Source organism: Saccopteryx leptura, chromosome 5 (assembly GCF_036850995.1).
Source record: "Saccopteryx leptura isolate mSacLep1 chromosome 5, mSacLep1_pri_phased_curated, whole genome shotgun sequence".
NCBI lineage: Eukaryota > Metazoa > Chordata > Mammalia > Chiroptera > Emballonuridae > Saccopteryx > Saccopteryx leptura.
The window spans coordinates 53,244,658-53,789,113 of record NC_089507.1 but is presented as its reverse complement, the minus strand read 5'-3'; the positions used below and the strand labels follow the sequence as shown (position 1 = coordinate 53,789,113).

At 39.9% G+C, this 544,456-nt stretch overlaps 1 protein-coding gene and 1 non-coding gene across 8 annotated transcripts; one reads left to right on the top strand and one right to left on the bottom strand.

The window, feature by feature from the left end:
* Window positions 1–133,037: 133,037 nt before the first annotated feature.
* On the bottom strand, window positions 133,038–525,421 carry SLC4A4 (solute carrier family 4 member 4). 7 transcript variants are annotated; one of them, XM_066386294.1, is made up of 26 exons: window positions 525,363–525,419; window positions 433,471–433,544; window positions 410,414–410,593; window positions 334,873–335,008; window positions 324,261–324,421; window positions 315,084–315,263; window positions 272,907–272,983; window positions 238,271–238,428; window positions 230,459–230,546; window positions 228,889–229,043; window positions 228,135–228,251; window positions 225,334–225,508; window positions 212,211–212,344; window positions 205,549–205,820; window positions 193,881–193,951; window positions 186,562–186,753; window positions 171,545–171,658; window positions 169,422–169,583; window positions 156,045–156,223; window positions 154,813–154,885; window positions 146,220–146,288; window positions 143,146–143,319; window positions 139,550–139,711; window positions 138,101–138,197; window positions 135,182–135,261; window positions 133,038–134,084 (listed from the first exon to the last, which is right to left on the bottom strand). In XM_066386294.1, the coding sequence occupies exons 1-25, from the start codon at window positions 525,407–525,409 to the stop codon at window positions 135,218–135,220; spliced, it is 3,291 nt and encodes a 1,096-aa protein (XP_066242391.1). In that variant the 5' UTR covers window positions 525,410–525,419; the 3' UTR covers window positions 133,038–134,084; window positions 135,182–135,217. The 7 variants fall into 7 exon arrangements, with proteins under 7 accessions (XP_066242391.1, XP_066242394.1, XP_066242390.1 ...); XM_066386297.1 differs by having other exon boundaries at window positions 315,111–315,263; XM_066386293.1 differs by lacking the exon at window positions 138,101–138,197 and having other exon boundaries at window positions 315,111–315,263; window positions 525,363–525,421.
* On the top strand, window positions 250,497–250,572 carry TRNAN-GUU (transfer RNA asparagine (anticodon GUU)). The gene has a single exon. It is a non-coding gene; the product is annotated as a tRNA-Asn (tRNA).
* Window positions 525,422–544,456: the final 19,035 nt, after the last annotated feature.

Below are 544,456 nucleotides of genomic sequence, written 5' to 3'. Positions count from 1 at the left end.
TCCCTGGTCACTCCTTAAAATTCTAAGTTCCTGTAGGGACCATTTCATTAACTAAGCCGAAGTCAAATGCCCAAGACCTTAGCTGCCAGAAACAGAAATAAAATACTTGCTTCTCGCAGCTTCATTAGGAGATACAGTGCTACCTCCCACAGAGACTTCAAAATATGAAAATTATCTCAAATAGGGAAGATCATCAGATGCTGTAATGCAGGAGGTCAAGGCCAGGGAGGTTCACACTGGATTCGGGCAGACGACAAAGGAACCACAGAGCTAAAAGGCATTGGACCACTCCTGTTTATTGCATGGTAGGGGTAGCAGGCGAGTGTACACATCAGGAAAACCACTCCTAGCAGTGGCAGTTGGTGAGTAAACAGGGGGAGTGCCTCAGGGAAAGTATTTGTAGCCTTATATAGGCTATGCGTGCACACACAAGTGGCTTTCTGCCAAGTGTTTCCATCACTAATTAGGTCAAGTGATTGCAGCTGGAAAACAAGAGAGCAAGCCTAACTGCAGCCTTTTCCTTTACAGTACACCCCTTTAGGGTTGCATGCCTCACAATCTATGCACCAGGTATCTTCCACGATGGTCCCTGTGCGAGGAATGAGGTAGATTGCATCCATATCCTACAGAAACAGTAGAGACTACAGTGACAGACTACTAAGGCACAAGCTATACTGAAAATGATAATCAAGATGGTGCGCCAGCCCACCACTAAAGATGCCCATCATTCTTGGAGGGGGTCCCTGGTTTGGGGCTCCACCTCCTGGGTCTGCTCCAAGGCCTGGCTTACAATGTCTACCGAAGCATTTGCCAGCACTAAGCTATGGACAAAAAGAGAGAGTTGTCAGCGGCACCAAGAGAGGCAAATCTTTCCCTTCTGGCAGAATACAGGCCAGAGTTTTGTCTGCAGACAGAACAGTAGTTGGTACTAGAGGCCCCCCTGAGCGGGCATACCAAACCTTATTGGCCTGTACACCAGGATCTGCTGATTCTCTGTGCAGCAAAATGGGAGAACTCACTATGGGCCATAAAGAAATTACAAAGGTGCCCTTCATAATGCTGTCTCCCTGAGTACTCAAGGGACAATACACTTCTATCTTAGGCGGCCAGGTGCCAATTGCCGAGGGAGTTGACTGGAGGCCCACATCTAGCCCCCTACACCATGGTGCCAACAAGGCTACTCATTGTAGGTGGGGAGCCTGTACAGTTCAGGGCCATGTCCGTTGAAGCTGTTGGCATTTAGGGAGGGCTGTTGGGGCAGGCAAGAGCACATTGCCCTGCCGCCCAAAGCCTGGCTTGAGTAAGGTGTCCTTGGTGTGTATCTGCAACTGGATGGGAGCAGCTGTGCAGCGCAAGAGGGCCTCCGCCAGAGCTGGGACCCCCTGTTGAGGTCTCTCGTTCAAAATTCAGAGTACTGTCCACAAGCAGTGTGTCCATCCAGCAAGAAAACTGATGTCCCCTTCTTGTCACAGCCCCTGTTTCAAGAGTCCATTATATGGCTCAATGATACCAGTGGCCTGTGGGTGGTAGGGAACATGGTACTTACAGTCCACACTCAGGTCTTGAGTCCATTGCTTCACCACCAAAACAGTGAAATGGGTACCACTGTCACTTTCAAGAACTAATGGCCACCCTTAGACAGCACAGGGGCAGTCCAGAGCCCCTGCTCTGGGTTATGAGTAGGGTAAGCAAGTGAGGCAGCAAGCAGACTGGTGGCAGTATCTACATAGGTGACCACATACTGGTACCCCTCCAACTTTGGTAAGGGTCTAATGACATCTACCTGCCACCATGCTAGCGGAACATGACCTCTCTGGATCTGTCCAGGTGACACCAGTTGTCTCAAAGGGTGCTCCTTGGAACACTGCACACGGGTTCCAAGCTGCAAGTACTTCTGCGTGGGATGCAGGCAAGTTCCACGCCTTAACTGGAGCCCGCATAGTTTTCTGCCCCACATGGAGCAGATGCCGGTGGAGCCATATCACCTGTGGGTTCAGTCTCCAACTATCACAATTTTTTAAATTTTTATTTATTGATTTTAGTGAGCAAAGAAGGGAGAGAGAGAGAGCGACAGAAACATTGATCTGTTCCTGTATGTGCCCTGACTGGAGGTCAAACCAGCAACCTCTGCACTTCGGGACAATACTCTCTAACCAGGCAAGTTATCTGGCCATGGTGAACCATCACAACTTCGCCAAGGTCTCTGCTTCATCATTCCCAGGATGAGCTAGAGAGGTGTGCCCTGTGGCATAATATACCATCACCTGTTTCTGGTGTTCTACTTCCCATAAGTCCTGTCACATGGCCTGACCCCACATAGTGGACAATCATTACCATCCACTCGTTATCATGCCAAGCAACTATCCAAAGGATCAATCCATAGTGTACAGCCTAGTTGTCTGTGCAAATCACCAAAGGTGAAGGTTCATTACAGGCAACTATCCATACAGCTCTTAGTTCTGCCCATTGGCTGCTTTGGCCTGTGCCTATGTTCATCCAGTCTTAGCAGCCAAACGGAAGGCTCTGGCCATCCACCTGGAAGGTTGGCTGCTGCTAGAGCCATCAGTATACCAGGCATCCTCGGGGATGGGCACCTGCACCTCCTGGTATGGACTGACTTCAGTTTCTGCCTCTTGAGCCCCAGCCACACCTGACTCTAGGTTACGTAGGTGAAAGGATACAAGACTTCCTGCAGTTCTGCCCTAAACAGGCTGGTGCTAAGAGCACAGTGTTGTAAGTATGTACCCCACTTGGCCATGGTGGAGGTTTGGGCTGTACTGCTACGTGGTTTCATTGCCCAAACTCTCGTCCATCCTGCCATGGGGTATGTTGTCCTGTCCATAACCAGAGTTGTGGTTGTAATACTCTCAGTGGCTTGGAGGGCAGCATACACAGCTGCCAACTGTTTCTCCACTAATGATTATGATCTTCATCCTCTTTCCACAATTGGGACCAAAACCCAACAGGTTGCTGTAAGCATTCTGTCCATTGCTACAAGTCCCAACCAAACCCCTCAGAGGTTACATGGATATCAAGTTCACAGGGTGTGGCAAGATCAAATACATTCAAGGCCTGTCACCTTGACAGCTCTCTTAGCTGCTGCAAAAAACACCTTGTGCCTGCTCAGTCCAATCCCAGCAAACCCCTTTCAAGTAGGGTTATATATGGGGTGCAGTAACCGAGCCAAATGTTGTATTAATGTTCACAAATACCCCAACAGACCCAGAAATTCCTGTTAACTGCCTTAAAGTAATGGGCACAGGGAACACCTGGATCTTATCTATAACTGCCTCAGGGATAACTTTTGTCTTACCTGATCAAATAACCCTCAAGAACTTGACAGATAATCCAGGTCATTGTACTTTGCCCTGTTGACCACCCAGCCACATGCTTTCGAATGGGACAGCAGGGTAGGGACTGCTTACTCCAATTCTGGAAGAGAATACTAGTTAGCCTAATATCATCAATGAAATGATACATACGAACCACTGCTGGCTGTTTTCATTTAGCCAGGTCAGCAGCCACACAAGGTAGGGCTATGCAAATAGCCCTGCAGTAACACTATAAAGGTCCATTGCCACCCTTCCCAAGTGAGGGCAAATTGGTTTTTATTCTTTGCAGCTATATCAATATAGAAAAAGGCCCAATCTGCTACAAGTGGTATGTCTCCAACGCATGGCTTAGTAGCCGATCCGTCAGGTCAGCTATAGAGAGAACAGTAGTGTGAAAAGGGGGGGACAACTTTATTAAGTTCTCTGTAATCTGTCATTCACTAGGTTCCATCTGGCTTGTGCACAGAGCACACTGGGGTGTGGTAAATTCTGCGCACTGGCAGGATGATCCCCTTTTCTAGTTTAAGAATCGTCCCTGTGATTTCTTCATGACAGTCTGGCAGGCAGTACTGCTTTGTGTTAGTCATGTGCCAGGAAGTGGGTAGTTGCGAAGGGGGATGTGCTGTGTACCCTACAACACCACCTTCACAGCCTGGATCTGCAGGAAGAACTCCCTGGTTGTGGTTTTCAACCACAGTCCTTACAAGGCATCTATCCCCAAACTATACTGCTCACAACAGTTAGGGAATATTACAAAATGAATATGAAGCAATCAAATATTCCCTACTTCTTGTGAGCAATATATATTAAGAGATAGGGAATACATATATCTTATCTAGCTTAGGAAGCAGTCTTCCTCCCCCAGTGGAATAGTTATTGACTTCACCTGAATCGTGTGGCCCCCACTAACTGTCAATGGCCACCGGGGTTCCAGGGAACCACTCTGGGTTCCCACAGAGTAGGGAACATTCTGCACCTGTATCTACTAAGGTCAACATCTGCTGCATATTAGAAGGTGACCAGTGAATTACCAATTCCACATGGGGCCTCCAATCCCTGCCCATTCCTGTTAGATGGGTCCCTCAACCTTCCCCTTATTCAAACTGGAACAATGGGGGTTGGGGATCCTCCTCTCCCTCAGCTTCCTCCAACATGTAATCTTGCAGCCGTGTGGCATGGGCACTGACCATTTTCTTGGCGGCTGCTTCCAATATGTAATCTCGCAACCATGTGATGCAGATGCCAACTGTTTTCTTGGCAGCTGCTGGGGCTGCTCATTTCCCTTTCTTTTTCAGCAGCTGGAACTTCTGTTCTGGCTTAATCTGCTGCCAAAGCTCTAAAAGGACTTTATTGGATTTGCCATCTAATTTTTTCTTATCTTCCCTAGCCATAATCAAATCTACCCACATCTGTGCTCAAGTAACTTTCTCAGGTCTGGTTCCCTTGTTAGTTGGGGGGGGGGGGGGAGCACAGGCAGCAGTGCTCACACCCTTACAATGCCACACTGCTTCTTTCTCCCCCAAATCTGCCATCTTCTATGTAATAGCATTCATGGGCTGCCCCACAAAGGGGCCCAAGACAGCCACCAGTGATCTACAAAGGGCAGAAGGGGTGCTCTGAATAATAAGGTCCCCCATCCCTGCTGTAAATACTTCCTCATTTGGCCCATGGGACCACAGGTTGAAAACAACATTCCTCATAACTGGTTCCCAGAGGACCTGCTGCAACTCAGTATATGACTGCCATCAACTCACTGCCCTTAGTAAGTCTCCAGCATTCTGCGAGACCATAAAAATGGCAGCTACCACCCATTCTAATAGGGTATGATTTCCTAGGTTGTCACAGCACTTCTGAAGATGCTACTACCTCAGGAGGAGTGCATAGTGATGGCAGCTAATTTCTTCATCTCTGCTCTGGAGAGTATGATACCATACACCTCTATATTCCACAACCGTAGCAACCAAGCTGCCAGAGACTTGGTGGGTTTCTGCCTGAATTTTGTCCCTAACTCCAACAACTCTGTCTAGGTGTAGGGCCAGAACACAGAGTGCTCCACTACTTGTGGAGGGGGGTGTGCCTGCCCCGAGGCACCCTCTGGTGCTGGATTTCACCTTCTGAGTGACCACCAATCAGGCTCTGGGTCTGCCAAAGGCAGTTTCAGCCCAAATCTCCTCCTCAGAGGAGGAGGAATTGGAGATAGATGACTGCAGACTCAGTGCTACTCCACTGGCACAAATGTAGCTTCTCTTCCAGTACCATTTGGCATCCTCCAGCACCTGCTGCTGGTGGGGCTTGGTTTCCAGCTCACACTGGAGCCCTCAGACTTATAGCTCCTCCTCCAGCAACCATTTCTTTTCCTCCAATACCTGTCCCTGTTGATGCCCAGCTTCCAGCTAACACTGGAGCTCTTGGACTCAGGCAGCCTCTCACACAGAGCTTTCGGTTTCTGCTCACAGGGTTACAGAAAACATTCACCTCACAATCCCTAACAGGGTAGCCACAAGGAACCACATGCTCAAGAATGGCCACCCCTCTATCCCACACTCCAAGGGTGCTGATGGCTCCATATCATGCTGAACCGAATCCTGCCAACTATGCCAGGTGTAATGCAGTAGGTCAAGGCCAGGGAGGTTTACAGTGGAATTTGGCAGACCACAGAAGAACCACAGAGCTGAAAAACATTGAGCCATTCCTGATTACTGAATTCTCATGGTGGCAGGCAAGTGAGAACAGGGGAAAATCCAAGGGAAGCACCCATAGCCTTATATAAGCCACACACACAAAAGTGGGTTTCTGCCAAGTGCTTATATCACCAATTATGTAAAGCGATTACAGCTGGAAAACAAGAGAGCAAGCCTAACTGCAGCCTTTTCCTCTACAAATGACATGATATAACAAAAGCAACAAGCTATCTGCTACGTATGTAGGCAGCATTTTTTTTTTATTTTTTTTACTTCCAAAATTACCTTGCTGAAGCTTCAAAACCAACTCTGAGACATAGGTATCATTGATAAAATACAAGAATGAGACTCCATAAAGGCAAATGAAGGTACTGAAGTTAGTGAAAAACAAAACAACAACAAAAAAACAGGCTTACAGCTTTCGATTACAGCATGAAATGCAAGGTCAGTGGCAGTACTTGAAGAATGTATTCTCTGATCAAACTGGTGTTGGAAACACACGTAGTATATCTCCCATATGAGTCACAATTTACTGTATAAAATTTAGTATTTTCTAAATTTAAACACTGACCCCTTTCCTTTAAATATCACTCAGAATTATTGTTCCGAGAAATTAATTTTGGAAAATGCTGCTGTTTTTGAGAAATTACATTTACAAATTATTCATTAACTACTAAAAGCTAGTCTATTTTTTTTTTAGTTCTTTTTTGGTTTCATATAAATTTTGGAATATATGTTCTATATCTTTGAAGTATGTCATTGGTATTTTAATTGGTATTGCATTTAATTTAATACCAATTAAATTGCCTGGTTTTACAATCAGAATTATGCTCACCTCATAAAAAGAGCTTAGAAGTCTTCCTTCCTCTTGAATTTTTTGAAATAGCTTGAGAAGGATAGGAGTTAGTTCTTCTTTGAATATTTGGTAGAATTCACCTGTGAAGCCATCTGGCCCAGGACTTTTGTTTGTTGGAAGTTTTTGATAACTGTTTTGATCTCATTTGTTGTAATTGGTCTGTTTAGATTTAAAAATATAACAAAGGAAAAGCATTTCTACTTTGTCATTTAATGCAGCAGCAATACACTCTAATGAAGCAAGAATTTAACCAACTGGTTTACCCAATCTGGAGATAGTTAAAAACAAAGAAGAACTTAGAATATTGTCCTTTAATGCCTCTGGTCTCCCCTTTGTGCACTTCTCCCTACCACATAAGTCTCCCCTGCACCCGACTTCTACACTAGTGATTCTCAACCCTAGCTGCACAATAAAATCATCGAGAACAGTGGTCCCCAACCCCCAGGCCACAGACCTGTACTGGTCTGTGAACCATTTGGTACCAGTCCACAGAGAAAGAATAAATAACTTACATTATTTCTGTTTTATTTATATTTAAGTCTGAACGATGTTTTATTTTTTTAAAATGACCAGATTCCCTCTGTTACATCCATCTAAGGCTCACTCTTGATGCTTGTCTCGGTCACGTGATACATTTATCCGTCCCACCCTAAAGGCCGGTCCATGAAAATATTTTCTGACCTTAAACCTGTCCGTGGCCCAAAAAAGGTTGGGGACCACTGATATGGAAGAATTTTGGAAGGAAACAAAACAAAACAGAGTAGTGCTCAGATTCCCTGTTAGGGTTTCAGAGTTGATCAGTCTTAATTGGAAACTGTTGTGCAAAGAAGCCCAAGAAACACTGTTTTAGAAGCTTGGCACCCTCACCCAAATTTAAAAAGAAAATCATCTGAGATCAAACAATGAAGCACCTGTTAGCTAAGTGACTGACTACATCACAGAATGGTAAATTTTCAGCATGGCTTTATTCCCAACCTGCCACTGCATTATAAGAATTGTGTCAATTATAGAAGCAAGTTTTTGACTCCCATGAAATAAAACCCACTCATAGATAATCAAGTCAAAAGATGATCTTTGCCAAAGGCTACTTCATCCTTGTCAACTTTTCCCAGGCTCTGGAGTGGTCTTTTCCTCAGTAAGCCATTTGTTCCTTCCACACACAAGGCTCCTATTTGCATTACCTTAAGCTTTTTTGACAAATTTTAGTTTGCTGTTAATGATAGTTTACCCATCCATAGGTTGGAGGTTTGGGATTCCTATATTGTGTCTATCACAGTAAGAAATTTTCTAAAAATGAACTAGGTGTCTGCCTCCTCACTCTTCACCATCAGAATTAATAAATCTTTGCATCAGTTGTATGCTGTGCCATGAAAAGCCTCAGGAAGGCAAGCCTGTTTCATATAAAAATCTTTGCTTCCACCTTGTGGACAGTAAGTCTAAATGCAGAGGGCTGTGCAGAAATCTATCCCGAAATCAGATCTTAATAAAATGGACAGTTCATCAGTGCCTGGAACACGCTTACTTTGTGCTACGGCTCTGTTTAGAACAACATAAAAAGCTTGAAGCCAAGTTAGCAATGCACAGAATTTTTCATTTTTATTATCAGAGATTTTAACAACTGTGTCAATTTGGCAGCTTTGTACACACAGACCAAATGATTCATCTAAAATCTTCATTTAGGCCCTGGCCGGTTGGCTCAGCGGTAGAGCGTCGGCCTGGCGTGTGGGGGACCTGGGTTCGATTCCCGGCCAGGGCACACAGGAGAAGCACCCATTTGCTTCTCCACCCCCCCCCCCTTCCTCTCTGTCTCTCTCTTCCCCTCCTGCAGCCAAGGCTCCATTGGAGCAAAGATGGCCCGGGGCTGGGGATGGCTCCTTGGCCTCTGCCCCAGGCGCTAGAGTGGCTCTGGTCGCGGCAGAGCGATGCCCCGGATGGGCAGAGCATCGCCCCCTGGTGGGCAGAGCATCGCCCCTGGTGGGCGTGCCGGGTGGATCCTGGTCGGGCGCATGCGGGAGTCTGTCTGACTGTCTCTCCCCGTTTCCAGCTTCAGAAAAATACAAAAAAAAAAAAAATCTTCATTTAGTTCCTGAGAATGTTAATAAATGTGAGAAAATATTTCACCCATTTTCCCACTAGAAAGATAGCATTAGTGATATAGAGCACGAATACTTTCTCAATATTAAGCTCCTGCTAAGATTAGGTAAGAAAAATGAGTACGTCACTTTTTCCACACGATGGGGCACCTACGTTAGGCTTCCTCACGGGTTTACTGGCTGCAAGCACTTGGCTTGACTAGTGCATGAGCATGTGGCAGAGGCATATGTGCATAGTCTATATAAGGCTATATGGGTGCTTCCCCTGGGCAGTGATTCTCCCAGATCCCTCTCCTGCCACCTCTGAATGAGGTGTTGTTTTCCATGCCCTCTTGCCCTTACTGCGAATAGCAGATTTTCCTTTGTTTATTAGCTCTTTCCCTTTTGTTGCTTATTTGTGCGCCTGTCCTTGTGAGCCTCCAATAAAAGGGTATGGCCTGACAGTTTCCAGCTCCTCAGTTCCCCTATCCTCTATCCAAATGCAATGGGAACCTGCCTGGTCTCGACCACCAGCATTACACGCACTGTATTGCTTTTCAAAGTTTCCCACATTATCTCATCTAATCTTCATCACAATCTCATCAGACAGATAATACAGGTCCTAATTCATCTAATTTACAGATAAAATGGGTTCAGTGGGAGGAACATACGAACAACAACCAAACAGCAAACAATGAGCTAACAATAACAAAAGCGCTTATCTACCACTTGGCAGCTCTAAGCTAAAGCGTCTTAAAAACAATTTGCTCATAAATCTGGGGGTCGACTGGGCTCAGGGTTTCTCATGCAGCTGCCTTCAAGCACTGGGACCATCTTGAAAGCTTTTTTACTCCTGTACACTAGCCTGGCCTCAGAGGAGTCAAACTGCCAGGGTCTGTAATACCTGGGGGGTCCTTGGCCGTCTCTCTCTAGGTGGTCTACGCAGGTAGTCACACAGCAGCCTCACACAGCCAAACTTATCACAGGGTGGCTGAAGGTTTTCAAAATGTTTCCCAAGACATGCAGAAGTCCCTCCACCTCCCTCCACGGTTTTACTTTCCATGGTTTGTAACCTGTGGTCCCAAAATATTAAACGGAAAACTTCAAAAATAAACAATTCATAAGTTTTACACTGTGCACCATTCTGAGTAGTGTGATGAAATCTCACACCATCCCACTTCCTCTCCTGGACGTAAACCATCCCTTTGTCCAACATGTCCACACTGTCTATATTCCCCACCCCTTAGTCACCCAGCCGCCACCTAGGTTATCAGAACTACTGTCCCAACATCACAGTGCTTGTGCCTAAGTAAACTTGAGTATACTTAATAGTGTCCCAAAGCTCAAGAATAGTGATGCTGACAATTCAGACATGCCCAAGAGAAGCCATAAAGTACTTTCTTTATGTGAAAATGTCAGAGTTCCAAATTTAATAAGGAAAGAAATAAATATGTTGAGGTTGCTAAGATCTACAGTAAAAACAAATCTTCTACTCATGAAATTGCCTAACTGATCAATTCAACTTTACCATAGGTATATATGTATCCATAGGAAGAAACATCATATATATTGGGTTTGTTACCATTCATGGTTTCAAGCATCTACTGGAGGTCTTGGGACACAATGCCCAAGGATAAGGGTGGACTACTGTAATGGAAGAAGTTGCCCTTTCTAATCAACCCTCAGAAGTCTAACAGCCACCCTGTCTACCACATTCTATTCAACAGGCAGTGCAAAGACTCATACAGTTTCAAGCAGAAAAGAAATAAACTGCATTTTTTGATGAATTGAGTATCAAATAATTTGTGGATGTTTAAAATTATACATTAATCTATACATTAATTTCATTGACTTCTGTGAGGTAGGTACTAGCACTCTCCACATTTTATATATGTGCAAGTTGAGACACACTATTGTTAAATTATCCTTCCAATGTCAAACACTAGTTTGCAGTTAGGATTTTTAAATCCAGAAAATTTGACTCCACCCTCTATATACTGTTAACCTCCATACATACCCTATTGACATTGAAATTGATAGCTGAGTATACACAGCATGTCTAAAGGGTATTTCACTATCAACCTTAATTATCAAGTTAACAAAATAGAAAAGCTTATATTTCTATTTTCCTTTAGCCCACATCCACAAGAAGATCCTCTCTAGGTAGACTATGTTTTACAGAACACATCATCTTTTTTTTATGATTTTAATTTGTATTTACATAGATTCAAGTGTCCCACCGAATATATCTTCCCCACCCCCATGTTCCCCTTGGTCCCCCCATACCTCCTTCCCCTAATACCTCCCCCCTTCCCTCCAGGATTGGCTGTCCTATTCTCTATAATGCTGTGTTATGTATATATACTTTCATTAATCTCTTTCCCTTCTCTGATCCCATCTTCTCTTCTACTTTCCCTCTGACTGCTTTCCCATTGGTCCCTTTGATCCCGCCTCTGCCTCTGTTCCATTCCTCAGTTCACATTGTTCATAGGATTCCTCAGATCAGTGAGGTCATATGGTATTTTTCTTTCTCTGCCTGAATTATTTGACTTATCATAATAGTTTCCAGGTCCATCCATGATGTTGCAAAAGGTAAGATTTCCTTCTTCCTTATGGCACATAGTATTCCATTGTATTATATATTTGTACCACTGCTTTTTAATCCACTCGCCCACTGATGGACACTTGGGCTGTTTCCAGATCTTGGCTATTGTGAACAATGCTGCAATAAACATAGAGGTGCATTTCTTCTTTTGAATCAGTGATTTGATATTCATAGGATATATTCCTAAAAGTGGGATAGCTGGGTCAAAAGGCAGTTCCATTTTTAAATTTTTGAGAAATCTCCATACTGTTTTCCGCAGTGGCTGCACCAGTCTGCATTCCCACCAGCAGTGCAGGAGGGTTCCCTTTTCTCCACATGCTCGCCAGCACTTATTCTGTGTTGTTTTGTTAATAAGTACCGTTCTGACAGGTGTGAGGTGGTATCTCATTGTGGTTTTATTAATAATTTGCATTTCTCTAATGATTAGTGATGTTGAAAATTTTTTCATATGCCTATTGGCCATCTGTATATCCTTATATCCTCTTTGGAGAAGTGTCTATTCATTTCTTTTGCTCATTTTTTGATTGGATTGTTTATCTTCCTGGTGTTGAGTTTTACAAGTTCTTTATAAATTTTGGTTATTAACCCCTTATCAGACGTACTGTCGAATATGTTCTCCCATTGTGTAGTTTGTCTTTTTATTCTGTTCATATTGTCTTTAGCTGTGCAAAAGCTTTTGTTTCATATTATCCCATTTGTTGATCCTGTCCTTTATTTCACTTGCCCATGGAGATAGATCAGCAAAAATATTGCTACGAGAGATATTGAAGAGTTTACTGCCTATGTTTTCTTCCAAGATGTTTATGGTTTCACGACTTACATTTAAGTCTTTTATCCATTTTGAGTTTACTTTTGTGAATGATGTAAGTTGATGATCCAGTTTCATTTTTTTTGCAAGTACTTGTCCAATTTTCCCAACACCATTTGTTAAAGAGACTGTCTTTACTCCATTGTATGCTCTTACCTCCTTTGTCAAATATCAGTTGTCGTTATAGGTGTGGGTTTATTTCTGGGTTCTCTGTTCTGTTCCATTGCTCTATATGCCTGTTCTTATGCCAGTACCAACCTTTTGAGTATGATGGCTTTGTAGTATAACTTGATATCAGGAAGTGTGATACCCCCCCCCCTTTATTCTTCTTTTTCAGGATTGCTGAGGCTATTCGTGTTCTTTTTTGGTTCCATATAAATTTTTGGAATATTTGTTCTATATCTTTGAAGTATGTCATTGGGTTTTTAATAGGAATTGCATTGAATTTATACACTCCTTTGGGTAATATAGACATTTTAATGATGTTTATTCTTTTTATCCATAAACACGGTATATGCTTCTATTTGTTTGTATCTTCCTTGATTTCCTTTAACAATGTTTTATAATTTTCCAAGTACAAGTCTTTAACATCTTTAGTTAAATTTACTCCTAGGTACTTTATTATTTTTTGTTGTTGTTGCAATAGTGAAGGGGATTGTTTTCTTAATTTCTCTTTCAGACAGTTCATTGTTGGTGTATAAAAAATGCCACTGATTTCTGAAAATTGATTTTATATCCTGCCATCTTGCTGAATTCATTTATCAGGTCCAGTAGCTTTTTGACTGAGACTTTAGGGTTTTCTATGTACAGTATCATATCATCAGCAAATAATGATAGTTTTACTTCTACTTTTCCTATTTGGATGCCTTTTATCCCTTCTTCTTGTCTGATTGCTGTGGCTAGGACTTCCAGTACTATGTTGAATAAGAGTGGTGAAAGGGGGCACCCCTACCTTGTTCCTGATCTTAAGGGGATTGCTTTTAATTTTTGCCCATTGATTATGATGTTGGCTTTGGGTTTGTCACAGATGGCCTTTATCATGTTTAGGTATGATCCCTGTATCTCCACTTTGTTGAGAGTTTTGATCATGAATGGGTGCTAGATTTTATCAAATGTTTTTTTTTCATCTATTGATATTGTTATGTGATTTTTATCCTTTCTTTTGTTTATGTGTTGAATCACATTGATTGATTTGCGGATATTGTACCAACCTTGTCTCCCTAGAATAAATCCCACTTGATCATGCTGTATGATTTTTTTCATATATTCCTGGATCCAGTTTGCTAATATTTTGTTGAGAATTTTAGCATCTAAGTTCATCAGAGATACTGGTCTATAATTTTCTTTCTTTGTAGTGTCTTTGCCTGGTTTTGGAATCAGTATTATGCTTGCCTCAATAATAGAGTTTAGAAGTCTTTTCTCCTCTTGAATTTTTTGAAATAGCTTGAGAAGGATAGGAGTTAGTTCTTCTTTGAATATTTGGTAGAATTCACTTGTGAAGCCATCTGTCTCAGGACTTGTTTGTTGGGAGTTTTTTGATAACTGTTTCAATTTCATTTGATGGAATCAGTCTGTTTAGGTTTTCTGATTCTTCTGTATTGATTTTTGAAAGATTATATGTTTTGAGGAATTTGTCCATTTCACCTAAGTAATCTAATTTTATGGCATACAGTTCTTCATAGTATTTTCTTACAATCCTTTGTATTTCTGCTGTGTCAGTTGTCACTTCTTCTCTCTCATTTCTAATTTTATTTATTTGAGTCCTCTCTCTTTTTTTCTTGGTGAGTCTGGTTAAAGATTCATCAATTTTGTTTACCTTTTCAGAGAACCATCTCCTGGTTTTATTGATGCTCTGTATTATTATTTTTTTTTTTTGTAGCCTCCATGTCATTTATTTCTGCTCTGATCTTTATTATTTCCTTCCTTCTACTTTCTGGATTTTACTTGCTGTTCTTTTTCTAGTTCTTCTAGATGCAGGGTTAGTCTGTTTATTTGGTTTTTTTCTAGTTTCTTAAGCTATACCTGTAGTGCTATAAACTTCCCTCTCAGGACTGCTTTTGCTGTGTCCCATAAATTTTGAGTTGATCTATGTTCGTTTTCATTTGTTTCAAAGAAAATTTTAATTTCTTCCTTGATCTCATTTTTAACCCATTCATTATTTAATAACATGCTATTTAGTTTCCACTTGTTTGAGTGTTTTTCGTTTTTTTTAATTGTAGTTGTTTCTAGTTTCATGCCATTTTAATCCAAGAAGATGCTTGATATGATTTCAATCTTCTTAAATTTGTTGAGACTTGTTTTGAATCCTAGCAGGTGTTCTATCCTACAGAATGTACCATAAGCACTTAAAAAGAATGTATATTCTGCTGCTTTAGGGTGAAATGTTCTGAAGATATCTATTAAATCCAGTTGATCTAATGTGTCCTTTAAGTCTGCTGTTTCTTTGTTAATTTTCTTTCTTGAGGATCTATCCAGTGATGTTAGTGGGGTATTAAAATCCTCTACTATTATAGTATTGCTGTTGATCTTGCCCTTTATACCCATCAAAATCTGCTTTATATATTTAGGTGCTGCTATATTAGGTGCATAGATATTTATAATGGTTATATCTCCCTGTTGGATTGCTCCCTTTATCATTATGTAGTGACCTCCTTTATTCCTTCCAAATAGCCTTTGTTTTAAAGTCTATTTTCTCTGATATAAGTATTGCTATCCCAGCTTTTTTTTTCATTTGTATTTGCATGAAATATTTTTTTCCATCCTTTTACTTTCGATCTTTGTGTATCTTTTGTTTTGAGGTGTGTCTCTTGTAGACAGCATATGTACGGGTCCTATTTCATTATCCATGCCACTACGCTATGTCTTTTGATTGCAGCACTTAATCCATTTACATTTAAGGTTATTATTGATATGTAGTTGTTTATTGCCATTTTATTCTTTAAATCTATATTCCTCTTATATTAATTTTTTTCCCTTTGTTCTGTTTATAGCTGGCCCTTTAACATTTCTTGTGGCATTTGTTTGGTTATAATGTATTCCTTGTGGGGGTTTTGTGTGTGTGTGTGGGGGGGGGGAAACTTTTTATTTCTCCTTCAATTTTAAATAATAGGCTTGCTGGATAGAGAAGTCTTGGTTGTAGGTTCTTGTTTTGCATTACTTTGAATATTTCTTGCCATTCCCTTCTGGCCTCAAGTGTTTCCATTGAGAAGTCGGATGTCATCCTTATGGGGGCTCCTCTGTAGTAGACTGCTTTTCTCTTACAGCTTTTAGTATTCTTTCTTTATCTTAATTTTTGTATTTTAATTACGATGTGTCTTGGTGTTGGCCTTTTTGGATTCATCTTTAATGGAACGCGCTGTGCTTCTTGAACTTGTGTGACATTTTCCTTCATCAATTTAGGAAAGTTTTCAGCTATGATTTCTTCCATCCGATTTTCTATCCCTGGTTCTTTCTCTTCTCCTTCAGGAACCCCTATGATGCAGATGTTATTTCTCTTCATGTTGTCACAGAGCTAAGAGTTTCCTCAGACAGTTTGAGCCTCTTTTCTTTTTTGCTGCTCTGCTTTCATGCTTTTGTTTATTTTGTCCTCTAACTCACTGATTCGTTCCTCAGTTTCATCCATCCTGCTTTTAATTCCTTGCAATGTGGTCTTCATTTTTTATATTGTATTTGTCATTTCTGACTAATTTTTTTATTTCAGTGTCCTTTTTTATACTTGCTATCTCTTTATTTAGGTGCTCATTATGTCCATCCATTGTTGCTCTAAGATCTTTGAGCATCCTAACAATCATTATTTTAAACTCTGCATTCAGTAATTTGATTATTTCCAACTCATTCAAATCATTTTCTGGGTATTTCTCTTGATTCATTTGGGTTGCATTTCTTTTTTTTTTTTTTTTTTTTTCCATTTTTCCAAAGCTGGAAACGGGGAGGCAGTCAGACAGACTCCTGCATGCTCCCGACTGGGATCCACCCAGCATGCCCACCAGGGGGCGATGTTCTGCCCCTCTGGGGCATCGCTCTGTTGTATCCAGAGCCATACTAGCGCCTGAGGCAGAGGCCACAGAGCCATCCCCAGCACCTGGGCCATCTGTGCTCCAATGGAGCCTTGGCTGCAGGAGGGGAAGAGAGAGACAGAGAAGAAGGAGAGGGGGAGGGGTGGAGAAGCAGATGGGTGCTTCTCCTGTGTGCCCTGGCCGGGAATCAAACCCGGGACTTCTGCACGCCAGGCCGACGCTCTACCGCTGAGCCAACCGGCCAGGGCTTGGGTTGCATTTCTCTGCCTTCCCATTTTGTCTGTGTATAATAAGGATGTCGCCACAGGAGTCCAATGGGTATGGCCTCTGTGTTCTCTAGGTTTGTTCTTTCTGCAGACCTACCGCCCTCTCTGCTACTGCCTTGGACATTCAGGCATGGGCTTGCCCATGCTGACCCACTGTGGGGGTCATTGTGGTCTCCACTTTGCCTCTATGGGTGGGACTAAGAACACATTGTCTTTTAAATAAACATTTATTGAGCACCTAGTCAGCATTTACAAAGCACAGTCCCAACCTCAGAGGAACTCTCTAGAGGAAAGACAAACATGAAAACCAACAAAGGAAGGAGTAAATGCCCAGGCAAACCCCCAGGTGAAGATGAGAAAACTCAGTAGGAAGTTTCAAATTTTAAATAACATCACAGGATTTTCAAGGTGAATTGCTGCTCTCTGCTCTTAAAGTATGCTCCAGAGGGGGTTACTTTGGGACGCTTCTTGCCCAATGCAAGGAGCACACCATCTGTCATTTCCCCTTCTAAATCTCACCAGCTAGGTCAGCTTTCCTAAAATTCCATCTGGGACTGAGTCCAGAAGGACAAAGAGAATAATATATCACTCATCAGCCTCCAGTTGAGAAGTTACCATAAGTAGTTTGGCTTTATATTTTTTATTTACTTTAATAATAGGTGGGAAGATGACACATCAAATAAAAATAATTAAGTCATGGTGCCACTTGCACACAGTCAGGCTCTGGATCACCAAACTGGGCAAACAGGAAGGAGACGGAATATGTCTTCAAAGGCCCTGGACAACTAGCTCTGGACTTTAGTGCTTTTTACTTAATCCCCCAGTACTCAAACTTCTCAAGGTTTCCAGTGTTCTGATAACAATATATTTGTGTTTTTATTATTACATTTGATATGTTTATCCAGTCTTCAAGTTGGGCTAATACTTTAAGCTGTTTTAATTTGGTATTCTCTTTTCAAAAAAAAAATAGGTTTCTTAAAAAATATTTTGGTTGGCCTAGGACACAGAGGACCCAGTTTCAAAACCCCGAGATCACCGGCTTGAGTGTGGGCTTATATGGCTTGAGCATGGGCTCACCAGCTTAGACACAGGGTAGCCGGCTTGAGCATGATATTGTAGACATGAACCCATGGTCACTGTCTTGAGCCCAAAGGTCGCTGGCTTGAACCCCAAGGTTGCTGGCTTGAGTACAAGGTCGCTGGCTTGAGCAAGGGATCAATGGCTTGGCTGGAGACCTCCGGTCAAGGCACATATGAGAAAGCATTCAATGAACAACTAAGGTGCTGCCAACAAGAATTGGTGCTTCTCATCTCTCTACCTTTCTGTCTGTTTGTCCCTGTCCATCTCTCTCTCTTGCTCACTCTCTCTCACAAATATATATGTATTGGCTAAAAGTAGGAGCCAGAGGACTCAATATGTCACTAAAATTTTAGAAGCACATGGATGGGAAAAAAATACTGTAGAACACTAGACTCTCCAAGACCAGACTGCAGCATGCGAGCAGGTCCTCCTTGCCTGTTTGTGAGGCTAGCCAACCCCATAGTAATCTTATCCATTCCTCCAAATTATCCCTGTATGAAACAACATTCTTTCGACTGTTTTTCAATTTAGTGCCCTTGAATATTTGACATTGACCCAAAACCATAAAACATATATAAATAACTTAGACCACAGATAATTTTTTAAAAGCCAATCTTGTTAGGAAAAGAATAAGGCAGAGGTGAGATTCAAAATATTTAATAATTGGGATGGCATATGTCTGACTAATCAGAATAGGACAATGAACAATAAGGACAGATAAAAGCCATGAACAAAATGGCAACTGGCCCACCTATATTGATTGTGTGTGTGTGTGGTGGGGAGGCATCTGAACATTCCCTGGCCATTAGGAAAAGGAGTAGCTGAGGTGGTTGGGAAAAGCCTTGGGGAAGGAGAAAGGGCACCAAAAGTTAGAGTGAGAGAATTAAAGATAAATTTTACGGATTTAGAAATATCTTAAATCAACATATTTGTCATTGACAGTGGCCACACAAAATAAGACAAAGCACGTCTAAGGCTGGTGAAGTAATGTAAATAGAGCCCTGAGGCAAATGTAGATTTGCCGAGTAGAAACAATCACCAACATATTTTTAAATTACTTTCTAGATCAGTAATCTGAGCAGTAATTCATAGAATATGTTTAGATATTATAAAATTAACCAGATGAAAATAAGAAACTAATATAAACTCAAAATAAGGCCAAAAGTGCTACAAACTTAAAACAGAGGAGAAAGATATAATAGTTTATTTACAATGTTTTTCAATTCCAGTTTAAATTGCATATGGCTCATTGTCATTCGTATGTTTCCAAATATGATCCTTACTATAGTTAAGTTAAACCAACCATTATACTCACATATTATTCTACTTCTAATAGATTGTTTCTATGTAACAAGCAGAGAATTACAGTAATTGTAAATTATTAGTTATTAACTGAAAAGACTGCAATGATAAATCCTGTGATTAATTTTAACTTGAATAGAATCAATACTGTCATCAATTGGCAGTTATATAAAGTCAATTACATTATTTTTAATTAACACAGTTACCACATATTTTAAAGATGTTGTTGCTCTAAAAATTTCTATGGTTATATAATGCAAATATTGAGGAAAATTACTGGCATGTTTAAAATTTAAAGAAAGCATTTTTACTGCCATAAATTTAGGAAAGATCACTATTTCTGAAAATAGACCTTTCAGATCTTTCTTCTATTTCTTAGCCATTTCTGAAGAACTACCATAAAATCGAGAATATGCTGCCTGACCAGGCAGTGGCGCAGTGAATAGAGCGTTGGACTGGGATGCGCAGGACCCAGGTTCAAGACCTCGAGGTTGCCAGCTTGAGTGCAGGCTCATCTGGTTTGAGCAAAGCTCACCAGCTTGGACCCAAGGTCGCTGGCTTGAGCAAGGGGTTACTCAGTCTGCTGAAGGCGCACAGTCAAGGTACATATGAGAAAGCAATCAATGAACAACTAAGGTGTCGCAACAAAAAACTGATGATTGATGCTTCTCATCTGTCTCCGTTCCTGTCTGTCTGTCCCTATCTATCCCTCTCTCTGACTCTCTGTGTGTCTCTGTAAACAAACAAACAAAAAATCCAGAATATGCTGTGGTTTAAATACTTAAATTAAAAGAAGAGACAGATCTCTCAGGAGCACCTGCCTGTGAGACTGGTCACTGCTGCCTCCACTTCTCTGCTCCAGTGTATGTGCAGAATACAGAAAATAGGAAAGGACTGAACTTCTCCCCAGCCTATCAAAGTATACTCACTGCAAGACCTAGATCCACCTATACTTTCCTTCATGCTCCAGCTGCAATGAGGGTATCACTATTCATCATTCCTTTATTCACAAGGATTTGAGGCACAAGAAGGACAACAGATGACAATTTAAACTCCACTGTCTCTGTTTCTTGTATACCTATAGATTTGAACCTCTTCTGCTACTTTAAATGAAATACAGTACTGTGTCTACCACTCCCAATCAGAAATGGGAGTGTGCAACTGCCAATCCAGATCACAATCTTTACAAAATAGGAACAAGGTTTTATCTTGTTTACTTTCCCCTCTGGAATAAAAGACTGATTTTGCTCATTGAATAAAATGCTAAGAACACTAGTGATATGTACATTTTAGGATCGGGCTCTTTTTTTCCATACTTAGATAATTAAGTAAACCCATCATTTGTTTTTCCACCTAACTATAACACAACTTTAAAGCAACTATAATGTCCATACTTTTGTTAAAAAGTGACCTGCTTTCTCTATCACCATCCACACTTTCTTGCCTCTGTTCTGAGTAACTAATTCTCACTTAATAGCTAGGCTGAGAAAGAGGAAAGTTGTGATTCCAATCTGCATTATGCAGGTAGAACAGAAAGAAAAGAATTTGGAAGAGGGAGATGTCTCTCCTCTCATAATTCACAGTTCATTTTACTCCCAAAACAGAAATTTTTCCTCTCCACATTAGACAACAACTATGCCTCCTCACAATTGAAGTGAAAGAATTATATATTTTTTAAAAAATTAAACAAAACAATAGTACTTGATCAATATCTTCTTTAGACCCAGGCACACAGAGCTACCATAGGTTAGGGCACCATTCTTCAGGGTGCCCTGTTCTAGCCTTTGTCCAGCCAGGACCATCCTCATTGGTCCCAGCATCCATTAGGCCAAAGGGACATGCCCACCCTCGAAACCATTCTCTTCCTCCTTCCAGACCTCACCCTAGTATCCAGGAAGCCAGAATTCCATGCAGCCTTACAGCACTGGCCCAGGTCTCTTCTCCAGGCAGACCACATTGTCATTGGGCCAAGAGGTAATTGCTTGTCGAAGATGTGAACAGGGTTTAAACATGTGGGAAAAGGTCTTAACATGCATGTGTGTGAGATCAGCTCAGAGCTGGATGGAGTTGCAACGGGGAAGGAAACAGGGACAGGGTTAGGGTTGGAGGCTGGCTCTATGCATTCTGCCAAGTTCTGTTACAGAATCAGAAGATTCTAAGGATTTTCAACTTAAACTTGGATTTTCAGATTGTTATCAAGGCATAGTTCCAAGTTAGGAGGCCCAACATATTTTATTTATTTAACAACTTGTTAGCTTGGTTTCAAACTTGCAAATATTTAGATATATGCTATGTGTCCTCATTTGTACTCTTACACCTGGGACTACAGCTTCAGGTCAGGTCTGTATTTTACGGGTACTAAAATAGATCAAGTAAAGGACTTCTTCCCTTTCTTCCCCCCCCCCAAAAAAAAAAACCAATAAACAGCCTTATCCAAACAGGTTTAACAACAATAGCAAATTGTATCCAGGCTTCTCAGGATGGTGGCTTAAAGCAAGCTACTGGCACTCTTGCCTCCAAAATCAATTCTAGAAAACTATAAATGTGAATGGAAACAAATAATTTGAGGAACTAACAACTAAAATAATAGTAATTGAGAGAACCTTGGAGACTCTGAACACTGGAAAAATTCCTGAAGTTTGTTTGGAACTTGGAAATAGTAAAGTGACGGTTAAATTGTAGTAGATTCAACCTTGGGCAGAGACAGTTGAAAGAAATCTGCTTATGTATTCAGAAATGTTTGAAACTCTAATACAATCATAAAAGATAGTCTGGCCCTAGCCAGGTAGCTCAGTTGGTTAGAGCATCGTCCGACATGCTGAGTTTGTGGGTTCGATCTCTGGTCAGGGCACATGCAAAAATCAACCAGTGATGGTATGAAAGAGTGAAACTACAAGTCTATGTCTCTCACCCTGTCTCTCTCTCTCTCTCTCTTTCCCTCTGTCTCTCTCCTTTTCTCTCTAAAAATAAATTTAAAATTTTTTAAAAGTCTGAATAAGTTGAAAAGATAGCCCATGTTCCTGGAGTGAATGAATATCATAAAACTATCAATTCTACTATCAATTCTCTTCAAATTTATCTCTATATTAAATTTAATCCCCCATGAAAATCCCAAATGAGTTTTTTATTAGTCACTCAAAATCCTTCTTTCAAAATATAGATAGAAATACAAAAGTCTACAACAAAGAAGTTGAGAAACTAAAGAATAATGTGTGGAAATATGTATAACCAGATATTAATACTTATTATAAGGCCATACAAATAAAAAATAATATACTAACATACAAATAGTTAAAGAGAATAGAGAGGAAATCCAGGTATATAGAGGAACGTAAAGCACTAGAGTAATGGCTCCAGAGAGCCATGTGAAAACCTTGGATTATTTTGTCAATGGTGTAGCATATTTTTTACCAGGTATAGAAAACTTAAATTTGAACCTACCCAACAGCACATACAAAAGTAGACTACAAATAAATACTTTAAAGTAAAAGATAATTCTTTGGAGTCAATAGAAAAAATATAGGTAAGTAAATTTATGACATGCAGAACAGCTTACTTTTTTAAAAATTCAAAAAGGACAAATTATAGGCAAAATATTAATAAATTTTATTTCATCAAGGTTAGAGAGTTCTGTTTAACAAAGAACACCATGGATAAAGTTCACACACACATATAGATAAAAAATATATTTTCAATTCTAACACCAACAAGGAATTAACATGTAGAAAATATAACAAAATCCACAAAGAAAAATAAAAACTCATCAAATCAAATGGACAGGTGAATTACAGGTAATTATTAGGGTGGTGAAACTATTTTGTATGATACTTTACTAGTGGATAAATGACATTATGCCCTTGTCAAAACTCAACTCAAATAGTGAGCTTTAATGTATGTAATTTTAAACACACCATTTAGGACAGGGGTTGGGAACCTATAGCTCGCAAGCCAGATGTGGCTCTTTTGATGGCTGCATCTGGCTTGCAGACAAATCTTTAATAAAAAAAATAACAACGTTAAAAATATAAAACATTCTCATGTATTACAATCGATTTATTTCCTACTGCTTATGTTCATGGTTGTGGGTGGCTGGAGCCAATCATAGCTGTCCTCCGGGACAACACCAAATTTTTATTGGATAATGTGTAACATACATGGATTGTTGTATGGCTCTCACGGAATTACATTTTAAAATATGTGGTATTCATGGCTCTCTCAGCCAAAAAGTTTCCTGACCCTTGATTTAGGAGGTCAAGGACCCCAGGAAAGGATGCAGAGCATGACAAGAGAATCTAACTGTATTATAAATGTAATCATGTAGATAGTTATAAACCCTTGCTACAATGGAATTAAAATGAAACTTTACTTCTGTGGTCTTCCTCCTAAAAAGCCATAAATTTAATTTATTAATAAGAAGACATCAGACAAATCTCAATAGAGGGACATTCTACAAAATATCTGAACCAGTACTCCTCAAAACTCAAGATCATCTAAAACAAAACTCTGAGAAGCTTTTACAGCCAAGAGGAGCCTAAGGACATACACATGAGGAATAACTGCAATGTTATCCCTGTATGGGATCCTAGACCAAGAAAAGTATATTAGGTAAAAACTGAGGACATGCAAGTAAACCATGTTCATTAATTGGAACAAATGTGTCATACTAATGCACGATGTTAATAGGGGAAATCATATGCAGAGTGGAAGGGGGGAATATGGAGACTCTTCACACTACTGGATCAACTTTTTTCTCTAAATCTGAAAACATTCTAAAAAAATAAAGCTTATTAATAAAAAAAAATGCAGTATATAGATGAGGAAATCTAAAAGCATACAAGCATTTAAAAAGCTAATCAAACTTATTAGTTATCCAAGAAATGCTAATTAAAATAATGATGAGATATCACTTTACCTCTATGGGATTGAATAAACTTGGAAAGCTAAATAATGCCAAGAGTTGGTGGACATTTGGAAATAAAGTAACCCTTGTGCACTGCTGGCTGGAGTGCAGTGTGAGCATGTGTTTTGGGAGGAATATTGAGGTCCTTAATCAATTATATATATGCACAAATTCTGACCCCACATTCTGCACCTGAAGACAGATAGAGATGATAGATAGATTAGATAGATAGATAGATAGATAGATAGATAGATAGATAGATAGAAGATAGATGATAGATAGATTGATAGATAGGTAGGTAAATGATAGATAGATGATAGATAGATAGATAGATAGATAGATAGATAGATAGATAGATAGATAGATAGATGATAGATAGATGATAGATAGATAGATAGATAGATAGATAGATAGATAGATAGATAGATAGATAGATAGATAGGCAGACAGACAGGTGATAGGGAGATGATAGATAGATAGATTCTCACTTGCATCTACAAGAGAACGTGTAGGAGGATGCTTTTGTAGTGCTCTTTGTGGAGGCAGAGCATCAAACAGAAACTGGATATCCAGTATTCCCCTAGAAAGATAAACAGGTAGAATGTGAAGGATACACACCATGAACTGTTATACAGACATTAAAAATGGCAGAAAATGTACATAGAGCAACATCAATGGATCTTAAAATCATAGTATTGACAAAAGAAAAATATGAGAAACACAGTGACATTTCTTATACATTACATTCTACATAAATTTAAAATGTATATATGCAAATAAAAATTTTATATTTAAGAACAGATACAATGAAAGTATATACATAGAAAGCACATCGAATGGTTACTAATAAAGAGAGGGAAATGGATAAATTAAGGACCCAAACCATACATACCAAAGATTAGCTGAAGAGTGTGATTAATATCATTAACTAATCTTCTGCACTTGAGACCCAACAAAAAAGAAAAATATTCTAACCCTGATATGAAAATAATGTGTCAGATCTCAAAATGCTATGCCAGGACTTTATCATCCCTACACATGAAGTATGGTCCTTTTTTTCAAGACCTCTCCATGGTCTGTGACAATAGTTGACAGAGATGAGGAGGTTATGGTGTGATATGCCGAGAACTTCTTGGGTGTAAATCTTCCAGGACTCCAATGCCCAAGTCTCCTTGGCACAGGCCCACCCTGTCATAAAGACATCACTCTTAGAGACCAGTTATGCCTGCCATCTCCTGCCCAGGGACCAGGAAGCCAAGGAGGAGACCAAAACTTGATATTGTCCATGTACTGTTGAAGAGTAGCCTACATCATTATTACTCTGGTGATGCTGACCATTTCTAACAGTAGCTGAGAAAGAAGAAGGATAATGGCTTCCCATACCTTTTGACTAATTTGCATAGCCCCCACTTAGTACAGAGTAGAACCAAATTCAACACACTCAGAGGGAACTCTGCATTTTTTAAGGCACTGTTCTCCAAAGAACAGAATTAATTCTAAATGGATAGAACGGATTGGATTAAGAAAAATGTTATCTGATTCATGGTGCCACTGAGCTAAGACTTGGATCACTTCAAGATCTCTTAGAGCCCCTCAACAGTAACTATTTTAATAGCCAAAAATTATTGCTTACTATGTGTCAAGTACTAGGTCATATTCTAACATACACAAATAAGCATTAAAATAGCTACAATAATTATGCCAATTTTATAACCAGAAAACTGACACATAGGGAGATTAAGTGATGGGCTAATATTCATCAGTAAATTGTGGTGGATTGCGGTTCAAGTTAGACAATCTGACCTTAGAGCGCATGTACTCAACTTGTACACCCCACTGTCTCTACCCATCAGGCATGGTGATTAATTAAGAAAGAGCACCTTCTCTATATGCCCAAAATTATGATAAAAGAAATTTTTTATGGTTTAGTCTGAAAGACATTTTCTACATATATATTCTAATATCCCAGACTTATTTAATATATTTTTGTCTGGGTTCCAGGGTTTTAAAGTTATCTTTCTTATAGGTATTATTATAAAATTGCTGAAAATACAGTAGGATTATTAAAATGTGTCCATCATCTTGAAAAACTGAAAATGATAACAAATGATGACATTTGATAGTGACATCCACCTATGAGACTGGCTTAGAGAAGTATACCCAAAAAGTGTAGGAAAGAGGAAAAAATCAAGAAAATCTCCAAAATCTCCCCAATGGCCAACATCATCCATAAGAAAAAAAGACAAAAACTGCTTTTTCCTAAGCGAAGCCTATGTTTCTCTATCTGCCCCAGCTCCCCTGCTGATTTTTCAAAAGAACAACACTTCTTTCAAAAGAATAGCTCTTACTCCCCCTGATATTCACTACATTGTTTCAAGCAAAAGAATTGAAGAAATTAACTAGAAAATCTGAAGAGAGGAGGTGCTGTCATTTTAAGTTATTGTCTATTTCATGCACAGATTCAACAAACCAGATCTTAAATAATATTTAAAAGTTTATTGTGGTAGATCAGGGGTCCCCAAACTATGGCCCGCGAGCCACATGCGGCCCCTTGAGGCCATTTATCCAGCCCCCGCCGCACTTCTGGAAGGGGCACCTCTTTCATTGGTGGTCAGTAAGAGGAGCACATTGACGATCTCATTAGCCAAAAGCAGGTCCATAGTTCTCATTGAAATACTGGTCAGTTTGTTGATTTAAATTTACTTGTTCTTTATTTTAAATATTGTATTTGTTCCTGTTTTTTTGTGTGTTTTTTTGTTTTGTTTTGTTTTTACTTTAAAATAAGATATATGCAGTATGCATAGGGATTTGTTCATAGTTTTTTTTTTATAGTCTGGCCCTCCAACGGTCTGAGGGACAGTGAACTGGCCCCCTGTGTAAAAAGTTTGGGGACCCCTGTGGTAGATTCTGTACACCCCCTGATATTCAAAAGAAATTTATCAAAGGTAGAAATAAAAATCTGTCTTTGAAATAAGCATCTTTGAAATTTGTTACAAAATTCCTCTACTGCTATGACTATAATGGCTTGAGATATATTTTATATATTGTATATTATACACTCTATTAACCTTTTTAAGTTTTATTCATTTAAAAAAAGAATACTGATCAGTCATCTAATGCCATTCAGTGCAATTCTAGGCTGTCATAATTTTTCAAGTGCCCAAGAAAAGGAAATTTATTCCAGTGTTAGCCTAAGACAGAAGATTGTAGATAGGCAGAGGGAGAGACATAGCTATTAAGTATGCAGATATGGAGGTACAGAGATATGTCCATGTTAATACACCAGGTTTCCCTCCCATTAATGGAACTAAGAACTGACTGCTGGAATACAAAGTTGAATGATATGTACCGAAATTCTCACAACACTTTCGGAAAATCCTCCAATTTCGGATTCTGTGAATTGAAAAGACATTTCCTCTCCTTTTGGTGGAATACCAGAAGAGAACTGACCTGCAACTGAGCAGACCAGAGTTTGATCCCAGTTTTACCACCTTGTGTGACCACGGAGATTTCATTTAATCTCCCCATTTTCCCATCTGTAAAATGTTGGCAGTAGACTAAAAACCTCTATAATTTCTGATTCACTCACATTCTCTGACAAGAGTATACTTGTGCGGTATCGAAAACTTTTCAAAAATATTTATTACTCAGTGGACCCACTAGATGGTAGCAGATTCCTGATTACTGTATGATTACAGGAAGCCAATTCAACTTTCTGAACAGCTCTGAATTCTCCTACCAAGTTAACAGAAGGATGTTGCCTTAGTAATCTAGAGTTTTACTCTCAGCTCTGATGTTTATTACTTATATGATCTTGGTCAAATAAACCTTTTGGGGTGTCTGATTACCTACCATAAAATCAAAGGGCATCTTCCGTATCTAAAACTGTGATTGAATAATGTAACCATTGCAAGAATAAGACACACTTAAATAGCATTTTCTTTTTCAGCCTTCAGTCATTTAAACAGTCTGCAATTATCACAAATAAAAATCCCATTTTCTATCTCTGAAACCTTGAGCAATTAACAATAATGTTTCCTCATTTGTAAAAGAAAGAAAATAATGCTCCAAGAGATGTTATAATGAGAAAATAGATATAAAAAATAAAGCAATTAATAAATGTTATCCTTTTTTAAAAAAAATTATGGTTTTGGTCCATGGCATGTAGAATCCTAATGACCATTATTTCTGCCACCACTCTCTTAGTGATTTTGTAAAGTATAAGCCAGTGACTTTAAGCTGACTCTCACTCGGAGGTTCAGGGCCTGAGCAGAACAGTATATGGAGTCCAGAAATACCTCATTAAAGTTGCTTCAAACAGTTCTAGGCCTCGGATCTGTAAGTCCTAAAGAAGTCTAGGTGTTCTGACTTAATCAATCCTCATTAAAACTCGTTGAAAGAGCCCCCAAAGGCCCTTTGATCTAAAGTTGTAGCCTGTATTCTCTTGGATTTCCCCACAAGCAAGGGAAGTCAACCTGAAGCCCTCCAGATAAACAGGGTGACTTCCAATCTTACCAAAACACTACAAAGACCAGTAACTCTGAGATACCTAACCTACACTATATAAGCCAATGTGTCTGGTTCTTCTTTGAATTAGTGCTGTTTATTTACCACAATTATGAATTACATTACTTCTAAATAAAAATATCGGCCTGACCTGTGGTGGCGCAGTGGATAAAGTGTTGACCTGGAAATGCTGAGGTCGCTGGTTCGAAACCCTGGGCTTGCCTGGTCAAGGCACATATGGGAGTTGATGCTTCCAGCTCCTCCCCACCTTCTCTCTCTGTCTCTCTCTCCTCTCTCTCTCCCTCTCTGTCTCTCTCTCTCCCATTCTCTCTTCTCTCTAAAATGAATAAATAAAATTAAAAAATAAATAAATAAATAATAAAAATGTATCATGTTGCATATTGTGTGACAAGAGTTGCCATGGTCTCTTGAGTTTGGGGTTTAAAGCCTTGAGGACGTAAAATTACTGAAGGGGCCAAAGGCATCAAGTCATTAAACAAATAAAATTCCTTGGAGTCACTGTGCTTCTTTGACCTCATTAACTATCACAACTTTGAAAATATCTGAGGTTAGAATTTAGGAGCACAGCGCAGCCAAAACTGAAGGTGATCCTTTAATCACCGCACCTCTTCTTCCAAAGAAAAAGAGCAACAGATTTTTGTTTTGCTTTTTTTTCTTTTCTTTTCTCTCTCTTTCTCTTTCTCTTCCTCCTTCCCTTTCTTCCTTTCTTTTACTAATTCAGTGTGTAGCATCTAATGTATTCAGCAGTATTGTAGATGTATGCTGATAACCTATCTGTGTATCAGCAGACATCTGTCCACTCATGACTGAGTGAGTCGGTAAAGACGTCAGTGCTGACAGTGGTGAATCAGAGAATGTGGCCCAGCCCAGGTCAAATGAGGTGGGCTATGCAGCCCAGACAGTCAAGGTCAGAGCAGGTAATGCGAAAGCAGAAAAAGAGATGAGCTGGGTCTAGAAATAATCAGCAGCCTTTGGATGCTAGCAGGGATGAGGACAACAACCTAGAGACTTAGGAGCACTCCTGGATCTGAGGCTGCTGGAGGTGTTGAAGAGACCAGAAGATAAGTGTGGTGACCTCTTTCACGAGACAGTGTTAATAATGTATCTCCTTACACCACTGGTTCTTTATCCACCAAAGATGCCAGGCCCTTCAAAAAGGAATGTCAATTAAAATAGTTCTTAAATGACTATCCTATACTTAGGAACAATAATAAATACAGAAAGAAATAAAGAAAGAAAGAAAGAAAGAAAGAAAGAAAGAAAGAAAGAAAGAAAGAAAGAAAGAAAGAAAGAAAGAAGAGGAGAGAGGGAGGGAGGGAGGGAGGAAGGAAGGAAAGAAGGAAGGAAGGAAGGAAGGAAGGAAGGAAGGAAGGAAGGAAGGAAGGAAGGAAGGGAGGAAGGGAGGAAGGGAGGAAGGGAGGAAGGAGAAGAAAGAAAGAAAGAAAGAAAGAAAGAAAGAAAGAAAGAAAGAAAGAAAGAAAGAAAGAAAGAAAGAAAGAAGGAAGGAAGGAAGGAAGGAAGGAAGGAAGGAAGGAAGGAAGGAAGGAAGGAAGGAAGGAAGGAAGGAAGGAAGGAAGGAAGGAAGGAAAGAAGGAGGAAGGAAGGAGAGAGAGAGAAAGAAAGAAAGAAAGAAAGAAAGAAAGAAAGAAAGAAAGAAAGAAAGAAAGAAAGAAAGAAAGAAAGAAAGAAAGAAAGAAAAAGGGAGAGAGAGAGAAAGAGAAAACGAATAAAAAAGTTCACCTTCAATTTATGTATTCTTTGGCTCTTTGGCTCAGGAAGAATTCTGCAGACATAGAGTGCACTCAGTTCATTGAGAGCAGAGACTGAACGTGGCCCACCCTTTTTATCACCAGTGACCAAGCTGATGCTCAACACATGTATGCTTGCAATGAATGTTTGCCTTGGTTACAGTTGTTGTGGATGACACAACTGAGGATATACCAAAAGCAAAAGCTTGTGATAGTGTCCTGTTGAGTGACCAAAGTGCAGAGTCATAAATCCCCTGACCTTTAGCCCTCTCCTGACCTTTAAGCTGAATGCATATACAAGCATACAAAAGAATTCAATCACCCAAAAAAGAACTAAAGCCAGGATATAGGCTTCAAAAGAACATAAACTTCCTGCATGCCTATCACATTTGGTGGCCCCTGGCACCTGAATACCATTCCTGCTAATGGTACATTCTTTAGAATTGCTTCATAAACATGGTACAATAGTCTAAGTTAGAAGACCTATAGCTTAGGCCTGGTCTTGGCATCTACTGACGATAACCTGAAGCAAGTCACTTATTTTTTTCCCCATAAATTAGACTAATAGCCCAATTTCAGCAATAATAGTCCATTTCAGCAATTATATTCTGTTTCTAAGCTGATTTTGAAGAAGAGAAAATTGGATTCAACAGGGCCAGCCAGCATTCCTGATCTTTGTGAATTCCCACACAGTCTTTTACTCTCCCTAATCCACATACTTCTCAGTGTGTGAACAACTAAACTGCTTACAGGAGATTTACTGGTGACATAAACACATGGAGGATTCCAGCAAATTACATATAATCATCTTTCTGTGTGCTTTAGTTTGTACACTCACATGCTCCTGAATTGGTTGACTAATAGCCTAAAATATTATTTTTAAATAGCTTAAAGTGAAGCTATAAAAATATAAGATTTCATATATTTTATCCAAGAAATTTTATATGCAATGGTTTTTAAGATTACTACAGATGTCATAAAAACAACAATGAAATTAGCAGATGTTGACAAAACCATCAGTAGACAACTGACTAGAAAAAAATGGACTGTGGAAGTGTAATTCTGTGATGGTCAATCTGCAACCCTGTGAAACTGAGGCTTATGGTCTTGGCATCTATAATATATAACCTGAAGTAAGTAATTTAAATTTTTTCATAAATTAGACTAATAGCTCAATTTTAGCAATTATAGTCCATAGGTAAATGGTGTCCCTGAATAGAAAAGTATACCGATTATTTAAAACAAGGCCTTCAAAAAGTTAGGAAGCTGAGGCAACTCTGGGTAAAGTTATGAAGAAGAAGCTGTTTAAATTTGATCTTCATAGAATCCCCAAATGTCACTATCCCATTGGGACACAAGTATCCTCCATCAAATTTATAATGGCAAAGTTTCATTAGTACATTACCTTCTAATCTAATAAAAATTTTCCATCCAGCTCCAGTTAAGAATAAGATTGAATAAACAAACTCTATCCTTTCTCTTTCACTAAATATAGCTAAAAGCCTAGACTAATGCATAGAGCAGTTACTTGAAGACTCATAACAAGTGGATTGGGGGAAAAGGTAAGATTTGGAGTACCCCTGAAAGAGCAGTGTATTTACCCTTCTTTACCACTGGTATATTCTGGCCTAATTTCCAATCACCCTAAAACCTAGACACAAGAATCAGTAAAGTAAGAAGTTCTAAGAGAGCTCTCCAGTTTAGGCTTGAGGAGTGATTAAGGTGTTACCTAACAGCACAATTCTTGGGGACCTATAGGTACCTAAAACTCTAAGTGAGGGAAAACCCTCTCATTACTAAGAGGAGGTATGGTCCTATGACCTGAGAAAGTGAGTGCTCTCATGGTTTTTCTCTCTCTTTCAACCACCAATGCTGATGGTCATGAGAGATTCCTGACAGAGTAAAGTGAATCTAGGTCCAGCTTTCTGGAAGTAGGACTGAAAAGGGGAGCCTCAAAGACCTAGAAAGTAATAAGAAAACCACAAAGAGGGAAGAACTCAGGAAAGAAACCCTACAAAGTTGTCTATGAACTTGAAGGCTCACCCCCATGCAAGTTGTGCATCCATGCATCTGACACTAGTAGCATAAGAAAGACTGAAAACTAAACTAAGAGTGAGATCATTGCCCTGGTCTCAGACTTACCACTAATGATTCAGGCACAGATCGGATCCAAATAGGACTATAAAGATTTTGAAAATAAGAATGAAAGAAGGGATGTCACAACAGACTCTGACACACCAAGATGATAATTAGGGGACACTATGCAGAGGTCTGAGTATAAAAAAAATGAAGTTATAGTTATAAACATTCTAAACAAGAAATCCCTAGGCCCAGATTGTTTCACTTGTGCATTTTACCAAAACATTAAAAGCATAACACAAATTCTGTAAAATCTCTTCCAAAAATTAGAAGACAGGGAAACACTTTCCAACGATTTTGAGTCCAGCATTGTTTTCATCTAAAACCAAAGATAATAAAGAAAACTAAAACAAGTACTCTTTGTGAAGACAGATTAAAAATCCTCAATAAAATATTAGCAAGTTTAATGCAGCAATATACAATAAGAATAACACACCATGAACAAATGGAGTTTATCCCAGGAAAGTAAGGCTGGTTCAAAAGTCAAAATATAACCAATGTAATCCACCATAGTAACAGTCTATAAAAATTTTAAAAACTCCCAAAACTATATCAATTAATGCAAAAAAAAAGCATTTGACAAAATTCAATATCCATTTGTAATTAAAAAAAAAAACTCTCAGCAAATAAGAAATAGAAAGCAACTTTTTCAATGTAATACCACTAACATTATACCTAACTGTAATAGAGTGAATATTTTTCCTAGAATGAGAAACAAAACAAAGATATACCTCTTACCCCTTCTATATTAGCATACTAAAAGTCATAGCCAATGTAATAAGGCAAGAAAAAGAAATAGAGTGCATTTAGATTGGAAAAAAAGAAAACTTTTCATATTTACAGATAACATTTGTACATGTGGAAAGTCTTTATTGATTTATCAAAAGAAAAAATTCTTAGTACTAGTAAGTGACTTTAGCAAAGTTGCAATATATAGTCATTGCACAAGTATTGATCATCTTTATGTACTAGCAAAAAACAATTAGAAAGCAAAAATGTTTTAAATACTATTTATAACTAAAAAAATAAAATACTAAGTAGAAGTCTAACAAAAAATATATAGAATATATATGCTGAAAATTACAAATGCAGATGAAAGAAAGCAAAGAAGACCTAATAAAAATGAAGAGACCAAAAAAAAAAAAAAAATGAAGAGACCTACTATGTTTATTAACTGAAAAGCTCAATGTAGTTATCATTAAAGAAGCAGAAAGGGTGGAAAGAGAAAGATGAGACATGCAAAATATTAATGTCACAATATTTTAAGTGGCAGAAAGTTTTCTATTGCTGTTCTAACTAATTAGCACAAATTTAGTGGGTTAAAATGACTCCATGTCTTATCTCAACATTCTGGAGGTCAAGGGCTAGAATCAAGGTGTTCGCAGGTCTGACATTCTTTCTGAAAGCTCTAGAGCAGGGGTCTCCAAACTTTTTACACAGGGGGCCAGTTCACTGTCCCTCAGACCGTTGGAGGGCCGGACTATAAAAAAAAACTATGAACAAATCCCTATGCACACTGCACATATCTTATTTTAAAGTAAAAAAACAAAATGGGAACAAATACAATATTTAAAATAAAGAACAAGTAAATTTAAATCAAACTGACCAGTATTTCAATGGGAACTATGGGCCTGCCTTTGGCTAATGAGATGGTCAATGTGCTCCTCTCACTGACCACCAATGAAAGAGGTGCCCCTTCTGGAAGTGCGGCGGGGGCCGGATAAATGGCCTCGGATGGCCGCATGCGGCCCGCGGGCCGTAGTTTGGGGACCCCTGCTCTAGAGAATCCTTCCCTTGCCCTTTCCACTTTTAGAGGCTGCCCCCATTCCTTTGCCCATGACTCTCTCCCTGTATTTCCAACACCAGCAACATTGCATATCATTGTGCCTTTTATCTGTAATTGCATTTCCCTCTTGATGCCTCTGCTTTCTCCTTTCCTTCTTGAGGACCCTTGTGATCACATTGATCCAGGATAATCTCCCTATTTAAATTCAGTTGATCAGCAATCTTAATTCTCCTTTGCTATGTAACTTAACATGTTATGGGTCCTAGAGATTAAAAAATGGAGACTTTTAGGAGGGGTGGCATTATATTTCATAGCATAGCAGACCTTACTAATAATAGATTGATTTTAAGAATCTGACATGGAATTTAAAAAGATATTTAAGACAAAGATGTTTAAGACAAAGCTGAAGCTGAGGAAGAGCTTCACAGATAGGACAAAGAAAATATTTATATATGTCTGAAAGTCAAAATGATTTATTTTGTTCTTATAAGTTCTCTAAATCTTATTAATATTACACAGGTCAATAACTTCATAAGCATAAGGTTGAATTAAAAGTCCATTTGGTGTTCTGTGTGGTTAGAAAAACCAAATGAGTATATCACATGCTATAAAATATAAACATAAACTGAATTTGGAAGTGCATCTTAACATTATAAATGTAATTAGAGAACTAAAAGGCACCGCATATTGATGTACTTGTAATAAAATGTATGTATTTATAATTTCATTAGTGGAAAAAAAACTCTGGAAATAAAATAGAATAATAAAAATACACATACTAACCAAAATTATTCTTATATATCAATAATTTTTATTTTTCAAGAATAATCATTTGATGAATCACATATCTATGACCATATAGGGTGGATGGAAGAAATATTTACAAATATAATACCCTTGTATTAAATATATAAAAGTATCTCTATCTGGCAAAGTTAATTAGAACTGTAAGCTAGGATTCTATTACACAGAGGATGTCTACATTGCTTTTCAATAAACTAGTATATAAGCAAGTATATCCCTAGTGAACAGAGGCACCCAGGCTTCTCAACCTTTCTTCGACAGTGTGCACTCATGAGAGATGATGGCATTTATATATGCAATGGAAGATTTAAGCTCACTTCCCTGAACAGTATTTCCGATGCCACCTCTTTTTCTCCCACTCCAGGTAACATAGTTTGACAGTCTGACAGTTAAGCTCGTGTTATTGTAGGCATATACAAGAGCCCACTAGCTTCTTGGATTCTCCTTATTTTTAATTGGTATCCAGTCCAAACACCTTTACAAGTCCTGGTTGTGGCTATGCCAGGTTTCCCTGCCATTGTCCTCACCCCCGCCATCTCATAACTACTTTCCATGCTGGTGAAGTTGTCTCTGCTCTGCCTCACTCTAAAACTAGACACTATCTTTCTTTCTCCAAAACACAGCTGACATGAGAATTTATTCTTCAAAAGAGCTCACTAAAGTAACTCTGGTATAATATAAGCCGCCCTCAGTTGGGGGTGGTCTCTGTTTCATCACTGATATATCTCAAACACCTAGAATATTGTCTGGTACATAGCACATGTTCAGTAAAAGCAAGTTGAATAAATGGAAAATTTATGAAAACATATGTAATTTCAGTACAAAAAAATTTAGAAAATCCTATTCGTAAAATCTGTCATCATTTCTCAGCTCCCAACTAAATTCCTGGAATCTACTCACTCTTCCCACTGAGTTAACCCCATCTCTACTTTTTTTTAGCTGCCCCAGAGAAATCCAACCAGTTAATCCCATAATAATCTTCTAGAAATGCTATTGTGACAACAGAAAACACGGTTGTTTACATTGCTTTGTGGAGCTGTTAGATTTCTTTTCTTTCAAATCCAGCATTTCAAAATAGGTTTTATTTGTTTTGTTTTTACCTATTTATCAAAGGTACATGCAAATATTTACTCCAAAACCAAAACTCCATCTATCCCAAAGGTATAGCAACAAAGTGCTAATGAAAGCTCTGAAGATCTAGTTTTGTTTATTTTTCCTTAAACACTTTTGGAATTCAGGTCAGTGTTCCACCACCACATCTCCCTCCCGCCTGGATGCACACAGCAGTCTTCAAAGTGGAAAGCAGTTCCCAATCCACCATTAAGAGAAGATAAGTGTACCATCTCTATATTGTCTGGTGTGTTCACCACCCCAGGTCAAGGTCTCCTTCTATCACCATATCCTCCCTTTATCCTTTTCTACCTCCCTCCACCCCCCTTTCCTTCTTGTAATTGCCATACTATTGTCTGCGGTTATGGGGGTTTTTTCCCTTAATCCCTTCACTTTTCCACCCAATCCCCAATTTCCATATCCCCTGACAGCTGTCAGTCTGTTCTCTGTATCTATAAATTTGTTTCTATTTTGTTTGTCAGTTTATTTTGTTCATTACATTTCACAAATGAGTGAAATCCTATGGTACTTATCTTTCTCTTGGCTTATCTCACTTAGCATAATACTCTCCAGGTCCCTTCAGGCTGTCACAAAAGGTACGTGACGTTATATAATTTTATTAATCAATGCCACTTCAATGTACTCAATAAAGAAAGAAAAATGTATAGGTCTTATGATTTCAAAAAGGCTGAGAAAGATATAATAAAATGTTAAGGGTTGTTAGAGAGAGAGAGGCGAGAGCGAGGTAAGGAGAAAATCTATCTTTGCTTATAGAATCACAGACGTCATGCCTGTGCCCCTCCCCACCATACACAATGGCAAATATACCCTGCTTACACTCTCACCTCCTCACCTTCTCGCTTCTCACCTTTTCAGCCCTGCTTTCATATTCCTTCTCTCCTGTCTTTAAATCCTCTCTACTAGCTCCTTTCCATCAGCATTCAAATATTCTTCAGTCTCTCCTAATTAAAAGCAAAAGTTCTTCCTTAATTCTGTGTCCTGCTTCAGTCATTATCCTATAGTTTGCCTCTCTCTAGCAGAAAAAAAATATATTGGAAGTTGTCTACTTGTTTTCTCAATTTTTTACTACAACTCTACACACTGCAATCTGGTTTCCAGCCCTATTATTTCACTGAAGTGCTTTTGACAAGATTATTAGTGCTCTTGACAAGACGTCCACCCCTATTTTCAATATATTTTAGTCCTTATATTTCTTAAATTCTCAACAACATTTAATAATATTGGTAACACTATCCTTCTCAATACTTTTTTCCCTTGATTTTTATGACACTGAATTCTAAGTTTCTGGATTTTCTTCTTCAGTATCCTTTGGGGACTCCTCCTCTTTTATCTATTCCTTATCCATAAGTGCTCTTCAAGGTTCTGTATGAAGACATTTTCTATTTATACTCTTCTAACTTTTCTGATGGCATTGATAACCATCTTCATGATGAAGGCTTCCAACTAAATGTCTTCAGCCCAGATTTCTTTTTTACTTTTTGGATCATAAGCCCACCCTTTCTGAAAATTTTTTTTTATAAATAAATTTTTATTTTAATGGGGTGACATCAATAAATCAGGGTACATACATTCAAAGAAAACATTTCCAGGTTATCTTGTCATTTAGTTCTGTTGCATACCCATCACCCAAAGAGAGATCGTCCTCCGCCACCCTCCATCCAGTTCTCTCTGTACCCCTCCCCCTCCCCCTCTCCCTCCTTCCCTCCCCCCACCCCCCCGTAACCACCACACTCCTGTCCATGCCTCTTAGTCTCGCTTTTATGTCCCACCAATGTATGGAATCCTGCAGTTCCTGTTTTTTTCTGATTCGCTTATTTCACCCCACACAATGCTACCAAGACTCCACCATTCCACTGTAAGTGATCCGATGTCATCCTTTCTCCTAGCTGAATAGTATACCATGGTGTATATGTGCTCCATCTTCTTATTGAAACCTCAAACTCAACATATCCCAAACTAAACTTACCTTCCCCAAAATATTTGGCCCATCTTCTGTCTCAATAAATGGCACTACCATTCACTATTTTCCCTAATCAAAAAACTGGAGTCATCTTTAACTCTTCCTTCTCTCTCTTTTTTTACTTCAATCAGTTCTATATGTAAATATTGCCCAAATTAGTCCACTTGTCATTCTCATTGTTACTAACCTAGTTCCAATCATCACCATCTCTCATCTATATTACAACTCTCAAAAAAGAGACTGTTTCAATCACTAGCTAAAAAGTATGCCAGGGATATAAAGTTCAGGGCTCCTATCTTCCATTCTTGTTATCATTTAAGGGTAGTTTACCTAAAAATAAAGCTGACACAAAGAAAAAGAACAGAAGTTAAGTGAAAGCAGATGCCTCTTGTAGCTTATGAACCCCATGAGTAAGCCATGTGTGAAGCCACATTGCCCAAATCTTCCAGCTAACGATCCAATGTATATTATTTTTCTTCTTGATTAGCAAGTTTATTAGATTTTCACCACCTGCAATTTAAATGTTCTGATTTATAAAATCATTTAACCAGGACACAATCTATCTTTTATCCCTATTTTTTAGCTTGGTGTCTGGGCAGGTACTTGTTGAATGAATGATATGTACAAAACACTTTACATTCATCATTACCTCCATAGTAACAAAGAGAAATATGCTTGCTTTATTAATTAATTAACTAATTTTTAAAATTTTATTCATTTTTCTTTTTTTTTTAGAGAGAGGAGAGAGAGAGGGAGAGAGAGAAGGGGGGAGGAGCTGGAAGCATCAACTCCCATATGTGTCTTGACCAGGCAAGCCCAGGGTTTTGAACCAGCGACCTCAGCATTTCCAGGTCGACGCTTTATCCACTGCGCCACCACAGGTCAGGCTAATTAATTAATTTATTATTATTTATTTTAAGTAAGAGGAGAGGAGATAGACTAAAATGTGATTTCTAGCACAACAAACACCATAATATAATTTTATTTTATTGTTAAACTTTTACTGGAACAAGAAATGTTATCATATATTCCCAAAGCTTTTTCAATCTCTGACATAGCATAGCTGCTTGCCTCTAACCTTTAAAATAGAAATAGTATTGGTCATGGACCTAAGATCACTAGGATAGCTGAGACAAGGCTAAGGAGCTAGGATGAGGACTGGGTGTAGAAGTGGGTCAGACTTGAGAAGGAGCGCAGAGCCTACATATGACAGTGGATCTGGAACCCTGTGAGCCATGGGCAGAGAAAACATCTATTAATTCTAGAAGACAAAGGCTCACAAGGGGTCAAATTCAGTTCAGATGCTATATGGGGTAGAAAAGTCCATGAGGAGAGGTTTGGGTATAGCTCCTGGATAATAGCAACCAAAAGTGGCTTTCTATTTTGCCAACTTTCTGTCTGATCCCCTGGATTTTGATGTGGCTTCTCCTATTGAAACACAGACAAACTATCATGAGGTGTCTAGGTCTGAATGAGAGAGTGTGTAACAGAAGTGTAGGGATGAGAGAAGAGAGATTAGAAATGTTAAGTTTGTGTTGGAGGGAGGGATAAAGTTCTCTTCAATAAAAAAAGAACCAAAGGAAGAAAAATACAATTTCAGGTGTTTGAATTTGGAAATTAAATAATTCAAGCGTTATTTTGAAGACCACCATTCTCACTTTCCCCACTGTATAGTGTTCTTAGAGTTAGCCTGACTTAATAAGCAAATATGAGAAAAGGATAAGAAAAACTACCTTTACTCTATCTAAAGAAAACAAATGCCATTCTAATATTTATTTTCCTGAGGGCCTTTTAAAGATGTAAAATTTAGTCACAAACACATCTTGAATAGTCGTATAAGGGGATATATAGTGTTGAACCACCTTCATCTCAGAAAAATTCAACTCCAGGGTTTTCCAGAGTATAAGTCAGACAGATATTGTCCTTGGAGCTAAAACATTGCTATGCTAAACAGAGAAAGCAATCTCACCAGCAATGATCAAGAGAAAACAAAATACAGAAATCTTATTACCTGACAAAGCCCCAGAGAGCCTGAATTGCCACTGTTTAGATACAGATTTTTTAAATTAAGTCAAAAACTCTCCCCAAGGAAATACAAGAATAAACTAGGTCTTCTTGAATAGTATTACTTTTAATACTTACATTTAAAAAGAATGAAACATAATTCTTTGTTCACACTTACAAAATGTCATACCTAATACTTGTTTGATTCAGTTTGGTTGGTCCATGTTTCTCTCAATGAGATGGTGGGGAAGGTACTATATGTATGGCTTTGTGTATCTGAGAAACAGTGTGATAATCTCATCTAAGAGTAAAAAAAACTTATCATTATTTGTCTATCCTGACAAGCAGCTTTAGCAAATTGAATCAATTTTTTGGACTAATACTTAAAATTAGTTACCGTATTTTTCACTCCATAAGACACGCCTTTTTTCCCCCCAAAAGTGGAGGGGGAAATTCCTGAGTGTCTTATGGAACGAATGTTCATTTTTTTTTTTTAGCTGCTGCGGGGTGCTGCGCCAGTTAACATATGTAGAATGAGCACCAGCAAGAGCATAATCATACTTGCCATGGCCACGTGCAGAGCCAGGGCATCTGCTGAGTGATCTCCTGGTTCCAGTTTCCACAGCTGCATGCAGCACAGAAGGGAAGATGAATGATGTTGTGTGGGCACATGCACCTGGCATCATGGAGGGCAGACGTGAGAGGCGTGCTGCAGCGGTGGAAGGCTGCGCTGCAGCTGCTGGAGCTCTGTGTGAAGTGCTGATGTCACTTGCTGTCCAATTAGTGCTTGATCAGTTTAGAGACCATATTAGTGAAACCACACACACAAAAAAAACCTTTAAAGAAGTGAAGACACATCTAGCTGTAATTCCTCTGGGTCTTACCAGCCAGTTGCAACCTCTCAACGTTTCCATCAACAAACCATTTAGACTTTATGCATGAAGAGTGGAACAAATGGACGGCCGCTGGTAATCATGATCTGACACCGACTGGAGGAATGCAGAGACCCACTATTACTCCAGTTTGTGAGTGGGTAAAAACATCATGGCAGTCAGTGAAGAATGAAACCGTGGAACAGTCATTCAAAAAATGTGGCATTAGCAATGCCTTAGATGGCACTGAAGATGGTATCATATATGAAGATAGCAAAGAAAGTGATATCAGTGATTGTGAGCAACTGAGCTTCTTAGATTCTGACACTAGCAGTGATGAGTTCCTGGGGTTCCCAGACAACTAGAAGAGGATTTGAACATTAAAGTCTCTTCTCATTTGTTAATAACAGTGCTAATGGTTGTTAATACTGCTGTTGAGTTTACATTGTTGAAATATTATTGTGGTATATTTTATTAAATGTTTTAATACAAAATTTGGTTCTAAATTTTTTTTTCTTATTTTCCTCCTTAAAAACCTAGGTGTGTCTTATGGTCAGGTGCATCTTATGGAGTGAAAAATATGGTAATTTCTAGAAGTACCTGGAAACCAAGTGACTCTTGACCTTTGTCCACAGTTTTGTTTTCTAGTATCAGCAACATGGCGGGGGGGGGGGGGTAACAGGACAACAGGCAACTAACCCAGGATATTTTCTAACATTTGTCCCCTACCAGGAGTCTGGAAATCTGTCTCAATAGCTGTGGGACTTATGGCTAGGCATTTTCCCTCTCTAGGGCTTAATCCCCTCATCAGATAATAAAATCATTAATTACCCCAGAATCACTTTTAGTTATAAAGCTCCCAAGCTTTAGCAAGGCACAGAGTGCCAAGCTAGAGACTGCAGTTTCAGGTTTCTTTCCGCTAGGAGCGATCCTAAAAGCTCAAAGATGCTTTTGCAGTTTTGATATCATTTCCTTAAAGATGATTCTACTTGACCTGGACTCTCCCCATCCCACTGTCTGGGAAGTGACAACAACTGGGGCCACCACCTTAGATCCAGCGTGGGAGCTACATGCTGAGGATGACAGAGCCTCCCTACCACCTGGCCTCTGAGGGACATCATGGACGGCAGAAGTCCCACCAGCTCTGCACCACTTACCCCGACACTTTTGTGCTCAAGGAAAGAAAACATGGCTTCTCTTATTTAGACTTGAGTTCAGGTTCCCTTCATTCCATTAGCTTGGCCTGCACCCTAGCTAATATAGGAGGTCCTGAACAAACAATTGCTGAAATATATGCCAGTGCCGAATATTAATAAATGTCATGGATGAAACAGAGAAGTTTAACTTTAGAACTAAAACAAAAGGCAGAACAAGCCTTGTTATCCTGCCAATGACCATCACAGAAGCACATGACGAGGCTTAAGAGCCATTTTTGAGTGATGATTTTTTCTTTCTCAGCAACTCAGCATCAGAGGCCCCCTCACTATCCCTTCTCGTTGCTCTGTTAATCATTTTTAATATCCTTCCATTTTACTCCCATGCAGCATGACAACAGATTACCCTCACTGCAAGGGCTATCTTTAAATTCCCACGGGCATTTAGTAACGTTTATTATCCCCAGGCATAATCCTATGAGAAGATTAGATCACTCAAAGTAGTTTTCTGCCGATCAGCATAAAGCAGCAGGGAGGGCTTGCCCATGATGTGGGGTTTGAGTCCTGAGAGCCCGCGGCTTACATGGGGCGTCCTAAGGAGCTCTGGGAAAGTCACCTGCAGCTGGTTTGCCTTTGCTTATGCAAATCGCTGACCAAAAAGGAACTTAAGAAGGTTACAAAAGCCTAGACTTAAATACTTGATTTGGCACACATTTTACACCCACACCCAAATTGTCATGTTCTTAATTGCTAGACATTTTTATTAGCAATATTTTCATTTGAATTTTAATGGGAAGTCTCAATGATCTGAAAAGATCAAGAGTTATTTGACTTAATTAAATTCTTTGTGCAGATTTAAAGTTTGTAATTTATCGATGTCTAAAGGAGAAGAATACATTATGAGGACAGATGAATTCAGAAGCACAGACTGTTTCCAAGAGAGCAGTTCACAAAAGGGAGAGGCTTGGGAATCCAAAGGCCACCTAAATGGCATTTGTGGCCTTGGAGTTGGGAGCAGTACCTCCACGAGAAGGACTAAAGAAATTATTAAAAAGGAGGAGAGATGCAATGTAATGTCTTAACCACCTGCTAATCTATCTCCCTCACTGAAGCCAGATTATTCACTGAAAAGCACAAATTGAATCATGTTCATTTCACTGCTTAAAATTTATAAATAGTTTACCATGGCCCTCAGGAAAAAAAAATATGAAATTTTAACTTGACCTAAAAATGCATTCTATGCCTGGACCTTAATCCTTAATTATCTTTCTGATACCACATCAAACCACAACCACAATCCCTATTCCTCTCTCCAGGCTAGGCATTGTGGGCGTTATGAGCTGATTTGTGTCCCCACAAAGTGTCATATGTTGAAGTTCTAACTCCAAAGACCTCAGATTGTGACAATCTTTGGAAACAGGTTCCTTGTAGATGTATTTAGTTAAGAGGGGCTCATTCTGGAGTAGGGTGGGCCCCTAATCAATATGACTGGTGTTCTTATAAAAAGGAGATATTTAGAGATAGAGAGAGATGGAGGGAGAACGCTATGGGAAGAGGTAGGCAGAAATGGGAGCAATGCTCCTACAAGCCAAAGAACAGCAGTGATTGCCAGCAATCCACCAAAAAATAGGGGAGAAGCTTGAAACAGATTCTTCCTCACCACCCTTCAAAAAAACCAACCTTACTGACATGTTGATTTGGCCTTTTGCCTCAAGAACTATGAGACATAAATTTCTATTGTTTAAGGCTTTAAGCCACCATTTTGTGGACTTTTGTTACACAGCCCTAGACAATGAACACACTGGGTTTCTCTCAACTCTGTTCCATTCACCTGGAAAGAGCAACTTCCCTCTCTCCCTCAATCTACACTTAGAATAAACTTAACAAGACCCTGAACTCTTTCAAAGCACTGTGCCCTCCTGAATTATTTAATTGTTTGCTTAATATCTGTCTTCTACATCAGGCTGTGAATCCAGGCTAGGACTGTGTTTATTTCATTCACAACTGTATCTTTCGTGACCGGCACATAATTAGTGCTTAAGAAATATTTATTAATTTTTGCTTGGAATCCTTTGCTCCCAGATATTGTTTTAAAGGTTCCACATCCTTAGAAATAATTCCTACCAAACTGTGTCTATCCTCATGTATATATTCATGTGCCTGAAGGCAGCCACATATTTCTATAATTCATTGTTGTCATACCTAACATTTTATTTCATTCCACCACACATCTGTATAAGCAATAACATTGGTAAATGTACTAGTCTCCAGGAATGTTTTTGATTTGGATCCTATATTACTGAAAAGAATTTCAATTATTTGGCATGCTGACATCCTCATAAGACTATCTATCCAGCAAGGCAAATGAGGGAAATTGTGTATGAGAGAATAAAGCAATTTTTAAAACAAAATGTTTGTTTAACCTGTGTTTTGTGATATGAAAACTTTTGGCGAAGTACTGAGGTAAGAGGTTTGGTGAAAGTTATCTAGAATCTATGGAATAGTGAAAATCTCAACAAATGTATATTTCTATCTATTTTTATAGCAATATATTTGTAAAAGTGTAAAAGAAAGAGCAAATGGTTCTAGGTAAGCTATTTCCACCTCTCAGGTCAAGTCTAATTTAATTTGACTTTGGGCTCCCAAAGAATTACACCAATCCCTGAAAAGAGTCTACTCACACAGATAGATCTGAGACTTTCTAATGAGCTCTTTGTGAGCGTGTTCACTGAGTGAAAGCATTTTGAAAAGAAAAGTTTCTGAGTCAATGTGAGTTTAAAAGATATTCTTAATGAGATCATAGCTAGAGATACTACATTAATGTCTTCAGATGAATTCTGCTGGTCCCAGGAGAACTAAAGAGTGGCAAGTCTGTTTTGAATTCCATCATATAATGACGTAAGCTATAGTAAGGCCTACTACTCTTGGGTGTCAGACCTATCCTACTCATTCATTTAGTAAATATTTCTTGAGGATTTATTGCGTGTCAATTATTGTGGCAGAAGCTGTTAATACAAAGTTGAATAAAAATAATAGTAACAATAAGAATAGCTATTCTTACTGAGTGCTGATTATATGCCAGGCACCCTACTAAATGTTACCCATACTTTTTGTCCTTTAATCCTCACCAGAGCCCGGTGACATAGATACTATTGTTGTTCTCATTTTATGAAGAACTTAAGACCCAGAGAAGTCTAGCGGTGTGAACAAGATCAAAGAGATAGGAGTTAATTACAGCTATGTCTAATTTCAATACCTAAGTTCCTACGTAATACATTACACTAACTCACAATATACAATGACTCAATTACTACGACTTCCCCCCAAATCTACAAAATTCAGGTTGATCTTCTGACCTGAGGAAGATATGTGAAAGTAAGTTTGAGAAAGGGGATTTTATTTCACAGTAATATAGAAATTGCATGAGTAATATTTGCTTAGAATGAATTTATGGACCATTTCACATAAGCTCCTCAAGTTCAAAAGTCAGGACTCTGGTGATTTGGGCTCATCTCAAAAGAGATTATAAAAAAAACAGAAATGAAAGAAAGGGCCTTTTGACCCACAAGCTCAATAGGTGTGTGTGTGTGTGTCTGTGTGTGCACAAAATAAAAATAGGGTAGAAAAGAGATCAGGAGTTTGAGTCAAAAAAGAAAACTGTTTTTTAATCACTAAGGCAGAAGCTAAGTCTGTATACATTTTGTTAGGGAGAAGCCATAGTCTTAGTGAGCTTCTCTAAAAATACTCTGAGCAAAACTTTTGAGCCAAAACAAAAAAGGAAAACATTTTTCAAGGGTCCGAAGAGAAGATGGTATATTAATGTAAGTACTATATAGTTGAACTCAGAATTCTTGAAATAATTTTAGGACCACCCCAAAACAAGAGAATAATTGGCATTGGTTTTATTACTGAGCCTGTGCATTCTCTGACATGGGTCATTTGGGGGCCTCATCGTTCATGTTCAGGAGAGCATGCATCTTTCCTTTCTTGCTGGTCTTTCCTTCTGTTAATTTAACAGTTCTGGCTTCTCTGCCTCCCTCATTCATTTAGTTACAGAAGAGTGGGAGTGACTTAATCAAATTGGTGAATTTGAGAGAGAAACTGTGGAAGCTTTCAGGAAAACATGCCCTTTTCTATAGCCGCGGTAAAATCTGCACTTGGAGGGCAGGGTATCTACTCTAGTCTACAGCAGACAGAGCTGAACAGATGAATCTCCTAATTCTAGATACAGCACTAAGAGCCAACTTGTTCACATATGTAAGTCAATTCTACGATAGTAGTTTTATCAGTACATAAGGGCATTAAAATTTTTATTTATTTATTCATTTTAGGAAAGAGAGAGAGAGAAAGTGGGAAGAGCAGGAAGCATCAACTCCCATATGTGCTGTGACCAGGCAAACCCAGGATTTCGAACCAGTGACCTAAGCACTGGTGGACACTTTATCCACTGCATCACCACAGGTCAGGCAGTAAGGGCATTTTTGGCCTCTGTATACTGACTCTTTTCTTATTTTCCCCTCAATTATTTTGAAACTGAGTGAGGAAGCCATATACTACTTAGTTCTAGTCAAAGACCCCAAAAATACAGGTCGATAGATCATAGTAGACACACACAAAAAAGAAAAAAGCTTCTTTCTGGTATATTCTGGAAACAAAAAACTAGAATTGGATAAAAGTGATTTAAAAAAATATTGGTCCAGTTCTTTTCATTCCCAAGCATTACTAATGAGGCTCTGCTTGGCCAGATCCAATGTGACCCATTTGGAAATGTGTACATTAAGAGTTTAACTAAAAAGTCCTGAAATGTGGCAAGAAGTCAGCCACTAACCCAAGTTTTGCAATTAATGGAAACATTTGATAGAGTAGAATTGTAGTTAACCTTGAGGACAAGTGGGAATAATTCTAACTAGTGGAGGAGAGTTTTCTGTGTAAAGTTGAGATATTGTCTTTTCAGCCACCCTACCTTTTATTTTCTTGTCTGTCCATTGTAACCAGAGAAGGATTTGTACACTGTGTGGGGCCATGACCATGTGCTTTGCCCACTTCTTACTGCAGACAGTGTAATTGATGAGGGCCCCGCTTAGAAATCCAGGCCAGTGCTTGCTGCCAGGCTGCCCTCCCAGGGGCCGTTCCAACCAATGACTGAGTACAGCCATGGTCCTATGGCAGATCCCATTCCAGAGAGACATGAGCAGTTTCTTAGCCAACTTTATCTAGAGGATTCCTGATGACTTTGCCAAAACTGTGGGGCACCTCGTCCAACATCCTCCCCTTCGCTCTGGTTTGGACGTGCACGGTGGTCAGATAGTTCTCCAGGCTTCTCTGCCTACTTCTTTTCACATAGACACCTTCCCCTAATAGATCCTTTCATACACGTTTAATCCCATTTTTTGGAGGACACCAAGGGAATACTTTACAGATAGCATAAGAAGAATCCATCCACATTGGAAAAGAGCCAGAGACCAGCATTTGCACACTTTATGAACTAAGAAAAGAACAGAGTTAGCTAAATCTTTAGAATATAGTTAATGCAACTTTTTAGCCAATGCACAGTGGCTCTGTACTTTAAAGGATGGATTTTGAGCAATGCCAGAAAGAAATAATAGCATTTGGATTTTCAGAATCATTGCTGCTCTTTCAGCAAACATAAGTATTAGAGAAATATTCCCACGGGGTTCAGTTGAGAATGAACTGACAGTGCAGACTCATAACAAAGACAAGGCAGTATCAGAGACTTTCTTAGCCATACTGGCCATAAAGAGGTAATTGGTGGTTAATACTAGGAATACCTTATCTGCCTCTATCCAATATGGTTTCCAGAGTGAGACAAATAAGCAACACCCTTTACAAATTTGTGCCTGAACAAGATACATTCTTATTTATGTGTGGATCTCTTTCAAAATAATTCTGACTCTTCCTTATCCTTCCACTGGATCACAACTCATAAATAACTGGAAATAAAAAAAATTTGTTCTTGGGCTGTGGTATTTTCATAGATTCTAGAGCTGTGCTGTCTGATACAATAGCCTTTAGCCACAGGTGGCCTTTTAAATTTAAAATTTAATTACTTATATTGAATAAAGTGAAAAATTTAGTTCCTCACTGTGCTAGTCACATTTCAAATGTTTAACAGCCCATAGGTGACCAGGGCTTCTTGCATTGGACAGTTTTAACATTTTCATCATTGAAGAAGTTTCTGTTCAACAGTGATATTTCAGAGGAAGTCCCTCAGAGAAACTTAGTTGTCTGGCTTCTTAAAGTAATTCTGCCACCTTTGGTCTGGTGTGGGAAGGTCACTGTCCTGGCACAGCTCCTCCACATACCTACTAGAGGGGGTGGGGGGTATAAAGACTGGCAGACCATTGAGATTTTTAGGAGCTATGGAGAAGGGCTCAGTTTCATTTGTTCAATCATATGAGGATTAGTAACAAATATATTTCATTATCTTTAGTTAATTTGACATTGTTTAATACACTGACCTATGAAATTAAGTTTTAGGACAACGTAGTACCTTCATTAGCCTCTAGGTAAATAAGCAGTGAGCCTAAAGAAGGGACATAGTGCCCTACTGGTGACATATGGACAGAGCAGTCAGCGTGGTGTTCAGTGTGTCTGAGAAGAGCCAGGGTTTGGGAGTTTCCTGCAGCTAAGGAAGGAAATGAAGTTTCAATGGGAAGTGGAAAGGTAGCATGCCCCACTCTCCAGAGACACCATGGCTCTGCTCTTGAAAGAGCAGGGCCTACCGAGCACTGAACAGAAAGAAGGGTGGCATCTCAAGAGGAGAGAATCCTTCTGCAAAAATTGTTGATGCTGCTGGGGGAAAGAGGCATTGACAAATCCTACTGAGAAATTCCAAGGCCTCCCTGCTGACATCCAGGTGATCAGTGAGAGGTATTTGTGACCAAAAGACTGAGAAAGCACATCACTTAGGCACAGGTGCTGGACAAGGGAAGCAGAGAAACAGGAACTGCACTTAGAGCATCTAGAGGTATGTCTGTCTGAGTCTCATGTGGGTATTTTTCTCATACTCCCATGACTTCTTCTGACTTCAAATCAGTTTGGTTATATGGCTGCAGTTGCTCTTTCTGACCCTTACTGAGACTGCCCATTCCTCGTCTAGCTTATCTTCTGTTGTGTTTTTCCTTTAAAACAGAGCAATTTTCCCATAGATCATTGACCCATAATCATTCTTCTGCTCACAGTCTTCACCACATTCTAGGCTCTATTCTGCTCAACCCTCCTTTCTTCCTCCAAGTCAGATTTGCATGCATTGCTGCCAGTGGGTTCCGTCTCTCCCACCAGAATTATGTATAGAACAGGTTTCATTTTCTAAGAATAGACTTATATACTCAGTTCACCTTCAAGAGGATTAAGAAGTTTTTGACTTCTTTAGCTTCATTTATTTTAAAATCTTTATTAGATTAACCCTGCGTACACTCTTTCCATAAACACTTAATGAAGGTACATGATGTGCCCACACACTGGCTTAGCATTGACAATACAATGGAACAAGACACACAAAGGTCTCAAACATAGCTGCTTACATGTCAGTGAGGATAAATAGACAATAAACAATAAGAAAAGTAACTTAAATTATGTCTAATAGTAATAATTACTTTTTGAAAATATGGTGGCATAGTAGGATTTAGAATATCAAAGGAGATTGATTTAGTTAAGTTGATTAATGAAGGTTTCTCAGAGGAGGTGAAAACTAAGCAGAAACATGAATGATAAGAAGGAGTCAGTTACGTAAAGAGCAGGCTTTGCTAGGTAAGAAAACAGCAAGTGCACTGGCTCCCAGATATGAATAATAAGTTTGGCATGTTCATGGGAAAGAAAAAAGAGCAGGTTGGTTACAACAGGATAAGAGAGGGAAAGATTGGAACAAGGTGAAATTGGAGAGTTAAGGTCATGAAGTTCTGTCAAGGGGTTTGGATTTGATCTTTATTGTAAAGCATGGTTTTTAAAGAGTTTGATTTAAGTTTTCAAAAGAGCTCTCTGGACAACATATAGAAAGGGATTTATATCAGTCAGGATTCTAGCAAGAAAAAAAAAGCCACAGTCAAAAGCATTTAACTGAAGAGAGTTTAATGAAGGGACTACTTACAGAGCATGGGTAGGATTAAGGCAACCAAGAAGGAATGGTAAATTACCTAGGGACTAGCAACAGAGAGGAGCTATTGCTCCCTATAAGCCCAGAAGGACAAACAGAGTTACCTGAGCCCCAGCATAGCTGAAATGAGAGAAGACAATCACTTCACAAGAGCCACTGCCACACTGTGGGAAGGAAGAGGTGCCAACTAATGCCCCTTCCTTCTCTTTTCCCCTCCAGTCCTCCAGTGGGACACTCTGTTTTCTGGACCCAACCATCAAGGCAAGAGAGCCAGTTATGGGGGCAAGACAACGCACTTTGTAAACCCGAAGGCCAAAGCAAAACAGGAAGAGTTAGAGAATAAATACAAAGGGTAAAGTGGAGAGCAAACAGGACAGGTTGTAGTGGAGCAGAGGGATAAGTCTGTAAGAACTGAATACATAGCGTGATAATAAGTATAAGGAAAATAAAATTACAACATAGTACAAAGAGGATTTGTCCAAATTAAATATCGCTTTCTTAACATACAAGGGTGAGAGCTGTTTATAAATATTGTGGTTAACTAGTTTATTGAGGTAACTTCATTCTTCTTAAAGAAAACAGTGCCTATAAAAAAATAACCTTGTTTTCTATCTTTTGAGAAAAATAAAGGAAGAACCAGCTATGTCAAAGTCATAAAATAAAAAATAACAAGAAGCAGGTCATATGGGAAAGTCTACTTTATCTTCTGGGTTCGTTCCCAAGATATTAGTGCTGGCCTCCCTAGCTCTTAAATAAATACTCTCCCAGGTAGAAATATGAATGATAAATGATTGTGGGCAGACTTAAAAAACTATGCTTTCGTGAGAAGCAAACATTAACTTGAAGAAGAATGTTCTCATAACCATAGTGCCCGAGCAACAGTTTTTCTCCCACTTTTGCAACATCTTAGTATATTCTCCACTCTTCACCCCCTTCTGAGGTCTCTTATTGAAATGTTGAGCCATAAGATACTAAAAAAATAACAAGAGAGTTTTATTAAAACAGAAGGGGGTAAATCAAAGATTCTTTTAATAGAGTAATACAGCAGACTTATGAGAAGGGACAGTCTTAGCAATATTAAGTAAGGCTGACAAGGGATACAGAAAATCGTTTAGCGTAATAATGATTGGGAATTTTGTTAACGGAGAAACCAACCTTGGAATTTGAAAGATTTGCTTCCATTGTAGATCCTTTGCTCTATTGTCCTTGTCCCTTTTACTTGTGAACAGGATCTAAGTCATTTCTACCTGACCCACCCCAAAAGTAAGATAAAAACAGATGTTGGAGGGAGGGGTTTGGTAGTAAAGAAAAAAAGCATGACAGTGGGAAACAGGCTGGGGGTAAAGAGTCAAAATAAGCATATATTTCTGTCCATAAGAGAGTAAGGCAATTTGGAATTACCCTTTAGGCCACTAGAATACAAAATACAGAAAACAACTATTTTCAGATATTGTATAACAGGCAGCACAACCATTATAATCCTTGAGAAATGGAGGTGATGCAGAGGATAGGGATAAATAGTTGAACTTTACCATCAATCAGTGATATTGGGAAGAAGAACCCAAGGAGGCCTGACCTGTGGTGGCGCAGTGGATAAAAGCGTCGACCTGGAATACTGAGGTCGCCGGTTCAAAACCCTGGGCTTGCCGAGTCAAGGCACATATGGGAATTGAAGCTTCCTGCTCCTCCCCTCCCTCTCTCTCCCTCTCTCTCTCTCTCTCTCTCTCTCTCTCTCTGTCTCTCTCTCTCCCCCCCCTCTAAAATGAATTTTTAAAAAAAGCCCAAGGAGAATCCAGAACTCTGTGTTAAGCAGACATAGATTAGAGTTTAGGGAAGCCAGAGTTGCTAGAATTTGAAAGGCAACATACTTGAGAGTACAAAATCACAGAGAAAGAGCTCCAGAAATATGTGCAAATTTCACCTCTTTGAGTAAATAGCAGTCTGCTCATTTTTGGAGTGAAATCTCATGAAGACAGACAAGAAAACTTTCTGAGGAAAAAGCTATCACCAGGGACTGAAAGGTGAATAGTTCCTAGAGCTAAAACTAGGCTAAGAAGAGTTTGAATTCCCTCCAGCCAGAATGGACAGACTAGGATACAAAAGAGTCATGAATTAGAGTTGGGAAAAAATTCAGTTTTTTTTAAAAAAAGCTATTATATATCCATGTAAGATAAAAGAGCTTAAAAACAAGCTGCAAAATAATCATACCTATCCACAAGTAACTTGTCTTCAGAAAAAATTCAAAGCTCATTAAATTAACAAAAATATCTTATACTCCACAACATAAAATGAGAAGTTTAGTAACCACTAAAAAAAAAAAAATTGGAGGCCCTGGCTGGTTTGCTCAGTGGTAGAATGTTGGCCCAGCATGTGGATGTCTAGGATTCAATTCCCAGGCAGTACACACAGGGGAAGTTCCCATCTGCTTCTCCACCATCTCTTTTTCCTTTCTCCTTCTTTTTCTCTCTCCATCTCTGTCTCCCCCCACCCAGCTCTCACCTCAATGACTCAATTGGAGTGAGTTGGCCCCCCCGTAGGGCTGAGGGTTGCTCCATGGCCTATGACTCAGGCATTAAGAAGAGCTCAGTTGCTAAGCAACAGAGCAACATCCCAGATGGGCAGAGCATCACCCCTTAGTGGGCTTGCTGGGTGGATCCAGTCAGGGAACATGCAGGAGTCTGTCTCTCTGCCTCCCCTCCTCTCATTGAATAAAAAAAAAAAATGGGAAAAACAAGCAGGAAAATATAACAAATGACCAGAAGAATCAGTCAATAGAAACCTACCCAGAAATGTGAGATAGAAGATTAAGAGCTTAAAAATGTTATTAAATATTTGTTCTACATACCCTAAAAAGCAAAGGGGAGAAATGAACATAACAATGAAAGAAATGGAATACACACAAAAGAACCAAATGGAACATCTAGAAATAAAAATTATGATAATTAAAATAAAAAACCTACTAGAAGTAATTAACAGTGGTTTAAATACTATAGAAGAGGCCTTGGCCGGTTGGCTCAGCGGTAGAGCGTCGGCCTGGCGTGCGGGGGACCTGGGTTCGATTCCCGGCCAGGACACATAGGAGAAGCGCCCATCTGCTTCTCCACCCCCACCCCCTCCTTCCTCTCTGTCTCTCTCTTCCCCTCCCACAGCCAAGGCTCCATTGGAGCAAAGATGGCCCGGGTGCTGGGGATGGCTCCTTGGCCTCTGCCCCAGGCGCTAGAGTGGCTCTGGCCGCGGCAGAGCGACGCCCCGGATGGGCAGAGCATCGCCCCCTGGTGGGCAGAGCGTCGCCCCTGGTGGGCAGAGCGTCGCCCCTGGTGGGCGTGCCGGGTGGATCCCTATCTGGCGCATGCGGGAGTCTGTCTGACAGTCTCTCCCCGTTTCCAGCTTCAGAAAAATACAAAAAAAAAATGAAAAAAATAAATACTATAGAAGAAAAAATCAATTAAATTGGGGTCATAGTAATAGAACCAATCTAAATGAAACACTAGGATAAAAAAGTCAACACATAATATCAAGTACTTTAATATAGATATGATTGGAGTTTAAAGGGTGGTCAATTCTATCAACAAAGAGATCCAAAAATTGTTCACCTGAAACCTATATAATTTTATTAAATAATGTCACCCCAATTAATTTAATAAAAGAGAAAAGACAAAAAATAAATATAAGAAGCCCAATGACACTCAAGCAAGACAAACATAAAGAAAATTAAGATCAAACTGCTGAAAACAAGTATTAAAATCATGCACAGAGGAACAAAGACAAGAATGTCCATGGATATCTTGTCAAAAGTAAGTAAGGTATAGCTAGGACAATGCAGAGAAAAGAAAACTATCAAAAAGAATCTACATTTCATGAAAATATTCCTGAGGGTAAAATGAAAATAAATTTTTTCAGAAAAACAAAAGCTGAGAGAATCCAAAAAGTACACCTTTAATGGAAATAAACTATAACCCTAAAACCATTAAATTAACACAAAATAAAGTAGAAAAAAATGAAAACAGAAGAAACAACTACCAAAATGGTAGATTTAAACCCAACAATATCAATAATTCTATTATATGTAAATAGTCTAAATAATTTAATTAAATGACAAAAATTGCCAGACTAGATTACATAGTAAGTCAACTATTTACTATTTACAAGAAACCTATTTTACAGATAAGACACAAGTTAAAATTTAAAGGCTGAAAGAAAAATATAATATGTAAACATTATTCTTAAGAAAGCAGGAGAGGCTATATTAATATCAGACAAAGTAAACATCATAATGTTATTAAGAAATGTTATACATTTTTAAAGTGCACATGGAGCATTCATAATAGACCAAATGGCATGCCATAAAAACTAGTTTCAACAAATATAAAGAGATTAAAATTATAACATTAACCATAATCAAATTAAATTAGAAATCCATAACAGAAGAACCATCCTGAAAAACCAAAATATATGGAAATTAAACTTTTAAGCAACGTATGAATCAAAAAAATAATTAGAAAATGTTTTAAAATAAATGAAAATAAAAACCCAGTATATTAAAATTGGTGGGATGCAGCTAAAACAGCTCTTAGATAGGGATTTATCATTTTAATTGATTTTATGAGAAAAGTTCTCAAATCAATGGCCTTATCATTATCCTTAAGAAGCTGCAGCCCTGGCCAGGTAGCTCCGTTAGTGATTTTCAACCTTTGTTTCTCACGCACTCATAAACTAATTACTAAAGAAAAAGGGGCCCTGACCTCTTCTTCTTTAGTAACTAATTTATTTGTGCCATGAGATGAAAATGGTTGTATTTAGTTGGGGGCACTGACCTTAGTAATTAGTGTGTGTTTGTGCCATGAAAAAAAAAGGTTGAAAATCACTGATTGTTCCCATACACCAAGGTTGCAGGTTTGTTCCCTGGTCAGGACACATACAAGAATCAACCAACGAATTCACAAATGAGTCAAACAATAAATTGATGTCTCTCTCTCTCTCTCTCTCTCTCTCTCTCTCCTTTCCTCTCTAAAATCAATAAATTAAAAAAAATTAATATCCATTAAAAACAAGCTAGAAAAGTAAGAATAAATTAGACAAGTAGAGGGAAGAAAAGACTAAATATTAGAAATCCAGAAAAACAGAAAAATGAAAAACAATAGTGAATATCAAAAAAAACAACAAAAGAAAGTTGCTTTAAAAAATCAATGACATTAATAAACTTCTGTCTATACTTATTAAGGAAAAATGAGAAATAAAATGGTCAAGAATGAAACAGGACATCACTATACATCCTGCAGACATTGAAAGGATTAAAAGGAAATATTACAAAACATTAGGCAAAAAAAAAAAATTGACAACTTAGATGAAATGGTCAAATTTCTTGCAAGATACAAATTATCACACTGCCTAAAGAAGCAAAAGGGAAACCTCAACAGCCCTGAGTCTATTAAATAACTTAGTATAGGATTGGAGATCTTCTCACAGAGAAAATTCAAGGCCTAATATCTTCACTAGTGAATTCTTTTAAACATTTACAGAAAAAAATAATACCAATCATACACATACATTTTCAAAAAATAGAAAAGTAAGACTTAATTCCCAAATCAACTGTCCTCTGAGAGTGTGAACATAGGTGTTCAGCTGATTTGAATGCTGGGAGGGATAGCCCCAGGGTCCCCCAGGGCTGTCTCTGTGCTCTCACAGCCACCTGTGGTTGTGTTTCTTGCCCCAGGTGTAGTGTGGCCAGACACAACCGTTACATGTCTTCTGTTGTGGGGCCATTGTTTACACATTGTGTTGTGGGTTTGATTTACTCTTTTGTGTTCTTTCCCGAAATGTGAAGTCCAGTCTGATTGCTGTTGATGTTATTAATGGTTGTTTAATTCTAATCATGACACTGGTAGCAAAATACACCTTGGAAGCTTTCACCCAGCGCAGTTTTCCAAAATGGAGCTTCTCCTGGTCCAAACAAGTAGGAGAGCCTTTTGTGGGCTGGAGTCCTTCAGGCCCCAGGACTGAGAAGGATGGGGCAGAGGACCTTGAGCTGCCAAGTGTAGTTCCTGTTGCCAATTTTCTCTATTCCAGTAGCAGAGTTTAAACACATATGCAAAAAACAAGCAAACAAACAAAAAACTCTTGAATGATCTTTAGAGGCCAAAATAACCCTAATATTTAATAGTGAAAGACTAAATGCTTTTCCACTAAGATCAAGAGAAAGGTGAGAATGCCTACTACTATCTCTTCTACTCAAAATTGTAGTAGCAGTTTTAGTGGAAAAGGCAAAGAAAAAAAAACCATAGAATTTGAAAACAAGTAAAACTCCTGGAGTTTATAAGAAAAAAATAAGCTACTAGTTTAGCATGATCAAAGTGATACAGCATTAGTATACCCAAATCAAGGGCATTTCTATATAGTAGCAATAAGCAATTGGAAATTGAAATTTAAAAACAATATTGCATATGATAGCATTAGAAGCATGATATACTGATGAATAAATTTAATAGAATATGTGTAAGAACTGTTTAGTAAAAACAACAAAACATAGTTAAGAGAAATTAAGGAAGATCAAAAGAAATGGGGAATATGCCATATTTCTGGATTAAAGCAATCTTGAATATTGTAATGGCTTTTCTCTTCTGAGTATGTTCTCCAAACTGACATCTTTCTAAAATGTATATTTGATCACGTAGTTCATCTACTTCAAAAAAAAGTTTGTGGTGCTCATGGGATAAAACCTAAACATCTTAGAAAAGCATAGGCAGCCCTCTCTCGTTTTTGTCTTCCCAGCCCTAGCATCACACACCTGGTGCATAGTAGGAACTCATTTTTTTTTTTTAATGGATCCTTGTCTGACCCATTGACTGGATGAAATAGAAAAGGAGTTCGGACAAGGACGAGAGACCCAAAACAGGCTGAATTTTAGGAGTGAATAGAATACCTTCTCTAAGGTTGACTAAGATAAAGATGAAAAGGGGCATTTCATAACAGGAAGAATGATTAAACATTTTATATTCTGGCTCCCTTTTCATTCTGGCATTGCTTTTGATCTACAGCGGCTCTGAGGAAATTGTTTGAACACAAGCCCCACAATGATTTCTGGTTTCCCATAATAAATCCAAGAGAGAAAACTTTACAATATGTCATCTATAGCCTCATCCTACCTCAGTCTTCAAATACACACCCACGTCCCTTTTACTCTCTCTTCCACACTAGACAAATTTCCCTGGGGATGAATGAAAATATTTACAGCAGCCCAATAAAGAACTCTGTACCGGAAAGCTGGCCTAGCCCGGGAAGTTTGCCGGCTTCCTTTCCACCATCCACACGGAGAATTGATGGCATGCCCACCTCCCAGGCCTCGAGAATTAACTGCTGCCCTTCCTAGAGCCTGATTCTCCTGCATTGTCTTTGTCCTGTAAATTTGGGCGTGTGCACTTTCCTCTACAAACATTTTCACAGATCCCTGAAGTCACATTGGTATAACTCTTCTAGACAGAAGAGTTTGGAAAGTCCACAAAGACTATTTTCCTTTAGGTATCCGGAGAAAAACACATTGGTGCTATATTCTTTTAAATATGTAATTATTTGAAATACTGTTTTGAAACAAAGGCTTATAGAGAGCTATATGGACAATACTACGAAGGTAAAACGAAGACAGGAAAATTCCAGAAGTTCTTGTTTCAACCAGGCAGGTAGGGGCAGTGGTGTAGCCGGGGTCGGGTGGGGTTGGGGGTGGCGGGGGTGTCTATCATGCCTGGGGCGCCACTCGCAGAGGGGCACCAAATGGTCTCCAAGACAAACAAGAAAAGCGTATTAGAAGCATAGTCAGGGGGGGGGGGGGCGCCAATAAAGTGTCGAGCCCAGGGCGACTATTATGCTCCCTACGCCACTGGGTAGGGGGCTAGGAAAATGGACATGGAGGAAAGGCAGCCTTCTGGAGTAGCTTGTCTCCTCCTTTCCGGCCCTGATCCTCTCCTAATGCTGCCTTCTCTCTCTCACTCTCCACGGCTTTCAGAAAATGATCTCATATTTCTTTTTTGTGTGTCTGTGATATAGATAGACAGACAGAGAGGAAGGGAGAGAGATGAGAAGCATCAATTCTTCATTGCAGCTCTTTAGTCATTCATTGATTGCTTTCTCATATGTGCCTTGATGGGGGGAGGGGGGCTACAGAAGAGCAAGTGACCTTGGCTTCAAACCAGCGACCATGGGGTCATGTCTATGATTCCACACTCAAGCCAGCGACCCCGCAATCAGGCCGGCAACCTCGGGGTTTCAAACCTGGGTCCTCTGCATCCTAGTCTGACACTCTATCCACTGCACTACTACTGCCTTGTAGGGCTGATCTCATGTTTCTTCACAATGAAATTGTACCTAAATGTATAATAAGAATTAATGAACTTCCTCTTTTTAGGATTTGCCTTTATTCAAAGGTCTTCCAAGCACCAGTTTGGATCAAACTAAGAGGAATTACTTTTATGGAATAAATGAACCAGATTGGGGAGGGGGGTTGGGAGTAACAGACATGACTCCCTTTGTGGAGGAACTAGAGAATGCAGTGTTGATGGGGAAATATTCTCAATCAACAGTGAAGAAAGTACTCAGCGTCATTTTAGGAGCCATCTTCAAAGGCCCTAGTGAAATGCAGCCGGCCCTATTAACTTAAACTCACATCTCCTGAGAGAAACTAACACATTAAGAAACAGAGTGTGGAATCTCTATTTCCCCTCCAGCCTGCTAACACCTCAAGATCTTTTTCTTTCTTTTTTTTTTTTTTTTTTGTCACACTTCCAATTGGTCCCTACCCCTTCTCCTTCAATATGAGATATGTTTCCCCTTCCTGTGTTAGCATTCTTTTGCTCCCTGTTTTAAATTTTCCCTCTGTTTTTTCACCTCAACTTGTCAAGGTTCCTTAAAACCTATTGTTATTTCTAAATTATTACCTCTCCATCCAACTTACTGCCACCAACCAACTCCTAAGTGGAGAGAGACTTGAGTATACTAACTGCTTCCAATAAATCTCACAGCACTCCAGGGATGACTACAGCAAGCACAACCTAATTTTCAGGATCTAAGGTTTAAGAAAGCATTCTGGCAGCTGCCTCTGTGTCTACTATTTAGTGAGTGGTGTTAACCTTGCACAACTCTTTCCTCCATACCACAGGGGTGAACTGCTGGCAAGAAATGACTCGGCTGCATATCAGTGCTACTGAAAACCAGTTACCACAGCCTTCCCAGGGCTCCCCACGCCTAGAAAAAGAATGACAAGTGAAGTAAAACAATGTAATTCAAATCAAAAAGGAGATTGCTCAGAAATTCCATTCTTTGGTCAAGTGAAGAGTATTAAAATTTAGTAAGGCACATGGGAAAGAATATAAAGAATATCTTAAGGAAATTAATTAGATTTTTTAAAGTCCCAAAGCAGCATCGTGATTTGTGAAACAGAGGCTGAACTTGGGTGGAGGGAGAGGTGTAGGAAAGGTAGTTGATCATGTGACATAGCGGAAGCGCAGGGCGTGCACTGAAACTGTATCACAGCTGGGATCAGACACCAGAAGAATTAAGCAGATGCTTCAGGAGTTCGCTTGCTTTCAGGACTAAGGACGATGGAAGAAGGTTTTTGTTTTGTTTTGTTTTGTTTTGTTTTTGACGTGAGAGTGAAAATCAACCAAACACGCTGGTTTAAAGAAAATGTTTCAACAACAGAAAGAAAAGCAATGTTGAGAAACGCACAGAGCGTGTTCCACAGATAACCCCTGACTCAGCCCTCATGGCCTGAAATCTAATTCCCAGTGTTACCTACACAAAGCTGAATCACCACAGGCCTAGTCATACTAACAGGTGCTAGGATCCAAAAATAATTGGAAAACATCTGTTCTCAAGGTCTCCTTTTATTCCACTCTAAGCTCTCCACAAAAAAAAAAGTAATCTCTCTAAAATATATCCCAAAAGGCATCTTAAAATTCTTGGCTTCTTTCCTCTCTCCTTCCAGACCTCTTTCCCCAGTGACTGCCCTGTGCACTGTGAATCCAGAAGGCCTCTACATTCTCCATTTCCCCCCGTTTACTTATTTTCTCCGTAGACTCGGGAAAAGAGGCAGGCTGTAGTCTAGTGCCGGGCTTCTCAACTGCTATGTAGGGTGACCAATTCATCCTGGTTTGCCTGGGACTACTTCAGTTTTAGCACTGAAAATCTCACCCTTAGACCCTCTAAATTCTATGTAAACCAAGAAAATTGATTGTCCTATTGCTATAAGATGACTAGGTCAAGATATTGATGCCTATTGTAAGTAACACTTCAATGAATATAGGGGTGCATATATTTTTTTGAATTAGTGTTTTGGGTTTCTTCAGATAAATTCCCAGAAGTGGAACCACTGAGTTACATGGCAGAACTTTTTTTTTTGAGGTAACTCCATACTGCTTTCCACAATGGCTGCACCAATCTGCATTCCCACTAACACTTATTGTCTGTTGATTTATTGGTGATAGCCATAGATTTGGAAGCAACCCAAATGTCTATCAGTAGATAAGTGGATAAAAAAGCTGTGGTACATTTACACAATGGAATACTACTTGGCCATAAAAAAGAAGGAACCTGGACCTGGAGAGCATTATGCTGAGTGAAATAAGCCAGTCAGAGAAAGACAAGGACCATATGAGTTCACTTCTATGTGGAATCTAATGAACAAAATGAACTAATGAGTAACATAGAGACAGACTCATACACAGAGAGCAAGCTGACAGCTGTGGGGTGGGGCAGACTGGGTGAAAGGGGTAGAAGGATACAACAAAAGAGTACAAAAAAGAGAGAAAAAACTCATGGACATGAAGAACAGTGTAGTGATTGCTGAGGGGTGGGGAGAGATGGAGGAAGATATAGGGGGATTAAATTGTGATTTGTGGAGATGACTGGGGGAGGGGGTAAATACACAATAGAGTGTGCAGATGTGTTCTAAAATTGTGCACCCGAAACCTGTATAATTTTGTTAACCAGTGTCACCCCAATAAAATAAATAAAATAAAAAGTGTTCTAAAGTGAAAAATAAAAAAGATATTGATGCCCTCAGCTCTTAGGGCAGCAGGGCAGAACTTGAGGTTGCTGAAGTTCCTGGATCCATAACTTCCAGCCACAAGCAGTCTCCTCCATTTACCCAAATGGAGGAGACTTACTAATATCATCATTTTCTATGTGTGCCATGCTGTAAAAATGTCTGTGAATCATTGGTCTAGGCAACTTCATTTTAGTACATGTAGTTGGAAGGGATCTGTAGAGAATATTGCAAATATAGCTTTCCTGTTTCCCTAACACCCTCAGTTAGGGACGACAGCATTAAAAAGAAACTCTTAGAGGCATCCCAAGGTTGCTCCTCCTCTTTTGGGCTAGGGTTTTTAGCACAGTGGTGCATGATCACAGTCTGACTCTGTGAGGTATCAGGAGAGAGACTGCCCATTCAGCACAACTCACCATAGCAGGGAGCATGACCCGGAGCACAAGAGGGAGGCCGAACTAATGCATGTGGATGCATGAAGGGCTCTTCATATAACAGGGGACTTGGTTCACAATAATTATGATACAATACTTAGTGCCTGCTATGAGGCGAGGCTACATTAAGAACTCACATAATGAGTTTCTCTCTCTCCCAAGCTCTGTTTTAAACATGAGGAAAATATGATTCACTGAGATTAAACTACTTGAAAACATCACCCAATGAATATGGAAGGACCTAAAATTAAACACAAGTCTTTTTCATTTGGAAACGCATTTCCTATCCACTCTGCTGCAGAGACAGCAGCACCCTCCATAGAAGAGCCAGCACTAACAGTAGTCCAAGCAGGATCTTAACTGCCAAAGGACGAGCGAATGCCTTCATATGTTGTAACTGGCATTCAGACAAGACGAGATCTGCCCCACAGTCTGTTCTCAAAACATCAATAAACTTAAAGCAAATTATATCTTTCTTCTCTATTCAAAACCTATCTCATTGTCAGGAAAAACAACAGTCCTCCAAATGGACTCCAAAGTCCTGGTCTACCTCACTTATCTACCTTCACCTCTGATTTCTCTTACTCTCCCTTACTACCTCCATTTCTAAAATGTAAGCCTTTTTGCTGTTTCTCAAGAAGGTTAAATGTACTTCTACCTCAGGGCCTTTGCACTTGCGGTTTCTCCTGACTGGGTTATACTTCTCACAGTTATTTACATGTCTTAACCCTCACTTTTTTTATTAGATCTCTGCTCCATGTCAGCTTCTCACTGAGATGTTCCTCACCACTCTATTTAAAATAGGAAACCTCATGCCCTGGCCAGATAGCTTGGTTGGTTAGAGCATCATCCCAAAAGCACCGAGGTTGCTGGTTCAATCCATGATCAGGGTACATGCAGGAACAGATTGGCATTTCTCTCTCCCCCTCTTCTCTCTTTGCTAAAATCAATAAATATAAATTTAAAAATATATAAATAAAAATAAAATAAAATAGCAAACACCAAACACTCTTTATCCCCTCTCCTTGCTTTACTTTTCTGCATATCAGTGTTGGGTAAACTATGTATCCAACATTTACTTCTTATTATATTTCTCCCCTCTCTAAAGTGGAAGCACAATGAGGATGTAAAATATTTTGGGGGTTGATTTTATTCATTATTTAGCAGCTGAAGTGATAAGTAAGTATTGAATGAATTATCAAATTAATGCATAAATGTTATTTCACATATTGCTTCCTTTCTATAAACTCATAGAATCCATTTCTTATCCTTAGATAACACCATCTATTTGAATTGGCTACAGAAGGCTCTGGGTGAATTTAATGACATTAGACTCATAAGATGAGAAATAACTGCATAAGGTTTCTATTGATTTTGGTCTTAACTGTTGGGTGAGGAGTATTAGATTTCCTAAGCAAAAGGGGGCCTTAAAAGGAAATTGAGAATTAAGGAAGAAATTGTTTCTTGGTTGACACAATCCTTCTCATTATTTCTGCTTTTAATCCTGTTTTGTGTGGTACTTTCCCTATCCTGGATCAGGCTTCTCTTCATTGTGAATGGAAACACTCAAACATCAGTAAGAAATGGAATAAAAAGTATGCATATTTTTAAAGAAAATTCCCAGAATTATTTTATGACCAAACAGTGATTAGATTTTTCTGCCTCTGATGCTATTTCCCAAGACAGAAAATTCAGAACTGCATCATTAGGCCACTGGCTTTGTACAGCGTCCAGCACAGCGGGATAGATACCCAAATACATATTCATGAATTTTTTGTAGTGATCACTAAGATGTTTATTATTTTTCATATTTTTTAATGTGTTGGAACCATACTGAATCCATGAAATATACTTCTTTCTGGCTAGGACATTACAATGATAAAAGAAAGCCAAGAAAGCTACTAAGTGACTGGCAGGCGGGAAGCACACACACCATGGACATGCTGGACTGGGCGGGACAAAGCTGGACATCATGAGACTTTTCATGCTATTCAGAGGCGCAGTTTAAAATCTATGAAATATTTTGTTTTGTTTTATTGATTTTCCATTTAATAATTGTGGGTCCCAGCTGACTTCATGTAAGTGAAACTGAAGAAAATCAAACTGCAGATAAGGGGAGACCACTGTATACAACAGAAAGACGAACAGGTGTCTGCTTATGAACCAGGAAGCAGCTCTACCATTAGAGACACCAAATCAGCCAGGACCTGGATCTTGGACTTCCCAGCCTCCAGAGCTATCAGAAATACATCTCTGTCATTTATAAGCCACCCAGTCAACAGTACTATGTCTTAGCAACCGCTGACAAACTAAGACAGAAACTGGTACTAAGGAGTAAGCGCTGCTGTCAAATGTATACAGATGTGGAGGCAGCTGTGGACCCGAGCATGGATAGAGGCTGGAAGAGTTTTGAGATGCATGCTGGGAAAATGTCAACGTGTCCTTGAAAGAACTGTGAGCAGTGGTTCTGGTGAGAGCTCAGAAGGAGGAGATGAGAGCTGTGGAGAAAGCCTCAGACCTGAGCAAACTGTTGGTAGAAATATAGATGGTCAAGGCCAACCTGGTGAAGTCACAGATGGAAATGAGGAGCATGTTATTGGAAACTGGAGGAAAAGCAATCCTAGTAATGAAGTGGCAAAGAACTTGGCCGGATTGAGTTTGTGCCTTGGGGTTCTATGGAAGGTGGTACTTGTGTATGATGGAACTGAAAACCTGGCTGCAGAAGCCTCTAAGCAAAGTGTTGAAGAAGCAGCCTGGTCCCCCCTGACCACTTGGAGTAGAACAGGAGAAGAGACATGATTTAAAGATGGCGTTGTTAAGCAAATAGCAAGCAGGCAGGCAGAATTTTAAAATGCTAAAAATTCTCAGCCTATCTATATTGTTAAAAAAAAATAAGAAAGCTGGTATGTGGAGAATACTAAGGATGTGGCTCAGGGACCATTTGATAAGGAGATCCACGTGGACTAGCCATCTCAACAGCAGCTGGTAGTTATTGCTCAAAACAGAAGGATGACCATGAGGGCAACTGAGGGAGCATCGGAGCTGCCACTGTCACCACAGGCCCAATGTGCAAGGCTGTGGGTGGGCAGAGTGGCTTCAAAGGGGGGACCGCCGTGCCTGCGGGACCTCGGGCATCCTGCCCAGTGTTGCCTCGCTGCCTGGACTCTGCTCCCAGCTCTCCAGCTTCATGCTTCTCAGCCGCCCTGGCACAGCCCAGGTGAGACACAGCCTGCGCCCAGAAGACCCATGGAGGCATGGCTACTTCCCCCTAAATTTCTAAGGGATTACTAATCTTTGTTTTTAAAATTTGTATATTATTTCTCTCAAATAATGCTTAAAGCTCAGTCCTATCATGTGGTCACTATAATTGCCGATTATCCTATTAATAGTTCACTGTTTGAAGTCCTCAGGACATTTGTATTTTGACAGAGACAAAGGGAAATATGTACTATGTGTTAGCTATCTACTGCTGCATGACAAGTTACTCTAATACTTAGCTACTTAACTGATTGTGTTCGGGCAGTTTCTGAGGAAGCAGCTCAGCTGGGTGTTTCTGGCTCACAGTATCTCAGGGTGTTGCAGTCCAGATGTCAGCTGGAAGTGCAGTCATTTAAAGTCTTGACTGGGGTGGAGACTCTGCTTCCAAATTTGCTCGCATAGCTGTGGGGAGGAAGCTTCGGTTACTCCATAGGACCTCTCCATGGGGCTGCCCATGTCCTGACAGGAGTCTTCCCCCAAGTGCACAACACAAGAGGGAGAGAAACCAAGATGGAAGCACTAGTGTCTTTTATAACCCCATCTCACTTCTACCACGTTCCATTGGTCACACAGGCCAACCCACTGCATGGTGGGGAGGAACTGCACAGCCGAGTCGATCCCAGAAGGCAGGGATCCTTGCAGGCTGTTCTGCAGATCTGCTCACTCAGTGTTTTTAGGAAGCTGTGATGGTGTACGTTCTGGTTCTGTCAATGAAAAGCCCTGTGAATTTGGGGGTAAGTTTTGTACTTCCTCCAAACGTCACTTGTCTATAGAATGAGAATAACACTTATATAGCATCCGCCTACAGACAGACAGGTGGAACTCCAAGCATGAAAGTAAAAAGAATAAACAAGGCAAAAGCATTCATCCTTGCAGCCAGCTGTTAACTGAGAAAGCCAGTAGAGAATGCTGCATCTAGTGAAATTTCTAGGAGTGCATGCAAGTCAGGAATCCCAACAGAGGCAAAGGTCTGTGAAAGATGCAGCAGTGGTGGACTCAGCATAGATAATAATCGGGCTATGTGCAGAGGAAAATTAAAAGCTGAGCATCAAGTAAGCTCTCCAGACAGCTGTGTGGGCCCAAGGGAGCCTGTCCACAAAGCCAGATCTGGATGATGGTTTAAAAGTCAAAAACAGCCCATTTCAGTAATCTGGTACTGTAGTTCAATGGATTTCAGGAAGCTATGGTGCCATCAGGTACCATTCCCGGCTTCTCAAACCCAGTGGGCTTTGGGTCACCTGTCAACATTGTGATAGATTCTGAGTCAGTAGATCTGCAGTGGGATAGAGATGCTGCATTCCTAACAAATGCTCAGATTATGTCACTGCTACTGCTCCAAGGGCAAATTGAGCAGCCAGGACAGATACTGTATTCCCCATGTAAAAGACGCTCCCATGTATAAGACGCACCTTATTTTGGGGGCCTGAAATTAAAAAAAAAAAGCATTACATAAAGTTATTGAACTCAAGTTCTATTCATCATAGAATTCATACAACTCCTCACTCATCACTGTCAAAACTCCCATGCATTCACTTGTCCTTATCTGTGTCTGATGATGAATCACTATTCTCATATATTGCCTCATCCTCAGTTCCATCTGTGGCAGGGGTTGGGACCTTTCTGGCTGAGAGAGCCATGAACGCCACATATTTTAAAATGTAATTCTGTGAGAGCCATACAATATGTTTAACACTAAATACAAGTAAATATGTGCATTTTATGTAAGACCAACACTTTTAAAGTACAATAAGTCTCTGAATTCTTTTTAATAACGTTGTTATGCTATTGCTAACCAATGATGAATAAAGTACTTTTTACCATTAATGTGACTTCTGGTGCTGCATGGTTTTGCTGATGGCTTTGTAGTCTGGTTTATACATGGTGAGGTTAAGCTTCATGCAGGCATTGAGACTTCCATCCATTAAACATGATCGTAGGTTGGTCTTAACGTTCTTTAGATGTGAGAAAGACTGCTCACATGCATACATAGAGCCAAACATTGTCAGTACAGCAATACTCATACACTGCTGTGTGTGGTATGTGACAGGAAGTGTGTTCCAAGTTTTGACAATCAGATTGTCTGTGGGTTGAAGTTCTTTCATTTCTCCCCACTTGTGTTTGCTCGCCAACTCTGCTTGCTGTCATGCAAGTCTTTCCAAATCTTCATTCAGTGACTTGAACCTATTCACCCACATGTCTGAGGCCTTCAGGTCAGCAGCTTGTAGCTCAAAATCTCTGAAGGAGACATTGGAGATGTAACTCAGGTCGGCGCTATCCACTGCACACTCATGTGAATGGGTGATGAAATTAAAACAATGAGCATGCTCGCAAAATTCTCCAAAGTGCGCTTTCAATGACTGCAGATTAGATGTGAAGCCCACTAGCTGCTGGAGATCAAGATGTTGAGCAGGGTCATTTGCTATGCATGCAACTTTAAACTCTCCCAGTTTTTCAAAGTGTAGTAAATGACCTGTTTTAATGTCAGCGATGAAGAGTTCCAGCTTGTTTCCAAATGCAAACACTGCTTGTTGAAGGGATAAGACCGTATTTCCAACATCTTGCATTTTCACATTGAGCTGGTTCAGATGTTCAATCATGTCCATGAGATAGTAGAACTTCAGGAGCCACTCAGTGTTAGCTAACTCAGGATGCTCGACATTTTTCATTTCAAGAAAAGTCCGGATTTCACTCAGACAAGCCGCAAAACGGCTGAGCACCTTCTCTCTTGATAACTAACGCACATTGCTGTGCAAAAGCAGACCAGGATAATTCTTCCCAACTTCACCCAGCAGTGTTTTAAACTGGCAATCATTTAAAGCTTGGGCAAAAATAGAGTTGATCACCCAAATGACCAGCAACATCACTTCACCAAGCTGCTCACCACACATCTGAGCACAAAGGGCCTCTTGATGCAGGATGCAGTGAAAACTTAGGATGGGTCTCTTGATGTTCATGAAGAAACGCTACAAATCCTGTTTCTCCCCACCATGAATGGAGCATCATCAGTACACACCAAAATAAGTTTATCCATCGGTAGATTTTTTTTCTTTAGCAAACTCAGTGAAAGACTTGAATAAATCCTCCCATCTTGTTGTCTCTTTCATAGGCAAAACAGCAAGACTTTCCTCATGTAGTGTGTCACCGACAGCATACCTTGCAATCATGCTGAACTGGGATAAATGGCTTACGTCTGTTGATTCATCCAAAGCGAGAGAAAAGAATGGTGCTGCATTTATGTCCTTCACTTGTGTTGCCTCAATTTGATTTGCCATCATGATGGTACAATCGTGAACAGTTCTTGCTGACAGAGGCATGTCTTTTATTTGTTTGATTATCTTGTCTTTATCAAAAAAGTCGTCAAAAAGTTCATTGGCAACATCAAGCATGAATGTTTTGACATAATCCCCATCTGTGAATGGCTTTCCGTTTCTCACAATTGCTAAAGCACCAGAAACTAGTTGAATTCCAGTCATCTTGTTGGGTCCAAACACGGAGTTGCTGCTGACTAGCTTGCACTCTGCACAGTAGCTCTTGACATGCTTTCTTCCTGCTGTCCCCCGCTGGATATTTCAATACAAATGGAGTATGGTGTGTGTCAAAGTGCTGCTTTATATTTGACTGTTTCATCGATGCAATTTTATCATTACATATTAGACACACTGTAAAACCTGCTCTCTCCACAAAGGCGAATTCCTCTGTCCATTCCTGCTGAAAAGTACGATACTCCTCATCTTTTTTTTTCTTTTAGCCATCTTCTTCATTAAAAGGGTTTTTGCAATTAGCAAGCTGACTACTTGATTAAAGGAAGAGAAGTTTACTCCCTGACCTAACAAAGACCCGCGTACCTTACGCATTATCCAATAAAAATTTGGTGTTGTCCCAGAGGACAGCTGTGATTGGCTCCACAACCACGAACATGAGCGGTAGGAAATGAATAGATTGTAATGCATGAGAATGTTTTATATTTTTAACGTTATTATTTTTTTTAATAAAAAAAGTTCTGTCTGCGAGGCAGATGCAGCCATCAAAGAGCCACATCTGGCTTGCGAACCATAGGTTCCTGACCCCTGATCTATGGCATTTGAAGTGCTACAACCACTGTATAAGACACACCCAGTTTTTAGAACCCAAATTGTTTGGAAAAGGGTGCGTCTTATACATGAGGAAATCCAGTGCCTGGTAACCAGAGCATCACTGCAAGGGCAGGAATCCAGGAGCCACCTCTGGAATAGATATTCAGTTGTAAATGATTTCTCTTCATCCTGGCTGCCAGCTACCCCTCAGCTAGTAAACTCCATAAGTCCTTGTGAATTAGAATAACTAGCTCTTCAATCTTTATAAAAGTTTTTAAAAGTAGGAAAAAGTCAAAAGACTAATCCTATACAAATAAGATTTGGTTTCAGAATAAAATGCTCACTCATACTGGGTGACTAGTTCCTTCAAGGCTAAATGCTTTCCTAAATTGAACTTCCTTTTTTTAAACCCACATGTCTCTTCTGTCCTTGAAATTGCTTTGCCTCAAGGGAGTATTTGATTTCTTAGGAATGCATCACATTTTATGATTCTTAATTCAATCTAAAGTTAAGCTAACTATTTAAATGTGTCATAAATATTTAAATTAGGTTCTCAAATTTTGTATGTATAGAGAATAAAGTATTCAAATTGCTAACCATAATTAATCCTGAGTTAGTGTGAAGATTACAGGAAATTTAGATGTTCTTTTTTGTACATTTCTATGTATTCCAAATTCTCTATAAGTAGTGTGAATTATTTTCATATATATAGTTATATAGTTATTGTATATGCAAATAATTTCTCTGGTCAAGCCATAGAGCCATCATAGGTTTTTTTGTCTCACAAGATTAAAAATGTAAAATATAAATCGACTTCTACTATGCTTTAGACACAGTACTAGACACTGGGGACAAACACACACACACACATACACACACACACACACACACACACACACAGAGTCCCTGTTCTTAAAGAATATATGTTCAGTCAGTGCTACAAGTATTTATATTTCAGGGTGTGGGGAAGCACGGACAATGCTTACATCAGTCTGGGCAACTCGGGGAAGTCTTAAAGAACAACTCAGAGTATGGCCTGCAGAAGAACAAGGAGAGGCCATTCCAGGCCAAGTGAAGGACATGAAAGATACCTTCACTGCCTAATTTTTCAGCCAGTCTGATTTTAAAGCCCATTATCCTCATTAACTTGTTAGTCCATGTCAAATCTCTGAGGGTTATTTCTGTGGACATTAAATTTAGTTGATTAGGTTTTGATGTTCATGAGAACCTCATTTTAATTGAATGGACAGCCAAAAGAATGTGTACAGAGAAACTAGGGTGAAGAACATAAAAGACTTTAATCCTAGCCCATAAAGACATTCTAAGACAGGTAGTCTCAGGAATGTATTCAACAGCTGATCCCAGAAATTTATTCTCCAATGTTCCCGACAGCCATGTTTTTGAAGAAATATTTAGAAAATTAATTTTTTCCTACAGGCTTCCCGTCAACAAACAGACATAAAACATGCAAACATACACTCTCCCATCACCATGAACACTACCCAACATACACATGTAATATGGATATTTAACTTCATGGAAACCAATAGAAGGAAAATAAACTAATCAATATAACACAACTCTACTTCTGAGCAGGAAAAAAAAACAACCTTTGAAAGTATACACCATTAATATTGGTAGAGCAGCTTTGCGTATCCCTTCCTTTATTCATTTATTCAACAAACACCTACCAGTTTAGTACAATCTGACAGAGACATGATGTTTGCCCTCAAGAAGTTACAAACCAAAGACCCGGGCACAGTGCAATAGAAGTCGTGAAGGCTGGATGGAGACGGACAGCATGTTAGGGGCAAAGGCACGGGGCATCTAAGTCGGCATGGGAGGGGGTTGTTCTGGAAAGCTGACTGGGTCTCTGCGAAATTTCAGAGAACGACAGATTGCTCAGCCTGGCCGGAGCAAAGGGTGAATGTGAAAGAGAGGCAGACAATAAAGCTGAAAACATGGGAAGGAATGGGGTCACAAAAGGCCTTCCAGACTAAATGAAAGAGTTTGAACTTTATCCCTGAAAGCCGCAGGGAGCTATTGAAGGATTTTAAGCAAGGAAATGGCATGATTAAGGAGATCGATATCACAGCAGTGTGGAGGACAGATTGAAGGGAGGCCACACTGGGGACAGGAAATGCAGTTAGGGAGCTACCGCAGGATCTGGAGCCAGTTAGTGAGTTCAAGGTAGTTGTGCAAGTAAAGAGAAATGGAAGAATTTAAGAAATCGTCAGGAATAAGATCTTCACGACAAAGTGAGTCACGGAGTGTGTCTACCTCAACTCCAGATTCCGGTGGACAGTGTAGGGGCGGGGAGAATCCCAGGGGACGTGCTCTTCTCAAAGCAGTGTTCAGTTAGAGTAAGAAGGTGAAAGGGATGCTCACAGAGGAGACTGAAGCTGTAAGACCATGAGTTCTGGAGGCCACCACTGACCGTTCTGGAAGGTTCAGGTGGGTGGCACGAGGGAGCAAGTTAAAGAAATGCACAGCAGTTTGGAAACAAGCATTAATATAAAGATAGGTTGTATCTTATTATAAAGATAGGAAGTATTGAAGGGGGTGTGGCCTCAATGAGGTCAACCTCAGATGCTTGAAGGATGCAGTATAGGCATGTTAGCCAACTTATTTGACCGTAAGACATTTTAAAATCATAATTTAATGCATTTTAAAAACATTTTTTAAATCTTCAAAAGGAGTTTGTGAAATATCATGAGCTCTTTGATCAAAGTAGGTAATTGAAAAAATGATCTTAAGGATATATTACTGCAAAATATTATTAAAAACCTTTTTTGATTAAAAAAACCCTTTTATTTGTATAATTTTAGTGCCTCTAAAGAAACACAAATGAAAAGAATCAGATATTTTGGTTTGTTAGTTTTAGTAAGAACAGATATGAGAAATGATGAACATTGAGGTCTGGCCCTGCACAGGAACACTTTAACCATATGCCCAGAGGTTCCTCTCAACTCCGTACAGACCAATCTGAGTAACTTCTCTCCACAGTGTCCCAGTCCTCTTTCCAGGCTGACACCCGCCTTTGAGTTTCCTCAATAGACCCTAATGCTAGAAAGGCGGGTTTTAATCTAGAATGAGTGAACTCCTTGGAGCTTGCACCTAAAGCCGGCGGGAAGAGTCTACATCCAGCCTTAGCCCCAGGCCCCAGCTGAAAGACCCTCCCCATTTCCATCTCAAGCTCCCACCCAAATAGCCAGCTCGGCAACATGGTCTTCCTGATAAAAAGTCATCATCAGGTTCCTGAAGTGGGCTCAGGTAGGTTTGAATGGGGAATTCTAGGGACCAAAGCATCCAGAACATAGATTAGATCAGGGGTCCCCAAACTTTTTACACAGGGGGCCAGTTCACTGTCCCTCAGACCATTGGAGGGCCGGACTAAAAAAAAAAAACTATGAACAAATCACTATGCACACTGCACATATTTTAAAGTAAAAAAACAAAATGGGAATGAATACAATATTTAAAATAAAGAACAAGTAAATTTAAATCAACAAACTGACCAGTATTTCAATGGGAACTATGCTCCTCTCACTGACCACCAATGAAAGAGGTGCCCTTTCCAGAACTGTGGCGTGGGCCGGATAAATGGCCTCAGGGAGCTGCATGTGGCCCGTGGGCCGTAGTTTGGGGACCCCTGGATTAGATGACAGTGGAGGGAGGGGTGGCAGGAGATTCAGATCAGCCCATCCTCTTGACCCTGGAGACTCCTAAACCTCATGGGAGGAGCACAGCTGGAGGAGGGCCAGAGTGGGGTCTTACAAAGTACAGGATTCAGAGCAAGGGCTTTCTTGCCCAAGTTTAAGTGTGGAGCTGCATTGACAAGTCAGAAAAATCATAAACACTTCTTACCACATGCAGCCTTCACCAAGAAGCCATAAGAAAAAGGTAACTTACAGTTATTAAAGAGAAGATAGCAGGCCCAATATGGAGTCACTTATACTAAGCTCCACATCACCAAACTGAGACTTGATAAGAGTCTTGGCTCTCCCAGAAATAGAATCTTAAATCAGTCAATCAGGAATCACTTGGTCAGCAATAGTTAGGTAATTAATGTGCCTAACAGACCCATGTCATCCCCTATAAGGAAAGTAACCTTGCAATAACCGACCTGCTTTTCACAACTTTCTTGTTCCTGCTCCCATCTTCCTGTAAAAGTATTTCATTTTGTAGAGCTCCTCAGAGCTCCTTACTATCTGTTAGATTAGATGCCACCCAATTTGTATTGATTTTTGCCCACATAAACTCTTAAAAATTTTTAAATGCCTGAGTATTCTGGTGTCTGAAGAAGTAACCAAAAGAGATCCTGTTGAGCCCTAGGAGCAATGACCAGCCAGATGTAGGTACCCGTTGAGCCTACCCGTTGAGCCTCTGAAGCTCACTGCTTTCTTGCCACCTTGGGAGGCAGTGGGTAATTCCCACTCATATCTTAACTCTGTAGCTTTTGCTTTATGAACTGTCAGACTGAGCATTTCTTTCTTTCTTTTTTTAACTCATTTTAGGGAAAAGAGAGACAGACAGACAGACAGACAGAAGGTAGGGAGAGCAGGAAGCATCAATTCCCATCTGTGCCTTGACCAGGCAAGCCCAGGGTTTCAAACTGGCAACCTCAGTGTTCCAGGTCAATACTTTATCCATTGTGCCACAGGTCAGGCCCAGAATGCACATTTCTTTTTCCAGACTGTGTCCAGAAACCTGTGCGTTCACATTGGGTCTAGAAACCATCTGGGCCAGATTAGGTCTTCCTTAAAAACTGGACTGAGACTGCGATGGGACTGGTAAACCAGACTGGGTCCAGTGTTGGACGGGTTGACTTATCTCAGGTGAAGTAAATTTTGTTTTTAGATTGAACAAGCAGGTAATGTTACCAAAGCTAATCTTGAATTACAGTGGCCACAGTGGAAAACTTTTAACATAAATAAGCTTATCAATTTATGAGATATCTTAGAGAAAATGAGGTCTTAGCCAAGCACTCACTATAAAGGATAGAGAGAAAATTATTCTTCCTCCTCTACTCCACAGGACGAGACTGGCTGGGACACCCCACTCACCCCAGAGTCTACAGACAGATCCTGGAATAACTGGCAGAAGCGGGCGAAGAGTGAGAATTCTTTCCATTTCTATCTGTGCTGCCTGGTGAAAAGAGGAACATAAAAGTCACATTGTCTCATCCTTTCCAAATTGAGATTGGCAGGCAAAAAGAATTTGTAAGAATTAGATCTTTGAATCGTGACTCATGAATTTGCTTTTGGGTACCTGCTGGTTGTCAATTCTTTCTCTCCCAGGAACAGTTATTGTTCTTTTGTTTGTTTGCTTGTTTGTCAAATTTTTTCTCCTGAGAATTTGATTTAACAACATATTATACTACCAGCTCTGACAGTTCATTTTATTTTATTTTATTTCGAGAGAGAGAATTAGAGATAGACAGGAAGGGAAGGAGATGAGAAGCATCAACTCATAGTTGCTTCATACTGATTGCATCCTATATGGGCATTGACCAGGGGGGTCTCCAGCTGAGCCAGTGACCCCTTGCTCAAGCCAGAATCCTCAGGCTAAAGCCAGCAACCTTTGTCTTCAAGCCAGTGACTTCTGGGCTCAAGCCAACAACCACAGGATCATGTCTATTATTCTGTGCTCAAGTTGGTGACCCCACACACAAGACAGTGAGTCTGCACTCAAGCAGGATGAATCCATGTTCAAACCAGCGACCTCTAGACTTTGAACATGGGACCTCAGCGTCTCAGGTCGACACTCTATACACTGCACCAATACCTGTCAGGTTTCAACAGTTTGTTTTAAAATAATGATCAAGTAAGGTTTAACCAAAAATTGAAATAAGTGATTGAATATCAGAAAAGCCTACTTTCTAATGTTATGATTAACAATATCCTAAATTGACTGAAGTGCTAATAAAAGTCTGGCATATTTAAATTTATATATCATTGAATTATAAAAGAAATATTTCAGTGACAGTTTCATATTAATTTTTAACACGTTTTACCTTTGAATCCTCATGTACCAGCTATTTTCTCCTAATAGAGGCTTTGGAAAATTACTGTGTATTATATAATTTTCTTATTTTATATATATTTCTGCTCCTCCTTTTTGTTAAAAAAAAAAAACACTTTTATTTTGTTTCTAATTCTTATCAGTGTCTCTTTAAATAGCATATGAACTAGGCTAAGCACCTGGCATATTACTAGCTTTTATATTGTCCATATATTTCCTCAATTGAAGTAGAATCAGAATACTCACCAAACTTATTCAATGGTACAAAGATTGTGTCTAATCTATAAAATTTTGAAATTCTCAGGAGGTTTATGATCCCACAGACTAAAATATTAGAGCTTGAAATTGCTTTCAATAATTAGATGAAGACAAAGTGACTTTCTTATAGTCACAAAAAAGTTGATGAAAGAAAATACAGCAGACAGGGTCAATTAATTAACTTAATCAGCTAATCAGCTATTCATTGAATTACCAAAGTTTGTTGTTCTCATCATTATCCCACTATTCACAGTAGGGTAAATTTGAACAAAGTCATATAGTATGGCCAAACGGCACAAAATTGTGAGGTCAGTAACGTTTTCCTTTCTTTCACAAACTTTTCTTTCATGAGATAGCAACCAGCTCCTCACTTTCTGGATGTGTTACTTTGGAACCATTACTTGATATCTGTGAGCTGGTTTCCTTACATGTGCTTATATGTACATTGGAGATGACTCCTGTTCATAAATCTGCTTAGCCACCTAACCATAATAACTGATGAAAAGCATTTTTTTCTTCCTTCTTCTCTTTAGGACAGCAACTTTCAACCTTTTTCATCTCATGGCACTTATAACTAATTGTGAAAATTTGGCGACACACCAGCATTCTGTGTCTATATTTTGCTGACCTAACAAAAAAAATAGGTATAATTTTTATTCATTCACACTGTATGGCTGTTGTGTTGGTTGTTGTAATTTTTTATTTGACAATATAAAGGCAAAGAGGTCCGTATCCCTGACCATAGTCAGGTAGTATATGTTGTAGAAATTCTTGCAGCGCACCAGTGTTCTGCAGCACACTGGTTGAAAATCACTGCTTTAAGATAATTTAGTTTCCTAGTCTTTAACACCATACTTCTTTTCTTTTTCTTTTTCTTTTTTTTTTTTTTTTTTCTGTAGTTTTTGGAAGCCGGAAACCGGGAGAGACAGTCAGACAGACTCCCACATGCGCCCGACCGGGATCCACCCGGCACGCCCACCAGGGGGCAACACTCTGCCCACCAGGGGGCGATGCTCTGCCCATCCGGGGTGTCACTCTGTTGCGACCAGAGCCACTCTAGCGCCTGGGGCAGAGGCCGAGGAGCCATCCCCAGCGCCCGGGCCATCTTTGCTCCAGTGGAGCCTCGGCTGCGGGAGGGGAAGAGAGAGACAGAGAGGAAGGAGAGGGGGAGGGGTGGAGAAGCAGATGGGCGCTTCTCCTGTGTGCCCTGGCCGGGAATCGAACCTGGGACTTCTGCACGCCAGGCCGACGCTCTACCACTGAGCCAACCGGCCAGGGCCCACCATACTTCTATCAAAACAGAAAAAAATATCTCTTTGACCAACTAATTTATACCATGTTCCAAAAAAAATAAATAAACTTTCTAAATTAATTCATTCTAAAATAATAATTGTTTTACTATATTAAAGAAATATTGCATGGACCATTTATGTAAACTCCTTTGTGACTACATATTGTACTGACAAATAATTATGTACATGCTAAAATTTGACAGAATAACTTTGTTACAAATTTATTACAACCAAAAGGGGAGGTATGGTAGAAACAGCAGTTGATTGGGAATCAGGAAACCATGCCCCTAACTTCAGCTCTGCCATTATTTAATTATATCATTTAGGGTAAATGACTTACTCTCCCTTATCTGCAAAGTCAGAGAACTAAGCTAAGTGGCCTAGGTCCTTCACCCCAGAAAAGTATCTGTTTCTCAGTGCTTCTGCAGATGCTTAGTCATCCTGAGACTTTCTCCTTCCTCATACACCTATAACTTACACAAAACAATCAAGAACTTTAAAATTTCCTAGAAATTTTCTCTTGAAAATTGGATACATAGCCTAAAAATCAATAATAATGGAATATTAAAGCAAAAGAGATATGGTTACGCAAATGCTCAGATATCGGTGGAATAATACGAGTATCATTTCATCTGAATTGTTAGACAATCATAGTAGTTTCTCCCAGAATAAGTATTGAAGAGACATAAAAAGAATTTGAAAAGTAGGAGTACTTAGTTTGGCATTTAGTGAAAGGAAAAGGCTAAACCAATTTTCAAAGTTGACAGTAGATATAATTACAATACTATATCACCTTTCAAAACTTGAACATTATAAATGATGAGATACTTGGAGGTGTCTAAATTTTTTTAATCCCCTGAAGATAGTGTTCTCTGAAGCTGTATTTACCTGCTACTTCCCTAACCACAGCCCATTCAAAGAGTACACTTTTCATTTCATTCATTTATACATTGCCTCATTTATTCAAAAGCAATTTTTAAAAACTGAATCCCTTCTATTCAATTCAAAAGAAATCTTAAAGACAATTTTTAAAAATTGAATCCTTCTACTAATACACTGGATTCCCACTCTTTTTACCTACTCAAGAAAATTGCTACAGCAATTCTCCTCTAACCCACATAAGTGTGTCCTCTTTCCTGAATATTTCCTGTCTACACAAAAGTGCTATACTTCCTCCCATGAAAAAAGTAAACCCATTTTGGTCTCACATCCCCTCTAGTTTCTCTTCTTCTTATAGAAAATTTCTCACAAGAGTTGCCTCTATTTCCAATCTCCAAATAGCTTCCTTCATTGTCTCTTGAATCCTGCACAGCCAGGCTTTTGCCTCCACTACTTTACCAAAATAGCTCTTGTCAAGGTCCACAATTACCTTCATGCTGTTAAATCCAATATAGTCAAGCGTCAGTTCCCATTTTAGCTGACCTATCAGCAGCACTGGACATAGACGATCACATCCTTTTCCTGGAAACAGTTTCCTCATTTAGCTTCCAGGATAATGGTAATAAAAACAATAATGAAGAGGGGGCAGTTCTGAAATATCTCAGTGAGGTGGAATTTGTAAAACTCTGACTTATTGAAAATGGTAATTAGAGGAGTGAAGTAATTTAAAAATATAGTTAATATCTTTTCCTTTCTTTTAGATATGCAATTTAAGTACTTAACAGTTATCAAGTTAAAGAGAAATTATAGATATGTTCAGAAATATCTAGTAGAAATGCATGCTGAATTTTAAACTAACTCCACAGGTGATTTTGATAGCCTCTAAAGTTTGAGAATCACTGCCTAATATGATACTACTAGAATTTCTTCTTAAGAGAGTTGTATGTAATTAGGAGGTAACAATTCTTAGAATATCATCATTTATTATGTTTTTATAGCAAACATAATTTTAGACATTCTTAAACATTGACTTTTAACTTCATATAACAGACATAAAGAAGTAAAACTATTAGAAAGTATCTAGTGGTAATTTTGTGTTTCAGGTTTAGAACAGTGGTCCCCAACCCCTGGGCTGTGGACCTGTATCAGTCCATGGGCCATTTGGTACTGGTCTACAGAGAAAGAATAAATAACTTACATTATTTCCATTTTATTTATATTTAAGTCTGAACGATGTTTTATTTTTTTTTAAATGACCAGATTCCCTCTGTTACATCCGTCTAAGACTCACTCTTGACGCTTGTCTCGGTCACGTGATACATTTATCTGCCCCACCCTAAAGGCCGGTCCATGAAAATATTTTCTGACATTAAACCGGTCCGTGGCCCAAAAAAGGTTGGGGACCACTGGTTTAGAATATATATAATTCTACCAAATGATAAGTTTTCCCTTTCAGATTTTAGGAAAACTCCAAAGTAATAAAAGGCTCTTGAAAAAAATTTCTAACTGGTGATACCAGAGGGAAAGGGCTGTGTGGGGAGGTAGGAGGGGGGATAGATGGTGATTGAAGGAGACTTGACTTGGGGTGGGGAACACACAATACAATAAACAAATAGGGTATTATAGAATTGTACCCTAAAACCTATATAATTTTATTAACCAGTGTCACCCAAATATATTCAATAAAGTGTAAGTTAAAACAACTTTTATCTATCTATATCTGTCTATCTAGTTTTGCTATGGGATCAAGATGCTAAAAGGCACAATATATCTAAATATACTCATAAAAATATTTCTAAACATTCTAAAATAGAAGGATTTTCTTGCACATATTTGGTCTCTTTTTATAAATGTTATTTAAGAAAATTGCAATGATTAAACCTTGAACTCCAGAAAGTGAGGTTTTAAGAACAATCTGGATAAATGATAAAACTTGTCATTAAATCAAATGACATTTAAATTTAATTCAGCAAATTTTTACTAAAGAAATGCTGCAAAATGCATGCCCTGGTCATAACAAGTGAGAATCAGTCTTTATATGTCATGAGTTCAAGTCTATCAGAAACTGAAGTGTTTTGAAATATTTTGATGATATTTTTCCAAAAGGAACATATACCATGATATAAATATTTTGCATATAAAAGAGGAGACTAAGTTAATAATCGAAACATAATTTTAGTTAAATTAGTATCAACCTATGCAAATTGGCTTCATCATTACTGATTAGTTTAAGTTAGAGAGTTAAATTATTGACTCCACTCTTACAGTTTTTGTTAACTTATAAAAAAAACAAAACACTGCTTAGAATAGAACCTACCAAATATTGTAGAATGCTGACTTTATCCATCCTGGTGAGGTAATTACTATCAATTGATCATGGCTTTCTTAATTTCTGTTTAAAAGGTTTTCATTTATGTTTTTTAATATTTATTTTATTAAGTGAGAGATGAGGAAGCAGAGAGACGAACTTCCACATGCCCCCCCAACAGGGATCCACTCACAAGCCCCCTGCAGGGGCAATACTCTGTTCATCTGGAGCTGTTGCTCCATTGCTCAGCAAGCGAGCTATTTTACCGTCTGAGGCAAGGCCATGGAGCCATCCTCAGTGCCCAGGGCCAGCTTTGCTCAAACCATTTGAGTTATGGTTGTGGGAGCGGGAGAGAGAGAGAAGGGAGAGGGGTGGAAAATCAGATGGTTACTTCTCCTGTGTACCCTGACCAAAATTGAACCCGGAACTTCCATACACAGGCTGACATTCTACTGCTGAGCCAACTGGCCAGGACCTTTTATGGGGTTTTGGGGGGGGTTTGCTGTGAAATAGATAAATTTGAAAAAAATGTTCCTCCTATGTTTTATGATCATTTTTTTTCTTATAAAAAGTAAAATTTGTTATCTATATCACCTCTGACTGCTATGATGAAATGTCTCCTTAAGACTGCTAATACTTATAGCATCAGCAGCTGGTAAATCCAATTTGCACTTAAATGAGCAATTCAGGACATTGTCCTTCAAGTCCTGATAGATTTCCTATGCACACAAGCAGTAGTAGCTGCAAGATGGATATGCAGTCAACAGTACAATCTAAAAGCTGCGTCTATTAATGGATCAGTCACTCTATGAAGGCCTGCTGATATACTCAACACTTTTGTAAAAAATGGTCATCCCATATCTAATGTTAGATCTCCATGCCAGGCCATCTCTTTCTTATATTTCAGACTTTTAAAGGTTAATTCCAGCAAGACTAGAATTGACCAGAGTTACTTTACCAGAGTCAAGACCTAGCAAAAATCTTTGATTCCTGATTGAGGCATAAAACATATGATGCTGTTTTGTACCATGAGTCCAGGGAGTTTCAGGGAAGTTACCAGCTTGTGGGTACTGCTTATTGGTAAAAGTGAGAACCATGAAGGCCCTGGCCGGTTGGCTCAGTGGTAGAGCGTCAGCCTGGCGTGCGGAAGTCCCAGGTTCGATTCCCGGCCAGGGCACACAGGAGAGGCGCCCATCTGCTTCTCCACCCCTCCCCCTCTCCTTCCTCTCTGTCTCTCTCTTCCCCTCCCGCAGCAGCCGAGGCTCCAATGGAGCAAAAGATGTCCCGGGCGCTGGGGATGGCTCCTTGGCCTCTGCCCCAGGCGCTAAAGTGGCCCTGGTGGCGACAGAGCAATGCCCCCTGGTGGGCGTGCCGGGTGGATCCCGGTCTGGCGCATGCGGGAGTCTGTCTGACTGCCTCCCCGTTTCCAGCTTCAGAAAAATACAAAAAACAAAAAAAAAAACAAAACAAAAAAACCCCTAAAAAACTAATGATTAATTGCTTCTCATCTCTTCGTTCCTGTCTGTCTGTCCCTGTCTATCCCTCTCTCTGACTCTTTCTCTGTCTCTGTAAAAAAAAAAAAAAAGTGAGAACCATGAGTTGTACCTAATCTTGCTGAGATCCCTGAAGTTCTTTGCCATTTAGTGACAAACAGGTTTCAATTGCTAAAGAATATTCCCAGAACCCATAGTGACAGTATTTTCAAATCTACAGTTTTTCAAGAAAAGCCTACAATACAGCAACAGCATTAAAGTGCCATTGGTACTGGTTACACAGCAAGAATATTATTATGCAACCAGCAGGGTGTGAGAGACCAGTTCTATGACTTTTCAGTCTGGAAAATCTTTTCACATATAGAGAGTCAGGTATTGATTTATATTTTCTTCTAGACTATTTACAGTCGCCTTTTTCACATTAAGCTCTTTAAGCATTTTAGATGATGCCCATTTCACAAGCAAACTTCAGGCCCTTTTCTATTTTTATTTTTTATTAATTAATTAATTAGTTTAGGCCATTAAATTTAACAGGGTGACATTGGTCAGAGTACATAGATTTAGAGAAAATATCACCACATCATTTAGACAGTCGATTATGCTGATTACCCATCACCCAAAGTCAAATCATCTTCTGTCACCCAATATTTTGTTTCTCTTTAAGCCCCTCCCCTTCCCCACACCCCACTTCCTCTCCTCTCTTCCCCTCCCCCTGGTAACCATTGCACTTTTATATCTATGTCCATGAGTCTCAATTTTGTGTCCCACCTATGTATGGAATTATACAGTTCTTGGCTTTTTCTGATTTACTTATTTCACTCAGTATAATGTTATCAAAGTCCATTCATGTTATTGTAAATGATACTATGTCATTATTTCTTATGGCTGGGTAGTATTCCATAGTATATATGTACCACATCTTCTTTATCCAATCCTCTATTGAAGGGCATTTCAGCTGTTTCCATGTCTTGGCCACGGTGAACAATGCTGTGATGAGCATGGGGGTGCATGTGTCTTTACATACCCATGTTTTCAGATTTTGTGGGTATGTACCCAGTAGAGGGATTGCTGGGTCATAAGGTAGTTCTATTTGCAGTTTTTTGAGGAACTACCATACTTTCTTCCATAATGGTTGTACTACTTTACATTCCCACCAACAGTGGATGAGGGTTCCTTTTTCTCCACAGCCTCTCCAACACTTGCTATTACTTGTCTTGTTGATAATAGCTAATCTAACAGGTGTGAGGTGGTATCTCATTGTAGTTTTGATTTGCATTTCTCTAATAGCTAGTGAAGATGAACATCTTTTCATATATCTGTTGGCCATTTGTGTTTCTTCTTGGGAGAAGTGTCTGTTTTGTCCTCTTGCCATTTTCTTTATTGGATTGGTTGCTCATTTGTTGCTGAGTTTTGTGAGTTCTTTATATATTTTGGATATTAGCTCCTTATCTGAGCTGTTGTTTCAAAATATTATATCCCATTTAGTTGGCTATCTATTTGTTTTGTTGACAGTTTCTTTTGCTGTGCAGAAGCTTCTTAGTTTGATGTAGTCTCATTCATTTATCTTTGCCTTCATTTCCCTTGCCTTTCGGATCAAATTCATAAAATGTTCTCTACTGCCAAGATCTAAGAGTTTAGTACTTATGTTTGCTTCTATGTAATTTATTGTTTCAGATCTTATATTTAGGTCTTTGATTCATTTTGAATTAATTTTTGTGCAAGGAGACAAACTGTAGTCAAGTTTCATTGTTTTGCATTTGGCTTTCCAATTTTTCCAGCACCATTTATTAAAGAGGCTTTCTTTTTTCCATTGTGTGTTTTTGGCTTCTTTATCAAAGATGATCTGACCATATATATGTGGTTTTATTTCTGGGTTCTCTATTCTGTTCCATCAAGATAATGTGTCATATTTACTGCTGTACTTAAGTATTTCTTAACCATTAACAAAAATAAATAAAACTGTGCTACCACATTTATTAGGTTCTTATCTTTTTATTTAACATGTTACAGGTGAAGTTTTTGAGTCTTGTAATCCTTTTTTCCCATAAGCCCTGTGGTCAGTACTGCACAATTTTGAGTTGTGCTTCCATTTTGAGAAATGCATGTACTGTGTCGTGTTATCGCAGAACTGACTGTGTCACCTTTCACAGAAGGCCTCTAGCTTTCTGCAGAAACTCTCTTATAACTCACCTCCACATATTTAGCATAACAATTAGCTAGAAAAAATACAGTAACTACAATTAATGGCTTATCAATCATGAGAGAACAGAGAGGGGGGAAATGGGGATTTCAACTCTACGGTGAAAATTCCCCATTTTGAATATGGAGCTCAGATCCTTCTGGCCTCCACACTTACATAATCAGCAGTGTAGTGGGCAGTTCCTCTTAGACATCTTGCCATCATTTCAAAACTGAACCCTCCAAAACCTGGCCCTCTCCGGTTTCCGCCGTCTGAGTGAACCACCCTGTGCTCTTGCTCTGTCACCCCTTCGGCCGGAGATTTAGTCCTGAAGAACTCTGCTCACATGCCAACCATATCCACACCATCACCACACCTGTCTGCACTATCTCCCAAATGCATCCCCAATCTCTCCACCATCCTGTGTCCCCCTGGCACCATTCGGACTCCAGCCCCTGGGACTGCCAGGTCCTCATCATCGTGCCCACGGGGTATTTTGTGGGGGGAACTAGGATCAGGTGTCTCCACAGATTCTTCAGTTCAATGGCTTTTCATTGTAGCTTATATAATACACATAATTTCTTAAAGTTGGCGAAACACAGTCCCAGACCACCTCTTACATCTTATCTTACACGGCTCCACCTGTTCATCCTCATTTTCTGAATCCTGAAACCGGGCTTCATAGAGCCAAGTCTCTTCCTGACTCACCTACACTCCTGCTGTTCCTCTTATATACACTTCTTACCTGTTTTATTTCTGTTCAACCTTCAGTCTCAGGCAAACATCACTTTATCAGAATTATTTTTCTACCTTTTATTTTAAATCAGCACTTTGTTCATTCTCTTACTGATCTTACAACTATTATCCTTCCTAAGGCTTATCACAATTTTCATTTATTTAATCATTTGTGTATTTATTTGCAAACTTCTTTATTTCCCACTAGACTATGAATCCCATGAGGTCAAAATATTCTTCTATCTTGGTCACAGTATTGCATAACACATGCCTAGCACAAAGGACACACTTAAAAATATTTGTAGAGTAAATAAACTCCTTTTGAAAGTGTTTGTCACATTATGTTTAAAATGTTGGAATAAGTTCTAGGACAATATCTAAGAATATATGATCTTTTGTGGCAGACATAATCAGAAAGTCATCATAATAGCAATAATTATCATTTTGATGGTTTGTGATGGGTTATATATTATCAAACTTCACCTTTATAACTACTCTATGAATTTGATTCAGTTGAATTACTATCTACTTAACAAAAGGGGGAAAGTAAGACTCAGCAAGGTTAAACAGCCAGTTGGTGACAGAAGTTCAATGTCCTGTACTCTGATTACTCTCTACAGAGTCAGGAAGGAGCTACTTGTCCTTGGGGACACTGGGAAAGGTTTCATTGAGAAGTGGAATTTGGTCTGCATCTTAAAGAATGAGTCAGGGCCCTGGCTGGTTGGCTCAGTGGTAGAGCATCAGCCTGGCATGTGGCTATCCCAGGTTCAATTCCTGGTCAGAGCACACAGGAGAAGTGACCATTTGCTTTTCTACCCCTCCCCTTTCCCCTCTCTCTCACTATCTCTTCCCTTCCCACAGCCATGGCTCGAATAGTTCGAGTGCATTGCCTAGGTGCTGAGAATGAATGGCACCATGGAGCCTCTGATTAGGCGCTAAATATGGCTCGGTTGTGAGCATGGCCCCAGATGGGCGGAGCATCAGCTCCAGATGGGGGTTGCTGGGTAGATCTTGGTTGGGGTGCATACAAGAGTCTGTCTCTCTATCATCCTTTCTCTCAACTTGGAAAAGAAAAATATTTTAAAAAGTATGAGTGAGAGATGTTCTGATAGAAAAAAGGTGAGGGCAAACCAGGAAGAAGGAAAAGCACACACAGGCAAGTGACGGAGTAGGGCGGGTTTGTGCTGGCAAAGAGTATGGGGGAGCTGGAGAGCTATACATGGCAGAAAGCTCATGGAGAAGAGGAGGAGAAATAAAGGAGAACCAGACTGAGCAAGTCCTGGCTTAAATGTAATCTGATCAAAGGAAAGCGAATGGTAAATTTTATCTAACACAAACAAAATATTCCAGGTAACTTCCTGTGTCTTAAAATGCTGGGATTATAGATTGTACCACACAAAAACAAAAGCGCCAGGCTTATTAAAACACATGGATAATTAAAGTTAATGAATTGAGAAATTCTTAATTAAAAAGAAACAAACATCACTCTTCCTCTTTCCTTCACCTGCTTTCCTGACATGACAGTCCTAGACAATCAGGAGTGGCTGAGCACAGCAGGTGTCTGACTCAGCATAGGAGAGTGACAGGGGCCCAGACTGGGACTTGGGGGCGAGATCAGGGCAGGAGAGCAGCAGAGTGTGGGACATCAGCGCTGAGGCAGGGTGAGAAGAGCATGTCGGTCAAATGCAGCCTGGCGTAAGGTACGAGGGTCTGAGCATGTCCACAGAGCATGTCCAGTGCAGGATGTCAAAGCCAGGAGGATGAAGAAGACACCACGAAGGAGAACCCTGGCACATGCGGAATGAGGAGAGTATCTGAGAGGGAACGGTGGCTTAGTGTGGAGAACTGGAGCCCGGGTTGGGTGAGGAAGATCTCTGTGTGGGGAAGACTCAGTGCAGGTGGCAGAACTCAAGGGGGAGAGGTAGTTTTCTGGTTGGGAGAGTGGCTCATTGTGGGGTGTAGAGCCCACCTGGAGGAAAGAAGGTGCCCACAGCAGAGGGCATGTAGCAGCAGCCTCGCATGAGGACTCAGACCTGAGTGGAGTTAGGAGAATATGCCCGGGAGGGAAGAGGCAGGAACAGTGAGGGCAGTGAGTTACACATTCAGATGAACCAATCAGTAAGTATATGAAGGGTAATGGCGCAGGTTTTTCACTGCCAGAAAGTGGATCGGTAATTACGTGAAGGAACCCTAAGGTGTTAACTGGAGTTGATCGCCGCAGGGTAAACTCAGGGCTTTATAAAGTTATCTATGTAATAGAAAAATAAATACAAATGTGTGTGTGCATGTATACGTACATTCCCTAGCTCTGAGAGGGTTGATGAGGGCAACAGCAAAATGCACACCTAGCTCCCAGACCTTCACTGCTAATGACCTTTATCCACTGGAAATAGGGTTTCTATGAAGAAATAGCTGATTCCAAAGCTGGGGAAGAAAAAGTACAAATGAGCCTCTAGTATCTTATTGGGTCTGAAAATGAAGAAGTATTCAAAAAATGATGGCAACTTGTCAAAAGTGACAAAAGCCGGAAGGAAGCGGCCTTATTGGCCAAATCGGGGATAATTTCAAGGTCAGAATAAATATATACCAAGTAACAAATTATAACCTATTAGATAAAATAGAATTGTAACAAATGTACCACTCTGGTGAAGGATGTTTATGAGGGAGACTACATATGTATAGGGTCAGGATTTATATGAAAAATCTCTGTACCTTCCTCTATATTTTGCTGTAAACTAAGAACTGTTCTTAAAAATAGTCTTTAAAAAAATCACGAGTCCATCTTTACATAAGTAAATATGTAAATTGAAACTATTATGAGAAAGAGGATTTTACATAATTTCAACCTAATTTTTTCTTGAGGAAAAAAAAAACTTATTAAACTGAGAAAGGAAAAAATAACTTTACAGCACACATCCTGGCGTGTACCACCTCATTCAAATCATTAAAATAAACACCACCAGCAATTAAGCAAATGAAATTGTGCCCCACCTGATAAAATGCAAAGAAAACAATGGAACATCGTTTTTGCAATATTCCTGCTGGAGATGCATACTCTGAATCTAAACATAAGAAAATATTAGACAAACACAAATAGAAGGGCATTCTGAAAACTAATTGGCCTGTAATCGTTAAAGTGTCAGGATCATTAGTCAAGGGAAGACCGAGGAGCTGTCACAGATTGAAGGGACTGAAGAGAGGAGACAACTAACCACAGCATGTAATTGTGAACCGCACCCTGTAGCCATAGAGGTATGATTTAAACATGGTTTCAGGGTGTGTCAGCTCAAGTCTCCAGAATTCAGCTGGACCTTAGCAACTTACCAAAAACCATAGCTATTCTTGCTTAGTAATCTTTAACAAATTAAACTTGGTTTTCAGTCTTCTCAGCCAACTGCTTACTACATGGCCACTGTTGAGGTTGACAGACAAAAGATTACCAAGAATATACTTACAAAAAAAAAAGTTGAATGTATTCAGTTTGTGACAGCAAGAGAGATTGTAACCCATAGGAACCATAGGAGCTTCTTGGTAGGGGGAATTGAGAAAGTCTTCACATGGGATTTGAGTTTATGCTGCATGCTTCTAAAGAAGAGTTAAGAAAGCAAGAACCAGTTCTGGATTAGAGGTTTTCAGGAAGCAGGAGGAATTCAATAACTGGGAATATTAACACATTTTATCTAAGAGGTAGGAAAATTAAAGCATGCTTAGATGGCCATTGATAAAAAAGCAGCAATAATTCATGTCAGTCTGGAGAGGGGGCTGTTTAGTCATTTCTGTGATCATGTAGTGGCCTAGAGGATGTTCTTAGCATTGTTTATTTCTATGCAGAATATCATGTTCTGAGCATCATCAGGACCATTTTTCAGTTTTCTATCAAAAAAAATAGAAGATAAATAGTACTATAAGATGGAGACACAGTGTAAACAGAAGTAATCATTGACAATCTGTTATTAAGGGAAGAGTCAAAGCACTAGAAAAAACATGGAACTAAAAGAATAATAAGAAGAAGAAGAGGAAGAGGAAGAGGAAGAATGAGAATGAGAAGGAGGAGGAGGAGGAGGAGGAGAAGAAGAAGAATAACAAGAAGGGGAAGAAGTATTAGCAGTAGCAGCAGCTAACTGGCTACCAATTCTGACTTTACACATGCAGAACATTTTTAATCCTCAAAGCTACACAATAAATTAACTAACAGTATCATCTCTATGTTACAGACAAGAAAACTGAGGTACCAAGAGATTAATTCACCCAACGTCCCTAAACTAGTAAATAGCAAATCCAGGATCGCTGTATAACATGACAGTGGATTTATAGGTTCAATGGCCAAATATTAACTGGTTACATTATATAAAGTGTTCTCTGGGTGTTACAAGAAATAATAAGATATAACATCCTCAAAAATATCCATTAAAATCTCTTCCAAACATTTGCCACTCTCATCAACCTTCCTTCCTCACCTTATCCCCACATTTTCATAGAATATGATCTAGTTTTATATTTCATAATTGAAATACAGGATCAACAATATACCTCTCTTTGACTTTGACTTAGCCTCAACTCAGTCCTTTCTCTCCTTTCCTCTTTTCTCTATGCTTACACTGTTTTCTCTCTTGAACTCTATTGCTCCATGCATACTCCATGCATTGTCATTCAATTGCATACACACACACACACACACACACACACACACACACACATCTTAGGAGACTTTTTAAATTTATTTTCTTGGCTATTCATTATCCTGATTTCCTTTTGAAGAATTACTCCTACCTTGTAGTAATTAACAACTGGCTCTACAGTGAAGGAAATATATATATACACATACACACATACAAATATATACATAAAGTATATATCTCAATAGTTTTATGATAAATTTTACTTATATAAAGAACATGGGACAACTTAGAAATAATACTAAAATATATAATGCTTCATCCTTTTACTATAAATTTCATGTGGCCAATTAATTCTCACAAAATACATTTATTGACTTTTGCCAAACTCTTGTAGCCAAACTACAGTTACAGTTGGCAAAAGAGTATAGTTACAACTTAAAGGTTGTTGGTGTTTGAATGTATGTTAATGAGTAAAGCAAAGTGAAGCAACAAAAATGTTATGTCAGCACTTTCTTGTTTATCCATGACATAAAGGAACTCTGTTGAATTTGATAATAGTTTCTGAATACTGAAAGAATAGTTCCTCAATAGTTTTGTGCCCTTCACAATGAACTGGCCGCAGACATGGCAATTTTCAGTTAAAACTGCATTATTTACATTTCTCCATCACTTCCTTAAGTCTTACACAATCAACAAAGCCATAAATCAAGTCCTACTTTGTAGCATTTGTGAATTTCTACAATGTAAAACCAGTCACACCTTGGCTGATTTCCAGCCACCAACATGATGTCACTGAACACGGAGTTGGGAAGAGATGTGCAGCAGCACACCAATGTACAACAGTTCCACTACCCAGCATAGTAGGTGTGAGTAACCGCAAGAATGTAAATGATAGCAAGATATAGCAAAATAATTAGAAGGTGGGAAGTTTTGAGATTTGTTTTTAATATAATTTATTTAATTCTAAGTGAATATAATTTAAAATAAGTACTGTATTTAATAACTCATTTATAAACTTCCTGAAAATTCAGTAATTGGCTCTCATGAACAGTAAAAGCCAATCCCAGCATATCACTGCTTTTTCCCCATGGATCTTGGGTGGACTTGAGATCATTTTCTATCTTCCATAAAGGAGAACAAAGAAAACAGGTCTCCCTTCCACTCTGAGGAAGCAAGGAACAGGCCTGAGAACTAAACTTGGCTTCTTAAAGTGTTCTATCTAGGAGTTCTGAATCTTTACTGACTCATAAAAGGAGGGAAGAAAACAGCTGGAAATTTATCATCTGTCATAATAGTAGTCACTAACCAACAGTTCCAGCTATGGGCTTGTACTATTCTTCCCTTTCTACTGTGTGGAGCGCCCTTGGTCACTGCCTCTTTCTACACCTGTCCTCAAGCCTGTGACCCTCCCATGTTCTTTCTGTAAATTACCTTTGGTATGTTTCTATTGGTCACAATCAATAAATCTAACAGTTACTGTGTGAGTTTCTTAGGAGCAAGTGCAGGATAGTCTTCCTGTTTCTAAGCCTTGTACCTTACATAGTTCTAACACCAGATGAAAGATTAATAAATACTTGCTAGGATAAACATATGAATGGATTTTATAGATAGGATGACATTTCTGACTATATAGAATATATACAAGCTTCTAACGCAATTTAAAATAAAATTGTGCTGAGTTCTAGAAATTAGGAATTCATGTTGTAGCCCATTGTTTCTGCATAAGATAATTACAAATGTCTCAAGCATATTTATCAATATATATTTATCTATATATTGACATGCTGATGATGATCTTAATGACAATGATAATAATAATTATAATGGGGAAGGGTGGAGGCGTGTCTGTCAAGGAATCGAATATTTCTTGGGCCAACTCTACGTCTTTTCCTCCTACCTTCCGCTCCAGCTGATGATGTAGCAGTGAACTTCACACAGGTGAGACTGGACCACTCCTCACCCGAGAATCCCCACACACTCCAGCACTTCCCTGACATCTTGGCATGGCATACCTGTGCATGGACAACCTGGAAGTGAAAGAATTGGCAGACAAGTCTTCATCACTGGGAAACAGAAGTGAGTAAGTCATTCTTGCCCTCCATTTTCCTTCCAAGAAAAATTTCCAAGGGGCATTCTATGTGGCTTTTCAGAGAGTCCCAGCAAGACTGAGCCCCAATTGCTCCCAGTAGTGATGGACTTAGTAACATACTCTTATATCAGTCACCTTCTTCTCCTTCTGTTCCACAGGGTCATTTCCCAGCTAACTATTTTGTCTCAGGCTGAGATTTTGTGGGGAAGATCAGACTGAGATAATAATTTTGAAAAAAAAATTTTTTTAAGGAAAGAGTGATTCAGCCTTTTCCCCTTCAACTCTTCCTAACACTGTAGTTGATTCAAAATATTTTCTGAGTTGATTCAAAGCTGCAAATCGTAGTTGTTAGAATTCAGCAATACACAACAGAATTTGTGTGTTTAAGCCTTAACTCCCAATACCTCAGAGTGTAACTGTATTTGGAGAGGTGATTTAAAGAGGTGATTAAGTGAAAATTAGGCTGTTGGACTGGGCCATAATCCAATCTGGTGTCCCTTTAAGTCTGAACACAGCCAGAAGGTGGCCATTTGTAATCCAAACCCCGCCAACACCTTAATTTTCTAGCCTCCAGGACTATAAGAGAGATATAAACTATGAGAAACAAATTTCTTTTATTAAGCCACCCAGGCCTAACAAATTGACTTAGTATGTGTTCAGAAAATAGCATTTTCCCCTTTACTAGTATAAAACCTATTTACCAATCAATCAAGAACAAACTATTTCACAAACATAGACACAGGGGAATAAATTGATGATTGACAAGTGGGAGGGATGTTAAGAAGATGGGTGAAAGAGATAAAGGGTTTAAGTATAAATTTCCAATTACAAAAACAGTCACAGGATATAAAGTATACCATATGGAGGTTCTGGCTGGTTGACTCAGTGGTAGAGTATTGGCCAGTGTGTGGATGTCCTAGGTTCGATTCCCAGTCAGGGCACACAGGAGAGGTGACCATCTGCTTATCTATCCTTCCCCCTCCCTCTTCTCTCTCTTGCTCTATCTCTCTTCTCCTCCTGCATTCATGGCTTGATTGGTTCAAGTACATCAGCCCCAGGTCCTGAGTATTGCTCCATGGAGCCTCCGCTTCAGGTGTTAAAAATAGTTAAGTTGCAAGCATAGCTCCCAATGGACAGAGCATTGGCCCAGATGAGGGTTGCCAGGTGGATCCCAGTCAAGCTGCATGTAGGAGTCTGTCTCTCTATCTCCCTTCCTCTTACTTGGAAAAGAAGAAAAAAAGAAGTATATTATAGGGAATATAGTCAGTAATATTTTAATGACCATAAATAATGTCTGATGGGTACTAGATTTATCTTATTGATCACTTTCTAAGTTTTATAAATGTTTAATTACTATTAGAAATTAATATAACACTGTATGTCAATTGTAATTTAAAAATTTTTAATTTCAAAACATTTGGGAAGGGACTAAACTAAGAGGACTCTTCAACCAAGGAAAACTCAAGAAGCCACACCGAGACTGGTAGGAAAAGTGGAAATGTGGAGAGGGCTACCCAGCTCCCCAGAGCGAATGGCAGCAAGGAGAGACTCGCGTGGCGGGAAGTGAATTTAGCAGAGGGGAAAGGGTCCTGAGCCCCAGGAACAAAGCCCCAGCCTGCAGCCCCAGAGCCCAGAAGAGACATAAAGACAGTATTTAGCTGGAAACAAGTCAGGAGACTGTTTGTGAGAAAGAGACTGATTTCTCAGACACAGGATCCCTTTTAAAGGGACCGCGCAGAACATCTCTCTCACAACCACTCACCCGGGGCTCCTGGGGACAGGGGGAGAGAGGAGAGGACCAGAGTAACAGGAAGAGAGTGTAATCCAGGAGGCACAGGGAGAAACATTTTGGGAGACAGCCACCCTAACCCCTGGGACGAGTCACTCCCCAAAGCTGAAGTGAATATTTCCCCCTGAAACAGCAATTTCAGCAAAGGGAAGCAGGAGAGCAGCCAAACAAGCTCCCCAGTGGCACTCAGAGCAGAGTCACATAGAAGGAGGGAGCTTTTGGGTCTACAGTACTGAGTCTTAGGGTCCGAGCTGCAACGCCTCCACCCACATGGCTGAGGGCGCACTGGAGGGTGGGCAGCAGTAGGAGACAAAAGCGTGGTTCTGTTGGCAGGGGCAGGAGCCAGCTGGCCACCACTGGACTCAGGTGTGAGCTCAATCTTGCCCACCTGGGGAGAAGGGGGCGTGCAAAGTGGTCAAGCTCAGCTGCCAGCAGCCTGTAATCCAGCCTGCGGGAGAAGGGCAGGAACCCCGGAAAGGGTGGAGACCAGCCCCTGAGCAAGGGCAGAGGAGCACAGCCTTGCCCCGCCCATGCAACCCAGGCTTGCAGTCTGACTTGGTAGCTGACTCCTCCCGCAGGGGTGAAGCCAAGGTTAGTAGCCGTTCCTCGAGTGGGCTCCTCCTGCAAGGGCATGGTGAAAGCCCGGAAACAGGTGAAGACCCGCAGCTGAGCAAAGGTGCTCACCAGTGCCCTCAGGACCGAGCATAACGTCACACATGGGGGCAGGGCAAAGGCCAAGGCCACCAACGCTTGTACACCCGAGCGCGTGATCACAGCCACTCCCGTGAAGAGAAAATGCGGAGGCAGAGAAATACAACACAAATAAATGAAGAGAAATCCCCAGAAAAGGACCTAAGTGAATCAGATATAACCAAATTACCAGATGCAGAGTTTAAAATAACGATTGTTAGGATGCTCAAAGATATTAGAACAACCATAGATGGCCATTACAAAAACCTAAATAAAGAGATAACAAATATAAAAAAGGACATTGAAATAATAAAAAAGAATCAGTCAGAAATGACAAATACAATATCTGAAATAAAGAATACAATGGAAGGAATTAAAAGCAGGATTGATGAAGCAGAGAATCGAATCAGCGAGTTAAAGGACACGATAAATAAAGGCACAGAAGCAGAGCAGAAAAAAGAAAAGAGACTCAAAAAGTCTGAGGAAACTCTAAGAGAGCTCTGTGACAACATGAAGAGAAATAACATCCACATCATAGGGGTTCCTGAAGAAGAAGAGAAAGAACAAGGGATAGAGACTTTTTTCAAACATATCATAGCAGAAAACTTCCCCCAATTAAGGCAGGAAAACATTTCACATGTTCAGGAAGCACAGAGAACTCCATTAAGGAGAAACCCAAAGAAACCAACACCAAGACACATCATAATTAAAATACCAAAGCTAAATGATAAAGAGAAAATATTAAAAGCTGCTAGAGAAAAAAAGACTATCAACTACAAAGGAGCCCCCATAAGGATGACGTCTGACTTCTCAACAGAAACACTTGAGGCCAGAAGGGAATGGCAAGAAATATTCAAAGTAATGCAGAACAAGAACCAACAACCAAGACTACTTTATCCAGCAAGGTTATCATTTAAAATTGAAGGAGAAATAAAAAGCTTTACAGAAAAAAAAAACTCAAGGAATTCACTGCAACCAAACCAAAGCTGCAAGAAATGCTAAGGGACCTGTTGTAAACAGATCAAAGGAAAAAAAGAATATAGCAAAAGAGGAATACAGTTTTAAAGAAAAAAAAATGGCAATAAACAATTACATATCAGTAATAACCTTAAATGTTAATGGATTAAATGATCCGATCAAGAGACATAGGGTAGCTGCGTGGATAAGAAAACAGGACCCATACATATGCTGTCTACAAGAGACATACCTTAAATCAAAAGATGCACACAGACTGAAGATAAAAGGATGGAAAAAAATATTTCACGCAAATGGAAATGAAAAAAAAAGCTGGGGTAGCAATACTTATATCAGACAAAATGGACTTTAAAACAAAGACCATAGTTAGAGATAAAGAAGGGCACTATATAATGATAAAGGGAGCAATCCAAAAGGAAGATATAACCATTATAAATATCTACGCACCTAATATAGGAGCACCTAAATATATAAAGCAGACTTTGATGGACTTAAAGGGCAAGATCAACAGCAATACTATAATAGTAGGGGATTTCAATACCCCATTAACATCATTAGATAGATCCTCAAGAAAGAAAATTAACAAAGAAACAGCAGACTTAAAAGACATATTAGATCAACTCAATTTAATAGATATCTTCAGAACCTTTCACCCTAAAACAGCAGAATATACATTCTTTTCAAGCGCTCATGGTACATTCTCTAGAATAGACCACATGTTAGGGCACAAAAGCGGTCTCAACAAATTTAAGAAGATTGAAATCATACCGAGCACTTTCTCTGATCACAATGGCATTAAACTAGAAATCAACCACAATAGAAAAAATGAAAAACACTCAAACAAGTGGAAACTAAATAGCATGTTATTAAATAATGAATGGGTTAACATTGAGATCAAAGAAGAAATTTAAAAATTCCTAGAAACAAACGATAATGAGCATACATCAACTCAAAATTTATGGGACACAGCAATAGCAGTCCTGAGAGGGAAGTTCATAGCATTACAGGCATACCCCAAGAAGCTAGAAAAAGCTCAAATAAACAACTTAACCCTGCATCGAAAAGAATTAGAAAAAGAACAGCAAGTAAAGCCCAGAGCTAGGTAGAAGGAAGGAAATAATAAAGATTAGAGCAGAAATAAATGACATAGAGGCTAAATGAAACCAGGAGCTGGTTCTTTGAAAAGGTAAACAAGATTGATGAACCTTTAACGAGACTCACCAAGAAAAAAAGAGAGAGGACTCAAATAAATAAAATTAGAAACGAGAGTGGAGAAATAACAACTGACACAACAGAAATACAAAATATTGTAAGAAAATACTATGAAGAACTGTATGCCAAAAAACTAGACAACCTAGATGAAATGGACAAATTCCTTGAATCATATAATCTCCCAAAAATCAATCTGGAAGAATCAGGAAACCTAAACAGACCAATTACAACAAAGGAGATTGAAACAGCTCTCAAAAAACTCCCAAAAAAGAAAAGTCCTGGGCCTGATGGCTTCACAGGTGAATGCTACCAAATATTCAGAGAAGAACTAACTCCTATCCTTCTCAAGCTATTTCAAAAAATTCAAGAGGAAGGAAGACTTCCAAACTCCTTTTATGAGGCGAGCATAATTCTGATTCCAAAACCAGGCAAAGACAACACAAAAAAAGAAAATTATAGGCCAATATCGCTGATGAATTTAGATGCAAAAATCCTCAACAAAATATTAGCAAACCAGATCCAGCAATATATGAAAAAAATCATACACCATGATCAAGTGGGATTTATTCTTGGGAGGCGAGGCTGGTACAATATTCGCAAATCAATCAATGTGATTCATCACATAAACAAAAGAAAGGAGAAAAACCACATGATAATTTCAATAGATGCAGAAAAAGCATTTGATAAAATCCAGCACCCATTCATGATCAAAACTCTAAGCAAAGTGGGAATACAGGAAACATACCTCAACATAATAAAGGCCATCTATGACAAACCATAGCCAACATCATACTCAATGGGCAAAAATTAAAAGCAATCCCCTTAAGATCAGGAACAAGGCAGGGGTGCCCCCTTTCACCACTCTTATTCAACATAGTTTGGAAGTCCTAGCCACAGCAATCAGACAAGAAAAAGAAATAAAAGGCATCCGAATTGGAAAAGAAGAAGTAAAACTATCATTATTTGCAGATGATATGATATTGTATATAGAAAGCCCTAAAGTCTCAGTCAAAAAACTACTGGACCTGATAAATGAATTTGGCAAGGTGGCAGGATATAAAATTAATACTCAGAAATCAGAGGCATTTTTATACACTAATAATGAACTGTCAGAAAAAGAAATCAAGGAATCAATCCCCTTTACCATTGCAACCAAAAAAATAAAGTACCTAGAAATAAATCTAACCAAGGAGATTAAAGACTTGTACTCGGAAAATTATAAAACATTGATAAAAGAAATCAGGGAAGATACGAATAAGTGGAGGCATATACCGTGCTCATGGTTAGGAAGAATAAACATCATTAAAATGTCTATATTACCTAAAGCAATTAATAAATTCAATGCAATACCAATTAAAATACCAATGACTTACTTCAAAGATATAGAACACATATTCCAAAAATTTATATGGAACCAAAAGAGAACACGAATAGCCTCAGCAATCTTGAAAAGGAAGAATAAAGCGGGAGGTATCACACTTCTGGATATCAAGTAATATTATAAGGCCATTGTACTCAAAACAGCCTGGTACTGGCATAAGAACAGGCACATAGATCAATGGAATAGAACAGAGAACCCAGAAATAAACCCACAGCTCTATGGACAACTGATATTTGACAAAGGAGGTAAGAAAATACAATGGAGTAAAGACAGCCTCTTCAACAAATGGTGTTGGAAAAATTGGACAACTACCTGCAAAAAAATGAAACTAGACCACCAATTTACACCACTCACAAAAATAAACTCAAAATGGATAAAAGACTTAAATGTAAGCCGTGAAACCATAAGCATCTTAGAAGAAAACATAGGCAGTAAGCTCTCTGACATCTCTCGCAGCAATATATTTGCTGATTTGTCTCCACAGGCAAGTGAAATAAAAGACAGGATAAACAAATGGGACTTTATCAAACTAAAAGCTTCTGCACAGCTAAAGACAATAAGAACAGAATAAAAAGACAAACTACAGAATGGGAGAATATATTTGACAGTGCGTCTGATAAGGGGTTAATAACCAAAATTTATAAAGAACTTGTAAAACTTAATACCAGGAAGACAAACAATCCAATCCAAAAATGGGCAAAAGAAATGAATAGACACTTCTCCAAAGAGGACACACAGATGGCCAATAGGCATATGAAAAAATGTTCAACATCACTAATGATTAGAGAAATGCAAATTAAAACCACAATGAGATATCACCTCACACCAGTCAGAATGGCGCTCATCAATAAAACAACACAGAATAAGTGCTGGCGAGGATGTGGAGAAAAGGGAACCCTCCTGCACTGCTGGTGGAAATGCAGACTGGTGCAGCCACTGTGGAAAACAGTATGGAGATTCCTCAAGAAATTAAAAATCGAACTGCCAAAAAAAAAAAAAAAAAAAAAATCGAACTGCCTTTTGACCCAGCTATACCACTGTTAGGAATATACCCCAAGAAGACCATAGCACTGTTTGAAAAGAAGAAATGCACCCCCATGTTTATGGCAGCATTGTTCACAATAGCAAAGATCTGGAAACAGCCCAAGTGTCCATCAGAGGACGAGTGGATTAAAAAGCTTTGGTATATATATATACTATGGAATACTACTCAGCCATAAGAAATGATGACATAGGATCTTTTACAACAACATGGATGGGCCTTGATAACATTATACTGAGCGAAAAAAGTAAATCAGAAAAAACTAAGAACTATATGATTGCATACATAGGTGGGACATAAAGATGAGACTCAGAGACATGAACAACAGTGTTGGGGTTACAGGGTGGGGGGAGGAGAGGGAGGGGGTTGGGGGAGGGGAGGGGCACAAAGATCATGGCTTTTCAGCATTTGCCATATTCCCCCTTTAATCTATAGACAGACAGCAAATATTTACTTATGGTGTTTCCACTATAAAGTCTGCTGTCTTAGGGACAAATGCTGATGAACTATTTCAGCAGTTCCTCCTTCTTCAAAGACTTATATGTCAACATAGAGCTCCATGTTTCATAGGACATACTCAAGCTCACTCCATGCTCCCTGGAGCTTTAGCACAAGGGAATGCCCCCTTTTTTTTTCTTTTCTTTTTTATTTTCTCTTTTCTTTTTTTTTTCTTTTCTTTTTTATTTTCTCTTTTCTTTTTTTTGTTTGTTGTATTTTTTCTTTTATTTATTTATTTTTTATATTTTTCTGGAGATGGAAATGGGGAGGCAGTCAGACAGACTCCCGTATGCACCTGACCGGGATCTGCCTGGCATGCCTACCGGGGGGGAATGCTCTGCTCATCTGGGTGTTGCTCTGTTGCAACCAGAGCCATTCTAGCACCTGAGGCAGAGGCCATGGGGCCATCCTTAGTGCCCGGGGTGGCTTTGCTCTGGTGGAGCCTTGGCTGCAGGAGGGGAAGAGAGAGAGAGAGAGAGAGAGGAAGGATAGGGGGAGGGGTGGAGAAATAGATGGGCACTTCTTCTGTGTGCTCTGACTGGGAATCAAACCCGGGAATCCTGCACACCAGGCCAATACTCTACCACTGAGCCAACCAGCCAGGGCCTAGGAATGCCCTTGTTGATCAAGTTGCCCAAAAGAAAATTATTTGGAGCAACCATGATAGACCGAGGAAGTCAGTCTCATACTATTCATCACCAGAATGCTGCAGCCCGGTGTAAACAGTTTCTACTTTCTCGGGAAGCAGCACGGCAGATTGGGAAATCCTGTCCAAGGGGTCCTATACTGCCCCTTCATTTGGAGTTAACCCTCAAGGACCCCTACCAGGACAACTTTGGCAGATGGATGTTACTCATATACCTTCATTTGGCAAACAGTCGTATGTCCACATTACAGTGGATACATATTCCGGATCTATAGTAACCTCCATCAGAACAGGAGAGGCTGCTAAGCATGTTATAGCTCATGGTCTGAATGCATTGTTCTATTATTGGATTTCCTAAACTGGTTAAACTGACAGTGCTCCTGCATATGGAGCAAAAGCAGTTACTGTATTTTGTCATGCTTACAATCTTTAAAGTTAAGGTATTATTAAAGTGTACTAAGCAAACATTTTATGGTCAATTTCAAAAAAATTTTTAAAGGGGGTAGTCATATCCAGGAACTCCTACAGGTCTACCATATCATGCTTTTTACTTAAAAAAAAATTTACATTTCTTTTGAATGCTGATGAACAGGAGACACCAAATCTTTTTCACCTACAAACTACTACCTTCTTTATTAGATCCAATTAATAACACTGTTTTGTCTTTTTCCAAATAGCTCCAGATATATGGAAAAGATTTATATAGGCGGATGGGGATCCTCAAACTCCTCAGAGAGATCTTCTGAGAATGGCTTTTAAGATACCTAGAGGCAGAAAAAGCCCAATAGAGATCAGGGGAACTACCAGCTTTTAGAATACACCCTTAAAGGCTCCAACGCCCCAAAGGGGTCTCATAGGATGCCATCTGGGTCCTGCTTCAATAGTGGAAAGGAAGGTCATTGAGCTAAAGCCTGCCAGGCTTACATGCCTCTGCTGTGAGGAAACAGGGACACTGGAAGGTAGGCTTCCCCCTCGCTCCTCTAAGGGAGGGTTCAGTCTCTTCCAGCCCTGCTCCAGCCACCTATGACCTAACCTTGCCCAGAAAGCTGGGGTTTGCCACTGAAGGCTGAAGGTGCCCAGGGCCGTCGGCCCCATCTATGACACTGTGGACGAGCCTAGGGTATTTCTTCCAAGAGGCAGGTAAACTGATCTCATTTGCACAAGGGCCACTTAACTATGTCTTGCCTGAATAGTCAGGTTTTTTATTCTTCCCTCAAAGATCTCTGTTGTGGGTGTTGATAGTCCTATTTTCTGCTGCTTTGCTTAATATATAGTGTTTCCTTTAGCCCTCCTACCTCAATGCCCCACTCATATTTCAGGCTGGGACCTACTCCTAATTTAGAGCTCTCTTTCCCCCTTTTGCCAACTTCCATTATGAATCTACCTTTGCCACCCAGCTTAGTGTATCCCAAGATTCTCTTTACCATGCCACAGTCGCAGAGCTCCAGGGAAAAGCAACCTGGTCTCATCTCTCCAGGCAGAGGAGAACAGAAGCTCCATATCCACGCATGCTGCAAATGGCTTTTCCAGTCTACCTGAATCATTACCAGCTAGAAGCAGCAGTCATTGGGACTTGGACATGAGCTGCAAAGTATAGAATGGTGACAATAATTCCAGTGCCATGAGGACTTTTCCTGGATGTGGACTTTCCTTGACTCCTGCTCCCTGTGACAGCTCCTAACAGACTGAACTGTGGTTGGGTTGCATATATCAGGGATTTGGCATGGTGAGGGGGCTGACTTGGACTTGGTGAACATGTTAAGGACACTACTCTTTTATGGATTCTTGCTGTATTGGCCAAGAGTTTGCTTATAGGCTTTAATCACTGCAAAAAAAAAAAAATAGAAGACTGCATAAAGAAGATGGGGCACATATACACCATGGTATACTATTCAGCTAGAAGAAATGATGACATCGGATCACTTACAGCAGAATGGTGGAATCTTGATAACATTATGCGGAGTAAAATAAGTGAATCAAAAAAAAAACAAAAACTACAGGATTCCATACATTGGTGGGACATAAAAACGATACTAAGATACATGGACAGGAGTGGGGTGGTTATGGGGGGGTGGGGGGAGGGAAGGAGGAAGAGGGGGAAGGGGAGGGGTACAAAGAAAACTGGATAGAGGGTGACGGAGGACGATCTCTCTTTGGGTGATGGGTATGCAACAGAACTAAATGACAAGATAACCTGGAAATGTTTTCTTTGAATATATGTACCTTGATTTATTGATGTCACCCCATTAAAATAAAAATTTATTTATAAAAAAAACATTTGGGAAGGTGCAGAGATTTAATATTTATAAGAATGGTGCTTAGTCATCAACAAAATATTGTTGTCTTTAGAATTCTCTCTTTATGACACCAATATATTTTTTAATGTCCGGGAGCTTACTAATAAAAACCTCTCTTACCTGGGACAACAGTTTATTAGCTATAAAACATTTCTATATATTGCTGTATAAATAATATCTCATTATCTTGGTAGACTTTTCTACCTTTCAGGTTTGGAGGAAGCATGCTTTTCTCATGTTTCCATAGAGAAAAGTATAACTGGGCATGATACTAAACACGAATAATGTTTACAGATTGTGGAATAAAGAGTGAGGGTAAATTATATTCAGTTGTTTTCCGTAATGATTTAAGGCTCATTGTTTTTGTGGGTCATAAAGAGTTTCCAGACCACTCTTCTAAAGACCCTCCTTTTCTTTTTACTTTTCCTTTGGACCATTACCAACCAACTATTCAAATGGATGATCCACTCTTACTCCATCAAGAAGGAGAGCCTGACCAGGCGGTAGCACAGTGGATAGAGCGTCGGACTGGGATGCAGAGGACCCAGGTATGAAGCCCTGAGGTTGCCGGCTTAAGTGTGGGCTCATCTGGTTTGAACAAGGCTCACCAGCTTGAGCCTAAGGTCTCTGACTTGAGCAATGGGCCCACTCCGTCTGCTATAGCCCCACGGTCAAGGCACATATGAGAAAGTAATTAATGAACAACTAAGGTGCCGCAACGAAGAATTGATGTTTCTCATCTTTCTCGCTTCCTGTCTGTCTGTCCCTGTCTGTCCCTCTCTCTGTTTCTCTCTGTCCCTCTCACACACCCCCCAAAAAAGGGAGAAAATTCAAAATGAAGGGAACTCATGTGGGGCCAATATAGTGAAGGCCAGAGCTGAGCTAAAATGAGTGAAAGGCAAAATCATCTCTAAGGGGAATATAGTATTTTAATTCTTTCTCTCATAGTTAAAATACAGCATAGAGGGATCATTGGAAGATACTGAGGAGTCATCATTAATACCATGTGTAGAAAGTGTATCTAAACTGGTAGGGTCTGGGACACAGGACATGAAAGCAAACATCCGTAAGCATCTGAGGAGTTGCTGCTTTTCGCAAGCACAGCAGTCTCTGGTCACATTTTCTAAAATACCAGACTTAAATTTCTGAAAGAGCCATAATGTATATTTTCTAAGGAAAAAAAAATACTTCTAGTGAACTGTTCAGTCAAGTTTGAGTGCATTGCCTAACACTGATTTAACTAAATATATAAAATACCCCAGAAATGTATTACTGTGGAATTCTGTGGTTATAGGCAGAGATAGAAAAGTAACTTAAGATTTTTTAAATAACATTTTCTTTTATCCAGCTTACTTTCTTATAAGAACACAGTATAAAATACATATAACATACAAAGTATGTGTTAACGAACTGTTCATTAATAAAGATTCTGGTCTGCAGTAAGCTACTAGTGAAGAGTTGGTGGAGTCAAACATTATATATAGATTTTTGACTGCATGGGAGGGGGGCATCAGTGCCCCTAACCCATTGCACCATTCAAGGGTCAACTGTAGTCAGTTGTAGGATTCTCTTTGATAATAAGAAAAAATAACAATTCTTTAAAGGAAGTGAAGCCTTCCCTGGTGTATATTCAAGTGAAATAATTTCACTTGAAGCTTCACATTTGCAACACTGCTCTGCTGTGAAGACGCTGGTCTCAATGATACACCTATGAAAGTTCAACATTAAATTTCTTCGTACACCTTTCAATGAAAACTCAGGACAAGACTTCAAAGTTTGTCTCAGTAAAAGCAACCTCACTGGAAACAAACACAGCCTAGTGCAAATGGATAATTTTCAATTGATCTAACTTAATCCAAGGATTGAACAGAGATTACTAGATAGAACGTATTTCTAATAATCTGATCAGAAAAATCTTGGCAGCTTCTAAATATTGGAAGTCAAGTAAATAAAGTAAATTTAAATATTACTGATAGTAAGCAAAAGTAAATTGCTGTGAACTTGATATGTGTATGTACAGTGTAATATAGCTCATATGCATATCTTCCTCTGGGCTTCAGTCAAAAAACTGAAAACACTGATCAAGAGGTACACACTTAAGATTCTTCAAAAATTATCTGAAAATGTCAGTCTCCTCTGGTCCATCTGAGAAGTAAAAGCAAATTATTGCATATTATGTGTATATATATATATATATATATATATATATACACACACATTACATATACATGCATATTGTATATATAATCTCAAGTGTTTTTTGTTTTAAACATATACTGGTGAAGAAAAGCATCAAATATCTTTTGTCTACTATGATATCTATTCACATTTTTTAAAATATATGTTGTCAGTGAAGCTGAGCTGTTCCTGCAGATGAAACACTCTGGTGAACCATTGACAAACTTATTCCTATCAGCAGATGCTTTCTGCTGAGATCTTTGGGGGGAAAATAGCAATAAATGAACCTGGCCATTTTTGTGTTCTTGATTTATTATTTTCTATAAAATAATAACTCATGCTCACTTTATTTATTGTATTAGAAGATAATACTTAGAACATTTTAGTGTGTTGACTCCTTATGATAAATGAAACTAAATTTAATTTTCCATCCAATTCTATACAGTGAATTCTTTAGACTGGCTCTCCTCCCAAAATTATGATGCATGTCCTAATACAGCAGGAACTATTTCAAATAGAACAGGTGCTTCCCTCAGTTTCAGCATATGTAATATGAATGAACACACACACTTTGCAGAAAACATATCTTTCAAAGATCCATAGAGCCAAAGTGGCTTTAACACCTTAATATTTCAATAAACAGATATTAATTCAGTTCAGAAGTAAATCAACTAAGACTATACTTGGTATTTGAACAAATCTTCATGAAAAACAACTTAGTTAAGTATTAAATAATCTTTATTGTTGGGAAATTATTCTTTAGAACAAGTGCTTTTAATGTAGAATATATGGAAGAGTTCCAGCGTGTTTGTGGACTCTGAAATGTCATGAAGAATTTTGTTTAAATTGACATACAGATCTCTCTAAGAGGTGGATTCATAGCTTTGAGCAAAGAAATGGAGGCAGCCATGGCAAGCAAAACATCACAGAATCAAATTTCCCTGCTTTAAATCCAATTTTTACTCTTTCATTTCATCATTGAAACCCTGAATCTTTTCCATGTATTTTCAGGTAAGATCAAACATTATTCTCTCCTTGTATCTATATTTATTCCCCTGACATTCTCTTCCCCCAAATAAAGACAAACAAGGCTTCATTAAAAGAAAAACAATTGAGAGGAATGGTCTTAAAAGAAATGAAAAGGCCAAAGTTAAAGTCTTTTTCGATATTTTTGTCCACTCTGCAGCGGCAGAATGAAGTACAAAACTTGCTAATAAATAATGTGTAACTTTCATAGTACTGAATAAAATCACAATGGAATGTCAAGGCAGCTCAGTCATCAGGAAAGTACCTCTGTTAAGGCAACATCCTCCTCAACTAGGAGAGGTTAATATTAACATGCTTTCCTAGAAAATAATCTTCTCTACCATAAATCACACAACAAATGCACAATTGAGGTCATTTTTGAAAAGTATTTAAAATATGCAGACAAGGAAGTATAAAAACACAATGCATAGTAAAACATTTGTGACAAATTTCACGAAATGGTGATATTCTGCACCTTTTGCCTCAAGTAAAGCTGCTCTTCTTCCATTAAATTAAAACAAATTCAGAACACGATAACCTTACATGGATTTTTATTAAAGAAATCTGATAAGAATAGATCACTTTTCAGAACACACACCAAAGTATTCATTGTTAATTGAAGTTTTATCAGACATTTTAAAGAAAATGTCAGATTTTTTTTAATTCACACTAAGTTTTTATTTCAATATATATAGCAACAGTTAGTAATAATATTTTGGTTTGCTTATTCTTAAATTTCAGAATTAATCGAGTATGACCATATTATATACCAAGTGCATTCAATGAACAAGTCATCATTTAATGCTTACTCTGTCATACTCTGTCTCTTACTGCCATAAGTAGGTAATGGCACCTACAGAGTATGCGATGGTGAAAAAGAACAGGAAATATTTCTTGACCTAAACATGGACAGAATAGATGGCAAGTGAGTAAATCATTTTGCCTTAAACAAGCATGGATAGTGATTACAAAATATTAATAATCACAAGTCAGACACCAAAAAGTAAATTGTTTTAAATAACAGCAACACTCTATCCTCACCTGTGGTGGCGCTTGTTGACTTGGAATGCAGAGGTTGCTGGTTCAAAACCCTGGGCTTGCCCCGTCAAGGCACATATGGGAGTTGATGCTTCCTGTTCCTCCCCTCCTTCTCTCTTTCTCTATCTCTCTCTGTCTCTCTTATCTAAAATGAATAAATAAATAAAAATAATTTTAAAATAATAATAATAACAGCAACACTATATATGCTTATTAAGTACCAGATAGTCTACAAAGAAATTGAAAGAATATTTTGTGTCTAAACTACACAAAAGCCCTCTGAAGTTGATATCTTTCATAGGACTTTGGGTCATATGTGACACAAACCCAACTCACAAAATCCAGTAATAAGAATGTAGTTAGAACTCTGAAACCACTGTTCTTGGGTTTTAGAAGAAATGCTATCATGATTCTTACACTATTTGCCATCTCTGTTCCCCTTTGGATGTCCCCACACTCTTTCTTGTTCTGCAGGTAAACTTCTTCTGGTTCTCACTGTCTATGTGACCAAAAACATGATCACTAATAACTCTGAAATTTTATATCTTAAATTTTTAACACTGAAGGAAGGTATTCTTCCTGAGTTGTAATTCTGATATTCCTAGAAAAGGACCACAATTGGCCAAGGTATATTCAGATGCCTAACACCTGGCCAGCAGTGGTCAGTAGATTGTTTGTTATATCAGGTAGTAAGATCTTAAAATATTAATATTTCTGATTTTACTTTCTTTCATACACTTTCATCCTCTCTCATGGTTATAGAAATTCAGAAGCATTAATTTTATAAGGAAAGTAAAAAGAAAAAATACATTGGCATTCATTTGTAAGTTTAGTGATTTTTGTTGACTGGTTGGATTTTGTTGTTTTCTTTTTAATGCTCCTAACTAGTCTCTTGAGACTCTAAAGGAAATCCCTAAAGGAAGTGGGTCAAAGAGTGTTGTTAACAAAAATTAAAAACCAAAAAAGAGGGAAGAAAAATGACTCTAATTCTATGCTTGGAAGGAAGATGGTTAAAGGTTACTTGGGCTGAGAGGGGAAAGGAAATGGTGGGGTCAAGACCTCAGACGAGAACACAATCTCCAGACCAAAAAGATCACAAGGGAGTTAGTGATGAGAGGAAAAAGTTAGCATGAAAAAATATGGCCAATTATCATGAAGTGCCTAACTCGTGGAAGCCAAGAGGTAGACTGTCCTTGTGCTTACAGAAAAGCCATGTCAGTGGCTGTCATCACTACTGGCAGAGAATGGCTACTGTGACCAGCTGCCTCCACCTCGGCAGTGCATTACCCAGCCTATGAGCATCAAGCTATGCTAAAATCTTTGCAGAACCTCTTGTGAAGACTTCGATAGTATCTCCAAAACAGAGCATAGGGAACGACCCACCAAAGGACAGCAGCGACAGGAAAGAAAAGCCCCAGTTGAGGTGTGTGGGTGAACTGAAGAGTAGAAAAATTCACCTGTATTTCACATGTAGGAGAGTCATGTAGATTACAGGGTATTCAAAGTAAATCTTCAGAAAATGTGCTGGCATGGGTTGCAGGGCAGAAAGGAAATAGGAACCTCCTAGAATATAAATATTCTCATTTGACACATGATGCAACTGATCCTTGTAAAGTTGAGTAACTTACCTAAGACCCTATGGCTAGGAAGTGCTCTGAACCTCAACGCATCAGGGCATAGCACTCGGGTCTTTATGACAGCTTCTTTAACAAAGAAAAAGGTGCAAGAGGCACTTGTGAACTAAAACCACAATGAGATATAGCCTCACATCTGTCAGAATGGTTCTCATCAATAAACCTTCAAACAGTAAGTGTTGGTGAAGGTATGGAGAAAAAGGAACCCTTGTGCACTTTTGGTGGGAATGCAGATTGGTGCAGCCACTGTGGAAAGCAGTATGGAGTTACCTCAAAAAATTAAAAATGGAATTGCCTTTTGACCCAGCAATATTACTTCTGGGAATATATCTGAACAAACCCAAAATAGTAATTCAAAAGAATATAAGCGCCCCCATGTTTATTGCAGCATTATTTACAATAGCTAAGATCTGGAAACAGTCCAGGTGCCTATAGTAGACAAGTGGATAGAAGAGCTGTGGTACACAATGAACTACTACTCAGTTATTTTTAAAAAAAAGAGAGAGAGAGAATCTTACCATTTGTGACAACATGAATGGACCTGGAAATTACTATGGTAAGTGAAATTAGCCAGTCAGAAAAAGACAAGTACCATATGATTTTACTCACATGTGGAATCTAAGGGGCAAAGTAAACAAACAAACAACACAGACACTGACTCATATATACAGAGAACAGACTGACAGCTATCAGAGCAGAAGGGGATTGGGGACTGGGTAAAAATGGTGAAGAGATTAGGCAAAGACTAAAAAGTTTGGTAGACACAGACAATAGTGTGGTGATTACAGGAGAGAAAGGGGTTAGGGGAGGTAGAAGAGGGTAAAGGGGATAAATGGTGATGGAGGGAGACCTGACTTGGGGTGGTGAACATGCGGCGCAGTGTACAGATGATGTGTTATCAAATAGTACACCTAAAATCTATGTAATTAACTAACCAATGTCCCTCCAATAAAGTTAACTTTAAAAAAGAGGCATTTGTGGAAATTTTTAGAATTAAAATTCCAGTTTCTGCAATGATAGGAATCAAATAGCTACCTGAGCAACCTTGGAAATGGGTGGTCTACATTATTGTGCACAGTATTGGGAGAAAGGGTTCATTTTGCTTTTGTTATTTGAAGAAAAATGTAGTTAGCTCTATCTATTACTTCTCTAGATCTTTGTGTCTTGAACTCAGTTTGGGATCGAAGTTTATTCTGTATGTTTCTGCTTTGATGGAAAATTAATATAGGCATAATGTGGATCATTCGATGCCAATTTTCAAAGAGCAGTGAAAATCCAAAAGCTATACAGAACAAGTGACTTTAATCCATATGCATTAAAAAAAATTTTTTTAATCTTAAATAAAAATTATGGTAAGTGTAAGAAAATCATCAAATGTGAATTATTATACTTCTACATAGTTGTAAGAGTTTTACAGTATTCTGTTTGGATATGCCAGGTATATACTAAATGACAAGTTACAAAAACTGAATTCAAGTTAACGAAAATAACTAATGAATATTTTGGCACATATAGCTATATAAGATACTAAAAATATGTAAACCTCAATCTCTCTCTCATTTTCTTTCTCTCTCTCATATTCCATCCATCATCTGTCCCAGTCTCTGCTGGGCCTCATTCTCTTCTATGACATATGCATGAAGCACAAGCCTCTAGAAGTTCTGAGTTGATAACATCAAAAGCAAAGAAAGAGCTTCTCTTCAGCTTTCCAATATCAAATTTCTTATAAAGAACTTAAATAACGCAAACTGGGTGGCATGTCCACCCTTGGACCAATACCTGGGGCAAAGGGATTGGGTATGAGAATTGGCTGTATCCGGTTCGTGTTCAGCCTTTTGTTTGGAATGCTGCTATTGTCAGCTCCAACAGAGTCAATGTTGATTGGGTAAGGGCTAGAAGGAGTGGTGGGCTGGAGTCAGCTCTAACTCTCTGACATTGACTGTAGGTATTTCTTCCCAACTCCAGATGGGCAGCTTGAAATTAGCTATGGTGGGAATATTTACGCAGAAATCAGTATACATTGTAATCTAGTACGTTTTTTTTATTTTTTTTTTTATTTTACAGAGACAGAGAGTGAGTCAGAGAGAGGGATTAGACAGGGACAGACAGACAGGAATGGAGAGAGATGAGAAGCATCAATCGTTAGTTTTTCGTTGCATGTTGCAACACCTTAGTTGTTCATTGATTGCTTTCTCATATGTGCCTTGACCATGGGCCTTCAGCAGACCGAGTAACCCCTTCTGGAGCCAGCGACCTTGGATTCAAGCTGGTGGGCTTTCACTCAAACCAGATGAGCCCGCGCTCAAGTTGGCAACCTCAGGGTCTCAAACCTGGGTCCTCTGCATCCCAGTCTGACACTCTATCCACTGCGCCACTGCCTGGTCAGGCTAATCTAGTACTTTTTAAAATCTTTCTGAGAACAGGCTGTTAAATAGTGACCCAGAACTCCTGGATGAAAGCATTGCCCTACATGGCTGAGGTTAGGAAGACAAGGAGTACAGAGTAGAGACATCAGGATGTTACTAGCAGACCCATTCATTCTCTCAGAGTACAGCGAATAAGTTGTATTTATAAAACCAGAAGATGATAACTTCTACAATGAATTTTCATGAACAGAATGCTGGAATTAAAGAGGACTTTTAAAACTTCCATCTGATTTCAGACTACTCTAAGCAGTCTGGAATTATTTTTCACATAGCATTTACTTACCATACCAGTGTTGAAAGAGAGGAAAATTATATTAACATGTTCCAAGAAAAAAATACTATCTACATTCAGATAATTCTGTTAAAACAGGTCCTGTGTACTATGGATTTCACTTGGAGTAAATTTTACACCAGCCTTTCCTCAGGTCATTTATGGAAAAAAATAACCTTATTGTTGACTTTGTCTTTGTGAAGCAAAGTATTAGGCCCTGATGCATGTACCTATGGTAAATAAAAACATATTTTGGCCCTGGCCAGTTGGCTCAGCGGTAGAGCGTCGGCCTGGCGTGCGGGGGACCCGGGTTCAATTCCCGGCCAGGGCACATAGGAGAAGCGCCCATTTGCTTCTCCACGCACCGCCTCCTTCCTCTCTGTCTCTCTCTTCCCCTCCCGCAGCCAAGGCTCCATTGGAGCAAAGATGGCCTGGGGCTGGGGATGGCTCCTTGGCCTCTGCCCCAGGCGCTAGAGTGGCTCTGGTCGTGACAGAGCGACGCCCTGGAGGAGCAGAGCATCGCCCCCTGATGGGCAGAGCGTTGCCCCTGGTGGGCGTGCCGGGTGGATCCCGGTCGGGCGCATGCGGGAGTCTGTCTGACTGTCTCACCCCGTTTCCAGCTTCAGAAAAATACAAAAAAAACACACCATATTTTGATAAGTACTCTCAAGTTATTCAAATACCAAAAGGCTATACAGCAGCATTCATTTCACAAATGTTATGTGAACACTGTCTGCACACCAGGCTCTGCTTGATGAAAGAGTGAAAGTGAGCAAACTTCTATGACTTTCTCTCACTGCTAACGTTTTAAGGATTTTTTGGAACTTCCTTGTAAAATGGCTTATGATCACAGGTTAGGCTATCTAATGGAGAGTATTTTTTCCAGTCTGATAATGCACAGATCTTACTTCAAAAAAATTTTTTTCCAGAGATAATATTTTGTCAAGTTTAGACATAACTACATTTATTGAGCAACTATTAATGTAACTATGAGATAACATTAATGCAACCAACATTTATTAAACATTTACTAACTTTTTAGGTGCTGGGCTAAGTATTTGACTTTCATCATCTTATTTCATCCATAGGGCAGCCCAATGAAACAGAAAACCTTATCACCACTTAACAAATAAGGACATTAAGGCAGAAAGAAGATAGTTTGTCAAAGTCACATAACCAGTGAATGTCATTGCCAAGAATCAAATCCTGATGGCACACCAAATTCCATGTGCTCCACTGCCAACACCCCTTCATGAAGCATGATCACTGTTTTCTTCTCACCCAGCACCTGTAGGCAACTCACCTATTATTGGGTTCCTTTTATCTTGATCTTTCAATTAGCTAGCTCTTATATTTCCTTCAAAATCCTATCCCAGCAGAGCTGTAGACCTCATGCGTGGGTGCATGGACTTCAGCTTGCTTGCATGCTCTCTTTCACTTACTAGAGGCCATTGCTCCCTCAATGTCACACACGTAGTCACGTTAACTCTTGGAACAACACTCAGCTGAGGAGAAGGTGCAGGTGAGTGCAAAAAGAGTTACTGTTAGAAGAAGCAGTTGACAATACCCCTGGGGGTATTTGTGGGGGGGGGGGTTGTTTGTTTTAAGAGAGAGAGACAGACAGGAGAGAGATGAGAAGCATCAATTCTTCATTGCGGCTCCTCAGTTCATCAATTGCTTTCTCATAGGTGCCTTGACTGGGGGGGGTGGGGCATCAGCCAAGCCAGTGACCCCTTGCTCAAGCCCGTGACCTTGAGCTCAAGCCAGATGAGACTGCACTCAAGCCGGCGACCTCGGAGTTTCAAACCTGTGTCCTCTGCATTCCAGGCCAATGCTCTATCCACTGAGCCACTGCCTGGTCAGGCAGTATTTGTGTTTTAAATAAGATTATTAATTCTGGAAAATCAGCCAATGCTACTACATCTGGATTGAAGAGATGTTTTAAAGCAACAGAACCCTCAAATCAGACCACAGAGATGAATTTCTACTTTTACCAACTCTTAAATATTCCATTCCCCCTTCACATATTTAAAAGTGAGTCTGACTGAAGCAAGGGGAATGTTTTCAATTAGTGGGTAAACGTAGTAACAAAAGCAACTGTGAATCTCACATGGACATCCTTTTATTTCTTTCCCTCCAGACTGAAAGCCCTGTGAGGGCAAGGACAGCAGCTGTTTTATTCATCCATTCTTATTAAGCTAATAGTAGGTATTCAAGAAATAAATTCCCTAGGTGTACCTTCCTTGAGTTACGGTTCTTTATCATACTGTCATATCATTGCCAATTTTTCCTGTTATATAGTAAATACATTAATTTGAAATGTTTTTAAACTTAGACTTAAGAATGAGAACAAGTTTATCCCACCTCTCAAAATAATTGGAATAAGGCAGGATCCCAAAGTCAGTGGGAGATCACTGTTACAGGTAGCAATGCCTAAGGAATTTAAATCCTCTCTTAAAACACTTCTTTTTTAACCTGCAAGATGGAGGTTTCGTTAACCTTGTGAAAGCAGTGCATGTGAACAAATGCTCTCTGGGGATTAAAAAAAAAGAAAAGAAAAGAAAAGAAATTTAAACAATATTGGCCAGAGAACAAAGGGATTCAGACCTGAATGAGTTCCACGTTTGGCTAACTGCAGATCCATCACCGGGGACAGCAGCAATGCTCTGCTGTGGCAGGAGCGCCGCCCTGATTTCCGTTAGACATGCTTTGGCTGAAATAGATGAATTCTTAGTCATCAAAATCTGATTTGGGCTCCAGTTTAGCCAGCTAATTTCCAGCCTATGGGAATAAAGTCACGGTAACTCTTGATCGTTTCATGAAAAAGAAGCCCACAAAGATAAAAGAAAAACGACACACTGACATCAAGTATTTCCTGTCTCTCTGGCCCATTAAACATGATCTAGTTAGGGTTTAGTTTTAAAGGCGTAACTCCCCTAGTAATTAGGTGTGGGATTGCTAGGATGCATAGTTTATTCTTAGAAAAAATGTCACCGGAGCAGGGCTAATTAAACCTTCGCTTTTCATCACAATCTCGCTCTGGTTGCTATAGTTTTCTGTGATTTGGAGCAATGGTTTTTTGGCTATATTTTAGTTCCAAAGAAATATAGGGTGTTTCAGAGCAAGCAATCAGCAGAAAGAAATATTGCAGTAGAAACTTGATTTTTAAGAAAGCGGTAATTGATGGGTTTTTCTCACTTTATTTCTTATATTAAAATGGCCCTGCTTCCTCTGTAACCAACTTGGCTCAAACACACATGTATTTATTAAATGCATATGTGCCTTCTGGAGGCATTTTGTCAGACACTGAATACAAAATAATGAATCGATCTTTGACCTTGCCCTTGAGATTGCCCAGTCCACTGGGGGAGACTGTGATAAGTATATTAAAAAGACATATATATACAAGATGTTTGGAAACCCTATGTCTGGGAAAGTTAGAGGAGGCAGCCCATAGGTGTCACCTTCTAGTTGAGTCTTGAAACATAAGTAGGACTTTACCATGATTATGAACTTGCAGTTAAACCTGGTAGAGCATAGGTCCTTCTTGAACTCCCTTACAGTATATTTAAAAACAAACACACAAGCAAACAAAAAAGTCTTTAAATCCAATTTTAAATATACGTATTCTGGAATAACTTTAGATTTACAAAAGTTACAAATGAAAGTCACAAAGAGCCTGACCTGTGGTGGCGCAGTGGATAAAACATCTACCTGCAATGCTGAAGTTGCTGGTTTGAAACCCTGGGCTTGCCTAGTCAAGGCACATATGGGAGTTGATGTTTCCTGTTCCTCCCCTCTTCTCTCTCTCTCTCTCCTCTCTAAAATAAGTAAATAAATAAATAAATAAATATTACAAAGATAATACAGTTTCCCCTAATATTAACATCTTAGTTGACATGGTACATTTGTCAAAACTGAAAAGTTAACATTAGTATGACAGTATTAAGTAAACAACAGACATCATTCATATTTCCCTAATTTTTTAAAGATCCTATATATTAATTTTTTAGAGAGAGAGAAAAGAGTGGGAAGCATCAACTAGCAGTAGTTGCTTGTCATATGTGCCTTGACCAGGCAAGCCCAGGGTTTTGAACTGGCAACATCAGCATTCTAAGTCGATGCTTTATCCACTATACCCAGAACAAGTCAGGCAGTATTTCACCAATTTTGTCACTTATGTCCTTTTTCCATCCCAGCATTCAATTCAAGATAGATACAACATTGCATTTAGTTATCATGTCTTTCTAGCCTGACCAATATGTGATGGTTTATCAGTTTGGTATTTTTTTCTCATTTTTCATGACTGATAATTTTAAAGAGAATTGGCCAGGTATTTTTTAAAACATATTCCAATTGGATTTGTCTGATGATTACATTTGAATTACAGGTTTTAGAGGGAAATATCACAGAGGTGAAGGGTCGTCATCACATCAAATCAGGGGCACAGGGTATCAACATGACACAGCACCACTGACATCAACCTCCACGACTTGGTTAAAGTCAGATTTGCCAGGAATAGCAAAGTTACTATTTTTCCATTTTCTTACTTCCTTCTTTGCAAAAGAGTCAATAAATCTAGCCTATGTCCAAGGGGAAAGGAACTAAGTTCTACCTCTTGGGTAAGGGAGTATTTACATATATTATTTAAATTATTTTGTGAGGAGAATTTTTTTTCTCTCTCATTTTATCTATGTAATCATTTATTTATTTCAAATTGAACTTATGTATATTTATTTTGAATTTTTGGGTTATTATTCAATATGACATTATTTACTTTGTTGCTAAAATTATCCCAGCTTTCCTTTTGGGAGATCTTTCAGGTCAGCTCCCGTGTCTTTCTGACAGACCCTCATATTTACATTCTTTAAATACTTTCTTGATTTTTGGCAGAAGATGCTATAGGATCATATTGTATTATGCATGAACCAACCCTCAACTCAGCCATTTCCCTGTGAATCTTGTCTCCTTTTATCAGACAGTAGTATTTAGTAACCAAGATAAGGACATTGGGTATGGATTTTTTGCAGTGTGTTTATAAGCTGAGATAAAAACACAAGGATGAAACAAATAGAAGAAATGACAGCAAAAAAAAAAAATAGTGGGAGCTGGAAAACAACTGGCCAACTAGAAAGTGTATTAACAAACTATGAAAAATAAAATGTCAACCAGCAGTGGAAGAAATACAAAAGCAAGGCAACTGGAACCACAGCATCCCAACGACCTCTAAAACTAAGAGAGGAGGTGTGTTACAAAGAGAACCGACAAGAGGCCATAGAATAAGCAGTTAGATCTTTGGTTCCCCTCTTACACCAGGTACACCCAGGCAACTATCCCTCCTCACACCAGCACAAGACTGGGGGGTTTCCTCCCCATAGTTCAACTGGAGAAACTCTGACCTCAGCTGAGGATGTGAATGTCAGATGAAAAATAAGAGAATTAAATTAAAGGTTCTCTATGGAATTTGAAGACCTCCTAGTTCCCTCTCCTAATTTGTCTCTGAAAACACTGTCAGACAGATTAAAGGGGTTTTTCCCTGGATAAACTAGTCAGACCGGGAGAAGAGACCTATAGTTAGTGACATTTGGGGGTCCCAATCTAAATTGTTGTCAGCCTTACTGTGAAGCCAATCAGTTACTCTACAATACATGCCCACAGAATGTGCGGTAACTACTTTTTCCTCATTTTTTTGTTGTTATGAAAGGCATCATACAGAAAGAATATGCATACTATAGGTGCATTTGTGTGTGTGTGTGTATGTGAAGAATATATATGTAGCCTGACCTGTGGTGGCGCACTGGATAAAGCATCGACCTGGAAATGCTGAGGTCACCGGTTCGAAACCCTGGGCTTGCCTGGTCAAGGCACATATGGGAGTTGATGCTTCCAGCTCCTCCCCCCTTCTCTCTCTCTCTCTCTCTCTCTCTCTCTCTCCTCTCTCTCTCTCTCTCTCTCTCTGTCTCTCCCTCTCCTCTCTAAAATGAATAAATAAAAAATTTAAAAAAAAAGAATATATATGTATACATACACACAGATACACTGAGATTTTAAGGTTGTTAGTATAGCATAATTTAGACTAAGTTGGTTGATATAGAAATTGGTAGCTAGCAATGTAGTAGCACCCTAACAAAAACAGAAGCTATGTGACTTGGCTCCAGCCAGTGGGTGGTGAGGAAACTTTGTTAATGGAGTCTGGAAAGGTGACAGTCCATATTTTGCACTAGCAAAGCATTTGGTAAAACTGTTGCTTGAAATAACATGGAAGACAGTCAATGTATTGAGCGAGATTTGGATTTAGGCATGGATTTTGGTAAACAAACTTAGTGACATGCCTTACTCTCTACATATGTATTATAAGACAGAGATGAATTGGGGGGGGTCCTTTATTTCCATTTTAAGTCAATTTGCAGTCAGAGATGAGTGGAAATAGAACGAATAACATACTTGTTTTTCTTCCCCAAACATAATAGGCAAAATTGAGAGAGCTACAAAATTCACTTCATTCCAAGGATTAATTTAAATATAGATGATTGCAATACCTTTTGTTAGAGCTTTTGAATTAAGATGGAGCCTGTGGAATCCTTTTGGTTGGATGAAATAGTTCATGGATAAGAGACTAAAAGCATGAATCTACCCCTATCTCCAAGAAACCTTCTTTGCTCAAGTCACCTGTAATTAAGTTTAGAGAAAGGCACATCTTGAAAAGAATGTGTGAGTGAGTCCATAAGCACATGAAGCGGGCAGGAATCAAATAAATTTTAAAAGCCTAATTCTGAGAGTATTATACTAGTTAGGACTAAATATGACTCTGACTGTTTTTTTTTTATTTTAATTTATTGTGTTTACATAGATTCTAATGTCCCCCTGAATGCATCCCCCCTCCCAGGTGTTCCCCACAACATCCCCCTTTCCCCCCTCCCTATAAAGCCCTCCCCCTTTCCCTCTAGTATTAGCTTTTCTGCTCTCTATAACATTGTGTTATGTGTGTATAATTTCACCAATCTCTTTCCCTTTTCTGATCCCATCCTATCATCTCCTTTCCCTCTGTCTGCTTTCCCTCTGGACCCATTGATCCCGCCTCTGTCTCTATTCCGTTCCTCGTTCATATTGTTCATTGGATTCCTCAAATGAGTGAAGTCATATGATATTTTTCTTTCTCTGCCTGGCTTATTTCGTCTGATCTCAGAAGACTGTAATGGTTTTTGATTTTAAAAAATGAGACTTTTGGTTTCCAATATTCCATGTAGAATAAGTAGGCTGAGAAAGCTGCTCAGACTCAAGGAGGACTTATTCTTCAATATCCTCCTCAATGGTGGCCAAGGATAGTGAAGAAAGAAACATTTCCAGAGGGTAGAGTCAAGAGCCACAGAGGATAAGACTAGGCGCTTATTCTCCAGGAATAGAAGAGATATCCAATCAAGGAGAAGACCTCATCCTCAGAGTGATGGTGGGAGTTGGAGAGTCTTGAAACATTTACCTAATATGATTTCATAATTGCTTCATGCCTGTTCTTTTTTCACTTTCCAGAAGAGAATATTGTGGCGATTACCCTCTCTTTCTTCTATCACTGAATTTTGGAGATGTGGGGCCTCTTGATGTAGTAAGGACAATCTTACAATAGTTTACTTTCATCCTGATGCTGTTCCTGGACTTTGGGTTTTTCTCATCTGAGAGGGAAATGAGTATAACTTATGGTCAGAACAGAGGGGAAAACATTTGTGAGTAAAATTTGGGGACTGAGATAGATTGTGTTTTGCACTATTCTTTATTTGCCATTTTCCTCTGAAGGTCTTTCTCCCTGTTGGCCTAGGTTTGTTCACGTGACTTGCTTGAGGCAATGAAATATGAACAGAAGCTTTAAGAGCCATCAATGATTCTTTTGGTGGTCTAATATCTCTGGGCCGTGAACTTGGCTATATCAGGATGAGAGTATTCTATCAACCTGGATCTTACAACAAAGTTGGACTGGTTGCAGAAATAAACTTTTGTTGTTAAAAGCTTATGAGATTTTTTTTAAGTGAGAGGAGGGAAGATAGAGAAATAGACTCCTGCATATGCTCTGACCAGGATCCACCCAGCAACCCCCACCTGAAGCCAATGCTTTAATCAACTGAACTATCCACAGTGCCCAGGGCCGATGCTTGAACCAACTAAACCACTGTCTGTAAGAGGGGAAGAAAGAGAAAAGAGGGAGAAAAAGAGGAAGAGAAGCAGCTCTGACCGAGGATTAAGCCAGAAACTTCCGCACACTGGGCCAACACGCTATTCACTAAGCCAACCAGGCAGGGCCAGCCTATGAGTTTTTGAAGCCTCTGTTGCCTCAACATCATTTTGCACAAGCTGATATGGGTTTTCTTCCCTTTTTGGAGCTTTGCTGAGCATACTGACCTTTACAAAAATGTCCTTGAGCCTGCAGCACTTACATGAGATGTGAGTTTCTGACATATTCTCACTACCACCCCACCACCACCCAACAGGTGCTCCAGCTGTTGATTAGGAACATGAGTTACTCTATGGTGCTGCATGAACAAGTGCTAAAATGTAGTCATGTTGAGGGAGGAAGACTTGTTTTGTTTTCTCTCATGACATCACTGAGGTTGGGAAGCTTAGCCTAATTGGCTAAGGATCAGGATATATCCCGAGGAACCACACTGAGAGGAAAACCCTACTTCAGCAGATTAAAAGAACTATCAACAAAATGCCTGTGCTTGTTTTGAACAGGAAAACTGAAGTTACTCTCATGGTGCCACAAAAACAGAAGGCTTGAAGAAGTAGGATGACTGGAGGAAGCTTCTAGTGTAGAGCTAGCTCCCCCTTTATTAGCTCTTCCAAACTATCACTAAAAGTATATATTTTTCATCTGAGATAACTATTGTACTTGTTGAGTCCATTGGTTTGTCATTGTAGTGGTATATAGGGATAACAGAGCTAATCAATCTCAGAATATTTACTCAGAAAAGGAACAATGAGAACAACTTTGTCTGTCTGGCAAATGAGGAGGAGGGCTGGATTACTGAAAAATCTGTTACATAACTTTTTAAACCTTTATTTTTCAATTACAGTTTGCATTTAACATTATTTGATATTGGTTTCAAGTGTACGGCATAGCATTTAGACAATTAAATACTTTACAAAGTGTTCCCCTTAATATTTCAAGGACCCACCTGACCCAATACATAGTAATTACAATATTGTTGACTATGCAGTTTCTAAGTGAAAACTTTTTCTTTACAAAGCATGTTATTAAAGTGAATTGTTATAGTATTAGTATAGCTTAGTGGTTTAGGGGTGAGATCTTAGAGCCACACTGCTCTGGTCAGCCCTACACTATTAGCTGTGTGGTTGTCTTAGGTTGGGCCCCTGGGAAACAGGCTCTGAGGCAGAGATTTCCATTCAGGAGGCTTACTGGAAGGCTCTCTAGGGATAAGCACTTGTAAAGGAGTGAGGGGAACAGGGTTGAATAAAAGAAAATATCGGACTGTGATGTGGTTGTATTAGAGCCTTCTGCTGATCTCCATGGGGAGTTCTGGAGTGCCAGTGGCCTTTCAGAGATGTCCTGAATTGAGGTAAGAAGTCCTGGACATGGGCTGCCTCTGTGGGCTGGGAATGACTTTGGGTGAAGCAGCTTTCTGTGGCTAAAGGATATTTCTGGGTAGAGACTCAACTGTGACTACCAGCTGCCAACACACCTAGAATGAGAGCCTAGGTGCTGAAGGAATGCTGGGAAGGCACCACAGCACTGCAGTTACTGTACTCAAGTTACTTAGCCTCTCTGTCTCTTGGTTTCTTCATCTATAAAACTGGAGAAAGAACAGTACCTCTCTCATTGGGTTGTTAGGGAGATAAGCTGGAACACTGCCCATCACATAGTGAGACTATATTAAGTGATTGTTAAATAAATAATTGTCCACCAGAGACTTTCAAAAATATACTTTAACAAATAGAGAGGGGAATTTTATAATTAGTGTATGATTATGGGTATAGTCACTCTGCAAGTATATTTAAATATTTGAAACCAAGCACTAGTTAATTCTCACATAGTTTACAAGTTCATTCAAGAAAATCCTAAGGAAAGTATTCATTAGCTTGGAAGCTGCTTTTTAGCAATCATGCAAATATAAGATTTATCTTAGGCTGTAGTAAAATTATTATACATTTTGAATTGCTGAAATACAAATTAAAGAGGTATAATTTTTGACAAGTCCTATACTAAGTATCTTACATGCATTTTCTCATTCCTCATTATAACCAACTTGAGAGACAGATACTATACCATTATTACCTCTTTGTACAGATAGGAACATGGGACTCAGAAGGTTTTTTGCAATACTGGGATTCAAAGCTGACCCCAAAGGCTTAATGCTTAACCATTACACTCTCCTTTTTTTCATATAAATCACCCACTCACACAGCTCTTCCAAGTGTTTGAAATATTTGATTTCTTAAGCATTGCACTCAAAGAAAAATTGTCTACCAGTTTGTTTGTTTTTAATTTTTTGTATTTTGCTTAAGTTGGAAATGGGGAGGCAGTCAGACAGACACCTACATGCGCCCGACAGGGATCCACCTGGCATGCCCACCAGGGGGCGATGCTCTGCCCATCTGGGGTGTCGCTCTGCCGTAATCAGAGCCATTCTAGTGCCTGAGGCTAGAGGCCACAAGCCATCCTCAGCACCCAGGCAAACTTTGCTCCAATGGAGCCTTGGCTGCAGGAGGGGAAGAGAAAGACAGAGAGAAAGGAGAGGGGGAGGGGTGCAGAAGCAGATGGGTGCTTCTCCTGTGTGCCCTGGCCAGGAATTGAACCTGGGACTCCCGCATGCCAGGCCGACGCTCTACCACTGAGCCAACTGGCCAGGGCCTGTCTACCAGTTTTATCCTTCACAAAGATCCTTAAGTAGCCCAACATAATCATCCTGCAGCAACTCTTTTTTTCAGCTTCTTAATAAAAAACTCAGGCCTCCCATCTCAGATAATAAATAATTAAGATATTGAAATGTTAAACCTAACTTGTACTCATAATGAAGATGTCAGTTTGAGTGGTATTCTGGAAGCATTATATAAAAAGATACATGTTGTATTAAATTTCATATTTCATATGAGGATATGTATCATGTCATCCAAAATATACTCAGCACTTTTTTAATCATAGTATCCTTCAAAAAGCTGATTCTTTAAAAATAGCTAATATATCGTCACTAATCTACAAATTCAGAGCCACTTCTGGTTCTGGCAAAGTCAGCAATTGTGTCTGCCAGATGAGAAACTTAATCAATAATTGAAGCTCCACAGCTGCTAATGCTCAACTGATGCGCCCTCTTGACAATTTTATCACTGAATCTCATGCTTGAAATATCCTGACTAAGCTAATTTTTTACCAGGTCAGCCTGTCATACCAGGTCAGGTTAAATAGGGTAAAAGAAGCAGTATTCCAGATACCTCAGAATGGTTGTTTTCAAAACAGAACATATTACTGTGCTATTCTCCCCATCCCATTATACCACCTCCAATTTGTTCAGGTAGTAGACCAAGATATCTTGAGCTTAGAAAAGATAGAGCCCAACTCCAGCCTAAACCCAGAAAGTGCTAATCAAATTTACTTTAATCAGTGACTGATCTAAGTGTGAGTGGGTTATTCAGATCTACCCAATGAGACATAAGAGGAAGTCTACTGGGCAGAACTTCCTTTCCCAAATATATAGGCAAACCTTAGCTAAGAGAAAACCCTTTTTCCTGTCTACCCACTTCCTTCTGTTTCACTATAATGACTGAAAGTGTAGCAGCTGCCTTGTGAACATGAATTTAAGAGCCAAGAGAATCACAGAAAGGCCAGGCCTGACAGCATCTGCACACTGAAGAAAAGCCAGAAGCTGTCTCACCCAGACCATTTAAGCCCAAATCAAAACTTAGTAGTTCTTCGAAACACATTGCTGACAGATACAGGGTCCCACACTTCTGTCTTTTCCCTCTCACTTCTATTCCCAACATTCTATTAGGTGTTTTTTACATTGTCAAGAGTAAACTCATTTGCATTTGGTTCTGTAATAATTTTTAATGTTCTTTTTTTTTTTTTTTTTTTTTTTTTTCTTTTCATTTTTCTGAAGCTGGAAACAGGGAGAGACAGTCAGACAGACTCCCACATGCGCCCGACCGGGATCCACCCGGCACACCCACCAGGGGCGACGCTCTGCCCACCAGGGGGCGATGATCTGCCCATCCTGGGTGTTGCCATGTTGCAACCAGAGCCACTCTAGCGCCTGAGGCAGAGGCCACAGAGCCATCCCCAGCGCCCGGGCCATCTTTGCTCCAATGGAGCCTTGGCTGCGGGAGGGGAAGAGAGAGACAGAGAGGAAAGCACGGCGGAGGAGTGGAGAAGCAAATGCGCGCTTCTCCTGTGTGCCCTGGCCGGGAATCGAACCCGGGTCCTCCGCACGCTAGGCCGACGCTCTACCGCTGAGCCAACCGGCCAGGGCTAATGTTCTGTGCTATGTCTATGGCTTGGTTCTGAATGTTGAAGCCGATAAATAGCATTTCCATTATTATGGTTAGGTTAATATTTTATGTTAACATTATGGATTTCTTAATATTTTAGTAGAACCAAGTAGTAGACTATAATTACAAATCCAAAATAATTGCCTATGAGCCACTTAAAGGAGATTGTCTAATTCAAGCAAATTGTGTTTCCTTATATTCCATAAGTAGCTCAAAATTTAAGTCTGCTATATATTTGGAGTATTTACAGCTCACGAAATATTTTTGTTTTCCCTGGAGTTCTGATTTCTTTTGTTTTCTCTTTGGCAAAATAAACATAAGCCTTCTTTACCATATCCTCAGTATCTTCAGGATTCTTGCTTCCTGGAGTCTAGTGCATTCTTTTCCCTAAAGTCAGCTAACTTCTACTCCAAGTTAAACTGATTTCTTAATATTTGGACTATGACTTTCTTCTGTAACTTTATTTTTTCAGAATTTTCTAATTGCTCTTTTTTTAATACCTTTGTCTTATACACTCAAGGTTGTGGTTATTTTGTCCATTTCATGGAGTACTTCTATGTACTTTCCCAAAGCCCTCTGTCCTTCCACTTGCATTTTATGGCTGTTCTCTAGGCCTGAGGCATACCTCTTATTCTGAGACTTACTGTTCAAAACGTTTGAATCAGTTGTGTTTTATGATCTTGACTCTTTGTCTCTATGTAATCCCTTAGTGAGGTATATACTTGAGTAATTTCCGAAAAATGTGTGAGTGGAAGATGAACTGTTTGAAATTTTATTTCTAAATACTTTATTTTGCCTTATACTTGATCAATAGATTAGTTGGATCTAGAATTTTAAGTTTAAAATAATTTTTCCCTAAAACTTTTAAGACATTGTACTGTTTTCCAGCATCCAGTTTTGCTTGAAAAGACTGTCATCATCCTGGTCCTGATTTCTCTGTATGGGCCTTTTTTCTGGACAATTTTCAGGTATTCTTGTGTTCTGAAATTTTTATTCTTGATAATCTGAAATTCCACAATGCTATGCATATATATTTTTACATTATATGTTGTTCCGAGCATTTATATTGGTATGTGAAGGTGTGTATCTACCTTTATTTCTGAAAAAAAAGAATTTTATTTTTTTTACAGATTGATACCCTCTGCCATTTCTTACATACTTTTCTCTCTTTTAATTCTATATTTTGGAATATTTTATAATTTTTATTTTGCAACTATTCTCAAATCTTTTTTTAAATGAAAGGAGTGGAGATAAAGAGACAGACTCCCACATGTGTCCTGAGCAGGATCCACCTGGCAACCCCCATCTTGGGCCGATGCTAGATATAACCGAACTCTCCTAAGCACCTGGGGCTGATGCTTGAACCAATCAAGCCACTGGCTGTGAGAGGAGAAGAGAGAAAGGGGAGAGGAAGCGAGGAGGGAAGCAGATGGTCACTTCTCATGTGTGCCCTTACAAGGATTGAACCCAGGATGTCCACACGCCAGGCCGACACTCTATCCACTGAGTCAACTGGCCAGGGCTATTCTTAAAGTTTTAAAAATAAAAGTAGTATTTTTAACATCCAAGTGTTCTTTTTCATTCTTTGATTGTCCTCTATGATGTTATCCAAATTTTGTATAGGAAATGTTTTTCCAAGTGTTAAGCAAATTAGAATGATTTTTTAAAGTTATTTTCTAGTCTTTGTAATACTTGTTTTCATAGGGTGATTTTTTTCTGTTGCTGTCAATCTTTCTCAGTAATGCTTAAAGGATTTCTTCAAATGTTTTGTGATTCTTATTCTCCATATGTATCTTCACATTTTAGGATGAGAGAAAGCTATTTAACAGGGAGTTTTATATCTTCGAGAGAGTCTTGTTGACTTTAAGGTCTGAATGTACAGAACGATAATTATTCATTAATGTTAGATGAGTAGAGTTGTTGGTTTTTTCATAAGAGGGTTCCCGATTTCTCCCAAGGCAATTTGTTCAATCATCTGAGAGAAGAACTCTGATGTTTTACCTAATAAGAGCTTGGCATTGGGCTAATTGACAAGCTGGGTTTATGTACACACCCATCCTATTAATAGCCACTCTCAGCCAGCCCCACTTTCCCTGCTTGGCATTACCTACAGCATCTAAGTCCGAGCCTTACAGAGACTCTCCTGGCCATTTACCTATGGCCTTAATCTCATCCTCCTTCACATGTACTCCAGGCTGCAGCTTCATCACCCACACTGGCACTTCCCTTTCATCATTAGAATTTTGTGGGAGTCTCTGGTCCACCTGTGCTGCATTCATAAATTTTTATTCTTATACAATCATTTTCATGGCGTCTCATAAACAAGCCTAGTTTACCTGTACATACAGAAGTCACTTTTATATTTAAATAAAAATAATCCTGAAGGCAGGGTAGGGAGTATATATTTTCAACAGGCAAATCCAGGTAGTAGGTGAACGACCTCTAGATTAAGATATTTATGAACAGTGAATTACTTAGAGGTATGCTACTAAGGAGGTAGCATAGAATAGAAGTAGTGATTCACTAAATGAGTGAAATGAGGAAGAGGTGGGAATTAAGAATGACATTAAGCAACTATGTGGCTGATGGCACCGCTTGTTGACATAAAGAATATGAGAAAGTGCTCTGGTGGGATAGGTGAATGAATTCAACTTGAATATAACATGTGTTATTATTCTGAAGTCAGTTGCATATATAAGTTCAAGAGAGAGATCTGGGCCAAACGTGCAGATTTAGTAGTTATTAGCTTATGGATGCTATTTGACACCAGGGGAATGGGTCTGATTGCCCTGACAAAACATGAAAAATAGGAATCAGGCCTCAGGCAGAGTCCTGAAGAATACTAATCCTAATATTAATACTAATGAGAAGAGGAGGAGGAGCTCACAAAAGCATCTGAGAAGGCACAGAAAGACAGGAAGTACTTAAGAAGCACTAATACCTAATTTTTCAAGTAAGAGGGAATAAAAAGGCATAAAATACCTAAGAAGATTCATACAGAAATACATGAAAAAATCCAGGAGGCTGAAATGTCCAGCTCTATTGTCCACTCAGTGTACCCACCTGGCAATGGCCAGCTCTGACCCAGTCCAGCTGTCATCCCTCATAGTTCTTCAACATTTATATACATCACAAAGGAATCACTGTGATAAATCTAATACCTGCCTGTCACCATACAGTTATTACACCACTACTGACTATATTTCCTATGCCAAACAGTACGTCTCTGTGACGTCTTTATTATAACAGGAATTTTATGCCTCTTATTCCACTTCATCTTTTTCACCCATTCTGCTGCCCCCACCCCCTCTGGCAACATCAATTTGAGAAGCTGTATCTATCTGCTTTGACCTAGACGAGAGTCTGGGCATCACGGGTCCAACAATGAGTGAACAAATGCATGGCAATTCTCTGCTCTGCACTGTTCTGTTTTACACCTTCCAGATTTTAAATGTCTTGCTCCATTTTCTCAATTCCTCTCCAGACACCATTTGTCCGGCAAACATTTTTTCACTCAAACTGGCAGCCTTAAATACTTCCCCTGACAATTTGGCCTCCTGAACTCAAAAGGAATTGATAACTTTCTCATGAGGGCCTTCACTGTACCTGACACATACCTGTATTGTAGAACTTAAAAAATTTTATTTCACTACTTTGTCCACATGGATTTCTTTCCCAAGTGACTGTAAGTTACTTGATGTTAAGAATCGCATCTTATTTTTGGTTCTCCAGCCACTACATTCAACACTCATGAATGAATGAATGAACCAAAATAGAACAAAGTTCAATCTTTTCTGGTTGGTCCCATTATCAACATTTTGAGCACTAACTGCAAAACGGTTTACCTTTGAGACATTTAATCAATAAATTTCAATTTATTATAAAATCAATACACTTTACCTTTATGACCTGTGGTATCTTTGACTCTGTATGAAAATAGCTTGATTCTTAACTTAAATATGTTTCATACAGTTTTTTGTATCTTCTTTTTCCCTATGAGGACTAAGCTGTTAATTCTCACTACTCAGTTTTTCTATCAGTGTTCTCTGTTGTTTCTCATCTCCCATGATTTGAAAAATCCATAGGTGGCCAAAACTAACAAATTCAAGCATTTGGAACCAAGTAGATTCTGAGTGAGAATTTGAGCTCCTCTCCCAGAACTGTGGTGCTCCAGCTGGGGTGTCCAACCTTGAGAGAGATGGTTTCACAGTCAGAGGCTTCTGTGTTTCACTTTCTTGTTCTTAGGTAGGTAAGGTCGGGCAGGTAGCATGATGAAGAATGGCTAAAGTACGCATTTCTTCTTCATAATATTACAGAGAATTTGACCCTAATTTAACTCAGTTATGGTTATGCATGGCAATATTTGATGAGTTCTCTGTGAGTATGTGGAAAAGTTAATCAAATTCTCCCATATAATGATCTATTCTGAGTATGCCTTCTACTGCTTCTTCTAGCTCAGTGATACAATCACAATCCCATCCCCTCCACTGCCACCGTCACTGTCAGGATGCTCAGAGTTCTTGCCTCTAAGTTTCCAGATTGAAAGATCTTTTGGGCCATTTTTCAGACTGCCTTCCCTCTCCTTCCCCCCTCCCTCCCTCTCTTCTTCCCTCCTTCCTCTTCCTTCCTTCCTTTCTTTTTTTTCTCTCCTTCCTTCCTTCTTTCTTTCTTTTCCCAATGTAATTTTTTACTGCTCTCAGTGCTTCTTTCTCATCCCTTCTATTTGCTGCCCCCCAACACCTACCATCATTCTCTGATTATAACTTAGGAATGAACTGATTTTTCCTAGAGTTGTAAATATCACATGTAATCCAGGATAGATCCCGCAGGAAGTGGGTGTCATGTGTCTCCTGTGGTCTAGCATTCCAGGATTTTGTTTATTTTTTTAAAAATGCTTTTTTAAGCAATATTTTTTTCTTTGAGAATTAATTAAGTATATACATCAATATATATTGTGAAATAGAATATAAATGTAAACACTTCAAAATGGAGTCTGAGTTGACCAAGGAACTGCCTTACCTGTCTCACTCATCAAACCTTTGAAATATTAAAGCTAAGTAAAATAGCTCTGGGCTGAGTAGTTCACTTGGTTAGAATGATAGACCAAGTTTGTAGGTTTGATCCTCAGTCAGGGCACATACAAGAATCAACTAATGAATGTATAAATAAGTAGAACAACAAGTTAATGTTTTTTTTTCTCCCTTTCACTTTTTCTCCAAAATCAATCAAAAATAAAAATTAATAAAACTGGCCAAAATAACCTTTGGCTGAGGTCTAAAGCAGCATTGCATTTCAAACAACTCTTTGCAGTGATAAATAAAAGCAGGTATTATGACTACCAGACTGAAAATTATAGACATTCTTCAGAATTAATATCACTATGTCAGCTTATCAGCACTTATAGCAATTTCTGTCTTCTAGCCATGTAAGTGTTCCCCTTCCCTTTCTCATAAATACTTCTTGCCTTCACCTCCTAATTGGAACAGTTTGGGTTTCTGCCTGAAATCAGTGCTGCCTGGAGACTTCTTCATTTGGATCTCAAATGAACTTTTGTTGCCTCTCATTTTGGCCTTTTATTCTCAGGTTAGCATACCCAGTGTCAGCATTGGCACCTAAGAGAACTCACCTTTATGGACTGCCCTCTCCTGGAACCAAGGAGTGTCTACAGAGCCAGTTGCGCCTTCACTGCTTCCGCAGTGCCCCATGACCCGGAAAGCCCTCTTGGGTTCAGACCTACATCTCCTTTTGGTTGAAGATGGACCCTTTATGTGAAATTGGGAGGGATTTTCCCTCAGGGGGAACAACAATCTCAGGAAAGTTGTCCCAGGAGAGCTTCCACCCCTGGCGTTGCTACAGCATGCAAGATTTTCCTCAAGAAGAACTTTCCTTCACCTGTGGAAGGCTTCTTCGAGTTTGCTTCCTCATGAGGGGTTTTATCCCCTCAAGAGGAGACCTTCTTCACCTGTGAAAGGTTGCCTTGGATGTGAGAAACTTCAGCTTTCCACGGGTGAGAAGGAATCTCTTTTCTTCCTCGGGAGGGGCTTTCCATACTGTTAACAGTCCTCTGGAAAGCAGCAGCTCACAGGGATTCTTTTCCTGGCAGGCAGAGCCTCATTTTGTGTGCCACCCATTGGTTCCTTGCCTTGTCTCTGTTGTGCTCTTGTCCTAAGAAAGACAGCTTTCCTAAGGGCCACAGATGTCAATAGCCTGTGGCCCAGGCCAGCCCCCTGCAAACCGATGAGTTTGTGGGTCCTGGCCTCCTTTTAGACTAACTTTGCTGTGGGTCTTTGAGTAAAAACCAGATGGTGGTTTTCCCTTTCCTCTTGTTCTATGTCCTGAGACCTTGGCTTTGTGGCTGGCAAAAATATTTTCCCCTGGTCTCCACCATCTGGAAGGTTCACGTACCCAGGTGTGTCTGGAGGCCAGTCGATTGGCCTGAGGATGTCAGGCCACTGTATCCAGTGGGACAGAAACCCGGGAATTTACCTCGGGCTCTCATCTGGTACCTGCAGCCAGTCAACTGGTAACTTTGTGCCGTTTTATGGGACCAGGCCAGCTCTCAGGGGAGTTTGTCATGGGGGGGGGGGTCTCAGTTCAAAGGGGCATTTGTTGCTTTTCCGCCCCCAGCAGTGAAGGATTTTTACTGTCTTAAAATTCACTCTGGGAGTGAATTTTCTGCATCATGATCTTTGTCTTTGGGTAAGCCATAAAAGGTATATTGATTTGACCTGCTATTGAGATTAATAGATCCTACTGTCACTGTTCAGACAATGAATCCTTTGAATTGGAAAGACCTCTGAATTGGGGCTATTTGTAGAGAGCTCTCATCAAAACAGCTGTTTTATTAGTACCTATCAAATTAATAAATGATACAAAGAAATATAATGGCTAGCCTCCTTTATTTGAGTAAATGAAACTATATAAAAGGTTTTACTAAAGAAAGGTAATGTAGTTAGATAAGTGGATCAACCTATGATGTCATTTAGCTGACAACTCAATTCTCTGAGGAATTTAAAACAATTTTATCCTCCAGCTTGGAGTGATTAAAAGCAACCTGAGGTCAGGGACTGACCTTTGTAATCCCCACAGCACCCAAAGGACTACAACAAGAGGCACGTAAGAATTACTTGAAGGGCAGAACAGAAGCACTTGACACTCATAAATGCATAAAGTTACTTTATTTTAAGTATACATTTAATTTTGAAAAATATAAATGCTAAAATATCTCATCTTCTTCATCTCTTAATTCCATAAAAGTCACAATAGAAAGCTTCATAAAACTGTAAAATACTATAATGTTATAGGAATTTTAGGTTTTATATTGGAAAAAAATTATTAGTAATATATTGAAATGTCTTCTGTTCTTTATCATTTTGTTCCACCATGTTGATCTACTTCATTTAAAATAAAAAGATGCATCATTTCTCCAAAGTTAATAAAGACTTAAGAGAATAAAAATAAGAATATCTGAAAGTGCGTATTGATTCTGAAAAGTAATGTGTATGAATAGGTACCAGCCATGAAAATGGCTAAAAAGAGGCAACAATTCACTCTTTTCACATTGTAGGAATGGGACAAAGTTACTTCTGGCTCTAAAAGTTTCACTGGATGACATTAGCCCTGAGTTGCAATATTGGCCTAAGAAACAGAATTGGGGATTTTTGTATATACCCATAGAACACAAAGAAATGAGCCAAGAAATAGGCCATATCCAAATACCTGGTCAACACACAACTTGATGTTTGCATGTATCACAAAACTTTATTTCAGGCTGCAATGAAGCTCGATGACAGCATCATCTGAAAAGTTTCCAGGCCCTCAAATAGTCAAGTGCCATTAAATATCACGTGATTGTATTCCGCCCCTTGGTGCCACTGCGTTTCATGCTCACGCTATGAAGAGCAGATACGAAATATGAAATAAATAACAAAAGCTCAAGTTCCTGCACCAAAATCGTTAAGTGGTATAAAAAGGATTGAAGAAAGCTTTGTCCCATCCCTGAACAATGTCAATCTCTGTAATACAACTCAGATAGTTTTGTTTTGTTTTTTAAAGATAGTCAGCAGTCAATACAATTCAAGTACTTTAACACAATTTAAAAAAAAAAAAAGGAAGACAATCTTTCTCCCTATTAAACACCCAGATAGAACTGATAAAAGATTTACTCTGTGTGTGTTGGTGCACGTGCATAAAATATCCTCAACTGTATTATTGAAGGCAGACAATTGCTCTCCCTCCCCCATTCTTTGAGGGGGGGTAGGGGGTAGGAGGGCTGAGTAAAGAAGGTTTTTTTCCCCTACTTCTTTAAGCATCCATCTCCTACCTCAATCCACAGCACTGGAAGAACAATTAGGAACATTACTGCCTATGGCACACAAAATAATTAAGGTTCCAAGTCCTAATTTGACATAGTAGAGAAGAGTGACTTTTATCAAAGAAAACAATGCCTCCAAGTGTTTTTCTTTCTAATGTAAAACCAGAGAAGGTCCCAGAAGGCAGACTCTTGGCCTAGTGATCTTTCCTTCCAACAATAAGTGCACAACCATATACTTCTGGTTAACAATTCTGACTGGACACTTGGTTCTTTACTTGTAACAACTCACATTTTTTTCCTCAGTATTCACATCAGGGAGAAATGCTTTATAAAATTTTACCAGTGTATTCTGTGTGTCCAGTTTACATAGAAACAAAACCACACAATCAGATTAGCTCTTCAATAATGAGTAAATTTAGTTAAAATAGAGATAATTTGATGGCTCTGTATGGACCTTAAATTTTGTTAACTACTTCTATTCCTCTGAAAGTTAGGATTTTTAAAAATATACTGCTCACAAAAATTAGAGGATATTTCAAAATGAATATGAAGTGATTAAAAAAAGCGTTTGATTTTTTTCATTAAATAAGAACATCAGAAAAGCAAATGACAAGTCAAAGAAAGTTGTCCAATTATGCAAATGAGATGCAAAACCAACTTTTATTTCATTGGTGAAAATGCACTGTACAAAAGGCTGAAAGTACTGGAGTATCTGTATGTTCCCTGATCCTCTAATTTTTGTGAGCAGTGTACTTCCCTGGTTTCCAAAATATTGAAAAGGTTTGAAACTGACTGATCTTTTTAGCAAACATCATGTACTATTCTGCATTCATGAGTATCAATCTGTCATTGAATATGGATCATAAACAGGAGCAAATAGCTTTTCGGATCTTCTCAAAGGCTGAAATATTGAGTTAAATTGTTTTGAAAGAGATGGAGAGGGGCATGAATCCTCAAATACTTGATTCCTGATCAGAAAAATAAATTATTATATCTAGAGATTTTATTAAAGTAAACAGAAATCATTAATTTAACAAGATCTTAGGTTAGGCTGAATATATTATATTATGCATGGCTTTAAAACATTTTATTGATGCTCCCATCGGTTAAAAAAAGGGAAAAGCTTTATATTTTATTTTAGGGTAATAAAAACACTCTGGTAATGAAAAAACTAGAGTAGTCATTTTGAGGATAGCTATAAATATAAACATAATGCCAAAATTTGGCACGTGAGGTTTTAACAATTAACAGGCAATTTGTTACTTTTATCTGAATGAAAAAAATTGCAGCTCACTTATGTTTAACTTGCACAAAACTGAAAGTATTAAGATGATCAAATACTATATAAGTAACAGCTAATTCAAAATAATGTTTTGTAATCAAAATTTTAAGAGGACAGAATTATAACTTAATTAATATAAGAATAAGCAGGGGTCAATATGTATATATTATGAAACCAAAATAGATGGCTTCATTCAGTTTCTGCATTCTTCCAACCATATGTCTTGGGACATATCACAAAATAGGGATTCAACAATTAAATGTTTTTAAAGCCGATTCATGATATAAAATTTAACCTATTAAAATATTATATTTAAATAACATGGTAATTTACTAACTAAAGATTAATATTCTTTTTTCTAATTTTTAGTATGGTACTTTGAAGTACATATTTATATTCTAAACCTGCCACTCATATGGAACATTATTTCCATCCTAAAAAATGTGTGAGTTTCATTAAAATGTATATACACATACCTTTTCAGATCTATCTGTAGTCTCCTAACCACCTTGTAGATGTATAAATGGTCTGTTAATATTTCTATGGATTTTGTCTAGTAAATATGGGCTATTATTGTATCAGTGATAGTTACTGATAGCTTGACAATAAAATATATTTACCCTCATTTGCATAACAGTAAGTCTCTCGGACCTCTGATGGATTTTTCATTTGTGGTTTGGGTTTTATGAAAACTGACACAGGAGGCCGAGTAACTTGGCTCTTCACTTACTATCATTCTGTCTCTAACTTTGCACAGCTGTGCACCAGCCACACACAGAGTACATACATGAACACACAAATATTTCAAAAGAAAACAGTCTATCTAACAACACTGTACAAGACATCGACATGGTAACACAATTAGCATCTGTGCCCAGATACTACTATTATCAAAGCATCAGTTATTCCCATTACACAGGAGCCTCTCTCTCCTCCCCCATCTCCTTCATAGAACAGATCAATTTCTTTAAAAGAAAAGGAAAAATGGATGCTTAGAAACATGGTGTTTTTCATCTGACCTAGCCCTCTGGCTTAGCCTAAAGATTGTGTGTGTGTGTGTGTGTGTGTCTGTGTTGTTTGTGTGTCTGTGTGTGTAAAAATCACATAATATACAATACAATTTTTACAGAAAGCCTGGCAGCTACAAATAAGAGGTAGAACTACTGAAAACTATGTTTCCTGCTGCAGGAAAAAATTCATTTTCTTTACAGTAATTAAAAAAAAGTTTAAAAAATTGACAAAAAATAAGTCGCAGGTTAGGCCCCATAATTTAAACAACAAAATATAGGATGAAAAATATTCTTCAAATGTACTCAACAGATAAGTTCATTAAAGGGTTAAAAAAAGTTGCATAGGAAAAACGGACATTCCAGCACTTGCTACAATGATGGCAATAGTTTATCTACAGGGAGTAAAGTACCTTTAGTGTTTCTCTTTTTGATAACTCTAGGATTAGGGTTTTTAAGCAAGAGCAAGTTAAAATAGCAGCACTTTCCAGTTCTGTAGAGCTCTATAAGCGAGAAAAAACTCTGTCTGGAGTTCAAGGTTTGTTCTACCAGACAGAAAGAAGCCAGTAAGCACAGCTCCAAATCTAAAGTGGTAAGTTCCTTCAAAGTTTGAATAAAAGGTGTTAGGTGTTATAAAATCCTTAATACTTTTGCCCTCTGCTTAAGAAAGGAAAAGGACAAAATCTGTGCGTGTCTTGCGTGACAGAGGAATTTGGTGGTCAGAGGATACATCTGAAAGTACAAGAACCAAAAGGGGGTTCTTCAGATGTTTTTTTAAGGAATGGTGCACTCTTGTCATAATTTTACCTATGAAAGAGAGAAGTAGAGAGAGCACTGTATTATCTGGCCAATGACCAAAAAGCCAAACAAAACAAGAATTAAAAAATAAACAACCAGACAAAAAAACAAAAACATGAACAACAGAAGCTGTTAGTTTGAAGAAAGACAAACAGGTTACAATGTAGTTTCTGTTCCCTTGCTCCTCCAGAAATAATCATTGTCTTCAGGCTCAAGTTCTATTCTAATTTGAGGCACAACTTTTACTGGAGTTCCAGGAGGACTAGATAAAAAAAAAAAAGAAAAGAATAGTGAGTAATCAGATTTCCGTTATCATTCATCAAATGTTTATACATTGTACGGAAGCCAAATGTGTCCTTCTCTGTTCTCTTTAAATACTTATCTCCTCTTTCTGTATTAAAAACAAACACTTTAAAAATGGAATGAAGGTACCAAGAGAGTCAAGATATTCAAGTAAAAATTTTATAAGCTATCAAGATGGTGGACTGCCAGGTGGGTGACCCAATCAAATGAGAGGACAAAAGATTTAGAGAAGAAACTATTCAGAAATTTCAATTTTTTTCAGAATTAAGTAATATCTGGAATCTCTAGAGCCATGTTAAGAGGGAAGGAAACTCCCGGAGAAGAGCCTCCAGGAAATGCAGTCACCCCTTACATCACAAGTGACATAAACAGGGTAAGAGTGACATCGAGCGTGGGCTTTAGCTTAATGACACTGAAAGATTTCACTATTTCTAAGAGTAAGTAGAGTAGGTCTCTCAGAATGTTTCCTATCAGGGAAAACTGAGACCAGGCTTGGTGACTGGGTAATTTATTTAGGAGAAATTGTAGAGAGGAAGGGGAACAAGGTGTTCTGCCAATAACCAGCCATTGACTACATTTCTGTGGGGCAATCACTCCACAGAACCACATAAGGAAAGCACTGGGCGGTCCTTGGCCCTGGCCGATTGGTTCAGTGGTAGAGCGTCGGCCTGGCGTGCAGAAGTCCCGGGTTCGATTCCCGGCCAGGGCACACAGGAGAAGCGCCCATCTGCTTCTCCACCCCTCCCCCTCTCCTTCCTCTCTGTCTCTCTCTTCCCCTCCGGCAGCCGAGGCTCCATTGGAGCAAAGATGGCCCGGGCGCTGGGGATGGCTCCTTGGCTTCTGCCCCAGGCACTACAGTGGCTCTGGTCGAAACAGAGCAACGCCCTGGAGGGGCAGAGCATCGCCCCCTGGTGGGCAGAGCCTCACCCCTGGTGGGCGTGCGGGGTGGATCCCGGTCAGGTGCATGTGGGAGTCTGTCTGACTGTCTCTCCCCGTTTCCAGCTTCAGAAAAATACAAAAAAAAAAAAAAAAGGAAAGCACTGGGCGGTCCTTTACCTTGGCATACCAAGTGACTGAAGAAAAGGAATTTTATCAGCATGATGTGTGGCGTTCAAGGAATGTTGGTGATCTATCTCCTGGGGGAAAAAAAATCTTTGTTAATCATAAGAGTAGTCTTTAGCAATATATATAAGTAGGGTGAAAATAAAAATCTCCACATATTTGATGCATCTTTTACATTGGGAAGAGTAAGAAAAAGACAAGTTTGGATCGTTTCAATAAACATTGTATAAAGGTAAGAATCTAACTAGTATATTGCCTAACCGGTGGTGGCGCAGTTGACAGTGTGTCAACCTGGGGTGCCGAGGACCCAGGTTCGAAACCCTGAGGTTGCTGGCTAGAGTGCGGGGTCACCAGCTTGAGCCCCAAGGTCACTGACCTGGCTTGAACATACCCCCCCACCCAAATCAAGGCACATATGAGAAGCAATCAATGACTAACTAAAGTGATGCAACTGTGAGTTGATGCTTCTCATCTCTCTCCCTTCCTGTCTCTATCATTCTCTTGCTCTCTGCCAAAAAAAAAATCTAGTGTGATGAAGCCAAAATCACTCAGTTCCCTTTACTCTAGGTTTTCTAGGAAGAACTGCTGCTGTTCTTTCCAATGAGGGGGTAGGGAGTGAATCATTTGTAGGAAGTGAGCATCTACTTGTCTTGTGCTTGCTCTTGGATTTCCTTACATCCTCAACGTTCACAGTTTTGTCCTGGTGTTCATGGGGGGAATAAAAAAGTTTTGATAAACTTATTTAACTGCAACTCTATTAATTTTGTTTTTTCATGGAATATAGAAGATAAATATGATATTAGAAAGATTTAAGTTAGAATGATCATGGGTGACTTGTTTTATTTTTTTTTATTTTAATTTTATTTTTTTAGATTTTATTTATCCATTTTTAGAGAAAGAAAGAGAGAGAGAGAGAAGTGGGGGAGGCGCAAGAAACATCAACTCCCATATGTGCCTTGACCAGGCAAGCCCAGGGTTTCGAACCAGCAACCTCAGTGTTTCAGGTTGACACTTTATCCACTGCGCCACCATAGTCAGGCATGAGTGATTTGTTTAAGTATATTTCTAGTACATCAATTTTCAAGGTATCCTTTTTAAAGGGGTTTTCAGAGAATAAAGAACACAAGCACTAGATAGTCTAACTGCCATAAACCTTTGCAGGAGCCTCAAATTCTACTTGGTGATTTTTTCTTGTAAAGCAGCCCTGAAGCTGTACTTAGAAGGGCTCATCCAACTTATGTTAATGGACAACATACACGCTGAGCTCTCTTTCAGTCTCCACTTGCTGAAGAAAAATGCTCTAGAAATGAAAAATGAAGCAGAACATGGTTTGGGGAACCTGAATTCAAAAGGAAAAATGAATTACACCCCACTGATAGTACTGAGAAGAAATTAGCCTCAGTTATAAACTGTAGGTTACACGCAGATTGGGCACTAATGGTGAGAGTGTTTTAGTTCTTTAAACCCAGTGTGGTAGCTAGATTCCAAGATGGTCCCCAATGCTCCCTGGTCCTGGTATTCATATTCTTGTATAATTCCTTCCTACATTGTACAAGGGTTGGTTTGTATGACCAACAGAATATGGCAGAAGGGATGATTTATCACTGCTGAGATTCAGTTATAAAAGGTTCTGTCTTGGTTGCACACTCTGGTATCTCTGGCTGTGGTGGAAGCCATACCACACATTGGCAGTCCCATGGAGATGTCCACAGGCCAAGGAACTGAACCCTGCCAACTGCCTTATGAGCAAGTTTGGAGGCAGACCCCAGTTCCTGACAAGTCTTCAGACGTAGCCCCAGCCGAGAGCTTGTCTGCCGCCTCAAGAGATACCCAGACCCAGACCCACCAAAATCAGCCGCTTCTAATTTCAGAATGTGTGGAACTGTATTAGACAAAAAACATGTTCGTTGTTTTAGCTGCTAAATTTTGTAGCAATCTGGTACATAATAAATCCCTGTTACACCTGTTTTTCAAATAAAATAATTCACTTTAAACTTTTCTTGGTAAGCTGTTATGAAACATAAAGTGGAATTGTCAAATAGAAGTAAAAATATCTCAACTGTCTTTTCTGTTTGAGCAGATCAGAATTTGAAGTGCATCTGGATTTAGAAGAAGACATTCCATTCAAATGAGAACTCAAAGTGCAAGTGGTTTGGAGGCAATTGTTACATGCTATTGGAAGAGCTTACGATATATTGACTAATGTTACTACAGACGTTTTCCTCCTTTTAACGGGCCTGTTAATTACAAAACAAAAGGTGACATGTCAGAAATTATACCTTTGCCACCAAACTATTACCTCAGGAAAAGAAAACAGCAGTGCAGTTATAAAGGCGATTTTGAAATAGCAGAGAGGGAATGAAGAAATTTGGAAGAAAAATGCACAAATCTTAAAAGTTATACCTAGAAAGTTCTGTTAATAGTTTATGATTCCCAATTAAATTTAAAATAATAAGTTATTCCAAATTCTCAATATTGACAATTGATTCATTGGTTGCTGAGAGACCATGTTGCAATTTCTCTTTTGGGCAGATGTGGTCATTGGCTGAAGCCTAAGGAAGACAAACAGTAACAGACAGTGATGTAGTACTATCAGCAGCCATCCAAATACCAGCAGAAAAAAGAAGTCAGCTGAAAACAAGGTGATGAGTTTAGCAACGGAAAGTAACTGGTGGTAACTTGGATCAGAGAAAAGGCTACGAAACAAAAATGTAAAAGGTTATGAATAAAAGGAAGAAAAGGGAAGCTCGGGGAATGTAAAAATGAATTTTTTTTTTAAAAGTAATTAAGTTAAACCTTTATGTAGAAAAAAGAAAACAGAGGGAAAGTTAATGTAAATGATAGTTCTAAACTTTTTTCTCTGCAAGTGCAAATCATATTAAAGCAGGGAAGCAAGAGGTTAGTTCTACTCACTGTCGGAAGGTTTGCTATCACTTAGGAAAGGCTGCTGTTCCATGATGTCCATTGGAATTTTAATACTTGGAACTTTTTCTGAGTATGGGCAGTCAGACTGTGGAAAAAATTGGTCACAGTTTTAACAAAGGTTTCACTATACAGTCCTTCCTATGTACCAGTATTGATTAAGCTTATCATATCATCATTTACACTGTACTAAGGAAGAAAGCCTTAGATATAATCATTCCCACTTTGCTAGCTTTCTCTAACTCTCCTCATCTGTAACATAGGAACTATGTATATACACTCTATAGAGAGCTCTTTTGGCAATTAAGGACAAGTATATATGATCAATCAAAATGATCAAGTATAGAGTACATACCAAAAGGTAATTATACTCCCAGTTTGGAATGGGATCCCAGGGATCCTATTAGAATAAGGATACCATACTATATAAGAGAACCCAGAACAAATCTGATCATAGAAAATGCCATTTTGACAGTCCTTTCAAAAGGCTACTGGGATAACCTCGGTGTGTGTGTGTGTGTGTGTGTGTGTGTGTGTGTGTGTGTATGTTAAACAACTTCATCTTTCTCCTAGCACTAATTACATACTCCTCCTGGGACACCTGTATTTCTGTGAAATAGTCTCCTAAAGGAAAAAGTGGACAAGTATTTTATTTTTCAATTTAATCACCCAATTGCAGAAGGATTATCTACTCTATGACTACTATAATTATATAAACAGACCCAAACCTCTAATTCCCTTTCCTTTTAATTTAAGGGTTACAGAGGAAAAAATTCCAAAATTATGTCAAAAAGAAGGACAGCAGCAGAGGACTTTGGTGGAGAGCCCCCAGACATATGTCATAAGAGGTGAGGTCACCAGCATTTGTCCACCTTAGGCTCAACATTACATGAAACTGAGTTATCTCAAGCTTAAATCCTGGATTGTCTTCTGGCCAGGTAGCTCGGCTGGTTAGGGTGCCATCCCTTTACGCCAAGGTTGCCAGTTCGATCCCCAGTCAGGGCACATACAAGAATCAACCAAGAAATGCACAAATAGGTGAATCAACAAATCAATGTTTTTCTTTCTTTCTTTCTCTAAAAATCAATAAAAATATTATTTTTAACCAAATACATTTTATAGCATTACTCGGCAAACTTTCTTTATATCTATGAGATTGGAGACTGGAGTTCTTTAGTCGTGGTGGGTTATTTTTTGTTTGTTTGGTTGGTTTTTTAGAAGTTGTTATATCATTTTTAGTGTATTAGTGGTTACATAAAAGTTACAGAAAATATAAAAAAAAACAGAGATAAATAAAGGGCAAAGAAAGGTGAAGGCTAACATGTAATTCGGCCAGGTAATTATTCTTGGACCTCAGCCATACATCTCACATAAGAGATAAAAAAAAATTGATTTTTCATATTTGTCGCTTTCACAAGCTTCACTTTGGAATTTCCTTACATCATCATTGTCACTGTCCAGACTTCCTTTCTTCTTTTTCTTTTTCTTCTCATCTTCCTTCTTTTTCTTGTCTTTTTCTGGAATGACATCATCGAGGAAGCTGAGGTCGTGCTGGGAGAAGAAGTAGTCCATGCCTTTTCTGACAGCTACCAGTGCCAAGATCTGGAAGAATAAATACAAAAAGTATGTAAGAAACAATGTCAGATGAAGTCATGAGGATATAAATACTGCCCTATCAAAGGCAGTTGAACCTATTTTGTATAAGGCTAGAAGATGATGGAATTCATCTTGCTTCTATGGACTTATATTCAGTGGCCCATAAACATTTCCTTCATAAAGAAAGTTGGTTCATAAAAGTCTTAATTGAAACTCACTTTGTTTTGTTCAATGAAATGTGTAATCAAACTCACTTAGCATTTTAATGTGAAAGAATGAGTTTTTAAACTGTTTTATTCCTTATCAGCTTTTCAATAAAATAACTAAAAAATTAAAGGAAAAAACAACTTGCATTTTATTTCTAATTATTCAAAACTAAAAAACTATAAAAGTATTTGAAAAATCAAGAATATCTGGGTGATAGCCAGTTGGCTCAGTGGTAGAGCATCATCTCTGCATGTCGATGTCCCAGGTTCAATTCCTGTTCAGGGCACACAGGAGAGGTGCCCATCTGCTTCTCCACCCCTCCCCTCTCATTTCTGTCTCTCTCTCTCTTTCTCTCTCCTTCCCCTCCTACAGCCATGGCTCAATTGGAGCGAGTTGGCCCCAGGCACTGAGGATGGCTCCATGGCCTCACCTCAGGCACTGAGGATGGCTCCATGGCCTCACCTCAGGCACTAAGAAGAGCTCAGTTGCTGAGCAACAGAGTAACACCCCAGATGGGCAGGGAATTGCCCCCTAGTGGGCTTGTTGGGTGGATCCCAGTCAGGGCATATGTGGGAATCTGTCTCTCTGCCTCTTTTCCTTTTTACTGAATAAAAAATAAAAAAAAATTAAAAAAGAAAAATCAAAAATATCTGTGTAACATAGAGTAGTACACTAAGACATCTTCCATGTATTGATGATGAGGTAGTAGTTGAATATGCATATACCATGGACTCTATTGGGCGACTTCAAAAACTAGCATTAACAGAATACTTACTGTGTTTTAGATCTTGTGCTAAAACTCTTAGGCAGTGTTTTCTGATTTATTCCCACAACACTCCCAAGGAGAAGATACTATGATCTCTATCTTACAGCTGAGGAAATTGAAGCTTAGATACATAATAAATATGCCATCCAAGTTCATTAAGCCAAAAAAAGGGAGAATATGGAGGGGCCCAGCTGTCTGCCTCTAAAATCAGTGTCTTAAACTCTGTATTTTTTATTCTATTAATAGCTCTTGAAGATTAACTTCTGAAGGTACATTAAAGATGCCCTTGATCAACAATAACATTTGTATGCACTAGGATACAAGAATCATGACTCTGCTTCAAATAAACAGTTGTCTTTACCTATATGCTCTCTAGATATCAGTTTCTTTATTTGCTAAAGAAATAATTATACCTGCCCTACTGATATTACAGTATTGTTTTGTAAACAAATAAAAGCTCTTAAAAGATAAAAAATACTATTTGCCTGACCGGGCGGTGGCACAGTGGATAGAGCATCGGACTGGGACGTGGGGGACCCAGATTAGAAACCCTGAGTTCGCTGGCCTGAGCACGGACTCATCTGGTTTGAGCACAGCTCAAGGTTGCTGGCTTGAGCAAGGGGTCATTTGGTCTGCTGTAGCCCCACTCCAGTCAGTGTACATGTGAGAGAGCAATCAATGAACAACTGAGGTGCCACAACGAGGAACTGATGCTTTTCATCTTTCTCCCTTCCTGTCTGTATGTCCCTCTCTCTGTCTGTTTCTGTCACAAAAAACTAAAAAAAGATAAAAAATATTTTCTAAAAAAAAATTTTTATTTTATTTTATTTATTCATTTTAGAGAGGAGAGAGAAAGGAAGAGAGAGAGACAGAGAGGGAGAGAGAGAGGAGAGAGAGACAGAGAGAGAAAGTGAGGAGGAGCTGGAAGCATCAACTCCCATATGTGCCTTGACCAGGCAAGCCCAGGGTTTCGAACCGGCGACCTCAGCATTTCCAGGTCAACGCTTTATCCACTGTGCCACCACAGGTCAGGCAAGATAAAAAATATTTTATAAAGGTAAAACTTTATCATAACACAAGCAATATATTTCAAGTTTATACAGGTCTGTTTTTTTCTAGCTTTCGCAAAACTAATAGATAGATTACACCAAGAGGCAAATGGGAGTCGTTTCTCACACTCAGTGTGTTTTCCAGTAAGTTGACAGAGTTTGAGAGAGGGACGGGGGAAACTGGGTGAAAAGGTAACGGAATTGAAAAGCACGGGTTGGTAGTTACAAAATAGTCATTGTCTCAGCAAGTATAGCATAGAAAATAGAGTCAGTAATATTGTAATGATTATGCATGGTACCAGGTGGGTACTAGAAATGCTAGGGGGAACACTTTATCAAGTATATGATGGTCTAGCTACTCTGCTGTATACATAAAACTAATGCAAAATAATACTGAATGTAAACTGTAATTAAAATAATAAAATTTATAATAAGAAAAGAAAAAAGATATAAGAAATCGTCAAAGAAAAAAAATTGACTATATTAAGTATCACTACTATTTTATACCATTTATCCTACTTCCCTGGAGGAAAAAAAAACAATTATGAGCAACAAATACCCATAAAACAAAATAATCCTGGTTAAGAGAATTTTTATTAAAAAAAAATATGGTTTATGTATAACAATTCTGTTTCGAAAGCCACAGGGTGACAGAGCAGACCTGAGGCTGGCTCTGTGACCTGTTTCAAGGGTGGGCATATGCATTTCCTTGCAGGAATGGGAAGCTATGGTAAATTATAAAATTCAATGATGAAACCAAATACAGAGCTAGCATTTCCTTTTCTTCCTTCTCTCACTGGTGATGCAGAGAGGAAGATCATTCATTTGCCTTGCTTCTCAACATATCATAACAAGGATAGAGAGCCCAGACTTAAATTTAGCATGATACAAACTAGTAAGAACTTCAAAAAACTAAACTTTTTACTCCATTTCTTTTAATTCACTGGATAATCTCTCATAAATTGCCTAATTTGTTCTCTCTTATTTGGACTAAAATGCCATACTTTGTTAGATTGATTCTATTATACAATGATACTTTTAAAACAACTCATGTGTACAATCATCTACTATGTGCTAAGCACTGTGCTATATATTTGATATTCATTGCTTATGCTCAGAGAACAATAACAATACCATTTACATTTTATTGATAAGTTAATGGCAGCTCAGGGAGGTTCACTGACCAACACAAACCAGGGTTGCTATCTAAACTCAGCTTAGTCTGAGTCTGAGGTCCAGTGTACACAATCACACACATGGGAATCTTAAATCACTTCTGTGCAAATCAAAGTGATTTGGTCAAAGCTGGAAAAAAAAAATTGGAACCCCACATAAAAGACACCTGTGTCTTCCATATTACAATAGCCACATGATATTGGTTTGACTTCATGGGTAAGTTCAATAAAAGGAATACCTACCATGACTGGAAAAATGATAGCAGCCACAGTCGACTTGAGGATCCAGAGCAGGGCTAGACACAACACCTGCAGGAAAGTGAACAGGTGGACTCTGCGCAGGGGGACATGGCGCAGGTAGATAAAGTCAGGCTGATGCTTCAGGGGCATCAGAAGCAGCTTCAGACGATCCATGAACTGAGGAGAAAAGGGGAAGAGAGTACAACTGCATCACTTCAAGAGACAGCGCACAAAGTCATTTCTATTATGCCTAACTCTCCACTAGTGGTTTATATTCTATAATTTGGGCAAGCAGTGTCTGTTTCAAAGGACAGGGGTCAGGGAGTGCAGAAATTTAGTCTAGCAGAGTTAGACGCTGGATGAGTCCTCCGATTTCTATTATTACTTTGGAGGAATGTTATGCAGATATATGAGATAAAGTGGCTGCCAAGAATAAAGTCACAAAGCGAAATATAAATTCTAGATGCTCATCTCCTACTTTCTATTTATACTGTCTAAGTCTTGGGAGAGAGGATCTTGCGACTATTTTAATAATGATTCGCTGAAGCAAGACACCTAACTCATGTACCTTTGTTGTCCTATCTGCAAGAGGAGGAGATGCAGCTATGAGTCATATACATTTCAGGGGTGTTTCAAGGATATAAAGGAAGTATCCAACTTGAAAATGAAAAAGCACTGGTATTTTCATAAGTTACACAATATCTATGGCATAACTTAACTAACGCGTTCAGTAATACATTACCATTTTTTAAAGAGAAAAGCCATATGAATATTTATTACAGTGAGTTACTGAATGTCAACAACCAGATATATGAATCCTGGAGAGGCTATCACACTGTCATATAAAAACAGGTATTGAAATGACTGCTGAGCACCCATGTGCCAGGTCTGTGTTTCAAAGAGTAACTGTTGGGTTTACATTGATGATGATGATGATATTTCAGTACCTATCAAAGGATCTTTCAGACAGAAGATGCCCAGTACATAACTGCTGAGCTGAATTACTGTACAGTAAGATTACACCCTGGCTTTCTTTGTGGAGGGAAGGGGCAAGTGCAGATGTAGACTGTGCTGTCACAGACAATCATCTCTGATGGGACTTCCTAGCTGCAGTGTTTTCTTTCTCCCGCTGGGGCCATTTTTGACTGGTGGGGTCCTTGCCACTTTCAAAGATTGAGTCACAAAATTTCTTGCTAAATCAAATCTTGCCAAAAGTTCCAAAAAAGGAAGAATCAAAGGAAAAGTAAGGAAAAAGGCAATAGAAACAACAGTGCTGCAGAATTTTTAAAATCTACTATCTTCCTTTCAATAAGGGATTTTCTCCCATCATTATGAAATTGATTTTTCCTTCTATTTCATAAACATGCACTGAGTGCTAACCATCAATTAAGCCCCTAGAATGCATGAAACAAAACTTCTTATCTAGATTGACCAATTAAATCTAAACAAAAATAAGAACGATTAGTTTGTAGGTCATATTAATTTCATATTTTTCCTCTTAGAGGAATAAAGAGTATTTACAATGCCAGGTACAAATGAAATATTTTTATACATTTATCTTCCCAAAAGTTTCATGGACACAAAGAAAGCCACATTCATATTCATTTAGTCCAATGAGTGAAAAACCACCTTGTGTTTTGTAACAAATATCCTAATGGTGAAGAACTCTACTCAATGGACCTAAATAAGGAAAAACTAAAGTAGACTTTTCTCTTCTGGGGAGTCTGGCCACTTGCCAGCTCTACCTGACTCTAAAACCAAATTAATCTAAATTCAATAAGCGAAAGCAAGGACTATTATGAAGGGGTTTAAATAAGTTCTTATTATGTTCACAGAACATGCAGTCTTTTCCCCTTAAAACATTACTAAGTGCTAAATAAGGCTACAATTAACAAGGTGCCAGAAAGCAGCAGAAATACTTCCAGGTTCTCAGTGCCAATTAAATTAAAGCTCAACTGAAAGACAAAGTCCCTTACAAAGTTTTCCCTAATGATGTTTTTTAAAATGGGGGCTAATTTTTTACCAAAGTTGTGAAGAGCTAAAGATTTCGACAAAAGTGGCATATAAACCACACTGACTTTATTCTTTTATTGGTTCAAAACTTCAGATCATTGAATTCAGTTATGTGAAAAGCACATCAAATAAGAAGAGCCTGTTCATAGTACAGGGTAAAGGCAAATAGATACATGGTATCTTGAAGAGTACATGAAAGTATTGATTTCCTTTTTTTCAGACAAAAAGAAGAAGAAAAAGAAAGAGGAAAAGGAAGGAAGAGAGGGAGGAAGAGAAAGAGGAAGAGAGAGAGGGAGGGAGGGAGGGAGGGAGGGAGGGAGGGAGGGAGGAAGGAAGGAAGGAAGGAAGGAAGGAAGGAAGGAAGGAAGGAAGGAAGGAAGGAAGGAAGGAAGGAAGGAAGGAAGGAAGGAAGATAGATCAGAGGTCTCTTACATTTCTGGTCAAATGACCTTTAAAAGCGTATTTTAAGAATGGGGCCATGGCCTGGCCAGAGCTCAGCGGTAGAGCATCAGCCTGGCATGTGGATATCCCAGGTTTGATTCCTAGCCAGGGCACACAGAAGAGGCGCCCATCTGCTTCTCCACCCCTCCCCCTCTCCTTTCTCTCTATCCCTCTCTTCCCCTCCCACAGCCAAGGCTCCACTGGAGCAAAATTGGCCCAGGTGCTGAGGATGGTTCCATGGCCTCTGCCTCAGGCACTAGAATGGCTCCAATTCCAGTGGAGCAACAGCCCAGAGGGGTCGAGCATCGCCCCCTGGTGGGCATGCCGGGTAGATCCGGCTGGGCGCATGAGGGAGTCTGTTAGTCTGCTTCCCCCCTCCACCCTCCCAACCACTTCTCACTTGGGGGGAAAAAATGGGTCTGTACAATAACATTTATTAACACAAGCTAACTTTGTTAATTAAATCAGAACATGAAAAGTAGGTAAATGGTAAGGAAAGTAGAAAATAAATACACTATAAAAAATTTAACAAATAATTAGCACTTTTCTTCAAAGATCTATTACTGGACTAGCCTAACTACTCAGATAACATGACTATACTTAGATTGCTATGAAAAACTTACCTGGACACCATTGAGGGACGCTACCCCCATATACAGGAACACGCCATAGAGTACAGGCATGGGAATAAACTAGAAAGGAGAAAATTGGGAGACAGGTTAAAAATAATGATAGTAAATGGAGAAAAATAGTTTAAATAAAAGCTAAATCTGAAACTAAAAGATAGGACATAATAATATAGTGATCTCTAATTAGGGTGCTTTACGAATCATTGATACACTTTGAAACCCTTTGTACTAGAAATAAATGAAGGGTGAAAGTGACTCAATTTTCATTTGATGCCTGTTTGTATTTTTTTACAGTGAGCAAGCATGATCTTAGTAACTTCTTCTTTAATGGGAAAAAAAAATGTGTTACCCTTTCCGGTTAAAAGGAATGGCAGTAAACCAAATGCTTGCGTGGCTGTGCGGTGAGAGAGAGGGACAGGGTCACCTCACTCCTGACACCAGGTTCTTTCCCAACAGTCTGTCGATTTCTTTTCTTAACAATTTTCCCCAAATGATCTATCTATCAGCTTGGTATTTAAATGCTTTTTTTTTTCAATTAAAAAAACATCAGACGACTGTCCCCTTTCTTCCTCTCAGGACTACTGAGAACTAACTAATGAGAACACTGCTTGAAGGGAGCATCAAGCATCTGGAAAAAGCGCTTAATTACACCCAGGGATTAATATACAACTTTGAAAACCAGCTTCGTACACTTCATGCTTTAATTAGCAAGAGTCCTTTTTACATTAATACAAAGTGTTCTAATAATGGGAAGTTCCACTGAGACGTTTGTCAGTTTTATCTATTCCTAGACCTTTGGAATATCCCTGGTACTACAGAACCTAAGCCGGTCAAAGAGGACGCTGTTTCTGGGAAGTCTTCTATCTGGACTACAAAAGGGTCTCAAGCTTCTATTTTGAAAAAGAAGCTCAAGTAATTTCAGGAGTTTTCAAAACTAAAATACTAAAACTGCAGTCAAGTCATTCCAGTCTTACCTAATCCACATAAAGGAGGCTACTGTAGCCAGAAAATAGTATGACTTTAATTTTTAAAGAACTAGTGCATGTGTTAAGTGAAACACAGTTTCTATCAACCTTTCGTGGTGGTTATCTGAAACAGTTCTGTATTTGAGACCCTTTGGCCACTACTGGGGAAATAGTAAATTCAGAAATGCCATGACCATCTCCCATTGTTACTGATTAGTTATAGGAATTCAATTTATATGGAATAAATATACTTATTTCTATAAAACATCACATGATTCTAAATAAAACCAACAGTTTTAATACAGGCAATTTGACCTTCAGCTCAAAGAAAAATAAATGACACTGAATGTTGAAAGAGGTGGGAGGGATGGTATGAGTGGAGAAGCCGTGTGTGCTGTAATACCCAACAGTCACCACCAGGAGGTGAACACAGCACGTTTAAACCACTTGAGTTCTGAAATGTGCCTTTCTTTTAGAATGCGCAGGCTTCCACTCCTTACCATTGCTCTGTACAAATTTACCAAAAAATAAAAATGAAGCTAACAAAGACACCCTTTTATAGCTTTGACTCATTTCTTAATTTTTAAAATATCTTCTGCAGGCATGGGTCATTCCATTTTTCCTTAATACAGGATGATTTCCTTCTTGTCATTTTATTTCTAATTTCTTGGAAAGAAAGGAAAGGTAGAAGAGGGGAAAGAAAAAGTACAGTTCCTGGGAAACCAGTTAGAAACCCTGCAGTAGTTACTTTTTAATCTCTATAATGTGTTTTCCTGGCTTGAAGGAAAGTAATCACAAAGCTGATCCTGGCCGATGTCCACCCCTCACCTAAGCTTAGCTAATATTTTCTCTAATGTGGTTCTAATGCCAAAGTGAAGGCCAGCTGTGCCTTGTGCCCAGGTCTGCTCTTTATGAACTTCTGATGATAAATATGTCTGAGTCTACCACAAAATAAAATCAGAAGTTACCAATAACTTGGGATGGTGTGGGGTACGGGCAGGGATATAGCTTTAGACATGAATATGTTTTTAAAAATCGCCCCTTGGTAAAAAGGGAACACTATACAAAAGGAAGGCTATTAATTAGATTTTTGGCCAACTTCACTGTGATACAAATATCTTGTAAAATTCACCATTTTCTTTATAATAATGAAGAGTCTCAATAAATATCTTCCAGTTTGGAAATCTTGATGAAATTTAACAGAATCAATAGGTTAGATGATTTTTTTTTTATTGGCTTTGGTTCATGAGTCACATCAGAAGGTCAATCTTTAAAAATTCATCATAATAGAATCATTCATCACAATAGGAATTTTCCAAAGGAAGGAAAGAAGAATATGTCTTTAAAAGATGAGATCCCATTTTAAGTTAAAATAATATTAATATTATATATATATATTAATAGGACATAGACCTTTTTACAAAGCAAGACAGGAGAAATTAAAACACAAGGCATACTAAGTTTATAGGCATATCTAGAATTTCCAAATGATAAAATTATGCAAAGAAAATTATATAAATAATCAATTATACCCAGAAAGCCAAAAAAGTATAATTGTAAATATTACAATGCCTTTAATAAAAACAAAAATGACAGAATTAGTGCTTGATCCCACAACCAGCTAGAATAATGAAATCGAGATGAAGTCAATGAAGATGAACATATTCAGCCTGGGTCATACCCAGACAATGTCACTTAAAATTTCAGATTCTGGTGACTGTCATTTCACTCTTTTTCTCTTATTCCTCTTTTTAATTTTCTGATAGCGTTAGATTATTTTCATAAGAAAAAAATACAAAAAGGGTAATAATTAAGTCTAATAAGGAAGACAGATTGTAGTTATCCAAAGCACAGATTTTAGTACAGGAGGAAGGCCTCCCGCAGAACAAGAGTTGTGTGTATGTGTGGGTGCATGTTTGCGGGTAAAACCCTAAATGAGGTCCCAGTTAGGAGCATGGGCACAGAAATCAGACAGAGCTGGATTCCAATTCTAGCATTACCTGTTGTGGGCCCTAAAAATAATTGTCAACTTTTCTCGTCAATATTCTCATCTATGTAGTGGTTCTGCTAAAAATTACACAGCACAAGACATCTAGTTCAGGGCCTGGCTAAGCATACTCAATCAATGATATATGTGGCATTGATGTCATCATCATTAGGACCTTCACTGGCAAGTCAAAAGCCTGTAACTGCAAAGCATCACTCTCTTTGGTCCCTCCGTGGTGGCGGTGGGGGATGAGGACAGAAGTACAGTCCAGAACAGGGGTCCCCAAACATTTTAAACAGGGGGCCAGTTCACTGTCCCTCAGACCGTTGGAGGGCCGCCACATTCAGTGCTCCTCTCACTGACCACCAATGAAAGAGGTGCCCCTTCTGGAAGTGCGGCGGGGGGCTGGATAAATGGCCTCAGGGGGACACATGCGGCCCGCGGGGCCATATTTTCGGGACGCCTGGTCCAGAGAATGGCTGCAATGGTCAGATTTGAAGTCTTGGTTTTATTTCAGCTCTAGAATATTGCCCCTTCAATGACAGCAGTTATCTTTAGGAACATATTATTAAAATAATATCCTAATGCTTAAAAATCGGGGCTAATAAGAAAGTCGCTGACTTGCAATCCAGTCCCTAGTCATTGAAGAAACCATGGAGCAAGGTATGATGAGTCTGAAAATGCCACAGGTCTCTCTATATATGAAAATTGGAAGAAAAAAAAAACAGAAAAAAATAAAACGAAAATTGGAAAATGGATGAGAGAAGCTAGGAAAGATCAACTCATGGGAAACAAAAGTGGGTGAATTTTCTGATGAAAGTACTGTTTTATTTTAAAAGATGGTAAACTCTGGGCCCTGGCCAGTTGGCTCAGTGGTAGAGCGTCGGCCTGGTGTGCAGGAGTCCCAGGTTCGATTCCCAGCCAGGGCACACAGGAGAAGCACCCATCTGCTTCTCCACCCCTCCCCCTCTCCTTCCTCTCTGTCTCTCTCTTCCCCTCCCGCAGCCAAGGCTCCATTGCAGCAAAGTTGGCCCGGGCGCTGAGGATGGCTCTATGGCCTCTGCCTCAGGCACTAGAATGGCCCTGGTTGCAACAGAGCAATGCCCCAGATGGGCAGAGCATCGCCCCCTGGTGGGCATGCTGGGTGGATCCCGGTCGGGCAGATGCGGGAGTCTGACTGCCTCCCTGTTTCCAACTTCAGAAAAATACAAAAAAAAAAAAAAAAAGACGGTAAACTCTAATGGTTATGAAATCAGCCTTTGGAGCCAGAACTGCCTAAGTTCAAGTCTTGGCTCCGCCATTTAAGAATTTTGTGACCTGACAAGTTATTCATAATTTTTCTTATCTGTAATATGAATATAATTATTAATATAGTTTTATAAGTGTTATTGGAGAACTAAATTTTTTTTAAAGTAAACTGGTTTTTTTTCCTTTTTTCTTTTTTTTAATTTTTATTTTATTTATTCATTTTAGAGAGGAGAGAGAGAGAGAGAGAGAGAGAGAGAGAGAGAGAGACAGGGGGGAGGGGCTGGAAGCATCAACTCCCATATGTACCTTGACCAGGCAAGCCCAGGGTTTCGAACCGGTGACCTCAGCATTTCCAGGTCGACGCTTTATCCACTGCACCACCACAGGTCAGGCAGAACTAAATTTTTTAAATCCTTGCAGAACCCTTAGTCAATGCCAAGCTCAGTAAGTGGGAGCATACCATCATCCTTACTCACCATCATCATCATCACTATCATTTATCCCTGTTTCCGTGTTATCAGCAGAGTGTGTGGCATTTTGTAGGAGGTCAACCAAAGGTTGCCAAATACAAAGTAAATATGAATCTCCCACATTTTGAACACTCAAAAAGTCTGAGAGAGAAATTTTGGCCACTCCTCATCTTAAAGATAAACTAATTTGAGCCAAGGCAACAGAAGAAGCAGCGAACTTTACATGATATCTTTATTAATAAAGATATTAGGCTTGCCAGTAGAATGAACAAAGGAGGCTCTTTGCAGTTCTTTAATCTCCCCAAGTCTCCCATACAGAGCACTAACTAGCTTAACAGCCAATCTTTCCACTACAGAAACACATGTAAACTGTTTAACCAGTTGGGTAGCAGTTATGCCTGCTTCGCAATAATTCTGTATTGAATCAGTAGTGAAATGCGCGGCATGTAAGACGTGGCTGGCTAAGGTCAAGGGGTATTCTTGTGATTAAAGCTAGTGTGCCATGATTCCCTTACAATCGCCCATGTAAAAAGACAGATTTTGGCAAACAGACCAAAACAGAGGTCATAAACTTCATGTTCAAAGAAAGCCTGCACAAGTAGGCAGAGATACAACTACTTATACTGCTTAATGCATGTAAAAATTACTAGAATCATCTGAGGCCAGTAAACTTGTGAGGGATTAAGGTGTTTAGGCATTTTTATTTTTAAAAATCATACATTTTTTTCTTGATCCCCTTCATTTGATCTGTCTTTTTAGGCAAACTCTGAAGTAAAACCATTCTCTAAAGTTGTCACCTGTTCCTTTAAAACACACATAGTCACATGGTAGGGGGAAAGTTCCCTTGTCGAAGGTAATCCTGATCATGCCTTTCTGTGTGAATTCTGAGGTTAATTGTTAATCTTGACTTTTAACTGTAACTTTAGATTCAGTTGTAACTTATATTTGTTTCACTCCACCCTCAACATCTGCTTCTTCCTGTATTGACTTTTCAAGTAGCTATATTAATTCTGTGGTGAATGCATAAACCTTAAGAAAACTTGAATGATGAAAAGGACACATGATCTAAAATAGGCTGACTTTATCAGCTGTAATTCTTGAAGTTAAGAATAGTCTTAACTACTTAAGGAAAGAATCACAGTAGTCATTGCTACACTATTTTATTCTTCTTTTTAAATCTAGGTTTCCCACATTATGTTGGAAACTATATTAACAAAACAATTTCATGACCCACGTTTTGGGCAAAATCTTCCCTAACAAAAACGAGTGCTAGATTGCCCTTGTCACTGATTCCTACAATGACTCTTTTTGCATTCACCCAACGTGCAAGGTAGAAATAGCTACAAGCATGGACACTAGCAGCTGAATGAGGGTGAACCTAAGCATGGATTACATATGGGAGGTCAAAGGGAAAGCCAGCTCGTACACACTGGTCCCTTTGATCTCGTACATCTCTCTTTTTCCTTCCTCTTTTCTAGTTTGCTCCTGTAGATACTAAGGTGCTTTGCACATCAGGGGCAAAAAAAATCATTGCAAAGGAAAGACAAGAACAACTTTCAGCTTTAATTCCTCTGCAGCCATATTTGGGTGCAGGGTGATAAAATAGTTAGAAAGAGGTGTTGTTGAAAATGTGAGTTTTGCAGCTCACCTTAAAAATAGTAATTTATACAGTATCTATTCTCTGTGTCCCTTGGGACCCACACATGATTACGCAGCAGACAGATTCTCCAAGATGAAGGCCAATTCGCTGTACCATCAACAAAAGAACCTGTAAACACATCTGACTTTTTTTAAAATCAGGATTGTATACTGTATTGATTAAAACATAAATTAAAAATGGGTGGGGGTGATGAGTAAATATAAACGGATGGAAAGATATCTATATTATCTCTTGTACAAAGAGTGACCAAGTAGAAGAGATAATAGAAGCTCTGCAGTGTATGAAGAAAAGCCCACCTCCAGGGACCCCAGGCACAGATTCATTCTCAGTAGAGCCTCCCACAATATGGGGTCATAACTGCCTGCAATGACCCCTCTAAAACCTGGTCTTTCCAGGTGAGGTCCCACTGTCTGGGCGGTGAAAGCTGTCATTCCATTTTCCCACTAGCTGGTGTGCCCGTGTCTCTGGGACAACAGAGGAACATAGAGCACGTGGCCGTGGATCTGACACTGTGAAACACAGCACCTTCAATCCTACCCCACAACTTGCTGCACACCAAAAGCAACAGATTTCCCTCTCTCCCTGTAGAGCAGCGATTTTCGACTTGTGTGTTCAGCAAGAATTTTTAAAAATTCAATACTTAACTACTTAGGAGCTAATTAAAAAAGATAACAGCAGCCAACACAATAGTCATCTAGTGTGAATGAATCAAGATTATATATATATACCTCTCTTTCTTTGTTAGATCAGCAAAAAATATATTTTTTGGTGTGGGGCAGAGTGTAAGTAATTAGTTTATATGTATCATGAGATAAAAAAGGTTGAAAATTGTTGCTGTAGAACTTAAGATTGATCCTCTTTTAAGGTCCTATCTTTATAAGCAGAAATGACTTAAAGTTATTTTAACTTTATATTCCATGTGTTACATGAGATACATACTCCTTCATGATTGCAGTCAAACAAGAATTAAGCCAATTAACTGACATTGTGGAAACCAAGGACAAATGATCAATATTTAAATCTTTTAACTGTTTAACAGGTATTTTGTGCACAATGTAAACATTAATCTGAGTATCTTGTAGAATGTCTCATCTATATGTTAAGAAATTATCATTCCATTATTCTCAAAATCATCTAATTGGCAACTGACATCTAAATGATTTAACCTGAGCTAAATGGAAGGCTTTTGCCTTTCACTATCTGTCCTGTGTTGTTTGAATTCTTTACAAGAGTATATACCGCTGCTCATGTAATTAAATAAGCATTTTAAAAACCTTAAAAATTAGAATTGTTTAAAAATATACAAAAATTTTCAGAAAAGAATCTGGAAGGATACTGTTAACAGTCATTGTGTATAGCTATATAGATACTAGGTTTAGTGCTTTGCACTGTAGTCAAAGCATAAGAAGCAAATATCAATAACTGGCTATTATGGTTTATATAATAGAAAAGCAAAATAAAATGCTTGTGCCACAAAATGAAATTGGAAATTTCATGGCAAGTGTGTACTAATCTTAACCTTCTGTTTTAGTCCTATTTCTGTTTCTAAGTAGGTTTTCACATATAGTTTATACTTATCGATTTAGTTGGACATTCACCCCATCAAGCAAACCTATGTTTTGACTCTTAACTTCCTAAATAATCTACCATTTTATTTCTCTTCTTCAAAAGTTCAGTTCTAAGTTTTCTAATTATAAATCAGTTATTTTACTCTATTTACCCTTTGTGGATATTAGGCCTTCTTATTCAAAGAAAACAGAAACAGTGAGTAACAATTAAGAATAGGAGAAAAAATGCAAAATGATTATCCTGATTAACTAATGTTATGCAAGAGTCTAAATACAGGGGTAGAGGAGAGCAAAAGTCAGGGACAAGTCAACGGAGTAAAGGAAAGAAAAGATGTAAGGAAACTAGGAGTAAAAGATGTGAAGTTTAGGGGAAATCAACTAGATTGAACTGCATGAAACTGCCATATTCATAGGTCAAAAGGTTTGAATATTGGTAATTTAATATGGTTCAACCAAATCATTGCAATAATAATAATAATATGAATAATATGAATAATAGTAACAAGAGTAAAGGAGTGAGAAGAAAATCAATATAAAAGTTTTTTTAAAGTCTTCATTCTATTGGCCCCCTGCTTCAGGGTGTTATACAACTGAGAATCCTGCAGATATTTCATAAGAAATTCTATTCTTCACATATTCAGTTATCTGTCAGTACTTGAGAAGGAGGAAGAGGTATTTCACATATTTACCTTCAAGATGGGAGCCATAAAGACTGACAGACCAGTCAGAATAAACACAAGGGTTCCAGTGACTCTTTGTTCCCTGAAACCAAATCAAAAGATTACCAATCTACCTCTTGTTTTCATAAACATGCTCTTGTCTTTCCACCTTCAAAAAAGACTATACTTTGACCGACTCCATGTTTGGCTAAAATAGCAAAGGTGTTGATAGCATATGTAATTAATACCTCAAAGACAGCATATAAGCTCAACAAAACTATAAAATTCTCTTAAAAATACTGTAATATGTGATTTGAATTCATCAAGAGAAAGTTGATTCTGCTGAATCCTTTTGCTCCTTTTAGTATCAAGAAAGAAAAAAACTCACTTGCTCTTGGTCCATCAATTACTGGCCTCTTTGAAGCCCTTATTTTTTAAACAACTTGAACTGTTGTGTAATTACACCTTCTTTCACAGGAGACAGATATTACATTGTCCCACATGCTAATTAATAAACAGCTCAGGGAAATTTCATAAGTGCAATAAATCCCATCAGTCTAATTTCCAAATCCACAACAACAAAAGTACTTTTTAACAAATATGATTCCCATACAACACCCCTTCCCCCGGCCCCCAAGAAAGAATCACCCACTGTTTGGGCGTGGGAAACGATGGCTCTGTCATGTGAGCTAGTCACCCAAGCACTTTGGGGCAGGGCTTGCTGTGAAAGAGTACACATATAAAGGTCCTGTACAACCCTTCATGGCTACCCAAAATTAACAGCTCCAGGTCAAAGTTTCTCAGTGCTTTTGGGGACAGAAAATGAATTGGGAAATAAGAATTCTTTTCCCTTCATAGAACCTTAAAAACCATAAGCAGACTAAAGAGTTTTAGGGTATCTCAATATAGCTGAAAGATTAAAGAGTTTGGCCTTTATATATGATGCTATAGAATAAGCACTGCAGCACCAAAAGGGCCTGCATGTTGAAGAAAATGAACGACCTGTCTGCATTTTTACATTGCATTGCTTAGCCTTTCGTGAATCAAGGGACATTTATTTATCATAAGAAGAGAACTCACAAAAAAAATATTGAAGATTCTCTTTCTGATGAAAAATTTAGTCCTTTCTAGAAATGCAAGTATAGGAATAAATCAATCATCACCAGCCCTTTCTCCTCCATATCTGCCCATTTCTTTATGATTGACGTGTGAATGTGCGCATGGTGTGTTTTGTAGAGCCATTTTCTTCTGACTTAACACACCTCACTCCGAGAAACTTTGGTTGCTCTCCAGGTGCAGAAGTCTCCGTCTCCATCTTCAAACTGTCGATGTGAGCAATGGAGATAACAGTAGCAGCCACGTACCATGGAAGAGCCATGAAGGAGCACACCACCATGAGGATGGCTACCCAAAAGAGATCCAGGTGATATCCAGCTCCCTTCTGTAGAAACAAAATCATGTGAAGAAAGGACTTGTATTGCTATAAAGTCATATTTTCAAGTGGGAATTAAGATTAGTAAAAGAAACCTATTCACTTTGCTTGATAAAAAATATTGACCAGAAGGTAAGCTTCTTGAGTGAGGGGACTCTATTGTCCTCTTATTATTCACCCTAGGAAGTAAACACAAAGTGGCCATATGACACCTCTTCTAGTTTGATTTGTTACAAATTGTTTGTTTGTTTATTGTTACTTATCCTCTCTGCATCCAATTTGGTAATCAAACAATGGCGAAAGTGGCCATATGATACCTCTTCTAGTTTGATTTGTTATAAATTATTTGTTTATTGTTACTTATCCTCTCTGCATCTAATTTTGTAATCAGAACAATGGTGATTTCACCTGTACCTTGAAGAGCATGAAGTAACAGAGGCAAAGCATCTTGTAGGCATTTAAATGGTAGTGGTTGTTACATAGTAGGGACTCAATAAATGGTGCTTGACTCTGCTTGACTGCTTAGTAGTATGCTGTTCACTAGACAGTATTCAGCATATGTAGACTAAAGATCCCAGAGCAACCTTGAGAAGTTATGTAGACCATTTTTCACCTTTCATAGTAATAGAAATAGCTGTTTATAATCTACTAATCGTTATCATTATGGTAATTAATATCCCCTTAATCAGAATAGGGTGATTTCAAACACTGCCCAATGGTCACATTTATTGACTGGGAGAGCAGACAAGGTAACAAAAGGTCCAGGTCTTTTATTCACTAAACAAATATTGTTAATTGTGGCCACAATGTTATTCTATGGTTATATTTCTCTGCTGTATTTGTGAAGAAATCAAATGCTTAATACCCCTATGGAGCCTGAGAAAACAGAGCAGTCCATTTTCACAGCATGAAAGCAGCAGCACCGAGAGCCAGACTATGACCAATCCGAGGGAACGGAGGCGTTGGCTTTCAAAAATGAGAATGTGATTTTACACCAGGAACCCAGTGACTGTTTTGGTTCAGATCCTGTTACAGTTAGTCAGAACACTGCTCTCTTTTCACTGAAATGCCACAATTTCACCCCTGGCTCACACACATGGGTCTAATCATCTTCTCAGAGAACTCATCACAGGCAAGGGTAGCTGACACAGGAAAGAAAAGCGTGAATTTACTTGGTTTAAGTTTGACTAGAAAAAAATTCCTTGGGAGACAAGGAGATTAATATATATTCATAAAACCAGTTCATTGCAGCATAAGTTGTTTGAAGGCCTAATGCTTTATATCGGGAGTGGAATAAGGTAGGGGAAAGAAGAGAAAATGTGTGGATGGCTAAAATGAACTCATTAAGTCATGACTAAGGAGATAAATATCATGATATATCTGGGGGCTCAGTCATTCATTCTCAAGAAATACTGACTGCAAATTTATTAATAGCTATATGTAGTCCTATTGATAAAGACATACTTGAGAATAAAGCAAAGATTTTGACACTCATGGAGTTTGCATTCTACTAAGAGAGACAACAATAAATAAGCAAACTACACAGTACCTTAAATATACACTAAGGGGAACAGTAGAAACTTGGGCTCACATGCTCAGTACATGGGAAGCCATTGGAGGGTTTTAAATGGAGGAGTAATGTGATTTGCTTATGATCTAAGCACTAGGACTGCTGTGTTAAGAACAGACTGAAGAGGGTCAAGGACAGTGATACCAGTAAGACCTCCTAACTTACAAGCTCCACATAAGAACTTGTGATGGTTAGAAAGAAAGTGGTAGCAGCGAAGATGGCAAAATAGGTTGGATTCTGGTTATACCCCCAGGTGGAGCTTACAGAATTTGCTTACCCCTGCCTATGGATGAGTCTTATGAACTTACTACATGCCATTCATGATCTGCCTCCGTTCATATCTGTAACCTCAGCTTTCACCTGTCCCCTGCTTGGATCCTATGCCATGACCACTTTCAACCACACATAATTCTTCGAATGTCTTACTCACTAAGGCATTTGTCTTTTTGCTCATACAGCACTCCTTACCTGGAATAACCTCTACTCTGTCTTCTTCTTCCATTGGCTCAGTTCTACTCATCCCTAAAACTTAAATCAGCCTTCGCCTTTTCTGGAGTTTCTCCTGCTTCAGCTGAGTGAGATAGATGAGTTCAGTAAGTAAGGTTAGGGCTCCTCCTTTGTGTTCCCCTGCCTGTCAATTTATGTTTTCCTCTATTACAGCACTCATCACTCTGTTTTCAAGTTGTATGTGTACTTATCTGTCTCTGACATTAGACGATAAGTAACAGTAGGACTGTGAATGTATCCTGAATACCTTGGCAGAGTGAATGATATATAGTCAATTTTCAATTAATCTTCACTAAAAAAAATGAATGAAAAGTAGCATGTATACAGTCTTCTGAATGGCAACTACAATTAATTAATTAATATAGCCATACAACAAAATTAAAACTATATTTGTTAATTGGTAGAAATGTGAGTCATTTGGGGGGTGGGATGGGGTGGACAACAGCTGGGAATATCACATAGTTTTTTTTTCTTTTCTGAAGCTGGAAACGGGGAGAGACAGTCAGACTCCCGCATGCGCCCGACCGGGATCCACCCGGCATGCCCACCAGGAGCGACGCTCTGCCCACCAGGGGGTGATGCTCTGCCCCTCCGGGGCGTCACTCTGCCGAGACCAGAGCCACTCTAGCGCCTGGGGCAGAGACTAAGGAGCCATCCCCAGCGCCCGGGCCATCTTTGCTCCAATGGAGCCTCGGCTGCGGGAGGGGAAGAGAGAGAAAGAGAGGAAGGAGAGGGGGAGGGGTGGAGAAGCAAATGGGCGCTTCTCCTGTGTGCCCTGACTGGGAATCGAATCCCGGTCCCCCGCACACCAGGCCGACGCTCTACCACTGAGCCAACCGGCCAGGGCAAATATCACATAGTTTTAAGCCTTGTTTAGACTAAACCATTCAAGACTATATTAGAAGTACCAACATGGTAATTAATAGGCAGGCTTTCTAAATCTTGTCTCCAAGAAAACTGTATTAAGTTCAAGATGTGCACACTGGCCAGATCAATGGGTCAAAAGAATATCTATTGCAGAAAAAATCCATCCATGTTACCCTGAGCTGTCTCCATTCTTTCCTACACTCTTCCAATGGAAAAAAGTTTGAGTTAAATACCCTGGACACTTGCAAAAAGGGGCCACATAATATCAAAGCAGGCAGTATGAGGATTTTAGAAAGTACAATACCAGAGTAACTGCAAAAGCACCAGAATAAATAAAAGTTCTGGGACAAAATAACTAATAAATATATAATTTCTCTGTGCCTGTTGACATCACTCCTTTCAAAAAGTCTTCTAGGCTCCGGCCAGTTGACTCAGTGGTAGAGCATTGACCTGGCATTGAATGTCCTGAGTTCAATTACTGGTCAGGGCACACAGGAGAAGTAACCATCTGATTCTCCACCTCTCCCTTTCCCCCTTCTCTCTCTTTCTCCCTTTCCTCTTCCCACAGCTATGGCTCAATTGGTTCAAGCGCATTTTCCACAGGCACTGAGGATGGCTCCATGAAGCCTCTGCCTCAGGTGCTAAAAATAGCTCAGTTGCGAGCATGGCCCCAAATAGGCACAGCCTTGGGCCCTGACGGGGGTTACCGGGTGGATCCCGGTTGGGATGCATGTGGGAGTCTGCCTCTCTATCTCCCCTCTTCTCACTTGGAAAAGAAGAAAAAAAAGTCTTCCTTTCCCACAACCACATTGAGCCCATAACTTAGAACAATCTTTATCTTCAACACCTGACATTAATAATCCACACATAGCAAGAACTCAAATGTTTGAGGTTAAGTATGTCCTTCAAAGTTTAGAAAAGTTCTTGTCTTCATGAATATAAATCCAGAAGATATTCTACTTTCTGAAGCTGGAGATTATTTTAAGTAAAAGAATAGGAAGGGAAACTTGACTTCATTTTCATATTGTACATGCTTTGCTGACACAAAGTCACTTAGGAATACATCTATAGAGATAAAAAAAAAATCTATGAGAGGAAAAAGACTAGCCTAACTGTCTAGTTTCCATCTGGTAATAGATGATTGTTACAGAGGCGTCAGGAGCAGTGGACACACATGCACAGACACAGAATAAACATCCATGCTTGGAGCCCTTCCATGATCCAGGCGGTAAGGGGACCATGACATCGTTCTTCCCACCATGGGGCTCACAATAGGATGAGGGGACAAGTATTTGTACACAAATTGCAATGCAGTCCAAATATACATTCAAAGAAGCGTGAAGAAGATGCTCAAAAGTACAAAGGATAAAGTGTTGAACTATGTCTAGAAACAATCCACAAAAACCCCCTGCGCTGCAGACATCTAACAGGGACTTAAATAATAGAAGCACTCACTATGAGAGCTGGAGATGGGTTGCCGTGCTTGTCGGTTATCACTCATCTCCAGCAGTGTAACAATCTGAGAACCATGTAGCTCAAGATAACAAAATTCTTCAGTGTGCACTCACTCATTGAGTCTGCCGTATGGAAACCATTATGATAGGCCACAGGAGAGCTGAACACAGGACTAATACATGGTCTTATCTTAAAAATGTTTTGGTCTAGAAAAGGAGATAAGGTAATTTTTATATTTGGAGGATCTTCAATGATGGTGAGGATTTTGATAAGTGGTAATCACTGAGGAGTGGAGAGTGGAATAACTAGCAGACGAAAGGGCCAGATAAAAACTCGGAATTCATTTGACCACAGCATTGTATAGTGTGCAAGGAGAAGGATTTTAAATTTAGGTTGAGGTCATATTATAAAGAGACTTAAGTCCCAGGCTACAGAAAATTGATATTCTTCAAGGGGCAAAGATTTAGAGGCCATGTAAGGCTCTAGAAATATAGGACTGACATAGAACCTCACTTTAAAAAAAAAAAATCACTGCTTTTGAAATGACGAAAGGGAGACTGGTTATTAATTCATAACTAAACAATTAGAATAGTCTAGACATGAAATAAAAGGATCTGAGGTTTGAAAGGAGGAATAAAGAGGAAAAATAATAAAAGCAAGCCAGATTTTGGAGTTATTCAAGAAAACACACTCAAATTAAGGGTTTTACCATAGAGGATATCAGAAAATATATATTAATTACTATTACCACCTAACATCTATTTCTATATACCCATCCTAAACTATTTCTCCCTTCCACACCCTATCTATAACAGATAAACTCTCTTTCTTTGTGAGAAGTGTCCCTTGCTTTGCAGTTTGAAGTTCAGACACTCGTCCTGCCTATGCAATGACTCGGGGAATGACCTTAAAGAAGTCATGACCTTGCTGAACCTGGTCTGCAGGCATAATGTGGGGAAAAGCTAACCAAAATGATGGCCAAAAAAAGCCGGTGCCTTGGCGTGCCTGCATCAATACAGAGCTGTGCAGCAGAGTGGAAAGGTGGATCCCATCCCAAAGAGAACAGCCAGCCAGCCAGCGCCACTGGACACAGAGCCAAAGCAAATGCCACCCAAAAACATGCCGCTTTTATATATCACAATGCCGCCATCTCTCTCACTGTATCAGGTTTCTCCTTGGACTCAATTTCATAGCAGCCTGGACCCTTTATAGTTTTAGACAAAATCTCCAATTTTAACATTCCACAGCCTCCTTTCCTAACAAAATGTGAACAAAACAATATTCAGAGTGAAATGCCTTTAATTCATGATGAAACCCCCACTGGTCTCTTTAGATTTGTGTCAAAAGACTGGCACTTACGTGTAACTAGTGTCATTCAAAGGAATGACTTCAAATAAGCAATTCCAAAAGTGATAAAACACTAATACACTAACTCCTATTTTAAAAGATAAATCCCAATATGTGTTGATTTTCTAATGTTTTCTACAGGGAGTAGGAGAATTAAAAAATTCTATGCTTTATCAACCCTAAATTTGCTAAATTCAAAATTCATAATTTTAAAAAGAAAACAAGCATAATAAAAACAGGCACTTCCCTCCAAAGACACACAGCAATCCTGGCCAACGAATATATCAAAACTAAGAAGATGTTTCCAAATATTTTTCCAGAATAAAATATATATTAGTCAACATCCATTGTCAGCCTTTCAAACTAAATCAATGCTGAAACCCCTCACAGTATAGATCATCTAAAAATGCTTTGCCAAATATAGGGTACATCTTATACAAATCATGCCTTACCACACAGAAAGTGAGAGAAATGACTAGACACAAAAAACAATGGCAACAAGAAAGAGTAAATCTACAGAGTCAGTAAGACCTAGAGTCTAAGACTGCTCTGAAAAACCATGTGAGTCCTTGAGGGTTGAAGGTCTGGATTAGACCCATTTTGGAACTCTATGAACAGGAGACCAATCCTAGGGATATGGGGAAAAGGTATGGATGAGAGACAGCCCTGAAATAAAAATAAGATGCTCTACACAGCATACCAAATTAGTCAACTTGGAAAAAATAAACAGACAAAAAAAAAAAAACACTACAAAACTACAGAGAAAGCCAATGGGAAAACATGCCTCTCTTGGCCTTTCCACTAGATATAATGCCATAGAAAAGAAAAAGAACTCTCCAAAGATATTCCTGACAATTGGGTTTGGGCCTGAAATTTACATTACCCTTATGGTCTGGAAAACCTTCAGCCAAATATGTAGTCCAAGTTCCTGGCCTTCTCTAAACTAGTCTTGCCACCCCAGCCTCAAAAAATATATAGATACAGATATAAAATATTAAAATTATACTGCATCAAGCTTCTAGATTCAATGACCAATTTATACAGAAGACAAAAGAACATGCTAAATGTCACCACAGGGAAACAATCACCAAGATTTAGACCATGATAAATTCTTCAGTATAACTGTAGCCGATTTTACTTTGTAAAAATGGATGGAAAAATATCTCCTCTCCCGCATATTTTTCTACAATGTAAAGTTGACATTCCTTTATCAAACAGTAGAGTCCCTCCATCACCCCTTGAATGGTGGTTGGTCCTGTGACTATTTTAACCAATCAACTGCTGCAAAGTAAAAATGTGGAGCTGTGCTGGTTGTAAGTATACTTATGAAATGGCCCAGCATCTCCTACTTTTTAATTCCTGGAAGTCAGCTGCCACATAACAAGTACTACAAACAACTCAAGACTGCCATGCCATGGGAAACATAAGCCACATGGAAAGGCCCCAGAGAATAAAATGCCGTGGGATGAGAGAGAAGAGAGAGGGAGAGACAGAAACTCACGCCAAGGACTATCACGGTATTAGATATGTGAAACGTGAGTAACTGAAGAATGCATCTTGGACAATTAGCCCAGTCAAGCCTTCAGGTGGCATTGGCCCCAGACATTATCTAGCTGCAACTGCAGGAGAGACCTCAAACAAGAAGTATCCATGTGCATCCTGTCAATACAAAGAAACCCAAGAAATGATAATAAATTGTTGTTTTAAGTCACATTTGTACAAGAAGTGGGCTCTGTAATAAATCTAACTAAATGTAACCTCAAAGTGTGATCTGATCATAAATTCCTAACTGATCAGGTCATGGTAGGTAGTCGTGTCCCAAGCATATAACTTTTAGTAAAAGTCTTCTCTTTGCCTTAAACAAGCCCTGTCCATTGTTTTGGTACATGTAGGTTAACAGGCTTTGGAAATGTCTCTTTTTCAGATTCCCCAGAAGCCCTGAAGAGAACACACAATCTTGTTAACTATCCTGTACTCCAATCCCCTCTGTTGACTCAAATAAAGTCAAATAAACCCATAAAAACTCTCTATAGATTTGGACATTCTCACATTGACTTTGTTAAGTTTTCAGGTGGCTTATTATACAGCAAAAAACAAACAGATCAACAATCTGGTTGTTCTCAAAAAACAAATAATAGGAAAAAAATTGAGAGAGAGAAAAAAATCTATGGACTAAAAGTTTATAAAAGACTTAAGATAAAAATGTTCAAATTTTGCCTGACCAGGCGGTGGTGCAGTGGATAGAGCATCGAATTGGGATGCGGAGGACCCAGGTTCGAGACCCAGAGGTCATCATATAGCTGCAACTGCAGGAGCACAGGCTCATCTGGTTTGAGCAAAGCTCACCAACTTGGACCCAATGTTGCTGGCTTGAGCAAGGGGTTACTCGGTCTGCTGTAGCACCACGGTCAAGGAACACATAAGAAAGCAATCAATGAACAACTAAGGTGTCGCAATGAAAAACTAATGATTGAATGCTTCTAATCTCTCTTCGTTCCTGTCTGTCTGTCCCTATATATCCCTCTCTCTGACTCTGTCTCTGTAAAAAAAAAAAAAAAAAATGTTGAAACTTCATTTGGATCCTGATTTAAATAAAATAATTTATATTTTAAAGTTTATTATATTTATGGCATATTCATAAATTTAAGTGTTGACTGAAAATTTGATAATACTAAAAAACTTTGTTCTTTTAGACTGATGATAATATTGTAGTCATGATTTTAAAAAGATACCTTTAGAAATACACTTTCTAAAAAGTATAGATAAAATGAAATGCTGTCTACATTTGCTTTGAAGTGTTACAGGAAGAGGGTAAGATGACAGGGACTAAAATGATATAAGATTAGACATGAGTTGATCATTGTAAGAGTTGGGGATCTATAGCTCAAGCTATACCATTCTGTGTACTTCTATATATATTTAAAACTTTCCATAAAAATCTTTCTATAATAGAAAAAAATTTTTTTAGGAATAACTAAAAATAAAGTGTTACTGAATTGAACAGAGTCTCCTATACCTCCCAGAAGCAAATAAAATTTTCTCTGGAAGGCTTTGACGCATGTGCATAGGAAATTTAGTTCACAATTTTTTTTTAAGAAAATGCTAAATACAGAAGGAAGAATAATACCAGGAGTAAGAGTCAGAAAAAAAAAAAAAAGTCAAAATGAAGCATGCAAATATAACATATAAACAAAATAATAAATAAAATACTATATAAAAGAATAAGAATTTAGGTACTAACAAAATTCAACAGGAAGATTTGAGAGGCCCTGGCTAGTTTGCTCAGTAGATAGAGCATCAGCCTGGCATATGGACATCCTAGGTTCAATTACTGATCAGGGCACACAAGAAAAGCTACCATCTCCTTCTCTCCCCATTATACCATTCTATCTACTTCTTATATATCTCTTTCTCTTCCCCTCCTACACCCAGTGGCTTGATTGGTTAGACAATTGGCCTGGGCTCTGAGGATAGCTCAGTTGATCCAAATGTGTCAGCTTTAGACGCTAAAAATAGCTCGGTCAATTTGAGCTTCGACTCTAGATGGGGGTTGCTAGGTGGATCCCGGTTAGGTCGCATGCAGGAATCTGTCTCACTATGTCCCCTCCTCTCACTTAAAAGAAAAAGAAAGATTTGGAAAAAAATAAATTTCTAAATATAAAACTGTTTAATTCTTGAAAGGAAATATTTAATGGGCTGGTTTAGTGGTAGAAGAGAACCAACCAACAGAAGAAAGAGTTAGTAAAAAGAAAGATCTGAAGAAACTACCCAAAATATAACAAAGACCCAAGAGATAAGAAGTGCAAAATACATCAATAAATAAAGTAGAAATAGAGAGCAATATGGAGAGGTACAATGAATTCTACTTGGAATTCCAGAAGAATATATTAATGATTGAAAGAGTCAAAGGCTTACACAATTCCATAATTGATAAAATATAGGAAGATTCAGGAAGCCCAACAATTCAATATATAATAAAAATAAATCTATTCATATACAGGTTAGAGTGACATTCCAGAAAAAAAATCAAAAAGATGATAAAAGCATAAAAAAGAAAAGAATGATTATTTAAAAAGGAATGAGAACTATACTGACAGTTCACAGAAATAATGAAAAATAGCTTCTAAGTGCTGAAAAAAAAATAGCCTTCAACTTAAAATATATCCAGAGAAACCACCTTTCAAGAATGAGGGTGAAAAAGAAACATTTTTAGACAAACACCATCGGGAGAGTTTACTACTCAAAAACTGTCACAATAGAAAATTTCAAAAGTCTAGTCAATTCTGTTTAAGAGAAATAATTCATATAAAGGAGAATATTCCAAAGAGGAAGGTCTTAAATGAGAAAAGAAAAGGAAGGAAGGAAGGAAGGAAGGAAGGAAGGAAGGAAGGAAGGAAGGAAGGAAGGAAGGAAGGAAGGAAGGAGAAAGAAAGAGAGAGAGAGAGAGGGAGGGAGGGAGGGAAGAAGGGAGGAAAGAAGGGAGGAAAGAAAGGAGGGAGGAAGGAGAGAGAAAAAATAAAATGGGAAACTTTTAGTAATTCTAAGAATACTGACTATGTCTAATTAATTGGATTTTTAAATTCAGATAGCAATAAAATCTGGGTAATAACAGCATATGATCAGGAAAAAAAATATCAAAATTAAGCCACTCTTTAGTCCTTAGCATTCTTCAGGAGAAGGGTAAAAATATTAACCTTAGAACTTAAATATGCATTTCAAAGTTACAACATAGTCACTAAAGAAGAAATAAAGTGTAATAGAAAAAAAAGAGTGAAAAAAATAAAAACAAAACTATATCAACATAAAAGAGGGTAGTCTGTGGTCAGAAGGCTCAGTGGATAAGTGTCCACTTGGTTCACCAGAGGTCATGGGTTTGACCCCTGGCCTGGGTATATACAAGAAGCAATGAGTGATTACACAACTCAATGGAACTGAGTAAAACAACCAGTTGATGTTTCTCTCTCTCTCCCCCTTCCCACTCCCTAAAATCAATGAAAACATTAATAAAAATATTTTTACAAACATAAAAGAGGGCAAAAAAGGGGGGGATAAAAAGAACACAGAAAAAAATAGAAAATAGAAAGCAAAAGAAATGTGGTGATAATAGATTCAAATGTATCAGTCACTGGCATCAATTTAAATGAATAGTTGAAAGCAAAGAATGTAAAAATTAATTTTTTTTAAAAGTCCAACTATGTGTTTTTTAAAAAGAGACACAGGTATAGCAGGGGAAAAAGGGAATAGAAAAATATATACTGGGTCTTCGCTGGTTGGCTCAGCTGTAGCATGTCGGCCGGGCGTGTGGATGTCCTGATTTGATTCCCAGCCAGGGCACACAGGGGAAGTGCCCATCTGCTTCTCTACCCTTCCCCCTCTCCTTTCTCTCTATTTCTCTCTTCCTCTCCCACAGCCAAGGCTCCATTGGAGCAAAGTTGGCCCAGGTGCTGAGGATGGCTCCATGGTCTCCACCTCAGGCACTAAAATGGCTCTGGTTGCAACAGAGCAATGGCCCAGATGGGCAGAACACTGCTCCCTAGTGGGCATTCCAGGAGGATCCCAGTTAGGTGCATACGGGAGTCTGCCTCTCCACTTCTCACTTCAAACACACACACACACACACACACACACACACACACACACACACACACACAAAATATATATATATAAGGTCTACCGGAAAAGTTCTGTCCGTTTTTGGAATAAAACAAATTACAAATTTTTCTTACCATCAACAAACTTTATTAAATAATATAATTGCCATTATTATTAATGATTTCTTGCCAGCGTGAGGGCAATTTGTATATCCCATTTTTGAAAAATGTTTTATCTTTTGATGCGAAAAATTGAACCAGTGCTTGTTTGATATCTTCTTCATTTTTGAATTTTTTGCCCTTCAAAAACTTTTGTAAGGACAAAAACAAGTGATAGTCGGTATTATTCCTTCACTGAATACTTTCAAGAAATTTCTACATGCTTCTGTAGCATTTCTTATTTGTTGAAATTCATAAAAATTACACTGGTGTAAATGAACTTTTATCAGTAGCCATGGGTACACTATGGCTTCACACGTAAGACTAACGTGAATCAACTTTGTTTTAGTTGATTTGCTACATCAGTATGTATACATTAAGTGATAAAAATAGAGAGGCACACATGCGCCAAATAAACATGTGCTTACGTGTCGAAACTTGTGATAGAAACGGACAGAACTTTCCGGTAGACCTTATATATAGGTATATATATGTATATATATATATATGTATATATATATGTGTGTGTGTATATATGTGTGTGGATATATATGTGTGTAAAAATTAAAATTTATCACTGCTTTATTAATACAAAATGAAATAAGCTTTAAGCAAAAAGTATTAATAAAAACAAAGCATCAAACTTTGATTCACTAAAAAGTAAACTAAATATAAATGTGGATGTACTGAAAAACATGGTTTCAAAATAATAAAGAAATAGTAACAAAACAAAAATATAGTACAAAATATTAACATAGTAATAAATTGCTTCTTTGAAAACAGAATGGCACAATTACCAATCAATAGGCTATATTGATCAAGGAAGATAAAAAGCACAAATCAGTAATATTAGGAACTTAAAAGAAAAAAATATAACAGACCTAGAAAAATAACAAGGGATAATATTAGAAGCAACATGTCAATAAATTTGAAAATATGAGAAAAATAGAAAAAACTTAAAAATATGTTACTAAAATAAAAATATAGAAATTCTGAGTGTTTTCACAAAAACATGCCTGCTAGTTTTACAAGCATGGCTGATTATGCAAAGAAACTATAACCTACTAGGTTGCTAAGCTGGTTCAACAATAGAAAATCTATTAATATAAGTCACTACATCACCAACTAAAGAAGAAAATCCACATTTTTATCTCAATAGTTTCTTTTTAAAATTTTTTAAGTTAAATATATTGAGATGACATTAGTTAATAAAATTATATAGGTTCCAAGCATACAAATTCTATGGTACATGATCTGTATAATGCATTGTGTGTCCAACATCCAAAGTCAAACCTTCTGTCACTATATATTTGACTCCCTTTCCCTCTGGTAACCCATCATACTGTTTGTATGACTCAATAATTTCAGAAAAAAGCATTAGTTATTGTCTTCATTAAGGACAATTACCACATTAAAATCAGATAGATATAGGGTGACAGTGACTGAGTGGTAAACGGTTTATACTATGCTTTATGGTGACTAAGAAAATACAATGTGAAATAATTTCTTCACCTTTAAGTGAAATCTTCCTAAAGTATTATACTAAGGATATGTGTCAACATAAAGAGATCCTATGATTCTGCCAAGCCTTAAAGAATATCGGTTATAACATAGATCCCAATGAAACCATCTTAGTTTAGAATCAATATCTATTTTCAAGTACTTCAAAGAAAGTAGAAGTCAATAATAACCATTACTATGAGCATTTTACCTTGAGTTTATGTTCCTTCCTGTTTACAATCACAGCTGTGATTTGCTGGTCCATGAATATCAGAATGGTGACCAACAAAGCAGGGATAGCAGCTGCAAGATACACCCACCAGGGGTTTCCTCCAAATGGCGGAACAAACCAACCACGGTTTGGACTCGTTGGCTTAAAGAAAAGAGAAAACAAACAATATCAATACATACTTCTTGGTGAAAAATCAGTGGGGAAACACACTTTTATTTTTGGAGAGCCAACATATTGAAAAATGGAAACAGTTTTACTGATAGATTGAACAAAGAAGATTATTCACCAAAAGTTTTCTAAAGAAAATTAGTTTTAAGGCAACATTTTAAATGAAGGACACAAAGAATGCAGGCTATGGCCTGACCAGGCAGTGGCACAGTGGATAGAGCGTCGGACTGGGATGCGGAGGACCCAGGTTCAAGACCCCAAGGTTGCCAGCTAGAGCGCAGGCTCATCTGGTTTGAGCAAAGCTCACCAGCTTCGACCCAAGGTCGCTGGCTCGAGCAAGGGGTTACTCGGTCTGCTGTAGCCCCTTGGTCAAGGTACATATGAGAAAGCAATCAATGAACAACTAAGGTGTCGCAACAAAAAAACTAGTGATTGATGCTTCTCATCTCTCTCCGTTCCTGTCTGTCTGTCCCTATCTGATTCTCTCTCTCTGTTAAAAAAAAAAAAAAAAAAGAGAGAGAGAGAGAGAGACAGGCAAGAATTGTTTTTAATACTGCCAACTTATAATTGTTTCATAATATATAAAAAGATACAAACATTTATACGTTATATTCAAACTTATTTGAACATTATGGTACTTCTTATTTTATATATGCAAAATAACGCAGAATAACTGGTTCAATCCTTATAAATAGCACAGAAAATGAACAACATGGTTATCCTTGTTGTTCCCCATCTATCTTCTCTCAGTAGATCATACATCTCTACTAAAAAAAAAACAAAAAACTAAAATATTTCCTATCCTCTGTTTTCTAACTTTGAACAATGCAAATAAACTAAAATACAATAGAATCCTATGTATGAATTATGTTCTCCACACCTACTATCAAAAAAGTCTCACTTCTTCTCTGAAGATATTCCTGTTTTTCATCTCCCCTTGCTCATAACTCCATCCCTAAATCTGTCCACATTTCACTACCTTTGCCATCTTGTGAACTTGTAAGGAAAAGAACTTCGTCTTGCTCATCAATGCATTATGAATATCCAGTCTATGGCCTGACTCAAAGCAAACATCCAGTAAAATATTGACTTAAATGAACAAATGAGTAAATGTCTGACTTATCTTTATTAATAAATATGTGATGGCAGAGATAATGCAAAAATGTTCTGTTTACTATAATATAGATATCCCTTCCTCGCTGAGTAGTCATTAAGCTAAAACTACAGTTAATTTAGGGGTGTTTTTTTTTAGCAAGTATGTGGTCTCCACGATGGAGAGAGAGTTTAGGAGTGTTCTAAAATATTAGGTGAAAAACATATAATGGAAAATTAGGTATGGACATTTTAGACTGACTGAAATGTAAATTTTAGCCATTAGGCATGCTCATACCAATAGGTTTATAAAATGAATAATTCCTATATCTTCTTTGTAATAATTAAAATGCACATTATATATAAATGTGTGTGTATGACAGTTTGGCAGCAGGAAAAGAACACTGAATTAATAATGTAATCGTAGGCATTTTACCTAATTTTTATGAGTTTAAACATCAACTGTATTAAGTCAGAATGATGATAGTTATGTTGCATCCTAGAACTATTATATGAATCAAAGTCATAAGTTGTATAAAAATACTTCAAATATTTTAGAGTAATCTAAAAGTAGAAAGCAGAGTTCATAATGATGTTATAAGGTATTTTCCAATAAAAAGCATTATAATGTGAACTTTGCATATGATCTTATTCAGGCATTTAATTTTAATAAAAAAAATACAAAATGTATACATGTGTCTAGCAGGAGGACATTTTTGAAACGCGTAAAGAAATGGATAATTGTACAAGACTAACTAAGGAGAGATATGACAAACTAGGATAGGGAAAAGGAAGGAAAACCAGAGAGTTCCAGGAACGGCCAAAAGACAGAGTTTACCTACCTTGAACTCGCTTGGCACAATCAGTTTTGGAGTATCCACACCTACCAGGGCGTCTATTACACAAAAGATGAGAATGGACAAAATAATGGCAAAATCACTGATCAGTTTCCTTGCCTAGAAAAATAAAGAAGAAACCAGGGACTCTTTAGCACTGGAGACATATATTTACCTGCATTTGAACCAAAAGAAGAATTCTGCATTTGCTAACACGTTATAGTAACAGCTTCATCAACAAATTAAAGGAGGTGTCACACCGCAGAGAGATGATTTTTTAAATTGTTTTTGTATCACTTTCTCACCTGGCCAGTAATAATCTAATCCCAACAGAATAGGCCTGTGTGTGCGCGTGCTGGGGAGGAAAATCAGAGGTAACATGTCCCTGAAATACTGTACAAACATTCTCCCTGTGTGCAGCACAGAAGAACCTGGACAAGGATAAAATCGCAGGACATATCATAAAAATACACACAAAAACATAGAAGAGTTCCCGTCCACGGAGTGGGCTCAAGACCTCAGAGAAATGTAAAGTGATGGCAGTTGGAAACTTGATGGCTTCACTAACTTTTTCAAAGAAAATATTTTTTACTTTAGGTTTGTCCTTAAAATCTCCTATATATGAATGTTCTCCACCATTTCTTAAGTGTGATTGCCATTAAACATCAGCCTTTAAACTCCGTACGTACCTGTCAGGACAAGGGCTGCGCTTTATGGGATACAGCATTAAAACCAAACTTTTCGGCCCTGGCCGGTTGGCTCAGTGGTAGAGCATCGGCCTGGTGTGCGGGGGTCCCGGGTTCAATTCCCGGCCAGGGCACACAGGAGAAATGCTCATCTGCTTCTCCACCCCTTCCCCTCTCTTTCCTCTCTGTCTCTCTCTTCCCCTCCTGCAGCCAAGGCTCCATTGGAGCAAAGATGGCCCGGGCACTGAGGATGGCTCTGTGGCCTCTGCCTCAGGTGCTAGAATGGCTCTGATTGCGGCAGAGCGACGCCCCAGATGGGCAGAGCATTGCCCCCTGGTGGGCATGCCCAGTGGATCCTGGTTGGGCGCATGCGGGAGTCTGTTTGACTGCCTCCCTGTTTCCAGCTTCAGAAAAATACAAAAAGGGGGGGAAAAAAAAACTTTTCCCACGGAGTGGGTGCAGGATGGCCATTTGTAAGTCAGTAAGGGAGCACAGGACCATTTAGTTGCAGGTTGTTCCTCTGATGTGCTTACTGGCACTGATAACAGCCTAAGAGCACTGACTCCCGAGTCTCCGTATAACGTACATACACACACATGGTAATGCATACTCCGATCATTAAGCAAGGGCTTACTCAGTACCTAATACTTAGCTTGGCACTAGGAATATCACAGTGAACAAAACTAACACAATCCATGTCCTCATGAAGCTCACAGTCAAGTCACACACAAGGAAGCCGGCTCCTAAATATATAAATCAAGGTTGATTGAGCAGTTATCAAGTTATCTCGGGGAGAGCAGTCAGCTTTCTGGCGCTGCCAGATGGGGAGAGACAAGTGGTGGGCTAAGTGGCTGCACAGGTCTCAGTAGAGAGGGTCTTTTTAAAAAGTAGCAGGACTCCCGCAGTCAGGTGTTGAATGGAAACTGAAGTGAGGAACAAAATTACTTAATGATGTGGGGATGCTGACGGCTGTGGTAGTGCTCAATTCTTGACCATCACCAGGAGTCTTGGTACTAAATAGCAGCAAGATCACAGATGGCCCTTTCGTCCAGAGGTTCCTTTCCCTGCAGGAAAGCTAGATTCTGCTAGGTTTTTCTTTCTTGAGAAGTACACACAGAGGAGCAGAGAGCGGCCAATGGGACCTTTTAGGAGCAAGTTAACACCAATCACACACAATAATTTCAAGCACAAATAGATGGCACAGATCAACTCAGGGAGAAAATATGGCACAGTGGTGGAAAGCAGTTTCTATAGTCAGATTACCCGGGCTGCAACTCAGCACCAATATTTCCTATCAATAAATATTTACCCTTTCTTACTGTTAATTACTCCACCTGAAAAATGCGGCCAAAATTATCGCTAACAAGTTCATCAGTTTGGTCTAATAATTAAAATAAGCTATCAGGGTGCTTAACGTGACACGTGAAATATCATAACCTCTCCTTATATGTATGTATTAAGCATTGTTTTTCCCAATTTTTCAAGTCCTCTTTGGCTACAAAAAACCACTGGAGGCCCTGGCCGGTTGGCTCAGTGGTAGAGCGTCGGCCTGGCGTGCAGAAGTCCCGGGTTCAATTCCCGGCTAGGGCACACAGGAGAAGCGCCCATCTGCTTCTCCAACCCTTCCCCCACTCTGTCTCTCTCTTCCCCACCCGCAGCCAAGGCTCCATTGGAGCAAAGATGGCCCAGGCGCTGGGGATGGCTCTGTGGCCTCTGCCTCAGGCGCTAGAGTGGCTCTGGTCGCAGCATAGCTACGCCCCGGATGGGCAGAGCATCGCCCCCTGGTGGGCAGAGCGTCGCCCCCTGGTGGGCGTGCCGGGTGGATCCCGGTCGGGCGCATGCGGGAGTCTGACTGTCTCTCCCCGTTTCCAGCTTCAGACAAAAAAAAACAACAACAAAAAAAACTGGAATACCTAAATAATCCACTGTCAGAAGGTTTTTGAAAGAACTCTTCAAATAAAAGAAACAAAAACCAAACAATAACATGGAACTGCCACTCCAAACTAATTTTGGATGAAAATATCTAGAATCCCTATGGAAAGAGGATGTTTCCCAGGGACGCAATACTAGAGAAAACTTCCTACTTATTTATTTATTTATTTACTTATTTTCTTTCTTTCTCTCTCTCTCTCTCTCTTTCTCTTTTCCCCTCCCTCCCTCCCTCCCTCCCTCCCTTCTCTTTCAACCATCTTTGGTAGCACTGTTTTAGATTTATAGAATTGAGAAGACAGTTGAGAGAGTTCCAGTTACCTCCCCTGTCACAACTTCCTCTATTATTAATATCATGCAGTAGTGTGGTATATTTGGAAACACCCATTTCTTGAGTTTTGTGCAAATTACTGTCGACACAGGCAGTTCAGGATGATCTGGCAAAAAAAAAAGGATGGTCGTGTGAAGCAGTTTCAGGAATAAATTAAGATGTTATACTAACCTCTCTGGCCCAGTAGTTATAAATCACTGAAATAACAGAAGTCATTGCAAAGACAAAAAAAAAATCTCTTTTCTTTTTTACCCTCCTAATTCTTACCCAACATTTTGACAACTCAAATTCAGATATACTAGAAGTTGTTTAAAAAGTTGTTATCAAAAAGACAGTGCTCTTCCTCCTTTTTATTTTTATTTTTCGGAAGCATTCTCAGTCTTCCATGAACTAAACATGAAGCCCTAAACCTACTCTTTCAGCAGTTTTTTCCATCCTATTTAATGGCAGCTTATTTCTTCCTAGTGCTGGGCCAAAACTCTTGGATAATCCATGACTCTTCTCTTTCTCTTACATCCTATACTTAACAGGACATTATATTACCTTCAAAACATACCTGCTGCTTCTCGCCACCTCTGTTGCTATTACCACCATCACTTTAACTCACATGGTTTCGGGCATTGGTTTCCTAACTCATCTTCCTGATTCTACACGTGTTCTCCCCCGCCATCAGTACACTATCAACATATTACCGATCATAATCAGGTAAAATTTAGGTCAGATAATGTGGTAGGCAGAATAATACCCCCTAAATATATCCATGCCTTAATTCCTAGAACCTATCAACATGTGCTACACAACGAGGGAGAATTAAGGTAGCAGATGATATGCAGGTTGCTAATCAGCTGACCTTGAGATTGGAGAAATGACCTGATATTATTATGGTGGGCCCAATGTAATCATAAGGGTGCTTATAAAGTGAAAGAGGGAGACAGATTACCTGGGCTGGAACTCAGCACCATTATTTCCTATCAGTAAATAATGTCAGTGTCAGAGTGCTGCAATATGAGAAAGACTTGACAGGTCATTGTTGGCTTTGAAGATGGAGGAAAGGGGCCATGAGCCAAGAAATGTGGGAAGTCCCAGGTTGTCGGAAAAGGAAAGGAAGCACATTCTCCACCAGAGCCTTCAGAAAGAACACGGGCCTGCTAACACCTTGATTTTAGCCCTTTTAGACCCATTTCAGACTTCTGACCTCCATATCTCAAGACAATAAATATGTGTTTTTTAAGCCATCATGTTTGCAGTAATTTGATGTAGCAGCCATGGGAAATTAATAACTAATATGAATAAGTAGGTACTTTATCTATTTTAGTATAGTTACTAGTTTTTCAAATTTACATATTGATATATAAACCCGAAAGAACCCCTTGGCAATGGTACTCTTGGCAAGTGTGGCGCTACTGAACTGGAAGTAAGTATAAAAGTAGCTGAAAAGACAAATGCTAATCAACTTCAGGATTACATTTCTTACAATTTATGGGGGGGAAAGCTACTCAGTTTTGCTTATAATAATATTGCTTAAACTTATTAGAAAGCCCCGCCAGGGTGATATGTTCTGTATAATATACTTCTATTTCCCCTTAAATTGTACACTTCAGTTTAATTACACCAAAATTCACTCCTGGAGAGTATTTATTGGAAGACATTCATTTTTAAGCTACAGGGTCCAGGTTAAACTTCATAGTCAAGGAAATTGATTTTTCCCAGGCTAGTTTGCATCCAACTCTACATCCTCTAATTAGAGGAAGCAGGTGGGGGTGCTATCTTAGCAGACTGTTCATGTCCTATCCCATACTAAGAAGGGGATTTCACTTAAATGAGGCAAAACTGACAGGAGAACTAGGAAGCGTCCCAAAGCTGGCACGTACTGAGTGTGTGTAGCGTATCAGACACACTCTAGGACCGTGTACACGAGCTCTGAATCCGACCTTAAGAAAACAAGAATCGCTCTCCAAGCCCTTCTCACATTTCCAAATACATTTAGAAAAGAAATATGTGAATTTCCTTTCTTTTTTTTTGTTTATTTTACTTTCCATTTTCATCAAACTTGATCTCTTTCAAACACTCCCAAACAGCACCCTTTTATGTGTCACTATGTATATATGAAATCAAATTAGAAATGAATAGGTCTTAATTCGGTCCTAGCTATTACTGGTTAATGATTAGAAGTACCAAAGTTTTCATGAGAAAACCTGTTTGCACAAGATTTCATGCCCAACCCTGTGAATTCAGGGGCCTCAAACCTAGTTTGGACAAACATCCTAACTTATAGGTGACTATCTAGTCTAATGCTAAGTCCCTCCTGGCTCAAGCTTCAATATCCTAGCGATATAACCTACTACAATCTAAGTGAAACACTAGTTAAAATGACTCTTTACAGACACAAAGGAGTCAAAGGAGCTCATTACTACAAAACTAGTATTATAAGAAATGTTAAAGGGATTTCTTTAAGAAGAAAAAAATATCAATAATAACATGGCAACAACTACATACTTATCAATAGTTACTTTAAATCTAAATGTATTAAATGCTCCAATCAAAAGACAAAGGGAGACTGAATAGAGAAAAAAGCAAGACCCATACATATGCTGCCTACAGGAGACTCACTTCAGATCAAGCTCCACACAGAATGAAAAAGGATATTTCATGCAAATGAAAATGAAAAGAAAAGCTGGGATAGCAATATTTCTATCAGGCAAAAAAGACTTTAAAACAATGGCTGTAACAAGAGACGAAGGAGGATATTTCATACAATAGCCAACATATGAAAACAACTTAAGTGTTCATTGATAAATGATTAGAAAAAGATGTGATACATACATACAATGAAATGTTACTCAGACATAAAAAGGAATGAAATCCTACCATTTGCAACAACACAGATGGGTATTACACTAAGTGAAATAACTCAAGAGAGAGAAAGACAAATACCATATGATTTTACCTATATATGAAATCTAAAAAACAAAATAAACAATCAAAACAGAAACACACTCCTAGATACAGAGAACAAACTGATGGTTGCCAGACAGGAGAGAAGTTGAGGGGCTGGGTGGGAAAGGTGAAGGGAAAGGTGAAGAAGTGCGCGTTGGTGGTTACAAAACAGTCACTGGGATATAAATTACAGCATAGGGGATATAGTCAGTAACATTATAACTACGTACTGTGCCAGGTGGGTACTACACTTACCAGGGGGAACACTTTGTTAAATTATTTACATATAAATGTCTAACAACTACGCTCTACTTCTAAAACTACTATACTATTAAATGTTAACTACACTTGAAAAATAATGAAAAAGATGTGTTATAGAACTGTGAGCCTGGAACCTGCATAATTTTGCTAACCAGTGCCATTCCAATAAATTCAATAAAATGAATAAATATAAAAGAAGTGTTTTTAAAAGATACACAGAGCAAGGGCTTGCTATGAAAATTTTGGTGCTAGGACCTATGATAATTCCTACTTCCATGCCTGAATGAGGAAAAGGAAAGTATGTTTCAACTACGATTCTTTTCTATCACTCTTTTAATTTTGTTTACCATTTTTTAATTATAAAAATGAAAAGAAAGAAAATATTTCTGTCCTCTGCAGAATTAATTACAAAATATCTCAATTAATGTAATAAGAAGCAACTAGCTTAAGTAGTTAAAACTCCCAAAGCAAAGAAGAAATTAAGTGGACTGGAACAGAAGTTCAAATAACCATAAGCTTCTCTCTTGTTCTTGGGTAAAAACACCCTAATAAATCTATTATAAACATTCTTCATGAAGGATGATACTGTATTAGTTATTAAGAGAGTCATAATCATAGAGACACCACAGAGAGAAGCTAGTTCATTTATAGGGGTGGGGGGAATAACGAATTTGGTTCCTGTGACGCCTAGAGGACGTTTGATTTTCACTCTGCGAGGACCGCAGCTGCTCCTAGATGAACGGGGTGGGGAGGGGGGGGGCAGGCTGTGAGCCTGCAGAGCAGATCTCAAAGGATGGAGCTGTTACCAAGAGACAAGCACAGCAGCAGGCACCCTGTGGTTCTCAATAAATATTAATCTGCAATGGCAATTCCTCCCGATCCTGGTGCTTGGAAAATGTTAAAAGCAACTTTGTTTTTAAAAAGCATTTATTCTAGATGAAAACAAAACAAAACATAACATGCCAGACAAATATGTGCCTTTTGGCAATCACACCATACCATGAAAATTTTGAAGTTTGACCTCCCAGAAGCCAATGCTATAAAAGCACCATAAGAGAAATAAGACTGCTATCAGTATGGCAATCATAATACACTGTACTCTGAATCAATAATGCCTACTATAATTAGAATTCAATAAAAGGAAAGTCTGATTTAGACTCTAGGATTTTAATAACTTAAAATTCCAGAGTCGAGAGAGATTTGGGGAACAAAAAAGGAAATTCAATTGTACAATTTATCGGGGTGGGACTTAGAGCTTGCCAACGGAAATCTACTAGAAAAAAAATAGTGTTTCCAAGCATAGAACATTATGATGTGGTACAGCAGGGATGCTAAGGAGACTGTAGCAATCACAGGCCTCTTCCTTCATCCTGCCTTAAAACTAAGCAGAACAAAGAACCAAATGAGTGTGTGTCAGACGCAAATGATCAAATCACATGGGAAATATGATGACTCGATCTGGTCCCTATATTCTAAACTGAAAGTGAAAATCTGGAGTTGACCCAGAAAAGGATCACCAGAGGAACAGGAGTCTGAAAACATATCACATAAAAAATGATGGTAGGCCTCAAGAAATCGTGGGAAGAAACTGGCTTCAAAGATGTGAAATCTGTCATAGGCAAGAAAGATTGTGTTGTTTGAAGCTTTGGAGAGCAGGATCAGACCCTGAGGAAGGAGGCCTTCGGAGACTCGAAGTTCCGGTTCTGGAAAGCATTCAAGCAGTCCACAGATGGCCACTTATCAGCAATTAGGAAGTTATAGTGGATTAGGTGGTATTCAATGTTCTAACACTGAAATTCAATGATTAGGGCCCATTTACCGAACTTTCCTGACCCTCTAATTGGGTCTTCTTGTATAGCCCCTAAATTCATTCTAATAAAGAGCTCTTGAGCTTAAAAGGGTGATTTTTTAATTTACCTTAAGGTACAAAAATAAAAATGTTTAAAGTAAGAAATAGTAAGTCATACGTATAAATCAGACAATCTGGAAATGGAGTAGGAGACCATTTGGTGTTAATGGATGAATTTCAATGCTGGTGACTTTTCTAGGGTGAACAAGTAAGCTGCCAGTGCTTGGGATCAACAAGGCACCGCAGTCAAGCTGCTTCTCCATCCACAGGCTGCCTTTATGCCACCATTACATCTCTCACAGAATACTCTGGCCAATCAGTGCTGCCAACCAGATTTTTCAGAGGGCTTAACTTAAGTTGACTGCTTTTTGTGGGGTCAAATGCCCATAAGAATTGAAGTAGTGTCATCTTTGTTAAATGTTTACTACATCATGTTGTATTTATAACTAAATATACCTTTGTCATTGTTTAAAAAAAAAAACAATTTGTTCAGAAAAATAAGTGCTCTTGACTTTAAAAATCACTTTCCTTGGTACAAAATAACAAAAGAATTTGAAAATCTGTTTCTCCTTCACTGACAGCAAAGTCATTTTCTGAATGAGTTTCAATGGCATAATGTGGTCTGATGTTTCTGCACTAACCAGCCAAATGTCAGCCAGTATTAGTAACACTAGACGCAGAATAAATGCCCATTAGTTGTTTTAGTTTGACAGTTTTCACCATTCACCAAAAAAGTTTCTGAGAGAAAAAGGAAACAGAATGGAAATGTCACCTGATTTTTATAAAGAGTTGTTTATAAACTGAACATATCCAACTTTAATAGAATTGTCACTGGCCAAACTGTCAAACAAAAATCACGTTTCCAAAACTATATGCCAACTGTGGAATTCTAGACTGTCCTGTGTTTTACATGGATAAAAACCAAATGCATCACCTAACTGAAATGCTCATTATGTTTTCATTAAAATTTCTGAAGCCCTACAGTTTTATCTCATCCAGAAAGCCAGGCCTGAAAGACCACCATCAGCTTACTTAGGTCAAATAAGGCACCGAAGTGTGATCCCACAGGAGATATTTCAAATCATTCTCATTTGAAAACCCCAAAATCTAACTTATTCAACAAACATAAAGTTCCTACTATGTGTTAGGCCCATGAATTAAATTGTCTTTGTATTCTTACCATCTAGTATTATGATAAGCACAGAGGTACAATAATTTTTCCCAATATTGAATGAACATTCTAAGTATATGCTATAGAATATCTTTTTTTAAAAATAAAGTCATCAAAGGACATTCTGCTTAAATGTCATCTAAATAAAGCATAGAAGGTTTCCTAGCTGTTGATGTCACCTGGAATGTACTGATTTTATTTGTTTAAATGGCTATTACAACCAAGAGGTAAATTTACAAAGAATCTTAACATTACATCAATTCACATGAGGGTTAGAATTGTTACTTATTTTAAGGAGAGAAAAAAAAGAAAATTATGTAGTTCCTTAAGGAAGGCATCTTCATGCCAATTATCATATTTTTTGCTCCACAACACGCATTTTTCCCCCAAAAGTGGAGGGGAAAATGCCCGTGCAGCTTATGGAGTGAAAAATATGGTATTTTATTAAATATTTGAACACACCACTTGATTCAGAATTTTTTTTTTTTCCTTTTAAAAACCCTAGGTGTGTCTTATGGTCAGGTGCGTCTTATGGAGCGAAAATACGGTACATACATCAGCTGCCTACACTGAATTTGACATATTAAAGTATCGATAATTTTGCCTAATTCAGAGGGCTTTATAAATTATCCTAGTCACAGTTCTGCCCTGTCTTTATGCTTCTTCTCTCATTTTGCCACCAGATATGCAGTGACAGCATTTTTGTTCCATGCATATGGTCACTTGTTGGTATGGGACTCTTGAGAGAACATTGTATGTTTAATGCCCTGAGTCATCTGCCATAGATCATGGATGTTGCCATGATGCTTCTATAGGAAATTTTGATATTGAAAGACTTTGACTAAAGACTTGAGGCTGATCTAACAGACCAGGAGCTGTGCAGGACAGCAGACTGATGCACTCTTCTAACAAAAATGGGGATACAAAGGACACTGTCCATGGACTACTAGAATTCCACCCATGTCTCCTGAGCATCTGGACTCTCTGGAAAGGACTGACATACAAATTAAATTCCAGATAGCAAGACTGGCAAAAGCAAAGTCTTCCATCTTAAGTGTTCATGGTGATGGACTGAAAATGGCTTCATGGGTAACTGACCCTGGTCTTGGCAAAAGTAATGGGGAACTGAACTAAGGAAACAGAAGTATGAGTATAAAGGAGATAGATTATAGCAGGATAATCAAGATGACTGCAAGGAGGTCAGCTTGATCAAGGAAAATCTTGGAGAGTCACATGCAATGGATATCATCTTTTGTCAGAACAGATCCATTTTCTAACCCTTTCCACCATGCTCTCTGCTTTGGGAGGCTGACTTGTGTGGTCTACAATGAGCTCCCTTGCTCTCTGGAGTCCAGCTGGTTTAGTCCATGGCAGCCTGGACAGGTCATCAGGGAAGAGAGAAATCAGAGTATTAATTCCCTTAGTGGTGTCCCACTGAGCTTGCCTCAGGTTAGCTAAATCTATCTATCCTGGGTAATAGTGCCTCTCAAGACAGCTCTCTCCCCTTCTCTCTTCTTCCATGTTCCAGCAACCATTCCCTTTCTATTTCCTTTGGGATCAGTGTACTAATAACCCCATTGTGTCTAGCTCTGGACACTGCACTGTCTCTGTGGTTCCCCTACATCTAACCTTACCTTTTTGAATAATGCCTTTGTTAAACCCCTCAAATAATCATTATTTGAACATATAATTTGCTTCCTGCTGGGACTCTGACTGATACACTAAATACGATTTTAAAATTTTGATCTTGGGTGGCTGTGAGGATAGGTGATATTTTTAGCTGAGATAAAGAATACAGGAAGATGGCCTGACCAGACAGTGGTGCAGTGAATAGAATGTCAGACTGGGATGCAGAGGACCCAGGTTCAAAACTATGAGGTTGCCAGCTTGAGTGCAACTCATCTGGCTTGAGTGTGGGCTCACCAGCTTGAGCGTGGGGTCGCTGGCTTTTGCATGGGATCATAGACATGACCCCATGGTCGCTGGCTTGAGCCCAAAGGTGGCTGGCTTGAAGCCCAAGGTCGCTGGCTTGAGCAAAGGGTCACTCACGCTGCTGGAGCCCCCTAGTCAGGGCACGTATGAGAAAGCACTCACTGAACAATTAAGGAGCCACAATGAAGAACAGATGCTTCTCATCTCTCTCGCTTCCTTTCTGTCTGTCCCTCTCTCTGTCCCTCTCTCTGTCCCTCTCTCTGTCCCTCTCTCACACACACAAAAAAAACAAAGAATACAGGAAGATGAGTACATTCAAATATTCAAATGTGGGAAGAAAACCCACATGTTGGCTTTGCTATATGACAGCTGTGGGTCATCCATAGAGAGAGTTTGGTGGCAGCTACAACAATGAACCTGGCCTAAAGTTGTAGGTAATTTTTGGAAGTGTGTGAGTCCTGATCAAGACTGTAAGCACTAGTTTAATATAGATAATTTATTTAATCTAGGACACGGCATCAGAAAACTTTCTTAAAAATTATAGAATACGAGAGTTTTAAAGGATCTTAACTGCCATCTAGCTGAGCTCATCCTTTATGTATGTGGTGACGGAAATCCACAGCTGGCTGTCAAAGGGTACATAGGTGTCAGTCAGTGGCAGGGCTGAATCCACAGCTTCTAGGATTTCACGTCTGTGTCCTTTTCATAAAATGCAACATTTGTCTCTACTTGACTGGTTTCCATTAATCAACAAGTACTAAGTACCCAGTCTGCACCCAACTATAGTTTGTTATGTGATAGGTGAAGCATAAAATAGCAGTATAACAGTTGTCCAGCAGTCTTAATTGACTAACACCTCATACAAACGTTTTGTAGTGAGAGTACAAAAGAGAGATGACTGTGCAAGCTAAGGCAGACTAGGACATTTTGTAAGAGAAGGGCACCGTCACCCAGTGTTAACATGTTGAGACGTTAGAGGTTTCAGGTTGGTGTGAGTGAGCAGGTAGTAACCATTAGGCTTGATTATTATCACAACAATCAAAGACTAACTTATCATGTTTAAGCATATGTTTTCATTGTAAAATATAATATGGAAGTGTAAGAATCTATAAACCTATCTGCTCCTACCTAAAAAAAAAGACCATCCTTCTAAATGACAGCTTAAGTGAAAACATGTTTTTGCAAATGAGCAAGAAAAAGTCTGTGTTTATTATTCATGTATGTATACGTGAATTTATGTATGTGTTGTTACTATTCACTATACGTGTGAAGGAGGTAAAGGAGAGGGAAGTCTGGAAGGCCATACACTGAAACAAACGCTGCTCCTTAGAAATCACATACGTTTTCTCCTGCCTGTTTAGTGTATGGTTTGGTATATTCAGTTCTCAGCTATGCGCAGAACTTTCTTAACAGGAACTGTAACTACAATGCTATCACTATTCTGTTTTCACATACTCATGACTTTCTCAAGAGCATTTATCAGCGGCTGAGAAGTTACTTACTTGGACTCTCCTAAGGGTCAAATTTCTTTTAGTCTAACGAATATTTTCGATTTGGGAATTATTGCTGAAAGAAAAAGGTGATGTCGACATTGACAGTTAAAATGATCTCTATTCATCTTAAGGTTGAAATTAGTTTATTTTGCTAATTACAACTTAGAAGCGCTTCACAAATTTTTCACTTTTCCACCTGCTATGTCTGATATCAGACTTTGGAAACTGGCTGATGATTCCCAAGATGTTCAATGAATTCCTAATTGAGAAAGAAAGAAAACCTTAATAGAGAAGAAGAAATCACCCTGAAGCCCGTTCCTGGGAATCTGCTCTACAGGAAACATACACGTATTTCCCAGTGAGTGAATGTGTCACGAGCTCAGATATCTTCAGGGACAGACAGCCAATCTGAATGTGTGAAGCAGACAAGCCTTAGACATTACAGAGTTGTGCAGACAGTAACCACCTGAGAAGTCCAGATTCCCCAGGCCTCAGGTACGAGTACGCACAGGTATGTGTGTACAGGCTGTGGGCTAAACCAAGAACGGCTAGGAGCTGAATTTGCCTGTGGAATACTAGTTTGTGATGCCAGTTTTAGGCAGACTAAGTTGAATATATCTTTCTATGTTTCACTTTGTGGAATTTTTTCATATCTCGGGCCCACTAGTTCAAAACATTTCATTATTGCTGTGGTCTGAATGTGTGTTTCCGCAAAACCCGCATGTTGAAATGCTAAACCCCAAATTGATGGTATTAGGAAACAGAGCCTTTGATGGGTGCTTAGATCATAAGGGTGAAGCCTTTATGAATGAGATTCGTGGTTTTACAAAAGAGACCCCAAAGAGCTCCCTAGCCCTTCTCCAGCAAAAGGACACAGCAACAAGATGATGGCGATGAACCAGGAAGAGAGTCCTCATCCAACCATGATGGCCCCTGATCTTGGATTTCCCAGCCTCCAGAATGGTGAGAAATAAATTTCTGTTGTTATATGTCTCTCAGTCTATGGCATTCTGTTGTAGTAGCTTGAACAGACTAAGACAATAACCAACCATTCCCTTTATTTTTAATTTTATAAGAAGAATCAGAGAGTTCAAAAATTTCCTAGCTGAAAGTAATATATTAATCTGGTTTCATTTCCTAGGAATTAAAAAAAAAAAAAGGAACTTCAACAACTGCATCTCTTGTCTTTTAAATTTCTTCCACTCCTATATAAAACACAGTGGAAAGATTTTATGAAATTCCAGTATAGAGCAGTTTACTGATAAAAATCAGGTATCATCAAGATCACCTAAGAATTACTGACATCCTAAACACTGAGAATTGAATGGTAATTATCTTAGTTTCAGTTTTCAGGTTAAAAAAAAAATTCCATTAAATAAATGTTGATTTTTATCTTGTTGTCTCTCAAAGATTCCCAGTTTTGACTTTATATTCATCCAGGCATATTAATGGGAGACAGGATGTCTGCACAACTCAGCTCAATTATCTGTTTTTCCATACTATGACGTTCATCATTATGGGAAGGAAAGTTTGGCTCAGATAACACTCATACCTTATACCAATGCTTATGTAACAACACAGTTTTAAGTTTAATGCTACAGCGCATAATTCAACTACTAAATTACTCACATGGACAGCTGATGAGCAAGAAATTCTACATCAAAATTCCTAATTAATATGAAATGAGTTTTTGCTTGTATACTCAAACACTATGGATTTAAAGGTATTTTCTTAACTCGTGCATTATTGCAATGAATATGTCTCATTTTTTTTTTTCATTTTAGTCTAGTCAGAATTATGGCAGTCAGAATTTATGACATAATTATGTGACCAACAGCCTTGGAAGGTGTTTCTAAGCTGGACTATAATTATTTTAAAAATACGTATGCATACAAAGACAGGAAAGCAATTTTTTAAATGCACAAAATTATATCAGACAGGTTAAATTACAAGTGTCCTTTTCTTTATATAAAATTGTATTTCCGGGCCCTGGCCGGTTGGCTCAGCGGTAGAGCGTCGGCCTGGCGTGCGGGGGACCCGGGTTCGATTCCCGGCCAGGGCACATAGGAGAAGCACCCATTTGCTTCTCCACCCCCCCTCCTTCCTCTCTGTCTCTCTCTTCCCCTCCCGCAGCCAAGGCTCCATTGGAGCAAAGATGGCCCGGGCGCTGGGGATGGCTCCTTGGCCTCTGCCCCAGGTGCTAGAGTGGCTCTGGTCGCAGCAGAGCGATGCCCCGGACGGGCAGAGCATCGCCCCCTGGTGGGCAGAGCATCGCCCCCTGGTAGGCGTGCCGGGTGGATCCCAGTCGGGCGCATATGGGAGTCTGTCTGATTGTCTCTCCCCGTTTCCAGCTTCAGAAAAATACAAAAAAAAATTGTATTTCCGTTCATAGAGTGTAAATTCAATGGAAATTATTTAAAGCTTTAGTACTTACCATGGTTGGAAAATAACGACTCGTTTTGAATTTTTTCAGGGCCATAGAGGAGGTGTAGGTGCCCAGGAAGAGGATGAAAGACATGAGTGTGATATCAGGAACGAAGTCGCAGTTGTTCCCCAGGAGCGTCCCTCCATGTTTCAAACACTCCTTCTTCGACAAAGTTGCCCAATCCAAGGTAGTGTTATGGTACTGAAGAAGAAAAACAGTAACATTTTTCCTAGCGAACACTTGCATATCAAAAGCAGCATTTGATACTTGATGGGCTATACAGGGATTGTGCTAAAAGTTTTTTGTACACAGTCTGAAGGTCACCACTGCAGGGTGACACTGGATGATGTGTTAACGGCATAGCAGGTAAGCCAGGCTGAGGAGGCTAGCAATTAGGCTAGCAATGATTGAAAATACAATGAGAATGAGGCAGTCTGTTAACTACTTTGAGCTATAGCACTGCAATCACCTATCTGTTCAACAGAAACAAGGCACCAAGTTATTCTTCCCTGTCAACCTTCCTGAGAGTACACTGAGACACATGATATCCTAGGTCAGTCTGAAAACGTGAAACTCTCTGAAACACCTGTGTTCAAGAGTGCTTACTTTTGTAGTGAGCAGCTCCTTATGCTTCCAGCCGATGACCCATGACAGCCAACACTCCGAAAGTTACATTCTGTTCACTAAGATACCCACCATTTCTATATACAAATGAGCTATTTCTTTTCTAAGGAACTGAAGTTGGTGACTTAAGGAATGGAACTATAAAATATTGATGGCCCCTGATTTTTCAACTGCATATCCGAGTAAAATACAGCTTTCTTCTTGTTGACCCCGTCTGCATCAGGAGCACCATTATCGGAACATGCTTGAATGGACTGTGGGGTTGTGGACGGGGTAGCTATCCCAGCCCAAGTTACATGGCCTCAAGCTCACAGGGCAATTTTCAAATTTTCTTTTATCTCATCAATTGTTGTCATGTTGTCGGTGCTGTCCTTTTCAATGGCAGCTCACACCTGCTCCCATTTTCTGTTTCTACTGTGTAGGAGAAGCCTTTTTGCTAACGTAGTGAATAAGGCCAGGGCAGCCATCGGCCAGCTGTCTGAGTTTTCGCTCACATCTGCCTCCTTCTCTGGAGAACTGCCTTCTGCTTCATTAGAGCAACCTCACCTGGAATGTTATGCCTTCCTGCAGCCAATTACTGACCACGGTTATGAGGTGCTGTTGAATGAATATTTGGGCTCCCCTATAATTCATACTGAAACCTAATTCCCTATGTGATGGCATTTAGAGGGAGATGATGGAGCCTTCAGGACTGGCACTAGTGTCCTTATGAAAAGGACCTCACAGAGCTCTCTTGCCCCTTCCTTCCTATGAGGACACAGCGAGAAGAAGGCTGTCTATGGACTAGGAAGCAGGTCCGCACCAGATGCTGAATCTGCTCACACTGTGAAATTGGACTTCCTCTTGGGTCCAGGGCTAATGGGTATATCATGGGCTAACAGAAGAGTTATTTTAGACTACTTTGCAAATAAATATGAAACGGTGAATTTCTCCTGTCCTTTGGAAGCAGAGTTCAACTTCAAACCAAATGCATCATCAGCACCCTTTACTATTCAATAAATTTTCCTGATATGTTGATGTGAGTGTTCTAGTCACAAGAGACTATATATATAAAAGAAGACTCTCTGGCCAGAAAGAGTTCTATATTTTTATAGGCCTCAACATGTAAAGTGCTGACGCTTTTTTTTTTTTTTTTTTTTTTTACAATAAAAAATAAACTCTAAATCATTCCCTGGAATATTTTTTTCTATAATAGCTTCAACTTGTAAACCAGTAAATTGCATAATTAACCTTTTATCAAACCCTGCTTCTAAGAGGTGATTCATCATGTCTCATTTTGTTTTTCAAATTTCTGCATATGGATTTTTTTTTAGCAAAATACATTTAAAGCTTAGAGATCACAATAGGTAACCTATTTCTTTGTTTTAAAATCAGCAAAAATTTACTATAATTTTGGCTCAGCTCTTTGATAATAGCAGAATGCTATTTTATAACTAGAGTTCTGAAAGAGGTATAAGCTGCCCCAAAACAATCCTAACAGAAGAGTTTTATTAATTTTCTTACAGAGATTCACATTGAAGTGAAAATTACACAGATATCCATGAAATGATCGAGATGTTTTCTTGCTTATATACAATGCTTCATTCACTTATCCAATAAGTCCTTTATTCAAAATTTGCTGAATGCTCACCATGTAGAAGAACTCGAAGGGGACCAGGGATCAAAGCAGATTGTTTGTGTGATGGGTAGTGAGAAAATACATGTAAAAAAACGGGACCCAGGTTCCTGAGGGTCTCAACTAAAATCAACCTCATGAAAAGAGACTTTTAGTCTATTTTTTTTAATCTCCTTTACTAGAGACCCTGTTTATATTGAGTGGATTTGTTTCTGACTCTTAAAAGTAGAAAGTCTACAAAAAAAATAATTTAAAAATTTAAAATACTACACCATCCTCTCCAAACACAATAGTGGGGAATATATGAGAGAGGGTGGGCCAATGTCCATAGCCTCTGAAGCTAGCTGATACGTATGTGGGGCTCACTGCACTATTCTGTCTCCTTTTGTGCATAATTAAGTTTTCCATAATGTTTTAAAAAGCAGGAACAGGTCATCTTCAAGGAGACTAAGGACAGCATGATTTTTGCACTTGATTTCTCAATGAGAGAAGAATCACAAGGAGCCTCTGCACAAGAAGGTAAGTATGACATTCCACTTCTTACTAAAATGAACGTTAACTCCTAGAGTTGTCCTGAAGGCATATCAAATCAAAGCACTTCTGCTTTCATGTCTGATTGTCAAGCAGAATATATGAGACTATAATACCTCTTAGTCCCATGATTAACCGCATCCCCATGTAGATGTGATATGCTTCACTCGGTAATATAATAAGCAAAAAAAAAAAAAAAAATTAAAATTCTCCATTGCTCTCTTTGAGTATAGACTGGTAAAATATGTGCCTTTTAAAATATATATAAATGAGGGTAGTGCTACAAATGAAAGTCTCAAGGTTAAATAGTACATGTACTCAATTGGGGTGTTTCCCTGCCGCGGATGAGTCAGATTGGCAGTAATCTGCCATCTTACTTCATGATGGACAAGATGCATCTGAGCTGCCCTCCTCTGTATTACATGTATTATTGTAAAACATTCCCGCTAATTAGTTAAGATATAGAAAGTTGAAGGAGACCATCCCTCCCAACCTAACAACCAAAGCAAGCCAGATAAGCTCTAAAATTACAGTTTTTAAAAATTTACCAAAGATGAGGATGCAAAGAAACCTAAATAAATTCCCCAAAGTTACAAGACCTTCATAGGCGACCTCACCCCTGGCAGAGTGGCAGGTGGAAGATAAATCAACTGTAGATGGAGGTAAGGAGAAATAAGCCAAACTTTTAATGACTTTTTAATAGCTATCTGTAGTGACGATGAGAATTGTGAGGAGCCCTCGGCATGGATGGCGCCTGTATCCACCCACCAGACTGTCTCACAGTCCCGGCCGAGTGCCCAGGTAGTGTACAAAGGGCTGGAGGTGAGACAGGATCGCTGCAGGAAATCCCCAGGACACCGAGGCTCCACCTAATGCAAGAAAGCACTTTCAGAAGATGGGAGGCAGAGCAGAAGAGCTGAGGGAAAACCCACAGGGCACCCGGGCCCTTTTGAGTGAAGAGGTCCAAAGCATCTGGCCTCTGAAGGCTGAGGGCAGAGCAGTTGCGCAAAGAAAGATCTCCCAAGGCTCAGAGAAGCTAGGACAAAAACCAAGTTGTAGAGCATTCCATGGGGCATTCTGGGATGAAGGGCGTGTTCTTTTATCTTGCCTTAGGTGGTGGTTCCACGAGGGTATAAATTTGTCAAAATGCATCGCAACAAACACATAAGAACTGCACCTTTTACAACGTGCTTCAATTTAATAAAACAGCAACAAAAAGAATCTAATGTGAAAAATAAATACTAACTGATCCACTCCATCACCTTCTCAGACGAGACTGACCTTAGATTCTGAAATCTGGCCTCTCCCTTTGGGAGCTGCTAAGTGGAGGCCAGCGGATGGCAACGCGTCTTGTTTGGCTGTACAGTGTGAATGAACTGTGGCTGATCTCACACTTTCCCAGGGAACTGTGACAGTATTGTGTTCGCAAGAGGAAGGACTTGCCACAGGAGAAGGAGAAATCTATGGGGAAACTGATGAAGGTGAGACGAATTAAAGCCACAATGATTCCAACAATAAATGAAAATGATGGAAAACTTGCCCTTTTATCTCGATGGTTACTCTCGAGTTCTAACGTCGGTCTAAAGGCTCTAATGCACCAATTTTCCTGATCTTTCCCCCGAAAACACGCCCCTGTTGCTAGGAAGAAGGCAGCTTGTCTTCCCACTAATGAAGCTGAAGGGACAAGGCCTTGCTCCCTCTGACAGCACGTCCCCAGGCCTGGGAGAGGAGTCTCACTGATGCTCGGGGTGGCTTGTCGCTTCGACAGCACCTTTCATGACCTAATTCCGGCAGCAATGAAAAGAAGGACATGAAGTGCTGATGACTGTATGTCTGAGGAAAGGCTCAGGGTGGTAGAGTGAGCACAGCGAGGCAGACGAAGATCTCGGGAACCTGCCAGAAGCAAGGGCTTCCAGTTTCTTCTCGCCACCAATCTGCACTATGGAGGCAGCGTGGCCTCCTGGAGTGATATTAATAATATCTGAATAGAATTACAACAGACCTAACATTGACTGAGAGGTAAGTATGTGCCAGCCACTCTGCTAAGTCCTGCCTGTTTATGACTTTGACCCATACACAGTGTGGGGCAGAAGGAGGTTACAGCTGTTTGTATGAAAACTAATATAATAATTAATAAGTAGTAATACAGGAATAAACTATGTTTTGTGTACTCACAGTTGTAAACCTCCTTTTGCCTCGTCCTGCAGAATCTTTAGCGTAACTACTATTACCATCACCATTTTACAGACGGGAAACGGGAAGGTCCCTCAGCCTGTTAAGTAGCGGAGCCGTGCGTTTGAAACGAGGCAGTCTGACAGGAGAACTCAGTCTCTGTGACTCTTCGACGTGAAACACAGTTATGGTTCCCCCCAAAATGAAAATAGGCATTTTTGGAATTGAAAAGCCCTAAGTTCAAATCCTGGTTTTACCCTATCCAGGTGATATGGCCTTTGCAAGGTCAGTTAACCTTTCTAAGCCTCTGTTTCATCTATAATATGCAGGTTACATAATAATTCACAAAGTTCTTGTAAGGATTATAGACAATTAATGTAAAGAGTCTGGCCTCTAGTCAGTGTTCAATAAATGGTAGTTATTGCTGATGACAGTAAGTCATATTACCTCTTCAATACTCACATCTAGATCATCTGCCTATATGCTGTCTGTGTGTTTATGTGTGTGTGCCCGTACAAAGTACCCATAAAGGAATTGATAGGATAGAAAAGGAGAAATGAGAACTAGAATAAAAGGTATCTTTCATAATTACATATACACAAATGCACATTTTTTTCCTAATCATTTCTCTGAACATAGCAACTTAACACTTTAATTAAGGTGTGCAATTAATGCGCACACAAGCAGACTGCTGCCCGGGAGTAGTGCATATCCACAGGTACCAGAAGGGTCCACGCTTCAGGGTGCACGCACGGAAGCATCCTGGTCTACGACCAATACCACGTCTTGCAACCACCCAGACTGGTTCTACTCATTTATGGCTCTGGGACCTAGAGCAAGATAGGTGTCTTACCTTCTGGAACTTCAGTTTCTGTCATCCACAAAATGGAAATAATTACGCCTGCTGGTTTGTGTTAATGATTATAATACATATTAAGTTTACGGTGATTATAAGAGATGTAAAACGCCTCATTCCTAGTAGATGCTCTATAAGTGGCAGTTAAATTATAATCATCTATTGTGCCTTTATATCTTCTATCATCGTCACACCAGAAGTCAGCCACAACTTCCATTTTTTTCCCATGACTCTTGCAGTGACATCTTACTATAATTACTATATAGCAATTACTAGAGTTTCTCCCGGACTTGTCCAAAGATAGGGCTGAAAAATTCATTAATTTTAAAGCTTTCCTTGATTAGTTACAAAAAAAAATTAGGTTACAAAAAAAATTAAGTTAGAAACAATCTCTTTTTAAATCAGTGGAAGTAAGTGTTTTATTAATTTTTATTGCAAATTAACTTACGGTTTTAACCACAAACATTTTTTTTTAGTTTTTATTAGATTTTAATTAAAATTCTTTAAAGTGTATTTTAATCAAGTATTTCAAAGAAACAGGCTGGCTGCTCCAAAGATTGGAAACTAAACTCTTTTCTCAATGTGACTTTTAAGAGAACATACTGTCCTGCACATACAAATATAACACATGCATGCTCAAAAATAGAAGAAATAAAGAGGCAAAGTTAGGGGAAAGTCAGGGAAAACTTTTAAGAAGTCAAGAGAGCCACAGAATATGAAAACAAGAGAGAAACAGGGTCAAGTGAGAGTTGTCCAGGAAAGATACAAAACATCACCTTTGAAAGGGACGTTGTGTCTAATATCTGCAGAAGTGTTCTGGTCTCCTGCGAGATGGGCACTCTATCAATACAAGGTTTTATGGTTTCTATCTTTACAAGTGAGAGATTGATCTTCTTTGGTAAGAGTCCATATCCAGTGTAGAAGGGACACAATTGGAAGTCTGAAACGGCACTTTCCTCTTTTTCTCCAACACAAAAGATTCTGTCCAGTGTGTGACCTTCCATGCAAAACAGCTCATTTTTAAAAGCTTAGTTCAAGTCTCTTAAAGATCCTTGGTTACTTGCCATGGGAAAGGATATCATGTGACAGAGGCAGGGTTTTTTTCTAAGTGACAGGGGAAAAGTCCTGCCACAATCACCCTCAGTGAAGAAACACAATACCATTTGGTAGTCAGAAGAATTCTTAATCATACTAGGAACAGAGAGAGGACACCGCGCTCTCATTTCTCGGCTCCCTCTGCTTTACCTTGTGAAAGTATTTCAAGGTGACGGTTAAAGGATAAAGCAGTTAAATTTCTAAGTGGGGTTGAAAAGCCTGTGGTAGAAGTAAATATCCACTTTCATTTAAAAAGACTAGAGGAAAACAAGCTAACCAGAGCAAGGAAAGTGTTCTTTCTGTCCTACTATCACTGATTATTAAATATGTGTTCAGGCTAGGATTGCTGAATGTTAGCAGACACCATTTTATGAATCTAATAATTAGAGTATACAGCATGCAAGTATGCAGGTGGTTTGAAATATTGCCACTTACCCTGTCGACAGAAGACAGAGCTGACAAATCCTCTGGTGCCAAGGTGGAGTCATTAGATACTGAGATATTAACTGGAAAACAAAGGTAATTTTTACTACAGAAAGAAAATCAAAATGACCCAAATGCATAACTGGCAATTTAAAAAAGCATGGCTTGATATTAAAAATGTCTTCAATAACAACATAAGAAAACAATAAATTTTTCTTTTTTATAATTATATTCACCTTTTACCTTGATAAAAAAACAAAACGAAAATTAGACCCATCGGTTGTGCTGTAATCTGATAAGAAGCAAAGGCAAATATTTAAATGAGATGGTATTAAGATTTATTTGTTTCAGGTTTCACATTTTGCCTGGTGGAAGAAATGGCTGTTAATAAGTTAGTTGATGACCGGCTTCATGTAGAGTGAAGTCTCACAAACTGGTGTTTTACTAAATAAGAATTAACTGACTTGGAATTTTTGGAAATTTGGACGGTATGTGAGAAATTATATCTTTGCAAAATGTATAAAAACAAAAAAGTATTAAATAATAAATTATATAAATATAATTGAGGTGATTATTTAATCTGATTTTAAAAATTATTTGCTATAATTTGGCATCATTTGTAGATGTCACTTGCAGAAGAACCAAATTTATTTATTAAATGAACCCTCCTCTTGGAAATATTTGATGTTTTTTCTATGAGTCTAAATTAAAACATAGTATTTAAAAAAGTATTCTAGGCCTTGGCTGGTTGGCTCAGTGGTAAAGTGTCGGCCCAGCATGTGGATGTCTTGGGTTCGATTCCCAGTCAGGGCACACAGGGGAGGTGTCCATCTGCTTCTCCACCCCTCCCCCCTCCCCCTTTTTTCTCTCTCTCTCTTCCCCTCCTGTAGCCAAGGCTCCAATGGAGCAAAGTTGGCCTGGGCACTGAGGATGGCTCCATGGATTCTGCCTCAGGCACTAGAATGGCTCTGGTTTCAATACAGCAATGCCCCAGATGGGCTGAGCATCGCCCCCTGGTGGGCATACCGGGTGGATCCCAGTCAGGTGCATGCAGGAGTTTGTCTCTCTGCCTCCCTGCTTCTCACTTCAGAAAAATACAAAAAATAAATTTAAAAAAGTATCCTATAGCCTGACCAGGTAGTAGCACAGTGGATAGAGTCAGACTGGGGCACAGAGGATCCAGGTTCAAAACCCTGAGATCACCTGCTTGAGTGCAGGTTCATCCAGCTTGAGCGCAGGCTCACCAGCTTGAGTGCAGAGTCACTGGCTTGAGTGTGGGATCATAGACATGACCCCATGGTCACTAGCTTGAGTCCAAAGGTCACTGCCTTGAAGCCCAAAGTTGCTGGCTTAGGCAAGGGGTCACTCGCTCTGCTATAGCCCCCTGGCAAAGTACATATGAGAAAACAATCAATGAACAACTAGGGTGCCACAATGAAGAATTGATGCTTCTCATCTATCTTCCTTCCTGTCTGTCTGTCCCTACCTGTCCCTCTTTCTGTCTCTCTATCTATGTCAAAATAAAAAAGTATTCTACAATTAAAACATTATTCTTTATCAGATGAGCCATTTTCCAAATAAGTGAAGCTTTATGTATTATAATAAATTATTATTCAGAGTATTCCTAATTTGTGAAAATATTATGAATTAAAACTAATCAGTTTTTTGCTCTTGAGAATTATATAGTTTACTTAATATCTGAATTGCTAATTACTGTTTGGTTCCTAAGCGCCTTCCCTTCCCCAGGCTCCTCGCCTGTCCTTCTGGTGTGCCATGATTTGGGTTTAGCCTACATAAACATTTAAGGAGAACCAAACAGGCTTATTTGATTGTTAAAATTTAGAATGTAAGATCCGTCAGGGAAGAATAGAAGGTGCATGTCATGTTCCCTGCTTTTTCCCAGAATCTGCCCAGTTTGGCACTTAACTAACAGGAACTCAAAAATATGTGCTACTATTCAGTCTCTAAAAAGGAGGAAATCCTGCCATTTGCACCAACGTGGATAAACATGAAGCACATTACGTTAAGTGAAATAAGCCAGACAAAGGCAATACTGCATGGTACCACTTATAGGTAGAATCTAAAAGAAAAGGAAGAACAACATAAAAACAGAGAGTAAAACGGTGGTTGCCAGGGGATGGGGGTTGGAGAATAGGGACAGGTTGGCAAAGGGCACAAACTTTCAGCCATAAGATGAACCAGGTCTAAGGATCTAACATGAAAAAAATGGTGACTCTAATTAATAATACCATATTGTATAATTAAAATTTGCTCAGAGTACAACTTAAGTGTCCTCACCAAATAAACATGTGAAGTTATAGCTGCGTTAAATATCTTGGGAAAATTTTCACAATGTATATGTAAATGAAATCATATTGCACACTTTAAGTATACTAAAATTTTGTCAATTATATTTCAATAAAGCTAAAAAAATATTTGTTTACTGTCAATAAAAGAAGCTAAGAAAGGGGCCATTTAATTTGTACACATAAATGAATGAGAGCAGATAAAGTCAAACAAAATGAAGGAAAGCAAATAAAAGGAGAGGAAATATTCAGCCTGAGTCCTAGTTCTTCTCTGTTTTAGAATTCATTCTGATCTTTGAACTGTTAAACTTTTAACCTAGAGCTAGCTGCTGCCAGGGCTTTCCTATTTCCTTGGTAAAACAAGCATGCATACAAACTGTCTTTCTGTATATTCTCTGTTCCATTACAGGTTACAGATAGAATCAAAACAGGTTAAAGGATGGTTGGCCCAAACAATAAAACCAAACATGAATCCATTCCCAAAAGAAAGATATCCTGAAATTACTAGGAACAAAAACCTAGATTTTTATTACTATTTTGTTCTAAAAATTTTAAAGCACATTTCTTACATTATTTCATTTATTCACTCAAAAACATTCAAGACCAGCTTGACCTGTGGTGGCGCAGGGGATAGAGCATCAACCTGGACTGCTGAGGTCGCCAGTTGGAAATCCCAAGCTTGCCTGCTCAAGGCACATACCAGAAGCAACTATGAGTTAGTGGATGCTTCCCACATCCCTCCCCACCATTTTCACTCTCTCTTTCAAATCAATGAATAAAATCTCAAAAAAAATAAAATAAAACATTCAAGACTGTATAGCAGGTATACTTTTATACCCTGTTTATTTGGATGGGTCTCTGAAGCATGCCACGCCAGGTTTTGTGCCCAGGATGACAGTCAATCAGAAGTAGAGTGGGTACCCAACCTGTTCAGTATTCTTTCTTTTCCTACTAGCATTTCTAATTATCAAAATCAAGATGATTTATGTGGCCACCAAATTCAAGGATGTCAGATGATGTGAATCTTGACTATAAGCTGCAATGTCTGACCTGTCTGAGCATTTGAAGAAAAGCAGCGTATGTGAAATTACAGACACAATCTGGATGGAGTCTGGGAAGCTGTTCTTCCTGAGCTAGATTCTTTCATGTGATTTTATGAGCCTCCTGTCACAAGAGTGTCTTTTTGCAGCACACTTTTTTTTTACATAAAAACAAGGACTAAGGAGTGACAGGAAAAAATAGTCAATGTCCTTTTTTGTGTGAAATGAATGACAGATTAATAAATACCATGAGTAAACTAAAATAGGATTACAATCTGAACTTTTAGGAACTGCTCTGAAGTTTTGGATACATGTCAATTCTGCTCATAAAATTCCTTTTATCTTTTCAGTTTTCCTCTGAGATAAACTATTGAAGCCCATTGGCTCTCAAAATACTGGCACCATAAGACCGGTATAGAAAGGACAGTAAAAAAATATAAACTTTCATACTTATTTTAATAAGCAGCTGCTTCAAGAGAAAGACTTCAAAATAAATATATAAACAAGCACTTCCATAAATATATATTGGCAGACTATGGTAGAGTCCATAAATAAGATTAAAAGTTAATTTATTTAAGCTCCCAGAGGAAAAAAAAATGATCAATTCCAATTGGGAGCTTGGTCTTCAAGAGCCATTGGTCATCATTTGGATATACACACACACACAATGCAAATATTTTGGCAACCAACTGCAGCATGGTCTGTTTATATAGAATTTGCAATATCTTTAATTGGGTTTCTGGAAAGGTCAAATGGAAAAGCCAAAACACGCTGCATTCTGTCTTCATTTTTTGCTTAGCACCATGGCTTATGAAGCAAAGAAACTCTTTGCCCTAAGATTCTGGCTCATTTAGAATTAGCCAATTGTTACTGGGACAGTCTGTGTCCCATACTTGGTTTCAGGGAGTTTCCGCAGGTTGATCGTTTTATGTTACTTGGCTTTTCACTTCTTGATCCTCCTTCCCTTGTATCAAATTCTAGCTGATCCTCTGGAACAGAGGAATAATCATGGTCAGTAACAGATATTTAAACATGTGTCTGTGAGTTTTCAATCTTTAGCTGGTATTTCCTTCTTTCTCTTTAATGAGAGATCTAGAGAAAGAACAGGCTGCAGGAGCTATGCGTGGACTTATACAGTTGTCCTTGTTAGTAGACCTCCTACAGAGGGACTATCAACTGCACTGTTTAAGGCTGTCCTTCTTTCTCCTCTAGTAACCTGGCACCTTGATTCCTCGGCTTTACACATTAGCAGGAAATGTACCATCAAGAATACACACAAAAGAGCACCCGAGGCCACGAGGTCAAGTACGAGCAAAAGCTGGCCACTGAGGCAGCTCTATCTGCTCTGATGTACCAGCCCATCACAATGCAGAGAAAGAACACTGGGAGAACCATAATGGAATTCTGGCTCCACCAGCTTCAGAAACACGGGTTCCCAAACTCCCTCGCCACATAATCTTGAGGAAGTTACCTCACTCTCTTGACTACAAGTCCCTCCTTTGTGAAACTGGATTTGAAGCCACTTACCTCATAAGGTTACTGTATGAATTAAATAAAACAATAGAGGCAAAACTGTTAGCACCGTGCCCAGGACCAGGTAAGAGGGAAATAAATGCAGTTAAGATGATCATTAGCTTTATGACCTGGAAAAATAGAACTTCATTCTGGGAAAGAATGTTAGCTAACTCACAAGTTCATGTCATGCCTAAATACATATATATTATAATATTATAATATAGATATTAAAATATAAGTTATTGCAATCCCCTAATAAAATGTCTGACCTTTGAATGGTGCTTAGTAAACATTAGCCAGGTCTGAATATATACTATCCACATAGCTATGGGGTTACAATAATGTGAAATTGACTAAGCTGCTCTGAATTAGAATGAATTTATGAGTATTCTTCATGATCATAAAACTTTAATGTTTTATTCTATTCTATTTAAGCAACATCTTTAGGAAACTGAACTACTGGAAAATAGATACAGAATAAAATTGAATAAGCTTCTTGCCTCCCTGGTCGTGTCAGATTTATTTAAGGCTCTGGAAAACTTGAGCACAAGCCTTGTGATAAATTTAAATATTTATGCTTTAAATTTCTAGATCAGTAAAAGGGCAAATACTTTTTGTAGGGACCACAAGGCAAGTGAGGAAAACTTTGAGAGAAGTAGCTCTTAAGAAAATTACCTACCAGTATTTCAGACTTTATTCTGAAAACAAAATTAATAGAAAGTTTTTCTTGTTATTATTCTTTTTGTTTCTCTAAGTATTTTTTAAAATTTTTTTAAAGATTCCATTCATTGATTTTAGAGAGAGGAGAGAGAGCAAGGATGGGGGGTGAACAGGAAGCATCACTTTGCTTCTTGTATGTGCCTTGACCGAGCAAGCCCAGGGTCTTAAACCGGCGACCTCAGCATTCCAGATCAATGCTTTATCCACTGTGCCACTACAGGTTAGTCTTACCTAAGTATTTTTACCAAGCCTGATGCTTGAGATTTTCACTATAACTCGCAGGTTCCAGTTATGACACTCTTCACGCCATGGAAACTTTCCACATGTTCACCTACGATGATGCCCTGCAAGTTAAAGGGCCGAGCTATGGTCAGGGATTAAGCTGTATAGCTTTGCCACTATTTTCACAAAAACTTCTCTTTCATACCCATTCATCCTTGTATTAGCATGTGTATAGACATTTTTTCAAGGGTATGTTTCTAAAATCTGTGTTTTATACACCCCCAAAGCTAGAGAATTTCCAGGTCAGGAGATTATCCAAATTCACTGCTTCTCCTTTTCTGATTCCTGCAAGTATAATACAGGAACTGCTAAATGAGAGGTTAGGACAGTAAAAGCAAACTAAAACAATGGATCCTTCAGATACCTTGGGTTTGCTTAAAAGACCGAATTACCATGAATGATAACAGGTCGGCATGCTGGTCAAGTGTCCTTGCAAAGGCAAGCCCTAGTAATGCTCCACCAGAGGGCCTGTACTTCCTGTTTAAACATTAATCTATGGCTTAAACCTGCTTTATCATCCAAAGAGGGAATAACACATAATGAAAAACATTGCACAGAATACGATGCAGGTCATGGAAGATAAGTTAGGATTATCTTTTATTTCCTAGTTTTCTTTTAATGGGTTTTCTAATTATGAAATACATATTGACTATAATATGGGACCATGGGGGACATGGTCCAACAGTTCTTTAATGGTTATAACATATTAGTGGATAGCAGTTACTAAGATAATAGAGAAACTATATAGAAAGAAATGGTAATGAAATTCCACTCCAGGGACAACCATCTTGGAGCACCTGGAAGCCTCCTTGTGCTGTGAACAGAAGTATGGAAATGAACGTCACGGCTACTTCCAATCACCTGATGTGGTCTCACAGGTTCACACCACACAGAAGGCCATCTTTTAGAGGCACGACAGGCAATAATGCACTCGGTGCCTGAAAAAGGCTTTATTCTTCTTACTCATTCATTCATTATTAAGTAGGTTTTCCCTGGAACAGTCAACAATGAATCAATAAAACATATCTTTTATGTTAATAATAAAGGATAGTGTCTATCACCTTGAGGCAATTTTCTCTTGGTTTTCTAATTTGTTTCTCATTTTTACCAAGGCTTCTTTCCCCTCCAAATACAAAACCAACACCTGGTCAGAATATGTATTTCAACCCTTTCCAAAATATCATCATGCCCCTGAGTGTATAGTCACCGCAACCTTGAAACATCAGGCAAACGCACACAGGTGCTAAAGTGTGGGCACCGCACATATGGGGGTTGATGCTTCCTGCTCCCCTCCCCCTTCTCTCTCTCTCTCTCTCTCCCTTTCCCCTCTCTAAAATGAATAAATTTTTAAAAAATCTTTAAAGAAAAAATATTAAGGCGTTCAGTGCATCATATTTAGATGATTTTAACACTATTCCACTGAATCTCAAGACTACAGAAGTGTTAACAAACATACATACACCATATGTAATTGTGTAAAAGAAAGCTTCAAAGTCCTAGAGGTGAGATGTTCGGCTCTTCGAAGAGGAATTTACATAATTCATTTGCAAACATAAATGTCAGAATTTTGTAAATAGGGAATAGGACATGGACTTTCTTTTTTCCTTTCCTCTACCCCTTTTTCTTCCCTTTTACCATCAACAATAATTTACTGAGGGTCTGTTTCCTTTTTTTTTGAGAACTGTGTTATTTGCAATGAAGTAGGACACACACCCCCACACACACATAAATATACAGATTGCTTATTAGAAAATGTGTTGTTTTTAAAATAGTGTTAATTACTATTTTGGAATAAAAGTCAGCTTTTCATTTGACCCAGACTTTAGAAATATGTGTAATCTAAAATCAAACTAATGGGAGGGGGTGGTGGTGAACACATAATACTGTGTACGGAGATGTGTGTTAGCATTGGGCATCTGAAACCTGTATAATTATGTCGACCAATGTCAATCCAATAAAATCAGTTAATAAATCCCAGACTCACAGTAACAGAGACCAAAGGGATGGTTACCAGAAAGGAGGGGTGGGGGATGGGTGAATATAGTCAAAAGGGCAAGGAGAATACAGTCAATAATATTGTGATAAGTTTACAAGGTTATAGATGACTACTAGAATGAGCAGGGTGATCACATGATAAGGTATAAAAATGTCAATTCACTATATTGTACATTTGAAACTAATATAACCAATATAAGATTGTATGCCAACTATACTTAAATAAAAAATAATTTAAAAAAAAAGAAAAGGAAACTCAGAAAGTGATGAATTTTAGGGAAGCAAGTGAGAACAAGAAAGATCACCAAAAAAAAAAAAAATCACAGTTTTTTTTTATTGTAGCCATGAATAGAGTTTTCTTAGTAAGAAACTGATTCCTGTTTTCTCTCCTGTCAAGTCACTTCTCAGTTTGCAGGATCACACCACATCTGTGCAGTTGCTGGTTCACTGTTACATACTGCCCCAGAATTGAAAAACAAGTCATCCGCCAGTTTAAATATTATTGACTCATTGACTGAATTCTTTTACTAGGAATGCATGTTGTGATGAAAGACCAGTCTTTTGTTGTTTTTAAAAGACTTACTCTAGCTGTACATGCAACTGCCTTATTTTCTCACTATCATTTTTCAGTCTGATATCATGAAGTACTAAATTTATGGTGGATTTTTTAAGTTTGCTATAAAAACATACTAAGGTTATTGGAGAAATACAGAATCATTTGTCTTAAGTGGTTCTGTAGAACATGGACTGTCATGAAAATGCAAATAACCATTCGCCTTTTTCTAAACCGGAAACAGATTCCATCCCCATAGGTTTATATAATCCTCACATTCATGAATATATCCAGCACGAGAGCCATGCATCTGGACGACTCTAAAACTACAGATTGCAACCGTCAGCCTTACTGCAGAATGGGCCAACTGCCCAAGAGTGTTTGCTCAGAAGGGAGAACGATGAAGACTGATTCGGTTGTTCCATCGTGCATACTTAAAGGCTACTCATAAGCCTTAAATATTAATGAATAATAACAGCAAAAATTATGGCAGTTAACATTGAATTTATTTATTACATATTAAAAACTGTCCTAAGCACTTTCTCTATAAGATCTCTGTTTTCTGCCTTCAAAACAATTCTATAAGGTAGGTACTATCTAACTCCATTTTACAGATGATCGGATAAGGCTAAGCTGCTTTGGGAAATGAAAGTCAGACCCTGAGCATTACCAGGCTGGGACTGGAACAGATGATTTTCTGACTTCAAAGCCCTGCGGCACTGCTTTAACTGGTACCACCTAGAGGTAGGAGGAATTGTCAGCCCTTCCAAGACTACTTCTAGCTATTTAGGACTGACGTTTACACAACCTGGGGAAACAGATCAAAGGAAAAGCCATCACCATGTCAGCCAGCAGTTGTTGTGCCAAATGTCAGATCAGTTCAACACTCAATACCACTTTTTTGGAAAACAAAGATCCTTCTTGGAAGGAAAATTACATGTAAAATCTTTTTAAACTTTCTTCATAAAAGCACATTCAGATATGGCTTCCTGGTTTTCATTCTACCTTCTCTGCCAGCATCCAATTAAAACAATGGATGCAAGTGTTTCCTTTAGCCTCAGGAAGGTACAGGGCTGACAATAGGTAGACCCGTTTTTGTAACAGGTGTGCTGACAAAGCCCTCAACTGCCTTTATGAACATTTCAAACCTCAGAACAGCTGCGTAGTATCTTTATCCCTTAGAAAATCTTAGTGTGTGATTACTCATACTTGCCTAAGCATTCAGCTTACAGACTTCTCCATAAATAAATAAGTATATACATATACATAAATAAAAATAAATAAATAAATGAAAAAGACAGTTCAAAATCCCACAATTAAATACAGCAAGTCCTCATTTAACATTGTCAAAAGGTTGTGACTTAAGGCAAAATTATGTATAAGGAAACCAATTTTCCTGTAGGCTAGCTGATAAAAACAAGAGTTAAGTTCCTACAGCATCTCATTAATGTTGTAACAAAATGACTATGAATGAAACAATGTTATTCAAGGACCTGCTGTATATCTGTGATCCAATATTTTTAACATGTGAAGTCTGGACTTCCCCTGAAAGTCCAGGACAGATGATATCTAGGGTTTTACCTCCTTCTCTCCTGGGAAGAGCTCTCCATGGTTGTGTAATAGTAACATCTGTGCTTCTCTGGGGAGCATATATAATTGATTCTAATAATAGTATATATCATGTATTGAATACCTACTTTTAAGCACTATTTTAAGTTACAAAATATTTCCAATCAGTATACATCTTGACAATAATAGGCCTTTATAACTAACTATATGTCATTCATGTTCTTCTGAATTTTCACATTTGCACTTTGTACTCTCTCCACTTTGCTTTTAAGCATATATTTTCTTTTAATATGTGTTAATTTTCCTTAAACAAATACAAAAATATCCATGAGTGCCAAGCCCCAAAATGCCCCATCTTTTCATCAGTGTTACTGACAGACCCATTTTTAGAATGATACTGTTTTCTTTTCTCTCACCACTCAAGATGATATCAGTCTTCAAAGACTTCTCCACCAAAGTGGCAGAGAAGAATGAAGACATACAACTCAAATATCTGGGAGTAATCTGACACAGCCTGCCACATGCATTAAAATTCTTCACGGCATTTTCTTTAGTTTTAAATTCATAAGCATTTTGCATTCCAGTCTATAATATAACCATGTTCATTTTACCACAAATATTAAGGTTTTTTTATTCAGACTTTGTAAGTAAAAGTGGATGTTGCATGAACATGTCCCACACTCATGACCCAAATAACAATGCCCTCAGAACACTGCTGTACTTCTGTGCTAGAATCTAAAAAGCATAGATTGTATGTCAGTTTTTCTATTAAGAAGCATCAACCTGTAGCTAATTGCATAACTTGGGATCACTAGCACCATTACCATTTACTTGTCTGTAAAGCAAATTTCCTCAAAGTGATTTCTTTTATTCAAATGCCTTTCATATTATAAAATAATGATGAATTACTGCAAAAACAATTTCCAAAGATCCGGTCAAACACTTTTTTTTGTAAAAAAAAGTTCTCAGATTTGGCAAGATGGATACTAACGTGCTAAGATGTATAGAATCATATTTCTTACCCAGAAGTTAATTTTACTTTTACGTCTTCCCTGACTCTAGACTATAAATCTCTGAGAACACCACATTCCTTCTTTTCTTTCTTTCTTTTGTTCCGTTTCTTTCCTTTCCTTTCCCATTTACGTTTTCTAACAGAGACAAACATCAAGGCTCTACCTCACCACCCGGTGACTCCAGTATAAATTTATTTTTAATTTCATGCTTCAAATTATACGAAGTGAATTAGTATTTTTTTTGTTGCTTTTATAGGCTTAAAATAATCTATTTAGAGTTTACATAAAGGAAGAGATCTCTGTAGCAATAAAGAAGCAGTGAAATATGGGGTAGAAGTTCAGAGGACTAGGTTTCCTCTCTTCTGCTGTTACTACACATATGTGGTTTCCTGATAGGATCACTAATAGTAAACATAAAGGGTCTTGCAACTACTGCAGTTTGAGTTCAGCTTAGTATTGAGCTAGTTATGTCCACAGTGTAGAGCTCCAGGTGTCCCTTCCTAAATGAATACCTGGCTAAGATACCTCAGACAAGACTTCACATTCAGCAGGATGGTTTCGCAGAGAAAATAAAATGAAATCCCTTCCTGCGGATCACAATCCCAGGTTGAGAGTTAGCGTGTATGAAACCCACACCTCCCCGCGCACACTCAGGGCAAGCACAGACACGGAACACGATGTCCTCACCTGAGTCGGGTGGCACACAGGCACAGGAAAAGAGAGTATTGTAGCCCACTCTGAAGTCAGAGTTGATAGGGTAGTAGTCGGCTAACTTGATCATCTTCTTGAAAGCATCGTAGATAAAGATGAAGCTAATCAGAGAAGAGAAGCCCTCCTCAGTGAAGCGAGTGAAGTACTGAACCAAGAAGCTGGCGTCCGTGGCTACCAAAATGAGACACAGGAAGGCTGACCACAGGCCGATCCACAGGCGAAACTCCAAATAGTCAAAATCATGGTCCCTGAAAAGAAGAAAGAAATGTTAGACTCCTTCTCCAATGACCACAAAGAATACTATAAAACTACCAAATGTCTGCAGACAGATTACTAAAAATACAAGATCACTTTGAGCCCCTTGATAAAAGCTCATTCTTGATTCCTTTTCCCAGAAAACATTAAGTTTAAGGATTTGGTCTTGTACAATTATTACACTACTATACAGAAATATTCCAGTTGGAAGAAAGCACATCACAAGCAGCCGTACCACGTGTATGTAAATAATTCACGCATTTTCTCACTCAAAAAAAAAAAAAAAAAAATGTGTTCCCTGCCTTCACAGAAATTATAAAGCAAACAATTTGAAAATCTAATACTGGAACCCAGTACATGCTCAGTAAATGTTTGTGAGCTTTATTAGTTAATAAAGACACTGAGATAAATATGTTCTCTGTCCCCAGGTCATCGCAGTCTATTGAGGGAGACAGACTGATAAACATAATCTCACTATAAAATCCTAAGTGATATCTAACTGTTCACACAGTGTCACACAAGAAGTAACTAATTCTGGCTGGGGGACAGATGCAGCTGCAGAAAAGAACTCTAAGTATTGAAATAAGAACTTTCTGGGAAGACCACGGGACATCAAACCAGGAAGAGTTGAAAGAGGACTTAAAAACACATGAGTCCAGTATGACCTGTAGTGGTGCAGTAGATAAAGTATCAACCTGGAATGCTAAGGTCACTGGTTTGAAACCCTGGGCTTGTCCAGTCAAGGCACATATGTGAGGTGATACTTCCTGCTCCTCCCCCTTTCTTTCTCTCTCTCTCTCTAAAAATGAATAAATAAATTTTTTTAAAAATCTTAAAACAAATGCACGAAACCACATGTAACGCTTGGTGTGGACAAAGTGCCACCAACGCATAGAGAGGAGATTAGAATTACAGGCTGTGGGCAGATCAAGAAAGGCGGTCTTGCCATGCTAGAAGCAGATGTGACCACTTCTCAACACTTACCTGTCGCCATGACACCTTCTGCTGAAGTTGTGTGTGAAAGATCACCGTGTGAATACCTTTTCTCTCTGTCCCACAGGCTCTGAGAGCAGGCTGCTTCCATCTAAGGAGGTCATTGTTTCTGAGGCCTTGCTATTTCTCATCAGTCAATAGTTCAAGATTCACATTTAGGAGAAGATGGTCAAGTATTGACATTTTACCATTTCATACTGATTCATTTAAAATTATGTGGGGAGAGCTTTACAGTATTTTTTCTTACAACTTTAGTGATTAAAAAAGCAAACAGTAGTCATTACATTTTTTGTACGAGGAAAAGAAATATAGCAATGATCATATATGCTTGAAGCTCTATATCCTTGATTTTAGACAACAGGTTTCTGATAACTGTCAGTGAAATATACATACATTTTTTTTCGAAAGAGAGAGAGAGAGAGGGAAAGAGAGAGAAAGAGAGAAGCATTGACTCGTTGTTGCACCTAACTGTGCACCCATTGACTGCTTCTCATATGTGCCCAGACCAGGGCTTGAGCTGGTGCCCTCAGGATCGAGCCAGCAGCCTTGGGACCCCGTTGGCCACTGAGGATCAAACCGGTGAGCTCAGCACTCCGGGACAACGCTCTATCCACGTGCCACCAGCCAGAGCACATTAATGATATATTTTAATCCTTTCCCAAAGACATCATATCAACAGCTTCACCTCCAACAACCCAGTCTGGGCCAATGAGAATTCATGGACTAATTATCATAAGCACCTCTTTACTGATATCCTTACTCATATCTATGCTTGCTCTACTCAGTCATTTTTCACATCACAACCAAAATGATCTTTTAAAATGTAAATCAGACAGATACCCCCAAAACCTTTTGATTGCTTCCCATTGCTCTCAGAATCAAATATAAATTTTCTTGCTGGATGGATTCATGTATGCCTGTGACCTAGGATTTGACTGAGATAGTTTCTGACATTGGCCTATGAGCTATCACATGTAATCAGGAGATAATTGACTAAAAATTTTATAGAATATTAGATTTAAAAGTTCCTTAGATAATGTGATAGTTAATTTTATGGGTCAACTCAGCTGGACTACAGGGTACCCAGATATTTGGGCAAACATTATTGTGAATGTTTCCATAAGGGTATTTGGGGATGAAATTAACATTAAATTGGTAGACTTTGAGTGAAGCAGAGTGCTTTCCATAATGTGGGTGGACCATGTCTAATCAGTTGAAGGTCTGAATAGAACTACAAGACTGGCCTCCCCCAAGCCAAAAAGATTCTTCAGCAGTCTGTCTTTGGACTTCATCTATACCTCTGGTCAGCAAACTGTAGCTCTTTGGCCCCTTGAGTGTGGCTCTTCCACAAAATACCATGTGCGGGCGCTACCTTGATAAGGAATGTACCTACCTATATAGTTTAAGTTTAAAAAATTGGCTCTCAAAAGAAATTTCAATCGTTGTACTGTTAATATTTGGCTCTGTTGACTAATGAGTTGGCCGACCAGGGATCTATACCATGGGCTCTTCCTACATCTATAGCATCAGACAACCTTCAAACTTGAATTGGAATATCGGTTCTCCTGGGTCTCCAGGCTGTGTGCTCACCCTGAAGATTTTGGACTTGCCAACTGCGAGAAGCATATGACCTAATTCCTTTATAATAAATCTCTTTATAAATGTACATACACACCCTATTGGTTCTGTTTCTCAGGAGAATCTTGACTAACACAGGTACCTACTAGTTAAATACGCCTCATTTCATAGATGAGGACACCAGGGTCAGTGAAAGTTGTCATTTCTCCAATGGCAAGGTTTTACTGGCAGAGCTAGACCAGAAAACAAATCTCTATATTCTTGTTCTGTTTTTTTTTAAAAATTACACCATGGTTTCTGTACCCTATTTGTATTTAGTGTAAGATAGGGTGGGCCTTAAGGTCACTGTTCTTTATTTCCATGGCCTCACCAAACCACACAGTTGAAATGCATCACCAAAGCAGGGGATTATTAACACTGGAATAGATACAGATTTCCTGCAATCTTTCCGAAGACACCCTTTGCATTTGTCTCCAGGTTCCTTTATTGTTGAAAGTCCACTCTAATTCTATGCACTGTTTGATCCGTATCTTTGAGAGATACGTGGCTGAGTTATAGAAACTGACAGTAACTGACCTTGTCACATAATGTGTTAGTGTCAAAGTCTTATTACTTCTGAGACAACAGACTTTTCGATTAAAATAAAATTAAAGTTTTAACCAAGGGTCAGCTTTGCTTCCTAACAACATGAAAGAGCAATCTTGATTTGTTCTAAGAATGCTAAGTTGTTTATTGAACTGATGTTTATAAGACAGGATAATATACAAATCATTAGCTAGGCTAATGATTAGGAACATTATCAGTTTGAGTCAAAAAGAAAAAAATGCAAGTGTAAACTTAAATTTTAGGACCTAAATAATATACCAAACTAGCTGCTCTAAAATACTTAAATACTCTCCAGAGTAGCTCTACAAGAATAACCCAAATACAAATCACTAAAACCAGTGGCATATAATTATGAAAATGTTTACAGCTGCAAGAACAAAGAGGAATAAGAGATGAGAAACTTTTAAAATCAAAGTGATCAATAGTAATGACTACAATAACATGGCAATATTATATCCACGAAGACTATCAGTCCCTTTGGTGCCAAGTTTCAACAGCAATTAAGTTATAAAAAGTAACAGAAAATGACAGTAAGAGACGAAAAAAAACTATGGCAGACTGGAAGGAGAAAATGGGTTTATACCCCCATGATACCATTCAGTGTCTGTGGATGTTTTGAATTACTTTCTGAGTAGCACAAAACCAAGGACACAGACAAACTGAAGAACTCCTATTTGAAACATGCTACAGAAATTAATGTTCAGCTACTGAAAAATAAATAAAACCCCTTAATTAATAATACGGTAAATTAATAAATGTGGTAATGTAATAGAAGAGAATCATTTGAAGACTTCTAAGTAAATTTTTTTAAAAACATAAGAAAAATTATTAATGATCAAATAACAATTATACAGGCTAAAATCCAACTTTAACTTTCTACCTGGCTTACAACAAATATTTTTGTGTGTGTCTGACAGAGACAGAGAGAGACAGAGAGGGGGACAGATAGGGACAGACAGGAAGGAGAGAAATAAGAAGGATCAATTCTTCACTGTGGCACCTCAGTTGTTCATCAATTACTTTCTCGTATATGCCTTGAATGAGGGGCTACAGTAGACCGAGTGACCCCTTGCTCAAGCCAGCAACCCTGGGCTCAAGCTGGTGAGCCTTGCTCAAACCAGATGAGCCCACGCTCAAGTGCGCTCAAGCCAGCAACCTCGGAGTTTCGAACCTGGGTCTTCCATGTCCCAGTCCGATGCTCTATCCATTGTGCCACCGCCTGGTCAGGCACAACAAATTTTTAAAACCACTCTCAGATTACTACCTAAAGAAAAAATAATCTAATTATTTATTATTGGGATACAATGTATAAAAATAACCCCAAAAATACTGCAGAATTGGGAAAAGAGTTGCTAGCTCTTTCCTTCATTTTGTTACTAATTTTAAAAGTTTACAACACATCACTCATATTCTTTTATGATTCTCCAGTTTAGAGGACAAACATTAAAACCTATGTTCCATGTCAGATAAAACCTGTGGACTATATGGAGTTACCATCTGAGTTCAGTGAACCTGCAAAACAAGAATTTACCTATTTCTCAAAAAAAAAAAAAAATCTTAAAATATGTTGGAGAAGGTCTGGAAAAGACAGAGTAAAACAGCTTCTTTCCTGAAGAACTCCTCAGAGGCCCTAGTAAGCTAACGTGTAAAAGTGAACTATCAAGAGGGAGATATAAAAACAGCATTTCCCAGACATGTTGGGATCAGGAAGATTTTTTTCATAGAGCATCTATTGGACTACTGATTGATGAAACACACTTTGGGAATTAGTGATCTACACAAATACTGTGCATCTAGACAAAATATTAGCACTGTAAATAAAATGTTAAGTTCTGCCACAAAAAAAAAAAAATTTGAGAAACCCTACCTTAAATCCAACACTGAGTTACAATGTTTCTTGTTGTTTTACAATTGTTTTCAAATAAATCACTTGGAACTAAGTTTATGTTAGCAATTATGATGAAACAGAAGGGAAAGTGAGAAAGGAATTTGCTTAGTGAAAGGAAATAATCTCTCTCCAATTATATAAAGTAAACTGAGATGCAAACATTTTCTGTAGATTAAGGCTCTGATCACATTGCATCCAATAAATCTTTCTGCAGAGGTTGTGCATGTTTGTTCCTGTTTATAGTACATGCTTGTTTAATATTTCCACAGAGGCTTTCTTGTCTCACACAATGTTTTCTTAAACATATAAAAACTGTTTGACTCTTTCTATAAACTGACATGAGCAGAATTCTTTCCTATGTCCTTCTGAGAATTATAATGGAGGAGGGATGTGTAGTAATGAACTACAGAAAACTCATGACATTATTTATAATTCAGAATCTAAATTCTAAGAACCTTACTGATGTTCTCAATCTAGTTTTCAAAACACTAAATTTAAATAATCCTCTCTTCTGCCTTGTTATAATTTCTGATGGCACACAGTTTCAAAGGCAATTATATGAATCATTTAGTTGATGGGGTATTATTTAAGTAATGACATTTCTAACAAACATTAAAATCCTAAAAATGTATAATAAAAGAATATAGAAATTCCAACAAGTACTAGCAAGTTTTGTGAATTTCTGCAATCTGTTTAAGGACTGAGATCTGCCAGTAAAGGCAATTCTCTCTTCGAGTCATTAGAAAGAGGCCAGAATACCCAATTTTATTTTGAATCCATTTGTGTGCTAATGTGGCCACTTGGAAAATATGCTTAACTCGATTTTCTTCTTACAACAATCCATCAATTCCTCAAAGAAAATATTAATATCATAATCGTCATGCCCATGAGAGACAAGCCACCATCAGACTACTGTGCTAAAGCAGAGACAGTGAGGTGGGAGGAGGCAGACACACATCCTGCCCTCTTTCGTTCCTGTCCTATCGGTGCTCTGCACTCAGGCACACCCAACAGGAAGCCGAAGAGTAAAGAAGCCTGAGTGTCTCCTTCCACAGAGGTCAGCCCCCTGCGGCACAAAGCAGGACAACAGGGGTCAGAGGACACAGAGGGAGAGCAAGCAGATAATAGAACATATGGGCCTCAGTTGAATCGAATGTAAATAACTGTTGGACTACTTAATCTCTCGGGGTCTTTCAACCTCCAAGTCTTACAACTCCCATGTTCTGATCTACTGAATTACTATTCTGTGCTCTATCTAGATGATGAATGTTCTACAGTTAAATAATCCTAATTTATAACTAGATATGTATATACATACTTGCTGAAATTAAATAGAAGCCTCTCAAAAACTAGAACAGGTCCTGTGCTGCTCAAAATAGTGAGTGGCTGGCCAGCAAAGAGGCAAAAGATGGCTCCAGAGACAGCAGTGCCCAGAAAGCTCTCCAACACGCCCTAATGGGAAGAAAACACAGGTGTTAAAAAAGAGTGTCTTTTTTCTTCTTGCGTGTAATATCACTAGGGAAATTAAGCCATATGAATATGCTATTATGAGGGCCACAGCCGACATATCAAACAGATACAAATAGATTTTTATCAACTTGAGTATCACCATTCATTTCACCACACATACAATTTAGTCATTCCTCTCTACCCCAATGGCTGCATTGTTCCAAAGAACTACAGTACTAAAATGACTGGTGGTGGACTACAGAAGGTGAAAGATGACTCTGATCCATTCTGAAAATACTAATTGAAGCTTCTGCACATAAAATTACATTATGTGGTCCCACCACGTGGGCAGAAGTGATTGGGTGCTTTGGATGGTGTTTCTCTCCTTGTGGTCACCTTTCGTGTTTGCTGTCACCTGATTTCACCTCGCACATAGCAGATACTTATAGGTAGCTACATTTTATGCACATCAACTGTTTCTTCAGGGTAAAGCTTTACAAGGGGAGAAGGGAGCAAAGGGGACACAGAAGTGATTTGCCCTCCATCCTACAATTTCTATGGGATCAATTCAAAAAATATATTCTTAAAGCATATTCATGGCCCAACGTAAACTTACATAGGAACTTTGAGCTTCGATTTACTTTGACTTAGAGGAAATGTATATATGTGCAGGGACATAAGTAGCTAAACCTGTGTGGCCACATCTCCCTGTAGTTATTTATATCTCTGGAAATCAAACCATTATCTTCCTTGAGCAAAACAAGAACAAAGAAAAATCAACCACAGAACATCACTGACTTACAAAATTATGCTAACTTTCTTAATTGTATCATTTGGTTTATTTGTAAAAAGGTCCTTTTGTAAATTTAAAATGATATTTTCTTGAGATAACTTTTAAATATAAAAATATGACAGAGACTCTTAGTCTATATATAAGGCTATAAATCCGAACCATGAAACCTGTAAGATAAGACATTTTTTAAATGAGTATTATATATCTTTAAAAGACAAAATATATTTAATGGTCAATAAGTTTATACAGTACAAAAATAATGTGATTTCTGTAACTTTATGTGTATGCTAAAATAAAATAATACTAGGAAAACTTCCTTCTTTAACTGAACAATAATTATTTGTTCATAGAAGCATGATGCTTGTTTACATAAAACAAGACACCTCTTAATCTAAACAACCCTCTGAGTGGAGCAGACTGGATTTCTGGGAATCTGAGATGTTCTCAGTCCCTTCCCACTGCCCCAATAGTTCTCCAGCAACTTTTCATTCACTCCCATATAATACACAAACGGTGATAAAGAAATTGTTTTTTGAAATCAACTTACAGAACTGAAATACACTAAGTGCTATCTTCACTCAAAAGTCATCCAGTAGACCTTTATTATAACAACTACTCAAAATATTTTTACCCTGCTTCAAAAGCCAGCAATTCTCCTTAAAATGATATTAGCAACAGTACATCTTTCTCCTTTAAGGGTAGAGTTCAATTCATAAAACAGACACAGGTCCTTGAGTGTAGCACTTTGTAATAATGGAGCTGGGGTGGGGACAGGGCACAAAAACAAGAGTTGACAATTAATAAAGCTGGCTTCTCACAAAGAGAGTACACTCATTCTGAAAGAGTTCAGGACAGTTTCTTCTTCTAAGAAGTCTGGTAGGAGGAGATCTTATTTCCATGGATGTGAGTCCTAATGCATGGCAGAAGGGTGCCATCTTGGATTTTATAACCAATGCACACTTGTTCAGAATATCTGTCCCGTTCTTCCTCAGGAAGCAGACTAACAAGCGAGGTTATCAGGACCAGGCAGCATTTATGCAGAGACGAGATTCCCTAGTGCCCAACAAATCGTATCGGCACTAGGGAATCTTACACATGAAGACACTGAGTTCCAGAGGGTTAAATGAAAGGGGAAAATTCACATGTCACATGATGTGCTACAACAAGTCTTTGGAGTATGGTACCTGCGCAACCACCATTTCACCCTGAACAAGGAGAAAAGGTGTATCTTAACCTGGGATATTCTTAGATGTGGGCTTTTCTAGTCCTTGTGCATTGACTTTGGAGTTTTCTATGTCTTGATAATTTATCTTTCTTTTTCATGACTTACTTTAGTGTGTGTAACATGAAAGGGTAGGATTGGCATGCTCCACGGGGCGGGACAAGCCACACTGGGTACATGTGACAAGCAAAGTTACACTGAATCATTCTTTATCAAGCATGGAGTGACTGCTTCTCATCACTATTGCAGGATCAATAGGGTGTAAAAGAGAATGTGAAGAAAGAAAGGAGGAATCCTAGATTAAGAATCTCTACTTGATTGGTCATCACTATTAATGACTTTGAGGGCAAGAACAGGGTCTCTTAGTGTCATCGCATTTTTCCTCGTTCTGTGCATCATACCTCCATGTGCTCTGCAGGCTCTAGGGAAGTGCTAAAGGAATTCAAGAAGAAATGCCCAAATCATACCCTATGTTCCACTTATCAAAGGTCAACAGCCATCTCTGCTCATTCAGTAAAGATAACAGCTACTCTCTTCCAGAAAATGGCTTTGATTTATGGATGCCGTGTGACAGTTATTATTTTTATTTCAGTACTTGATCCTTCGGTAAGTGCTCAAGTTTCCATTCTGTTGCTGACAATTTTGAAACAGAGAAAGGTGATTTATTATATACACTGCCCTGAAAAGAAATTTGCTTGAACTTAGAGATGCTTCCAGCATTTCTGAGAAAAGAACTATTTTCACCATATTTTGACATGTTACCCTGGACAATACAGAAATTTTAGAAAGTAGTCTCATGCAATGAATAACCTTAGTTTAACTGTACCTAGAATTTAAAGTGATTTATAAGTGAACTATCAGAAATCCCTTCTCTGAAACATTGTATTCAGGGTTTGGTGATATATTTTTAAAAAGGGAAAATGTGTGGATGTTTATATTTTTAGTAGCTATAACTCATAAAGACACGTCTACACCTTCTTCCCAGCATGCAGATGTCTGAGCCCGAAGCAGCAGAAGCAGCACGTGTCACAGAGAGCTCCAGTTCCATTCAGTTAGGCTTTTATTTTATTCCATCTTTGAGCAGATGTCGCCCATGGTAGAATAGTAGAAAGAACAAGTAACTGGCAGTCAGCAATTCTGGTGTTTAGACTTCATTCTGCCACCAAGAGCTAATGATCTTGGGGATGTCATTAATCTTTGTCACATTTAGTTTTTTCATGTCAGAGAAAAACGCTGAGCTGAGATAGTACAACAATGGACTCTGGAGTTAGGAAATCTCAAATTCACATCTAGTCTATACCATTCATGCAATGACTTTACACCAGTTACTTCATCTCTCTCTGCTCTAGTGTATGTGTTAGATTAGATAATGTATGCAAAGTGCTTCGCACAGTCTCTGATAGATAATACATTTTTTGAAGAAGAGTAACCTATACATAATGTATTTATTTAGATATAAAATGAAGTTGAAATAGATTATTTCCAAGGTCATTTCCATGTGGCTCATGACAAACAGTATGTCTTGGAGTCAGGAATATCTGACTTTAAATCTCAGTTCCCCAATCACCAGACTAACTCCTAATTCTCTCATCTGGAACATCAAGGACTATGTTACAGGACAATCACTGGGACTAAATATGACAAGAATATATAAGGAGCTAAGGATGAAGCAGAAATACAGCAAAATGTTGGTTCCCTTTCCTTTCCTGCTTCTCATCCCCTTCTTCCCAGCCTGCCTCTTTACCAGAGGAAGATGGAGAAAGTAAAAAGGAGTGACATGAAAAGATCAAGATTAGTCCTCAGAGAAAAGAGGAAAAGGCCTCTTTAGATTTTCAGTATTCCCCAGAGCAAATTCTAAAACAGCAGACGCCTTTCGGAGCAACATCACCGCCTTGGAGAGTTGCCTCTTTTTATTTCCTGTGTTACTAAACACACGGAACCAAATATAATGAAACGAAATCATTTTACTTTACAGCAATGAAGTCAAAATCCACATCCAAGCGGTAGAGCGTCGGCCTAGCGTGCGGAGGACCCGGGTTCGATTCCCGGCCAGGGCACATAGGAGAAGCGCCCATTTGCTTCTCCACCCCTCCGCTGCGCCTTCCTCTCTGTCTCTCTTTTCCCCTCCCGCAGCCGAGGCTCCATTGGAGCAAAGATGGCCCGGGCGCTGGGGATGGCTCTGTGGCCTCTGCCTCAGGCGCTAGAGTGGCTCTGGTCGCAATATGGCAACGCCCAGGATGGGCAGAGCATCGCCCCCTGGTGGGCAGAGCATCGCCCCATGGTGGGCGTGCCGGGTGGGTCCCGGTCGGGCGCATGCGGGAGTCTGTCTGACTGTCTCTCCCTGTTTCCAGCTTCAGAAAAATGAAAAAAAAAAAAAAAAAAAAAAATCCACATCCAATACAAGTTTTGACTACTTCTCTGCTTACATCAGAGTATGAATTTAAACCAGAGATGGCCCTTGTTTCACAAAACAGCCTAGAATACACAAGTCCCAAAGTAAATTTTTAAAAATTACGCGTAAAAGAACTCAGACCATAGGACCGAGATCACAGAGGAAAAGATATCCAACTATGATTGGTAGGACTAGCATTAAAAATTAAAAAATTTTAATTTATGCTGTCAACTTTGACTTGATTGCAGTTCAGTATCTTCACATAACTATTGTTGTTTTATCTCTTTTTATTAAGAAATTGATTATTCAGAATAATAATCACAACCCTGTGATTACGGAACAGCAATAACAAAGAGAAAAATGGCAAAACTCCCCCCCCCCCTCAAAACAATACAAAGATTTCCTATTTCTTTGATAACTTTCAACCAAGAACTACTTGGAAAATAAAACATTTTGGTGGCAGAAAATGATACAGCATTCACCAACATTATTGTTATACTTCAATTTAAAAAAAACAAACAAACAGAAAAACACTAAAGTTTCTAACCATAAAGAGAAAATCTGGCCTTTGTTGCTGGTAATTTACACACACTGTGTAGGATGTAGAATTATTAAAATTAAATTTCTCTAATAAGTCTTTGATTCTGAAATTTAGCCAAGAAGAACAATGCCGCCTAATTTAAACATCGCCGCTGGAAAGAGGCCCTGAGCTCCGGGTTACCTGCAGAGCTTTGATGTCAGGCTCCCAGCGTAAATCAAGCCATATGATCGAAAATGAGTGGGGAAATGAAGTGAGTATCTAATCAAACTTGAGTCACGTAAGAATTCACTGGGAAGGTTTTTTTGTTTGTTTTAAGAAAAAAGAGAGTATTGGTTCTTTACCTCTACCTTAAAAAATTAATCAGAATCTCTGAAGATCAGGCCTAGGGAATATCAGTATTTTTTCAGAGATTCCCAGGTGATTCTCATGTGGCCCCAATTTGAGTCTCATTCAAGGAACATTCCCTGCTCTTTCAAAATATGATTGACTGGTTAGTATAGTTAAGGCTCAGTTACACAGACCATTCATTTGCAATGGGGAAAAAGACTGGATTTCTAACCCTCATTTTTTACTTCACCTGTGTAGCTACAGCCTATAAATCAGTGATTTCCGTCCTGGAAGATCACAGCTGCCAAACTTTTATTGCCAGCTACTCGGCTTGAAAGTGCTTTGTCGTCATAAACAGGATTTCTGGTTACACTGCCCAGTGGGAACTGAACAAAGGGGAAGACTTGAAAGACAAATGAGCTCCCTGCTTAAAGAAAAGTAGAGCCAAAACCTTTACCAAAGAGCTTCAACTCCGAGTCTGACAGGACGGACTGGCAGGAGAAGGAGGCTCTACAATATTGTTTTGTTCGAAGAGCAGGGAGTACGTATCTAGATCATCTGAAGTGCCCAAACATCAAATGCCAGTATAACCTTACACAAAAATCAATTCCAGATGGACAAAAAAATGCAAATGAAAACATAAGAGAAGTAAGCTATGTGGGTAAATATTTTTCTAATCTTGGGGTAGGGAAACCTCTCTAAATATATCATGAAAATAGGAAACTACAAAAGACTGAAGATTTTGACTACATAAAAATTAGAATCTATACAGCAAAAGAAATCATATATAAGGTTAAACGACAAGGTGAATCTAGGAAAATATATTTGTGATGTTTCTGAAAAGCACAAGAAAAATATCCTTATTCCACAAGAGTTCTTACAAGTCAGTGAGAAAATACCAAATGCCTAAAAGGAAAATACATTAAGAATACAAACAAATTTAAATAAGAATACAGAGCAAAACAACAACAACAACAAAAAAAAAACAAGGCTATTTACCCTCACTAAAAAATCAAATAAATTTGAATTAAATAAGAATAAGCTATCTTTTTCAATCTTCAGAATAACAAAAATGAAAATATGGGACAAAATCCTGTTTTTGCAAGGGTGTAGACAAGTGAGTAGAAGTATGAATTGGCCAAAGCTTTGTTTATAGATGAGAAAATTGGGGAAAGCTAAAAGTCCAGTAACGGGATTTACTAAGTAAATTAAAGTACAAGTATCATGTGTACAAATAGATGCTGTCATTAAAAATGATTCTCAAGATGCATACTGAAGTGAAAATTCTTCCTTTAAATACCAGTCATGCTTTGAAACAGCATGTTTATGACCTCATTCATATAAAATCCTATACATCGATCTGTTTACACATGCACTGCAAAATGTTCCTGAAAAGGTTAATAATGCTTATTGCTGGGTGATGATGAGTTTAAGAGTAAAATTACATTCCATGTCATTTTATTGTGTTGCTTGAGTTTTCTACAATGCCTAATTATATCTTATAAACATAAAGCTATTCAAAAATCATCTCAAGCCAAACACAAAATAATTTTAGGAATTTTTAACATTTGGGATCCCCAAACAACCTAAATCACTATCATTTTCTGATCACCAAGAAAACAGTTGACAAAGGTCTTTCAAATAAAAAAATAATAATAATAATAACCAAACAAAGTTCTGGTAAGTAAAATAAAATCTGGTCACCAATTACTGACCTTCAATCCAACAGGTTTAACTCAGAAGCTGTACCCAAAGTGAAGCACATTATTCTGGGTGGAATCCCACCCAAGAGAAGAAATGGCCAGCCTGCCTTGAAAGCAGTGGACATTGCAGAGCCCCTGACTTTGTCCGGAAAAGTAGACATTTACTTTGCTTAGCAAAACTACCCAGTTGTACCACTCCAACAGATTATCCCCACCTGACTTTTTAAAATTGTAAATATGTGTCTGGAAGACTAGTTCAGGCAGAGAAACATGTCAACTCATATTCCTACTTCAAGGAAGAAATAAATTTTGGTACCAACTTGCAACATTTAGGTAAGCTAAAATTACTAAACAGCCCTAACTATAGTGAAGCAATTATCAACTTGCTTTAATCTTGCTGTTATAAACTGCATATGATAAGCTTCATAAAGAAATATTTATCTCATAGAGGAATACCACTTATGAGTAAGAAATTATATATTTCCAACTTCAGCCAATTGATTAAATATTCTCAGCATGACAGTGTATTAAAATAAAGCCTCAAATTTGGAGACGCCAGCTATAAATGTTCCTTATGATGAGACAAGTTCCCTTAAAATGTGTTCTGTTAGGCTCCATAAATATCACAAAATTCAGAGAATTCTAAAAATCTTACTGTATTTTTTACTATAAGGTTGTGAAAATAGGATTATATTTACTCTTGGGAAAAAAACTAAAATGACTTTCTTCATTCAACTTTTAAATAACCCAAACACTTGCCATGAAGTATCAAAAAATGTTCTCTATATCAGTCTCTTGCCCGTAGACTAAGCAATCCATAAATATTTGTTAAATAGACATTTAACAATTTAATTAGAAGTATCTAAATGAATAGAACAGTATGTCTGCTTGGCAACCAAGAATATAAATACTACACAGTGAACTGACGTGTATGCTGACAGAATTTAGTTGCGGAAAGGACATGTTTTTAGGATGATGAAGCTGAAAAGCCCTTGTTTACATTACAGTATGCCAAGGGGACCAACCAGACTGTTATGACTGTGGAACTTACTAAAGAGGAGAGTAAGAGTAATAGGTGTATAATAATAAAAGTGTCAGGCCTGACCGGGCGGTGGCGCAGTGGATAGAGCGTCGGACTGGGATGAGGAAGACCCAGGTTCGAGACCCCGAGGTTGCCAGCTTGAGTGAGGGCTTATCTGGTTTGAGCAAAAGCTCACCAGCTTGAGCCCAAGGTCACTGGCTTGAGCAAGGGGTTACTCAGTCTGCTGAAGGCCCGCGGTCAAGGCATGTATGAGAAGGCAATCAATGAACAATTAAGGTGTTGCAATGAGCAACGAAAAACTAATGATTGATGCTTCTCATCTCTCCATTCCTGTCTGTCTGTCCCTGTCTATTCCTCTCTCTGACTCTCTGTCTCTGTAAAAAATAAATAAATAAATAAATAAATAAAAATTCAAAATTTAATGAAAGTGTCAGAACAATTTCTGGATCTCAGAAAAGTTATATTCTTATCAAGCCGGGACTAGATCCGTGATGAATGTAAAGTCAACTGTTGACGAAATGGTTCAGTCAGGAACTCCAGAGGCCCAAGCTAAACTCTGCCCACACTAAACAAGAAAGCGGAGAACATCACTATGGAAGGCTCAGTGTCCTCTCATGGTCAAAATGCCGGGGTGGGGCAATCGTACAGTCATCCCTGCGGCCATTAAAACTGATTATGCTGGGAGCCATCCTGGTTTCAACTGTTTTATTTTTAACACAGGTGCATGGGAAATGATCCATATGGCTCCCCAGATCAGCTTCTAATTAAATGTGTGCGTGTACACACAAATATAAGGGAATATTAACTATATATATAGCTTATAAACTTATATGTAATTATTCAATATATACATTATTATATACAATGTGATGTGTGTGTGTGTGTGTGTGTGTGTGTGAGCTCTAAAATAAATGCTTAAATGTAAATTCCTGTCTTTGAGTAAGCAAGACCTCCTGCACAGAAGCTGGCAAAAGAGTTTGCTTAAACAACAGCAAAGCAGTGACTCATCTGTGTTTTCACAACATGTTTCTACCCAGCACCCCTGTCTATTTGGAGCCTGAAAATAAAGGCCCTCTGTAAACCATCTCTGAGTGTCTGCCTTTAAGAGCAAGGACACTGTTCTCAGTTGACTCATTTGCACTGCTGTGCTTTTGAGAGGAACCCACTGCTGCATTGTGAAGGCATGTGATATAACTGAAGATTATTTCAGGCTGTGCCAGCGCTTTTCTGCTTAGTCCTGATCTATGCTTAGTGTGCCAAACAGGGCCAGAGGCCCTCACCCCCTGAATAAGCCCACTACACACCACTATAGCTATCTCTTGGGGGCACAGAACGAGATAGCCTTATCGACAGCCTACACTGTAAATGCTGTCAGGATAGTCTTCTTATCTATTTCGGTCACTTATCTGTATCTCCAGCACTTAAAATAGTGTCTGGCACACAGCAGACAGTAAATAAATATTTTCAAAGGAATGAATCAACCTCTGCCATAGACTTGTGAAATGACCTGGGCCTTAGCACCAGATCCACAAAACACTTTGTTGTCCTGATGCCAAGACAAGAAGACTTCCTCCACTGCCAGAGCATCTAGTCCTCTGTCTGTTGAAGTACACACCCTCTCAGGGCGGAGATGCTCTGCAGTATGTCCAGTCACCTACGCCCGGGTCCTTAAAAATCGATATAACATATATGTGTGTATGATGTATATATACATGCAGTCATCTACCATTGCAAGGAAACCTAATATGATGACTGCAGGTAAACTTTTCATGTTAAAACACTAGGCTATGAAAAATTACTATATAACCATTGAGTTGGGTATATGTGTGCATGTACTGGTTAATTTCTGTCTATACAGACTATTGTAGATTTATAAACCCAGGACTTAGATCTGGGCAGTCACTTAATAACAGCATTATTTCACCCAAAAGAAATTAAAACTTAAAATAATAAACTCATAGTTTTAGTGAAAGTATCAATGCTGTTACAAAAATGTATTAATGAAATAATCAAACTATGTCTGGCAAATATCCTCATAGGTTTGAGGTGGATACTTTGAATTAAGTCAACTCCCACAAGTAACACCCAGCGAATGGTCATTTTAGTAAATGACTTAACATCCTGACCATGGAAAGCATTTATGTTTGTCCATAAGGTTTTTAAAACCCAGAAAACAACTTATTCCACCAGCAAGGCCCTTCCTGTGTAATTTACCACAGAAAAGAATAACACCCATGTTAATGGTACATAACAGAATCCTTTACTTTCACAAAAACTCACTCATATAGAAATTAATTCACCAAAGAGGGATCCACAATAGACTTTAACAAACGTCTCATCTCAGATGAAGTGTTCCAAAGCTAAGAAGTTCAATTCAGTTTTTTAAAGGCAATAAACAACACACAGGAGGTATTATAATGCCTCTATTTCCATGAGAAGAACATCCATGAAAATAAAAGTTTTGAAAAAAATATCTGTACAAAAATAAACTAACAAACAAAAGAGAAACAGACTCATAGATAGAGAGAGCATGGCTACCAGGTGGGAGGGGGTTGTGAGACTGGGTGAATACGAACGGCTTTAGGAAGTACAGACTGGTCATCACAAAATAGTGACAGCATGCACAGCATAGGAAATACAGTCAATCCCATTGTAATAACGAAGGATGGTACCAGGTGGGTACTAGAAATACTTGGGGGAACACTTGGTAAAGTACATTCTTTTCCAACTACTATGCTATACATCTGAAAATAATACAAAATAATATTGAATGTAAACTATAATTGAAAAAGAAAATCTTTTATTTTTATTTTTTTAATTTTATTTATTCATTTTAGAGAGGAGAGAGAAGGGAGAGAGGGAGAGAGAGATGAGAGAGAGACAGAGAGAGACGGTGGGGAGGAGCTGGAAGCATCAACTCCCATATGTGCCTTGACCAGGCAAGCCCAGGGTTTTGAACCGGTGACCTCAGCATTTCCAGGTCGACGCTTTATCCACTGCGCCACCACAGGTCAGGCGAAAAAGAAAATCTTTTAAAACTGCACAGAAAGTCTCTGTATTCTGAAAGACAAGAGAGTTGCTAGTCTCTCAACATCCCAGCTCTCTTCTTCTCCTAACAGACGGCTGCCTCCCCACTTGATGCTGGCCCCGGGGGCTTCTCCGTGCCTTTCTCCCTCTGGTTCTCTGGAAGGAACTGTTTCCGTTATCCTTATGCTCTCGTTTGGAGGAAGAGTGTACTCCACTCAAATACAGTCTGATTTTATAAAAATTCTATTACTGACATCACTGTTATCATGCAACCTTTTTTCATTTCTCTCTTATGAAAGGAAAAACGGGGGAAACACCTTCGTCTGTGTCACCCACGTCCCGCCACGCCTGGCTTCTCGTCCCCAGGCTGCAGGCCCGTCACTGGGAACCGAGACGTGCTCTCTGGCCAACCCAGTGTTATTTTAAGAATGTCAATGAGTTGCCAATATTTTAAAAATCACCAGATCTCACATAAAAATAGGAAATTTCAACCTTTTGTTGAAAATCTGAAAATGAAGGAATACTGAGTACCCTCCGATGGGAATAAGCAGGCTGAGTGGCAACCGCCACTCCCCACAGAGCAGGGCTCTCAGGAGTCCCCAGGCCCCCAGCTGGGAGGGGCCCAAGCGAGCCATGTGGGAAAGTCACAGGTGGGAAAATCACGGGAGGGTCCTCAGTCCCCAGCTCTCACATGCCGCCCAGCCTGGGCACCAGTGTCAGTCAAGAAGCCTTCCGGTGACTCCAACCACAGCTGCCAGCTCACCAGTGCGTGAGGACCAAAGAGAGAACCACCCAGCTGAGTCCATCAACCACCCAAAGAAATAAAAGGGTTGTTTCAAGCCTCTAAGTTTTGAGATGATATTTTATGCCATATTGGATAAGAGATAAAAGGTAAAAAGTGCTCCTAAGAAACTAAATACAACTGTTTAAAAGAGTTCCTCCCTTTTTACTTGGAGCAATGTACCTAGTCCCCATCCTATGTTTGTGTGTCAGCAGATGTCTAAAACATAAATGTGCCCAGGGGGAAAAACAGAAGTGGAAGAAAAGTAATCATTGGGAATCAGCTGTATTTTTTTAAAAAAAATTAAGCTGGCCGGCAGCACTGAGGAATACCACAGAGGTTAAACGGTACAGAGAAGAAAAGAGAGGGGCAGCGTTTGAAGGGGGCTTGAATCTGCTTCTCTACATACGATCATCACCTTCACACTCACTACTCTGTGCTCAATACCTAGCACAGTGCATATTTTTTTTCTTAATGACTGGATCAACTAAAAGTAGTTCTGTACTTCTTTTTGTGATTGAGGGAATCAAAGGTATCTTTTCTGTCACTAAAATGTCAGGTATTATCGACACAAAAGGAAGGCAAAGTAACCAGTTAAGTTCTGGCTCCTACAAAATAAGTTAGCCCAGAGTTCTTACAGCTTACAAGAAGTAGACTCAGGAACAGGAGGAACAACTCTTGTCTTGTACTTCTTAAAGCTGAGTTCTACTGACAGAGAAGCAAAGCCACCCTTGACTAAATCACTCAGTTGATGATTCTGTTGGCTCATATGTAAAATGCAGGTAATCGTGTATTCCTAAAAGAACGTGATCTTCAAGGTCAACAATATAGTCCATACATGCAAGGTAGCAGGAGAACTAAACTTTGTGCCCTGCACAGAACTACAGCATTTGATATGCTTTTGCCCAAATAGAACTGTATATCATTTCCTTCCCTTCTTTTCTCCATTTGTGACTCAAGCCAGATTTCATCAAGCTATTTTTATAATTACTGATATGTTGGAAATATAGCAGCAGGCCAGAAGCAAAGTAAAACGTATCATCCAGGAAAAAAAAAAAAAATCACGCTGAGTAACCGAAAGGCCATCTGCTTATAACTGAGCAGCAGGGGTGAGGCAGGCAATCTGGGCTGTACTATTTGCATCTTCCCCCAGACCAAACTCACCTGCATGTTGTCGGTGGCATCCCCAAGCAGTCCTCCAAAAGTGATAGCATTGGTTACAGTTGCCAGATAAATGAAGAGAATTGCTGACAGAGCCTGAATATTTAAAGCATCGTAAAAGTCACTGGCAAAAAAAGGTGCTTTCCTCTTTATGTCCTTAATCAGCCCACCACAGAACCTGGGCAGGGAAAAAACAGACATGTGACAATGTAAAATAAATTACCAATAAATGGACCAAGAGATAACTTATTAAACCACAAAGAGTCTGTATTTAAAGTGCTTGAATGAACATGGGACTGTTTTACCACTTGAGATAAAACCAGAAGACTAGAGATAACATTTCCTTCTCTCTCTGTCACCAAATTAGGTGCCATATTCTTTGAAGACCAGACAGTTGGTCTTTAGATGAGAAGGAATTAATTGTCTAGATAAATAAAATTTCTCACCGTATGAAGAAAAACATCCAACCATGTGAGCAGATCATACAGGGACCTTTATAATCTTGTCACAGCCTCCTTTCTAGCCTCATTCATCCATTCATTCATCATCCCACAAATGTTATTGGGCATCTGTGCTATGTCCAGCACTAATCTGGGTGCTGGAGATACAACAGTGAACAATACAGGGGAAAAAAATATCCACCCTCATGAAGTTTACTTTCTGTGTGGAGAAGACAAAATAGGTAAAATGCATGGTGCTAAAAATCAAGGTGGGGAAGAGGATTAGTAAATGTTGAAGAGCAGTGGTTGAAATATGATAGTGACCAGAACAGGCCTCCTGAGCAGGTGAAATGGGGGTGCAGACCTGAAGAAACTAAGGGAGAATGTCATGTCATGCAGGTATGTGGTAGGAGAGCTTTCAAACTGAGTCCCACTGCAAATGTTAGCAGGTCAGCTGATTTGTCATCAGTCCACTCAACCTCCCAGCCAAGCCTCACATCCTGGCCTCCCCTTGATGGTTCTTCTGCCTACAATGCCCTCCCTCAAAACTCAACAGCTTTCTGATGTCTTGACCTTTAGTCATAGTTCAAATTTCAACTATGGCTATTGCACTTGATAAGAACGGTCTATTCAGCCTGGCCTGTGGTGGTGCAGTGGCTAAGGCATTAACCTGGAAGGCTGAGGTCACAGGTTTGAAACCCTGGGCTTGCCCGGTCAAGGCACATACAACAAGCAATCAATGAACAAATAAGTGGAGCAACTATGAGTGATACTTCTCACTCTCCCCCTTTCTCTCTGTAAAATCAATAAATAAAATCTTTTTATAAAAAAAAAAGAACTGTCTATTCGTCTGGTGCTCACTGGCCCAGAGTTGTACCCAGCATCCTGCAGACACTCAATGCATTTAGAAAAGGTGAAATATGGAACAATAAAATGTCCGTGCAGTGATTTTAAAAAGACATACTTTTGGCCCTGGCTGGTGGCTCAGTAGATAGAGCATCAGCCAGATGTATGGATATTCCAGGTTCAGTTCCCGGTCAGGGGACACAGCAGAAGCAACCATCTGCTTCTCCCCGCTCTCTCTCTCCCTTGTGTCCCTCTTCCCCTTCTACACCTAGTGGCTCAATTGGCTCAAGTGCAGCCCCAGGTGCTGAGGATAGTTCAGATGGTCCGAGTGCATCAGCCTCCAGTGCTAAAAATAGCTCAGTACTTGACCATGGGCCCCAGACGGGGTTGCAGGTAGATTCCGGTTGGGGCACATGCAGGAGTCTGTCTCACTATCTTCCCTCCTTTCACCAAAAAAACCCACAAACCCAACAACAACAAAAAAAAAAACAGACATGTTTTCATAAAATGAGTATCCTATTAAATTTTACTCAACCCAAAATGAAACGGAGAGCCACACAGTAGAGGAGGAAGAATTGTCATGAAAAGAGATTTGGCCAGAGCAACCTGGGAAACCTGACTTCCCTACTGCAGGCTGGGGTAACCATGACCTGCGAGTTACTTACTTCTGTGACGTCACCCACTTCTGAGTAAATGTACAGGGCAGAGATGGAATCATGAAAGCCAAGAGGGGAAGACTGGCGCATTATTCATTCTTTCTGCCACACGTACCCACCCACATCTCTGTTTTCCTCTCTAAGACCCCCTTACTCACTCCGGGCCAGGCACACTGGCCACATGCCAACCCAGCACATAGCAGGCGCTCTCCTGTCTCCTCTCCCAGCCCCACATCACAATGGTCTGTCTCCCACCTCTGCCTTCAGGACTTTGCCCAAATGTTGCAATTCTCTTTAAGGCTACCCCTGGCCATCCTATCTAAAACAGCTTTCTCCCATTGCAAACTCCACACTTCTCCTTTGTTTTTCCCCATAAATCCATCACCACATTCTTTGATTTGCTCACCGTTTGTCTCCACCACTACAAAGACCCATAAGGACAGTGCTTTTTGTTCAGTTCACTGCTACATCCCCAGTGGTTGTGACAATTAAGTGCTCTATAAATACACTGCTCACAAAAATCAGAGGACCAGGGAACGTGTAGATACTCCAGTACTTTCAGCCTTTCGCATTTTCACCAATGAAATAAAAGTTGGTTTTGCATCTCATTTGCATAATCAAACAACTTTCTTTTTGACTTGTCATTTGCTTTTTCTGATGCTGTTGTTTAATAAAAAAAAATCAAATGCTTCTTTTTTATCGCTTCATATTCATTTTGAAATATCCCTTAATTTTTGTGAACAGCATATTTGTTGGCTGAACAAAAGTACACACCAGTGAATACCACGCTGATAGAAAGATGAAGGGAAGTTTAGATCTAAGGAGAAGCTCATCATGAATGACAAAAGAATCCATTAGTTACCGTCCAGTCCTCTGCAATTCTTCACTGTCCCCATGTCCTCCTCCTCCTCCGTGGCCTCCATCATGGGGTGTGTCCCCATTCATTTGAACATTTTCTCCACCAGAGTACATATTCTTTCTAAGACATCAGAGCCCAAGAGAATATTAGTGTATTGTACTTATCTACCTCTACGCTGTATCATGCACCAATTAATAAAGAAATGAGCTGAAAATCCTTTGGGAGAAATATCATGATTTCCTTCTGCCATCCTAACAGACAAGTCTAAAAGTGTTATATTTAGAGCCAAGACAAATGCCTGGAGGAATAGAAAAGTTGCACAAATTGGATATTGCCTACGAGAGAGAAACTGTTTTACCTGGAAAAAACCAGATATTCAGAAAATGGCTTCTTCTCAATTATCTCCCTTAATTTCTTAACCTCTTAAATCTACAGGACATCCTCTTCAGTAAAATGGTTTTCTCACATGTACAGAGAGTACCCAAAACATCCCTAATGAATTCCTGTGATGTAGTCTAATATCATAACCTGAGATCTCTAATTTGTAATCACCAAAGAACATCACCACATATAACATTCATTTTACAGGGTTAGTGAGATGTCAAACAAAGGCACATGTGTGATTCATCTGAAGTGAGATAATACATCAAGTTAAATGGAAATCTAAAAATATTAGGGCAGTTGCCTGATTCCATTTCCTTTACCAAATATAACTTCCTTCTCAAGGTTTAACACCCCCAACTGCTTGATAATATACCTTTTGTCTGATGATGGAAGACTCTTAGGAGGCTCTATCCTGATTGTTGGATCCCATTCCCCAGGAGGAAGGACAATGACTTCATCTAGGAACTCATCAATGCCAGCAATCAGGTCCTGCCTATCTTTTGCTTTGTAGGCAATGTCGTGAAACACCTAAAGAAAAATGAGAAACGTGCTGATCCAATAAGATAACTCTTCACATGCCCCATATGCCCAGCCTGAGGAATGCTATGTATAAATCACTTTAACAGTAATATAACCATACTTTTGGATTTCCTAGTACTCAGCTTGCCCCCAAATATTTCAGTAATAAACCTAAAGAATATAGGGAGAGGCATGAGAAAACAAATGGCTGTTTCTTTTATATGTTTTTTTTCTTCTATCAGTACTATAAAATAACATTGCCTATCATCTCCCATGGGTACGTACCATTACTGATATAGTTGTTATAGAAACTGGATGACAATGATTTGGAGAAATACACTAAAGAGTCATTCTGTCAAATAAAAATTACCAGGACAAACCACTGCTAATAATTCAAAAAGGAAAAAGTTCATACTGAGTGTTAAGATTGGATTAAGACCAAACACTGCAGCTCTCAAACACACAAATTACGTTAACTATGAAAAAAAAAGTCTGCCTGACTGATGGTGGCATGGTGAAAAGGGTGCCAACCTGGGACACTGAGGTCCAAGGTGTGAAACCCCAAGGTCTCTGGCTTGAGCATGGGATCAACGACACGTTCCCATGGTCGCTGGCTTGAGCCCAAGGTTGCTCGCTTGAGCAAAGGGTCACTGGCTCAGTTGGAGCCCCCCCAACTCCCAAAAAGGCACATATGAGAAGCAATCAATGAACAACTTAAAGTGCCACAACAACGAGTTGATGCTTCTCATCTCTCTCTCTTCCTTTCTCTCTCTCTCTCTCTCTCTTGTGCTCGCAAAAAAAGAAAAGAAAAAGAAAGAAAGAAAGAAAGAAAGAAAGAAAGAAAGAAAGAAAGAAAGAAAGAAAGAAAGAAAGAGAGAAAGAAAGAAAGAAAGATCAGAATTATATTGGCAACACATTAAAGCAAAGGGCTCTAAGCAGGTGATATCTGTCTAGCTATGAGAGGCTTAAGATATGTGTTAGGGACTTACATATCATCAGCTAGGTAAAAAATGAAACTGAAAAAAGAACATTATGTATATTCTGGAATGTAGACAGTGTTTATCTGCTTATCTACTTATCAAGGCAATAACTAAACTGTCTAAGACAGCAAATGTTCCATGTCTTTCATGCAAATATCTAAAAAAGGAGCTTTCTGAATGTATAATTCAATTAGAATGATGTGGTTGCCAGCCTTCTTTATAACTGAGGTACAGTCATTCGTGGCAAATAAGCTGACATCTATACAGTTTCAAAAAGTAAATTTTATGTTGTAATAAAACATATTTTCCTTTATTTTCTAAACATTTTCCATTCTTAAAACTAATATATGTTAAATATTCTTTTAAAAGTTCACGTCACTGCATTTAGAGTTTGAGAACACACAGGTAAGACATTCACAGATCACTATCTTCCCAATATCCTACCTCGTCGGACATCAAGGTGGCAATGGCTCTGCCGATCTCATGGTAGGACTTGGCTTTCCCCTTCGGACCTAGGAGAATGAATAAGAACCTAATGGAAGAGGAAAGAAGCAAAGACTATAACACACATTTCATCAAACTCAAAATACATAAAACCAAGACATATTTATACTAGTTCATAAAAAGGTTAGGTCTAGAATTCATCTTTAAAAAATGTAATATTCTTGGTAATATGACAGACACTCTTTCTACTACAGCGAAACATAACTCGTTGTTTAGTTTATTTGGAGGCAATGGAGAATTCAGCCTGGAAACCTGAGAAGCACCTTCACTGAGAAGGAAGAGTTTCGCCGCATGAGTCATTCAATCTTTCTTTTCTAAACTTTTCTTTCTCTCCATTTCTACTGAATTGCAGAATCTTTGGGAAAACCCATTAAACACAATAACTAGAAAGACTTAGTGCATCTTCAGATTTTTCTGACTTTCCCTTTACCCAATATGAGCAATGACATATGATCTTCTCCAGACTTTTAAGAAATGTTTCTACTCAGAAGTGACTGGGGGTCAGCAAAAACTAAGTTTTCTACAAGTAAGTCACATGCTGACAACTAAAGTAAATAAAGAGAATTATGAAAAAAATACTCAAAGCATCATTCACCGTTGGGTTTTGTGTGTGTGTGTGTGTGTGTGTGTGTGTGTGTGTGTGTGTGTGTGTGTGTTTGGTGGGTATCTTCATTTTCCTTTCCAAACTTGTTTTCAATAATAAGCTTCTCCCCTTTTAGGTTCACTTCTTATCATGGTAGAAGAAATCCCTCACTGATCACAAGGGCAAAAATGCATGTCTTAACTAGAGAGGAGGAAACCTCAACATTGGATTAATCAGTGCCTTGTCTATAACCGTGTCTTACCTAACACAGAGATAAAAATGACCACATCATATATTTGCACAGCTTTTTAAAGCCTGCAAAGCATTTCATATCCATCACCTCATTTAAACTCCACACAACCCTTTGCAATAAGGACAGGTATCCTATTCCTCTTTAATGGTGAAGAAACTGAGACTCAAGGAGGTTAACGGATAAGCCCAAAAACTGTGCCTGGTAAATAAGAGCGTAAATAGACTTCCTACCTCTTGTTCTTTTTAGTACACAATTTTGCCTAATATTAACTGGTCCATCCTATATACACCACCAGGGTTGTGATTCAATAGAGAAAGGCTCTCCAACCATTGACTTCCATAGAATACCCTGAAGAAAGATGTTTGGCATGTTTAGCTGGGGTAAGAAATGTTAAGTAAAATTTTATGATACTAGGAATGGCTGAGAACTTAGCTTAGTGAATTTTTGTTTTTTATTTATTTATAAACCTCAATTTATTTTTTTACATTTTACTTAGAAAATTAAATTTAACAGGGTGACAATGACCAATAAAAGTACACGGGTTTCAGGTAAAGGTTTCTATAAAGTTTGAACTGTTGATTATGTTGTATACCCATCTCCCAAAGTCAAATCATTTTCCATCACTTTATATTTGTCCCTTTTTACATCCTTCTCCTATCCCCTCCCTCACATCCCCCTCCCCCTGGTAACAACTTCACTTTTATACATGTCCATGAGTCTCAGTTTTATATCCCACCTATGTGTGAAATTATACAGTTCTTAGCTTTTTCTGGGTTACTTATTTTACTCAGTATAATGTTCTCAAGATCTACTCATCTTGTCCTAAATGTCACTATGTCATCATTTCTTATGGCTGAGTAGTATTCCATTGTATATATGTACCACATCTTTTTTATCCAATCCTCTATTGAGGGACAATTTGATTGTTTCCATGTCTTGGCAACTATACCTAAGTTTAAATAAAAAAGATTTGACAGCAGTTATTCTTGTATGTGTTAAAGTCTATTCCAAAATGCCCTTGAATACATAATTCCTTTTTTAACTATAAAATTTAACCCAAAGAAGAAAGAACACAGGAAGTAAGAAGATAAGAAGGTATCTGAAAGTATGAATACTTAGGTTTTATCTCAGAATAACCATGAAGCCATTCAGTACTTATTTGCTTAGAAACTAGTTCCGGAGTGGGCGGCAGGTTCACTGTCCAGTGTTATGGTGAGTGAAGCAGCAAAAGCAATCAGGAGGTACTAAAGTCTGTTCAAGTAAGAAGGAAGTCACTATCTGAACTAGATTTTAGTTCTTCTAACACCAAAGTTCAATTGACACTGGATCTTTTCTTCCTTTCAAACTAGACCTAAATTAAATACCACTACATATGGTATTATACAGTGCTCCTGAATGAGAGTAAATTGTCCAACGGGATGGATCACTGATTTGAGTACAACGCGGGAAGAAAATATTTAATCACCAAGGCAAAGAAACACCAATAGTACTGGTCATATTTCCCAACCCTATTTGTCTGTCCCCCAGTGGCCAGCTGTCAGGGCCATCAGGGCAGAGTTTTAGGCAAAAGGGGACAGGGGCACTGCAGCAAGAGAAAAAGGACATCAGGATCCTTAATACTTAATATGTTTTTAAATAATGAGGTTTCTGTGCCTTCCACTTTTTTTATTATTGCTATATATCCCTAAATACTAGTTTTTCAGTAACACATTCCATCTAAAACCTGTTCAGGGCACACGTGCCTCCACTTGCCTCTCCCTGGCATCTCCATCAATCCTAGCTTACATATGCATGTTATGGAGATGCACGTTTATCAACTGACACATCAGTTAATTTGCAGGTTGACTATATGGCAACAAAGCCAAAATACTCTCTTGTTAGAAAGTGAATAAATTACTCTCAGTTATTAATAGTCTTCAAACTTTGGCAGACGATGGGTGACTACTCCAAGAGCTGATGGAACCATGGAGCCTCTAAGCTAAACGTATGAATTGAGGACATATATTTGTTTTTCTTTTTTTAATTTTCATTGAATTTATTGGGTTAACATTGGTTAATAAAATTATATAGGTTTCAAGTGTACATTTCTATAATACATCACCTGTATAACGTACTGTGTGTTCACCATCAAAAGTCAAATCTTTTTCTGTCCTCATTTATTCCCCCTTTCCTCTCTTGTAATCAGCATATTGTTGTCTGTGTCTATGAGATCTTTTTCTTAACCTCTTCACTTTTTTCACCCAGCCCCCAATTCCCCTCCCCTCTGCCAGCTGTCAGTTTTCTGTATCCATGACTCTGTTTCTACTGTGTTTCTTTCTTTATTTTGTTTATTAGATTCCACATAGGAGTGAAATCATATGGTATTTGTCTTTCTCTGACTGCTTATTTCACTTAGCATAATACTCTTCGTGTCCATCTATGCTGTCACCAAAGGTAATATTTCCTTCTTTTTTTACAGCCCAGTAGTATTCCATTGTGTAAATGTACCACAGTTTTTTTATCCACTCATCTACTGATGGTCACTGGGGCTGCTTCCAAATCTTGGCTATTGTAAAGAATGCTGCAATGAACACAGAAGTGCATATAGTCTTTCAAACTAGTGTTAAGAGTTTCTTACAATCATTTACTGTGGTCTCTGCTAAATCAGTAACAAAGAATGAATAGAAGTAGCAGACCAATGGTAAATATACCATTTATCATAGCAAACCAATATCAGAATTATAATGTTCCAGAAACTTCAATAAATTAGGCAATGTAATTATATAAATATGTGATTTTATATGTATATGTACAAATATAAACAATTTTCTTCTTTAATGAAAAGCCATCAAGTGCCAAATAGAAATAACATGATACATATCAGTTAAATGTTTTGCATGGCTCCAGTCAGGGACCATCCAGTAAACCCATCTCTTTAAAATGACAGAATGAGTGAGAAAACCTGGCTATCAATAAGCAGTAGAAAACGTCATCTCAGGTCAAGAATTCAATCTGTAGGAACAGAGACCCTGAAGAAGTCTCTAATTTGGACTACACTGTTGAAATAGGGATGAGAGATCCAGGAGCCTGACCTGCGGTGGAGCAGTGGGTAAAAGCATCGACCTGGAATGCTGAGGTCGCTGGTTTGAAACCCCAGGCTTCCCTGGTCAAGGCACATATGGGAGCTGATGCTTTCTGCTCCTCCCCCCCTTCTCTCTCTGTCTCTCTTTCTGTGTCTCCTCTCTCTAAGATAAATAAATAAAATCTAAAATAAATAAATAAATAAAAGTTCTTCTCAATGAAAATGTGTCCCTTGTTTAAAAAAAAAAAAAAAGATCCAGGAAAACTAAAAAAAAAACTACTCATCAAGTTCAAGTGCCTTCTGCTTGAAACGTGTTCTCTCCCCTTTAAAACCTCAAAGAAGCGAAAGCTGTTACAACTTTTATGATAGACAAACATCTTGCCAAACTCAGCTTTTATAATGTACTGAAAACTCCTTTCATGACCCAAGCTGTTTTCAGTCAATGGACAGATGTTATTTTTAACCAGAAGCTTTTTTCTTTATTAGCAAATTAGAGTAAACACCACATTTGCGTGGCTGGAAGGGCACAACCCATGTTGACAGCTCAGGGGGAAAATTAATTTATGTTACGCAGTTCTTTTGATTCACTCATAACTAGAAATAGTTAGAATTTTTAATAGTGCTTCATTGTCCCTGGAATCTTCATGAGGCGCTTCTACTCTTGTGAGCTTTTCCATGTAACTGATTATGCCTGGGGAGGATGCCTGCAGCCTTTTCCACAACAAAAATAAGTGCCAGATGATCTGTGTCCGGAACCAATGGACTACACTCACAGTCACAAAATAATTACAGCCAGAAACAGAGCAGAATATCAAAAAAAGAGCCAGCCTTCCTAAACCACTCAATCTTTTTAGAAAGGATGTGCACCCCCCTCCTTCCTGATATATCACAGCTATTTCTAGAATAAACTCAGCATTTACCAATCCTCTACTCCCTTCTCTCAAAACAACAGTGAATCAAATAACCCATTATTCATATTTAGCAGCTTCGGAAAATGTGGCTGAACTGCAGCTTCCACAATAGATTCATGAGGACCACAAACCAACCATAACCAACCACATTACTTAAGTAAACAGTAAACAGAGGCTAGCAATTGGATTATTGGACATGACAGAATTGAACTCACAGGACCTCTATCCCAAGCCCTCTAATAGAATGTTTTATGGTGGTGACAATTAAAGTACAACCTAATTTTTAAGCAAATAATTATCAATAAAATATATATTAACTTACAGTGAAATTAAAAAAGTACATATTCTAATTTTTTAGAGGGCTAGAACACACTGAATAACTATTCACCTTAGACATGAAAATCAAGGTCAGAAAGGGACAAACCAATCAGGGGCTTTTATTATTCTTCATGGAAAACCCTAAAATATTTTATTTCTATCCATTCTAGATATCTCCTTGGATTCTCCCTAAAAGTCTGGCCTCACAGTCAGAAATCTGTGGTCCTATTTCTACCGCTGATAGTGGGTCTTCCCTTTGCATCCATCATTCAACTATAAAATGGGAATAATAATACTTATCTCCAATGTAGCTCATAAATGAGTTAGTAGCATCCTCTATGGATAGATAAAGATGACAGCAGACAAAGTGTGAGCAAGATGCTAGGAAAACCATAAACGTATCCTACCAAGTGAGTAATGCTCAAAAAAAGTTTGCCTGCTTTCACATGGATGGCAAGGAAGGCCCCTAAGTCAATACTATTCACCCAGATGGTAGCTGTTGAGATATCCTAAACAGAAAACTCAACTAGATCAACCACATAACAGAGTAGAGAAGCTTCTGAACTCCACACAATGGAAACTCCTAGTGCTGTACTTCCTAAAAGGTGCACAGTAGTGATACTGTTGGTTATAAATAATAACAATAGGCCCAAGAGCATAACTTTCCTCTGCCTTCAAAAGGAAAAACAATCATTACAAGATTGTGCACAAAAGCAGACTTTTCGGGTCTCCCCGTAGTACAGCAGGGAAGCATGCATGTGAGAGCACCCAGTGGCTGCGTGCGGAGGCAGCCCTTCCCAATGACTGCCACATTCCTGTGGGATTTCCTTTATTGGATTTCACAGGATGCAGACATTGTAAATGGCCCCACATTACTCATACACAAAAAAAGCTAATGAGACTCCCTAACCAGCGATTGCAGTTTGCACTGGTTCAGAGGACAGCAAATGGATAAAACTATTTCCTGGAAAAATGTTAACATGCTAGGATATATTGTTCTGATGATTGCCCCCGAAATAGTTTTATGACAGTATTGAATTACATTCCCTTGAATGGCTGGGCTCCTTTTGTTAATTCAAATGATGTTGTATTTCACCTTGAGAATCCCGCCGCACCCCAGTACAGGAGAATGAGACAGGCAGGAGCAGATGAGCAGGGCGACACAAAAATGATTACACTTTGCTACTCAATTAAGTTCATACTATTGTTAAATAAAAAGTCTTCAAAAACATTTTTCATTGGTAGCTTTTAAAGAAAAATAATAAAAACGCAATTTCATACTTCTTGGCGTATCTTCTTTTTCCAAGCCCCAGTAAAGTTAGTCGTCCAAAGAGACATAAATAAAACCATGGGGACACACAGCTGGCCTGCAGCCACGGTCTGAGTCAGCTCGTTTCGCCAGGTGACTTCTGCGAGGGCTTCAAGGCCCTGCTGGCACACTTTCAGCAAAAACTAAGTCACAGAGAACACAAATCATGATAACCCCACTGACTGAATAAGCAGTGGCATGTCCTTTCCTCTGCTATTTGTCCAATGACTGCCTAACAATGACAAGTATTATTTCCATTTCAAGTGTCTAAGAAATATAAAAATAAGGGAGGAAATGCTATGACCAGAAAGAATGTCCCATAATCTATAAATTGGGAGGCCGTAAAAAAAAAAAAATGTTCTAATTTTCCTCCTAATTTGTCTCTAAACAAACCTCGAGCCCCTTGTGGTTGTCAGTGAATCGTGCTCAGGCCAACTGAGATCACTGAGGAGGAGTCACCGCCCTCCCTGCTCACCCAGGGCAGTTTAGAGAGAAAAGTCACCTGCCCTTGCTCTGGGACCTGCAGAAAGAACACATACGCCTCCCAAAGAGTTCCTATTCACATGATAATTTTCAAACATCAATTTGAAGATTACAAGTTTCTCTTCAAACTCTTCATCGGCACAAGTTTAAGTGAAGCACGAACTTCTATTCACCAATCACATTCGTAAGACAAGCTTCCTAACTCTACTGAGCGGAGTTGCCAAGGGAGTGAAACAGGACGAGTTCGAAGATACTGCAGTATATTATTGAATACATGATTATACCAACGGTAACATGCTATCTTTTAAAATAAAAATTTATGTGACAAAACATAACAATAAAGGGTGCAAAGTTAAGGGTACAGCATTATATTTTTTATGGATATGTGTGTGTGCACATACACATACTATCAATTTTCTGATAAAAAAAAAATAGAGCAAATTAATGTAACTCTGACCTCTGAGCCAGTTACCATCTGAATGAGCTTGGGCAAGTTAGTTAAACTCTCAGACTCAGTTTCTTCATCTGTAAAAATCCATACACCTACAGTTTCTACTTAAAAAATACCATTGTGAGAATTAAATAGACGAATCCATAAGAAGAAACTATACAGTATATAGTCCAAGAAATGGTTTTAATTGTTATTATGATTACTATTATTTAAGTGCCAAGTAATGTGATAGCACAAAAGTCAGAGAAAAATGTTATTTCAAATTAACCCTTTTCAGCATGCCCACCCTGGGTGGATCCTCATTCTAGTGACTGTCTAGCTTGAGGGCGAGGAGATCTCCCTGTTACCACACTGCAGGCACTGGCAGGTCAGGGTCAGCTTACCGTGTGGGCACCGGGACCTCGGTCAGGGCGCCCAGCATGACAGCCTGCTGCAGCCGGACGAAGGCGATGAAAGGCGCATCCAGGAAGTCGACCTCCCCGACCAGCACGTTGGAGGCTTCTGCGTCACGGGGCAGCTTTTTCATGAACTTGTTCTTCAGCTGCACGGGAAGAGCCAAGGAAACACAACTTATTTCCAGAGAAGGGAACACGGGGAAATACTCCATATATCAGTCAAGAAAATTCCTTTATCCGAGTCCACATGCAACAGGACCTAGCTGCAGCCATTCCCATTGTTTAACCATTCTGTCTCTTTTATTGAATTAAAAAATATTGAGGGTATAACAACATGGTTTACATATAAAACAATGTTTACATATAAGGCAATTCGTTTATTGGTTCACTCACTCGGTACACATGCATTGAGAGTCTAGTAGGAGCCAGACTCTGATCTAAGCCCTAGGGATACAGGGAAGGATCAACTAATTACTGGTCTTCTTTGGGCTCATACGCCAGCAGGGGAGAAATTAAATATAACTGAAAGTAGTGATGAGTGTTGAGAAAAAAAAAGAAATAAAACCAGTAAGAGGGTACTATAGGTAGGCTGGTCAGGAAAGGCCTCTGAAAATATACATTTGACATTAGAGTGAGGGGACAAGCCATTTAAAGATCTGGGCAAAGGGCATTCCCGGCAAAGAGAACAGCAAGTCCAAAGCCTCTGAGATGGGAGAGAGCTGGCGGTTCGAAGAAATAATAAGGCACATGTGAAGGCAGCTGAAAGAGCAAAGGCCGGGGCGGGGGTGGGAAGGGGGGGATAGCAGCAAGTGTAATTGCATAGGTGAGGGGGGATAGCAGCAAGTGTAATTGCATAGGTGAGGAGGGGGATAGCAGCAAGTGTAATTGCATAGGTGAGGGGGGATAGCAGCAAGTGTAATTGCATAGGTGAGGGGGGATAGCAGCAAGTGTAATTGCATAGGTGAGGGGGGATAGCAGCAAGTGTAATTGCATAGGTGAGGGGGGATAGCAGCAAGTGTAACTGCATAGGTGAGGGGGGATAGCAGCAAGTGTAATTGCATAGGTGAGGGGGGATAGCAGCAAGTGTAATTGCATAGGTGAGGAGGGGGATAGCAGCAAGTGTAATTGCATAGGTGAGGGGGGATAGCAGCAAGTGTAATTGCATAGGTGAGGGGGGATAGCAGCAAGTGTAATTGCATAGGTGAGGGGGGATAGCAGCAAGTGTAATTGCATAGGTGAGGGGGGATAGCAGCAAGTGTAATTGCATAGGTGAGGGGGATAGCAGCAAGTGTAATTGCATAGGTGAGGGGGGATAGCAGCGAGTGTAATTGCATAGGTGAGGGGGGATAGCAGCAAGTGTAATTGCATAGGTGAGGGGGGATAGCAGCAAGTGTAACTGTATAGGTGAGGGGGGATAACAGCAAGTGTAACTGCATAGGTGAGGGGGTGGGGGGAGGAGCAGGTGATAAAGACCTTGAAGGCCACAGTGAGGAGTTCTGGATGTTTTAGGTGGGACTTGCCCACTGAAGTAAAAGTGGAAAGGTAAGGTAGATAGACATCAATTTCAGAGATATCACCACGTAAAGTTTACGTGGGGTCTCCAAACTTTTTACACAGGGGGCCAGTTCACTGTCCCTCAGACCATTGGAGGGCTGCCAAATACAGTGGTCCTCTCACTGACCACCAATGAAAGAGGTGCCCCTTCCAGAAGTGCAGTGGGGGCTGGATAAATGGCCTCAGGGGGCCGCATTATGGCCCGCGGGCCGTAGTTTGGGGACGCTTGATTGTCGTAAACGATGCTTACGACCACAGGACAAGATCGCACAAGTGTGGGGCGAGCGTAGACAGAGAAGAGGGACAAGATCTACACCTTGGTCCACTCTACCTTTTATAGGAATGGGAGGAGCTATCGGCAGAGGACACCAGAACGAGCAGCCTGCGAGGGCGGAGGAAAACCAGGACTTGACAGTCAGGTGAAGAAAGGGCTCAATAAGGAAAGCGTATCAGCTGAGTCAAAGGCTGCTGAAAGCTCAAAGAAGATCAAAACCAAGAATGGACCGATGCATTTGGCAAGCTGGAGGTGCTGGGTGATCCTGACAGGAGCTGTTACAGCGGACACCAACCAGGGAGCCCAGGAAAGAAGGGGAGGTGAAGAAATGGAGACATGGAATACAGATCATTATTTTGAGAAATATTGCTACCAAGAAAAGCCAAAAAATAGGGGGCAGGTGGAAGAAGGCACAAAATGGGATTTTTTTTTTAAATGGGAAATATGGTAACACTTTGGAATGTTAATGAGAATCATCTAGTAGAGACAGATTATTACTGCAGGAGAGATAGGGAGTGGTAACTTCAAAAGCCACTCAAGCAACCTTGAACTATTCAGAAGAGACTATCCACATCACAAGTAGAGGGATTATCTTCAGGCAGGAACACAGTTTATCAGTCCTAACGAGGGGAAGCAGACTATGTGGGCACAGACGGGGGTGACCTGGAAACGCGGTAGGGTGAAGAGGAGGGCCTCTGCAGTAGAACACGAGGGAGCTGCTGGAGGTGTGTGGGAGTGTGAGCCCAGCGGCAGAGATGTGAAGCCGTGCTCTTGGAAGGCGCAAGTTGCTCAGCACAGTCACTCTGAAAGCTTATCTTGCAGGTGTTATTCCTTCCCCTTCTCCCCAGCCCCCTCTTAGAACAGGGTGGTTTAAGCATCCTTCAGTGAGTAGGTAATGCCTCCCACAGCTCAAGGAAAACATTTCAAGGACCATGGAAGGATAGAGATAAGAATTTTGCAGGATGTCTGATACATTCTTATCAATATAAATGTCTCTCCCCTCAAACCAAAAGTTACCAAGACTTAGTATTTTATGTCATGGATTACGGCTGAGATGGGAAGTGGCAGCCATGGCCCAATTTCTCCCATTAATAAAAAGGTTATGGTAACACTTTATTGTCAATTTCCATTTAAAGAGTTCTCAATTAGGGAAAATAAGTATAATAAAAACAGACCCCTAAAACTCCATCCCCTCAGTAGCATTTTTATGGGATTTTTTTCATAAAATTGGTACTTTATATAAGAAGAAAGCCGTGAGGCCAAAAACAAGGAAGTTGGGGCTAATAACTTAGTGGAAACCAAAAATAAAAAAGCAAAGGCAAGATATATGTTTTTAGATGTAGGAAACATGACGACTTCTAAGCAGCAAGGGACTTTTCCTAAGTTAATACTATTAATACTCCAAGAAATACTAATATTATAAATAAATTATGTTTACACTGTACAGATATGAAAAAAGCAGCCATGGGAAGGGTCTTAAAACAGCAAATTTTCAAAATCATTTCTATGGCCTAAAGAAGTTCCAGTAATGGACTGTTCTGTACAACAGAGTGTGGGATATGACTGAATGGCCCAAACACATAACAAAGTATCACTGCTAGAGTAACCTTCTTCTAACTCTTTCCGGAGAGTCGCCATCACCAACACCAGACACGAAGCTCTGTAATAGTCAGACTTTACTTCTCATTCTCTCCAACATCTTGCTGTAGTTAGGCAGCTGATTATGTCCTCTTCTATTTTATGAACTTAGCCCATAGCTGTTACCAAAAACTGTCTCATTTCTACCTTTTCTAAACATCATCAGAGCTCAAAGCTCAGCTCAAGCCTTTCTACCATTTCAACCCACTTTCTTAGGGACTCTGAAAGTGCTCATTTCTTTCTTTTTTTAAAATTTTTATTTATTGACTTGAGAGAGAGAGTTAGAAAAAGGGGAAGAGATAGAGAGAAAGGGCAACATCAATTTACTGTTCCACTTACTTATGCATTCATTGGCTCATGTTTTGTATGTGCGCTGACCGGGGAGTGAACCCACAACCTTGGCATATCAGGGCAATGCTCTAACCAACTGAGCTCCCTAGCCAGGGCTCATTTCTGAATGACAATTTTGTCCACATTTATCTTTTTCCCCTAAGTTTGAGGGTTGGAAGAGTTTATCCCTCATTGTACTGAACACCTACCTACTTTTCACATAATTCAGCTCTACTAAATAATTTGAATGAAAGAAGTGAACTCTATAGCACTAAAAATCAGATCGAAAAAACTTCAAATGCCCAGAAGAGTTAGAGAGGGTTTAAAGGCTTATTCTACAATCTACTCTGTCTGGATCAGTCACTAAGAAACTACCCAACTCACAACGCATGCAGAAAATCCCAGTTGATTATACACTTCCACAAAATGTTTTATTAGTATTACAGTACCATTACTGAAATTACTCTACCATCTTAGAAAATTAGGAGTATATAATTAAAGGCCAAAGGAAATAAGCTGCATTCGATCTGCTCCGAAGAAGAGTAGTTTTAGATCAGCACATCTCAAACTGTGTTAGTGGAGCACAAGTGTCCTCAGAGAAACTAAGGGCTATTCTACAATGAAAATGATGAAAATGTGTGGGACCCGAGGTGCCCTACAACTCAGTCCTTACATGGCTCTTTTCTCTCTGCACACACTCTCTGGGTGATCTCATCAAGCCCCATGTCTTTAAATACCATCTATATGCTGATGACTCATAGATGTACATCTTTAGGCAAGAAAGCTTCCCTGAACTCTAGAGCGAACAACACCTCTACGTGGATGTATTACAGGCATTTCAAACTTCACATATCCAACACTGAGCCCTCCCGACCGTCTCTTCAGAGCAGCTCTTCTCTAATCTACCTCATCTGGTTAATGGCAACTTCATCCTTGCATTTCTCAGGCTAAAACCTGCTGTCATCTTCATCACTTCTCTTCTTTGCACACCCCATGCCCATTCTATCAGCACATCTTGTTGGCTCCATGTCTGAAGTATATGCAGAATCTGACCACTTCTCACCACCTTCACTGCTACCACCCTCCTACACATGACGGTCATTTTTCTCCTGGATTATGGCACTGGCCTCCTGGCCGGATTGTCTGCTTCCTTCTCTGCAGCCAGTCTGCACACCAAAGCAGCAAGAGGATCAGGAGTCAGATCATGTCTCTCCTCTACTCAAAACCCTCTATTGCTCTCCATTTCACTAAGATGGAAGCAACGTCTTTGTCACTCTCAGAACCCCAGCATTATCTGACTCGCCATCAGCTCTGTGACTTTATTTCCTGCTGCCCACTCCCACTCCTCTCCCTGTCCTCCCTCAAACACTCTGGCATATTCATACCTTTACAGATGCTGCATGGCTCCCTCCCTCACCACCTTTCCCTTCAGATCTTATGAAAAAGTCACCTTCTTGCCTGACCTGTGGTGGCACAGTGGATAAGAGCATTGACCTGAGATGCTGAGGTTGCTGGTTCAAAACCCTGGGTTTGCCTGATCAAGGCACATACAAGAAGTGAGCATTGAACAACTAAAGTGAAGCAACTCTGAGTTAATATTTCTTGTTCCCCCAAACCCCCCATAAAATTATAAAGAAAATATTAAGTAAATAAATAAAATCTTTGCCAAAGATTGGTTTAAAAAAAATTTTTTTTAAGTAAAGTCACTTTCTTATCAGTGAGCCTTTCCTGGGCCACATTAGTTAAACTTTCAACCTTCTTCTCCCCATACATTCTTCTAACTCCTCTTTCCTACTTTTTTTTTCTTTTTTGTACTTATCACAGCCAAACATGCTATACGGTCAACTTAGCTTTTTTATTTTCTGCCTCTCTGCTAGAATGTAAGCTCCATGAAGGCAGGAATATCCATCTATTATGTTCGGTGTTATATCCCTACTGCCTAGGAGAGTGCCTGAGGGGAAACAGTCAATAAATATTTATTGAATAATAGTTATTATTTCTGCTCTTCCCAACAAGCTTTTCTGACTCGTCTCTTAAGGTCATAGGTTCTGAACATAACACCGCCACCCAGGCGATCTAAATGGTCAAAAGGCCTAGATATGGCCAATATTACTAACGTCCACCCCTGAAAACAGTGACAGGTCCGAGGATGGATGCACGACTCAAGTAGGGACCAAACATGTTTGGGAAAACAGTCTTTGAATATGTAAAATTCAACACCCTCCCTTTCAGCTGAGACTGCTTCCCTCCAAGTTGAAAGGGCCCGTCTCAGGACCGTCCATATTAGAAGAGAATGAGGTCAGCACCCAAAACAGATCAGATAAAAGTAGGAGAGAGAAAAAAGCATGAAAAGAGAGATTGTGGAGCTCCTAGTCCCTGGCTCTGAGGGCCTGCAGTCTCTCCATTCTGTGAACTCATCAAGAATTCTCACCAGTTACATAAACCAGAAAATTCCACTTGGGGCTTTAATTAACTTGGGATGATTTCTGTCTACTTAAGATCCCAGATCTTTCATAAAAGTATATTTGTCAAATAAATTTTAGGAATTCCCCAGGTTAAATAAAATTAAATAAGTTCCTATAATTCAGACTCACTTAGAGCCTTGAATCAGCCTACGTGCCAATGAATGTTTTCTCCCACCACAAGATAAATAAGACACATTATGGGATGAAAACAGAATGGAAAATGCGGCATTGGACAGAAATTTACTCACCTACCATTTAATCCCACTCTCAACTCCAATCAATTGTCTTTAAACTTTATGAGCGTCTACAATAGTCAGGGCCTGGGAGTAGGCACTGTAGAGGACAGAGAGACTCTACTCTCCTGAAGTCCACAGTGCAATGGAGAGAAGCAAACATAGAAGTAGCTACAATGAAAGAAAAGACATAAATACCATGCAAAAGGTATATTGTGCAATGGGAGGTTACAAAGTGCAGCAATCACACCTGGCAACAGAGTTCAAGAAAAGCTCTCTTCTTGTGTGACTGGTGGTGGTGCGGTGAATGGAGCTTCGACCTGGGACACTGAGGTCCCAGGTTCAAAACCCTGAAGTCACCAGCTTGAGTGTGGGATCCTAGACATGATCCCATGGTCACTGGCTTAAAGCCCAAGGTCGCTGGCTTGAGCAATGGGTCACTGGCGTTGTTGCAGCCCCCCCTACCCCTACCCTCCACCCCCCCATCAAGGCACGTATGAGAAGCAATCGGTGAACAACTAAAGTGCCATAACTATGAGTTGATACTTCTCATCTTTCTCCTTCCCATCTCTCTGTCTCTCTCTCTCAAAAAAAAAAAAGGCTCTCCTTTAAATCAAAGTTTAAAGCTCTCTCTCATAAAGGTGGGCTCATCAAATGCTGATTCATATGTCATATTTTTCAAGTATCCAAGAATATCTAATAAAGAAAAAATTAATGACTGAAGTATGAAAATCAATCCTGGGCTTATACAATAAACAGTAAACAATAATAAAATACTAAGAAAAAAAGCATAAACTTTAAACAAAAGATGAAAAATAACCCAGAAATTACAAAGAACAATAAAATATAATGAAAACAAGAACAGACTCTAAGGGCTTTCAAATGAGGTTGAAAATCACCCAATAAACTCATCTGGATTGAATTCCAAAGATAAAGTTTGACATTCCTTTCTTATAGATCATTAGTTGATTCTCCAAGGGATACCCAGCCTGGATTTCATGCAGGGTCAACTATGAGAACACACACAATGAAAAAAAAATCCCTTAGCCAACCTTGATTTCAGAGAAATGGAATTCAAATGATTACCATGTTGAGCTACTGTTGATAACAGATAATATGACTGGCTCAGTAATTTCTGTGCCCCTCCAGATGTGTACACTTCAGGTTCCTTTTAAACCAGCCTGTATTCTTTCTTCTACAGTAAGGTCTTGCTATAATTATCCAGAAGTACATGGCTTGCCCCCCTTCCATAAATGTTTACTCTTATAATTTCTTAAGCTTTCTTACTTCAAGTGGTCTTCTAATAATGCAGTGAACATAGTATTAACATATCAAGAAACTAAAATATAAATGGATATAGCAGAACAAATAGACTGGATTATAAAATAGATAGCTCACTTGTGATGGTTATTCTGTGTGATGATGGAAAAGTTACACATATACAGGACACACATCATCTGAGAAAGTCAATCTTCCATTCTCCACTCTGGTCTTAGATTCTTCTGCCCTCTTCTATGAAAGTAGTTTGTGTATTTTAAGTTTTCTATAGGGGACCCATCACAATGCGACCGCTAACCAATGTTAATAACCATGCATTGGGATAGCCATTTGAATATCACTTGTCCTCCTTACTTCCTTACCATCCCCCTCAGACCTACAGCACCACCTGGTAAGTAGGTCCAGGATCTCATATTATTCCTCAGTCAATAGGCAGGTACTTAAACCTTACCTCCTTTTCTCTGCCATTATTAGCATGTGTTAAAATAACAGTATCTGTAATATAGGTATAAATACATTTATAACCAAGACTACTTATGGTTTGTCACTTGAATCTGATTTATTAGGTGATCTATAGGCTGTCCTTACTACAAGTAATGTTCTTAAAATAATCTAAGTTTGAGTACACTTTCTCATTATTTTTATAAAGCTTACACCTACTGCTATTGCATGCCTTACATTCTTTTTTCTTCTCCACAAGAATGATTTTAGTCTTCCAATCTGTATTTATTCTCAATTCACCCTGCCTAATGCCCCATGTTCATAAGCTAACATCCACCTGTCTTCCTGTGCAAAGAGCATATTCCTGGCTTTCTTATTGCTATTCTTTTCCCTCTGCTTTTCTACTTCTTAGCCTATTTTCTCTTCTTCCTGCTGACTTTGCCTCTTTCCATTCTCTTTAAAAATTGGCAGCTTTTACTCTTTCCCCAAAAACTCATCTGGGAGGCTCAAAATCATTCAAGATCACCCTAGTGTCATGTACTTCCACTGCAAAGATACCTGTGCTAATAGTAGAGTCACCAGTAGTTTGTTCGACAGTCCCAGTTTATCCCCACTGTCCTGGTATAATTATCAATATTACCTTCTTTCATTCTGAAAAGTATCTTGTGACTATGAAAAACATTATATGGTCTCTTTACATATTAATGTCACTGAGGCTCACTCTTGAGTAGTACCTAAGATATGGCATTGAAGAAGAATTATGTGCTGCCTGGGCCAGTGGCACAGTGGATAGAGCTTTGTCCAAGAGTACCAAGGTTGTTGGTTCAATCTCAGCATCAACAGTTCAATCTCAGCGTTATGGGGTCAATCCGAAGGGTGGCGGCTTACTCCCAAGGTCGCCAGTTCAGGGCACATATAAGAAGTAATCAATGGCACAACTAAGTGGAATGAGTTGATGCTTGCTTCTCTTTCTCTTTCTCTCTCTTTCACCTTTTTCTTTGTCTCGTAAAACAAACAAACAAAAAAACATGCTGTAGAAATTTAGGATCCAAAGAACTCAGAATGAGGAAAAGCAGCCTGGGTCAAACAGCATCTCAGTAAAGTATATATCGTGAGTATGAATTTATTCATTTACTATATGCAAACAATATTAATTATTAGCATAGGAAAAAGTATTCTTTCATTTACTATGAGTAACATAATTCTGCCTCTGCCCACTCCCTTCTCTACAGCTTAGAAAAAATAGCCTATTTGACAGATTAAAGTTAGACAAATTCATTGGGACTTTTTCTAATGGAAGGGTACAGTGCCATGAGACAAGAAGCAAGCTGGCTGTTTTCCCTTCTGGTAAGACAAGTGATTGGAAAAAAGAGAGTGGACATCTTCAGCCATGTGGCTGGTTAGATAAGTTGACTCAGAGTCTGTTTCATAGGCTCAACTATATTTCTCTTTCATAACACATATCCCCTAAAGTCTATGAGTCCCTAAATTTATATTCTGGGGGGTAGGGTGGTTGTAGGCCTGTAGATGTGTATTTGGTAAACTAGAAATTTCCACCCTAAATAATGCTTCTAAGAGACATTACTTCCAGCTATGAAAACTTATTTTGCATCACATCAACCCTATTATCAAGAAAAAATGAAAAGCCAGATATTTACAATGTGTTTAAAACAGCAATTTTTGACCTTTTTCATCTCATGGCACACATAAAACTAAGTGCTAAAATTCTATGGTACACCAAAACATATATTACATTTTTTGCCAATCTGACAAAAAAAATAGGTATAATTTTGATTCATTCATACTGAACAGCTATGTTGTGTTGGTTGTTGTCATTTTCTGACAGTCTAATGGAAAAAAGGTCAGAGCCCCTGACTAAACAGTCAGGTATTACATGGCTGGTTTGTTTGTTTGTTTGTTTGTTTTGTATTTTTCTGAAGTGAGAAGCAGTGAGGCGGAGAGACAGACTCCCACATGTGCCCAACTGGGATCCACCCAGCAAGCCCACTAGGGGGTGATGCTCCGTCCATCTGAGGTGTTGCTCCATTGCAACCGGAGCCATTCTAGTGCCTGAGATGGAGGCCATGGAGCAATCCTCAGCACCCAGGCCAACTTTGCTCCAATGCAGCCTTGGCTTCAAGAGGAGAAGAAAGAGATAGAAAGGAGAGGGAGAAGTGTAGAGAAGCAGATGGGCACCTCTCCTGTGTGCCCAGGCTGGGAATCGAACCCAGGACTTCCACATGCTGGGCCAATGCTCTACCACTGAACATGTTTTAAAAAAGCATTTGAGGCTCTGGACAGTTGGCTCAGAGGCAGAGCGTCGGCCCAGCATGTAGATGTCCCAGGTTTGATTCCCAGTTAGGGCACACAGGAAAAGTAACCATATGCTTCTCCACCCATCCCTCTCTCCTTTCTCTCTCTCTCTCTAACTCTTTTCCCCTGCTGCAGCCATGGCTCAGTTGGAGCAAGTTGGCCCCTGGCGCTGAGGATGGCTTGATGGCCACACCTCAGACATTAATATAGGTGGATAACTGAGCAACAGCTCCAGATGAGCAGAACACCCCCCAATAGAGTGCTTGCAGGAGGATCCTGGTAGAGGTACATGTGGGAGTCTGTCTCTCTGCCTCCCCATTTCTCACTTAAGAAGAAAAATTATTCAGCACACTGTGAATATTGCTGGTTTAAAGAAATAGGAAAGTTACTATGACATTAACCCTTTGAGTAGTACAAATGTTCATGTACTTCCTCATACCTCCTGACCATCCAGAGTATAATCAATTTATTTTAAAAATGTGTGAGGCAACATTAAAAAATGGTAAATGTATGTTCTTGTTTCCATAAATTGGTTATCAAACAAATATAATTTTAAGTTAATACAACTGTAACTGAAACTAATTTCATTTTTTGAAAAAGAAACTTATTCTCAGGAGTCAGCAAGCATGAAAAAAAAACTCACTACTCACAGGGTTAAAAATTTGAAAGGCTCCAGCCAGTTGGCTCAGTGGTAGGGCATCAGCAGGTATGTGGATATCACATGGGTTGGAATTCCAGTCAGGGCACAAAGGAGAAGCAACCATCTGCTTCTCCACCCCTCCCCCTCCCACACCCATGGCTCAATTGATTCAAGCCCAGCTGAGGATGGGTCTGTGGCCTTCTGGTCTCCACCTCAGGTGCTAAAAATAGCTTGGTTGCAAAGCAATGGAATAACACCACAGATGGGCAGAGGACCACTCCATAGGGAGCTTGCCAGGTGAATCCCAGGTTTGGACACATGTGGGAGTCTGTCTCTCTGTCTCCCCTGCTCTCACTTAATTAGAAAAAAAATTTGAGAAAACACTATCTCTGAAAAAGGAAACTGGATGTGAGGCTAAATTCAACTGATATTCTCCCAAAGGCACTTGATGATTCTTAAGTAGCTACAGAGAGTCAGAAATTCATAAAATCCTTCTGTACTCTCAAAATGATAGACAAACATGCCAGTCATCCAGATGGGACCCCAAAAGGACAAAACCCAAGTCAAAGGGCAAACTTAGAATAGGCCAATCCACATAAAGACTGAAACTCATCTTCCAATAAATGCACTTCCAGAGTAAATATTATGGTGAACTGCCTCTAGCCTAAACACCAACCAAAAGCAAAAGAAATAACCTATGAAGAAAGATAACATCACCAACAGTATCAAATTATTTCTACCAGGTTTGTATTATTTCTAACATTCAACCAGAAATTACTAGGCATACTTGTAGGCAAAATCAAGAGGGGAAAAAAAAAGACAGAAATTAGAAAACAAACTTAAAGTAGAGATACAGATTATAGTTACCAAACATAGATTTTGAAATAACTTAAAATTATATTTTAAATATTTATTATAAGATGGAGAATTTCAGCAGAATCTATTTTTAAAACATAGCAGATGTCCTAGAAATTAAATATGCATCACTGACTTATTAAAGTCAATATTACTCATAACATAAAAATATGACATATAAAAATTTGTGGAGGCCCTGGCCGGTTGGCTCAGTGGTAGAGCATCGGCCTGTTGTGCAGGAGTCCCAGGTTCGATTCCCGGCCAGGGCACACAGGAGAAGCGCCTATCTGCTTCTCCACTTCTTCCCCTCTCCTTCCTCTCTGTTGTTCTCTTCCCCTCCCGCAGCCGAGGCTCCATTGAGCAAGGTTGGCCCGGGCACTGAGGATGGTTCCATGGCCTCTGCCTCAGGCACTAGAATGGCTCTGGTCACAACAGAGCATCACCCCAGATGGTCAGAGCATTGCCCCCTGGTGGGCATGCCGGTGGATCCCGGTCGGGCGCATGCGGGAGTCTGTCTGACTGCCTTCCTATTTCCAACTTCAGAAAAATACAAAAAAATAAAAAAATAAAAATTTGTGGAATGCTGCTAAACACATGCACTGAATAAAATCCATGGCCTTAAGAGCAAATATTAAAAAAAGAAAAAAGCTAAAGTTCAATGACCTAAACATACATCTCAAAAAGTAAGAATTAAACAGCAAATGACACTCAAAGAAGGTATAAAAAAGGAAATAATAAAAATAATGGTCATGCTGGTCATGTTCTATTTCATAATCTGAATGACAATTATACAGGTGTGTTCCCATTGAAAAAAATCAAGCAGATTTATGATTTATATGTGTGTATATAAGTAAATCACATACATGGTTTACTTTAATAAAAACAATTATACTATGAGATTTTTAATAAACAAATCTGTTATTTCATTTGAAAATCTGGCTTACATGAAATATTCTCTTGGTAGGAAATCCTTAGAGAAATCAAGGAAGTGAGAAACTAAAAACATATTCCACAGCCATAACCCATACCTTAAAAACTTTTGTACTGATTAGAAGAGATCAGAGGTAAAATACCTAGCAATGTACCAAAATCATGGGGCTCAGTCCTTCCCTAATTAGTTTCTCCAACATAGAGAGCAAACCTCCCTACTGCTTTCTCTCTCTCTACAGTGCATGTCAGCTGTACCACCTGAGTGTGCTCTGTCTGAAATGATGTATTCCTGCCTTTATCTTCCAACAGTACAGTATACAAATACTTATATCCCACTATCACTCAATGTAAATATTCAATATTTATACAAATATGCAATATACAAATACTTATATCCCACTATCACTCAACAACCTAATCAAGTACACTTTCCTCAGGTTAAAATTAGCCTTCGACAGTGTTGGGATAAAGAAGCAGGCCATCACAAGGAACCTTGTGAAAACTAATCCCTGGGATAATTTTGAAACAGATTTGACCTACCACGAACCATGTGTATCTATTTGGAGCAAACTTAGTCTCAAACTCTGGGGATCCTGGAGTATGATTGCTGGAGACCAGTTTATTAGCTACAGATGACTTCTATTAATTAAAGACTGCCCCTAACAGCCATCCTCCCACCCACCCCTCACTTTCCAGCAGCCCACAGCTATGGGAAGAAAAAAAAGGCTGCTATTTATTAATCAAATTCTACGTCAGTGAGCCTACACCAGCTTTCTTCCAGGTACTGGGAAAATACATAGTTCTTAATGAATGCTCTGTTCCAGTCTTTCTTTATAGTTGGGGATTGCCAGTAAAGAGCGAGCCTCCTCTTAACTACCAAGGATAAGGAAGCCTGTTTGCTTCCAGGCTCTTTACAATCAAGATAACACAGGCCCTGGCCAGTTGGCTCAGCGGTAGAGCATCGGCCTGGCATGCGAGGGGACCCGGGTTCAATTCCCGGCCAGGGCACATAGGAGAAGCGCCCATTTGCTTCTCCAACCCCCCCCCCTTCCTCTCTGTCTCTCTCTTCCCCTCCCACAGCCGAGGCTCCACTGGAGCAAAGATGGCCCGGGTGCTGGGGATGGCTCCTTGGCCTCTGCCCCAGCGCTAGAGTGGCTCTGGTCGTGGCAGAGCATCGCCCCCTGGTGGGCGTGCTGGGTGGATCCTGGTCGGGCGCATGCGGGAGTCTGTCTGACTGTCTCTCCCCGTTTCCAGCTTCAGAAAAATACAAAAAAAAAAAAAAAGATAACACAGAAAACTCTGCTTAGTTCCCCAGGATTCCGCTTTGGGGTCTGCAGCCAAAGTCTTACTCAATAAAGTAGGGTTCCTCGGCCTTTGATTCTCTGTTGACACATTTCCCGTAATGATCTCCTAGAGAGAGCATCAGACAGAGGACAGGGTTTGGATGCTCCCAAATAGCCTGGACAAACACCGCCATCATGAACACACCCCAGCCTTCTATTCCTAAATCTTAGTTCTTTGCTGTAAACTGTATGATTGCTGAACTTGGTAGAAAGGAAAGGATAAGAATCGTTGTTTTATAAGCTTAACCAGGTATTGCTGTTTATTCTATACTCATGTAAGAATTATCTCATAATTTTACTGTTAAGTAAGGATATTCTTTATTCATCTCTTAAGCTAATTTGTAGGACAGGACTTTTTAAGTGTGACTATAAACATTTTTTTAATGAGCGCTCTGATTGCCCTCTAGGTTATCTCCAAGCTGTAATTTAGAAGAATATTTCCAATGGCTACATTTAAAAACCATTGGCCTAATCAATGTCTAAGAGGACTAAAAAGAAGAACTATTGCTTATTTGCCTACAGAATCCAAAATTTAGACAATCACTTATAATGTTATTTGCACTGAACATTTATGACATGGTGTGAGATTTCCAGAGTATAAAATACGAAAGCATGCAAATAAAATCATTAAATAAGACAAGATGTCAAGAGGCTTGGTTGCTACGTGTTTTCACTTTTCGATCACTTTCCTACTTTCACCCACTCCATTTTTAAAATACCAAATGAAAACAGTCCCCTGAGGATGGAAATTAGATTTTCTAATTTTTCCTTCCAAATATAGACATCTCACCACCATTAATGCAAATTATTCTACAAAGCAGCACGTTTACAAATGGCTATTAAACTAAATATAACATTAAGTACAACCTATCAGTTCTGATTTCCTAAAAATTTCAAATACTGACCTACTTTAAAATTCAACCTGTCAAAATCTCTAGTCATATTTTCTCATGACTTATAGCATCAAAAAATAATACTGTCAATGTTTCTAACTATTTACAGTTTTTTTAATTTAATTTATTGTGTTTACATAGATTCTAGTGTTGCCCTGAATGCATCCCCCTCCCCCATATTCCCCTCAATATCTCTCTTACCCCCCTTCCAACAGCTCCCTCCCCCCTACCCTTCAGGTTTAATTCTGTGCTATTTACAGTTTTTAAAACACTTTCACCCTTACTATTATACTTGAATTCTTACAGCAAGCTTCTGATAAATACAGTATTAAACCATCAATACAGCTAAGAGAAACTAAAGTTCAAAAAGTTTAAGGAACTTCATGAAACTCATACTGCTAAATAAACAAGCCAGGATGGGAATTCTAACCTTTAATGCTTTGTCTACTTCACTGTACTGTGAAACTCTGATATTCCTGTGGAAATATTTTCGTACCTAAAGTTTAGAATTATTGTCCTGAACTCTCTGACCCTTTTCTAAAACAAACCAATGTTAAGCATCTACAATGGTTTAAGCTCTGTACAGATAACTTTTAAAAATTTATAATGACCATATTTTAAAGCACTTAACAGCCTGACCTGTGGTGGCGCAGTGGATAAAGCGTCGACCTGGAAATGCTGAGGTTGCCGGTTCGAAACCCTGGGCTTGCCTAGTCAAGGCACATATGGGAGTTGATGCTTCCAGCTCTTCCCCCCTTCTCTCTCTCTGTCTCTCCTCTCTCTCTCTCTCTCTCTCTCTCCCTCTCCTCTCTTCTCTAAAATGAACAAATAAAAAAAAAAGCACTTAACTATATTTAATTGCATAAAGTCATATGAGTCAGAGAGACAGGGAAAGCAGAAAGCCAAAATAAAAAGAATGGCACTTTAAAAAGTATTTAAAGAAAATCAAAACCTGCAAACTCTAAGGGGTAGCTGACTTAGGTAATATTTTTAAATTTTCTTTTTCCACTTCCATTGTTGTGTCATGGACTCCCCAAATGTAAAGGTAGGTCACCTGCGTCATGCATCAAGGCAAGAGATTGGAAATACTTGCTAAACTATCTGAGGGGAAATGCCCTCTACCTGTATTCTCCTTTAATATGAACTACAACTTATGCCTCCAAACTTCAGCCAAGTATTACTGGGAGGATAAGCCTGATGCTGACTCCACCCACTTACCCTGACTTGGTTTCACAAGAGGACCACAGCCTTTTCCTCTGAGATTATAGTTTGCACGATGCATTTATTGACTTAGCTGTGACTCGTATTAGACTATAAATACCTTTAAGAAGGGTTCTTAAGTGCCTAACAAAAAGAAACTAGATAGTATTCAACTTTGTTTCCCTGGTGCCTTATAAAGGCAGAGTCCTGTGGTAAGAGTTCACTACATGTCTGTTAAATGCACGGAATCAGTGTGATCACACCTGTGCATGAATCCTTACTCTCTGCCCACACACAGGTGAGGACACGGAAGGATCCTGGAAAGGTGCTCTATTCGGTGGCAGCAAACTTGAGAAAGGTCTCTGGTGAGAAGTGAAGAGCCTTTACCCAAATTTAGAAGAGTAGGTCAATGAAAAACAACTTAATTTGGGGTTATTTGGTAGCTACCATTCATTGTTTCTAAAAATTCTAATGAAGTGCCTTCAAGTCTTACCCTTTTCAAAGATTTGTCAGTTAAATTTGAAAGGGAGTCCTACTTTGAGAGAATAACTGTATGTTAAATTCCTTTTTCCTGTAAGATTTCAAATCTCTGTTCAGTAAAACTGCATTCTAAAGGCACTGGCATTACCAAGAGGCACAACAGTCTTCAATAATAATTTAAAATTATTAGTAGTAATATTAATAATGATTACTAACATCTTTTAATCAATGGTTCCTGGCCAGGCACCAGACCAGAAATTCCATATGCATTATCTTATTAAATTCTCATGACATTTCTATAAGCAGTTACTATTGTTGTCAATATTTACACATGCAGAAATGAACTTAGAGATCACACAACTTGTATAAGATTATGAAACTGGAAAAGGCAGAGAGAAGATTAAAATCGAAAGCTGTCTTTCTCTCGAGTCGAAGCTACCCCATGCTAAGCGTAGAGATGGTTCTCCAGTTGATTTAGATTCAAGCAGAGCAACAGAGAATGAGCATTGGTGAGTCACACAGAGCTATCAGCAAATCTCAATTCTTCCTCCTACTGGCTATGTGATCTGAGGCAAACTACCTCATATTTCTCCAAGCTGAGTTTCCTTATCTGGAAAACGGGGATACTAAGTGACCCCTTCACAGAGTTAAGAAGAAGAAATGAGATGGTGTTTGAAAATGTTTATGCAGAGTGCTGAGCAAGTAACAGGCTGCTCAATAAGAGTGTTAAATGGAGAAATATTATGAGGCCGGTATCCAAGAGTGCATCTATGGTAACCGATGTTGAAAACAGATTGAAGAAAAATTAAAAGCCAGAATATTAGCACTTATCAACTGCCTCAATAGAGGGGATGGAGAAGGAAGAGTCTAGAACAACAGACAACACTAGAAGCACATTAGAGGGCCCAATGCCCAGTGTCCTCTAATGTCAAAAGCCAGTGTTTGACCAATATCAGTGAATAACAGATGCACCAGAGCTAATCAGGCTGAGCACCAGAAGTATCTGTGCCCTGAGTTTGCGCTTTATTTTAACCTAAGCAACACTGCTGAGAAGACCACAGGCTTCCTTCTCTTCTGCATTTAGCCTCTTTATCTAGTCAAGTCAGGCCGATAACGCATTACAGATTGTAGGTAATATGCAAACAGCTCTAAGTACAGTATCTGAAATAGCATAGTAGATAGTCAACAAATGGTAGCAATAATTACTATCATGTTAGAATTTTAATATAATTCTAGAATGTATGAAAAACAGATGAAGTGGCAAACTAAATTGTTTCTCTCCCAAATGAGTAAAGTTACATTGGCACCACATTTCATTCAGAGACACAATTCTCTGAAGTTACACACAGAAATCTCTTTTCTCAATTTGCATTGTAGACAAAAAGTGTATATTCATCCAACAGAATGTCACTCTAGGTAAGTGAATCCTGCCATTCTGCCAAGTGTGTGGTGTATGCCTTCTAACTTGAGATGGTTGCCGAAATATCGTCCCCATGGTCAGGCAAAAAACTCACACACACTGAAGACTGAGACGAGCATGGTGGGTCAGTGCAGCTGCCCTGTAAACAAACAGAATTCCTTGCAATAATGGCACCATTTTCCCTGCATTCTCTCAGATGACACCTTGTTTTGAATAACTGTTATCGGCAGAAAAAGAAAAACAAAATGCTTTACTTCTCTCACCCTACCTATTAACATCCAAAGAGCCTATCTGTCTCCTGGCTTCCCTCTTCTACTCCATGAAGACAGATCTTAAACACAGGGATCCTTTCTTCTTTCTGCTGCACGAACTCCATCTGCCACTGGGGCAGAGAGGCTGCCAAAGGAACAACCCAAATGAAGACAAAACAAACAAACAAACAAAACCCTAAAAATTGGCAATGCGGGCTTAGTGACTTAAAGAAGACATTACAGTGGAAGGGGAGATGTTTCCTGGGCATTTTCTTTTGCATGCATTCCGGTCTGGTAGCTAATGACAAACACAGACTACTCTTTGAAAACAAAAGCTCAAGGCTGAGAGGTGGGAGGGTGGAGTCTTAAGGCAATAGAGGCACCTGTGCAGAATGCTTTTCTGGAGCGGGAACTGGGAAACACTGGGAACTTGCTCCACTCCCATGCGATCCATGAGCTGGCAGAGCTTTGCCCTTAGCACCATGTGAACCTTGGAGCTGGTGCCTCAGGCTTCACACCTTCTGCTTTTCTGTCCTCAACCTCCTCTGCAGTTCCTTTTGCTTGGAACAAAAGGGGGAAAAGGTTTCTTATCCAAGGACAGAGCAGCATTCTGAACTTGGTGACCCAGTGGCTTCATGGGCGCCTTATAATTATATACCATTTTTTGTGCCTACGCACTTATGCATTTCTCTGGTGAAAGCATCCAACATTTCATCACAAACTCAAATGGATCCTTGGCATGGAAAGAACTTAAGCACCACTGCATCTGAGCTGAAGCAGTACATAATCAAGGGCCAAAACTGCTGGTCTTGGGGGGTTGCACCTTCATACAGAGCACATACTGAAATCCTTTTGTGGCTCAGGGATGGGAAACTTGGATACTCTAAGCACATGGGAAAGAGATACACAGAAGCATAGCAGGAAAGGGAAAGACTATCCCCCTACTCTAGAAGCTTATCAGCAAAGGAACATGCTCCCCCAGAGATTCCTGCGGAACTTTGGAACTGGAAGGGACATAGAGGGCCTGGCTCCGGCTCTCTTGGGGCCCAGAGAAGCCACACGTTGACTCAAGGCCACACTCCAGGGACAGTGTCGGCAGCAGGAAAACATGCCCTCTCCTGAGCCCTCCTCTACTTTTGTTCCCCCAAAACCACTGCAACAGGAAACAATTTTAAATATCATCCTTTAATGTACTATTTTTTAAAAGCCATTGAATGAAAGTGGTTAAATGGAGAAGGACTTTCTACTCAGCACATCAAATGCGTTGACAAACGCAGCCTGTGAAACTAACAAGCAGACATACTCTTCAGACCTGTCTAGTGGATGCTCTCATAGCTGAGGACTTGGTGTCTAATGAGAAATTGTTGATAAAATGTCCATCCGCAGAGAGAGAAGGGAGGTAAAGCACATAATCTATTGACTTCCAAATGGCTGCTCGCAGTTCTCTGAGAATGTAACACGATCAGCTGGGAAACACTGAAACCAGGTCCTTTCTGGGCCAGGATGTACAAGGAGCCATATGGCTCCAGCAGAACACTTCAAACAGGCAGCTGTATGGCTATAATTAAATCTGTAGTAGTCATGCTATTATTTATTTAGCAGATTTTTTTTAACCTACCCTTCACTGAGGTCTCTGAGAACATGAACCAAATTAGAACAATAGAAACACTGAAGAAGCAGAAAGGAAGAAATCAAGGGGAAAGTATAATTCTGAGACAAGAGCCAGCAGCAGCTATACAAAAGTTCCTGAGACGTTCTTCATTTCTACCTGGTGGGCTCTGACTAAGCACAGCAGGTTATGATCGCCTCGCGGACATGAGTATTGAGTCTGAGAGTCTGCTCTCTCCTTTGTTCCATGGGACACTCCAATGCAAAGTTGTTTCTACCTCTTTTTTGAATTTTAAATTTCTGAATCCCCATGTGCCATTCATTTGACATTCAACAAATCAGAAAATCTTAGAACTCAAAGACAATCTAACTATCCTACCCAATGACCTAATACTCCCAACACCCTATATTTCTCACAGTCATTTACTTCTTTTTGAACATTATAGTAAAAGACAAAAGCATTTATTCAAGGATTAATTCTAATGTCGCTTCAGTCCACTGCCCAGCTCCTGACAGAATTCATGCTCCCTTCTGAGATGAGACATCCACTACTCTGTATTATTTACAGACTTGTCTCACAGTCTGTAATCTAACACCTGAAAGGCAGAGACAGTATCCTACTCATTTTTGTAGTCCTGATCTCTAATACAGGTTTAGTGTAAAGTAGTTTAGTGCTTCATAAATAAATTAGCAATAAAGCTCTATCTCCTAGCTAATTCATCTTTATATTAAAATAAAGCCTGCCTCCATAAAACATGCACCTGCTATCACAAGTTTGTCTAAAGCAATAAACAGTAAATTTATTCTTTTGCCATAAGGCAACAAACTCATTATCCTAGTTATCATAAGCGTATCCCCTCAACTGTTTTTTGAATAATGGGCACCTTTGAAAAATCTCAATCTGATGAGTCATAAACGTTATATCTAAATAAAGTAGGACATTCACATTATTTATATCATCATTTGAACTAATATAGCTTACATTTATTCTTGTTAAAGTCTCTGTGGTTTCAGCCTGTCAAGATCATTCTCCTTCTTGAGTCCATCATTTAAAATTTAGATAGCAAACCTTATCAATTTTATGTCTTCTGAGAATCTGATAAGCATGCATTGTGTCTTAATTCAAATTGCTAATAAATCTGTACAGCAGAGCAGTACAGGCTAAAAAGCGCCACAACACTAAAAACTTCCGTATTTACATTGGTTATTAATACCACACCCTTGGAGTACAGTTATTCTCCATCTAAGAACCCTGTGATGGTCACACAGCCCTCAGTTCATATAACAACATCATCATAGACTCTGTGGCTATGTTATTGTACTAGAATCAAGTGATTCTCATGAAAATAGTGATATATACATACACATGTTTATAGCAATAATATAATAATTTAGATCATAGGTTGAAAGGTTAAATTAGGCTCTGCAGATAACATAGTCTCTGTCACATATTTCTTTTTTTTTTTTAACAAACAACTCTTTAAAACTGTCACCATTCTTAGCTTACCAGTCATGCAAAAAGGCTCCTGGCAGGCTACGATCCATGAGCCATAGTTTGCCAGACATCATTGCTTCAATTTTGAAGGAAACAGTCTATTGGTGAACTCAAATGTGACATGAATTCAAATCTTGCAAAGGAACAAACTGCACTCCGTTCCTTCAGCAGGACTTCACTCAGGGAGCTCCACAGAGACGAGGGCATGAGAACAACATGGCCGTCATCCCCAACAAATCCCTTCAGGACACATTTTTACAGATGTTTTCAACCTGTCCTGATGAAAAGAGCTATTCTTTGAGAATTCTTCACTTTGATAAAGAGTTTCACAACTCTTTTAAGTAGTGGTGACAACTTTTATTTTTCTAAACCATATCTTCCTTTCAGAATACAGTGTCTGGGGGTGCCTTCTTAAAGATCATAATTTAACAAGGCAGTAAGTTATGCACTTAGTTTTTCTTCATACAATGGAAAAGTAACTTACTGAAATTTCTGGACTTCCCCTTGTTTATTTTTCAGTATCACAAATCGCTGATATTAAAGCAGGCCGCCTCCACCCTGGCCGGTTGGCTCAGTGGTAGAGTGTCAGCCAGTGTGTAAAAGTCCCAGGTTTGATTCCCAGTCAGGGCACCCAGGAGAAGCACCCATCTGCTTCTCCACCCCTTCCTCTCCCCTTCTCTTTCACCTCTCTCTTTTCCTCCTGCAGCCATGAGGCTCAAATGAGCTCGTTGGCCCCGGGCACCGAGGAGGGTTCCATGGCTCACCTCAAGCACTGAAATGGTTCAGTTGTAAAGCAAGGAGCAGCAGCCCCAGAGGTGCAAAACAGAAGCCCCAGATGGGGGTTGCTGCGTGGACCCTGGTTGGGGCGCATGCGGGAATCTGTCTCTCCACCTCCCTGTCTCTCGCTTGATAAAAAAGAAAGAAAGAAAGAAAAAGAAAAGAAAAAGGCTTCCTCCAAAAGTTCATTCTGAGAAACAATGAGTAATGCAGTCAAAGACACTGTGAGAAGAGAGAAACTTCTTTCATTTCTGACCAAAAAGTTTTTCTAATACAAGTGATCCTAATACCTAGTTGGATTTCAACTTGACTTGTTCTTTTTTATTTTCAATAATATGCCTGGATCTTTATCATAATACAGTCCTTGGATCTAAACTATAAGAAAAATGTTAAGTGAAAAAAGGGTTAAAATAATGTATAGAACTAGTAAATTCTATAATAAATCTTATTCAATGATAAATCCTTTCTAGGTTTGATCTACCTTAACCATAATTTCACACTATCGCATGTCACACAAAGTGAAATAACTCACGTCTAAAAGTAGAATGTTAGATAGTCCCTGATTTGAAATGTGCCATGCTTGGGAAAACTTAGCAGTACCATGTCATCTTGCAATAGAACATCATTCTGTGCTGACAGTTGGCTTTTCCAATATGTCCTTGTGACATGCAGCACTTTGTTTTAAATAAAGGGGGAAAAAAAGATTTGGTGTTTTGTTTAACTATGTCAATCAGCCAGTTAACCATGTTTACTGAGCTTTCATTATAATAAAAATGTGCAAATAGATCTTAACAAGTGAAAGAGCAAACTATATTTGAAATGTTAGCATTTACATGATTGTTCTAGATGAAAGAAATTAAATGTATGAGATGGGCAAGAAAGTGTATTTCAACCAAATGGTTAACAAAACACTGTCAGTGATCATAGAAAATACTCATTTTTAAAGTTGCCAGAATGAAAAGATAAGGCAATAACAATACTTTGTGAAATCACCTTTGTTGGAGAAACTCTCATTATCATAATCATCCCCTTAGTCTTTAAGAAAAAGTTAAAAGGATAAGTACAAGCTGATTCTACCCAATTAGTCATCATCATCATTACTATCAGCAACTAACTTAAGAGACTCCTGCTGCTTCCTTCTCCTCCTCTGTCTCCTCCCCCATCCCATAAAGAAGATGAGACACACCAAAAAGCAATAGCAAACAAGTGAGTCCCGGTAAAGAGACAAATAGTAAGGGCTGGGTGGTAGAAATTTGAGACAGGAGTAATTAACATGAGCCAGAATATTCAGTGATGCAGCAAGTAAGGAAAAATTAGCATTGACAGGTCTTGAAGGAAAGATAGTACTTAGAAAAATAAAGAGGACAAGAGTTTCATGGGCCCAGTGGAAATGTGCATGCAGTAACAATACTCATGGAAGGACAAGCAGACAGATTTCACTGGAGTGCAGGGAGGGCAGTGGAGCACAGTAGTTAAAGCATGAAACCCCGAAGAGCCAAGGTAGCAACGTAAATTTGAAAGGTGAGGAATAAAAGCTTAACTGGAATTGATTTCCACCCTATCAAGTTTTCAAGCAAAGCAAAATCAAAAATTAAAAGCAGTGGCTCATGAAATAAATGAAAATGAGAATGATAAATAAGATTTGTATAATAATTTAAAGTATATTAAATTCTTTTTCACACTACAACCCTGTGGAGAAGGCAGAGTAGACTGAATGATAATATTATGAATCAGAAAACTAAGGTTCAGAGGAGTTAAAGTTTAACATGCTCATTTAAGTCTTCAATGCTATTCCTGTGATAAGCTTAATGAAAACGCTTAATAATAATTGCTTTTTCCTCTTACCAGAAAAAAAGTATGAAGGTTATAATTCTTTGTATCTATCAGACTAAATAATCTAGAAGGGAATATATATGTATAGTAAAAATAAATATTGAACAGCCATGTTGGGAACTACAGGGTGTTGCAGTAAAGCACATGTGAGAATTTGTAAATCAGGCTGAGTATTCGCCATGGTCTGTAGACAAGCCAACCAGCTAACTAATCTAATATACTTCTGCTAATTCTACAGGTAACTCTAACTACAAAAAAAGTTCACATTGAAACCTTGTTGTATTTCATCAATTTGGGGGCTTATTGGTCCACTATTTAAAGAGTTCTAAAAGTCACAATATTTTCCATTTATTGGATAAACCAAGTCATGCACTTGCATTGTTAATCTGAAGGTAGTTTCATTCCAATTTATTTCTCACATTTCTTACCTAAGTCTTTCTACAGGAAGAATGTTTTATTTGGCTAAACCTCTTATCTTCTGTTACTTATGTTCTCTAAAATGAAGAGATGCGTCTAAAGTCTCTCATTTCTCTTTGATGGATAGCTCTGCCCACACACTCATCTTTCACTGAACTGCTGCACTTTACTGTAGGCCTCACACAGTTTCTCTCTCCGGCTGGATATAAACTTGCCATCTCAGATCATATATTATACTTCTAAAAATTATATCAGCCTCTTCTCACTGACTTCCAACACCACCACCCAGGGTACAGACACACATACACAGTTGATTCACTGATTCACTATGGCAGCAGAAACATCCAGTCACAAAAAGACCCTTAAGAATTTTTTAAATTGTTGGTTTATTTAATAGTAATGCTGGTGATCAGCCTATTCAAGATGATGTGTGTCTCAAAGAAAACCAAAGGCTAGTAACTATCAACTGGACTCCTGGGCCTTAGGTTCTAAAAAAGACCAGAATACAAATAGACAGAATTCACTGTTCTCATTAAAAGCACAGGCTCTAGTGCCATAATGAAGCTCTACCACTTAGATGCTATTAACCTTTGGGGAAATTACTCTTTTTGTGACTCAAGTTTACCAATATACAAAGTAAAGTTGATAGTACCAACCAAAGCATTAGTGTGATATAGTCCAATCTATGTTAGTTGTTAATTATTCTTGGTTTTGTTGTTGTTAATTATTCTTTATAGAGGAAAAGACTCAATACTATCAGGTAGAACCACTGAATCATCAACAGTGCAGCAAAATTTGAAGTTCAAATCTATTATACTGGTTCCCAATACAATGACTCCATCATTTTTTAGCCTTTTTATGTATGTGCATAGAACACTGATTAAGCTTGTGTAATGTCAGCTTAATTAATCATTGCCTTTCAGAATGTTGAAAAGAATTACTGCTACCCCTTTTAACATGGCAGCAGAGAAAAAAGAAGCCTGGTTGTTTCCGATTCAGTTCAGTTCAGTTCAGTTCAGTTCTAGGGAGTGAAACCAGCCCACTGGTGGTAACAAAGAGGAATCAGGAAGCTCTGCTAGTGATTGATAAAGTCAGAAGATTCCGCTGAGGCAAATAAATCAACTGGCCACCGGATCAATCACACCAATGAGCTGGAAACAGTAGAAAGCCCTTTTCTTTTTGAAGAAGAGCAAGGGAAACTTCTTCCCAGGGCATGACCTCTTCGTAGAGCTACTCTGCAGAGATTCCCTGTTGAGTGGGAAATAGGGAAGCAGTAAAACCTGCAAATACTCCCCAACATCTGACAAATGGTCACTGATCTTTTTATCAGTTATCCCAGATGACGGTACTCCTTCAAAGCTCCTAATAAAGCATTCCACATAAGGTATAAACTTTTCATTCAACTGACTTTACAGTTAGGATACAAGTTCACACATAATCCTCCTGGGGGTGGGAGACAGGGGCGGAAGGAGGCGCGAAGCCAAGTGGCGAATGTACTGAATAGTGCTTCAGAGAGAACACTTGTTCGACTCTTCTTACAATTTTTCTTTTTCTTCCAAATTCTGACCACCAAGAAGGGCTCTTGAGATGAAGCCATTTTCTGTTGTCAAGGAAATTCCCACAAAGCCTGAAGGCTTTCTCTCAGAGCTGGGAACAGCAGCAACTTCAGCAGAAGCAATAAGCACCCAGGTGGCCGAGACTACCGCACTGGCCTTCTCACCTCCTCGCCTCAGAACGAGGGTGGCTTAGCCAGCTCAGAGATCCCACTGGACCAGGGGAATAAACTCTGTTTTAACCTCAACATCTTCAGCTAAAGAAAAAAAAACTCAAAATGAGCGGGGAAGCAGATACTAGGGACTGAGGTTCTTTTCACTTTGAGTTGCTAAGCTTTTAGTGGAGTGAAATGAAGGAGAAACTCAAATCTGAGTGGCAAATATATCCTAGCAGTGGAGGAGGATTTATTAAAGTCTTTAAAAGATCTAGGACACAAACTGGTATAATCTTTTGAGAAGGTAATTGGCAATACACAGTGACCCAGCAACACAATACAATAGGCTGATGATGTATTATAAAACTATATAACTGAAATCTATATATGTCATGCTATTAACCAATGTCACCCCAATAAGTTCAATAAAAATTAGATCATTTAAATAAAATTATTCATATGTAGCCTTTAAGAAGAAAAAAATAGATATTCATGAGAATCTTTTCAGTTTATTTAAAAATACATTTGCAGAACAACATGATCCCATTTTTATTTTATATAAATAAATCTATAAGTATTTACACATAGGATATTCTGGAAGACTCTACATCAAACTGCTAACAGTGGTTATTTTAGAGGGTGAGAATTTGTGAATTTTCACCTTCTGTTTTATTCATTTTCACTTTGAATTTTTGTAGCAATTTTGTATGTTCTTGAATCAGATAAAACTTAAGTTTTTAAAAATATTATACATATTAACTTGTTACTATAGTAGGTAAAGAATAATTCCATGTATATATTTACAACTCTTATTATAAAGGCTTTTTTTTTTTAACCATGCCCTTAGAGTGTTTATCATAAGATACTGCTGCTTTCTGGTTGTGTAACAACTTGCCATTTCCAAAGAGCAAAAAGTTTTGGGGTTTTTTGTAGTTGTTTTTTTTTAATGAAGTCTTGGTCAGAAATAGTTAACATGACATGAGAGCTGACATCCTTCAAAGATAAATGTTGATAGCATTCTACTACTCTCTGCAATATACAATATTCTAAGTATATTCATGGTATAGGATGAGAGCAGAATGCCACCTATTGAAAAGGGGGAAAACGTGAGATTCCAGTTAACCAAGACAGGTAAAACCTGACATGCCTTTTATTAAACGTTGACCACAGGAATGCCCTGCAGAGCTCCTGGAGTTCAGCTCTTCCATAGGGATGGGGAAAGTATGGGCAGGACTGCACGCAGCTGCTCTGTCCTCCTCCTGTATCCCATGCCCCGTCCCTCAGTGAAGACAACGATGCTTGTCACTGCTCCTCAGAGCGGCCTCGAGTGAAGGTTCATGAGTCATGCGTTTTACCCAGATAACACGCCTGGCATCAGCCAATAGTAACATTAAGAGAACTGGAGGTATATAGACACAATCACCTAAAACCTCAATCTCACTGGTCTATGTCCACCTCTGGGGCATTAAGATATTTTTATTAATATTAATTAATCATTTAATCTAATTAATAATGCATGGAAAATATTTTAACCAGGAAACTTTTTCTTTCTTTGATTTCTTCCATGAAAACAGAAGCAGTTGGCTATTGGGTCTATAGTGTCTCAGTTTAATGCACTGAGGTGCTCATCCTACACTTAGCTGTGGGAACAACACTAGATCCAGAACACTGGCAAATTCCTCCACCCTACCCCATAGCATCTCCAGGGACCTTTTTAAAATCAGAACTGACACCTCTCCAGGTGAAACTTCTAAGATGGTGTCTCACTATACTCAGAACAAAATTAAAAGGACCCCCTGCAGACTTCCCTGGCCTCACCTACCTCTGCACATCTGCTACTCTTCTCCAGCCTCACCTACCTCTGCACATCTGCTACTCTTCTCCAGCCTCACCTACCTCTGCACATCTGCTACTCTTCTCCAGCCTCACCTACCCCTGCACATCTGCTTCTCTTCTCCAGCCTCACCTACCTCTGCACATCTGCTACTCTTCTCCAGCCTCACCTACCTCTGCACATCTGCTACTCTTCTCCAGCCTCACCTACCTCTGCACATCTGCTACTCTTCTCCAGCCTCACCTACCTCTGCACATCTGCTACTCTTCTTCAGCCTCACCTACCTCTGCACATCTGCTACTCTTCTCCAGCCTCTACCTCTGCACATCTGCTACTCTTCTCCAGCCTCACCTACCTCTGCACATCTGCTACTCTTCTCCAGCCTCACCTACCTCTGCACATCTGCTACTCTTCTCCAGCCTCACCTACCCCTGCACATCTGCTACTCTTCTCCAGCCTCACCTACCTCTGCACATCTGCTACTCTTCTCCAGCCTCACCTACCTCTGCACATCTGCTACTCTTCTCTCTGGCTGTTTTCTTCTTCTCTTAATTTCTTGAAAGAACAACACTCATTCCTGCCTTAAGGTTAGCTCAGCCTAGAAAGCTCATCCCCCCAATCTTCCCCTCTCTCCCAAACCCCACCACCACCACCACCTAAAACAGCTTTCCCGTACCTCCCCACAGTAACCAACTAGGTTTTCAGGACAGCACTAAACATTGTGCAAAATTATCCTATTCGCTTATTTACTTGTTTTTGATGTTTTTGTTTTCTTGTCTCTCTATCTCCAAAATAGAGAGGGGATGGCTCCCTGACCTTAAAGCTCCATGAGTCAAAAGATTTATCTGTCTCATTCTCCTCTGGAACCCAGCCACCAGGAACACATTCTAACACACAATATATTTTTTGAATGAATGAACTAGTTTAAATCAAACCAGCATACATTTATGGGGTGATTTAGAAGTTCAAATTTATTGCAATGTCGCAGTTACTTAAACCACCTTCAACATTTTACAAAAGACTCCTCTTTGTCTTATTGAAAATGCAAGATAGAACTTAGTTAACGTCAAACAGGTGTTTCTGCTCCATTTTCACGGTGACATAGAACCTGTTTTTAAATGAATGCTAGTCTTCTGATCCAGATAAAAGGCTTTCACGACAGAACAGCATTATGAAAATGGGAGGTTAACTGTGCCAATTTTAATTGGAACATAGGTTCCACATGGGTGTAATGCAGGAGACTAAGACCCTGCAGGTTCACACTGGATGTGTCAGACCAAGGAACAGGTATGGAGCCGGAGGGCAGTGTGTCATTCCTGCTTATGTAGTCTGGCAGGGTGGGCGAGAAACCAGGCAAGGGGCGGAGCTGCTCTTTCTCGCAGCTGTGGGGGAGAAGGAACAGGGAGGAACGAACAGGGAGGAACCACTAGCAGGGAGAAATCAGAAGACTAGCATTCATTTAAAAACAGGTTCTGTGTTTAAAAGTCTGTCTGCCTGCCTCCCTGCTTCTCACTTCAGAAAAATAAAAATAAAAAATTAAACAAGACACCTGGTGAAGGAAAGCTGAACTACAAGGAAGCACACTGCAGTTATCAAAACTACAGTGACTTAGGACACTGGGCAACTGTAAACACCTCCTCACAACACGCCTTTGTTCTCAGGTGTTCGCAGATGTGATTCCATTTGGACCTCTCCTGACACAGCAGTGTATCTCTGGTCCCTGAAAACACGCTCAAGACAAATACAACAACCTCAGAAAACACGAGCCGCTCTCAGCCACTGCACCTTCTCTGAGGAGTGGACCGAGATGGCCAATGGTCTGTATAACTTAGAAGCTCTGCTGGCTGAGCCCTGAAAATAGAAAAGGATGTGCTACTGTATCTTCCTACCACTGTGAATATGAAACAGTTATTAATGCTAAGGGAAGCTTTATGGGAACATTAGGATGGCAATCTTCAAAACAGTGAAAAGTCAGCTCAGCTGAATGTAGCCAGCTCGCTCCTGTATCACACACGCCACAGAAAAAGGTTAGGAGGTGCTCAATCACAAAAGTTTTCTTTCCAGATTTCATTGTAAGGCAGTCATGGCTTAGTAGTTTCAAACTTATACTTAGTCTCAACGGTTTCATTCTCTTACTCTCGGACAAAACACTGAAGTCCAGGTCTATTTCTACAAAAGATCAAGAATTCAAAATTAAAAATCAAGGCAGCCAAGGATATTTAAAGATAATAGGCAAGAGATAGTGCTAAAAATGATTACAATGCACTTTAGAGATCGACTTTAGGCCAAATTCTACCGGAAGATCTATGGATACATTCTTAGAAAAGCTAGCTAAATAATGAGTATCAAGGAAGTGACAATCGGAAAAGAAGTTATAAGGTTATGTGAGCCCTATGTTTTCCCAGGAGACCATGGTAAGGTATCTCTACAGCTACGACCTCTGCTGCAGTCTAGGGACTGCGATTCCACCTAGGTTTGGTCATGTAATTGCGAACTGCTATTGCACTATTGATAAACCCAGGAGGGAAAATGTCAAGCCCTTTTAAAGACGTTGTACCACCGAAGCACAGCACTTCCACCAGAGAGCCAGGAAGTGACACGGTGAGAAAGATTTCCTTATCCTCCCAGCCGATTCCGCACTCACATGAAAATGAGAACTACGCCCATTACATCTGATACAACACCCATCCCACTCGCACATTTTTAATAGAAAAGGAATAAACAGGGAGAGAAAAACTAAGCTAGATCATTAGGAAAGATAACTGGATAATGAAGAAAAGAATCTTCCAGAGCAACAAAAGAGATTATTTATGTAGGTTCACAAGTAGATGAGCTCCAGATGTATTCTTTTTAATATACTTCTCCCCCAGGTGTTTTTCTGCTTAAGAACTATAACATCCATGTTGGAATAGTGTTGAAACACTGAATCACCTACACTTTGGCTATGCTCTTCTTCTGCTTTTCACTATTTTAAGCTATTTCTCAACAAGGCAGCCGCCACTGAAATCATCAGTCCGTAGACTTGGCAGAGAAAAAGAACAGTCCCGGATTTGTTTCTTCTGTTTTCCCAAAACAGAATCTCATGAAAAATATGCCCTCGAATTTTGTCACTAGGTAGCTGACAGAAAGAGAAATCGCGCTCGTATTCCTAACTCTGAACATTAAAGCCATTTCTTATGCTACTGAGAAGTTAGATAGCTCCAGGAAGTCAAGAGACACCCTCACAACTGTTCAAATTGTATCCAGGCAGAATAATCAGTCAATCAGAGACTTTTTAGTTCCCATCGGGTGGAAGTTTTTGGGGCCAACTTGGAAAAGCATACAGAACAAGTTTGACTTTACTGCCAAGATCATTTCCAGGACATTGGCTAATTAATTATAAAAGCTTTTTCAAAACAAATTTGAGCCTGGCAACCTTTTTCCCCCTTTCCAAACAGAGAAAAAAACAGGTTAAAAAAAATAAAAGCCCAGGTTTATTGTGGGGTTTTTGTTTTATTTTGTTTTTGCCAAAGCTTCATCTTCTCTGCAAGCCCATTTTCTTATCACCCTTTGTACTTGAAGTTACTAAAATATGTAGTAGGTATGGAAACTGAAACTATTTGTTTGAATTCCTACTCGTCCTTTGATTGTAGATGAGATTGTGGGTCAGTTACAAAGCTTCTCTTTAAATTTTTTCATGGGAAGCAAAGACCTGAGCTTTCTTCTCTTTGGGGGAATGAAAAGAACTCATTGCATTCACTGTAGCTGTTATATTAGATAAATGGAGATGGATAGTTGTTCTTTTAATGATATACTCATCCACCTCATTTTTCAAACAAAATGAACAAAACTCCTGAATTAAATCTCCCTGGTTTCATGTTACCATGAATCTTGATAAATATGAGATGTTAGTGACAGGCATCAAAGATTCTGGTTTTAAGAAACACATCACACAGGTTTTATAGCAAAATCAACACCCCAGAATGCTATTGTGGAGCCTATTTCTTCTAATAGAAAATCTTGTGTAAGATGCATTTGAAGCCATTGAATTTCTTCTGCATATGCCCATATATGAAGAAACCCAAGCAGGTAAGAAATTTTTCAGCCTGACCTGTGGTGGCGCAGTGGATAAAGCGTCGACCTGGAACGCTGAGGTCGCCGGTTCAAAACCCTGGGCTTGCCTGGTCAAGGCACATATGGGAGTTGATGCTTCCTGCTCCTCCCTCCCCCTTCTCTCTCTCTCTCACTCTCTCTCACTCACTCTCTCTCCTCTCTAAAATTTAATAAAAGAAAAATTTTTTAAAAAAGAAAAAAAAAGAAATTTTTCTCCATCAGCATTTATTGACAAATTCATGACAAAAGAAGAACTGTGCCTATTAAAAGAAGCCTTCCTCAAAGAGTCTGTCAACCAGATATTCTTAACTCTGCCTTATCCAGAATCAAGACCCGCAGGGCAAACCTCATAATTAGAATGTTGCTTGATACCTTACAAAGGGGCTGGCATAGCATAATTGTTCAATCAATATTAGTTAAAGGGATGAATGAATGAATGAATGAATGGAGGTACCACCATCTCACACCGGATCACAATCAGGAAGCTAGTCTGCTTCTGTTCCTCTCAATTTCCCCAGGGAATCAGAAATAGCTTTAGGGCTTCTCCACTTTTACTGCCATATGGTATGAATGACATTCAAAGTCAAAAGCCAGAACAAGTTGGTGCTATTTGAATTCATACCCGATACACTTGTAAAAAGAAGACAACCACGTATAATCCCATGTAAAAAATGTGGCTCTCTGTTGGTTCGCCATATTTTCATTTTTTTCTTTCCAAGTCAAAGGCCTTTGAAAGTCTGCAATGTAAACCATGGCTCTTGAGCCCCTAAAGCCCATATTTAACCAAGTACTTTTCTAGGGAGCATTCCTTGGGTGGTCTTTCCTGAGATTTCCTATTGCTTCTGTAGTCAAAATCATTATTTAAAACAATGTATTATACTTAATCTTTCTAAGCCTAAATTTCCTTATCCATATAATGGAACTTATCATTGTACTAACCTCATAAAGTCTTAGCTCAGGGCCTGGCCAATAATAAATGCTTAATGAATGGTAACTAGTATTATTTTATTTAAAAATGAATGTTGCTTGATAAATACTGAACAGAACCGAGATGTGCAAAAAAGTATTGAGAGAAATTCTCAACAAGTCCCAGTGGACTGAGCTTTCCCTGTTCTGCTACTGGCAGGGACCTACCAATGTGTTCCATATTTAGTTATCTCTCTCCATGTTTCAAGAGGCCAGCAAGGGGAGGGGAGGAGAGGTACCCACATTAGCATTTGAAGGGGGAGCAGCTTGAGGAGTCCAGAATTAATCTCAATGTAAAGAGGGAGGACAGTAGGACTGGCCAAATAAGAGTCCCTCTTCTAGGGAACAGAAATAAATGAAGATGAGAAAGATAACATCAGATTCCAGGGCATCCTAAAAGTCATATATCCAATTCTGAACTTAACCTCCTAGGAAGCCATTGCAAGCTTCGAATCCAGGGGAGAAATGAGAGGGCAATGTTTTACCAGGTGCATTAGATTGGGAGAAAACAGAGACCCAAAATTAGAGCCAAAGGCACTCCTAGCAATCCATCCTGAGATGCTAACGGCCCTGTGCAGGTGCTACTGGTGAGGTGGAGAAAGAAGAAGGGTCCAAGAGCTACTTCACGGGACAGAAGATTAATTTTCTCTCTCCTGAACTCTTCACAAGTGCTGCCAGTTGAAGAAGAGCATCATCATAGAGAAGTCCGCACTGCCCCAGAAATACATACTTCAGATTTCTCTATCCAGGTAGAATTTTCACCCACTTAGTCCAAACAACTAGTTTTAGTTTCTAATGTAAATGCAAAATTACACCTAGTCACCACTTTCTATAGTTCAACCAGATGTTTGCCCCACTGGGAAAATGGCCCAGTTTCCACCCATTTTTTTTTTTTTAAGAAAGAAAATTGAGATTCAAACCCTAATTGCTCTTCATTTCAAACAGACAAGTACTCAGCTGAGAAAACTATCTTTGGCAAAGGTACACCCAACAGTTAACCATTGCCAGAAATTTTTAGCCCTTCTTTTATCAGTGACCTTTGTCATAAAATATTTTATTTAATACTCACAATAACCCTGAAGTAGGGATTATTATCATTTTAAAACTGACACAATTATAGTTATAAGATTAAATTGCCCCCCAAAAAATACACCTGCAAAGACTGAAGTGAAGACTCTAATTATTGTGTTCTGAACTTTAAAACCTTTCATGTACTGCTTCCTCTTCCTTCAGAAAACCCATCTATCCACATGGGTTCATTTTAAGTCAGGGAACAATCATTTCTAATCTTTTCCTGGCATCTTCTGGATGTACATTGAATCATACATTTCAAAGAAATAAGAATTCTTTGCTTACCTGGTCCTTCTCCGGTTTATCAGAAATATCATTAAGACTGGAGGAAGTCAGATTCCTAGGGGTCATGGCTGGACTACCTGGAAAAACAAAAGTAAATCCTAATTAAAGACTTCTTTTCAAAAACACAGAGACACTGGTTGTCTCTCCTGTTGACACTAGGAGGTGATGATGGGCATGGTGATGGTGCTTTAGCGACACCCAGGCTGGAGCACAAGCATGGAGAGGTGCACAGTGTGAAAATCCAAAACAACGTGCTGTAGTCTTACTACCAGTCTCTATTTTACGATAAGTTAAACTCTGAAAGGAACAGTCAAAAACAATAAGCACAAAAATAAATTTACTTCTAATTCAGTTTGTTTTTTGTCATAGTCCTTTTACACACACTCTGACCTACATGGTGCCCTTTCCTTCTCCTCCCCCGCCCCCTGCAAAGACAGGCTCTTCCCCGTGACAGCAGTGCTGGCCTCAGAATGCAGGTTTAGGGGTCCCCACCCCATCCCTCCGGGGCTTCTGCATTTCTTCCTAGGACACCCCTCATTCCAACCAACCCCAAAAGCCATTCTTTTCTAGCTGACAGTTTAATCGAGAATATTTCTTCTTCGTGGGCTTCAGTCTAGAATCCCCTTTTGCTTCAGAATAGTGTTATCACAGGTTCCCCTTACTTCCTGCATCCCCATGTGCCAGACTAAGATAAGTGCATCCCTTCTTCCCCCTTAACATGCCAAACGTCTTATTCAAGCACTCCTGGTTTCACCAGGAGTATTTACTTCATGGGAACCACGCTCTTTGGCAATACAGCAGCCTTGGGTAAAAGACACTGGCAATCCAGTCAATGACTTTAAACACCATTATACAAGAAGAGAGAGGAAGGAGATCTACTTATAGAAGAGTGAGAGACCATTTTCAAGTCAACTGTGTTAATCTACAGAATACTGAACTTGCATTCTGCAGCTGGACTTGAAACGTCTGGCTTACTAAGCAAAAGAGTAACTTTTCCAAGCCAGGGTGCTTGACCCAACTTCTGCAAGGTGCTGAGTAATGCATTCATCCTTAATCCTCAGTGATCTGACTCAGGCTGGTTTTCACACCGAGAGGACAAGGGTTGGGAAGAAAAGCATAGATATTAAAACACAGCTTTATATTTGCTTCCAAATAATTCTTTAGAGTACAAACTTGAATTCCTCCACACTGAAACTTCAACACACAATTCTACAAAAGACTACCATCTACTCCTAATAATTTAGTGCCTATATATCAGCATCTCTTTAAATAACATTATTGTCTTTAACTACCAGGTCAAAAAAAAATCACAATTTTCTCAGGCTGGCAAGACAAGGCATTTTCCACTCCACTACATTTCATTCAGTAAGCACGTCCTAGATCTCTCAAACCTTTTACCTGGTGGGATATTTTATTCTAGGAAAATCTGAGCACAGAGCATTTTTCAAAGGAAAGTAACATCTGAAAAAATGCTTTATGAGCAAAATTAAAAGCACCTGTTCGAAGTCCACATTTTCTTTTTTGAACCGCACACCAGGTTTCTAGTGTCCACTGAACACAAACAATACCAGGTACAAACGTAAGTGCCCCAAAATGTCGCTGGGTTTGAGACTACCGGGAAATAAAGAGAAGGCATAATTTTCCACTTGGCATTAAAAAACAAAACCAGTAATTTGAACTAAAGGGGTGAAAATTCTACCTAAGTAAAAAAATCTAAGCTGTATATTCCTAAGGCAATGAAGCCTTAGCAATACTAACTATGAGTTAAAAGTAGCTTAGGTAAATGAATAGATGAGACTAATCTCTAATTATAAGGCAATTATATTAATATTAAGTGGAAGTACCAGAATAAATTGAAAGCAGTCTTTCATTAAGTAATAGGAATTTCCTGGGCAATATCCTAAACTCACTGATTTGCTTTGGAAACTCTTGATAAATACTGCAACAGAACATTTCAATTCAAGAACAGCCCTAACTGCTACAAAATCCAAATAGGTAGAAGCCAAATGGATAAGGTTTTCATTATAATGATAATCTTGATTGATGGTGCAACTTTTCCAAGAATGTTCCTATACTGTCTCATCATTTCTCTCATTTCTGAAAGGCAGTTACAGTATGCTATCTATATTTGTAATAGACGGGGCAAGAGAGAGGCCCAGGTCCAAAGAAGAGGTTGGAACCAGATGGAGAAGAGGAGGCCAGTATTAAGAAATAGTCAAATCTATTGTTATCTTCTACTCAGCAACAAATGTAATGTTAATACAAGTAGTATTTAAAAGTAGCATCAGTAATATTCACTAATGTTTAACTGGGCAACACACTGGAAGAATTTTGAAGTCAACACTTCTAGATAAAACCTAAGCAATAGGATCAGCATTCTTCAGTCTTCCCACCTCCCTCCCTAGCACACTCCTCACCCCTACAGTCTAACACAGGGGTCGGGAAACTATGGCTCGCAAGCCAGATGTGGCTCTTTTGATGGTTGCATCTGGCTCGTAGACAAATCTTTAATAAAAAAAATAATAACATTAAAAATATAAAACATTCTCGCCTGACCAGGCGGTGGCGCAGTGGATAGAGCGTCAAACTAGGATGCGGAAGGACCAAGGTTCAAGACCCCAAGGTCGGCAGCTTGAGTGAGGTCTCATCTGCTTTGAGCAAAGCTCACTAGCTTGGACTCAAGGTCGCTGGCTCGAGCAAGGGGTTACTCGATCTGCTGAAGGCCCACGGTCAAAGCACATATGAGAGCAATCAATGAACAACTAAGGTGTTGCAATGAAAAACTGATGATTGATGCTTCTCATCTCTCTCCATTCCTGTCTGTCTGTCCCTATCTATCCCTCTCTCTGACTCTCTGTCTCTATAAAAAAAAAAACATATATATATATGTATATATAAAACATTCTCATGTATTACAATCCATTCATTTCCTACTGCTCATGTTCATGGTTGCAGGTGATTGGAGCCCATCACAGCTGTCCTCCGGGACAACACCAACTTTTTACTGGAAAATGTGTAATGTGCACAGGTCGTTGTATGGCTCTCACGAAATTACATTTTAAAATATGTGGCTTTCATGGCGCTCTCAGCCAAAAAGGTTCCTGACCCCTGGTCTAACACCTTGAACCAGAGACAGGTGTTTCCCAGTACAGTGGTTCCTCAAGTGTGACCCTCCGACCAACAGAGTCAGCAATCAGCAACACAGGAGCACTTATTAGAAGTGCAAATCCTGGGACTCACCCCAGACCAACTATATCAAAACTCTGGATTTGGGGCTTAATAATGTGGGTAGTAACAAACCTTGTAAGTGATTCTGAAACTTGCTAACATTTGAGAGCTACTGCTTGAAATAAAACCAATTATCTCTATTGGAGGGTGTTCCCGTCAGAATCTGAGCTGAAAGGTACTTCCATAAGCGGAAGTAGCCCGAGCAGTAGTTCTGATAACTCACTCTCCTCCAGGCTACTGCTCAAACTATCATAGCTCAAGCAAATCACCAAATTAGCATCCTTGCCACAGAAGCACACAAAAATGATCATCCTTGGCTGTTCCTCTAAATTCTCACCTACACTATCATTTAAATAACTTTGTTTTGGAAACTCACTGTTTAATCAGGCTTTTCCAGAAACATACCACCCAACTCAAAAAGACGACAAGAGCCAAAAGAGACTACAAATTATATCTGGGAATCAGAAATGTGTGTGTGGCATTTTAGCAAATTCAGAAGCTGTTACACAACAGGTCCCTAACAACAACATTCTGTTGTGGATATTTGCACCTGACATTCAGTAAGACGCACTGGCAGAATAAATCAGTGCTTTGTATTTAGAGTTTTGTCCTATAATGTAAACTCATTATGCTGCAATCCTGAGTAGAGGTAGTAGAGGAAAATGTAGCCTTGTACCCAAAAGGTGTGTGACAAGGATACCCTGGTGTGCTACTTGTGCGGATGGTGACACCTTCACTCAAAGCTGCCACTAGTAGGCCCTTTCCATCTACAGGGTAGGGCATACAAATGTCTTAAAACTGTGTGTCCAAAGAAACTTGGGGTTTTTTAAGCTTTGGTTTTTAAAACAGAAGAAAAAGAAGGACCAGCCTCGTGTGCATAATTAGAATCAATTCCTATATCACTGTTTTCTTGCCACAAGAAAAAGAAAGCTTTGCAGAATCACATTTTCAAGCAGTTTCACACAATCAAAAACAATTTCATTTTCAAAGTACCCACTTGGCAGGTACATACTGTCTTCTATCAAAATTAATTGCATTCTGTACGAAGTTTAAAAATCATTTTATTGTTTAGCACACATGGAGCAATTCATAAAGTCCTCTGCAATTGTATCTATTAGATACAATAAAAAGGGTGAGGAGAATGCACAGCATTGGAAGAGGATATTTACAAGTGTACACATTAGATAAAATGTATATACTCCTACATGCACTCAGGTATAGAGAACCTAGAGACCAACTATAACAAAGAACACAGGGGCTATGAGATAAACTGGGTTTTTATTCATTCTTATTAATATTTAAATAATATTTTAGCATAAAAATGACTAAGGTAACTTCCATGTAATGGACATTTACATGAATCTGGGCATCAATGTCAGGAAGTTCAGAGCCATGGGTATGATTTGAACTGCTTGGGACCACAAATCATATAATAAATGTTGTTTCAGAATAACAAATGCTAATGTGTTCTGTCCCCCACTGACTCACTGATATTCTTCCCCCTCTCCCTCTGTTGACAAAACAAATCTCTTAGGAAATATCTATATTTAAGATTAAGGGTTGCCTGACCTGTGGTGGAGCAGTGGATAAAGCGTCAACCTGGAATGCTGAAGTCACCAGTTCAAAACCCTGCACTTGTCTGGTCAAGGCACATATGGGAGTTGATGCTTCCTGCTCCTACCCCCTTTCTCTCTCCCTCTCTCTCTCTCTCTCTCTCTCTCTCTCTCCTCTCTGAAATGAATAAATTAAAAAAAAATTTTTTAAACATTAAGGGTCAATTAATCTTTTTGACTACTAGGTACTTTAACTTACATTATCTTAATCCTCGTATAAACACTTTGAGGTTAGTATTACTACCACTTTAACATAAACAACATAAACTTCAAGGAAGTTAAATTTATGATCATACAAGTAGTTAAAACATAATTTAAATCCAGATCTCTTAACAGCAATCCCACTGACTCTGAGAAATAAACTGGTCTCTCTATGTTATTTACATAAATAAACACATAAACTTCATCACCTCTAATGAAGAGAAAATTTAAGGTATAACTACAAAGAATATAGTCTATTTCCATGGCAATTATGTGCAATATAATATTGCTAAAAATGTTTAAGGGAGAAATGCTCTTGGTTTCAATTTTGGCTGCTCCGGAAAATGAAATTTTATACATTTCTTTGCTTTTTGTTTTTTCATAAAGAAAGAAATGGGGGTGGGGATATTCAACTCAGCTGCTCTGTTTGCCACTGAGATTAAAGAGGAACCGAAACCACAGCTCTGTCACAAAGAAGAAAGGATGCTAAAAGCAATAGCAATGTAATTATAAAAGCAGTAATGCCATATGCTTCTGACTATGCTAATTCATAGTCATAGCCAAGTGTTTGTAAAATTCCACAATGATCACATAGCCAATTCTTCATTATTTCCATGTCGGTTTTCCATATTTCAGGTTATTCCAGCTGCAATTTCTTCCCATTTCAACTGCTAATTAGGAATAGAAGGAGACAGGAGAATAAATCACAGTTTGACTGAGAAAGTCTAGAAGGAATGGCTAAAAGGTAAGTTTGTATTTTGTCAGACCAGTTTCCTAGTCTTCCATAGCAACAGAATTTCAAGAGCTCTCCCCACCAAAACTAATAATAAAATAAGCATGTCATAAAAACTCCAACCCACTCTCATTTCCCACCTCCAAATAAAATACAAAAATATTTAAAATGTAAATATTAGACTAAAGAAAGTTAAAAATATCAGAGGGAGCTCTTTGAAGAAGTTTCATAAGAAAAAATCATTTTGGATATTTTTGCTTATTTCAGTTGCAATTGTTATCTTTTGTTTAGAGTAATTTTGCTGGGGTTTTTTTTAATGATTTAATATAATGCAAACTCCAAGGGTCCAGAGCCAAGGCCTTTGGTTTATCTTGTTCACAGTTATAGCCTCTGAGTTTGGCACTCATGGCACTTAATAAATATTTGTGAATGAATGAGTAATAACAACTGGGTATCATTTTACCTTCATTTTGAGGGACTACTATAAACACTACTGTTCAAAGCCCGTTTCCTATAGAGGGAGATGCTGTGTGCACTCTCCAAGAGGCTTCAGACTTGGAAAGCCTTAGAATAAATAAGGGAGAAGTCTGTAGCTGGTCCAGAACTAACAGAAGGAGAAGACTTGCCGAAGTGGCTGACAGCCTGTCAGTCAGCAGTAGCACAGAGGTAAGGAACAGCAAAGGGCAGGAGGGCAGAACCCTGTAAAGGAAGAACCGGGAAGTGAGAAAGAGAAGAGAAATAAGCGAGGGTGTCAGTATTTCAGCAAAAGGAAAAGAAAGCCTTGGGAAGAAAAGTCTAGAAATAACCCAAGTAATGTGATCAGCTTGGAAAATGAAGTCAATTTGGAGAAAAGAAGAAGACATGAAAAGATCCAGATAACTATCAAAATATGTAAGCAGAGTTCGAGCCAAAAGCTAAAATTGTTCCTAATGAATGGGACAAAGATAATGAAGAAGACATCGTTCTAGAGAGAACTTGGAGTGTGCAGAGGCCAAACCACAACACAGTACCTATGCAATGAGTCCTCAGAGAGACTAGTCTTCTTTTTTTTTTTTTTAGTTAGAAAATTCAATTTAATGGGGTGACATTGATCAATAAGAGTACATAGGTTCCAGGTAAATATCTCTATGGCATTTGAACTGTTGATTGTGTTGTGTGCCCATCACCCAAAGTCAAATTATTTTCTGTCACCTTATATTTCTCCCTGCTTACTCCCCTCCCCCAACCCCCAAACCACCTTCCCCTGGTAACCACTTCACTTTTATCCATGTCCATGAGTCTCAATTTTATATCCCACCTATGTGTGAACTCAAATAGCTCTTAGCTTTTTCTGATTTACTTATTTCACTCAGTATAATGTCCTATCTCTTCTTTTAAAGACTATTTTCTACTCTTTTGAGACCTCTGATGCTCAAGTGCCTCTTGATAATCTATCCAACCTCAACTACCTTGAACCAGTCTGTCCTGTTTTTGAGCTTTCTGGCTACTCGGTGGGCTTTTCCTGAGACTCAATGTTAGGTCTTAGACACCTCAAGGTCAAAAATACAAGGCTCATCTCTTCTAATTCTTTTAAAATTTCAATCAGCAAAAGCAAAATGCTCAAATATGCAGACTCTCATTTTAATAATATTGTAGTGGGTATTTAATTTCTATTATACTTTAAAACAGATAATATTTATTTGTAATTGAATTCATTGGGATGACATTGGCTAATAAAATTATACAGGTTTCAGGTACACAATTACACAACACATCGTCTGTACACTGCATTTTGTGCTCACCACCCCACATCCAGTCTCCATCTTTAATGTATCTCCTCTTTAATCTCCTCCACCTCTCCTCCCCATCTCCAACCCGAGCAATCGCCACCCTGCTGTCTATGTCCATGGGTTTTTTCTCTTTTTCCTTTTTTTAATCTTTCTACATTCCCTGCACCTAGGTCCCCCCAAAAGCTGTCAGCCTGCTCTCTATGAGTCTGTTTCTAAAATAGATAACTTTTATTTTAAAAAGTATTTCATTCTCTTTCTGCACACAAGCACTTTAAAAAGACATTTTAAAAATTTCTACTCAACTGAAAAAAAAATATTTAGAGACAAACAAGGACTGGAAAACTTACTAAATAGGAAAGTCCCATAAAGTACTTCAAGGAATCTGGTCCTTGAGATTATGTATCATATTTGTGATCTTATAGTAGTTCTTTCTCTCTGTCTGTCTCTCTCTCTCTCCCACACACAAAACTACGAACAAAGGTTATTCTGTCCAAAGTATATAGGTGGAAGTCTATAAAATAATTTGTGGCCTTACATCACAAAAATAAAACAAGAAAACCATCAGCAAGCTTAGGCTAGGTAGTGAAAAGATAAACGAAAGTGGGGAAGACCAATGGCTGCTTACGACAGCAGTAAACAAACACTTCACTGCTTTATTTCCAAATAGGCACCAACCCAAAGTCATTTGACTAAATGCTCCTAAGCCAAGTTAAGGAGGGATTTCATGGGTTCCTGCAGCCCTATCATTCCAAGCACGCATAGCAATGTCCAATTTCATTAGTCGGGCCTACACTCCTGTATCTATATGTGGACACCAAATCCAAGGTCCAGTAAAATGTTAATTCAGATTAATAAAGAAATTCTCTGAATTGATGAAGTGTCTAAATTTTAAATAATTATTGAAGGCTGCTAATTCAACTTAGTATATGACTTAGCAAATGAGTTTAGCCCTGTCCCTTCCTAGAGTTTTTTGAAATGATAAATTAAAAACACTGAAAAAAAAAAAATATGAAACCACATCATTAAAGAAAATCTGGTTGAAGATCAACAGAGACAAGAGATCTCAAAGCTTTTGGAAAAGAAGAGTAGATACAGTATTAGAACCTGATACTTTTTTTAAAGATTTTTAAAATTTTATAATTTATTGGTTTTAGAGAAACAGAGAGACAAAAGGGAGAGAGGGAGAGAGAAGTGTTCATTCATGTGCCACTACTGAGTTGGGCATTCACTAGTTACTTCCTGTATGTACGAGGGTAGGGGATCGAACCTATAACCTTGGTGTTTCAGGAAGACATTCTAAACGAGAGAGCTGACCTGATACTATTCACAGGATATAGAAATTGCAGTGTAAAACTTATGCAGAGAGGCAAATAGTAAAAAATAAAAAAGAGATCTTTTCTGCAAAACTCCAAAGAAGCTCCAACCTGGAAGAGGCTAGATATAATGGAGGCTGAAAGCCGTGAGTTTATGGAAATGCCATGCACAGAACGTTTACACCACCCCAGTCAGTAGAGCACACAGCAGCCATTTACACCACAGGGCTGTTTGCTAAACAGGTGTTAGAAAAGACAGGGCTATCTAGTGCAGGTGTTTGTATTAAGAGCAACGTCCTCTGAATTCTAGAATTTAGGGGACACCTCAGGATAACATCTTCTACTCACTCAAAAACAAATCCCCTTTTTAAAATACAAATAAACAATTGGAGATCATCAGATATTTGAGAAAGTCCAAGACTAAAACACACACTCAAACAAACCAAAAAACTCACACTATTTCAATTAAAAAAATATCATTTTAAAAATTTAAATAAAAAGTCTTACTAGTCTGCAGAGAGATTTTAGGAAGCTATTGTATTCACAAAACAGACAGGATGTTATAAAAGCAGAACAAGAAAAATGTTTCAGAGTTATAATTAATTTTAAAGACTATATATGATGCAAAAAAAAATATGAAACAATATAAAGTTTACAAAATAAAATCAAGAAAATATTCCCAGAAAAGAAACGGTAGATAGGGACCAATAGCCAAAAAATATGAAAGAAGTGATCATAGAAACAGAGGTTTACTGGAGTCCGACTAAGCAGGAACATGAAATTGAAAAAGAGATTATTTAAGAAAATATACCAGAACTAAAGGACATGTTTTTTCAAATCACAAGGATCCCTAGAAAAAAAATAAACCACACACAGACATGCACACACACAAATTCAGCTCTGTATGTAGATGATTCATTGTGAAACTTCACAAAACCAAGAATGAAAGTGAATATTCTGAGATTTTCTATCTAGAGAGGAAAAGAAATAAGTACCAGATTTTGGAATTCTCTTAAGCAACACAGAATGGTAGAAGAGAATGGGACCCTGCTTTCAAAGTTCTGGAACAAAAATTATTTTCAACCTAGAATTCTGTACTCATTCACACAATAAAGTAACTAAATAAATAAAAATTGTAGGGATAAAACAATTTAAATTGTTAATTCTTATATGCCCTTTCATACAAAGTTTCTTGAAGTATGATTTACCAAAATGAAGGAGCAGATTAAGAAAAGAGAATTATGGTCTCGATCTCAGGACAGTGAAGACAGCGAGTGGCCGGAACCACAGCTGAGCCGCAGGTCAGCAGGGTCCTGGTCTAACGCAGCAGGAAGGTGGTGTCGGGGGCTGGGGGACAACAGGGCGGATGGGTCTCCCAGAAGGAGGTCATCTATAAGGTATATTAGTACTATCCCTGAGATACTGAAAAAGTTTGGAAATATAGTAACATTAGGTGATTCTAAAAAATGTAATTTAAAACTGTTTAAATGACTGTGCAATAGGAAAAATGCAAGTATAGCCCATTACAGAGCTTTAGAGTAAACTATATTCGTATAATCATAAGAATATAAATGCTTATTCCATACGTAGGTGGGACATAAAAGTGAAACTAAGAGACATTGATAAGAGTGTGGTGGTTACGGGGGGAGGGGGGAGAGGGAGAGGGAAAGGGGGAGGGGGAGGGGCACAAAGAAAACTAGATAGAAGGTGACAGTGGACAATCTGACTTTGGGTGATGGTTATGCAACATAAGTGAACAACAAGATAACCTGGAGTTGTTATCTTTGAATATATGTATCCTGATTTATTGATGTCGCCCCATTAAAAATAAAATTATTATTAAAAAAAACAGAATATAAATGCTGTTGTGGATTTCTTACTTTAGAATCGACTGATAGGAGAAGTATATGTTGTATGTACAGGTAGAGATAAGAATGAAAAGCTAATCAATACTGACATTAAACGGAAGTACAGGCTGGAGCCTGGGAGAAAAAGCAGTCGGGAGAGGGTGGGGCAAGTGACCAGAGCAACAGCCTTCTCTTCAAGTAGAAATTTGAAAGATCCCACCAACACCTGCCACAAAAACCAACAAACACTAAAAACGTAACTTTATTTCCTAAAATTATAGATGTGATGAATAATGGAATTCAGATTAAAATACAAACGTATTTGGAGGAAGGAAACATGGTTGCACAAAGTAGGTAAACTGTTTTCTGGCAAAGAAAAGATTAACAGACTCTCTCAAATTGGTAAATCAGAAATAGTAAGGCAAAGGCAAGCTAATTATAGATATAAAGAGATTCATAAAAACTAAAAAAAAAAAAATAATGATTAAAAGAATTAAAAGTGATTGTTCCGAGGGCAGGTGGGGAATGGGAGGATGAAGCAGATCAGCTTGTTTTTCATTAGGAGTCCTTCTGTGTCTTCAACTTCATAACCACTGCACATAACGCTTTAATAAAAATATAACACACATATCCCTCATGCGATAAATATTAATTAAGTCTACCTTTATTATTTCTAAGTACCCGAGATTAAGTTGGAACATTATTGACTAGCAGACAACCGTGGGATATTTAATTAAATCAAAAATGAATGTAAACATCAAGATCAAAATTTAAAAGGTTAAAATCAATTCTAAGTAGTTTTACATGCTCCATGAAATAATATTTACACTATTTTTTAAACTGCAGCAAGAGAAATTTTTTCTGAAGCTTCTGTCTAAATTATCAAAGATTCACCGCTATAGCTTTACTCAACAAAAACCCTTATACCTGAAAAGTATATGCAGGGAAAAAAAGTGCAGAAAAGCAACACAGTCCTACATCTGCAGCCAAATAAACACAGTTACGGATGTCAGTACAGTGTGAATATAGACGCGGTTTATGAATATTAGATATAAGCATAGGTATACACACAGATCTAAAACTATAAAGAGTGACAAACACATTCTCCAAGCCTCCTCACTGCTCTCAATTCACTCCTCACAGAGAATGATTTGAAAAGAAGCGATTCAAATGGCTTCCTCGTACAGTAACTCCACATGGCCTTGCTGACGCATATCCAATGAGTTAATACATATTGGGCAGTCGATGATCACAGGTCACCCACAACTCAGGCAGCAGCCGCCAGGAAAGAAGGACACAAACATCTCTGAGAGTGCCTCTGTCCCCCACCAGCCCGGAGGCCGTCCCGATGCACGCGCTGTGAGCACTGCATGAGAGCAAGGCCCGGCACAGTGTCTTTCCTGGCGTGCACTTGTTCACGCCCTCACTTCCCGTCCAGATGCACGCGCTGTGAGCACTGCATGAGAGCAAGGCCCGGCACAGCGTCTTTCCTGGCGTGCACCTGTTCACGCCCTCACTTCCCGTCCAGATGCACGTGCTGTGAGCACTGCATGAGAGCAAGGCCCGGCACAGCGTCTTTCCTGGCGTGCACCTGTTCACACCCTCACTTTCTGTCCAGATGCACGTGCTGTGAGCACTGCATGAGAGCAAGGCCCGGCACAGCGTCTTTCCTGGCGTGCACTTGTTCACACCCTCACTTCCCGTCCAGATGCACACGCTGTGAGCACTGCATGAGAGCAAGGCTCAGTACAGCGTCTCTCCTGGCGTGCACCTGTTCACGCCCTCACTTCCCGTCCAGATGCACACGCTGTGAGCACTGCATGAGAGCAAGGCTCAGTACAGCGTCTCTCCTGGCGTGCACCTGTTCACGCCCTCACTTCCCGTCCAGATGCACGCGCTGTGAGAGCAAGGCCCAGCATAGCGTCTTTCCTGGCATGCACTTGTTCACGCCCTCACTTCCCGTCCAGATGCACGCGCTGTGAGCACTGCATGAGAGCAAGGCCTGGCACAGCGTCTTTCCTGGCATGCACCTGTTCACACCCTCACTTCTTCCCCCTTGGAGAGGTTTCCCATACAAATCAGACAAAGTGGCCTCTAGGTTCCAAATCATGTGACAGCTTTGAGGCCTACAGCTACTCTGGGGAATTCTGATCATAATAAAGACGGTCCCAGGATTTCCCTTGTATTGAAAACCCCAACCTGCGGGGGGAGGGGGGAGATGGAAAGGGAAAGGGGGAGGGGGAGGGGCGCAAAGAAAACTAGATAGAAGGTGACAGAGGACAATCTGACTTTGGGTGATGGGTATGCAACATAATTGAATGACAAGATAACCTGGACATGCTATCTTTGAATATATGTATCCTGATTTATTGATGTCACTCCATTAAAAAAATAAAATTATTAAAAAAAATACTTAAAAAAAAAAAAAAAGAAAAGAAAACCCCAACCTGAACTGGGAGGCTTACAATTCCAAGTTGATATTGTCCTACTCCCAAATCACACCTAGCCATCTAGTTCCAAGGAATCCTGAGGGTCAGGGCCTTTAATTCTATGACACAGACCTTCATGACACCAGCGGCCACAGCCACTGTGTTTCTGGCTAGTGGGGGGGGGGGGGGAGCATATGGTGGTGACTCACACCTCACCTCCCTCAGGTGAACTGAACCGGTCCATAAAGAGAAATACAAAGAACCTCAGAGCTCATTTGTCAGCACAATATCATGGAAAGAAGACAAAGAGTAAGAAAAGACTGCAAAATGGAAGTCATAACCTTTTACAAGACTGTTGAAAAACGATTAAGCAACGAAGCACATGAACCAGGGTCCTGCACATTGTTCAGTAAACGTTTGTTTTTTTTCTCCTTCCCTCTGGCCTGCAGCCACAAGCATGAACCCTTCTGAACTCAAGATCCTCAGGATACTGTGGACTCTGGTTGCCATGCTAGGATCCAACCATGTGTAATTTCCCAGCGTAAGAAGATGAGTTCAGAGAACTGAGAGGTCGCAGCTGGGGGCTGAAATAATCCACGCTGAATCAGGATGGAAGACTGAGGCCTAACATAGCTGTCATTCAGAACACAGGGGATAGGCTGTAACTTCAGGCAAACCAAAGGCAGAGAGAGCTTCTAGGGAAATTGTTGGATGTCTCACCAAGCACAGAAGTCATTAATAAACATTTAGTTGAGAAACCTATGCAATATGTACCTGGCTTATTTATGTGTGTTACATCACGGAGACAAGTGGGGTCCCCAAACTTTTTACACAGGGGGCCAGTTCACTGTCCCTCAGACCGTTGGAGGGCCGGACTATAAAAAAATTATAAACAAATCCCTATGCACACTGCACATATCTTAATTTTAAAGTAAAAAAACAAAACAGAAGTAGTACTGTACGTGAACAATGCATCCTGTGATCCTCTCACTGACCACCAATGAAAGAGGTGCCCCTTCCGGAAGTGCAGCGGGGGCCGGATAAATGGCCTCAGGTTCTAAGGTAATCTCTGTGGTTTTAGCTCATTCTAGCACCTATCCCTCTGATTTGAGGGCAAGTTGTGCCATTCTATATTTACTACTCTACTGGTATGGAGGGTGAATTAAGTGAGACAAGAGCAAATGGTAAAATATATATATGAAGCCTCAAACAACAACCAAAGAAAAGAAATAAATGCAGAGACACCAAGACTGTTTCACTTGGTCTAGTTATGCCGTTTAAGGGTTACTTAAATAAGTGGGCAAAGATACTTTTTAGACAATCTATTTTCTGCTAAACCAAAATGAAGAGGAAAAAAAAAGGAGAGAATGAGAAAAAAAACTCATATCAGTAATAATCTGAATCAGAGTCAAAACTTTAGCATCAGAAATTCTAGGAAGGTTATACATTATCTCCAGAGCGGGAATACAATACAGATGGTATAAGTCTAAACGCCCACAGGACAGATACTCTGGAAGGCTGCATATGTTATTATAAATGTGGCTCACAGAGTCACAGAATTAAAAAACACCTGAGATCATAACCAAGTTCTTTCCCAAGCAGTTTTTCTCCTATAACATCAGACAGCCAGTCTCTTAATATCTGTTTATATATTTTGGATGACAGGAAACTTGCCACATAATGAGGTCATCAATTTCAAGGTAATAAAGCTCACACTCATGTGTGGTAAATTTCTCGGGTAAGCAGTAGCATGTGGGTGGACGAAGAGACTGTATGTACCATCCAAGTGCACACCTGTTCAGAAAGAGTCGGCTTTCATTTAAAAAGATGTAATTTCTTAGAAATAATGTACATCCTCACATGTTCCCAGCTTGACTATGGATTTTCATAAAGAGAGGACCTTGATTTACCTCTTACATTCTCTAGCACTGGGAGGTGGTCCCTGCAGCCATCATTTTCTCCCAAGAATCTTTTCAGCAAAGGTAGCTTGATGGGAAAAGTCTGCATCCTCCTACAGAAGGGATGGGACTAAGCCCTGGCTGGATGGCTCCGTTGGTGAGAGCTTCATCCCAAAGCACAGAGGTTGCTGGTTTGATCCTCAGGCAGGGCATATAGAAGAACAGATCGATGTTCTTGTCTCTCTCCCCCTTCCTCTCTCATTAAAACCAATCAATCAATAAATAAATTTTTAAAGGGACGGGGCTATATCCTTGCCAACTGGGCTTTACCAACCTGAACCTGGATCAGTTCACTGATACTTTTGAAAAAATCACTGAAATTCACAAATCATAAAAATAAAAATTACAGCCCTGGCCGGTTGGCTCAGCGGTAGAGCATCAGCCTAGCGTGTGGAGGACCCGGGTTTGATTCCCAGCCAGGGCACACAGGAGAAGCGCCCATTTGCTTCTCCACCCCTCCGCCGCGCCTTCCTCTCTGTCCCTCTCTTCCCCTCCCGCAGCCAAGGCTCCATTGGAGCAAAGATGGCCCAGGCGCTGGGGATGGCTCTGTGGCCTCTGCCTCAGGCGCTAGAGTGGCTCTGGTCACAACGTGGCGATGCCCAGGATGGGCAGAGCATCGATCCCTGGTGGGCAGAGCATCGCCCCATGGTGGGCGTGCCGGGTGGATCCCGGTCGGGCGCATGCGGGAGTCTGTCTGACTGTCTCTCCCTGTTTCCAGCTTCAGAAAAATGAAAAAAAAAAAAATTACATCCAAATCCCTATCTAAAACATCAGGAGTCTCAAATCAATATCTTCTCCCCCAAAAGGCTCACCCATAGGGTCTGGTTCTGTTCTCTGTAGCAGCGAAGTCTTTCTTCCACATGTTTGTAGTAAGCCAGCTCTCATCATGAACCAACCAAGGTGCCCTTTCTCTGATTCCTCTGATCAACGAACGTTCCTTGGGCAAGTCAGATCTCTCACTGTCTGATCAGTTCCTAGATAGTCTCTACGTTCTCGTTCTCCTCCTTTCGATGTGACCCACTCTCTCTACACACACTTCCTATTTTGGTCAGGAGAACCAGCTTGTCACAAACATCAGTCTCCCCTTGGTAAAAACAGGTCAAACCAGTAGGTCTCTAAAGGGTAGGAACTGTGTCTGCCTTGTTCATTTTATTTTCCCAGCACCTGCTGAGCACTGGCCAGAAAGTGGTACCTAAAAATATTAAGTGAATGAATGAATTGACAATTTTCATGAATTAATATAACACCCAAAAACTCTATCACTATAACTAAATATAGTCAACTTATCACCACTAAAGGGGAAGGGTTACTCCCAATCCAAGGGGATAATAGTCATTCTAACAGAAGACAATAATCACAACTATCACTGATATTATTACAAATAAATACCCTACACAGCCTCAGGCAGTAGCTAGTTAGACTGAAATGTCACTTTCTTACAGACTAGTCAGTTCCCTAGAAAGACAGACAAAAATTATTCAAAGCCATCCTTTAGAAATTGAAGAAATGATTCAACCTTGACACCTACAGCAATTCTTAAAATCCACGCCCCAGCTTAAGTGTGTGCTAGGAGAATCTATTTTTAAAGGTAAAACATTTCTTGAGGAAAAACCTTGTGATTATAATTGGATTTACCATATTCTTCATCCTCAAAAAGGATGCTGATATTAGTCTCTGCTACATTCACCTAACAAGATTGTTCTTTGATTTGTAACCATGGTTACTGCTTACAGAACCCATCACAGTGCATGGCTCCTTCTGAGGCAAAAGCTGATCACTGCCCATAATAATTTGTGTTCTTCAGCTGTTTCCCGAGGTTGATAGGAATGGACCTTAAAAAACAGAATTCCCTGTAGTAGCTGGGTAGTTCAGATGGTTAGAGCACCGTCCTGATACACCAAGGTGGTAAGTTCGATCCCCAGTCAGGGCACACACAGGAACCAACAAGTGAATGCAGGAATAAGTGGAGCAGCAAATCAAAGTTTCTCTCTCCCCTCTCCCTTTCTCTTTCTCACTCTCTTAAAATCAATCAATCAATAAATAAATAAATAAACAGAACCATCCCAGCAAATTACACTTCTGAATGTTAACTTGTTGCCTCTCATTAAGAAATACCAGGAATTTCATTTTCTGACTTGAAACAATAAAATTCAGTCATCAGTGTCTACATCTCTTGTTAGCAGACAAGAGAGGCTACCTGTGGCTGAAAGTAGGAGGGCTGAAGGCAGAGAGAACGAGAAGCAAAAAATAAAAATAAAAAGGAACCATGTCATCTGGAGTCCACACACCTGAATTCAAAACCCTGGTGTCCCCCTTACTGGGTGATCCTAAGGCTTCCCGTGCCACATAGGCAAGGTCACAGTAAAAGAATAACCTCCGATTCTCATGGCTAAAACCACAGTGATTTATTTTTTATGTATGATAATGTCCACTGGACTGGCTGGGGGTTTGGTTCTGCAGTTCTGCTCTTAGGTCAGGAGCAAAATGTGTGGCCCCACCCTCTAGAACACCCCCACTGGGCAGGGAAGGAGGGTAGGAAGTGTATTCGCACTTCAAGCTTTCCCTGGAAATGACACCCACCACTCTGCTCGCATGTCATTGGCCAAAAAATGTCATGTGGTCACAGCTAATTTGAAATGGCTGAGAAAATTGAATTCTCATATTTGCTTAGAAGAGAGAGCACTGTAACATCTTTTAATAGCCTGTAAGGACTCTATCTCAATGAGCCTCGGTGTCTTCACCTATAACAATGATGCTTTAACTGCACACAATGTTTTGTGGGGATTAAAAGAGACAGGACCGGCCCTGGCTGGTTGGTTCAGTGGTAGAGCGTCGGCCTGGTGTGTAGAAGTCCCGGGTTCGATTCCCGGCCAGGGCACACAGGAGAGGTGCCCATTTGCTTCTCCACCCCTCCCCCTCTCCTTCCTCTCTGTCTCTCTTTTCCCCTCCCACAGCAAGGCTCCATTGGAGCAGGGATGGCCTGGGCGCTGGGGATGGTTCCTTGGCCTCTACCCCAGGCGCTAGAGTGGCTCTGGTCGCGACAGAGCATCGTCCCCTGGTGGACAGAGCGTCGCCCCTGGTGGGCGTGTTGGGTGGATCCTGGTTGGGCGCATGCGGGAGCCTGACTGCCTCCCGTTTCCAGCTTCAGAAAAATACAAAAAAAAAAAAAGAGAGACAGGACCAAGTTGAAAAAATGACAGCTGGTAGTTGCCTCGGTAATGATATTCTCAAATTCTAGAATCAGCAGCCAAAGAAAAGCAGCAGAACTCTCTACTACCTCTGAGGATGGTTCATTTTGGGTGATGTGAGAACTATGATCTAACAAATTCAAAAAAATACATTCCTGCTCTGGGTTATCCTACTACCTTTCTTTTCAGTCTTTTCTATCATTCTCAGCTCAAGTATTCATTTACTCAACAAATATTCATGAAGTGCTCATGTGTCAGGTACATTAGGCCTTTGGTAATAAATGAATCAGTTTTCTCTACAAGAACCCCAAGAAGAATCACAGTTCATGGTCCCAAAATAGACCCCACATTATCATGACCTCTCACCAAAAAAAAAAAAAAGTAAAGAAAATTAAGCCAAATAAATAAAGATATGTAGGTAAATTTGAGAAGTTTGTCATACTTTCTTCCAAGAGTGCTCAATAATCAAAAACAAAATTGGAGTTGCCTATTTTTCTAAAGGTTTGTCTCAAGCAAATGGATGTTACATATTCTGGTTAATTAGATGCTACATATTCTAGTTTCTCTCTTATTTGTTTTTAGATTGGCAAAGTTCTTTTTTTTTTTTTTTTTTTTTGTATTTTTCCAAAGCTGGAAACGGGGAGGCAGTCAGACAGACTCCCGCATGCATCCGACCGGGATCCACCTGGCACGCCCACCAGGGGGCGATGCTCTGCTGCAACCAGAGCCATTCCAGCACCTGAGGCAGAGGTCATGGAGCCATCCTCAGCACCCAGGCCAACTTTGCTCCAATGGAGCCTTGGCTGCGGCAGGGGAAGAGAGAGACAGAGAGGAAGGAGAGGGGGAGGGGTGGAGAAGCAGATGGGTGCTTCTCCTGTGTGCCCTGGCTGGGAATCGAACCCAGGACTCCTGCACGCCAGGCCGATGCTCTACCACTGAGCCAACTGGCCAGGGTTTAGATTGGCAAAGTTCTTAAAGATGATGAGAGCATATCTTGTCCATACTGACCTAGTGCGGACAAAGGAGATTCAAGTGTGACTGACTGTGTCTGGTTAGCAAATAATTTACTCATGGCGAAATTCAGCTGGATGAATTAGTGCAATCCAACATTTATTGACTATCTACTAACTGTGCGACCCTGCGCTTGGCAATGGGGATTCAAAGATAAATGGGATATGGTTCAGGCTCTTTTCTTCATTGTCAACAATGAAGAAAGCATGCTTGTACTGTGGTGTTAATGGCAGAGCAAGGTAGGGGGTATGAGAGCAGAAATGTGGGAGAGTTACTTTAGTGGGATGGAGGAATAAAAGAGAGATGGAAAAGGATCAACTAAAAGAAATAAGAATTTCAAAGATAGGTTCACTCTGGTCAGGTGACGTGGGAAGAGCTGGAACAGCATGAGTAAGGGATAGAGAGATTGAAAGGCATGAAAACTAATACGTGAGAATCCAAGCATTAAAGGAACATGTAGTACTGGAGTGAAAATGTCTAGAGATAATTTGAGAGTGAAGCAGACACCACACAAAGGCACATCTCACAGGTGAGAACCCAGGCTCAGAGGCTTAGGCATGAGCATATAAAGGATAGGGAGTTGTCACTCAGTTTTTGAGCAGAGGGAATGATGTGTGTGCCACTGTGACTCAGAGACTGAGATAGAACCTCCTGGCAGTTGTGAAGATGAATGTAAAGGAGTAAGAATGGAGGCCTGAGGAAAGCAGGCTATTGAAATTGTTTTCACAGGGATGATAAGAATTGAAGCAGAGCAGCTGTAATGGAGAGTCGGAGAAGGGCAGGCAGGTAAACAGCAGAAGAGGTTGGAGTAGGGAGGACAAGGAAGAGTCTGACATGACGGAGGCGTTGGGCCTGACAAGAGAAAGATGAGGAGCTACTGAGATAGAGGATACACAAAGACAGTGGAACTGGGGCCCAAATTACCATTACAACTGTAAACACCATGAATATTCAGTTTACCACAAAAAAGGCCATATTCCTGAAAATTCTGCTAGCAATTTTCATCAAAGTAAAATTCTACTGCTAGCTGCCAAGAAGAAGTTTTGTTATTAACTTTGAAATTAATATCTGCAGCTGGAATATTACATTTGCTTTGCCTCCAGTTTCTTCACTCACATGTGTACAGACATACTAAATCAAGGAGTTAGATCTGAAGTTGTCTCCAAGAATTAAATCCAGACATTGTTTGGTCTAATAAGAGTGGTTTCCTGTATATCTGCATGAAAGACTCTCCATCAGTTTAAAATTTATCTAGTCCACCTCAGAAGTCCCCCATAAAACCACAGCCCCAGGGGCTCCTCAGTAGACCCTGAAGTGGTAAGCCCAGCCATCCCCACAGTGAGGAAAGCCCTCATCCTCCATTTACAGGAGGATGCAGAAGGGGAATATTTTCTGCACGTTTTCCTTCCATCACGTCACACTGCTCTCAGCATTGCCAAGAGGGGCACACTCCAAAGTAGAGGCTACAATTTCTGTTATGACTGAGAGGTTGTCATTGGTATGGTTCATCAAATATTTCTGAATCTCCCCCTTCTGAGCACATGCAGAATAACAGTTTTTTAAAGGTTAAGTTTAGACATGTGACTCACTACGGTGAATGAAATATGACTTAAAGGAACACGTGTCGTGGCTGGGCAGAAGTTTGAGAGGCAGTGACAATGACAGTGGAAGCCTGTATTGAGGGAAGCCTCCTGTGCCCCTGGATTCTGACCCACAGTGCTGAACAGGGCTCCCTGAAGTTCCACATTAAACACGCAGTAGTATGAGTAAGAAACTGCTGTGATGTGAAGTAGCTGAGATGTCTGGGGTTTTGTCACTGCAGCCCAATCCAGCCCAATGTGACTACTATTGTTATATAGTTGTCATGAAAAAAAAAATGTCGGGAAGACCAGCTCTTCTTCTTACACCCACGGTTGTCTTCACTCCTCTCTGCCTTGTCAATGCTCTCTGGATGGCGAAGGGAGAATCAGAGTTCTAACACATAGTGGACATCATTTCCTAATGATTCTTACTCATACTTCCCTTTCAATGTTTTCCACTATTTTACATTTGAATCATTCAGTTCTGTTATTCATTCTTTCAACCTTTACTGTTATGCATAAGGCATTCTGCTGGACACATGGGGAAGGAGTTGTCCCACCTTTTGGTCTCAGAACATCGTTATTGACTGACTAATTGACTGATTGATTGAGAAGAACAGACAGACAGGAAGAGAGAGAGATGAGAAGTTTCAACTCTTCATTGGGGCACCTTAGTTGTTCATCGATTGCTTTCTCATATGTGCCCTTGTGGGGTGGGAGTTGGGTCTAGCTGAGTCAGTGACCCTTTGCTCAAGCCAGCAACCTTAGGCTTCAAGCCAGTGACCATGGGGTCGAGTCTATGATCCCACGCTCAAGCCGGTGACCCCACATTCAAGCTGGTGAGCTTGCGATCAAACTAGATGAGCCCACACTCAAGCCAGCGACCTCAAGGTTTCAAACCTAGGTCCTCAGCATCAGTAGTTGACACTCTATCCACTGTGTCACCACCTGGTCTGGCTCAGGACACCTATACACACTTAAAAATTAAGAGTGTCTGTTTATCTCTCAATATTTACCATATTAGAAACTGAAAGTAAAGTTTAAAAATATTTCTCTATTAATTTTTAAGTAACATTAATAAGCCTATTGCATGTTAATAAGAGCAATGTATTTTATGAAAAATAACTGTTTTTCCCATCCAAGTACTAACCAGGCCCGACCCTGCTTAGCTTCCAAGATCAGATGAGATCAGGTGCGTTCAGAGTGGTATGGCCGTAGACAAAAAATAACTGTTTTTCAAAACAAATAAATTGGTGAAAAGAAGGGCATTTTTTCACATTTTTATGAACCTCTCTATTATAAGCCTCAATGAGATACAGCTGGATTTCCACATCTGTGCCTGCACTCAATCTGCTTTGACACCAGGTTTTGGTTGAATGATATAAAGAAAAGCTTAAGGACTTTCGAACCCTCTGAAATTATCTCAGGGATACCCATGGCTCCCCAGTCCTCACTTGACGGACCCCTTTAAGCATCAGAAAACTTTAGCCCTGGCCGGTTGGCTCAGTGGTAGAGCATCGGCCTGGTGTGCAGGAGTCCCAGGTTCGATTCCTGGCCAGGGCACACAGGAAAAGCGCCCATCTGCTTCTCCACCCCTCCCCCTCTCCTTCCTCTCTGTCTCTCTCTTCCCCTCCCACAGCCAGGGCTCCACTGGAGCAAAGTTGGCCTGGGCGCTGAGGATGGCTCTATGGCCTCTACCTCAGGCACTGGAATCGCTCTGGTTGCAACAGAGCGACGCCCCAGATGGGCAGAGCATCGCCCCCTCATGGGCGTGCAAGGTGGATCCCGGTCGGGTGCATATGGGAGTCTGTCTGACTGCCACCCAGTTTCCAACTTCAGAAAAAAAAAAAAAAGTCAGAAAACTTTTGTGGTAAAGGAGCATCTAGTAACTATTTTAGACTCTGTGGGACACACGACCTCTGTTTCTCCTACATAACTCTGCCACTGTAGCATGAAAGCAGTCACAGACAATACATAAACTAATGAGCATGGCTGTGGGTCAGAAAATTTTATTTACACAACCAGGCAGCAGTGAGATTTAGCCCTTGAAACATAGACATCCCTGTGACAGAGGGCATCTAAATGAATCAGGCCAGGGTGCTGCCCTTAAGAAATGTATAGCTAGTAGAGGCAATAAAATACAAACCCACACATTCTAGCACAAAGCAGAATGAGATATATGTTAAGTGGGGAGTCTCAAAACAGTTGCTTTCATAGTTTAAGGTCAGGAGAAAGCACCTCAAGTTGGGAAGGTCAAGATCAAGGCCAAGGTGGACCTTGAACAACAGGCAGAATTTTTAAAGAAAGTCTCAGAAGGAAGAAGAGTATTCCAAGTGGAAAGAAACACTAACAGAGGGAAACATTCAACAAATCGAAGTAATGGTAAGGAGCTGCAGAAATGTAGTACAGATAAGGGAAAAATACAGTAGCATGAAATGCTGCTTACTCGACTTGAAGTCCACTGTGCAATGAGCCTTGAACACCAGGCCCAGGTGTTTGGATGTTGTGTGAGATGCACTGAGTTGCCATTGACCATTTCCACATGAGAAGGTAACTTATCCACCAGATGTGGTAAGAGAACTAGAAGCAGAGTGGCAAGTGTAATTACATACGTTTGACTATAAGCAGTGACCCCATAACAGGCTACTGAATTAGACTCAGCAGGAGGAAAGAAGGACACGAACCAAAGCAATGACAGTAAGAGGAGGATGCAGACAGGTAAACAACAGTGCTGTGCTAACAGTTAACGCAGGGGGCGGTTCAATGAGAGTAGAGGGGGAGAGAGAGTGAATAATCCAAGATGACCGTCAGGTTCCAAGTCTGGAAGAAGGGAGAAAGATGGCAAAAAACAGAAAGGTCAGGAAAAGGGGCAGCGTTGGTGATGAGAGGGAGAGTGTGAATATGAACATAATTTACATATCACCATTTTGCCAAGCACAAGTTTGAATGTTCACAGATACCAAACTCTCTTTTTTTTTTCGAGGAAAAAGAAAGTCTATTTCATAATTCCAGCAGATTGTCAAAGTTCTTTCAAAATTGAGCCTCTTAAAAGTCTTTTTTAAATCCCCAGTAATCTGACATGTAACGGTATTTCTAAGTTTTTATTCTTTCTCCACTTGGATTCTCTCTATTTATAGATTTCTAGAGTCAGCATATACTTTAGCCCATTGTAAATACAATATTACATATCAATAAGATAACTAATGAGACCTGAAGTAGCTCAGAATAAATAGTAACTAAATTTCTTTTCAATTTTTTTAAGTGGTTAGGACTGTCTTATCTGTATTTGAAGAATGTTGTAATGCATTCTTGGAAACCACGTAAATTTTCTGAATGTCTTATCTTAACTTAAATATCTAAATGTAGATGTCAAGCTCCTGAAAGATTTTAATTCCTGCAGTCTTTTGAAATTTGTGACTATAAAAAGCTATTGTGTGGCCCAGGCATGTTGGCTCAGTGGATTGAGTGTCAGCCTGGCATATGGATGTCCCAGGTTCGATTCCCAGTCAGAACACATAGGAGAAGTGACCACCTGCTTGTCTGCTCCTCCCTCTCCCCCTTTTCTCCCTTTTTCCCTCCTGCAGCCAGTGGCTCAATTGGCTCCAGCATTGGCTCCAGGTGCTGAGGATAACTCATTGGAGTGTCAGTGTCAAGTGCTAAAAACAGCTCAGTTGATTGGAGCATCAACCCTAGACAGGGTTGCTGGGTGGATCCCAGTCAGGGCGCATGCAGGAGTCTGTCCCTCTATCTCCCCTCCTCTCACTTAAAAAAAAAAAAAGATAAAAAAAACAAACCTATAGTGAGAGAATTTTGAAAGTTGTTCTCGGATTTCCTTTTGCCCTTTAAAGGCCAAAATGTATGTGAGAATGGTACAATGAGTGACATAAATAATATTTCCAATGAAGAACAAGCCCAGATTGTCCTGAACAAGTAGCTCAGTTGTTTATAGCATTTTCCCAATACTCAAGGTTGTGGGTTCAATCTCCAATTAGAGCCCATATAAGAATCAACTGATGAATGCATAAATAAGTGGAATAACAAAACAGTATCTCTCCTCCCCCCTTCTTCTTTCTCTCTCTTAAAAAAAAAGTCCAAATCTTGAACTTGATGAAGAAACAAACAGACGGATGGAAGGTTAAATGCTCAGAAACAAGATAAAAATGCTCTAAATTCACTAGGCAATAAGAGCTGTAGCTGAGGTTGTAATTTTCCACCACAAGGTAGCTTTAGATGGATCTGAGTAATAAAGTAGAAATAGAAGTCCTGGCCCATGATAAATGATCTAAGAATATCTTAGTGAGATATATAACATTAAACATAATAAGTACTTTCAAAGATGGCCACAGAATGCAAGGTAGGCATAGAAATCTGAACTGTCATACTTGTAAACCCCATCACCTTTTTCCATGATCAGTGTCCTGTCATCTCCCTGGTGGCAAGCTCAAAACCTGAAGCATCCTGGAGTCCTCCTTCTTCCTCCCCTAACATTTGAGCAGTTGCCAAGTCCTACAAATGCCACCTCTATTACATTTCTTCCATTATCCCCTCTTTTCCATTTTGACAGTCACAATCTTCATCTTCAATCTCTACATCTGGTCTACTGCAATCACTTCCTACCTCACTTCCTACCTCAAGCATTTCCCCCATTTTGTTGCATTTAAATAACCCCTGGCAAATCAATTTCCCTAATATGTATATGAGCTCACCATGCTAAAAAATGTTTTCAGAGATATTCCACAAAATAACTCAAATATTTTGCTACCTTAATACCCAATGTTCTGGTCCCATGCCCTCTCTGCTAATCAAATGTGGCAACTTACTCTTATTTATACTTTCCCAACAACCTGGTTGCTTTTACACTTTTCTCTCAGACTAACATTATCTTTCAATGTCGCGTCCTGGTTTTCCTACAATCTCTATTCAAGGAAGCATGAGCCACCCCTTAAGGCCACCGGAAGTGTGTCTTCGCTAAGAAAAGAGCTCTTTCACCAATTCTTGTTATGCTCCACTATCCATTCTTCTCATGAACATTTTCAGGGAGTAGAATGCAAGCCCCTGTGTCACACACTGTAGACAGACAGGTCTGTCCTCGTCCTCTTCTGGTAGCTCATCACCCCCCCACACCCGCCCCGACATCGTCACCTGTACACTTCCCTCAGCTCTCTCTCCAGGTGCACTATGTAACTGGAAGGTTAAGAGCTCAGTGAGTGGTTGTTGATTTGAACTAACTAAAGTGAACTCCCTGGGTTCACCACTTTCCTGAAGAAATTCCAAGACTTTTCAAGAAAAATCTCAAGCCATAGCAATTGTCTTTATGTAGTCAATAAACTTTCAAGCAGTTGAAATTCTATGAGTTGTTAAATTAAATTCCAGAATTAAATTCCAGAAATTTCCAAAAGAAAATAAAAACAAAAGGTTTTGTTGAAGCAAAAAAGTCCCACTTACAATTCCATTTTTTCCATTCTAATGTTAACTATGTAATTTGCTCACAGGATGAAACAAGAATCTACAATTATACCACTGTGGCTTCTTGTGGTGGGGGGGGGGGGACAACAGTATTATTATTAAACTTAGCCTTGTTATAACATTAAACATAATAAGTACTTTCAAAGCAAAACCCTAAACTAGACCAGGAGGTCTCTGCTGGTAGATTTAGCAACTAGACAAATGAACACCACACAAAGCCAAGAGAAGGCTGGTGGCAGAATGTGCAGACAATGACAGGAAAAACCTTAAACCTCACTTGCCTCTTTGAAGTTCAGACCTAAGAGTCTGAACAGCTGATCTCGACTGCCAATAACTACAAAAGGACACATGTGATTTCTAAGGGCTCAGAGGATACAGCTGTTAGATGTCAAACTGAATTCCCAGATAAGCGTGTGAGTGAAGAGCCACTCTGCATCTCCCAAGATGATAGGCTCTGCTCCTATGGTCTAATGATGGCAAAACATTTAGGTGGGTATTAGCTTGTCCCGAAAAGTAGAGGTGAAAGCTTCTTTCTCTTTTGTTCTCAGTGGCTCGTGCTGCTTTCAGACCTGCCAGTGAGATCTGTAAGAGGAAATCACTTTTGGTTTTGTTCCAACTTCTAATTCGATACTTTGGCAGCATTTGAAATGGATAAGAGCTGTAAGCGCCTATCTGCCTCAGGTGACAACTAAGATAAGAAGCACACAGTGTAAAAGTGATGAGAGCTTACTCCCCAAAAGTAACCTTAAATGTCGCTTTTTAAAGGTAGTTTGTTACTTCGAGTCACACTAAGCCTGAAAATATCTTGCAAAGAACACTGAAAGATCAAATTATTGGAAAATTGTTTTTGCAAACCTGTGTTTTAGCTGAAACTTTGGTGGTCTTTTTGAAAGATAATTCCATGTTAACTATGAGAATAAACTGGCAATCAAATTCATCAGGTCAGGATGAGCAGAAATATGGGGAAATTGTTTTTGCAAGTAGTAAACAATATTTATTTCTGGTTAATAGTTTCCTGTTGCCAAGATGGGCCCTAGTGAAAAAAGGGCTGTTGGTTGCTTTTAATGAAATGTCGAAGTGTCCAGAATCAATAATTGTTTACTGTACAACTCCCGTGTTTCAAATAGCTCCCCTGCACTGGAAGACACGCCAAAGCAGGAGATATAGCTTCTGCCCTAAAGGGAGCTTTGATAGAGTTGAAATAAAATAAGACAAACACTGCAGCATCAGAGGACAACTTAAAACAATGCTGTATATGGCAAATCTTCTATTGTGAGGCACAGACAATAGGAACAGTGGAATTTAAGACCTAGAAAGACCTTTTGTGTTTACTGGAACTATTTTATAAAGAAAATGGAACTTCATTCAGACCCTACTGAACAGTTTTGGACAGGCATTCCTAGAAGGGCAGAGAAATGCACTGGGCACAGAAGTCAGACTTGCCACAATATAAGCCAAAAGAAAAAAGAGAAGCTGATTAGACTATAGGTTCATACTGAGAAAATATAAGAATTAAGTTAGGTAGGTAGATAGGTAGGTAGAACCAGGATTATTTCACACCACTTGGTACAATTTTGTTATTTAATATGCATATGTATGTGTAATATATAATGTATTGAATTGATGTGGTAGTTAATTAGAAGCCCTGGGGAAGATTATGAAGATTTTATACAACAAAGCTGTTTGTTTAGGGAGAGAATATATCACATAAATAGACAAGGAGATGAATCCTCTCTTATGACTAAAATGTGTTTTCTTAGAAGGACTGACCAAGGTGTGGTCTTAGGTTGATTTCCAAAAAGTTGTCATATTTCCATCAACCAACTGAACACTTGGGTCAATTTTCTTGACACTTTATCTACAACAATGTGCCAGTGTCTAAATGCCTGACATGGAATAAATAAGACTTTTAGAGGATAAAACAGCTACAGTTTCTTGAGCAATTCCTATGAGCACTTTGGCAATAACAGTGGTGCTGGATTTACGGAGAGCTAAGCAATATGCTAAACGTCTTATACATTTCTAATTTAATTCTAATTAAATTTTAATTAATATTACCACAATCTAATGTTGGTAATATTAACTCAGTTTTATAGTTGAGAAACCCAAGTTTACAGTAGAGAAATAACTTGCCCAATACCTGCAGACCAGCAAATGTAGATGTAAAGATTCAAATCCAATCCTGCCTGACTCCAAATCCCAATGACTAAACTTCTTACCTAAACTTACTTGTCCCCAAGAGGCATCACTGAGAGAGAAAAAAAAAAGAATTTGTTAAAAGGAATACATGATCCTTGCAGAGAAAATCATAACAGTGTCAAAGCTTCATTGTGGGGCAGTAGATGTTTTTGGAAATCTAACCATGTATATTTCCTATACTTTAATTTCAATAAGACATTACTCACCAAAGTTATAGACAAAACTACTATGTGATAAAGTTCAAGTCCTGCCCTAGACACTCAGTAGCTGTGTGGTTTGGGCAAGTTACTAAAGCTCCCTGAGCCCCATTTCTTCACCTGTAAAATGTGGATAATATCAATAGCCATTCCACAGAATTGTTCAGAAAATTAAATGGTATTTCATGAAGTACTTAGTTCAGGGTTTGTACCCAAAAGGTAATGAATTAATATTTGCAACATTTATTATTAGTCAGGTAAAATGAGACCTACTTAATAACATAAATCATTACAAAGTAAATATATAGTATAATAAAGCACCCTTCCTCTGAGTCTCCCATCACCAAATTCTTACTTTTCCTTTAAGATTTAGCCCCAAAATAACCTCCTCCAAAAGTCTCTTCTACCATCACAACTCCCAGGCCAGGCAGAGCAGATGTTCTCATAATCTCCTGTGTGTGAGTGAGCATGCATGTGTTTTTGCCATTTCACTGAGCACTTTGTACAATTGTTATCTATTATGTCCTGCCTCCCTCATTAGGGGGGAAAAAAAAAGGACAAACTCTGAGGGCAAAGACTCATCTCTAAATACCTGATGTGTTTATATCCCAAGTGGACTGACAGATTACTGATATAGTTTCTAAAAACGTCAAATTTACTCTGATAAAAGCCCTGGAATAATGTATCACAACAAACACCATTTTAGGATGAACTAAGATGTTTCCCACTAAGTCTTTGGAGAAAGATATCTTTCTAGGAAAGTGAAATGTCCTCACATTAAAATAGTAAAATGCTTACACAATAGGTTTAAGGTAATAATAAACAGTGAAAAGCTGAGTGATGTCACCATGGATAGGTCTCTTGACAACTAACATTTATATCATTTAAACAAATTTGAAAATCTTAGGGGAAAGTCTATTATTTTTTTTTTTTTGTATATATTTTTCTCTTTGGATTTTAGGTATATAAACCTTGTCTCTGTAACATAAAGCTTTTTATTTTAAAACATAAAAATTCTGCCTTATAGCCTGACCAGGCGGTGGCGCAGTGGATAGAGCATCGGACTGGGATGCAGAGGACCCAGATTCGAGACCCCGAGGTCGCCAGCTTGAGCGCAGGCTCATCTGGCTTGAGCAAAAAGCTCACCAGCTTGGACCCAAGGTCGCTGGCTCCATCAAGGGGTTACTCGGTCTGCTGTAGCTCCATGGTCAAGGCACATAGGGGAAAGCAATCAATGAACAACTAAGGTGTCGCAACGAAAAACTAATAATTAATGCTTCTCATCTCTCTCCATTCCTGTCTGTCCCTATTTATCCCTCTCTCTGACTCCTTCTCTGTCTCTGTAAAAAATAAAAACTCTGCTTTATAATATTTTTTCATTGTCTGTAACACCTACTGCCTTCCTGACATATACTGGAAATTTGGGTTTGTTTGTTTGTTTGTTTTTGGACTAACTTAGTAAGTTCTTCCTCTTACCCAGCACTGGAATGCTTTCAAACTACCTTCAGAGATCTCACCTCCAGTATCTTCCTCAGGATCCTCTAAAGGAAACCAGGTCTCAAGAAGTGCTCCATGGACCTGTGGTGGCACAGTGGATAAAGCGTTGACCTGGAACACTGAGGTCACTGGTTCAAAACCCTGGGCTTGCCTGGTCAAGGCATATATGGGAGTTGATGCTTCCTGCTCCTCCCGCTTTCTCTCTCTCTCTCTCTCTCTCTCTCTCTCTCTCTCTCTCTCTTATTCTCTCTTCTCTAAAGTGAAGAAAGAAAGAAAGAAAGAAAGAAAGAAAGAAAGAAAGAAAGAAAGAAAGAAAGAAAGAAAGAAAGAAAGAAAGAAAGGAGTGCTCCATGAAGGAGGCGTTCCCAGTACCAGGCTGACCCTGCATCTCACACTCTCCAACTTCCTTACAAGGTACTCAACCTGAATCCCGGACAGCAGATCACCCAGGGAATGCATTATTAATGCACAGTCAGGTAGTAGAAGAAAAATATCAGGTAACTGTGAGTGTAGGAACCTGCAAGCCTTCTCCTCTCAGACATTCTGAGGATGCCTCCCACTCGGTCCTCCCCTCCCAAGGCCCGCCACCGCCACCATCCTTGCCCTTTCCCCAGACATCGACTTACTTAGCCATCCCACGCTGGGAGTGCGCCGCACTCGAGGGTCATCGTCCAAGGTGTGGGCTGATAGGCAGGGCACTGAGTTCTCAAGCGGGCTGCGGGCTTTAGTGGCAGAAGCAGAAGACGGGAGGAGGAGGAGGACACATGAGCAGTCACAGCAAGGATGAGGATGGAGCATTAATTAAGAAGAAAAAAAAACTAAAGCAAATCACACAAACGGGTTAAAGGAGAATGACATATTACATCCACACACACCACCTCCCGTGACTGTGCATCCTTTGATAGAACAAACTCCAGCACGGAATGAAGAAGACTTTTAAAAGACCACATTCAATCACTGTAGCTCCCAAAGTACCAGTGCACGATCTGCCCTGTGTTCTAATGCACAACATATGGATTGTATCCAGAGGAAAGATTCACATATGAACATTAATCTCAAAATGTAAGGTCAAGACTGTTAATAATTTTGCAGCACATAAGCACACACACACAGGGCAGTCACAGTTTTGTGAAGCATGGGAGCAGGGGGCTACATTAGTAAGGAGCTTTCTTATGATCTACCCAGCAGACCTTTGTATAGATCCTGTGCACAAATGTAGAAAGGACATTCCATACTTCCACTCCTGAAATATTTTCTTTGGTGAATACAGAACTGATATACAATTTCTTTTGCCCACTGTTTTTCAGCCCTTCAGAAACATGAGACTGGGATACAGAAACATCGATACCTAAATACAAACCCATTGAGAAATAAATGCATGTTACTCCTTATTTCTGATGCCCTTTTATACTTATTTTACTATAATTTTAATATTTGGTATACTCCTGCCAAATCTTAGACCACATCCAAGACAGAAAAATGATGCAGGCTAAATATTTATATATACACAGCATGGTTCCTCCGGCTATTTCTTTACCAACTGGACAGCACCATCAACTTTGGCCTGAAGACAGTTTTATGTGGGTTTCATGTCATCTATCTTTCTATTCTCATGAAATGCCTCATTCTAAGGCTCGTGAGAAAGAGGCAGCATAATTATCCTTCAGGGAAGGACAATGAGGTTGGAAATATCTAACCATCACACTACATACAATTCAGTGTGAGCGACTTTTTCTCCCTTAATATTGAAGACAGTCACTTAATGATCGAGGCAATAAACAAAGCATATCCAACCAAAAGCAAAGATTAGAGAATCTATTCACACAAGCTTACAAATGACAGGGCAAACAAATGGTCTTCTTAAGGCAACTGGAGACTTGGGAGGTCAAGTTTTAAATTGAATCATTTACAAGCTAATGTAATTTTATGGCCAAATTTGGGCATTCAGCACATTATAAAATCTAGAAACATTTTTGTCAATTTATCTGTCTGTGTTTAAATGCTGTAAATAAAGCCAGCACTTGTGAGTGGGCCATCTGTGCCAGCACCTGTTTGAGGCAAATCTGATGTCTTCTCTTTGCAATCTGGGTTTTTAATTGTTTCCCATAATTGAACTTCTTTGCAAGTTTTTATTGCACTAAGAAAAATGATAAAGGGAAATGCACCAGTTGAGATTACTCCAAAATTGCTCTTGTCAAGAGGGAGGCATTTAGAAACATATATTTCCATACTGAATCAAGTTTCATCTCCTGTTTCTTTTGATAATCGAGTGACCTGCTTCAAGAGCCAATGCTCCTTCAGGCTCAGCTAATGGAAATGAAAGAGGCTAGACAACTGGCAGCCATTGGTCTGGGCCCAAGCAGCAACCGACTGAAATCCCAGGTCAGTGAGAACTGACAGGGGTTGGTAATACAAAGTAAACTCAACAGAGCATTCACACTCTTTAGCTTCTAATCAGTATGTAGCTCACTGATACCAAGGCTTGTTCCTAAAGTAAATACAGGAGATCAGCAGCTGCTCCAAAACTCAGGTGCTAATAACTAACTTTCCCAGTAGCTTCTCTCACCTCTGCTCGACACGTCAACGTGTTATTTGTTGGAAACTAAAGCTGGAAACTCCTTTCTGCATAGACAGTCTCCACTGACAGTAAGCCTCACCATCAAGAGAACGGGGGAGTGAAGCCTGGCACACACGCGCAAAGAACCTGGCTCCAAAGACAGCCATGAAAATGAAACTGCCCATAGAGACTTGGCACCTGGGTTTTAGCAAAGCTGACTGGAGCCATCTGGCTGCTTTGCACCATGAAAACTGGGAGGCTCACAGCATCCATTACTTGTTGGCAAATTCCAACATTTTGATTTGTTGGACCCTAAGCATACTTCTGTGCAGAAAGAGATAGAAACTCTGTAACGCTTTCATGTTGCTTCTTCTCTTCACAGTTACTCAAAGGGAAAATTTTGAAGAGTTGTTCCCAAAGCTGGAACTGAACTTTCTATAATTATACCATGGCGATAATATATTAGTGAACACCTTTTCCAAATAATGCTTTTATTGTATCTCTTCTACATTTAAACTACAAAATAAACAACTTAGCTTTGCTTCTGTCTTACAAGTTCTTTTTTAAATCACTTTTGCCTGTAAACCAGGTAGAAACTGATTTATATTCTTAAAACTTGATAAGGGAAAATATCTAACTCTAAAATTTTGGGGTGATGGTTGTCAATATTTAGACTGCAGAAAATGATGGTGTGAGGAGCACTTCTTTTTGTTTTTGTTTTTGTTTTTTTTTTTTTTTTGATGATTCATGCTTCCCTTGAGAATCAACTTGTCTAAAACCATCAATCCCAAACCTGTTCAAGTGAGAAGGGTGTCCCTATTTGAATTATGCAAGTAGACCAAAACAATGCTCTTGAAAAATTCTTTTTTTAACAGTCTTATTAAAAAAGCAAATAAAATTTACTTATGTTAAAGTTTAAGACTCAGGATTACAATGTTGTATAATCAAATGGTTATTGAGCACCTACTATGCATTTCACACTGTTATTTAGCCAGGAAGTTTAACCCGAGTATAGCAGCATTTGATGTGTAAACATGAGATAAGTTGTCTACAAATTCCATTTGGAAAAGCCAATAAAGACATCCAACTGCCATGTTCCTCATATATTTCTGCCTAGGAATAGAATGACCTCCAGAGCCCTTCACCATTACAGGGTCACACAGAAAGACTTGGATTTGCTGATGTGTGGGAAGTAAATTACAGTTGAGAAAACTCATTACCCTTTGTAGTTGAATTAGCATATTGTTATTAAGTAACTAGGTTCCTCCATTTTTTATGCTTGGGCAAGTTATCCTACATTTCTGAGCTTTAGGTTTTTCATCTGCAAATGGAGATAATGATATAAGCATTACTAGAGAACAATGTCTGGTATATTACAGGTGCTCAACTGATGGGAGGTGTTATTATCATTGCTATTACTACTATTATCATTGACAAAATGATGCCTTCTTTGTTCAACATCCCAAGGGTGTTGGAAAACACTACAGACACAACCTTAGCCTACTCTGAATTTAAAATATGATTCTTAAGATATCAAGTTCACAAACCTAAAACTCATCTCTTTTTTGCCCTTTGTGTTTGTACTAAAACAGGGACTGAGGAGAAGGAGGCATGCTTAATCAATCTTGGAAGGCTTTCATTTTATTCCCCCTTATTTCTTTTGGTAAAATGCTTATATCTTATGTCTTTATGTTGCCTTTCCTCCTTTCCTCGGGTGTGCCTATGTTTCCCTCTACTCTTCTTCCCACTTCTCTTTCAGATTGACCGGGACGTGACCCCAGATCTACACCTACGTTCCTGTCTTCTCTTAGAGGACAGTAAGACTTGAGACAACAAAACTTAACAAGGGCAGCTTTATCAAGGACCTTAAGCCTTCAAAGAAAATTTGCTCAGGGTTGGCAGAAGCAAATCAGTGAAGGGCCCTTTAAGTATGTGGTTTTTGCAGAGAGGGAGAAATAGAGAAGAGTAAACTTACGTGTAGTAGGATAACACAAAGAGAAACATTCCATCCTTTACTCCACCCCAGACTCTGGCTAAGTAAAACAGACTGGCAATTAGTGACATTCTAATGTATGTTTAGTTCAGGGTAACAGCCTGTTATATGTATATTACTTAGTGAGAGCTAAAAACTGGCTTTGCTCAGACATACTGATCAATTTTCATACTCTAAATTTAAAATATTATAAAATTCATAATTGAAATCTCTTTTCATGTTATTTGGCATCTAGAAAGTTGATAACAAAAACACTGTTTAAAAAATAGAACTCCAAGAATGTTTTCATATGTATAGTGGAAGAAAATAATTGAGTGATACAGAAAATAACAGAATACAAAATAAAGGTGCCGACTTGAAGCTCTTCCCTCTGTTTTAAATCTGAAAGGCACTATTTGCCCCTTAAAATATTTCTAAATAATACCTTACTTTACAAGTATAGCTCATGTTATACTTAAATATTTTCACAAAGGTATCTTAATCCTGGTTGTAGACACAGAATAAGACATTACCACCCTTATTTTATAGATATAACAACTGAGGCTCAAAAAGGTTATTTAAATTGCTCAAAATCACACTACTACTAAGTATAAGTCCATGATTAGAATGAAGGCTTTGGAAAAGATAGCACCAGGTCTTCAAGAAGATTATAAAGTAAGCCTTTAATGTCAAAATCTAAATCCTCAACTTTAGTGATATCTTTTTTTAATTAAATTTTTTTAAATTTATTGATTTTAGCAAGAAAGAAAGGGGGAGAGAGAGAAAGAGAGAGAGAGAGAGAGAGACAGGAACATAAATCTGTTCCTGTATGTGCCCTGAGGACCAAACTTACAACCTCTACACTTCGGGACAATGCCCAAACCAACCAAGCTATCTGGCCAGGGTTTGTGATATCTCTTATGCCTGAATCTTCACTGTCATAAAGAGCAGAACAGACTACCACATACTGGGAGGGAGTGACCCTTGGAGAAAAATGTGTTAGTGTTTATTAAAAATCCGAACACTATAAATCTGGAAGATGGGTCACCTGCGTGGGGAACAGAAAGGAAGATCAGCATGGGGTCTGATAAATGAATTAGAAATATAATAAAAACAATAACAATAGCTACTGTTATTGGGAAACACTTTCTTTCAGGTAGTTTTCTAGAAACTTTCCATGGAATAGCTCATTACATCTAAGGCTGAGAAGAGCTTGGTCATTGGGTTTGGGCCAGGACGTTCATCTGTGCTATGCAAATGAATGCAGAACTGGAGTCCTGAACAAAACAGATGGATGGATGCTGTTGGGTTTGGAGAGAGCTGATTGTATGCCGAAAGGCACCTGGGAAGATGACTCATCTTAAGTTGTCGACCAACCCATCTCAGAACTAGGGAAGCATGACAGACTGCTTCAAAGGACCAGAATCTTTGAGGGAGGGCAGGGACATGCTTGCCTTACCCGCTGATTCAGGGACTATGTCCGAATTAAAGGACATGGAGGGGTGGGGAGGGGATGGTCACAAAATAGAACTACCCAGGCAGAGACAATGAAGATAAGCTGGAATCCAAAACCCAGACAAAAAGCTAAGAATTTCTAAGGAGACTGAGAAAGCGGCCAAACCTGGCCATGGTCCCAGCCAGCGCCACCACATGTCAGCATCTAGGCAGCCTGACCTAATATCCAAACCAAACAGCCTGAAGACACCTAATCTCAAATCAGATCCAAAGTGACAAGAGCCTCGCTAATCCCACTGACATTTCCATGGGGCCTAGAATTACTATTAACAAAAACAATTGATTTCTTTCCATGGTTCATGGTTTGTCCCGTGTTGTTAACCGCTATCTATGTCACTGTAGGTAACAGCAACAGACTTTTACAATACCTGAAGGGATTGTGTGCTTACGTCAGAAACAGCCATGAGGTGGAAGGCGAGGCAGCAGCATCCTGCCTGGTAGATCACACCAAAAAAGGAATCCAGAGAGAAAAAAGTGGTGGCAACAAGTGGTGGGAGCAAGGGGATCGCATTTCTCAAACTTGACGAAAAAACAATAGTGGTGAGTTAGAGATAAAACCCAAAGGCTGGATCGGGAGCTGTCTATATCCCAGTAAATAGTACAGAAGATGCTATGTGTCCCCAGTAGAGAGCCTGCAGGAAGCAGCAGGGGGCCTGGGAGCCGGCTGCCTGGCTGGAGGGACAGCCTCTCCGCACTCCTCGTCTAGGTCTGGGGTTCTCAGTGTGGTTCAGTATTTCCCCGATAGCCACCTAGCAAAATGTAAACCCAATGACAGGGGCAGATATTCTGCAAGAGGACTGTGACCATAGAGGGCTCCGACCTCTCCCATTGCTGCTGTGGTAGGCATACCGTTTACCTCAGGGCAGAGGGAATAAATCAGCACAGACCAGTAAGTTTCTTCCAAATAGTAAGCTACAGAGCAAATATCATTCCAAAAACCACTCTTACTTAACACAAAATTCTCTTCCTTAATTGTGTTTAAACATATCACATATAATCTAATATCACTGGTTGAGTGATTACCATATGCCAATTACCATTCTAAACATTTTACATATATTATGTCATTTAATTTCTTTTATCTGTTTTATAGATATTAAAATTGACTCCTGAATTATATTTCTAATAAAAAAAAACTAATGAATAAGAGGCCAAGAAATTGTCTTAGGAAAAAATGACATTCAAACGGTAGGTCTGACTGGATGGCCAGTCACTTTCCAGTCAAAAGTGTCTGTACTCCCAGACCACAGAGGGCAAGAAACTGATTTTTATGATAGTTTAGGACAAACTGACAATAGCTTCGCCCAAATTTCCACCAAGGTAGTGAAAGCTGAACATTCAAATTAAGGCTCCCGAGTGACCTTGGTCCTCCAGTCAGGTCTCATTCATCTTTGTTAAGCTCAGATCATACCTAGCAAAAGTCTCCATGTAAATAAATGGTAAATGATTTTTTTAAGTCTAGTTATCCTATAAACCATGGCTTTTTAAACAGAATTGTCAGACAACCTTGTCATAAACAACTAAATATTTACTGAATGAATACCAATTAAGTATAAATTTTCACTTTCTAATAAAAAGCAAGCTAAATACATCTCACTTGATTTTTAAATACTAGAAAGGACTTAATGTTACTTTAAATACTAGAAAGGCTTACATATTATTCTTTCATAGTAAACCACAATAATACAGAACTATAACCTAAGTATGTCATATGAAATTATTAGGCAGAACCACATGAAATTACTGACAGTCAACTTTATGTTACCCCCCAAAAATGGCAATTTCATATGGTTCAATCTGAAAAAATAGTGAGAATATAGTAGGTAAAGGAAAATCTAGCACCGGAGGAAATTATAACCTCATTAATTTCTTCAATCAACACTAATTCTATAGAAATGCCTCAATTAATATATTGAGAAATTAACAAAACTTGCCTCAAATTTCGTACCTGGCATACATGTCCATCAGAATTTACAAACGTCTCAGACAAGTGGTAATTTCACAATAATTAGCATCTTGGAAACTAGCCTGATTTTTCCCTAATTTATTACAAATAAAAATGTTTATAATTTCTTTTTAAAAATACTAAGTTGTCTTGAATGACACAAACCACTTCAGAACCTTAAATACGAGAGTTAGTCTTTAGCTGTGGATATACAGTGATTGTACTGGTAGGGAATGTGATGATAAATTTTTGAAAACCAGCTCTCTAGCAGGGAGGAAAAATGTGTGTGTGTGTGTGTGTGTGTGTGTGTGGTAAATTTTACTAATATAAAGGGTGTATAGCACACATACAAATAATAATAAAACACTCAATAATCTTGCAATTGCCTACCAACAGCCAGATGATTTTCATAGAATGCTTTTGTTAATTTTTACCAAAATTGATCTGTAGCCAACTTATAGTAACAACTGACAAACAAGCACAGACATATTAAACATCCATTATCATTCATGCTAATATGTCTATATTCCAATAGACATATTGAACATCCATTATCATTCATGCTAACACATTAAGACAAAAGTAAAACAATGAAGACAAGTCAGACTTCACTCATCTGTCATTAATGTCGGCAACGCCTTTGCAAAACTGAATACTGAAAGAGTATTTCCTCAACTCTGCGCTATTCACATTTTAATCGTTGTTATGGACTGAATATTTGTATCTTCCCAAAATTCATATCTTGACATCCTAACGCCAATGTCATGATATTAGTAGGTGGGACTTTTAGGAGATAATTAGGTCATGGGGACAGAACCATCTTGAATGGGATTAATGCCCTTAAAAGAAAAGACAGGAAAAAGATCATCTCTCTGCCATGTGAAAATACAGTGAGAAGGCAGCCATCCACAAGTTAAGAGGAGAGCCCTCAGCAAATACCCAATCTGCAGCACCTTCGTCTTGGACTTCCCAGCCCCTGGAACAGTGAGAAGTAAATATAATGTTCAAGCCACCCAGTCTATGCTAATTTGTTATAGTAGCGAGGCTGACTAAAATAACTACAGACAGTATATACTTTTAAGTTGAATCTGCATTATTAGCACATTCTTCATCACTTGTTTAAGTCTAGAGACAATTACCAATAAATCAAACCCTGATTTGTAGCTTTTGCTGATTCATATGGTATAAATATTACCATCATGGTCGATTTCAAATTACACATATGAAGTCACAGTGTGCAGAGTTGGGAAGAGGTACACAGTGGCGTGTCACTTTCTAGCATCGCTACCACACAGGCACAATAGCTGTAAACTGCCTCAAGAGCATAAACTATGGTCAAGTACAGTAAAATAAGAGGAAGTGAGAAATTCTGAGTATTCATTACCTTCACCTTTAATATAATTACTTAAGTACATGTTTATATCTCTATCATTTCATTTTTAATAGTAGTTATGTTTAACAACCAGCTCACAAAATTCCTGGTAACAACTCTTACGAGTAGAGAGGAGGTGGCTCCAGCATGCCTCAGGGAAATAAAAACTTTCCAACTTTAAAGTATCTTCACAGGTTTCAGCTATTCATTATATTGTTGCTCTCCTAACTAAACTGAGTTTCACTGAGTATATTTTCTAGATCATGCCAAGTTCATCTAGGTTTTACATAAAGATATCAGAATCTAGTTCTAACTGCAATAAATATAAGATTCTGGTTTATTAAAATAGTAGCAAGAGTTCCATAGTTCTTTATTTTAGAAATTTATCTGAAGAATATTAAGTAATTAAACCCTAACATACAAAGGCAACTGTATAAACTTGTAAGTTAAGTGCCTCTAGAAAACCCAAAATTTTCCATCTGATAATTTATAAAAGTGAACCTTGCAGGCACATGAACTTCATTACTATAGAATCTCTCAAAGCCAGATCTGGCCTCTGGATACTGAAGAGGAATCAGGCCGCACAAGGATCAATAATAACATGTTTAAAAGGCCGCCTCAAATTCCATGCTGCAGGGTGTACGCTGAAGAGACAGAAAGGAAAGGTCTGCCAGCTCCTCCTATTTGCTTTCTGACCAGCATATATAAATAACATTTCATAAGAGAAAATGTGAAAGACGGCCGCAATGCCAACTTTCCTCTGAAGTACACAGATCTACTGATAGGATAAAAGATCGAGTGATGAGCGATATCAACTCATTAATTGTAATCCACATTCAGATACTTTCCCCTAAAGCAAAAGACCTGGCCTCCGACACCCATCTTTTCCCGGTCTCTACTCTGCCTGCACACCCAGGAGAAGGAGGCTCACACCGCACTGGTAGAAGGCGCCCTCCCTGTGTCTTAGCCATTCCTCTCTGCTTTGCATAGACAGAAATATTTGAATAAAATGCACTTTCTTGCTTCTTTATATGACCACCTACTTCGTGACAAAAAGGAAAATCTTCAAATCATGTCATTTCATTTTGTGCAAGAGGGAAAATAGTAAGATAGAAAAGACAGAATTTTACTTTAATGGTCACAATTTTTAACATAAGAAGTGCTTTTAAAATAAAATATTTGTGATATCGGTTATAACTTCTTCATCCCATAACATTCCCAGCCACTAAACAATGCCTCTCTTCAAAAATACAATTTAAAAAAACCTACAAAAACCAGAACATTTCCGATCAGCAGGAATATTCCAGGCAATGGCAGAACCATCAAGTTATAATAGGAATGTTCTAGATTACATTCTTTCTTTTGTGAATGTTTTTATAATTAAGAACATTTTTATTTTAATTGTCTATTTATAACTGGTTTTGCTTTTTAAAAAGTATATATTCCTCAATAAAACTGAACTTTTCATTTAGTTCTATTTAAGAACTAAAAAAAAACAACTCAACACTCATTAAGAAATTAGAATGATGGAATGGTTCAAAAATATATCAGAAAAAGTTTGCGAATAGTAAGCTTTCTTCTACACTACCATTCATTTTAATATTTAGTCAGAAAACCCAATTACCAGAAATGCAGCGACTGAGTTAAAACTCAGTTTATACAATTCAGTTAGCGCACCTTTTCAGTGACAGTGTTTCACGTTATTCTGAAAACGCAGCTGAGGGCAGTGAATTAGAAGGCCTCTTATCTATTCATTCCTCTTAATACTAAAAACAGGACTGGGGGTGGGATGGGAGAGACCTGCTTCTACCAGCTCAGCGCTCACCAATCTTTCCACCATGCCTTCACTTTCCAATACTCCATGGAAATTAACTTCTCCCTTCTCAGATTGTACCCAATCATGAAATCTATTTGAAACAAAGACAAACGGCACAGAAGACAGACACTTTACAGAAAACTCTGGTAAATGCAACAGAAAATAATGAATAAGACACACTATCTTTCCTGTTGCTATATAATGACATTAATATCCACCTTGAATCACTATTCTCACACCTATTAATATAAGATAATAAAAGAACAGATCGTTTTATCAGTAGAAAAATAATAGTGAGCCTTATTTTGATGAATGATCACTTCTAGGCTGAACACCACCAGCTCACATAGCAAGTAATGTGACATCTCAGAGCATTTACATCTTAGTCTGTCCTCCTAATTCTGACAAACTACCATGTCAAAAGTATAGTCCTTGATGTACTCAGTAATCTACAAGTCTGCTGAGTCATCTCAAATATTCAGTTGTTTCATTATAGCATTATGACCAAACCATCTCAGTCCATCAGAATAGATGTATTTGGAGCAAGCAAGGCATCTTGGCATTTGCAGCCTACAATAACCACTGAAATCCCTCCAACAGGTCTTACAGACCTACCCAGTTGGATACAAAGTATCATTATGAAATGGCTGTGGCAGGTGAACTTGAGAAAAGAAGAAATAGGGAGAGGGGGTTAAAAAAACGATGACAAGCGATGGAGTAAAGGTGAGTGAGACCGGTGAACAGAGCAGCAGCCAGTCGGCCCTGCATTACCATTATCAGGGTTGGTAAACATCCTACTTGCACTGGAGACTGTCTTCCCAATGTCAGCCAGGGATCGAAGGTTGGATTTCTTGGTTTGATGCCGGTGTTTCCGGAGTAAGGTGTAGGTCACCTTGTCCTTAAGGTCAGGTTTCAAAAGGCCTGTCTCAATCTGATGGTCAACAATCATCTCTGATTCAAAAACAAAGCAAAACAAAAACAAAACTCAATCAATCACAAGACCACAAAGCTAATTCTTTACTCTAGCTTTATAGATGTCATCCTCATATTTAATATCAATATACTGTTTTCCAAATTTTTAACTTCCACTTTATGTGTAGGGTAAAAGATACAGGGTGCAGGGATATTGGCATTACTGAGTTATAAATATTCCCATATTAATTATATTTTTTGGAGAGGAAAATTTGTCTTGTTCATTTTTTTATCCCAGTTAATAGTGAATTCACATTAATCAACTCTTCTATGAATAACACAATAAATCAGTAATTTACATTCTTCAATTAAGAAAAAAAAGGTAAGGTTAGGAAATTTCATGTACTCTATCACAGCAAGTATGCCAGAAATATAAATGATATAAAAAAAAAAACCCTTGAAGAGAACACACAAAATTTAAAGTACTGATATTATTGATTTTTTTTAACCTAGTTCCCAAATTCTTCTGTCATGTTGTATTTTCTGTAAATAATAGAACCAAGTAAAGGAAAACAATACCTTTCCCCATGTCAGGTTATTTGAACACCAATTAATCCAATAAAAACACTTAAACTGCAATAGTATGCCTCAGTCTTATGCAGGAAGGGATGATTATCCATAAACACGAAGACAAAACCTATAGCACCCGTATTCCCAGGCGGTCTCCCACCCGAGAACTACCAGGCCCGACCCTGCTTAGCTTCCGAGCGCAGGTGCATTCAGGGTGGTATGGTCGTAGACAAGGCTTATTCTTGTTTAGATCCGACTCAAGTCTTTCCAGGATATTCCATTAGTCATTTTAAAGTATAACCTGACCAGAATTTTTATAAAATGTTAATATCTTAGTCTTACTATTAAAAAAGTAAATTTTTTATTAGCTCTTTTATTAAGAATGATTTTAACTGTGTTTCATAGAAATTGCTCCATGGGTGGCTCTGCTGAAGGACAAGTCTTACTCTAATAGAAAATAAATCAGTCATGGAGATGTAAAATAGAGCACAGGAAATACAGTCAATATTGTAGTAACTATGTATGGTGCCAGGTGAGTACTGGGAATATCACAGGGAACACTTTGTAATCTAGATGCCTAACCATTACGTGGTACATCTGAAATTAATACAAAAACAAACAAAAAAAGAACACTAAATGTAAACTGTAACTGAAAAAAATTAAAATTAAAAACTTTTTTTAAAAAGGCAAAAGATTTATGCAATCTGAAGAGAAACCAGAGTATACAATACAGAGTATATACATGGTGTGTTGTGGAATTATGCACCTGAAACCTGTATAATTTTGTTAACCAGTGTCACCCCAATGAATTCAATAAAAAGAGAAAAAAAAATTTAAATAAGAAACCCTCTTTCTCACAAATCAGCATGTCAATATGGCACAAGCATAGCCTGGTGCACCCTGCCCCAGTCACATCACAATTTGACATTTCCTCTGTCTAAAATAGGACTCGAGGCCTTGGCCGGTTGGCTCAGCAGTAGAGTGTTGGCCTGGCGTGCAGGAGTCCTGGGTTCGATTCCCGGCCAGGGCACACAGGAGAGGCGCCCATCTGCTTCTCCACCCCTCCCCCTCTCCTTCCTCTCTGTCTCTCTCTTCCCCTCCCACAGCCGAGGCTCCATTGGAGCAAAGATGGCCCGGGCGCTGGGGATGGCTCTGTGGCCTCTGCCCCAGGCGCTAGAATGGCTCTGGACGCAACAGAGCAACGCCCCAGATGGGCAGAGCATTGCCCCCTGGTGGGCATGCCGGGTGGATCCCAGTCGGGCGCATGCGGGAGTCTGTCTGACTGCCTCCCCGTTTCTAGCTTCGGAAAAATGAAAAAAATAAATAAATAATAAATAAATAAATAAAATAAAATAGGACTTGGGACAAAACATCACAGAATCAGTGCAAGATGTGCAATAGCAGGGCACTACCTCATCACATGCAGGTAGAGAGCGTTCCCTGCATAGAACCAGAACAATGGATCCCATGCCCATTGTTCAGGTACATGGGTGCATCTAGCACAAATCAATATTTTCCCTTTGCGCAAACTTCTCAGTATACAAAAATGAAGAGGAAAACAAGAGCTCTTCTCTTTTAAAAATCGGGAAAGAAAATTGACTGGTGCTGGTGGGACAACAGCATCTCCCAAGCATTCCCAGCCTTTTGTTAAGAGAAGTTAGAAAGACTCAAGGGCATCTGCTCGGGCATACTATATACCTCTCAGCAGCTCATCTTTGCAAAGCAAGACTCACAGAATTGGCCGCACAGCCTATGGCCAGAAACTAATGCTTCCCAGAGTGTACAAGCAGCTATTCGGGAGCCAAGCAGAGGCCGAATCCAGGGTTTTCCATCGCATACCTTACACAGACATTCCTGTCGAAATGTCACATAATGCCAGGTCACTTGGTAGAGAGCCTAGGCAGGGCAGGAAGAGTTTCTCTCCCATCAGAATGTTTTGGTTTGACAATGGCTTTTAGCTCTGAGTATTTAACTACGCAAACCCTACTCAGTAAAACTCTCAGAGCTGATTCTATAATTACAAATAACCTTCTGCTCCACAGCAAAATAATTAGGTGCCACTGCACACAACCCCTGTGCTTACCCTTTAAGTCTTGTTCAATGTGAAAAGTCCACTTTACAGAAGAACCACAAAAATATAAACAGCCCAGTGTATCTGCTACAAGTGCTATCAAACTCCTACTCTAATTCCAGGGTTGTGGATTACAGTGTTTCATATCTACCCGTCCAGCAGGGCCTCCCTCTATGCTTGCCCTCCCTTGTAACCGCAAACCCTTCCTACCTGCGCACAAGCAGCCCTGGAAATCACCAGTTAGAACAGGTGAGAAGATCTGCGTGGCCTATGCCCTTCATTAAGCTTCCAGAAAGACGGCCCACGTTGCAGGGATCTCTTTAAGCATAAACTACAAAACCTTTCAAGGAAAGTGGAGGCAGTAACATTTTACAGCTACACTGAAATTAAGCCCTTCAGTATTCAAAGCCCCACAGACGTTACCAACGGGGAAAGAATGTGCCAACTCTAGATGACAGCAGAGATGAAAGGCACCTGGGGAGGCATCAAGTTCAGCCTCTTCTGAAAACAGGTGAGAAAAGACTCGCTCACAGACATAGCCTAACTAGAGGTAACCCCCCCCCCCCAGTAAATCCAGGATCTCTGATTCATAGTTTAAATCTTTTTTCCATATCACGAAATATTTTATTTAAAATGGAAGCTCTAGAGTCGAGACCAAAAAAAAAAAATGTTTTTAATATGTTCAGAGCTTCGGCAAACCAACAGAAAGATGGCCATGTAACAGAAAAAAAGGCCAAAGGTGACAGATTTTTAAATCTATTTTTAATAGATTTGAAATGTTTTGAAGCCATTAAAATGTTTATATTTACATTTAATGACATTAAAATATATTTTGTACTGTTTTTAAGTTTGAAAAAGCAAATTAAGGTGTTATAATCTGATCCCATTTTGTAAAGTAAATTTCATGTTTTTCAAAAGAAAAACTGATGGAAGAATAGCTCTAAAAGATCAGATTTGTGGTACTTTTTGCATTATATTTGTCTGGATTTTTTTAAAAAACACAGATTTGTGATAAAACATAAATATATTACCATTTTGAAAATACGAAAGGTGTAAAAAGTGAAAAACTTGACGAACACATCTGCCAACAGCCACAGCTCAGGAACGCCTTTACTACAAAAATGAGAATCCCCAAAACAGAGCTACATTTTCCTAATCCATTTCCCATCATCATAAAATACCTGAAATGACTTATAATTTTTTTTTTAACTTAGGAGGGGAGGAAAATCCCCATGCACTTGGCTTCATATGTGAATGACACTCTTTAAATTATAGTGATAGTAATAATGAAACTACTTAAATAATAGGTGGAAATGATTTTTTATCCCTTAAATAATTTAAACACAAATTTTTCTGTTAGTATGAAGAAGGAATTCTTCATGAAGAAAACAAAAAGAGGTTCTGAGGTGAATCAGAATGAGGCTGACTTTTGTTATGCAAGTGTGAAAAGTAAGGTGTGTTTAAACAGCCTCCCACTGCTCATGACCAGGCACATTTGTGCCTGCAGAGGGGGATGCCTCTCAGATGGAGGCATCAGATGCCACTAAAATGCCACTAAAAATGAGTAGCTGGTGGACTGCCAAAAAAAAGGACAAAAATTTTCTATTGTTTGTTTGATATAATCACACTTGCTATCATTCCTTTCTCTTCTCATTTATTGCAATAAAAAGGGTGGAGGGAAATGTATCTTAAGACTTAGCTGCATATAATTCTCAACTCGATCCAGAATAAAAGAACTTTACTTCATCCTCTACTAAAATAATAATAATAATAATAATAAGGCCTTGGCCAGTTGGTTCAGTGGTAGAGCATCAGCCTGGAATGTGGATGTCCCAGGTTCAATTTCTAGTCAGGGCATACAGGAGAAGCGCCCATCTGCTTCTCTACCCCACCTCCTCCCTCTCGCTTTTCTCTCTCTCTTCCTCTCTCTCTCTCTTCCCCTTCTGCAGCCATAGCACAGTTGGAGCCCGTTGGCTCCAGGCTCTGAGGATGGCTCCATGGCCTCTCCCTAAGGTGCTAAGAAGAGCTTGGTTGCTGAGCAACAGAGCAACAACCAATATGGGCAAAGGATTGCCCCCTAATGGGCTTGCTGGGTGGATCCCAGTCAGGGTACATGTGGGAGTCTGTTTCTGCCTCCCTCCTCTCACTGAATAAAGAATAAATTAAAAAAAAAATTTTTTTGATAACCAAATAATGACAATAACTCTTCAGGCTACTGTGCCATCTTCTGTCATTTAAGAGGACATAAGGCTTCTTTTTTTCCTTTGTGTTTTTTAACCCTCTGCAAGGTTTATATTGTTTCAGAAGCCAGTTACATTCTCTCAAACATGTTCTTCTCCGAACACTCCTGCAAATCTGGTTCTTCCCTTTCCTTTTTTCTTTTGTTTGTTAACTGTGCTTTGCCTCTTTAATGCCAATAATTGTTCTTCTGGGTCATCAGCTCCGAAATGGCACCAGGGTCCCCTGCCTGCCTGCCCCAGGGACTGCCGAGTAAACACATTACTAAATGACGATGTCTCAAAGTGATATAGAAGTGTCTAATTTTAAAATTTAATGGCAATGTTTCAAGTGGATGCATGGAGATTAGGGGACAGGTTCACAGCTGATAATAAAATGTAATGAAAAATTAAAGTGGGAACACGAAATGCTTGGAGAATTTTTCTTAAATGTAGTAAATACCAGAACCTCTCTGGTCATTGGCTGACAAGGCTCCAACATACTGTGGGACTCTGTCTTCTACATCACGTAAAAGGTCAGTTAATTAGTTGCTGGTTACCAAAAACCTCTTAAGATGGCTCTTTCTGGTGATGAAGATCCCAAACACAGCTTTATGGAAAGTCCAGCATATAATTCAACTTGAACTTCTGTCACCCTTGTTGACCAACGCCAGGCATAGGAAAGAAGCTGCTGTTTCCAGCTCTATCCACTCTGCCTTTCAGAATCTTTTCTTCTATGCACGAACTCCCTGAGCATCTTTCTACCTGACTCAGTCTACACTCAGCCCTCTACTAGGTGACGTGTAGAAAGATCTGGATGTATACTGAGATAGTTATGTAAGTATATAATAATAATACCTGACATCCTCACTGAATCCTCACAATAACCCTGAATGGCCCTCACCCTGCTTCTACAGAGAAGTAAAATGACACTGTGGAAGAGTAGAGTGACTTGCCTTGCCCACCCATGGTCACATATGCAGCAGGAATGGACTTGAATTAAACCCCTTCCACTTGAACTTCACCATCCTTTCTACAACACCACTTGAGTCTCGTGGAATTAACATCTGACCTCTGTCAGACAGCAGTATATTTTAAAAGAGGACTCTCTGGGCTCAGTGAAATGAATCTCCAAACGATGAAATTTCAGGCAGTAACAAAAGCCTATGCTAAAACTTTTTCTTTTTAATATAGGAACGTTTCTGGTGACCTTCACACCATTATACATATTCTCCTCTTAGGCTACCTATACATTGCCAGGCCACAAGTTTAATGCCCATTTTGCCCTGCATGTATGCACTTCTGATGTATTTTTTCAACCTGTCTGATTTCAGACATCTTTGCTCCAGACAAATTCTTAAAGTCGAAGAATACTGATATTGTAATTCCCATTCCAAAACTGGGCCAATTTGTGCTAACCATGATACTTTTTCAGATAATAATCTCTCGTGTAGCCTGACCAGGTGGTGGCGCAGTGGATAGAGCGTCGGACTGGGATGCCGAGGACCCAGGTTTGAGACCCCGAGGTCACCAGCTTGAGCACAGGCTCATCTGGTTTGAGCAACCAGCTTGGACCCAAGGTCGCTGGCTCGAGCAAGGGGTCACTCGATCTGCTGAAGGCCCACAGTCAAGGCACATATGAGAAAGCAATCAATGAACAACTAAGGTGTCGCAATGCGCAACGAAAAGCTAATGATTGATGCTTCTCATCTCTCCGTTCCTGTCTGTCTGTCCCTATCTATCCCTCTCTCTGACTCTCTCAAAAAAAAAAAATCTCTCGTGCAGCCTTTAATAAATGAAAAAAGCCAGCAGGTGAGGAGCAGTACACATGTATGTTTCAGAGTGCACTCTAGTGTGAGCGGGCCATTAAGGGAGGATATTCATGAAACAATACTGCCAATCTGTTATTTAGGATGCCTCTGGTTTTATAAGGTGTTTGGCCATTTTTTGTTTGTTTTTTGAATTAGTATACAATTTGAAAACCTCAAATCATATGTAAATTATTCTGTTAGGAGACATGTTTCTATTCTCCATGTTTCTATTCCTACTGAAGTATGAGTTGTACTTGTATCACTGAGATAACCTATTGTTACATACTAGTTCATTCATAAGATGTTTCATAAGAAAAGCCGACTTATCCCTTATTGTATGTGAAGAACCGGTTTACCATGAAATGAATGCCTTTATTCAATTTAGAATCTCGATGGTTCTGATTTTACATTCTTGCTGCCAAGATGCAGAAGAAGCTGCACCAGGAGAGTAGGAGAACTCCTTCTGCTTGAAATGTCTCCAGTTTGAAGAGTTGTTGGGCACAGTCATCATTCAGCTATTGAATTTGAAAACCTCAAGCGTTTCCAAGACAAAAATATTTTTTTAAATTAACCTAAACAACATGACAAATTTTCATATAAAAGTAAAGTTTCAATTTCATTTAAGTAAAATTAAATAAATAAAAGTGGAACAAATTGCCCAGAAAAACCTACTCCTTCCATTTGCTTCTGTCTTCGTAGGTGGGCTCGACCTTCCTTCTTTATAATAATCTGAGATCTCTCCTCATATATCAAATGAGCCGCTTCAGCCTCATTTGCCTTGCCAAGTATGAAAAATGCTACATAGAGCAGTGTTGCCTACATTATCTTATAACTACCTAAGTAGACGTGGATTTGTACAAAGCGGAAGATTTGCAAACCTCATTCCAGGGCCCGGAACAGTGTCTGGCACGTTGTAAAAGCTTACATACCACTGCTGAATAAATGCATGAATCAATTCTGTCCAGCCAGCATCGTCATATTTGTCTTTCTCCTTCTCCATTGGCACCTTCAATACCTCAGGTGCATGAAAAGTGTGGGCTTCTTTGCAACTCTAACTAACAACCTGTCTCAGAAGAAGAATGGAGTACATACACCTAGCTAGATATATGCCTCCTTTGACAATCTCTTCTTTCAATATAAATGCTATAGCTTCTCCACTGTCTATAAAGATACAGATGCGATAGCCAAGCCTTTTGTCTAAAGATAGTCAAATAAATGTTGCAACAAGTCTGAAATTACACAAGAATTTTACACTGGTCACTTTCTGCAGACACACGGTCCACTTCCTCTTCCCTGTAAACCCCAAGGTAGGTACCTGGCAGCCCCCTTGGGAAAATGCAGCCATCCAAACAGGTCCAGTGAGGTCACCTGGTTATGGACTTTCCCAAAAAATAACAAACAGAGCTCCTATAACTGTTTTTGATGGCGTGCTCAGTGAACAATACATCTATGCTGTTTTTCAGTACACCTAGATCTAAAGGGTAATAGGCTGCTTAGGCCATACTTCTGGTAGAAAATAAAAGCAATTACTACTGTTTGGAACGTAGTGATGTGTACTCAAGGTGTTCAACATGATGAGTTAACATTCACTACACAACACTGACTGCAAAGGGTGCCAAACTTGCCCTGCACCACGAGGTTCACTGACTTGTGCATTGCTGTACAAATGATAACTCGGAAATAACGTGACCTGACTCCATCACTAACCCATTAGGTTCTGCTAGCTTCTTGCCCCACACAACCTTTCTCTGCATACATTAAAGGAGCTTGACTTCTGAATAAAAAATCAGCCCCAACCCAGGAACTAGCCTATTGTCCTTCCTACAGAGGACTTACACCCTGTTTTACAGATGACAAAACTGAAGGCCAGAGAAGCTCAGCTCAATGCTTAAGGTCAAAGAGTTCTAGAAACCTAGTGTCCAGACATCCAGTCCAATATAACCAAGGTTTGGGTGGGGGCTCCATTCAAAATATAAATCCTATGCTAATAAGTGAAAGAAATAAATGCAAATCTGAATACATACAATATAATCCCAACATTAATTTTTATAAAACATTCAGAACAAAAAGCATAAGAGAGAAGACTGAGGGACAAAACTGGGTGAAAATACGTATGTCAAAAATGTTAATGATGATCACCAGATGTAAATGCAGTGACTTTTTTTATTTTCTTCTCAATATTTGTCTGTATTTTCCAAATTTTATGCAATAAACTTTACTAGTTGTATAGCATTTAAAAAGAGAGAGAGAGCACATCTGTTCCAGAATATTCAACTCGGCTCACACGAGAAGTCGTCTACATTGGTGGAGACTCATGAATAGGGAGGAGAGCTGAAAAAGTAGTAGGCAGTGAAAACAACATACTTACCCACCAACTGTGGGAGAGAGGAGGCCTCCCTGTCAAGCATGATGGATCCTTTCTCCATACACATCCTCAGCTCGAATAAGCTGTGAAGCGATAGCGTGGCCACGTGGGGCTTGCTCCATCTCTCCCCTCCCTGTTCCACTTTTTCTTCAAACTTAATCCACCTGGGAACATGAGATTAGTGAACAACAATTAAAAGTGTTCTAACTACCTTGGAAATAGCAACATTAATAACCCATTCACTTCCACCCCCACCAGCACTACCAAAATGTCTCCTTTTCCTGGAGTCTTAAAACCTTATTATTTCATTAATTGAGTTACTTTTATAATGATGTACCAAATAGAGTCACCTTTCCCTAATGTTAGAAGAAGAAAAAAAAGGGGGACCAAAGCATTCCTTGTTTTTATCATCTATCAGTAACCACAAAATCCTTAAGAATAATTATTTAACTAAATTTTTTAAATAAGGTGGAAAAAAATATGAATTACCAAATTCTCCATGTAGGCAGAGCCTACAATGTGTAAAAAGAGCCACCATTGTGCGACTTCTGTTGTGGCTTCACAAGGCAAGTTTATAAAAGGTGAATTATCAGTTTTGAACCAATATTTATCTTAACTATTTGAAAAACATGGTATAAATTCCCCTTTAAAGACTAAAGGGGGCGAGCACGTGTTGCTATGTCTTTTATATTTCTCAGCTGGCCCACGTTCTCTCCTTAAAGCCTGGCTCAATGAACATCAATCATATCTTCTGATTGTAACAGATCTATTAACTTTAGCAATGGAACAAATAACCCTCTTTCATAGCTTCTTCTTTCTAAAACTCCTAGACATTTTGATAGCTTAGCAATATATATCATTAAAAAAAGTTTAATAGAAATGGGAGCAAAACATATTTGACAGTTTTTACGTCCCACATATCACACATATAAGTCTCTTCTTATACTGGTTTAAAAAGAAAAAAAGAAAAGCATTATAATTTTGCTATTCATCATGATCCAAAGAAAAATGCTTTTTTCATTCACTTCAAACCTCCTGAAAAATATTGAAAAAGATAAACAGAGGGGTTTAAAAAAATGTTTTCTACATTCTTCCCCTAAAGGTTTAATGATTGAAAAATGTTTTCCTAGAAAAGCTAAATGCTCACCTAGCTCAGTAAAGACGAGAACAAAGGGCAAAGATCAGAGGAAGCTCCACATAAGATATTATTTATAGACTGCTCACCACCCCCAGAGGAGGGAAAGGAATACATTAGCAGAACCAGGAGTAAAAAGAGATCAAGGGATCAGCCACAGTGTCAAAGAAAATTGAGAATTTTTATCAAGCCCAACACTCATGTAATGCAGAAGTATTTCAGTCAAAGTCTAAGAGTCTCCCTCCATTACCCCCCTCAGGAAGCCTCGCCCAGGCAATAAACGCCCGCATGTCAATGGCGACCTTATTCCAACCTCACCCTCAATTCTAAAATCTTCCTCCTTCCCCCTCTATCCCAAAAAAATGGAGGCAGTGGAGATTTTTACAGGTTTTCCTCACAAATTAAAAAGCCAACACCACCACCAAGTTTTAAACCTTCAGAAACGGATCTTGTTTATCTCTACAAAGTGGTTGCAAAATATTCCAAGAAAGAATGAAAGACCCTTATTATTCTGGTGTGTGTGTGTGTGTGTGTGTGTGTGTGTGTGAATTAGTTCACTTTGGCTGGTATTAGAGCTACAGACATAGACGTGAGAGAAAATACAATTTTACAACACACTCATAGAATTCTATGGATTTGCCAAAACGATAAGAGGAAATTGGGGTTATTTCGAGAGTAATCATTTTATGGAGCATATTACGTTGATTAGCTTTAGGTGTATTGTCTTTTCATGCTTGCTCACAGAATCTCTAACCATGTTCGTAATTGCTAAGTGAATCACATTTATATTTGATGTTATAATTTATTGCTCAAGGTAAGACTCTAGATAAAAGATTCTATAGTATATGAAACCAAAACATGGTTACAGATAATTGTGTCATCTATAGAGATTGTAGTGACTCTTAGTTTTTATTCCCAAAAGTATTCTTATTCGTTGAGGGACAAAATCTTTAGTTATAGAATTTAAGCCCAAAATGAATGACAAGAGCCGGCTAGAAACTCAGCAAAGGGGAGTGTTTTATATCCAGCCTATACTTCCCACTTATCTTTACTAAATGAGTCCCCCCTTTTTATCAGCTGCCATAAATCTATATTGCCAAAACCATGTCTTAAAAGAAAAGTAAGCCTCACTTGCATACGCATGTGACAATGACTCCTTTTTACTATCATCCTCTGCTATCCAAACAATGTAAGTTTAATAATAATAAAAAAAATGTTTAAAGGAAGAAAACACTGCATTCTTTTGTGATTGATCTTTTATTTCATTCCTTTCCAGAGTGTAAATTGTAGGCAACCGGACAAGACTTCAATATGACTTTGAGCAAGTTTTAAAAGTATATTTAGAAAACATAAATCTTAACTAGCTTGAATTTATGGAATAGCATTACTCACACTCTGGGAATACACCAGCTCTTTAAGTCAAGATTTAGCAATAAAGAAATGAAATGTAGTCTCAAAACTAGCCAGTTGCTGAGAATCCACAATCCCAGGAGATAAGTATTATCTCATAGTTCAGTTTAGCATCTATTTCACTTTGACTTCAGTAAACACTACATGTTGTGATGATGTTATATCACGGCTCAGCTAATCGCACAAGGAAAACTGTGGAATAATGACTATTAAGTTCCTTTGAAATGTATCATTCAAATTGTTCAAGGAACTAACAGTTCGAGGTACTTCCAACCTGTGCTTTCAGACCTAAAGTAATAGTTTGCCCATCTACACAGATTATTTGGAGGCAGTTTCATTCCAGAAGCTAAACATGCTATGTCTATCCTCCTCACATATCAAGGACAAATCTGAAGGGGGGAAAAAAAAAAGGAAACTGAAAAGTACTCAACTCAAATAGAGCCCATTAAAGAAAAGGCTAAGGCCAAGGTACTAAAGGTCAGCCTATCTGAGTGCCAATGAATTTGTAAAGGTGCTTCAGAACCATGTAATTACATTTGTAAAAAAACAACAGACATTCTCACTGTAAAATGTACTAAAAGCCATTATCTTCCCTTCAAAATAACGATGAATAACCATATATTTGCCAATAAGTTTCTTAATTTTCCTCTGCTTGGTACTTGATATGTTATAGGCAAATTAATTTCAGAAGTTGACTTTTTCAATGCTAGCAATTACAGAACTGTTGTAACCTAGGAAGAAGAGTTTATTAGGTGAAGTTTATTTATTCCAAATTTCAGAAGAATAATGATAAAGTACACTGCAGTTTAACACACTCTGAGTGACTGCCAAACAACAGTATTTCAACTCATTTGTTGAAGAAATAGAGAACCCACTGGGAATCACTGAATTTTGCAATTTTCCAATCACATGATTAAATATAATTAAGAAAAGACTAGACCTCTAACTTTAAAACATGCCATTTCACTGTGGAAAATAGACATGATCTTTGCTCTAGATTATAATCCAACTTCATAAAACTATTAAAACAATAATAAAATTTCTTGCTAACTAGTAATTGCCTCATCACAGCTAGAAGAAGCCAGTGCTAGTGTGTATCTGGGATAAATGATGTTTATGAGGAGAAGTCTTAAATTTCTAGATCAAGTATGAAAGTTATTGCAAAAGGTATATTATGTTGTTATAAAAGTAATGTGTATGTATAAAAGTTATTTTATGTATTTTGTAACTACAAATAATTACATAAATGATTAAGTTACTTTTCCTTCAGCCTCTTACGAGAAAAAAAACCCCAACTTGGTCTGAAATAAAATTTTCCAAAGAGAAAAGATAGAGAAATCGATGTAGATTGGGGAGGGTGTGGTTCTTCTCCAAACCCCCAGGGTAAGTGCGCATTTCCATGTTTGACAGCCAGGCCCTGAAATCAGACTCCCCAGAGGTGGTCAGGTGAGTCCGTCTGCAGGGCCACCGGGAGCCCAGGGGTGCTCATTTGTGCAGGTCCTCCAGAAGTCAGACATCAGCGCCCTTTGCTTTGTTGGCTTGTTGCATTTGTTGAAACCTATGATGGCTTTCCTTTTTTACTCGGGATTGACAGTAAAATCTGAATCACATTGGGAGAATGAGCTTTAACATATTTTCTTATAACAGTTCGCCACTTATAACACTGCCCATCTGAACAGTCACTGAAGTCAAAGTGAAAGCCAATAGCCATTTTTTCAGAGACATCACTGACACAAAGAAACAGAGTCTGAAGGTAGAGGTAGCCTTTCTTCCTGGCTTGGGGCCATCACCAAATACAGACCATGACTTATTCTTTTAACCAGTTCCCTTCATGAATCCATTAGCTGATACCAAGCCATCTAGAAATTCTTTAATGAGAAACATAAACTTCCCTAATCACAAATAACTTCACAACAGTTACTGTTACATTACTGAATACCAGCATTCTAATGACCTAACACTTAGGAGTTCTCTTTAAAATAGAGTGCTCTCTGCATTCCACTGACCACATACACTTCTGGGGTCTGATTCTTCTTCCCTTCGCACAGTCTCTAACTTTTGCTCTGTTGGAAGAGCCGGTGAAAATTAAAAGTTCTAACTTTTAGGAAAGGGAAGAGAAGGGGAAAGATGTGAAAAAAAGAAGGTGGTAGAATGGGCTGTACTTCAAATTTTATACAAATAAAAGCTTCCCTTGTTGATAGTTTTACAAGACTACTGTGATTTCCAAAATTAAAATGGGGATATTTTTCCTACTACTGAAATCATTTTCCTCTTAACTTTTTAAGACACAGAGCTAACCTGAAGTTCCTGAAATAGGACTGAAACTACCGTAATGCCGAGACTCAACACAGAATATTCTTGGTGATATTAAATCATTAGTCAACTAAAAAGTATAGAACATTAAAAAGGAGAGTATTAAAATGGGTAGGGAATGTGGACAACAAAAACCACATTGAGCTGAAGAAGTCTGGTATGTTAGTTCTCTGTGAAATAAAACAATCTGTTAACTGGGGTCTTCAGAAAAAAAGCTAAAATTCTCAATTTTATAAGTAAGCCAAAAAAAATATCCATGCTGCATTTTCATATGTAAAATGAATTCCTTCTAAGCACTTCACTTTTATTAGCCTGGTAGGTTTGAGAGCTTTCATGAGGGAAAAAAAAACAAAAAAAAAAACGGTCATGTCTGGAAACTGGATATCATAAGTGGCAGTCAGAAATTACTGCAAACATAGTCTGAAACCGAGTGGCAGGAAATAAAAAGTTCTGCAAATATGAATCATTTCTGGAGGCACAATCACCTCCAAACCACCCAACGGGATTTAGGTAAAGTGATAAACTAAGAATCAAGGTTCTATTTCTCCATTCATTCCATTAGAGGTATATAAGGTGGTAAACAAAACAACCAAAAACTCCTGCCTTCATGGAGCTTTGATTTTATTAGGAAGAGAGAATAACAGGATATGTAATATGCTCAATGCTGGTAAGTGCCAAGGACAAAAATTATGGAGGGTGGAGGATAAAAAGTGTTGGGGAAACGATTTTCATTTTAGAAAGGGCAGCCATTGAGAAGGGCCTATTTGAATAAAGACCTGAAGGAGGTGAGGAAATGAACCATGTAGATCAGTGGTTCCCAACCTTTTTTGGGCCATGGACTGGTTTAATGTCAGAAAATATTTTCACAGAACAGCCTTTAGGGTGGCATGGATAAATATATCTATCACACGACTGAGACAAGCATCAAGAGTGAGTCTTAGACGGATGTAGCAGAGGGAATCTGGTCATTTTTTAAAAATAAAACATCGTTCAGACTTAAATATAAATAAAACGGAAATAATGTAAATTATTTATTCTTTCTCTGCGGACCGGTACCAAATGGCCCACGGACTGGTACCGGTCCACGGCCCGGGGGTTGGGGACCACTGATGTAAATGAATGCAGGGATATGGCAGGAAGAGCATTTCAGACAGAGGGAACAGCAAATGCAAAATCCCTGGCACAAGAGTATGACTGGCCAGTGTGGCTCAAGCAGAAAAAAACCAGAGGGACAGAAGCAGCAGATAAGATCAAAGAGATTATGTTGCATAATTCATGAGGGAGGTAACAGCAGGTGCTGTGAGTAAACTAATTAAGAATCATTTGAAGCAATCTAGGTGAGAGATAATGTTGATTTGGACCAGACTGTGGCAGTACTAAATATGAGAGATGGTGATATTCTAAATATCTAAATACCTTTGAAGGTAAATAGACAGGATTTGCCAACAGATTAATTAAGGGGTTAGAGAAAGACAGGAGTCAAGGAAGACTACAATGTTTCTGGCTTGAGCAACTAGAAAAATAGAGTTGTTCATTATAGTGGAGAACTCTGCAGGAGGAGATTCTCTGAAGTAAACGGATCAGAAGCTTGGTTCTAAACATTATTTTGAAATGTTTATTAGCCATCTAATTATTTGTTATCAACCAAAAGAGGCAAAAAGTCTGGACTAGAGAACTAAAAGCAGATGGCATCCCGGTGTTGATGAATTAGTATGAAACAGCAAACAGAAGTCCTCTTCTGGGCTTTCTCAATGATGTGCTGGGCACCTTGGATCTATCATTCAGCCATCTATCAATCAGAGATGAGTTATCACAGATCTACAACTTTTGGAGAGCAAATAATAAAAATATTTACTTCTATATTCCCAGTACCTAAAACAGTACCTGATATATACCATGCGGTCAAAAAACACTGGTTCACAGAATCCAAGATGGTGGCAGAGCAGGTGGAAGCTACACTCACCTTCTCCCAGGACCAAACCAAAATTACAACTAAATTATAGAACAATCAACCTGAATAACCAACTGAAGACTAGCTGAAGAGAAGTCTTAAAACCAAGGATTTACAGAAGAAGTCACATCAAGACTGGTAGGAAGGGCAGAGACATGAAAAAGTGGCTGAGGTTACCACCTCAACTGTGGAGTATTCCTGCTAAGAAACATGGAGTTTAAACCCCAAACCAGGTTCCCTTGCCAAGAACACCAGAGCCAAGAAAAGATGCCCACACAACATCTGGCTGTGAAAAGCAGTGCGGTTTCAGTCAGTCAAGGAAAGACCAGAATCCACTAGAGACACAGGAATAAATTTAACCAAGATATAAAAGACCTGTACTTAAAAACTGTAAGACACTGAAGAAAGAAATTAAAGAAGATACTAACAAGTAGAAGCCTTTACATGTTCATGGAAAGGAAGAATTAACATCATCATACTACTCAAAGCAATCTATAGATTCTATGCAATTCCTATCAAGATACCAATGGTGCATTTCACAGAACTAGAACAAATATTCCAAACATTTATATGGAACCATAAAAGACCCCCAAATAGCCATAGCAATTTTGAAAAAGGAGAACAAAGTTGGAGGAATCATGATACCTGATATCAAACTATATTACAAGGCCATAGTAATTACAACAGCATGGTATTGGCATAAAAATAGGTCAGTGGAACAGAATAGAGAGCCCAGAAATAAATTCATACTTCATTGGTCAATTAATATTTGACAAAGGAGGCAAAAACATACAATGTGGTAAAGAGAGTCTATGCAGTAAATAGCACTGAGAAAATCAGACAGACGTGTGAAAAAATAAAACTATACCACCTTTTATACACACACAAGAATATACTCAAAATGGATTCAAGATTTAAATATAAGACTCAAAACTATAAAATCCTAGAAGAAAACATAGGCAGTACAATCTCAGGCATTTCTCATAGCAATTTTTTTTTCTGATATATTGCCTTAGGAAAGGAAAACAAAAGAAAAACTAAACAAATGAGACTACATCAAACTAAAAATCTTTTGCACAGCAAAGGAAACCATCAACAAAATTAAAAGACAGCCCACTAAATGAGAAACCATATTTGTCAATGATACATATGAAAAGGAGTTAATATCTAAACTTAATAAAGAACTTAGACAACTCATCACTGAAATAACAAAAACGAACAAATGAAAAAAAATCCAATTTAAAAATGGGTAAAGGACCTAAAAAGACACTTCTCCAAAAAGGACATAAAGATGGCCAATAGATATATGAGAAGATGCCCAAAGTCACTAATCATCAGAGAAATATACATTAAACCCACAATGTGATACCACCTCACAGCTGTCAGAATGGTTATCATCAATAAATCAAAAAGCAAGTGTTGGAGAGGATGTGGAGACAAGCGAACCCTCCTGCACTGTTGGCGGGAATGCAGACTGGTGCAGCCTCTGTGGAACACAGTATGGAGGTACCTCAAAAAATTAAAAATAGAACTGCTTTATGAACCAATAATTCCTCTTCTGGAAATATATTCAAAGAAACTTGAAATACTAATTTGAAAGAATATAAGCATCCTTATGTTCACTGCAGCATTATTTGCAATAGCCAATATTTGGAAGCAGCCCAACTGCCATCAGTTGACAAATGGATAAAAACGCTGCGGTAGATTTACACATGGAATACTAGTTGGCCCTAAAAAAAGAAGAAAATCTTAGAGCATGGATGGACTTCTAGAGCATTATGCTAAATGAAATAGCTGAAAAGAGAAACACAAGTACCATATGATTTCACTCACATGTGGAATCTAATGAGCAAAATAAACTAACAAACAAAATAGAAACAAATTCAGAAAACAGACTGACAGCTGTCAGAGGGGACAGAGATTGTAAGGGTGGGTGAAAAAGGTGAAGAAATTAAACAAAAAAACCTCACTGACACAAACAACAGTATGGTGATTAGCAGAGAGAAAGAGGGATGGGAGAAGATAAAAAAGGATATGGGGAGATAAATGGTGATGGAAGGAGACTTGACTTGGGGTGGTGAACACACAACACAATATACAGATGATGTATTACAGAATTGTATACTTGAAACCTGTACATTTTTATTAACCAATGTCAACCCAATAATTTAATTAAAAAAAAATAGGCCATGACTGGTTTGTTCAATGGATAGAGCAGGGGTCAGGAAACTTTTTTGGCTGAGAGAGCCATGATCGCCACATAATTTAAAATGTAATTCTGTGAGAGCCATACAACAACCTGTGTATGTTACACATTATCCAATAAAAATTTAGGGTTGTCCTGGAGGACAACTGGGATTGGCTCCAGCCACCCACAACCATGAACATGAGTGGTAGGAAATGAATGAAATATAATACAGGAGAATGTTTTATATTTTAAACGTTATTATTTTTTTTATTAAAGATTTGTCTGCAAGCCAGATGCAGCCATCAAAAGAGCCGCATCTGGCTTGCGAGCCATAGGTTCCCAAACCCTGGGATAGAGCGTCGGCCCGGTGTGTGTGTGAATATCCCAGGTTTGATCCCCAATCAGGGTACACATGAGAAGCAACCATCTGTTTCTGTTCCCCTCCCTCTGCCTCTTCTCTATCTCTTCCCCTCTCGCAGCCAGTGGCTCAACTGGCTCGAGCATAAGCCTCAGGCACTGAGGGTAGCTTGGTTGATTCGAGCATTGCCAGGTGAATCCTAGTCAGGGTATATGTGGGAGTCTGTCTCACTATCGCCCTTCTTCTCACTTATAAAAAAATTTTTTTTAATCACTGGTTCAGTTTATTTGATTTTAATTAAATTACGGACTATAGAAGGCATACCTTAACATTATTCTGTTTACGGAAGTTAACTACATTGAATCTCCATATAATGATGACAATGAGAGACCAACAACTGCATTGTGCCAAAGTAACTTTTATAATTGTTATATGGCATCAGAGATTTAGTGTAGAGTATATACTAAATCAATATGTAGAAACAAAGAAAAGCTCCATTATTATGAGATTAATGAAAAGATATTTGTGTAATGTTTAACAATTTACAAAGAATTTCCATATATAGATACACATATATATGAAATAACTAGACATATATTGTATAATATATTTACATACATTATATATCTTATATATACCTATGTAATCTATGTAGTAGGCATTATTATCCACTCTATTGATGATAAAGTCAAACTTTTGAGAAACTTTGCAACTAGGCAGCGACGAGTCTAAAATTGAACTCAGGTCTCTAACCCTCAAATTCAGGTGAACCTTCTACTTACTTACAGTGAATATTTAAGATAACAACTTTTTACTTCGGAAAATAGCAAGTTTGTGGGTACCACTTACTGTATTCACAACCTCCCTTCTAACAGGAAATGGGTAATAAATCAAACATGATCTCACAAGATACTTTGACATGGGGAGACTGTGGACACATATCTTTAGGTTAGCTTGTTTGAGTACTTGAGCTTATCGCTAAAATATTATCACTATTAAGTAGTATATGGATAGAGATTTACTATTAATTCCTTGTAAGGTTAAAATTATAACAACATGGGGCAATGAAACAATGTTCCAGCAGCGAAAAAAGGGTCGTCCTGCATCCATGCAAATGTGAAAGAGAAGAAAAAGGCTTGTTTCAGTCCTGACCACTTCTGCAGAGCACTAAGGTGAAAGAAAGGTGCTCACTCAAACTCAACTATCTTTTACCCACCCGCGTTCCCCGGGTCAGTACTGCACACACCGACCATGTCTCACCTCGCTGTCTCCTTCCACTCCATCTCCTGCCCGTCCACAGACAGCAGCTCATCCAGTTCCGTGAAGAGCTGAGGGGGCGCTGGGCTGTCATCCTCCTCCCCCAAGATGAACCGGATGCGTTCTGCGGCCGGAGAGACTGCAGAAGTGAAAATACTATGGTTAAACACTGGCTGCACAACCCTGAGGAAAGTGGAGCTCCGAGCTCTTCCTCTGTCGCCAAAGCTGTTGGGCTTCCCTTCCACATTTTCAGTGGACATCTTCCTAGAATATCCTCAACCTAAGGACAAAAAGAAATCAAGGCCCTTCTCTGTTCCTTTGGTTCTAAACTGTATCTAAGCTCTCCACCACTCTGGAGGACAGTGCTCTGGTTCTGTGTGATATGTGACCAAAAGAACCTTTAGCCCTCAGGTGAGCTGAGGTCCAACCTCATGACATTCCCTCCTTCCCCACTTATGACCCATCTAAAAGTATTAAACAGAAACTAGCTTGATCCAATCACTTTTCCTGCAGCAGGGGGAGGGGGCAACAGAGCATCCCAATCCTGAGCTTCACCCAGGTGCCCGCCTCCCAGCCACCCTTCCTCTGTCCACTGCCTAGCGCCCATGCCCTCACAGGCTCCTCACTGCCCATAACCGGGTAAGTACAAAGTTGATGAAGGAATATTTAACAAGATGAGACCTCTTCTTTACAGAATGGCAGTATCCAAAACTGTTTAGTCACATTTCAATGCACTTGAAAAACAAGCCCAAGTAAAATATTGTACACCTGAGGGGGAGAGGGGGGAAGTCCAACACACTCAGGCAATAAAATTGAATGTCCTACTAGTGCCTTTTGACCCCATCTTCTGAAAAATTAACTAGCATCCATCTCCTCCAGATCATGAGTTATTCCTCCACATTAAAAAAAAAAAAGACCTGGCCAGTTGGCTCAGTGGTAGAGCATCAGCCTGGCATGCAGGAGTCCCGGGTTCAATTCCCAGCCAGGGCACACAGGAGAAGCGCCCATCTGCTTCTCCACCCCTCCCCCTCTCCTTCCTCTCTGTCTCTCTCTTCCCCTCCCACAGCCTAAGGTTCCATTGGAGCAAAGTTGGCCCGGGTGCTGAGGATGGCTCCATGGCCTCTGCCTCAGGTGTTAGAATGGCTCTGGCTGCAACAGAGCAATGCCCCAGATGGGCAGAACATTGTCCCCTGATGTGCATGCCGGGTGGATCCTGGTCGGGCACATGTGGGAGTCTATCTGACTGGCTTCTCGTTTCCAACTTCAGAAAAATACAAAAGAAAAAAAAAAGGGATATCATTTGGAAACTGATGGTCATGTTACAAAACTAAGGCCCACAGATACTCTTCATAATATAAGAATGGTACATACATATGAATGCAGTTCAGGTAAAGAGATATATACGTGTGTATGTGTGTGTGTGTATATATATATATAAACGTTTATAAAAATGAAATGCACACACATATGTATACATACACATACACACAAGTAGAAACATAGGTACTCTAACAACCTAAAAAAGAAAGAAAAAAAAATTCCTGCCATTTGAAAACTATTCTAATACAGGACAAGAACAAAATTCCATACATCAAAATATATTTACTACAAATAAATTTACTGAAAATATTCAATCTAACTGGTAATCAAAACTAATTACTAAAATACATCAGATACATGCTTTGCAAGGCGGCAAAATGGCGATGGAGTAGGAGACGTACCAACTTCCACCTCCCAGAACCAAAGTGGATTATAGCTTAATTTTAAGAACCATCATCTGGAAAAACCAACTTTGGACTAAACTAAGGATTCTTTAACCAAAGAACACCAAAGAAGCCACACTGAGACTGGTAGGAAAAGCGGAAATGCGGAGAGGGCTGCCCAGCTCCCAGAAACGAAGGGCAGTGGGAGAGACTCATGTGGTGAGAAGTGAGTTTAGTGGAGAGGGGAGGGTCTTGAGCCCCAGGAACAAAGCCCCAGCCTGCAGCCCCAGAGCCTAGAAGCAGCATATGGACAGTATTTAGCTGTGAAACAAGTCAGGATACTGGTTGTGAGAAAGAGACAGATTTTTCAGACCCAGGATTCTTCTTAAAGGGACCATGCAGAAAACTTCTTTCACAACCACTCACCCGGGACTCCGGGGGACAGGGAGAAATGAGAGGACTGGAGTAGCAGGAAGAGAGTGTAATCTAGGAGGCACAGGCAGAAACACTTTGAGGGACCTTAACCCCTGGGCTGAGTCACCCCCCAAATCTAAAGTGAATATTTCCCCTGAAACCAGCAATAACAGCAAAGGGAAGCAGGACACCAGCCAAACAAGCTCTCCCCCAGCATTCAGAGCAGAGTCGCTTAGAAGGAGGGATCCTTCAGGAATACAGTATTGAGTGCTAGGGTCTGAGTTGTAGCACCTTTACCCACAGTGCTGAGGGCACTCTGGAGGGCAGGCAGTGGTGGGACGTGGAAGTGTGGTCCTGTCAGTGGGGAAGGAAGATGGGCAGCCACGATGGAGGTCCAGCATGAGCTCAGTCCCACCCAGTAAGGGAGGAGGGTACACATGAAAGTAGTCCAGCCCGGCTGCAGGGCAGGGCGAGCAAGAGCGGTCGTGCCTGCAATCTTGCCCGAAGGGCAAAGGCAAAAGCCTGGGAACTGCAGAGACCCCCAGCTGAGCATGAGCACAGCTATGCTCATGGGGGATGAGGCCAAAGCCTGGGATTAGGCGGAGACCCCCAGCTGAGCACAGGCACACAACCAAGCCCGGCTCTCGAAGCCAGGGCTTGCGGCCTGATGCGTGAGCACAGCTTCACCCAGGAACAGCACAGGTGTGCAGCCCTGCCCATGGTGCCAAGGTTTGCAGCCCCAAGCATGGCGCACAGCCCCTCCCACTAGGGTGGAGCAAAGTTTGAGGCCTGCTGAGGCTTGTATAGTTGGGCATGTGAACACAGACTCTCCTATGGAAGAGAGGCGGAAACTGCAGCAACAGTCACAGCTGGCCAGCCCCAGAAATGCACATACCCAAACGCCCTAGGCAGTAGTAGAGGGGATGGCGGGCCTGCAGATAGACCACACCTAAGAAACAGGAAGGCCACATCCATTGGTTTCCAGAGACCACACTCTTCTTATACACACAAAAAATGGGAAAGCAGAGAAATGCACCCCAATAAATCAAGAGAAATCCCCAGAAAATGACTTGAATGAGTCAGATATAACCAAATTACCAGATGCAGAGTTTAAAATAATGATTGGTAGGATGCTCAAAAGTCTTAGAACAATAATAGATGGACATAACGAACACCTAAATGAAGAGATAGCAAGTATAAAAAAGAAAATTGAAATAATAAAAAAGAACCAGTCAGAAATGACAAATACACTGAACCACAACAGCAAAAAGAGAAGAGACTCAAAAAGTCTGAGGAAACTCTAAGAGAGCTCTGTGACAACATGAAGAGAAATAACATCTGCATCATAGGGGTTCCAGAAGAAGAAGAAAAAGAACAAGGGATAGAGACTTTGTTCAAACATATCATAGCGGAAAACTTCCCTATATTGATGCAGAAAAAAGTCACACAAGTTCAAGAAGCACAGAGAATCCATTAAAGAGAAACCCAAAGTAATCTACACCAAGACACATCATAATTAAAATACCAAAGCTAAGTGATAAAGAGAAATATTAAAAGCTGCTAGAGAAAAAAGGGCAATCACCTACAAAAAAGCCCACATGAGGATGACATCCATCTTCTCAACAGAAACACTTGAGGCCAGAAGGGAATTGCAAGAAATATTCAAAGTAATGCAGAACAAGAGCCTACAACCAAGACTACTTATCCAGCAAGGCTATCATTTAAAATTGAAGGAGAAATAAAATGCTTCCCAGAAAAAAAAAACTCAAAGAATTCATTACAACCAAACCAGTGCTGCAAGAAATGTTAAGAGGCCTGTTGTAAACAGATCAAAGGGGCAAAAGAATATAGCAAAAGAGGAATACAGCTTTAAAGAATAAAATGGCTATAAACAACTACATATCAATAATAACCTTAAATGTAAAAGGATTAAATGATCCAATCAAAAGACACAGGGTAGCTGCATGGATAAGAAAACAGGACCCATACATATGCTGTCTACAAGAGACACACCTTAAAACAAAAGATGCACATAAACTGAAGATAAAAGGATGGAAAAAAATACTTCACACAAATGAAAATGAAAAAAAAGCTGGGGTAGCAATACTTATATCAGACAAAATGGACTTTAAAACAAAGGATATAGTAAGAGATAAAGAAGACCACTACATAATAATAAAGGGAGAAATCCAACAGGAAGATAGGAAGATATAACCATTATAAATATCTATGCACCTAATATAGGAGCACCTAATATATAAAGCAGACTTTGATGGATATAAAGGGCGAGATCACCCTAAAGCAGCAGAACATACATTCTTTTCAAATGCTCATGATACAGTCTCTAGGACAGACCACATGTTAGGGCACAAAAGAGGTCTCAACAAATTTAAGAAGATTGAAATCATATCAAGCATTTTCTCTGATCACAATGGCATGAAACTAGAAATCAACCACAACAGAAAAACTGAAAAATACTCAAACACTTGGAAACTAAATAGCATGTTATTAAATAATGAATGGGTTAACAATGAGATCAAAGAGGAAATAAGAAAATTCCTAGAAACAAATGATAATGAGCAAACAACAACTCAAAATTTATGGCAGCGGAATGGTGGAGTCTTGGTAGCATTGTGCGGGGTGAAATAAGCGAATCAGAAAAAAACAGAAACTGCAGGATTCCATACATTGGTGGGACATAAAAGCGAGACTAAGAGGCATGGACAGGAGTGTGGTGGTTACGGGGGGGTGGGGGGAGGGAAGGAGGAAGAGGCGGAGGGGGAGGGGTACAGAGAGAACTGGATGGAGGTGGCGGAGGACAATCTCTCTTCGGGTGATGGGTATGCAACAGAAGTAAATGACAAGATAACCTGGAAATGTTTTCTTTGAATGTATGTACCCTGATTTATTGATGTCACCCCATTAAAATAAAAATTTATTTATAAAAATAAATAAATAAATAAAATTTATGGGACACAGCAAAAGCAGTCCTGAGAGGGAAGTTCATAGCATTATAGGCATACCTTAAGAAGCAACAATAAGCTCAAATAACAACTTAACCTTGCATCTAAAAGAACTAAAAAAAACAAAAGCAAATAAAGTCCAGAGGTAGTAGAAGGTAGGAAATAATAAAGATCCGAGCGGAAATAAATGACATAGAGGCTAAAGAAAAAATACAGAGGATCAATGAAACCAGGAGCTGGTTCTTTGAAAAGGTAAACAAGATCACTGAACCTTTAACCAGACTCACCAAAAAAAAAAAAAAAAGACAGAGGACTCAAATAAATAAAATTAGAAATGAGAGTGGAGAAATAACAAATGACACATCGAAAAAACAAAGGATTGTAAGAAAATACCATGAAGAACTATATGCCAAAAAATTGGACAACCTAGATGAAATGGAAAAATTCCTTGAAAAATATAATCTTTTAAAAATCAATCTGGAAGAATCAGAAAACCTAAACAGACCGATTACACCAAATGAGATCGAAACAGTTATCAAAAAACTACCAACAAACAAAAGCCCTGGGCCTGATGGCTTCACACGTGAATTTTACCAAATATTCAAAGAAGAACTAATTCCTATCCTTCTCAAGCTATTTCAAAAAATTTAAGAGGAAGGATGACTTCCAAGCTCCTTTTATGAGGCAAGCACAATTCTGATTCCAAAACCGGGCAAAAACAACACAAAGAAAGAAAATTATAGGCCACTATCCCTGATGAACTTAGATGCTAAAATCCTCAACATAATATTAGCAAACTGAATCCAGCAATATCTGAAAAAATTCATACACCATGATCAAGTGGGATGTATTCTGGAGAGGCAAGGCTGGTACAATATTCACAAATCAATCAATGTGATTCATCACATAAACAAAAGGAACAAGAAAAACCACATGATAATTTCAATAGATGCAGAAAAAGCATTTGATAAAATCCAGCACCCATTCATGATCAAAACTCTCAGCAAAATGGGAATACAGAGAACATACCTCAACATGATAAAGGCCATCTATGACAAACCCACAGCCAGCATCATACTCAATGGGGAAAAAAAATGCAACCCCTTAAGATCAGGAACAAGGCAGGGGTGCCCCCTTTCACCACTCTTATTCAACATACTCCTGGAAGTCCTAGCCACAGCAATCAGACAACAAGAAGAAATAAAAGGCATACAAATAGGAAAAGAAGAAGTAAAACCATCATTATTTGCAGATGATAGGATATTGTAAACAGAGAACCCTAAAGTCTCAGTCAAAAAAACTACTGGACCTGATAAATGAATTCAGCAAGGTGGCACGATATAAAATTAATACTCAGAAATCAGAGGCATTTTTATTCACCAACAATGAACTGTCAGAAAGGGAAATTAAGAAGACAATCCCCTTCACTATTGCAACCAAAAAAATAAAGTACCTAGCAGTAAATTTAACCAATGAGATTAAAGACTTGTACTCGGAAAATTATAAAACATTGATAAAAGAAATCAAAGAAGATACAAACAAGTGGAAGCATATACCGTGCTCATGGTTAGGAAGAATAAACATCATTAAAATGTCTATATTACCCAAAGCAATTTATAAATTCAATGCAATACCGATTAAAATACCAATGACTTACTTCAAAGATATAGAACACATATTCCAAAAATTTATATGGAACCAAAAGAGAACACAAATAGCCTCAGCAATCTTGAAAAGGAAGAATAAAGGGGGAGGTTATCACACTTTTGGATATCAAGTTATACTACAAGGCCATTGTACTCAAAACAGCTTGGTACTGCCATAAGAACAGGCATATAGATCAATGGAACAGAACAGAGAACTCAAAAATAAACCCACACCTTTATGGACAACTGATATTTGACAAAGGAGGTAAGAGCATACAATGGAGTAAAGACAGCCTCTTTAACAAATGGTGTTGAGAAATTGGACAGCCTCTTGCAAAAAAATGAAACTAGACCACCAACTTACACCATTCACAAAAATAAACTCAAAATCGATAAAAGACTTAAATGTAAGCCTTGAAACCATAAACATCTTAGAAGAAAACATAGGCAGTAAGCTCTCTGACCTCTATCGCAGCAATATATTTGCTGATTTATCTGCACGGGCAAGTGAAATAAAAGACAGGATAAACAAATGGGACTATATCAAACTAAAAAGCTTTTGCACAGCTAAAGACAATAAGAACAGAATAAAAAGACAAATACACAATAGGAGAACATATTTGACAATACGCCTGATAAGGGGTCAATAACCAAAATTTACAAAGAACTTGTAAAACTCAACACTAGGAAAATAATCCAATCAAAAATGGGCAAAATAATAGACACTTCTCCAAAGAGGACATACAGATGGCCAATAGGCACATGAAAAAATGCTCAATATCACTAATCATTAGAGAAATGCAAATTAAAACCACAATGAGATATCACCTCACACCAGTCAGAATGGTGTTCATCAACAAAACAACACAGAATAAGTGCTGGCGAGGATGTGGAGAAAAGGGAACTCTCCTGCACTGCTGGTAATAATGCAGACTGGGGCAGCCACTCTGGAAAACAGTATGGAGATTCCTTTAAAAATCAAACTGCCTTTTGACCCAGCCATCCCACTTTTAGGAATATACCCCAAGAATACCATAGCACTGTTTCAAAAGGAGAAATGCACCCCCATGTTTAAGGCAGCATTGTTCACAGTAGTGAAGATCTGGAAACAGCCCAAGTGTCTGTCAGTGGACGAGTGGATTAAAAAGCAGTGGTACACATATACAATGGAATACTATGGGGCCATTAAAAAGAAAGAAATCTTACCATTTGCGACAACATACATGGACTTGGAAACTATTATCTTAAGTGAAATAAGCCAGGCAGAAAAAGAAAAATATCATAAGACCTCACTCATTTGAGGAATCCAATGAACAATGTGAACTAAGGAATGGAATTGAGACAGAGGAGGGATCAAAGGGACCAGAGGAAAAGAGGACTAGGGATGGAGGATGATAGGATGGGATAAACCTGAAGGGAAGGGGGGAGGGTGCAATCGGGAGGGGGGTAAGGAAGATGTTGAGGGGAGTATGGTGGAGGGGGATGCATTCAGGGCAACACTAGAATCTATGTAAACACAATAAATTAAAGTCAATTTAAAAAAAGGAAGATACATGCTTTGCCTATTCAAATGGCAAAAATTTTAAAGAATGATAATGTCTAATGTCAGCAATAATTTAGTAAATTTATGTCACTGATAGAAGCCTAATAGGGAATATCTGTTCTCTGAAGGGAACTTTAGAAGGATATAGAAATGTTTTAAAAGTATATATATCCAGTGAGCCAGCAATTCTATCACTAAACAGACATTCATTTCAAATAAATAACAGTCATTATCCCAAAGACTTAGTGACAGAGGTGACTACTACAGCATTGTCTATAACTGAGAAAAGTAGAAAAAAGCCAAAATGTCCAAAAAAGAATTAGTTAATTACTATGGAGTACAACTATTCAATAAAATACCATGTAGTCATAATAGATGAAGTTGAGAGTATTAGTTTTTTATGTATATGACATATTATGTAATATTAAGTAAATAAAACTGAATTCAAATACATAAAGTGATTCCACTTTAATGGGAAAAGAATGCATGTATGTAAATAAAACAGCTTAGAATCAAGGGAGCCCTCATTTTGCACAATTCCAATGTGTGTGAATTTCAGTTACCACAGTTTAGTTAAATAATAGTAGTCCCTTAACCACACAGTACAAATTTCAGTTAGCATGGTATATGAACTGTAATTGCATAAAGTACAAGCTTCACTGCTACCTCTTTAGTCCACAATTACTTACTATGTAAATAACATACGTGCATCGTGATCAGTGACCATTTTTCCAAGTCTGTCTGTCAGTGATTGGTTACTACACATTTGTTATCCAGGTCATGTATAGACATCAAGGTGTGTGGTTGTGTTACTTTCTTATCTCCCAAGATAAATTCATGCAACATGGGTACTCAAAAGAGGGAGGTGGCCAACAAAGATGCAAGCACAGCACAGAAACAAAACGGGAGGCACTGGAACTAAAATCTGTAGTCAAATGTAAATGGAGTTACAGAAGCCCTCGCTGATCGTGAGAATGCAGACAAAGCTGCCATTGGCCATTTGAGGGACTCTAAATATAGTGGAGGAACTTAATGAAGGCGTATTCATCAACATAAATAAGGGAAATGGTTGTAATAAAATGATGACAATGTTTCAGAAGTGGTACTGGCAACAACAAAAAAAGACTTTACATTAAAAGAACTCTCAGACATTTCTTGACATGGAAAATACAAAGGATATAATGTTGGAAGCTGACCCAAATGAGAAAGGCATCTGACAACTTGGGCATAGAAAAGACGCTCCTTCCATTTCATTCCCTGTACAATACCAATAAAACAAGCCTATGCAAACTACTTCTGATGAGATTCTACAAAGGACAGAATCACTTTCATCTTAATGTGTCTAATGTTTTTTAAAAATCAGCGTGTACTAAATAAATAAATATTAGTTTTGCTACTTTTTAAATTTCCCTATGCCTTTATAGCCAACAGCCAGAAAGGATTTAATAATTTGGCAAAATTTTTAAAAGTCAAAGAACAAAAGTAACTTTCCTATTGATTATTAGGAGTGTTTTGCATAACTTCAGCTTGCGTAGTCATTTTTATGGTCCTGCAGAAGCAAGGACTTTCTGTATATACATCTTTCAAATGTTTGTTTCTAGGGCTTCTATTTTCTTCCTTTCATTTTTCTATCAATTCTGAAGTGTGTGCAATTCATTCATTATTCATTCAGCAATATTTATTGAGTACTATCTATACCCAATAGGTTTTGCTTCAGGCTCTGAAAATAAAGAACTTGACTAAAAGATTTCTGATGTTACCGAGTTTACATGCTAAGAGGGAAAGTAAACATTAATTAATTAATTAATTAAACAGCAAACAAAAAATATCTATGGACTGTGTTTGCAAAACATTAAAATAACATCATTGAATAATTTTAATACAGGATACAATGTTTTATTTCTTTAATTAGAAAAAAACAATGGCTTTGAAATTACTTACTACCTCTTGGAGAAAAATACCTAAAGTTCCAGGACTTTGTGCAAAAACATTTGCGATGTCTTTCCAGTCAAGAAATATCACATGTGATTATTTAAGAGAAGCAGGGACAGCATTAAAAAAAAATAAGGGGAGAGTTAAAAATGAGAGGCAGAATTTGGAATCTAGATAATACTTCTAAGGAATATAGTGTGTTCACATTACTAAAAATGTAGTTATTGATCATAGTTCTGAAACTGACACTCACAAATTTTATTGACTTTTCATCAACATTCAAAGTAAAAGATCCCTGAGTTAGAACTAGCTTTTAGAAGAGGAAAGGCTATATTCAGAGAACCAACATTTTGTTCATTTCTGAAAGCTGCAATGTGGGTTTGTCCCCACCCCTAACAGAGAAAAATACATGTTTCCCCTGCTTAAATAACAGACTCTCCTGTACAAACAGCACACATCTCTGCTCAGCTCTAATCCACACAGCATTACTCTGTGGTCTGGAATTCTCAAGTTAGGAAAACACAACTCGCTGCAAAATCAAATGGAAGAAGATTCGACATGAACTCATGGTCTTCCTCATAGGCCCCAGGTCTAAGCACCTTCCTCAAGCTGTCTTGCTTATTAAAGACAGCCTCTGAGCAACCTATAATATAACAACCCTTGTGGGATAAAATTCCAAAACTATGTGTCATAGACTAGCTTGCTACTCTAGTAAATTTCTTTCCTCAGTTGCACCCCTAAAATTCCCCAGGAATTAGAAATACAGAAGGGGCCACAACTGTTTTGTAAATATCCGCCTGTGAGAGGGGCATCCTCCGTAGCCAGCAAAATACCCTTCCCAACTGCTAACAGAATTCTTAACACAAAGATATGCAGAACAAGAGTTCCCTTAACGAAGTACGTCAAGAATTCATTTTTTTCTCAGAATTCATTTTCCCCCCATAACTTTTTTTTTAATTTTTATTTATTAATTTTTAGAGAGGAGAGAGAGAGGGAGAGAGAGAAAGGGGGAGGAGCTGGAAGCATCAACTCCCATATGTGCCTTGACCAGGCAAGCCCGGGGTTTCGAACCGGCGACCTCAGCATTTCCAGGTCAATGCTTTATCCACTGCGCCACCACAGGTCAGGACCCCCATAACTTTTGATCAAATGGTTAAATGAGCTAAACACAAGACACAGCATTTCACTGAGATTAAAAGTATAGACTCTGGAGCCAAACTGCCAGGGTTTGAATTCAAACTCTGCTACTTGACTTGTGTGACGTAAGACAAGTTAACTAATCTCTCCATGTCTCAAGTTCCCACCTGAAAAATGGGATGAGGATCATCATTATACAATATTTAAATACAAAGTTTTAATTAGTTTAAAAATTGCCGGTCCTTACTAGCAAAACCTAAGAAAGAAAGAAGAAAGCTTTCACAGATGTTGGCCTTGAGAGCCCCTATGTGTTAAAAATATATAAGGTGGGAAAGAAAAAAGCCAACCATTCTGACGTGTTACTTCAGTGAGTTAGGTAGCTTTTGGTAATGAGAACACAAAGATTACCTACATTCTGGGAAGCAGCCAATAGAAGGACAAGGGGGAAATTATGAAACCCCTACAGCCTCACTTGAATACCTGGAGGTGGGGGACCTCAGGAAATCAACTTGTATTACAGATGAATAGATTATGATTCTAAGTAATAACTAACCTAGTTTCATCACAAAAGAAGTCCTGAGAAAAATGAAAGAGGGGAGAAAAATGAGAAAAAGAAACTTCAAATTAATCCAATCACATTTGTCAGGACAGAAGACCTGGAGCTCAAAGCCAAATTAAATGCCTTTCACCTGCCTTGATTTTTTTTTTTTAATTCTGCAGTAGCTATAGAATTTCATGGAGGGTTCTATATCAGTGTGGTTACCGTATCTCCAGGCGTCCACCTGCAGTATAACAGTGCAATGGTCTGCAGAGTTTGGGGAGACCAGGGCTCCCAATCCCCCATTGCCGACACGAAGCAAGCAAGCATGTGGCAGGACTGCTGTCCAATCCGCTCCCAGCCCCAGCACACACAGAAGACAACACTTCCCGTCATCACACTCACTCCTGCTGAGCCGGAAGGGGGCTGGCCTCAGAGCAGCCCCTCGGCCAGTCAGAGACGGCGCAGGAGATGACCTCTCCACCGTGCCTGGCTAGAGGACGTCTGCTCTCACTTTGCCTTTCACGTCACTCTGGCCCCAATTTGTGGGTCCAGCCTTGTCTCCCACAGCAACCCAGAAATGTCTTGTGATAGAATGTACCTGCTCGTTTAAGATCTTTTTCAGTTTTCCTGTGTAATTATTTTCCCTCCTCTCTAACTAACTCAATTGCTAAGGCCCAGTTGAAAATTCTACCTTTTCCAACAACCTATATTAATTATTCACAGATATGCAAGTCTCTCCTTTATTTAAACCATAACACTTTGTGTCTGAATTACTCACTCATTTAGCACCAACAAATGTACAGCTTGCTCATGATGACATGACCTAACTTTTATAGCTGTGACTTGTCGCTCCATCTCACCAATGTCCTGGAAGACAGGGTCCATGTTTTACATGCTTTCCTCAAAAATGGGCTTAGGACCGTGTAGCTCATAATCACTTTGAAGAGTAATGAATTAGATGACTTAAAAACCTTGGATGTTATCAAGGACATAAAAACACAACCATTTGCAAAAGGAAGTTTACATGAAGAACTCTGAAATGAAAAATGTATAAGTTTTAAAAACTGTCCTGACTCTACCTTTCCCTTTAATCCATCTTTGCATTAGCTGCACAGTAGTGTAAATACGGTCACCATTCAAAGTTGAGTAAGTCACAAATAACAGAATAAACACTTCAGGGAAGCTATTTTGCTCTGTTTGACGCAGTCCCTCCTATCTGAGGTATTACAAAATTTCACCTGTGTTTCTATTAAGACACTTAATATCCACAGCTGTGTGTGGCAGTCACTGCTGCATTTTATTTTTGCACCTTGACAAAGCCAGCATCTGGTTCATCCCTTATTACAACTGTTCTTGGCACCTGCTTAATGCACAGTGAAGTTACACACACACACCAGATAAAAGAATAAGAAAAACAATGATTAAAAAATGAGTAATATACATTCTACCCAGTTTTTTTTGTTTTGTTTTTACAGAGACAGAGAGAGAGTCAGAGAGAAGGATAGATAGGGACAGACAAACAGGAACAGAGAGAGATGAGAAGCATCAATCATTAGTTTTTCATTGTGACACCTTAGTTGTTCATTGATTGCTTTCTCATATGTGCCTTAACCGCGGGCATTCAGCAGACCGAGTGACCCTTTGCTCAAGCCAGTGACCTTGGGTCCAAGCTGGTGAGCTTGGCATAAACCAGATGAGGCCGCACTCAAGCTGGCGACCTCGGAGTCTCGAACCTGGGTCCTCCGCATCCCAGTCCAACGCTCTATCCACTGCGCCACTGCCTGGTCAGGCTCTACCCAGTTTCTAACAAGAAATCTCTCTCTGCTTCTTTCCTCTGCCTCTTTTTTAAGTAGAGTAGGAAAATGACATGATATGACAAATAAAAACCTGAGGTTTAGCAATAATTGGAGGATAGTCCACATTTTCATTTTTGTAATTTATATACCAGTTTTTAGTGGATGCAATACACTACAGTATTTGTTGAAAGAACACAAAATATATTTTTTAAAAGTTCTCTGTCCTCAAGAAACTTATAAATGGGAAGGTAACATATAACAGTATTTCAAAAGCTATGAATAAGCGTGTAACATGCAACACCTAACAATTTTGAATGGTTACCCTCTACCAGGCATTGTGTTAAGTGCTTTCCATTTGTTACATCATTTATTTTACATGAGCCTATTATTCTTCTCTCATATTACTCACACCACAGATGGGGAAACTGAGTATTAAGAAGATAAAGACTTCCCTAAGATCACACAAGTAAGTGATATGACCTCAAACCAACACAAATAATTTCCAAACCCATTTCTTAGCTACCACACTCTAATGAATGATCCCATTTAAATAAAAGGGGAGGGGGTCAGATTGCCACATGAACAGTACAGACATAAATATACTAAGAGGCAGAAATCATAATGGCATATAAAGTAGTCCTAAAGTAAATTAACTGAACATTTGGTTCGTTATCCACAAAAGGCACTTTGTGACTATGCCCTTTTGTTTTTGGTCTGGGAAGCATCCTACTGTGGCCACCCTGCAGGCTACCAAAAAAAAATTGCTTTTAAAAGAAATAATTGAAATAATGATCATAATGAACAATTCATACCAAGCATGACAAGTTTATATGCAAATTTCCTTCTGTGGGTTAAATGAGGACTTTTGGATTTTGTATTTTCTCCTGACAAAGTCCACCATCTGGTAAAGTGTTAGCTCTCAAACCAAGTATAAAAAGAAATAACTATCTCTTTCTTTAAGTTATTAATGTGCTATCACCAACTGTTTTACATAGTTATCATTTTGAGTACTCATTTCCCTTCTTCATTCTGAGATAATATTTTGTAGGTTGATACCATAGTTGTTAAAACTTCCACAATTTATCTCATTATTAGACCACTGTAGTATTCTATAAGCACACTTAAATACACATAAAATCCTCAAACTTCATTTTCACATTCATAACTGTAACAAATGAGAAACAAATGAATAAATAGTTTCACATACATGTAAATCTTGAAACCACAACACAAAAATTGCAGTGACTGTGACTCCTGCCCACTCAGCAACCTAACCTCTTTTTCTGATAACAGCATCATTCTCCTTCGGAGAACCATCTTTATACTTGTAAGTTCATTGAGGCCGATTCCAGTCCCTGTGGTAAAAGGTCTGTACAACAAAAAAATATCACAAACTCTTGGCAACGGCAACTAGTCTTTGAGTGGACACTTTACCTAATCCAGGCCAATCAGAGCAAATAGGGGTCAACCTTTTGCTGGAAGTTCCAGGAAATAAATTTCCACTTTACACTAAGGTGCAAAGATAGTAATAAAAGCTTTGTGTGCTGATGGCCATCTTGCAACTCCCAGGAAAGAAATGGATTGAGAGTAAAGAAAGCATGGAAGAACTCAGAGACCAGTTCAAATGCTATCATTTAAGCACCTAGATTCAGCGATGCTTAAAGTCAGTTACTTTCAACCGTATGTTACCATTCGCTTATAATAAAAGTAATCTGAGATTATTCTTTTTCTCACTTCCACCAAAAGAGTCCTGATTTACATGGATATGATTCCATGTTACCAGGTTAGAGTAAAACTAATCTGTACTGGCCATCCCTGTGTTAGCATCTTCAAAGTAATCGCATTGCAGAATTATTTATTATAGGCTTCCAAGGTATTTTTCGAAACATCTAAGATCTGTACAAGTCATCTAGACCTTCACCATGCTTTAACCCACCTCTCCTCAACAAACCCAAAGAAGGACTATACTGATCTGCATGCTGGCAGATTCTAGACAGGTAAATTAGATGGTTACTTTTTCTGTTCCAAATTAACTAAGAAATTATAACAGCAAAATAGCATTCATTAAGAGAGATCATTTTTTGGCCCTGGCCGGTTGGCTCAGCGGTAGAGCGTCGGCCTGGCATGTGGGGGACCCGGGTTCGATTCCCGGCCAGGGCACATAGGAGAAGCGCCCATTTGATTCTCCACCCTCCCTCCTTCCTCTCTGTCTCTCTCTTCCCCTCCCGCAGCCAAGGCTCCATTGGAGCAAAGATGGCCCGGGCGCTGGGGATGGCTCCTTGGCCTCTGCCCCAGGCGCTACAGTGGCTCTGGTCGTGGCAGAGCGACGCCCCGGAGGGGCAGAGCATCGCCCCCTGGTGGGCAGAGCATCGCCCCTGGTGGGCGTGCCGGGTGGATCCCAGTCGGGCACATGCGGGAGTCTGTCTGACTGTCTCTCCCCGTTTCCAGCTTCAGAAAAATACAAAAAAAAAAAAAAAAAAAAAAAAGAGAGATCATTTTTAAACACTCAGAGATTCATGTATTAATAAACTCCGTCATATGAAAAGCTGTCAATTACCACAGTTATTCTTAATATACCATTCCATTATTATTTAGCTATAAAAAGTCAACAGCACAAAGATCCTGGGTTTCAGAACACTACCGAACTATCTTACTTAAGAGCAGAATATGTTCAGTTTCAGCTAGTGAGAGGTAATAAACACTGGAACTTGATGAAACATTTTTGGGTAATATCTGTGTTTTAACCTTTCATCTTCAAAACATTAAAGAAAATATTTTACCTAGAGTTTACATTACAAAAAAAAAATTATCAGGACTCAGGTCATATCTATAAGATGCTCAGAATTCTTTAGAATAAAAAGGTGATAGCCCTTACATTCCCCAACTAATTCCGTCTTCCTCCTTCATAATCTCTGCCAATACAGAGGCGTGGAAAAATTAAAACTAGGCTGTCAGAGGTGTTAATCTGTGTTTTTTTTTAAATGCAACTATGCCACTCACAGAGAGGCAGTCCCAGTTATGGTCTAGCAGTCAAATAAATTTTGACTATAAAATTCCAGGGCTTGTGGTATTGAAAAAACGTTAACTCAAAGCCTTTTTGGTCTGCTGATTCTTTATTAATTATTTAACTATATTTTCAATATGATTTCAATATTTCAAGATAGAGATCAGAGAGACATAAAATTCAAATCAGTCATTTTGGGTTTTTGCCTTAATAATGACCTATTAATAACAATTATGGATTGATTTTCTGTCCCCCCAAAATTCATATATAAAAATCTTAACCCCTAATAAGATGGTATTTAGAGATGAGGCCCTTGGGAGGCAATTAGGTTTAAATAAAGTCACGAAGGTAGCGCCCTCACGATGGGGTCGGTGCCCTCATGGAAAGAGACACCAGAGCTTGCTTCCTCTTTCTGCTGCCATCTGCAAGTCAAGCGGTGGGCCCTGCCCAGGGAACCAAATCGCCTGGCTTCTCAAGCCTCCAGATCTTGGACTTCTCAGCCTCCAGAACTGTGGGAAGTAAATTCCTGTGTTTGCGCCACCTAGTCTATCAGTCATGATAGCCGAGCTAATATAATAACTAAAGTAACTAATGGTGAAAATAAACTTTTTAACATGTTTTTCTAGACTTTGCCTTCTCAATTATCATTTTCCGTGCTTCGTTTAATCCAGGTTTGCATGGTATTCATTAGCCTTTGGGAGAAATGTGGGCTCACAGTAACAGTAATAACCGAATTTCACTGACTTGCCCCAGCTGCATGTGACAAAATCCCCTCTCCTCCCATTAATCTACCTCCCAGGTATTTGCTGGTCTCCAATGGATGCTTCACATATACTCATCCTTTTGGCTCCATACCATTGTTGAGGCCCTGTGTCTGCAAATGCACCTGGAAAGGGTCCACATTATAAACAACATGTTCATCAGAACCCAGCATGGCAACATCACCACCCTGTTACATGTTAACAGGACTGGCAATGACTCTGAAAGCCAGCAGGCTGAGCAGCCACAAGGTCTAAAAATAATTCCATAAAGCACAGAACCATGGGGACGGGGGTTAGGGGCTTCATGCATGTGGCATGGAACAGTAAGATGCTTTCTGTAAATAGAAACTTGCCCATTAAGTAAGATGGTAAAGAATATGGCCACCCAACAACCTCTTCATGAAAGACCTAAAAGTTCCTAATGTACATCATAACTCCTACTTCCATTTTCCTTTAATTCCTGACTCTCTATTTCACTTCTCTTTGCTCTGCCAGGCCTGTCCGTGATAAGGTTTATATGATGAATCACTCTGCTTAAGAGTGAACACGTCAGCATTTTCTCCAGGTTCAACTCAGAACAATTATCAGCACAATTTATACCCTGAGGTTTCTAAAGTCAGACTCAATTCTCATCAACATTAGGAAATCTTCAAGACTCCAAAAATAAACTCCACAGCCTCTGCTCAAGTGCAATGATTCTCTATACAAAGTAGCTAATGCTCCAATATTAGTGTCCAAACCACCATGCTATTGCTGTCATTAGATGCCTCCACATACAAACGACATCCTCCTTCCTGTAGACTCTCTGTCAAAATGTATAAGAATATAAAGACACCAAGCTTTAAAGAATCTTTCGGGCTTCTGACTTCATCTCCACATGCCAAAAAATTCTACCCATCCTTTCCTGGACAGCAATATTGAAAAATGTGATTCAAAATACAACCCTATTGAAATGGGAAAGAGGGGACTAGAGGCATCCAGGCAACATTACAAATGCTGATTCTTTTTTTTTTTAAAGCCATATTCTCCACAGATATATCACCACTCTAAAGATTTTTCTATAATTCTGAACATAATACAAAAACGTCAATAACATTCTACAATAAGATTTCTTTTTTTCTGTCTTATCTAAGTCTACTCTGAACTAAGGGTCCAAAATTAGTGGTCCCAACATCTCTGGAGCTGATTTACATTCTCAGCAAAGAAAAAAATATATAACAGATCCTCCAACACAACCTACTTGACATAGTTTCTCTCTTCTCAAGACAACATTCTGCTTCATTTGCCTTGTTTCGTCCACCCAAAAAAACTCTGCATTAGGGAAGCCAACCAACAACACGTGCCCACTGGCCAGCAAAGACCCCAAGACCAGGCCATCAAAAGGCCACTTGTATGCCTGACCTGTGGTGGCACAGTGGATAAAGCATCAACCTGGAAATGCTGAGGTCGCCAGTTCAAAACCATGGGCTTGCCTGGTCAAGGCACATATGGGAGTTGATGCTTTCTGCTCCTCCCCCCTTCTCTCTCTCTCTCTCTCTGTCTCTCTCCCTCTCTCTCCCTCTCTCCCTTCCTCTCTGGCTAAAATCAAGTAAATTTTAGAAAAAAATAAAAATAAAATAAAATATCGATAAAGCTAATGATGTCCATCATAAAGCTGATGGAAGACACAGCTCAGGGGTATTCTGGTTAGGGATTTGGATTTCCTGTAAAAGTGTGCTCTAAACAACCCACTTATTTCAAAGAGTCATACCAAAGGTAAAGTCACCCTTTTCAAAACAATATGCTTCATTATACCCTTTCTAGCCAATATTTCTTAATCCCTTATATAAAAAGCCTATGTGTAACACTTCAAGTCACCTGGAGATAACCTCAGTTCACCAGGGGAGAGGTAAATGAGAGCCACTTCAAAAGAGATTCATTAGTAACAGCTTCCTGTTCAGAAAGAACAGAGAAAATATTTAGTCACTTCTAAGGCTTGTGGTGATATGTAAGGCATGGCTATTCCTTAATTGGGTGCAGAATTTCCAATTAATTAAATATCAATCATAAAACAGAGTTCCTGTGCTTTCTCAGACAATTCCTTCTTTAGATCCATCATGCATCAGTATAAGCTAGTTTAGAAATACATATGTTTATTTACAACACTTTTAAGATCTATGTAAGCTCAAATCTGTCATTCCAGAACTGTGTTCATAAAATGCTTTAGTAACCTTATAAGATGAGAGTAGGCATTCACTTAAAATTGTCCAAATCCCTCTGCCATTTTCCTTATGTGGGAAAGGTAGGATTCAGATATAGAAGGATATAAAGAATGAGATGAGGCTCAGAGCCTGAAATCCATAGGTAAAATGCCAAAGCCAGAAAATATCAACAGCAAACCTAAAGGGACCAGAAGGAAAAATTGAGGTCAAGCTACCAAGTTAAGACTGAGAAGTTAGCATGACCAGGTGGTTGGTGAAGTAGATAGAGCATCGACCTGGGACACTGAGGACGCAGGTTTGAAACCCTGAGGTCACCAGCCAGCTTGAGTGTGGGCTCACCAGCTTGAGCACAGTGTCGCCGGCTTGAGTGTGGGATCATAGACATGACCTCATGGTGGCTGAGTTGAGCCCAACGTCACTGGCTTGAGCAAGGGGTCACTGGCTTGGCTGGAGCCCCTGGTCAAGGCATATATAAGAAAGAAATCAATGAACAACTAAGGTGCCGCAACTACAAGGTGATGCTTCTCATTTCTCCCCCTTTCCACTCCACCCCTGCTCTCTTTCTCTCAAAGAGTGAAAATTTAAGAGTAAATTGAAATAAAAGCAACCCATATTAAAAGATAAACTAATGTAATGATAAACTAATTCTGACACTTTCATTCTCATCTTTTCTTTGAGAAGCAACACCAACAAATGTTCAAATGCAAAGATTAAAACAACTGAACTTGGCATTCCTAGAGGGAAAACTAATCCTTAGCAATATTCTCATCCTTTATTTCCTCTGTTATTTAGTTAAAGATATGTAGTGAGCTCTAACCAGGATTATTTAGATACCAGGTACATAGAGAAGTTGCACAATGAATAGATATATTTATATTTACTCTTCCTTTTTCAATAGTTCTATCAATGTGGCATCAAAAATAAACCTCAGTTAAAGTGACCTTAAAAGGTAAAGGTATGTAACCATCTCCAGAGACCTAAGTAAACACTAAGTCATTAAGATAATTAAAAAGCTGAGATTTCACTGGAAGAAGAATAAAGCATGTGAATAAGGATGAGGGTTTCCAAAGACAGAAAGGGAAAGGTATGCTTGATGGTTCACAGATAAAAAGAATATGTGGTGAAATAACAAAGTTATGCACAAGAGTGACTTACTGAAATGAACATGAAAATTTTAGGTAGAGCACAAGTTTTGATCACAACTTTTACTGACAACCATCTACTTTTTCCCCTCAGGTAGGGTCTGTCTTAAAAACAAACATACAATCAGCAACCCAAGAGATAATAAAAGTTAAACAACAGTGGTTTATCTCTGAGATGTTCTACACACATTAAAATTGTTGCCTGACTGGGCAGTGGCGCAGTGGATAGAGCGCCGGACTGGGATGTGAAGGACCCAGGTTCGAGACCCCAACGTCACCAGTTTGAGCGCAGGCTCATCTGGTTTGAGCAAAGCTCACCAGCTTAGACCCAAGGTCGCTGGCTCCAGCAAGGGGTTACTTGGTCTGCTGAAGGCCCATGGTCAAGGCACATATGAGAAAGCAATCAATGAACAACTAAGGTGTCGCAATACGCAACAAAAAACTAATGATTGATGCTTCTCATCTCTCCGTTCCTGTCTGTCTGTCCCTGTCTATCCCTCACTCTCTCTGTCTCTGTAAAAAAATAAAATAAAATAAATAAAAATTTAAAAAGTAGTTTTAAAATTGTTATACCCTAAGATATGTCCACCTAGTCCCCACTCTTGTTGAGTAGAGATTTTAGGAAGTGTGATTCTATACTACAAAACAAAACTCATGTTAAAATAAAGTGTGTAAATCAGCTCTTAACCGTGCTCCTAAAAAAGTCTTAAATTTCAAAACAAGAGCTCAAATATTTTTACAAATTCCATCGCTGGTTTGATAAAAATAAATTATAGTTATTAAATAAACTCTGAACTTCTGCCTTGTATACTCAAAGAGAACCTGGCCAAGGCCCTGTTCTTATAATGTTATATTCAACTAATCCTACTTTAAAACACACTCAAAAATACCATCTAATAGTTACATGTGATCTCAGCTAAATAAATCCCTTATACAGGATTCTAAAAATCAACTTCTAATGTTTTTTTTGGCCACTAATATAAAATATGCCTAAATATTAAAATTTTATTATTTGGACATTGAATCAGTTGATGCTAAATTTTCTTCTACCGAGTGATTCATCCAAGTTATATAGATGGCTATGTCCAAGAATTCACTTCAGAAATATCAACTGCAATAAATATTTTCTGAAATGCTTATATGGTATGTCCCACCATGAATAACAATTGGCTTATTTGCCTATGAAATTAGTATGTTTGGAGCTGAGTTCAGAAAAAATGCATTTTTTCATATGTTGAAATCAAGCTGACTTCAGAAGCAAGTTTCTCTTCCATCCTGAATTATTACTATTTAAAATAAGCAAATACTTTGAGTATAATTACTTGGCTTACATCTCTTTTGGAATATACTCACATATAAGCAAACTATTTTTTTCCAAAATTTATACTATTGTAAGGTTTCATTCTTCTTCTGTCAACTGATCACCACACACACACCTCTTCAAAGAGATGATTACTAATACAGGGTTTATTGAAGATAGTTTTTGGCTTGCTTTCTATTTTTTTTCTGGCCAAGAAGTTTAAACTGTAATACATGCATTAGTTAAGACACTTGACTGGAAATATTACTTAATAAGAACATCCATCAGTAAGTAGCACATACTAGGACCATATATTATCTCCTTTTTAAGAATACTCTTATAACCTAAAGATTAGTCTATGTTCATAAGTGAACCACACTCAAGGAGGTCACATACATTATCCAGATCACAAATCTAGTAATGAAGAGCTCTAGATTTAGAGTTCAGTTATACAGATTTGGCTGACCATGAAATTCTTACTTTTGCTACTATAGTGTGCTTCCTCCTTCATTTCTATTTCTACTGTATTTCTGAATAAGGGTACCCTTCAAAAGCCCGTGCTCCTTATCTCAAAACCATATCAGGCCATTGACTTGAATGAACTCATTGAAAGTGAGGCATGTTAAAGTCTTGGATAATAACAATGTTTATTTTTCTCTTTAAAGTAACCAAGCACTCTATATTACCAAATACCCTCCAATGAGAGCTAAACTTTTCCGACTCTAAGCTTGGGATTGAGCCATTATTCCTCTACTTTTCAACAAGTCATCCATTCTATTCCTTGAATTTATTTTCCTCTGATTATAAATGGCTTCTAGAGCTGTCTAAATTCATTCCAATGCACAAACAACTTAGTCTATAAACTTGTCAGTTTTAACTTTGGGGGCTACAGATCTGTTTAAGAGTCCGATGAAATGCATACAACTATACACAAGCAGAGTTTTGTATAAATGGATGTAATTTCTTTGGAAAATTATTCTCTTCAAACTCGTAAGACAACTTTCAAAACATTTAAAAAAAAGACATCATTTTAGGGAATAAACTAGGATTGCATGTACCCAAGCTTCACTGATAGACGTACACTGAAACATAAGAATAAAATTAATTAACAGTGCACCCACACACCCCCATAAAATCTTAAATATATATATATATATAAGGTCTACCGGAAAGTTCTGTCTGTTTTTGGAATAAAACAAAATACAAATTTTTCTTACCGTCAATAAACTTTATTAAATAATATAATTGCCATTATAAATAATCTTATATATATATAATATATATATTTCATAAAAATTAGCCAAGGAGCATTACAATATTAATTTAAGACTATCTAACTGTCAAGGGTCAGTAAACGCTTACAATAATTCAATACATTAGCTGAAAAAGTACCTCTTCATGTTACAACCTTGTCTAGAGAGCTTTACAAAGAGATGTGACCTGTGTTTAAAAATGGCCTGTCCCGCCTGGCCTGTGGTGGCGCAGTGGATAAAGCGTCGACCTGGAATGCTGAGGTCGCCGGTTTGAAACCCTGGGCTTGCCTGGTCAGGGCACATATGGGAGTTGATGCTTCCAGCTCCTCCCCCCTGTCTCTCTCTCCTCTCTCTTCTCTCTCTCTCTCTCTCTCTCTCTCTCTCTCACTCTCTCTCTCTCTCCTCTCTAAAATGAATAAATAAAATAAAAATTTTTAAAAAAAGATTTGTTTAAAAAAAAATGGCCTGTCCCGCCATGGTGACTAGCTGACCATTTTTGCTTTATGGACCCATTTCTCTAATCTGCACCACAGGGAAATACGCCAACAGATGTTTAGAGGCACATCTCTTAGCAACACACTCAGCTCCTATTGAACACATTTGCAGATTTATATTTCAAATGCTTGCAAAAAGAGTTACTTGCTGAGGTCCAGAAATGTTCAGAAGGAGGGTTTTCTTCTCTACTTCAAGTGCAGCAACAATATCTCAAAAGTAAGGCTGCTGGCAAATACACTGAAGGCCTGTAGAAGACGTCTGTCAAAACAATCTGCAAATGCTTCTTTTGCTGTCACAGTTCAGTGGAAACCAGTTCCTACTGAGATACTGACATGGCTATAATGTTGATTCATGCTTTTGTGCCTTCAAAAATTAATAACCATAACTTTTGTTTCTTAAATGGTTTGAAATTGCCAGCAGTATGCCACCTCCAACTGACTCTAAATAAAGCAATTCCAATTTAAGCTGTTCTCAAAAGCAGGAAGACATCTATCCTCTCTCTCTCTCTCTCTCTCTCTGTGTCTCTCTAAAGCTTTGGGTCTTAACTGGTTTCTCATGCAACAAATGAAGCTAATGATTATACCATTGTCCAAGAAGTAGTGAGAGAGAACTTCAGAGTCCACAGGAATGACATCAAAAACTAAGATGTTAAGGGCTTTGTCCTTTAAATATGTACTCTTATTGACAATGTCTATGGTACAGTCATTAAATCTTCCATGCTTCAAACCAATCCTCCAGCTAATGTGTACATTTTTTAAAATTTTAATCAGATGGGACAGTTGAGGCATCCACTCAGCCTCAAAATAGCTTTATAAATCTCCATGATTTATCTTTAATCTTTAAAAACTTTCATGGATTGTATATTTTTAATTCATAGTTCTATGTTTATTATAAAAATATTTTTTTCCAAATATCCAAGTAGAAGTGATGCTTGGGGTAAATATATTTATCCTGTACTTCATGCCATCGAACCCTGGGAGCAGCCAGAGCCCATTCTGAGAAGGAAGTCTTGGCCTCCGTTGAAGAGAGTCTAAATCTACATCTGCACGTGGCTTTGCATGGCTCAACATGCATCCAGGTGACTGTGACCAACTCTCTTCCATTCCATTCAGTTTCTCATCATGACTAAACTGACTGTGATAAAGTAATATAATGTTTTCTTGTGTATTCAATACCTCTTGTCTATTTTTGTCTCCCTGGGAACCCCGACTCATGCCAAAGTCCTCACACAATCCAAAACATTTACTTGCCTACCCTACCTTGGTGAGGTGTGAACTGTTGAGAGAGCGATTTTGGACAGGTTGGCTCTGCCTAAATCTACGATATTTGCAAGAGTCTTAAGTCTGATGCTGTTGGATGTAGAATAGAGTCAAGTTTTCCATGGGACAAGGAGGAACCTAAAAAGTCAGCCAGTTCTCTAGTCTCTCCAGATTCAGAGAATCATGGTTGGATTGATCATTTTATACATTCCAAGAAAATCAAACATGTTATGATTCAATGTGTTTAGCTTATCCAATCTCCCTGCAATAGCATGGGTAACTAAGAATTGAAAATAAATATGCGAAGTACCTACAGTCTGTGATCCAATCATGCTAAATTTGTAATGAGTATCTATGATGTGCCGGGAACTGTATACACACTTTAGAGCTCTGGGTTGGCTTACATGCCAAAAGGGAGAAACCCATATGTAAACAGATAATTACAGTAATTGTGTTAAGCACTGTTGATTTATCCATTTATCCAATACACTTATTAAGCACCAACTGTGTACCGAGCCTCTATTAGGCAATATGTTAGGGGCTATAACAGAATGTTTTTCCTTTAACATATTTTGGAAGCCTTAAAGTTCATTGCGGCTGGGGCACAGGGCATGAAAATGTGGTAAGAGAAGAAAGAGAAGACTATAAAAACAGGTATGAGATAAATCATGAATGGCCCTATATACTTTGATAAGGCATTTAGACTTTAATCCTATAGTACCAATAGGGAAGTATTGAGGGCCTCATGAAGGAAGTGGCAAAACCAGGTGTGTTTTAGAAAACTGTTCAGGTCAGTGTCATATTTGGTGGGGTGGAGGAGGGAGAGTATTCAGCAGTTCCCACCAAATGAATACACCTATGAAGTTGTGACACCTATTATAGACACCTACTCAAGCTATTAATCCTTCGCATCTCAGCATCTGTTTTCTTGGCTGTACCACCTTGAAAATGTGGCTGTCTGCTTCTGCTTGTTTCCAATAATCTGTGGGCAGGCTACCTTGCTTCAAAAGTGTACTCAGCATTCCTTTTGCAATTCTCTTCACAAATGTATCACTTCCACTGACCAGACCACATCTGAAATTACCTTATTTCACCTATACACTTCACCTATCTAAAACAAACAAACAAACAAACAAAAAGCTTGTGGCAGATCAAGCTATAGCACTGTCTGCCATGGCCCAATATATGGTGTTGCTGCTGCTGCTGACGGTCCAGGGAGGCAGCCCGAACATCAGACTTCCATTTTCTCAGCTACATACACTCATTCTAAAGTCACCACTCTTAACCCTTGGGAACCAGGTATACTTTAGCATCTTTAAGTATTTATTTTTCCCAGTTGTTGAAAGCAAAATCTAAAGCAGGCTTTTAGCCAGACAACACCTGAATAGTGTTACCTGATTATCAAATTCACCTGAGTTCAATGAAAACGTATTATCGGTTCTTCCATCTCAATAGACATGGGGTGGAGCAAGTTAGGAATCTGTATTTTTAAAAGATACCCTGGGTAAGGTTATGAATTAGGCTGGTTTAGTAAACCCTAGAACTGAAACTATCCCAATGAGTTCCTAATAATTAATGCAGCATTAAGTACATATTTTTCTTTTAAATGCTTTAATGAAACTTGGGCAATCATTTTAAGTAATTGCCACCCATTTAATATTTACTGAAACAGTTTACAACCAATTCACATGCCATTTTCTAAACGCTTCGGGCTTACTTGGCTTTCCTGCTATGTATTAAACAGTTCGTTAACTATTAATAAAGTGTGAAGGAAAACCAGAATCTGGAGGTCATTTTACTAGTTAAAGCGAACACCAAGAAGTGTGATTTGTAATGTCACATGTGAGTTCCCTGTGACATTAACCAGAACTTTATGATCATTCCTTTAAAGCAAGAGCAGGTCATGAATAAGCAACCTGCTTCCTAAAATAAGTCACCGTCTCTCTTTGTCCTCGTCAATCAGAAAATACACAGGAAAGTACTATTTGCAGGTAACAATGAGTATTTGTGAGGAGGCATTAGATAAATGAACACAAGACAAAGATATATGCAAATAAAGATAGAAATTGCTAACAGCTAGTAAGTGATTACTATCCTTAATACTTAGTCCCTATCCTGCGTCCTTTGCAGTTATTGTTTTCCATTTAATAATGCTAGGAATTATTATTATTATTATTATTATTATTCTCGTTTTATAGATCTGAGGCAAGGAGAAGTTAAGTAACCTGTCCAAGGTCAAATAGCCAGTAAGCGGTAGAGAGGGGAAGACTAACCCCAGAGCCTCTGCTTTAACCACCCTGGTGTACTGACACTGAGAGTAGGTGATGGGCTTGAACTGTGTTTGACAGAGTTGGAGGAACTATTATCTGACACGTAGAAAGAAACTGATCTTCAGAACAAGTCAGGCTTGTGAATCAGTATCTAACCACCACGGAGGGCCTACCATGGGTTAGGCACTGCACAGTGCTTTGGGAACTATTAACGCAAAGATGAATAAGACACAGTCCTTTCTCATCTTGACTGCTTAATTCAGTTGTCAACTCTTCCATAAAGCCTTCCCTGATTCCAGACAGAATTAATCAGCACCTTCTGCAGGCACACAAAGCACTGTGTGTGTCTCTCCCCAGCACTATTATATCACTTTTCACGCTGCATTACAATGAAGTCTTCCTACGTCTGCCTCTCCTCCTGTTAGGTTGTAAGTTCCATGGCCCATTTGGGAACAGGGTCCATGTCGTAGGACCTTCTCTAGTACCTGGACTCCAGGGTAGCGTACCAGGGCACACTGCTGTCTCTCAATAGATACCTGATTGATGAATAAACAAAGGAAGCACAGAACGAGGGACACAGAGGGAGATTAGTTGCTCCAAGGCTCACAGTATGCCAGTGCCAAAGGTGAGAAAGGGGTTTGTATATCCCAGCCCTGATCCAACGTCCTGACTCATATAGCACATGAACACACCAGTATTCTCTTTTGCTAAAACCTCATGAATTAACATTTTATCATACATTATGAAACATACAAAATTCTGTTCCCATTTCATCTTTATACTTCATTCCTCACTAAACATAGTAAACTCCTGTAGACAGGAGCTATTGCGTACCTCACTGTGTCAGATCATGTTAAAGGCATGCACACTTGCGACTGAATTTTCAGAAGAGTCCTTTGAAGTAGCTCATTCTAAAAATGAAGGTTTAGAGAGGTCAAGTCACTTGCCCAAGTTTACACAACTAGTTAGGGTGTAACTTAAATCTAACTCCAAATCCCACACTAGTAACCATGTATATTTCTATGCTCTCAAAGACCCAAATCCCAGCTCCATCATCGGCCAGTTGTGTGACCTTGGGAAAATAAGTTAACTTCTCCGAGATCATTTTTACCCCAGCTTAAAGATACCATTGATGTATAACACTGTATAAGATCAAGGCATAAAACATGACAATTTCATATGTCTATATTACTAAATGATTACCGCGGTAAGGTAGGTTAACACCTCTGTCACCTTACATAACTACTGTGTGTGGTGAGAACATTTAGGATTTACTCTCTTAGCAACTTTCAAGTATATAAGACAGGATTGTTAAAGGTATTCACCATGCTGTACATTAGATCTCCAGAACTTACTTGTCTTATAACCACAAGTCAACACCTCTCCATTTTCCCTGATTATACTCTCTATTTCTATGAGTTCGTGAGGCTCTGCTTTTATTACCTATGAGATTAGTGATTGAGAACTCACAGGAATGACATGATGATGGAATGAGATAACAAATGTAAGTTGTCAGTCACCTAGTAGGCATTCAGTTAATACGTAGTGGTTGGCTCACTGACTAATCAGATTCTGCTCTGCAATTCAGCACACTTGTTAACAACTACTTTAGATAATAAAAACTTGCATTAGATGCTGATGCTGTATAGACAACTGTGTTGGGATTTCTCTCCCAACTATGAAGTTCCAAGTGTTCCACAAAATTAAAAGTATAAATGAAAGGAAGATTTCACTGTAAATAGAGACTCTGAATAGAGACTCTTACAGATAAACATTCTCCGAGGACAGTTTTACTATCTCTATTTAATAAGCAAGGCCTCTAATGCACAAGGGCAGAAAACTTGCCCAAGGCCGACGCAGTAACTGGGGAATCCAGAACCAGAATCTCATGTCCTCTGTTTTTCTCATTGATCACAACTCCCATGCTAAGGTGTGGCTCTTTTTCTAAAAGCACTTCCAAACTGAAACACAGTAAAGGAAGTTTCTACTCAGTAAAGGAAGGATTGAGATGACCTAATTTCAATTTTAAGCTCTGCCATATATCAGCTCTGTGAATCAGGCCAGTTTCCTCACCCACAGAATGGAAATGGAACAACTTTATCAAAGGACTGCTATGGGATTTAAATGAGACAATGCACAAGAATGGGCCTCGAACAGAACGAAAAATACAAGAGGCGCCTGATGGGTACTGATGGAATAGAATCTGGAGATCACAAGGTGCAGCCTAGTCAAGTGGCAGTGCCCCTTTTCCTGCTAGTACATACAGACAGTAAGGAAGAAAGGAAGATAGGGAAGGAGAAAGGGAGGGAGACAGGGGAAAGAGAGTCTGGACAAGAAAAGGAAGTAGAAGAAGAAGGGGAGGAAAGGAAAGAAAGGAGATATGCTGCAACTCGGCTGAGAAAGAGCAGGCAAAGTTCAAAGTCACACACAGTCTTGTGATTTTGATCCTGGATTATAATGTTAAACTATGGCTTGCCATTTTATTCTTTCTGCTAATAGTAGCAGAAATCGTGATTCATAATGAAAGAAATGGGATGGGTCATAAATAGATAAGCTTCATCCATGTACACTAGAAGAGTTGTTTATCAAGCGACAGTCTATGGGAAAGATGCCAGGAAACAAAAAGTGCCTTTAATTATGAGCAGCAGAGTCATCTGCACACATTCTGACAGAGCAACAGAGATGTATGAAACACTAATGGGCAGACTGCACTGCTGTGAAATGAACCTTTACAATGGTGCAAGTGCCATTGGAGCTAAATTTTATTGTGAGCAACCAACCTGCTTTTCTTTATTCCCAAAGAAGTGTCACATGAATAATCAATCCATTCCCTCATCCCATCTTAGCATTTATCTTGCCCTCCCTTTTTCTGCTAAATCCTCAGACCTGTAGCTGTAATGTGCCTCAAGTTCATGAGGTCTATGGCTCAAGTCACTACCACATTCACAGGACAGATGAAAGCAGAGGAAAATGAGCTCTGATGGGAATTACCTTAGAGAGAGGAAAAGGTGGGCACAGCTTGATTTTCATGCTTTTCTTTCTGGCAGATGGCATACCTCATTTATAACTGTAAGTACTGTAAACAACTGAAAAATGATTGCTATAATAAAAAAAAAGTTTGAGGAGACATGATGGGAGTTTGAAAAAAATCTATCTAAAATCCACTTGCAGAATCTTCACTTGGATAGACCAAATGATATTCTGCATCTCCAAAATACTCGTAAAGTGGCACCATCCTCTTCGCCCATATGGTTGCAAAGTGTCAATCTTAGTGTTGTTACCCTAAGGGTCCTACAATGAAGATTGGGGCAGCATTGTCGCTGAAAGTCACCACTGAAATCCATGTGTTCCATCTAGAAAAAAAGTTGTTGAAAACTATGCATTCAAGGCAGAGTAACTACATTCCAGAATCTCAGCACCCCTGGAGGTGAAGAAACAAACAGCCAGGAGTCAATGATGCATGCAGCACACTTCAAAGAGAATGAACTACAGTCCACCCACTTAGGTTCAAGACGCACAGGACCATTTCCACACATGTCCTTGCCAGTAAAACTTGCTGCCTTCTACCTTTAAAGGTAATTTTTGTTGATATACTCTGTGGAAGGTATCAAACAATCATTAAGAAAAATCATAGAGAAAAATCAGAGCCACCGAATTTCAGATATAAAAGGGACCTAAAAAACTATATAGAAATATCATTTTATAAACAAGAAAACAGGCATTAAGGGAAACATCCATGTTCAGAAAATTAACAGCTGAGCCAAGATTTTTTTTTTTCATTCCTTACTCCAAGCACATTTCTCTTTCTATAACCTGGCTATCAATAATCTAATTGTTTCAGAAGCTTTTAAATATTTCCTTTGCTAAGACTGAATAAAAAAAAAAATTCAACACTACTACTTATAAGCCCACAAAACAAAGTAAGAGTTCCAAACTCAAATGTGTGCCTCCTCCTCCCCATATCTATGACACTCAGTCATTTGTACCTTACACCGAAATAAAATAACATCTTAGTAAGATATATCACCTCTTGCAATACAATAAAAACACCAAACACCAAATATAGTGAACAAAACTGGGAATGTGTCCGGCTTATCATAGTACGCGTTATTCACTTCCTCAGCACCTGTCTCCAAATGCCCCATTTCCTATGGCCTAGACAACAGGGAGGCTGGTCAGCAGCCAGCTGGCTGAAGTCGCATATCCTTCCGCCGCTTTTCTGCCTCCTGGCTAGCAAAAATGAATCTCGTCACTGGGCTAATTCAACCGTTCACTCAAACCCAGAATACAACTTTAAAAAAAAATTATCTTCACATTACAAACACATGTGTGTGAAATGTCCTGCTTCCAAAGAGATGTTATAAGAGTAAACATAACAGCTAGACTAATAAATAAAATGTGCTAAGATTTCATTGATATCGAACCCCAAAGAATATTTTCATCAGGAAAGTTAAGAGTCTCCAATGAAAGAACAAGCAAATGAATTGAAGATGAATCCAAAGAATGAAATGAAACTGGTCACTCACCTGCATAGCTGGGTGGATGAAAACCAAGTCAAAATTGATCATCAGATGCCCTTTTACAAACGAAGAAACTCGGGACCTTCCAATGCCTGAACCTGAACTATTTCCTCTGGTGACTTTCCCACCTGAAGGTGGCCCCAGAATCCAACCGAGGAAACACATTTTCCAGGACATGAAACTCACATTAGAAAATACTGAATCTCCTTTCCTATCCTGTTTACTACACAGTCAAAGGACTCTATCCAGACAGCTAGATAATTTCTCTGAAAACAGTAATACACTTTTGACCGTATTTGTGTATTTGGTGACTTATAAAATTGTTTTAAAATTTGATAAATCCCACTCTTTAAGCATCAATGTAAAGTGTAAAACCTATCAACCTTAACAATTAAACTCAACCCTTCAAAATGTTGTCTTTCACCAGGCTGTGCACAAACCAAGTCTTTATTGTTCTTTGTTGGCTGCCTCCTCCTTTCTCCACCCAGGCTGCTTGCAGAAGCCCAGGATGAAATTAGCATACCTGTGATTTTCACTCCTTATTACCTATAGCCTTATATCAATAAGCCTTTTGACCACCAAAGTAGGATATATTAAGTTTACGTGTCTGCCCTGGAATTAAGACAAACTCCTAAGGAATCCATTACTAATGTTGGATTTTACTGCAGAGAATAAATTTACAATAACAACAATAATTAATATTTGTGGGGCAGTTTATAGTCACAAAATACTTTTAAATATGTTCCTTCATGGGCTCATGAGTCCCAATCGACACGAGAAAGGGAAATGGAAATGGAAACAGAGCTCAGAAAGTCACAGTGCTATTAAGTGGCAGAAGCAGAACTTGAACTCAGATCTTCTGATTTCAGATATGCTCTAATATTGTGGCAAAAGAACCAATACATCAGTGAATTTAAAAACTTTATTTGTATAAAAGTACTTATATATTTAAATTTATAAATACATATGCTTATAAATACATATATATATATAATATATAGATGTACATATACAAACACACACAACAGACTAGAAAGGCAGTTGTAGGTATAAGTAACTGTCTTCTACAGAAACAACTACATGTGAGAAATCAAAGAGTAAGCAGTTTTTTAAATGAATGTGTAATATGATTTTGCAGAGAAGGCATATGAGGCTACCAGTACAGCTCCAGTGTTCAGGGACAATAATGAGGTCAGTTAGCTGAAGAAGCTCAAGGTATCTACCTAGAGATGCAAACTCAATCCATGACACTGCTAGTTCACAGGACAGGGGCTGTAGCAGCATACCCCTGGGCAGGGCACAGTTAACGCAGATTCGTAAAGGCTCTGTCCCACAGCCAAGTCTCTGGCTGAGTCTTACAAGGACCTCTTTGTTTGGGGCCCCCTCTCAACACATGGGAAACCTCAGAACATCTCTTGCCACTGAGTGCAACTAAGCTCAGCCACTTAGTATTACTGGCTCTCAAGAGTGGCCAACTAGTTGAGCCAAGACAGATTTCCAGTATTTCTCAGTCCTGCAAACAACCTATACTTTGTAAGAGCTTGTCTTTTATCTTTAATAAAAGATTAGGGCATATTTTCTTACAATAATACTTTAAAATCCAGATAATATGAGAGAACAAGGTACTATCCAATGGAGAATAATTTCTTTCTTTCTGCCCCTAATTTTCTATCATCCAGCCAATAATGCAAACAGATGTGTCTATGAAAAGGCAAACAGATCTACAAGGACAGAACACTTCTTCCTTTTAACCTGAGAAAATAGATTCTCAAGTAGGAAGATTTTTAATTAGGAAAATATTAAGGAGACAGTACATATAACTCAATGGAAATGATCAACTCATATTTAAGTCTCCCCAAATCCTTTTCTTTTCATGTTTAAAACATTATGATTTAGTCTAATATGTCTAAAAGTCATTAATGGCTCAGAAACAGAAAATATATGCAACTCTGATTAAAAATATACTCGAGGAGCCGAGAGCTTTGCCATTCATCAAGACATTTCCTATAACAGAAATGCTGTATGCTACTAAAAGGCACAAATTGGATTTTGTACATCCAGAGTTCATCAATCATTACACATGAGATACGTAAGTTTCTAATTCTATCCACTGCACAACACAAGTTAATGTCTCCCTACATGTACTTTTAAATGCATATAAATCCAAAAAGAAAGAAAGAGAACCCTGGGAAGGGCTCAAGCACACAGGGCTGGAGAGAGGCTCTGATTTTCTGCTCCATTACTTAGTCCATATTTTTACATTTTACTCCATATTGTTTGAACTATGGAAATAAAAATACATTCAAATTTTTATTTGTATGAGTTTAAAAAAAGAAAACGTTAGGGGAAAAAACATGAAAGATTTGGTTCAAGGCAGGGCCACGAGAAACCTGCAAACAACTGCTGAATGATACAAAGCTCCAGAAAGACAGGGGTGGGCAGCTGAGACCAGGGATGAGCACACTTTGATTTAAAATAAGTGACATCACGAAGGCTTTCTCAAAGTGGAAAGGCAGAAGAGACTACAGACATTTTCTTCTCCAATCCCCGTTGAAGAGTTATGAAAAGGGATTCAGTTCTATGATTGCATGGGTGTAAAAAAGGATGTGTGTTATTCCGAACCAAAGGTAAACCCTTCCAGATGTGCTGTATAAATGCCTATGGCTTGTAACTCTAGGGTCTAATTTGTCGCACAGGATCAGAGTAGAGAAACAGTCCCTGTTTCAGCGGGCTACAGTCCCATGGCAGCTGTCTCAAAGTCTAAGCAGGACAAAAGTATCTGTGGAGAGCTCTGTGTCAAAGAAAGGCAGGTGTAGGGGGAAGTGGAGCTTTTCCTTTCGCCACAGGCCAGGACTGATCCAGGCAAGTGGTTTTAAACTGTAAGGAGGAGGCTGGCTTAGGAAAAACTCAGCATAAAATATTACCAGACACAATAGTTTAGAGCTAACGAAAGCTCCAACCTCCAAGAAGAAGGCCCCAGATGCTAAGCCAAATGCTCAATCATCCCAAATTACATTGTGATGGTAAAACTTCGGCTATTAACTCTAGAAAGGACGCCACCCTGACACATCCACCCTCCCATCCACCACTGATCAGCTGGTAAATTAATACAGACTTTGGAGGACAATTGTGATGCTGTGTGGTAAGAGCTTTTATTTCTATTTATGTTTTGGCCCAGAAATTCTACTTTTGGGGATTTATTCTGAGGAAATAACCATGGATGGGCTCAACAATTTAACTATAGAGATGTTCATTAAAGTCCTACTTCTGATAACCAAAATGAGGAAGAACCAACACCCCCAAAAAGGGGAATGAATAAATAAACCATGGTACACCTGAACAATAGCCATTAAAAATTACACTAAGTTATAAACCTTTAGAATGACCTACGAAGATGTTCAGGAGATACTGTTAGGAGAAAATAACAGGTTATGAAGATAGTATTGATAGTACAATAACATTTTTGTCAACTATATTTGTGTTTAATATACAAATTTAGGAGGATATATTCAAAACATTAATGGCTATTTGTACAGATCCTAGGTCTGTGATGGCGAACCTTTTTATAAAAACTGCCCACTTTTGCAGTGCTGGTCAACCTGGTCCCTCCTGCCCACTAGTGGGTGTTCCAGCTTTCATTGGGGGGGGGGGTAGCGGAGCAACCAAACAGCACTGCGACTGGCCCACCATGAAAGCTGGAACACCCACTAGTGGGCAGGAGGGACCAGGTTGACCAGCACTGCAAAAGTGGGCAGTTTTTATAAAAAGGTTCACCATCACGGTCCTAGGAAATTATTTTCTTCCCTCTGCTTATCAATATTAATATTTTCTTTAATAAATACACATACACATTACTTTTGCAATAAGATAAGAACAATATTTCTGAAGTACTTACTACAAACAACCCTAAATAAACATCTACAACCATGAAGTTCCTACTTTGTCTCCAATTATCACTCCCTACACAAAGGAGTTCTCTTCTCTACTTCTATTGCTGAAATTTGTATTTCCCCCAGCCATCCATAACTAAAAACTTACAACCCGAATAAGCATGCTTTAAAACATTAGTGTACCAAAATGCTCAAAATTACAGAAAGGCAAATGGTCTCAAAAAGTAAGGGTTGTAAAAATGTTTTATGGAACAAGATTGAATTGGGGGCAGAGAAAAAAATTAAACTGTCTTTTTGATTACTGACTTGTCATGTTTTAAATTAAATGTAACTTTAAATAAAATATTTATAACAATAATAGATCCCACTTGTTTTCTACATATCACTGGCTGAAGAAAACAAACTACTTTTAAGGCAGCAAGTCCTAACGTTTACATTAAAAGAAAGCATACAATGAGAAAGAAATCAATTTGGTTTTAGTGCATCTTTAGTTCTTTAATGGGTGGCATGTCTGTCTTCTATAGTTAATGACAAAATCCCCCTCACAAGCAGTCTCCAGGTGCGCCTTACCTACACTACAGCGAATCAGTCTCTGATTCATCACGCGCCCAGGAATGCTCTTCTAACAGGCACACTTGCTAGCTCACTGCAAAAAAATATATTACTACCAACTCTGCTGCCATAAAAAACATTTCAAGCCCTGGCTGGTTGGCTCAGCGGTAGAGCGTCGGCCTAGCGTGCGGAGGACCTGGGTTCGATTCCCGGCCAGGGCACATAGGAGAAGCGCCCATTTGCTTCTCCACCCCTCCGCCGCGCTTTCCTCTCTGTCTCTCTCTTCCCCTCCCGCAGCCAAGGCTCCATTGGAGCAAAGATGGCCCGGGCGCTGGGCATGGCTCTGTGGCCTCTGCCTCAGGCGCTAGAGTGGCTCTGGTCGCAATATGGCGACGCCCAGGATGGTCAGAGCACCGCCCCCTGGGGGGCAGAGCACCGCCCCTGGTGGGCGTGCCGGGTGGATCCCGGTCGGGCGCATGCGGGAGTCTGTCTGACTGTCTCTCCCTGTTTCCAGCTTCAGAAAAATGAAAAAAAAAAAAAAAAAAAACATTTCAAACATGCTTAATCTCTTTCAGGGCAGCTGTGGACATACATTCTTCCCTTAGCCAGGTCTCAACCAATTTTAAAAACATTCAGCATGAACTTACATCAACCCATGATCTAATGTGATGAGTTTACCAAGGTCTCCAACAGCCTGACTCACGTGCCAAGGGAAATACAATGAACAGGCCGCTGAGAGTGAAGACGGGGTTCATACCTGTCCTGTCCGGGTTGCTCCCACAGCAGCGGGGGCCAGCTGCACCGAGGAAGGCTTTCCTAACGAGAGAGCTGGCTCCTCCTTGAAACTCACAGAACTCTTACTGATATTTTATTGAGTTTATTTTTCTGAATGTCCTCCTCATTCCAGAAAAAAAAAAATGCAGGAGTTATTCATATACTCCTGGTTATGAAGGGAACAGAAAAACTATTTCTGGAAACTTTGGCCAGGCTAAGTTCTCCATTCCGTCCACTGGGGAACTGAAGACCCTAACTTCTCCTTGGAATTTCTTTACCATGTGCTAGAGCCAGCTGTGTAATAACTGCCTCCCCTGCCTGCTGCTCACAGGAAGAGGAAAGCTCACAAGTGAGTGCTTTGTAACGGATGTCCTGAAAGTTCAAACCACAGGAGGTGAAAAGGAAAATTGTAACCCAAATATAAGAACTCAGAGAGTTACCTAACTGACCCTGAAGACTCACCACTGAATTGGCTTTGCAAAGAGACTTCGTCGTGTGACACCAGCAGTCTGCGGACTCGTGGAGCCGGCTCGGTGGGGCCTGGGGAACATGACTGGTCTCCAATCAAGACGGGTATCAAGGGCGTCATTTGCTGCATTAGACAGAGTGCTCTTTATTTCTCTCTGGGCTCTGTGTGGGTGATCACTTGTGCTTCTCCTAAGCAAGTGATCTGCTTTTTAATTCATGGTTTCTATAAATTAAGTAATCAAGTTTCATATTTTGCTCTGGCTGGTAGAAAACTTAAAAACAAAGTGAGCTCCACCTAACTGCAGAACCGTGACCACTCCGTGTTTTTTACACTTGTTTCTTCTTGACTCCATTTAAGTCTCTTTTTTCCCCTCTATTTCCTCACTTGTTTATAATTTGTTTTGTGTTCTTTCAGTTTCTATAATAAGTATAGGTTACCTTGGAACCTTGCAGTAACAAGGTGGAGTTCAAGTAAGTAAATTTATAAAGTCTCTGGGCCTTTCAAAAATTACTGGCCTAGGCCCTGGCAGGTTGGCTCAGCAGTAGAGCGTCGGCCTGGCGTGCGGGGGACCTGGGTTCAATTCCCGGCCAGGGCACATAGGAGAAGCGCCCATTTGCTTCTCCATCCCCCCCCCACCTCCTTCCTCTCTGTCTCTCTCTTCCCCTCCCGCAGCCAAGGCTCCATTGGAGCAAAGATGGCCCAGGCGCTGGGGATGGCTCCTTGGCCTCTGCCCCAGGCGCTAGAGTGGCTCTGGTCATGGCAGAGCGACGCCCCGGAGGGGCAGAGCATCGCCCCCTGGTGGGCAGAGCGTCGCCCCTGGTGGGCGTGCCAGGTGGATCCAGGTCGGGCGCATGCTGGAGTCTGTCTGACTGTCTCTCCCCGTTTCCAGCTTCAGAAAAAAAATACACAAAAAAAAAAATACAAAAAAAAATTACTGGCCTAATTCAATATACATTCTATACTGTATGATAGCTTCTGAAAAATCAAGAAAAAATACTATCACAGCAAGTATCAACTTGAACAGATCACTAGGAAAATTTCAGATTCTCATGTATTTAGCCCTTATTAAGTTCAGGACAACTACCACCTGAACATTAAAGAAAAATGAGCTAAAGGTAAAAAAAAAGAAAAGAATTCCATTTTTTACCTTTAACCCTTCTCAACTGTTCATTGTGATATCATTATAAATCCAAACTCTCATGTTTAACTCACCAAAAAGCACTACATTTTCATCCAATTACACCCAAGTTAGATCATGCTATAAACTACCACAAATTAGTTGAACAAGAAATAAAGTTTGTTTTATTTCTATAAATTTCTTCCTTTGCTTCATGAAAAACTATCTGCTGACTTTAAAATTTTGAGTTCTTCACCATAGCTAACCTATCACCTCCACTTATTCAACTAGATTAACATTATGTTGTTTTGTGCCTCCACTTTCATGTAAATTAATGGTGATTATTTTCATAAACAAACCTGATTCTTATTATTTTATACAACTCAACATTTGTGACCAGTAATTCAGGCTTATCCACTAGCATATACCAAATAACAGGGCCCATGAAGAGTCTGTCCACATTGCCTGGGTTTTACATTTTCCCAAAGATTTTCCCCAGAGCCCATATAATCTTAGGAATCCAAGTCAGCCCAACAGTTCAGCTTCTTTGAAAGTCTCTCTCTCACATAACACACCAAATCACCTGATTGCTTTGCATAACATGAGCTATCTAACCTCAATCTCACAATTTCCCTTGAAATACTGAAGACCCAGCTACCCAGTCATATGTGCTAAAGCAATTACAGAAGGGATTTACTTATTAAACATTAATCTCCTTGTCATGCAGAGTACCTAGAAAATCCCTAATGCACTTTTGCTCTGAAACGTCACTGGAAACACATTTTTCTACGCTTTCCCTTAACACTACCGAAGACCTTTCCCTTAACAAATCCCATAGGCCTTTCTCAAGTTTTCAATCCCCTTGACCTTTATGCTTCATTTAGCACTGTTGAAATTCTCTCCTCGCATGGTTTCTCTGGATGTTCTCTGTCTCATTTGCTGACTGTTCTTTTTCTTTTTTTTGCCTCCACCCCCTTGGCTGGCAAAAGCTCCTGAGGTTCAGGACTCAGCTTTCTGCATTTCTCTCTCAGTTTTCACCACCACAGAGCTTACACCACATATATTAAACCCTCATTATTTCACATCTGGATTATGAAACAGCCCCAACTCTCGCTCTACCCCTCCAAGCCATCCATCATCAATGTTGCTGCCTAAATAATCACCATATCTATCATTTTCAGTACATTGCATGTACTATACATCCTCGCTTAACATTGTCCATAGGCTCTGCAACTGTAAGTAAATTATAACAAAACCAATTTTACCATAAGCAAGTTGATATAAACAAGAGTTAAGTTCCTTTGAGATCTCATGTTATATAACATGAGTTTGGGATCAATGTTATAATAAAACAACGTTTAATGAAATGATATTATGCGAGGACCTACCACATCCAATAATCAAATTCATCACAAACTATCCACGGCCGTGGAAGTTCCATCTGGACCAAGCCAGTGGGTTTAGGAACCTCCACACATGACTTGTTTATTGTCATTTCCAAACTTGTGTCCTCTCACATACCTTTCTTCTCACTCAAAATGCCACCCTTACTCTATCTGTCAATTTATGTTTCTCTCTTTCTTCCTTACCCAGTTCAAAATTCAGCCACTTCCTCAGTAGCCCCATAACTTTAACACAACTCCCTTAATCCCTCAATACTGAGATAACAAATTGTACTGGGGTTTGTTTTTTTTCACTTATTGATATGTTACTTGGTGAATGCTCTCAACTAGTATACACGTTATCTTTATCACTGCTAGAGTATAAACGCCCTGGAAGAAGGAAATGTCTCTTATTTATAATGCCATTTTAGTTGTTATGTAAAAAATATTTAGAACATTTTGGTACTCCAATTCCAGCAAGTATCCACTAATTAGTTGTGAATTAATAAAGTAGTTGCCATGGCTGGCCAATGCCATAATCCTAGACACACATCCTTTAGCCATGAGAAATGCTGTACATTCAATACATATTTCAAACAACAGTCAAAAGAGATAAAATTCCTTCAAGAAAAAGTCTTTAAATAGTCCATTATAGATACTTTCCCTCTTCAAATGAGTTTTATCTCCTTTTTCATGCTTTCCTCGTTAGCTTGTGCACCTGCTGGAAGGAAAAGGAATTTTCCTAACCTAACCTAACCTAACCCTAACCCTAACCAAACCTAACCCTAATCGAACCTAACCTAACCTAATTACTCACTCCTGCCTGTATTGAAATCTTGGCTTCCCCACCTGCTTTGCTCAGTGCTACTCTCAAAGGCATAAAAAAGTACATAGCCAACGTCAGCCTAGGCCTCTGCGTAAGTCCCTAAAGTCTAAGAACCTAGAATGTTCCACCAACCAACCCAAAAGTCAAAAAGTTTCCAACATTTCACCAAAATATACAAAGGTCATACATGTTTTGATGCCAGTCTTACAACCAAAGGAGAAAAAAAAAAGAGAGAATTAGAATAGATTTTCTGTTACTCATAGGATAGAATAAGGAAAAAAAATTGGGTGCTCTGTACAGCATGTCCATGGAGTGGTTTAATTTGGATAAATAACTGAATTCCACAAGATATCTCGAGTGAGGGTACTGGCCTGCTGGCTCCCCATGCCCTGAGAGCTCCTGTAGAGGACTCGCCCTGCACTTTCTCTCTGACTCCTTGTTATCAAGCCAAACCGTCGAGAGCTGCATGGCCTCACAGTCTCCGTCAGACCGTCAGAGAGCAGGGACTTTGGCATGTTCAGCCTCTCTCCCTGAAGTAAAGCATGTAGAAAAGATAGGTCTGACTGATGTATCCCACATCTTCCTCTCACGGCTTTCAAGTAGACCACCATCCAAAACAGAATCAACTGAAATAAGACATCATCCTGAATGCTGCTTCTTTCTGGATTGTCCCCTAGACCAGGGATAGTCAACCTTTTTATACCTACCGTCCACTTTTGTATCTCTGTTAGTAGTAAAATCTTCTAACTGCTCACTGGTTACACAGTAATGGTGATTTATAAAGTAGGGAAGTAACTTTACTTTATAAAATTTATAAAGCAGTTACAGCAAGTTAAAGCATATAATAATAATTACTTACCAAGTACTTTATGTTGGATTTTCACTAAGTTTAGCAGAACAAATCTTTATAAAACAACTTACTATAGTTAAATCTATCTTCTTATTTATACTTTGGTTGCTCCACTACTGCCCACCATGAAAGCTGGAATGCCCACTAGTGGGCCGTAGGGACCAGGTTGACTACCACTGCCCTAGACTATCAGAGCCAAAAAGATACTCCTATATAATTGGTAAGTGTTAAAAGTCAGACAGGCGCTAGCCAGATAGCTTGGTTAGAGCATCATCCCCAAGTGCAGAGATTGCTGGTTAACTACTCGTTCAAGGCACATACAGGATCAGATTGATGTTCTTTCTCTCTCTCTCCTCTCTCTCTCTCTCTCCATTCCTCTTTCACTAAAATCAATAAAAAAAATTTTTTTTAAAGAGTCAGATGGCTATGGACAGTTGTTAAATGTACACTGGTAGAGAGAGATGAATAGATGTTAGGACTACATATTGAACCCTGAATTTTCATCACTGTCAGTAATAGATGAGACAAGGTCATGATAAAACTTGACTTAAAACCAAAAAAACAAACAAAATAAATGACAGCTCCAATCATTTACTTACCCTAAATCTTGGTGAAATTTAGCAAATAGAAAACACTTTGTTTTGACCCATAGTTCAGAGTTAGATTCAGGGGAAAAAAATATTTAAACATTGATTTATTTCTTCAGTATTAAAAATGAACACAGGATTACCACCAAAACCACATTTTTTAATTTCAAACTTTCATAAAGAAAGCCAGAATAAACACAGCAGTAATGAGACTTTTCTTTTCTATCAATGAGGGGAAAGCACCAGGACAACAACACAAGATGCATCTGATGAAAGCAAACTTCTGATTCAAAACACAATGGTCATACAGTACATTGGAGACGTAGAAACAATCACTGCCAAGGACCTAAGCATGGAAGGTCAAAAGCCAATTGGTATCAGTCATGGAAATATGATCCCATAAATGAAAGACTGAACACTGGAAAGCCTATAAAACACAAGACAACTCTACTGCTTCTTCAAGAATAGCTAACATCGTCAGAATGTACATAAACTACAACTTCATGCCTTTTCCACCATTTGTACTTTTAGTGACTAAAGAGTATAAGTGGTATTTTTATCAAGTTTTCTAAACATGTACAATTTTATTGCCTTTCATTTGGTTTTACGTCCTTTCTCACTATGAATGTCTACTGCCATTCTGGTTAAACCTTCTTGTTGCTTTATTTTCTTTCTGGAGAGAGTTACAGCATGGCTTTGTATAATGTATACTGGCAATTTGTTGCAATGTGTACCAGTAACTTGCCTGGAAATACTACCACCCATCCTTCTTGGAACAAAGACATCTAATTAGAGCACTGTAATCAATCCAGGCAATCTGCCTTCACACTACCCAGGGTAAGAGCATGAACTCTGGTGTCAGACAAACCTAGCTAAAATCTTGGCTCTGACATTTCCTAAAGGCATGACCTTGAGAAGTTACTGTTACTTAACCATATCAAGAGCCAACTAAAAAAAAAGTCATGATGTAAAGATAATAATACTTACCTCACAGTGTCCTTATGAAAACAGAAAGAGAATGAAACACATGTACATCATAGTCCCTAGCACATAATAAATCCTGTCTAATTTTGAAGTATAAATAATAATGAGTTAGAATGTCACTTCTACCATTTACTCACCACCTTAAACTTCTTAATTCATAAAATAAAACTAACAATACCAACTGCAAAAGATTTTTATAAAGGTCAATTAAGACAATGGCAATAAAAATACTGCTTAATAGTCTAACTATACACAAATGTAAGGTAATATTATTCTGTCTTTCTTAATAAGTTGTTTTTTGAATGTCATAACCAAAGACAACATATAATGTTTCCCCTGACTTTGCATAAAGTTATAGAAGCTGCTGGAGATGATCCAAGTTTGGTTAGATGTTTCTGAATTCAATACAGTATAGAAGAGACATGTGCGGGGGGGGGGGGGGGAATACAAGTCTCCAAAGCAAATGATCCTTTGACAACACAACACAAAGCACCCACCAGCTGGTAAGTAGGAAAGCATCGTCTTTAACATTCAATGTTTTTCAATGTTTGGTCTTCTGACCACTTGCAAAAGAATCCATATGGCATGCTTTTATAAAAACACTCATTAGCAACACCCTTACTTAGTCAAAATCTGTGAGAGGAAGGCCAAAAATCTGAATTTTGAACACGGTCTTCAAGTGATTCTGATGTCCCCTCCAGGCTGAGAACTGCTGCTTCAAAGTTTTGTTGTGAAAAATCAGAAATGCAGCTAACACTCGTCACTCTGGAATATTATTTTCCAAAAATAAAAGATATAAAGGAAGAAGCAGCTCTTACCACAAAATTTTGATCTAAGTATAATAAATTATGACATAGACATGGTAGAAAAGTTCAAAAAAATTCAAGATTGAACTTTTCCTTTAAATATATTTTTTTAATGACATCTCATAGAATAATAAAAGAACTGTCATTATCAAGCAGTCAGGAGTCCTTAGAGCTCCAGAAAGTGACTTCACTTCCCTTAACACTTGCCCAGTGCCAGCCATAAGAGGAGGAGTTAAAAATCAGCATGCTTCCAAGCTCCAATGTTTTATCCAGTCCCAGACTTCACAGAACTTGACTGAAATACTACCACCCATCTTTTGAGGTCTGATGCATCTAATGAGAGGATTGTAATCAACACAGGCAATCTGCCTTCACTTTATCCAGATGAGACTGCAGGACTGGAGGGGAAGTAGACATTCATTGGCAGTATCCCCACCCAGAGCACTGCCAACCACACCCAGCCACACTCATACCATTTCTTTCTACCTGAAAGGTTACTAGGAGCCATGATGGGTTCACAAAGACTATGTGAAAGCCTCACTTCTTTTTCTGATTAAATGACTGCATCTTGAGTTAAGCAAACTGTCTAACCCTATCCCATAGCTTAGTGGTACTCTATGATTCCTTCAGGCAGTGCTTGAGGCTGTGGCCCCTCAAGAAGCACATAGAGAATAACATCTGTATGTCCCACTGAAGTATACAAAGGAGGCTACTTGACACCTGGGTCCACTGAGGTCCTGGCCAGTAATCCAAGATCTGCAGAGATCAGTTGCTCAGCACATCTGTAATCTGCTGCTGCAGAACACAGTCAGGAAGCGCACTATAAGGGTGCTCACTGCATGACTAAACAATGGCCTGCGCAGGCTTCCTGCTGAGGGCACCAGTCTGATAGCTATTATTGAAAGAAGTAGGTTGGAAGGTAGTCACTTGAAGTGATTAAAGCAGGAAATACCAGAAAAGCAGACATGATTAGAAAACAAGGTAAAACTGGAAACAAGAAACCAAACCAAAGTGTAAGAATACAGAAATTTACAAGAAAAAAATGGCAAGTGAAAGTACTAGTGGAAGCAAAGGTGATAAAAGACCAGGAAGCCCAAGTGAGTCACCGTTCCAGTTTCGATGCAAAGATTCAGAAAGACACATGCACAAAGACAGTTGACTGGTGAACCAAGATCAGCTTGGAAAAGGAATCACTGTTCTATTTGACATTGTTAGCAAGGACTTGGAAGAAGATAGATAACATCAAGTCACACAAAGCTGAGAGATGCTACAATTCTTTCTGATTTTCAAAGACTGTTATGTGGGAAAAGGGAAGATGATTAATTGTATTATCAAGGACACAACTAAGACCAAAGAGTCAAAATCACAGGAAGTCTGACTTTGATCCAATGTAATGAAAGGCATTTTAGTGATTAAAACTGTCCACAAATGGAATGGACTACAGTGCAAACAATGCGTCTCTCTGGCCCTTGGAGTGTATATTATGATCAGTTAGAAAAATTGTAGCAAAGATTTTTTACGTTGGTGAAAGAGAATAGCTGGCTCTTAAATTTCCTTTGTGCTCAAGTTCTATGTAAAATACTTTGAGCAGAAACCAAGTTGGGTTTTTTTTTACCATTAAAGGAGCAGTAATGAATCTGGCAAAGAGGATAACATTTAAAATAATCCCCGTCTAAATTACGAGAAGCCCTTTTTTGCCTGTCTAGAAAATATAAGTGATAGAGGCTTATTTTTTACCTATGACATCATACTACTCCTAGATTTACCCCCATTGGCCTTAGGCCCCTAGATTAAGATTCCAACGGGAGTTGATAGACTTTACAAGACAAAGAGAAAAAAAAGATCTATTCCAGAAAGCTGATTACTGAGCAAATTCTCTAAGATGATTGTTCACTCTCCTTATTTAGCATAAAGAAGCAAAAGGAGCAGGGCCCCGCCATACCAGGACTATAAAAAGCTCACTTGGGTCTGCAAGGATGACACCGTGGACCAGCTGGGATCGGCTTACACTGGATTCTGCAGGGAAGTGCCCTAGGACCTGCAACGCATGTAAAACCAGTGGAAATTTTACAGGGAAAAAAAAGGCAATCAAAGTTTCATACCCAATCTGATTTCTGTAAATAGCCATGAATTCTTACAGGGTATAATTTGGTGACCTACAGCCATGAATCTTAGGGAAAGAGAGCAGGGGTCCTATAGCAATCATGTCGACTCCAAAGGCACTCCCCTAACAGCCTCACATTTCCTTCCTTGGAAATCAGGGTAATGAGGCTGCGAACTTGCACGTATGAGACAAGAGTGGCCTTCACACCTGAACCTGCCAAGATTCTGCTGGCTTCCCACGCACAAACGCCAAGACTTTCAACACAACTGAGGCAGAGTAGCTCAGCCCTATGTGACTCTGATGACAGGAGAGGCTCCCTTCTGTGAGTCAAATGTCAAGAGAGCACACATCTCAGCTGCTGCAGACACTCTTTACCTAGCCCTCTTGTTCCAGAAGACATCACCATGAAAGAGCAAACAAAGATCAGAGATGGAGATGGGGTTTTCACAAAAAAGCTTCCTAAAACAGTGAAAGAGAAACGAGGATCCAGGGAGGAGAAGGAGTGAGGAAGGAAGATTACAACGGGGTGAAAGAAATATAAAACACTTCAGCAGAGCTACAGTCATTGCTACACTGAAGCAGCTCAACAGTTTCAGGTTATCAAAAAAGACAAAGACAACATACTTTTTCCAAAATGCATGACAGGAATCTTCATAGGTATTTTAATATAAAATTTTGCCCAACAGATTTATAAGCCAAGTCTATGTGGCACTGTCGCACCTCAGCTTTAAATGTAACGGTCCCTGTTTCTTTGCATCTTTGAAAAAATGCCATTATAGACACAGGAGTTTCACTCACTAACGCCAACAACTGATACAGGTTCTGGTCCAGTTAAAATCAGTGTCAGGCCTGCCCGTCCCTCTAACGCAGCCACCTGTCTGCTTGCCCTGCACTGCAATGCACTGGCAAACAGGTTCTTTTCTGGCTCGCCACAGAGCCGCTAGTAACTTTATGAAGCCACGCTGCTTTTTCATTCCTAAGAACCTAGACTGTTTTTCCATTCTATTTCTGCTCAAATCTCAAACCTACTTTTACAAGGTTTTTCTTAACAGGGTTCATTTTAAATCCCTCTTTTTCAGAATTTGTACCAGTGGGCAAGAACTAAGGTCATGTAAATAAGAAGTATAAGAATGAAATAACATGCATCATGTAGTTATTCAGAAAATTAAAGAGAAACAAAAAAGTGAAAATACACTGAATGCCCATTGCCATCACACACTGATGTTGTGTGCTGTTCAACACAGTTTATATTTCGTTGACATTACCGAGATATTGCTAATAATGTCAATGCCAAGAGGGTACACAATATTTAACATGGCATTATAACCCCTCAAATACTATTGTTTCCCTCTAATACTTTTGAAAGACAATCTGTCAATCCATTAACCCACTGTAGTATATATACATGTAAACAAAAAAGATCTTTTATACTAAAGAGGATATTTCCATAACACATAACTTTCCCAAATAACCTTTTTTAATCAATTTATTGGGGTGACACTGGTTAACATAATTATACAGGTTTCAGGTACCCAGTTCCACAGCACACCTCTGTACACTATATTGTGTGTTTACCCCCTCCCAAGTCAAGTCTTCCTCACACCATTTACCCCCCCCCCATGCTCTCCTCTCCCACCCCACCCTCCAGTCCCCCACCCCGGCAATCACCACACTGTGGTCTGAGTTCATGAGTATTTTCTTCCTTTCTTTTTTTTTTTTTTTTTTTGCCCTTTTTGGCTCAATCCCTCTAACCCCCTCACCTAGCTTCCCCCGCCCCCTCTGACAGCTGTCAGCCTGCTCTCTGAGTCTGTTTCTATTTTGTTTGTTAGTTCATTTTGTTCGTTAGAGCCTACATATGAATGAAATCATATGGCACTTGTTCCATAGCACATTTAATTTAGGAAGTTTGTTATTAAGCATCAATTATCATTTCTCATATCAAGGCTTTAAATTCTAATTAAGAGAAAATGAAGAATGTACCACGAAGTCCATTTTATTCTACTTTTTTTTAATTCACAGAACAATGAAATGTAAAGCTGGAAGAGACTTTGGAGATCGCCTAAGCCGAAGCCCCTCGTTTCACGAAGGAAAAACTGGAGCTCCATTAAGATCACTTGCCGAGAGTCATAAAACCACTTGCTGCAGAGCTGGCCCTGTATTTCAGGCCTTCGATTTCTACCTCGTGTTCCTCCCTCTGCATTATGCGGCCCGGCAACACCAGTCTAGGGAACTCTTCCTTCGGCCTTGAATTAAATACAGAGGTGAACTCGGACCCCATGGCACTGCATGGTACTGTGACCCGAGGTCCACTGTAGGGTCTTCAGTAACAAGTGTAAGCTCTGGAGCAGGGGTCCTCAAACTTTTTACACAGGGGGCCAGTTCACTGTCCCTCAGACTGTTGGAGGCCACCACATACAGTGCTCCTCTCACTGACCACCAGTGAAAGAGGTGCCCCTTCCAGAATTGCGGCGGGGGCCAGATAAATGGCCTCAGGGGGCCGCATGCGGCCCACTGGCTGTAGTTTGGGGACGTCTGCCTAGAGTCTGCTCTGTAGTTAGAGCTCCTGTCCAACTCAAACCAAGTCCGATGCATTTGAGTGGTAATCAGGAAGTAAAACCAGGGGTGAAGAGGCACTGCTCTGGATCCCTGCTCCCCAGAAATCTACTCTCACTTCTCTGAATACTCAGCAGCCAAAAAAAAACTATCCAATTTAAGCTACTTTTTTCCTTTTTATTTCTTTCTAGTGACCACTAGTCTGTAGGAGACACTGTCTAAATATAAAAAGTGAGCAACATTATAACTTTACGTGGACTTATCACATGTGCATTTTCATACAGGTATCTATTTGAGGAAAAAATAAATTTTAAAAGTAAACGTTGGCCTAAATCTCACACCTTGTACAAAAATTAACTCAAAACAGATTATATATTTAAATGCAACTTTTTTTTTTTTTTTTTTTTTTTTTTTTTGCAGTTTTCCAAAGCTGGAAACAGGGAGGCAGTCAGACAGACTCCCGCATGTGCCCGACCGGGATCCACTGGGCATGCCCACCAGGGGGCGTCGCTCTGTTGCATCCAGAGCCATTCTAGCACCTGAGGCAGAGGCCATAGAGCCATCCTCAGCACCCGGGCCATCTTTGCTCCAATGGAGCCTCAGCTGCAGGAGGGGAATAGAGAGACAGAGAGGAAGGAGAGGGGGAGGGGTGGAGAAGCAGATGGGCGCTTCTCCTGTGTGCCCTGGCCGGGAATCGAACCTGGGACTCCTGCACGCCAGGCCGATGCTCTACCACTGAGCCAACCAGCCAGGGCCAAATGCAACATTTTAGATGATAACAAATGGGAAAACCTTCAGGACTATGGCTTGGGGAAGAGTTTTTAGGCATGACATACAAAGTATGATCCATAAAGAAAAAAAATAGTCAATAAATTAGACTTCATCGCAATTTAAAGTGTTTCCACTGTGACAAACCCTGTTAAAAGAATGAAAAATGAGCAATAGGCTAGGAGAGAATATTTGCAAATCACATACCTGACAAAGCACTCATATCTAGAATATATACAGAATCCTCAAAAATCAACAGTAAAACATACATATATATATACATAAATACATAAACAATCCCAGTAGAAAACGGGTAAAACATACAAATAGACATTTCTCCAAAGAGAATAACTATATAGCAAAGAAGAATATGAAAAGATATTCAACACCATTAGCCATTAGAAAAGTACAAGACAAGATTATTACTACACACCTATTAGAACAGGTAAAACAAAAAACAGTGAAACTACCAAATGCTGGTGAGAATGCAAAGAAACTGGACTGCTCATGCACTGTTGGTGGAAAGGTAAAATGGTAAAAACACTGAAAAATAGTTTGGTAGTTTCTCTAAAAACTAAACATACATTTAGCTGAGCAACTGCATTCCTGGGAACTTATCTCAGAGATATGAAATGACATCCATTCAAAGGCCTACACAGAATTGTTCATAGCAGTTTTATTTGTAATAACCTGAAACTGGAAACAAACCTAATGTCTCCTGGTAGATAAAGAGTTAAACCAGTTGTGGAATACCAATACCAGAGATTTCTACTCAACAGTAAAAAAATGAAACGATGTGCAACAACTTGGATGGATCTCCAGGGCATTACACTGACTGATAAAAAGCCCATCTAAAAAGTTTACATACTGTGTGAATCATCAATGTAAGATCCATGATGAAATTACAGAGATGGAAATAGATCAGTAGGTGCCAAGGGCTAGGGATAGTGTGAAAGGCGAGAATGTCAAGAGCCTAGGATGGTATTTGTGGGAATGGAACTATTTTGTATCTTGATTGTGGCGGTGGTTATACAAATCTATACAGGGGTGATAAGATGACATGGAACTATACACATACATTGTACCACTGTCAATTTCCTGTTTTGATATTATACTATAATTATGTAAGATGTACTCGAGTGTATTTCAACCGCAGGTCCATGGACTGGAGGTAGCCCGCCAGAAATTTTTTGCTGGTCCGTGAGAGAGGTAACCACCCTGATGTATGAAAATTATAGACACAATGATCTTAGTCAAATTCACTTATGTTCACGGTGATTTCCCCCTTAGCAGTCCCCAAAATAATTCTCCTATTTTCACTAGTCCCCGAGTGGAAAAAGGTTGAAAACCACTGATGTAACCACTGGGGGAATGGGGTGAAGGGTACAGGACTTCCCTGTATTTTTGCTTGCAACTTCCTGTAAGTCCATAATTTTTTTCAAAATAAAATATTTTCTTTACCTATAATATTCAAGTTTGCACTGCCAAGGATTACTGCAGACTGACTGCCACGGCCTCAACCCTGGGAAAGGTCTCCTGTCTGAACTTAGAACTCACTCATTCACTAACTGCCCTGGGAGCTCTGCTCCATCCTCTACGCTTCTGTGTTGCTCTTCTAGTGTCTCTTCATTTCAGGAGAGTCTGGCAGCCCGTCCTCATGGACTTGATCCTCAGCCTCCTCTAGAAGCATGGCTTCAGAAAGAAGAAAAATCTTTCCACTCTTCCAACGTTCTAATGTCGGTAGAAGATGCTAACTGCTGTGACAAATTCAAGTTTTGTAAGAAAAGGAAGCCATAGCCCAACAGAGGAAGGAATTGTGGTGTGGTAGAGAAAATACTTGTCTTGAGAGTGAGAGATCTAAGTTAACCCTTTAGCCCACCTTGGCCAAGTAAGTCACTTTTCTTCAGTTGTCCCTAATATTACAAATGGAGGTTTTACTAAGTCATTTGTGATGTCAGCCCACTCCCTATCAGTACTGCTCTCAAAGCTCCAGTGGAGAAAGAAGAGCTAAATCTCTCAGAAAAATCTTACTCCCTCGAAACTTTGAAAGGCAAAGATCGGTTCTAGAATGTATCCTACATTTAATCATCACTCTCTGTCACCATCATTTTAAAGAAAATTATGACAGCCCCAAACGAAAGGGAAACTTTTCAGGAAGCATTGTAGAAAGAAAGTGACAAGCCTTTCCAAGGCACCGTGCCAACTATATCTCCAGTTTAAATGACCCTTCGCTCTAGAGAAAACTGTTATTTGAGAGAAAAAAACTGTATTCTATTACTTGGACTTATATTCCCTATTCAGTTGATTCATTCAAATATTCCCTCTGGTGACAGCTCAGGGCAGCTCAGGAAAGGGTTCTATTGCCACTGGCAACCATGAAAGTAAAAACGCTTCCTGTGGCTGCATCCTTCGGGGCCACTCCTGCTGTTGCAGTGAAAAGGATTTTTTTCAGTCAAGGAAGGAAGCAAAAGATCCTAAGCCTATGAATGAGTTGAGGACATTTCTCCAAGGAAATCACTGAGACAATACAGAGTCACTTGGCACTAAGGGATATTTTGGAATAAAATACAGAATCTCCAGCAACCTACTTGGGTGTTTTTGTTTTATTTTGTTATTTCCTCTCTGTTTTATTTAGGACGATCTAAAAATAGCCATTTATGGCAACTTTCTTTCTTTCTCTTTTTTTTTACTGATTAGTTTACCTAGTTTCATGTAACCTAAACTATTTTACAGTAGAATAGGAAAGCTAGAAGAAAATTAGAGATTACTTACACCAACCCCTATCCTACGGCTCAGTAAACTGAAGCCCAGAAACATTCAGGTGTTGCATCCAATGTCAAGGAGACGGTAAAAGGCATACGGCTGGCCTACAACTCCACCTCCTGAGCACCAGCCTGGCTCTCTCTGCTCTACCACACGACCGTCATCACTCCTTCCAGGCTGGAAAATAAAAGCTACAGAGTTTGATAACTAGAGTCTCAAACTCTTCCAACAATACCAACTGCATGTGCAAACTTAAATTCTGACACCTAAATTATTCAGGAATATTCTGTTTGGCGACTCCCAATCCTGGTCAAACTGTTTGCTCTAAGTCCTCATGTGTAATTTTATCAAAATGGACACAGAACATCATTTACTCATGTATTTTTAAGATTTTATCTATTGATTTGATGGGACATAGGTGCAAGAAGTATCAACTCATAGTTGCTTCACTTTAGTTGTTCATTGATTGGTTGTCATATGTGCCTTAACCTGGCAAGCCCAGGGTTTTAAACCAGTGGCCTCAGCGTTCCAGGTCAACACTCTAGCCAATGTGCCACCACAGGTCAGGCACTGGATATGGCACAATATTCACTGAAAGCTTATGCCAGTCACTAGACCAAGCATTTTGTATTGATTATGACATGTGATCATCACAACAATTTCATGATTAGGTAGTATTATCCCTGTTTTTTCAGATGAGGAAACTGAGACTCAGAGAATTTAGTAACCTGGCTCGGCTACATAACCTAATCCAGGTCAATCTGGTTTCAGACTTAATCCACTTGCTACCCAGAGCTACAGACTGTTTCATCACTCAGCTGTTCTTTCAAAACTCTGTGCCAATGTGTCATATATATACACATATATACATATATATATACACATACATATATATATATATATATACGCATACATACATACATACATACATACACACACAGTGTATCTGTAAAGTCATGGTGCACTTTTGACCGGTCATAGGAAAGCAACAAAAGACCATAGAAATGTGAAATCTGCACCAAATAAAAGGAAAATTCTCCCAGTTTCTGTAGGATGATGTGGCAGCATGTGCGCATGCACAGATGATGACATAATACCATGTATACAGCGGAGCAGCCCACGGCCATGCCAGTCCAGATGTGGACGGTACAGAGTAAAGTTCAGTGTGTTCTGTGGCTCACTAAATTCGAATCCGTGACCAAAGTGCAATGTGAATATCGGTGGATTTATAACGAAATGCCACCACATAGGAATAACATTACTCGGTGGGATAAGCAGTTGAAGGAAACCAGCAGTTTGGTGGAGAAACCCCGTTCTGGTAGGCCATCAGTCAGTGACAAGTCTGTAGAGGCTATACGGGATAGCTACCTAAGGAGCCCTAAAAAATCTGTGCGTGAGCCCACATCGAACTGCACTGAGTAGGTATGAAACTGGGAAAGTTTTCCTTTTATTTGGTGCAGATTTCACATTTCTATCATCTTTTGTTGCTTTCCTGTGACCAGTCAAAAGTGCACCATGACTTTACAGACACACTGTATATATTTGGAATTCTCAATCCAGTGTTCAGCTTATGGAACAACTGGACTTTAGATAAAAGTATGCTACTATCAATAATTAAAATAATGTACATTATTGTGTGAGGAAAGCTGTCAAGAACAATGTCATAAGATTGAGTGTTTCTGAACTTCTAATCAGCTTTTCATTCTGTAGAGTGAACTCAACTATGAACTAAACTACATGAACTCAGCAAAGATTCCCAGTCATTTGTACTGGCCCCTTTGCAAGAATTAGGTTGGACAGACATGGCCTCCTCCTAAAGAACCTGGCAATCTTAAGCTATTTTCCAATTCCCTGCTCCCATTATTTTTAATTTCTGTTTTTAAGGATTTAAAAGCACATGCATATGAACTGGTTGCATTGTAACCTGCAACAAAGAAAAGAGATATATATACTTTCATCTCATCTATCATATATAAAGAGCAGACCAGTTCAACAAGCAAACCATTTATCAGTTGTGTGTGTTGGGTGAGTTACTCACCTCTCTACATTTCTTCATCTCTAAAATGGAGTTAATGTAAATAATTATACCACCGTCATAGGCTTGTTAAGAGTATTAAATGAGCTACTACCTGTCAAGCACTCAGAAAAATATTTAGTGAACATTACCTATTCTGACTGTAATGATGGTAGAGGTAGTGATTAATATGCTATCAGAATAATCCCAAAATGGAAGCAACTTCACTTACATAATTGACTATGGTATTGAAGGACTGTCAAAAAGCAAAACAAAACACTTTTGTATTAACTACTGTAAACTAAAATCATTTGGCTACATTCTCCAAAATTAAATATGTTGATATCAATTCTTGACACCCTTATAGTTGTTAATTCATTCTGGGGGCTTCCTCAGAGATCCCGTAAAACATAAAATAAAATCCACTGAAACATTTTTAAGGTTTTCCTATGGTTGTGAGAGCTATCAGGAATATCTTCTTTGGAAATTTTGCATGTCAGTGTCATATCATTCATCATATACAATGGGAAACTCTGTACACTAAAGCGTGAACATATACTAAAACCAACCAACACCTTTCATGGAAAATTTGGAATAGATATTCCAGCAGTCGATCTCAGTGCTGAGATGAAATAATATTCCTTAGCAACAAGAATCTACATTAGAATCTTGTTTTTATTTTCAAGATAATAACAACTTTACCACTTGTTTAACAAGAGGTCTGCTAACACAATAGTGAAGCACATGCTCATTAAAGCCAGAGATATCTGTGTTTGAATCTTGCCACTGAGCATTTATGATCCTTTATAAATCTTCATCTAACCTCAATGAGCCTCTCTTTCTTCATCTGCAAAACGGGAATAATGGTACCTGTCTCAATGGACTGCTGTTAGGACAAAAGAAGATAATGTATATACAGTGAGTAGTATTCAACAACAACAACAAACAATTATTATTCCTAGTTTAGGGACACACTCTCAAGCTGCAACAGAACAAGAGATTTTCTACTACCCACCTCCTACCAAGGCCTGAATGAGAGAAATGACATTTACAAAATACCATCCTTTAATCTGGTCCTCTAAAAACACATCCCTGAAAAACAGAAGCACTAGGAAATGATATACTTGTTTTTAGTTAACTCTCCTTAAAGCATTACAACAACATAACAGAGTGAGGAGAGCATGGGCTGTAAAATGAGACAAAGTCTGGGTCTCAGTTACACGTTTACTTCTTACTACAGACCTTGAAGAATTATATCAATTTTTTGAGGCTGAGTTTCCTTGCCATCAAGTAGATATAACGCTAACTTTAAAAGGTAGATGTAATAATTAAATGTTTAAGGGTTAAATAAAATAAGGCATGCAAAGTCACACCTGACACACAATAGCACCCAACAAAGGTTATCCCCCTTTCAATGCATTTTTATGTTACAGCAAGGCCTCCTTATCTACCCCTTGAGTTTTTTGTGGTCAACCACAGACTAAAAACATTAAATGAAAAATTCCAAAAATAAACAATTCATAAGTTTTAAGTTGTGCACCATTCTGAGTTGCATGATGAAATCTGATGCTGTCCCACTCTGTCCTGCCCAGGACATGAATCATCCCTTTGTCCAGCGTGTTCATATTGTATATGGTCCCTGTCCCTTAGTCACTTAGTAGCCATCTCGTTTATCAGGATGACTGTTGCAGTATCGCAGTACTTATGTTCAAGTAACACTTATGGTAGGCTAATGTTGCCTAACCAGTGGTGGTACAATGGATAGAACGTCAACCTGGAACACTGAGGTTCCTGGTTTGAAATCCCGAGGTCGCTGGCTTGTGCATTAGCTCACCAGCTGGAGCAGAGAGGTACTAGCTTGAGTGCGGGATCCTCAACATGATCTCCAGGTCAGTAACTTGAGCCTGAAGGCCACTGGCTTGAAGCCCAAGGTCAGTGGCTTGAGCAAGGGGTCAATGGCTTAGCTTGGCACATATGAGAAGCAATCAATGAACAACTAGAGCGAAGCACCATCTCTCTCTCTTCTTTCCTGCTTGTCTGTCTGTCTCTTTCTCTTAAAAATAAAAAAATCAATTAAAAAGAAATCACCTCACCCCATCGTTTCATGTAGGCATTGTACCATCAGAGATCAAAGAAGGATGAGTACAGTACAGTAAGATATTCTGAAGGAACACCACATTCGCATAACTTTTATTACAGTACATTGTTATACCTGTTCTATTATACTCTTATTTATTGTTGTTAGTCTTTTACTGTGTCTAATTTATAAACTAAACTTTAGCATAGGTATGTATGTATAGGAGAAAATATATAGTATATTTCAAATTTGGTATATTCCAGAGATTCAGAAATCCACCCAGGGACATATTCCACAAATAAGGGAGGACTACTTTATTACATAGCTATATAATTTAAGTGAGTGCATTATCTTCAACTATTCAATTATTCTTTTTGCATTTTTTAACTTATTTATTGATCTGACAGAGAAAGAGGGGAAGAGAGAGAGAGAGAGAGAGACAGAGAGATCAATTTGTTGTTCCACTTTTTTATGCATTCATTGATTGATTCTTGTATGTGCCCTGAACAAGGATCGAACCCACAACCCTGGCTCATTAGGATGACGCTTTAACTGACTGAGCTACCCAGCCAGGGTCTTCAAGTATTCTTATTGGCCCTTGTCTAAAGCCTCAAGCAAAACATTCTTTTTAGAATTTAATCTTAGTAAAATATTTACTTCCCTTCAGCATGCTTTTTCTTTTATGATAAGAAGCATATAACTGATTTTTGTCTTTCTTTTCATCTTGGCTTCCAGGAAACTCAAAGACAAATTAAATTCATCTCTACTAACAATATTGGTCTTAGTGGTTCTGCACATTATATGTTCTTTCTGGTTTTGACATCTATTTTCACCAATATTTAATTATTACAAGACACCTAAATCTTTTGTAGACTTTGAGAAGCTGTTAACTAACCAACTAATTAATCCAGTCAAGGGGAAAATAGTGATTTTGAAAATCGGTATGAAAAGAAGCACCAGACTTGGGACACTCAAGTTTATTTCTCACACTTATCCCCTCCTCTTGCAAAATTCGTCTAACTTTTCAGATCTCTAGTTTCTCATGTCAGATAAGAATAATAATCTCTAAACACTTATCAGAATCATTTATGCATGCTAGTGTACTTTATAACCTAGCAAGTGCTGCATAAATAAGGTACTATTATTATATAATTAGAGAAGAGGTGACTGCTCACACTAGTGAAGGTGTGCACATGCACAAGGACTATGGTGCAGCACTGAGGACCTCTGCAGGCAAGCGGGAAAGATGTGTCATCACGGGGGCCCAAAGCAGCCACCGTGCTATCAGCTGCTCCCCTCACTCTCACCAGAGCCATCACAGGAAGAGATTGTAAGGCAGGGGGCTTATAATGTGGAAATGCAACATCTCACCTTAATGCCCTACCAAGGACAGCAGATACGTCACATCAACTAGTACATGCAAATATGAATACGATTAATGGAATTCAGAGAGGGGCAATTTTTAAAAAACTAAATTTGGATTAGAACCAAACAGCTCTTAATAATAGGGTAGGTATTTCTCTGATCTTAGAATAATTTTTTGTCAACTTTATTCCAAGAGTTCAAATGTTCTCGCAACATCTCTAAGACTTTTATTGCAAAAACCTGTCCATCCCCCTCACTAGTAACTTAGTGCAGCAGCTGCCTGTTCATGGAAGAGGAAAAGAAGGACATTGCTGCAGGATGGTATGTTGAAAAGATGGTCGGATAGGAGGTAGAGTTGAAAGTCATAGGTTCAAGTCCCAACCTCACTCCTTGCTAATGTGTGAAAGTGATCAAGTCACTTAACAGTTATTAATATACACTGGGCCTCACTATTTGCCAATGCTGTTTGAAGGCCTCATCACTGAACCTTCAAAACAACCCAGTGAGGCAGATACCTTTCATACCTCATTTTATAGATTATAAGAACTGAGATGTGGAACAGTCATGTGACACCCGCCATCAAAATGGTGGTCAGCAAGACATAATAGGATCTGAACTCAAACTATGATTTCGAGCCTGTGGTCTTAACCACAGTGTAATATTAGTAACTCTTGATTTTCTTCGCCTGTAAAATAAGGAAATGACAAAATAAACATTAGATTTCTCCCAAGGTTGTTGTGAAGATCAAATATAATCATGGAGGGGGTAGCCCTTATTAAGTATGAAGTAAAGTCACAAATGTGACATGCTCCAACTCAAGGTAGTATGCATTTCCTAACACCAGCTACTTGCTGGGCAAGGACAAGCAATGTAATATGCCAAAAAGAGGCTACTTCTACATATTCTCAACTCAGAAAGTGAACAAAAGGTGTTCTGAAAACATCTGTGGAAACAATTGACTTCTGTAATAAGAGCAAAGTGACAGCCATGCTGACGAGCAACCGGAAAACCCGTTCAGACTCTGCCCACACACTTCAGAAAGACCCAACTGTCACCTACTCTGCTGGAATTTCAAATACAGTAACAACTGTTATACAGTTATGTGCTTCCTTTTCCAAGGCAACCCACTTTCAAAGGAGTTCTCTATAGGATTCAACTGACTTTCGACTAATCAAGTGGAAAACAACTATTCATAGCTATAATTTTCTAAATTTGAAATACACCAAGTTTTGGAGAAATTAATCATGGACTCCTCCGGGACTGGACTACACCCATCAAATGGTCCGCATGTTCAGTCTAACCACTCCAGAAATGCAGCTTTAGGATACAATATAAAGAGAGCCAGACCAGGGCTCCAAAGACCTCGTCCTAAATCTGATTCTCCCAGTACAGGATGCATGACTTCAGGAAGTTGTTAGCCTGTGGGAACCTCTGATTTGTAGTTCTAAAACAGGAATAATGCTTGCTCTAAATGCATCAAGGGTTGTGGAACAATTGGATACTGTGTATAAAAGCCTCTATGAGTTACACAGCACTACATAAAAATATTTTGCAACATATAGTCAATTCAGTTTGGTCAGCTCTCTGAATGCCCTTTGAACTGAACACAAAGGGCCCAGGGAAAACTTTCAATGCCATCCAAAATAACTGATGGAAAAAAAAAAAAAAAACGCAGCTTGGAGCAAAGGAGGAAAGAGCAATATGTGAAAACATGAAAAGTGCTATAAAAATATATATTTTATTACAATCAATGAGACTTTGTTGGGGCCTTTTCTGATTTCTTTTTAGAAAAAAACGCACATTTTCTGATTACAGACTTCAAAAGTAAAGTGGGGGAAAAAACTGAACTTCATAGTACAAAAACGTTTCAAAATGCCTCTGGCCAAATAAAATCTCCCTTTGCACCAGAAAATTTCTCTTCTTGCCCTATCAATGACAGAATAACATAACAAACCAAAACCACAGAATCGTCACAGGGAGATGCCATTCCACACTCCAGCGTTGCAGGCGAAGTCATTCTGGAAGGAGATCTGGAAACAAGCGGGTGCAGGGCTGAGGTTTTGTACCCTCTTGACCCTGTCATTCGATCCTCCTTCTCTTCTTTACATCATGTGAGTCACAGATAGAAAAGGCGTGTGTATGATTGGAAGTCAATGCTCCTAAAGCATTTGCCCAGAACGGTTTGCCCCTCCACCCTTCCACATTCTAAACTGTAGAACTGGTATCCTCAGGAGATGATCTTGACTGCCAGTAGAGTATGACATCAAAATAGAGTCATGGAGTCACTAGAGAATTTAGGAATGCATCTCTCCTCTCCGGCCAACACCAGAAGCTTTTGCCGAGATTCATTAGTGGCTCAAAAACAAATCCATTGTTTGGCACCCTGGTACAGTAAAAAGAATACTGCAGGAAAGAAAGTAACAATACGTAAGCAAATGCTGGAGGTGGTTCAATAGGTAAAACAGCATTGGAGAAAAAATAGTGAAGTCAGAAAGTAAAAAGTCCAATTTAAACTCAGATTTAAAAAAAAAAAAAAATGATGCTTTAACTTACTGTGTGCATTTAGCATCCTACATGCCTAATTATTAACCTGAAATTGGTACCTTTCATTTTTCTCAAACATTAGTCAAAGAACATGGAATTATACTTTAGACCAGGGGTCCCCAAACTACGGCCCACGGGCTGCATGCGGCCCCCTGCGGCCATTTATCCGGCCCCCACCGCACTTCCGGAAGGGGCACCTCTTTCATTGGTGGTCAGTGAGAGGAGCATAGTCCCCATTGAAATACTGGTCATTTTGTTGATTTAAATTTACTTATTCTTTATTTTAAATATTGTATTTGTTCCCGTTTTGTTTTTTTACTTTAAAATAAGATATGTGCAGTATGCATAGGGATTTGTTCATCGTTTTTTTTATAGTCCGGCCCTCCAATGGTCTGAGTGACAGTGAATTGGCCCCCTGTGTAAAAAGTTTGGGGACCCCTGCTTTAGACGAATTGTTTTGAGACCTCCCCGTACTCAGGCAGCGTGGATGGCGTGGCTCACAGGAGCACCTGTGCTCAGCGGGCTTCCCCCTGGCAGGTGCCTCCTTGTTTTATGCTCCTCTTTTTGCTTCCGGCGTCCCTCTCAACTCTCACTGGTTTTTTACTTCCTCATCCTTCAGGTCTCAACTATGACCTTCCCAGAGAGTTATTCCCTAATGTCCCTAATTTGGTCAAATCTCACAATTACCAGATTTTATAGCACCACGGGCCATGCTCCATCATAGCACAATAGGTCCAACTTAACACTTATAAGTATGGATATTTGATTAGGAGGTGTTCTCCCGACAGACTACAAACCTGTGAAGGGCAGAAGTCTTTCATTCTGCTCACCATCTTATCCCCAGCGTCTAGCATCTACTTGGTACACAGTAGCCCTTCAACTAATATTCTGGATGAAGGGAGAAATGGATGAGGCATTTCATCCTTCCTGATACTGATGTATCCTAGGGTTACTGAGAGATTCTCCCTAGAGCTCTCAGCACTGAATAACTTTCCGATGACTTCATTTGTTCAGAAGGAACTGATTAGAGGGCTAAGGACTTCCCGGAGCAGGAAAGCTGAGTGACACTTTATAATAAACTCACTTAAAACCAAAATATTTTCAAACCATGCAACTGAGATAACTGACCAAATTTCAAAACAATAAAATTAAAAATAAATTAAAGAACAAGCAAAAAAACAAATGCTCATTTGGCTAATAAATTAGTCAATCAACATATAACAGGTTTTAACATAAGATAAAGCAAAATCTAGCCACATTCATCTAGTCAGTTTTAGCTCCTTGATAGTTATGTTTTTTTGTAGCTTTTCAAATAGTAAGTGTAATTACTTTAAAAATCACCAATGAAAGATGCACAATATGATCTCTCACTCTAAGCTAACATTTCTTGATTAAACACAGGATTTCAAGGAAAAAGAGGTTTCTTCATCCATTTGCTTACGTTGTTTATCTGCAGTGCAACATAAATAATCAATTTTGACAATACAAACTGAATTTGATGCACACAACATCTTTCAAATTTCACTCATTCTAGCATGAAGCTGTGAAAAAGCCAGATCCAACCTTTTTCATAATCACTCCAGTGCTTTGTGCCTGGACGCTTTGTGCCTGACCAGTGACAGCATAATGGATAGAGCTTTGTTTGACCTGGGACACTGAGGTCCCACATTCAAAACCACGAATTCGCTGGCTTGGGCGCAGGCTCACCAGCTTAAGCATGGTATTGCTGGCTTGAGCACAGGATCATCAACATGATCCCAAGGTTGCTGGCTCAAGCAAGGGATCACGGGCTCCGTTGGAGCCCCCCAGTCAAGGCGCATATGAGAAGCAGTCAATGAACAACTAAGGTCCCACAACTATGAGTTGATGCTTCTTATCTCTCTCCCTTGCTATCTCCCTCTCTCTCTCCTGTAGATGTGCACCAGAAAAAAAAAGGAGGCTTTGCTTGGAGTCAAGAGGCCCCAGAATCTCAGCAATGCCATTTGCCAACCATATAATATCACAGGAGTCACTTCTCTCTGTAAGCTTCAGTGTCCTCAACCCTGAAAAAGATAATATTGACCTCTCAGGGCTTTGATGAGGAAAACTAAGATATATATATATATTTAGGTATCTACAGAATACCTAGACCATATTTTGTGTTCAATAAATACTTTGAGTATTACTATTATTATTATCATCATCATCATTATCATTTTATCAGTGAAACTCAAATTACCTTATACACAAATTCATTCTTACTACTTCTCACAACCCTCTTCTGTAAAAGGAGAAAGGACCGACCTAAAAACTGAAAGGGATTACTCGGGTCACCAACACTAAGGACCACATTGAGAGATGCCAGATCCTACTTCCGGGAAGCAAAAACACATGACAATTTTTTACTCTTTATGGAGTGAATAACAGAACTAAAATATTCATTCACCAATACTCATTACAATGTGTGTTGGCACCTATCCCTATCTACCAGGAAACAATACATTTCTCCCATGTGCCACCCAGTACACTTAAGCTTGCATCTCATTGGTCAGGACTAAGTCACATGGCCATCCCTAGCCAGAGAGGAACCTAGGAAATCAAGGTTTTTGACTGCCACATTGCTGTCATGAACAAAACTGGGCTTCTGAGGACAAAGAAGAAGGGAAGGGGTTTTAGGCAGGAAAATAAGCAGAGTCTCTGAAAATGGGCCTTCATGGAAGCATCAGTACAGCAGAAGAATGACCGTTTTTCCTTCCCTCGAAAGGGGGAGGGACGTTTTGGTAGAAGCACCTCAGCTTGCTCACCCTTTGTGTTGTTCCATTCCTGGGAAAAGGGCAGCCACGCCTGACCAGTCCCTGGCCCTCCCTCCCCCGCCTCCGGACAGCCCCCTGCTGCTCCAAGGCCCCTCCAGACTTCCACTGCCCTCGCCACACTCAGGCACTTCCTGTCCTCTTACCACCTGGTATATGAATCCATTGGAGCAATTATAGCATTCTCGGAAATTTGTCTGATTTGTGTCATTTTCTCCACTAAACTGTCCGTGTCCTATAAAATTTTCTTTTCTGCAGGCCCAGCGCTCCGGACTATGCCTGACAAGAAGAACTCCATAAACATTTCTTGGGTTGGGTGAGAATGGACTGAACTGAAATGAACTGAACTGACTCGCACGGCACTGAAAGCCCAGGACCTGGTGCACCCCCTCCCTCACCCTGCGGTGGTGGCTAACGGGGTGCCTGCCCCACGCTCAGGAAGGGGGTGACAAGCTTACAAGCTTATGGTACATACAGATAGGTCATGTCTCAAAGAGACCATACATTAGCCAAAAAGGAGAATCAAAAAAAAAACCAAAAAAGTTATATTAACTTATTTCCTCTCCAGGGAACCATGGAGAAAGGCGTAAAAGTCACAAAGTCCCTGTTTACCAAACAAAAGGCTGAGAAGACATTATTCCATCTAAGAATATGACAAATTAGTGAAAGTGACAAAAATAAATAAAAACCTACCACATACTTCAAAAAGTTTCACACTTGCCTAACAGTCAAACTGTAATTGTGAATGTGTTGGCATTTGGCACAGGGTTCAGGATTTCAAGGAAGCAAAGCCACTCCGTCTTTCATGAACATTCAACAGAAGTGCCACAAGCAGCTTTTGATTAAACTATGATTGTCACAATATATAGAAATAAACTAACATATGCTGTTTTTAAAACAAATTGCTAACCACATCCAATGGTTTCAATTAAAGAATGGTTCATTGCTTACAAAAATGCCTCTGGACCCAACTGCCTCCCTAAAAGTCCCATTGCCTCACTCTAAATTCCCACTGTCATCAGTCATAGATTTGGTGTGGGCCACTTCTGTAGCAAGGAAGTACTTTCCTGCAGCTTTGTCCTGTAGCTGAACCAAATTCAGGGGTATTCTCCTATAAGAAGTATAAATTGAACTGCAGTTATATTAAATAACCTGCTGGAAGACTAGAGAATATTTTAAAGGATTTTTTAGAATGCTAAGATATGTACAATATATCATGGTGTTCTGGCATCGAAAGGAAAAAGAATCCACAAGTATCAAGAAAAGGACTGGTATAGCCCAAGTTCTTTATAAGAGAACCATCTCGTAGACAGGACTCTAAAACCAGTACAAAGAAGTAATGAAACTGTAAGAATGAAAGCTAGTTAGAGTACCACCATAATCACTTCCAAATCATGATGAAACTTCGCCCTCGGGAATTAGAGTAAGGCAGGTAGAGGCCACCGGCACCAGTCCTGCTAAGTCAGGCTCTGTTTCAAGGGGCAACGTGTTAGCCTTTGCTACTCTTCCACTGACTGTTCTGTTCTTTGGTCTCACTGTCTCTCTTCATAGTCAGGGTCCCTCCGTGTTCCTCTTCCTCAGAATTTGTCATCTCTCTTTTACCATCAGTGTCTGTCATCTGCTTTCTCCCTCTACCCCGAGAGGCCAAAATATAGAACTCAATGGCATTTTTAGAAGCCAATTGTTATTTTTAAATAAATGTATTTTCCACATTGTTTTTTCCTTATACATTGCCCTTGATTGATACCTTTGTCATCTAAACTATAATGAACGGTCTATTAAAATAGAGGTTCCTTCCACCCAAATATAAATAAATAGATTCCCCATTCCTACTCTTTTATTTTTATTGATTTTGAGAGAGAGAATGAGAAAGAGGAGAGAAAAGCAGGAAGCATCAACTCATAGTAGTTGTTTCCTGCATGCGCCTTGACCGGGCCAGCCCAGGGATTCAATCCAGTGATCTCAGCATCCCAGGTCAGTGCTCTATCCACTGTGCAGACCAGGCTCCCCACTCCTACTCTTTTTATTTTATTTTATTTTAATTTTTTATTTATTCATTTTAGAGAGGAGAAGGAGAGACAGAGAGAGAGAGAGGAGAGACAGAGAGAAGTGGGGGAGGAGCTGGAAGCATCAACTCCCATATGTGCCTTGACCAGGCAAGTCCAGGGTTTCGAACCGGTGACCTCAGCATTTCCAGGTCAACACTTTATCCACTGCGCCACCACAGGTCAGGCCCCAAACCTACTCTTAAAGACAGTACATCCTCCCCACCTGCCAAACCAGAAAAATACCTCTACCACTTCTGCCTGCATACAAAAATGCAAGAAAGATCCTCAAATTTCTCTAAATCTATTCACCTCTTAAATGTTCACGCAAATTTCAGGAAGAATCCTATAATAACAGAATAAAAGGAACTTAAGGAGAATGTGGCACAGACTGATTTCCAGCCAGTTTTCTTGGGAGGAAAAAACATGACAAACCTTACAGGTTTGTTTTGAACATGCAAACAGTAGCTCAGAAACAGTTTCCTCAACAAACTTTTCACACAGACTTGCAAAAACTTTGATTAGCATTCGATCTAAAAGAAGTAGACTGCCCTCAGTCCTTGTTAAGCAGAGTAGCTGGAGCTCACGACCTATATTGAAGAATTAAAGGAACAAAGGAGAGATTGGCTATCTCTGGGTGTGGGCATCAATAAACAATAATCCATAGATCTTTCTGAATTTTTTTTTTGCTTGTTTGTTTCTTTGGTGTTTGTTTGGGGCATGCCGTATTTTCACAAGAGGTAACAAAGTAAAGTTAGACCGAGAATTGACCTAGGATTTTATAGGTGCACATGCATGTGTTCTGGACATTGGGTAAATCGGCAATGAATATCTAGTTACAGGAATCGCTGTTCCCATGCCTTAGTAACAGACATCACCTATTTTCTGCTGAAAATAACTTCCATTTTGAAAAAACACAGCTAGCTATATGGCCCACATGTTTATTGTAAATTTTCATTCAGACATCACATTTTCCATCACACCTAAATTAATCCTTCCCAAGCCTCACAAATGAAGCAGAATCAATTAAATATAAGTGCTTTCTCTTGTGGCCTTTGTGGTAAAGTTTTGGTAACAGGCAAAGGATAATTTTAATACAAACTGCTGGATCACAACACTTACTACTAGAAATGGCTTCTAAGGGTATCAAGTGCATCCTGCTTAAAAAAAAAAAAAATGGAATTCTGCTTAATTGGCAAACGGCATAAGAACAAAAAAAGTCAGGGATGTTCTTGTTTCAAAATCATTAAATCATAATTCTGAGAAGGATACAAAGGTCATCTAAGTCCATGCCTGTATCAACATGGCATGAACTAATCTGTTTCTCCATAATACACATACATAAGCAGTTCTTAAATTCTCTGTAAGGTACTCTACAAGCAGCGTGGTGACATACCCAGTAATTAACAAAGCTTACTATCACCAGTAGCCTATTTTTTATACAGTCCTCACCACAGTGGCGTACAAACCCTAAAGAATCATAAACACAGGCAGGTTTATTCCAACTCAACATGCTGTATGGTTCTTTAGAGGAATGCCACCTTAAATAACATTTTGTATTCTTATATTAACCTGCACATTTTCACACATTTTAATATTTTCCTATAAGATAAAGTACATTCATAGCAGTACTTCTGTTTTGAACATGAACAACTTCTATTTTATTTATGTGCTAACTAATCATTGTAAGACAAAGATATAGAACCACCCAGCATAAGAAAAAAATTATTTTCCTAGCCTTACTTTTTATCTCACCATTATTCAACTCACCCTATTAATCACATTTCAATAAGATTTAGTTGGAGAAAAGGGTATCACTTTTTTTTAACTAAAGTAGTTATTCACATTGAATAATTATATTACCTTTCCTTTTCAGCCTTTATTTTCTCAGACCAGAGTATTTTAACCTAATCAGTAATTTCTGGACATTTTATTTATGCATCATTCAAAGGATATTTCAGAACATGACTTAAAATACATATGAGATATTGCTGCTGTCCTTGGGGCTCTAACAGTACATACTGTTTGAGAGATAGCACACACCTGAATGAAAAGATAATACTTAAAGAATTACAGGACTAAGTCCCTGCAATGTAGATGACACTTGCCACAGGCATTGAAAAACTGGGAAAGTCATCATGAGTTGGTATAAAGGCACTCTTTAAGGCTTTGCTGAAAGAAAGTCAACCTATCATTGTCACTGAACTACTGGAAGTAGTAGAGGAAACTCCAATATGTTGTCAATTTACTCTTACATGTCTAAGGACTCCAAGGTAGGTACCTGCTTTAAATAATGAGGAGCATTAGAAGTTTTTTATTATAATAATAATTATTATTGTTTGTTAATGAAATTAAGACATGATGGGAGTCTTATTTTAGATGTCTGTATGAAATAACTCCTCTATTTCAAGTAAGAACCTAAAGGCTCAAAACCCAAATAAGAAGTTGTTGCCTTGGAAATTAAAAGGGAAGGGCAGACACAAGAGGCTTTGAAGGAAATACCAATAAGACTCAGTGAGTGGAGGGCTATGGGAGAAAAAGAACAGAGTCATCAAGGATAATAGAGATTTTTATTATATAAGTAACCAGGATAATGGGGACTCGGTGTTCATAACACCTCCATAAAAACATGATAAAAAGTCAAGTAACATTCCACATCCATGAGAAGGTTATTAAAATAACCCAACATTCTTCCTTCCATATTGTGGTCATGGAAAAATTTGGAGCATTTATTTATAGAGTATACCTATGGTCTCCCATGGTTCTTCATCCCAATTACCTCTGCATCAATAATTTAAACTCATAAAACCTTGAATATAAATCCCCAGTATTAAAATCCCATATGGCCTCTAAGAATCATTTTTCTTCAGTCCTTAGCCGGGTGGCTCAGTGGATAAAGGGCTTGCCTGGTACACCAGAGGTCAGGGGTTCAACCCCCAGTCAAGACACATATGAGAAGTACCCAATTAATATACAATTAAATGGAACTAAATGAAACAATGAATTGATACTTTTCTCTCTCTCCCTTTCTCCCTCTTTCTCTCTCTTTCCCTCTCTCAAACCAATGAAAAAAAACTTTCTAAGAATCACTTCCTTCAATATGAGAAATTTCCTAAACATAATACTATTTCAAGACAATCCCTACCAATATATTTCATTCTTTCAGTGGATTCCAATCACACACATACTTAAATACATATGCTCTCAAACACACTCACCACTCTTGATTCCTGTCTTTTCTGCCTTCCCCATTCATTTCAGTAAACTATATTTCACATTTTAAATTCTGTGCATGGCTCTGATTTCCCCCATTTTCCACCCCAAGTCACAATCTCCTTTTAGCCCCAGCACCTGGAGCACAGTAGAACCTTTTGAGGCCTCCTACTCATGAGTCACTATAAATAGCAGCATCATCAACTCTCCCATGACACACATAAACACACTATTCATAACATCTCATGGCACGATAAAATGGAATCACTATTGTAATGGAATAGTCAGAGGCAACAAGAAGCGACATCCTTTCATAATGTAGGAACTTCTACTTGGAGGGCAGTTCTAGGTGACCTCAAGAGAACAGCATTCCAAAAAAAAGGTTCTGTGAGAGGTTTATATACATAGCTAACTAGCTAAATAAGACTGAAGCACCCTGACACAGTCCCCTTGCATTCATCAATGTCACCACGGAATAAATAGCAATTATTTGTACCGCACAAAACACAACATCGTTGAGCCAACCCAGTGCCACCAAAAACACAAGTATGCCAAACATTCTTCCTTTCTGCACAGCACAGTCTTCAAGTTGCTGACTTGTCCCCTCTAAAAGCCCTTCTAACTAGATTAATTACACTGAGAAACACACACCCAAAAAGAAAAGAAAAAAAAAGAAAAGAAAAGAAAGAAAGAAAGAAAGAAAGAAAGAAAGAAAGAAAGAAAGAAAGAAAGAAAGAGAAAGAAAGAAAGAAGCCAGAAAGAGATTCTTCTCACATAAAAGTGAATGGCCCATTTGCTTTCAGTGGCCCAGAACTGAGAATTCAACTATTGACTAAATTCAAGGACACACTTGGTAAGCACAGTCACTTGCTAGTGGCAGAATTCTACACAGAAGAGCAGCATCACAGGAATCACCTCTGTCCCTATTTCCTTGGACCTTCCTCCTGTCAACCAGCATCCAAGCTGATCCCCATTAGCAAGTGAAGAGACTGAATTTAGGTGAGTTCTTCCAAAGGTGCCACTGGGAGCCAGGAGTGAGGCCGACAGCTAAAGCAAAGGAACGGCTGGTGGGTATTTGCAGTAGAAAAGGCCAGAAGAGCTTAAAGAATAGTGATTAGTGTTTAGAGGGAGTTAATTTCTCCAAAGTTTTAGTCTGAAGCTGTTGGCCTTACCTGTGAACACCATATGGGAAAAGATGAGCTTGAGAACACGTTCAGAGTAGCTCAAAACAGTAATTCCTAATCACTGTGGCTAACTATAGGCACTGCTTGGTTAAGACTCAGAACACTATGAATTAAGTTCTATCATTATCCCCTTTTCACAGATGAGGAAACTGAAGCACAATGAGGTTAAATATCTTGCCATGGTTACACTGCTGGTGTGAGCTGGGACGCAACTCAACCTGGCTCAAATACGTGCTCCAAGTACAAGTACCCCTTCCGAAAAGGCAGGCTTTAAGTATCCAGTTATTTAATATAGAAAGCTTGTGTTTCTAACATTAAAGATAAAGTGCTTCCTCCTCCTTTGATAAGATAAAAAGAGAGGAGGATGAAAGAAACAGCATAGGATTTGTGTTTGTGTTTTGTTTTGTTTCTTAAAAGGGAAAGAACCTACCAAGTTTCACACACATTCCAAAGAGCTCCTCTCTCCTGCGTACAGATTCATTTGGGGGATACGCAAACGGTAGCCACAAAATTTTAAAAATCTTAGTATTGGAATGAAGGGCCTTAGCTGAAAACATTTTAAAATCAAGAAAAAGTAGAGGCCCTGGCTGGTGGCTCCGTAGATAGAGCATCGGCCCAGTGTATGGACACCCAGGGTTCAATCCCCAGTCAGGGCACACAGGAGAAGCGGCCATCTGCTTCTCTTCCCCTCCCTCTCCCCCTTCTCTCCCTCTTCCCTTCCTGCAGCCAGTGGCTTGATTGGTTCAAGCGTGATCCCGGGCACTGAGGATAGCTTAGTTGATACAAGCATGTCAGCCTCAAGTGCTAAAAACAGCTCAGTACGAGCACTGGCCCGAGACAGGAGTTGCCGGGTAGATCCCAGTTGGGGCACATGCAGGAAGTCAGCCTCACTATCTTCCCTCCTCTCACCTTAAAAAAAATAAAGAAAGAAAGAAAAGAAAATGTAGAAATGCACCAAAAAAATAAGGTCAGGTTGGGCGAGGCACTGGGGTGTGCACAGGAAAAAGGGGAAGTCAAATGACAAAACCCCAAATCATCTTGGCTCTTATGCAAAGCTACATATCCATTGACCTGGATGCACTAAACAAAAGCAGCTGCCCATTTTGTCAGTTTCCTGAATATAAAAGAAGGACCAACTGGCAGCCTTTGATCCAGGCACACAGAACAACATTCCCTAGCATAGATCCATCAGTTCTGGTACACATCCAAAGAGCTGAAAGAAAAAATCTACCACACAACTGAATGCACGTCTGTGTACACATACCTCGTGAGGTGGTTCCACAAGGGCGAGACATGCGTGTGCAAGGCAGCTGGCACCCCAGGCACTGGTGCGTGCTCCAGCCCACCAAGAAACATATTACACATCAGACCAAAACGCTGAGCAGGGTGTCCTGTTTGTAGCTCTGTTTCCCAACCCTGTACACATTTCCAGAGTCTCGGTAGTCACAAAGTGACTGTGATTCACCCATAAATATCCCAGGACGTGAACAAAATAAGAAGTTCAGGGATCGAAACCATCTACGGTGGGAAGCCGTGCCGTTTCCAGAGCCCATGCCACCAAGGACCACCTTCCCGCCCACTTTCTGGGCAACCCTCAGAGGACAGCAGCTGCTAACTTGGAAAAATAAGAAATGCACCGTGGAGGAGGCAAAAGGATTATTTTTAAGAAAGAGCACAATCTAACTTTTCTCTCCACCACCCACTCCACACCACCTCCTCGTTCCCTTGTCTTTCCTCCTGCTCACTCCTCCATTCCACTTTTCTTCCCCAGCCTCTCTCCCCATTGCTCGTGTATGACACTTCTCACACGTTTCCTTCTCTGCGTCCCAAGCTAGGGCCCCAGCTCGGACACCATGCTGGGGAGAGCAGCAGCTGTGAGAGGACCTGGGGCTGCCGCTGAGCTCGGAGGGGGGGATAAAGCCAGCTACTTCCTTCCCCAAAGCTCCAAATATGTGAGAATCAAAACATGCATTCACTTTTTAGAAGCCCTGACTTGACAGCGAAGCCACAGAGAAAAGACAAAGCATCTGTGTCATAAGCTGAATGAACCTGTTAATTATGTCATCTTCCTCATGTGCTTAAACTCTGAAAGACACTTGGTTTACTTGTTTTGAATGCCCTTTACTGCTCAACCTCATGCTTCTCTGATACGGCTCCTGGTACTGGGCTGCCCAGGTTTGGTGTGGAGGAGTGAGTACTTGTAACCGGACCTGAAGAAGCCTCATGCCCTGTGGGTCACTTTCTTCCATCGCCTGTGTATGACAAGCAACTCAACCTACTCGGGAGCACCTACCCAGGCCAAAACACCTCGTTAGCGATAGTTTAAATAATGAGGTACTTCTCAAAGCAGAGTAATTTAAGAAATGGGACCAGAATTGCACGGCAAGGGGGAAGGCAGTACGGGCAAAGATGATTTGCAAGGATTAAAAACAAGAAAATGGGCTGAACCTTTCTCTACACTGTAAGAAACTTAGACAAAGAAAAGCAATGCTTATACATTCACCTGCAGTGATACAGCCGTTCAATCACTCTTCAATAAGCCTCTATGAAGCATGTACTACGTGCCAGACACTGTACTAGGTGCCAGAGAAAACCGTGAACAGGACAAACCTGATCCCAGCACTCACGGAGTGAACAGCCTACCATCAGCACAAGACAAAACGGGGGGCTCACAGAACCGTAAGTTGAAACACATATTGCGAAGGAAACAAAGAGGTGAGCAAGAATAACGGTGGAGGACACACATCCTATAGAGCAGTGGTCCCCAACCCCCGAGTCCGTGGGCCATTTGGTACCGGTCCTCAGAGAAAGAATAAATAACTTACATTATTTCCGTTTTATTTATATTTAAGTCTGAATGATGTTTTATTTTTTTTTAATGACCAGATTCCCTCTGTTACATCCGTCTAAGACTCACTCTTGACGCTTGTCTCGGTCATGTGATATATTTAACCATCCCACCCTAAAGGCCGGTCTATGAAAATATTTTCTGACATGAAACCAGTCCGTGGCCCAAAAAAGGTTGGGGACCACTGGTCTAGAGAGTAGGAAGGAAAGGTCTCTCGGATGACACAAAATTTAAAGCTGGAATATAAAGGAAGCAGAAAGCTAACCAGGACAAAAATGGGATGGCTGTTCCAAAAAGACAGGACTCCATGTGCAAAGGCCCTGACGCAGGAAAACGTCTGGCACCAAGGAGCTGAAAGATCAGTGCGGCTCAAGGAAAGTAAGCGAGGGGAGAAGGAGAGCCCAACTGCTGAGACACATGGGCCATGACGCCCAACGAGGATTCATTCCAAGGACAACAGGAAGTTGTCGGCAGAGGGATGGCACAGCTCAGTTAACACTGTAGGATGATCACCATTGCCTCTGTGTGGAAAGGGACTTGAAAAGTGGTGCCTGTTACAGGTGTCTACACAAGAGATGACAATTCCCTGGGCCAGAATGTGGCAGGCAAACTTTTCAAGCAGGAGACAGATCCAGCCATATTTTAGAAGTAGAACCAAGAAAAGTCATTGAAAGGTTGTCTATGTGGGTGACATCGAGGAAAGAACCAGAGATGATTCACATCAAGTTACTCTATTTAAATGTGGGGTATTTTCCAAAGTAGAAGCATCACGTGATGCAGTGTCAGACCCATACAAGAATCTTGTCTACGGGCTGTGGTATGTCTATAGACATAAGTATCTCCAAAGCCTAGATCCAACAATAACAGCAACTGCGTGTGGCTGTTCTTGAGAAACAATAATGGCATACTAGTAGTCAGATATTCAGTAAACGAGTTTTCCCATAAAAGCATTTTATTGTCATGTTGGTGCCTGTTGTAGCTTCCCCAAAATCATAAGGTTAAATGTCCTTCAATATGTGGGTATAACAAGTGTGACATTTTAAGTACAGCTGCACCAGTACTTAAAGTAAGCCAGCTACAAATCCATCTTGTCTCCATGACAAACAATGGAGAGACTATACAATCATTTCTAAGAGAACCTTCATGTCAAATTGGATGACACATAACATATTAACTAGCAGGAAAAGAGCTAACTATAAAATGGAAATTTGTAAAGACTTTTCTTAGGCTCACTGAACAGTTTGGTCCTTAACAATGGTCTCTCCATGTGATCCCTTCAGAAACCGGGCACACAACACAAGGCAACACTCCCCAGGAAGGAGGCCGCCGAAGGCAAAGAAAATGAACCACCTCTATTGTACAAGCTGTGCTCAAACTAGTCCCCAAATGCCACAGAAAGCGGCAGTACGCCCGTGGTGGGCACACTCATTCTCACTGCCTTTCTGATCGGCTCATTCCCTGTTACTGACCTGCGTATTCCTGGCAGTGTTCCATCCCCTTTCCTACAAAATCATCATCTCAAAATCCCATGGCCCGTTCATCTAGGAAGACATCTCTCCCCTTTTAGTATTGACAGTGATGATGCACTCTGTCCTTAAATTGCAGCATGGGAGGTGACTGTGAGAGGGACAGGGAGAGAGAGATCACATACACACACTGGGGACAGCACCTCTGATCCGAACTCTGGCCTTGCCGAAGCAGAGAGCAAATCAGGACTGACTGTAGTAATTCCTTTGGAAAGGGATGTTCTCTTTTGTCCCTCTTTGTTATTAACTGTAACCTTTTTTATCTGCTTTTCAAGGACGTTACTTGAAACAGACCCCATTTTTGGATTTTTTTTGCTTGTTTGTTTGTTTGTTTTAGTCACTATATGAAGGGTTCCCTTCAGTTTCCCAATATTCCAATGAAAAGTACATAACGCTTGTCTCCTGCCCTCTGGTCCCTTCTAAGTCTCACATTTATTTCAACACCTTTAAATTTTGACTTAGTGGTTCACCTCCAAACTCCATTCAAAACGTTTATCTATAGTTCAGTGGCCCATCTGGACTGCTCCTCTCAGCATAGTATCTTCTAGAACGTCTCAGTCACCTGCTCAGTTCCACTAGTGAGACCAGAAAAGAGCCACAGCTTCTCATCACTGCACTTCGCACCCTCTTCTTTAATTCTGTAAATCCACTTTCAACACTCCTGAGCTGCTCGTCCTAACCTGGCCTCTCAGCCCTGCAGTAACTGAACTGGACCTGCATCTCTGCCTCCACAAAGCATTTTATTGCAGATTGTAGGTCCCATGTTCCAGCAACTGTGGCAAAGAGACAGAGAACATGCAGAGTTCTGCCAAGGTGGAAAGCTGTCACTACGTAACCCCTGTTGGGGAATCTCCCAAAACTGGCATGTGTGTTTACTGCTTCTCACTTCCAATGCACGTGTTCGTTCTCACTTCAGACACTTACCCAGCCAGCCAAACAGTCTCCACATCAAAAGAAACAAAAGCAACACACACACACACACACACACACACACATAAACACAACCCTAAACACAGTGCCATCACTTGAACCCAAGGGTATTCTTTGGCCTCCTGTTATTCTGTTCTTAGTAACACAGTTATCCAAAGTCTGATATCTAATATGTTCGACATTTCAAGAGCCATGCCACTCCACTCGACATTCTCCTATGACTTACAGGGTGCTTTTCCACTCCTCCTTTTTAAATTACCAGTCTGGCCTACAACCTGGTTAAATGTCACATATAACCCTGTATGCATCATATATATATTTCTCATCTGGACCTGTCTCAATAGAGCCTATTTCTAAGAAGAAACAATCCAAAAATGTCTTTAAGAATCTTTCAGTTACTGTCGATTACTGTAGTTAAATACCATCTGTAATACTCTGCCCTAGTTCACTAGTCAAAATGCAGACTACACAAGCATGCCTACACTTTGTCAAATCTTTTCTGACCAACTCAGAATTTTACCAAATCTCCTCCTCGACCAACCTGTTGGGACAAGTAAAGCATCTGCACAGACATTACCCTTTAGAGGAGACCATGCCTTGTGATTACACCCCTCCCCACTAGCCACAAGATCCTAAACGGTGTGTTTCCCAAGGATGCAGGTGTGAGGCAGAGAGAGGCACCAACACGCGCACGGAGTACTCACTGAGCGGTTTCAGGACACTACTGCTGGATTCATCGGCGTTTTCCACGTCTGACTTGTCAGAGTAGTTCTCAGAGATCCTCTCCTTTTCCTTCTTTTCTTTGTGCCCTGCCTTTCTCTTGTGACGTCTCCTTCTCCTGTAGCTCTTCGGCACATGGACCCCAATGTAGATGGTGTGGTGGCCTAAATGAAGGTATACGCATCACCTGTCATTTGCAATCACATTCTCTGCTGCATGCAAATTGCACCAGATCCACAGGTCAGAAGACAATGCCTGTGAATTCAACATTATCGTTCTCTACAGGACAAATTAACTCCAGAATTTCAAAAATGAAATCTCCTCCCAGTTTTCAGTTAGCTAGAGTGTAATTAAACCTATTTGTTGGCACAGAGATTCAGGGAGGGTGTCCCCTAGTTTCTATCCAGAAAGGCTACTTTTGTTTAGGAAAACCAAAGAATACCGCCATGGCAATCAGAGCCCCTTGGTTCTAGTCAGACCTCTGCCATCAGTTAGAGATATTACCTTGAGTGTGTCCCTTGAGCATTCCGGGCCTGTCTTATCATCTGTATAATGACAGACCTAAATGGGGTAAACCCCAAGGCCCTCCAGTTCTAACCTTCTATGAGTCTGAGATTATACTCAGCAGGGTGCTGGGAAAGGAGCTCTTGGAGCAACAAAAAGTAAAGATCTAACTCAAAGTTGAAGAAGTTGTTCTGGGCCTTGGCTTGTGGCTCAGTGAACAGAACATTGGCCTGGTGTATGGCTATCCTGGGTTTCATTATTGGGGTACACAAGAGAAATGACCATCTGCTTCTCTCCTGCTCCATCTTCCCCTTTCCTCACTATTCCACTCCCACAGCCAGTGGCTTGATTGGTTCAAGCGTGGCCCCAGGTGCTGAGTTGGAGTGCACCAGACTCAGGCACTAAAAATAGCTCGGTACTGGCCCTGGCCGATTGGCTCAGTGGTAGAGCGTTGGCCTGGCATGCAGGAGTCCCGAGTTCGATTCCCGGCCAGGGCATACAGGAGAAGCACCCATCTGCTTCTCCACCCCTCCCCCTCTCCTTCTTCTCTGCCTCTCTCTTCCCCTCCCGCAGCCGAGGCTCCATTGGAGCAAAGTTGGCCCAGGCGCTGAGGATGGCTCTGTGGCCTCTGCCTCAGGCGCTAGAATGGCTCTGATTGCGGCAGAGCGACACCCCAGATGGGCAGAGCATCGCCCCCTGGTGGGCATGCCAGGTGGATCCTGGTCGGGCACATGCGGGAGTCTGTCTGACTGCCTCCCATTTCCAACTTAAGAAAAATACAAAAAAAAAAAAATAGCTCGGTACTAGAGCATCATCCCCAGACGATGTTGCTGGGTGGATCCTGTCTCACTATCTCCCCTCTTCTCAACTAAAAAAAGAAGAAGGAGGAGTAGGAAGGAGAAGAAGGAAGGAGAAGGAAGAGAAAGAAGGAAGAGAGAGAAGGAGAAGGAAGGAGAGAGAGGGAGAATGAAGAAGGGAGAGGGAGGAGGAAGAGGGAGAAGGAGAGAGGGAGAAAGAAGAGGGAAGAAAGAGAAGGAAGAGAGAGAAGGAAATGGGAGGAGGGAGGAGAAAGAAGGAGAAGAAAGGAAGGAGAAGGGAGAGGGAGGAAGAAAAAGAAGGAGGGAAAGGGAGGAGGGGAAGAAGAGGAGGAGGAGGAAAAAGAAGTCATTCTGCTGGGGATAAGGGTTCACACTAAAACTTTTTTTTTACCCAATCAGCAGAATAGAGAGTTAGAACTGGGGCAAACTGAGAAATAAAATAACACATACTTGGACAGAAGACTTTAGAAATACTCCAATGTTCACACTAGGAAGCAGCTACAATGAATGTCAGCTACAGTGCCATTCTTTTCTTTTTTTTTTTTTTCATTTCCAAACGTTTCTAAAAACCAGTTGTTGCTATGATAAAAATAATCCCAGCCAGCAAAAACTACCTTGAGGAGAAGAGCATGAGGAGAAAGGATTGTGGAGCGCTCCCTCTGGGCTGAGGGAGCGCACAGCTGACAAGCAGTATTATTTCAGCGAAATCTGATAGAAGAAAAGGAAAAGTTCCACATCCTTTTTTCTTTTTAAATTGGGAAACTTTTACTTTCACTTTAGGTACAGCTTAACTTCTGAATGTGGAAACCACCATTTCAGAAGTAATGTAAAAACCTTTTTTTTTTTTCACTACCTTTTAGAGGGAAGAGTTTCCTCTTCCATTCTGGAATGGACCTTGATGACCCCAGACAATGACGCACCTACATGGAATAGCTGAACATGCAGTAGATCTGCTATCAATTAATGTGAATTGCTTTCCACAGTTACTCATTTAACATATCTTAAAAACACCATAATTCACAGGGGTGTTTCCTTAAGCTGGAAGCATTAAAACAATTATGTAGTTATTCCAGAATGCAGAACCTGGAGTGAATGGGTTAGCATTCAAAAGAAAACATTTGATACTTGGAATGAAGTGGGCGGCATCTATAGGAAGCATGAACTTCCCCCTCAGCAAAACAGACACCAACTCAACTGCTACAAAGTACAGTGAAATTCTCCTCACAGAAGGTGTACCAGTGAGAAATACATAATGTCTAACCATTCGCAAGCAAATTGTTCTCATGGGAAAGTTATATTACACTAGGAAGTAGGAAATGTCTCAAACAATGTGAATTAAGTAACAGTGTCAATTGTTTCCTGAGTCCCGGCTACTGAGGGAGTCCGGCAGCTTTATCTCAAGTCTCACACAATATACGTGAGCAAAGCCAACCAATTTCTTTAGGAAAGCAAACACTGAAAGCTCGGTTGCCTTCATGCAGGAAATAGGAAAATATCATAAAAAAATTTAGAAGTTGGAAGAAAATTTTAAACCTGTCACATTATTTTCTATATCTTATCAATAATGGCACCTAAGAAAAAATGAGACTTAAGCTACACTAGTTATGTGGATGTTATTCAGAAACATTTTGCAATATATTGACCCAAATCTGTATAGCACATCTAATAAATCATTTACAGGACCGTCTATCCTGGCTGATGGGATTTGAAGGTATGATTTCTGGCTTTCCAGTGTTGTTGTTGTTCACCAAATGAGCGGGTTAGAGCTATTCAGAAAGTGAGCTTTCAGAGCGCGCATGGAGAGAAATGTACCTTACCTTTTGGAGCCTAATTTGAGTTGTCCTCACTACAAAACCCAGTGCCATTTTATTCCCAGTATGCTCAGAAGCCTGCTCCCCGCCTCCTGAGTAAGATTCTGTTTGTCCCCTTTCCTGCAGCGCCTGCCTCAGATGCCACCCCACCGCCCCCACCCCCACCCCAGTACACACTCTTCGACAGGTGGGGGGAGGGGGCTTGCAGATACGAGGCTGCTCTACTACACCTGATTCCTTCCAAGTCAGCCCAAATTTCAGGCATTTTTTATTACCTTCATTGAGGTATAATTTACTGTGTTTTCCCATGTATAAGACGCACCCTTTTCAAAAAAATTGGGGTCTAAAAATTGGGTGCGTCTTATACAGTGGTTGTAGATTTCTTTTTTGTTTGCATTTCCATAAATGGAACTGAGGACGAGGCAATATATGAAAACTGATTCGTCATCAGACACAGATGAGGACAAGCTAATGGCTGGGAGTTTAACAGTGAGTGATGAGGAGTTGTATGAATTTTATGATGAATAAAACTTGAGTTCAATAACTTTACGTAATACATTTTTTTTCAAATTTCCGGCTCAAAAATTAAGGTGCGTCTTATACATGGGGAAACACGGTACATGTCATAAAATTCACACATTTAAGGGTACAAATCAGTGATTTTTACTGTGTTTACAGAATTGCACAACCATCACCATTATCCAGTTTTAGAACATTTCCACCCATCCAAAGCAAGACCCCCTCGTGCCCATGGGCAGCTCCTCTCAGGCCTCACTCCCATCCCCCACAACCACTCTTGGGCTCTTTTGACTCTCAGGGATGGCCTCCAGGAAACTACAGCTACCTGGTCCCTGCAGGGCTGTAAACTTTGCGTGGGGCTCCCTACGGCCAGGAAAGAGCAGCGCTCCCCGGGGGAGGAGGAGGAGCTGCCAGAGGAAGCCAGGGCCCGAGTGGAGCGACCCCACACTCCCAGAATCTTCCTTCTCCTCTCACACACTACCGGCAATGAAGACTTCCTCTTCTGTCCTGTCTTCAGGTAGGGGGAAAAGAACGTGGTCTCGAGGGGAAACAAACCTTGAGGACCTCGGGGATGGTGCCTGAGTTCCATCCATTACTTCCTGACTTCTCTCCACCTCAGTTTCTCTGTCCAGGAAAAGAGGAAGGGCAGCCGGGCTTGGGTGAGTGGCTTGGGCAAGTGCCCTGGGTGAGTGGGGCTCGGGCATGCTCTCCCAAGGGGAGGGCCGCACACTTCACATGGTGTCTGTGCGAAGTAACAGGAATACCAGAAATCAAGTGAGCTGGAACGTGAGCGTTCTCGCCACCCCCGCAGAGCACCTGTCGTCAGGAGCGACAGAACAGCACTACCGAGGAAAACAGGCTGCTGCCGATAAGACTGTCATGGGATCTCAGTATTTACTTTCATAAAGATAACTGTACCTGTCTCAGAGATAGATCATGAAGATTGATGGCTATTTTTAAAATCACAACTCAAAAAGTGACAGCAAGCTCTTAGGAAAGCCATAGAGGTTGGGGGTGTAGAATTATTTTACATGTAAAATGAAAATGAGAAATTTGACAGACTTTCCAATCCAGCGAAGGTCTACAAAACAGTAAGACACTCAAAGAACCAGGAACAGTAGTCCCCTGCTTAACTTATAAGAAAATTTCAGGGTTTTTTTGTTGTTGTTGTTGGTTTTTATAAAGCTTCTTGCTAGAAATGTCAGTAAAACTGCTTCTGGAGATAGTGTAAAAAGAAGGAGAAAACTTTTTATATTTCAAACTTTTTATGTGTTGATTGATTTTAGAGAGAGAGAGATTTGTTGTTACACTTATTTATGCATTCATTGCTGATAGCTTGATTCTTGTATGTGCCCTGACTGGGGATCAAACCCACAACCTTGGCCTACATATCAGAACAACGCTTTAACCAACTGAGATATCCAGGTGGGACAAAAATATTTTAAATAACAATAATTCATAAGGAAAAAGCTATTGTTTAAAATATTATTAGAATAAAGCTTCCATTCTTGCTGCTCAAAATTTTGTAAACTCCGAGAATTGACATGTGACAGTGTTCATTTAGGTGTGAGTCAAAGTGTGTACTCAGTCCCTGACTTGGCAGTGGCCTCAGTATCATGTGTGCAAGTAAATACCCTGCATACCTTTCTGACAGATGGCACAAATTCCCCAGAAACTCTGCATGTCTTAGGACTATCTCACAACCCATCCCTCAGCCAGTACTACTCGGAAGAAAACATGGCTTTCTGGGTTATCTCTGAGTGTCAGCAGCTCTCACTGGCTGATCCTCATTTCTCCCCACCCTCACCTGCTCCCCCTCAGATGAAAGATGAAGGGCTGTGGAGCTATCAAGTCCAGTTCTCCGAATTCCTGAGATATTTCTAAACTCACATCACTGATTGTGGCTATCATGTTTGCAAGCCAACAGAGAACCCTTATGCTGAGTGACGCTGGAGTCACTCAGGTTAAAGAGACTTCCACAGATACCCACTTCGCTACCAAAGATGATTTGAGGCTATGGAGAAGCAAATGCATCAAACAAGAAATAAGTTTTACACCAGGCAAACAAGACTGTGCTGTTGACAACATACACCTCTATATGCAAGACAGATCTATTAGCTCCTTCAGGAAACACGTTGCTGCATTTACAGTACATACAGATGATAGAAACCATTTACTGAGCACCCACAAATGTGCCGGGTTCTGGCTAGGACACTTATATCTACTATTTCGTGCAATCCTCACAATGGCATACATTAAATACTGCTATTATCCACATTGTTCAAGCAAAGAAACTGAGGTTCAGGGAAGTAAAGGATATTGTTACCACCTAACTCATTAAACCCTACAGAACTCTCTCAGGTGTCAATATTAAGACCAGAGAGCACTTCATCACTGCTTTGCTGGTGTTTTGGTTTTGTTCTGTTGTAATATGTACTATATTTATACTATCAGTCTTACAACTGATTATGTGTCCTTCATCATGTTGACTTCTAGAAATAGAAGAAACAAATCTTGGGCCAGTCTGTGGTGGGTAGACAGTTTCATGACATGCATTTTCTATACTAACCTCACTCTTCTAAATTTTTAATCATTATTTCCCCTTGACACTAACCTTTTGGGAATAAAGCGGTATATAAATATCTTTTACAATCTGAGGTGGCAGTACTGGGGGTTGAGGATGGGGAGGGCCGGGGTGACTGTGGGGGAAGGTAGACTTCTGGGCAAGGATTTAGAAGTATGGTTTAGACCCCAGCATCACCACCTCACCCCACCCCGCCATCCTCATCCTTACTCTCAGCCCCTTATAAACATCTCTAAACACCGAGAGATAATCCAGATTTGATTTTTTATCCACGACTGCAATTTCTATAACCAACTAAATTTCCTACCTGTCTAGTTTAAAGCAAAGATTCCACTAGATTTAGCACTTTATATCATTCTTTTTAGAACTAATCAGCAATATTCCCAAATATATCTTATATACTCCTTCCTTGGCTTACCTGAAGTAACCTGGTCTTACACTAAGATGCCTAAAACATGGTATGGCTATTGCCAAGAAACATGAAGGGGAAAGAAGCAAGATTAAGAGATATTTATTATTTCTTTTTAATTATGAAAAGAAAAATGTAGAAGAAGCAAAGATCCTGGATGAGTGATAGATTATAAAAAGATGCTATAAAAGCTTTACTTCTTGGGCCAAAAAAAAATCTCAAAGATTTTTTAGAAGTACATGATTAAAAACTCTTAAACAGAATCACAGTGCAAGTCCAGATGCTATAGAGATTGTGTGGCTGGCACTTCATAGAATAAGAAATAGATCAGTATGGCCCTGGCCGGTTGGCTCAGTGGTAGAGCGTCGGCCTGGTGTGCAGAAGTCCCAGGTTCGATTCCCGGCCAGGGCACACAGGAGAAGCGCCCATCTGCTTCTCCACCCCTCCCCCTCTCCTTCCTCTCTGTCTCTCTCTTCCTCTCCCGCAGCCAAGGCTCCATTGGAGCAAAGATGGCCCGGGCTCTGGGGATGGCTCCTTGGCCTCTGCCCCAGGCGCTAGAGTGGCTCTGGTCGCAACAGAGCAACGCACCGGAGGGGCAGAGCATCGCCCCCTGGTGGGCAGAGCGTCGTCCCCTGGTGGGCGTGTCAGGTGGATCCAGGTCGGGCGCATGCGGGAGTCTGTCTGACTGTCTCTCCCCGTTTCTAGCTTCAGGAAAATACAAAAAAAAAAAAAAAAGAAAAGAAAAAGAAATAGATCAGTATGTATAATCCTGAACACTTTGATCAATGAAATACAAATAACTTATAAGGGAATTACAAATTTGTCCATAAGCAGCTCTAATAAGCTGTAATTAAAGTAACATTGCTAATTTACTTGGGTATAAGTATCAGCTTGTGAAAAGAAAACCCCCTTTCAAAAGGTATGTTGTCATTTTGCAGTGAATTGGGGGCAAGTCAGTCCTTGAGGAAGTGTTTGCATAAGGCCCCACACTCCAAATTTACATCACTATGCAGGACAATAGATGATTTCTATTTTTCTATTTTGGATAAAGGCAACTTTCTACATGGAAAAAAATAAGGCTTATGTTTATCAATAGATAATTACATATGTAGTTTATTTCCAGATCATTTGAATGCTGATGAGTAGTCTATTAATATTAATGCTACCAGTCACACTAAGAATCAGGCATGCAAGAAAATAAATAGTAAAAGCCATGAAAACAGGGAAATGCTTTTCTTCCCACTGAACTGCATGGGAATGGTATTCACTGAAAGCTTCTCAGAAATCCTTCAGGTGACCTGAGGGTTCCCCAAGCAAGACTGATAAGAAATCTCAGCTTGTTACCTGGTGTTTACTGAACACAGTACTTTTAATATTTAATATTTAATGATGATGATGATAACAATCTCTAGGAAAACAAACAGCTACAGAACAAAGGTCTCAAAAGGGAGTCAACTCCTGTTCTTTAATTCAGGAAACTTCTGCACCTGACTTTTAAAAGCTCATTTTTAAGCAAAATAGTTCTAAAGTCTATGGGTAAATGTGAGGACCCCAAAACTACAGGTTGAAGCTAAGCTTTCAATACAGTTTCCATTACCAATAGCTTATAATATAGGCAAAACTGACCGGCACTATTTTTTAAAAAATCAGAATTGGTAAATATTTTTAAAGAAATACAACTTTATCATGTTCAGCGATCAATTATTTGAAAATATCTAGGCTAGAACAACACTTAAAGATACTACAAGAACCTATCTTAATGAATAAACAGGACCAAGAATCACCTTTATTTTTTTATAAACTGCAGTTCCTAAAGGACTTCACAATCTCTAAAGCCAATTCTCAAAAAAACTTTTAACTTTATTCATATCTATACATATAAAATATTTATATAATATAACCTGTTTTTATATTTCTATCCCTATATTCCTCTCTCTTCATATACATATATACATATAATCTGTATAATTTCTTTTATATAGAGGGAGAAAGAAATCTTTATAGACAATCCAAATCAAAGGATGTCAACAAAATGTCTCCCACTTTGATACACAAACATGCCCCCTAGTGCTGACCCCGTTTCCCCTACCCTTTCTAAAGGGGAAAAACACAGCAGTATCTCTCCTGATCTGCACCCTCCCCAGCCCTGATAATAATGTGTGAACCCTCTCTGCTCTCCAGCAAAGGCACTCCAGGGCATTCACCCTGAGCAGGTCAGAACAGTCAACTGTAGGTCATGTCTAACCTATCTCTCCCTCCGCAATTTTACTCATTATACAGAGTCTAACAGTTCAACAGAAGCACCATCTTCCACAAACTCAGTCTTCCCTCCACTTGTCTAGAAGCAGGTGCCACTTGTCCAGAAGCAGGTGCCTGCCCTGGGTACAGCCTCCCCCGGAGCTTCCACACGGTGAGTGCCAACCCCTCGGAACCAGGTCTGTTGGTCCTTGTACTTACTGAACAGAGTAGAGTGGAGCCAAAGGCCTAGGAAGACCAATGCCAGACAGGGAAGCACTAACAGCAAAGAGGGGCCACTCAGCAGTAGGAGAGGAACCCCCACTCATCCTGACACCCCAAAACCCTGAAAGAACTGTCAGATTTTAATGTGCAGTACACATGCAGTCAGACAAAATCCACCTGTGAGCCAAACACAGAGTATTGACAGTTTCCATTATTTCTCTTGTGGTCACCATTTGCACAACTGAATGGACAGAGGGCTGGAAGAGAGAAAACAATGGCTAATCCAATGGACATTGATAACTGGATTTGCAATTGCAGCCAGAGAAGCAGCTTAGAGAGACACATAAATGCATGCATTCACTCTCTCATCCCCACCACATTGTCCATCTCCGACGCTATTATGGCTTCCTTTTCAGCACCAGCCCACGGTTGGAGGGGGGCAGAGGAAGAACAGTCCTTAGTTGCTACAGACAGATAACCACATAGTCAATGCACTCATGACTAATCAGGTCAAATATTTACTATTAGTCACATAATTTCCACCTCTCCCATACCTGTAATATAGATTAGACATGGATAATGTCAAAAGTCTAAAACAATGACCAAGAACTAGGGAAAGTGCTACAAGAGATTTAAATTAGCCCAGTTAAACCCAAGCCCACAATCTTCATGGCTGTGGATGTCTACATACACTCAGAATAGAGAAGAATGGCATTCACAGACACAACAGCACATAGTCACATTTTCAGCGCTACATGACCTTAAACATCACTGGTTTAACCTCTTAATTTACCAGTGAACCAACAAAAGCCAAATAGTTAATGATGTAGACACTGGGACTCTTAGTCCTGGATATAAGGTTACCTTTCCTACTTTCCTACTACCATGATAACAGCCCCACACCACCCCTCCCATCTACTACTATCTGCAGAGCAAAGCCTGGAGAATTTTAAAAATGTGTGTGTGTGTGTGTGTGTGTGTGTGTGTTAATCAAGTTAGTACTTACATAGTTACATAGAAGAAACAATGGCTCAGGAACTCTGAAAATATTTCTCTGCACAGAATGACAAGTTTCAACCCACAACCTTGAATTCCATAAACTGCCCCACAATATGAAGTTCTGGCTGTGACATCTGTCCTCCCTCTTATCACCTGCAGTCATTCAAATGATGAGGCCGGCCAGGCTTGTATCTTCTTCCTCTCTCACTATTTCAAAAGCTGTTCCAACATCCTTTCTTTCTTTTTCCTTTCAATTTTATTTTGTATTGGTTTCAGTGTATAGTTTAGTGGTTAGACAATCATGTCCTTTACATAGTGTTCCCCTCAATGTTTTCAGTTCCCCTCAATGTTTTCAGTAGCCATACACAGTTATCACAGTATTATTGACTGTATTCCCTATGCTTTACTTAAATCCTCACAACTGCTTTGTAACTACCAATTTGTAATCCTTAATCCTTTACCCCTTTCACCCAGTCTCCCAACCCCTACCCATCTGGCACCATTAGTTCTCTCTCTGTGTCCATGAGCTTGTTTCAATTTTTTTTTGTATTTTTCCGAAGTTAGAAGCAGGGAGGCAGTCAGACAGACTCCCGCTGACCCGGATCCACCTGGCATGTCCACGAGGGGGTGATGCTCTGCCCATCTGGAGCGTTGCTCCATTGCAGCCAGAGCCATTCTAGCACCTGAGATGGAGGCCACAGAGCCATTCTCAGTGCCCGGGCCAACTTTGCTCCAATGGAGCCTTGGCTGCAGGAGGGGAAGAGAGAGACAGAGAGGAAGGAGAGGGGGAGGGGTGGAGAAGCAGATGGGCCCTTCTCCTGTGTGCCCTGGCCAGGAATCGAACCTGAGACTTCCACACGCTAGGCCAATGTTCTACTGCTGAGCCAACCGGCCAGGGCTGTTTCAATTTCATTTGTTCATTTCTTCTGTTTTTTAGATTCCACATATAAGGAAAATCACATGGTATTTGTCTTTCTCTGACTGCTTATGTCACTGTGCATAATAAATACCCTCTAGGTCCACCCACGCTGTCACAAATGGTAAGAAGATTTCATTCTTTTTTATGGTCAAGTAATACTCCATTATATATACATACCACTGCTTTTTTTTATCCAGACATCTATTGATGGGCACTTCGGTTGCTTCTATATCTTGGCTGCAATGAACACAGGGGTGCATGTATTCTTTCAAATTAGTATTTTGTATTTCTTCAAATAAATACCCAGAAGTGAGATAGCTGGGGTCTTATAAGGCAGATCCATTTTTTTTATTTTTTCAGGGAACCCATACTATTTCCCACAGTGGCTGCACCAGTCTGCATTCCCACCAACAGTGCACAAGTGTTCACCTTTCTCCACATCCTCACCAACACTTATCATTTGTGGACTTATTGACGATGGCCGTTCTGGTTCCAACACTTCTTTTTCTCCTTTCACTTCTTCCTACTTCCTATTCTTCCATGTGCTGCTTCTCATCCATCTCCCTTTCTCAATTCCTTTCCTGCTCCAGAGGGAAGAGACCTCCAGCACACTTTTTGGGAATGAGCGCTGCTCTGGGAAAGTCAGGAGGCCTGGCACCTTGTCCTTGTTATTCCGATTACTATCAGTGTTACCGTAAGCCAAGGACTTGAACCCATCAGCAGGTTGAGAACATTGAGCAAAATTTTCTCTACAATCCTTTCTAACCCTAAAAGTTCTATACCAATGCTAAGTATTTTAATTGGTTTAATGTAATGGAGCACTTAGAGGGAAAGGTTAAAAGTTTTCTACCATTTCTCAAAGTCTCTTCCCAACTGCTTATGATGATAACTTCTCTTTGGACCCTCTCCAGTCTACTCCAAGTTGACTCTTCCCTAACAATGCCACCCTAATTGCTAACAAAAGTCACCGATCACCTTCCACTGGCTATTTTTCGGTCCTCAGCTACCTGATTCCAGGCAGTATTCAGCACGGTCGTCACTCACTCCTTATCGAAAGGGATGGTCTCTTGGCCTCAGAGTAACCCTCCTCCTGGTTTGCCTCCAACTTCTAGGATTCCTTCCCAGTATCCAAATGTGGGCACTCACAGAGCCCAGTCCTGTCCTCTTCTCACTCTAGTCCATCAGCCAAAGAGATCTTTTTTAAATGCAAATTTTATCTTTTCACTTTTTCAAACTCCTGTTTCACTCCTGTTTCAAACCCTCTGCCAGGGCTCCACAGTACACACTTAAAAGTCCTAAATCTTTAGCATAGCATAAAAGGCCATGAATTATCTGGCTGCAAAGTTTTGCCTCCTCAAAATGTGCCTTTTGGGGTATTGATTTTAAGTTGGTTATTAAAAAAACAAAAGGCTCAGAAAGAATCCTTAACCTTATCCCCTTTCCTGCCTAAGAGATTCAGATGGAAAGGCCCAGTCCTGGAAGGGAATCATAGCACACTCACCTTAGTATTAGAAAGGAAAGCTCCAAGCAAGGATCTGTTACCTAGATCCCCACCACCACCCCATTGTTTCTGGGTGGCCTGGCAGGAATTTGTTGACCACGCATCCAGCTCTGTCTTGGCTACCTGTAAATTACCTATCCCCCTTCCCAATCACAGACGCCTACGTCCTTATCTCCATACTGTCATATAAGCCCCAACTGCCCAATGCATTTGCAGTCTCATTCTTGTGCCCTACCCCTGGTGTGTATTTTCTCCTATTCACCTGTCTCTGTTCATTTGAGTATTAGCCCAGCTAGAAGAACTTAGAAGGTTGGAAGAAAGTAAATTGTTTCAACCTCCACCCAACTCAGGCCACTCTCTCCCTGTTCACATGGCCCAGCACACAGGCCTCTCTCCGCATCTCACGAGTCCTACTTCTCTCTGGCCTGTGAGTCCTTACTCCCGCCTGCCTGCCCGGGATGCTTCCTTACCTCGACCAAGTTAACTCGTCTTCATCCTTGAGATCTCAGTGTCACTTCTATGGAGGAGATATACCCCGGTCTCCATGTAAACTCACCTAGACACACGATGCACTCTCTAAATCACCAGATCAATCTTGTGTCCTTAAATATCACTGGTTGATTTGACTGAACATTAATTGTGGCCCTAACAAGAACATGTTTATCACATTCAATGATACATATGAGCCTAGAAAAGCAACATATTAGAGCTCATATCTGCAACTGTTCTTACCATTTTCATAAGCTAGAAGGGGGAAAAAATATTGTCTATCAGTTAAAGTTAATAAGAACAGTTAACCAGATACTAATATATTGATTTATGGGTTATCAGAGATCGGTACCAGCTTTAGTCTGAAAGCATTCTGCAGTCACAGCAACCACTGGCGAGAAAGTGTGAAACAGAAAGATAAATCATCTACAGGCACTAGATCCAGGGGCGATGAATCTTAAATTTACAGGGTTCATCCTGAGGATTTCAAATTAGCTTCCTTCTACTTCTGGCAAAACTAGGAAATAGGGAGCTGCGAATGCTATTTCTTTGTACCAAAAACCAAGATTCAGAAATGAACTAATCTGTCAATGACTTGCTGCGAGATTATCCAAGAATTCTTAGCGCCTTGCTGTAGGTGAGTCAAGAGGTAGGTTAAAACTACACTTTGCATGAAGGAAATGTAACCAAGCAAACAGGAGTGGCCTGTGTCACCCAGAAAAGGACAGAGTCAGGAACAGAAACAGGTCCTGAGGCTCCTGGTTCTCTACACCCTCTAACGCACGCACAGAATGAATAAAAGCACCTGAACAATCTGGTGCCAATTTAATTTGTCAAATACATGTGTCTACTGGATTCAGGCATGAGCTTTCACTCTATACTAGCGATTCTCAACCTTTCTCATCTCATGGTATACATAAACCAATTGCTAAAATTCTGTGGCACACCAAAAAATACAGTTTTTGCCTGACTAAAAAAAAATAAGGTATAGGCCCTGGCTGGTTGGCTCAGTGGTAGAGCGTCGGCCTGGCGTGCAGAAGTCCCGGATTCGATTCCCAGCCAGGGCACACAGGAGAGGCGCCCATCTGCTTCTCCACCCCTCCCCCTCTCCTTCCTCTCTGTCTCTCTCTTCCCCTCCCGCAGCCAAAGCTCCATTGGAGCAAAAGATGGCCCGGGTGCTGGGGATGACTCCTTGGCCTCTGCCCCAGGCGCTGGAGTGGCTCTGGTCGCAACAGAGCGACACCCGGAGGGGCAGAGCATCGCCCCTGGTGGGCGTGCCGGGTGGATCCCGGTCGGGCGCATGCGGGAGTCTGTCTGACTGTCTCTCCCGTTTCCAGCTTCAGAAAAATACAAAAAATAAAAATAAATAAAAAAATAAGGTATAATTTTGATTCATTCACACTGAATGGCTATAGTTGTTCTGGCTATTGTCTTTTTTTTATTTTTTTATTTAGCCATCTAAGGGAAAAGAGGTTAGTGCCCCTGACTATATAGGTACTGCAGGTTTTAAAAATTCTTGCAGCACACTGGTCAAAAATCGCCGTGCTACATCCAAAACATTTTCTTTATTTTTCAGTAAGGATAAAATTACTTGCCGAAAAAATTTAATAATCAACTGGGGTGGGGCTGGTGATTTAACCAATCTATAAATTTGCAATTCTGACCTTGTAGAGCTGATAATGTTGGTCAATATTACTAAAATTCAAAACCTAGTTTTACTTCCAAAAGTTCTGGCCTGGGAAAAGTTAGTGAGCTTTCCACCATGAACAGTCAGCAAAATAAAATCTCAAGATGTTTAACCCTTTGAGTCGTACGAACATTCCTGTGCGTCCTCGTGCCTCCTGACCATCCAGAGTACGATCATACATGTGTAAGGCAACATTAAAAAAAGGCAAATGTATGTTCTTCTTGTTTCTATAAATTGGTTATCAAACAAATATGATTTTAAGTTAATATAACTGGAACTGGAACTAATTTCATTTCTTGAAAAAAAAACTCAGTGCTGGGGGTCAGTGAGCATGAAAGAACTCACTACTCGAAGGGTTAAGTAGAGTCTGTTCTCCTTTCAAAGTCAACAGTATAAAGAAAGGTGAACATACTGGGTAAAACAATTAGGATAGCTGCCTTCTCATTCTGACTCTATGGAAAAGTAAAAACAATTAACTAGATTGAAAAGCTTCTGCAGCTATTCAGAGAAGGGAGTTATTTAAGTCACCTATATGTACTGCTGGTTCAATGGATGTCATTCACCACCCTCCCTGCCTTCACTTTCATCCCACCTGGCAATCAGCAGCTTCAGGGATACAGTGTTTGGAACCTTCTTTGAACTCCTGTCATGCATGACAGGCTGTCACCTCAGTCGCCTACATGCAACCAGCCCAAAAAACAAAATCCCGTTAGCAAGCTCACCACAGCAACAACGGGACTCAACTGAGCTTTATGCCACCCCGTCCTACTCTTACTCTACTTTCCCTAAGTCCTGATTCTCAGTTCCCACAGTGATTCTGAATCTTGTGATGGTAAATATGGGGAAATATTTTGCTCACTTTCAAATAGATAGTATTATTTCTATACTACTGCATACTCTCATTTAATTGGTCCCTACTCTACATAAAATATGTTGATATACATTACAGAGACATATAATAGATTTTTGAATCCTCTTCATTGGTGGAAAACTACTATTCACTTAAATCTGTTCTCCAGAAGAAGAAAATTTGCATGCTATCTTAGGCAATGGGCACACATTTATATTCTATTCTATATTAGGGTTAATATGCCTCTTCTTAGAAAAGGAGGCCAGGTAACAAATCATAGGCAATGTGTATCAGAGCAGTCTAACTATGAAAATCAGCTCTCACACCCAGAGGTCAAAGGGAATCGGAATTTGCCCAAAGAGAAATAGACAGCAGATCCTGGGAACCCTCCCTTGACCATTCCAGCCTGCCCTTTCCAACACACAAAGCATTAGGTAAGGTTAGGAAGGCAAAGGCTAGATGTTGATAAAAATGAATTAAGCAACCAAAAATCATTTCGGCCAGTTAAAATTTTTGGAATGATATTAATTCTTGGCGAAAATGAAAATTCCTGGTGAGGCTGTTATAATCAAAATGAAAAAAGAACAGAGCGGTCAGGTATAACGCACCCACGGCCAGTGCCAGCGGTCAGGTATAACGCACCCATGCCCAGTGCCAGCGGTCAGGTATAATGCACCCACGCCCAGTGCCAGGTACGGCAGCAACAGCGTTCCTGGCAATAACCCCAAAGTCCTGTGAGGAATGGCATGTCCCACTACGCCCATTTTACAGAGCAAGACATCCAAACTCCAAACTGGAAGTTTCGTCCTTTGCTTACGCAATGATTTGGCAATAAAGTTTTAAATCATTATTCCCAAATTGATGCTTAGTCACTGTGCTCTAACAACACACGAATAAAACAAATGATACACAGTCCTCCTCCCGCCAAAAAAAATCAAACAATATGTCTCAAAAATATGACCAGATACAAACTTTTAAAATGAAACTTTAGACAAAGAAATTTATAAACATATTTACTGCAAGGGTATCATTTCAGAATGTCTGAATCTTTGCTAAACACAACCCAAGTACCAAGTTGAATTTTTTATGGCTTATTGACATAAAAGAATGTAGACATGTAGGACAAAAAGTGGCTTCAAGAGGGCCTTTGCCCATACTACGTGACCGGGGAACGCTCTACATTTGGAAAACTCTGGAAAGATTCCAGTTTCAAAAACCCATGGCCTTATCATCAGATTTCCCTGAACCTTAAGAAATCTGGATACCAATATGTATCTCCCTGACACAGCAGGAGGTGTCAGAGAGCTCCCAAGCTAAATGTCGCCTGCTTTAGGCCCTCTGGCAGGCTTTCAGCTGAGGCCATCAGGAGAAAGAGGCAGGGTGTTGGGAAAGGGTTGCTATGGCTTCAACCTGCTCTGGGAAACCCAAGTTCAAGTAGCAAACCTTAAACACCTTGGCACATTTCTTTAAGATCTCCAATATGTGTGTACATTGTTTCTTTCAAGAAGGCTTTTCCTTCAGCAGCATTTGCCCAAGTGTTTCCTCTGTACACACTGTTTCTGAGAAATTAGAATGAACAGCAGAGAAGAGGTCAGCAAAATGCAACCGGACACTTAAACCCAGTGCTCAGAATAGCCCAGCCCCAACCCCGCCCCCCTTCCCACCCGATAGGTTTTCGTTCACTCCTTCTCGGCAATCACACTTTTACCGTTGTAATTATTAACAAATGTCTACCAGGCCCCACTTTTTCTTTAGAATACTACCTCCTCTGATACACATAAATACATCGTCACAATATCCTCTAGTGAAAAATAAGTTTAAGCCATGATGATTTCATGTCTGTAAAATGTTGAGATTCTGACTTCCAAAAAAAGACAAAAGCTACCATTTCATCATTTTTGTCTCTCTCCTCAAAAAATAGAGAAGGAAAAAACAAAAGGCGGAGGTGTTTTGGAAACTTCTTCTTCTCATCAATATAAACACATAAATGGTATAAATGTCAATGATCTTTGCAAACTCAAACAGTAGTAACAGCAAGAGTAGGATCACTCGGAACTATACTACTGAGAAGCAAATTTCTAACTAAAAATTAAAACAAAGATTTTAGAGTATATTATATAAAGTAATTCTACTTGATTTAGTTTATAGAATATGTTCATTTATTCGTTTTGTTAATAAATATTTGGTAAATATATATTCAGCTCCAGACAGTGTCCTACTTCTTTTACTTTTATTTCCCTAAAAACAATACTCTAGCAAAATTCCATGCATTTTCTTTTTTTAATTTTTTTAAATTAATTGATGTTTTAGAGAGATAGGAAGAGAGAGAAACAGAGAGAAATACTGATGTGTTATTCCACTAATTTATGCTGGTTGCCCGTGTATTTTCCACCACACTCTCTTAATGTCCATCAGTTGACATGGGAGTCTGCATAATTATTCTTCCATCTAGACAGATGAGAGCTCTGTTTTTTGGCTTTAGTTTCAAATGGAAGAGGAAAGCCACCACAATGTATCAGAATACATTGAGAGCACTGATCAGACTTCAGAAATGGGGACACATTTCAGCCAATATTGTCTTGCAGTACCTTCTGCTTCCTGAGCTGCTGGTTAGACTTGATGTTAAGAAAGGGCCCCTCCTCAGAACGTCAGCACTGCCAAGGCTTGCTGGGGAGTTACCTATCCCTGCTGAGCCAAGGCCTTATCTCAAAGGATAAGGTGGAGTTTGCTCTTTTCCTCTATTGAGAAATATGAGATTGTTAAGCAATCTGTTTACATCATACAGATCCAAAATCCTCGCTGGCTCTTTTAAGGATAAAACATCTATAAGATATCTTTCTGTTTAGCAAAAAAGCTACCTGGGGCTCTTTCTTCCCATCTCAACTTTGGTTCACCCCACAAAACTTGGCAATTTTCCCTGTGTATATGTGTTTGAAATAAAAACTGAGCATTGTTCTCACAGTAGGCACTTCTGGGTCATTCTGGTTATATCAATTTGTCATCTACAGACCACTTCTGTGAAAGTGCCTAGGTTGGGCCTGACCAGGAGGTGGCGCAGTGGATAGAACGTCAGACTGGGATGTGGAGGACCCAGGTTCGAGACCCCAAGGTCGCCAGCTTCAGCGCAGGCTCATCTGGTTTGAGCAAAGCTCACCAGCTTGAGCCCAAGGTCGCTGGCTTGAGCAAGGGGTTACTCTGTCTGCTGTAGCCCCACAGTCAAGGCACATATGAGAAGGCACAACGAAAAACTAATGATTGATGCTTCTCATCTCTCTTCGTTCCTGTCTGTCTGCCCCTCTCTCTCTGACTCTCTTGCTCTGTCTTGTAAAAAAAAAAAAAAAAAAAAAAGTGCCTAGGCTGGACATAGATAGAGCCTTTTAGCACAGAAACAAGTATGACATCTTAAATGTTAAAAATTTTAAATGGTATATGCACAGTAACCACTCAGTAACCACTCTGTGCCCAAAATGTTAACTTTACCAAAACATTCACAGTATAACGTAACCAATGAAAGAACAGATACTTTTTATATTCTTTTTTTTGATATTTACTTTTTATATTCTTTTTTCATTAAATTTATTGGGGTGACATCAGTTAATAAGATTACATAAGTTTCAAGTATACATTACTACGGTACATGATCTATGTATTGCATTGTGTGTCCACCTCCCCAAGGCAAATCACCTTCTGTCACCATATATTTGGCCCTCTTTACGCTTTACTACCTCCCCATCCCCTTCGCTCTGGTAACTACCATTCTGTAATCTGTGTCTGTGAGTTTTTGTTTGTTTTTCAGCAAGAAAGCAAGAGAATGAGAGAGAGAGGGATAGACAGGGACAGACAGACAGGAGAGGTGAGAAGCATCAACTCATAGTTGTGGCATTTTAGTTGTTCATTGATTGCTTATCTACCTAAGCCAGCGATGCCTTACTCTAACCAGCGACCTTTGGGCTCAAGCCAGAGACCATGGGGTTGTGTCTATGATCCCATGTTCAAGCCCGCGATCCCACGCTCAAGCTGGATGATCCTGTGCTCAAGCCAGTGACCTCCGGGTTTCAAATCTGGGTCCTCAGCATCCCAAGCTAGCGCACTATCCACTGTGCCACTGCTTGGTCAGACAAGTTTTGTTTTTTCTGTTTTTCTTGTTTGCTTGTTTGTTGCTTTCAGTTTTATATCTCACATGAGTAAAATTATATGGTTCTTCTTCTCGAGTGGTTACCAGTGGGAAGGGGGTGGGGAGGCAGTAAAGGGTAAAGAGGGTCAAATACATGATGACAGAGATTGTCTGACCTTGGTGGTGGGTACACAATGCAATATATGTTTTTACAAGGGAAAATAAAGCTTCTCTTTATTTTAAAGATTATAAATTGATACCTGGTTACCTTTTTAAACAGTATATCTTCACACCACTAACACAAACCCACAAGGCAAATTATGGGAACATGAGGTTTAGGCCTTTAAATATATCCCGCATAGATAAACTCATTATTTAAACAAAAGATGAGTTACTCCTCTTCTGACTCACTGTGTTCTTAGTGAGTTTTGCAGTTGATGGTATTGTGTTGCATTTTCAGAAGGCAGATTAAGTGCCATGCCACCCACTGAGAGTGAAGGGGAACCAGGTGAACTGAGGGCGCTGCTGACATCGCAGTCACCATGCTCTCCAGCTCTCCCCTGCTCAGGACTCCAGCATTCGCTGGAACTGGCTCTTCTTGCCTTGAGGCTGAACTGAATTCAATCCCCCCCAATTTTGTGGGCCTAAGAAGAATTTTAAACGCATGAAGACTTCAAAGTAACTAGAATTACTTGACCTTTGTCACCCCAATAATCGCTTAATGGGAGTACATCTTACTTGTGTAATTCCTTTGAAAGACAAAGTTTTATGTTAAGTTTACTTCTGCCAAGTGTACTGCAATATGCTTCAGCCCATGTTTATCCTAGAAGCAAGAGCAGTAACTACTTGGATAGAAAACAGTTTGTTTGGTAATAGAAAGGTAAGGTGTTCCAATTCCTTCAACCTTTGAATTTCTCATCCTTAAACCTGGAGCACTGACTTCTACCATAAATGTACCAGAACTCAGCTACTTCAGAACAAAAATGACAGTTCACTTCCTTCAGATACACCCTCCTCAGTGCAGTTAAAAATATGAGACAGCCTTATGCCTTGAGGAATACATTCCCACTCAACATCGAACGAATCCCTATGAGAGGTCTTGACAGTCAATCCTCTGCATCTTCATTCTCAACCACTGAGAATGACCATGGATAAGTCATCAAACCCGTGTCCACTGCAACTTCTTTACACTTTCACCGAGAGTTACTATAAAATTTAAGTGCTCCCACCCCCACCAGATGAAGTCAGGTGAGAAAATGGGAGGGTCCATTGGGTGGGCACTGAATTAGAAACTGATAGTTCCTATTGTAGTTTCAAGACTTGTACTGTAGAGGAGGCCGTACTGTTGGGTGTCCTCCGTTAATAATGATACCATAAACAACTTTCCCACAGGGCCTCAGGATTCAACAACAGGCAACTGGCTAGACACGCCTTGAAAGAAATGTAATCAACTCAGGCTCCAAACAGCATGAAAGATAATCATTAAAATGAAAGCCTCAGAACAGGAAAATACACAAAATCCATGTGCTAAGTTTACACCACAAAGTCAAATGATTTTACACATATTTCGACCACCTTTTGTTGCCTTTTTTGTTTTTCCTTAAAGAAACCTGGCTACAGATTTGTGTGCTATTCGTTACATTGCTGTCTTAACTTTGTGCCTGAAAACCAAGGGCAATACTTCAGGAAATTAACTTCTTAGTCAAAGCCTTAAGAAACCCATGTATGATATCCTATTACAGTAGGGTGCTGTCAGTCCTACAGACCTTATAAACTCAAGAAAGGAATTGACATCTCCTGTTAACTTAGCTAGGACAGTATTCTCAAGGAGAACACACACACACACACAGAGTACAGTTCATTCTCAAGCTTCCTCATTAATATTTCTACTTTAATTGTCCTAAAACTATAGAGTATCCACTCAATCCTACAATACTTCTTATATTCATTTCCTGTAACTTTAAGATTCTTATCTCCTCTTTGACCCTAGGACAGTGACAAAGTCACTACAATGGAGACTTAACATCTTAAAAATTAACACTAAAGAATCGCCAGACAAAAGTTGTACTATGTTGCTTTCACTAACTTGACATTTTCCCACAGTCAGGCTGTATAAGTGCAAGGAACCCATAACACAATATGAAAGAAAATACTGTAGTTTCCTTTTTCCTAAGAAACTTAGGTATCAAATTCTTATTAGTCTCAAGAGCATAAGCACAGGAAGTAGCAAGGTGGAGGGGGAAAACCAACCCTCGGACACTCTATGGTCAGAAGAAACTGACTAAGGAAACATGAGGGGGAAAGAAACACAATGGTCACACTATTCAAACCACACCAGGTGGCACAGCGACATCACCTGCCTGGAACCAGTCTGGCTGAAGAATCACTCCAGAACACACAATAACACCCCAGTTACCCTAACCCCCACCGCCCTCTGATCCAAGTTTTTGGTATCCATTAAATGTTTCCTAAGTGGCACTAATCAGACTAGAGGTCCCAAGCACATATAAATTGTCTCTCGGGTGATTTTAACGGGCACATTTTATGACACAGTTCACCTGCAAGTTTCATTTAATTTTATGAGTACCATTTATTTTTTAAATCTCATATAAATATTTATAACACCTTGTATATTTGTGATGCCTTCATATATAATTACTTTCATAAATATTAAATAAGTCCTGCTTTCTCACTATCAAATAAATAGTATTATTCCATGTTATTGATAAGTCAAGAGCAAAGAAAAGAGAAGACACACTGAAGCATCATAAGATGAGCTAAAATTTAACTCTTATTTGTTTTTTAATAAGCACTGGGGAGCATTATTTTCAAAAGGGGTCCTGGAGGTTTTATTAAGTAAAAAAAAAAAAAATGCTTGTCCATCTTTTCCTAACTAGGACTCATCCATGAATACTATTCTTTATATCCTCAGCTTAGACCCATTTTCCTGGCAACAGTGGTTTCATTCACCTTCTATAACATCTGTTTTTCTACCCTGAAAACTATAAAAAAGAATAGAAGATTCAACCAAATACATTTATATAAATCTTGCAGCTTCGTTGAATTAATCATTGGAAAGTGGTTTATATTACCTGGCAAAATATTTTTCACAAAGAGGCATCTGCTTCAAAGTAAGAGCCCTACCCTCTTTTTTTAAACCGTGCAGGACTACACTGACTCAGATTCTGATTGGTCCAACAAAGTTCTCAATATTATTTTCTGTATTGAAGCAAAATGTGGAGAGTAATGAAACTCCATAGAAAAGCTTTGATTTTTAACTTCAAAAATGCAAGATATATGAAATGGAAGAATGCTACAGATTATCTAAAAAGACATATGTATATGAATATATACTTCCCCAGACCCATAAAGCTTACCTTCCACTTCTTCTTCATCACACACATGCTTGAGGAAGGAAGCCCCTCTGTCCAGGACAGCTTCATCCTCCATCCTATAGTAATAAAAAAGAAAAAAAGAATGCTCAGACTTCTCCTGGAGGGAGCCACTTGAAGCAGCCCAGCTTCTGGGCAGGTTGACCTGCAAGCTGCTGGTCATGTTAACAGGACAGAGTCACTCTTCTTCTGGTGACGGCCACTTCCTCACGCAGCTCCTCTCCTCTGGTGGCAGAGAGCATGCCGGTCCCACATAGCTTCAGCTCGAGCCTGGAGACGGCTCCCACACAGACAGGTGAGAGAAACTCATCTCAGTCCTGCAGGCTGGAGGTTGTTGGTTCTCCCCTTTGGGGTTTGCAAAAAAAAAAAAAAAAGGAAGAAAGAAAGAAAAAAAAATACCAAGAGAGGAAGTTTGGTGTGTCTGGAGTGCTCGTGATGATTGTTTGTGGAAATCCAGCTTCAGTGCTTAGCTCTTTAAACATCCACTGCATGGAAATGTATACCCTCACACACACACATGCACACCCACCCACAGACACAAAGCGCCAGGGAGCGAGGCTAGTGCACAGTGGGAGCCTCGCTTCCAGCCAGCCTCTTAATCCCAGCACAGCCCAGGATTCTCTGTTGAGTGGCAAGCTTTGAGTCACATGTTGGCCTTACGGAAACCCGACATCTGAGGATTATCCAGCCACTCAGCTTTGGCAACAGTCACATATATATGCCACCCATTCATTCATTTTCCACATTCTTATTACACATCTCTCTCTGTGTATATCTGTCCTGTTAACTCTTCCCTGAAGGGCACAGAGTTCTTCCTTTTGTAGCCACATTATGCTGTCCTCCTGTGTCCTTACATAATAGGATCTACTCTGCAATATGCTAAATAAGACCTCAGGATCCATCCAAGGAAGGACAGCGTTTTTATGACCTCCCAATGCCAAACATGTTTCTAGTTTATAGAATGAGTTAAGGTTTATTTCCTTATTCTGTGACTCGTGTTCACTGCATTAACTTTGACATACAGAATTCCATGAACTCTATTTATAGTGAAAGCAGAAAGAAATCCCGAATTGCTCAAATGCTGCTTGTGTCGTACCGGTCTAGAGACAAAGAACTTTTTCTCTGGGGACAGCTGCTCTGTGCCGTACCGTCCATGAGCTCTGCCAGAGCACCAAATGTTCACTCTGTATTCTAGTCATCCAAATATATGCTCAGGCAGTGAATACTGTAGGTCTGTTTTACATATTGTCTGTATAACTTATTCCTGTGCTTCAGATATTCGTTATAATATGTGTGAATCCTCACTGACTTCACATTTCCCTCCTTTCTATTTTAGGAGCACATCCATCTCACAAAGGAACTTTCTTAGCACAAAATGTCAGAAGTTTGGTGTCAGGTAAACCTGGGTTTCAAAAATGTAGTTCTAACACTTAGTGTTTGTATCGCTTGGAGCAAAGTATTAACTGTTTGAGCCTCAGTGTTTCCATCTATATAATTGGAGGTAATAATACCAACCTTGCAGGACTGCTTTGAGCTTCAAACTAGGTAACATATGTGAAAACACTCAGTTTTGTGCCTAGCGCCTAGTTCATAAGTAACAAAGGTAGGTTTCTTTCCTTTCTCCTTATTCCTTTCTCACCCTGACCTTTGTTGGTAAGCAATGCCATTAAAGAACTCATTACCTTTGGACACTTGCAGAGTATTTTCCTTCCAGGATCTGAGAGAGACATGTCTGCAGTAGTTCATCCTGATATGTATAATATCTATTTCCTTCTCTGTATTAAAACTGAAAACATAAAACTAAATGCAAATGAGATATGGGTCAGCCATCAGGATTATAGTAGGGGGTAAAAAAATAAATGCCTTGAAGACTTGAAAAGTCGAGTCTTTCCCCAGCCCCCTCTGAGCCACTCCGTGCGGAGTAAATGATACGCTGATGTACTGATTCCGCAAGTGCTATGCCCTGGCACTCTGCAGAGGGAGGGGAGGGGCATCTCTGAACAGGACAGACAATTCCTGAGAAACTAATAATAAATAGATAAGGTAATCTTAAGCAGCATTAACTGCTTTGCAGGAAATAAAATGAGGCAAGGGGCCAACTGGCATAAGGTGGTTCAGATGAGACTTCTGAGGAGAGAAAATAAATGATATGAAGGAACCAGGCATTTGAAGAGCATTCCAAAGGGAACAGCAAGTGCAAAGGCCCTGAGATGGGAACAATTTTAGCATGTACCAGAAAAAGAATAATGTCCGTGAGGCTGGACCAAGTAAGAAGGTCCACAGTAGTACTACCTGTAGGACTCAGGGCCATGCAGGCCGTGGTGGGCAGGCAGAATTGCAGGTGTCCTGGGAGCCACTGAGGGGTTTTGCTTTGTTCTCGTCTACTGATAAGTAATTGACATCATAACACTATATTGGTTTCTGATGCACAACAGGATGATTTGGTATTTGTATACACATTAGTCCCTCCTTATCTGAGAGGGATGTTCCAAGACACCCTATGGATGCCTGAAAAAACTGGTATTACTGAACCCTATATATACAATGTTTTTTTTTTCCTAGACATACATACCCATGATAAAGTTTAATTTAGAAATTAGTCCATTCATTGTTATGATAGGTCTTAGCAAGCTCAGCATACTATATTTTTTCCTTTCCTTATGAAGCCAAGACTTTTACTTTTTCACTTCAAGGAAGCCCTTTACAGCTTCTCTTTGGCATGTCCGAATTGCCAGCATCGGTACTCTTCTGCTTTGGGGCCATTACCAAGTAAAACAAAGGTTACTGAAACACAAGCACTGTGATACTGTGACAGTCTATCTGATAACCCAGACGGCTACTAAATGTGTGGTGGAGAGCGCAGAGAGCGTGGACAGGCGAGACAAAGGGATGCTTCACGGCCGGGGTGAGACACAGCAAAACAACACGAGAGCTGATCACACTAGTTAGAACAACGCACAATTTAAAACTTCTCAATGGCTTATTTCTGGAATATTTCGTTTAATAGTTTCGAACCCTGGTTGACTGTGGGTAACTGAAACCATGGAAAGTAAAGAAGGGACCATTGTATTGTGAAATGATCACAACCATAAGTCTAGTCACCATATAGAGTTGCAAAATTTCTTTTTCTCTATGATGAGAACTTTTTTTTTTTTTTTTCATTTTTCTGAAGCTGGAAACAGGGAGAGACAGTCAGACAGACTCCCGCATGCGCCCGACCGGGATCCACCCGGCACGCCCACCATGGGGCGACGCTCTGCCCACCAGGGGGCGATGCTCTGCCCATCCTGGGCGTCGCCATGTTGCGACCAGAGCCACTCTAGCGCCTGAGGCAGAGGCCACAGAGCCATCCCCAGCGCCCGGGCCATCCTTGCTCCAATGGAGCCTTGGCTGCGGGAGGGGAAGAGAGAGACAGAGAGGAAAGCGCGGCGGAGGGGTGGAGAAGCAAATGGGCGCTTCTCCTGTGTGCCCTGGCCAGGAATCGAACCCGGGTCCTCCGCATGCTAGGCCGACGCTCTACCGCTGAGCCAACCGGCCAGGGCTTGATGAGAACTTTTAAGATCTACTCTTTTAGCAACTTTCAAATAGGCAATACAGTATTATGAACTGTAGTTAAGAGTGTTAAGATGGAGCTGTTTCACCTTTTTTAAAGGATTGCTCTGGCTGCGATGTGAAATGTAGATAATGAGGAGGCCACAGAAACCGGGGCACTGTCTCGGGGTCCAGACAAGGCTGTGGCGGAACCAGCTCCGGGGGAAGGAATCAAGAGTTCTTTTCTGGACACTTTATGGTTGAGACGCTAATTATATGTGAAAAAGCAACTACCCCGTACACAATCAGACATCTAAATATGGAGTTCAGGAGCCTGGGCCTGGGGATAAAAATTGGAAAGTCAATGAATAAAGCTGGTCTCTGAAGCGATTAATAGATGAAATCATCCAGGAAGAAAACGGAGAAGTAGAGGCGTAGACTTAAGAACAAGCACCGGGCATGCCAACATTTACAAGCAGAGGAACAAAAGCAGTCCATGAGGTAAGAGGAAAACCAGGAAAGAGTGATGTCAAAGAAGCTGAGAGAAGAGGAGAGGACTGCCCCTGGGAGGCCGAGAAAGATGGAGGCAGAAAAGAAAAACGGGATTTGGCATCATGGAGGTTGTTGGTAATGATGACCAGAGCACTTAAAACATACCATACACTGTGCTGGGCACACCGACAGCACCCAGTCATTCCCTTTTCTCTTTCCTGTCCTCTTCCATTCGTTTATTCAATAAATATTTACTGAGTACCTATTAGATGTCAGGCACACTTCTAGGCACTAGAGATACAACAATGAGCAAGACATATAAGGACCCTAGTATAATTACACCTGCCTTTTTGAAGACTCTTCCAGCCATCTGGGAGAGTCAGCCCAAAAGGCAAGAACCCACCAGTGATACATAGATAAGGACGACAGCTTAATGGGGAAATTTCCTTAAAGGACCTCAGAAGTACAATAAAACCCTGCAGCCCTGGACTACTTATTGCACAGACATTAATAGAACTGTTTCCCCTTTGAAAAACAGAGGTTAGCCCATATTACTTCTCAGAACTCACCCTTTCCAATTCTATCAACCTACAATCCAACACAATTTCCTATAGGACATCATCTGTACACCCCACCATTCATCAAGCTGGTCCTATTTACTTTTTACATGTTCATATCCAAGTCCTTCCCAAACTTGCATGCAACACACAAGCAAAGCCAAAATAAAGGAAGGAAACCAGTAACAACTGAAGGACACACTGTTACAACTATAACAAGTGTAGAAAGTACGTTCGTGCCCAGAGCCCTGGTCCGAGGCTCAGACACCCACCCAGCCTGACGGAAACACTGTCCCCGAGCTCCATCTGAGTGAAGAGTGAGAACAATGATTGCTGCATTCCTTGGCTCTCTGATACATATTTCACATTCCCTCCAAGACTATACATAGCAAGTAATTAGAAACCTAGTCCCTTCTGATGGACACTACGGAGCGTCTGCAAGCAGCCTCTTCCCTGTTGGAAGCGAGACAGAGCGAGTGTTGCCAGCTAAAAACACAAATCTGCACGCCCACGGCAGCCTTCCCGAGCAGCCCTCCCCTCCTCCGAGCAAGTCCACCTGGCACATCTGGGCTCCTGCACAAAGCAGAGGGCATTTCGGGCTTGTTCCATCTTTCCAGCACAAGTGTCAATTATTTGGGTTTGTGTCACCCCCCTAAAACTTCTCATCAGTTGCTTGCTATTATTAGGAAGACAAAGATATCTTTTAAAACAACCGTCTGACTCAACCAGTTTTCTCCTCTATCAGTGGAAAGAAATTAACTCATCGAGTTCCGAATAAGGCCCCCAAATCCACTCTTAAAGTGTTTCTTTCACACAAACTGCCGTGGCTGAAAACAAAGAAAGGGAAGAGCATGCTTCTAAACTGCTCTGCAGTTGCTCACGTCGCCAGCATGAGGCAAAGTTCAGAATAGAATTGGAAGCTTCTCACCAGCATCACGGGGATAAGGGTCAGACCAGTCAGTACAAAACCCACGTGGGGCCAATAGCGCCTTCCTTCCACAGGACCTGAGAGGAGTAGGAAGACCCTTCCTCACAGGTCCACTCCCAACGCGGGGTTTCTCTCACTCCCTGTTACTCGGGGACACTAACATGATTTCACTGCAACACATGACAAATCTGCTGCCAAACGGCCAGGCTTTCAGCAGCCAGTCCTAATCACGGAGCAGGCTCGTAAGAGTGACTTAAGCCCAGCACGAGAAACATTTGTGCAAAACTGTCAGCTACTGGGCCTTGGGCACCCATCTGCATTCCACCCCTCTGGTTTCCCGCCCCCAGAGCCCTTGCCAACTGCCAACGTGCTCACCGGCGAGTCCGCACAGCACTAGCAGCTGCCACTCAGCCAGTCAGCAAGTGGCAGGAGGCCAGCACACAAGTTTCAGAAGCAAGCCTACCCCGTCACAGCGCTGCTAAAGGTCGAAGGTCTCTGGGTGTGCTAGCCTCTCCGTTCACCTCACTTGCCCTCCCACTGCCCTGTCCCCGTCCCTCCTCTGTGAGGCCTCCCATGGTAACATTTCGCTCGTCTCTATAGTAACAGCATCTGGTTTCAGGGTTATAACGCTGTACAGAACAATTTTCTTCCTAACTTAAGGCCTTTGCCAAAGGATGCACTAGCAAAAAAGGCTGCTGCTAGAGGGGGAGCCAGCTGTTCCCTTGTCACTCCAAGCACGCAGCCACACCGAGAGCTGCAGGGTCGCAGCAGAGGCAGCTCTCTGACCCTGCAAGCAGAGAACAGACCGCCCAACCTCCACACACTGATCTGTGAGGAGAGGACCCGCTGAGACCTGCAGGCAGCCCCAGCCCCAGAGCGGGCCCGCTCTCCTCCACACCCTGCTCTCCACCTAACCAGGCTGCACCTGGGCTACGTGACCAGGGTGCTTTCTGACTACTTCCCAAAAAGGCACCAGAGGGTGGCACCCTAGGGAGCAGATGAGCTCCAGTTCTTAGCATGTCCATACCTGAACTGGACACCACTGGCTCTTTCCATGCATACAGCTTAAAAGTTTATTAGTTAACCTCTTATTTAAACTCATCCCACTTCATCCTCACTAGCTGGCTCTGTTTATGACATCCGGCGAACCCCATAATCTCTCACTTTACAACAGCTTTCCTGTGCAGAGCAAATGTTTAAACAGTTCTTTACACACATGCCCACACACACACTGAAGTGACGCATGCAGGGGAGTGGACAAGTACTAGGAAATGAAGAGTTTATTATCATTAGCCGTTGCTGCCACGAAAATTATATTTACAGTGCTCGTAAGGGCCCTCACTTGAGGAATCAGAGGTGATTGATTGTCTCGGGTCCCAGAGGTCGAAAGCAGGCTGTCCCTGCTCGCTGGCTGGTCTTAGATCCAGACGGAAGGCAAAAATCAGCATTTTCACAGGTCTTTTTCGGGAACTACACAGAATGCAACAATCCTACTGACATCTAGAATCGTGCACTCTCTCACCCGTCTCTGAATTCTAGTCCCTATTTAAATCATTTCTAAGAAGTGGGGAACTATTCTCATTACAAATCACTTGAAAACGTGATGTTTCCTTTCAAACTTTTTAAACTGCCCCGCATTTTCTTGATGCTGTGTTGTTCTAGAAAATCTGCTGTCCACGTTTTCAACATTCACGTGAAGCACACTATCAATTCTCCAAACCACAGGCAACTGGGGAGAGCAATCGCAGCGGCTGCAAAGAGCACTGCCATCTTTTGGCAGCATGTGCTCACTACAGGGAAGCGGAGGGTGGGGCAGAGGAAAGGCTGTAACTCGTCCTTTTAGAACTTCACCAGCACGAGAGAGCCCACACTGCACAGCAAAGAAGAAGAAAAAACACTGTGTTGGTGCAACTTGAGAAGCTGCTGGAGCTCTGGACATAAATGCTGGGGAAAAGAGACTTTAGTTTAACAAAGCTAACAAGTGTTGTAAATGGCAGAGGTGACTCCCGGAGATCAGCCAACAACAAAGCAAGCCGAGTTCAGGAGTGCCCTAATCGGGCTGGAAATTTACACAGGCCCAGCGCCAGGGAGACCTGGGTGGCAGCCCCAAATGAAACCTGACTGCCGACTGGATAGAAGGTGAAAATGTAATCCAGAGTGGGATCGTGCCAAACATAATTCTGGATTTATGAACTGCATTACAAGTTCATTTGTACCCTTGGGCACTTCTCCCAGAGAAATGAAAACTTATGTTCACACAAAAAGCTGTACAGGAATGTTCACAGCAGCTTTATTTATACTAGCCAAAAAAAAACAGAATTAGCCCCAGATGTCTTTCAACAGGTGAATAATTAAACTATAGCCAATCCATATCATGAAATACTGCTAGGCAATAAAAAGGGACAAACTGTTGATATACAAAACAAATCAAATGACTCTCCAGGGGACTTTGCTGAATGAAAAAGCTAACTCCAACAAGTACACTATACGATTCCATTTGTATAACATTTTTGAAGTGACATTTTAGATATGAAGGACAGATTCACGGTGGCCAGAGGGTAGACACGGGGGCACGGGGGAATGTCTGTGGTTGTAGGAGGGCAGGGAGCCTTGCAGACTCGGCTCCGGTTGGTATCTTACCTCTGGCCATGACCATTGGGCTAAGGTTTTAGAAAACGTTAGCTTTGAGGAAAACTGGCGGTGCACAAGCAAACTCTATATTATTTCTCAAATATGCATGTGAATCTACCATTACGTCAATAAAATTTTCAGTTAAAAAAAAAGCTCATTTGCAAATCTGATCTTTAATTTTTCCTGGAAACATGATTTTACACGATGGTCAGGTACGGCAGCTAGACCATCTACACGCAGGCAGGATCAGGTGACAGCGAGTGCCAGCACCCGGTGTGCCCTTCAGGGACCATGCAACCTGGGACAGTTAGCTAACCTCGCCCTGCAGGATCCTTTAACATGAGCCTAAGATGCTTCCCAAGTGATTCAGGGTAGATATAATAAGTTCCTTGAGTAAATAAATTCAATCAACTTCAGTTGAATCTGAATGCAAGGTCCCTGGGGCCCCAAGAGTATAGTAGAGTCTAACAGCAGGAAGCTCTGTCTCCACAAGCAAATGCATGGGAGTGTCTGTCAATGGGAAGGTAAATGCTCCTCAAGGCCACGGATCAAACTCCTCTCCCCATCTTCTCCAGGCTGGGGCCAGGCGTCCTCTACCCTGCCAGCAGACTGCCGGCTGAGCTCTGAAAGGGTGAAACGGGCTCAGCAATGAAGGACAAGGAAAGCACTGGTACAGGATGGAGACGTTGACTCTGGGGTGAGGGAGGGCGTGGAGGCTCCTGGGAGGTGAGGGATAAATGGAGAAGTCACTTGAGAGGGTATTAAGTGCTTAAAAGGAAATGGCTTTCATGACTCCCTCAGAACACTCCCCTGACAGCCTACACCCACAGCCCCACGCTCCTTAAGTTTTTTAACGGGCCCACCACATGCTTCCTCGATCACTATGTGCTCTTTCTGACCAGAGCTGCACTGAAGAACACAGCGGTTTCATTCCCAGGTCAGAAATTCAGCACTTTGCCCACCGAAAGTGTTCTCAGAGTTTTTATTATCGGGGGCAGGAAGAGGAGGCTCCCTTCTAAATTCATTTCACTTCCCATTGTCCTTCTTCAAGGGCAATCAGAAAACTCCTGAGAGGTTTCAGGTCAAACCTGAAAAGGCTGGTGGGGATGGGGGTGGAAGGTGTGTGTGTGGGGGGGGGGGGGGTGAGGGGTAGGGAAAGGGCTCCCCGTGAGAACCAGGAGGGCCGCAGTGGGCATGGCCATCCCATCTCCCTTCCTTCTCACAATGCCAGTCGCAGCCAAGAGCCAGACCAAACCAGTAGCAAAGTAAAGAAGACAGAGCAAAGAAAAGGAGAAACAGCCCACAGATGAATAGTGAGGAAAATGACTCTCTATAGCTGGGAACCCAGCCTGCAAGGCCGCGGGTACTCAAGGGACGCTCCCCCGTGTCCAGGCTTAGAAGCGAGTGTACAATGGCTGAATTGCTACCTGCCCTCCACCAAGGGTGTTGAACCGGTCTTCCTGGCTCTGAAATCACTTCCCCCTAATGCATCCATTTAGAAAACACAACTTGGTATCATTCTCCTTTTAAAGAACATTCAGTGGCCTGACCAGGCGGTGACACAGTGGATAGAGCGACGGCTAGGATGCAGAGGACCCAGGTTTGAGACCCCGAGGTCGCCAGTTTGAGTGCAGGCTCATCTGGTTTCAGCAAAGCTCACCAGCTTGGACCCAAGGTCGCTGGCTTGAGCAAGGGGTTACTCGGTCTGCTGAAGGCCCACGGTCAAGGCACATATGAGAAAGCAATCAATGAACTACTAAGGTGTCGCAATGAAAAACTGATAATTGATGCTTCTCATCTCTCTCCGTTCCTGCCTGTCTGTCCCTATCTGTCTCTCTCTCTGACTCTCTCTGTCTCTGAAAAAAATAAATAAATAAAAAGAAACATTTAAAAATAAATAAAAAATAAAGACCATTCAATGGCTCTTCGTTATATAAAAGATGAAGTCCAAACTGCTCAACACAGAACTGAAAACTTGTCATGAACTTTCCACATTGGCTCCTGCCATCCCCCACACCATTTCATTCCCTGAGCAGGCTACCATGCTTTTAGGTATTTGCTGTCACCTCTAATATACAGGATATCTGAGTTAACCTATTCTTCAAGACCTAACTCAAACCTCTCTACATTCTCAGACACATCCTTCCACAGATAGAGCTATGATTCTTCATCTGTTCTTCACTGGCTCCTTGAAGGTATATATAGCATTTTCATATTGCATGTATGACACTACATTGTCACAATCATTTAACATCATACAACTGTACATGAACATGTCATGGCAGTTGTCCCCACCACATGATAAACTCTTTGAGAGCAGGAATCATCTATAGAGTCTTTCTACCTCCAGTGCCAGTGGCAAGCATAGTCAATGCACATAATAAGTGCTCATTAAATGCTGATGAATGAATGAATGAATGAATGAATCAACCAGTGAGGGATGAGCACAGTGAGGGTACATACATGTTTTGTACTAAGTGTATCTCTAAGTTTAAAAGCCCTGAATGTATTTTTCAAACAACACCAACCTCATACACAAGCAAACTTCCAATTACTTATCTGGTATTCAACTGAAGAAACAGTAATTTGTTGCAAAGCTAAAGTGGGGAAATGGCTATAAGGAATTTTTTAAGGCTAATTTTAACAATCTAATTATCTCCTTATTGGCTAATTTGGAAAATTAACCCTTCACATAGACTGTAATATGTAATGACAGAACCAAATTCAAATGAGAATTTCCATTAAAAAAAAAAAGTAATGCTAAGAGGTACCTGGACTTGCTAGATAGTAAGTGCTAAGTAAACAATAAATATATGAATGAACTTTAAAAAACTGCAGCTTAAACTGCTTTTAAAGTAATAAAATAAAACATGAGCAATTATGAGAAAGTTCAGTTTTGTTCCTCATGACATCAACTGGACAAATATGCTCTGTGATGCGCTTAGATAAGCCAATGAAGAAGCTGGACAGCAACGACTTCCAAACAGAAATTAAAATTTAAATGTCAATATAAACGTTCAACTTGAGCTCTACAATTGTAGCCTAACTCTGAATTTATACATAGTCAATGTTAGTTAGTTATTTGGAGTAATCACTACCGAGGCAGCACAGATAACTAAAACCCACAGTTAATTCACACATTTCATTTCAGCCTGTGGTTTTACATACATTTACTGTGGCTTCTCCAGTGACCTCAGGTCAGATCAGGCTGGCAGGTGGATAGGGACACCAGTTAGGAGTCTGTTCCAGGATACAGTGCTGGGCGTTGGCTGGATGGCACCTGATCAGGCATAGGTCCCGACCCACCCACCCAACACCTGAAGTAGACAGTGGAGAAAGACGGCTTCCCCCATCTGCAACTACCCAATGTGGCAGTCACACTCTTCAGATATTCCATCTTGAACCAGCACGCCTACTCGCAGGAATGAGATTCCCGGCATCTTATTGAGTTCTCGCTGCATGCCAGGCACTGTGCTAAGCATTGTGCATGCATTATTTCATTCTTGATGCTGTCAGATTTTGTCCAACTGGCTCAGTAGTAGGACAGGGCTGAAGGTTCTAGCTAAAGAATTTTAATACCTATAACAATGTGGAAACAGAGATTAGGTACTCTCGTCATCCACTATTTTTTAAAAGTCCCATTTTCAAAAATTTGCTACATGCCCTTCACAATGATTATTTGACTCAATCCTTATGACAACCCATGAGGTAAGTACTCTTCACATATCCATTTTAGAGGTGTAACTTGAAGTTAAGTATTTTATCCAAATCACACAGTAAGTGTGATGAGAAGCCCAGGCAGGGAGTCTAGCTCAGCAGCCCACAATTATAACCACCCTACTCTATACTCCTTCATAACTAACTAACCCATGCCCATCAGGGATTAGCCTCAATGACTTTTTTTTCATATTACTACACTTCAATATGCCTACTTATAACTTCAAATTATATCACTTACACTCACCTCTTTCCCTGTCTCAGTGTGCCTTCTGGCCAAAGGTTTGAAGCATTCTCTAACAGGCCTCACAAATAAATGTCTTTGTTTTTATGTAACAAACATTCAGGTTTAGCTTACCACATGCTAGCCACTGTGGTAACAGCTTTACAAATATTAACTGTTTAATTCTCACAACCATCTTATGAGGTATGCAGCATTTTATCATTTCTCTGTGTGACAGAGAGCTTGTCATACAACTAATAACTGTAAAAGTCAGGATTCAAACCCATGCGATCCAGCTCGACAAAGTCTGTGCTCTTAACCACTCCGTCATGCTGCCTCTCTTTAGCTGATGCAGTTGACCTGCTTCGAACTCTTTAGAAAGCTGGGATCAGAGATGGAACAGACCTTTGGTGAAAGAGCAGACTCACCAGAACACTTGCAGAGTATACTGACCCCTGACATTCATGAAACACCCCTCCCCCACCCCAGTTTGCAAATGTCCAAATTCACCACTATCACTGTGACATATAATTTCTGATATAACATGTGGTTAAGGGTAACTACATGAGTTTCTAAATTCTCAAGTTAAAGAATGCTACCAGCGTGAGCTGCGGAGTAGGAGGTAAACAGCGCAGGCTCAGTCTGGGCTCACACCACGTGTGTCTCTACAAAGCATAAACAACTATAGGGGGTGACCCTTCTCGGTTGTCAGCAAATATCTGAAACCACAATTGTTAGATTCACACCTGGCAACGATCTACTATATCAAAAGCTAGAGAGTACATCACTCACCATATGGGCTGCACTACTGAGCAGAAAGACAAATTTATTTCATGTAAACTTGAGGAACACAGTTCACTGTCACATGAACAGTGAAGACACTTCTCCACTTCCCTAACGACAGCTCTTTCCACAATGCTGTTCAAAGTTCATCCTTCCTTTTCCCCAAGGAATCTTTCTGTGTATTCTTGGGATCAAATTTTCCAGAGTTTAACTCATCTACTCACTTGTTTAAACATTTATTGACTGTCTACTATGACCAGCCATTATTCTAGGCACTAAGGATAAATCCATGGTGGGAAAAAGACAATAAACAAAACTAAAAAATAAATTGTCTAATATGTTAGGAAGTGATACTGCTGTGGGAAAAGATACACAAGGGAGAGATCTAGGGAGGGCTGATGGGACGGGGTAGGGGGCAGGGAGGGCAGTTTCAAATAGGTATTTAGGAGAGCTCTGAGTGACAGCTGAACAAAGACCCAAAGGAGATGAGAAAGGGAGAGAGTTAGGAATAAGAAGATAAGTTGACGGAGTGTGCGGGAAGGAACAGCAAATGCTATGGCCCTGAAGCAGGAGGGAGTCCAGCAAGTTCAAGGATTCATGGCTAAAACAGAGTGAACATGGGAAGCAAGAGCTAAGGTCAGAGAGGCAAAGGCAAAGGAGGGGCAGGGCCTGGGAAGCCACCCTCAGGGCTCTGGTGTTTACTCTGAGCAATGAGAAGCAACTGCAGGTTCTGAGCAGCCGTGATTATTTCCTCAGGCTTACACCAGTCTTCTTCACATTTCACTCTTTGTCATTATATAAACATTTCCATTGAAGTCCTTCCTGGAACGTACTCCCACTCAGAAGGTCTTCCAGGGACCACAGCTAGTGTAGCACAGAAGTTAGAGGTGGGGTCTGCTGAGTCAGCGGCCTACGGCCATCAAGCCACAACCTGACCCAGTCCTGTGTCTGCAGATCAGAGTGGACAGACACGCCTTGGAAGGCTTTATCCCAGCCTTCAGTGCCTGTACATTGACTCCATCCAGCCTCATGAAGGTGCTGAGCAAAGTGTCAGCACTTGGAACTAAGGCCAATATGCATTAACTTGTGCATGCAATCTTCATTAAACCTCTGCCAAACTAGCCTCAAAGTTCATGACTCAAATAGTTGTTACCTGATTCCTTGCCTAGCTAGATTTGCCCCAGGGATGGCAACACGGTGTTAGAAGATGCCAAAACGAATGATTAATATGTAGATATCATGAGAAGAGCATAGAATGGATTTGTGATGGCCTTTTAACACCTATGATTTCAATCTAGGCTTTCAATAATAAAAGAATATGTTTAAAGTTGATTTTAACTGTAAATTTTCTCAATTAACTTTATGAGAAGAGGAGGGGCACAAGAAGATTGCAAATTTCACAGCTACATCTATTGCATTTTGGAGGAAAATGCCCTCAGCTTAAGAAAAGGACTAAATGCTTGCTTGGCTCTTGTCAAGGAGGGGGCCACTCAACAGAAGCATGATACTTCCCAACTTAAAAACATCTACAACATATAACTATCAAATGCAATATGCAAATTGAGATTCTGATTCAAACTAATCAACTGTTTTAAAACCTTTTTGAGATAACCAAAGAAGCTCCAATTTTATTTTATTTTTTTAGAGAGAGAGAGAGAGAGAAAGAGAAAGAAGCATCAACTTGTTGTTCCACTTAATTGTGCATTGATTGCATCTCATTCCTGCCTTGACCAGAGATCCAACCAGTAACCTCAGGCTCAAGCCTGTGACCCAGTGCTCAACAGCAACCCTAGGATCGAGCTGGTCTACGACCTCAGGCATTCTGGGTCCACATCTTATCTACTGCACCATCACCAGTCAGGCAGAAGCTTGAATTTTAATTGGGTATTAGAAGACACTATGAAATTATTAATTTTATTAAGTATGGTAATGGCATTGAGATTATATTTTTATTGTCTTTATTTCTTAGAAATAAACACAAATATCAATTGGTGAAATAATATGATATAGGATTTACTTAAAATACTCCAACAGCCTGACCAGGCAGTGGCACAGTGGATTGAGCGTCGGACTGGGATGCGGAAGGATCCAGGTTCGAGACCCCAAGGTTGCCAGCTTGAACGTGGGCTTATCTGGCTTGAGCAAAGAGCTCATCAGCTTGGACCCAAGGTCACTGGCTCAAGCAAGGGGTTACTCGGTCTGCTGAAGGCCCATGGTCATGGCACATATGAGAAAGCAATCAATGAACAACTAAGGTGTCGCAACGAAAAACTGATGATTGAAGCTTCTCATCTCTCTCCCTTCCTGTCTGTCTGTCCCTATCTATCCCTCTATCTGACTCTCTCTCTGTCTCTGTAAAAATAAATAAATAAATAAAAAATAATGCAGCAAAAGAAAAAATGGGGGAGGGGAAGCGATATAAAATATGATTGGCAACATATTAATCATTGTTGAAGCTGAATAATGGGATGGGAGTTCGTTGTACTATTCTCTCCTCTCATGAAATTTTCCAAAAGAAAAAGCGTTTTAGAAAAACTTTAAAAGTATCTTATGTAAGCCTCCCTTGTAGGCCAAATCCATTCCAGAAGACGTGTATTAAAATAAAAGTTAGGCGCTGGCCGATTGCTCAGTGGCTAGAGCATCAGCTCAGCATGCAGATGTACCAGGTTCAATCCCCAGTCAGGGCACACATGAGAAGCAACTATCTGCTTCTTCCCCTCTCCCTCTCCCCCTTCTCTCTTTCTTCCCCTCTCATAGCCAGTGGCTCGACTGGTCTGAGCATTGGCCCCAGATGCTGAGGACAGCTCAGTTGGTCCAAGCGTCGGTCCCAGACGGTGGTTGCTGGGTAGACCTTGGTCAGGGCACATGTGGGAGTCTGTCTATCTCCTCTCCTCTCACTTAAAAAAAAATACATATATATATAAAAGTTATAACAAATATACTTACACATTATAAGGATGGCTCCATGCTCAAAGAATCAAAACTAAAGCCCACACTCATATCACTCATTTTAAACATAATAAACAAAAATGTATATGAAGCACTTTAACTTGGTTTTTTCCTTTTTCTTCACACCTTAATACACAGGCTATCCTCCAAGAATTATTTGATTGACTTTGGCTCTTACTTAAAACAATATGAAGTTTTTAAGAGACCTATGTTTTTGTTAGCATGAGCATCAGCATTTTTACTTTTCCCCTCATTTGTGTGAAACTGAGCGGTAAAATACAACAGAGCACTCAAAGATTTGCAGCTACAAACACGAAGGCACAGACAAACCTGGCGATGCTGATGGAACTGAACCACAGGCTGGTGTGCAATGCCACCATGAATTCACTACAAATGTCCCTTCACTCCTCAGCTGACACACAAAAGAACACAAGAGAATATAAAAGATGCCTGACCAGGCAGTGACGCAGTAGATAGAGCGTAGGACTGGGATGCAGAAGACCCAGGTTCGAGACCGCTGAAGGCCCGCGGTCAAAGCACATATGAGAAAGCAATCAATGAACAACTAAGGCGTTGCAACGCGCAATGAAAAACTAATGATTGATGCTTCTCATCTCTCTCCATTCCTGTCTGTCTGTCCCTGTCTATCCCTCTCTTTGACTCACTCTCTGTCTCTGTAAAAAAAAAAAAAAAAAAAAAAAAAAAGAATATAAAAAAGGTGAGTTATGGAGTTATGGTTCTAATAAACAGCTCACAAAAATTAGGGGATATTTCAAAATGACTATGAAGTGATAAAATATCCCATAATGTTTGTGAGCAGTATATATCAAAGCATAGTTTGTATGAAAGCTGGACCTACGAAAGTCAAAGCTGCTTGTACATATATATAAATATGTGTCTATGCATAAGACAGTGAGCTTGATGGGGGAACTCAAGAGTTAAAATTTTAGCTTGAGTTGTCGCAGCTTTGGTTATGGTCAGTGAGCATAATGGTTAATACAAGTAAAAGCTTTGTTCCAGGAACTGGAATACCTGAACAGGCCTACAGGACTTAACGAGATCTGCCAGTGATCCACCTTTGTGACCCAGGGGACTATAGGCAAAGCCTTTGTGCTTCAAGGATGGAACACCTGCTGACTATGAACTTCCCCTTGAAATTCCAAAATCCTTATCTATCCTTTTCTTCCTCTTATAAAAAGAATGGCTGGAGATAGAGGGTTGAGATGATTTGGGGATGTAACCCTCACCTCCCCACCAGAGTATTGGCCATCTGAATAAAGCACTCATAAAGAGTCAATAAAGAGTCAATCCCTATTTGCCTGATCAGGCAGTGGTGCAGTGGATAAAGCATCGGACTGGGGCGCCGAGGATCCAGGTTCGAAATCCCCAAATCATCGGCTTGAGAGCAGGGTCACTGGCTCAAGTGTGGGGTCATAGACATGAACCCATGGTCACTGACTTAAATCCACAGGTCACTGGCTTGAGCAAGGGGTCATTCGCTCTGCTGTAGCCCCCCCCTCCCCCGTCAAGGCACCTATGGGAAGTCAATCAATGAACTAAGGTGCTGCAACAAAGAATTGATGCTTCTCATCTCCCTCCCTTCCTGTCTGCCTGTACTTATCCGTAGCTCTCTCTGTCTATCTCTCTGTAACAAAAAAAAAAAAAAAGAAAAGTCAATCTCTCCTGTCTCTACTTTTTTCGCTGAGCTGGTGACAGGCAGCACGAACTCCGGTATTTCCAGTTTCAAGCTGTCTTTGACATCCTGGAAGAACAAAAAGTAACCAAAACCAGCACAGTCCTAGACATTGGTGGGGTACAAGGGAAAAGCAGAAGATGTTCCTGGTGACATCAGATTCCCTTCTCGCCAAACACAGGACATCTGTTTTTTCCAAAGGAAATAACGTTAATTTGTTTGTTAGGCTCCAAAGCCAACTCACAAAAATCTATTTACTGCAAATGTGGACAAATTATAGTAATAATAATAAAAGCTAATGTAATAAGTGCTTCATATAAATTATTTAAAACTTGGTACCAGTCCATGAAATAAGTGCTAATAATATCCCCATTTTACAGATGATAAAAATTGAGACTTAAAAGATATAAGCGGATTGTCAAAGTCATACAGTGATAGAACTCATCTATGTTAATAGTATTAAAATTGCTAATAATATATTACTAAAAGGAGAACTGTGGACAAAGAAAGGGGGTTCTACAGAAAGTAACCTCACAGGGTGATCTGATCAAAAATTCCTAACTGGGCAGGTCATTGTGGGTAGTCATGCCCTCGGCCTATATCTTCTTTAGTAAAAGGTTTATTTTTGCCTGACCAGTTGGTGGCACAGTGGATAGAGCGTCAGACTGGGATGCAGAGGACCCAGGTTCAAGACCCCAAGGTCGCCAGCTTCAGTGTGGGCTCATCTAGACCCAAGGTCGCTGGCTCAAGCAAGGGGTTACTCGGTCTGCTGTAGCCCCACGGTCAAGGCACATATGAGAAAGCAATCAATGAACAACTAAGGTGTCACAACGAAAAAAAACTAATGATTGATGCTTCTTATCTCCTTTCGTTCTTGTCTGTCTGTCCCTATCTATCCCTCTCTCTCTCTCTCTGTCTCTGTAAAAAAAAAAGGGGGTTTATTTTTGCCTTAACTAAGCCTTGTCCATTGTTTCTGCGCATTTATGTTAATACTTTTGAAATAAACTGGAAGGAAACTTGACTTGGAGTAGTGAATACAATATACAGTTGATGTATTATAGAACTGTACCCCTGAAACCTATATAATTTTATTAACTGTCACCTAATAAATTCAATAAAAATAAATTTAAAGGGAAGAAAAGAAACTGTAACCATCCTAAGAGAGCACATAATCTTGTTAACTATCTTGTAATCCAATCCCTGCCTTACATTTTTTATGGATATATTTTTATGTTTATTTTTATTTTATTGATTTTAGAGAGAAAGGAGGTGGCGAGAGAGAGAGAAAGAGAGAGAGACAGGAACACCAAGCTGGTCCTATATGTGCCCTGACCAGGAACTGAACCAACAACCTCAGTGCTCAGGGCCATTGCTCTAACCAACTGAGTTAGGGCTCCCTGCCTAACTTTTTCCCCCCTCCTTAATTTCAAATGCATTAAAGTAGCTGCAAAACTGTTCTTCTTTGGAGCATTTGAGATTTTGCTCCCTAACATATGTCATTAGTTGGCTCAAAAAAACTCATAAAAGTTCTCTAAAAAATAAAGTTACTAATAATGATATAACACTAACGGCACTGCTTTAGGTACATAATGAGTAAAAAGATTTGTGTGGGCTCAAATAGAACCCTAATCATCATTCCAGTACTGTTTTCTGTGGAGAAATACATTTTGACTTTCAAACAACCATATATAATGATGTCATTCCAAAAATAAGTTAGAAGCAGCACGCATTTGGTTAGAAAGGACATCAGACAAATACTTGAAATTAAAAGATAATTACCAGGTGTTATCTCTAATAGACAATCACAAATAAGATTAACCACAATCAGATGAGACAAACCTACACTAAGAAGAAATTACATACACAAATTGCCAAAGGCAACTTTTTACACTTACTTTTTTTCTTATCTCAAAAATCAGTTATCATTTGGCTGTGGCCAGGTAGCTCCGTTGGTTAGAGCAGTGGTTTCCAACCCCTGGGCCGTGGGCCATTTGGTACCGGTCCGCAGAGAAAGAATAAATAACTTACATTATTTCTATTTTATTTCTATTTAAGTCTGAACGATTTTTTATTTTTAAAAAATTACCAGTTTCCCTCTGTTACATCCATCTAAGACTCACTCTTGATGTTTGTCTTGGTCACATGATACATTTATCCGTCCCACCTTAAAGGCCAGTTCGTAAAAACATTTTCTGACATTAAACCGGTCCGTGGCCCAAAAAAGGTTGGGGACCACTGGGTTAGCGCATCATCCAGATACCTCAAGGCTGTGGGTTCAATCTCCAATCAGGACACAGACAAAATCAACCAATGGCCTTGGCCAGTGGCGCAATGGATAGAGCTTTGTCCCAGAGCACCAAGGTCACTGGTTCAATCCTGATCCTGGGGTCAACAATCCCAGGGTCATTAGCTCGATCCCAGGGTCACCATTTCTAGCCCTCATTAAGGCACGTATGAGAAGCAATGGGATGCACAACTAAGTGGAACAAGTTGATGCGTCTCTCTCCTTTCTTCTATTTCATCATTCCTCTCTCTCAAAAAAAGAGAATCAACCAATAAATGCATAAATAAGTGAAATAACAAAATCAATGTTTCTCTTTCTCCCTCTCAAATCAATAAATATCAAAAGAAAAAACAAGAAAAGAAAAAAATAAAAGAAAAAGAAATAAGTATCAGAAGAAATTTCCTTTACAAGTAGAGTCTTAAAAGAAGTTAAGATTACTTTCACTCCAAACTCCATTTGTTCTAGCTGTCACAGTCCTCCCAGCTTACTAGTTCCAGTCAAGCTGAAAGGAAGAGCCCAAAACAGTGCACGTCAGATTGTCACCACCAAGTTCCAGCCTTGATGGTGACCTCCAACTCTGGTTTGTAAGTCTCCCTTCCTGCCTGTGCTTACAGTTTTGTAAATCCAACAATCAACACCAGGAAAGACCAACTAAATACTAACAATGACACTCGTACCAACTAGAAGTGATGACCAGCTGAGCATTGCCCATTTCTGTTACATTCACAGAATCATTTTTGTTTACCACGGTTTTTGAAAGGCGAGCATATAATAAGCACATACAGATAAAAATTACCCCTGCTACACGACATATATGCCATTGTGTGGGTAGCCAAATCGTGTATCGCTTCATTATAAAGTCATGGTGCGCTTTTGACCGGTCACAGGAAAGCAACAAAAGACGATAGAAATGTGAAATCTGCACCAAATAAAAGGAAAACTCTCCCAGTTTCATACCTATTCAGTGCAGTTCAATCTGGGCTCTCGCACAGATTTTTTAGGGCTCCTTAGGTAGCTGTCCCATATAGCCTCTACAGACTCGTCACTGACTGAGGGCCTACCAGAACGGGCTTTCTCCACCAAACTGCCCATTTCCTTCAACTGCTTATCCCACCGAGCAATGTTATTCCTATGTGGTGGCGTTTCATTATAAATCCGCCAATATTCACGTTGCACTTTGGTCATGGATTCGAATTTAGCGAGCCACAGAACATACTGAACTTTCCTCTGTACTGTCCACATCTGGACTGGCATGGCCGTGGGCTGCTCCGCTGTATCCACGGTGTTACATCATCATCTGCGCATGTGCACATGCTGCCACATCATCCTACAGAAACTGGGAGGGTTTTCCTTTTATTTGGTGCAGATTTCATATTTCTATCGTCTTTTGTTGCTTTCCTGTGACCGGTCAAAAGTGCACCATGACTTTACGGACACACTGTACTATTGATTTGCACTGTTTTGTCATGAACACCGGTGGCCTGTTCATTAGTAGAAATCTCTCATTAGTCAGTCTCAGTAAAGATTAGTCTACATTTAAAAAGAAACTTTGATGTCTGGGCAAATCTAAAGTGGTATTTGCCCAATTTTAGTTCTTCTCACCTTATCCTACTCACACAATTTCTCTAAAATAAATTAGTAAAGAATTTTCACAAAATGAATGTAAGTCAAGTTATTCACTCTGTCTCAATTTCTTCATCTGAAAAATGGGCTTAGTAATATGTACACTGTTCAACTGCTGGGAAGCTATAGGAATAGACACAGAAAAGCAAGCGGCATGGTAGGTTCTTGGCATGGAGCGCAAGACTATGCAGGCAGCTGGTATTACTGTGCAGCAAGATCCATAACCTTCCCCGACAGGCCCAAGTTCAGGAAGGTCTGCAACTGGCAGAGAGTGAATTCTAAAGTTGCTCTGCCTGATTCTAAGACTCTCTCGCCATGCCACCTCTTTGACATGAAATCGTCCGAGTCCCTGGACAGGAGCCAGGCACAAAGGAGGAGAGAACCTTCCCCCTTCTAAACTTGACGTAAAGCACAAGAGCATCAAGGAAAGAAATTATCAAGCATGTACCTCTTGATACACCAGAGGTGAAATTCCTCAACACATTGCTAATGCTCGGAGGACCGTGGGAATGTGGAGAGGCCTGGAGACGAGCTGGCAGAGTATTTCTGACAGGTGGTCACCCTGTGAAATGCAGTCCCAATTGTGTAATTTTTTTGACCAGGAAAATATTTGCAAATATTTCCAAATGCCAATTTTTAAAAATCAGAATAAAAGAAAAATAAAGAATATAAGTAAGTGACTGAGGAATGGAGGCAAGAAAAGAAAGACAAAAAAGTGTATCCCAGCAACTTCACTAATGTAGCTTTGATAAGAACTAATTGTCTGAAATTAAAGAATTCCTAAAATAGAAATAAAAAAAACTCGGTAGATGAGCATTAATTTCTTATGTGTGGTAAAATTACTGACTCTGTACGGTGCTAAAAAATTATCAGTAATAATTACATGTATACTTCGCTGTACACTCACTATGTGTTGTGAAAATGAGTCATTTGCAAGGGGAAGAATGCAAATTCACACCCAGATCTGTCTAACTCAAAAACCCACGCTCTCCCTGACTGGCCAGGAAGGTGCCCGGCACAGGATTCATTTGACATGCCCTCTCTCCTTAGTAACCTGGGAAAGGTACCAGTAGATGGAGGCTCCCTGGAGTATCAGACCCAGAGTACCACTGGAAAAGCATCAACTTCTTCTTAGGAATCAAATCAATGCTGTTGAAAATAGTGAAACTGAGAGCAAAGTATTGATTATTTTAAATGGGTGCTATTATAAGATGTTTTGAAAGCATGACCCATCTGCACCTTGGACAAGACTGAAACAGAAAGTTCTCAGTAAACCAATAAAAGCAGTCAAAAGCAAATTAATGAATTAAAAAGAAACAAAAGAGCCCTGGCTAGTTTCCTCAGTGGTAGAGCATGGACCCAGCATGTGGAAGTCCCAGGTTCAATTCCTGGTCAGGGCACACAAGAGAAGTAACCATCTGCTTCTCCTCCCTCTCTTCTCTTTTTCTCTCTCTTCTCCTCCCACAGCCATGGCTCAATTGATTCAAGTATGTCAGCCCTGGGCACTGAGGATGGCTCTGTGGAGCCTCTACTTCAGGTGCTAAAAATAGCTCAGTTGCAAGCATGGCCCCAGATGGACAGAGCGTCAGTCCCAAACAGGGGTTGCTTGGTGGATCCCAGTTGGGCGCATGCAGGAATATGTCCATCTCCCCTCCTTTCACTTAAATAAATAAAGCTTAAAAGAAAAAAGAAAGAAAAGTTTACCTGTAATGTTTCCATCTATACAATCAACAAGATTGAGTAGAGGATAGGAAAGCATGACTTTCAAAGTTTTATGATACCACTGTAATAGGGTATTACATTCAAGGTACTCAGAGTTTCACACTACGTATTTCTTTAACATGCCTAAGAGCGAATAAGAAGATTGGTATTATATTGGATTTAGATAAGACAATACAGACAAAGGAGGTTCTAAGTACATAAAGAAATTATAGGCCTGACCTGTGGTGGCGCAGTGGGTTAAAGCATTGACCTGGAAGTGCTGAGGTCGCCAGTTCGAAACCCTGGGCTTGCCTGGTCAAGGCACATATGGGAGTTGATGCTTCCTGCTCCTCCCCCTTCTCTCTCTCTGTCTCTCATCTCTCTCTCTCTCTCTCTCTCTCTCTCTCTCTCTCTCTCCTCTATAAAATAATAAATAAATTTAAAAAAAAAAAGAAATCATAGTGGAAGCAAAATCATATCCCAAGTTCCTAGTGTAGAATTTATTTCACCAGATAAAGCGGCTACCTGTCAAGTGACGATCTGGATGTTTCCCAAGCGGTGTGCTGGGAATAAGTTACAGGCGGTCGGTGGTGCCCTCCCTCACTCTGGGAGGCTTGTAGGCAGGCACCCAGCCCAGGCACAGCCAGAGCCCAGGCCAGTTCCCTCCAGCCACAAGCTGTCCAGATTGTTCATCCAGTGTACCCTAAAATACTATTACTTAGCATTCTATGATGCAAAAAAGGATCAGAAGACTCAGTAAACCAATTCATCATTTTACCAACTTTTTGATCAGGAAGTGCTAACAGCTTAGAAAAGCCACAGCCACCTGGAGCGGCCTCCACAGCCATTCCCTCTCAATCCTCTTCCTTCCCCATTATTCCTGGCGCCATTATTTTTCTAGCAGCTGTTGGCCAGCGTCATCCCAGGCTGAGAATGACACACTTTCTGAAGGACTGTATACAGGCTGTGTAAACCAAGTTAGGAGGCCACAGCTGAAGGCACTTGTACCCTCAGTGCAGGGTCAGTCGGTGCTAAAGTGGGAGCCGCACACAACTCAGGTCTGCACACAGGCCAAGCACAAACACGAGGGTACAGCTGCATGCCTGGGGGCCAGGCCAAAAGAAAAACAAAGGTATTAGTGCCGTGTGAACAATCACAAAGATACTGCAAGGGGCAGCCTGAGTGGGGAGCAGGGGAGGGGGAGCTCTCCTCACACCGTCACCTTTCCCTGTATCTTCAATACGCCATCAGTGGCACAATCATAGGGACAGCCACAGAAATGATCTTACAGAGAGCAATGGGTGTGCAGTGAAACTGGGTACTCCACCGCAAGAGGGGCCTGTGTGGTGGCAAAAGAAACCCCTGCCTTCAAGCCCACCAACCTGGAAGCAGAGCTCTCTGTTGTCTCCAATCCCAAATAAGAACACAGGCTCCCCATCTCTGCTTCATGAGCTCCTTATAACTTGTCGAGAGCTGCATTCACGGGCCAATACTTGAGAGGCAAAATTCAAAACTACTACGCGTAAGGAGAATAAAGGAAGGCACGAATGACATGCAAGACAGCAACACAGTATGTGTAGGACAGCACAGAATTCCCAGAGGTCATCATGTCTTACTCTTAGTTCTCTCGTTGGATACAATCGTCCCTCTGCATTCGTGTGGGATTGGTTCCAGGACTCTCTTCAGATACCAAAATTGGAGGCTGCTCAAGTCCTTTGTATAAAATGGAGTAGTATTGCATATAACTTACGCAAATCCTCTTGTATACTTTAAATCATCTCTACATGTCAACAACAATATAACTTTTTCTTTATTTTTTTTAATTAAATGAGAGGAGGGGAGGCAGAGAGACAGACTCCTGTATGTGCCCCAAATGGGATCTACCTAGCAAGCCCCCTATGGGGTGATGTTCTGCCCATCTGGGGCCGCTGCTCTGTTGCTCAGCAACCAAGCTTTTCTAACACCTGAAGCAGAGGCCACAGAGCCATCCTTAGCACCAGGGTCCAACTCGCTGGAACCAATCAAGCCATGGCTTTGGGAGAGGAGAGGGGGAGGGAGAGAGGGGAGGCAGGGAAGGGATGGAGAAGCATATGGTTGCTTCTCCTGTGTGCCCTGACTGGGAATTGAACCTGGGACATTCACAAGCCAGGCTGACATTCTACTACTGAGCCAACTGGCCAGGGCCAACTTTTTTTTCTGAATACTTTCAATCTGAGGTTGGTTGAATCTATGGATGTGGAACCTGGGATACGGGGAGAGGGGGGCTGACTGTACCTTTCCCCAGAACTAGAGGAGTTCTTATGTCAATCACTCTGCATGACTCCCTAATATCCATCCCATCCCAGTTTCCTTAAAGTGACCTGGCCTACTCAAAACTGACCTTAGTACCCTATTCACCTGCGCGCGCGCGAGCACAGACACACACACACACACACACACACACACACACAGGTACTATCATTACCATTTTAGAACATAATTCACCACCTCCTCATTCAACTAGTCTCAAACTCTGCCTCATAAGTTCACATTCCACAGTTCCCCCTCCCCCATGGCTCTGCCCTATGGACCCAATTTTGGTTTGAAGGATCTCTTAACTCTTCTCCCATTTCTGGTGAACCCCTCTGACCAATTTAGGTCAGCACTGATGTCCACCCTCTGCTCCAAGCCAGGGTGACCCCACCTCTCTGCCCAGCCCCAGAGGACTGGGCCTCTTCCCTGCTGCTTTCTCAGCCAAGCACAAGTCTGCCTAGATCCATTCCTGACCCTGAGGATAAAACACAGGATGGGACGACACTAACCCTGAATCTAACCAGTGCGAAACCAAAACTCAGTCTACAGAACATTGGGGAGAAAAAAAACCCAAAAATTCCAAACAAAAGGATAATAATAAATATATAAATTATGGGGAATATAACTTTTCAATTGCCAAACATTTCACCTTAATAGCAATAGACTTGCAAAAGTTTATCTGCTTGATTTTATCAGGGTTCTCTCTCTTCAGGTTCAAGTTCACATCTAATGGGGAAGCTATTTTCAATGTACCCACCACCTTTTTAAAACTTCAGAATGCAGCAACATTAAGGTCATTGCTAGATTGTGCTGGGATGTTCTCAAAAATATGGGCAGAAATTTTTTGTTAGTATTTTCTGTTATAGACCCAAAATGTCTATCTTCCTGATAAAAGAATCTCAGAAATGGGTTATCCTGTACCACTTTGATTTTTAATTGTGCAAATTGCTTGGGGATCCAGTGGTGAAATAAAAAAATTTCTGTATTTTATATAAAGCATAGCAATGACAGATCTAATAAATTTACCATGGTGCAGAATCACAGGATAATCACTATGTCTCATATTGTTAAAAGCAAACAAACTATAAATACTTTTTAAATAGCCAGCCAAACCCAAAATCTGTAGGAGTAAGCAAAAGACAGGAGAGGTAATTATGAGAAGATGAACCATTTTATGAAGGTGTTTCATGCTAAAAGTATATGATCCAGTCAGCCTGGCTTACAAGGATATTATCTGAAAACAATCTACAAACCACATGGATCTGTAAATGAATAAATATTACCAAGATAAATTACAAAGAAAAGCATTCTGAATGTTAAAATGTAACACATTGTGTCCAACAGCACAAATAGTGTAGGGGGTCCTTTGTATGTGCATACTGTACTGAGCATTGAAAAATAAGTGTCCTGGTCATGCCAAGTCATTTATCCCAAACTTATCCTGACCATGCAGAATAAACCTGAAGGGCAGGAACTGTTTGACAAAGACTTCTTTCTTTTTTTTTTTTTTTTTTTCCTTTATTTTTTTTTAATTCATTTTAGACAGGAGAGGGAGAGACAGAGAGAGAGAGGAGAGACAGAGACAGAGAAGGGGGGAGGAGCTGGAAGCTCAACTCCCATATGTGCCTTGACCAGGCAAGCCCAGGGTTTCGAACCGGCAACCTCAGCATTTCCAGGTCGACGCTTTATCCACTGCGCCACCACAGGTCAGGCGACAAAGACTTTCTGAAGAATTTTCGCATTCAATAAAGGTCATAGAATCATCCTAAAAAGATCACAAGGTTTCTGATGTTACTAAAGTTGCTTCTCAAAACCAAATATTCCAACTAATTACTACTCAATTTCAAGTCTAGAAACTCCAGAAAAAAAGGCTGAGATGTCATCTCATGTCAAACTTTTTTTGGTCATTTCTCAACAATTACTCTAGATCCAAGTGAGGGTTATCTGAGTACCTTCTAGAATCCTCAAGAGATGGTACAAAGGATCTGGAAAACTGATCCAGACACCCTAGAACACAACCATATTGGCTAACTTGCTTTGCATATGCCATAAACAGGAAGGTGATTTTAAATAGAAGAGTCCAGATGATAATAATAAAAGCTAAGTCCACAATAGAAAAAGAACCACATAATTGATAAATAATTGAGATCATGAGATTTTAGTACCCTCCCAACAAAAAAAAAATGAACCAAATTTACTTCTACACAATACAATACAGCCCTGTGAATGTAATGTGATAAACTATGTAATGTCAGATCTCATTCGCAATAACCATTTTTAATACTGTAGATATGATTGGTCAATAATATCTAGATATCTGTAATAACAATCTTGGCATATCATATTATCTTAATTTCTTAAAGGAAAGAAGCCTTCCAAAAAGTTTTAAAACTCAAATGTAAATTAAAAAAGAGAAAAGTAGAATTCAAGCATTAATTTTTTTCTACATAAAAAAAAAAGTCTTTCATGCAGTTCTTAGAAATACAAAGTTGTTTGGGAGACCATGAAGTGATTCATGGGGAATTCAAAGTAGCAAGTCTTGCATCACCTTCCCACTTCCAGAGCTTCCTGTACCTCTACAGAAACATGAAAAGTTTATTAATCAAATGACGTGACTTCAACAAGTTTTTAAATTCACTTATTGGTTTTAGAGAGAGAGAAAGGAAGAGAGAAGAGAAGGGGGTAAGAGAGGGGGGGAGGGAGAAGAAAGAGATTTGTTGTTCCACCTATTTATGCACTCATTGGTTGATTCTTGTATGTGCTCTGATCGGGAATGAACCCACAACCTTGATGTATCAGGACAACAATTGAGCACCTGCCCAGGGCCAATTTCAACATTTTAAAGAGTATTTCATAGTCAGCGAGCGACCTTTGTTTAGTTTCTGTGTGTTTTCTGTGTATACGAAAAAAGAAAGTTAAAAATCCACCAAATGATAAGAAATTATATTTAGTTTTAAAATAAACAGTGATTTATACTTATACCTATAGGCATATTTTCCTTTAAGGATTATAGAAGTGCATTCTATAAATTTATCCTCACTCATGGATACAGATTTTTCACAATCTTTATAATTCTGAATTAATAAGCCTAGAAGTATTCTATTTGGAAGACCCATGTGTCTAGACATATTAAATCAAATGAACATTTCCATAAGACTTCAGAATGGTGTCAATGACATAAACTGTCAATTCTTATTTATTCAAGGGATGATTATAGTATTTGGGATATAGCCAACACCTCATTTCTTCTTACTGTCCTTTCAGCCAGCAGTATCTTATCTATCTTATTGGCAGACATCACTCCAATAGTAATAACCTAACAATTATTAAGTCCTTACCATGAGACAGGCACTGTTGTCAATATATACTAGAGTATTTGATTGTCTACAACTACTCTATGATATCATTACTACTGCTATGCTTATTTTACAGATGAGGGGCACAGGGATGTCAAGTGACTTGCCCAAGACCATGATCATAAATGACAAAGCAATATGACCATCTGGTCCGATGCCAAAGCCTGAATATTTAATGAATGTATGATTTGCCTCCAGGAGATAACTACAGAAGAGTAAATTAACACACACCAATCACTAGGGTAAGAAACCAACCTCTCTTTATATTCTCTAAATAATCAAAATGAATGTGTATTTCATGGGTGAAATGGTTCCAACTACTGGTCATAATGAGATTCGTGGATTATCCATAGATTTCAACCCATTTATTCAATCCCAGACCCTCAAGTTATTTGAGTTACTAGTTTGATCTTTCTTGCTTTTCTTATACATTTGTCAAATCTGGTTGTTGTTTTTTTCAGGTTTTTAAGACGATTTTATTGATTTTAGAGAGAGAAAAAAGAACGAGAGAGAAAGGCGGGGATGGGGGCTGGAAGCACCAACTCATAGTTGCTTTTCACACATGCCTTGACCAGGTAAGCCCAGGGTTTCAAACCAGCAACCTCAGCATTCCAGGTGATACTTCATTCACTGTGCCACTATAGGTCAGGAACATTTGTCAAATCTAATACATATTTATCAAGCACTGTACTCATCTTTAAACACGTTTTTTAAATTGTGGTGAAAAAACACATTAACAAAAATCTACCATCTTAACTATTTTTAAGTTCAGTAGTGCTCAATATATTACACTGTTGTGCCATATATCTCCAGAACTCTTAGTCCCTTCACACTGTTGTAACAAAATATCCAGATGAGTTGCTTATAGACAACAGTAATTTATTACTAACAGTTCTAGAAGCTGGAAGTACAAGATCAGGGAGTGAGCATGGTCAGGTAAGGTCTCCCTTCTGGTTGCATTCTTCTCATTGTGTCCTACAGGGCAGGGGGTGCTAGCGAGCTCTGTAAATCCTCTTAGAAGAGCAGAGTTTGCATTCATCTCACTTGCCCCTGATGCTGATCTTGCTCTTACCCCATTCATCAGGGTTCTACTCTCATGTCCTAGTCACCTCCCAAAGGCCCCACCTACTAATACTATCTCTTTTGAGGATTAAGATTTCAACATATAGATTTGGGGTGGGGGGAGGGAAGGACACAATCAGATCATGGCAGCCTTCAACATTTATAAACTCCATTATGTTGTATCAGTTTGTTCCCCTAATGAGTTGTAACCAAAATCTTTTTTGTAAAATTTCACATAATCTTATTAATAAAAATAAAATAAAATTAATCTACATATATTCGGGAAAAGTTACAGTGTTTATAAAAAGAACCACATAGAGAAGCAAAGAATTCTCCAACTTCCTATGTGAGTTCTATCACATATTCAATGAGCAGTTCCCCACAAAAATGCTATCAAAACTCCTCATGTTTGAATGTAAGCTAAAATACAAACATACTACTTGTTGGGCAAATAAGTTTGTAAAATGTGATTTTTACGTTTGCTTACTTTTATTGTTAAAAATGGCTGCTGCCCACGTGAATGTCGCTGCCCGGGTATATGATCTGTAATTACTTTCCTGCTTGGGGAGGGCCAAGGTTATGCTAATGTTGTTGGAGGAGGAGTCTTTGTGGGCCCAGGTAGTTTTTTAGTAGAGAAGAAAAAGAAGAAAGAAGGAAGCCAAGATGGCAGGGTGCTGAAGGAGAAGCCAGTTTGTACAGAGAAGGAAGAAGGTGTGCCGATGGGGAACCAGAGGTGACTGAGCTGGTGGGGGCCTTTGATTCTAGGAAAAACTGGAGAAGTTTATCCTGGTTGTGGAACAGAAGAATGTGTGAGTGGGTTTTGGAGCCTTGTGTGTTTTTACTCGCCTGCCAGGTGCAAGGCTAAAACAAAGGAATGGCCCACCAGTTTTTAGCTCCACAGTTTCATTACCGTCTGTAGGCCCAGTAGTTATGGTCATCACAACCAGGCACGTGCACATTCTCATTGTATTCAAACAGACAGTAAAGAAACTGCAGAGCCTGTTGGTCAAATAAGTTTATAAATATGACGTATATGTTTGCTCCCTTATAGTTTGCATTGAGTGTGGGAGACAGGCTGTAAGCTGGCAAAATCCTTATAGCCTAAGGCTTAGTTTTAAGACTAAGTCTTTCCCATCCTTTTAATACTAAGATCTCTTCAACATCCTTTTAATACTAAGATCTTATCAAAACTAAGTTTTTCCCCCACACCTTTGACTGTTGCAAGATGTGGGGTGGTGCACTGTCATGAGGAATCCCATTTATGCCTCAGATAAGTGGCTTTGTATCAGAGACTTCCTTATTTGTATATTAGCTTAAAGGCTTTAATTTCTACACTATAAAATAAGGCAGACCGGTGGCTCTCTCACTCAGTTCCTGCCATTAGCAATGCAGAGGAGAGGCAGCCAAAATAGCGGAGTGCTGAAAGAGAAGTGAGTTTGTGCAGAAAGAAGGAGATGGGGAACAGAGGTGAATAAGGCTGGTGAGCTAGAAACCTTTGATTATAGGAAACTCGGATAAGTCAGTGGCTTTGGGAGCCCTGATTGGAAAGGGAATTGTTTCCCCACTGTGTGCATTTTCTCACCTGCTGGGTATGAGCTAGGATTAAAGGTAATGGCCCACCAGTTCCTGGCTCCTTTGTTCCATTACTGTCTGTCTGAATAAAATGCTAATCTGCAGAGACTTGAAGATGGCAGCGGAGTAGGCAGATACACAGACTCCCAGCTCACACCACCAAACTGGATTATAAACTAATTTATGAACAATCAGCATGAAAAAACAAATCTGGACTACAAGAACAGCTCTCAAAAACCAAGGACAAAGAACAAGCCACAACAAACCTGGAAGAGAGCGCCTAAATCTCTCCTGCTTACAGGAACGGGGGGAGGGGGAAGGGGGGATGAGGCTGGGCTCTCACTCCAAAGAAAAGAGCAGTAAATACTGCTCACAGCCACTTGCCTGGTGACCAGGGAATGAGGTGTGTTGTAAGGGCCTGCTTGTCTAACAAAAAGAAAGGAGAGAGAGAAGGATGGATGATGAGGGGGAGAGAAACCCAGGTGAAGACCTGAAAAGCTGACTCATTCAGTGCTGGAGGCAGCCATAACTGGGGAGGGGCTGATCCTTCCACAAAACAAAATACAAAAGTACTTCAAGGTCACAGAGATATAGACATCTCTCCAGCTCCAATCAGCGCAACAAGACACAGCTGAAAACAAGAAGTAGGGAGGAGGGGCAGTAACACAGGTCTCCATGGAGATCTGAGATACACCTCCTCCTACTGAAGCTGAGAAAGCAACCCGACCCCAGAGAGATTAACTGGCAGAAGAGGACTTCAGAGCCTCAGGTCACACCCACCGCATTCCTGGATATAGTTTCAAATAAGCCCCTGCTGAGATCAGCAAACAAGACAATCACCTGTTAAGAAAACAAACAAATCAAGACTTCAAAGCGGCTTATCCGATTACAAATAATAGCTGATGTCAACTCAAGAAGACCTAGAAACAACACAAGTGAAAACTAGAGGCAGACAACACCAAACCTAGACTCAACCAGCTCTATAAAGAAAACACCCAAACACATAGACACAATGAGAAGACAAAGAAGTGCAATCCAAATGAAACCACAAGAGAAATCTTCAGGAGATGAACTGAGTGATATGGAAATAATCAAACTTCCAGATGCAGAGTTCAAAATAATGATTGTAAGGATGCTTAGGGATCTTAGAACAACAATGGACGGTCATCATGAACACCTAAATAAAGAAATAGCAAGTATAAAAAAGGATATTAAAATATTAAAAAAGAATCAGTCGGAGATGACAAATACAATATCAAAAATGAAGACCACAATGGAAGAAATTAAAAACAGGATGGATAGAGCTGAAGATCAAATCAGTGAGTTGGAGGACAACTGGAATGAAGGCATGAAAGCAGAGAAGAAAAAAGAAAAGATACTCAAAAAGTCTGACGAAACTCTTAGAGAGCTCTGTGACAACATAGAAATAACATCACATTATAGGGGTTCCTGAAGAAGAAGAGAAAGAACAAGGGATAGAGACTTTGTTCAATCATTTATAGCTGAAAACTTCCCTAAATTAATGCAGGAGAAACGCTCACAAGTTCAGGAAGCACAGAGAACTCCAGTAAAGAGAATCCCAAATAAAACCTACACCAAGACACATCATAATTAAAATACCAAAGCTAAGTGATAAAGAGAAAATATTAAAAGCTGCTAGAGAAAAAAAGGATATCACCTACAAAGGAGCCCCCATAAGGAAGACACCAGACTTCTCAACAGAAACACTTGAGACCAGAAGGGAATGGCAAGAAATATTCAAAGTAATGCAGAATAAGAGCCTACAACCAAGACTACTTTATCCAGCAAGGCTATCATTTAAAATTGAAGGAGAAATAAAAAGTTTCCCAGACAAAAAAAAAATTCATTACAACCAAACCAATGCAGCAGCAGGAAATGTTAAGGGGCATGGTGTAAACAGATCAAAGTGGGGAAAGAATATAGCAAAAGAGGAATACAGCTTTAAAGAATAAAATGGCAATAAACAACTACATATCAATAATAACCTTAAATGTAAATGGATTAAATGATTCAATCAAAAGACAAAAGGTAGCTGCATGGATAAGAAAATGGAACCCAAACATATGCTGTCTACAAGAGATACACCTTAAAACAAAAGATGCACATAGACTGAAGATAAAAGGATGGAAAAAACATTTTATGCAAATAAAAATGAAAAAAAGCTGGGGTAGCAATACTTATATCAGACAAAATAGACTTAAAAACAAAGAATATAGTAAGAGATAAAGAAGGCCACTACATAATGATAAAGGGAGCAATCCAACAGGAAGATATAACTATTATAAATATCTACGCACCTAATATAGGAACACCTAAATATATAAAGCAGACTTTGATGGATATAAAGAGCGAGATCAACAGCAACACTATAATAGTAGGGAATTTTAATACCCCACTAACATCACTACATAGATCCTCAAGAAAGAAAATTAACAAAGAAACAGCGGTCTTAAAGGACACACTAGATCAGCTCAATTTAATAGATATCTTCAGAACCTTTCACCCTAAAGCAGCAGAATATACATTCATTTCAAGTGCTCATGGTACATTCTCTAGGAAAGAGCACATGTTAGGGCACAAAAGTGGTCTCAACAAATTTAAGAAGATTGAAATCATATCAGGCACTTTCTCTGATCACAATGGCATGAAACTAGAAATCAACCACAACAGAAAAGCTCAAAAATTCTCAAACACATGGAAACTAAATAGCAGGTTGTTAAATAATGAATGGATTAAGAATGAGATCAAAGAAGAAATAAAAAAATTCCTAGAAACAAATGCTAATGAACATACAACAACTCAAAATTTATGGGACACAGCAAAAGCAGTACTGAGAGGGAAGTTCATAGTACTACGGGCACACTTTAAGAAGCTAGAAAAAGCTCAAATAAACAACTTAACCCTGCATCTAAAAGAACTAGAAAAAGAACAGCAAGTAAAGCCCAAATGTAGTAGAAGGAAGGAAATAATAAAGATCAGAGCAGAAATAAATGACATAGAGACTAAAGAAACAGTACAGAGGATCAATGAAACTAGGAGCTGGTTCTTTGAAAAGGTAAACAAGATCGATGAACCTGTAACTACACTCACCAAGAAAAAAAGAGAGAGGACTCAAATAAATAAAATTAGAAAGGAGAGTGGAGAAATAACTGACACAACAGAAATACAAAGGATTGTAAGAAAATACTATGAAGAACTGTATGCCAAAAAACTAGACAACCTAGATGAAATTGACAAACTCCTTGAAACATACAATCTTCCAAAAATCAATTTGGAAGAATCAGAAAACCTAAACAGACTAATTACACCAAATGAGATCAAAACAGTTATAAAAAAACTCCCAACAAAGAAAAGTCCTGGGCCAGATGGCTTCACAAGTGAATTCTACCAAATATTCAAAGAAGAACTAACTCCTATCCTTCTCAAGCTATTTCAAAAAATTCAAGAGGAAGGAAGACTTCCAAGCTCCTTTTATGAGGCGAGCATAATTCTGATTCCAAAACCAGGCAAAGACAAAACAAAGAAAGAAAATTATAGGCCAATATCCCTGATGAATATAGATGCTAAAATCCTCAACAAAATATTAGCAAACCGGATCCAAAAATATATGGAAAAAATCATACACCATGATCAAGTGGGAGTTATTCTGGGGAGGCAAGGCTGGTAGAATATTTGCTAATATATCAATGTTATTCATTATATAAACAAAAGGAAGGAAAAAAACCACATGATAATTACAATAGATGCAGAAAAAGCATTTGATAAAATCCAGCACCCATTCATGATCAGAACTCTCAACAAAGCGGGAATACAGGGAACATACCTCAACATGATAAAAGCCATCTATGACAAACCCACAGCCAACATCATACTCAATGGGAAAAAATTAAAAGAAATCCCCTTAAGATCAGCAACAAGGCAGGGGTGCCCCCTTTCACCACTCTTATTCAACATAGTCCTGGAAGTCCTAGCCACAGCAATCAGACAAGAAGAAGAAATAAAAGGCATTCAAGTTGGAAAAGAAGAAGTAAAGCTATCATTATTTGCAGATGATATGATATTGAATATAGAAAATCCTAAAGTCTCAGTCAAAAAACTACTGGACCTGATAAATGAATTCAGCAAGGTGGCAGGATATAAAATTAATACTCAGAAATCAGAGGCATTTTTATACACCAACAATGAACAGTCAGAAAGAGAAATTAAGGAAACAATCCCCTTCACTATTACAATCAAAAAAATAAAGTACCTAGGAGTACATTTAACCAAGGAGACTAAAGACTTGTACTTGGAAAATTATAAAACATTGATAAAAGAAATCAAAGAAGATACAAACAAGTGGAAGCATATACCGTGCTCATGGTTAGGAAGAATAAACATCATTAAAATGTCTATATTACCCAAAGCAATTTATAAATTCAATACAATACCAATTAAAATACCAATGACATACTTTAAAGATATAAATCACATATTCCAAAAATTTATATGGAACTAAAAGAGAACATGAATAGCCTCAGCAATCTTAAAAAAGAAGAATAAAGTGGGAGGTATCACACTTCCTGATATCAAGCTATACTACAAGGCCATTGTACTCAAAACAGCCTGGTACTGGCATAAGAACAGGCACATAGATCAATGGAACAGAAAGAGAACCCAGAAAGAAACCCAAAGCTTTTTGGACAACTGATATTTGACAAAGGAGGTAAGGGCATACAATGGAGTAAAGACAACCTCTTCAACAAATAGTGTTGGGAAAATTGGACAGCTACCTGCAAAAAAATGAAACTAGACCATCAACTGACACCATTCACAAACATAAACTCAAAATATATAAAAGACTTAAATGTAAGCCATGAAACCATAAGCATCTTAGAAGAAAACATAGGCAGTAAGCTCTCCGACATCTCTCGCAGCGATATATTTGCTGATTTATCTCCACGGGTAAGGGAAATAAAAGACAGGATAAACAAATGGGACTATATCAAACTAAAATGCTTTTGCACCACCAAAGACAATAAGAACAGAATAAAAAGACAAACTACACAATAGGAGAACATATTTGACAGTACATCTGATAAGGGGTTAATAACCAAAATTTATAAAGAACTTGTAAATCTCAACACCAGAAAAAAACAATCCGATCAAAAAATGGGCCAAAGAAATGAATGGACACTTCTCCAAAGAGGACATACAGATGGCCAATAGGCATATGAAAAAATGCTCAACATCACTAATCATTAGAGAAATGCAAATTAAAACCACAATGAGATATCACCTCACACTGGTCAGAATGGCGCTCATCAACAAAACAACACAGAATAAGTGCTGGTGAGGATGTGGAGAAAAGGGAACCGTCCTACACTGCTGGTGGGAATGCAGACTGATGCAGCCTCTGTGGAAAACAGTATGGAGATTCCTCAAAAAATTGAAAATCGAACTGCCTTTTGACCCAGCCATCCCACTTTTAGGAATATACCTCAGGAACACCATAGAACGGTTCCAGAAGGAGAAATGCACCCCCATGTTTATAGCAGCATTGTTCACAATAGCGAAGATCTGGAAACAGCCCAAGTGTCCGTCAGAGGACGAGTGGATTAAAAAGCTTTGGTACATATATACTATGGAATACTACTCAGCCATAAGAAATGATGACATCGGATCATTTACAATAACATGGATGGACCTTGATAACATTATATGGAGAGAAATAAGTAAAACAGAAAAAACTAAGAACTATATGAACCCATGCATAGATGGGACATAAAAATGAGACTGAGAGACATGGACATGAATGTGATGGTAACAGGGGGTGAGGAGGGGGCGGGGAAGGAGAGGGAGGGGTAGAGGGGAGGGGAGGGGCACAAAGAAAACCAGATAGAAGGTTACAGAAGACAATTTGACTTTGGATGAGGGGTATGCAGCATAATCAAATGTCAAAATAATCTGGAGATGTTTTCTCAGAACATATGTACCCTGATTTATCAATGTCACTGCATTAAAATTAATAAAAATAAGATTAAAAAATGCTATTCTGCATGGGCCAGGCAGTTGTGATGGTGGCCGTGCTTACTGGCTTTACAGGAGCCAAAAACTGGTGGGCCATTCCTTTATTCTAGCTTCACAACCGGCAGGCGAGTAAAAACACACAGAGCTCCAAAACCCACTCATTCAGCACTCACAAAGCTACTGACACATCTGAGTTTTCCTATAATCAAAGGCCCCCAACAGTTCAGTCACCTCTTGTTCCCCATCTGACCATCTTCTCCCTTCTCATCTCTGCACAAACTCTATTCTCCTTCAGCACCCTGCCATCTTGGCTGCTTCTTCTATCCTTCTTCACAAACTTTTCTATGCGTGAAAAACCCCTCCTCCAGCAACATTAGCATAACAATGGCCCTTCCCAAGCAGCAAGGTATTTAGCAGTTTCACCTGGCAGTGCCATTCATGTAGGCAGCAGCCATTTTTAACAATAAAAATGAGCAAACTCCAAAAATACAGATTTTACAAACTCATTTGCCCAACACCATCTGTCCGAATTCAATGGGAACCTGCAGGTGCCTGGCTGTGATCGCGGTGACTACTAGCCCTACACTACTGAAACTGCCTTATCCTTTTGAGCACACCTTCTACAGATCTAAGAAAGCCCCAGGACTGATTGTAGATAAGATCGATTTGATCACTACCTTGCCAGATTTAATGTGCTGTAGTTAAATAGCCATGTTCACTGGTTGTGATTGCATCATTGCCTAGCTGATGTTTCTGATAATAGAAAAACATTAGTTTTTAGAAGTGATATCCTGAAGCAGATAGGCACTCACTTCCTTTCCATCTAGATTTTAAGGGAGTAAGAAGCTGGAAACTAATACTTTGTTTTGTTATTTGGAAGGGACTATGGATGAAAAGGACCACATGCTGAACCTGACAAGCTCAGGGAAAGCCTGCATGGTGTCTGTAAAGCCAGTAGCCACGACACCATCACAGCCGCCTGGCCTGTACAGGTTCGCACTTGACTTGGACAGACGGTAACGAAACAACGGAGCCAAGAACTAGTGGACCATTAGCTTTAATCCAAGCTTGCACCCAGTGGGCAAGTAATACACACAGTGGAAAAAATTTCCCTTTCCATTCAGGGCTCCCAAAGCCACTGACTTATCTGAGTTTCCTAGAATCAAAGGTTTCTAGCTCACCAGCCTTATTCACCTCTGTTCCACATCTCCTTCCCTCTGTACAAACTCTGCACAAACTGGCTTCTCCTTCAACACTCCGCCATCTTGGCTGCTTCTCTCTTCTCCTCCACGTGGCCTTTCTCTGCTCTCTGCTCTAATGATAATCTCAGGAATCGAGAGAGCAAGCTCCCGGTCTGCCCCCATTTTATAGTGTAGAAATCAAAACCTTTAATTCAATATAAAAAATAGGGAAGTCTCTAATACAAAGTCTGAGGCATGATGGGATTGTACCACCCCACATCAAAAAGGGTGGGAAAGGCTTGGTTCCTAAACCAAGCCCCAGGCTATAAGGATCCAGCCTGCCCACAGCCCACCCCCAACACACATTAATATCACCTGGGCGGCCCTGGCCCGTTGGCTCAGCGGTAGAGCGTCGGCCTGGCGTGCGGGGGACCCGGGTTCGATTCCCGGCCAGGGCACATAGGAGAAGCGCCCATTTGCTTCTCCACCCCCCCTTCTTCCTCTCTGTCTCTCTCTTCCCCTCCCGCAGCCAAGGCTCCATTGGAGCAAAGATGGCCCGGGCGCTGGGGATGGCTCCTTGGCCTCTGCCCCAGGCGCTAGAGTGGCTCTGGTCGCGGTAGAGCGACACCCCGAAGGGGCAGAGCATCGCCCCCTGGTGGGCAGAGCGTCGCCCCTGGTAGGCGTGCCATGTGGATCCCGGTCGGGCCCATGCGGGAGTCTGTCTGACTGTCTCTCCCCATTTCCAGCTTCAAAAAAATACAAAAAAAATATATATCACCTGGGCGACGGGCTTCTGTGTGGGCAGCGCCATCTTTAACAAAGTGAACATAATATATTTTATCTGCCCAACAGTATCAGAGACTTACTTGTTTGTATATATTGGATTAAAGGTTTTGGCCCTGGCTGCTTGGCTCAGTGGTAGAGCGTCGGCCTGGCATGTGGAAGTCCCAGGTTCGATTCCTGGCCAAGTATAAAGCCAGGAGGCACGGCCAGGGCCACCATCAGAGCAGCCTGGCCCAGGCAGATTCGCATTGGATTCGGACAGTCGGTAAAGAAACAATGGAGCCAAAAACTGGTGGGCCATAGTCTTTAATCCTAGCTTGCACCCGGCGGGCAAGTAAAAATACACACTGGGCTCCAAAACCCACTCACATTCAGTGCTCACAAAGCCACTAACTTATCCGAGTTTCCTAGAATCAAAGGTTTCTAGCTCACCAGACTTATTCTCCTCAGTTCCCCATCTCCTTCCTTATCCCAGATACAAACTCTGCACAAACTGGCCTCTCACTCAACACTCCGCCATCTTGGCTGCTTCTCCTGGCCTACCCCACGTGGCCTCCTTCTGCTCTCTGCTCTGCTCTCTCCTCTAATGATAATCTCAGGAACCAAGAGAGCAAGCTCCCGCTCCATCCCCATTTTATAGTGTAGAAATCCAAACCCTTAATCCAATATACAAAATAGGGAAGTCTCTAATACAAAGTCACTTTTCTGAGGCATGATTGGATTGTACCACCCCACATCAAAACAGGTGGGAAAGGCTTAATCCCAAAACCAAGCCCCAGGCTACAAGGATTCTCAACACACATTAATATCACCTGGGTGATGACCTCACGTGGGCAGAGCCACTTTAACAAAGTGAGCATAATACATTTTATCTGCCCAACACCAAGGCACAGAGGAGAGGCGCCCATCTGCTTCTCCACCCCTCCCCCTCTCCTTCCTCTCTGTCTCTCTCTTCCTCTCCCGCAGCTGAGGCTCCATTGGAGCAAAAGATGGCCCAGGCGCTGGGGATGGCTCCTTGGCCTCTGCCCCAGGCACTAGAGTGGCTCTGGTCGCAACAGAGCGACGCCCCGGATGGGCAGAGCATCGCCCCCTGGTGGGTGTGCCGGGTGGATCCCGGTCGGGCGCATGCGGGAGTCTGTCTGACTGCCTCCCCGTTTCCAGCTTCAGAAAAATATTTAAAAAAAAAAAAGGTTTTGATTTCTACACTATAAAATGGTGCAGAGGAGCCCATGCTGGAGGAAAGCAGAGAAAGGCCACATGGAGGAGAGGAGAAGCAGCCAAGATGGTGGAGTGCTGAAAGAGAAGCGAGTTTGTGCAGTTTGTGCCGAGAGAAGGAGATGGGGAACAGAGGTGAATAAGGTTGGTGAGCTAGAAACCTTTGATTCTAGGAAACTCAGAGAAGTCAGTGGCTTTGGGAGCCCTGAATGGAAAGGGAAGTGTTTTCCAACTGTGTGTATTTCTTGACCACTGGGTGCAAACTAGGATTAAAGCTAATGGCCCACCAGTTCTTGGCTCCGTTGTTTCATTACCGACTGTCCGAATCAAATGCGAACCTGCACAGGCCAGGCAGCTGTGATGGTGGCCGTGGCTACTGGCTTTACAGTGTCCTTACAGACTCAGAGACCTAAAGTTACCACATAGGATGGTCTGAAATGAAAACTTTCTAACTAGAAGCAGTTCATGGTGGGAAGTCATGTCCTGGGGAGGTATTTTTCTTTAAGGAAGGTCAATGCTTACCTTAATAATCCAGCCTGTCTGTTGTCTTTTGCATCTGCAATATTATACCTGATAACATGCAGGTAATCTTCTCTTCCTGCCCCCCCCCCCTAAGGGCAAGTGTCCCACCAGGGCAGGAACCCACAAATCCCTTTATTGTTATTGTTATTATGTTAATTAACTATGAACTATCTTATTCTTGCCTAAGTAAAAGAAGTTTCAATACTTTTTAATCAATCCTAGAGATTTTTCTACCTTGCTTTCTCCCACTTCCAAAATCCATCACCAATCCAATCAATTTCATGTAACCCTTTTATGACTGTATAAAATAAATGGTAACCGCTATTTTCTGGAGCACTTTCTCAATCCTTTGTAACTTAGCTTCCTGGCAGTTGTCAACAGTTTGGCTCAAATAAACTCATAACAAATTCTTACAGGTTTGAAAGTTGTTTTACATTGACAGGACTAAGTAAATATTTTTAAGGGACACTAGTCCCTATTAAATAGTAAATGTTTTGACTATGTCACAGTTCTAGCAACATTATGACTACTTTGGATTCACTTCTCCAAACACATATATATATAAATACTGTTGGGCAGATAAAATGTATTATGCTCACTTTGTTAAAGTGGCGCTGCCCACGTGGAGGCTGTTGCCCAGGTGATATTAATGTGTGTCTCTGTGGGCAGGCAGAATCCCTGTAGCCTGGGGCTTGGTTTTGGAATTAAGCCTTTCCCACCCGTCTTGATGTGGGGTGGTACAATCCAATCATGCCTCAGAGAAGTGACTTTGTATTAAAGACTTCCCTATTTTGTATATTGGATTAAAGGTTTTGATTTCTACACTATAAAATGGGGGCAGAACAGGAGCTTGCTCTCTTGGTTCCTGAGATTCTAGTTAGAGGAGAGAGCAGAGAGGAGAGCAGAAAGAGGCCAAGTGGCCAGGAGAAGCAGCCAAGATGGCGGAGTATTGAGTGAGAGGCCAGTTTGTGCAGTTTGACGCTGGTGAAGGAAGGAGATGGGGAACAGTGGTGAATAAGTCTGGTGAGCTAGAAACCTTTGATTCTAGGAAACTCGGATAAGTCAGTAGCTTTGTGAGCACTGAATGTGAGTGGGTTTTGGAGCCCAGTGTGTGTTTTTACTTGCCCGCCGGGTGCAAGCTAGAATTAAACATGACAGCCCATCACTTCTTGGCTCCGTTGTTTCTTTACCGACTGTCCGAATCCAATGCGAACCTGCATGGGCCAGGCGGCTGTGATGGTGGCCCTAGCCCTGACTTCTGGCTTTACAAATACATACAAATTCTGCATACAATATCTGGGGGTTCATGAGCCCGCACTAGAGCTCAGCCATGAACTCCAGACCTCAAGATTAAGAACCTGATCCCAGCCCTGGCCAGTTGTTTCAGCGGTAGAGCATCAGCCAACGTGTGGAAATCCCAGCTTCAAAATTCCCAGCTTCAATTCCCAGGGCACACTGGGGAAGAACTCATCTGCTTCTCCAACCCTCCCACTCTCCTTCTCTTTCACTTCCTCTCTGCCCTTCCTACAGCCATGTCTGATTGGTTCTAGCAAGTTGGACCTGGGCACTGAGAATGGCTCCATGGCCTCACCTCAGGTGCTAAAATAGCTTGGTTGCTGAGCAACAGACCAGTGGTCCCAGATGGGCAGAGCACAGTTGGTAGGGGGCTTGCCAGCTGGATGCGGTGGAGCTCATATGGGAGTCTTGTCTCTCTGTCTTCCCAAATCTCACTTAACAAAAAATTTTAAGAACCTGACCCCACATTCTGTGAGCTGACAGGACTGACTTCTAGAACTTCATCAACGTGAAAGGAATGAATCCTGCTCCGACTTTAAATGTGTTAATCTCATGCAAAAAAATTCAGTGTTCAACAGAAATAATCACCAAAGCATTGTCTTTGTTTTCTGGTGAGTTTTTCAAAGCACTAAGGGATTAGCTGTTCTCAAAGAAAGGTCCTGGCTCTTTTTCCATTTCAATGGTTGAGAGCCTGAGGGAGGCTGTAGCTTCATCCCGCATCTCTCTAGAGAGTTAATCAGTAGACATCCTGCTGCTGGCAACACAAACAAGCCAGGAATTAGTCTGGCTAATGCAGGTGTTACCTGGTAGGCAGGCCACAGTCACCACCAGAACCCATCTCTGCCACCTGCCTTGCTCAAGGCAAAACCTCTCTTGTCTCAAACTCTGTTCAGATTTAATAACTCCATGGTGCATTCATCCACCTTATACTAAATTAGCCTCTCTCATATTCTTGCCCCGGCCTATTCTTTCTTGTTCTCTCATTTTTTTAATGTTTGTCCTCTATATATGTCACATAGCTCAATTGTGTGTAATACACTACTAAGCAGATACAGAAGTATATATATAGTCTATATACATTATTCTTCGCACTCTAAGATTAAAGTTACAAAAACCATTGTTTGAAAGATTCATTTCTTTAATTTATTAAAACTGTTTTGGAATGTGATTTTTTGCCACTGAGATTTGTTCTCCCAGATCCACCAGGTTTCATAAATTCTGAATTTACCAGGTAAAAAGAGACTATACTAATAGCAGAGACTGAGCTTACTGATAGTTATTACTCCGTTTTTTAAACAACTGTATTGCAAAATGATGAGCAGGCAGAAATAAAATGAAAAGTGAAATCTGTATAGGAACAATGAGAAGAAGTTTTCAAGTATTGAATATTCTTGCTTACTTTCCCTGTGTCCCTGCGATTAAAAACCAGAACAGCATTTTAAAAGCTGGTCACCTTGGAAAGCACAAAAACCTCTAAAAATAAAAATCAACATTTCCAGACTCTGCCCATAATGGTTTCCTGGTAAACAAAAAGACATGCTTGATATTCTACCCCCACACAGGGGCTGTGCAATTAATTATTCAACATTTGGAAAGTGCTTTGGAGATAAGAAGCTAAGTGCTAAATATCATCATCAATTTTCAGCAAACCGCACTTAAAGTGAACTCACCAGGTTCACTGTTGGAAACTGAACCATTAGTATAACTCCAGGCTTTTTTTTTCCATTTCATTTAGACCATTAGGCCAAACAGCCAACACCCACATGGAACCTTCCATTCCTTCTGGTCAACTTTTGAGGGTCCTGCGAGTAAAACACTTGTCCTTAATTTTAGAAGAAATGGTAATTCTAATAATGAAGTTTCACTGGAATTTACAGTTTTATGTTTGCTAGGTATCTTTCCTTTTCCGCATTTTATTTAAGTAATATAAGTAAGCAGCAAATTTACTAAAGATTTCATTTGTAAAACTTTGAGAGTAAAATCTAGTATAATATACTTCTATTAGTTCTTTAAGCAAGCATATTTATTTAGGTGTTCATGACTACGTTACATGTATAGTATAGATGAACAATCTAAAAATTGATGAACCTTGATTAAAACATTAAGTGACAGTAATAAGCTATCTTACCTAAATTAAAAAGTGTTTAGCCTGGCCAGGCGGTGGCGCAGTGGATAGAGTGTCGGACTGGGATGCAGAGGATCCAGGCTCGAAACCTGGAGGTTGCCAGCTTGAGTGCGGGCTCATTTGGTCTGAGCAAAGCTCACCAGCTTGGACCCAAGGTCGCTGGCTCGAGCAAGGGGTTACTCAGTTTGCTCTAGCCCCACGGTCAAGGCACATATGAGAAATCAATCAGCCCTGGCTGGTTGGCTCGGTGGTAGAGTGTCGGCCTGGCGTGCAGGAGTCCCAGGTTTGATTCTCTGCCAGGGCACACAGGAGAGGCACCCATCTGCTTCTCCATCCCTCCCCCTCTCCTTCCTCTCTGTCTCTCTCTTCCCCTCCCACATCCAAGGCTCCATTGGAGCAAAGTTGGCCCGGGCACTGAGGATGGCTCTATGGTCTCTGCCTCAGGCGCTAGAATGGCTCTGGCTGCAACAGAGCGATGCCCCAGATGGGCAGAGCATCGCCCCTGGTGGGCATGCTGGGTGGATCCCGGTCGGGCGCATGCGGGAGTCTGTCTGACTGCCTCCCCATTTCCAACTTCAGAAAAATACAAAAAAAAAAAAAAAGAAAGCAATCAATGAACAACTAAGGTGTTGCAATGAAAAACTAATGATTGATGCTTCTCATCTCTCCATTTCTGTCTGTCCTTTTCTATCCCTCTCTCTGTCTCTGAAATAAATAAATAAATAAATAAATAAATAAAGTAAATGTTTCTTTCTCTCTCTCTTCCTCTTCCTGTAAAAAAAAGTGTTTAGGTTAGACAAATTTATCTTCTTATCTATCATATGTTGTGGTTAGAATCTGTTCATTTTAAACTCATAACAATGGCTCGAGATTGAAAAAAATTTTTTCACAAAAGTTTACCTAAAACCCAACTACATTCATGCTAAAAAAAAATAATAATAAAAAGAGAGAGGCATTAAGTGATGTTTAAATGGAGACTCACTAGAAAGCTATGCTCTGCAAAGCTATCATACAGTAATTGATGGTTCGGGATTAAATATACAAGAGTAGAAATTATTGAAACCTATGTCCATTTTAGAGACAATAAATAATTTTGCACAAAATGTTTTTACTTCATGTCTCCTACAAAGTGAAAGATCATATATGCAAAGGTCATAATTTCATGTTTTTTGAGAATTAAAAACTACAGACATAATCTTCTTGGATATGGGACAAGACAGCAGCTCAACAAAGAGGGCTTATGTATTTTAATCTTCAAAATGCACAGCTTTAAAAGTCATCTTTGTTTTTAGAAAGGGCTTGTTATGAGTTTTTACCACTTTAAATATTAATACCATTTACACATCTATTAGCCAACCTTAACTCTTTTAACCATTTTCACCCTTCCCAAACATCCCCCCCAAAAATGTGTAAGCGAAAACTTAAATGTGCTCAACATTCCTAATCTCAGTAGGAAAAACAAACAAACTCACTAACAAAGCGCCAGGTTGCTGACGTGAGATGGTCTGGGTGAGACGCGGGCTCACAGGGCAAAGCGACTGGAACTGTGCACGGAGCCCACGGCAGACAGCTCGACTCGAAAATCAGGTCAATGCCCAAACTGCTAACACAAAACGTCTCATTGCTCAGCATCACACTTAAAACTCAGTCCACAGCATCTTCACCTTGTACAGATCATGGTGTAATAAAATGTAGAGACACAGTTTTACATAGCTTGCTTCAACATTCTCATTTCTTTAAAAGACATTGAAAATAGCTACAAGCAACATAAAACTGAGAGGAAAATAGATCAAACAAAGGCTTCTTTAAAAAAATTATTCAGAAGAGGGGTCACAGTATTTATTTTCTTTTCTACTGTGCAGGCTTTATTAGAGTAAGCCAACAATCAGTTCTTGGTACAAGCAGAAGAACAGGCATACTTCCTGCCCTTTTTTTTAAGGGTAAATCAAGGCTTTTTTTATTGATTGAGAGAGAGAAACCATGATTTGTTGTTCTAATTATTTATACAACTTACTAGCTGAATCTTGTATGTGCCCTGACTGGGGATCAAGCTTACAACCTAGGTGTATCAGTATGATGCTCTAACCAAATGAGCTACCTGGCCAGGGCAGCATACTTTATGTTTTAAAGAAGTGTTTTGTGTTGCCTGACCTGTGGTAGTGCAGTGGCTAGAGCATCAGCCTGGACTGCTGAGGTCATCAGTTTGAAACCCCAGGTTTACCTGGTCAAGGCACATATGAGAAGCAATCAATGAACAACTAAAGTGGAGCAGCTATGAGTTGATGCTTCTCATTCTCTCTTTTCCTTCCTCTTTTCTCTCTAAAATCAGTAAGTAATATCTTTAATAAATAAATAAATAAATAAATGGTGGTAGGGAAAAAAAAGAAAATGGCATACATTCTTACCTATCTCTATGTTAATATCAATCAGATTTTCTTAGAAACAAGCAATTTCTTATCATACAGTTGTCATAGGGTGGAGGGGAACCAGCGAGTCATTTTAAAAAATGTTTTCCACCCATATGAATATGAAGGAGATAAAAGTGTCTAAAGGAATCAGCCATGTCCCCAAGTAAATGAGAAATGAATTGGCAGGGACTGAGCGTCCATGAGAACATTATTTTGAATCAAAACCAAATTTCTAAAATACTCCAGGTGATCTGCTCTATATTTATGGAACTTAAATACTAAAATATTGAAAAGAATGATTCTGAAATGTTTAAGAAATGAAGCAATTTAATTAAGTGGCAACATTATATTTATTGACTACACATTGTAATGTTTAGATCTAAAATCAGAGTGACAGGAAAGACAAAGACCCGCTCTGGGAGGCCCTTCTCTGCTGGACATTCTCACCTGGTCACGAGTTGCTACCATCCAACCACTTCCCCATGCAACAGCGGGGATGGATCGTCCCCTAACTTAGAAGGTCCTTATCTAAATTACTTTGAGAGAGGCTAAGAACTAACACACACCTAAAAATTCCGCTCAATCTACGTCCATATCCTTCAAACTTCAGCTTTAGTAATGACTATTTTGCATCTTTCTTCTGGTAAAATTTAAAATGCAAAATACATACTACATTAAATCAGTCCTTACTAAGATATTGTCAGATGTTTCCCCTTTGCAAAGAAAATTAGAAAAATTAATAATGAGAGTAGTCGCTTTCGAATTCAGATTAAAGGAACCATTTTATAAGGGAAAGGTGGGGCTGATAGTCAGGTCTGATCATAATAACTAACACGGAAATCATACTACAGCTACAGACTTTTGTAAGCATTTCACATATGTTAGGAATTAAATGAGGTAGGCTGTGAGGAAGAACGGGAAGGAAGCAGGGAGTCGCCACGTCACAGGGCACTGAGTATGTGGGCGCTAAGTGGCACAGAACAGAGGTGGCTTCCCAGCTGGTGGGACTGTCAGTGACTGATGATGCTCAGCTCAATCTTGCTCCAGAAACTACACCAAAGACAGCCACCTGAGCCAAAGTCACAGCCCTGTCCAAGGACAGCCCACATCTCGTGACTGGCTGACAGGTAGAAAGGCCTGGCTCCTTACTTCAAGGTGGGCGACTCTGCAGGTCTCTTCAGCTCCCGAGCTCCCGCTGGGATCAACCAGCAGAGCCTTTATCGGTACTGAATCGCACTCAACTCCTCCCTCTGCCCAATTCAACTGTCCTCACTTCCTCACAGGCTTACCCCTCAGTGCCAGCCCCCATAAACTTCCCAACCCTTTGAATAGTGAGTTTTTTTCACTACTCGCTGATCCCCGGGAGTTGTTTTTCCAAAAAATGAAATTAGTTCATTATAGTTTTACTATCTTAAAATCATGTTTGTTTGATAACCAATTTATGGAGAGAAGAAAAACATACATTTGCCTTTTTTAATGTTGCCTTACACATTTTTAAAATAAAAATTTTTGTACGATCGTATTCTGGATGGTCAGGAGGCATGAGGATCTACATCAGGGGTAGTCAACCTTTTTATACCTACCGCCCACTTTTGTATCTCTGTTTATAGTAAAATTTTCTAACCACTCACTGGTTCCACAGTAATGGTGATTTATAAAGTAGGGAAGTAACTTTACTTTATAAAATTTATAAAGCAGAGTTACAGCAAGTTAAAGCATATAATAATAATTACTTACCAAGTACTTTATGTCTGATTTTCGCTAAGTTTGGCAAAATAAATCTTTATAAAACAACTTATTATAGTTAAATCTATCTTTTTATTTATACTTTGGTTGCTCCACTAGTGCCCACCATGAAAGCTGGAACGCCCACTAGTGGGAAGTAGGGACCAGGTTGACTACCACTGGTCTACATGAACGTTCATACTACTCAAAGGGCTAAACAATCAGAAACTATTGCCCAGGGAACCCCACCCAAGACAGGGGTGAAGGCAGGATTCAAGCCCAAGCAGAGTGAAATCCTGACAGTCAACACGAATTCAGAAAACACCTTTGATGAGAGCTTCCACCAGCCTCAACAGCCCATAGGTACAAAGAGGTGTATGTAACAACTGAGGCTTGCCGCATGACTGCTAGATATCAGCAACCTCCCTTTTTTCTTGGGTTTCTCAGCCATGTCCTTTTACTCAGGCTTCTTCACTGACGGCCAATGACTACTTGAGAATGCCCCTTTCCTGCCCAGAATGCTCTCTCCTGAGTCTCCTAACACTAAACCTCCGAGGCACTGAAGCACCCAACCCCTGCCTCAGCCTACATCACCCAGGACCACACTCCGCCACCTGGATCCTGAAGAAGCCCTCTCCTTGCCCACCCCTTTCAGACCACCTCATGAAAACAGGGCCTGCAGCGTTCTCTTACAGTCTCTCTCTCTCAAATGGCTAAGGCCTCCTCCCTGCAGCGTAGCGAGGGGCCAGCCAGCCGAGCGCTCTCCGTTCCCCCCTTTCCCACCTCTCATCTCAGCCTTAATCAAAGCCTCATTTCCTCCTATCTGTATACTCAACTCACATAAGCAAACAGCGAGACCCTTCATCTCTGTGTAAACACAGCTAAGACACCCTCTTTATGACACAAAGAATAAGCCAAAGAATGTAGAGAGCACGACGACATGGGAACACCTGGGATAGGAACAACTCCCCACATCTCCAGTCCAAAGAGCATCGCTGAGTTACACAACGATGACCATGAGAGAGGAACAAAGGGGAAGCTTTTCAATATGTTGTTAAGAAAGGAGATAAGTCTGTGCAAGTCATTTTGGGATGATGTACATCAAACCATATTTTAACACAATTTTAGGTTGATAATTAAGTTAGCTATCAGAAAATTCAATTAATGTGAATACTTTATAATAGATCACTCCTGCTACTTAAGCAGATTCACGATTTCCCAGAAACAAGCTCGTCGAAATGTTATTTCCCTTTTCTTGATTTCACAGACTCTGTAACTCACAGTATCTACTGCCCACACTTCAGGCATTCATGTCCCATCCCTGCTCCCTAAGTCATCAAGATTCCTTTAGATCCTAAATTCTTGAACATCCACCTTAGAATTTAATCTCTCACTGTCTCCACAGCTAAAAAGTTATTCCACCAGCTCCTGACTCAAACAGCAACCTGCCTGAAGCCTGGGCCACATGCTCGAGGCTGACCTTTCTGCTGCTCTAATTTTTATACAAAGTACACTGTGTTATTCAAGCCCATATACTAAGTCCTTCCCTCACAGAAGCGAAAAGCTGTGAGTAAAGCAGAAATATATGGCACTAGACTTTCCAAGCTCTCTATTTAATTTGTGAAGATAATATTATATCTAAGAAAGTTGCCTAAAACCAGTATGCACGTGCACGTGCACGCGCACGCGCACATACACACACACACACACACACACACACACACACACACACTTCATTTACCTGGGAAAGCAAACTATTTCAGATGAGTGAAATTATCCCAAATGAGCCCAGAACCAAAAGTGTTAGCTTCAATTCCACAATAACTCCCAACTTCACTGTATAAGCAGTAATGTGTGGACTTGATTCAGGAAATTTTATAAGCAGGTCTAAAATGATCTGATCATTTTATAACTTTAAGTATAAAAATGCACTACACCAGTGTCATCTAGTCAAGGTCAAGAGCTGAGATAAGACATGCTGAGGCAGGTAAACTTTACAGGAAATGTCATGGGAGGTCAGACCCATAATATCCTCACCAGGGGTTGGGAACCTTTTTGGCTGAGAGAGCCATGAACGCCACATATTTTAAAATGTAATTCCATGAGAGCCATACAACGACCCGTGTACGTTACTCATTATCCAATAAAAATTTGGTGTTGTCCCGGAGGACAGCTGTGATTGGCTCCAGCCACCTGCAACCATGAACATGAGCAGTAGGAAATGAATGAATTGTAATACATGAGAATATTTTATATTTTTAATGTTATTATTATTTTTATTAAAGATTTGTCTGCGAGCCAGATGCAGCCATCAAAAGAGCCACATCTGGCTCGCGAGCCATAGGTTCCCAACCCCTGCTCTAGACCAACATTCAGTGACATCTGACAGTGACTTCAGAGAACAAAAAATTATTCTACAAAATAAGTGACTTAAACAAAGTGCCATGAGAGAGCCCTGGGTAGAGAAAGACTATCGTCCATAAGATTAGGTCTATTCACCCAATATGCCCATATTCTCTTCTAAATTGTAAGAAAACTTAATCTACCCAAAGATTTGTTCTGGACCTTCTCCTCTTGGAAGAAGCCATTTTCTCTTTTGGGGTGAAGAGCTGCTCACATAAATATCTACTATATAAACTTTTTTTTCTTTTTGGGTTAAGCCTATTTCTCTCAGTTGTAAGTGGTCCTCCCAGTTCTGATCTTTGCAGATTTGGGGCAAAGTGGTTATGACATTATAGGCTTAGGTGAGGTCTCCTTTCAGATTTCATCGTTCAAGGCTACAGCATTCATTTCTGCCTGTTCTCTTAAAGACGCTCCTTTAATCTCATGATATGCCGTGTATTTCTCTATACCTTTCCCAGTTACGCCCATCTTAAGGTGCAAGACCAAACCTTCGAGGGAGCATGCTAGGTAAGACTTTGTGAGGTTCAGACATATGGATGAACACAGACATATAGTATAAAAACACCCCTATTAAAAAGGGATAGCAGGCCCTTATTAAGAGGTGATAACTGAACTCAAATATCTTCTGAAATGTAATATTTATCAATATACTAAATAATAGTGTTACATACTGAAATTTCACTGGAAATGTTATTAGGTATGCATGATAAAACACATATTCTAAAGTGTCTCAATATATTTTTCATTCACATATATTATAAGGTACATATATTATAAAGCAAATGATATGCACTTAACCCATGGATATATACAGTACAATGATATTCTCTCCCTCATTTACATATGTGTTGTATCTTCTAAAACTTTTATGAGCATGACATCTAGGTTTGAAATTCCTAGTTCAATATGCTCAATTAAAAAAAATGATTTGAATGAGGCAACCATCAAATTAACAGACATGAATAAATAAATGAATGACTCCCCTTGCCTTCAAGGGCACCTTTCCCAACTGAAGTCCAGAAAACACTACATGTGCCCAATTCTGCATTCTCTATAATACCTACAATATACATTCTTCAGAGAAGGCAAATGTTACAATCTTTTATAAATCTTTTTAATTAAATGCCCTTTTAGAAATCTTAAAATCTTATAAGTGGCACTCATTGCAGAAACTGGGTGTAGTCTATGATAAAACTATACTATATTTTTGCAACTTCCTGTATACCTACAATTACTTTAAAATAAAAGGTTCTTTTTAAGTGCTAACAACCCAAAATCTCAAAAAAAGAAAAAAGTAAATAGAACTGTGTCTAATTTAGAGAACAGATAAAATATAGTCATACCAAAATAGAGGGCTTAGTTAATTTTTCCAAGGAACTGTATTATATATACATACATATATATATATATACACACACACACACATTACAAAGCCTAATAACAAAGTTTCATCCCAAAAGTTACTGGATTTCAAACTTCATGACAACAAATTGCACAAGAAATATTTGAAAGACCTAACACAAATGATCAAAGGTATTACACTGAGGGATAGCTCTAGACAAAATCAAGTTGAAAGTTGGGTATAATGACTGGGCATCTCTGATTAGTTTGTACAGAATTTTTAATAACTAAGTATCATTCCACTCAATAAGTATTTTCATGATAAAATATGCTAGCTACGATGAGGACCACAAAAAATACTCTGACACAGTTCCTACAGTGAGGATGCAGATGGTGTAGAACAGGGGTAGTCAACCTTTTTATACCTACCGCCCACTTTTGTATCTCTGTAGTAAAATTTCCTAACTGCCCACCAGTTCCACAGTAATGGCGATTTATAAAGTAGGGAAGTAACTTTACTTTATAAAATTTATAAAGCAGAGTTACAGCAAGTTAAAGCATATAATAATAATTACTTACCAAGTACTTTATGTTGGATTTTCGCTGTTTGGCAGAATAAATCTTTATAAAACAGCTTACTATAGTTAAATCTATCTTTTTATTTATACTTTGATTGCTCCACTACCGCCCACCATGAAAGCTGGAGCGCCCACTAGTGGGCGGTAGGGACCAGGTTGACCAGCACTGGGTTAGAAGGAAGCAAAGGGCAGAGCAGAGCAACAAGCAATAATAAAGTGATTAACTGAAATGTAATAAATTCACTGCCTAAAATTTTGTCAGTAAAAATGTAAGAGAGCTTGAACTAAATAATTTTCTTCTGATGTTTTTGGATGAGTATTTTTGTTTCATTTCTTAAGTATTTTTCAAGAGAAATTATCTTATCTCATTCATCTAAATCTTCTAAGACATTTCCAATCTGCGCCTCTCTTCCCTGGCAAAGCTGCTCAACTTGTAAAGTGCCAATGTGTGATCTCTGTGTTTCTGCTTAACCTGTTAACACTCAGCAATTTTCTAAAGGTGATTGTAATCAGTGCGGCAGCAATCGCCGACCATGAGCCACCCAGCTAGCATCGTGAGCGTTCATCTCACATTCCTGAGGACATCGTCTCCAGAGGTCAAAGGAATGAAGGAATTCTTGAAGCATTTCCACTGTGAGGTCTTGCCACAGCTGCAGTCAATATGCAACACGCCAGGGGAGGGATTCAGGAGTGCGGCCATCGACACTCCAATCCAAAGTTCCCATCTGACTGATGATCTCACTGAGTCCTCACTCAGAGCATGTTCACCAAGTAACAGTTTCAGGACTTCCCTCATGATCACTTTGAGATAGAAGAGGCAAAAGCCTGGTTTGTATAAAAGACATTAGGAGTATTCCCATCCAGCCCTCCAGACAGATTTCCATGTTGAAGAGCACAAGAGATGCAAGAGCTCATACCAGTCCCTTGGGATATCAGTTTAGCTATTACCATTGCCATGAGCCTAGTCTTTAAAAAGTTGCCCTTCCCAATCTATAGTGCCAATTTTTTTTTTTTTTTAATTTTCATATTGTGAATGGCCGTTAAAGGGAGGAGCCTTGCTTCAGGGTTGAACGCAGCAATAACCAACCATGCCTGGATGCTTTTGCTTTAAAACCACCCTGTTTAACTTGTCACAGGAATGAAATCACCCAGAACAGAAGATGAGGTTTTCTGAAATTCACTATTTTTAAAACAGTAGTTTAACAAGGCCCACCATAACTACCCTTCAGTTTTTACCCTTGCAATTTTCTGTAGCATTATGTCTATAAAAGAAAACAAAATTTTCTGCTATCCCAGATGATGCTATTTTCCACAAAATCACTCCTAGGAGCCACATCTGGGTCAAGCACATAGGAAGGATGCTACCTAAAATGTAAATGCCCTCATAAAATGTAGATTGACTTACATTACTCCAAAGTAATATATATTTTACATGCTCAGCACTCTGAGTGCCACTAAACAGTTACATTCAAATAATAAGAGCCAACCAGCCAAGACTACCACCAGTCCTAAAAAATAAATAAAATAAAAAACCTCAACTACAAGAAAAAAAAGGAAATAAAATCAGTCTTTGGGTAAGAAAACCCAATTAGATTTCCACACAAAATCTAAATTACCACTACTGCAAGCCTGATATTGCAAAATATTTATAGATACCTCCTATTTATCATATATCTCCAAAATAAAAATCATGCAAATTTTAATTATAGTTAATTTTAAAATAAATACATGGCACAAACCTCTTTTCAGATGAAGAAAAATAAGAATCACAAAGTCATACCAATACTTGAGAATTGAACCTTTCAAAGCATTAAAAATTTTTACACAAACATTTGTAAGGCATATGCTGCAATTTTGGTTTTGGTATTATAATCAACATATCTGAGAACCACCTTATCCACATGAAGCTGAAAGGCTCTCTCCAAGCTCCAGTTTCAGCTGTTATTCATCCTGAAAAATTCAATTTTCACGAAATAGTTTCCAAGGTATCAACACTGGAGAATCCACTACAATATTTTAAATCTGGAAATGTATTGGCCAGCATTCTAATTATAGAAGTTAAGTATATTCAGTGTGTAAGCTTTTGGGGACCACCCACGAGGGGAAGAGCACTGTGATCATTCTCAAGGGTTCCCCAGGTCTTGTGTGTGTTATTGGCAGCATAAATAATTTAATGTTATATAGTGAAATATGTGTTCTCAAACTGCGGGCTCTTAGACTTAATTTTTCAAGCTGATGTTTAAGAAATTCTCAATTCAGCCTTACCAATAAAAAGTAACAACAGTTCGGGAGAAAAAATTTTAAACATAGTTTGAATCACTCAGAGTAACAGATCAAGAAAGATGTTTAAATGTGTTTATTCATTCAGCCAACAAACATTTACTGATATGTCAGGAATACTGTTTTCAATGCTGGCACAGTTCAACTCAAGAATAAGGACTGTTGTAGAATACAATAACAACTAATACGACATTTACAACAAAGCTTCATAAATATCATCTCATCCGTCCTCGTAACACCTCTGTGAATTAAGATTTACAATTATTTTAATGACAGAAAAAAATAGAGGCCCTGGCCAGTTGGCTCAGTGGTGGAGCGTCAGCCTGGCGTGCAGGAGTCCCAGGTTCGATTCCCAGCCAGGGCACACAGGAGAAGCGCCCATCTGCTTCTCCACCCCTCCCCCTCTCCTTCCTCTCTGTCTCTCTCTTCCCCTCCTGCAGCCAAGGCTCCAATGGAACAAAGTTGGCCTGGGCGCTGAGGATGGCTCCATGGTCTCTGCCTCAGGTGCTAGAATGGCTCTGGTTGCGACAGAGCAACACCCCAGATGGGCAGAGCATCGTCCCCTGGTAGGCATGCCAGGTGGACCCCGGTCGGACACATGTGGGAGTCTGTCTGACTGCCTCCCTGTTTCCAATTTCAGAAGAAAAAAAAATAGAGACATAGATAACTTTAAATATTTTTACATGTATTGATTTTAGAGAGGGGTAAGAGAAACATCAATTTGTTGTTCCACTTATTTAAGCATTCATTCATTAGTTGATTATTTTTTTTAATTTTGTAAAACATTAACTTTAGAGCGAGAGAGAAGAAGGGAGAGAGAGAAAAACATCAGTTTGTTGTTCACTTATTTATACATTCATTGGTTGATTCTTATATGTGCCCTGACAGGGGACTGACCCACAAGCTTGGCTTATCACAATGATGCTCTCGCCCACTTAGCTACCCAGATAGGGCCCATAAATTATTTCTTTTAATTCTCCAAATCAAATAACTAGCAAGTGAGAAAACTGGGTCCAACCCATATCTTCTAAATTCATATCTCCATTGGTCACTGAGCGATTATATATATACCACCACCACCCCCCCTCAGAAAGACATAGAAACAGAGAAGGGACAGATAGGGACAGACAGACAGGAATGGAAAGAGTTGAGAAGCATCATTTCTTCGTTGCAGCACCTTAATTGTTCATTGATTGCTTTTTCATATGTGCCTTGTCTAGGGGGGCTACAGCTGAGCCAGTGACCCCTTGCTCAAGCCAGTGACCTTGGGCTCAAGGCAGAGACCTTGGCTTCAAACTAGCAACCTTTGGGCTCAAGCCAGCGACCCTGGGATCACGTCTATGATCCCACACTCAAGCCAGAGACCCGTGCTCACTATGGTGAGCCCATGCTCAAGCCGGTGACCTTGAAGTTTCAAATCTGAGTCCTCTGCATCCCAGGCTAATGCTCTACCCACTGCACCTCCATCTGGTCAGGCAAGATGCTCTGCTTTTTAAAAAGCTGTTTGTAAGGATATGGAGCATTTGAAACTCCCATAAGGGCTGGTAGGACAGTGAATTAGTATCACTTTTTTTTTTTTTCTTTTTTTACAGGGACAGAGAGAGAGTCAGAGAGAGGGATAGATAGGGACAGACAGACAGGAACGGAGAGAAATGAGAAGCATCAATCATCAGTTTTTCGTTGCAACACCTTAGTTGTTCATTGATTGCTTTCTCATACGTGCCTTGACCACGGGCCTTCAGCAGACCGAGTAACCCCTTGCTCGAGCCAGCGACCTTGGGTCCAAGCTGGTGAGCTTTTTTTTCGAACCTGGGTCCTTCCGCATCCCAGTCTGATGCTCTATCCACTGCACCACCGCCTGGTCAGGCTACTATCACTTTTGAAGGAAGGCTCTATCTACTAAAACTGGCCCAGCAGTTCAACTCACAACACACAACCAAAATTCCCACATTTACCAAAAGATATATGTAAGAATGTTCATAGCAGCACTATTCATAATAGCACAAAACTGGAAACAAACCAAATGTCCAGCAACAGCAAAATGGATAAATTGTGGCAGACTCATAAAACATATTGTATAAAGCAATGAGAATAAACAAACTGTTGCTACACAAGGAACACAGAAGAACATCACACACATAATGAGCAAAAGAAGTCAGACATGAGGACATATCGCATGTATTTGGGCAGAAAGTTCAATCATCAATAAAAGTAGCCAACAGTCTCAGAAGTCAGGAAAGAAGGTACCTTCCAGAGGAAAGCAAGGGGGCTGCTGGTTACTGACGACAGTCTACGTCTTGGCCTTGGGGCTGTACATGGATGTGTTGTTCACTTAGGTAAATCACCACAAGCTGTCAACTTATGATTTAGTAACGTGCAGTCCTCTTCTATATACATGTTATATTTCAATAAAAACTTAGACAAGAAAGAGAGAAGGAGGCCCTGGCTGGGTAGCTAAGCTGGTTAGAACATCGTCCTGACATATGAATGTTGCAGGTGTGATCACCAGTCACGGCACATACAAGAACCAACCAATGATGGCATGAATACGTGGAACAAATTAATATTTCTGTCTCCCTCTCTAAAAATCAATAAAATAAATATATACTACTAATGATCATAATAATAATGAAGAGTGAAGAAGAGAAAACAGAAAGAAAGGAGAAGGGTGGAGGGAGGAGGGAGTGGAAGGAAGCAATGCTCTCAGGATGCACCGAAACAGTGTCCAACTGCTAGGCTGGCTCTAACCCTCCCTCCGCTGTTAGCGCTCTGTCTTCCCATGCCTTCACTACCGGCTGTCCTCTGGGCCTTCTCAATGTTGTCCGTGTGGCTGCCAATGTCAGGCCGTTTCTATCTTCCACTATATTTGCAGTTTAATGTTTGGTACGGGATTAGAAATCTTATCAATCGTGTTAAAACTATACACAAATTCAGGTAAACAGATTCTGAAAGATCACCTATGAGTAAAATGAGTCCTTTTTAATGTGTGTCTTATTTTTTACCCTCTATTCTGCCTGCCCCAAAACTTTTTTACTGAAGAATATGCCAAATATAGTTGTTCAAAATAGATGAAGTGATTACGGGGCCCTAACAAGGAGTACTATATCTCCAGATCAAAACTGAAATTAACTAACATAAAATTCCAGATCTCACAGGTTTTTTATCTACAGATAGTACAAAGGGGAATATCAATCAATGAATATATTTACAAATAAGAAAAAAATTGCTAACTTCTTTTTTTTTATTTTACTTTATTTATTCATTTTTAGAGAGGAGAGAGAGAGGGAGAGAGAGAGAGAGAGAGAGAGAGACATAGAGAGAGAAGGGGGGGAGCTGGAAGCATCAACTCCCATATGTGCCTTGACCAGGCAAGCCCAGGGTTTTGACCGGCGACCTCAGCATTTCCAGGTCGACGCTTTATCCACTGCACCACCACAGGTCAGGCAAATTGCTAACTTCTTATCAAGACATTATGAACAACTTTCCTAATTGTGTCACACATAGAACATGTATCAGTTTTAAAGATAATATATTCTTTTCTCATTTTTTATTTTTATTAATTTTTATTTTAAAAGTCCGCCAAAAAGTATGAGTTTTACAAGTATCATTAGTTCAAAGCTAAAATGTTCATTCCGACCTCCAATAGTAATTTCCCATTTTGTTTAAGAAAAGCATACAAAGTTCCCTGTGCCTTCGTTTCCCCGTCTCTTCAACGAGCATAATAATCCCTCACATCTACTTAATTTGCAGGGAAGATGAGGTTTCAGCTTAGAGGAAAATAACTCCACACCTACAATGTTTCACCATGACTACTCCTACCATCATCTTTTTGGAACACATACCATAATTCAAAGTATGACCTTATCCCGAGGGAATAACATTATAAACTTTCCAAAGAAGATGGATACTAAAAAGCTTTCTCTCTTCTTTATCATGGCAGGTGAACAAATCTGTCACCATTCATGGCTGGCTGTCTTTCCGATGCCTTATTTGAAATGCCATCGCACTACTGAGACTAGAGAAACCCAATAAAAGTCATTGCCACAAAACCATTATGACAGTCATAAATATAGCTTTAGGTAAAATAAAATCGCCCACCTCCAAATGAGTAGTGTGTTTGCGTGTCTGTGCACCTACATAAATGTACATCAGAGAAAAAAACGGAGTCAAACGGTAGGTGAGGAGACTTTATCTCCACTGCTGAAAAAAATAGCAGCGCTTACTACAAAGGATATAAAATAGCATCTTCATGTTAGAAGGACACCAGTATATTTTCTATATTGTGACACAAATATATCAAATATTTAGGTATTGGGAGAAAGGCAAAATGTATTTGGAATACAACTTAGCCCTCACCTTATATGTAAAAAAAACATTATTCTTCCTTCCCTTAAAATTTCTATATTATACACCCTCCCCCCCAAATCCTAAAAGCAGCCATATCTTGTTTTATGAAATCTTAATTTCCTGGTTGTTCCTAAATAATCCATTTGCTAAATGACTTCCCCAAAATACATAAATGTCATAAATCACAGGTTAGCCTCAGAAACAGCATCCACAGTAAGAAATGAGACATGTTCTGCTTACAGCATCCTTTGTCCCTTCAAATCATGTCCCCTGACTCCTTCCATATTAGCAATCAAGGAGAAACTACTTAGAAACTAATTGCCATTAGATTTTTCTCTTCTCGGTTTTGTTCTTTCCACTCCCAATCTTAGTATCTATCCACTGCAGTCTTAGATTGCCTTCATGTTATTAAAAATAAACACAAAGATAGCCCAGGAAACAAGGAGACGATGTGTATTACTGCCACACTCAAGTAGCAATAAATTCTCTCCGGACTCTCGCCCCTAACAATAGTAGTCCTAACCTGCAGCGCCCTCAGAGGCAGCCAAGAAACTTGATTATCTACATGATTCACCAGCTAACATGTATTTCCTTTCCTTGTGTTTTTCTTTAAGATGCAAGCTATGGCCAGATCTCTATTATCAGAACAAGAGATCAAAACCTGAAAATAGTGCTTGCCAAAGCTCAATAAAAAATGAAATTACCAGCAGAGCCTGCTGGACATTGTCCCAAAGGTTATCTGATATCTATCACATTTTTTCTCTAAATATGAGTCCTTGTATTCTTTTCACACATTGTTGTAAATGTATCTAATCATATAAAAGACTGAAATAATAACACTACACTAACATTCAAACATGTAGAGTGGTTTTATGGTGGCAAAATGAACTAAAAGAGATAGATCCTTACTAAGAGTACATACTGGCAACCTCACTGGCTGGGGTGCCTTATATATCTTAGTCTCCAGAATGAACCCAATATTAAATAATACCAAAAACCTTACTTTGAAAACATTCTCATACAAAATGTTGAGGGGCTCCTGGTTTTCTGAAGATAGACATACCTGGAACTATCAAAATATCCCACCTTATCCCTTCCTCCCACCCGACTGACTCATAAATGTCCTATGCTTCAACAGTTTACAAGAAAGAGTATTACATTCCTCTCTCAGTCCATATCCAGGGTGGGGCAAAGTTGACAGTTGTTCATATGGAAAATAACACAATAATTAATAAATAATAATACAAGAATAAGCTCTATGTTTCATGCACTCACAACTGTAAACCTACTCTTACCCACCCTGTCATCATACCAGAGACTCTGGGATCAAGCTGAAACTGTTCAATTTAAAGATTTAATACAAAGAGAACAGAAGTTCTCATCACATTAGATTTTAAAATGAAAGTAAAAGTTTTTCTTTCCCAATTGTTAAAGCTATAGAAAAATAAGCAGACATGCTTCCTTGGACTGATGTTCTGCTAATAACCTCAAAGTGCTATAACAACCATGGAAATTATTTAAATGCTAATGTGACAGATACAAGGAGAATTCTGAGCCAGAGACCTTGTCAAGAGACATTACAGTGTCTACAAGAAGCTACTAGATACTGTTCCAAGGGCACTGAAGAATCTATTCAAATCATAATTTTTTTAAAAAAACCTAATGTGCATTTGTACACTTTAATTCAGGTACACGTTCCAGATACAAGGAAAAAGGGAAATACAGTACAATGCAGTGTCTCTTAGGGAAGGAATTGTTCCAGGATTTAGAACAATGTGTGTTTAGTACAACCCAGGAATAATGATTTCCCTTTAGGAGTAACTTTCCCTTGCCCTGAAGTGAAATGGGGAAAGAATTAGGGAGGGTCAACTCAAGTTAACTGCTCTTCAATGTCAAGACTGGAAAAAGCTTACTGCAGGCAATTACACTGAGAAGCTAAGGCCTTGAGAAGGAATGAGGGGTGGAAAAAACAGAAGTTTTACAAGGAGCTGGGGGGGGGGGGTGCTTTATGATGGTAGAACAGCTTCCTTCATCTTTCATGTCCACTTCGGGGTTATTCTTTTTTCTTTTGTTCTTTAATAACTTTTTCCTTGTGGTGCTTGCTGCAGTTTGATGATGCAGTTCTCAACTCCTGCCTTCCTTCGGTGACTCTTATTAACGGACTGGCAAAGGTTGAGTAAAATGTACTTAAGAAAAAAGAAATCACTTGTCCTTGCCAAGACGCACATGCTGCCCAGGACCTGAGGAAGAGCTACGCTGTCGCTGGCCAAGAGAAATCCCAGTTTAACCTCTGCCTCCCCCTTGCAAACCCATTGCAAATCATTGCGTGTGCGCCACCAGCAGAGAATCACACACACACACACACACACACACACACACACACACTTCGACGTGCCAGGGAGAGATGTGAGTGCTCCATCTCGGAGCGGGAAGTGAAGTGGGAGCCGACGTCTCAGAGGTCAGAGGCAACCGAAGTGCCCAAGCCTCCCTCGCTAGTGGGCTTGGGGATGGTTCCCCCTCCAGCAGGTGCCCCGCCACCCTGGGACCACCCAGGCGCACAGGGACGGGACACACGTGTCACTGCGCCCGAACCCAGCCTGCCGCGTGCACTGGCCCCACAGTCCCGGCAACCACGCTGGGCTCTGCGAAGGGGGCTTTACAAAAGGGGGAGAACCAGGACCACCCAAACTCCTACTCTAAACGCTAAGAACGAAAAAAAAGTACTTTTCCGCGGAAGCAGCCCCCGCACCTGGCCGGCGCGCGGCCGGGGGATGCCCAGCCCGCAAAGTGACTTCTCGCGGCCCCCTGCGCGCGCCCTCCGCGCCCCGCCGCCCCTCCCGCCGCCCGGGCGCCGCTCACCTCCGGGGGTCCGCCTTCCGTCGCTCCTCCAGTTTGGCGGCGGAGTGTGGGGCCGCAGCGGCCACCGCCGCCGCCGCCGCCGCCTTCGCTGCCACCGCCGCCGAAGCGCTGCCCGGCGCGCCGCCGGGGCTGGAGGCGGGGTCCGCGGGGTCCGCGGGGTCCGCGGGGTGGGCGCTGCGGGGCCGGACGGTGCGGGGCCGGAGCGCGGGAAGTTGTCGGCACGGGGCGCGGAGCGGGCGGGGAGCGACACCCGTCCCCAACTAGTCACAACTTTGCCGCCCGGGTGGGTGCGGGCTCCGGGCGAGGGCGCCGGGGCGGACGCGTCTCCGCAGCCGGCGGGACCGGCACCTGGACGGCCCGCGGGGACGGGACGGGCGGCGGCGCGGGGGGGATGCCGCACGGCCGCGTGGGGCGCGGCGGGGAGCGCGAGCGCGGCCGCTCGACTTCGCCGTCCGCGGCGCCGGCCTCTCTACGGGGCTCGCGGCGGCTCCTGCCGGGAACGAAGCCTGCGGCCGGGGCGCGCGGCCGGGCGCCGCTCGGGGGCCAGCCGGGCGCGGGGAGCCGGAGCGGGCGGCCGGGGCCGAGGCTGTGCCGCGAGCGCGAGCCTGCGATCCATATTTAAAGCCGCGAGTGGCCTCGGCCGGCCCCCTGCCCTGCCCTCGCTCGCGCCCGCCGCCCGGGCGGCCGCTGGGCGTCAGCAGCCCGGGCATCCACGGCGACGGGGAGGGGCCTCGGGCGCGCCGCCTCCGCCGGGGCTCGGGCTCTGCGCGCCGTGCCCGCTGCCCGGGACCCAGGTCCCGGCGGCCGCCCTCGCCGCCCTCGGCTCCTTCTCTCTCCCACACGGAGCGCGCTGCTGGGTCCGGTGTTCTGTCCTGGTCATCAGAGTCCCCCGCTGGGCAGAGCTTACGCTCTCCTGCAGAACTGAAGTTGCTCCCGTTTCCCAGCCTCAAATCACTCTTGAAGCTACTTGACAAAACTTAGGTAGAGGGCTGCCAGCACACAGTATTAAGTCATCGTTCACCTTTAGCGGACGATGTCTGGAAGGAACACGGTTCTCAACCTTGTCCTTCGTTTATGTCACTGATGGCTTCTGTCTTCTTTGAGCAGTTTGGGAACCATCTTTAGCCACCCGAGGGAGTTTCTTGAGCGAATATAGTGCTTATTTACATTTGTTATTTTCCTAAGGCTAATCAAGGAGGTTTAAGTACTCTTTGCCAAGCAAATAATACTAATAAAATAGCAATGACCCAGCCCCATTACCATCAGTTAAGTAAACCATTAAACCACATGAACAGTCAACACAGGCACCATCTATGTTCTGAGTACTGCTAGAAAGTAGCCATTTAATGAATATGAACCTCATGGCATATGATGCATTTCTTATTGGTACATATTATAGATAGATGATAGATAGATAGGTAGGTAGATAGATAGGTAGGTAGGTAGATAGATAGATAGATAGATAGATAGATAGATATCCACCAAAACACATAAAGCCCAAGAGAAATAATTTCACATACTGACTACTCCTGGTTCCAAACCTTTAGTCGGTACTAAGCTATAACTAGTAAGACCTCCAAGAATTAAAAAAAAAAAAACAACAAACTAGTGGAAAATAATTAGGAGAGAGAGGCTTTTCTTCCCCGTTTGTAAAACTGGAAGAGATCCATTATCGCACCTCACTAGTGCTTGAGAAGTAGGTGTAAGCTTGTATCTTTTTTAAATGCTGGCATGTTTAAAATCCTTGGTTAACACTCAGAAGGCACTGGGAACCATCCGAAGCTGCCTGATGTCTGAGATTTAAATGTATTAATTCCATGTTTGTAGTTACATCTGGCTAACACGTATGTTCACACATTTTACATGACTCATTGCAGTGACATGAAAAATTCAAAACAGAAGATTTTTTAAATGTAGCTGTAAAGCCAATGAATGCATAAATAAATGGAACAACAAATCGATGTTTCTCTCTTTGTCTCTCCCTTCTCTCTCTAAAGTCAAATAAAATTTTAAAAATAAATTAATTTTAAAAATAAATGTAACTTTAAAGCTTTTGCCTACATAGTTATATTTTGTCTTTAGACTAATGTTAAATTAACTTTCAGTCCCTGAGCACGCAGTTTGCAAGAATCAGCAACCCCAAAGTAAGCTCACAGGCAAAGGGAAGCCACTTTTGTATTAAGAACTTGCTACTGCTGTTCAGCAGTTTTTCCACACTGTGGATTATGTATTTCAACATAGCTAGCAATTTCTCATTATAATCATGAACCAGCCATGAATGGTCAGCAGTGGAGAATGTTTGGGAAAAGAAAAGTCCAAGAAATGTATGCTTTCCAGTATTCTCTTGAAAAATATGTCAAACTGTCCTTCACACAAAATAAATAGGTAACCCCTGGAGGCATTTCACTATCAATACTGGTAAAATTTTACCCTGAAAGTGGTATAAGGTTGGTGTACAGGGTGGGAAGTAAGAAGGGAATTAGAGCACTAATGGGGTGAAGTTTTGTGTGTGCCTTAAATTAATGAGAAAAATCACTGTCTTTGGCAAAGAGCCAACAACCACTGTTATCATTCTCATTATTTGATGTTTGCTATCCCACAATTAAAAGAGTATGTTCCATTTTCTTTTCTATTGATTATTGTCCAGTAATTGAGATGCATGTGTTTTTCCTTTGAAAGGTCATTGATTAACTTTTCTTGTTAACTCTGCGTGTGGTCACCTTTACTAATGCCATTCCTGGTGAGGACAATAAATCCTGACACCTTTTTTTTTCACTGATTCTAAAATCTGAGTTATGTCCCTCGATTCTCAGGAGCCCAAAGGAAAATTTACTTGTTCTTTTGTCTTGGGGTTCACACAGCTTGGTGACAAGATGAATGAACAGAAAAAAATTAATGGAATTAGAAAAACAGTATAAGTAATATTTACTGATAATGATTTATTTATTTTTCAATCAATACTCTCTGTGCTAAATGACCTTCTAGAATACCCACCCACTACTTAGCATATCAATCAAGTTTCTTTCATCTCATCCAAGGTCCTAATAGGCGCCTAAAGAAAACAGAAAGATGGAAGGAAGAACTTTTGTTCAATGACAAGCACCATCTAGTGGCAGCAGGTAATGAAACCTGTCTCCAACAAGAATAAAAATGAAAGCTTTTGAAAAGGCAATCCAATCATTCCTGGTCTTGCATAAACATAGCACTCTTTAATTCTAAAACAAGAAGGTTGTATGTAATAAAATAATGCTACAAATAGGCACTGTATTGATTTTGCAAAATAAGTCGGATAGCATCTGACCTGTAGATAGGATTATTGACATGGAGAGTTTCTCAATTTTTGTGTGAAATTGTATAGTCACATCACTATATAAAGTCCTCTGTAGTTTTGTACTTTAAGACCTCAGTATTTGGCCCTGCCAGGTTGGATCAGTGGTACAGTGTTGGTCCAGCATGTGGAAGTCCCGGGTTTGGTTCCCAGTCAGGGCACACAGGGAAAGCGCCCATCTGCTTCTCCACCCTTCCCCCTCTCCTTTCTCTCTATGTCTCTCTTCCCCTCCTGCAGCCAAGGCTCCATTGGAGCAAAGTTGGTCTGGGCACTGAGGACAGACCCTTGGCCTCCGCCTCAGGTGCTAGAATAGCTCCTGGCTCCAGTCACAACGGAGGAATGCCCCAGATGGGCAGAGCATCGCCCCTTGGAGGGCATGCCTGGTAGAGACCAGTTGGGTGCATGCGGGAGTCTGTCTGACTGCCTCCCTACTTCTAACTTCAGAAAGATACAAAAAAAAAAAAAAAAGACCTCAGTATTTAAGTTTCTTCATTACATAAAATAATGATTTGTCCCTAGAAATTACCTATAAAGCATTTTGTTCAACAGCAGAACCCATAAATATAATTATTATATGAGTTTTTTCTATTATTCTATTTTATCAAAAAAGAAAAAGTGAGTCTGCCCAGGCAGTGGTGCAGTGGATAGAGCATTGGACTGGGATGTGGAGGACCAGGTTCGAGACCCCAAGGTCGCCAGCTTGAGCGCAGGCTCATCTGGTTTGAGCAAAGCTCACCAGCTTGGACCCAAGGTTGCTGGCTCAAGCAAGGGGTTACTCAGTCTGCTGAAGGGCCGCAGTCAACGCACATATGAGAAAGCAGTCAATGAACAACTAAGATGTTGCAACGTGCAATGAAAACCTAATGATTGATGCTTCTCATCTCTCCGTTCTTGTCTGTCTGTCCCTGTTTATCCCTCTCTATGACTCTTTCTCTGTCTCTGTAAAAAAAAAAAAGTGAAATATATCATTGAATGTTTATCTTGGAGTTATATGAACTTATAACATTCATTCACATCTCATTTGGAGGCCTAAATAAAAAGGGGGTAGTATATACGTTATATCCTGTTACTCCAAACTTCAAAGAATGATCAGAAATGTTTCTCAATATCAGCTTCTTTTTAAATATGTGTCTCATTGGTGGAAATTTAACAAACATTTCTCTCTATAGAATAGAGATTTCCTTTGTACTAGTATTTGTTTTCACTTATAGTTGTTTTGTTATTAAACAATCTTGCAAAAGAACGATCATTAAAGTTACCTCTCTGTAATCAGTTTAGTCATCCACTACATGATGTAAGAGTAAGGAAAGAGATGACTAGGACTCATCCTAGGACTAGCCTGGGATGCAACTGAAGATAGAAATAGATAAGGAGAGACAGAAAAAGATCAACTTAAAGACCTCCTTTTTGTTTCACTTACACTCCAGAATGTTCAGATTCAGTCTGACAAATTCCTGAATAAATTCAGCCAACCTAGACTTATACTCTATATTCCTCCCTTCAAATCCCAGGTTTAAAAATAATTGTAGCCCCTTTTTATGAAGAGAGAAGAAAGGTGAGCACAGTTTTTGCAAGCTGTCAGCATGGCATGAGCTAGGGGAAAATAATTTTGTTTGGTTAAACATATGCCATAAATTGCTTCACAGCTTGAACTACTCAGTTCTCAACCACATCCAACTGTTTTTTTATTTTATTTTATTTTTCCGATTTTTAAGCACACATCTAAGTCAAAAGTTAGAGGAGGTTCTAAAAACAGGATCCTATCTCTATTCATATCAAGGAAGGCAAGTTATTCCGCCTTTCTGGTTCTTAGTTCCTGCAATAAAATCAAGGGGCTTATGATCATTGCAATAATAATAATAATAATAATAATAATTCTGATAACATACCAGAATATTTTTCTCTAATAAAATGCGAACAATATGCTTGTGATAGAGAAACATGCAAATCTTTCGGACATGGTATTGGCACATTTATTATGAATGCTCTGTTTAACAACCCTAGGTCGGAGTTTCAGCCTCTTCCTCCTACAGGAATTCTCCCATAGATCAACATAATACAGGACACAGGCCTCTCTGTTTGCAAAGGAAAAGGAAAAATTAAATTGAGCTCCTAAGCCCTAAAACCTACGCACTCTGATTAAAAAGATTGGTCTGGTTTTAGGTAAGATGGAGAATTGCATCAGCCTCCTCTGCCAGAACTGACTCCCATGGCCCTTGGACTCTGCTAATCAGTGTGTGTGCGTGTTTGTGTGTCTACACCAGACACAGAAAGGTGCTTGTTCCTTTGTATCCCGCTGGTCTCCCTGCCTCTGCGGGGGATGATTACGTTCAGCTGGCAGGCTGCTCTAAAGTTGCTCTTCCTTGTCTCCTGTGGCCTGCGTCACATGGACACAGCTGTTCCATTGCGTGGAGAAAGGCTTCCTACAGATTAACCAACCACCAAATGGTACTAGGCTACGACCATTCTCGTCACACTGGTCTGCTTCCCAGACCAGGACTATCCTGGGAACCACAGCACCTTGATCTTCTTCCAAGTGACAGAACAGTTGACACTTCAACCACATATCTGCCAGCCTGATTTTTTTTTTTTTTACAGGAAATGCTACGGGATGGAAATTCTTAATATAAAAAGTTGGCTTCTATCTTGAGGGAGGAAACATTCTGAGCAAATGTGCCTTTTATGGCTTTTCAGTTTCCCAATGCTAACCAAAGGATGCTCAGTTCCACCCAGAACCTGAGGCATGATGCGGTCGTTCACTCAGTCTGCAAATATGTGTTAAGAACCTACATGCTGCACGTCAAGGACTCTTCTAGGTGATGGGTTCACAAAACAAGCAAAGTTTCTGCTTCATGGAGCTTGCAAGTACACAAATAAATGGACAGAGTAATGTTCCTTTCCTTGGAATGCAAATTGGTATGAAGCAGTAAATGCTAGGAACAGGGTGGCCAGCCAGCCCAGTTTATAGTTCCAGTTTATCCCTGTTCTCCCTGGGGAATGATATCAGCATTTCCTGCCACTCTCAAAAGAAATCTGGTGAGAAATGACAGATCACTGAAGCTCTGAAGAAATAAAACACGGCAAGAAAGCGAGCTCCATTCCAGTAGGTCCAACCTGGTCATGTCAGAGCACACAGATCTGAATGATAAGGTGCACAAATGGGAAACATTTTAAAGGCAAGCTGACAGGACAGACAGCAGCCAACACAGTGCCTTACACATAGTAGGAACGCAATAATTGCTAATAGAATGATGGATTGTGTCCACTGTTTTTTGGAACATTAAGAAAAAAAGTGTTACTTAACCAGAATATATTTCTGTTAAGACAAATTCAGTCTCACAAATTCCTTAAGACAGCTTTATTTTATTTAATTGTTTGTTTGTTTGTTTGTTTGTTTGTTTGTTTATTTTGAGAGAGGCAGGGGCAGGGAGAGAGACAGAAGCATCTAGCCTGACCAGGTGGTGGCACAATGGATAGAACATCGGACTGGGATGCGGAGGACCTAGGTTTGAGACCCCGAGGTCGCCAGTTTGAGTGCGGGCTCATCTGGCTTGAGCAAAAGCTCACCAGCTTGGACCCAAGGTCACTGGCTCGAGCAAGGGGTTACTCAGTCTGCTGAAGGCCCGTGGTCAAGGCACATATGAGAAAGCAATCAATGAACAACTAAGGTGTCGCAATGAAAAACTGATGATTGATGCTTCTCATCTCTCTCCGTTCCTGTCTGTCTGTCCCTAGCTATCCCTCTCTCTGAGTCTATCTCTGTTCCTGTATATAAAAAAAAAATTAAAAAGAAACATCTAGCTGTTCCTGTTGTGCCCTGACCAGGGAATCGAGCCGGCAACCTCCATGCTCGGGACAACGCTCCAACCAACCAAGCTATTTTTTTTCTTTTTTTTTTTTTTTGTGACAGAGACAGAGAGAGACAGAGAGGGACAGACAGACAGGAAGGAAGAGAGATGAGAAGCATCAATTCTTTGTTGCAGCACCTTAGTTGTTCATTGATTGCTTTCTCATATGTGCCTTGGCCAGGGGCCACAGCAGACAGAGTGACCCCTTGCTCAAGCCTGTGACCTTGGGCTCAAGCTGGTGAGCCTTGCTCAAATCAGATGAGCCCACGCTCAAGCTGGCGACCTCAGGGTTTCGAGCTTGGGTCCTCTGCATCCCAGTCCAACGCTCTATCCACTGCACCATCACCTGGTCAGGCCAATCAAGCTATTTAGCCAGGGCTTGATTTTTTATTTTTTTCGGAGAGACAGAGAGAGGAAAAGGGGAAAGAAAGCATTCATTCACGGCTTCACTCAGTGGTGTACACTCATTGGCTTTTTCCCACGTGTGCCCTGACCAGGATCAAACCTAAAAGTTTGTTGTTTCTAGATGACACTCTTAACTGACTGAGCTAACCCGCCAGGGCAAAGATATCACTCTTCTTAAACAATCACTTTTAAATTACATCTGTATTTATTTGCATGTGCAAAAAACATCTGTAGAGGATATATGGGCAACTAAAAGCAATATTTGCCTCTGGGAAGGGAAACTAGGTAACAGCAGAGTAGGCAGAGGGAGGAAGACTTTTCACTGTATTCTTTTTTCTTTTAACTTTGAGCTGTGTAGATAGATTGCTTATTTTTTTAGTCAAATTTGAATTTCTATAAATAAAATAAAAATACATAATAGCTCTATGCCTGGAGCTATTTTTCATATGAATAATATTATGGTCATATACAATGAACAGAAACCCTTCTGATGAACAGTGAGAATCATACCTTTACAAACTAAGACTCAGTGGCTCCAGCAAAGCCAGGGACAGAACTAGGGTGTCTGAGTCCTTTCCTAGTTATTGGATGCTACTCAGTGCTGTGTTTGCTCACTGCCCACCTGGCTCTGTTCACATCAGTGTCACAGGACAAAGCTCTTCAAAAGGATATTATCTTTTTTTTTAACCTGGGCAAATACAAACACAGTGCAAAATGTTTTAAATAACATTTTGTTGGACATCTTGCTGTACCTTTGATTATAGTTGTTTGGTTTTCAAAAATAAAAATCTGTTGCTTTTTTTCATTATAAAAGTAATGTAGTTTTGCCTGACCTGTGCTGGTGCAGCGGATAAAGCGTTGACCTGGAATGCTGAAGTCACTGATTTGAATCCCTGGGTTTGCCTAGTCAAGGCACACACAGAAGGCAACTACTATGAATAGATGCTTCCTGCTTCTCCCCCCTCTTTCTCACTCTCTCTCTCTCTACTCTCCAAATATTAATAAAATTTTTTTAAATTGAATAAAATAAAAAAGTAACGGTTTTGGCCCTGGCTGGTTGGCTCAGTGGTAGAGCGTCGGCCTGGCGTGCAGGAGTCCCGGGTTCGATTCCCAGCCAGGGCACACAGGAGAAGTGCCCATCTGCTTCTCCGTCCCTCCTCCTCTCCTTCCTCTCTGTCTCTCTCTTCGCCTCCCGCAGCCAAGGCTCCATTGGAGCAAAGTTGGCCCGGGTGCTGAGGATGGCTCCATGGTCTCTGCCTCAGGTGCTAGAATGACTGTGGTTGCAACAGAGCAATGCCCCAGATGGGCAGAGCATCACCCCCTGGTGGGCATGCCGGGTGGATCCCGGTTGGGCACATGCGGGAGTCTGTCTGACTGGCCACCCGCCCCCCCCCCCATTTCCAGCTTCAGAAAAATACAAAAAAAGAAAATAATAAAAAAGGTAACAGTTTCATTGTAAAAAAAGAAAGAAAAAAGAAAGTTATACAATAAGGGTAAATAAATTAAATGACAGTGAGAAAGACTCTCTTTCAGAGAAGATTGCTAATGTTCTAGCATATTTTCTTCTTTGCATAATTTAAAGTTGTGTTCACAGTTGATTGATCACATTGTATTTTTTAAAAATAGTGTGGTCAGCCTGACTGAGGGTGGTGCAGTGGATAGAATTTCAAACTGGGATGCTAAGGTCCCAGGTTCAAAACTTTGAGGTTGCTTGCTTGAGCAAGGAAGGAGTCACTTACCCTGCTGGAGCCCCTGGTCAAGGCACATGTGAGAAAGCAATCAATAAACAACTAAGGTGCCACAACTACAAATTGATGCTTCTCATCTCCCTTTATGCTTCTCTCTCTCTCTCTCTCTCTCTCTCTCTCTCTCTCAAAAGAAATAAAAAAATTAAAATTAAAGTAGTGTGGTCATTGAGGCTAATTTTGAGTGAGGACAATCTCTTTTGGCATAAACACAAGTTTTAAGCCATGTGGCTAGGAAAAGGGAGAAATCTAAATTAAATGCCATCTTTCTAAATCTATTTGGTAGCTGTTGTGCTACTATCTCACTCAGCACAATTCCAGAATCACCTTTTCTGAAAATTTCTATGGGATAGCCATCCATAGACCCCTCCTGCTATCTGGCAGTGAAGATACTGAGAGCCCCACTAACAACAACTACAATAATAGCCAACACATGCATCATCATTACCATGTTCCAGGACTGCTCTAATTACTTAACATAAATTAACTTAATTAATACTCATAAAACCCTACTGTTAGTGGTGTTGTCACTCCCACTATCAGAAGAAGCAGTATGAATACCAGAACTCCATACATTTCCATACATGTCAACTGTTTCAGATTTCCTCAAAATTTGAAGGAAGTTTGGCACTGAGGGTTGATCTTTCTCTATAAACTTAAACACCTGGTCCAGGAGAGTCTGAGGAATTTTGGGGGAAATCCACACAACACAACACCTGAATTCCATCTATTCTTCCCATTTCAACTGAACTTGACAGAGTAATATACTCTATCAACAAGTGTGTATACTTCTGAGAGCTCAGCTCTCCGAAACTAGAATTTTTGGAAGTTAAAGACACTATACTTTGGTTTTATTTTATTTATTTATTTTTTAGAGAGAGAGGAATGGAGAGAGAGAAATACAAAAACATCAACCTGTTCTGTATGTTCCCCGACCGGGGACCAAATCTGAAACTACTGCGTATCATCTGGTCGACGCTCTAACCAACCAAGGTATCCAGCCAGGGCTTCTTTATCTTTCTTAACATGGCTGTTTTATCATGGCTATTTAAAATTAGATTTTTAAGGCCCTGGCCGGTTGGTTCAGTGGTAGAGCGTAGGCCTGGCGTGCAGGAGTCCCGGGTTCGATTCCCAGCCAGGGTACACAGGAGAAGCGCCCATCGGCTTCTCCACCCCTCCCCCTCTCTTTCCTCTCTGTCTCTCTCTTCCCCTCCTGCAGCGAGGCTCCATTGGAGCAAAGTAGGCCCGGGCGCTGAGGATGGCTCCATGGCCTCTGCCTCAGGCGCTAGAGTGGCTCTGATTGCAACAGAGCAATGCCCCAGATGGGCAGAGCATCGCCCCCTGGTGGGCATGCTGGGTGGATCCCGGTCGGGCGCATGCAGGAGTCTGTCTGACTGCCTCCCCGTTTCCAACTACAGAAAATACAAAAAAAAAAAAAAAAAATAGATTTTTATTGTATTTTCTTTTACCTTCAATCACATGTGTGCTTTCTATCCACACTCATCCCTATAAGGCATACAATAGATAAACAACATATTTGTGTTTGCAGACCATTAATAACTTCCCATGAGTAGGTAACACTATGGTATTTGCTTGCACTGTTCCTCCTTGAATTTTTTATTTTTCATATTAAAATAAGTGGGGGAAAAATTTTTTTTTGATGTTCTGGTATTGTTATTGTTGTTTTGGTATTTAGGCCTTGGGCCTCACAATCTTCATCCCTAAGTTAATTTTTTTTTTTCTGAAGCTGGAAACGGGGAGAGACAGACAGACTCCCGCATGCGCCCAACCGGGATCCACCCGGCACGCCCACCAGGGGCAACGCTCTGCCCACCAGGGGGCGATGCTCTGCCCCTCCGGGGCATCGTTCTGCCGCGACCAGAGCCACTCTAGCACCTGGGGCAGAGGCCAAGGAGCCATCCCCAGCGCCCGGGCCATCCTTGCTCCAATGGAGCCCTGGCTGGCTGCGGGAGGAGAAGAGAGACAGAGAAGGAAAGGGGGTGGAGAAGCAAATGGGCGCCTCTCCTATGTGCTCTGGCCGGGAATCGAACCCCGGGTCCCCCGCACGCCAGGCCGACGCTCTACTGCTGAGCCAACCGGCCAGGGCCCCTAAGTTAAATTTTGAAACTTTTTATCTCTATTTACCAAAAACTAACAGTTCATCCAGAGTTACACAAATACTGGTAATAAAGTTCCTTCAGCAATTCTTACTTGCTTAAACTTAAAGGTTAGTGTTCAGCAAAAGTTTGTCAGATAACATCTGTGATAGCATATGTAATGGTAAGTCAGAGACAGAAAGAAGGAAGAAATCTTCAAGTTATTGGAAGGTAAGTTTCCTTTCCTCTCGAGTTTCCATTTGAGTACTTTGGTAAATTGGATCCAAGTAAAGTAACCCCAAGTTACTTCTAGGTACTCATATTTCTTCATAGGTTTAGTGATGTGTTAGAACAAATAGCTTGGCATCCTACTCCAAGGAAATTACCAAAATATACCCTAATAAGAGACAAAGAATAATAGGCAAATGGAACAAAGCAGAATAAAGAGTGCTAGACTGCTCTGTCTCTGCTCCAGCCAGGAGCCCTCAAATTCTATCATTGCTTCTTTGATTAAAATAAAATGCAATAAGTATTGAGTACTTATTTAACACTTTGTTTATCCTGGCAAGAGTAAGGGACATTCCATTTAGAGGAACAACTATTCAAAAGCTTCTGCTGATGCTGCAGTACTATTTGGAATAAGAGCAGAGTAATCAAGTAGATGGAGGTGATTTTTCAGAGAATGCAGAAGAAAACATTACATGATAGGTGTGGTGGCACTGTCCTAACAAACTGCTTTTATGATCCTGCTTTAGCATAGACCACCAATCAAGGCAAATGGAAGTAGTCTAGCATAATGCTAAAAGATTTTAAGCAAATAAATTCAATGCTGCATTCAATAATTAATAATAGCCACCATTTGTCAAGTACTTCCTAATCCTCATGGAAACCTGAACAGTAGGATGAAAATTATACGTATTTTACAATTAAAGAAACAAAGGCTCAGAAATGTCAAATGATCCACCTCAGGTCATAAAAGTACCCATGTGATGGAGTCAGGGTTCTAAAAACAGGCCTAAGCCCCTGCTCTTTTCACTATACCATACTTTCTCAACCTGCCTCTAGGACAATTGTGGAGAAAGTTGACATGACTTGGTTCTTGATGGATAAAGTCTGGGCCACTCATCTCCACACTCCTTCCTCCTTATACGCCCATTCTCCGTCTATACTGCACACAAAGTGGGTTAATTTAACTAAAGCCCTATCTGATGAAGCACCAGCCCTCCCTTAAAATATACAAAAATAAATAAAAGAAAACATTTTCAATGTTCCTCATCAACTATTGAATGAAGTCCAAGTTATTTAGCTTGGAGTGGCCTTCTATGACCTAGTTTCAATTGGCTGTATTTGTTATTGATCCCATAATGGCTTGAAACTCCACACAACCAGGACTTCTCACCATTTCCTAAACATGCATTTTCTTGTCCTGGTTACCTGCTCATGCCATTTATTTTACAGGAATGCCTTTCTTTTCTTCAATTCCATGTCCACCTATTAAATGTTTTGTTTATTTTTAAACATCCAATTCAAATGCTATCAAATCCATATTATCTTCTCTTACTAGTTTGGCACAAAAGACCTCTTTCTCCTCCAGACTGAGAGCACATAGGTTCCGCCACTTACATGTCATTTAAACCAGTGGTCCCTAACCCCCGGGCCACGGACCGGTACCAGTCCGAGGGCCATTTGGTACCAGTCCACAGAGAAAGAATAAATAACATATTATTTAATTTCCGTTTTGTTTATATTTAAGTCTGAACGATGTTTTATTTTTAAAAAATGACCAGATTCCTTCTGTTACATTCATCTAAGACTCACTCTTGACGCTTGTCTCGGTCACGTGGTACATTTATCCGTCCCACCCTAAAGGCCGGTCCGTGAAAATATTTTCTGACATTAAACCGGTCCATGGTCCAAAAAAGGTTGGGGACCACTGATTTAAACCATCTCACAGTATGAAGTTTCTGGTATATGTTCCTCATTTTTCCCACAAAATTGTTGGCTCTATGAAACTAGGAAATGTAGCCTATGTCTATTACAGCCTTTGTTTCCTCTAGTACAGTCCCATACCTATAGTAGGCTCTCACCAAAAACTGAATGAATAAATGAAAGAATGAATAAATAAAACTTAGGTTGAATTAGTGACAATTACAACTTTGAATATAGTAAGAGCCTCCCTGGAAGGTCAGATTGAACTCAAAAAGCACTTGTAAGTTTTTACTTCTCTTTGGCTATTAATGTAAAAGTCTCTTTTCTCTTCAGTCATGGGCTTGAGTAGAATTTGGATATATGTATAAGTTTTTATGATAAACTACAATTAAACATACCGTTTTCTCCTTGTTTTAAACAACCTTTTATTTATTCATTCAAAAAATATTTATGGAATGCCTATTGTGAACAAGATCCAGCAAAATACTGAAAAAACAGGGGTGAGCAAGACAGACAAAGCAATTATCTTCAGGGAGCTTAAATTCCAGTTGGAAAGAGAAGCAATAATTAAGCAAATATATAGAATAATAAGTTATAGAAACTAGTATGATAATCAAAGAGACTAATGAGATGGAATACTTTATATTGGATGGTTAGGGAAGGCTTGAAGAAGTAAGAGCCGACTTTAAATGAGCCTGCCAAGCAGACAACTTTGCAGAAAGCTCTCTATATGAAAACAGCAGGTTCAAAGACTCTTGGGGGTTGTGAAACAAGAAATTGGTGAAGGTGTCAGACAATGAGCAAAGAAAAGAGGGGTAGGAGATGAGATTTGGAGAAGGCGGCAGGAACAGATCTTGCAGGGTTTTGAGGTCCAGGGAAAAATTAAGATCATATTCTAACAGCGACCAAAGCTACTGAAGAATTATAAACAAGGGTGCCACATAATCAAATTATGCTTTGGGGTGTTCGTTCTTACAACTAAATGGAGCATGGATTAAAGAGGAACTGATGGCTTACATTAAGGGGAATGCATTGAAGATGGAGAAAAGTACATTTGAGAGATATTTTAGGTGATAGAACTGAGTAGATAATATTAGATGTATGAGTTAAAAGAAAAAAAATCAAGAATGACTTCTAAGTTTTGGCTGGGAAATAGTGACACTTTCTAACACGGAGATATTTGCCGAGGACCAAGTTTGAAAACAAAAAATCACTGTTCTGATTTGGGAGGAAGACACAGAACACCATTTTGAACACAGTAAGTTCTAATAAACAAGCAACAGCACAAAAACGTTAAACATAACACTGAATACCTACATTTTCTCAACTCCAATGTGACCTTTCAATTCCCCTATAAAGACAGAGTCTAATGCCCCTCCCCTTGCATCTGGACAGGCTTAAGACTGCTTTAGCCAGTAGAAAACAGTGCAAGTGAGACAGTGTGGCATCCAAGCGTGGGTCATAAAAAAGGATGCAGCTATCACTTTGTTTTCTGGAACAGTCACGCTTGGAGCCTTGAGCTACCTTGTACTAAATCCAGTTGTCCTAAGGATGCCATGCTTGGCTCTGAGCCAAGCCACCTGGATTGGCCATGTGGAGAAGCCACCTATAGAACGACTCATTGGCAGTTCTACTCTCTGGGTCTTCCCAACACAGACACCATACAATGACCGAAGGGGCCTTCAGATGATTTCAGCTCCAGCCATCAGATCATCCTAGCCCTCAAATCTTCTCAGCTGAGATCCTAGACACTGTGGAGAAGAGACAAGTTATCTTGCTTGTCCTGACCCACAGAATCCATGAGCATAATAAAGTTGCTATTATTGTAAGCTACTAAATGTTGGAGGGATTTATTAAGCAGCCAATAGTAACAACATTAGCCAGTTAATAAAACATTCAGGGAATAAATACATTTAAGATATAATCCCAACAATTTGTTGCCTGTACAGTTCAACACTGCATTCTAAAAGAGTATGCAACACCTAGACCAAAACAAGATTATTTATTTATTTATTTATTTATTTATTTATTTATTTATTTTAGAGAGAGAGAGAGAAGGGGTGGGGGCAAGAAGAGTGGGAAGCATCAACTCTTAGTAATTGCTTCTCATATGTGCTTTGACTAAGCAAAGCTGGGATTTCAAACTGGTGACCTCAGCATTCCAGGTCGACGCTTTAGCCACTGTGCCACCACAGGTCAGGCCAGACAAGATTCTTAAACCAAACATCATTTTACTTACTCAAATGAAGGTTGAATAATCATATTACTAGTAACTGTGGGACAGAAAAGGAATCTGAAATGCTGACATAAATTTGGCACTTGATTCTTTTTGGTAAAGTTAAGTTTGATAGTAAAGTTTGATAAGAGCTAGCAAACGAGGCCACATTTTCATGCCCTAATGCACACTTCAAACCTTGTGATTTCCCTTACATTCCATAAGCAGTTTTCCTGCAGATCTCTCCAAGTTTTCATGGGTGGACCTACAAAGAGAATAGGCTGCATATGAATAAAATTCCTAGGTATGACAGATGGTTACGGAATTGGAACACAAAGTAGTTTTGTTTTCGGGAAAAAATCCTCTGTATTTTTACTTTTCTTACCACTCAATATTTTCTCATCTTTCTTTCAAGAGTGTGAATTCGGAGAACTTGGTCTTGGATAATTAAGATATTTCTCAAAAAACAATACTTTGATATGAAAACCATATTAATACAATGTACTAAATTTTGAAAATAAATTATTTTCCTGGGAATTAGTACCTGCTAACCAAAGAGAGAATAAAGTCCATTTGTTTTGCCTCTATAACCATAAGACCTATTTAGTAACTGATCACTCTTTCATATGAGTGACTTTCACAACTGCTACAATAAATTAACTCCCCTGAGAGAGCAGTTATTTTAGCCAAGGCCTCCTGGCTCTGACAGTGCTGATCTTTGATAATATTTTACTCCCCAATAAGCCAATAAGTATTGATTACCCTTGCAGATTTATAATCAATACAAAATGTTTAGTCCGTTATGGGTAAAATGAACTGAACTCAAGGCTCTTGACTCCATTCTGCCTTCACTATTATGCCCTATAAATAATACCATTATTAGTGCTCTATTTGGAATCTTAAAGTTCCAAAAACCAATAAAAACAGTAACTATATGTGCCTGCAATATTTTTTATTTCTTTCCAAATACATAAACTAAGATACTCAGTATTTAGAGCCTTGGAATGTTCTTGCTGCCGTATAAAATTTTTTATTTGGGGGCTTATAGGGTTATGTTATTATTTTAATGATGTACTATAATAACTTCAAAACAATTTTTTGTTTGTTTTCTGAAGCGTTTGAATTTAGGGGCTAGTTATTTTATGAATTCATACTCAATATGAAATAAGATAAGAAATTAGTTTAAAACAGGGATCATCAAACTTTTCCTGTAAAAAAACATCAGATAGTAAATGTTTGCTGCTTTGCCAGTCAGATATTCTGTGTCTCAACCACTCCACTCTGTCATTGTGAGAAATCAGCTGTAGGCAGTATGCAAATGAGTGGGTGTGGCCATATTGGTCCACAAAGGGCCACAGCTTGCCAACCCCTGGTTGAAACTAAAGGCAGACTGAATTAATAAAATATAATGGAACATAATCATGCTTGTTTACAAAAAAATTACCTTTCACATCTTCATAGAATGTTACTATACCTCTCATTTTGTTGTATTGTAGACTATACCATGCCATCTCACTCAATCAACCCCCCCTGTTGCATCAGACTGAGATAAGTCAATTATTATATTACACCAATGATTTGGAATGATACAAAACTACTCTGGGACGCCACTACAGAAAGAGACAGACCGAAAGACTATATTTAGTATTACAGAGTTGGAGGGGGTCTGAAAACACTAGTTCAGAATATTCAGCAAAGCGTTCTATTACCTTGTGTAGATAGGCCTAAATGAAAACTCTGGCTGACTGCGGTACACTCCTCAGAGGCATTAATATCAAACACACTGAAGTGGACACTTCCACTTCACTTAAATTAGAAACTTAATAAAAATGGCATTACAAAAATGAAGCCCATACCATAACCGTTCTCATTATTATGTAAAAGTTGAAGAAAAGAGTAGTTTACAAAATTAACTTTGTAAAGTATTGAATGGCCTGTCTACTCCTATGCCCAGATGATGCACCTGATGTGACCAACCTGCCCTAAAATTTTATTTTTTCCCCAGTTCACATTACCAATAACTTTCTAAACAAAGTCGTCTCCCTTCTTCCTATGTAATTATGATATCTAGCTCCCCACCCCTGCTAGTCTCAACCAAAGATGGAATCCTTACAGATAAGGAACCACAGTACAATTTTAGGAACATTGTTTGGGTGAAAAAGAAAGTTACCAAAAGTAGTATACTACAAAATCAGGAGCAATAAAGAAGCTGAAAAAAAATTGAAATATCAAAAAAATGTGCTAGTTGAGTGCTTGAGTGTCTTGTTCCCCGATCTTACATAAAGAAATTTTGCCCATATCTATACTGCTCACAAAAATTAGGGGATATTTCAAAATTAATATGAAGTGATAAAAAAAAGAAGCATTTGGTTTATTTTATTAAACAAGAACATCAGAAAAGCAAATGACAAGTCAAAAAAAGTTGTTTGATTATGCAAATGAGATGCAAAACCAACTTTTATTTCATTGGTGAAAATGCACTATTCAAAAGGCTGAAAGTACTAGAGTATCTGCATGTTCCCTGATCCCCTAATTTTTATAAGCAGTGTAGTATTCTTCTTTTTATTTTTATTTTTTATTTTTTTTACAGAGACAGAGAGAGAGTCAGAGAGAGGGATAGATAGGGACAGACAGGCAGGAATGGAGAGAGATGAGAAGCATCAATCATCAGTTTTTCATAGCGACTCCTTAGTTGTTCATTGATTGCTTTCTCACATGTGCCCTGACCGTGGGCCTTCAGCAGACCAAGTAAGTCCTTGCTCAAGCCAGCAACCTTGGGTCCAAGCTGGTGAGCTTTTTGCTCAAGCCAGATGAACCCACGCTCAAGCTGGTGACCTTGTGGTCTTGAACCTGGGTCCTCTGCATGCCAGTTCAACGCTCTATCCACTGCGCCACCACCTGGTCAGGCAGTGTAGTATTTTTAAATAGTATTTTCTTCACTGTCTTGCCAAATTTTAAGACACTTAGATACAAAATCAAACATAATGGTAAAATGTTCTTTCATAGTTATAATTTTTAGTTTTTTTCTAATACTAATCCACTAATCCACTTTACCCTTTACTAATTCACACCCTACTTTCATGATCTATAGACTCCATTTTAAAGATAAGGAAAAGAGGCTCTGACCAGGTAGCTCAGTTGGTTAGAGCATCCTCCCATATCCATCAAGGTTGCAGGTTCAATCCCTGGTAAGGGCACATATAAAAATCAAGCAATAAATGCATAAGTAAGTGGAACAACAAATCAATATTTTTCTCTTTCTCTCTCTCTTTCTTCTTCTCTCTCTAAAAATAAATAAATAAATAATAATATAGCCCTGGCTTGGTTAGAGCATTGTCCAGAAGCACAGAAGTTGCTGGTTTGACCCCTGTCAGGGCACATACAGGTACAGGTCCATGTTCCTGTCTCTGTCTCTCTCTTCCTCCCTTCCACTCTTGCTAAAATCAATAAATTTTAAATAAAATAAAAGATAAGAATCAGGGCAAAGTCAGCAGGAACTAAACTCAGATGTTCTGCAGTTTAGACTTAAAACGGAAACCAACAAAACCTTGGAATTATTTGATTAACAAGCATGCACTTGAGAGTAGGGGTATCAGACGGGATGTAACTGTCCAAATCCTTCTAAGAGAACCTGCCTATTGAGATTATACGTTGTAAGGAAAGTATAAAAGAAAAGAGCATAAGTTTTGTAGTCAGACCACTCTGGGTTTGAAACCTGGTTCAAATAGTCATTCTCTAGGCAACCTCCATTATTATGGTGATGGTAGGCATTATGGTGATGGTGGGCTGTCAGTGTTGCTAGTATTAGAGGTGAAGGTATTAATAGTAGTAGTTCAGTAACTATGCAAAGAAAAGACACAATTATATTACTAACATAATTTTAAATAACCCTCCATTCGTCAAACATATTTAATGCCTCAATCTATATTCTATCTTCAATTGGGTAAGCAATAATGTCATCTCTTCCAAATGATGTTGATTACATTAAGGTAATAGCTTGGCATTGGAAATAAGTATTGGAATAGTCTCCATTACTAAATTTATCTTCTTATTTCCTAAAGAATGGCAAACCTCATTGTAATCCTATAACCAATTAGGCTGGTCTGAATTACAGAAGAGAGAAACAGACCCATAGCTATACCTAGTTATTGCTTTCTTAAACTCTGAGAACAGAATTAAATAATCCATGGGAGTAGACATCATTCTCTCCCACTGTATCATGTTTTCTTTTCTTTTTTCTTCATTTTTTATTTTATTATTTTCTCTTTATTTTTAAACATATTATTTTTTCTTCATGTCTTAAAAAGTCTTAATAAAGTTATCTTCTCATAACAGGTTAGCCCTAGAGCTTATAATTGTAATTTGTCACTGGTCATATTCCTACTCTGTTTTGCAGTATTTGTTCAGTCAACAATTTATAAAGTTTATCATGTATCAAATACTATACTATGCTCAGTAGTGGGAATAAACAGTAGTTAACAAGACATGATACAGTCCTTGTCATCCTAGAGCTTATTTTTGGGTTCCCATAGAAGATAATCATTAAATAAATGTACAAACAGATAATATTTGAATTACAAATAAGATTAGACAATAGTCACAGTTGAATGAGAGTAGATGGAGATGTGCCTTACAGAAACCTGGTGAGCCTTCCCCTCTACACCTAATGAGAGGGTAACTGGAGGCGACTTTCCTACCTTCACATTCCCTGCAACTGATATCATCCCCTCAGTAACGCGGAACAATGGGATATAAATAGGTGTTCGTGTTGCTTGGATGTTCTTGTACAGTAAGTTAATAAAATAACCATATTGTCACATGATACCTTTTCTCATTCTATAACACTGCACTTGCCTTTAGGGCAGTCATACAAATAGTTTACTTAATGCACATTGAGAAGCCTGTTTGCTTTGTGGAGAAAAGCTCAGGGTGATGTCTCTATCAAAACCCGATGGCTCCCTCAGGATTTCATCTTTGTGAGGGAAAGAGAATGAAGTCGGAAACACTGGAAGTCTCTTCTCCTAACTCTTGATAGACAACATTCCCCCCCCCCCCCCCGTCAGGCATAGAATTTTAATCAGTACTGAGGAAATATGGTTTCTTTACAAGTTTATGCATTCAAAAGATTTTTATATTTATTTGGAGGGTAAATATTTATTATTGAAGTACCTCAGTTCTCCAAAATGTAGATCTTCCTTCAGAACTCACAAAAGCCTCATTTTAAACATCTAGCCAATATATAAAAAGTGTGTGCCAGTAAGAAAAAATTAGTGCAAAGCCCATTTTTTTAAATTACCGAAGGTTTTTGTTTTGTTTTTTCTTTTTCAAGTGAGAGGAGGGGAGATAGAGAGACAGACTCCCACATGCACTCTGACCAGGATCCACCCAGCAACCCCCATCTGGGGCCGATGCTCTGCCCATTTAGGGCCACTCACAACCCAGCTATTTTCAGCTCCTGAGGCAGAGGCTCAATGGAGCCATGGTCAGCACCCAGACCTACGTGCTTGAATCAATCGAGCCATGGCTGTGGGAGGGGAAGGGAGAGAGAGTGAGAGAAGGGGAAGGGAGACAAAAGGAGAAGCAAATGGTCACTTCTTGTGTGTGGCCTGATTGAGAATTGAACCTGGGATGTCCACAAGCCAGATGGATGCTCTACCACTGAGCAAACTGGCCAGAGACTTTCTTTTTACTTTTCAAATATAGTAAAAAGATGTATTGCTAGACATAGTGTTATGCTGTTATTCTGCAGATATTTTGTAAAATCTTTGCTGTACTTTTTCTAGACCAAAATTGTTGTTTTTTTCCATAACTCCCTCCTTTTTCTTGAGCTCCTACCTTTTACCTCCTCCATCATTAATACTATCTTCCGACTCATGATACACCCCCTCAACTCCATGATAACACATTCTTCTTCCCTCTGCTCATAACCTTCCCACCACTTCTGGTTTTCTCTCCTCATTATTAAACTTGGTTTCTGAATGTTCCTTAGTTTCCTATTAGGTTGCTATAAAAATAATAAAATTATGGTTTTATCAAGCATCCACAAAATAGCAATGAGCAAAATTTGACATTTATAATGGCTGTCCCTTTGTTCTTGAGGGAAAACCAAAGGTCTAGAGTTAACACCTGGACCCGTGTATAAGAAAAAACAATAGGGAATGTGTTTAAGTCTCTCCAGATAGAGATCAAGAAAGAGAGAGTTAAGCCTGTCAACTCCAGAATCAAACTACATGGGTTTAAATCTTAGTTTACTCACTTACTGCCTGCATGACCTTGGTCAGTGCTACCTAACTTCTCCAAGGCTCAGTTTCCACCTTAGTAAAACCTATCTACTTTTATCAAGTTGTTGTGAGAAGTATATGAACTAAATACACAGAGAGTGCTTAGAAATTCTGGTGCATTGGAAACATTCAACGAATGTTAACCATTATTATAATAGATTCTAAATTGCAGAAATTCACATCTTTCTGTCATGGATGGACTTGGGGATTATTATGCTAAGCGAAATAAGCCAGGCAGAGAAAGGCAAATATCATATGATCTCACTTATATGTGGAATCTAATATGTGAAAAAGGGAACTGAGGAACGGAATAGAGGCAGAGGCTGGGTCACAGGGAGCAGAGGGACAGCTGTCAGAGGGAAGGGGGATGAAGGGATGGGATCAGAGAAGGTGAAGGGATTAGTGAAATTGTATATACATAACACATAGATACAGATAACAGGGCAGCAAGTCCTAGAGGGAAGGGGGGTGGAGTGGGGGTTTGAGGGACAAGGGGGTGGGGGTGAGGGGGTTGTATTGAGTGGGACACTTGAATTCATGTTAACACAATAAATTACAATTAATAAAAAAAATTTAAAAATCCACATCTTTCTTTTTCAAACCCCAATGCTATAAAAAATGCAAGCCAAATGTTTTGGAAAACCACCCATGCTTTCAGATAGGTTTGTTGATCATCATTTAGCAAAACAGAAGAGTCCTGTATATATTTTCATTATACAGACATCCATGCATAACTATACACATAGGCACACATATAAATACACGAATATTGTGTATCTGTATTTTTCTCTTATAATTAATTAACATTACAGCTTTTAATTTATTTTTATATTGTTGCTATTTTATTAGATACATGTTTTTAATAAGACACATATGAGGTACTATGAAATCTACTCAGGTGTTTCCAGGGTGAAGAGACCGGACTTTTTATATCTGCCAGGTGAAAATAACGAAACATGTTCCTTCAGGACTCTGTTCTCCTGTTCATTCACATCAGACCGCCCTTTGGATACTTGCAGTCTGAAAAGCACACACAAGCTAATTCATCTCTTGCTGGCCCACCTACACTTTACTCATACGCTCCCTCTGCCCTCACCCAGAACACCGTAAGTGGTAAAAATGGATGGAGTTCCAGCAGAATGCCTAAAACCAGGTCGGATGAGGAACCAGGATCTATACTGACAAGTGCCTGACAAACCGTATGCCCTTCTCAAAGCCAGCTGTTCCTTCTTCAGCACATGCAAGGCTAAAGGGCCTTAGAGATTTGATGTTAGAAGGGGAGGTACTCTGCCTTTCCAAGTGGCTGAGGGGAAGGTCACCGTGGCAACCATCACTTGAATTTGGGTGTATTTAAAACTTCAGTTGGGCATTTAAAATCTGTACCTTGCCTTTGAGAAACATCCCAGGTTTTGAAAAAGCTTTGGATAAGTGGGAGCAGGGGAGCACTGGTGTTGATTAGTCTGTTTATTTAGCTAATAAAACTAAAGTGTTTTTTTAGGCACAGTACTTGCTCTCTTTGCCAGTGTAAGCAAAGAATTGGATTCACTGTGTTTAGACATGCCCTCTCATTCAGGTCACAGTAGTACATTCGTAAATCTTTTTATCATATTTAATATCTACGCAGATGCTGTGTGGCTACATGTTTATATTACTTGTTCCAAAAGTAAAAAAAAAAAAAAAAAAAAAAAAAAGAGTGAGAGAGAGAGAGAGAGAAAGAGAGAGACACTGAGTCAAGGATGTGTTTGCCTGATATTACCATTTTTTAGTTGGGTTTTTGCCTCATAAACCTTTTCTCTTACAAACAACATGGTAACCAGGGAAAAGAACTTGCCATGAAATCCATTTTCATCACTTGATAGCATAAAAACAGGATTTAAATCAGAAAATATTTATATAGACCAGGTGGGTGCCCGTTCCCCAGGTTACAGGGTCTCCTCCTTGGTCTCATTTCCCTGCTCCTGCCACTGCCTTCCATGGCAAGCAGGGAGGCTAGCTCCTGCCTCCCCACTTTCCCTTCTGGAGCCTGCTCTGACACACTCCGACAAGTGTGGTGTAATATGCAAGAGGCAGGTGCAAAAGAAGGAAAACTGGGGTACACATAATCCAAGATTAGAAGGTCTTTGAATAATCAGAAATGAGTTGAAAATTGTGTGCTGAGTTAATGTAATTAGAACATCACGTTTCATTTTAAATCTTCTAATTCCAGAACTTTGAATTTAGACATAATATTTTTGTAATATATGTAAAAATAGTATATACAGCCTGACCAGGCAGTGGAGCAGTGGATAGAGCACTGGCCTGGGATAGTGAGGACCTAGGTTCGAAACCCTAGGTCACAAACTTGAGCTCAGGATCATAGACATGACCCCATGGTCGCTGGCTTGAGCCCAAGGTTGCTGGTTTGAGCAAGGGGTCACTGGCTTGGCTGGAGCCCCTCAGTCAAGGCACATATGAGAAAGCAATCAATGAACAACTAAGGTGACACAACTATGAGTTGATGCTTCCGATCTCTCTCCCTTCCTGTCTGTCTGTCCCTACCTATCTCTCTCTCTCTCTTCCTCTCTCACTAAAAGAAAAAGAAAATAGTATATACAAAGTCGTTAAAGTGTTACTTATCCTAATTTTTTTCCTTTTGGTATAAAGAAATAAAGAAAATTATTTTTTTATTTTTTTTATTTTTCGTTTTCAGTGAGAGACAGACAGACAGACAGAGACAGGAAGGGAGAGAGATGAGAAGCATCAATTCTTTGTTGCAGCACCTTAGTTGTTCATTGAATGCTTTCTCATATATGCCTTTACCAGGAGGCTCCAGTCAATCCAGTGACCCCTTGCTCAAGCCAGTGACCTTGGGATCATATATATGATCCCATGCTCAAGCCGGCGATCCCCACACTAAAGCTGGCAACCTCAGGGTTTCAAACCGAGGACCTCAGTGTCCCAGGTTGATGTCCTATCTATTGCACGCACTACCAGTCAGGTTCTTTTCTTTTCTATTTTAATTTATTTTAGAGAGAAAGAAAAAGAGAAAGCGGAAGATTGATTTGTTGTTTCACTCATTTCTACATTCATTGGTATGTGCCCTGACCCAGGATTGAACCCACAACCTTGGCATATCGGAACAACCTCCTAGCCAAGTAAACTACCTGGGCTGGGCCAAAATCTAAAAAATTTTATTCAAAAATCAACATTTGCCTGACCAGATGGTGGTGCAGTGGATAGAGCGTTGGACTGGGACATGGAGGACCCACATTCAAAACCCCAAAGTTGCCAGCTTGAGAGTGGGCTCACCAGCTTGAGCACAGGATTGCTGGCTTGAGCATGGGATCATAAACATGACCTCATGGTCACTGGCTTGAGCCCAAAGGTCACTGGCTTGAAGCCCCAGATTGCTGGCTTGAGCAAGGGGTCACTCAGTCTGCTGCAGCCCCCGCCTCCGTCAAGGCACATATGAGAAAGCAATCAATGAACAACTAAAGGAGTTACAATGAAGAATTGATGCTTCTCATCTCTCTCCCTTCCTGTCTGTCTGTCCCTATCTGTCCCTCTCTCTCACTCTCTCTCTGTCTCTGTCACACACACACAAAAAAAATCAACATTGAACAATCTTGATTCTGACACTCAAGATTTCTAATGATGTGGCATCACTATACACGCTATTTAATTTGGATTGTCATTAGTGTCTAATAATTTATATCATTACTCCAACTTCATTTTTCTTTAATAGTGTTTTAGCCATAGACACATACCCAACTTTGCTTTAAGAAGTCTTACACATATAAGTTAAACTTTACAATTCAGGTTCGTAGACCTTTTTATACTGTAAATTGAAGTGGTGTGTTTACATCTACATATTAAGGAATAAATAATTAACAATTCATGAGTAATATAGCCATGATTATGCTATTTAAACAAATACTGGATAGGAAATCTCCTTTCTCAAATATGAAGGCTTTTCTTTATGACATGCCATTCTAAATCTCAATTTAGAATAACTAATAAAAATGATTATAAATCACTTTGCAAAAATAAAACTGCTATGCATGAGCTGAATAAGTATTGTTAATTCAAGCTGTTAGAGTTTGGAGCCAAAGGAAATGTTGCCTCAGCATTGCTAAAATGAGGCCAAAAGCTCCTGCTGATGAACTGCAAGAAATCCATAGGGGAAGACTAGTGGCCGCAAGGATGGCTTCTCTGTAAAATAAGTCTCACGTGTTTCAGAGGCTGTTATTTCTCTTTTGATGCTATATATATATTTTTTAATTATTTATTTATTTATTCAGTTTAGAGAAGAGAGACAGAGAGAGAGAGAGAGGAGAGAGAGACAGAGAGAGAAGGGGGGAGGAGCAGGAAACATCAACTCCCATATGTGCTTTGACTGGGCAAGCCCAGGGTTTTGAACCGGCAACCTCAGTGTTCCAGGTCGACGCTTTATCCACTGCACGCCCCAGGTCAGGCTTGATGCTGTATTTTTTATATCAGCCGCCTACAGATTCACAATGTGTGTGTGCTTGTTTGAACACAAGCCAACTTCTCTCAAGGTATAACTTTACAGTCTTTATACAGATATCTTTAAATATATCACAGCCAGTTGTGGTAAAAAAACAAACAAACAAACAAACAAAAACCCTGCAATTTTTACTTATAAAATTTGTGAGCACAGTCTGGCCAAAGACCATGCGGACATACCCAAACATGTCATGTGTACCCGAGGTGTGCAGGTAACAGTGCACAAAGAAAAAATACATCATAGTAATAAAATTTTTATTAAAGCTACAGATCAAAACTACATTCACGCCCTGGCCGGTTGGCTCAGCGGTAGAGCGTCGGCCTAGCGTGCGGAGGACCCGGGTTCGATTCCCGGCCAGGGCACACAGGAGAAGCGCCCATTTGCTTCTCCACCCCTCCGCCGCGCTTTCCTCTCTGTCTTTCTCTTCCCCTCCCGCAGCCAAAGCTCCATTGGAGCAAAGATGGCCCGGGCGCTGGGCATGGCTCTGTGGCCTCTGCCCTAGGCGCTAGAGTGGCTCTGGTCGCAACATGGCGACGCCCAGGATGGGCAGAGCATCGCCCCCTGGTGGGCAGAGCTTCGCCCCTGGTGGGCGTGCCGGGTGGATCCCGGTCGGGCGCATGCGGGAGTCTGTCTGACTGTCTCTCCCTGTTTCCAGCTTCAGAAAAAAGAAAAAAGAAAAAAAAACTACATTCACTTCATCTGACTGTGATCAGGGGGTCAAGCATTCTTTATGGGGTTTATCAAAATCTCCAACCACAGCCTGAGCAGTGCGGGCTGCTGGGAACCTGGGTCGCCGCCCACCACCGCCCCTCTGGCACACACTGTGGAACCCCATGCCACAGGACTGGCCTGTTCAGACAGTGCCTCGTCATTCCCACAAGTTTAAAACTGGGCTTTTATGGATAATAGTAAAGAAACACAATTGGGAAGATGGACTGAGCTCCTTTCTATTGAATTTGTGTGTGAACAGCCAGCAGAGATCATGTGTATTCTTGTAAATTCTGCACTGAATTGCTCTATAAAGAATCATGATGCATACGTATATTGCCAAGAAATATTTCCAATACCTGTAATATCAAATGGACTTTGAAAAGAAATCAGACAGACATTTACTCTAATTCATGCACTTAAAATGCTCCCAATTAATTTGATAATTCTGAAAAAATCTCACAGAGAAATACAGCAGAAATGTAGAAGAAATATTGTCATATGATGGAGCTTTCCCTTAATTATGTCTACTGGCTCCACATTTTTGGACTGCCTTAAAGATGAGACTGATGATTCTTTAATAATTAAATAATCTCTTCTTCTTGCAGTCCAGAGGGGCGACACTTTAAGTAAAATTTCATTCAACAGAAACTACTGCTATTCCCAGATGAAAGGACTACTTAAAATCCCACAAAATGATTTCTACCTACAGAACTCAACTTGTTTAATACAGAATTGTTATTCAATAATCCTTCTAATTCATGAATTGGAAGGATTCATGAGAAGTCATTTAGGTTGGTGGCCTTCAAACTTTTTCAACTGTAAACCCAATATATATATATATACACACACACATCATCATCATCATCATAATCATCAATCATCATCATCATCATCATCATTATAAACAATAACAAATGTCACAAAACAGTAATTCCCTTTACTTTGTAAAATGCATTCTAATAGTTTCTGTTCTATTTTCAAATGCTCAGTGTGACCTACTAGTGAGCTGCAACCACAGTTTAAAATTTTAGGCCATGCCCTAGTCCTTGGTAATTTATAAGAATGAAATGAATTATAGATGAAATCCAATTATTATGTTAAAAATGATACAAAAACAAACCTAAGGGTTAATCACTTCCATAGCATGGATCATCACATTTTCCTTCACAACCATAAGATGTAATAAATGATTAATTTTTTACAACCACTCTTTCTTGAATTGGCATAGCTTTGCTTTTTTTTTAATCCAGTTTCCTCTTATCTATAACATGTACCATTATGACTTTTGCCTTCCTGCCTCTGTCACTAATGCATTTTAGGATTTCTACTTCACCTCATGCTGTTCGTGCTTACCATATTTATGATTCTTTTTTTATTTTCCTTCTAACCAAGTCCAATATACATTTTCAAAAAGATTTTCCAGTCCTATTAACCCCAATTGTTAACTATTCCACCCAGGTTTTTTGTTGATTACACATTGGAGGACCAGGTGCTCCTGGGATAATTCTTTACTGCATCCTCTCTTGTATAGACCTTGTCTCTCCTTGTTTCTCTAACATGTATCATTAAATTAAAATTTCAGTTTTTTAAGTCACACTAACGGCATTTCATGTGTTTGCCACACGGATGGCTTCAAGTGGCTACTGCGGTAGACAGCACAGGACATCCCCATCTCCCCACAAGGAAGACTGGAATGAAGTCCTAGACAGCCACCTGAGGCACAGACGTTCAAGCTGCAAAATATTTCCCCTTCAACACACTTGGCCAATCATAACTCTTCTAGCAAAATCCCCAGATTCCTTTAGACCAGGGGTCTCAAACTCAACTCAGCATGTGGGCTGCAGAGCAAGATCATAGCCGTTCGGCGGGCTGCACTAGGTCTACAAAAGGCAACTGTTACACAACACTTTTCTCACTGCAGTTGAAAACAAAAAAAAAATCAGTACAACAAGCACAATTGTACATGCAGTTTACTCAGTGTCACAAAACGACCAGAATCTGTAGTTTGCATCACAACTGCTGTTAACTAAGCTAATATCTAGCTAGGATGCTAGAGAAATGAAAAATACAAGTAGGCCCCTAGGCTTACTTAATTTTATCCAAACTATTTTGAACTTCGTGATTAGTCTGCGGGCTGCACAAAATTGTTTGGCGGGCCGCATGCGGCCCGCGAGTTTGAGACCCCTGCTTTAGACTTATGAGAAGGTAGAAGAAAAACACAATATGGAAAAGGCATGGTCAATCACAGGCAGAGAGATGGTGGTCCCGGAGCCCTTAAGCACCCCCCCACACACACTTCACCCATCCCCATCTCTGCACACTTACTTAAGAGTTGTTGGAAGCAGTTGATGAGATAAGGCAAAGGATTTCATTTTTTAAAATCATTTTTGCTGCCACTAGTCAGGCTACACGGCAGGAACTTAATGGCACTTTGCAAATTGGATTTACCTTTCCACTTAGGTAACACACTTAACTGAGCTTTCCCTGGCCTCTGCCGAGTGAAAGAAAGGCTCTGTGTGTTTACTGGCTCCGTTCTCTGCCTGCACACGGGGGAAGCAGGGTGTTTACATACTACTGTTTCTGGCTGAACCTGCACCTTGCTTCCCAGAGGAAGACAAATTGCAGACCATCTCCATTTATGAGAAGCGCATCTGTTTTCCCAGCCACATTTTACCAAATGGTTCTTGGTTCTCCCCAGAACCTAGTGGCTACCTCCACCCTCAGCCAAACCTTTGGTTTTCTCTGTTCCCAGATCCTCCCCGTATCCCCGGGCAACATCACTGTGTATAGAAACTTACTGCTTGAACTCTCTGGGGATTGTTGAGGCACCACATTTATTTTTGTAACAATACTCAAGATTAACAATGTATTTTCCTTCCAGCCACAAAAGGTAAGGGGTATTGAAGCATTAAAATGGTTTTATAAACATATACTACAGATAAGTATTTATGAGCAGGTAACATTACTATATGATAAAATTCACACTTACATTTATAAATGATTAAATGAAGCCAGATGGCTAATTGGATTTAGGGGCTCTATTTGATGAATCGAAAAATAATGCCATCTTTGAAAGCAGGCCAAGAAGGCTCTGGCCCCACCTGCATTTTTATACCGATAGGAGGAAAAAACCCATGAGGGAACAGTGAGTCTCACCCCAGCCTGTCAGCCGAATTGACAAAACTAGTTCCAAGTTAAGCCTGGGAAGGTAAAACGACAACACTGCCTCTCTCCCACCCCCCCTCCATTCCTAGCACAGTGCCTGACATGGGACTGGTGCTTAATAAACATTGCTGAACTCATAAATAATGAGTACCTGTGGGTAATTACAGAATTTCAGACTCACCCCTAAGAACGTTTAGAGGTCTCCTCTCCGGTTTATCCCGGTGGCTAGAGGAACTTAATGCTACAGGTTCTGTGCTTTCAACATAGAAAACTTAGGACTTCTTGTTCCCTGCTAAAAGAGCTGTGTTCTATTTCTATGGCCTCTTGGAACCAGTGTCCCTAAATCATATCAGAAGAGAGGCCAGGAAAAGACTGTATCATCTGTGGAAGAGAATCTGAACAGAATTCTTTTTCTTAGTGTTGAACCTATTTTCAGGCCTTTCATTTTAAACTAATAATAATAATGGCAAAGAGTGCCTCCGTGCCATCTCCTAAGGAATTAATAGTGAGAAAATTCAGGAAAGAGAGTGATGCCATTCTGGTTAAGATCACTGAGCTCACGGCACATCTTGCTTCAACCACTCTCTCTCATCCCAGCTTCTCAGGTTGAGGCTATTTCCACTGAGGGCCGTAAGAGAGTCATCCATCCAGAGGTTCAGTTTCTTTTCACACTGGTCCCTGACTTGTTTCACAGGGTCCCAGAAGGGCACTGAGAAGGGCCAGTGGGAAAACTGCGGGCAGAAGAGAGACGGGGACTCAACAGGAAGAAGAGCTCTCCAATCACGTGAGTGTCTATGAAATTGTAAATATCAGATGTGCTATCTCAGGCCATGGGAGGTTCCCTGTCACTGTTCAGAGAGAGACAGAAGTAGAGAGGAAGGAAGAAGCATTAGTCAGTGGTGAGGTTGATGACCTCTAAAGTCCTTTTCGGTCCCAAGTTTTGGGAGTCCATGAGACTCCTCCCAGCATTCTGAAATAAGCTTCTGAATCTAGTCACTTACCTGAAACAGCAGAAAGCAAGGAGAAATATGGAAGAAAGAACTGATTCTCCCATGGATAGGCCCAGGGCTTTCTCGAAACCAGCCTAGTTCCCTCTAGAGTCACCACTTATTGGAAGTGCTCTGACCTCGCTCAAAACAACCAGACCACACCAGGACTTTAGAAGGCACACGGAATCCAGCCAAAACAAACCCTGCCTTAGTAATATGGAAAACAGCTATGCTTCTGGCTATAATGCAGAAAGATGGCTGCCATATCTCCTCAGGCCCCCTGCTCAGAAAGCTCCGGTCCAAAAAAGCATGATATCCTACTTGATTCAATTCCACGTCTTGAAATACGATGTTCCGTGTCATGATGCTATAAATTAACTTGGTGTTCTGACAAATGAACTCCTGGTGTGATTAAGTCAAGCCCCATTTGTTTCCTATTTCCTCTGTCCCTGCTCCACTCATCACTGGGCACTGGCAGAGAAGCCCTAGTCCTTAGTTCAGGCCAGGGAGAAGCAGAAGGAGAAAGGAAGGAAAAGCATCACTGTGGTGTGTGGTTTGGTTTCCCACAGTTGATTTTGGAACACGTCTCTCTGACTGCTTATTACTCACTGATTGTCATCAACCACCAGCTCCGGGAGTGCTGGGGAGACCAGACAGAGGCGAGGAGGATGAGAGGAGGGAGGAAGAGCAGAAGGAAGAAGACTAAAGAACTTGAAGAGGAGAAATCTGAAGGGAGAAGAAAAGGAGGGCTTCTTGTAAACAACAAAACCCACACAGTTCCCAATCCCCCATGTAATTCTCTCTCTAAAAGAGCTTACTGGTCACTACTTTGGAATAATGGGAGAGCTGAGTCGACGCTACCTGTATTCCAGCTGCTGGATATCTTCTCCAGGGAAAACGCAGAGGCACTGCACAGAGACTGAGACTCAGCGGGTGAACTCCCTGCAGCAGGATGCAGCCCATGCTGTGTCAGAGGTGGGTACCTGACATCTGATGCCCTGTTTGTCATAAAACAGAGGGGCAGCAAGAACCATGGCTGAGTTTGAGTGCCACAGATGCCCAGAAACAACCCCACAAATTCCCAGAAAGTTTACCTCAACGGATTCCAAAACACATCAGTTTCTCCTCTCTGTTTTATATGCTTCCCTCTCTTTTCATGCTTAGTGTTTAGTTATAGTTTTACTATGTTTGTTTGGGTTTTAGCAAAAGGAAGAAGCTACTCATGAGGCATCCTTGTAACCAGCAAATTCACCGGGAAGCTCTGTCCTGGGACTGTATTCTGACCATGCACTAGCTCAGAGCTCTTCTATGCATTAGGACTGATTCTAAAGCAATGGTGACCTGCAATTTGTGGAAGAAGTGTCCTTATTTCTCTTATACGCATCCACACCATATTGGTATTTGGGGTCATGTGTTATGCAACATTTTCCCTGCCGTCATGCTTTGGACATAATAAATTATCAATAAATGTTATTTTAGTTGAATTAAAAGATGGGAAAAGGTTAGAATATAGCTACTAAACAACCATATTGACTTTTTCCTTCTTTACTCGCCTACTATTCTCCACACACTGAATGCTGGCTTGAGAGCTTTGCTGGTCTTTAATACATCTAATTCTTGAGTTCCCAGTACATATATACAAATGCATTCTTCCTTTTATTCAATATTTATTAAGCATTAATATGTTTCAGGCTCTATTCTAGGTGCAGGAGATACTGAGAAGGAAGGCAGACAAGGTCCCTGCTGTCTTGGAACTGATTCCCAATGAGGAATACAAAATATAGACAAAGTTTTAAAATTTATTTATGGCGATGGTCAAGATGACTTTTCTGAAGAGGTGAAGACATTTGAGCTGAGACCCAAATAAAGTGAGACAAGCTGGGTGACCATGTGAGGGAAGAGCTGTCCAAGAAGAACCCGGCAAGAACACAGGCTCTGAGATGGGAATATCTCGCCCTGTTGGAGACCATGTGGCTGGAGCCACATGAATGAGAAAAAGAACAGCAAAAAAAAAAAAAAAAAAAAAAAGCACAGGCCCTGACCGGTTGGCTCAGTGGTAGAGCGTCGGCCTGGCATGCAGAAGTCCCGGGTTCGATTCCCGGCCAGGGCACACAGGAGAAGTGCCCATCTGCTTCTCCACCCCTCCCCCTCTCCTTCCTCTCTGTCTCTCTCTTCCCCTCCTGCAGCCAAGGCTCCATTGGAGCAAAAGATGGCTCAGGCGCTGGGGATGGCTCCTTGGCCTCTGCCCCAGGCACTAGAGTGGCTCTGGTCGTGACAGAGCGACGCCCGGGATGGGCAGAGCATCCCCCCTGGTGGGCGTGCCGAGTGGATCCTGGTCAGGCGCACGTGGGAGTCTGTCTGACTGCCTCCCCGTTTCCAGCTTCAGAAAAATACAAAAAAAAAAAAAGGCACAGAAAGATCATAAGAGCCTTGTAGAGAGGGTAAGAGATTGAGATTTTATTCTAAATATAACAGGAGGTCATTCGAGAATTTTGAGCAAAGAAGCTGCGTGATCACTTTGGCCATAGATTATACCGATTATACCAAAGGGGACGGGAGTGGAAGTTTAGGAATCTTCGCAGTCGTCCAGGGGAGAGGCAACTAATGGTGTCTTGAATTCCTGTGATACCAGTGGAGGTGATGAGAAGTGGTCATACTTAATACCCATTTTGAAAGTAAACCAATGGATTGCCATGTTGTGGGGAAGTGAGGAAGAGAAGAATCAAGAATGAGTCTTCAGTCCAGGGGCCCGATCAACTTGGTGAAATGTAAATGATGCCATTGAATAAGATGGGGCGGCTGGGGGTGAGGACGGCAGCTTTGGAGGGAAAATCAAAACAATGTGTTTGTGGTGTCTATTACAAATCCAAGTGGAACTCCAAGGCAATTAAATACTGAAGTCTGGACATCAAAGAGAAGTCAAACTTGGACGTCCTTAACAGAGATTTTATTGATTCTCCTTAGATGCTATGATATGTTCCAAAACAACTCATTTTAAAATAGTTTTACTAGAAAATCCAAGGAAAAGGAAACAGAAAATTAAGGACCTCAATTATCCCAAAAAGAAGCAGTTTAGCTTAATGAATTAATCACCATTTCCCTCCCAACTAGATGATCCCTTGTGGTTACATTGAGAAAGATGAATCAATCACTGACTCCCTGATTTTCTTGCCTGTACTCTCTCCTCTGGCCCCCCAACGCACCCCACCAGCTTCTTTGCTCCCAGCAAGAGAGAAAATTCAGTTTCCCTGGCTGGAAAGTGTGAATCACTGTAACAAAGGTAGAAGGGAAGTATATGATCAGTACAGAGAAGAATCAGTGTTTGGATAATCTGTGAACCCTGAGATATACTTGTTCAAGAGAACTTTGCCCACTGACTATACAGATCCCTGGAGATAATATGAATTGAGTGAAATTTAATAATGCTTTGATTTCTCAAGCTGGAAAGATAGATGGAAGGTCTTGGTGTGCCCTTAGTTGCACCTTTATTTGTCTTCTAAGGAAGTTCTTTCCCACAGGCCCTGCTTAGAGTTTTGCAAGAGAATTGACACTAACCATGACCATCCTTTGATGTGACTGCCACCTGAGATTTATCTTGTTTGCCTGGGCCAGCAATGGAAAACAGCCTGGCCCCAAAACTAAATTAATATGAAAAAGGAATTGATTAGTGAGGCAGCCAGGGAATGGATAGTGTTAATATTTTAATGGGGGTGATAATGCTGGCCTCTGGAACGAGTTCACTTATTGACTCCTCTGACTTTGTTTTATTTGAAGTGGTGACTAAACATACCCTCCCCATTAATCAAGTTAACTACCTGGTTTGTCATTCCAAGGCCACACTGACATAATGCATGATGCATCAAGTATATCTTTAGGAGCCCTGCTATGACACTGTTAAATATAAAAATGAATTTGGCAAATATATCCATGGAGCATTCTCATATTAAAAAGCTAACAGATCTTTTTATTAGAGCCTAATATCAGCAAAAGAGCAAATCCCCAGGGCATTTTCTGTGTGTGTTAGCAGCCACCCTTGCCAACCAAAGTATTGAGGCCTATTTCATAAAATTGCTATGCAGATGAAACTTCCTATTAGAGTGATCCTGTGCCTTTAAGCTTGTGAGTAGAACAAACCAGACAGGAGAGTCCTTCCCTGTGTTAACACAGCATACGTCAGTGGCAGCACCGTTATTTCTCTCTGCTTCTTTTTCATGTGGAACCAGTGGTTAGAGTTACTTTCAGAAGTCAAGTTTCCAAGGAGTACAGGTAGCATCCACTTGAGAATTTTCTATGTTAAAACTGTTGAGACTTGGATGGTTGGGTCAGCGGTAGAGCATCAGCCCAGTGTGGAAGTCCCTGGTTCAATTCCTGGTCAGGGCACACAGGAGAAGCAACTATCTATTGCCCCACCCCACCCCTCCCTTGCCTTTCTCTCTCTGTCTACCTCTCTCTCTCCTCCCTTCCCACAGCTATGGCTTGAATGGTTCAAGCAATTTCGCCCTGGGCATTGAAGATGGCTCCATGGCCTCACCTCAGATGCTGAAATATCTCTGTTGCAGAGCAATGGTGAAGTGGGCCCCAGATGGGCAGAGCATCACCCTGTAGGGGGCTTGCCAGGTGGATCCTGGTCGGGGCTCATGCGGGAGTCTGTCTCTCTGCCTCCCTGCCTCCCCGCCTCTCACTTAATTAAAAAACAACAACAACAACAATGATTGTTGAATGCCCAGGAAACATGCAGAAAGCAAATAAGAATGAACTTGTTTCACACCAGGAGCAATTTCTCAGGAGAAATGATGATTTGTTCAAGGGAGGGTGATTAAAGGACCTTGCAGGTACCTTAAAATCAGGAGGCTTGTAGTCATGTTCACTAACTAGGAACGAATGAATGAATGAATGAATGAATGAATGAATGAATGAAAGAAAAAGTGTATTCAGGCTGAGAAGCTAATCTAGGAAGCATCGCTTTCTATGCCATAGGAGAAATACTGAGCGACTAATCAGGTATCCTAGCCAGAGAATAGACTGATGTCTAGATAGATAAGTGATCAAGATCAAGAAGTTTCATGGATTGGCAATCAATGGATGATGACTATTAAGGAACTAAGGTTCAGGGTGGAGTATAGGTGGGAACAGAAAGAAATATGACAGAGATCCAGTTATCAGAACTTAGGTCCAAGATGAAAGCTTCTATCACAACTATGGTATAAGTCAGAGCAGAGTCAGCAATAAGATGCCTCTTAGCCTAGAGCTAATAGTCTCCTTGATAAGACGGGAGTCTGGGCCAGATATCAAACTTAAATCACAGACTACTTCAACTTGGGAAATTGATGGATGGAACAAAGAGGGAGCCAGACTTGCTATTACACTATCTTCCTCGCCAGGATTCCTATAGTTTTATGGGAACAAGCTACCAGGACAGAGAGGATGGCCAAGAGTAAAAACATGGACTTTGGATTCAAGTAAAAGTTTCAGCTTCCTCATTTATTACCCAACAAGAGTCTGATGATAGTATCATAAGCTCTTTGTATGTAAAGCATATAAACGTGCTTAATACTGTCAGAATTACACTAAATTACACATACACACAAATGCTAGCATTTTAATTGTTATTATTATTTCAGGGAATACAGAGGGTTTAGGACATGCCAGACACATCCTCTCACTTAGCTCACCCACACCCCTTGAAGTAGGTACTACTGCTACTACATATGTATGAATGAGAAAACTGAGACCCCCCAAGAGATTATGTAACTAACGTTACATAACTAGTACGTACATGGAAGGACTGGTGTTCAAAGAGCAGAGCCTTTGCTCTTACAATATATGATTCTTATGAAACCAAAATTGAGTCAAGTACACTTTAGGATCTCACACGGCCCCTCCCAGTGGGCCCCAGAGAATGATACATTCACATATAGGTTAATAGGCAACCCCACCCTACCACTGACTCTTCTGTGGTTACTAAAGAGCAATAATTAGCTCTGCTTTAATCTGTTCCAAGTGGCAGGTGCACTTCTGGTTCTCTCTCAAGAGAACTCAAACCATACATTTCCATGTAAGGTTGATGAGAGAAAGCATTCAGCTATGCTTGAGGGTTCTTCTCTAACTACATCGGACTGGAATTCAGTCCTGTTGGTCTCTGGGTGAACGAGGACATTCTTAGTATTGAGTTCCCCAACCCCAGAGCACACAGCTAAATCCCCTGCTGAAGTGAGATTAATGTTGGATTCAGAAACATTTAAATGGATGGTGTCTTATTTATTTTTCATTGGTTGATTCTTGTATATGCTCTGATCAGGAATCAAACCCACAACGTTGGTGTCGTGGGTTGCCAGTGATTTCCAACCTTTTTTTTTTATGGCACAAACACACACTAATTACTAAGGTCAGTGCCCCTGACTAAATACAACCATTTTCATCTTATGGCACAAATAAATTAGTTACTAAGGAAGAAGAGGTCAGGGCCCCTTTTTCTCTAGTAATTAGTTTATGAGTGTGTGAGAAACAAAGGTTGAAAATCACTGCTTAACCAACTGATCTACCCAGTCAGGGCCAGCTTCTAGTTTATTTGAGAATTAAGTTTAAGTTCTATCAGCTGTGTGACCTTGAGCCAATCATATGACCTGTTTGAACCTCAATAAAATATAAGAAAAATTTTAAAATAAATAAATAAATAAATAAAAATAATAAATAGACAGTGTCTGCAATGAAGACCTGGGCCTACACTCACAGGCAGCTTGGCTGTGCTAGGCTCCTCAGCTACCCATCAAACAAACAGGACTCACGGTAAAAAAAGGAGGTGCAAGATCTCATGTTTCCCTTTGTGCCTGTCTCTACAGGATTATGGACCTCGGCGAGAGAAGCTCTGAGGGTTTGAAAACTTAATCAGAACAACATAAAAATGCTGAGCATCTCAGTTGAGTCCAAAAGACTAAGTTCTTTCAGGAGATTGCCTGGGCTGGGTTTCAACAACTCAGCAACTGAAAGAAGACAAATATTTACCTCTGGGATCTAGTGAAGATGGGGCAGGATTTAAATACCATGGAGAAGAGCCCATCTGCTTCCCCATCCCTCCCCCTCTCCTTCCTCTCTGTCTCTCTCTTCCCCTCCCGCAGCCAAGGCTCCATTGGAGCAAGGTTGGTCCGGGCGCTGAGGATGGCTCTATGGCCTCTGCCTCAGGCACTAGAATGGCTCTGGTTGCAACAAAGTAACTCCCCAGATGGGCAGAGCATCGCCCCCTGGTGGGCATGCCAGGTGGATCCTGGTCAGGCGCATGTGGGAGTCTGTTTGACTGCCTCCCTGTTTCCAACTTAAAAAAAAAAAATACCATGGGACTTAGGCTAAGACATGAGCCATGTCAAAGAGCAACCTCATTCTTCTATAGTTACTTAAAGCCTCATGAGAGTCCAGCAGTGGACTCTCAGCAGGTATAACCCCCAGCAAGCACTGACCATGGTCCACGGCCTCATGTCGGTTCTTCCGTAGAGACTCAATCATTGCGGCTCTCTAAGAGCTGGAGACCCAGCAGGTGCTGCACAGAGAAGACAAAGCTGGCTGGCATTCCTGAGGCCTGCCTGAAATTCACCGCTAAGCTCTCCAGGCACCACCCTTTTCCCACTGGGGAAATGGCACCAGAGTCCACAGTAACTGCCTCAGTCTGTGGGGCAGTGCAGTCTTAAAAGACACTGCAGAATATCGGGATCCAGAAATGAGGAATTGCTGAAGTTCCAGCAGCACTGCCTGAGGTGCTCAGTCATGCTGGACAGAACAGAGGGGGAAATCCCTGGCCTCTGGTCTCCATTCGAAACAATACAATCCCATCTTGTATTGATTGAGCACTCTCAACCCGTGATATGGAGAGGCTGGCTGGGAAAGCAAGTGGTGGGGGAGGGGAGCACACTAAGCAGACGGCAGGGGCTGGTTTTAATGGAGCAAAATTTAGAACAGGATTTGGGCCCCAGAAAGAGGATATAGGAACAATGTGCATTTCTTCCTCCTTCACAGAAGTTTTCTCCCTTTACAGGGGAGCTGGTATGGACATGTGGCAAAGCACCAGAGTCAGGGCCAAGGCCCTGTGTTACTAATCTGGACCTTAAGCAAGGTGAGGGGGAGAGTCTCTAGGAACAAAACCTGAACAGACCTGCAGTGGCGCTGCGAGAACGCACCCATGCCCCCAGGAGTCCAGGGGCCAAGTTTGAAGCAGCCACACTAAACTTTAAATGACCTTGGAGCCTCACATTCTATCTTAAAAATTCAACAGAACCACATTTATTCCGTGACATATTCACATTTGCTTTTACATAAACGCTTTCTGGCCCCGGCCAACTGGCTCAGTAGTAGATCATCAGCCTGGCGTGTGGATCTCCTGGCTTCAATTCCCGATCAGGGCACACAGGAGAAGCAACCATCTGCTTCTCTAACCCTCCCCTTTCTCTCCCTCATTCCCTCTCTCTCTCCGCTTCCCTCATGTGGCCATTGCTCAAATGGTTCGAGCGAGTTGGCCCCAGGCGTTGAGGATGGCTCCATGGCCTCGCCTCAGGTGCTGAAATAGCTCTGTTGCTGTCTCTGCCTCCCCATGTCCCCACCGCTCACTTAATACAAAGAAAAAAGCTTTCTATAAAAATAATGATCGAAACGAGAATGTATTTAAATCCACATTTTTGAGTTAAATCTACCTCTAGGAAAGATGATACATGCTCTTCTCTCAAACTTCCCACGGTCCTTGGCACACAGTGCCACACACCGCACTATATTCAGGCTTCTGCCAGAGTCAGGGCCACAGCGGAGGCCCAGGCCATCTGGTAGGCAGCCTTCAGAAAACTTCCTGGGCAAACCAAGGGCTGTGCCAACAAGGCAGAGCAGGCACTTGATAGCTGCTGTGAGGACAGAGTTTGAAGAAAAGGACTTCAGTCCCTCCAAGTTCTCACAAGAGGAAGGCAGGATCCTAAACCTTTGAGGAACCAGGGCGCCAAAATAAGAATGGGGTATCAAGGCAGGGAAAGTCATCCAGAACCAGGGAACCAAACTGGAAGACAGGTCCACTGATAGCCCCAAACAATCACACTTCCCGGTGTGTATGCACACCCTGTACAGCACTCCCCTTGAACCCAGGCTGCCCCGCCATCTGGCAGAAACGTTCCTGTGCCCAACCCAGGACTAAGCTTTAAAAAGGGCTGGCAGCGTCTGCTTTCGTGCTCCAGGGGGAGCTAGCCAGAAGGTAAGGAACCTGCCTACCCTGGACCACCTGGCTAGGAGAAGCCCAGACTGGCCACCTGGGATCCTGCCAACCAAGGTAGCCTTGGCTGGCTGCCCTGTACCAATTTACTTGCCATGTGAGTGAGCCACCTTGGAAGATAACAGCACACGGGCAGCTTCATACTGTCCTGGCCGAGTCATAACCCAAGTAAAGAATCATAAGCAGGTTTTCCAGTTCAGATGTAAGGGGCTTGGGAGTCGCCTCTCTGTCCTAACAACAAATAAAATGCTGAACAGACTAAAAAAAATCAACAACTCTTCTTGATCTGCAGGATAGGGGCGAATGGCTGCCCCCCAAGATGGGAGAGACCAACAGGAGAATAGAGGAAAGAAACATTTGCCAGAGCAGAGACACTAAGGAAACTGCTGGAGTCAGCACCAGGGCAGGAAAACCTGAACTGTAATTGAGCTGGAGGCTCGCTGCTGACAACTCTGAGAGTTACAGATTCCTAGGGGACCCTGTCACAGGGGGGCTCACAATACTGCGAGATTTGTTGCCAAGAGCTCAACCAGATTCCAGAGTAAATACCGAGAAACCCCCTGTGTAACCAGCCAGGGAAGAGAAAAAGGAACCATTCTGAAATAGCCAGAGCACTCTACTCTTCTTTTTTTAAAAAAAAAAAAATGAGGTATAGCCCTGGCCGGTTGGCTCAGTGGTAGAGCGTCGGCCTGGCGCGAGGGGGACCCGGGTTCGATTCCCAGCCAGGGCACACAGGAGAAGTGCCCATTTGCTTCTCCACCCCCCCCTCCTTCCTCTCTGTCTCTTTCTTCCCCTCCCGCAGCCAAGGATGGAGCAAAAGATGGCCCAGGCGCTGGGGATGGCTCCTCGGCCTCTGCCCCAGGCGCTAGAGAGGCTCTGGTCGCGACAGAGCGACGCCCTGGAGGGGCAGAGCATCGCCCCCTGGTGGGCAGAGCATCGCCCCCTGGTGGGCGTGCCGGGTGGATCCCGGTCGGGCGCATGCGGGAGTCTGTCTGACTGTCTCTCCCCGTTTCCAGCTTCAGAAAAATACAAAAAAAAAAAAAATTGAGATATAAATTGATATACAACATTATATTAGTGTCAGGTGTACAACATAATGATTTACTATTTATATATATTGCAAAATGATCACCACGATAAGTCTAGTTAACATCCATCAACACACATAATTACAGAAGTATTTTCTTTCTTTTTTTTTAATGAGAGAGAGGGATGGGGGACAGACAGACAGGAAGGGCAAAAGATGAGAAGCATCAACTTGGATTTATGGCATCTTAGTTGTTCATTGATTGCCCTCCTACGCGTGCCTTGATGGGGTGCAGGGCTGCAGCCAAGCCAGTGACCCCTGCTCAAGCCAGTGACCTTGGGCCTCAAAGCCAGTGATTCCTTGCTCAAACTGGTGAGCCTGCACTCAAGCCTATGACCTCAGGGTTTTGAACCTGGGTCCTCAGGTCGATTCTCCATCCTCTGTGCCACCTTCTGGTCAGGCAGAATTTTTCTTGTTATGAGAACTTTTAAGATTTATTCTCTAAGTAAATCAGAAAAAAACAAGAACTGCATTATTCCACACGTAGGTAGGACATAAAAACGAGAATAAGAGACATTGACAAGAGTGTGGTGGTTATGGGGGGGGAAGGGGAGGGGCACAAAGAAAACTAGATAGAAGGTGACGGAGGACAATCTGACTTTGGGTGATGGGTATGCAACATAATTGATTGACAAGATAACCTGGACATGTTTTCTTTGAACATATGTACCCTGATTTATTGATGTCACCCCAGTAAAATTAATAATAAAATGAAATAAAAAGATTTACTCTCTTAGCAGCTTTCAAATAAGTAATACAATGTTATTAACTATAGTCACCATGCTGTACATTACATCCCAGTGACTTATTTATTTTATAACTGCAAGGTTGTATCTTTTGACTCTCTTTACCCATTTCGCCCACCCTCACCTCTGGCAAACACCAATCTTTCCTCTGTATCTATGAGCTTGGTGGTTTGGTTTGGTTTTGCTTTTTATTTCACATAAAAGTGAGATCATATGGTACTTGTTTTTCTCTATCTGATTTATTTCACTTAGTATGCCTTTACATTTCACCCATGTTGTCACAAATGACAAGATTTCATTCCTTTTTATGGGTGAATGATACCCTATTGCACATACATACCATATTTTTTTATTCATTCACCTATCAATGAACATTTGTTTCCATATCTTGGCTATTATAAATAATACTACAATGAATGTAGGAGTGCATATATCTTCCCTATTTTGTTCTTCTTAACCAAGCCTGCCCTCAGGAGAAACTAGTTAACCAGAGCCTAACCTGCTGGGATATTATCAGAACCTAACTGTCTTGGGGGAAAGGAAATACGCAACTCCAGCCTACTCTAGCCGTCTTGTCCCACCTAAGAAGGGAAAAAAAAACCTGAGAAGCACTTTCAAAGTTCACAGGCCGAAGGCATAAGCTCATTGAAAGACTGAGACCTACTCCTAGATGATAGAACACGTCCCGTCCTCCACACCTCATCACCACAATGCTAAAAGCCTATTTACAGCAGTCCCTTTAACCTGTACATCATGCCCAGCTATCAAGACAAAAATTGCAATGCATACCAAAAAGGCAAACACATTTGAAGAGACAGAGCACTCATCCAAACTGGACATGGAGAGATCTTGGAATTATTAGACCATAAATTTAAAACCACTCAGGTTAATATGCTAAGGGTTCTAGTGGATAAAGTAGACAGCATGCAAGAACAGATGGGCAGTGAAAACAGAGAGATGGAAATCTTAAGAAGGGACCAAAAGAAAAGCTAAATATCAAAGACAATGCAAAGGACATGAAGAATGCCTATGAGGGCCATGTCTACTGGACATGGCTGAGGAAAATTTTTCTACGGTAGAGGATATATTAGTAGAATCCTTGAAAACGGACAAGCAAGGAAAACAAAGACCAAAGAATCATAAACAAAAAATTATTGTATAAACCACTGAGTTTTGTGGAGAATAGTTAACTGAGAAGAATGATGATGGAGACTTAGCCTCACAGATCTACTTAGGAAATAGGGTCCGAGCGGGGCCTTGGGAAGATGACATGCTGAGGCTTTCCAGGCCACTACGGCTCCTACAATCTCCCTGAGGACTTCAGAGGACTGGAAAGGGCTCTACAGCTTTCATTCACTTTCCAATTATAATGAGATATCCCAAATTCCCACAACTATCATGGTAAGCATATACGTGCATTCACCCAGGGCACTTACATGAACTGATACACAATGGAACTGTGTGGCCTTGTCTATCCCTACGGTGTTCAGAGCTTGCTACTTCCCACCACACTTTCCATATGTCCATCTGCATTAGAATCATCTTGAGCTGTCAATCTGTCTTGCTTATGCAGTGGCTAACACAGTGATAGGCACATGTAAGCACTAAATATCCCCCAGAGGATAATGGGAGCAGAAACCAGGATTTCTGGATTGTTTAGGGTCAGTCAATAGTAGTTGTGAAGCAACACTGAAAAAGGAAGTATTACTCAAATATTCCAACTAAGCACACAGCTGGTAAAGCTATATGAGACAAGACATGGTGACTTTCTCTTCCTCTTACTATTCAATACCTGTAGGCAATTACAAAAGATTCAACAGTCAGCAAGGTGCTATTCTGGAATGCAGAACTTCGGAGGAGATCTGTAAGATCTATCCCTCTGCGTCCAAGTGGAACCAGACCCACTCCCCACCTTTGCTATACAAACCACCTGGAGAAAAGCATTGGGCATTATCCAGGAGGTAGCATCTGTCCAGCTGAATGAACCTGCCTGTGGCCTCGGCCACAAGATGTCACTTCTATTTCCATGAAAATAGAGAGGCTTTGGGCAAATTCCAAGTACACGCTTAAAAATAATTTTGCAGCTTCCTTTTAGGCAAGACACACCGTCAGCTGATATAGATTTTATAGCCCCGTCGACATGTGTCTGGAAAGGGGGTGGATTAATAACAGCTTACAGCTCTACAGTGCTTTTCATCCCAGAGAATCACAAACAAGGGAAACAAGCTGAGTCTTTTCTCTTTGTTTAAAGGAAGAACCTTAGCGAATTTCAAAGAAATCCTAAACACTAAAACTAATTACAAAGAAATTCACTTTCTTAAAGTGTCAAGACATAATTATTATTTTTTAAAAAACTTCAACAGTCTCCACACTGCTCCTGAGAAATCACAAAGAAATGCAGCCATCCCCATCTCAGAAAGCTATCATCTCTTTCCAACAAAGACAAAAGTTGCAATGCCAGGAGATTTAGAGACATTATGGGTGAAGAGATAAAAATAATAATTAACAATTGCACAGGAAGCTCCATCTGGAGCGTCTGATAACACAGTAGGACATGGATGCAGATGGGAAAGGTGGGTGGCACAGGGTAGAACTTGTCCCGATCTCATGGGTATAGGACCCCAGACACACTCAGACTAGCGTAGGCTTGGTTCTTTCCACTCGCTGTGACTCGAGTGGAACTAGCCACCCAGAGCCAGCATGTGTTAGCAGTAGTCAGGAAAGCTGGGCTCTAGATCACAGTATGAGTCTGCCTGGCATCATGACAAGGTCATGTACATTTACCAGTATCTGATAATTCTAGATTAATGTAGCTTTTTATTCTCCAAAGTACAGATTCTTATTCTCCAAAGTACAGATTCTTATCTTTAACCCAAGTAATTTACATATATATCCACACAGTAATTCCAGGCACGGTGCTACTTATTCTGATCTTTTTACCTGATTGGCAGCTAATTAGAAACTTGAGGTGTTGGCATGTGTCAGGATGAAAAGACATCGTAAACCCGGTTTTAGCACAGACAATGGCTTTTGATAATCTGTTTAAGTCATGCAGTTCCCAACTGTCTCACCCTTTTGGGAGGAGTGGTTCCTTGGTCCTGGAAGACTGCTGAGCAAGGAGGACCTCTGCTGTTAAAGAAGAACCGACACCTTTGGAGAGACAGTGAAACTGCACTTCCAAAACGGCAAAACCGAAAGGATACTCAAAACAGAAGCGAGATTTCTTTTATGTCAATTTGCCTTCTTTCTATAGAGATGCCAAACTAGCGTGAGATGGACAGACACACCCCCATTTGGCCATTTGCCATTGTTAGTGAACATGACCTTGTGATGAATAAGGCAGAAAGGTAAGTTGTTAGAAGGCAAAAGTATCTTGTTGGGAAAGGGAATATATTCATCACATTCTGATTCTAAATAAAGCCATTCTTTCCCTTTAGTATCATAGTTGGATATTCTAGTGTACACCACTTACTTATTCATCATAAGGACTATATTCCCAGAATGGGAGAGATGAGTAAAGGGGAGAACTTTCTCCCACTGTGTCACTGGCAAGAAAAAGGTTGTCATTATGATTGCCTTCACACACAATCTCCCCCAACAGAGGGTTTTGTGAACTCCAAAGATATAGCCTTTTACCTTGATTCTTTTCCCAAAAAAGGTATCAATTAAACAAATCTTCATAGAGGGTCTATTAGTTACATAGACTTGTATTAGATATTGTGAGGATATAGAAATATAAGCAAGAGAGTTTGCCTTTGGGGAGCTGCAAAATAAGATATATATCCATTAGAACAAATAGTACAATAAAAGAGGTGTCTTAAAGTATGCTATCACTTGGTGCTAAAACCCTGTTAAAAAGAGTAAGTACTATTTATTTAAGATTGGGAACAAGACAGGGATGTCGACTTTCACCACTCTTCTCAACCTACTACTGGAAATCATAGCCAGAGCAATCAGGCAAGAAGAAGAAATAAAAGGCATCCAGGTTGAAAAGGAAGAAATAAAACTGTCATTATCTGCAGATGACATAATACAGTATGTAGAGAACCCTAAAAATTCCATCACAAAACTACTAGGACTGATAAATGAATTCAGTAAACTAGCAGGATACAAAATAAATATTCTGAAATCAGTGGCATTCTTACACATCAATAGTGAACTCTCGCCTGACCTGTGGTGGCGCAGTGGATAAGGCATCGACCTGGAAATGCTGAGGTCACCGGTTCGAAACCCTGGGCTTGCCTGGTCAAGGCACATATGGGAGTTGATGCTTCCAGCTCCTCCCCCTTCTCTCTCTCTGTCTCTCTCTCCTCTCTCTCTCTCTCTGTCTCTCACCCTCTCTAAAAATGAATAAATAAAAAAAAGTACCTTCTGCAAGACGAGTTGTGTTTAGATGCAAAAGATTTAAAAAAAAAATAGTGAACTCTCAGAAAGAAAGGAAAACTAAGAAAAAAATCCCACTTACAATTGCTTTAATAAGAATAAAATACCAAGGAATAAATTTAAACAAGGATGTAAAAGATCTGTACTCAGAAAACTGTAAGACACTGAAGAAAAAAATTGAAGAAGATACAAATAAGTAGAAGTATATCCCATATTCATGGATAGGAAGAATTAACATCATCAAAATGTTTATACAACCCAAAGCATTCTATAGATTCAACACAATCCCTATCAAGATACCAATGGCATATTTCATAAAACAAGAACAAATATTCCAAAAATGTATATGGAATCACAAAAGACCCTGAATAGCTACAGCAACTTTGGGAAAGAAGAACAAAATTGAAAGAATCACAGTACCTGATATCAAACTATACTACAAGGCCACAGTAAGCCTTGGTAATGGCATAAAAACAACCATATAGATCAATGGAACACAATAGAGAGAAATGAACCCACACCATTATAGTCAATTAATATTTGACAAAGGAGGCAAAAATATACAATAGGATAAAGATAGTCTATTTAATAAATGGTGTTGGAAATATTAGACACATGTTTAAAAAAATGAAACTAGCCCACTTCTTACACCATACCCAAGAATAAACTCAAAATAGATTAAATACTTAAATATTAGACTCAAAATCAAATTCCTAGAAGAAAACAAAGGCAGTAAAATCTTGGATATTTCTCACAGCAATATTTATTTTGAAATATCACCTCAGGCAAGGAAAAGAAAAGAAAAAAATAAACAATGGAACTACATCAAACTAAACAGCTTTAGAAAGCAAAGAAAACCATCAACAAAATGAAAAGGTGACCTACTAAATGGGACACCCTATTTGTTAATGATACATCAGATAAGGAGTTAATAGCCAAAATTTATAAAGAACTTATAAAACTAAAAAAAAATTCAGTTAAAATATGGGCAAAGGACCTGAATAGACACTTCTCCAAAGAGGACATCCAGATGGCCAACAGACATCTGAAAAGATGCTCAAAATCACTAATAATCAGAGAAATACAAATTAAAATCATAATGAGATATCAACTCCTACTTGTCAGAATGGCTATTCATCAATAAATCAACAAACAACAAGTTTTGTCAAGGATATGGAGAAAAGGGAACACTCATGCACTGCTGGTAGAAATGCAGATCCATATAGCCACAGTGAAAAGGAGTATGGAGTTACCTCAAGAAATTAAAAATGGAACTACCTCATGACCTAGTTATTCCACTTCTTAGAATGTACCTGAAGAAACTTGAAATAATAATTCAAAAGAATACATGCACCCTTATGTTCATGGCAGCATTATTTACAATAGCCAAAATTTGGAAGCAGCCCAACTGCCCATCAGTAGATGAGTGGATAAAAATGCTGTGGGACATTTACACAATGGAATACTACTAGGCCATCAAAAAGAAGAAAATTTTACCTTTAGGCATAGCATGGATGGACCTGGAGAGTATTATGCTAACTGAAATAAGCTAGTAAGAGAAAGACAAGACCATATGATTTCACTCACATGTGGAATCTAATGAACAGAATGAACTAACAAGCAAAACAGACTTATAGATAGAGACAGACCTATAAATAGAGAACAAGCTGACAGCTGTCAGGGGTTAAGGGCTGAGACAGGGAATGTAGAGACTGAGATAAAAAGAGAGAGAGAGAGAGAGAGAAACTCATGGACATGAACAACAGTGTGGTGATTTCCAGGGGCAGTCACAACATATATGCATGTACATATGT

What these genes read in the sequence shown, in the direction of transcription:
- SLC4A4 (XM_066386292.1), bottom strand. Translation starts at nt 525,409, where the DNA reads ATGAAATCCTTTGCCTTATCTCATCAACTGCTTCCAACAACTCTTAA. An exon ending in TAGTGTCCTGAAACCGCTCA is followed by an intron (nt 335,009 to 410,413) that starts GTGAGTACTCCG and finishes TCACTTCTGCAG; the next exon opens with TCTCTCCGGCCGCAGAACGC. An exon ending in CTTCCATCATCAGACAAAAG is followed by an intron (nt 228,252 to 228,888) that starts GTATATTATCAA and finishes CTGATGTCTTAG; the next exon opens with AAAGAATATGTACTCTGGTG.